Source organism: Neovison vison, chromosome 10 (assembly GCF_020171115.1).
Source record: "Neovison vison isolate M4711 chromosome 10, ASM_NN_V1, whole genome shotgun sequence".
Classification (NCBI taxonomy): Eukaryota; Metazoa; Chordata; class Mammalia; order Carnivora; family Mustelidae; genus Neogale; species Neogale vison.
In genome coordinates this window covers 55,818,110-56,293,016 of record NC_058100.1, presented here as the reverse complement: position 1 = coordinate 56,293,016, position 474,907 = coordinate 55,818,110, and the positions used below count along the sequence as shown (strand labels likewise).

At 45.6% G+C, this 474,907-nt stretch overlaps 2 protein-coding genes and 1 long non-coding RNA gene across 4 annotated transcripts; 1 reads left to right on the top strand and 2 right to left on the bottom strand.

Moving 5' to 3' along the window:
- Positions 1-37,029: 37,029 nt before the first annotated feature.
- On the bottom strand, positions 37,030-352,522 carry ASTN1 (astrotactin 1). Of its 2 annotated transcripts, none has more exons than XM_044267351.1 (23): positions 352,240-352,522; positions 236,212-236,399; positions 206,733-207,126; positions 204,940-205,086; positions 203,778-203,885; positions 199,431-199,580; positions 198,177-198,368; positions 190,773-190,857; positions 146,872-146,946; positions 138,689-138,826; positions 138,024-138,174; positions 129,283-129,449; positions 126,350-126,544; positions 119,553-119,680; positions 112,977-113,081; positions 110,542-110,730; positions 67,555-67,823; positions 61,792-61,925; positions 58,010-58,161; positions 56,794-56,929; positions 51,549-51,649; positions 41,678-41,861; positions 37,030-37,488 (listed from the first exon to the last, which is right to left on the bottom strand). In XM_044267351.1, the coding sequence occupies exons 1-23, from the start codon at positions 352,520-352,522 to the stop codon at positions 37,251-37,253; spliced, it is 3,909 nt and encodes a 1,302-aa protein (XP_044123286.1). In that variant the 3' UTR covers positions 37,030-37,250. The 2 variants fall into 2 exon arrangements, with proteins under 2 accessions (XP_044123286.1, XP_044123287.1); XM_044267352.1 differs by having other exon boundaries at positions 198,201-198,368.
- A 64,208-nt stretch (positions 352,523-416,730) lies between these two features.
- On the top strand, positions 416,731-465,721 carry BRINP2 (BMP/retinoic acid inducible neural specific 2). The gene is made up of 7 exons (XM_044267350.1): positions 416,731-416,999; positions 444,514-444,704; positions 445,774-445,982; positions 457,015-457,120; positions 459,672-459,908; positions 462,448-462,670; positions 464,208-465,721. Exons 1-7 carry the CDS (start codon positions 416,731-416,733, stop codon positions 465,322-465,324), a joined length of 2,352 nt encoding a protein of 783 aa, XP_044123285.1. The 3' UTR covers positions 465,325-465,721.
- Positions 452,598-454,997, bottom strand: LOC122918653. The gene is made up of 3 exons (XR_006386651.1): positions 454,519-454,997; positions 453,342-454,023; positions 452,598-452,667 (listed from the first exon to the last, which is right to left on the bottom strand). It is a non-coding gene; the product is annotated as an uncharacterized LOC122918653 (long non-coding RNA).
- Positions 465,722-474,907: the final 9,186 nt, after the last annotated feature.

Here is a 474,907-nt window from a genome sequence, read left to right as displayed (position 1 = left end):
CAAGTGTGTACTGGGGCTTGTTCTCTGATTGACAAGATTACAGGAACTCACACATTCCTCATGGCTGGTCTGTGCCCTCTCTCCTTCTAAATCCCCAGACCTGGCTATCACTCACAGACACAGGACCAATTGCTGATTTTCTGGGGGGAAAAATGTTATGGACATGACATAGGGGGGAAATGGGAGGAGATGGAAGAACAGGCAGAGATGGAGAATCCAAGCAAAGCCATGGAGATGGGAGAGGCCAGGAGTAAATCAGAGCCCCAGGCAGGAGGATGACATGAGGCAAAGAGACTTGTTCCAAATCTCCAGAACAGATCGGAGGGGAATCCTTGAAGTGACACGGGATCTGAGGTAAATTCTGTTCGAGTACAACATATCATATCCCTGACCTAGAGTTTTTGATTTGAGAAAGCTACGGAAACACGTGGAGCAAGGGTGACACTCTGTGGGAAGAGAGAAGAATTTCAACTATTTAGGGTCCTTTTTGTTGTCATTATCCTTTCTTGTTCAATAGATGGGCTGTGGGTAAAATGACCACTTTAATGGGCCTCCATTTACCACCCAGGCTTCCTCTATTTGCACACGGTCTGTTGCAGTTGTTTTTGGAAACAACTTCTGGGTTAAGCCTTGGGGAAAGAGAGGTAACTTCTTGCTCAACACTTCAGTTTGTTATCTCAAGAAGGCTGGGAGGCTTGCTTCTCCCTCAGAGCCTCCTCTCCAATGGAAGCCAAGAACGGGCCAAAATTAGAGGGCAACCTTGGTCTCTCTGAATCATCTGCTCTTTGGCTCTGACCACAAGATTTCGACTCTTCCCACCAACACTGAGGCAATGGCTTTGCTAAATTGGAAGAGGAAATATTCCCCACTGCTATCTCGAGGAAAGAAAAATATTCTGGAATGGGGAAAAAAAGAAGGGGGTATACATATATTTATCCCTAGGGATAGAAAATGGGGGTGACACCTTCACTGAGGAAAGAAAGGAGCAGAGGTTGCCATCCAAAAAGCCCTTGTTCTCTATGCTTCTAGCCATAAGGGAAATCTAGATACCTACTGTTTGTTGTCCTGGGTTCACATTTAGTACCCCAGAAAGAGAATAAATCTTCCTAGGATTGTAGTAGGCTTCAATACGGAAAGGACAGTGGAAATAGTTTATTTTAGATTGCCGATGTTTTTTTTAATGGAGTTGTAAAATTGTTTTCTTGGGGAGAGTATCCAGATTCTTGGAAGTGCACCAAGCTCTGCATCAGGGAATCCTGCCTTGTCTGAAACTGAGGCCACAGAATAGGTATCTTGGGCCTCGCCCAGCCCAGGAAGGCTTCAGCTACCCCACAAGGTTGCAAGCCTGTGGTTCACAGCAGTGTGGGTCTGTGCTCAGTCTCTTCACAGAAGGAACAGTGAGAACATTTCTCTGTCATATTTCATTTACAAATATTTTATTCTCCATTGGCAACATCCATAATCCACGATTGCCCTGAGAAGGCAAGAGGGCAGTTTCTGTGGTGTGTGGAAAGCACTTCTGGCTGAAGGTTGCCCAGCCCATGTCAGCTCAGGCCATTCATAGGTGGCAGGCTCTTCTAGCCATTTTCTTTGGGGCCTAGTGTGTTTTAACTCTCATGTCCTTAATAAAGTGGGAGGACTTTATTCCCTTTACTCCCACTCACTCCATGTGATGGTCTGCATTTGGCTGCTCTTACCCATCCATGGGGTCATGGAGGACCTCTCCCACAGGCTCTTTGTCCTGAAAGTCACTTCTCTGCTCTTTTTTTTTTTTTCCTACTAACTAGGGGCTCTGGTTGTCCAGGTGACCCAGGACTAGCTGACTCTAATGGTTAGTGTGACAGTCTGCAACCAGAGGAATGAGAGGACAGAGTAAGGAGAATGGACAGCTGGCAAACCTGTACATGAAAGGTACATGAAAGTGAAGAGTTATTCTTGATTCTCTCCTTTCCTTCCCTCCATTACAAGGCATTGGACTTGGCACTTCCTCTCCTCTGTGAGATAGCTATTGAGTGCATCAGTTAGCACCCCAAGAGGATGGCTGGATTGGGAACACAGTGAAAGGAGCTGATCTACTGTATTGTAATGTAAAACAGCTATAGCCAGTTATTTTGTAAGATTATAAGATGTTCATTAAAAAATCAGCACAGAAAATGTGAAGTGTCTTTGGTGTCTTATTTTTTGCTTAAATCAACCATCACTTCCAAATGGCTTTCCATTTGCTCATGCTAGATGCGGGCATCATCATCAATTAATTGATTGATCCTTCCTTTCAGTGACTTAGAAGTGATTTGTTAAGTAAATGGCATGTGCAGAGAAAATACACATGAACACTTATGAGAAGAGATGACATGTGCCGAAGGACAGCACACAATCATGGTGTCAAGTGTCTCATGAGTTGTAGAAATAAAGACCAAGAATCATTTATGGTTCAGAGGGAATAGGTATCACACCTGGATGCCAAAGGTACAAAGATGGTCTGAGAAGGAAGCATGTAAGTTATGGTGGACAGAAATGGGAAGGTGGGAGAGGTTAGTCCAGGCTGAAGATGTGGAGGTAGGTTTGGGGAGAGGCTGGGTGATATTGGACATCACTGAGGCATCTAGTTCAGCTAGAAAGTAAAATTTAGCTAACATGTGCTATGCATTTGGCAAACACCACCTTTTTACGTTCAGTTAGCTAAATACAGTACATCATTAGTGTTCTTTTGTTAACATATAATATATTATTTGCTTCAGGGGTACAGGTCTGTGAATCATCAGTCTTAAACTCACCGTAATACATTCCCTCCCCAATGTCCATAAACCAGCCACCCTATCCCTCCCCCACACCACACCAACCCTCAGTTTGCTTCCTGAGATTAAGAGTCTCCTACGGTTTGTCTCCCTCCCCAGTACCATCTTGTTTCATTTTTTCCCCTCCCTTTCTCCCACGACCTCCTGCCTTGCCTCTCAAACTTCTCATATCAGAGAGATCATATGATAATTGTCTTTTTCTGATTGACTTATATCGCTTAGTCTAATACCCTCTAGTTCTATCCACATCCTTGTAAATGACAAGATTTCAGGTTTTCTGATGGCTGCATAGTATTCCATTATATATATATATATATATATATATATATATATATATATATATAACTTTATCCATTCGTCTGTTCATGGACATCTAAGTTATTCCCATAGTTTGGCTATTGTGCACATTGCTGCTATAAACATTTGGGTGCACGTGCCCCTTCGGATCCCTACATTTGTATCTTTAGGGTAAATACCCAGTAGTGCAATTGCTGAGTCATAGAGTGGCTCTACTTTCAACTTTTTGAGGAACTTCTATACTGTCTTCCAGAGTGGCTTCACCACTTTGCATACATCCTCGCCAACATCTGTCATTTCCTGAACTCTTGATTTTAGCCATTCTGGCTGGTATGAGGTGCTATCTCACTGTGGTTTTGATTTGTATTTCCCTGATCCCATGTGATGTTTAGTACTTTTTCATGTGTCTGCTGGCCATTTGGATCTCTTCTTTACAGAACTGTTCATGTCTTCTGCTCATTTCTTGATTGGATTATTTGTTCTTTGGGGGTTGAGTTTGATAAGTTCTTTATAGATTTTGGATACTAGACCTTTATCTGCTATGTCATTTGAAAATATTGTCGCCCATTCTGTCAGTTGTCTTTTGGTTTTGCTGCATGTTTCCTTTGCTGTGCAAAAGCTTTTGATCTTGATGAAGTCCCAGTAGTTCATTTTTGCCCTTGCTTCCCTTGCCTTTGGCAATGTTTCTAGAAAGAAGTTGCTGTGGCTGAGGTTGAAGAGGTTGCTTCCTGGGTTGTCCTCAAGGATTTTGATGGATTCCTGTCTCACCTTGATGTCTTTCACCATTTTGAGTCTGTTTTGTGTGTGGTATAAGGAAATGGTCCAGTTTCATTCTTCTGCAATGTGGCTGTCCAATTTTGCCAACACCATTTATTGAAGAGACTGTCTTTTTCCATTGGACATTCTTTCCTACTTTGCTGAAGATTAGTTGACCATAGAGTTTCTGGGCTCTCTGTTTTGTTCCATTAATCTACATGTCTGTTTTTGTGCCACTACAATACTGTCTTCACATTTACAACTTTGGAGTAGTGCTTAAAGTCTGAAATTGTGAGGCCACTGGCTTTGGTTTTCTTTTTGGAGATTCCTCTGGCTATTGGAGGGTCTTTTCTGGTTCCATATAAATTTTAGGATTATGTGTTCCATTTCCTTGAAAAAAATTGATGGGATTTTGATAGGGATTGCATTAAATGTGTAGATCACTTTAGGTAGCATAGATATTTTCACACTATTTTTTCTTCCAATCCATAAGCATGGAACATTTTTCCATTTCTTTGTGTCTTTCTCAATTTCTTTCATGAGTACTTTAGAGCTTCCTGAGTAGACTCTTTGCTTCTTTGGTTAGGTTTATTCCTAGGTATCTTATGATTATTTTGGGTACAATTGTAAATGGATCAACTCCTTAATTCCTCTTTCTTCTTTATCTTGCTTTGGTGTATGGAAATGCAAATTGATTTCTGCACATTGGTTTTATATTCCAACAGTTTACTGAATTCCTGTGTGAGTTCTAGCAGTTTTGGAGTGGAGTCTTTTGTGTTTTTCACATAAAGTATCATATCATCTGCAAAAAGTGAAAGTTTGACTTCTTTGCTGATTCGGATGCTTCTTATTTCTTTTCGTTGTCTGATTGCTGAGGCTAGGACTTCTAGTACTATGTTGAATAGCAGTGTGTTCAACAGGCTGATAGTGGACAGCCTTGCCATGTTCCTGACCTTAGGGGAAAAGCTCTCAGTTTTTCCCCATTGAGAACGATATTTGCTGTGGGTTTTTCATAGACGGCTTTGATGATATTGAAGTATGTACCCTCTGAAGAGTTTTGATGAAGAAAGGATGCTGTACTTTGTCAAATGCTTTTTCAGCAGCTATTGAGAGGATCATATGGTTCTTGTTCTTTCTTTCATTAATGTATACTACCACATTGATTGGTTTGTGAATGCTGAACCAACCTTGCAGCCCAGGAATAAATCCCACTTGGTCGTAGTGAATAATCCTTTTAATGTACTGTTGGATCCTATTCGCTAGCTTTTTGGTGAGAATTTTTGCATCCATGTTCATCAAGGATATTGGTCTGTAATTCTCCTTTTGATGAGGTCTTTGTCTGGTTTTGGGATCAAGGTCATGCTGACCTCATAAAAGGAGTTTGGAAGTTTTCCTTCCATTTCTATTTTTTGGACCAGTTTCAGGAGAATAGGTATGAATTCTTCTTCAAATGTTTGGTAGAATTCCCCTGGGAAGCCATCTGGCCCTGAACCCCCAACAAGAGCTTCTTGGGAGATTTTTGATGACCGCTTCAATCTCCTTACTGGTTATGGGTCTGTTTAGGTTTTCTATTTCTTCCTGGTTCAGTTTTGGTAGTTTCTATGTCTCTAGGAATGCATCCATTTCTCCCAGATTGTCAAATCGGCTGGTGGATAGTTGGTCATAATATGTTCTTATAATTATTTGTGTTTCTTTGGTGTTGGTTGTGATCTCTCCTCTTTTATTCATGATTTTCTTAGTTTGGGTCCTTTCTCTTCTCTTTTTGATAAGTCTGGACAGGGGTTTATCCATCTTATTGATTCTTTCAAAGAACCAGCTCCTAGTTTTTTTGATCCGTTCTACTGTTCTTTTGGTTTCTACTACATTGATTTCTGCTCTGATCTTAATGATTTCTCTCTCTTCTCTTACTGGGTTTAGGCTTTCTTTGCTATTCCTTCTCCAGCTCCTTTAGATGTAGGGTTAGTTTGTGTCCTTGAGACCATTTTTGTTTTTTGAGAAAGGCTTGTATTGCTCTATACTCTCCTCTCAGAATCACCTTTCCTTCTGAAGAGTTGTGTTTTCATTTTCATTTGCTTCCATGAATTTTTTCAATTCTTCTTTAATTTCTGGTTGACCCATTCATTCTTTACTAGGATGCTGTTTGGCCTCCATGTATTTAAGTTCTTTCCAAATTTCTCTTGTGGTTGAGTTCTAGTTTCAAAGCATTATGTCTGAAAATATGCAGGGAATGATCCCAATCTTTCAGTACCAGTTGAAACCTGATTTGTGACCCAGGATGTGATCTATCCTGGAGAATGTTCCATGACAACTAGAGAAGAAAGTGTATTATGTTGCCTTGGGATGGAATGTTCTGAATTTATCTGTGATGTCCATCTGGTCCAGTGTGTCATTTAAAGATTTATTTCCTTGTTGATCTTTTGCTTAGATGATCTTTTTCAGTGAGGGGGTATTAAAGTCCTCTACTATTATTGAATTATTGTCAATGTGTTTGTTTGATTTTGTTTTTGACTGGTTTATATAATTGGCAGTTCCCATGTTAGGGGCATAGATATTTAAGATATAGACCTTCTTGTTGAACAGACCCTGTAAGTATGATATAGTGTCCTTCCTCATCTCTTACTATAGTCTTTGGCTTAAAATCTCATTTATAATCTAAATTATAAATGATGTAAAGTTATTTATAATTTATAATAAGAATTGTTATTTCTTTTGATGTCCATTAGCATGGTGAATGGTTTCCCACCTCGTCACTTGAGATCTGGAGGTGTCTCTTTGGGTCTAAAAGTTTCTTGCAGACAGCATATCATTGGGTCTTGTATTTTTATCCATTCTGATACCCTGTGTCTTTTGATTAGAACTTTTAGCCCATCTACTTTCCGGGTAACTACTGAAAGATATGAATTTAGTGCCATTGTATTCCTTGTAAGTTGACTGTTACTGTCTATTGTCTCTCTTCCTTTCTGGTCTGTTACTTTTAGCCTCTCTCTTTGGCTAAAAGAGGACCCCTTTCACTATATCCTGAAGGTGGTTTGCAAGTTCTTTTAGTTTTTGTTTGTCCCAGAAGCTTTTTATCTCTCCTTCTACTTTCAAGGACAGCGTAGCTGGATATAGTATTCTTGGCTGCATATTTTTCTTGTTTAGTGCTCTGAATATATCATGCAAGTCCTTTCTGGCCTGCCAGCTCTCTGTGGATAGGTCTGCTGTCAGTCTAATATTTCTACCATTGTATGTTACAGCCATCTTGTTCGAAGCTGTTTTCAGGATTTTCTCTTTGTCACTGAGACTTGAAAGTTTTACTAGTAGGTGATGGGGTGTAGACCTATTTTTATTGATTTTTGAGAGGTGTTCTCTGCCTCCTGGATTTTGATGCTTGTTCCCTTTGCCAAATTAGGAAAATTCTCTGGTATAATTTGCTCCAATATACCTTCTGCCCCTCTCTGTCTTTCTCTTTCTTCTGGGATCCCAGTTATTCTAATACTGTTTTTTCTTATGGTATCACTTATTTCTCGATTTCTCTCCTTGTGCTCCAGTAGTTGTTTATCTCTCTCTTTTTCTCAGCTTTTTTATTCTCCATCATTTGGTCTTCTATATCACTAATTCTCTTTTCTGCTTCATTTATCCTAGCAGTAAGAGCCTCCATTTTTGATGGCACCTCACCGATATCTTTTTGGATTTCAACTTGGTTAGATTTTAGTTCTTTTATTTCTCTAGAAAGGGATTTTATTTCTCCAGAAAAGTATTCTCTAGTATCTTTCATGCTCTTTTTGAGTCCAGCCAGCACCTTGATAATCTTTGTTCTGAACTCTAGTTCTGTCATCTTACTAATGTCCATATTGATTAGGTCCCTAGCTCTTTGTACCACCTCTTGTTCTTTTTTAGGAGGTGAGTTTTTCTGTATTGTCCTTTTATCCAGATAATAATAGATGAATGAGAAAACAGAATACTAAAAGGGTAACAACGACCCCCCAAAAACACACACTAACCAAATCAGAAGAGACCTGAAACCAGGGGAAGAAGAAAGGGGAGGAATATATATTTATATTAGACCAGTGAATAGAATATATATACTAGACTGGTGACTAGAACAGAGCCACACACTTGATTTCGGGTACATTTTGGTCTGTTTGAAGAAACTGCCTCCTAAAATTTTGAAGAAAGAAAAACTTATATATATAAAAAATAAGGGTAAACATTATGAAGGGATGGAATATGACTGTAAAGATGAAAATTTAAAAAGATGCTAAAAATGGAATTGATAAGAAGTTGGTTGAAAAAGTAAAAATAAAAGAGGAAAGAATGTGGTCAGGGTGAAGACTAGAACAAAACCATGTGCTAGATTTAGGGCATACTTTGATCTGTCAGAAGAAACTGTATCCCAAAATTTTAAAGAAGGGAAAACCTATATGTATAAAAAAATAAGTTTACATACAATGAAGAAATAGAATATGACTAATAACAATGAAAATTTCAAAAGATTTTTAAAAAATGTATTGATAACAACCTTTTGTCTGTACTGTCATTTGCAAATATCTTCTCCCATTCTGTGGGTTGCCTCTTTGTTTTGTTGACTGTTTCCTTTGCTGTGCAGAAGCTTTTGATCTTGATGAAGTCCCAAAAGTTCATCTTCACTTTTGTTTCTTTTGCCTTTGGAGACATATCTTGAAAGAAGTTGCTGTGGCTTATATCCAAGAGGTTACTGCCTATGTTCTCCTCCAGGATTCTGATGGATTTCTGTCTTATGTTGAGGTCTTTTGTCCATTTTGAGTTTATCTTTGTGCACGGTGTAAGAGAATGGTCGAGTTTCATTCTTCTACATATAGCTGTCCAGTTTTCCCAGCACCATTTATTGAAGAGACTGTCTTTTTTCCACTGTATTTTTTTTTTCCTGTTTTGTCGAAGATTAATTGACCATAGAGTTGAGGATCTATATCTGGGCTCTCTACTCTGTTCCACTGGTCTATGTGTCTGTTTTTATGCCAGTACCATGCTGTCTTGGTGATCACAGCTTTGTAGTAAAGCTTGAAATCAGATAACGTGATGCCCCCAGTTTTATTTTTGTTTTTCAACATTTCCTTAGCGATTCGGGGTCTCTTCTGATTCCATACAAATTTTGGATTATTTGCTCCAGCTCTTTGAAAAATACCAGTGGAATTTTGATCAGAATGGCATTAAAAGTATAGATTGCTCTAGGCAGTATAGACATTTTAACAATGTTTATTCTTCCAATCCAAGAGCATGGAATGGTCTTCCATCTTTTTGTGTCTTCTTCAGTTTCTTTCATGAGCATTCTGTAGTTCCTCAAGTACAATTCTTTTGCCTCTTTGGTTAAGTTTATTCCCAGGTATCTTATGGTTCTTGGTGCTATCGTAAATGGAATCGATTCTCTAATTTCCCTTTTTGTATTTTCATTGTTAGTGTATAAGAAAGCCACTGATTTCTGTACATTGACTTTGTATCCTGTCACGTTGCTGAATTGCTGTATGAGTTCTAGTAGTTTGGGGGTGGAGTCTTTTGGGGTTTCCATATAAAGAATTATGTCATCTGTGTAGAGAGAGAGTTTGACTGCTTCATTGCCAATTTAGATTCCTTTTATTTCTCTTTGTTGTCTGATTGCTGTTGCTAGGACTTCTAATACTATGTTGAACAAGAGTGGTGAGAGTGTGCATCCTTGTCGTGTTCCTGATCTCAAAGGGAAGACTGCAAGCTTTTTCCCATTGAGGATGATATTTGCTGTGGGTCTTTCATAGATAGATTTTATGAAGTTCAGGAATGTTTCCTCTATCCCTATTTTTGAAGTGTTTTAATCAGGAACGAATGCTGGATTTTGTCAAATGCTTTTCTTGCATCAAGTGAGAGGACCATGTTGTTCTTCTCTCTTCTCTTATTAATTTGTTCTATCACATTGATTGATTTGCGAGTGTTGAACCATCCTTGTAGCCCAAGGTTGATATCCAAGATCTATAAAGAACTCCTCAAACTCAACACACACAAAACAGACAATCATATTAAAAAATGGGCAGAAGATATGAACAGACACTTCTCCAGTGAAGACCTACGAATGGCTATCAAACACATGAAAAAATGTTCATCATCACTAGCCATCACTAGGGAGTTTCAAATTAAAATCACATTGAGATACCACCTTACAACAGTTAGAATTGCCAAAATTAGCAAGCTAGGCAGCAACATGTGTTGGAGAGGATGTGGAGAAAGGGGAACCCTCTTACGCTGTTGGTGGGAATGCAAGTTGGTACAGCCACTTTGGAAAGCAGTGTGGAGAATCCTCAAGAAATTAAAAATAGAGCTTCCCTATGACCCTGCAATTGCACTACTGGGTATTTACCCCAAAGATACGATGTAGTGAAAAGAAGGGCCATCTGTACCCCAATGTTCATAGCAGCAATGGCCACGGTCACTAAACTGTGGAAAGAACCAAGATGACCTTCAACGGATGAATGGATAAGGAAGATGTGGTCCATATACACTATGGAGTATTATGCCTCCATCAGAAAGGATGAATACCCAACTTTTGTAGCAACATGGATGGGACTGGAAGAGATTATGCTGAGTGAAATAAGTCAAGCAGAGAGAGTCAATTATCATATGGTTTCACTTATTTGTGGAGCATAACAAATAGCATGGAGGACAAGGGGAGATGGAGAGGAGAAGGGAGTTGAGGGAAATTGGAAGGGGAGGTGAACCATGAGAGACTATGGACTCTGAAAAACAATCTGAGGGATTTCAAGTAGCGGGGGATGGGAGGTTGGGGGAACCAGGTGGTGGGTATTAGAGAGGGCACGGATTGCATGGAGCACTGGGTGTGGTGCAAAAACAATGAATACTGTTATGCTGAAAAGAAATTTAAAAAAATTAAAATTATATTTAAAAAATGTATTGATAAGACAAAATAGTTTAAAAAGGTTAAAATAAGAGGAAAGATTTAAAAAATAGAATAAGGAAAAATTTTTTTAAAAATTTAACTTTGAGGGACGCCTGGGTGGTTCAGTTGGTTAGATGACTGCTTTCGGCTCAGGTCATGATCCCTGAGTCCCGGAGTCGAGTCCCGCATCGGGATCCCAGCTCCATGGGGAGTCTGCTTCTCCCTCTGATCTTCTCCTCGCTCATGCTCTCTCTCACTACCTCTCTCTCAAATAAATAAATAAAATCTTTTTAAAAAAATTAACTTTGAAAGACTCAGGAATCATGAGAAAAAGCCATGAATTCTATGTGCTGTATTCTGCAGCTCTGAAGTTTTGCAGTTGTCATTGATCAGTGAACTTAGTCTTGGCTGGTTGTTCTTGCTGATCTCTGGGGGAGTGGCCTGTTGCAGTGATTCTCAAATGCCTTTGCCCCAGGCGGAATTGCACTGCCCTTGCCAGGGGCTGGACTAAATAATCTGCTTGGGTTTGCTCTCCAGAGCTTTTTTTCCCTCAATGCTTTCCGTACAGCTTTGGAGGAGGAGAATAAAAATGGCAGCCATTTCTATCTCTGGCCCACGGCCCCATTTGGAGTCTCCAAACCCAGCAGATTTCTGCCGCAGGCTCCCACTTCTCCCCACAGGGAAGGAAGGTGAATCGCCTGAATCTGCAGCTTGTGGGATCCCTGCTGAAGAGTAGTTGCCTAAGGGTGTGCCTTGGATCATGGTTAAAGGTAAGCCTGAGCTGAGAGCCCCTCCTCGGCTCCGTCTCTGCAGCTGGCTTCTCTGCTCTGATCCCTGAGAGCTCTGCCGCACTCAGACACCCCTGGTCTTTCTGCGACCCTGCGGGTCCTGAGATGACACTGTCCCCACAAGGGCTCCACCCCTCGCTTGGCCCCTGGAGTGACATCCCTCATTGGAGCAAACTTCTAAAATTTCCGATTTTGTGCTCCACTTCTCTACAACTTGCCGGGAGCCGGCCCCTCTCCCCATGGTCTACCTTCCCATGTATCACCTCAAATTTGCTTCTCCACACGTCCTACTTCCAGAAAGTGTTACTTTTGTCTTCCTAGAATTGCTGTTCTTCTTCTCTTCAATCTCCTGCTGAGTTTGTAGGTTTTCAGAATGGTTTGTTAACTATCTGGCTGAATTCCTGGGAACCAGTGATATTAGGTCTCATACTCCTCTCCCATCTTACTCCACCTCATTTCCAAATCCCTAGTTTTTGATGTAGGGTTCAACACAATCTTATTTAATCATCAAAACAAATCTTCACCTTCCATATTATCATTTCATAGATAAGAAGAGGAAGTGTCAGTCTGGTGAGGAAAGTTCCTTAAGTTCATATGACTCGTCTTAGTTTTAAGCCTGGCTCCAGGAGACTTCAAGATACAAGAAGGAAAAGAAAAATGGTGTTTAATTGGATGTGAAAGGGAAGGGGGAAGAGATGGAGAGAAATATCAAAGATGAGGTCTCTGCATTAAGCCTATAAACCCATGAAGGTTTTCCTCACTGACAGAAAAGGGAAGGCAGAAAGAGCAAGCTTTTGGAGAAAGAGCACATGTTGCTATTTGATAAAATCAGTTAGAGTGCCAGATAGACAATTAGTTGGAAATTTCCTATAAAGGAGTGTTTATCACACTAGAGGAGGCTTCCACAGCTGGGGGAACAACTTGGCAAGGTCTCTGGTCATGATGGGCATCATCTGGTGGTTTGAAGAGCTGGGTGGTTGTCTAACACACCTGTTAGCCATTTGGTAAGGCCTACAGAATAGATAGGTAGAAGTGTGTGCTTGGAACTTAGCAGAGAGGCTAGTGACAAGCAACAAACATTTGAGGATAAAACAAAACAACAGCAAAAAGTTACCTGACACTTTCTTTACGGTTCACAAGTTGCTTTATTGCTACCCATGGTTAGGCAGAGCAAAACCAGTTTTGTTTGTTTCCATTTCACAGATGAAATCACTGAGTGTGATCGAAGTTATTAAAAAATTTAAGTTCATGTAACTAAGTTCAGCTTGGGATGGAAATCCAAGTTTTCTATTCCCCAAATGAAATGTGCTTTCCACTACATGATGTTCAGTCCACTAGGTCCAGAGTGAACCCATACCCAGTTGCAATGATAGAGTTAAATGTCTTTTTACCTATTTATGTTTCAAGGTACTCATTGGTTTCCTTGTGGCTTTGTTAGTAACTGAAGGTAGGAAAACTGAGCACAAAGCTTCTAGAGTACTCTTCCAGGGCTCTCTCCTCATGCCAGGCCCTGAGTATAAGCAGATGCCCCTACACATGCCAGTTAGGCCAGCTGGACTGAGACATCTGGCGAGGCTGCCTTCTCCCTAATAGCTTCCCCAGGGATAGTCCTGGAGAGAGACTTTGGAGCTCTGGTTTCCATTGACTGACAAACTTAAATGACATGATGAGTCACCCGTCAGCTGGGAGACTCACTACTCTTAGATTCAGGCCAACAAGATGATGAGGGGCTTAGCACAGGGAAGAGGGTAATGAGATTTTACACTTCTAGATAGCTCCATGGCATCTCCAGATCTGGCTCTGGGTCTCTTTTTATGTCCCCCCTGGAAGATCACTGGTTCTGGATCTATGACATTTCAGGCTGCCCAGTGGTCAGCTGGGGAAAAAAGAATGTGGTGGAGACAATCTTATATCTCATAATAATTAACACCCATAAATCCTACCTATTCCTTGGGTATTTGGGTCTGGAACAAGGTGTAAGACTAGTTTAGAGAATAGATGGTTATTTTCAAGTCTGCCATAGTCTGAGTCTACCTGGTCTTGAATTCACATTTTCTGGCCAGAATTCAGTCTGGTGATCAACTCATTAGGAAGTGTGTGAGATCGGTTACATTCAGCAACTTGCTGATGATCCCTTTGATTTGTTTGTCTTGATCCCCCTTTGATTTGTTTTTCTTGATTGTACCACTAGATGTTTGGGTTATACTGCCTATACTAGTACTAGTAGGAACTGGTGTGACAATGGCAGGGAACATTAAGAGAATCCACAAGTCTGGTTAACATTTCAACTCAGTATAATAAAAACATTTCTAAACCCTGAAAGTTTGTCCAAAATAATTACAATTTGCTCATATTCTTTGAATCAAATTTCCTTCTGAGGATAATGTAATATAGACAAGCTTCTTTGTTTTTGTCCACATGAAAGTCATTTATTCAAATGCAAAAAATTATGAGTATATAAAGGGAGAGTGTTGACTTTTTAATGATTACCAATCATGTATCTATATTTCTTTCCTCCCCATTAGGTAGCTGCTACCAGAAGGCAATTGCCTTTTAAAAAATGTTTATACACCTACAAGTCATAAATTTAAGTGTCACAAAAGTCTGTAAAAATTAGAGAATTTCCCCATACCACAACTCCATATGCACAGATCAGGGTGCTTTCTGAATAGTAAGACGAGTTGTGTTAGGACACAAATGACTTCCAAGGAATGATTTTGTTGGTGGTGAATCAATAACCTTGAGAATGACCTGTAAGAGAGATCCCATAACTTCTTAATCTGCCTAAGTAACCTCCACTCTGGGAAATACTGATTATTTACTCAACACTGCTAATGCTTTTTCTGCTTTGATAGGTGATCTGCTGCAGAGAGGCTGAGGGGATGGGTGACTGAGTCTGGACATTGATGGGCAATACATACGATATATTAGTGACTCCTCGTCTATGGGCAGCGGCAGGTAGCTTGCAAAGGGCAAGCTTTTGAGCCTGACACATCTGAATTTGAACTCTGATTCTACCACTAACTAGATCTGCCTCTAGTTACTTAACCTCTCTGAGCCCTAGTCTCCTATAAATATCTACCTTTGTAGGGCAATGCCCAGCACAGTGTCCGAGCTATGTAGACAGGAAGAAGTTAGTGATTGATAGAAGCAATATGTATAGGCTACTCTGTCAAGAAGTTTGCCAGTGGAGAAGATGCGGGAACTGCTTTTGAAGTGCTTGTAAAGACCCTCCAAATCCTTGAACACGAGGGTGTGTTTGATAAAAACATCAGGTTTGCTCAATGTTTGCCTGTAGACAAACATCTGAGAATCAGATTCTCAGACATTAGAGGGTCTCTGAGATGTGCACCATGATTATTATATTCTCAGGACACGGCAGATAAGAGAATCCTGTGTGGTTTGGCTGTCGGACGTTCTAGCCTACAGATTCAGAAAGAAGCAAAATGGATCGTAGGATGATGGTCATAAAGCATGGCACTGAGCAAAAGCTCCAGATATTTGGAATATCTCTGGAAAGTTGAAGTAGCTATGTGGAAAGCTGGTTATTTCTTAAAAAAATCACTGAATTGCTGGATATAAGGAGTTCGTAGAAGAGTACTGTTGATATAATTAAATGCAACTTTCTACAATGATGGAAATGTTCTGTATCTGCATGGTCCAATGTAGCAGTCACTGGCCAGGAGTTGTGATTGAGCCCTGAAGTGTGACCAGCATGATTGAGAAATTAAATTTTTAGATTTTATTAATTCCAATAATTTAAATGTAAATAGCTACATGTGGTAGACTCCATATTGGACTGTACAGTTCTAGAATATCACAGACAAATTATTCACATTTGCTTTTAAAATACGTTTTGGGCATTTTTTTTTTAAATCATGACACTTATGTCCCATGGTTGAAGTAAGGGTATATCATGCTTAGCTGGATATTTGGATTATATTATTCTACTTTAGTAAAATTTAAATTTAATAAATCATCTACAGATTTATACATTGAGAAACCTCAAACCAGAAATAAAAAGCGAATAAAAACTACTGGCATATAGTTGCCATAAAATCTATGCCATTTTCTAACAGATCAGATAAGAGAGTCACCACTGGGACCTTCACTTTGGGAAATCAGTGACTGAGAAGCAGGGAAACACTTAACAAAAATGAGACACGAGAAGTATTCAGAGAGGTACAGAGAGGCCCAAGGCAGCAGAGCTAACAAATGGCAGAGTTGGGATTTGGACCCTGGGAGTCTGGCTACATGCTGTCTGCATTAACCCACTGTGCTCTAATAGCACACCCCCTCTCTGGGGAAACCACACACATAAAGCACAAGACTTAGTTTTCTAGGTGCTCAGGTGTGAAAAGGTATCCAAAGGACCTGTAATAGACTCTAACACTTTCCTCCATGAGTTATCCTGCCTCGTCATGAGTCGGTCTAATACTAAAGAATCATCTCCTAGGGCTGTATATTTTGTATTTGGACTGCTGTGAACTTAGTGATGCAAAAAATACTTCTGTAGTTGGTGATATTGTTTTATTCAGTAAGTGTTAATTGAGCGCCTCTTCTGTGTCAGGCACTAGGGATACAGGAGTAACAAAACAGTCTCTGCCCTCATGGAGCTTGGAAAGAGAGACAGAGAGTAAAACTAGAAATACGGGGGCGCTTGGGTGGGTTAAGAGCCTCTGCCTTCAGCTCAAGTCATGATCTCAGGGACCTGGGATTGAGCCCAACATCTGGCTCTTTGCTCAGCAGGGATCCCGCTTCCCCCTCTCTCTCTGCCTGCCTCTCTGCCTACTTGTGATCTCTGTCTGTCAAATAAATAAATAAAATCTTAAAAAAAAAAAAAAACCAGAAATATGTATGTCTCCTGGTGAGGAGTGCCACAAAAGAAACAGGCATGGTAAGGGGCCCAGGAGTGGCTAAGGGCAGAGAGGTACTTGTTCCTGTAGGGAAGGTCCAAGCATGCTTCTCAGAGGCACAAGGAGGTAAGAGAGGAAGCCCACTGGATCCCTGGGGAGGACAAGCCCACACAGGGAGCAGGGGTTGTGAGCTGGGACAGAACTCCGCTTGTTTGCAGAAGAGCACTGAGGCCAATGTGCCAGGGCAAAATGAGGGAGAGGGATGTCAACATTGTGAGGGGTCATGGAGGGTCTCCTTGGCCACAATAATGACCCTGGCTAGTCCTCAGAGGGAAAGAATTTCCTACACTGGCTTCTCTGTGCTTGTGTATAATCCATCCCATGACTTTGTAACATTCGCCCCTATCATCCTCCTTCTCACTGAACCTGCTTTCTCCCTGCCTGCCACCACCTGCTCAACAGGCCATGGTGATGTCACCAGGCAAGGTCCTCTCCTACCTCTTCCACTGGCACATGGAGACCCTATCATTCCACGCTCTCATCAAGTCACCCACGACTCAGCAAAACAACCTCATAGATTCTGCATGCCCTTAATGGACAAACTGGGTCTCAGCAGAGCAAACCCATTGCACTGACTTCCCACTGTTTCTGAACCAGCACTTCTCCCTGTGAAAGAGAATGCCTCTCCGGCCTCTGAACCTTCTGCTTTTGCTCATGCGGTTCCCTACCTTGACCACCTTCCTCCTGTCTCCTCATGTCCCAGACTTCATTTCCTCAGTCCTTTTTCCCATTCCCCAGTTTCATAAAGCTCTACTTCATTCTCCTCTTTGATGAGATTTATTGAATCCATGACCCCTTACGGGGGGTCAGTCTAGGTGACTGGTGTTCTGTTGGCTGTGTTCTTGTCTTTCCCCTCAATCAATAAACTCTTTGGAGGCAGGTGAGCTTAGCTCTACTAGGTCGTTTGGTGACTTTTGTGAGGAGAAAACAGCATCCATTTCGTTGGAGTGAAAGCAAACCAGCTTCAGAGACCATGGTTTGAAAAGGTAGGCTGGCCTTGATTTCTGGCCACATTCACTCCTGGGATCAAGCAACTTTGAGCAGGACACAACTTCACATGTCTGCATGGTGGTCCAGGAAACATGGTCTTACTCAGGTTTGGATTTCCGGCACTGCTTTGCATAGCGCCCTGCCTGAATAAAACTTTGAAATTTGCTTAATTGAATTCCACCCTGATTTTTTTGTATGTGAGGACCAAAAAAGAGAGAGAGAGAGAGAGGATGTTGTGTTTGGGGTTAGCGGTGGACCTGTAGACACTTGAACTTTGTGTTTTGACTCGGTCTTTAGCAGTAGTCTGAAAAAGTGGTGTTGATACAAGGTCAGCACCGAAGGCTGGGTTGTGAGGGCATAGTGTCCAAAGGACTTATTTTCAAGTTGACTGTTGAATTCAGGCAGGGTTTGTCAGTCAGTTTTATGTTGAGGAATGCTTTAGCCCAGCTAACAGATATGCACACTTCTGTTGTAGGTGTGTAGTCCACAGGGATTAGAAGAAGCAGTAACTACTGAACAGGAAAGATAGAGAATCTAAGAGGCAATCTGACCTGAGATGAAGTTGAGTGAACTTGAGCAAGTTACTTAACGGCTGTGGAGACTCAATTTTCCCATCTGTGAAATGGAATAATAATTTCCAACTTAAAGAATTTTTTTGCAAAAAAAAAGTTTTTATGCAGATTGACTGTAATGAACATAGAATATATACCATGGAACCAGCATTTTAGATTATATATGGTGGTTGTAAGTATTATTATCCAAGATAAACAGAAGTGTCCCCTGGACACAAGAAGGCAGAAGTGTGACAGTGATTGGCTGGCTTTTAAGTTTCCATGGACTCTCCTGGCCCAGGAGTTATTCTAATGTGAGCTATTCTAATGGGTTGGTTGGTGTTGGTGTTTCTCTCTCTCTCTCTCTCTCTCTCTCTCTCCTCCCCCTCTACTCCCTCTCCTTGCCCTCCTCTCTATCTTTCTCTCTTCTCTCTCTCACCCACACACATACACACACATACAATTAAGTGTTCTATGAACCTTTGGCTAGGTTTTAAATATAATTTCATTTAAAGCTATACTGTGTGCCAGTTTGAGGCCCCAGATTAAATAGTTAGAATGTGACCTGATTCCAAGTATTAAGGGAAGGAAAATTAAAACAAAACAAAACAAAACAAAAAAAACCGACGTCAGCAAGGCAATGTAATTTATCTACAATTTCTCAGAGTAGTACTAATGCCAAAGCATGTCCTAGAGCTCTGCCTGGACAGCATGTTCATACATGAGCAATCTGTATCTACCCATAATAATTTTAGTTAGACAATTTACCTTCATGGGGTAAAGAGGGCCCCAGGCAATTGTCATGGCTAGGGGAGAGTAGCAAGTTTCCCTTGGGTATAAAAGAAGCTCCCAGAGGTACCAGGGCATCTGTGGATTTCAAGCCTTGACTCAGTCATCAAAGTGAACTCTGGTAGACATTCTAGACACTTAGGTATTCATGCTAGCTCATTTAGAGAGTATAGACCTCAGACTCAAGACCTAGTGTGGGCTCCCAGCTCATGGAAAACTTGGATAGTTTACCGAGTCTTCCAAGGCCTAACTGAAGAGTAGGGGATGATTTATATTTGCAGAGTTGTTGTGTGCATTTGATTGGGCAATATTTGTAATGCTTGAAAGTACTTGTCATATAAAGTGGTCCATGTGGATTCCTTTCCTATAGCATAAAAACTTGACCCAAGATGAAGGTGAGTGTGAGTGATCTTGAGCAAGCTAGTGGCTTAAGGCTCAGTTTTCCCACCTGTAGAATGGACTGCTAATTCCCAATTCAAGAATTTTTGTACAGGTTTACTATAATGAATGTCAAGTATGTGCCATAGAGCCAATTTACCTGAAGTTCAAAAAACAATGACTAATGATAAATATTTACTAATGAATGAATTTCTTTCTTTTTTAGTGAACTGCCCAATACCACCCTCTTAGCTTTTTGGACACACTTAAAATCTCACCACTTGTCTCTAGTTTCCAGTTGTGCTGTACTCTAGATGGGAGTTTCCCCTCAGATAGTTAAGGCTGAGGGGAAGAATAATTAGGACAGAGAACTGAATCTGGGAAGAGTTGAGTCTGGCAAGACCTGTGAAAGTAAGGTCAGATTCTGGCAAAATCTGTTTTCCAGGCTTTAGTGGAAGCTCTAGGTCTCCTTCTTCAAACAGCTTGGCCAGCCATTGAGCTCACTGTCATAGTCTTATCAGTTTTCTATGAAACTCCTGGCTAGTAAAAGCCATCTAACCATTGGACCTTGGACACAAGACCTTGCCTTGACCTCAGGCTTTCAGATACTCTAAACCCACTCATCATGTCCCACCAGCTCCCTCCCCTCACTATCTTTCTGGTCTTGTCTCTCCTGCATCTCTCCAGACTTGCCCCTTCGATCAAATGCCACCCACCTTCCCATTGCTCACATTGTGCCCAAAACACATTTCCTGTTTGATTAAACTCTGAGGGTCAGAGACCCCAGGTCCACATCCAGAGTGAGAACACCACTTTGGAAGAGGACAGGCAGCGAAAGAAAAGAGAGCAGTGAACTTTTGCAGGGAAGAACTTTCAAAGTGCCTGCTCATACCCTGAAGAATGTCAGCCTCAGAGTTTTGGGGGAAAAAAATAATTTGTAGATCAAGTCTCCTTTGGCTCTTTGTGGAGTTTTCCAAATTTCTGGAAGGCCCTCGTTCTGTGGCTGGGGATAGGAAACCCACACCTGGGAGGCCTGCATGTCTTTTCCATGCCTGTCTTCATCCTGAGCATTCCTGAGAGGTACAGGCAGTCCTTGCTGGTGGCCTGGCCCCAGGCTCTGTGGGGAGGAACGCAGCTACACTCAGACATTCCAGCCGCTGCTCAAACCCAGTGGCACTTCCTTAAATCCTGGACCACACCCTCTCTTTTGAGTGTTTGCTGGTGTCACCATGGCAACCAAATGCCCTTCCTCTATGTTCCCCTTCCTCACTCAGCACCATCACCAGCACCTCTGTGGTGGCCTCCTCACATCCCTCCCCTGTTGCCAAGACGCACAGAGCCTACAGGGTGAGGATCAAAACCTCTCCCCCCATCTGATACCCAAAAGTGAGGCTGCTTGGAAGGTCCAGAGGTCTGAAGCATATCAGAATGATCTTTTCAGTCAGGGATGACCATGGTATAGACACAATAGATAACATGGTAGAGACATGGGCCGCCGTAGACATTCTGTAACCGTCTAGACAGCTGACCAGCCGACGTGTCTGTGTGAGAACACCACCAAGCTATAGAGCGGGGATGAGGTTTACACCTTATACCAGTTTGCTCAAAACTCAGAGGTCAGAGATGGGAGGAGTTCCATTTCCACGAATGCCAATAAACCCATGTCACAAGGAAGCTTGAAAGTGCGCAGGACCCGTGCCACAGTCACACCTTCCCCAAGGCGGGGACGAGCCGCGTGCCCGCCATCAGAGTGAAGCGGCCAGATTGGACGTGAATATAGTGCTGTGTCTGGTTTGTCAGTTTCGCTGGATTCAGGAAACCCTGCTCCCTGTCAGCAGCAAAACTGCAAAACAACAACCAGACAAGAAAACCCTCATTCTGTCATATTTTGCTGCTAGTTCAGTTCACTCACCATGGTGACCTGAGATACGTCCCAAGTTCTAGGGTTGAGGGAAGGTGACTCAAGTGGGCCCCCGGCAGTACCGTAGAGTGGGCAAAGCCATACACCGCGGCTCCCATACTTACCTGCTGTGTGGCCTTGGGCAGGTTACTCAAGACCTCGGAGCTTCCTCGTCAGTTCCACGTATGTAGACAGTAGCAGGATCTGTGCATGGGGTGGCGTGCTGGGGGAATTAGACAAGAGAAGCCATGTCAAGGGGCTCTCAGATGGTGCCTGGCACATCATAAGCAATAAGTACACGTTACCTGCTGTTAACCACAACAGCATCTCTAGCAACACAAGAAATCTCACTTAAGATGATAAAAGCTGTTAGAGGAAGTCCCATTTCAAATATATGAAAGGATCTTTGTCACCTAAAAAGAAAAAAAAAAAAAGAATGCATAAAACAAACTTGGAATATGTGTTCTCGCTACCTTAAGTTGTCAATGTTGTCAAGAAAAAGCTACTGGGAAAGGATAACACCAAGGACCATGTTGGCTCCATTTCAGTGTCTAAGGAGCACTGAAGAGGACCAGGGAGCATCACTGTTGTTGCTTACTAGGTGAGCTTCAGGCATCGTACTAAGTGCTTTCAAAAGCCTCTTCTCATTCAAGCCTCCCACTGCCTGTGCAGCAATTAAGCTATCATGTCTCAGGTCAAACTCACCCCTGCGTATTCTGCTTTGTAATGCTGCTGTCAGAAGGCTGCAAACACAGCTTCCCTTTTGTCTGTCAAATCCCTGTTAGGTTTTGTCCACAGGGGGGCAGTAGAGGAGACTGGAAAGAAGGCAGAGGGAGAAGGGACTGGTTCCTTCCAGTGGACTTGCTGTTTGTGTCTCTGCCATCCTATCAGTGGCTTCTCACCGTGCAACAGGCCCTGGTTCCAGTCTCTGTTATCTTTGCATGCTTGAAAACCAGCCTCGCGAGGCTCCCATCAGGAACTTCCAGCACTGGGCAAATAGCCTTTCCTGCTTAAGGGCATCCAATTTCTGTTAAACAAACTTCCCTCACTTTGTTCTTCTGGTCCAAGAGTAAGGGCGGCTTCCTACAGTTGTATTATTTGCTTCAGGGGTACAGGACTGGGAATCATCAGTCTTACACAATTCACAGCACTCACCATAGCACATGTGTCCATAACAGCCACCCTATTGCTCCCCCACCACCCTCCAGCAAACCTCAGTTTGTTTCGTGACCTTCTGAGTCTCTTATGGTTTGTCTCCCTCCCTGGTCCTATTTTGTTTCATTTTTTCCCTCCCTACTCCCCATGACACCTGCCTTGCCTCTCAAATTCCTCGTATCAGACAGATCATATGATAATTGTCTTTCTCTCATTGACTTATATGGCTAAGCATAATACCCTCTAGTTCCATCCACATTGTTGCAAATGGTGAGAGTTCAATTTTTTGAAGGCTGCATAGTATTCCATTGTATGTATTTACACCACATCTTCTTTATGCGTCCATCTGTTGACGGATATCTAGATTCTAGATGATATGATATGATATCTAGATATCATAGTTTGGCTATTGTGGACATTGCTGCTATGAACATTCAGATGCAGGTACCCCTTTGAATCACTACATTAGTATCTTTAGGGCACATACCCAGTAGTGCGATTGCTGGGTCATAGGGTAGCTCTGTTTTCAACACTTTGAGGAACCTCATGGAGGAACCTCCATGCTGTTTTCCAGAGTGGCTGTACCAGCTTGCATCCCCACCAACAGTGTAGGAGGGTTCCCCTTTCTCCACATCCTTGCCAACATCTGTCATTTCCAGACTTGTGAATTTTAGCTATTCTGACTAAGGTGGTATCTCACTGTGGTTTTGATTTATATTTCCCTGATCCCATGAGATGCCGAGCACTTTTTCATGTCTGTTGGCTATCTGGATGTCTTCTTTGCAGAAATGTCTGATGTTCATGTCTTCTGCCCATTTCTTGATTGGATTATTTGATCTTTAGGGGTTGAGTTTGGTAAGTTCTCTATAGATTTTGGATACTAGCCCTTTATCTGATAATGTGATTTGCAAACATCTCCCATTCTGTCAGTTGTCTTTTGGTTTTGCTGCATGTTTCCTTTGCTGTGCAAAAGCTTTTGATCTTGACGAAGTCCCAGTAGTTCATTTTTGCCCTTGCTTCCCTTGCCTTTGGTGATGTTCCTAGGAAGAAGTTGCAGCAGCTGAGGTCGAAGAGGATGCTGCCTGTGTTCTCCTCAAGGATTTTGATGGATTCCTGTCTCACCTTGAGGTCTTTCATCCATTTTGAGTGTATTTTTGTGTGTGGTGTAAGGAAACGGTCCAGTTTCATTCTTCTGCATGTGGCTGTCCAATTTTGCCAACACCATTTGTTGAAGAGACTGTCTTTTTTCCATTGGGCATTCTTCCCTGCTTTGCTGAAGATTAGTTGACCATCGACATGAGGGTCCATTTCTGGGCTCTCTGTTTTGTTCCATTGATCTATGTATCTGCTTTTGTGCCAGTACAATACTGTCTTCACAATTACAGCTTTGTAATAGAGCTTGAAGTCTGAAATTGTGAGGCCACTGGCTTTGGTTTTCTTTTTGGAGATTCCTCTGGCTATTGAAGGGTCTTTTCTGGTTCCGTATAAATTTCAGGATTATTTGTTCCATTTCCTTGAAAAAAATTGATGGGATTTTGATAAGGATTACATTAAATGTGTAGATCGCTTTAGGTAGCATAGATATTTTCACACTATTTTTTCTTCCAATCCATAAGCATGGAACATTTTTCCATTTCTTTGTGTCTCTCTCAATTTCTTTCATGAGTACTTTAGAGTTTCCTGAGTACAGAATCTTTGCCTCTTTGGTTAGGTTTATTCCTAGGTATCTTATGGTTTTGGGTGCAATTGTAAATGGATCAACTCCTTAATTTCTCTTTCTTCTTTATCTTGCAGTTGGTGTATGGAAATGCAACTGATTTCTGCACATTGGTTTTATAGTCCAACAGTTTACTGAATTCCTGTATGAGTTCTAGCACTTTTGGAGTGGAGTCTTTTGGGCTTTCCACATAAAGTATCATATCATCTACAAAGAGTGAGAGTTTGACTTCTTTGCTGATTCGAATGCCTCTTATTTCTTTTCGTTGTCTGATTGCTGAGGCTAGGACTTCTAGTACTATGTTGAATAGCAGTGGTGTTCAACAGGCTGATAGTGGACAGCCTTGCCATGTTCCTGGCCTTAGGGAAAAAGCTCTCAATTTTTCCCCATTGAGAACAATATTTGCTGTGGGTTTTTCATAGATGGCTTTGATGATATTGAAGTATGTACCCTCTGAAGAGTTTTGATGAAGAAAGGATGCTGTACTTTGTCAAATGCTTTTTCAGCAGCTATTGAGAGGATCATATGGTTCTTGTTCTTTCTTTCATTAATGTATTCTATCACATTGATTAATTTGCAAATGCTGAACCAACCTTGAAGGGCAGGAATAAATCCCACTTGGTTGTGGTGAATAATCCTTTTAATGTACTGTTGGATCCTATTTTGGCTAGCTTTTTGGTGAGAATTTTTGCATCCGTGTTCATCAAGGATATTGGTCTGTAATTCTCCTTTTGATGAGGTCTTTGTCTGGTTTTGGGATCAAGGTCATGCTGACCTCATAAAAGGAGTTTGGAAGTTTTCCTTCCATTTCTATTTTTTGGACCAGTTTCAGGAGAATAGGTATGAATTCTTCTTCAAATGTTTGGTAGAATTCCTCTGGGAAGCCATCTAGCCCTGAACCCCCAACAAGAGCTTGTTGGGAGATTTTTGATGACTACTTCAATCTCCTTACTGGTTATGGGTCTGTTCAGGTTTTCTATTTCTTCCTGGTTCAGTTTTGGTAGTTTTTATGACTCTAGGAATGCATCCATTTCTCCCAGATTGTCAGATTGGCTGGTGGATAGTTGGTCATAATATGTTCTTATAATTGTGTTTCTTTGGTGTTGGTTGTGATCTCTCCTCTTTCATTCATGATTTTCTTAGTTTGGGTCCTTTCTCTTTTCTTTTTGATAAGTATGGCCAGGGGTTTATCCATCTTATTGATTCTTTCAAAGAACCAGCTCCTAGTTTTGTTGATCCATTCTACTGTTCTTTTGGTTTCTACTACATTGATTTCTGCTCTGATCTTAATGATTTCTCTTCTCTTACTGGGTTTAGGCTTTCTTTGCTATTCTTTCTCCAGCTCCTTTAGATGTAGGGTTAGGTTGTGTACTTGAGAACTTTCTTGTTTCTTGAGAAAAGCTTGTATTGCTCTATACTTCCCTATCAGAATCACCTTTGCTTTTGAACAGTTGTGTTTTCATTTTCATTTGCTTCTATGAATTTTTTCAATTCTTCTTTAATTTCTGGTTGACCCATTCATTCTTTACTAGGATGCTGTTTGGCCTCCATGTATTTAAGTTCTTTCTAAATTTCTCTTGTGGTTGAGTTCTAGTTTCAAAGCATTATGTCTGAAAATATGCAGGGAATGATCCCAATCTTTCAGTACCAGTTGAAACCTGATTTGTGACCCAGGATGTGATCTATCCTGGAGAATGTTCCATGACAACTAGAGAAGAAAGTGTATTCTGTTGCTTTGGGATGGAATGTTCTGAATATATCTGTGATGTCCATCTGGTCCAGTGTGTCACTGAAAGTCTTTATTTCCTTGTTGATCTTTTGCTTAGATGATCTGTCCATTTCAGTGAGGGCAGTGTTAAAGTCTCCTACTATTTTTGTATTATTATCGATGTGTTTCTTTGATTTTTGTTATTCTTTGGTTTGTATTGTGTTTTGTATTGTATATTACGTATATTATATTGGTTTGTGTTATTAATTGGTTTATATAACTGGCTGCTCCCATGTTAGGGGCATAGATATTTAAGATTGTTAGATCTTCTTGTTGGACAGATGCTTTAAGTATGATATGGTGTCCTTCCTCAATTCTAATTATAGCCTTTGACTTAAAATCCACTTTATCTGATGTAAGGATTACAACCCCAGCTTTCTTTTGATGTTCATTAGCATGGTAAATGGTTTTCCACCTCCTCACTTGAGATCTAGAGGTGTCTTTTTGGGTCTAAAATGAGTTTCTTGCAGACAGCATATCGATGGGTCTTGGTTTTTTTATCCATTCTGATACCCTGTGTCTTTTGATTAGGGCATTTAGCCCATTTACATTCAGGGAAACTATTGAAAGTTTAGTGCTACCATTGGCCTGTAAGGTGACTGTTACTGTCTATTGTCTCTCTTCCTTTCTGGTCTGTTACTTTTAGCCTCTCTGTTTGCTAAGATATTTCCTGGAGGGCTGGTTTGGTGTTTGCAAGTCCTTTTAGTTTTTGTTTGTCCTGGAAGCTTTGTATCTCCTTCTATTTTCAAGGACAGCTTAATTGGATATAGTTTTCTTGGCTGCATATTTTTCTCGTTTAGTGCTCTGAATGTACCATGCAAGTCCTTTCTGGCCTGCCAGCTCTCCATGGATAGGTTTGCTGTCAATCTAATATTTCTAATTCTAATTTGTATGTTACAGCCATCTTGTCGGAAACTGCTTTCAGGATTTTCTTTGTCACTGAGACCTGTAAATTTTACTATTAGGTGATGGGGTGTAGACCTATTTTTATTGATTTTTGAGGGGTGCTCTCTGCCTCCTGGATTTTGATGCTTGTTCCCTTTGCCAAATTAGGAAAATTCTCTGGTATAATTTGCTCCAATATACCTTCTGCCCCTCTCTGTCTTTCTCTTTCTTCTGGGATCCCAGTTATTCTAATACTGTTTTGTATTATAGTATCACTTATCTCTCAGTTTCTCTCCTTGTGGTCCAGTAGTTGTTTATCTCTCTCTTTTTCTCAGCTACTTTATTCTCCATCATTTGGTCTTCTATATCACTAATTCTCTCTTCTGCTTCATTTATCCTAGCAGTAAGAGCCTCCATATTTTTATGGCACCTCACTCATGGCTTTTTGGATTTCAACTTGGTTGGATTTTAGTTCTTTTATTTCTTCAGAAAGGGATTCTCTAGTATCTTCCATGCTCTTTTTGAGCCCAGCTAGCACCTTGATAATCTTCATTCTGAACTCTCGTTATGACATCTTACTAATGTCCTTATTGATTAGGTCCCTAGCTGTTTGTACTGCCTCTTTTTTTCTTTTTTTGAAGGTCAGTTTTTCTACATTGTTATTTTATTCAGATAAGAATAGATTAACAAGAGAACAAAATACTAAAAAAGTAGCAACAACCCCAAAAAATACACATTAAAGAAATCAGAAGATTCTTTATAGAATCTTCTATATATAGAAGATTATATATATATGACTGGTGAATAGAACAGAGCCACACACTTGATTTTGGGTGTATTTTGGTCTGTTAGAAGAAACTGCCTACCAAAATGTTAACTAAAAACTTATATATATACAAAAATAAGGGTAAACATGAAGAAGGAATGGAATATGAATGTAAAGATGCAAATTTATGAAGATTCTAAAAAAGAAATTGATAAGATAAGAAGTTGGTTGAAAAAAAATGAGGAAAAAAATGTTTTCAGGCTGGAGACTAGAAGAAAGCAATGCACTAGATTTAGGGCATATTTTGGTCTGTCAGAAGAAATTGTATCCCAAATTTTAAAGAAAGAAAAACCTATATGTACACAAAAAATAAGGTTAAATATAATGAAGGGATAGAATTTGAGTATAACAATGAAAATTTTAAAAGATTTTTAAAAAAGGTATTGATAAGATAAAATAGTTGAAAACATTAAAATAGGAAAGAGGAAAGATTTTAAAAGAATAGAATGAGACAAAAGTAAAATAAAACAAATTTAGCATTGAAAGAGTAAAGAATCATGCGGGAAAAAAGCCATGAATTCTACGTGGTGTATTCCCATATCTCTGAAGTTTTGCAGTTGTCATTGATCAGTGAACTTGGTCTTGGATGGATATTCTTGTTTATCTTTTGGGGAGGGGTCTGTTGCAGTGATTCTCAAATGTCTTTGCCTGAGGCGGAATTGCAGCACCCTTGCCAGGGCCCAGGCTAAGTAATCTGCTGAGTTTTGCTCTTGGTAGCTATTCTCTGAAGGCTTTCCATACAGCTTTGGAGGAGGAGAATGGAAATGGCAGCCTCCCAATATTTAGCCCCATAGGAGCTGAGAGCTCAGGGCCCCACTCCTCAATATGCCCTCAGAGAAAAGCAGTCAGTCCCTCCCATCTCCCTGGTCTCTGGCCACACTACCAGCTCACCCGGTCTGTGACTGATCATTTCTATCTCTGGTGCATGGCCCCATTTGGAGTCTCCAAACCCAACTGATTCCTGCAGTGTGCTCCATTGCTGCTCCTTCCAGAAAAGGAAGGAGGGGGTCTCCCCAGATATGCCATTTGTGGGGTCCCTGCTCAAAGAGGAGAAGACTGTGCCTTGGATCACGGTTTATGGCAACCCCGGGCTGAGATCTCACTCCGTGGCTCCATTTCTGCAGCCAGCTTTCCTGCTCCCATGCCTGGGGACTCTGCCACACTCAGGCACCCCCGGTCTTTTTGTGACTCACTCCATGGGTCCTGAGACCATACTGTCCCCATGAGGGCTCCACTCCTCCCGCCCCATTGCCTCTGGAGAAATGTCCCTCAGTGGAACAGACTTCTAAAAGTTCCGATTTTGTGCTCTGCTGCTCTGCCACTTGTTGGGAGCCACCCCTCCCCCCACGGTCTCTCTTCACATATATTGCCTCGGATTCACTTCTCCACACATCCTACCTTCCAGAAAGTGTTCAGTTTTCTCTTCCTAGAATTGCTGCTCTTCTCTTTGGTCTCCTGCTGTGTTTGTATGTGTTCAGAATGGTTTGATAACTATCTAGCTGAACTCCTGGGACCTGATGATATTTAGGTCTCCTACTTCTCTGCCATCTTGCTCCTCCTCCACTTCCTACAGTTCTTACTAATACCTCTGTGTTATCCTATACCTATACTGTGTTATCCTTACCTCTGTGTGGGCTTTCTGTGTTATCCTATACCTATACTGTGTTATCCTTACCTCTGTGTGGGCTTTCAAATATTTTTGCTTTTCTGATCCTCAAGTATCTTTTTAAAAAATCCCTATATTAAATTCTCCCTGTTGAAATCTTAATGAGCTCCCAAGTGATTCATGGCTCAAGTGGCCAAAACAGATGAAGACTTTGAAATCCTTTCTTATATGCCACTTTAAGATACCAAATTAACACCATTATGGATGTCTTAAAATACAGATTTAGAAATGAAAATGACAGTTCAGGAAAGGTGAATGAAATGCTATGAAATTTATTAGGGGCCAGAAGGTCTCAGAAATGTGTCTTCTATTCTCACAGTATTTCCATTATCAATGGACAATGAACATATATTCACTTTTAGGATGTATCATTATTTGCATATATACATACATACACATATATCCATATATCATATATGCATATATGATGTATACATAATAGATTTTCCTAGCTTGTTCTGATTTCAGCTATTCTGTGCCTATTCTGTTCCTACCGATTAGGGAGGACAAATGCATGGCATCCACCTTGTTATTCACCATTTGTGTTCCCATGTCAGGCATGGGTCGTCATCACTCTTTCTGGCCAGATTCAGATCCATCCTCAGAATCGTTTTCAAATCACAGGCAACCGCTACCCCTTGACCAAATCTAGCGCTCGAGTAGAAACCTATATTCTGACCCTGTAATCAATCTTAGAGTTCAGAGACATTTCTTTACTTTCAGGATCCAAATTTCATTTTCCAGATCATCATTCAAACCCTAAAAAGTTACAAAATTCCTTACCAAATGCTATGCAATTTTTAGTTTGAAGTGTATGTTAGTTGAGACCCAGTCAGGAAAGCAGCACACATTTTAGGTAACTCAATAGAGGAAATTCAAATGAGAAAGATTTCAGAATAACAGAAACGGCATGTAGAGAATCGTGGCACAACCCAAAGACAAGTAGCAGCAGGAAGCAGCTCCTGCTCTAAGATGAGGTTGTGTTGCTGAAACTCAGGAGGTGGAGTCGCAGGAACAGAGCTGAAAGCATGGTGGGAGTTTGCTGGAGACAGTGTGAGGTCAGACAGGCAGCTGGAATCAAGAAGGAGGTGCTGGAGACACTCTCCAAGTCAGAGAGGGAGAAGCACGCTGGCTTGCTCCCTCTTCCTGTCCTCCAGTCTTCTTCCTGAAGAGCCTCCATTACCCCAATGGACTGGAAGCCTGTAGAGCAGGGAGTCTGGGAAATGTAGTTTACAAGAGTCAACTCTGTGACACTGAGCAGGGCAAGTGCAAACATTTGGAAAATGGATCTAAGGACAAAGAGGTGGTTGGGTTCTGAGAAGTGCAAGCATCATTACCATGTTATACTCAATAGTCACTAGGACAAATCAGTTCACACAGGTAAAGTCTAGTCTTACTCTTGGACACTTAGGTCCTGTAACATCACCAGGGAGTTCATTGTGTGAGGTGGTTTCATCCCTCAGTGGGTAGGTCTCAGAGCACTGTCTGATCTGTCGGGCAGCAAGACCCTCAGGGTCACTTGATAGCTGAATCCTTCTCAACAAAATAAGTTGCTCCTAATTATTAATCACAGAACATGGCTGAGGTCCTCCTACTTGGAAAGGTAGGAAGGGGTCCGGTACACTGACTCATAGCTCTGCGTGAACAGGCATATTCATAAACTCCAACAAAGGGCAGTTTTGGAAAAAACCCATAATGTCAAAATGTGTCCATTCTTATGGGACTCAATCCAATCAGTATACATTGTGAAGTGCCAGAACAAGCAAGACTTTGCTTTTCTCACTTTGTAGAAGAGCAAACGTGAGCCGTGTCCTAGATCCCACATGCATCTGGAGAAATTGTCAGCTACTCTATAGAAGGCAGAGGTTTCCTTTGACACTGAACTGCTCGTGCCTTGGGTCAGCTGAAATGACAGTCAATTAGGCTCCGACCATGGGAGCAAGTTGGAGGCAGGATTTCAAACTCAGGGCTGAGCCTGAATCAAGTCAATCCAGGCTGCCCTAAAAAGTTTCATTCCCCAAGTTCTCCCTCAAGTGTTGGATGCATGCAGAACACAGGGGACCCACCCAAGTACCCCTAAGGCCCAGTACAGGACTACACTGAACATAGAGAGTGAGAGCCACCATTTTTGAGGCTTGCATGACACTCATGTGACAGACCAAAAACCAAGCCAAGGGAAAAAAAAAAAAGAAAAAATGTGCTTGGCTTGTGAAAATTAGTTGTTTTCTTAATGGTAATGGTTCAGTGTGCACTGATCCAGCATTCAGCCATGTTCTCTCCTGTTGCTACCCTATCTCTCCTGAGATAGGGTAATGGGTCAGTGAACTGTAAAAATCTCAGCAGGAGGAGTCTTACCCTTTCTAGGAAACTCAAGGAGAAACAAACTCATGGTGCGCTGGGGGGTAATGGGGGGCAGTGGTTAGAGTCAGACGGCCTTTAGTAGAAACACCTGTCCTTCCACTTTAGCTGTGACCTTGGGCAAGTTATATCAGGTCTCTGTGACTTTGCTTCCTCCTACTGAAGAGGATTAATTCATAAGGTTGCAGTGAAGACTGCAGAATTTTATGCAGTGATGGGTTTAGCACAAGTACCTGACACACATTAAGCGTGGGTTGAGCACATCACATCCGGGATGTTCCAAATACAAAGGGACAGAAAAGCAAAGCCATTGGAAGAAACCCTTCCCTCCCAATATTTCTTCTCTATTCCAAATATTCTTCTCTTTTCTCTTTCTTTCTTTTGCTGGCCCTGGAACTGTGGTCCCTTCCCTATCCCCACCTTGGCTCATACAGGATTTCTGGGGAGTTTCCGGAGGATCATCCGCTCAGATGTATTGGAACAGACACCCTTCTTTCTGCTCCCCTCTGTTGGAGCACAGACTCACCTTATTGGCAAGAGGCATGTTATGACTCTGTAGTCACAGCCTGTATACATTTTCCTGTCCTTTTCGTGGTGGGTTCATGCCTAGGGCAAGGGCAACCTCCATGCTCCACCACTGGCTGAATGGAATAGATTTTTTTTTTTGGCTCCTGTCAGATCCCTTTTATTTAGCAGATCCCCTTAATGGCTTAAGACAATCACTGTTTTAGGGCGCCTGGGTGGCTCAATGGGTTAAGCCGCTGCCTTCGGCTCGGGTCATGATCTCAGGGTCCTGGGATCGAGTCCCGCATCGGGCTCTCTGCTCGGCGGGGAGCCTGCTTCTCTCTCTCTCTCTGCCTGCCTCTCCATCTGCTTGTGATTTCTCTCTGTCAAATAAATAAATAAAATCTATAAAAAAAAAAAAGACAATCACTGTTTTATTGTGTTGTGTAATTCTGGGCTTAGGAATTCCAGCAAGTCTTGGCAGGGTGACTCTTCTCTTCCATGTGACATTGATAGAAGTTGCTGGATGGTATGCAGCTGACAGGGAGACTGATCAAGAGGGTCCAGGCCAGCTTCAGTCACGTGTCTGGTGCCTCAGTAGGAATATCTACCAGGCTGGTTCGACCAGAACCATGCACCACGGTACTCCCATGTGACCTCTCCAGCATGGTGGCCTCAGACTTCTTACGAGATGGCTCAGAGAACCATGAGCCTGAGTTCCTGAGAAGGAGCAGAAGCCCCAAGGCCTTTTTGAGTCAGGCTGGGAAGTCACCCAGTGTCACTTCCATCATCATTTATTGGCTAAAACAGTCCCCAACCTGCCCAGATTCAAAGGGAGAGGCAGTAAAACTCACTTCTAGAAGGGAAGGGTTGCAAAAAATCTGTGGTCACATTTTAGAACTGCCCCAGTGTTCACCTTTGCTCAGTTCCTGCTTGCATGGGGAGAAGCACTCTCATCGTGACTTGGCAAGAAGGCCTACTGAGTGTGCAGGCTCCTCATGTCTGGTTTTTGAAGACAAAGGGAATCACATGTTTTGGGGGCAGTAGAGAGGACAGCTATTTACAGTTACATGGTAGAGAGAAAAAAAAGTGACTGAGTGTTTGGGCTGCCCCCTGTGCAGGGTTTCATAAGAGTCAGCCCATCCCAAATGCCTCCACAGAGTAGAAGACAGGAAAGTGTCCGGGAGGGACTTTTGCAACGTTTGCCCTAGACGCCCCAGGAGAAATTTTGGTGCCTCCCATCATCCTGCACTTCTCTGCCACGGTTCTCTTCACCCTGGAATGATGGGTTCGGTGTCTCCCTTTCCCCATAAAACACCAGGCTCCGTGATGAAAAAAAAAACTTGTCTTCCTCACCAGCATACCCTCGGCGCCGTGCCTCGCATGCAAAATATAGTAGATACACAATAAATAGATTTCATGGGCTAATTATCTGGCGGTGATGGAGAATATGAGAACACTACTACATAACAACAACAAAAAAGGGATGACAGGCTATAAGGCCTGTCTATTTGGCATCTGAGGTGGAAAATTTTATTTTTAAAAAATTTTTTAAGATTATTTATTTGTTGGTCAGACAGGGAGAGCAGTAGCATGGGGAGTGGCAGGCAGAGGGAGAAGCAGGCTCCCCACTGAGCAGGGAGACTGATGCGGGGCTCAATCTCAGAACCCCGGGATCATGACCCAAGCCGAAGGCAGATGCTTAACGACTGAGCCACCCAGATTTCCCAGAGGTGGAGCATTTAAAACAGGGATAGTTTCCCTGGTGGGTCCAACCAGATCACTCCGATTCTCAAGACATAAGGTAACATGCACACACCTGGCACTTACTAACAGCTTTGTTTATTATTTAGTTGATTATTCCATGTTTTTATAATCGTACAATAATTCTCTTTGAAACAATACTGTTACACCTGAAGTTGGTCACATTTTATCTGTTCTTCCTTCTATAGTAGTAAAGTGGGTTTTTTTTTCACACTCAGTTTTTTAATAGAACATTTGAATATCAAGAAGTGTGCTTAACTGAAAATAACAAATGGACCAAACTCTGTGGAAAATGATCACACACTCAGTTAAAGGTCTAATGCTATTCCAGGGGTGACATACATTCAAGAGGAAACACCATGGTCTCGTGGGGAGCCCAGAACTGGGGGGTTTGTGGTGAGTAGAAGTGACTCCCTAAGACCTGTTTGGCAGCTTAGAAATTTGAGGTTTAATACTGGTCCAGTACTGTCACACTTTTAGATCAGGATGGGTCCCTCCAGGCAAGCTTTGGGAAATGTCATCGGGGTGGGATCGATGGGGTCTTCCCCGGGCCAAATCCTGTCGTTAAATCCTCGGGGGAACTTAAAAAACTGTTTCCTGCTCCGTCCATATGGGCCTTATTTTTCACCTGAGAGTAGATGGGACCCAGCCATAGAGGCTGTGTGTAGAGTGTGCGTGTAATATATGGGGATAGTGCATGTATGTGTACTGTGTGTACATATAGTGTGATAGTGTACGTAAAGTGTGTATAATGTATGCATGTATAGTGAGTATAGTGTGTGTCATGTGGGTGTATAATGTGGGTGTGCCGTGTGTATAATGTATGTGTATATGTGAGAGTAATGTATGTGCACAATGTGTGTGTTGTGTATGTAGCGTGTGTATATATAGTGCGTGTAATGTGTGTGTATAAGGTATGTGTGTTATGTGATGTAGGTGTATAGTGTGTGTTGTATGTGTATACAGTGTGTATAATGTATGTGTGCTGTGTGTGTACTGTGTGTTGTGTGCAGTGTGTATATAATGTATGTGTGCCGTGCATGTGTACACTGTGTGTGTTTTGTGTATAATGCAGGTATGTGTAATGTATATATACAGTGTGTGTGTGTAGTGTGTAGTATGTACAAGCACCTGTGCCACGAGGGGGACACCAGGGGACACAGCAGGAGGAAGAGGGTCATGGAGAAGGAAGGGATAAAGGAGGAATGGTAGGGCTGGAGAAGAAAAAGAAGAAGCAGATGAAAAGCTGGAGGGGCTTGGGGGAGAGAATGCGCCTCCTTTATATTAATAAAACAGAAGGAGGGGACGGAGGAGGGTGACACTCCCCGTCCTCTCTCGGCAGCCCATTGGCTCCGGCCTCCTCCACCATGAGCAGGACAACAGCACAGCCCGGGACTCCCACCATGCTGCATCGAGCCCGTTTTGTGGGCAGACCTGAATACGGGGGGCAGGACAGTGGCAACAGCAAGGACAGCTCTTCCCTCGGCTTTGTCTGCTGGCTGGGCTCCAGCGGCCTGTGGCACCGTCCTCTCTGGGGATGGTCAGGGATGTCCCTTTAGGCCCTGCTCTGACCACGGGTGGTATGGCCGAGGTTTCTGCTAGCCTTCGCTCCGAAAGTGGAGTCGTTTCTGAAGCAGGTACCTTCTAGAACGGCAGACAAATCTTTCCAGCTTTTTATGGAAAAAAAGCGTGGGGAGCAGGGCAGCCAGCAGTCTCCCCGCAGGCTCCCTCCTGGACCCCAGGGGAGGGCTCCCACCGCAGACCTAGTGAGCCCAAAGTGTGCTCCCGGCTGCAAAGTTAAGGGCGCACCGTGGGCATATCTGCCCCGGGCGGCGCGGCGCAAGGAGAGCTGTCTGGGCAGGTCTGTGTGGAGCTGATGGATGGGACGGCCGCGTGCCACAGGCAACCTGGCCCAGGGCTGAGGGTGGCAGAGGGAACAGCCTGTATTTATGTGGTGGCCCAGGCAGTGCTCCAGGAGACATCTGGAACAAGTTGTCTGACCCCTCTTTGCCTCCACCTCCCCGTCACTGCAGTGGAGACAAGAAGAGCCCTTCCTTGGTGATGGGGCTGGGGGAGGGGGCACGTCATGAGGATTCAGTGACATATGAGGTCCTCCGAGCAGCATCTGGTCCACAGTGAGCCCTTCAGAATGTGATCTGTCATTACTACTAGGAAAAAAATCCATATAATTCAATGTAGATCCATATCTCTTTCCTGACCTTTCTCTTGTGTTTCCAAAGGAGGAGCCCTGGTCAAAGGCAGGGTGGCTGAAGGTGTGTGTTCAGGCCTCTGAGGTGTGTGGGGACAGCTAAGGTCACTGGTGGGCCATGTGGCCCTCAAAGCTCTTACAGGAAGGCTGGGCCGCCACTTACGGCCGTGGCAGCAACACTAGGGTCATGGGGTGGAAGCGAGAACTTGTAGAACCTCTGCTGGCCTGGCAGCTAGGTAGGAGGAGAAGACAGCGGCATTCTCCTGTGGATGGCCATCCAGAGAGAGGACCTGCAAAACTAGCAAAATAATTAAGCAAACTGAGCAAGGGAGAAACGGACATTAGGTTTTTTGCGATCAGTAATCGCTTTCATTCACAGAAACACTGGCGTGGGGGTATCAGCACCTCCTGACCCAGAGCAGGTGTTGTCCGGGCTGAGAGACGCAGGCGCTAAGAGAATGCAGGCGTGTGATGCACACTGGTGGTCTGGAGAAGTTCATCCTGGAGGCACAGGAGCTATTAGACAATCAGTTCTACTTCTTCTCTAGAATGGGTTGCTAACTAGTCTCCCAGGTAGACTGTTTTGAAGGTACATTTGACAAGGAGCATTTGTTGCTTCTTAAAGATCTCATACTGTTTGGAGGAGAGGCAGAGATCTGCCGGAGGGAGATTTCATCCCAATCCCATCTTAAAATGGGTGAGGACCTAAAAATCCGAAGGCCTGCTGGGACCCATATTGGAGGCTCAGTTCACCTTTGAGGTGTGACTCGAGCAACAAGAAGGCCTGGGGGGAACCATGTGGCCTCCAGAGAGGCCACCCTCCCGATTTTCCCATTGTTGTCTTTCTCTGTGAGCTGAGCTTAGGCTCCCAGAGTGAAAAGCTTCTTGATAAATGCTTATGGCTGGGGCCTGGGGCCAGGCGGGTGAATTTCTGGCCTCATTTCTGTCCCCAGCTGTAATGGACTCAGGGACTCAGCGAGCCCAGGGTGCCTTAACCTGGTAGACCTTTCATGGGGAGCATGGCAGAGGTCTTGAGAATTGTGATGAACCTTTTGGGAATAAAAAATAAATGAAACAAATTAACTACAAAACAAGCCCCAAAGTAATCCCCGAAAGAGGAATGACACTGCATGAGGCTGCTGGTTCGCAGGTCTACTGATCATGCAGATGGAGAACATCATACCAAATAAGTTCTACAGGGAGCAAGGATCAGTTTCTCCCTGGTTTAGATATTGCCTCTCCCTGGCTTAGAGGTTTTAATGTTCCATTAAAAAATATTAAAAATCCAAAGACCAACCCAGATGTTCCTCTCCTCTCTTCCTGCTTCCTTTTGGCAGCCACCAGCTGGCATCGTGGTGCTAGATGTCTTTGCTGTCCCCATAGTCGTTGTAAGGGACACTCAGGGTCTGCTCCTCGCATGTCTTCCTGAGGTCCCGGCTGAGCTCTGACCAGTCAAGTCCATAGGGCTTGATCTCGCTGTAGCGGCAGCCCAGGTACTTAAGGGAGCCACGTCGCAAGTTTATCTTGGGTTCCTGAAGGAGGCCATTGCACCAACTGCTGAGATCCCCCAGCTGGGAGAGGATGAGGCCAGCTTTCCTATGGATGGAGCATGGAGGATACTTAGATTAGAAAGAAGAGAAGGTGGGGAAGGGCAAATAGGCACTGTTAGAGTGAGACTTAAAACTCCCGGAGGGCAGAGTCTGGTGTGTCCTGCTTCCTGTTCTATCAGGGGCACTCAGAACGGGGGGGGGGGGGGGGTCTTCCATAAATATCTGTCTAGCAGATGGATGGATGGATGGATGGACAGATGCATGGATGGAGGGACAGATGGATGCATGGATACATGGATGGATGGATGGACAGACGACGGATGGATGAGTGGATGGATGAAAGAACAGTCTGGCTGTGTAAAAGGGGCAGGCAGCAAAACAAAAGAGAGAAATAAAATGCCATAAGGAAAAATAAAGGAAAAGAACTACTATTTTAGTGGGAATTTATGCCCTTTTAAAATCATAGAGTTGGCAGTTTTGAAAGACAAATCAAATCCATTTTCTTTACAGCCAGCAATTTACCATCGCTAAATGACAAATAATGTGTTTGAGTGAACATTTCCCTTTTCAAGGCTATTTTAGAACTAAGCAGAAACAGCTGATATACTGAACTTTGGAGGGTATCAAATGTAACTAATTATGCCCGGATGGAGGGCGTGACAGCGAAATACAAGTGAAGACAACAGTGCCCTTGGTGCACACTGACACAGCCCTCCCCGCCGCCCCGGGGGGAATGCGGACTCTCTGAGGCACACGTGACCTCATTAGTGTGCAGGTGTGCTCCCGCTCCATTCCGCCTTCTCCCTTGGAAAGCCAGGAGGCCACCGCCACCGAGACCCAGTCCAGAGAGGGAGAAGGGGAGGGCTGTCGCAGATCACCACGGAGGAAAAGGAGTGAAGGAGACCGAGGTTGCTCCAAGTTCGCACACCCTGGAGCGCAGGGATCCCTCCGGGCCAGTGCAAGAGCCTGGTGGCCTCTGCGTGCAGCCTGGGGAAGGAGGCTGTCACCACAATCGTCTTTGTCTTGCTGGTGCACAGCCTTCTCCCCCGTGCCCCTGCCCGTGAGAGACTCAGGGGCTACTGACAGCCAGCGGTCAGACCTCACCAGCTCTGAGCGACGGAGCAGCGTTCCCTCACTCAGTTCTGTTCCTCCTGTTCTTTGAACCCTGAAGTGCCCAGAGACCCACAAAGTTTCTCTTCTTTGAATGAGCTCCCTCCCATAAAATGCCATTCTGAAAAGCTCAATGATCAGCGACCCTTACAGGATTTACCAGCTGCTCAGCTAACTTCTCATGGGAAGAACCAATGCTTTTCTAATTCGGTCACCAATTCTTTCCAGAAAATGGAAGTTTCTGCACTCCATTGAGAATAACCTTTCAAAGAACAATAAGCACATTCGTTTCATTCCTTCCCTTCTGTCTGGCCGTGACCACCACATTCCTGGGAGGACGTGCTGAGAGGGGCAGAGAGGAAGCTGGAGGGAAGGTATGGAGATCCAGCAGCGGCGTCCAGGGACGGAGAGAACGCCAGTTCATCGGAGGGCAGTCGTATTTTCTCCTACTTCAGTGGTGGGTCAGAGGAAGTCCAAGACTCCGCCTGCCACCTACGTAGCATCTCCTGCAGATGGCCTCTCCTCCGTCTATTGGCCTCTGCAGTTGGGCCAAGCAGGCTTCCAAAAGTCGTCATCAATGGGACTTTGGTGGCCCTTCCTCTTAATTTATCCTACTACATGTCATTAGTTGTTGACAAATTCTTGGAAGGTGGAGGGAGAGGGAGTGAAGGGAGAATGAAGGCTGAGTGAACATCGTCCTCAGGACAAGGACATGGGAAAAGAGAGGATTTGATTAGCCCATGGAGATCTTGTGGCTACTTCCATAGCTCAATTTAAAAAAAAAAAAATTAGGGTGCCTGGGTGGCTCAGTGGGTTAAAGCCTCTGCCTTCGGCTCAGGTCATGATCTCAGGGTCCTGGGATCGAGCCCGTGTCAGGCTCTCTGCTCAGCAGGGAGCCTGCTTCCTCCTCTCTCTCTCTGCCTAACCATGATCTCTGTCTGTCAAATAAATAAATAAAATCTTTAAAAAAAATAAAAAAATTATTTGTGTCTGCCCTTGATCATCTCAGAGCCTGTGGATTTCTTCTTTCTTAGCAGCAATGCAACCAATGCTGTTGTCAAAGTAGTTCAACGCACAAGTGAATCTGGAGGCCTCTGTGAAAGTTAAGGGAAGGGATTTAACTGAACTGAGGGGGTCGTTTCTGCCTGCTCAAAGGGAGTGTGTGGTCCACAGATCCTCTTCTGTTCACACTCACAACCAACTCCAAAGATGATGGATGCATCTCAAGGCAGAAGGCTTTTCCTTTTCAGTGGTTCTCCCCTGTGACACCAGAGAGTAAAACTTGATTTCCAGAAGCTAATGAAATGACACACTGTCTTCTAATACAGAGCCTTGAAAAACCAGCACCACATGAAAGGGTCTCCAGGGAGGAGAGTCTGGGAAGAGAATGTCAAGTCTGCAGCATGCCTTACTTTACAGGGGCAGCCACACTTCTTCCCCTGCTCACTTGCTCTATTAACCAATTTTCCTTCCGACTCTTGAGTTACAAGAGAGAAATTTTAAAAGCAATCCTAATGCCCTTGGAAATCAAGATGATATATGCAATGTTAGTGCTATTCAAATTGTGACATTTATGTTCCCTAACCAAGAACTGTATATATATAGTCAATAAATGTCAGAAGGAGGGAGGAAAGGGTGGGGAGCAGAGAGAAGAGAAGAAACAGAGTGAGGTGGGAGGGGGAAGGCAGCTTGGGAGAGAAGCAGAGAGAGAGGATAACAGTAAGCATAAGTAATTACGAGGGCAGGAGTAATAAGGTATGGAGCAGAGAGGACATATCTTAATCCGTATCTACTTTCTAACTCAGGGTTCGATTTCTTCTGAAACTGAAACAAAGCCAATGAGAAGTCCCTTACATATTTCCCTCTGTGTTTTGGTCCACAGCCGTGGCATCTGTTTTCCTGAGGACTATCAACTTTTATAATAACTGTAGGAAATAATCTATGGAATGCAGAAAGATTCTTCCTCAACTTACACATGAAATCACTGTGTTTCAGAAGATAATTCCGAGTTTCTTCCTTCTTTTAAAAGTTAAAAAAATAAAATAAAATAAATAATTTTTTAAAAAAGTAAGAGAATAGGAGGGAATGTCCTGAACAGTGGTCTTTTGGAGAGTTTATAACTTCAGGTCACGAGAAGCACACTGACACTTGGTCTCCCTCCAGTGCGATCAGCAGTCAGATAGATGGGACAACATTGGGTGATGTTTTCATGCAGCATCTTGGCAGGAATGCAAGAATTCTTTAAGTGCCAGAGAATTCCATTCCATTGTGTTGATAGTCTTCATTTGCTTTCCATTTTTCTTTTCCTTAAAAAGAGTCAATGAGCCACCCCCTTTTTATCCCTTATGAACCCCTAAATAGTTCAAGAACATATAGGTACCAACATTCCATGCAAGCCTCTTTCACTGACTCTATCTGATAATTCCAGTATTTCCACCAAAATCTGTTTTTCTCAGAGCAGGAGTATGTAGCCATGATGAATCGAACAAAAGGAAGGTGGTTATCTGTACACACTCTTCCAATTTCTCTCTTTCTAAGAATGCTGTGTTGCAGAACCTAAAAGCAGTGGGTATTGAGTATTGAAAAGTCGTGGCCTTGGGGCCAGGGGATGCTGGCAAACACCGTACTGTCCTAACTTTGGCCAACAAAGATGTCAAGGTGGGTCTGGGCTACCTCCACGTTGTCTTTCCAAAGGATGTGCAATTTAGCTGAAAATACGTCTGTCAAATGCATATTGTATATGCAAAGCTCATACGTAATAAATACTTTCGTGTAACTTCTTCAATAAAATTCCTAATTTTCTTTCACAAAGCGAGGAGGCTCCCAGCATCTACCGTTTTTTAGCATTTGGAATGCTATGTCAGCGTGATAAAGAGGTGGCTGAAACGGGTCAAGGGCAAAGATTTTTTTCAGAGTTCGGGAAATGTATTCATGACTTTCCTACTTAAATACAGCTTACCCAAAACTAATCGCTATGAACTGAGCTGTATAAAAGCACAGGACTTATTTCTCTGAGCTCCTAAGGTCACCCAGGAAATCTTTGTGAATCCATGGGTACAGGAGGACAGGCACAGAATTTCAAAGAGCCGAGGTTGTGGTAAGCGGCAATGGAGTTTCTTGGTTACCTGGGACCTAATTCGTCCTCACACCGCCAGGTGAATTCTCCAAAACTCTCATAGTGCAGGTTATAGTGGTAGAGGACTCGATGTAGGGTGGGGGAGCCCAGGTCCAGGAGGGTGTTATAGGCCGTCTGCTGCTCCTTCCCACTGGTGTAGCCGTTGAAGAGATTGTAGATCTTATCTGCTATTTCTGAGGAGGGAAGAAAAGGCAAATAAAGAACATTTTAAATGCACGGATGTAGCCACACAACATACATGTGTGCATGTGTATGGAGACCTGTGTCTACTTATATTTACACATATACGCGTGGGTGTGTGTGATGTGTGGCTTAAAGAATAAGAACCTGGAGCCCGGAGACCGTGGTTTGAGTAATTCACTTTTATCTCAGCCCCACCGGGTGTGGCTCTCTTTTCTAAAACAATGAAAACCTTCAACTAGAATATCTCAGGTCAACTTCAGTTATAATATTCTTTGTCTTTACCCATGTTTCCTGAAAATACAGTGCCTACAGCAAAAAAAAAAAAAAAAATCACAGATGAATACTTTACTGGCAAGTGCGGTCCCGGGGAAGCTGGAGGGAGGAGAGAAGGAAATGAGGCCAGAGAGGAGTCTGAGGGAAGGTAGGGGGCAAGCTAAGAAGCAGGTGGTGTGCTTTGCGGGAGAGGAAGCTGCTGGATCCCCGCTGGTCCTTCCACGGGGAGAAAGGAAGACTCTACCGTCTGCTCCCATCTTGGATTGCCCGGTGGGGACTTCTCACATTCGGCCCCATGAAGTATTAGCTCCCCTCAACTTCCAGATTATATATGTTGGGGTACCAAGTGGGTCCTGCAAAAGCACAGGGAAGCTCGGGGGGACCGAAATTTGACTCAGGGATGGAGGGAAGCACTGTCAGGTGAAGCTTGAGCCACGTGAAGAACCAGGAGTGGCCCCCATGACTACAGACCGGCAGAGCCTTTGCTGGGGCTGCCTGGACCAGATACAAAGACAAGCTCGCAGCTGTGTGTGACACAGAGGCAGAACCTGGTACATCCTGCAACTCCAAATAAGTAATCTTTCAGTTTAATTTATAACTCTTCGCTTTCTCCTCCAAGGCATACACTGCTCATGCGGACTTGGTGATGTGGCAAAGTGGCGATGAATTTGTATAGCCTTGGCATTTTTTCCTACGGAGCTTGAAGTCCTTTATCATTAAATGTTTTTGTATTAAACCTGTCAGAAAGGAGATTTGTTCACATTCCCTTCTCAACAGCTGGGAACTGAGATCTGAGAACAGAACTCTGTCTCCGATCCAGTGTTAAATCTGGGAATGAAGAAACTAAGTCTACGGGTTTCCAAGCCAGCACTTTGCCCACTCGACCCCCTGTCAGCCAAAAGGCATAGCAACCTGATTCCATGTCACAATTCCAAGTGAATTTTGGGCTGTTGGTAATAACACAGTCACCATTGTAGGGGTTTTCTGGGTTGGAAGGAAGAAAATTTCTACCCCTACCTACTCTGTTCAGACACTGCAATGATTTCCTTATTTTTCTATCTTGCCCATTGTCTATGCGGACAGGCGCCGGATCTTACTTCCATGTCCTGAGTGACTAGCACAGGCCCAACAACAGAGTAGATTACAACAGAGTAGATTTAAAAAAGTGTTAGTTAAATTAATGTAATTCATGATCTTTCCAGTGATCTCTCTCCACCCCAGGCTATTCCAATCCTTTAGCAACCAAACTCTCATAGCCAGCATCTTAACTGCATTATAAATAACTTCGGTCCAGAAATCCACTCAGATTTGCAGGATTTTTAAATTCTCAGGTTGTTAAAATAGGATCAAGTGGACGATGCCTTAGAACATAAAGGTCTATGATATCGCCCGTTACTTATTAATGGCCTATCAATTGTCAAGAACTTCACATATAGTGAACTCCAATCTTCTACCAACACTGCAAAATGGATATGAGTGTCCCTCTCCTCCACATCTGGACATTCAGTGTGAGAGAGGCCAGGTCACCTACCCAAGGTCGTATAGCCAGTGTGGGCTCAAGTCAAATTTTTAAAACTGTGTCTATCTTCCATCGCTCTTTTGTATCAATGCTCAGGGGATGGTAGTGTTTGGCCAATTTAAGAAGATATAGGAGGCAGAGTCTTGGGGAATGCAAATCTGGGGTGACCATTTCTCGTAGAGGATTTTTCCTAGTTGGCCCATAGATGCCAAGTAAGAGGGAGTCTTGGTAAGAATGCACAGGGCTCCTTTTTCCTGGAGTTCAGACAGAAGCAGAAGGACAAGTCTAAGAGCTGTGTTTCCTTCCTTCCTTCCTTTCTTTCTTTCATTTTTTCTCTCTTTTTAAGGATTTTATTTATTGAGACACAGAGAGAGAGAACATGCATGAGCGGGGTAAAGGGCAAAGGGAGAAGGAGACCCCCCGCTGAGCAGGGAGCCGGATGTGGGCTCGATTCTGGGACTCCGGGGTCATGACCGGAGCTGAAGGCAACCACTTAACCGACTGAGCCACCCAGCTTCCCTGAGCTTTGTTGATTTCAACGGGAGGAGGGGGACATGTACTAGATGAAAGAATGGGGGAGGAAAAATGTGGGCGATCAGAGCACAGGCCAGATAGGAAGTCTAGGTTTCCTTATCCCAGGCTTTTTGTTGATGGCTCTATGTTTTTATTTCTAGTGATTAGAAATAGCATCCCAAACCCCGGGCCCCGGTTATAACTGTTTCCGCCGAGGAACAGAGACGGCTGAGGAGGTGTTTTCCAGCATATTTACTATTCTCGTAACACAACGGTAATATCTAGCTAGAAAAGGCTGATCCTTCCCCCAGCAGCAGCATGCATGCCTGAGACCAGGTGGGAGAGGCCCAGGCACCACCATAAATCTCCTAAAACCAAGATAATCTAACTCTGGGGTGTGCTTACAAGCCGACATCCATAAACGGCATGCTATATTCAGAAGGATAAACGCTAGGTTCCTAGTGCATGAGTATTTCTGGTTCCTCCTATTTCCACTGAGAAAATTTAGGGATATTATTTCATTAGCTTTCACTGCATCTCAAGAAGTCATTAACTCAGAGAATGGAAAAGAATACAAGGTATTTTGAGTTGTCATTTTACCCAGTTTCCAGCTTCACAGAAGTCTTGGGCTATCCAAAATAAGGATCTGTCTTCCCTGTCTTTAAAATGCAAGGTGCTCAGGAACAGTTAAAATGCACGTGGAGAGGGCACCTGGGTGGCTCAGTGGGTTAAGGCCTCTGCTTTTGGCTCGGGTCGTGATCCCAGGGTCCTGGGATGGAGCCCTGCATTGGGCTCTCTGCTCAGCAGGGTGCGTGCTTCCCCGCCCCCCCTGCTCCCCGCTCCATCTCTGCCTGCCTCTCTGCCTACTTGTGATGTCTCTCTCTCTGTCAAATAAATAAAATCTTAAAAAAACAAATTTCAAATGCATGTGGAGAGACAGCAGGGAGTCTGCAGACAGGGCCTCATCAGGGAAAAGAGAAGCTGAGTTACTCGTTATTAGAAGGGAGCCAGGACCTCTCAGACAGCAGAATAAACCATGGGGACTGAAGTCCTCAGGCCCAGAGTTATGGTTAAGAACTGGCACCACAGCATCGTTTGCAAGCCACAAACTAGCTGTATGGCCTTGGACAAGTCACTTAACCTCTCTGGGTCTTAGTTTCCTTTTCTGTTCAATGATGATGAATGATACACACCTTCTAAGATTATGGTGACATTAAAAGTGACCTTAAATGTAAACCGTTTCTGCAGCATAACGTCCGGACCCAGGAAGCATACCTTTATTCATTCACTCAATACAATTTTTCCTGAGGACTTAGCACATGCCAGGTCAAGGAGAAACTGACAAAATTCCTCACCCTCGAGGCCCTTACAGTCTAGTGGGAGGGGGCTTTTCCGGAAGCAGCATACATCACCTGGACGATATCTTCTGTGAGGAAGTGGGAGGAAGTCAGGCAGGAGAGGGAGGCATGAGAATGTTGTGTAGGGCCCTGAGATTTTAAACAGGGTGGCTGTGAGAGGTCTCAGGGAAGAGATGACCCCGGGGCTGAGAGTCGGAGGAAGGGAGGAGATGAGCCGCAGGGATGTGTGGGGAAGAGCATGCCAGGGGGAAGCAAGACCAGTAGAGAGCTCCCAGCCTCTGGGCTGCATAATTGAAAATAGCAAATAAGCCATTATAGTATTTGGAGTAAGATGAGTTGAGAGAAGAGCCAGACAATAGGAGATGTTATTTTATTATTATTATTATTATTTATGATGATGATTAATCGTTACTGGTTCTCCAGGAGATCATGCTTTCCCCAATGCTATGAGAACACAAGAGAGCAAGAGACTGGGGCAAATAGTCTTATTTGAGTGAGAGGAAGTGACTTCCGGGGCAGAAGTGAGCTTTTATTCCCCAGCAGTGGCTGTGAAATTCACCATGAAATGAGAATCCTGGAAGGCGCCCATACCACCAAAAAGCGCTCCCCTGATGCTATAACAAAAATCCCCCGAGTGGCACCACTTTCATTAGTCGCTGGGTAGGGGTGTGGGGCTGAGAACTCAGTCTGTCCTCACTGAACTGAATTTCACAGAATTCCCTTTGAAAACCCGAGGGCAATGATCTTCGTCATTCTTGGTGCTGTCCCCACCACAAGGTCCTTTCCCCCACCCCCAGCCCTTGTGCTCCCTTCTCCTGCCGGCCGCGCCTCTCCAGGCTGCTCTGTGCTGCCTTCACAGCCGTGACGTTCTACCTCGGGAATCAAACTTGATCTCCACCCGGAAGGCCTGTGAAACCGTAGATTGTTGGCTCCCTCTGGAGCCCCTGATGGAGTGGGTCTCAGATGAACCTGAGAATTTGCCTTTCTGACAAGTTCCAAGGTGCTGCTGCTGCTCATCCAGGTCACATTTAGGGAACCACGGCTCTATACGAATTCATTCTCTCAAGACGTCCCTTGCCTCCTCCAGGACCAGCAATATGGCAAACAGCTCTCCCCTTCCCCTTGACCTTGGCAAACACTTTTCTCCGTGTCCCTGTGTTGGCAGAAACCTGCCCGAAGCTTTCTCCCACACAGAGGAACCCTCCCATGCCCCAGTCTTTCAGCTCTTATGACCTCCTGCAAACGATCTACTGTTCTCTATGCATATATATACAAAAAAAGTCCCACCTTAAAAACTCACCTGCCTCTTCCTATTTCCACCCGCTCACTTACTAGCCACTCTTCACATCTGTGGAAAAACCTGGCGTCCGGTTCATTCCCCACTTCATTTCTCATCACCATTTTGGGTGGCTTCACTGTCCACATGAAAAAATTCTTTAAGACTAGACCTGTCCCCAGACCCCCAGCCACCTAGAGTCAATCGTCATGTTGGAGACCTTCTGCAGCTTTGAGACGGTAAACCCCAGTATCACACGTGGTGAACACAGCCCGCTTCCAAGCCTCCTGTACTCCCTGCCCGCAAGCCTGTCCTTCAGCCCCAGGTATTAGCAACTCCATCCCCTCTGGGCATCAACTCCGCATCTACACCCTTCTCTCCCTGACATAATCCACAGGGCCCATGGCCTGTGCCCGCAACCAGCTTGCTCCCTCCTTGGCCTCTTCTCTGTCTTCATCTAGGATGCTGGGTTCTGCTGGGGGACAGTCACAAGCCATTGAACTAGGCAGTTCTGCTCAGCCTGCCTTGGCATGACTTCTTTCTTTCCTGCTTCAAGCCATCAGCCAGTCCTTTTGGTTCTGCCATCAAAACAATTTAGAGCCAGAACATTTCTCGCCACCCCTCTCACAAGCATCCTCTCTCCTCTGTCCCTGCCATCGCCTTAGTGGCCCCTGGACCTGCTACTTGGAGTCCACTCCCAGCACAGCAGGTGAATGAGCCTGTGAAACAGTAAGCGTGATGACGTCTCTCTTCTGTTTGAAGTACTCAGTGTTTCCCTGCCTAGTCCCAGGCCGAGTCCCAGACCCTGCGCTGGGGTCCCATGGGATCCACCCCCCACCCCCAGCCCCTGGCAGCTCCCCACCACCTTCTCTCCTCCCCATCCCTCGCCACTGCAGGGGGCCTCCTTTCTCATCTTCAAAAACACCACACATCTCTGTCCTGCTGCTCCTCTATCCGGAATGATCTTCCCCTGGGTATCTTCACCCTCTTCCCCCCAAATTCTACTTTCTGCACTGCCTATCCCATTTCCCTGTTAGTCAGTCTCCATAACATTCACCATCTGAAATATCTGTTTAACTATTTTTTGTAACATGTTGCCCTTGCTGACATTGAAGCTCCAGGAGACAGGCGTTTTGTCCCCTAATGCCTAAACCATGTATGAGTCGGGGCTTAATATATGTAGTATGATTTGCTGCATTTATGAAACCTGATTACACCATTCCAGAAAACACATTCTGTAGTATCTAGTCCCGGGGCTCCATAAATGGCAAAGGAAGGAAAGGACAGGAATTTATGTTCAGCCTCAGGAAAGAAGGACGGCGGTGGGGCACGAAGGGTGAAAGCTAGCCTTCACTTTGTGAAGCTCCGCAAAGAGCTCCTGCAAGGCCACCCTCGGCCGGGAGATGAGGCCAGTCTCTTTGCTGACACTAGGCTGCTCTTCCCCGGGAAGGACGCCGTCAGTACAATACAGGTGGAACCTCCCTTGCTCGGTGGCTTTTTTGCCATGACATGGTGAAATCCTTCACCACCAGAAAGTATCTGCTTTAGGAAGAGTGTTCATGTGAGGATTAGTCTGGCTTCCTGCTGGGTAATCAGGAGCTGAGGTCCTGCTCTGGGTCACTTAAAAGCTAATTCCCACTTATTACTAGGTTTAAATTCAGACCCAAGTGAGCTCTATTTATTATCACCCTCTGGGTTTCAAGGAGGCAAAGCATACGGTTTTCTGGGAGAGCGGCTTGAACTGTATCAATTTCTGAGGCTCCCCTCAAGGGGTCCCCCTCGTTAATCTTCATGGTCGGCATACAGGACTCCCTCCTTGGGGAAGAGGGAAAGCACGAGGGGATGCCACCTCCTTCTCTCAGTGGGAAATTGACTCGCCTGCGCCCCGCGGCTCTGCGGGGCTTTCAGACCCTCTCCTTTGTCGGGCAGCCCGCATGGGCAGAAGCACGGCTTGGTTCACTCTGGGGGCTGGAATTAACCTAAAGGAGCCCCACAGAGAAACAAAGAGTGGTCGCCCCCAGGCAGGCTACTTGATGTCAGCCCCTCTTCACTCCAGAGCTGCTGCCTGTCCCTCTATTCCTGCAGGCACGGGGCTGCAGATCTCCTCGCCTGCATGACCCCCTCGAGGCACCCCCAGCAGACTGCTGCCTTCTTAGCAAGTCTCAGGAGCCTCCTGTGGCCGGTAAGGCCATTAGCAAATTCTCCAAAACAGAATTAGCCAGGGCGCCTTTTCATCACCTCTGCCTCTCTGGCCTGGAGTAAGAAATCAACAGATGATAACTGAAGGGGGCCACGGGCCTCTCCAGGTAGCCTCTCATCTGAGGGTTTTCAACTCCAGACTCTGTTTCATCATCAAGGGATTCCGAGAACTTCAAAAGTCATTTGGTCCCCACCTTATAAGCCAGGAAGCACCCACTCCAGAGAGAAGCACATCTGTCTTAGAAAAGTCTCCACTTCCCCAGAATGCCACAGTGGATTCTAATAATCCTTGAAAGGGAGAATTTTATTTTCTACCTAATTTGAACCCTCTTTTTCTCTCTCTCTCTCTCTTTCTTTCTTTCTCTTTCTTCTTTCCTTTCTTTCTTTCTTTTTTAAACCTAGGTCTTTTCTTCATTCAGAGACAAAGAAAGGTTTTCACCCTTTTACACACTGACCTTCTAAATATCTAATTTAACATCACAGGCAAAATGGGAATTGACATCCAATAATGAGTCTGTGTGCTGACTCTGTTCAGCGCTCACTTTGTGACCCTGGTCAGCTAGTCATTCAACTCCGCTTCTCCATTTCCACATCTACAAAATGGGGGCAGTATTCTATCCATTCAGTACCTCTTCATTGGGTCCCTCTCCGAAAGCAGACTCTGCATGGTAGTGGTAGCATTTCCAAACTAGCAGAGACATTGATGCTGCGGTTCTAAGTGAAGCCAGTTTCAGTCAGGGAAATTTTGTGGCTAAGCACATTGCTGGTACCGCTGAAGTCACCTCATTATGTCCCCTGACTGCTGCTGTGTCAGGTTGACTACGAGGGGCACAATGTTAGGATGTATATTCCCCAGCATTTACTGAACAGTTACCTATGGGATGGACACTTAAAAAAATAATGTAAATTCATTCATTTAATTCTTACTAGCATCATATCAGGTAGTGAACTATTATCCCTTCCCCCATTTTATAGAGTAGTAAACTGAGGCATGAAGTGAAATAAGCTGCTCAAGGTCAAGTACATAGCGGAGCAGGAGTTTGAAGCTGGCTGGTCTGACTCCAGAGCCCAAGATTGTTGGTAACCAGTCATCATGCCGCCCTCCTTCTAAGGGTTAGGGACATAATAGTTGGTAAACCAAAAGGGACTCTGCTGTCCTGGAGCTCGCTGTCCAGGGAGGTAGATATTGAACACATGATTCTAATAACAGAGATGAATGTGCAGAAGGAAAGTAACATGATATTGTTACTGGCACTGACCCTTGATCACTTGATCCTTGATGTCTTGACTGCCTCGAGAAAGGGACACTTGACCTGAAATCTGCTGGCTAAGAGGAGCTAATCATTAATCAGGGGTGGGGATGAAGGACGGTCTGAGTAATGAGATGGACACGTGCAAAGGGCCGGTGGTAGGAGTGGGAATGTGTGGAGGACCTGAGAAAGGCAGTGAGGCTGAACTGCAGAGATTGATGGGGAGAGTGGATGAGAAGAAGCTGGAAAAGTGGGCGAGGGTCACCTCATTTAGGTCCTAATGTGTCTGTTAAGTATTTTGGTCTTCGTCACAGAAGAATGGCAATCCATTCATGAGTTTTAAAGGCCTTAGGGCCTTAATATGATCAGATTCCTAGGTTGAAAAGAGCTGTGTCATACACATCAAATGAGGCGATGAATCTGAGAATCCTTCCAGAAGCTGTAAAGTGCTGCAGCATTGGTGGTTAGTTAATGTGGACCTGGTCCCCATTAATGTGGACCTTTCCCCCCCGTGCTTTTGCATCACTGTGCGTACCCCTTGATCCCTGCAGGCCTGTGCCCCTCATGGGCAGCTGGAAGCCCCTGGAGCCTGGAGCCATCTCTCAGGCGATGTGAGGGGCCAGGTGTCAGCATGGCCATACTGTTTCCCTTGCTGAGACCTGCACAGCCTGAGGTCCCTGTGATGGCCCGAGTCCTTGCTCACGTGCGCATCAGGCCTGGTCCCCCGGCGAGCCTACAGTGCTTGGCCAGAGCTCTGTTCTTGTTCTTTGCCCGGAAGGGGTGCCCGGGACGACCAAATCCTGGCTGCGGAGGGCATGTGCTACTTCTCCGAGCAGGGGACACTATCGAGACCCGCCGGGGAGCCTTGTGAGGAAAGGGAGCTCCAGCAAGTGTGCCGTTTGCACAGATGTCCACACCCGTAGCCTGTGTTTTCTTTCAAAAGAACTTTGCAGATGGACACACTCATATGAAGAGAGGACTCCTGAGGGCAGAGGTCAGGGACTCCATGGACCTCAGCACCTGGTGTGCTACCGTGTGTGCCCAGGGCTTCCATCAGTGTGTCCTCCCGGCTCCCTGACTCCCAGACTGTGTGAAATAATGGGGGCACTGGGAGGATCTCTGCCGGATCACTAGGATGATCTCTGCTCCAGGGTGGGCCTTGAGTTCTCCCCCTTCCCCGCTAAACCCTGCGTTATTCTGTTTGACTCCCTTGCTCCCGCTTCCATCACAGTGAGGGGAGGCCCCAGGGGAGTCCCTCTGCAGGCTTTGCTGGCCTCAGTGTCACTTACCCTGGGCTTTGACATCATCCACCACGGGGCAAGGCGTCTTCACAATGACGTCGCTGGGCCTGGAGCGCCGTCCAGTGTTGTCCACTCCCCACAGGGTGAACCTGGCCGACAGGGGAAGGCGTCGTTAGCAGAGATGAGCTGAGGCCCCGGCCGATGGCCACACTCTGTAGGGACGGGCTTGCAGCAGGGCACAGAGCTGTGGTTCCCAACCAGGCGCCCTCAGACCGGCAGCATCAGCATGCCCTGGGCACCTGGCAGCAACGAGAACTCTCCCGCCCAACCCCAGCCCGACTACGGCAGAGCCTCTAGAGGTTCTTCCCTTCTTGGGGAGACTGAGGCACCTGAGCCTGAGGCATATGTATCTGAAGACACCTGGGCCAGAACTTGGGCTGGGTCTGAAGGGCCGATGCTGAGAATGTGATGATCTGGATGGGGGCGGGGTGGGGACCACAGCCGGGGACTGCGTAGGACTACCTGGCCTCCTGGCTGTCCGTCAGGCCCGGACCAGCGCTGGGCTTGCCCTCCTCCCTGCCCCAAGAGGCTCAGTCCATTTCACTGGCCTCTCCTCCTTGGGTCAGATCCACCTTCTTTGCCCGGTACTAAGCCCCACCATCACCCTGGTCCAAATTCCAGCACCCTGCGTCCCTTCTGTCCCCGTGCCCCTTCCCTCCTTGGTCTGAGTGGGCTCCCTGCGCCACACCAGCCCCTCCCCAGCCTCCCAGGGGCTGCCTGGATCCCTAGCAGTGGCAGCCCCCCGAAATGTTTTCATCGTCTAGTCCTCCCTCCCACACACCTGATCAGCCCACCTGGTACGTACTGTTCCTAGAATTGTGACTGAGGCCACCACATGGCAGCTGGGGCATCCGATCGGCCTGTCGGATCCTGACCTGGCTCTGATCCTGAGTCTTGTCCTACAACCCGGGTCTCAGGCTGGGTCTCAGGTCTCTTCCACTGCTCACCCACTCCAGACTCTCTCGAGCTAAGTCTCTCAGGGTTGGGCCCAGAGGCAGCCAGTGCAGCCTGCAGACCCACACCCGCTGTCTGGGATTCCCACATGTCCGTGTCCCACTTGGACACGCCCACACACACCTGTGGCCCCTCCACGGAGCAGGACTGCTAGGGAGAGAAAGGAGAGCCCGTGAGGATGGCCACCATCCTGCAAGCTGGGCTGGGACGGCCCCCTACGGTCCGAGCAAAGTTCCTCTCTCCCAGAAGACCCTGAGGCCTGAGAAGTCCAGCTCCCCCTCCAAGGGTGGGCCACCTGATCTTTGTGGCAGACTCTGTGTGACTCTGCTGTTGGCAGGCATTTCTCACCAGAGTCGGGAAGTAGGAAGCCCTGTTCTCTCCCTGGCCAGTGCACAGGCACCATGTTGCTAGCGCCGGCGGCCCCAGGCCCCAGTTCTCACCACCAGCTTCTCCTCCTTGTCCCTCCCCACCATGGGTCTGAGTCCTGCTCCTGCGTCCCTGCCCTGGTTTTCCTTGGCTGCGATCCAGCCTGCCTGGTGCGCTACGCTCTGGGAGACAGCTCGGCCTTATCTTTTCCCCTCTACCTTCCAGGGTCCTGAGCATGGCTGATGAGGAGCCTGATGTCATGCTGCTTACCTGTCTGACATCACCTGCCCTACACAGTGTGTAGCTGGCTTCCAGCCACTTGTCGTGGTCCACCGTTACATAACCCTTTAATTTCTAGCAAGGTCCCTGGACTGCGGTGAGAAATGTCCAAACACTCGGGCACCAAACTGGTTATCAACGGGACCCCCTGCTTCGGTGCCCGGGAGCCAGGCATGGTGTGACCCCCACCCCCACGCCAGCTGCTCCCACTCCTCTGGGCAGCGTCGCTCCGAGCCCTCCTTGCAGTAAGCTCCCCACTCACTCCATCCCCAGCTGGGAGGAAAATGCCTGTGCTTAAGTCGATTCTCAATTATCCTGAGAGGGGCAATTAGAACAAAATTTAGAGTCCCGAGCCCTACTATTTTTAATGGCAAAGCAAGGTGTTAGGAAAGAAGATGCTTCCTCTAACCTTCTAGGTAGAGATGGAGCTTATCCTCAGAGCCATTCCTCAGCGGGCGGGCTCCGCGGGTCCTGGGCGGTGCGGCCGTCAGCCAGCTTACATTTACTACCAAAGCCCGGGGAGCACTTTCCATATTTTCATGGGGAAGTAGCACACGCACTAACTCCGGGAAGGGCTGCTCTGTTCATTGGCAGCACTGTGGTTTCCACCATCGAGCACTCACGGTAAGAAGGTGAGCTGGACTGAGGGCCCAGGAGAGAGAAGCCCTACTCCCGAGCCGGAGGGCTGGCGGGGAAGTACGGTTACTGCCTCGTCCGAGACTGCCCGGCCGGATTGTTCAGCCTGTCCTTAGAGCCTGTGATGACCCGTGTGAGTGTGTGCGTGAGAGAGGGTGTGTGTGGGGGTGTGTGAGTGTTTGTGGGTGTGAGTGTGTGTGTGCGTGTGAGAGAGAATGTGTATGGATGTGAGAGAGCGTGGGGGATGTGAGTGTGGGGACATGACGGTGTGTGGGATACGACAGTGAGTGTGTGCAGTGTGGGAGCGTGGGTGTGCGTGAGTGATCTCGGAAGGTGTGTGTGAGAGTGATTGTGAGAATGAGTGTGTGTGTGAGTGAGAACGAACACAGCCTGGCTCTGGCTCCTAAAACCTGGTGTGCAAGGAGCACCCTGGTGCCCCGTGTCCAGGGCTGGCTGCTCGTGTGCTACTTGCACGCGCCCCTGTGCAAGCGTGGCGGATTCTGCGGATGGCTCCGGGTCAGCTCCCCTTTCCCAAACTATCTGTCCGCTCCCACACGCGCCCGAAGGCAGTGGTTCTCCTGGGAGCACAGGCTGGGATGCGCCGGTGGGCTAGAAGGGCAGCCACCTCCCCGCTCCGGCCTCAGTTTCCTTCTCTGTAGACTAAAGTATTGAACCAGGCACACTTTCAGATCCCTTTCAACCACGGAATCCTTAAATGTTTACGTACTGTGGGCCCAGAATTCTCCCTATCGTGTTTCTTAACCGCATTTAATAAAATGGGCAGGAGGACAAAACAAGCCCGCGACGCTGAGACGCACGGCTACCTCCGTGGAGCCCAGAGGAAGAGCCAGCTCCACGCTCTCCCGTGAGGAAATGCCACGGTGCTGCTAGATCCTTCCAGCAGCCTGGAGCGGCTGCGGAGCGAGAGGCGGTCAGTGAAGGAAAGGCAGGCCCCGACTCCGTTCTTATCCTCAGACAACCAGCTTGCCATTCTGCGGAAGTCACTCTGTGTTGCTGAAGCTCAGTTTGCTCAACTAGAAGACGCGAGCAAGACTCCAACCTCGCAGGGTCCGCAAGGGTCCCCAGGGACTCGCACACACAGTAAGCACCCCATAAAGGAAGGCTGCACTCTCCCTTTTAATAATAAGGGAACTTCGTTGCAATCCTGGTTACAATGACTAGTGCTCAGAAACAGAACCAGGCTTGGGGCCATGTGTTTCCAACAATTAATCCAAGCCTTTCTCCTCGTACCAGGCTCTGAAGATCTGCCCTCTGAGCTCCAAGAGGACCGGCGCCCCTAGGCCCTCCGCTGCCGTCTTCGCGTGATCTGCAGCGCCACCTAGTGGAGCGCCCCCTTGCCGGCAGCCTCTTCCCGCAGCTCCACGCACTGTCCGGGACTCGAAGGTCCTCAACACAGACAGAAAGTTGGTGCTTGTGAGACCTAAGAGCGACGCTGGAGGTTCACCGAAGACAGCAGACTGGGAGAAGGTATCCGTCTCGGGTCTTTGTTCAGGAAACGTGGCCAAATCAGGCCAACGTGGGGAGGGTCCCAAGACGGGTGAGGGCTGGTCCACAGGAATTTCACAGTTCCTAATTAACAGTTGTGACTAAGTGACAGGAATTAGTGAGCTCTTATTATAAGTGAGAATTCCAGTTTCACTGAATTTGAGGCATTTTGCTGCATTGTCTCTAATTTTTCCTCTTTCTGCCTGTTTCCCTCCTCATAAAGGGCCATAGCTGCCCAGTAGCAAGAGAGCTAAAATCCCAAGGAGGCCAGCTTTCCCTTGTCCTGGTAACAACCTTTCCATCTCTCTGTATTTTCCAGCTCCTCTAGAATATCCCTTGCCTTTATGTATCTTACTAGTAGGGCCCCCAGTTACATCTCTTTCCTCGATGGAAAACATTCAGCCTAAGCATCTACGTCCATCTTGGAATCCATGCCACTCACATTTCTGGCAGGTTGTTTTGTTTTTAACCTTTGAATTCTTTACCTGTGGAAATGGAAGTGATTTATTCTGGCTACTTTGACTCTATTCCTGTGACCTCATCTGTAAACTGTAAAATGTTTTTCACACCTATGGGGTCCAAAGGTCCCAGAACTACATCACCAGGGTTTCTGTCTTGCCCCCTTCTCCCAATTTTCTCATCATGACTTAGATTCTTTCAGTCTCTCTCCTCTTTTGGTGGGTTTTTGTTTTTTTGTTTTGTATTTTTTTTTTTTAAATGTCTCTGCTTCACAACTACTTTCCTATTGTTCCAGGAGCACAGGGAGACGAGGAAGCACTTCCAGGGAGAATGGGGCTATTCCAAGTGCCATGAGCTAGGAGTCCACAGTGTTTTCTTTGGAGAAACGTGCTGACCATCTCTGCCTCTATAAACTATTTCAAAGTCACTGGAACTAGCTTCCTAAACCAGAGTTCTTGCTATTCTGCAGTTTTCATCTAAAAAAAAAAATTAATAATCTCCCTTGACTTTAGAGCATTCACTCTATTTTTCCAGAATCACTTTCTTCCATTCCCTTGTACTCACCATCTGCTTCCACTCGATTGAACTACCTGCTACTCACCTTCACGCCTCTTTGCTTTTGCCCTTGCTCATTCTACAGCCTGCTCTGCCTTTTCCCACGTCACTCTACCTACTGAAATTCTACACGACCCAAGTAAGTGATGTCCACTCTCGTCAGAATGAGCCTCTCCTTTCTCTTCTCTTCCACATATGCTTGTCCTTCCATCTAGCCCTTATGTCTTCCTATCTGATATTAAAGTGAGTTGTTTGTATATTTCCTTTCTGTGTTGCAAACCCTTTGAAGGATGGGGCTCTCCTGCCTTTCTTAATCCTCCCTTTCTAGAAAGTTCTCTATAACGCCAATCAGGATAAGACTTGAGAAACGCAAAATATCTTCCTGAGTTTCTGAGGGAACTCAAGCACAAAAAGGAAGGAGCTCAGAGCCATGGGACATTCAGGGTAAGAAACAGCTAGGCAAGCGTATGTCACTCACATGTAGATGGAGTCCGGTTCCAGGCAGCGAATGATCAGAGAGATGGTGGTGAGCTGTCTGTCTGGCACCTGAGCGGGCATGGCACAAGGAGACTTTGCTCCAGAGATGATGTCGTCCACAAAGCTCAGCACCGTTTCTGTCCGGGGTGGGTGGGTGGGGAGGAATGGAAAAGGCCATGAGAAACATGCTGGCCAAGCAAGGAGATGGCACAGGTTCCTTGAGAACTTAACATTAGAGCTGCTTGATTCTTGGTCCCCAGTCTTCTTGAATTTCTCATAGAGAAAAAAGACCTAGAAGGAATTGTCTTTTCTGTTTCATGTTTAATCAATTTAGAGCCATTTGTCCAGAGTGAGTTCAGAAACAACTATGGCAAGATGTACGCACACGTGTGAGTTCTTTTATGAAATGTTCTTGGCAAGGGCAGGGAGCAGCTGCTGTGGGCAGCGGTCCCTGCGAGCCCTTTGCAGCACCTGTACACATCAGAGACAGGGCCTCGGAGGTAGCAAAGGACAGCTCTCCGTGCCAGAAGGCCGTGCATGTGTCTCCCGGGCTCAAGGACCATTTCGGGAGAGCTTTTTTACCCTGCTCAGACTGCGGACGCCACCATCCTGTGGGGGACCACACTCACGCGTGGGTTTTAGGGATGATTTATGTTGACCTTTCCCTACGTGTAGGCAGCAAAATACTAAGACATGGGACATTGTTCATGGGGTGTTTCCACTTCTTGAAGACTTCCCTCTTCTAGCGGGACCTGGCAACTGCAGAGTTTGCTTTAGGACAAGACATGGGGTAAGCACATCTGTTTGCTCATGCTTTTGCCCAGAGGGGGGTTATTAGCAAAGGAATTTTTTTTTTTCTGTAATCATGGCAGTGGTTAGCACAGAATTGTTTCCTAATTGTGGGCTAGGATAACTAGTGTACTGTATTGTTTCTTTGTGAGTGTGCCTAGAGGCAATGAAATGGACACCTCTTTAATAAACAAAAAGAAAAACAAAATCAAAACAAGACTCCGTCAGAGGCTCACCACGCAAAACTCTTAAATGGATGAGATGGCTGTTCTTGTTCCCTCCTCCCTGAACACACCCTCAGCCCAGCTTCTCCTGCACTGCCCTTGGACACCGGGGCCCTGGAGCATAGACCAGGAGGCAGGACATTTTTCTTTTCTCTTCCTTTTACCAACGGATTGAGATGAACCCATGAAGTCAGAGAGACTCACCTGTCTCCACCTTGGAGTGGTCCATCCTGTCCGTGACCTTTTCTTGACGAATGAGGTAATCTACAATCTGCACCCCGATTGGAGGCTCTGAGTGTTCCCACTCCAGGACCACGAGGGTGCTGCTGGGCTCATGAACCGTGGAGAGTCTCAGCCTGAGTACAACACAGGAAGAGACATGACATGAGGGCCCTGTCGAGCCCTGCAGTGCCCTTCCGATGCTGGCCACTTTCTCAATGGTGACACACTCAGGTCTTCCTTCTAACCTTTCTCAACCAGCCACTGCAAGGGTCTCTCTGAGCACCTGGCTCCTTTACTAGAGAGCCATTGTTCTTGGAGATCCCTGGAATCTGTACTTTATTACTCTTAATTGCCTGTTACAGATTAGGAACTCAATGTCTGTTTGCAAATAAGTCAATAAGTAGGTGAATCAAAGATGAATGAGCGTCTACCTCTTACAGGGTCAGCGGACAGAGCCTTCTGGGTGGCTGTGTATAGGGCCTGGAAATGTAATTTCTGAATTTGCTCTTAAAAATAGGAGAATGTGCCGATAAAGTTTATACCATGGCTCACTGAGGCGGTATCTGGGAGAGCCCTGCCTTAACAAGGCCAAGGTCAGCTCAGTTTCCACAGTGTTATCAGGATCTGCACTGTGGAGGGACCCCAGCTTCCTCTCTCGCCAGCAACACTAATAAATTTTCTTCCTGATACCTTCTGCTCGCTGGGCCTTGCAACAGGCTCAGTTTGGAGGCCATGCTCCTGGGGGGAGTTACTGGGCAAGAGAAAGTTGCCCACAGCTCAAGTTCTCCTCGGGGTGATGTCCTATGGCTGCAAACTTGGGCTCCAATTTCAGGTTCTTTCTCTGCTCTTGGGTTTCGTTGAACATCCTGATTCCTAACTCCAGTCTTTCTTTGCTTTTCCCAATTCAGAATCTCCTCCTCCCATGCAAATTATCCATTTTGTCCATTCTTTGGCCTTGCCATTTCATACATCCTTGTGCCTTGCGGAGACTCCCTACACGTTATTGATGTCTGTGGTATGGATCTCCTCATGGTCCAAGTGGTTTCAATTTGTTGCCTTGTTCGGACTTCACAGGTGTATCTCAGATTTCTCACTTGCTTCCAGTTCCAGGTTTCTTTCTAGACCACCGACTTCTGGGGATTCTCCAAGCCCCTGTGCATTCCAGTCTCCCTCTGTCACACACCATCCCTGCCATTCACCCTCATCCTCGGTCCCCATATCTCATGACCTCCCATAACCATCGACCTCTGCTCTTTACTCAGCCCACAGATGTCTGTCTCTGGTCTCAGGGGGTCACTGTGCCAGGTGCTACAGACAGAGCACACCAAGGCAATGGTCCATTTCAATTCAGCAAATGCTTGTTGAGCACCGATCACGAATCAGAATGCGCTTGGTGCTCAAGAAGGAGCAGTGCACGAGCCGGCTCCAGCCACCTTCTCCCGTGGGGTGGCCAACAGAAAACACACAATGATACATGTGACTGTAATAATGTGTGATAAGAACTTTAAGAAGAAAGCATGGGAGGCTGTGGGAGCAATAGCAAGGAATCCAACCAGTGGGAAAGTAATGCAAAACACATGCGGCTTAGTGGCTTACTATGAAGGACTGCATAGTTTGCATATGACATGAAAGATGGACTAGACCCAAAACAGAGCGGATATTGACAAAGTCATTAATTAGAGTCATATGCCGGGTGCTATTTTCAAGAAAAAAGCATTAGGAAGCTTAAGTACGTAACTAAGCCTTTCTGAGAAGTCAGATTCTGTGAAAATGTGGACTAACGCCGGCCTCTACTGAGAAAACAGCAGCATGAGTGATTTACATAGACTCGTGTAAAACCAGAGAGCATTTCTCTTTCCAATTACCAAGAAACGTTCAAGAAACTACGGTCTGCTACTAAAGGAAGTGATTAAAGTTGACAAGAGAAGTGAAATCCTTAATAAATGTTCCTGTTTATGGAAATTTAGCCCAATTTGATCGTTATCAATAACATACTGTAAACGCAGGCTTCGAAAGGAAATCAGTCCAAAGACACCAGTGGTGGGATCTTGTGTCCACTTGATGATAACTGTTTAGTGGCTTCAGTGTTGTGTCAAAATTCAGGTAATTTTCTTAGTGGGTGAATCCATCCAGAAGCACCATCTGCTTCTAGTGGCTCCCTTGAAACCAGAAGAAAGGACTATGACTAATAATGAGCTTGATTCTCTTTTGACTCAAGAGGCCCTAGTCATGGCCTCTTAAAAGAGCAGGAATCCAAGCACTGGTGGATCTAAAACTACCCGCAGAGAGAAGGCATGGAGACAAGAGAAGACGTTGGTTTGCGCTGTCTACTGTTGTGCTCTCCTCTTTCTCGGTTCCCTTCCGGTCAGTCCTGGCTCTTCGATGCCCACCAGCACGTCCCTGCAACAGGCCGGAGGGCAGCAGCCATAGGACCAGCCTCTGGCTTGCTGGTGTCCTCCTGCTGGCTCGCTCCTCCTGCCTCAGCTCTCCTACTCCCAAGGGTCCTGAGCCTCCCTTTGGGCTTTCTTTGCCTCAGCCACCCACGGGGCCATGCGACACCAGCGGTTCCTGCCAGACTCCTTATGAGACACCATATTTCTGTGCTTCACTCCCAGGGCACACGCCACAGTAGAGGCTAAGCGGGTGCCTGCCTCAGACCTTAGCCTGTCAGGGCTTACAGGGATTTGCCCAGTTCTGTCCAGCCTTCCCCTGAGAGCAAGGAAATTAGACACATTCGTCCTGAACCACCTCTGCAGCCCTCTGTGTTCTGTTCACCCCTCAAATGAAGACAGCCCCGACTGCCCATTGCCAACCCCTCCTCTTCCCAGCTGATATTTATTCGGGAGCATTCTTTCTCTCTTTCTCCTACCTGTGGTTCCGCTGCTCGTTTCTTTGGGGTTGATTTAAATCTTCTTACCTCTAGGGTCTATTTCTCCAAGCCACCCTGCCCTCTGACCACTGAACATCTCGGGAGAAGTTCCCTGCTCTGTCTCCAAGACGGTCCCACCAGACACTCGCCTCCTCCTCAAACCTGCATATCCCCTGATGCTTCTTTTCTCAGCTATGACCTATTCGTCTCCCCAGCCACCGGGGCCGAAGTCTCAACTCCCTCCCACACCAGTAAGTCGCCCACAACCCCCTCCCCGCCGCCACCACCACTGGTTCCACCCAAAGTCATCTTTCTATCGTGTCCTCTGCACTATCATGGCTGAGATCACAGCCTCTTAGGGGCGGCAGCTCTGCTTTCTGCTTGATGACCTTGGAAAAACCATCCAGCCCATCTGAATGCATTTCCTTGTCTCTTAAACAGAAGCGGTAACAGTACCTAACGGCTCCACACAGTGCTGCTACCCCGGAAATGTGTCCCTGGCCTCGTGGAGTCTCACTCCCGACCTCTCACTTCCTGCACTGCCACGTCACTTTACCCGTCTGATCTTCTGCCCGTGCTGTCCTACCCTCTCTACCTTCAGGAAGAAATTCAAGTGCCATCTCCTTCGTAAAGCCTTCACCATGCCCCAAGTTCAGACATGACCATTCCCTTTCACACTTGACCTAAATGTCTCTGATAACCCTCATGAGACCACGTCTTCTATGGTGACATTCTGTAGCCTCCCCTAAGATCGAAGGCTCGCTGAGGCCTCGCGTTTTTCTTCCTGTTCCGGGCACCCAGCGTCCTGCTTTCCCACGAGTGGATGCTCTCTAAGGGACATTGGCAGAACCCAGTGGAGCGGGCACGCCACCGAGGCAGAGAAGGGGAGGCATACACGGGCTGCGGGAGAGGCGCGCAGGTGGGGAGTCCGTCCGCTCCAAAAGCTGTGGCGTCGCATCGACACCAGTCCTCGATGACATCTCCGGTCCCCGAGCACCACAGTGAGCTCATGATGGCCTCCTGCAAGAGCTGTAAGAGAGGGACGGGTGAGTGTCCAGGAGCCAGGGATGTGTGGCCCTGCTTGGTTCTAGAGAACTTCCAGCCGGTAGGTTGGAGCCCCATGTCACCATTTTCTTGACCTGCAGTTCCTACCCCAAGAGACTGATTCTGGGAAGCCAGCCCTCACAGGACCTCCCGGGTGCTGCTGTCCCACTGGTGTCCCGGTTCATCCCTGTGGTCGAGGCTGTCACCCTGGAAGGAAGTCTTACTTCTCCCTCCTTCGCCATCCATCCGTCACGCCACACCCAGGGCCCTAGCAACAATAACCTCTTGACCACACACTGGCCTGACCCTTCTTCCATCTGCCCAAAGCACTCGGCCCTTTCTCAAATGCCTCTCCGGGCAGTCTCGTCTGCCCTCTGGGTCCTGCACAGCACGGCCTCCGCTGCGTTCCTTCACGTGCCTTGTCCCTCACGTACAGTATTTAGGCAGCTCTGCCTTGGGTTGTGCGTGCCTGCGAGGCCTCTTTTTCCTGGTGGAAAGCAGGCACCGCGCCACGCACTGGTGAAGAACCGCACTCCAGAGCCCTCCGCCCTGGGTGAGGACTTCAGCTTGGCCAGCCCCTGCCGTGGGACCTGCAGCAAATTAGACCAATTTGGTCTCCTCAGTGGGAAACACGGGACAGAAACAGCCCTCTCCCCACTGGGCTGTGGTGATGATTCCACGAAACAAGAGATGCCACAGGGCAGAGCGCGGGACCTGTGCACTGCATGCATTAGTCACATATAAATAGTGCCTCGGTCATCAGTAAACATCAGCGATCATTACTGTGTCTGGATGACAGGCTCGGGTCCTCTATGGAAGCAAACAAATGCCACAAAGCCTAGAAAAATTCTTTACATACAGTGATTTCACAGCTGCTACTGCCCTCATTGGTGAAAGGACAAAAGGATAAAATTAGACAAATCAGGGAACAGAACTTGAGATGGGGCAATTCCCTGGTGCAACAGATCCTGATGGGCACTGAACTCTCTAGTGGGGCTCTGCTGCCTCAAGTCCAGCCCGGGGACAGGGAGAGGGCAAGCAAGCCTGGCTGTAAGGCATGTGGCCGTCCACTCTGGCCGAGATCAGCTTTCTCTCTGGGTCGGCTCGTTGTCTGCAGCCTCTGTTTTCCTGTGGGTCTCTTCTCTCCGACTCACTCTTACCAAACCCACACAGAATTAGTAAATTAGAGAAATGAAGCAGCAGTCATCTCGGAAAATTTTAGGCCAAAAAAATTGGAAAGAGGGGATGTGGTGGGGGGGGCGGGGAGGAAGGAAGGAAGGAAAGAAGGAAGGAAGAAAAAGAGAAAACAAGAGAATAAGCAAAAAAATGATAGATAACTCTATAAAAATTGAGATGTCCAAGCTGAAAGCTGATACCCTAAGTGATGCGCCTCCAGGATTTCCTGTAGGCCATCTTAGGTTAGAGCAGTTGAAATAAACTTCCATATTAACCCCTTTCCCACTCACCCACCCCCTGACTGGGAGCTTCTAGGGAACAGGGACCGATTCTTGATTATCATTATAATCTGTGTGTAGTTTTAGAATTTCAAGGCCCTTTTCAGGCTAACACTGAAGTTTGAGCTCCGTGGTAAACAGGATTTACAGTGGAGGACGCTCAGAGTCGGGGAGGTTAGGGACTTACTCGCCTAATGAGTGGGGGCCCGCACCAGAGCCTGAGCCCCATGTGACGGGTCCCCGGCCGGCTCCCAGCCGGGAACCTGTTGTGCCGTAGGTGCTCACTTCATACTTTGCCTGACTGAACCAAATTCAAATCAAAAGGACACTTTCTTAAACTAAGAAAACCGACTTTCCCTGAGAGAAGCAGAATAAAGAGGAAATTGTGACGGCCCGCATACAGCCTTTAGTCAACAATTACTAGGTGAGCACCTGGAAGGGTCCGGCTCCTGGGCTCAGCATTAAGGATACAGTGGACCTTAGATATACTCAGCCCCTGACCACATAATCTTACAGCCAAATAATAAACAAGCAGAAGTTACATAAGTAACCAAATTACTAGGACTGGTGACAAGGACTCTAAAGGAGAAGGTGAATTAGGACATGAGGGACAAGGAAGGGAGATAATCTCACGGAGGGGTCTGGGAAGGTTTCCATGAGGATGTGCATTTTTATCTGAACTTGGAAGGACAGATCAAGTGTTATCCGGTCAGAAAAGATGGGCAAGTGTCCCAGGTGGAAAAACCAGTGTTAAGATGCCTTCAGCCTGGGTGAAACTAGACCTCTAAAGTCAACTGAGAAAAGGCTCCTCTGGCTGTCAGAGCTAGAGTGAAGGGCAGAGACGGGCTCAGCAAGTGGGAGGGGGCGGGGCCAGTTACAGGGGCCCTGGGGTCCATGGTAAGGGACAGTGTCACATTCTAAGGGCAGGGGGAAGCCATTAAATTGTTTTAAACAGGGGAGCAGTGTGATCAGATTTCCAACCCAAAGGAGTAAGGACCAACACTTAGGATGACAGACATTTCCTCAAAAGCTTTAACTTTCCACCTTCAGTTCACACAATTCTACAAGTTCCTACTCCTGAACCCTAGGCTATCCGTAACTACAGAAGGTAGGATGGGGTAGAAGAGGGAAACTCAAGAAGGAGCCCTTCTGGAAAGGAAGAGGAAAAAAAAATATATTTTCCTTGATATCTACAATGTAGCAGGCATTGCTTGGGGATTCTCATTTGTTATTGGATTTAATCCTGATTCCAGAAAAGAACCAGGATTTTCCCATTTTTTGTTCTTATTTTGTTTTAGAGAAAGCAGCTGAACTTTCAGGCCAAATTCACCCATTTAGTCATTCCTCCATTTCTTTCTTTCACTTGCTTACTCAGCGGAGCCCCAGCTATGTGTCAGCTGCTGCTCGGCACTGGGATTCCATAGACGAATGAGTGCTTCGCAGACTCTGCAGGACAAATCCATAAACAAACACACGCGTCCTCGCGACAGCAGGTGATACGTGCTTCAGAAGATGTAGGGACACAGACAATGGGAGCCACTTGAAGGAACGGGGCTGGCCTGGGAGAATAAGAGAGGGCTGATCACAGCTGTGGACGCTGGAGCTGAAACCTGGAAGCACTGTCCTAGCAAGAGCTTGCCCGTGGCAGAAGTGTAGGCGAGGCCATTCCTGGGAGAGAGAGGGACGAGTCTGAAGGGCCAGATGCACAACAGAAAATGTGTGGTGTTTAAGGAGGTACCCGGAGTTAAAATTTGGAGGACAGAATACAAAGCATAGTGGGGGCACAACCCAACCACGTATGCAAGGACCAAATTGGACAATGACCTGCCCTTCTAATGATCTGCCAAGGACTTCAGATCGTGTTTAGCAGATCCTGCAGAGCCCTGGATCGCCCCGCAGCTACAGGATCGGACGTCCGCATGGGACAGAGAACTCTGACGGGCGTCACGGGAACCCCAGCAAGAGGCTACTGTAACGAGGAGGTGGTGAGCTGTTGTTGCAGTGGGTGGCTGGGAGCGGGTACAGTCACGGGGGGATGGAGTCAAAGGATCTGTGACCCCTGGTGACAGGCAGATGTCGGGGAGTGACAAGAAGAGTCAGGGAAGCCTATTTGGCCTCCAGCTGCAGCAACTTGGTAGAAAAGAATCCCATTCCCTGAGACTGAGGCACAAGGGTGACTGTTTGGGCTGGGAGATGTTGGGTTGGAGATACCTGGTGGGTTATATGGTTGGACCTTCTGGGTTCTAGACTGCTGCTCATCAGTAGACTGAAATGTGACATGGGTGATCTAGCTCAACAGAAGGAACCCAAGAGAGGTTGGAAAATTTGGCCCCACTCCTACCAGAGGAGTAGAGAAGAACTCACACTGAGTTAGTGTCATGACTTAGCACACCTCTTCTCTGGCTTCTTCATTCCACATCTGCATTCTTTGTGAGGAAGGGAAAATCGGAAGGAAAAGCAGAGGAGCAGAGAGAAGACAGACTATATCTAAGGAGTAGGAGAAAAGAATCCTGGGTTGGTGACGGAAGCACCTTGGGCCACCTTGTCTATGTATTTAGAAATTACCATGTTCAAATATGGCCTGATGGATGGTCTCTCCCAAGCCCTCTCTTAAAACCTGTGCAGGGAGACAGGGAAGGGCCAAGGTCTGGCCAGTAGGAGATCCAGGGAGGGAGACGCTAACGACACAAATTCCTTTAGCTTCCCACAAATAGATGCTAAAAACACAAATTCCCAGCTTCCCCATTTTGCCCACAATGCCCCTGCAGGACACTGGGAATCTTTGTCCTCCTCTCCCCCCGCCCCAGCTTTTCCTTACTCTGCAGCTTTGCCTGCCTTGTCTCCTAGGGTGGTGCTGTGCGTGTACCCCCACCTCTGTGAGTGTACCCCTGGGGTAAGTGCTCAGAGCTCTTGGGGCGCCAGCAGCAGCAGCCCTGGATGCTCTCAGGAGACAAAGCGGGACAGGGAAGGGCGCTGGATTAAAGCCACTGCAACGCTGGATCCCCATGGTGACATCAACCCTTCCTTCCTGCCATTCTTGCCAGCCCCCCTTCCACGGTCTCTTCTCTCAAGCTCTTCTTCCCCCGTCACTTCCACCAGAATGAAGAGGGGCTCATAGGCCAAAGGAACCACTTATCCTTTTGTTCCTGTGAGGAACCTTATTTTCAAACATTCAGTGAAGTATCATCAGCAGAGGCAGAAAGGCAAGAGCAGCACACACATGCAGAATCGCTCCCTGCTGGTCTGAGCATCACCTATGAAACAACTGTGACACACCAGGTGTCCCTTAAAAGAGGAGAGAGAAAGCAATTATCACCTTACCTGGATGGACAGAGCCCTCAGGCAGGTAAGGAGCTCTCTGCTCTGAGTCTACCATGCCTTGTCCCTCAAGGTCACCTTTGCTTGTGGTGTCAGAAGCCCCACACCCTGAGCTTTCCTGCTTTTATTCTTGCTCTCGTCCGTGTGACCCGCTCTGTTCTTTGTGTCCTTGAGGAGATCAGAGAGCCAGGGACTGAGCTAAGCCCCTGCTTTCTGCCACAGTTCTCCAGCTTGTCCCTTTGGCTCCATTCATTTTCTCAGCACTTTTGGAAAGGAAGCCACACAGAGAACGGAGGGGTGCTTGGAACGTGTCATGACCTCGCAGTATAACATAAGGCAGAAGATTTGCACGGATGTGGTGTTTTGTGGTCTTTGTTCTTAGTAGTCAGAGAACCATCCCCACTGGGGCTAAGACCAGACCCTTCCCTCTAGGACCTATGCCGGACACACTCCTCCTAGCCTCGCTGCAGCCAGTCCAGGCTCGGGATCTGTTAGGGGAGCCAGCCTTCCCCCATGACTGTCCCTGAGGCTTTCTGAACGGCGGCTCTGGTGGCTGTGAGTGCCACACCTCCTGATCCTCCTCCTTCCTCCCAGCGCTTGCTGCTCGAGAACCTCCACGGATGTGAGCTGTGACTCCTGAGTCCTTACCTTGGGGGTTGTGGATGCCCTGCTTTGACTTAATATGCAAACATGCAAATCTAAGCAAATTATGTGCCTGGATTAGCTGAACAAAATATCTCAGTATCCATACGCTAGCATGGAGCTCAGCTATACCCTGTCGCCCGAAAGCCCTCTGTTGTTGCTGATGCTTCCTTGAGTCCCCCGAGTCCCGGGCCTCTTACCCTCTGGGTCTGGTTGTTGGTCACCAGTTCGTAGATGGGGGCTGCTCTGGTCACTTCCAGCAGGACTGGCTCAGCCGGAGTGTCAGGGCTGGATGTCACGTGGCACAGGGGACAGGAGGAGGGGCATCGTCCCTTGCTCTGGCATTCCATGCGGACCCCAGCCGCCATGCGCTTGGTGCCGGACTCTGACAGGCTGGCGATGTACTCTGGGAACGTCAGCACCTTGGGGTCTCTTTCCCGCTCCTCTGACTCGTCGGATGGGGAGTTGCCTGCCAGACCCAAAATGAAAAGGGACAATGAGGCAGGCGAAAGAGCAAGGTCTTGCATGATCTCGCGGCCCCTGAGTGCTGGAGTCAAATCTTAGGAAGGTCACAAAGTGTCACTGTTAGGGACATGACTCTGACGTCCCGGTCAATGCGGGGAACCTGTCCTCCATCTAACCTATTAGGGTTCAAATGACCTTCCATATGTGAGAGCGGGTTGTTTCCTTTTGGAGACTCCTCAGCTCCCCCGATCCCCTCCTCTGAGGGATGCCTCGGCGGTGTCTGTGCGGGGTCTGTGACTGTCAACAGTCCAAATGGTAACAACAGTGATGACTCTGGGACTCAGTTTCTTCATCCGTAAGATGAAGATATTCAATGTGCCCACAGGTGAAGTGTGAGGAATAAATAAATGGCAACATGTTTTTAAAGTACATAACTCAGCGGCTAGTACATGTCCAGTCATCATCATAAGAGTTTTAATCAGAAGGAGAGGTAAGATTTACTTGAACTGTGAAGTAAGGTCTGTCATGGGCCCCCTTGAACCCATGCAAGAACTCTCTGCATGGAGTTCCACCACTGCACCCATCTTATGGAGGAGGAAAGCGAGGCCAAGAGCCTCCAGGTCACACAGCGAGGATGTTGTAAGTGCTGGGGTTTGAATCCAGTTTCGTCCGATTCCAAAGCCTTTAAGTTACTGGGAAGGAAGAGGACTTTTTGCTTCCTTATTCTTCAGTGCGTGGAAGATGGGAGGGAGCTTGGGCCCTCCAAAGCAAAGAGACGGATTTATAGCATTAGGCTTTGATTGATGAGTGAAAGGTAGTTAGAGAAATTCTTGGTTTATTTTTGGTGACAAAGATGAGAAATGCCTACCTGAAAATAAGTAATACTTTGTTCCCTGTGGAAGAAAACACGGCTTGGAATTTGTCTTCCAAGCCTTCATGATTTCCCATTTAACTTATTCATGCTAGACAAAGATGGAAGTACAGTCCACTGACCAAAAGCCCTTGGGCTTCGTAAGAGATCCCAGACCCTTCACGACACAGCTACAGGTCCAAACATGAAACAATTTCATGGAGACCAGTGGGCTTCTAGAAACAAGGGGCAGATACAGAACATTCGTTCTGGTCATCTTGGACCGCTCAGGAACGTGGTACTTGATGGGCCAGATCATTGGGGGAAAATGACTAGAAGGGTTTGTAAAGGGGTTTTACAGGGTGACTGCAAGCTACAGCTCACAGACTTTCTAACAGGGTTCTCTTTTGTGGGGTCCAGGGAGCTCTCTGCACTCCTCCCCTGGGTTTGCTATGTAATCTGAGCCCATTTGGACATGTCACGAGACATTACAACACTGTTGTTTCCCAAATGGGAAACACCCTCGTTACGCGGATGAGGCAGCTTCCTCCAGAAACTCCTTCACACTAACGTGAAGGACTCACTCGGTGACTGTAAACGTGAGGTATCATTTATTTCACATTTGCAATTTGTTTACTAACAAACCCAGAGTTGAACTGAAGACTTCCCTAGGTTATAAGAACTGTATAAGTGCGTACACCATAAAGAAGAATGGGTCTAACAGAGAGGCCCAGGAGCCCACACTGGCCAGCCCCAGAGGCACTCACTGCCACCTATAAATCCTGATCCACATTCAGGTTTAGGTGCCTGGTCAGCCCCCCCGCCGGCTGGGAGTGATTGTAAGGTGAGCACAGTCTAGCAGGGCTCTCCCCACCCGGGCCCTGGCCATGCCTCAGTCTTCTTCAATAGGCTATATGGACTGGGCAGAGATAAGGGAGGTTTGGATTCTTGAAATGATTTCTAGAAAAACGGGCCTTCTTTCACTGAGAAAGTAAATGAAATTTTTAAAAAAATCAGAAAAGACACAGTGTTTCTTTCCAAGACAAAGTTTAAAAAATTCTTGCCGTGCAAGAAACCATGCCAGAGGGCGCCTGGGTGGCTCAGTGGGTTAAGCCGCTGCCTTCAGCTCAGGTCATGATCTCGGGGTCCTGGGATCGAGTCCCGCATCCGGCTCTCTGCTCAGCAGGGAGCCTGCTTCCCTCTCTCTCTCTCTCTCTCTCTCTGCCTGCCTCTCTGTCTGCTTGTGATCTCTGTCTGTCAGATAAACAAATAAAATCTTTAAAAAAAAAAAAAAAACAAACAAAAACATGCCAGAGAGCTTGAGGGTCTCTTGGAGGGCCCTCATGGCCCTTACAGTCAGAAGCATTTCATTAACCCACAGCCCTCCTTTTGTTGAGAAAGGATTCAGCAGGGGCTGGGAGAGTTCCCAGGAAATGACCACTAGAGGGGGACAGCAAGTCTAAAATGACTTCCGTGAGCACACTCTGTGATGAATTCTGTGTGGCCTCTTGGGCACCACACAAAAACTTATGGAGAAGTAACACCTGGTTACTTAAAAAAGTTATGGTACCATTTTTTTCAAAGAAATAGTATGAAATTAACAAATAACGTCATTCCATAAAATGTATCCCAAGGAGAAACATCCACAGTGAGATACAGAGGTAACTGAGAGACAGAAAATTAAAATCCCCTGGATATCCTTCACATGAAGTGCAATTTAATTCAAGGGAGAAATACTAGGTCACCTTTTCTCTCACCTTTTCATTCCCTAATACTCAAGAACTCCGCCCCTTCCTCCCCACCACAAACCCTATAAACATCCCCGTGTGGGACAACTGCCCCTCCGTTATTTCCGAGGCACCGGTGCACAGACAGATGCGGCCACTAGAGGGCACTGCATCCCCAAACACAGTGGAGCACAGTGACCACCTCCCTGCCCTCCAGCGCTCATTCATTAAGGCTTGTAATTGCTGTAAACATTTGAGGGGCTGTTCCCTGGCGGCTGTCTTCTGACGATCCCAATTAAAATCAAGACTCGGGAGTCGCCCTCCCTATCTCCCGGCCCCGGACAGGTGCAAGGTTAGGGAGGAGAGAGGCGTGGGGAGGAGGATGGCAAAGAAGACGGTAGCAGACCGCCAAACTCTTGTTTTAATCCAGAAGCCAATTTTCCTTCTCCTGAAAATATTCTGCTCCTTAGAAAGGGGGCCTGCTGAAGGCCCCTCCAGTTCCCTCGTCCTGCTCTACGGAGCTGTCTGGAGAGGAGCCGGATTTATACACAGGTGATGAGCAGGGAACTCCCAAAGCCATCTATTCAGGCTACAGAGAAGAATAGAGATGTGTGTGTGAGAGAGATTTTTCAAAGAGGAAATGCATTTTCCATGCGCGGTTGAAGACACAATTGGGAAATACCCCTTAAAATGATGGAGTCCGGTGGTGAAAGCCCAAATAAATCTCCCTTTGCCCAAAGAGAGCACCTATAACCATCATCTCTGTGGTCAGTGAAAGAGTAGTTCAAATCCTAAAAGCTCCAGGAGAGTCTGATCTTTGACATTTGCCTTTAACTCCCCCTCCATGCTGCAGCAGGCAGAAGAGCAGTGGGTGTGTGGAGAGTCACGGGGAGGAGACCCAGCCTTATTTCCTTATGGTTCAGCAGCTCCCCCTGCACTGGCCCCTCGGATGACGTTCCATAGGCACTTCTTGCCTCTTAGCTCCCTCGAGCTCCTGGATGGAGACGCCCGAGCACTTTAAGACACTGTGCGGTCTTTCAGTAAAATGAACATACGATTTCAACAAGTTACAGAGTGTCTGGACATAAGGAAGGAGCTACAGCTGAAGTCTTAAAAGATTATAATTGGCGAAGGTGCCTTGTGATCAAGAAGCCCCAGGCGCGACCCCCTCTGATCCCTGGTTGCAGAATTCATCTCACCGCTCCCACGGAGGCGCTGCAGTCCAGCAATGAGACTTCGCTTTCTTATAAGTAGAAGAACAGCCAACCTGGCATGTAGTTAACAGCCCCAAAACTGCAAAGCATTTTGCAAATACAGTCTGCTATAAATAAATGCCATTTGCTTTAGGCTAAATCTGTATCCTACAGCACACAGTGGATGAATTTCCCCAATAGAATATTGTGGAATGAGAATATTGGCATCCTCGATGTTCAGACTCTCACTGTGGATGTGCCCGTGGCCTTTTCCATGTACACCCTGACCCACCTAGGCTCACGAACCATACGAAGATGATCAAAGTGACCGGCCCGTCCTCACGGAGGGTCTGCTCTGCTGGTAGGAACCAACAGGTCACGGAATTGGAGGGAGATGGAATGAAGTAAATTGCCATGATTCCTGTAGGATTCTGGGGCTGCTTAAGACTCTCTCTCCTGAGTTGGTGCCCAAGGCAATGAGATGCTAATGACATCACAGCTAGAACTACAGAGGTAGTTCATTAGGCAGCCAAGAAATCAAATGCAAACTAATTAGACCCTCGCTCTCAGAGACAACTCACGATCTACGGGAAAGAAAGCTTGACATGGGGCAAATGAAGCAGAGCCATGGCCAGCTGTGCCCAGGAGCCCACCGACACCCGCCTTTCATCCTTTCCGCAGCCCCCTCCTCTTCCCACAGGGCGTCCTGTGGTTCTCTGAATTCACGTTTCCATCCATGCGCTCCAGCCCGCCGGACCAGTCTCTGGGGATATACGGTCACATCCTTGGACAGAGAGGTTCAAGTCACCCTGGATGACTTAAACGGAACTCCTAGACTTGCCGTAAGCCAGTCTCTGAGACCGGAATTAAGTACAATGTGACGGATTAATAACCAGGGGAAAGAAGAGAGGGCATAAACGGGCCACTTCTCTCTACTCCTCTGTATGAGACAGTGAGTGTTTGGGGCCAGTAACTTTGTCTTTATCGTGGGAACTGCATCCCCTAGTTCAGGTGTATCCATATTCATCATCTCCCTCCCTGCCTTTCTCTCTCCTCCCTCTATGTATATATACATGTATATGTTTTGGGGGGAAGGATATATGCTTTTGGGGGAAGGGCAAAGGGGGTGAACATAATAACTCATGATCATAGGTCTAAAATTTCAACACAAGCCAAACAAATAATACAACCAAAGCATTTATGAACTGCTAGCCCCTCACTAAAGCTTTAAACCATCAAATGGCAAGAGCAAAACTTTCGTCCAACAACAGCCAACTCTCGTCTCTACCCAGACCTCTTCTATGAGTATTATTAGTATCATTAGTAGCTTGCTTGGAAATCCACTTGAATGTCCAATAGGGACTTCATACTCAACATGTCCCCAACTGCTGTGGTCATTCCTCCACACTGTCCCCAGCAACCTACTCCTCGCGCGAGGGGGCCAGCTCAGCCTACCGCACCAGCTTCCTCGTTGCTCAGCGTGAAATCTCGGCTTCCTTGTTGGTTCTCTCTCACCCTCCCAACCAAACATTTGGTCTTCACATCCTTTATCTCCCCGAACCATCCATTCCTCTGCTCGCCCACGGCTGCCCCAGGGCACCGCAGCATACAGTGTGAGGTCTGATTCAGACTGCCCGGGATTGATTTCTGAACTTCTCGCCTGTGAGCAGTACAATTTGGGGGTGAGTTTAACTTTTCTGTGCCTTGGCTTTCTCATATAGAAAAAGGAGACAAAAACTGAACTGATGTAGTAAAGCTATGGTAAAGATTAAGTGACATAATCTACGGAGAGAGTTTCGAGGAGCCTGGGATGGAGTGAATACTCTTGGAAATTAATTCTTCTCACAATGCCTGCCTACTTGCCTACCCCGCCCACCAGCCGCACCATTGGATGGGCTCCTTGGGGGCCAAACCGTGTCTTGTTCTTCCAGTGTCACAGCCCACAGTGCCTAACAAGTAGCTAATGCACTTGGCAATTCATTAAGCAAATATTTATTGAATGCCTACAAATGTTTGTCAAATTAATAAATCATTCAGAATGACTTGTATTCAAAGTGACGAGGTACTAACGAGACAGGCTGGGTTCCAATGCATTTCCCTCCTTGCTGTCCTGGATTCTTTGGAGATTTTTCTAGTTTCCTCCTAAACAGAGGAGCATCAATCCAGAACAAGTCCCCCCCCCTTTTAGGTACAAATGCAACCTGGCCTGAGATTATGTAGTTGCAAAGATTTCAGGAAATACTGCAGAAAGGCAGCTTGCAAACTGTGCAAAACACACATAGGCATCCCAAAGGTTGTTGATGTGCACGGAGTTATCTACCTTGGGGTTGAAGGACTTAAGCTTAAGAAGAGGAGTGGCCAGGGACGCCTGGGTGGCTCAGTTGGTTAAGCGGCTGCCTTCGGCTCAGGTCATGATCCCAGTGTCCTGGGATCGAGTCCCACATCGGGCTCCTTGCTTGGTGGGGAGCCTGCTTCTCCCTCTGCCTCTGCCTGCCATTCTGTCTGCCTGTGCTCGCTCTCTCCCTCTCTCTCTCTGATAAATAAATAAAATCTTTAAAAAAAAAAAAAAAAAGGCGTGGCCAATTGTGGCACCGAGGAGCAGACGGCGGTTCTCCTGTGACTAGTCAATGCGGGAAAGCGGTCGGCACTAGGTGTCGCAGAGGAGCTAGAGGGGCTGATCGGTGCCCTGGGCCATGAGCACCACATAGCAGCTGAGGCGGAAGGCACGTCGCAGGGGGGGTGTGGACAGCGCTGGGAGCTGAGCGACAGCACTGGCACCAGAATTCAGCATCGCCTTCCTCTTTCCCAGCAAACAAAAGTGGTTGTAACAGCAAGAGTCGGGTGACACTCTGGAACCCGAGAACGGTTGTAAGGGTGAAACAGGAAAACCTCGGTCTTCCGCGGTTTTCCTGCTTTGCCTCAGCTCAGCCTGTACACAGCAATCCACCCGAGTTCCCAGCCGCACACTCATCACTACCTGTTAGCTCAGAGGATGTACATCTTTGGGGATGTGGGGATGTCCTTTTGGGATTCAGTGCTGGAAAACCACCGGTTCACGACTGTCCAGCCTGTTCCGAAACAGTCCTAACTCCACAGGGTTTATGTTTCTGTCCTGTCCTACAAATGAATTCCCCCCCCCTTTTTTTTTTAAGAAATCCTTTTTTTTTTTTTTTTTTCCGAATATATTCCTTACCTTTTGTCCTAAAATTAAAGTTTCTGGAACTTCAGGTTTAATTCTTTGGTATTTCTTCAGGAAGTTTCTGGAAATAGCAAATGGCCTTTGTTATAAGGGTGAGCCACATTTCTGGGTGTGGTGAGGTCCAGTGTAAGTAATTAGCAGTCCTCAAATATCCACTGGGCACCTTAGCCAAGCACCATTAACTGGGAGGTTGAGGAAAAGGTGTCTTCTGGAAAATTGAATTTTTTGTTTAATTGATACTTAGCCAGAAACTGCTTACTTTTCCTCCAATTCTCGTTGACATTTTCTTCTCTAAAAACGCAGTTTTCCAATTTTCTGCCTGCCTCGTGAAGCATTGCCTACCAAACAGAATTAAACCTTTCCCCAAGGCCCCTCCAGGTGATCATTTTGTTCATCAATTATGACTATGCAGATCTGGAAGCTGTAGGAGACAGAAATAAAGCGGTATACACACCCCAGACGGCTTTTAAAAATTGATCGATAACATAAGGTTACATTTTCTTAAGACTGCCCCCCTCCCTTCATGGGCATGTTTGTCAAACAACCACCTGATTGAGGCTCCTGGCTGATTAGGTTTGTGTGAGACTGAAGTTTTGGAGTCCGCGCAGGGCTTTGTCTTTGCCAGAAGGCGTTAGTCCCCTCTGGCGTGGGAACAGTTAGCGGAGTAACAGACTGACCAGAACTCACCAGAGCCTCAGTTGGCCTCTTTTCTGGTCATAGTGACAGTCCGCTTAGGAGAGGCTAGGAACAGAAAAGGGCATAGCAGCATCTACCAAGGGGCTAATAAAAACACAAAGATAGTCTTGGCCTCGTAGTGACTCCCACTGCGCCCCTTTTAATCTTAAGCTCCGTGTAAAGAGGGGAAAATGAAGACAGCTCGGTGAACCACTGAGATGCCCGGAGACCCATCTCCCCCCAGCCTGTGGGTCTCAAGAGCATCAAAAATAAAATCCATGAATTCCTAGGAATCCCTAAAGCTTTGACTTCAGAAATGAGCCCTTCTCATCTGCTCGACGGCTAGTTCCTAATGGACAAGAAGCTGCCTGATGTTTTAGTGGGCTGTTGTGGTTCTAGTGGGCTGTCGTGGCTCTCCCCCAAAGCTGGTGCTTGATACGCATTCAGCACATGCTCAGAGATGGCAAGAAGCAGAGGGATTTTAGCTCTCTCCAGTCTCATTGCCTGCAACTCGGGTCTGCACCCCAAAGCCTCATTAGGATTCACCACAAAGGCCAGGCAGGAAACCTGAGGTGGCGGGGGGGGGAGGGGTGTTGGTTATCTGGGAGCATTTACTAAGTGCACACATGTGTTGGGTATGGGAGACTGGGCTGGTACCACCTGTTCCCCTCCCACGCCCAAAGAGTCTTTCTCCCTTCCTTCCTTCCTTCTTTCTGTTCTTCCCTATAGGTTTACCAAGTGCCTCTCTGCCCCCTGTCATCTCTACAAGAAGTAATTCCACTGGACCTTGGAGCCCACATCCAGAGGAGGACCCAGCACTGTGTCAGACAGGCTCTGGTTTTATGTTTTATATGTCCTATGTCTGTCCAGGATGGGGCCCTACACATCCGTGTGTACCTAGAACCAGCACCTAGTACCCCACAGGTGTTCCCTCATCCTTGTCTGGAACGTCATAAATGTAAGGGTACACTGTCCAGCACCCCCCTTCTGCGATGTTGACATGATTCCATTTTTTTCATTTGCCTCTTACAGTCCCGGTCTTCATTCACCAAACGCCTTTTGTACAACTCTGCGTGGCTTCCCCCGTTCTGTTCGTATCCAGGCCTCCCCCTTCATTTCTGAGGGCTGCCAAAACAAGTCACCACAAAGGAGGTGGCTTCTAGCAACAACAATTTATTCCTCCAGTTTTGGGGGCAGAAAGTCCATCGTCAAGCTGTTGGCAGGGCCGCAGTCCCTTTGCAGGCGCTTGGGAAGAACCTTCCTCACCCCTTCCACCTTCTGGTGGCTGGGGGCATCTCTTGGAGATTCTCAGCTTGGAAGCGCGTTGCTCCAGTCCTGGCCTCAGTTGTTACGTGGCCTTCTCCTGGGCGTCCAAATCTCTGTCTCCCTTCTAAAGACCCCAGTTACTGGATTTGGGGTCGACCCTAAGTCCAAGATTACCCCATCTTAGTGATACCTGCAGAGAACCTATTTCCAAATAAGGTCACATTCTGAGGTTCCAGGTGGGCATGAAATTTAGGGGGACACCACTCGACCAACTGCAATGTCCACGGCCTTTAGCACTGTGACATAACCCACAGAGCCCTCCCTTAACCCAGCGCCAGCAACGATTCATTTGCTGGCCACTTGGGAGCTGACCATTCCTCTGCAGGACTTCCTCCCAGGGCACCAGGCAACGGGAAGAGGGATGGCGTTTCCGGCTCCCTCGGAGCCCCAAGGCCCCACGGCTGCTGTGTGTGGCTTCTTGTCAACATCAAAATAAACCTGACATAGAGATTCAGAGTCACAGCCTTCCGGATGCGCAGAGCTGCATGGGATTATCCCTGCTGATTTGCCAGACAGAGTGGCACGGGGAGGGAGGAGGAGGACCAGGCTTAGAGAGAGGTGAAAATAAGGAGCACCTGCAGGATGGCTCTTTGCACATCTCCATTAGCAGAGAGACCACGTGAGGGAGTGGGCACGCTCAGCGGCTCCCTGCGAAGAGCCTCCGGTGCACTTGTCTGGAGGTTAAGGCCTCCCTCCCCGCCACCGCCCTGCCATCCGTTCTTGTGTTTCCTGTCTGGGAAGCTGAGCTGAGAAGCCAAGTGTGCATCTCAGACCACTCAAAAGCAGACGATCCTCCCTAGGAGGAGCCGGGATTGCTCCGGGGAGTGGCCCAGGCACAAGGAGAGAGAGGAAGCTGGACGAGAGAGAAACAGAGGGCTCTCGGCCCCGGGGTGCGCCTCTGCTAATGTCGAGGGCTCTGCCGGGGGCCTCTTTGAGCTCCCAGTCGGATCAGGCATGGAATTAGTGATGCTTCCCTCTCTTTACTGGGCAGCATTATTTCCCAGCTGAGGGTGTCCAGGAGTGCCCTTAGCTTTGCCAGAACCATCCCCTCGGGGACACTCTCTGTGTGACTCCTTCTACCTCCTTCTCCATTCACTCGGTCGCCCACCCTATAGGCTCCAGCTCAGACAGGCCCCATCGCCTTTTCTTTCCCGCTTCCCATCTGGGCAAGGCCAGCATAATCGGGAGAAACTCCGTGACAGTTCTGAAATGGGGAGAAATGACACGCGCCCAGGACTTGCCGTGGCCCCACGTGACAAGAGCCCGGCTGTGCACAGTGGGTGTGTGTGTGTGTGTGTACGTGGGTGGGGGGCAGGTGCAGACATAAGTTACACGCAGGTGGGAGCCTCCTGGGGCTTATGTAGCTCCTCCGTGAGAGATTCAGTGCCTTGCTGAGACACTGTGGAGTCTGGCGTATAAATATCTTTAACTACCAAACGGTCTAGAAATTTCTAATAAAAATATTATTCAATAATAATACTACTCCAGCCAGCAAGGGAATGTTGTAACGGTCTCCATTTTCCTCTTGATACTCATCTAGCTTCTGTTTTTCAAATGAATTTGGATGTTAAATCCTTTCGCTGCCCTGACCAATTTATTCTGCAAATTAACTATATATGACAGAACTTAAAGTCCGTTACCACTTAGCTTTGCCTCACTGAAATTTATGCCGCTTCTCTGCCCGTTGGAGCCACCCCGCTCAGATAGACTCTGGCTCCTGGTGGTGCTTTGGATTCCGCTAAAGTCCCTCACCTCTTGGTCCTCATCTCTTGAGTTTCAAATGTGCTGAGTGGACCAGGCCCTTTTCACCTCTCGGCGACCTGCGCTCTATTCTCAGACACTGTGGTCCCTGCAGCTGCCCATCCAGCCCTAATCAAACTCTCCTTAGGAGATGTCGTTTCACCCGGAGCTGCGACCCACGCTGGTCTGTGAGGGGTCCTCCGTGGCTCATCTTGGCCGCAAGTGGTGGAGAGAGCCAGACGCACGGGCAAGCAGGGGTTACAAGACGAAGGGGCCAGCAGCGTGTGGCACGCGGATGCCATCCCAGGTTGTGTCTGAGCGAGTGTGGTGACCAAGGTGAGGGACAGAAATGGCGCCGTGTCAAGCCACACAAGTTGGTTCAGTTCTGGGTGGCACCGAGTGGAGACACACTCGGACACTTGGTCGGCGGGAGGGGCAGTCAGGATCCCAGGGCACGTGAACACTGTCTTACCAACAACCGGGGGAATCTGGAATGGATTCGAGAAGACCTGGAAACAGGCTTGGGAGCTCTCTCTCCATGTATTTGAAGGGCTGTCACGCCAAGTGGGATCACATGAATTTCTGCACATTTCAGAGGGCACAGCTAAGATCCAAGGAAGGAAACGAGAGGGAGGGAGTTTACTGAATCGCATATTTTCATGGGGAGCCTACCGTATGTCAGGTAGACCGCTAAGGTACACGGCTACGTCTTTCTAGAAGTTCATTTCTCCGTGTGTGCGGTAGGGGAGTGGGTCGGAAAGGAGACACGGACAGGATGAGGAGTGATACTAGAGGCATTGGGAATGGGCTTCGGGCACACCTACGAGGAATTTTTGAAATCCACTTCCTGGGGCTGGGGGAGACTGAAGGAAGACTCTCGATTCCTTCGGGGACAAGTTCTATAGGAACTCAAAAGCGATACAAAGCAAGATGGGCAGCCTTGAGATGGCTGGCTCCGGGCTAGCAGATACGTCCCCGTGGAAGCAAGACGGTCACCGTCAGGGACAGCGCAGCTGGGGGAGTGCTTCAGAAGGGCTCGAGTCCCCTCTAATAGCCAGGTGTTAAACTTCTATTATTCTGTGACCTGACCTTCTCCATCTTCCGCTAAGTGAGCGGAGCAGCAGGGCTGGGGACCTGCATTCTATCCAGCCCACCAAATGATGCTGACTATGGATAACGTGCCAGGGCTCAGATAACACATTGGGATTCGCCATTCTAAACAGGAGTCATTTATTTTACAAATAATGTCAGAATCCCTCTTCCAAATTCTTCAAGTCACCCTAATATGTAAAAGAGATAAGAGCGGGGGAATGGACTCCCAGGCCCGTGGCATCATTATTGTTTGGAAAAATAAACAGCTCTATTGTTTATGGAGCCATTCAAGCATCTATCAGAGCCCCCGGGGCGCAAGCAGCCTATTTGAAAACTACTGATTCAGACTCCGATGACATTGGCCTGAGCTGTTCCATAAGTAACCAAGCGTGCTCCCCAGGCACGAGGACCGCATGCTGACCCTGAGAAGGAGAATGCCACCACCAGCAGAGTTCGATATGGGCCATCTACAGACTCTGCTTCCTGGATTTTATCAGACAAAAAGCACTGTGCGCTCAGTCCTGAGGAGGCGGTAATGATGAAAGTCAGAAAACTATTATACTCTCGACCAAGAATGAATAGACCAAGATCTAGTCAATCATGCGAGTTCATCTCATAGAGAAAGGACTTGATGGAAACATGAGAAGAAGGCAACACCTCTGTAGAGAGTTCGGCTCAGGGGACAATAAAGTGAGGGGCAGATGTGGAAGCCAGACCCAAGACTCAACGAGCGCAGAGTGGTGAGCATATAAACACTTCCCATTATTAACTCCTCTCATTCAAATATCATAAAGAGAACGTTATCATTACCTTCGACCGAGGTGACGCTGTGATTTTACCTGACTTCCCTGCACACATATAGCAACAGTAGATATTAAAGCAGTTACAAGGGTATACAAGTGTATAGGGGCTCCTGGGTGGCTCAGCTGTTTAGTACCTGCCTTTGGGTCAGGTCGTAATCCCAGGGTGTTGGGATGGAGCCCCGCATCGGGCTCCCCGCTGGGCGGGAAGCCTGCTTCTCCCTCTCCCACTCCCCCTGCTTGTGTTCCCTCTCTTGCTGTGTCTCTCTCTCTCTGTCAAATAAAAAAATAATATCTTAAAAAACTAAAGAAAACAATTGTAAGTATTAAAATGACCAGAGCTTTCTTGAAGGGGCCCCTGCCAAGGAAGAGAGGCTTTCATGTAGCAAGGCCCAGCTCTCACCTCCTATAAAGATAGCCATCTTATCACCTTTGGTTTTTTTGTTTTGTTTTGTTTGTTTGTTTTGAGAGAGAAAAAGAGAAAGCACGGGCAAGCGAGCTTGGGGTGAGGTGGAGAAGGAGAGAAAGAATCCTAAGCAGGCTCCTTGCCCAGCCCAGATCCCCACACGGGCATCAATCCCATGACCCTGAGCTCGTGACCTGAGCCAAAGTCAAGTTGGATGCTTAAGTGACTGAGCCACCCAGGTGCCCCCATCTTGTCACTTGGGCCATTAAAGCCCCTGACACCGTGGTCTCCCTTAAAGTCTACTTTCTTTTGCACACACTCAATTTTCTCATTTTAGTAAAGAAACTAATGGTGGATAGCAAACAACAGCAAAGAGCTAGTCAGAAAGACAGAAATGGCCTTGGTCAGCCACTGAGCCAACAGAAGCTCCTGGACCCAATAGTGTGTGAGGACCTGGTCTATGAGGGGGCCTGTCTCTGGGGCCTTTGCTATGGGAACAAGGAAAGCAGAAAAGCAGATAGATGTCTGGTCTTGGCAAATGAAGGGAAGGCCAGAGAGGCATGAGGTAGGCCCATGTGTCTCCGCATGAGCAGCCGAGAATGACACTGTAAGCACGTCCTACCCCAGGCCACCACCTCAGCTGGCAAAGACTGTCGTTACCCAGAATTCCTCAACTCCTAAGAGGAGGCAGTTTGGCCTGGGCTCAAATTCGGAGCTCTGGGACGTACTGTAAGATGCTTAAATTCTTTGGGCTCGTTTCCTTGTGTGTTAAGTTGGCTAATAACATGACTTATCTCGCAGGATGATTCTGAGAGGTAGATGGGATAATACACGTGAAACGGCTAGCCCCGCTTCCAATATCTTAGCTCTCAGCGGTAGCCATTGTTCACCATTATATCCCCGTTACCTAGCACAGTTTGGCACCCGGGGGGTACTCGAGACATACAAAATGAAGGAAAAACATACACACGAACTTCAAGGCTCAAAAATAACACAAGGAAAAAAAACAAAACAAAACAAAACAAAAAAAAACAACAACACAAGGATCTCCATGAACTAGAGACAGAATAAGAACACTCAGTGGTAAGGCTACCCTTGCAGGCTTCGAACCTGCTGAAATTAGCCCACCAAGGTTGCCAGGAGGTCAGTTCCTATACAGTGACGGGATCAGAAGTCCCCGCTATCGTGGGGAAACAAAGCTAGGATTGAGGAAGGGCTCCACTGAGGAAGGTATGCCTGGGTCCAGGCCTCTGCCATACTGAGCTGCCCGCCCGAGATGGCAGGGGGGAGTGGAGCAGGAATGCGGCTGACCCACTGGCTTCAGTTCTGGGGCCACAGAGTCCCTGATGGCCCCACAGGATGAGAGAGTGGGAAGGAAAAGACTATGCTAAATTCATAATTAGCTTGTGACAGTGTACTTCCAAGTATAGTTTGATGCATGACAATCAAAAGCGATGGCTGGTTTGCCTAATGGTGGCCTCTTAGGCATCCTTGTCAGTAGCATGACTATTCAGAGTGACATGGTCCCATGGTTGCAAGGTGACCCTCAAGGCTGGCAAACCAACTCTAGCAATTGGGTGATCTTTTCATTAACCTTAGGGGACAAATGGGTAGAAAAGATGCTGTTGACCATGCTGAGCTTTAACTATTAAAAAAAAAAAAGTCACACTAGTGGAATAAGATTAAATTTGATCCCCTGATCCAACCTTTCTAGATACAAAATATTTCTCCCTGAAATGCAATAGTACTTGGCGAGGACCGGTGGGGGGGCAGGGTATATAAATGGCAGCATTTAAGGACCTTGATTCCAAGTCTTGAATCACATTGTCTAATACTTAGGGGTTAGTACTAATAGAGTGCTAGGATTTCTGGATTCTTCTTTTATTTTCACAGGAAAGAGAAAGAGCAAATCCCTCTTAGGTATCAGCAAGACCCCAGGGGTATCATTCCCTCATATCAATCTGGAATCCAAAACCCACTGAGAAATACAGAAAATAAACCACTTCAGATATATAAAGTCATGAATCCTATCTTTTTCTAAAGCTTGTGGCTATAGAATCTTGGATTTAATTTTCATTCCTATAGTAACAAGTCGACTGGAGGACAATTCAGTCTAATGTCAAATAAAGCCACATAACCGCATCGATGTCTGCCTTTGTGTGTGTGTGTGTACGTGCACACACCCCTAACAAAACATAATCTTCCCCCAGTGTCAGGAACTTAAGTGATATCAAGGAAGCTGCAAAAAAGAGACTCCTTTAAAATGCTTGATAAGAAAATTCATCATTAGTATTTCCACCCTGAGGCACATCTAACTATACTTTCAGAAACAGCAGGAAGGAATGTTGTCAACAAGCAACTAATGCTGAAATGTTGTGTGTCTAGAGGTAAGTACTCATCTCAAGGTTGTTGCCATTTTTTTTTTTTTTTTGAGTGCAAATCTTTTTAGACCCCTCTTGCGCTTCTAACTTCGGACTCTCAGGACATTCTTTCCATCAAAAAGTTGGTTGACATCAAGCAAAAGTCAAAAGACCCAAACTGGAACTCAATTCAATTTGATAGAGCAAATACTAAGTTATTGAATGTCTATTTACAAGGTACTGTGTGGGTCTTTTGAATATACCAAAATGAATTATGTGTAATCCTTACATTCAAAGGCTGTATTATCTTGTAGAGGAGATAAGACAGATATATGAAATTTAAGGGCCATTAAAAAAAAAAAAAAACGGTCAGATAAGGACTAGATGATATTTGGATTAGACCAGGAAAGCTTCACTAAGGAGAGAGCTGCTGGGCAAGGCCATGAGGGATGAGAGCATCTTTTTTTTTTTTTTAAACTTAATTTTTTTTTCAGTGTTTCAGAATTCATTGTTTAAGTACCATACCCAGTGCTCCATGCAATACATGCCCTCCTTAATACCCACCACCAGGTTTACCCAACCCCCTCACCCCTTCCCCTCCAAAATCTTCAGTTTGTTTCTCAGAATTAACAATCTCTCATGGTTTGTCTGTCCCTCCAATTTCCCCCAACTCTCTTCTCTCCATCTCCCAATGTCTTCCGTGTTATTCCCTGTGGTCCACAAGTAAGTGAAACCATATGATAATTAACTCTGCTTGACTTATTTCACTCAGCATAATCTCCTCCAATCCTGCCCAGGTTGATACAAAAGTTGGGTATTCATCCTTTCTGATGGAGGCATAATACTCCATTGTATACATGGACCACATCTGCTTTATCCACTCATCTGCTGAAGGGCATCTTGGCTCTTTCCACAGTTTGGCGATTGTGGACATTGCTGCTATGAACGCTGGGGTAGAGATGACCCTTCCTTTCACTACATCTGTATCTTTGGGGTAAATACCCAGTGGTGCAACGGCAGTGTAGCTCTATTTTTAATTTCTTGAGGAATCTCCACACTGTTTTCCAAAGTGGTTGCAAAAACTTGCATTCCCATCAACAGTGTAAGAGGGTTCCCCTTTCTCCACAACCTCTCCAACACATGTTGTTTACTGTCTTGTTGATTTTGGCCATTCTAATTGGTGTAAGGTGGTATCTCAATGTGGTTTTGATTTGAATCTCCTTGATGGCTAATGATAATGAACATTTTTTCATGTGTCTGTTAGCCACTTGTATGTCTTCTTTGGAGAAGTGTCTGTTCATGTCTTTGCCCATTTTTTTTTTTTTTTTTAACCTGGTTATCTGTTTTGTGTGTGTTGAGTTTGAGGACTTCTTTATAGATCTTGGATATCAGCCCTTTGTCTGTAGTGTCATTTGTGAATATCTTCTCCCATTCTGTGGGTTACCTCTTTGTTTTGTTGACTGTTTCCTCTGCTGGGCAGAAACTTTTGATCTTGATGAAGTCCCAAAAGTTCATTTTCGGTTTTGTTTCCTTTGCCTTTGGAGACATGTCTTGAAAGTAGTTGCTGTGGCCGATGTCGAAGAGGTTACTGCATATGTTCTCTTCTAGAATTTTGATAGATTCTTGCCTTGCATTGAGGTCTTTTTTTTTTTTTTTGCATTGAGGTCTTTTATCCATTTCGAGTTCATCTTTGTGTATGGTGTAAGAGAATTGTCAAGTTTGATTCTTCTATACATAGCTGTCCAATTTTCCCAGCACCATTTATTGAAGAGACTTTTTCCCACTGTATATTTTTTCCTGCTTTGTCAAAGATTATTTGACCATAGAGTTGAGGGTCCATATCTGGGCTCTCTACTCTGTTCCACTGGTCTATGTGTCTGTTTTTGTGCCAGTACCATGCTGTTTTGGTGATCACAGCTTTGTAGTAAAGCTTGAAATTAGGCAACATGATGCCCCCAGTTTTGTTTTTCTTTCTCAACATTTCCTTAGCAATTCAGAGTCTCTACTGGTTCCACACAAATTTTAGGATTGTTTGTTCCAGCTCTTTGAAAAGTGCTGGTGGAATTTTGATCGGGATGGCATTGAAAGTACAGATTGCTCTAGGCAGTATAGACATTTTAACAGTGTTTATTCTTCCCATCCATGAGCCTGGAATGCTCTTCCATCTTTTTGTGTCTTCTTCAATTTTTTTCATGAGTGTTCTGTAGTTTCTCAAGTACAGATCTTTACCTCTTTGGTTAGGTTTATTCCCATTACCTTGATCCCCAAACCAGGCAAAGACCTCACCAAAAAGGAGAATTTCAGACCATTATCCCTGATGAATATGGATGCCAAGATTCTCAACAAGATCCTAGCTAATAGGATCCAACAGTACATTAAAAAGATTATCCACCATGACCAGGTGGGATTTATCCATGGGATGCAAGGGTAGTTCAACATTCACAAATCAATCAATGTGATAAACCAAATCAATAAAAGAAGAAAGAAGAACCATACAGTCCTCTCAATTGATGCAGAAAAAGCATTTGACAAGATACAGCACCCGTTCCTGATTAAAACGCTTCAAAGTATAGGGATAGAGGGAAGATTCCTCAACTTCATAAAATCTATCTATGAAAAACCACAGTGAATATCATCCTTAATGCGGAAAAGCTGACAGCCTTCCCTTTGAGATCAGGAACACCACAAGGATGACCACTCTCGCCACTGTTGTTCAACATAGTCCTAGAAGTCCTACCAACAGCAAACAGACAACAAAAAGAAATAAAAGGTATTCAAATTGGCAAAGAAAAAGTCAAACTCTCTCTTCACAGATGACATGACACTTTATATGGAAAACCCAAAAGACTCCACCCCTAAACTATGAGAACTCATATAGCAATTCAGTAATGTGGCAGGATACAGAATCAATGGACAGAAATCAGCTGCTTTCTTATACACTAACAATGAAAATATAGAAAGGGAAATTAAAGAATCTATTCCATTTTTTTTTAAATAAAGATTTTATTTGTCAGAGAGAGAGAGAACACATAGGTGGGGGGAGCAGCAGGCAGAGGGAGAGGGAGAAGCAGTTTCCCCACTGAGCAAGGAACCCAATGTGGGACTCGAGGACCCGGAGATCATTACCTGAGCTGAAGGCAGATGCTTAACCAACTGAGCCACCCAAGTGCCCCACAAGAGAGCATCCTTAATAACAAGAGCTACCATTTGTGCTAGGAGTTGGCAACTAATTCTACAAAGGGCCAAAGAGTAAAGATTTTAAGGCCTGTGGCTCATGCAGTCTTGGAAGCAAAGATTCACCTACACCTTTCTAGTGCAAAAGCAGCCACAGACAGTACCCAAGTAAACGGGCATTGCTCTGTTCTGATAAAATTTTTTTTATGGATACTGAAATTTAAATTTTGTATCATTTTCATGTGTCATAAAATGTCATTTCCCTTTTCATCATTATTTTTCAATTATTTAAGGAGGCAGGAGCCATTCTTAGCTTGCAAGCCGTACAAACACAGATTTGCCTATGGGTCAGCGTTTGCTGACCACTGATCTCCTGAGTTCTCACTAGAAATACAGTGCTTTATGATATGGGATCTCATTGAATTCTTACACCTGTTTTGCAGGGTAGATGTTATCAGTCCATTTTCCAGATATCAAAGTGGAACTCAGAAGGCTTAGGTCATACAGATTTCAAAGACCCTGCTTTGAACCACTAGGCCATATGGCCTCCCAGGAATGGTAAGGAGCTTAAGGAATGGTGGAATTAATAGGTTTTCTTCAGCCAGAGGCATTCCCAATTCTAAAAACTCTTTTAACAAATACAAGGCTTGCTATCATGGCTGGCTCACAGTGAACTCATTTTAGATCTCTGCTATCATCATGTTCTTTCTCTTCACAAGTCATGCAGGGGGTGGATATAGTGTTTGATAACTTCGACTTTCCAGAATATAATATTCTCTTGTATTTGAAGGGAAAAAGTATAGCCTTCTAGCATTCATTCCAACCCTTTGACCCCCTCTTCCCTCATGGCTGCCCGGAACCCAAACGCGGAAGGTCTTGCTAGTCCCTGTGGGTAATGTGTGTGTTTCAGACGTGATTCTCTCAAAGTTGCTAACTTCTTGGACATTCTGAGCAGTGGTTCTTTTGCGCATGGCTTCTCTACTGTCTCTTGTTCAAAAGTGATTTAATGTAATAGAGAAGACAGAAAGAAAACAGGAGTTGCCATGTTTTCCAAGCACCTGTTAGGAGGACATCAGGTGGGGTCTCAATCTTTCTTTGATTACCTTCCTTCTCTGAAAAGAGCCAAGTGTCCTTTATACAATCTGCAGACCATACTGGGTCATTGGTTCCAGATATGATACCAACAGCTTCATGTGTCAGCATACATTTATGTGCCCAGCACCATGCTACAGATTGTGGAGAGCTCTAAAGTCTAAGATACTGACATCCATGAATTTGTAATCTCTTTGGGATGGCAAGACTAACAAACATATAATAATGGTAATATTAATAATAGCTGTTCTTTATCAGACATCTCAGCACTCTACTAAATACTTTGTATACACTCTGTCCAGTAAAAACAAACCCAGACTTAGTAAGTAGAGTATCATTCAAAAGGATTATTGAAAGGTGGCTGGGGTTGGGGGGATACTATGGTAATATGAAGAGGGTATTGTTACAACAGGGAAAAAGCTCTGATGAGGTCTGCAAGCATCTCAAGAGTTAGGTAAAATCTTTCCTTTTACAGAAAGCACTAAACAAAGCTAGAGAGAACCAGGACTCCCATCCAAGTACTCATGAGGCCCAACCCCGCTTAGTTTCAGAGATCAGATGAGATCGGATATGGACAGGGTGGTGTGGTCATAGACATACCTCAATATCATCAAAGCCATCTATGAAAAACCCACAGTGAATATCATTCTTAATGCGCAAAAACTGAGAGCTTTCTGCTAAGGTCACAAACGTGGCAGGGATGTCCACTATTACCACTGCTATTCAACATAATACTAGAAGTCCTAGCCTCAGCAATCAGACAACAAAAAGAAATGAAAAGCATCCGAATCAGCAAAGAAGAAGTCAAACTCTCTTTGCAGATGATATGATACTTTATGTGGAAAACCCAAAAGACTCTATTCCAAAACTGCTAGAACTCACTCAGTAAAGTGTCAGGATATAAAACCAATGCACAGAAATCAGTTGCATTTCTATACACCAACAGCAAGACAGAAGAAAGAGAAATTAAGGAGTGGATCCCATTTACAATTGCACCCAAAACCATAAGATACCTAGGAATAAACCTAACCAAAGAGGCAAAGAGTCTGTACCCAGAAAACTATAAAGTACTCATGAAAGAAATGAAGGAAGACACAAAGAAATAGAAAAATACTCCATGCTCACGGATTGGAAGAACAAATATTGTGAAAATGTCTATGCTACCCAAAGCAATCTACACACTTAATGCAATCCCTATCAAAATACCATCCATTTTTTCAAAGAAATGGAACAAATAATCCTAAAATTTATATCAAACCAGAAAAGAGGGGTGCCTGGGTGGCTCAGTGGGTTAAGCCGCTGCCTTCTGCTCAGGTCATGATCTCAGGGTCCTGGGATTGAGTCCTGCATCGGGCTCTCTGCTCGGCAGGGAGCCTGCTTCCCTCTCTCTCTCTGCCTGCCTCTCCATTTACTTGTGATTTCTCTCTGTCAAATAAATAAAATTAAATTAAAAAAAAAAAACAAACAGAAAAGACCTTGAATAGCAGAGGAAGGTTAAAAAAGAAAGCCACAGTTGGTGGCATCCGAATTCACGACTTCAAGCTCTATTACAAAACTGTAATCATCAAGACAGTATGGTCCTGGCACAAAAACAGACACATAGATCAATGGAACAGAACAGAGAATGCCGAAATGGATCCTCAACTCTATGGTCAATGAATCTTCAACAAAGCAGGAAATAATGTCCAATGGAAAAAAGATAGTCTCTTCAACAAACGGTGCTTGGAAAATTGGACAGCCATATGCAGAAGAATGAAACTGGACTATTTCCTTAAACCACACACAAAAATAGAGTCAAAATGGTGAAAGACCTCAAGGTGAGACAGGCATTCATCAAAATCCTTAAGGACAACACAGGCAGCAACCTCTTCGACCTCAGCCACAGCAACTTCTTCCTAGAAACACCACCAATGGCAAGGGAAGCAAGGGCAAAAATGAACTACTGGGACTTCATCAAGATCAAAAGATTTTGTGCAGCAAAGGAAACAGTCAACAAAACCAAGAGACAACTCATAGAATGGGAGAAGATATTTGCAAATGACATATCAAATAAAGGGCTAGTATCCGGGGCGCCTGGGTGGCTCAGTGGGTTAAAGCCTCTGCCTCTGGCTTAGGTCATGATCTCAGGATCCTGGGATCGAGTCCTGTGTCCAACTTTCTGCTCAGCAGGGAGCCTGCTTCCCTTCCTCTCTCTCTCTGCCTGCCTCTCTGCCTACTTGTGATCTCTGTCTGTCAAATGAATAAAATCTTTTTTTTTTTAAGGGCTAGTATCCAAAATCTATAGAGAACTTATCAAACTCAACACCCAAAGAACAAATAATCCAATCAAGAAATAGGCAGAGGCCATGAACAGACATTTCTGCAAAGAAGACATCCAAATGGCCAAGAGACACAAGAAAAAGTGCTCAACATCACTTGGCATCAGGGAAATACAAATCAAAACCTGAATGAAATACCACCTCACACCAGTCAGAATGGCTAAAATTAACAAGTCAGGAAATGAGAGATGTTAGCGAGGATGCAGAGAAAGGGGAAGCATCCTACACTGCTAGTGGGAATGTAGGTTGATGCAGCAATCTGGAAAACAGTATGGACTTCCTCAGAAAGTTGAAAATCAAGCTACCCTATGACCTAGCAATCGCGCTACTGGGTTTACCCTAAAGATACAGATGTAGGGACCTGAAGGGGCACATGTACCTGAATATTTATAGCAGCAATGTCCACATCAGCCAAAGTATGGAAAGAACCTAGATGTCAATCAACAGATGAATGGATAAAGAGGATGTGGTGTATATATACAATGGAATAGTATGCAGCCATCAAAAATTGAAATCTTGCCACTCTGCCTACTTGGATCCCTATCTGTCAAATGATAAATAAAATCTTTTAAAGGGGGGGGGACTAGTATTCAAATCTATAGAGAAGTTATCAAACTCAACACCCACAGAACAAATAATCCAATTGAGAAATGGGCAGAGGCCATGAACAGACATATCTACAAAGAAGACATCCAGATGGCCAACAGGGAATATCCGACAATGTGGATGGAACTAGAGGGTATTATGTTAAGCAAAATAAGTCAATCAGAGAAAAACAGTTATATGATCTCTCTGATATGAGGAATTTGAGGCAGGGCGGGGTGTCATGGAGGGCAGGGAGGGAAAAAATGAAACGAGATGTGATCAGAAGGGAGACAAACCATAAGAGACTCTTAATCTCAGGAAATAAACTGAGAGGTGCTGGAGGGGAGGAGAGTGGAAGGATGGGGTGGCTGGGGGATGGACATTGGAGAGGGTATGTGCAATGGTGAGTGCTGTGAATTGTGTAAGACTAATGATTCACAGACCAGTACCCCCAAAGAAAAAATACATTATATGTTAAAAATAACAATAATTAAGAAAATAATAATAATAATTTAAAAAAAAAGAACCAGGAGTGGGGAAGAAGTTTGAGGCTAGCCTCTTCTCAGGAGGGACAATATGCTCATTCACACTGATCGTGGGCCATAACTCATTGGTGTAACTAAAGGTCAATAAGCAAGCATTTTGTTCTGATCTATCACTGGAGGCAGCAGTTGAGATGATCCTTTATAGAGCAAAGAATGGGGATTGTGCGAGTCTGTCTCCTTCTTATAAACGAAAGAGGCAACCATGAGTCTTCTCATCATCTCATGGGGAAGGGTAGTTCCTCGTGGTAGGCCATTTTCCACAACACGAAGGATGACTGGATTTGTTCATGTCCAGGTAAGGTTCAACACTCAGTTCTTCCCAATGACCTTAGTGGTGGGTGCTGAAACTGTCCCTCCCTTATTGATGACAGACCCGAGCAGCAGAGAGGGAAGTCACTTTGCCCCCAGTCACAGAGCTGTACATGGAGGAGGTGGAACTTTGTCCCTGGGCCTGGCAGACTCCAGGTGCACAATCAGTCCCCCGTCGTGTGGTTGAGACAGTCAGCATCCAAAGAGTCTAGAGCGCCAGAGAAGTCTCGGAAGGCTTCTCGGAAGACCACATTTTACAAATTGGAGTTGCTGATGAGGTGGTCAGGGAGAACGTGGATGCTCAGGGCAGGGCCAACAAGGTCAAACAAAAGAGGCGAAGGGGGCCAAAGAGCTCTTCAAAGAGTTTCACTCTGTGACACCGACTTTTACATGAAGTGACACAGGTCAGGTAGCACCATACCGAATGGACCCCTGAAAAGCCAGACCAGAAATCTCAGGCTTGACGCAGAAGTAGGAAGGCGTGGAGCACGGAAGTGGGCTAGGGAGATGAGGCAGGCAGTGCAGTGTAGACCGACTTGGAACGAAGTCGGAGTAAACGGAGCCCGGAAGTGAACGTGACCGGCCAGGGCGCTGCAGTAACGAGGCAGGCCTGATGGTCTGCGCTCAGGGACAGCAATCATGTGTCCGTCCAGGAGGGGCAAACCGAGGGGGGTACTGCAGAAGACATACAAGGATTTGGTGCCTCATCTGGAAAGAGGAGGTTAAAGAGAAAGCTTATGCCTTATTAGAAGCTGTGTAATAAACACTCATGATTTTCCCAAGTAGATTTCATAGAACTTTTGTTTTTTGGAATAATGCTAGGATCCGCTCCTAGCATTATTAAAAATAGCAAATAGAAAGACAAATAAAAACGATGTTCAGGCTCTAATGTGAACAAACAACCCAAGTGAAAGTTAAGCGGTTTTCTCGTAAATCTGCAGAAAGCTTTTATAATTCTAATACGTGTTACAAATCTCCAAAAAGGAAATAATTGCATGCAGTGTTTCAGAAAAATAATCTGAACATGGAATTCACTCCCTGTGGAGTATCTTGTTGGACTGCTGTGGGACTGCACCCCTCCTGGAAGAGACCCTAGGAGTTCACATTATTGAGTACCTACTATGGGCCAGATGCTCTAACAGCCTCAAGACTTAGTCCTCAAAATGCTCTGCAATATTAGCATCATCCCATTTTGCAGATGAGGACACCAAGGCCCAGAGGCTTTGAGTCATTTGTCCTAAAAATCACCCAGCCCCATCCTTTTCCTCCCCCGCCTTGTACCCTGTTTCTTTCCATACGCTAAAGAGAAGAGGTCTTCAAACCTGGACTTCCCTGGCTTTCTCCAGAACACCCCAATTACTGCATTTTGCTTTCAACAACTTCTGAAGGCCTCTTCCGGGATGCAGGATGTCATGCATCACGGGCCTACAGAGAGCAGCTTCCACTCTATTGGCATTCAGCTGCTGCTTCCCGGGGCTTCTGGTGGTGTCATTCACATTTTAGATGACTCTTCCCTTTGTTTCCCCCCCCGCCCCCCGAACCTGACATCTATAAACATGACAACACAGGCAGGAAAGGGCACAGTGAGCCATCTCCAGCTCCTTAAGGCAGGCTGGTGTGATGTGGGGAGGAGAGAGAGGGCACAGGTAAGTCCTGACGTCTCAGGCATCCCTAGAATTAACATGCATCACACCAGGGCTCACAGCAGCTCCCATCACCAACTGTTTAGTGTTAAATTTAGAATAAAAACCAATTAAAAGATAACAAGGAGACATAAGCTCCGAATGGCAAGAATCAGAGTATTCACGGAAATATGACCTCTAGTTCCTGCAGGGAAGCACTGGTAGGTTTTACAGATCTGAAGCTCCCCACCTTCCTCTGCCCATTCTCAATCTTCACCAGCATCCGTAGTTCATCTCCCCCCCAGATGGCTTTCCCAGGAAAAGCTGCTGTGACGGGGGATGGACTCATGTGGATCAGAGAACCCAAGATCAAAAAGATCACACCTGACCTTTTCCCGCTGCCCTTGGCCAGAGGACTGTTCTGGGCTCACAGGGCTTCTCCTTGGTGTTCCTGCCATCGCACACGTTGTTTGTAAGACAAGGATACGGGTGACTAGGTTCCCCATTCCTCCATTACATCTCAGGTGGGGCTGGTTCAGGACACCCCCACCCCCCCAAAAGTGAGATATTGCTAGGATGGACATTCCAGAAAGGTGGGTTTGCTGCCCCTGGATTCCCAGCATTGTCAGCATCGAGAAGCAAATTGTCCTGTCCTGAAGATCAAAAATTCTGCTACTCAGAAATCCACATCAGCCTGGGTCAATCTGAGCCAAAGAGCTTTAAATTCGTGCTGTTGCGCAATGAGAAAAGTCACTCCACAAATGGAGGGCGCATGGGCTCTCCATTTACGTCCACGTAGGAGACTGCTGTGGGTAAGCCTTGCATGGCTTATCCCACTCACCAAGAGTCAGCTTTTGGGGGACATTTCCCAAATTACTGTCACATCCACACAACACTTGACATTTGTTCCCCTTAGTCCACATCTTCCACATTTCCCACTGTTCTACTCCAAAATTTTCCTGATGATCGACCGATCTCTAGATTTGACATCTCTTCACTGTTACTGGTATGTGCTTTAAAAAAAAAAAATATATATATATTTTATATAAATATAAATATATATTTTTACATATAATTATATAAATATTTATTATGTAAATATAATATATTATATATTAATATATATTTTATATTTATTTATTTATTTATATATTATATATTATTTATTATTTTATATATTTATATTATATATTATATTATTTTATATATAAATATAATATTATATATATATATAATAATATAATAATATATATATATATATATATATATATATATATTTGAGAGAGACCATGAGCAGGGTAAGGGACAGAGAGAGAAGCAGGCTCCTCACCAAGTAGAGACCCTGACACAGGGCTTGATCCCAGGACCCTGCAATCATGACTTGAGCCGAAACCAGACACTCAACTGACTGAGCCTCCCAGGTGCCCCTGTGTGTATGCTTCTAGAGCACAAGGGGGGCATGCCTTCTCTCTGTTGCCATTCTTCACCAATTCTCAAATAACTTTAAGGTAAAACTCTAAGGGAACTGGCAGGCCAGCAGGCCCTGGCCCTGGCCCTTCTCTAGCCTCCCTGCCCTTGCATTTCTGCACCCCCAGGCTTCCTGGGCTTTGCTTTGCTCCGACTGAGACTGGCCTGGCCCCAGAGGCTGCGTGCTAAGGTCCACTCCAACCCCATCGCACCCTCCCAGCTCTCTGTCCAGACAACATTTCCTCCAGGAAGGTTTTCTCAATCCTGCCCCAGTCCAGATGAGGAGCCCCTCAATGCTGCCTCCTGCTCTCAGGTCGCTTACAGCCCTTACCGTACTATTATAATTTCCAGTTTACCGGCCAACCTTCCAAATATTTTATGAATGACTCGGTGGAGCCTGGCTCTCAGTCATCAATATACGCTCAGCACTCAGCAGGTGGCCCGGCAGTCCGTACACTTCCAGCAGCAGGTGTCGAGGGCTCGCTAACTTGCAGACTGGAGCCCTCCCCCCTGGGTGGCCAACTAAGAACCGGGCAGAGTAAGGATTTCATCTCGTTCGCTATTACACTAATAATGCCTAGCAATACTAGAGCTGTTAAGAGTAGGTTGTGCCATGTGTGATCTGGCATCCTTATGGGACGGGGTGCGCATCCTGGGTCAGCATGACGGGCAGGTCAGAAATATAAAGAGAGGCACCGGGATGGAGGACAAGTGTCCAGAGCCCTTGTGGGTTTAGCATATGGAGAAACAGATGCAGAGCTCTGTGGGACTGGGACAGTGACCGAGCCTGAGTTCCGGACTGTCTGTGTGACCACCAACTAGTGTTTTCATATCATGGGCCCCAAGCACTCTCCTCTGGAATTAGGGGTGCTGGGTTGCCACAGGTGGGGAGGGGGTGGCAAGAGTCCTACTGCGCAGGCACAGGGCCTGCAGGCAGATGTCTCAGCACCCTGAGGACCTGGAATGATACAGGTGCCCTGCAGATACCCCAAGGGACACAGCTCTGGTTTGCAAGGTGCCTTTCTTGCTTTTCCGATTCAGAGGGACTGAGAACAGCTCACAGAAGACCCTTCACCAACAAGGGTCGTCATATATGACCTACCTCTTCCCGTCATCAAGTGCTGAGAAATACGGTGTATGTGAAATACTAATCATTGTAAGTTACCATTAGAATGATTTCTCAGGGCCTTGGTGGTGATAATATGTTGATTCTCTAAAGGAACAGGGCAATGATGTTTGTCCTGCTAATCTCCCTCTTTGCTCAGCAGGACAAGACACATCTGCCAGCTCCTTTCTTTGCCACAGTCTCTGTCTGATCTCCCCACCTGCTGGTGCCTCCTTCAAAGCCCCCTTTGCTGAGCTCCCCTCTACCTGCCACCTCTACCCTCTCTCTCCCCGTGAGCTATTCAGGCCTTCGTCCTGGGCCCACTCGTTTTCTCCATCATCCATCGCAAAGGTTAGATACCGGATGAATTCTACGGACTCACGGATTTGCCTCTCTTGGCCCTTACCTCCCTTCTGAGCTCCAGACCTGCCTGTCCCACAGCCTCCGGGACTCCACTTGGATATGTCTATGGAGACTCAAAACCGACAGGTCTGCGCGACCCTCCCTATTTCCCAACCTCCCCCAATCTGTTCCATCCTGTGTTCGCCCCGCCCCTTAATGTAGAAACGGTTCTTCGGCAGAGTCAGCCGCTCCAGCAAATCTCTGGGAATTATGCTGATTCCTCCCGGCCTGCTCCGCTCGCCCCCAGACTCCCCTGTCCTCAAGTTTCTCTGTTCCACAAATAAACCTGGCTCTGTTCATTCCGCTCGCTGTCCACTGCCTGGGTGATGGGTTGAGGTCTCCATCCATGTCACTGTGCCCACTCTGGCCTCCTCTGAAGCTATTCTCCCCACCCCCGTGCAGGAGGGAGCCCAGCATATCATACATGTGAATAGGGCACTCGCCTCAGTGGCTTCCTTTCCAGCAGCCTGGCTGGGGCTTTTGCGGCGCTGCATGGCCAACCTCAGCCTTTCCAGCTTCTAGAAAGCCCTCAGCTTCCTTGTCAGGCGGCTCTGACCGCACTCTGCTTCCCTGCCTCCCTGCACTGGCCGTTCCCCCTCTGCGATGTCTATCCTCCAGCTCCTCCCCCACATCTTAGCAAAGGCCTCACACACCTTCCCAGATGGCTCTCTCTCAAGCGGGCCCTGCTTCTGGCACCTTCTGTCACAGCACGGTCCTCATCACCCTGCTAGCTGTCAAGGTTCCTGATATTTTCTTTATTCTTCATTTGCTGGTTTATAGTCTCCCCCATGAGACCAGGTTTCCTGTCCCCCCTACGGTGTTGTTTGCCCAACACCTGCACAGAGTGGAGACTCGATAATGATGAAAAAAATAATGAAAGCATAAAAAAAATAGCTGATGGAATTATAGGGGAGATTATCTGGGGTTTCAATTGGCTTGGACGTTGATCTGTGGATCACGAATGGCCTTTACCTGCCCAGCGACCTGTCTATACGGGTCCCAACATATTAATTACCCGTGAAGACAGAGATGGTGGACAGTTTACAGCGATAACGTCTCGTTTCAATTCAGCCCTGTAAAAGAATGCAGGGGCCGGTAAAGCTGGGCGGCCGGCGTCTGCTGCCATCCCCGTCCACACTACTGTGATCGATAGTGGATGTGGGCCCGCTGTGAGCAGAATCTACGGCAACACCCAGGGGGAGTCGAGAAGTGGGCTGAGTTCCCTGCTCTTTGGGGGAGGAGGCAGAGCCAACCAAATAAAAATACATAAAATCATAAATGCCCCCAACACATCAATATATATAGAACCAATTACCACAGCCATCGACTAGATTTGTAATAAATTGATGGGAGGGGCCCGGCCCTGAGCCCAGCAGCAGAAGCACACGCCAAGAGTGACTTTATGAGCCCTGCCCCCCACCCACCACTGCCCCATGGGATCAGCCCGACTACAGAAAAACCTCAAGGAAACAGAAAAATGTCAAGGGAGCCCGGGCTGCTGGTTTACCCGATTGGGTTGATTTTCCCCTGTCCCCGGCACTCACATTTCACCTACAAAGCATGTATCTTAACTGGCAGATTTACTGAGAAATAGAGCTGAAGAAATTCTTCTTTCCCTTTTTCTTTTTCTTTCTTCCATTGTTATCATTCTTTTTTTCTTTAATCAGCAAAAACAAAAATGTTCTAAGGTCTTTTTGGACCCGCTTGATTTTGCCATTGCCTTAGATGGAGGGCTCTTGTGGTGTCCCCTTGTAACGGAGTCCAGGGAACATGTCCCTCCGCAGACTTAATCAAGTCGATGGGTCTTGGGTGGTGATGACTAAGCTGAGACGCGTATTTCCTTCTAATGAAAGGGCCAGTATCTCCCAACAGCGCCTCTCCCCAAAATGCTTGATGTCATGAGGGGTCTTTCCTTTAAAGCTCTCCACATGTGTCCCTTTGCTTCCCTCCGTCAGCACGTCCACAAAACCTTCGGGAGTTGACAGAACATGCATTAAGCCTACCCCTGAGAAACCTTCCATGGAACGGGAGAGACTCTCAAGGTGGAACGTGTGTTCTGAATCTTGCAATGGCTTCCTTTGCCTCTTTTGTGGGTCCCCCAAGGGCTCTACCACGCTGTCCCACAGACACTGACTCACCAATTGCAGGGAGAGAAGAGGTAAGGAAAGGCTGGCAGAGGAAACAGTCAGGCTTTACTTCAACATCTAGAATTCCACAGCGGGCTTGGAGACCTCTTTTGGTCTGATGCCGAGCACTGTGCCTGGTCCACAGTGAACACTCAATTAACGCCCATCTCGGACTGAATGCATAAACATAGTTACCTTGAGAGGACCCCAACCTTCCCTCAAGGTGCCGCTAACTGAGGTCTGCATGTCACTGACTCTCCCGACAGCAACTTATCAGGAGTAAGGTCAAAGTGTGTACTTGAGAATTTTTAAAGGAGGGAAGTTGATCTGATCAGAGAACTATCTTCCCCTCATCGGTAATGGAGAAAGAAATGATGTATTCTGGAACCTCTGTCTCTTGAAGCATTAATCATCTACACTTTATAATTTAGCTGGCATTTGGGGTCACGTCTGAAAACGCTGTCAGCTGTTCCCATTTTTTTCAAAATCAATTACCTGCCTCCTCCAGTTCTTGCTGGTTTCTTTGACCTTAGTTTTTCTTATGTATTTTTATAATTTTTTTAAATTTATATCTTCTAATAATTGAAACAACTTTCAAAGAATTCCACGAGATTCAGGAAGACTTTCTCTGACAACAGAGGAATGGAAATTAGGAATGAACCAGAAATAGCTAGTGGCCAAACAGATAAGCTCAGATGAACGGGGTTTGTTGATTTGTTGGCTTAGGTCAAAATGGTTTTATGTCTTGTGTCTCCATTTAAACCCAAGTTATGCGTTACACCTGACACATATCCGAACCCCGTACACACACCCTCAAGAAAACTTTCTGATTTGCTTTGTAAAAGAAAGGCAATTTCAGGGAAAGTGTTTAAAGAAAGGCTGTTATTGGCTCCTAGAACATTAGCTGGTAACCAGAAATTTGGAATAACTATCACAAATTGGAAGTCTGCACCTGGATTGATTCGACTTCCTAGTATTTAATCCTAGTTCTATCTTGTACTGATCACTTGGCTTTAATGTCAACGCTATTCTTCTTTTATTTTATTTTATTTTTAAGATTTTATCTATTTGAGAGAAAGAGTGAGTGAGAGAGAGCACAAGCAGAGGAAGAGGGAGGAGCAGAGTCCCTGCTGAGCAGGGAGCGGGGGGGACTCCATCCCAGGACCCCCAGGATCATGACCGGAGCTGAAGGCAAACGCTTAACCAACTGAGCCGCCCAGGCACCTGTCTAGCCTACTTTTCTAATGCCCAGCTCCAGGACATGACATTGCCCCCATCCCTCCCCACCACACTCACAAAACACTCAGACCTGGAGATAGGGAGGAGGGATGATGAAGGGGCGGGCTGGTGCCAGGGGCGCTGGGGGCAAGGTGTTCAAGGAGAGGCTGTCTCGGACAGTACGCAGTCATTGTCCTCGGAAAGGGAAGAAGAAGAAGAGAAGCGTGGCATTCACTCACATAACCATTCCATCGATATTGACTCTGACTGACGGCTAGACATGGTGCCTGGTGTGACACTTTGGGATCGGCGTGGGGAGTGAACCCAGAGATGCCTTGGTGTTCCTCGCCAGCAGACTGTCAGTGGAAAGGGGTCAGGATAGGGGTCTAACAGAAACAGAAAACTGTTAACCAGTTCTCTCTTGGCCCCAACACCATGCACTTATGTTAGAACTTGACCTATAGGTAGGGCCAGGGTCCCACCCCGGAGGCCCAGGGGGAATCTGGGTCGGCATCTTTAAGCAGGCTGTGGCGCCAGATGGCAGGGGCTTTGAATCGCAGGTAAAAGGGAAGGCTGGCTCAGCTGAAGACATTCATGAATTTTCCTCCTTTGTGGAATGCACCCTACAGCTCCTTTGCACTTAAAAGGCAGAAACACCCAGGCTGCTTATCAAAAAGACTTCCCCAGGGATCCTTTTCCACAGAGAGGTATTCTTCTAGTCCCCTGTCCTCTATCCCCACCCCTACCCAAAAAAACTCCCTCTCATACGGGGGTGGGAGAAACTGTGCTTATTTCCTGATCTTTTTGCAGCAAAGGGACTACAACTGGAATTGAAAATAGTTGCCAAATGGTTGTGATGTTGACCCTGATTTTTGGAATGAAAATTTGGGGTCCCCGGTCCACTAGCCTGATTAGTAGGTGATTTGTGACTTGCAAAAATACACATCAGTGTTTCTGTGAAGAGCGAATTTACCTAGGGCAAGTTTTATTATTATCCCTTTGAAATTTTTATCAGTTACTATTGTGTTCAAAACATAATAAGCTGAACTGCAAATTTATTAAAATAATTCTAATCATAACAGTAATAACAATAAGACCCACGATGCATTAAACACAGAATGCTAGGCACGGTGCTTTATATAGAATGGCTGTATTCAATCTTTGCCCAATCCTCACTTGTATGATAAATACTCATAGTCCCATTTTACAGACATGGAAACCGAGGCTCGCAGCCATTAAGGAAACTCCACCGCTGCCATAGCTAATAAAAATCGTGATGCAAATCTGCCTGACTTTAAACATTTGCTACCAACAATGACACTAAACTCCTTCCACATGAGTTGAGCTGACCTATTTAGCCATGAACCAGGCATTATCAAATGTTGCATTCTGTTATCAGAAGTAGAAATCACTGGCCGAGGGTACAGAGTCACCGAACATTAGAAGTAGAAGGAATTCTAAGTATCGTCTAATTCTGGTTCATTACCACACAGGTGAGATTATTTTGAAGAGGATTATGTAACTGACTCAAGGCCTCCTGGCTAATGGCTCAACCGAGACCAAGAACCCAGGTCTCTTGATTCCTTACCCAGAGTTCTTTCCCTCAACAGGCTGCTTTAGAGTAGGACGGGCAATGGAGATATGCTACTACTTCAGAATCAAGCCACTCACCCCTGAAGACATGAAAACTTCAAGGGATGTCAAGTTCAGATTTTCACATTTGATGTGGAATAACCCCTTGTATCATCATCTACCTTGCAAATTTATTTCCAACTTTTTTTTTTCCCGGAAATAAACTATTACTTACGGAGTAAAGCGCATGATATTGAGATAAAGGTGCTGGTAGACATATGTACTGTGCCTTATGCTTATTTCTCGTGGGTCTGTATCACCACAGCACAGATCTACAGGCTGGGGATGGGCTTGTATAGTGCTATGTATTAACTGTACTAGAATTAAAACTTTTCAAACAAGAGGATGAGGGGCACCTGGAATGCCTCAGTGGGTTAGGCCTCTGCCTTCTCTCAGGTCATGGTCCCAGGATCCTGGGATCGGGTCCCACATCGGGCTCTCTGCTCAGCTGGGAGCCTGCTTCCCCCTCTCTCTCTGCCTACTTGTGATCTCTGTCTGCCAAATAAATAAATAAAATCTTAAAAAAAGAACAAGACACAAGAGGATGAGGTAAACACAATGGTCGTATCTCAGCTTACTGAATCTAGGAAACAGAACAAGTCTGGAGAAAGTAAGCTTTCTCTTCTTCATCTGCTATCAGAGAACACAGACCCCTCACTTCTCCACAGTCCTACTAGGCATCGGTCTGATATTTACCAACTAACTTTATAGATCCTACTAGAAGCATTATGTTAGAAGCTATGAGAATTAAAAAAAAAAAATTTATGAAGCCTTTGCATTTGCCATTTCCTCTGCCTGGATGGTTCTGTCCCAACTCCTTTTTACCTTTTCCAGGTCTCAGCTCAACCTCACCCCCTTATCACCATCACTGAGGCCTTTCTGTGGCCGCCATCTTCATCAGCTCCCAATCCACCAGCCAACTTCTATCACATCATCTGGTTTCAGTTTCTTCCTAGTACCTCTCATTATCTAGAATTATTGCTTTCATTTATTGTTACCTGCCACTGTATGTCTCTCTTCACTGGGATATAAGCTTCATAAAAGCAGAAAACTCCTCTGTGTCATTCATCATTAAATGCCCAGTGCCTAGACCAATGTTTAGATATAGAAGGTGTTAACTAAATGAATGGGTAAGCTCTCTTCCAAGAAGCAATCAATCAAGTTGTGAGGGCAAAGCTTACATGTCTGGAGTAGAAAATAATCCAGAATACTATACAATTAACTACTAAATTGTATGTGTATGCACAATATGTCACTCTTGTCAGGCCCATAATTATATGAAGGGAATTGGGCATCACTACTCACAATTGTCCCATTAACTAAAATGCTAGCCCTATGTTAAAACATGAAACTCTACAACCATTAGTGAGTGGTTTCCACAAGAACAAAAAATGGGAGGCTCTTGAATACTAATTTAAAAAGAAAAAAAAAAACAAAAACCTAGGGAATGCTGGAGACAGTAAGACGAGACCAGTGTTGCCAACAGTACAAAGTTTAGAAAAATCAGCTTATCACCTTTAGTCCTGATTGCTGGCATGTTTCCAATTTCCTTCACTGCCTGAAGGCTTAAGACTGTTCAATTCTGCACACAAGCCTACCGATCAATGGCTTAATCAGAGGAAAGTCCCGGTCCAAAGTGAAAACCATTCAGTCTAGTCCTCTTATCTGTGACACTCCTGTGTGGGGATGACACCAGGACATACCCCTGGAGGCCACCGGGCTGTGGCTCCAGCATTAAAGCTGCCGCATCAGACAGGACCAACGAGGGCGATGAGGGAACATTCCCTGTTCATCTCTGAGACACGTGTGTCACCTCGCTGTTGGAATGGGTCCATGGACGGGCAGCAGTGACATCAAGTGAGAGCCTGTTGGACACGCAGAATGTCAGGCCCCACCTACTCTCATTAATTGCCCCTATGTATCACCTGGGATCAGAAGGTCCATTTTAACAAGATCCCAGGTGATACATAGGCACAAATAATTTTGAGGACCGCTGGCATACAGGAAAACAAAACGACTCCAGCAACTGTACCATCATCACTGATCACGGCCCCCAAACCCTGTAACAATCAAAAACCCAGGAAATTCAACGTGGAAGGCAGTGGACCCACTATGAAATCTAACGAGGGGAGACATCTGGCCTTGTTGTGTTCTTAGACCAGTGGCTTGGCTTCATTTATGCTCCGGTCTCATTCACTCACCTTCCTACCTTAATCTCTTCTTGTGTCATTGGCAGGCAAAAACGGCACACAGCCATCGTCAATATATCTCAGCAGGTAAGCATTCTTTTTGCCCTGGTTCTGCCCCTGACTGGTTACGTGTCTACCTGCAAGTCACTTAAGCTTTCTGAGACTTGATTTCCCCATCTCCAGAATGGGGAGGCTAAGACTTCTGAACTCAGTGAAAAAAATTATATAGCATGCTGTTTGGTAAGATTATTCATAACGATGTCTTCCTTCCAGCCTACAGAGCCACATTACTCTGGACTGTGCCTCAGAGCCTAGGGACTAGAAGATTCAAATTAAACCTCACCCATATGTTTCAGAAAGCTTAGCTCCTTTTCAGAGCCTCTGTTTATGATACCACCAGGCGCAGCTTCAGCAGCACCTTCTCCAGGCCTTTCTGTCTAGGAAAGCCATAGAGCAGCTGCCTCCTCTCAGCCTCAATCCCCTCTCTGCTCACTACAGGGCTTTGCGGAGAGCAGGCCCTCAACAAATGTTTGAGGAGTGAATGAATTAATCATTTAAAGAAAATAGCTATATGCCATAATTGCTTTGCCACCGGAGGGCTAACTTCATGGTTGTAAACGTGCATGAAAAGAGCCTTTGGAGCTGGCTTGCAACCCCAGGGTTGTAAAACACAAAACATTATAGAACTTACGTGATTACTCTTTGTTGGATTTCTATGTTGCGTTCCTGAACTTAATCAGATTTTTATGCCGCTTAGCGCAATTATGTAAGTTAGCCTACGAACTGCACCAGCACGAGGCTGGGTCTCTGCTAACCAGCACTCACAGGTCAGGCTCAGAAGGCTGACTGCTGATCCCGGTATTGTTTTTGCTTCAGCCGTAGAAAAAATCTATTCGTTATTCTGGGGAGAGGGACAAACAGAGTCCATCTTGGGCTCTATCTACCCAAAAACAAATCAGTGGCAAGTGGAAAGGACAAATCGATGGAAAGCGGAAAACATGGTGTCCTGTGTGGCGGAAATACAATGCCATCTAGGTGACTGACTTCTTCCTTTGCCTCTAATCTGTCTTAAGACTTCTTGGAGCTAGAGCATCATCTTATGGAAAACAAAGCAACAGCAACAACCAAAAAAACCAACACAACCCCCCACACACACCCAGCTTTGTATCATGAAAGAAGAGGAAAGCGTTCTTCTTAGCTTTCCCCATGGAAAGGAGACAATGGGCTAGAAACAAATAAAAACCCAGTGGGTTATGGACTAGAAAGTGCAGCAGAAAAGAAGAGTTTCCAGATTGTCACATGTCAACCCAGATAAGCCCCCGGACGTGTACCAAGGGTGATGGCAAGAAGAGATGATGACAAAGGTCAGATCTAAAGTAACAATGAAAGTACTATTGGAAAAGGAAAGGAAGAAAGCCCTGAGGAAATCCACTCCTGAATGGAGTATTGAAAGAAAGAAAGAGAAGAAGAGAAGAAAATGTATTGTGTTTAGTGTGTCAGGTGGCGGATTAAAATTAAGCCCTTGGAAGTTCTTACTTGAAGAAGATTCAATTTTTTTTTTTTTTTTTCTTTTTTGGTCGCTTGTCTGGAATCTACAGATCTTTAGTTCTTTATTGCTTTCTTCTGCAGGAAGAACAAAATAAAAGATTCATTCCTTCCAAACAGTGGATGTTAATTATATGCCAGGCACCGTGTCAGGGATGAAGACGCAAATACTAATAAGACATGATATTATTTTGCACTTCATCCCCAGATTTCTATCCAAAGTTCAGCTCTCTGTAGATAGCAACTGTATGCTTTGTTTTGGTTTTGCTTTGTTTTTTTTTAAGTCAACGTTGTAAGTCTTCACTCAAGGTAACACAAACTTCGCAGAATATATTTTTTCAATGTGTTAAAAGGGTTTGATTGTAAAAGTGGCACATGTTTATTGTGGGAAAAGCAATACAGGAATTTCTAGTACAAAAAAATAAAGGTCTCTACCCCATAGCCCTAATCTTGGAGCAAATAGGCAATTTGTTTTCATATATACACACAAATAAAGCTATTTTGAGCTTATATACATATGTTTCTCTCTATATATATTATAGGTATATATATATACATATATATTGTATATACACATCCATAGACATATTTTTAGTGAGACTAAAAGATATATATATACATATATATATATAAAATCTTTGTGTGTGTGTGTGTGTGTGTGTTGGCATATATTTATAAACATAGTTTTTAAAACAGATGAGACCCTAATATATCTACTCTTCTGCGATTTGCTTTGTTCACTTCCAAATGGCTAAGAATGGGATATGTCTGGATGGATACACAGTCTACTGGTAGCAATGGCTGCTCGGCGTCCTCTGGGGAATGGAACTCAATCACTGGGAAATAAGAGTGGGAGGCAGATTTGTTTTTCCATTTGTCCTGTTTTATACATTTTGAATTTTTTAAATAAATAATCTTGTTAAGCTAAAAAAGGGAGAAAACTATGGTAAGTGTTGTTCAATCTGTTATCACGGGAGACAGATATGCAGGGCAATGACAACATAGGGAAATGGGAAAGGCGCCATCAAGGGACAGATACAAGGTGCTGGGAGAGGCAGCAAAGACCTCGGCCCAGAGCAGCAACGGAGGTGTGGTGGGCGTGGTAGCATGTAAGCTTCTCCTGTCTGGACAAACCGGAAGAAGGGGCGGTAGAACGGAAGGAGAAGAGACAACAGGGCAGCACAGGCACATAGGCTCTGAGGTATGGCAAAGGATCAAAGCCCTCTTCCAAACCTTGACCCTGCACCCAGACATGGGGCCTGACACTGGGACAGGGTATGATTTAATTGCAAGTGAAAATTTATAGAGCTAAAGAGGGCAATTGAAACATGAAAGTAAGAAACAGAAATCATAGGCAGGAAGACTGGTTTGCTGATCCTAAGGGGCTAATTAATGAGAGGGGCGAGATCCTCCCAGAGATTAGGCAACTGAACAGACACCTAAGAAAGGAAGAAAACAGAGAAACCCACGAGGAGACAAGACAGGGACCCAAGCAGAAATTTCTGCGTGAGATAGAAGCTTAGTGGTGGAGACTTAAGTGAGTGTATCTATGGCCTCAGACTAGAGCAAGGAGGGAGGCCCTGAGGCCTTCCACTGTCTGCAAACAAATGCAAGGTCTTGGGATTGAGCACAGACTGCCTCGTATCAGAGTGGAGGACCCTTGGCATAGGGAGTGGACTCTGACCCTGCTGGAGAGGGTGGAGGTACGGCAGGCTGAACCACAGCTCTCAAAGACGCCCACGATCTGATCTCTGGAACCTGTGAATGTCACCTGTGACTGGCAAAAGGGACTTTCCCCATACGCTTAAATGAAGATCTTGAGATGGGGAGATTATCCTGGGTTATCTGGGTGGGTCCTGTGTAGTCCCAGGGGTCCTTATAAGAAAGAGGAGGAAGGAAGAGTCCGGGGTGACTCAGAGATTGGAGTGATGCACGTTAAAGATGGAGGAGAGGGCAGCAAACCAATGAACACAGGTGGATCTTGAGAAGCTGAAAGGAGGCTCCTAGAGCCTCTAGGAGGCACCGGCTTATGGATCCTTTGAGTTTAGCCAGAATTTGAACCTCTGGCCCCCAGCAGAGTTAGGGAATACAATTACGTTGTTTAAAACCACCATTTTGTGGTGATTTGATACAGTAGCCCTAGGACTCACACAGGGAGCGAGGTCACGCTCATGTTGGGAAGGCAGCGGGGAGTTAGTGAAGCGCTTCGAGCAGAGGAGTCAGGTGATGAAGCGACATCGTAAGAAGGTAACTGTCATGCAGAATAGACTAGAATGGCAGGAAACCGAAGAAAAGGAGACACGTGAGGAGGCAGATTCGGTTCTGATGAGAGCAGATACTGTAAACTCATACAACTTTGGGAAATGGATAGGAGAAGACACCTGTTGGAGAATTATTTAGGTGATAAAAAGAACAGCACACTATAAATGAGTGAACGTGAAGGATGAAGGAGGGCATCGAGAGGGACTCCTCCCCTTGTGCGGTGACCCTTCAACATAGTGGACAAATCTACTGGTGGATACAGAGAAAAGAGATGGTGACTGCTGATGTCCCCACTGAAACCAGGTAGAAATGCTCAACATTTCTTGAGTCTTAGGTCTCGAGTCTTAGGGAAAAGGGAAGGATTAGGGATGGAGGTTGAGGTGGGCAGAGAAGAGAATCCCCCAGCAATGGTGAAGAAGAGCCGAACATTACCAGTGAAATTCTGGAAAATACGCAAAATGTAAATGATTTCTTTAGAGGAACAAGGGGGAAAAGGAATGAGAAGGCCAAAGATTTAGGAAGAGAATCTGGAAAGGATACAATTGGGGACATCAAAGGAAGAGAGAATTTTCGAAAAGGCAGACCTGGTCAAGAGGGACACATTCTTCAGCTGATATAGATAAAATGATCACCGAATGGAAAAGTTGAATCTCTGATTGGGAAGCCCTTGATTTCCTTCTCCAGAACTATTTCTGTAGAATGAAAGGGGTTGAAAGCGAATAACAATAATGTGAAGAGTGAAAAGAAGTTGGGACATAGAGAGAAGATGCATAAACTACCCACTCAGGACGTTTGGTGGTTAATGTGTTGAAAGGAAACAGTGGTAAATTATTCGGGGGGAAGCTAGAAGGTTGGTGGAGGGATAATACAAGTGGTTGAAGGGTTGTAAAGATGGAAGATGAAGACACAATGATCGGAGCGGGGTCTAAGAGGAAGCAGAGAGGAGAGGGGAGCCACCGTACAGGTAGAGAGTTTAGCCTGGAGAGCAAGGAGCTCATGACATTTGCTGAGGCAAGAGGGCAAAGAGAAATGAGAGCAGAGAAAAGTCAGTTTAGCAGTGGAGAGATGGAGGTTGGGAAATTCCAATTCTGATAGTCCTTACTTGCTCTGTTAAAAAAAAAAAAAAAAATTAGGAGAGGGTTCCCAAGCAAGGAGACCTGGAAATTTATTCTTTATGGGCTTCAGCCAGACTTCTCAAAAGACAGATGTTCCTCAATGTTGGTATGGCCAAACCATGTAGTGGTAGTATGACCAATAAGGGCGTGAAGGCTGGAAGCCTGGCCAAAAATAGCCATCTGTGAGTCTTCCTCAGTCAGGCAGAGCTAGAGCACACTGCATGTCTATAATAAAACCCACTTGGCAAGTTGCCGCATCAGAAGGGCTTTTCCTACCATTCCCACAGCTGCCGCCACCCCTGCTCCCACCACCACCAATAACCATCATCAACACCTACTGGGAGCTTACCATGTGCCCTGCTCTGGGTCAGACCCTGGGACGTTAAAGCTGAAGAGGGCACGGAACCTACCTTTGAGATTCTGTAGTGACCTGTGGAGAGAAGAGGGCAGTCTTGACCCTAGTGCCTGACCTGAGAAAGATGGTCACATACAGACGGGCTTAGAAGGATCCACAAACCGTGAGAGCTGGAAGGAAGCACAGACGGCATTACAGGCGAGGTCCCCACAGTGAACTAAGCAAAAGTCACCGGACCGATGCCGAGAGACCCAACCTGATAAGTCCTGTGTACTTTCCGTTGTATTTCACCCCTAATAAGCCTCGTTTCCTATTCAATCTGTGAGCAAAAATAAACAACTTTAGGTGCAAAGATGAACAACAGAGGAACCCTTCTCACCGGAAGGTTTTGAAAGTCAGAGCAGGCAAGAACGTATCATCCAAGCCCTCAAGTCCCGCAAGATGTCACTTTTATGTCATGGAAGGTAGCGCCCTCTCAGAACACTTGTCACCACTAGCATAGAAATCTCCTCTCAGAGTGTGGAAAAGTGGAAGAAAATCTTCCTTTGTTTTATGTACTTATAAATCTTCATCAGAAGCATATTGCATGCTTTTGGAAGAAAAGGGAATTAGTGCCTAGGGAGGAGAAAACTATTTGAGAGTAATAAGTAGACCAAAAATACAAGAGATAAGCTCCGTGATGCAGAGTAAGATCTGGGAGGAGGGTGGCGGTATACGTGGACAACTGAGAGAGTCCGAGATAGACATTAAAATGTTCGAGTACCTTCTAAGATCAATAACAGGCAAGGGGTTGTACACAGAATACTTAGAAATAAGGTCACCGGTTGGAGTGTGACAAAAGGAACTCCTCCATGGTAAGAATGGCTTGAACTCAACATGGGGAGGGCACAGTGCCAAGGTCATAGATGTATCTCCTTCCTGGGCTCAGTGTTGAACTTCAAGGACACCACAAAGCTCGGAGCAGAACCAAAGGGACAGAACCAGGCATTCTGGGGAAGGTCACCCTCATTTCTCAGCAGTCCCAGAACCTGGCCATCCCTGAACCTCTGGCAAACAGACACAGGGGAGGAATTAGCCTTTTGGTTCAATCACTAAGCTCTGGCATAGAAATGTAAGAAAGCTTTGCCAGCTGGAACTGGCCTTATCTGCATTTGCTTACATGACACTCCTTTCTTGGCAAATTGGAATCAGAACAATTTTCAGAGACTGAAGTTTGAAAGGATGCTAGAAGCCTGTGACTGTGTTGTTGAGTTTAGGGGAATCAGGGCTTGGAGAGAAATGCCTGCAACAACCAGAGGCCAGACAGAAGCCTCTTGTTTCCTCTGGAAGGAAATGCCTTGCCACGAGAGAGGTTCTCATGCCTCTGCTACCCCTTGAGCAAGACAAAACAGAAATCTGTATGGAGCTGGGGTAGTCAAGAGAGCTCAGCCACGGGGCCACGTTTTCCACGGCAGCATTGCTGATACAGGGGGTCCCTCATTACGGAGGGACTCTTGATCGTTAAATCTTAGGATGACCTCCTTCTTGAGTTCCCATTGGGCTAATGCCATCGCTTGCCCTTTAGCAACTCACACATCCGTACTCGGCCTCCTCAGAGTGCCACGAGGGTAAGCTCAGAAGAAATTCCACAAACGGCAGTTCTACACCAGTCCTGGTTGATCAGAATATGTATTTGCCAGCCGGGACTCCTCCCATAGCAGAAGGTGAATTATTCCAATTTCTTATACTTACTTGGACTGAATACTAACTTGCTCTCCAACAGTGGACAAAGATGTACTGGTAAGGCTGTTATCCAGAGCTGTGTCAACACCTGAGCCTATGGAAATTCCCTCCTTAGCATAGATCAGTGGGGAAAACATGGGCCTAAACCCAGAGCAGGGTGGAGTGAGGAGAGGTTTGCTCTGTGGTTATTGGATGGAGTTGCCAGCCAGGAAAGGCAGAGGCAGGACATAGTGGGGGAGACTCCAACCTCTCCTGCTTCTCCCCCGTCCATACGAACAGTCGAACTTCTTGCCTTTGCTACGACAGAAAAATGCACAGGGCCTGGTAGAAACCTCTAGAGGACTCTGTCCATGATCACAAACACAGTGACCATACACTTGTGACCCCATCCTGTATCTAAAGTTTCCCCAAACCCCCCAACCTTGGCCATTTTATGGATGGGCACAGAACATTGAGGCAACATCTGAATGAGCCCTTCACCGACAGACTTCTTTGGTCTGGGCCCCAGATTCGCACCCAGACAGCCGTACCTGCTCGGGATGTTGAAGCCACTGACGAGCTCCTCACTCACCTTTGCTGATGTCTTCATACTCCAGCCAGAGTCGCCGCTGCACCTGCTTGTTTGGGTACCAGATGGAACAGGACTCCTCAAAGCCGTAGATAGCTTCCTGGATGTAATGGTTGCCAAACTGATCCAACAAGGCCACAAAATCCCCGCGCGATGTGGCCCCATCCAGGGAGTGGAGCGCATTGCTGAGGGCTACGGAGAAACATCACGCAAGAGTGAGGACGTGCAGGGGGTGTCCGCATTCCCGGGCCGTACAGCCTCCAAAGCGCAAGAGCCCCGTGGCCCACAGTGATGTTGGAGAGCTGGCAGGACCTCTCAGCGGAGCATTTCCAGCTAGCTAACTCACACATCTCCGTTCCTCAATGAGTGTCTCTCCGGCCAGTTGGTTATGCTGTTAACTTTGTGCAGGGAGAGCACTGACCAAATCTAACTCCCTCCTTAAGTCAATGTTGCTTTTTTTCTTTTTCAAATCCTAAGTCATGACATTAAATCAATTTAGTGAGCTCAAATAATGGCGTTTCAAAAAAAAAAAATAGCAGAGTCTAAAATAGAAACACAAATACCAGCAAAGAACATTTCACATCGTAAAATGAAGTCCTGCTTCGTGAAATTTCTGTGGTGTGTATGTGGGAGTGTGCATATTTCAAGGTCATGGTGTTTAAAAAAAAAAAAAAAAGGTATTCTAACTGTGGGTAGTGACCAAAAGAGTTTTGGGAGGTAGAATATTGCCTCCAGACATAGACCCTGGTATCGGGAAGATAATGGATGAAGAGGGGTGAGAAAAGTCACTCATACACTGCTTATATTTTTTTCTGAAAATCGAAAGTATGCAGAGAGGGAGATGGCGAGTGGCGGAAAGGATCTGTTTGTCCTCCTCTGGCCTCCCCCGCCAAATCTCCATAGATTTGCCTTTCCTGTTGAGGAGAGTTATACTGGTCAGAAAGATAGCCCACGACAAATTTTCCAAATCTAGTAACGTCTGAACCCGGCCAGCTTTAGCCAGCCTGCCTTTGTGCATACCTGGATCCTATCAGGACAAGGCAGAGCCTGGCCCAGGCAGGAGAGCCCGAGTGCAGAAGTTCTCATCACCTGTGGAGCCACGTGTGGCTTTGAAAGGCATGTGGCAGCAGTGATATCCCGCTGTGAACTCCCAGTGTGCACCCCACCTGTGCTGGGAGCAGGCTCAGCGTGGGAACAGGACAGAGTCTCTACTGCTACGTTTTCCTAGAATGAGGAGTAGCTTAGTTCTTTCGAGGTTTTTCTGTACCAACAGAACTGACTTCAGTAAGATTCCCCATCCCAATCCCATCCTGCCAAGAACTCTTTCAGGTTAAAATAAACCGAGTTCTGAGTCCCCTTGTGTCCTATGGAAATGTTCTATATCCTTAATGCATGTTTTTCCCCTATGCATAAGGCTTTACCTTTCTGTGAGTATATGTCTCATTTCCTCTTTATAATTCTTGGTCCTGTATCTTTTAGCTCTCTCTTGTTGGTGCTAGGGCTCTACCTCCCTACTGCTGACCTGAAGATCCCTCTCCTTGTCTCATCATCCCAGGCCAACAAGACTGTCTGACTCTAGTTACCTTTCCATCCAACACGGAGAAACCAGACTCTACGGCATAAACTTCCCATCTGGTACATTCTTTAGGTGGCTTCAGAGGAAGGAGTTGAGTAAGGTTCTCCTAGTCCAAGGGGATGAGTTGGAATGTAGATGTGTACCTATACTAAGGCCTTATTTGTAGCAATTAACTTTCCCATCTGCAAATTGCACATTAGGATTGCTTAAGTGTTAGGAAAAAGTTGATCAAGGCATTTACTGCTCAAATGTCAAGAATACTTGCCCAAGGTGCCTCTCTGGTCTGAAACAGTTTGTCCTAGTTTTTGGAATTCACTGCCCCTTAGCTTATTAGGTATCTAGCTCTCTTATCTATCATCTATCTTTTGCTCACTTACTGTTTAGGGACCATTAAAAGCTGTTTTCTAATCTTCCCCCCACCTGCCTCCTCACCTCTTTCTTGCTCTTTTTCTGTATTTCTTTCATTGTATGAAAACTTTAAGTGATGTTCTTTGCATTTGGAAGGTTTTATTCTGTCAGTTTATAAAAAGTCTCTTTTGCATATCTTCTCTGTACAGGGTGTGACCCTGTGACCCGAGGAAGAAAGATAAAGTAGTTATTTATCTTCCCGGGGACCCCACCCTCGCCCTTCCCATCACATCTATAGACCAAGATAAAACTTGCCATCTAATCTATCTTTAGACAAGGATCCAATTCCTGATGTTTGCCCTTAAGGGTGCATCTGAGCAGGTAGGTTACGCGGCTCTTGAAGTGGCTACATTTTTGACGACATCTGCAACAATGGGATAAAAGTCTTGTGCCCTTGGAACGGGCACTGCCCGCCCCAGGAGCAAGTGGAAGGACGGCGGGCTGCTGTGCTCACCCTGGGAGACGGCCACTTGATTGAGTTTGATGTGGTACATCACAGACCGGACCTTCCAGTGCTGCAACACGGGGTATCCGGACACCTCGCTGAAGTTCACCATCCCTGGGGACAGAGGAGACGCGGGCTCAGTGCGTGTGATTGCTTCCCAGGTCCCAAGTCTACCCGGTTAGCGGGTGTCATTGTGAGAAAACAAGAAAGCATTCTTTGATGGAGATAATATCTGGAATCACAGGGACAATGGCTCTCACTTACTGAACCCTTCCTCTGCAGCAGACATTTTGCTAAGCACTCTGCATACGTAAAGTCATTGGATCATAGCAAGACTGGTGTTAGGATTTGCACTTTATAAACGGGGAAACTGGGGCCCAGAGAGGGTGTTTGCTTAAGGGCCCCAGGCCACTCTGTGGGTCCAGGATGGCATTCCCAATGTATCTGAGACATGGCAGGGTTCTTAACCATTCTATAATATCCCCTTAGTAAATTTATATGAAGTTCTAGACTTACTGTAACACACGCTAGTTTTACTCTCTTTAATAGGTGTTGTAATTGACTCAGCTCACGTACCTGATAACATTGATTTTTCTGTCCCATTTAACTGATTTGTGTTCAGTATTTAAGTTTTAATTACTCTGAAGCTGATAATGCTGATTTCTTCCTCACCAAGGAGGGACAGGGTCGGTGTGACTCAGTCATTAAGGGGCAGCATTAAGGTTCCCCTGTAGGGCCTGCCATCTGTGTGCCTGACATTACGACAGACACTTTATTTGTGGTCCCCCTTTTACCAGTGGGAAAACCGAGAAGCCAAGGTACTTGTCCAGAGTCATTTTCAACAAGTACATCCTTGTAGCTGCTTTGACATGCTATAATGGGCTGTTCCTGCTTGAGTACCACAGAGAAAGAGTGGAGTCCTATTTGAATTCTAGTCATTCCTTTAAATATAAAATGCTACAGAAACAAAATAATTAGACCACAAGGAATAAAAAAAAAAATTACCTTGCTAAGCTTAGAAAACCAATTTTAGCTTCATTTCTAGGCCTAACATTTGCTGTGTATAAGTTATAGGAATAAATATATATGTGTATGCATGTGTGTAAATGCATATTATGTATATATGTAAATAGATTGGCAATGTGTATAGAAACTTTAGATATATACTATGTATAAATATTATGTATATAATGTGTATAAATATAATGGCGATAATATGTACTATAATATGTACTGCATTATCCTGTCACTGTGACGCATGCCTCCTTCAGGCTAAACCAACTAATTTAATACATAAACTGGATGAAGAGAGGGCGGGGTTAATTAGCTGCTTGTCTACTCTGATCAAATTAGCTGAGTAACTGCCAAATTTCCATTTTGGTGTGAATCATACAGGAATAATTATCGGAAAGGCAAAAAGCAAAAAGGTCAGAAGGGGTACTTAGCAAACGGATTGCTTAAATTTCATCTCGGGCAATCAAGGGTAAATTACTTGAAACTAAAAGAAAGTTTTCAGTACTTTTTTTCTTCCAAATGTTCTTCTATCGGAGAATTAAGCATTGTGACAACAGTCATCCTACTACATACTCTGGCTTTTCACCCTTGGGTTAATTTTAAAAGCACATAAATGAAATGCGAACTTTACAGGATTAACACATACCTGGAAGGCACATTTCGTTAGAGCATAAATGCGCATGTTTTTAGAGCTCTTCTACGCAATGTGCCTTCTCCAGTTATGTCCCCACACCAGCTTGCAGTTATTTCAAAAAGTCTATTACTAATTAAAAAAAAATAGCAAGCCCAATCAATGAAGATATTTCAGGATATTGGAAAACATTCCCTTTAATGGAGTTGTTTCCTAGTGGGAAAAGAAACAGGCAAGAAACCAGGAGGTGGGAGTTCTAACACGGGCGATGTTGCTGGAGGGGCAGTTTTTCCTGCTAGACCTGGGCTGATTTCCTCTCTAGCTACCTGCTTTTGGGTTGCTTATGTCTTCAGCTATCAAGCAAGAAAGAGGCTTAGTGAAGGTACCCTCTTGCTTCCTTTTCGATTCTCTAATTCAGACCAGCTCTGTGATTTTGAGCTAGGTAATTCCTATGTTCCCATTTTCCTACCTGAAAAGTGGTGATACTGGTCATCTTACCTGCGTCACAGGTAGTTGCCAGAACCCGGCAAAGTTCTGGGCCTAAAAGGAGGCTGAGTAAAAATAAAGCCTCATAGATATGCATGGCATCTGTAATCATCATCTTCCTCGTCACCCCTAATTGTGTACACTGGCCACTTCTTCCCAGATGCTTTTGTTATGAATTCCTAGGCTTGAGTTCAGAGCAACAGAGTGAAGAAAAAAATTAAGAAAGCAGGGATGCCAGGCGATAGGAAGGGATTACAGTGTCCAATTTTCACCCACAACGAGCCAAACAGAGCTCTGTTGCTTAGCTGCTGAACAACAATCCTACTGAGCACATCTCGGCTCTGCCAGTCCGGGAGACAGGTGCAGAACTATCAATGCTTGGGGGCTGTGGTTCTGTGCCTGCATATGGATAATTTGTCCATTAGTTAAAAAGAAAGGGATATCTTAAAGTACATATTTTCTAGCTCGGTCACAGGACTCTTTCTTAATGTGCCCTTGGCATGTAGTCAGGTCTAGTTTTTTATTTTATTTTATTACCATTTGGGAATATGTCTCTCAATGTTTCAATGTCTCTTTTTTCGAACAATATATCTCTACGTTTTCTCAGGAAAGAACATGCTTTCCCCTACCTATGCTCGAAAAAAAGGAACGACTGACTAGACTTCTGCACAGGGAAGGAAGGAAGTAGAAAGGAAGGGAAGGGAAGAGGGAAGATTGGTTTCTCCTGTTATTTTATTGGAAATGTCATGGAAATGTATTATGCCCAAGAGTTCTAAAAGTCTGCTTCTTTCAGATGAACCTGAAGAAGTTCCAGAGACATCACAGCTCTAACTCTTCCCACAGACTTAGCAATTATGGCATCCACTGGCCCATGAATGTGTCCAGCATCCTCCTCTCCCTCCTTGGTCTGCCTCCAGATTCTTCTCTTTCTCAACTGAAAGACTCAAAATACAAACAGGCAATAGCCAGACCATATATAAAAATAGAACTCTGACCCATAACCTGTCACAAAAAGCTCAGGGAACCAACCTCCTGTCTATAGGAACCAGCCCAAACAGCTCATCTGCTGTGTATAAATCAGACTTGCAGAAGTCAGAGCGCGATATCTAACAACCAGTCCAGGAAGCCAAACAAGATGCTCTGTAAAAATCGGCCAAACGTGACTAGGACTTGACCGATAACTGACAGATTTCCTAATTTTTGTTCTTGCTTCCAACTTGGGTCCAACCTAAGAAAGGCAAATAGGCACCCCTTAACGTCTACCTAGAATGCCACATTCCTCCGTAGTTAGTAGGTCCACCTACATCTCAACAGCCTCCAATCAGGGCGCACCTAAAGCCCTTCCTTGTTCCCTCTAAAGCTCTCCTACTCCTCTGCCTGCCCTTCGGTCTCAGCCAAAATGCCAGCGATGGTGGCCGATTCCTTTGCTAGAGCCAGCTCTGAAGAAGTAGCCTTCACCTGCTGTAATCTGGTTGCTCTTGTCACACCAAAAAGTGTGGTGAAGCTCAGAGTTCTTAACTCTTACTTTGATGCAGAGGGAAGCACCCAGAAAAATAAAGCACATCAGTATTTTCCTGAATGTTCTTCAAACCCATAATTCTGGAAGATGGAAATAGTTATTATGTGTAAAAGGATTCTCTGGTTAAACAGGCTTGGGAATTGCTGGATCAAGTGAAGTAGAAGGTATTTCTTCACTATACGGCTGCTTGGGACCTGCTTCTCTAGGCTAAGGTGTTGCAGATTGCTGAGAGGTAGATACTATAGTCTTTGCCAATGTGTTTAAAGAAAGAACCTTTTTATGAGTAGAGCATTGGTTTTTCATGAAAAATACCACTGGGCTTGTAAATGCTGAGGCTGAAGATTCTGAAGATCACTTTAGCTCTAAAATCTTCTAAGCTTGTAGGTTTATGGGGATTATGACCTATAATGACACCTAGTGCAACATACGATATTCTCTCTGTGATTCTCAGGAAAGATACAATTAAAATGTTAATATGGGAGAAATTTGGTCAACCATCTCTCTAATTCTTCTAGTCATGCTGGGCTTAAAAAAAAACAAACAGCACTGAACATTTGGACATCAAATGTTAGACTTGTCTCTCTCAAGGTCATGAAAAATGGAAGTGATCCATCTGACCTCCTTCTGCTCCTTTAACCTTCAAGATGCCAGATTAGGAGAGGTCAAAGGGGACTAGGGAGAAAGAAACTTCTGTTATGGATGAGGACCCAGTTTGGATTTGTTCCTTATTTCCAAAGATGTAGATTCAAATGTGGTCTTCTGATGTCTCTTGGATCTAGCCACGTCCTCCTCCAAAAAAGCCTCAGGTAGCAGCCAGAACTGTATGCCCTCCCAACCTAGCAGCTGAAGTCAATAAAATCTCCTCACCTCCACAGTAATTCTTTTTTTTTTTTTTAAGATTTTATTTATTTATTTGACAGGCAGAGATCACAAGTAGGCAGAGAAGCAGGCAGAAGGAGAGATGGGACAGGGGAATGGGTTTCCTGCTAAGCAGAGAGCCCGATGTGGGGTTCGATCCCAGAACCCTGGGATCATGACCTGAGCTGAAAGCAGAGGCTTTAACCCACTGAGCCACCCAGGTGCCCCTCCCTCCACAGTAAATTTTTACGTGCGAGGTCTTGGTGGATCTCGAGACAGAAGACACCTGTCTCTCATGTGGAGCCTGTCCTATTTGCATGTGTCACCTCACACTTCCCTTTATATGCATTTTACTCACACACAGGGAGTATTTCTCAGCAAATGATGTGGAACCGAGAAAACCAGATTCTCTTAATACTAGAGATGGGAGCTGTAGACATATGTCCAAAGGCTGCGTTTTAATTTTTTCCGTGTAGGGTATGTGTCTGTGTGAGTGTGTCATCTCTCAGACAGCAACTGATTTTGATGACATTTATTTCTGGTCCAGAATATATTTAAATTGCTTTCTATCTTACTCCCTCTGTTTCTATAGTAAAAACACTAATTGGTCGTTTGAATGTTCCTGTTCTTTTTCTTCCTTGATATACTTATTTATTTAACAAATGTGCATCTCATTCTGCATCAGGAACTAGTCTAAGAACTTTACAAATAATAATTTATTTATTATTTATATCCATCCTATAAGGAAGACAGTTTTATATTCATTTTCACAGGTAAAAACACTGAGACACAGTGAAGGTAGGCAACTTGTCCGAGATCACGTAGCCAGTGAAGAGTAGAGCCCAGCTGTCAGCTTCCAGAGTCTATGTGATTTGCTACACAATATTCCCTCAGACAAACCTACCTCTAATCTGGTTCTGGTCTGAAATAAAGCTTTAAACATAACTTGATATCTTGAAAAGGCTTGCCTCAGCACATTCCATTCTTCAGAAAAGTAAAGAAAAAGGACAGAAAGGTAAAGGATAAGGAAGATATAGAATGAGGGGGGCGCCCAGGTGGCTCAGTGGGTTAACCCTCTGCCTTCGGCTCAGGTCATGATCTCAGGGTCCCGGGATCGAGCCCAACATGGGGCTCTCTGCTCAGCAGGGTGCATGCTTCCCCTCCTCTCTCTGCCTACTTGTGATCCCTCTCTCTCTTTGTGTCAAATACATAAATAAAATATTAAAAAAAAAAGATATAGAATGAGGAAGAGAAAAGTAATGGAGAAATGAGCAAACCAGCAGTGAAATTGAGCTCATGTCCAACTTCCTAGCAAGTGATGCTGAGTTCCTGGTTGGTTGCCCCTTATGGGCCCACTGGACCCTCTGAAGTGCCTTCTTTAGTCCAGGAGGTGTTGGGGGGTGGTGGTGTGAGTGTTCTTCAGAGGCCCAGAAAGGAGGAACAACCGTTAAGGTTCCTGCCTCTTCCAATCAACACGTACCTTAGTTCCATAATGAGCCCAGGAGAAGAATGTCACTGAGCTCAAACAGCACGGAGGAACACTATCTCCAACTTGTGACGAGAGCCATAAATCCCCAAGAAACTGCATTGTCTAAGGTCGCACAACTAGAAAACAGCAGAGCCGTGACTCAAAGGAAGGGTCATTTGACAACAAGGCTCTGTCATTTTCTCCTCCCTCACATTGGTCTATAAGTACCTGCCAGGGAACCCAGTGGCCCCAGTGACAGATATCTAGATGATGGTAGCCATCCACTTCCTCTCTGACACTCTTCCCCCTACTCCCCTCAGACCTCTGAACTTGTACCCCTCTATTATGCCATCTCTTTTCAAAGGATCCCAATAAGACTAGGAGGGAAAGGTATTATTAGACCATTTTGCAGATGATTATACAATAATTTTTGTAATTTGATTGACAAATAATCCTACTAGAGTGTTTTAGAATTGAGCTTTTATTGTGTATTAAGGAAATCACTAGCTTCAAAATGAAAACAAGAGAGGTCAAGAGTTTTGATTTGATGAAACTGGTGGGAACTCCATGGTTTTTGCCAGTTGAGTAAAGGACAGGAGATACACTCACCAGTCAGGAACTCGGGGTCAGGGGTGGGCTCTGAGATTTCCTCCAGGCACTGATTCTCCAGGGGGACAGTGGCCACCACAAGACCATCTGGCAGTTGCTGGTCTAAACCTCGAGCAAAGTTGTTTTGTCTGGAAACAGAAGCAGATTTTCATTTCAGGGTGTTAAGTTGAACCCCACTCCTTGGTGGGCAAATCTACACCTCAACCAACAATAAAAAATTCTACCTGGACCAAAGTTTCCCCTCCCACTGAACCCCACTTGATGGACATGTCTGCAATAGGACAGGGTGTGAGAGGTAGGGTGAGGGCTAGGACAAACGAGAAAGAAACCAGCTGAAAAAGTCTGCTCATAAGATTGAGAACATTCTTCCCTCCCACCCATCCCAGGCCCTATTCCCTGACCCCCACTCCACAAGACTAGGCAGATGCAGTCTCATTTCTAGACTACAGAAAAAATTCCTGCTGCCATAAGATTAGTTATGACAACTTGTCACCAGCAAACAAAATCCTGGCCTTAAAGTGGAAATATTAGTAAAGTCTACTGTCTATAACAGAAACAACAACAGATGTTAAGAACAGGTTTGGAGGGGAGGAGCAAGATGGGGAGGAGCAGGACACCTAAATATCATCAGGTCCCAGGAGTTCGGCTAGATAGTTATCAAACCATTCCGAACACCTACATACTCAACAGGAGATCAAAGAGAAGAAAAGCAGCAATTCTAGGAACAAAAAAAACCGACCACTTTCTGAAAGGTAGGACGTGTGGAGAAGTGAATCCAAGGAAGTACATGGGAAGGTAGACCATGGGGGAAGGGGCAGCTCCCAGCAAGCAGTAGAGCAGTGGAAGACAAAACTGGAATGTTTAGAAGTCAGATCCACTGAGGAATGTTGCTCCAGAGGCTAAGCGGGGGATGGAGCCCTCCCAGGGACAGTGTGGTCTCAGGACCCTCAGGGTCAAAGAAAGACCAGGGGTGTCTGAGTGTGGCAGAGCTCTCAGGGATCAGAGCGGGGAAACCGGTAGCAGGGATAGAGCCGAGGATGGGGCTCTCAGCTAAGGGTTACCTTAAGCCATAATCCAAGGGACAGTCGGGCCACTGTTCTTTGAGGAGGGACCCCACAAGTGGCAGACCCAGGAAAACCCCCCTCAGTCCTCCTACAGGAGGAGTGATATGGGAGCAATGCTGGAATCTATGAGGTTTGGATACTCCCAACAGGGCTGTGTGCCAGAGATAGAAATGCTCAGTCACAGGGCCGGTGAGCTCGGAGCGTGGCCAGAGGCCAGGGAGAGGGGAGGGACTGAACTCTCCAAGGGCTCAGTAAGGAGTGGGGCCCCTGAGCTCTCTGCTCCTCTGGGCTGGAGACTGGGAGGCCACCATCTTCATTCCCAGCCTCCAGAGCTCTATGGAAAGCATTCAGGGAATAAAAGCTCCTGAGAGTGAACCCAAACAGATTACTCAGCCTGCCACCCAGCAAGAGCGGTGTAGTCCCGCCTCGGGCAAAAACATCTGAGAATCACTGCAACAGGCCCCTTCCCCAGAAGATCAGCAAGAACAACCAGCCAAGACCAAGTTCACTGATCAATGAAAACTACAAAACTTAAGAGCTATGGAATACAGCACATAGAATTCATGGCTTTTTTCTCATGATTCTTTAGTCTTTCAAAGTTAAATTTTTTTAATTTAATTTTTTTCTTATTATTTTAAAAATTTTTCCTCTTTCCTATTTTAATGTTTTTTAACTACTTTATCTTATCAATACCTCTATAAAATCCTTTATAAATACCTGTATATTTATAAATAAATGTAAAATATCTTTATAAAATTTATAAAAATCTTTTTAAATGTACATTGTTATAGTCATATTCTGTCCCTTCATTGTATTTAAATTTATTTTTGGTACATATATAGGCTTTCCTTTGTTTAAAATTTTGGGATACAGTTTCTTCTAACAGATCAAAATAAAGCCTAAATCTAGTGCATTTTAGACCCAAAGACACCTCCAGATTTAAAGTGATGGGGTGAAAACAATTTACCATGCTAATGGACATCAAAAGAAAACTGGGATGGCAATCCTTATATCAGACAAATTAGATTTTAAGCCGAAGATTGTAATAAGAGATGAGGAAGGACACTATATCATACTTAAAGGGTCTGTCCAACAAGAAGATCTAACAATTTTAAATATCTATGTCCCTAACATGGGAGGAGCCAATTATATAAAACAATTAATAACAAAATCAAAGAAACACATCAACAATAAAGCAATAAATCAATAACAGTGGGGGACTTTAACACCCTCCTCACTGAAATGGACAGATCATCCAAGCAAAAGATCAACAAGGAAATAAAGGCCTTAAATGACACACTGGACCAGATGAACATCACAGATATATTCAGAACATCCCATCCCAAAGCAACAGAATACACATTCTTCTCTAGTACACATGGAACATTCTCCAGAAGAGATCACATCCTGGGTCACAAGTCAGGTTTCAACCAGTACCAAAAGATTGGAATCATTCCCTGCATATTTTCAGACCACAATGCTTTGGAACTAGAACTCAATCACAAGAGGAAAGTTGTAAGGAACTCAAATACATGGAGGCCAAACAGCATCCTACTAAAGAATGAATGGGTCAACCAGGAAATTAAAGAGGGATTGAAAAAATTCATGGAAACAAATGATAATGAAAATACAAATGTTGAAAATCTTTGGAACACAGCAAAGGCAGTCCTGAGAGGGAAGTATAGAGCAATACAAGCCTTTCTCAAGAAACAAGAAAGATCTCAAGTATACAACCTAACCTTAACATCTAAAGGAGCTGGAAAAAGAACAGCAAAGAAAGCCTAAGCCTAGCAAAAGAAGAGAATTCATAAAGAACGGAGCAGAAATCAATGAAATAGAAACCAAAAGAACAAGAGAACAAATCAACGAAACTGAGTTCCTTGAAAGACTAAATAAGACTGATAAACCCCTGGCCAGACTTATCAAAAAGAAGAGAAAGGACCCAAATGAAGAAAATCATGAATGAAAGAGGAGAGGTCACAACCAACACCAAAGAAATACAATTATAAGAACATATTAGGAGCAACTATACGCCAGCAAATTTGACAATCTGGAAGAAATGGATGCATTCCTAGAGACGTATAAACTACAATAAGGGAACCAGAAAGAAATAGAAGACCTGAACTGACCCATAACCAGTAAGGAGATTGCAGCAGTCATAAAAAATCTCCCAACAAACAAAAGCCCAGTGCTAGACAGCTTCCTAGGGAATTCCACCAAATATTTAAAGAAGAATTCATACCTATTCTCCTGAAACTGGTCCAAAAAATAAAAGTGGAAGGAAAACTTCCAAAGTCATTTTATGAGGCCAGCATGACCTTGATCCCAAAATCAAAGACCCCATCATAAAGGAGAATTACAGACCAATATCCTTGATGAACACAGATGCAAAAATTCTCACCAAAAAGCTAGCCAATAGGATCCAAGAGTACATTAAAAGGATTATTCACCACAACCAAATGGGATTTATTCCTGGGCTGAAAGCTTGGTTTATCATCCCAAAATCAATCAATGTGATACAATACATTAATAAAAGAAAGAACAAGAACCATATGATACTCTCAGTAGATACTGAAAAAGCATTTGACAAACTATAGCATCCTTTCTTGATCAAAACTCTTCACAGGGTAGGGATAGAAGGTACATACCTCAATATCATAAAAATCATCTATGAAAAACCCACAGTGAATATCACTCTCAATGGGGAAAACCTGAGAGTTTTCCCCAAAGTCAGGAACACAGCAGGGATGTCCATTATCACCACAGCTATTCAACATAGTACTAGACGTCCTAGCCTCAGCAATCAGACAACAAAAAGAAATTAAAAGCATCTGAATCAGCAAAGAAGAAGTCAAACTCTCATTCCTTGCAGATGATATGATACTTTACATGGAAAACCCAAAAGACTCCATTCCAAAACTGCTAGTACTCACATAGTAATTCAATAAAGTGTCAGGATATAAAATCAATGCACACAAAATCAATTGCATTTCTATACACCAATAGCAAGACAGAAGAAAGACAAATTAAGGAGTTGACAAAATTGCACCCAAAACCATAAGATACCTAGGAATAAGCCTAACCAAAAAGGCAAAAAGTCTGTACTCGGAAAACTATAAAGTACTCATGAGCGAAATTGAGAAAGACATGAAGAAATGGAAAACTATTCCATGCTCATGGATTGGAAGAACAAATATTGTGAAAATGTCCATGCTACCTAAAGCAATCTACACATTTAAAACAATCCCTATCAAAATACCATTCATTTTTTTTCAAAGAAATGGAACAAATAATCCTAAAATTTATATGGAACCAGAAAAGACCCCAAATACCAGAGGAATGTTCAAAAAGAAAACCAAAGTTGACAGCATCACAATTCCAGACTTCAAGCTCTATTACAAAGCTGTCATCCTCTAGACAGTATGGTACTGGCACAAAAACAGACACATAGATCAATGGAACAGAATAGAGAGCTCAGAAATGGACCTTCAACTCTATGGTCAACTATTCTTCAACAAAGCAGCAAAGAATGTCCAAAGGAAAAAAGACAGTCTTTTCAACAAATGGTGTTGGGAAAATTGGACAGCCACATGGAGAAGAATGAAACTGGACCATTTTCTTACACTACACCCAAAAATAGACTCAAAATGGATGAAAGACCTCAACATGAGGCATGAATCCATCAAAATCCTTGAGGACAACACAGGCAGCAACCTCTTTGACCTCAGCCGCAGCAACTTCTTTCTAGAAACTTTGCCAAAGGCAAGGTAAGCAAGGGCAAAAAATGAACCACGGGGACTTCATCAAGATCTAAAGCTTTTTTTGTACAGGAAATGAAAGAGGTAACAAAACCAAAAGACAACTGACAGAATGGGAAAAGACATTTGCAAATGACATATTAGATGAAGGGCTAGTATCCAAAACTAAAAAGAGCTTATCAAACCCAACACCCAGAGAACAAATAATCCAGTCAAGAAATGGAAGAAGACATGAACAGACATTTCTGCAAAGAAAACATCCAAATGGCCAAAAGACACATGACAGAATGTCTAAAATTAACAAGTCAGGAAACGACAGATGTTGGCAAGGATGCAGAGAAATGGGAACCCTCCTATGCTGTTGGTGGGAATACAAGCTGATCCAGCCACTCTGGAAAACAGCATGAAGGTTCCTCAAAAAGTTAAAAATAGAATTCTGCTATGACCCAGCAATCGCACTACTGGGTATTCACCCTGAAGATACAAAATGTAGTGATCCAAAGGATACATGCACCTGAATGTTCATAGCAACAATGTCCACAATAGCCAAACTATGGAAAGAACCTAGAAATCCATCAACAGATGAATGGATAAAGAAGATGTAGTAAATATATACAATAGAATACTATGCAGCCATCAAAAAATGAAATCTTGCCACTTACAACAATGTGGATGGAACTAGAGGATATTATGCTGAGTGAAATAAGTCAATCAGAGAAAGACAATTATCACATGATCTTTTTGATATGAGAGTTTGAGAGGTAAGGCAGGATGTCATGGACACAGGGAGGGAAAAATGAAACAAGATGGGATCAGGAAGGAGACAAACCACAAGAGTCTCTTAATCTCAGGAAACAAATGGACGGTTGCTGGGGGGGGGCAGGAATAGTGTCGCTGGGTTATGGACATTGGGGAGGGTATGTGCTATGGTGAGTGCCATGAATTGTGTAAGACTGATGAATCACAGACCTGTACCCCTGGGGCAAATAATACATTATACGTTAAAAAAATATATATATAGGAACAGGTTTGAGTAGTTAATATGGGTTTACTCATAGGAGTCCAGGCCTAGGTTGCTATCAATTGCTGGCCTGTATTATGACATCTCTTCCTCCTCCTTTTCCTCTCTGTCCTCATCATTATCTCCTGGAAAGCATGAGTTCTGAGGAAGATGTACTCTAATAGCCTAAGAGGGAATAGGAACAGGGGTCAAATGGAGAATTTCCAAGAAATACTCTGAGTCAATGGCTCTGAACATTTTGTTCTCAGGATCCCTTTGTAGTTTTAAAAATAAATGAACCTCCAAGTAGCTATTGTTTGTATGGATTCTATCTGTCCATATTTACCATATTAGAAATTCAATGAGAAATTTTAGAAATACATATTAGTCCATCTAAAAATGTCAATAATCACCCTATTAAATCTGAACTTATTATGAAAAATGATAAGAATGTTTTTAGATTTTTTTGCAATTTTTTAAACTATCTGACTTACTAAAAGATAGCTGGATTCTCACCTCTGCATGCAACTTATTGCAAGATATTGTTTGAGTTGATGTGAATGACGAAAACCGAGCCTCTCTGTGGTTGGAAAAGGCCAGACCTTAAAAATCCTCCGAAAGGATCTCAGGGATGCCCAGGATCCACGGGACATACGTGAGGGCTGCTATTCTAGACTGACTCACACCCTGATTTTTCCACTCGGGGCAAAACAGAATCTCTCTCGTGGATTCCATGGAAAATCTTGCAGTCCCCACCTGGGCAAGAGAGAAATTTATTGAACATTCTGCTGTTCACCCAGAGGAAGCATGGTTCCTGGGTTCCGGAAAGAGAAGAAGCCCATGGGAGAGAACACAACCCGTCCTTTTAGGATCCTGTTCACCTTGCTCCAAGTTGCAAAGCTGACTTTAAAGCTCATCAGGGAAGAAGGTCCATCAGTTGCCCTGAGTAACCAGTTCCACAGACACAAAATTCACCTGAATGTTCCTTTCAGCACTTGTCCTGCAGCCACTTCCTTGGAATGGTTGTTGTAACCAAAGAACATCTCCCCAAAGAGGGTCTGGTTCATGGGAACCTCCCTGCTTTCTCCACAGTCTCCTCCCTCCGGGCAGGTCTCCGTGATGAGTTGGCAAGAGCGACCATCCACACCGAGCTTGTAATCCTCAATGCACCTAACACGGTAGGAAACTCAAGATAAAAAGTTGTTCCATCAATGAGCTATGCAGTCAACTCAACCCAGAAGATTGGGAAGAAACACCTCTGGTAGAGTGTTGGGTATAAAGATTGTAAGTATCCCAGTTTGATTTTGCCCCCTTTAGAACTCAGCTTCTTAAGCCTGCAAACTGAGTCCCCTTCCATTATGTGACCGTACAGAGCCTCTCATCTTTCCTCTGCAGGTAAGTGCTTTGAAGCCTTGAGGGCTTCCTCCTCTAAGTGGCTCCTCTCCTAGATAAGTCAGGGTAAGAGTCACTGGAGGTAAGCTTCTAAGTGAGTTACCACATTAAAATCTGAGATATCCTAGAACCTTTCTCCAGGATCATCTATGCATTTGTTTGGAGGGTAATTAGGCATTAAGAGGAATGACACTGTGCTTAAGAAATTAATAACCTTCTAATCCTGTCCTATGACAAGTGAACTAAGAAATTAGAAAGATTGATCATCTTCTGCGTTCTGTTTGAGTATATCCAAGAACAAGATCATCCCATTTTAACTCCCCCTCCATTCAGAATAGCCTTCCTGAACTAAACAGACACAAGGGCACACTGTGTGAACACCTCCTTGGCGTCCCTCCCCATTATGCATGTACAGTTACTCTAATGGAAGAGCAATGCTGATGTTGGTAAACATGGCTCAATGACCCGTAAGTCATTAATTGGACCTTATCTGTAGTTATATTGAGAAAAATAATTTGTTAGTTCAAGAACTACTTTGAGAAACCTGTCATTTAAAAAGCATATTAATTTCATGTGGGTCTCTCCTTAAACTATACCAGTTTAGAATTTATAGATACTTGTGACATTAAAACACATCGTTTATTACTATCCACGGTAATTGTTGTAACAAGATAAAGACCTCTCTTCTATAAGAAGGAACAAATAAATAATCATAGTGTAAAGTGGTGAGAAGCAGTGATGTTGCCCTTTACTGGGGGACCTCAGGTCAGCTGATGAAACTTGCTGAGTTTCAGTTTCCACATCTGTAAAAGGTGGGGGGGGGGCTGCTTTGCAGAGTTGTTGAGAAGCTCCCGTGAGACAATGAACTTAGGGAACTCACAGCGTCCCCCGCAAACAGCAAATACTCATCGAATCCTATTGTCATTACCAGCAGAGGGACAAATGAGGTCCATGTTCCCGAAACTTCAACTATTTGTATTCCCCATTTACCACTTACATATTTGTGTTAACAGGTGTGACTAAAACTCTTGAATTATAAGTGCAAGTGATTTAGGCTTTACATAAAAATGGGAGGGAACTCTTTTGGCAGGCTATCTACAGTGGCGTGGAGGGTGCTAAATTCCCACTCATACTGAATTCCAACTGAAATAAGAAAGAAAGTCCAGTGAGGAACCTACCTAATTTGTGCAGACCACAGATGTCATGTGAGACCCACAAAGGACTCTGTGACACCAGCCTCAGTCTGGAAGGAGATAGTGAAGTGGCTCCTTCCCAGATCCAAACTTACTGTTTCTGGAAAGAACTGTGAAACTGAGCGTCCTGACCGCACCCCCCTTCCACACTGCCCCACACCCATCTTCTTGCTGTTCCTACATGTGTCCCACTGTAAACTCCTTTGAGGGCAGAGGACAGGCTCGTATCCTGCTGTCTCTCCTGTATCTAACACCCAACTAGATTCTCTGCACAGACCAGGTGCTCAGATGTATGTTAAATAAAGAATTTAGGAATTTATCTCTATTAATTGAAGTGAGTCAACCATGGTAACATCACAGAGATGCTCATATTTAGATCAAGCTTTCATTAATGGACTGGGATCTTATAAGAAACTGAAGGTAAAAACTGCCAACTGAAAAGAAATAAAATACCATGAGATACAGTAAAATAGCATCACCCCTCCACTCAATTTTCTTGTCATGATTATTGGGTAGGCACTGGATTTTAGCGACAGAGCTAAAGTAGCGGAACTGTATTATTATAAACATGGATTTTCATTGCAAGCCTCTTAGAGTAGGATATCCTTGAGGGCGAGAACTGCACGTCATTGATCTGTGCTGCCCAGGGGCTGAAATGGTGTAGAGCATAAAGTATGTGCCTTCCCTGATAGGCAGGAAGACAGAAGAGGGGGAACGGAGGCACGGAAGGAGTGGGAGAGAGCAGAAGGAAAGGGGAGGGAAGGACAGACAAGCAAACTATGAGAGTATAAAGATGGGCCAAACTGCTATTTACTTTGTAAATATAACATGAAATGGTCTTTAAATAGAATTCCAGTCAGAGGTATAAATTTAAATTTTGAGGGACTCACAGATTTTTTTTTTTTTAAAAACCAGAAGTGCCTGAATTCTAATCCCAATCTTTCCCCCTTCCCTTCCTTAATAATTGATTAGTTTTTATACAATCCTTCTGCGAGTCTTTGGACCACGCAATCCTGTCACAAGACAGGATTTTTGTCACAAGACAAAATAATATAGTTCCACAGAACAGTCTGGGAAGTTCTGGTGTATGCAGGCAATGACTGTGGTCAGGTTCCTCCCCCACAGGGAGGGGGCTAGCCTTTCCCTGTAGGTCCTCCCAACTCTGATTTTAAAAGTGGGGCTCTTCCAGCCCCGCAGGATCTTTCCTCAGAGCCTCAGGGTTGGCCTAGGGGGACTGGTTCTTTTAGATTTCCTCTTGTGGTTTTAACACTGAATGTTCAGCATCCCAGAAAGCTGGTTGGCCTCATGGGCAGCTCAACTCACCCACAGAACATGAGGATGTTGTACAAGGTGGGGTCATCCGGGAAGGGCGCCATCTGCTGGAGACACAGCTGCTCACAGCCGCCATTGAAGCCATCTGAGCAGTCCACCCCAATGTGGCGGTCATAGCAGCCAGAGCTGTCCTTCATGGGGCTCAGTCCGGACGGGCACTGGCACAATCAAAAAGCATCCACGCAGGGAGGTGAATCAAGGGACTGGGTTCTCGGGGAACCGTAACCACTGACGCCTATTTTTAGCACTCAGCCTTGAAACCATTAATATTGACAACTAATGCACAAATTTCCCAGTATGCTGGACTCCCTTGAAAAGTGACCTTTTTGACATCTCGCTTCTCTCGGGGCACAGAGCACATGCATTTGCATTAAAGCCACTGCCTCCAAACAGGCTGGAAGGGAAAGTCACAGCAAGACAGAGGGAGGTGTGCTGGCTTCCCAATTGGGTGGAGGTGGTGGCCAGAATTGAGCAGCAAGAACAGAGACTTCTCTGGAGTAGAGGGAGGGAGTGTTGCTGTTTGCACTTAATATTAATAGGACTTTTCTTTTAATCTCAAACACGCTGCCAACAGTGGTACTAGACAGCCAACAGGGTTCGGGAATGGACAGAGCCAGGGCTTCCAGCTGGAAGGAGGAAGACTTCCTCTATGACCTGAGGTGGGGGTTTGCCTGCTCTCCTGGTAGAAGTGGCCATACTCATGACCTCCCCGCCTCGAGGACGCCCCACGGAAGACGCAAGATAAAGGCATCTGCTACATGAGCACCCATGGGTGCTGTGTTTGGGTTTGGGTTTATCCCAGTGTCCTGGACACTCTTATTGTGAAAGGATTTGTTTCTCTGCATTGCTATGTCCTCAGTAAACTACCCAGGAGTGCCAGCAAAGAAGATGATCCAGGAAGAGATGTCAGCCAGAATCCAGGGAAGACAAAGGGACTTGTCTACAAGGGGAAACCACTCCTACAGCCCCCATCCTGCCCTGCGTCGAACTCATCCATCCTACTCCTTCAGCCTTTGCAACATCCCCTACGGTACGGGGTATGCTCAGCCCCAAGTGATGTAAAGCAACAGCGGCCCCAGAAAACATAACTTTGTGGGAGTCCCCTGCTGATCACGACAGGACCACCCCCAAAACCTGGCAGGCTGGCTGTGTCCATGAACGGGCTGGCCCGTCACTAGCTTACATCACCATCATCCTCTCACATGAGAGCCACTGTTCACTGAGCACTTAGTAGGAGCTGGGTATCACGCGGGCAGCACCCTGTATTAGCCTCATTGAATAACTGTGGGAACCACTAACACTGCCAATTACTGCGCGAATTCACTGCACGGGAGTCCCACCAAGTCAGTCATAGAATATTCTTTGCCTTCTTGATTCTTCTGTCTGGTCAGTGGATCCTTACATCTGTGCTAGCGCGGGTCCTTCTTCACAGGCTGTAAGAGGGCTAGTGACTTGCCCGGCGTCAAGCAGCTAGTATAGGGCAGAGCTGGGGGTCTGTCTAGGTCTGACCTGCTTTTAATGACTATGCTCTATCCACACACTGCCAGCTAATTAACACTCCCCCTACCCAAACCAAAACCAAACCGAAAACAACATTCATGACTTGGTGGAACTGGGCGTCCCTTCCCCCTCTACTTCCCCCCTCTCCTCCTCCCCCAACTCCATTCCCCTCCTCTCCTCCTCCCCCCACTCCCACAGCCTGGCTGTTTCTTCCAGCTGCCAAGCGTCTTGGCTCCAGTAGCCTGGAGCTGCCACAGGTGTGCCCCAGAAAAGCCACCTCCCCTCCCCCCAAGATCACAGCAGGATATGCACTGCTTGATGACACTAATTCTGCAATTTCCCAAACAAATGGCCCCTCTGTGGGCCCGCCAGCCTCCCAGGCTGCTCTGTCCCCTTCCTCTGCAGGAAGCCAGCTGGAAGGCTGGAAGGTGAGGGCTTATAAAGGCGCTTCCAAGGGCTGCCCCCTGCGGTGCAAACCCAGATGTTCCAGATGATGGTAAACAAGCAAATGAGGCGGCGGAGGCTGGGCCCCCACGTTTTGTGACCGCCCCCACCCATCCACTTCCTTGGCCATCCAGCTGGTCGGCCAGATGTGCTACCAGAAGGGAGCTGGCTTCACCACTGTGCGGCTGCCCAGGCACGGATGTGGAAGTTTGATTGGAATTAAATGGGCTGCCCTGGTTGCCACGAGTTGTTTTTCTTTCTTTCCTTCTATAAAGCTTGAGAAAAGCCATCAAAGTAGAGACGACGCCAGTCCTCCCACCTCACGTGGTTTCAACCCTGGCCTTGGCGAGCGTCCCAGCCGGCACGCCCATCTTCCTAGCCACCTGCTTTTTTCCCACAATGCTCCATCAAACATGACTTCTGACAAAGACTTCACCAAATAAAACCCAGGCGGGCTTTGTTCCAGAATTCCAAAGCTTGGCGTAGCAGCCTCTTGCCTGGCTCTGATGTGTAGATGCCCACTGCTATGCCAAATTGGACCACCTGGCATTTATACTCTCTTAAGAGATCTGGGAAGAAAAGGGTTAGCGGCCTTGCCCAAGACACTTTATTGACTGATTGGTTGATTGATTGGTTGATTGATTGGGTAGTTGTTCTTACAAGCAAAGCTAGAATAATTATAACCACTGTCAGGAACAAAGCCCTTCTATGTGTGGGATAATCTATGTGTGTTATTGTCCCTGGCAAAGATACAGATGGACTTTTTTCACCTTATTTTACAGAGGAATAAACTTAGATTAAGTAAGAACTGGTTTAAGGTCACAGAGGTGGGAAATAGCAGAATCTGATTTTAGACCTAGATCTCTTGGACCCCCAAACTCCTGTCTGTCCCTCCTCCTCTGCTTTGCTGCTTCTCAAGTGTGAGGAAACGTGGATTCACTGGAATCCTTAAAGAAATAAGAGTCCATTCAACACGCCAACAGGTGAAGCAATCCTGTAGACTGGTTGATTGTTTTGAGCAGCTCCAAGTACATTCTGGGCTCAATTATGGATTTGTAGGTTAGCCTAATCTCAATTTCTCTTTCTTTCTTTCTGTGTCTCTCTCACTCCCCCATGTCTCTCTCTCTCTCTCCCTCTCTCTCTCTCTCTCTTTCTCTCTCTCTCTCACACACGCACACACACACACACACACACACAATATTAGGAGTGCATATATTTTTAAGGCAAAAAACACTCTAAATGTCCAGAGCGATGACCCTGAAGACAAGATCCTTAATCACTAAAAAAGACATAATTATCTTCACTGCACTATAACTTACTTGGTCTGCAGTTCAGAGAAAAATATTTTTGAAAGATTTCCAGGAAAAAGAAGGCTGAAACCGAAAAACAGTTTTCTTCTCAACCCTGGTTCAACTAGTACACCCATTCTCCAAGAGGTCTGATCACTCAAGCTTCCCACAGTGTAGGTTTGTTTTTGTTTTCGCCTACATGTTCCTTGTACTGTTGTGTTCACATTCTGGCCTCCTCAAAACCTGAATCTAAATACAAAGAAAACCACAGGCTCCAAACCATGCTTTCTTCTTAGAAGTATTTGCAGCCAGAGACCAGTTGTCAGGAGAGAAATCCTATCTCCAGGAGGAGCTGGCATTTTCTCTTTGCAAATGTTGGCCATTCTCATCTCCTGGCTTGTGGATAATCTCTTTACTTGTTCCTTAAAAGAGAACGGTTTGCTCAAGATTGAGCCCCAAGGTCATACATTAACCCCTCTTCGAATAGGTTACATTTCACAGTCCCAGAGCCTTTATAAACTACAGGCTTAAAAAGAACACTCCATTTATGGCAACAACCCTCCCCCATCAGGAAGGTCTAATAAATGAGCTCATATTTTACTGACCCCTAAAATACACAAGGTTAATCATCTTTCATGAGATGCTCATGGCTTCTTGACTTATTACTGGGCTAAGGCATCATTGGCTAATGAGATTAAAATTATTTCCCCCCATTCAACTCCTTTTCTTCACTGTCTCGCCCCTCTTTTGCTACCAATGATTTTGGGTTGATTGATTACTTGGGAGTCTAGTCAAATCTCACTAAGCCTGAGACACACACCCTTCTGTTCCAGATTACGAGGTAGACGCCCTATTGGCAGATGAATATGAGTAATGGACAATGAGCATGTTTGGGGTTCCTGGAAGAAGCCCAGGACACCTTCCTGCAGCTGAGCCAGACTTGCCTCACCAGGATGATTCGTTAAGACAGTCAACCACAACACTTACATAAAACAAGCTCCCTTTCACTACATGGTGATCTCCCTGCTACAAATGATGACTTCCCCGACTTTCTGATGGGCTCTGACACACAAGCTTCGCAAGGGGAAAGTTTGATGAAATTAAATTTATGTTTCAGCTTCCTGCCCCCATTTCTCTGAACGCCTCTGAGGCATATGCTTCTGCTTACCGTCCTACAGAGAGAAAGAGATACGGTCTTCTCTAACAGTCTCTGCACATATGCGCTCCAGTAGAGGTGAAATGACACATTTCATGGGAAACCATTGTGGACAGCATGTGGACAGAAGGGCAGCAGGGTCACTGGGTAATTCAAAGCTCATTAGAGTGTAATGCTCTGGCAGGAAAGGTCACGTGTTCATTACATGAGAAAGCGGGACAGCCGACCTCTTGCCTTCCAAGGCCACGGTCTGCTCACCTAAGCGCACACGGAGAGCACACAAAGCAGAGGCAACTTTTGGCCACTTTCAGGATGAGTGTGAAGACAAGGAAGGAGCAACAGAGCATGGGCTTTCCATTATTTGATAGCATTGGAAATAACTTTTGAACTTTCTAAGTTTTAACTTAAACCTCAATAGGTATAGGCTTGATGAGAAGGAGGTTCAAGCTGGGAGTGGGGACTAGCATCCTGCCTACCAAGTCTGTTCCAACCCCACTGCCATCTCCCACTTGTGGTCCCCAAGGATGTCAGCAATATGACCTTGGGAACCCATGAACATGTCACCTTACATGACAGAAGGGGCTTGGCTTGAGATGGGGAGATTATCCTGGATTTTCCAGGGGGACCCAACATCATCACAAGAGTCCTTAAAAGTGGATGAGGGGAGTAGAAGATCAGAGAGCATACACCACAGAAGAATGGCCAGAAAAATGCAATGGAGCTGGCTTTAAAGATGCGCGAAGGGGACCATGAGCCAAAACCTGAGGGCAGACTCTAGAAGCTAGAAAAGACAAGGCAATGAATTCTTCCCTGGAGACTCCAGAAAGGAATAATGCCCCCTACCCCCACCTCTACCCCAACACGTGATTTTAGCCCAGTGAGACCCGTGTTGGAGTCTCACCCACAGAGCTGTAAGGTAACACATGAGCATTGTCCGAAGCCATGAAAAACCCATGGTCATTTGTTACAGCAGCAACAGGACACTAACACGGTAACTCTGCAGGACCGTAGGGAACTTCACAGAACGCAGAACTCCTGCTTTTGCCCTCTCCAGGGAGCGCCTCCTACTCCCATTCTGGCACAGTAAGGACAATGGGTAGAAGCAAGACCCAAGTTAGCAGCAGTGGGCGGCTGACCTCTGCCCTGCAACCCCCCCCCCCCACCAAATTTTCAACAATCCCTGCTCTGAGAAAGTGGTCTGCTTTGGGACAGAGCGACGGTGGCTTCTACAGGTCTGTGCCTTTCACGGGCATTTGTTTCCTGTCCTCAGAGACAACATAAACAATAGGGCAATTAACTGGGTAGCAATTAACCCTGTGGGAGTCCATGCATAACCGAGAAACGTGTCCTGCCTTCCTAGAAAGAATGAAGATTGAGCAGCCAGGGCTCGCCACCTGTCTGGCTGGCGTCCAATCCAGAAAACACACGGTGCTTCCTCTTGTCCCACACCTCTGCTGCTTTCCCAGGTTCCTTAAAGGCCAGGGGGTTCTGAGTTCTCATTTCTTTCTCCTTTCATGAAAATACACCTTTCCTGAGAAGGCTTTCAGTTCAGCACCCAGAGAACTAACTGAAGATCAGGGTTTCCACCGTAGCCCAATTCTCCCAGACACCAGTTTGGTGCCAGGTCCTTGGCTGTCCCTGGTCCACCTCCAGATGACCCGGGACTGCTGCTGTGCTAATGCAGCAGGGCTCTGGGACTGTCCTGTCCCACTCAGCTCAGCGTGAGGTCCCCGATCTGCTTCTCAAGATGACCCCAAGGGTCAGGACGTAGCACATCAGCTCTCCACTATCAGTCCTCCTGTCTCAGGAATCACAGGCTTTATGGTCAAGGAGAAACAATCAGCTGAATGGTTCCCTCCTTCCTCCAGCCGCCACTGTGGACCAGTGACCTCACAGTGTTATGCTAACCCCAAGCACCGGTCTAGTTGGGTGACGTTCTGCAGCGGCTCCGATTCTAAAACACAGCGGCCTTATTGCAAATGCATATTCATCGGAACTATTCCTGCTCGCTCTGTCTCACAGATTACAGTGTTAAAAGTACAAAAATATGCCAGCAAGGCGACATGCCAAGGAAAAGGGGCTAGGATCACCGACAGAAGGCACTTGACAGGCTACCCTCCGGGGCTTGGGAACGGGGCAAGGAGGTGTGAGGAGACAGAGAGCCTATGAAGGCGTGAGCACGTTCAAATTCATCCAGGACCGGCCGGGATGCGGGGGCGGGATCCGCGCATGTGCACGCGCAGTGTTTCAGTACTCGGAATGACCCGAGAGAGTAGCGAGGAATCAAAGGTTGAAATCTGAATGAAGAAATGCAGGATGAACAGGAGGGGTAAAATGTGTCTCAGCTGGAGGCTCCATTAGCCAGTGAAATTGTCTCCTGAGGGACGCGGTGGGGAAGCTACTTGTTTAAGACATCTGAAAGTGGACGGGCCAAGGGAGGGGAGCGCTGTGGGTCCTCACCTTACCTCCTGGCTGCTTCTGGAAGACAGAACCTACAGAATGTTTTTCTTTGTCCTTTCCTGATGGTCCTCTGTTCTGCTTTCCCTTCCTTTGATGGACCAGCCAGGTCTCCGCCTACCTGCCCCTCCGCACTCTGCCTATTCTTTCCTTCACTTTCCTTCCTTCCTCAGATAAATCAAGCTCCTGTCGGCAGCTGCCGGATCTGTGAATGTCTGGGGAGGCTGAGAGAGTCCTCCCCGCCCCAGAGCCCAGGCACTCATCCATCTCTGATGGAGCACAGCTCCAGGGACGGAGCAGGTGCTCAGAGACTGGGAAGGGGGTGTGTGAAAGACGAACTGACCCAGCCTCCTCACAGCTTGCCCTGCTCGGGGTCCCCGTACCAGAGCACAGCTGTCACACCGGGAAACGGGAGGAGGCTCATGGCCCTTCCCCAGAAACACTGCAGAACCATGCGTCTCAATGAACCACCTTGATGTCTGGGTTTGCTGCCTTCCTTCTTTGTCCTCGCCTCTCTGTGAGGATTGCATCATTCTGCCCTTAAAAGAAGGGAGGGCTGGTGACAGACCACGGTGTTGAGGGACACAAAACTTGCCAACAGAAAGGCACGGGCAGCTGATGACGTCATCTGCTCCTGCCTCCCTTAACCTGAGGGGTTTGGTCACTCCTCATGCATGGTGCAGGAGTGACCTTAGCATCCTCTCAACTAATTGGCCGCCCTAGGTCCTAGCATCACATAGCTTACACATAGCCAAAGTTCCCATAGCTGATCACAAAGTAGAAAACCACCTTCGGCAAGTCGGAGTTCATGGACAGCGTCTCAAAGGAGACATATTCTTATTTTTCTCCTCCGTTCCTGGCGTACCTTCCTTCTTCCGTCATTTTGGCCTTAGGTAGGTTTCTCCCCAAATCTCCTACTACAGTGACTCGACCCAAAGGTAGAATTCCCTGTTGCAGGCAATACAGTCGAATTCCTATCAGAGTCCGTGTCATACTACTCAGCAGTTAATTACTTCTTGAATTGTTCGGGGGCATGCCTCACCAATGAGGCTGTAACACTGGAAACAAAGAATCCTGTTATATAATTCATAAAATTTCCCTAGGATAGTGACAGGACATGCATTAGGTGCTCCAAAAATATTTCTTGATTAACTGACTGGTGATTAGCTTCTCATCTCTGTTAAGAAAAAAATCATATTTGTTTATTTATTTATTATGATTTTATTTATTTACTGGGGGCGGGGGAGCATGCCCAAAAGTAGGGGGAAGGGCGGGGAGGGAGAAGCAGACTCCCCGCTGAGCAGGGAGCCAGACGAGGGGCTTGATCCCAGGACCCTGGGATCATGACCTGAGCCGAAGGCAGAGGCTTAACCAACTGAGCCACCTGGGGCCCCTTATTTTCTATCTATCTATCTATCTATTTATTTATTTTAGGGAGGGAGGTGGGGAGAGGGGCAGAGGAGGAGAGAGAGAGAATCTTAAGCAGGCTCCATGCCCAATGCAGAGGGCTGATCACAACCCTGAGATCATGCCCTGAGCGAATAACAAAAGTCAGCCACTTAACCGACTGAGCCACCCAGGGGCCCTGAAAAAATTTGTAATTTAGATTAGACAGTATGACAACCGGAGAGGGATCATTTTTTACTTTCTCTCTCTCTTTTTAGAGATTTTATTTTTAAATAACCTCTACACCCAATATGGGGCTCGAACTCACGACCCCGAGATCAAAGGGGCATGCTCTACCGACTGAGCCAGCGAGGTTCCTTCTCTTTTATTCACAGTGTATTCCATCTGTGTATCGGTATTATGTTTCACCCTGTGCCCCCCCCCCCGCACCGTCTCCCCACCCCCACCCCCACCCCCACCCATCGATGGGGCGGACATACCACGCAGCCCGTGGAGTCCAGCTTGCGGTCTGAGATGCAGCGGAAGTTCTTACTGCAGCCCCCGTTATCCTTGCTGCAGTCGCGCACTGGCCCAAAGGAATCCAGCAGAACCTCCAGGCTGTCAAAGGAGGACGAGGTCATCAGCTCCTCTCTGTGGGGAGACACGGAGGGGAGGGGGAAGGAGTCAAGGGGACTTCGGGCGCAACAAGTAGCATCACATTCCAAGTTCCGTCTAGTCCACCGTGTCACGTCTCGCTCTCGCTCCCAAGAAGTAAAGATCAGCCACACTCTGAGCCTTGAACTAACAAATTATGGACATTCTCCATATCTGGGAAATGAGCCAAGGCTGTAATGCCTGGTCAAAGAAGGAGGTCTAAACTTGGGCAAGGAAATTAACATTTTATTGCCTGTCAGTCCTTAGGGGATGTGGGAAGTGCTTACAAACTCTAATTTTATGTCCTCTCCCAAAGCAGGAGCCTTGGGGTGTGCGATATTGACCCAGATAGAGTAGATCCTGGCACGGCGAACTAGGAATCTGAAGGCAGCCTGCCAACTTCCCCTTTGAGCTCGTTGTGATTCCTTCCCGAGCTCCTTGGGCCTTCAGGTAGTTCCTCACTCACACCCCCATGCCACATGCGGCCTCGGCACCCCGGGCCCAGACGCACCTGACCTCCACAGCGTCCTCCATCACGGTCATGTCCGTCTTACACTTTGCGGAAGGGTTAATGGCTAGTTCAGCGGGCGGGATCACAAAGCTCTTGCTCAAGGGCAGCCACATGCCCTCCCCGAGGGTGTAGGTGAATCTGCAGCGAAACCCAACACCAGGGGGTTACGGCTGGGGGACCGGCACCCTGTCGGAGGACCTGGCCTTCTGCTGTCAGGGGCTTTCTGCTGAGCCCTCGCCGCCTCTGCAGAAAAGGATGCTGACCACCATACCATGGACAAGACGACTGATTCCGAGGGAGGCCCCGAGGCCTACTCTTGTGTACCTGCCCGGCCCGCTGGGGGAGCTGTTGATGGCACGGTCTCACCTGTGGAGGTGGTTTTTAACAAACCCTAAGAAATCCAATTCCAGTTTCCTTCAGATAGGAAGCTGGGCTTCCTCAATCCTAAATCAGATATAATCGGAAGCATTTGAATTGAAGAGACAGGCGGGCCTCCCACCATCCCCATCCCTCAAATGGCACACTCATCATGGTAGTGATGGCTTCTCTCTGCGCCTGGAGAAACCCCACCAAGGGAAAGGGGGTGGGGAGCTCCCGTCTTCTGGTTATTGTATGATGCATACATAAACACCCGAAGCCAGCAGCCCCGGGGAGAGAAGAGGATGAACAGAACAAGCCTGGATGTATTTTCTGCACTCCTACCCACACCCTCAGCTAATAGCAAGTAAACCTCCAGAGACACGGGAGGTTGTGGGGATTTTTTTTTTCTTAATTCTTATAATAGGGGCTAAAAGGAATAAAAGAATCAATCAGCATTTCAAGGAAGAGCTTCAGGAAACCATGAAAGATTATTTGTTTATTTATTCATTCATTCTATTTCAAAGGCATTCACATACTCTGTGTTCACAGTCAAAAATAGTCTATGGGATAAAAGCCAGTGTGGGTGGGATATCACAAGGCTGAGGCAGTCTGCGGCCCCTTCCAACTTTAATGCGGAGGGAGGAACAATTGAAGAATGCGTACAATTAAAAAGAACCCGGCCCTGGCTTCATCAGCATGCTGGTCACCGAGTACCACTTCAGAATCCTGCTCTTATCTCCCCCTTAACCCACCCACTCCCTTCTCCACTCCCTGGGGCTGCTGGAGATGCTAGGAAGCCAGACGGAGGACATGAGATCTTTTATGAGAAATGTAGTGCTCTGGAATGCTGGCCGCAGAGATACCCATGACCAAGGCTCGTGAGATTTTCACCCACTCCCTGAATGACAGCCCTAGGAGCTAGCACGGCTGGAAGAAGAGAGGGCAGGTGCTCAGGGGAGAGGCAAAACACTGAGCAAGTGGGCGATGGCCCGGATTTGGGAGATGGCCCCCTACTTCTCTGACCTGCAGGGAAAATCTCCGTATTAATCAACGCTGAAATATCAGCGAGGCCTCTTTGCTCTGAAGGAAGCCCCCAATTCTTCCCACCCCTGGAGACAGAAGGCGATAGCTGGGGCTAGGTCTGTGCAGGGATGCAGGGGGGCTTCTGTACCAGGTGAGGGAGGCCCATCAGTAGGGGACAGAAGAGGACACCTGCCGAAACTGAAGACATGCCAGCCCTTTCTCTCTCTCTCTCTCTCTCTCTCTCTCTCACACACACACACACACACACACACACCCTCCCTCACCTGGCAAGATTAAGGAGCCAATTCAGGGCATGTGATTGCCCCAAAGTGCCCAGAATTTGCACCTCAGGGAGGAAGTGGGTCGAAGGCAACAACACGTCAGCAGTCGTGCTGACAAAGCATTTCAGGATGGACATTCTTGAGGGCAACGTTACAATAGGCAGGTTGGGCTGAGGGCACCACTGATATTACAAATAACCTACTGTTTCCGTGAGAACATATGCAAGTTTGAATGGTACCAGGAGGAAGCAGTCTATTTGTTTATTTGGACACAGAGGTGAATTTTTGTTTTCTATTTTGGTTATAAAATTATAAGTTTGCACAGATGCAGAGCAACAAATCTGGGACCTGTAGCTTATAATTTATGAAACAGATTCTAGGAAACAGTTGGCATTTCTAGCAAATTTCTGATGGTTAATTTTCCTTTTGGAAGAGAGTCCCATGTCCCTCCATTTATGGCTTTAAATATTTAACTTCTAACACACAACTGGGAACACAGGAGATCTCCAATAAATATCTGTAGCTGGTCATTTCAGGTGTTTCCTAAAGGTTCCCATGTTCTGCCATTTCAGCTTTCCCTACCTCTGTGTGCAGCAACAATTTGAAAGGAAGAGGAAACCACCTTTTTCTCCATCTAAAACCGCTCAATGCATCTAAGACCCACAGAGGGAAGTTTACATCTCCAAAGATGCCACTCTGAGCACTTCCTCAGCTTCTCCTTACACCAAACCCTGCCTCATACTTCGTGCTTCTACGGGGCAAGCTGACTATAGTTCCTTCCTTAAGTCACCTTTGTTTTCTCACCTCTTGGCTTTTGCTCTTGATAATCCGTTCTGAATTTGCTTCCCTTTCTTCTTTGCTGGATGCCAGTCATTTTAAGACACAGTTAAAAAAGACGGTCTCTTCAATAAATGGTGCTGGGAAAACTGGACAGCTATATGTAGAAGAATGAAACTCGACCATTCTCTTACACCGTACACAAAGATAAACTCAAAATGGATAAAAGACCTCAACGTGAGACAGGAATCCATCAGAATTCTAGAGGAGAACATAGGCAGTAATCTCTTCGATATCAGCCACAGCAACTTCTTTCAAGATATGTCTCCAAAGGCAAAGGAAACAAAAGCGAAAATAAACTTTTGGAACTTCATCAAAATCAAAAGCTTCTGCACAGCAAAGGAAACAGTCAAAAAAACAAAGAGGCAACCCACGGAATGGGAGAAGACATTTGCAAATGACAGTACAGACAAAAGGTTGATATCCAGGATCTATAATGAACTCCTCAAACTCAACACACACAAAACAGACAATCATATCAAAAAATGGGCAGAAGATATGAACAGACACTTCTCCAATGAAGACATACAAATGGCTATCAGACATATGAAAAAATGTTCATCATCACTAGCCATCAGGGAGATTCAAATTAAAACCACATTGAGATATCACCTTACACCAGTTAGAATGGCCAAAATTAACAAGACAGGAAACAACATGTGTTGGAAGGGATGTGGAGAAAGGGGAACCCTCTTATACTGTTGGTGGGAATGCAAGTTGGTGCAGCCTCTTTGGAGAACAGTGTGGAGATTCCTCAAGAAATTAAAAATAGAGCTTCCCTATGACCCTGCAATTGCACTCCTGGGTATTTACCCCAAAGATATAGATGTTGTGAAAAGAAGGGCCATCTGTACCCCAATGTTTATAGCAGCAGTGGCCACAGTCGCCAAACTGTGGAAAGAACCAAGATGCCCTTCAACGGACGAATGGATAAGGAAGATGTGGTCCATGTACACGATGGAGTATTATGCCTCCATCAGAAAGGATGAATACCCAACTTTTGTAGCAACATGGACAGGACTGGAAGAGATTATGCTGAGTGAAATAAGTCAAGCAGAGAGAGTCAATTATCATATGGTTTCACTTATTTGTGGAGCATAACAAATAGCATGGAAAACATGGGGAGTTAGAGAGGAGAAGGGAGTTGGGGGAAATTGGAAGAGGAGGTGAATCATGAGAGACTATGGACTCTGAAAAACAATCTGAGGGTTTTGAAGTGGGAGGTTGGGGGAACCAGGTGGTGGGTATTAGAGAGGGCACGGATTGCATGGAGCACTGGGTGTGGTGAAAAAATAATGAATACTGTTATGCTGAACATAAATAAAAAAAAATAATAAAAAAAAAAGACACAGTTAAAATTCTCACTCCTTCCAGAAAGCCCTCCAGGATCTTCAGGCTCAACCTCAAGCTGAGCCAAGGGACGCTCCTTTGTGCGCACACATGGCCCTGGGCTGCGTCGGATATGTTGAATTGTGCCCACCTTTTTAATTGGGCACGATTTTTTGATATGTTGAATTGGGCCCACCTATGCCCACCTCAGACACCTGAGGGGTCTGTCACCCCTCAGAGGAATGTGTTCTCTTGGATGGTATCTTTGTTTTCCCACTGCTTAACATGAATTTTGGGTCCAATGTGGGGGTCACACCATAAATATTTATTGACTGATCAATAAGGAGATTTAGTTATGTTCTCTAGTTTGCACGGACTACAGAAGAATATAATCTTCATTTTTGAATTTAAAGGTAGAAGTGATGGTGAAGATTATCCTTCATTTAGAGCAGAACATGGGTTAATCTCTGGGTTTGAATTGATTTCATGGTCGAGAAGGAAATCAGTTTCACATTGTGAGCGACTCAAAAAGTTCCCAGTGGTTTCTGAGACACAACACAGGGCCACATTCACAAAGAGAAACAGTGTGCTCTTCAGTCGCTGGTGGGGTCAGGGTGAAACACACAGAGGAAGCAGTCAGGTGTGACTGAGACCAGCCTCACTTGAGAACTCTCAGCATGACAGGTGCTCTGCAGAGCTGCCCCATTTTTCCCCACAAGAGTCCTCTGAGGTCAGCCACTTGGCTCCATTTTATGGATTAGTCAACGAAGATTGTAAAGACCTCTACAACCTCCCCAAGGTCACCTCTCTGTAAGTGGGAAAGATGAGGGTTTGTGATACTCAAGTAAGGCTCCCAGCAGCTTTCCAGCCCATACTGGCTCATGCCTATGAAATTCTAAAGTTTTCTTTTCTTTGCAAAATTTACTGAGTAACTCCAAAAACCAAATATAGAATAAACTGTCAGAGAAAAAGCTGTGTCCTGAAATCTCATCTGCCCCTCATTCATACAGATTTGGCAGGAATGATTTCAAAAAGCCACCGAAGAGAAATTGGGAGAGCATCTGGAATGCTTTCCCGAGTTGGGCCTTCTCTCGTGACAGCTGGTAGTGACCACCGCACCTGATGGCTCAGCTGTAGCCTGAGTCGTGCACACGACACTGTTGAACCAGCTTAAAACTTCTGCTCAGAGGCCAGCACTTGCCGGAGAGCACTGGATGGAATAAGCCCGTGTGCTCACCGCAGCCTGGCATCAAAGAGAATGTGAGGAACTAGAGGAAGAGCTCTTGGCCTGGCATCTCCACTCTTCCCCAGAGCAGGCCAGTCCAGGAGGAGATGTTGTTCCCAGTGACACAGGTACACATGTGGAAAGGACGGTCTCTGAGAAAGAGATCTGGTCTGCAGCAGCCCTTTCACTAGAGGATCTAGTGGAATGGCATGATCCTAGCCACAACGAAAAGGGCATCTCTGGGATACGCGGGGTTTGCTGAGAAGTCTTTGAGTCTAGCCTGGGCCCTTCCCATTTTCTTTGGGATTGCAGATTACCAAGGTGAGGTTGGGTGTCAAGGTCTTTTATTAATTTGGTTTCAAGTCCTGAGGAAACGCCTGAGAGGATCAACAACAGATACTTGTTGGAGATGTACTGTATTCCCAGTCGTGTGTTGATGTTAAATATTGAAAGCCGTACAGGGTACTACCCTTCCCCTCAGGAAGACAGGCATTCACTGGGGAAATAAATAGGCAAATAAAAATAAACATGAGATAAAATAATTGACAATTAAATATTACAGGCTGTACATTACAGGTATTGGAAGGGGAGAAGTCATTGTCGGTTGGAGAAAATTGAGAGCAGCGCTTCTCAGTCCTGGGTAGAGATCAGAATTACCATGGTGCTTTGAAAGAACACTCATGGGCCGGCCCCATGTCTCAGAATTGTTCAGTTAATTCGTTTGTGCCAGGTGAGATCACTGGTCATTTCTGAAGCCCACTGGGATTCTCCTAGAGGACCAGGGTTGGAGAACAATTCTTGGATGAGACTGTAAACTTCCTAAGGTCAGGGACTATGTCGGCCATATTTGTTTGGTCAATCTACAGCATCTAAACCAGTTTCTTGGAGTGGTCTAGACCATGAAAATGGGTAGTGTTTATATTAGGAGAAGAGTATATATTTAGTGCCGAATAGGAAATGTTCAAGTTGCTGTGAAGTGGATCAGGTAGGGAACAGATGTGACTAAGAACGGAAGGCTCCAAGGGAGAAGAGCAGCATATAATACACACTTGTACACTGACATTCACCAGCGGAAAGACTCAAATGTCAGAAATGTGCAGTGGCTTGGAATTCATCAGGACACTAAATCAGAGGTGAGCAGAACGACAAGTAAATAGTCCTTAGCTTCTTTAAGAGATTACAGTCACCGACCAGGTCAGAGAATTTTCCAGAATAGCCACTAGCAGTCGGTTTACTCAGATCCCAGAGTGGTTTCGATTAAAGTTCCTAATACCTATCACCGGTAAATCACGACCCATGGTGTTTGTCGGAGAGACTAGTTATTGTCACATTAGGGAGCAACATGATTGATTACCCCACTGACTCCCTGAAATCGTTGACTGAAAGGGTCAAGCCATGCAACTGACCCTTCGGTGGTACCTGGGTATCACATCCAGTTGGCAGCTAACAAACTTGAAAAGAATAAATGGTGCTTGTGGGGATGGAAACACAGTTTGTGGGCAGGTTCTGCTCTAACAGCAATTTCATTAAGGCCCCTGTTTTTCAAAGTGCTAGTTTCTGACTTTTAGGGGAGAGGAAACTTATCCACATTAATCAGCCAAACTCCACAAGGCTCTCCATCTGCCTTATCTTTATCACCCTTTGAAGGTCCTCACAGACCAGCAGTGGAGAAAGAGAGAAAAAAGTCAGCCAAATGACAGTTCATCGTTGGAAAGTTGAAATGCCCAAGTCGTAGTGTATGGAAGGAATATAGCTGACATCTTGTGGAGCATAAATCCTCCAAAGCAGCCTGTAGCCAAGGCCATCAAGGTGACCCTGCCTCCCCTTGGATAGACACTCCGGAGGGAAGAAGGCAAGGGGAGGCCTTGAGAGGAAGCGATTCTGTATATCTGTGCTCTTGCTCCGAGCACGCCTTCAGAGAACACTGAAGGGGCCAAACCCGGTCCGTCTGGAGCCAGCAGGGAGGAGGGGCAGGAGAAGTTGGGCCACAGGAGCTGGCTCTAGGGGGCAAATGCAGGAGCAAAGGGAACATCTAGGCCAGGACTGGCTGACAGGGAGAGTCTGGGGAAGGGTCTGGAAAGGGAGAAGTGAATACATGAGACTCGGCACATTATAGGAGAGTGGGGAAAAGGGAACAAGTTTTCCATCTGTCCCACACTGCTCCCCATTTCTGCCTTAGGGCTTCGAGCTAGCTTAATGCAGGCATTGACATCAGACCCGCCCTGCCCCCTGCCCCCTCCCCCCCAACCCCGCGCTGGACAGCTGACTTCCTCTCCCTGGGGGCATGCACGCACAGGGACCTGTACCACGTCCACACTGCCCGGCCACACGCAATCTCGGGCACTTGGCCGGTAGTCAGCGGAAGCACACTGAGCCGCACGTTCCTTGAGTGATGGGTAGATTGAAAGAATAAATGGATGATAAGATCTTAGTCTGGCAATAAACGTGTTCCAACTAAAGCCTGGCGTGAACGAAACTTTGTGAAAAATCCAATAGTTCGTGGCGGCATCCAGATCCTTCCTCTGCTTGTCAACTTTTCCAGCCTGTGCTATTCCAGGTGTGTTGGCAGAAATTTGGGAGGGACCAGACAACTCCAATTTGATTAGGAGGGTGGTAGAGAGAAGAAGATAATAATGAAGTAGAGCTGAGAAAAGGAGGCGGCAGGGGTGGGACAAATTCATTTTGAGCAAGATTTGATGAAAAAGGTGCAAATTAGATGCAAAATGGAGAAGCAGAAACTGGCATTAATTGCCTGCTCTGTGCCAATTTCGGTGCCAGGGGCTTTCCCTGCATGATCTCATATATTCCGCATAGGAATAGAACCAGGCATGTGACGTAGCCCCACTTAGCAAATGCCGAAACTGGAGGCTTCAAGGGGTTAAGTAGATTACCAGGATTCACAGAGCAGGCAAGGAAGGAAACCAGGACCCAGAGTTGTCTGCTCTCCAACTTCCCCACGGTGTCACCAGGCAAGAGTGTGGGGCCAGTGCTCTTGGTACGAGGAGAGCAGAACTGCTAAACGTGGTTCTCCGGTTATACTTTGTCTCTAGGAGAGAAAGTTCACTGGGAAGTGGGACATGGACGGGGCTTGTAGACATACATAAGCAAGTCCCTCGACAGCCACTTACCTGAATATTTTATCAGAAGGCTGTTCTCCCAAAACCAGGTCAAAGCCCCGCTGAAATATTGTGTAAGGCCAAGGCCTAAAAGGAGAAAAATCATTCGATTACAATCAACTCCACAAGTACCCTTGGAACATCTGCTTTGTGCAAGAGGCACTGTGCTGGTTCCTGGAGACCCAGAAACAGAGAGGACCTCATCCCTGCTCTCCACACTCCCGTTGGTGGGAGCTCACGTAAGATCCTGAATGCTGAAACCAGACTGAGAGCAGGATCAATGTCAAAGTCACCAAACCACTAGGAAAGTGAGCTATAATTGACATGACAAACACAAGTACACAGAGAGCAAAATTATGTTCAGGTGGACCTCATGTAGCTGTAATTCATGGCCCTTCTGATGTAGACGGGACAGACAGACACTTAGCTCTGCCTCACTTTAAAAAAGAGGAGCAGCATGATTTTTTGGGAAAGACGAAAACCTCTAGAATCAGACAGTTCTGGGTTCAAACCCTGTTCTGCTGTTGACCCACTCGCTTGCTGTGGGAGGCTTATTTGCCTTGTTGTTGAGTTTAATTTCCTCTTTGGTTTAAAAAAAAAAAAAAATGGGGTTAATAACGGCTGCCTCCAGACCACTGTGAAGATTAAGCAAACCTCTTAGGCCAAAGCCACAGCTCATACAGGGTCCTCAAACTGTGCCCCTTCCCTACTCAAAATGACATGACGTCCTGGGTCTTTGACGGGTTCCAGATGTTTTCAAACATTTTTATGTAATTCATTCAAGCAGAAACAACTGAAATGGTGTTTTTAAATAACTCTTAACTACAAGTCTCCCTTGTGAGCTTCCAGGTTTTGTCCCCTGTACTTGAAAGTAACAAAACTATTTCACTTAAACAGTAGATATCTGTTGACTAACCCAAATGTCTAAACCAAAAAATATTGACTCATTTGAGCTAGGCTTAGTGAAGCCTGGGATTGTGTTGGGTACTAGATACTGTACGTCCTAAACTGAGCCCTTGTTCCCATGGAACTGTCTCAAAACTGAACCAAGTCTACAGGATTTTCCTGTAGACATGCCTTTGGTTTTCAAGAACCAGTAAGAGTCACCAGAATAAATGGACATAATCATGATCTGGGGCTAATGCTGGGAACCAACCATGTAGATATCTGTGTGGGTGATATCACCCAGGAGAGTGCATTTGGGGACATTCATGGTTGCTCTTCAATAACACAATGCTTGGAGGAAACGGCTGGCATTTGGAGGGCAGGGCTAGAAAGGCTAGAAGAGTACAATGCTTAGGATAGCTCTGTGCAACAAGGCATTTCTATATGTCCTGCAAACTACTGAATGTCTCGCTAACATTTACATAGGTGAAAACCTGAGCCAAGATGCGAACTCCGTTTACATAGAAGCACAAAGCAGCTTGTACTGTTTTAACGAATGACACATTCTTCCATTGCATAACTACCATGTACACCGAGGGGAGATGATACATCATTAGAAATTTTACCAAGAGTTGTTCGTAAGTTTGGAAAACGATAGCATTGTCCACGATGCTGTTCACGATCTTTGAGTCAACAATGCGGCACATCTGAATCAGTCTAGATCGCTCTTACATATATTGTATATCATATACTACTCTATATGTTACCTTGCAGTGAATCAACATCAGGCAGAAATGTCTGTCGATTTTATTATTTCTTCTATCGCAATGCTACTACAGCACTTACACATTAAAATGGTTAGTCTATCATTACCAATTACGTTCTTTTTATTTCTCTTTTAATCACTGTTAAGGCATTATATTTATAGTTGAAGTTTTGCATATGTAGGTTTTATTATTTATGAATTTCATGTAAGGATTATAAATGGGAATAAAAATTTTATTATAAAACAGAGTGTTGGGTATGATAGGGTTGAGCACCACCAACTTAACTCAACTAGTTAACCAATTAACTAGCCAAAAGAGTTAACAGTTGCAAGGGAAGCCATTAAGACTACAGAAGGAAGTGCCTGGGATGAAAGCATTCTTTTTTTTAATGCTTACTATTTATAAACACTTTATTCCTGGATTTCAATTTAGAAATACCCTGAAGCAACTAGAATTGGTTCCAAAAAGTACCCCACACTGTATTATGAATAACCCCTGCATCAAATAAACAGCTCTCCCCCATGTGTTTTCCGTGTTTGTTCTCTTTATTGGAGGTGAACCCACAGAGAGGGGTTTGAATAGGATTCTTTTTTGCTGAACAGCAAGTGGTGGCTTACAGGCAGCTAAAAATTATGTATTAATTCAAGAAAAAGTCTAGAAGTCATGAGGAAAAAAAAGTCCCACATGATCCTTGACACCTAGAAAGGGCAACAGAAAAAGAGGGATGTGTACCTTTATTTCTCTGTTGGGCAAAATCACATTTTATTTACTATCAGCTTAATAGTTTTAAATAACACACATTTTGCCTTCGAGTCATCTCCAACACTCAAAAACTGGTACAATGTGTAATTAGAGTTAATTCTTGGCTTGGTTCCTAGGTTGTTTGAAAATATATTTTGAGGAGCCAAATTTTAGGACTGGCGTTGATTACAATGTGAACAATTAACTGCGTTGAATAACATAAATAAACCTGTATTCAAGCCATTGGTAATTGACATAAATAAACCTGTATTCAAGCCATAGGTAATAAATCAATGAGCCCACTGATTAAGCACACACCAGCATGTTGCTAGGTAGGTCAGACCAAAGTGCCCCCCTGTTCTCGAGGGGCTTGGAGTTGGAGAAAGACAACTCAAATTCCAAGGGCACAGATGTGCACGGTAGACCTTGCCCAAATCACAATGAGAAGCAGCAGGGCACAGAAATCAGGACAAGGGTTCCGGAGCCAGCCTGCCTATTTCCAGTTCCAGCTTCGCCACCAATCACAGTGTGATCTTGAGCAAGTCCCTTAATCATTGTGTCCCCGTTTCCTCACCTGCAAAATGAGGTTGATGATAACAATTCTATCTGCTTGGCCAGGTTGTCATGAGGAAGAACGATTTAATATAGCTTAAGTGTTCAGAACAGTGTCTGACATTTAGGGAGTGTCCTACAAGCACTGGCTAAGAAAGTTACATTTATCAGTTACCCGAATCAAATACGAACACCATAGTAAGGAGATTCCCTAATTTTTATAAAGGAAGAGGTGTCTGGCCTGCGGTCCAAATGCGATGGCAACACCAGGCTTTAACTCAGATTGGACACATATGAGAGCTGCCTGGAGAGAAGGTCATGATGAACGTGGGAACACCAACCCTCCACCTTCCCCCCACACCGCCCACCCAGCCGTCACTGCACAGGACAGTGACCATACAGTATGGACATTCAATACACAGAGAGGAGGTCAGAGCAACCTGTGAAACGGTGAGCGTTGCCAACCACTCTAGCAAGGGAATAAAAGAGAATCTATTCATTTTCTTCCCACCAGTCAAGGGTGATCCGTCCGAGAGATGGGGATTCCTGTTCGAGTTAGTTAGCAAATGTTTACGGAGGGCCTATTGTGTGTGAACTGTGCTACTAGGCAACAGGAGTTGGGATAGAGACATTCTTGACCTCAAAGGCACCTACAGTCTTTCTGAAGAAACCCATATATGTCCAGGCAAACAGAAAGGAACGAGTAAACGGGAAGAGGAATGGAGTTCCGGGAGGGAGGCCGGACGGTAGCGCAGTGGTACAGAGCTCATCCTGGATGCTGGGCAGCGGGGGGGCGGGGGCGCCTGGAACGGGCGGCAGGGAGCTGGGTGCACGTGAGCTACAGGGGGCACTCGGGGAAACGCAGGGGTAACACAATAAAGGGCAGGACCTAACAGCACCAAAAATCCTTGGGAGCTGAGTTATCTGTGACCACCTGACAGAGGAAAGGCCTCCGTGTCAGGGCCGTCTGGGCAGGGGTCCAAGTCAGAAGCCCATCACTGAGTCCTACATCCACGCTGAAATGGATGTTGCCGTGGGGGTGCGTGGGAACCACGGCCCTGCAAGGGTCCCTCTCCTCTCTTTGCTTTGTTTCTCACCCTTTAGGTTTTATTCCCACAGAATGGCTAAAGCGCATGGAGGAGACGTGGCCCCCTTTGGCCGTGGCTCATGTCTTTATAGGTTCAGACCACAGAGGGGGTGTGCGCCTTCCTCATTTGGAAAATGTAGCTCATGGAGGAACTGCTTGACATGCCCTGAGTCACAGAAACCACCAGAACTGACTCTGGGGCTGGGGAAGGAAAGAGGCATCTAAGGAGAGGCAACTCCCATTTGGGTTTTGGGGGCTCAAGCTGGGGGGAGGGGAGTGAGTGTCAAAGAGAATAATAATTTCCACCTCAGCTTCTTGTCTGCTTGCGGGGGGCAAGAGTGCTGCCTCTGTCAGAAGTGGGGGGCATCACTGAGCTGAGTTCTGTGGAGAGAGCGTGAGGTTGTGGAGTTGTTCAAGGATGGCATCGGGCCGGGTGTGGGGCATGAGGCTAAACCCCACAGCTGCAAGGGAACGTCGCTCTTTTGACTCCAACTTGGATGCGCGGCCTCCAATAGTCTGTCCTGTGCTGGGCACGCCAGTCACAGCTTCTTCACTGAGGAACATTAGCAGCATCAGAAGTCAGAGCAGAATTATTTATTGGTTAATTTCTTCATTCTGGCCAATCCGGACTCTGAGGACTGCCCCATGGGGGCAGCTACAGATGGCCTGGATTCTGGGGCAATCACAGGCCAGCATGGCAACCAGGTGGGACCCATGGCCTCAAGCGAGAGCATCACCCCTGCCACAGACAAGCCCCGTAGTAACGGAGACATGGCAGCAAGTGGGACACACACGCAAACTGTGGATACTGAGAACGGTTAGTCGTCTTTGCCTTGCCTTTTCCTCTCTCCCCATCTCACACTATACCCACAGTTTACACAGAATCTTTCCTCAGCACGGGCAACTCCCAGACTTTCAGCTTCTCTCCTCAAGCTTTCTTCTTCTTTCCCAGGACACATCAGCCATCACGGGCTTTTCCCCTTTGCTCTTGGTGTTGGGCTGGGCCAGAAGTTGACCATGGCCTTGACTTGACCTGCCTGGGTCTTTGGGCATTTCTTCCACCAGGGAACTGAGGCATAAGTGAGCGAGTGAACATTCTGCATGGTCAGCATGACTGGACAGTCCCTTCACACTAGCTCTTGTAGGGCAGGGAGAGACCTGGTGGACCGGAGTGTTTCAAAGCTGGCTTTTGGATTAAGAGCCGCTTTCTACCTAACAGTGGCACCTAGATACGGGGCTTGAAAGAATTTGGGCAGCATGTCTGGTGATGGGCTTCCTTGGAGAGAACTCAGGACTTATCACCTGGGATGGAGAAGGGGAGTAGAGATAGCTGGATAGCTGGATAGATAAATAGGAGGGAGGGAGAGAGAGGGAGGGAGGGGTAGAGGGGGTAGAGAGAGCAGAGAGAACACACACATGTGTATGTGGGGTGTGTGTTTACACTTCAGTGTGGAGAGAGAGATGTTCTGATGCACTGATGAGTAAGGCACATTGTGATGGTCTTACAGAAACCAAGAGCTTCTTTTGAACTTATATATGTCTCTACCTGTCGCTAAAGAGAGCATTTTAGAAATAAAAATAATCTATCCACAGTTAAATAAAAGCACATCCTTTGAAGTTTGCCTCTGGCCCACATTTGGCTAAGTTTCCAGTGGAAGCAGAGTCTGTGGAGTTTCAGCCCAGCCAGAACTACACTATGGGGTCCTGGTTGAGAATATCATATCCATATGTAATGTGACAGCTTTTGAGCAAATGTTCCTTTCCTTAGCTCAGTAAATGCATTGGCAAGCAGGGAACAGTGCAACAAAGGAAGAACAGAGGTTCATTAAAAAATGCTTCTGGAGAAAGGTAGTTTGCAAGATATTCAGGAAAAAAAGGTGAAGAGAAAAATGGCAAAAATGACTTATCCAGCTACACTGTTGAAACTTTCTATGCCTCCATTTATCCTAACGATAAGAAGGGGAGATTACTACATGCTACTGTCTTCACAATCAGGACCAGTTCTGGGAGAAGTTAAGTACTGGAATGACAGATGCCTAGATTATCTGCTAAACCTCAGGCTTTGTCAGAAGTTAAATAATAAGGATAATGAGGCCTGATGTTCCTATAGGATGCCTTAGGGCCTGGGGACCCTTGCCGATGTTGTTTCTTTCTTTGCTTTTTTAATAAAGATTTTAAGGGGCGCCTGGATGACTCAGTTGGTCAAGCATCTGCCTTCAGCTCAGGTCATGTGCGGCCGGGTCCTAGGATGGAGCCCCACATCCGGCTCTCTGCTCAGCAAAGGGTCTCCTTCTCCCTCTCCCTCTGGGGCTCCCCCTGCTTGTGCTTTGTCTCTTTCTCTCTAAAAATAAATAAAATCTTTAAATATTTTATTTATTTATTTAACAGACAGAGACCACAAGTAGGCAGAGAGACAGGCCAAGAGAGAGAAGGGGCTCGATCCCAGGACCCTGGGACCATGACCTGAGCTGAACGCAGAGGCTTTAACCCACTGAGCCAGCCAAGCGCCCCCAAAAATAAATAAAATCTTTTAAAAAAATAAAGATTTTTAAAATGTATTTATATTAGAACTAGAGAGAGTGGGAGTGGGAGGAGGGGCAGAAGGAAAGGGAGAGAACCTCCAGCAGACTCTAGCTGAGCACAGAGCCCTATGCGGGGCTCGATCTCACTACCCTGAGATCATGACCTGAGCCAAAACCAAGAGTCAGACGCTTAACCAAATATGCCACCAGGTGCCCCAGATGTTTCCTTACCTGAAATTTCTCTCCCTCCCACCGACGTGATAACTTAGACTATTCTTTCAAGTCTGGCTTAAAAATCACCTCTCAAAATAGACCTTCCCTAGGGCTCCAAGGCTAGGTTATGTCCCTTGTTATATAAAGCACACTTTCCTTTATCAAACCTATACATCAAATCAGTTTATTATATATTCAGTTGCTATTCCCCTCATCAGATATAAAGAGCTGAGCCATCCTTTCTGCTCTCCCCTCACTATCCAGCGTAGCACCGTTACGACCAGACTAGAGCACTAGACTACGTGACGAACGAGGCCAGACCCGGGTCCGAGTCCCAGAGGACGCAGTCCACCATAGCCTGCAATGTCAGGCAAAGTGCTTCCTTTCTCTCAGCCTCAGGATCGTCATCTGTGATACAGGGAGAAAACAGTACCTAGACTTGTATATAAATGAACGTGTTTACACTAGCCCAGCGCCTGCCCCACAGAACAGAGTCAACCAATACTAATTAATGTCATTACAACTAACATTACCACGGGATGACCGGAAAAGTGCATTGCTAACAGTACATTTTAAAAAAATAAACCACAGGGCGCCTAGGTGGCTAAGTCGGTTAAGTGCCTGACTTCAACTCAAGTCATGATCCTGGGGTCATGGGATGGAGCCCTGTGTCGGGCTCCCTATTCTTCAGGGAGCCTGCTTCTCCCTTTCCTTCTGCCTGCTGCTCCCCTTGCTTGTGCTCTCTCTCTGTGTCAAATAAGTAAATAAAATCTTTTAAAAATAAAAATAAATAAACCATGATGAGGGTATCTGGGTGGTGCCGTCCAGTAAGTGTCTGACTCTTGATTTCTGCTCAAGTCATGATCTCAGGGTTGTGAGATCGGGCCCTTCCTGGGTCCTGCATTGGGCATGAAGCCTGCTTGAGATTCTCTTTCCCTCTGCCCCGCCCCTCCTCTCTCTCAAAAACAAACCAACCATGATGACCATGGTGTGTTTTACAAACTCATGTTATGTTTAAGCACGTAAATCTCATGTAAAGACAAATGAAATATTGACGTGACTTTATTCATTATTTAACATCTATTATTTGGAAGTTTCTAATGCAGCAGAATACCATATTTGTCAGTAAGTAGCAAAGCAGCCAGGAGTGTGGCTCTGGCAGCAGACGGAATAGGTTTAAAACCTGGCACTATTACTAATGAATGACCTTGACCAAGGTCATTAATTCCTGCCATCAGCCCATTCTATCCACATGCTAACACCACCTGCCCCCAACTTCCCCCTACATTTCAGAGCCTGGCTCACTGTCCTCTCTGACACTCCTCCTTGATTTTTGTTGACTTCAGTAGCCACTAAGATGATCCTTTCAATTCTCAAACGGTTCAACACCTTGACTTTTCTTAAATGACCCTGTCCTCCACCCCCCCCACTCATGGTAAAGCCCAGACTACGAACTTATGCAACTCTTCCTTGGTCATAGTTTCAAGAACCTTAATACCTGACCACCACCTCCTACCTTCCCGGATCATACTTCCTAACACCAGAATTTTCTACCCTCCTGAGACTTGAAATCCATTCATCTGACCACCATTGTACTGACCTTCACCTCATGCATTCTCTCCACTCCTACCTTAGATTAAATTCTGTGGCCCATAAATTCACACCCTTTCGTGTAACCTCAGCTCTCTCGCCCCTCCTCCGCTTCATCATACTTGAGTGTCTAAGACACCCCAGCACTGGTTACATTCAACGACACCGTGACTCCAATTCTGTCCTTCTACACATGATGCAGTTGGCAACCACGCAGACTGGTCTTGTCTTAAATCCCACACCACTGACCTTGAGTGGGCTCTGAATACCGCCTACATCACACTACGTTTTCCCTTGTCTGTTCACTCTCCCACTCTCTAAGATCTTATTTCAAAGCTTCTTCTTTCTCCTCAAAACCTCCAACACCTCCTCCCCCATCCTTACCCTCGGCTAACGCTGTACATCCTACGGAATTGAGAAAACAGAGGCAATCGGATTAAAAGCTTGCACTCCCACATCCAATCACCAACCCGCCTCTTGTCTATGACCTGGCCCTCCTCCCAGCAATTAGGCACCAACAGTATGTGTTCCATCTAGAATGCGACTATCCCAACTAAGCTTTTGGCATCTTCTAGGCAGTGGGACATAAGGGAAGGAGCCCCAGTTGGAATTCACAAATCCAAACTCCCTTCTGCTACTAGGACCTCAACCAAGTAAGAGTGCCCTAAAGTCTCTTAGTCTGTTGATATGGAGAATGAAAATCACGAGGTATAGCATATTTTTAGCTGTACACTGTTGAGCCAACTGTGTATAAATAAACCTCAGATCACTGGTAATCTTTGATTATTCATTTTCATCAGCTTTTTTTGCAGTTTTTATTCTACATGTTGCACATGTGTGTGCTTTACAGAGATCATCTCAGTGAAAGATGAAACAGTGGGAAACTGGCACCATTCCTGCCTCTTTGTGGCCCAGTTTTCTCATCTGTAAAATGGGATAATAATAATACCTACTTCACCAACTGCTGAAGATTCAGTGATCTAAAATACAGGCAAATTACTTATAATGACCCTTGAAATGTGGTAAGTTCTGAATAAATGCTAGCTGTTACTAATCACATATTATTGGGAGTGCTGGTTCTAAATGTTGGAAAGGGTTTTTCCTGAAGAAATTTTAGAAATACATGAAATGATTGTGAAAATGATAATTGTGAGCAAAATGACAGTAATTAACAAAATTCAAGGATACAGCTTGGCAAAGAAAGTGGCAATAGAGATAAATACACACTCTGATGGTTAATTTTTTTTTTTTTTCCTGATGGTTAATTTTATGTGTCACCTTGACTTGGCCACAGTGTGTCTTGACTTGTGCCACAGTATCTGGTCCATCATTATTCCAGGTGTTTCTGTGACAGTATTTCTGATGAGATTAACATCACAAGCAGTGGACTGAGTAAAGCAGGTGGCCCTCCTTATGTGGGTGGGCCTCACCCAATCCGGTGAAGGAGCGAACAGAACAAAAACGCTAACTAACCTTCCTTTGAGTTAGAGAGTGCTCCACTTGCCTGATGGACTTTGAACTGAGACATCATTTTTTTCCCTGCCTTTTGACTTCAACTGAAACCTGGCCTTTTCTTCAGTTTTAAGCCTGCTGGCCTTCAAACAGGAGCTCCGACATTCATTATCCCGGGTCTCAGCCTTTGGATTCAGACCAGAACTAAACCATTCGCTCTGCTGGGTCTCCAGCTTGCTGACTCTCGATCTTGGGACTGTCAGCTTCCATAATCACACAAGCTGGTTCCTTATAACAAATCTTTTTCTATATTTGTATCTACAGGCTCATGGTTCTGTGTCTCCATAGAATGCTACCCGATGCACACACAAACACATACACATACACAACTACAGAATCCACGCTTAAACTTTTTGTCAATGCAAAGCATTTCAGGGGTAAGGGAAGTGAGGGTACATTAGCACGGACCAGAAGTCATGCAGGACACGGCAGTACCTTGACCCTGACCACGTGCCTTATGGAGAGAAAGATAAATGTCTGTCTGCTTCTGTAACCCAGGGGTCCTCCCAGAAGGCAGACACAGAGTCCATCTGCCCTCAGCTGGAGAAAGCTGGTGCAGACCTGCAGTTCCCTTGTATATTCCGAGATCAAGGATTATAGAAAGTAATAGGAAGAATCCTTAGATAGGCTAGAAAAAGCTGGTAACGGTAACTGCCATTTCTTAAACATCGGCTCATACTGGACAGACACTGTGCTCAGTGCTACACACACATCCACCATTTCACAATCAACCATAGAGTTTTCCAGCCTGGTGCTGACTGTCCCCGTGTTGCAAGGGCATGCAGAGGTTCAGCAGGGCTAAGGAAGCTGTGCAAGTTCGCAGAACCAGCAAGGGGCACAGGTGAGTGTTACCACAGAGGGCACCACCTGTATTTTCTCCTGCACCTTGCTCCCCTCCCCCCATCACAGGTACAGAGAGTTAGAGAAACGTACCAAGACAGCCCAGCTCTGCTGGAAGTGCCGCCACCTGGCTACCGGGCTAGCTTGCCCACCCCCCCGCTTCCCAGGGCGGTGACAGGAGGGCCAGATGCTAACTGCGGCGCCCAGGAGGAATTACCCGCTCCCTTGCTATGTTTTTGTAGGACAGTTCTGCCCTACCCCAAGTGGTCTTCAAGCGGCTCATTCATCCATTTTCCTCTTTCAATGTTCTCTCGTGGACCCAGACACTGGAACTTTTTTCTTTGCATCTTTCATAAATAAAAATTCGCAGAAGGACTCTCCAGCTTTGGGGTATATGAGATTCAACCCACACATGGGCATCGTGGTTCTCAAACTTTAGTTGTTCTCCCTTCAAATACCGAGGATGAAGCCAACCATCAGTAGTTTTAAAAAGTTAGGTGGGTGATTGCAAAGCACACAAGAGGCTGAGAATCACCGGCCGACTGTGTGCCCACTTGCTCTCCAACCAATCTTTAGGAAGGAGTCTGGCATGCCGTAAAGTACTACCACCATAAGAACAGAAATTGCAACATAGCCTGGAAATTCACTGGAACCCACCCTTACATTTTGGAATAATAATGAGAGATGAAGCATATTGAGTTCTTTCCTGTCCCTTGTATTGATAAATTAAGATATCCCAAATCTCATTACAATTCTATAAGATGTACATTTGGTTTTTCTAAAAACTGTCAAGTCATTTTGGCTTCAGTGGATCAACATTTCCATTAAAAGAGTATTATACAGCTTTGAGATTTTCTTGCATTCATAAATGGGGACATATGCTCCTCCCCCCACAGACACACGTGTGCCCCTGCTCCGCATGTACACACGTTCACAAACTTGCACACTCTGCTACAGCCGGCTGCAACAATTGCTCTGGGGATAGGGGAGTCAGAGGGCTGGCCGGACCGGAGATGGCTTCCCCACACCCGCCCTTGACCTCGTGTTAGCTACTCTGGATCCTGAAAGCAGTCCTGAAGAACAGAGACCTGGAGAGCAGGGTCCCTTGTCAAGTAAATCACCATCGGGCCTTCCATCATTTCCACAAACCACCCCACGGCCCGGATTCTGTGGGTGGGCTCTGGACTCAGCTCTCCATGGGAGCGTAAGGCCTGGAGCTCCTTGCCAGTCCTGCGAAACCGACCAGATACTTAACTAACTTGCAGTGATGATGAAAATAGCTGTCTGTTACTTATAGGGCTGGAGGCAGATTAAATGAATGAATAAATATGGTTTCAGTACAATAACCGAAATACAGCTGTCACTTTCTAAATGGAAGTTCCCTTCCTCCATTTCTCTCTGGACTCTGAATCTAAAGGCTCGGTTGATTTTTACCCTGGGCTGGTGCAGCCAAGTTCTCAAGTTCAATCCTCCCAAGCTTACTCCAGTCCATGGGCACAGCCTGTGCCTCGCGTCCCTGGACACCCGTCTTTGCTCAGAGATGAACTGGACCCGAGCTTGGGAATGGATCTGTGCATATCCAACTCTGCAAGAAAAAGAGCTCGACACCTATTCACGCTGAGTGTGACCTCCGTGTACAAAGGAGGGGGCCAACCTGGGGTTCCCTCCTCCTCCACAGGCACGCACACGTTTGGTTCTGGTGAGAAGGCAGGGCAGCCGACAGCAGGAAGACAGAAGGAAAGATAAGATGCAGAGAATGTGCAGGAGAAGAAGCAGCTTCCTATATTCCTCTGATTTTATGCCATGGCTTTATGACAATGTAAATGAGCCAGAGAAGAATCATAATATCCATCAAGGACTTTTATTTAGAGCTTGTACCCCTTCCCCAAAGTCCTTTCCTATCTACTAATTTGTTTCAGTTCAACATATATTTAGCAAGTTTTGTTATTAATTCAATTCCTCACTCACATATTCCTTTATTTATTTACTTGAAAAATATTAATTAACCAAGTGCCATGTTAAAAAAAAAAAATGACGGTTTGCTCAACACTATCGAGGGACACAGAAATGATTAATACATGTTCTCTGCCATCAAGGGCTTCATTAATGTAGTGAGTCATTCCTCAACCAGTTAGTAGGCTCCTCTGATGAGCCAGATACAATGCAGTGCCCTGGGACACACAGATCAAAGGGTCCCTGTCCTCTAGCGCGCTCTGGTAAGAATGACAAGTAAACAATCCATGGCATTTTGTTTGTCAATTTTTAGGACACAGCAAGTAAAAGCTGTTATTTATTGTGCATTGACCGGCAGTCCATGAGCCAAGTTCATTGACTTCCACGTCATTCTCAGAAAAACCCAGAGGCATCAGCGTTATATTAATCCCATTTCGCAGATGGGGAAAGCAAGTCTCAGGAATGTTCAATAATGCTAGCCGACCTCACACAGGTAACATGTGGCAGTCCCAGGGCCCAAGCGTGGTGCTCAGACACTACAGCTCCTGCTAGGACCTCGGTGTGTCACCTCCACCCTGAGCGGCCCCGCTGGAAGGGCTAATCCACACCCACACGCACACACACCAGCCTCTCCGTGAGACGCAGGACTGGAAAGGCTGTTTTAACCGTAAGCTTAGGCCAGATGGGCAGCGGATAGTGAGAGAAGCAGGGCTGGGCTCTCCCAGAGAGGGAGCACAGAGATGGAGAGCGGGAGTGCAAATCAGGACGGGGGGGGGGGGGGCAGGAAGAGCCACGTGCCGCTGATCAAACATTTACTCTCCCCATTCATCCCTATTTCAGAGATAAGATCACTGAGGCTCAGAGAAGTTAAATGAAGATAAATGAGGTGAGATCATTCACTCATTCATCCAGCCATTTATTCAGCAAATATGTATTCAGCAGCTGGCGTGGGCCAAGCTCTGTGTTCTGGGGATACGGATGCGAACAAAAGCAAAGATGGTGAGGTTCTGCTTCGTGGAGTTTATACTCAGGAATATACAATCACAGCCGAGAAGAAAGCTCCAAAGGAAGGAAGGTGGTCCTTGACGGTGTGTGGTCAAGGACAACCCGGCTGAGAGGGAGAGGGTTAAGCCCCAGGCTTACACACAGATGGGCTCAAGCCCCTCCCCTCCGTTAAATTCCTGTCCTGGCCCTCAAGGTCCCCCTGTATGACCTGACCCTCTTACTTCCTCCAACCACCCCCCCACCCCCCCACCCGCACCTCCCCCTCACTTCCTCCACCCACCTCCACCCCCACCAGCCCATCTCTGGCTTGCCAACTTCTTCAGTAGCCTCCCCTCCCTGCCTACTACACCACATTAAGGGGATCGAAGATTCCTGTCACAGGCCAGGATCATCCTAGGTGTGCTAGCCCCAGAGAGCCTGACCTTCCTCCTGCTCTGGCTGGCACCCTCTCAGCTCCCAGTTTCGACGCCAACACAGCCTCCAAGGCTCCAGATTTCAAGTAACCCTGCCCTCCCTCCATTCAGTCATCCTTGATTAGCCCTGATTTTCCTTCGCTGTACTTCTCACAGGCTGCAAGTATTCTGTGATGTGGCTGTTTCTGCCCTTCTCCTGGTGCCTTCCCCACCACAGAATGCATCCCCTGAGGGCAGGAGTCCCCATGGTTCTGCAGCGGGTGCCAGAGCCAAACACGCAGCAACGTGCTCCTGGGGCATGCGGGAGGCGTGGGCAGGGGGCACAGGGAATGAATGAATGATGGGCTGAATACAACGAAGCAAAAATAGGTGACATTAGAAAGAGCAATGCCTACGTGTGTGGTGTTTGTGTGTGTGAGAGAGAGAGGGAGGGCACAAGAGCGTGATCGCCAGACCGAGTTTAAAGTTTCAAGGTCAAAATTATAACAACATCATTCACGGATAACAAAAGCAGAGACAAAATATGTAAATACTTCCCTTCAGAAATCGAGGCAAGCAAAGTAAATGAGAAAAATCATATGGAGAGATAATCCGGTCAAGGGATCACCTGACATTTGAATAAGGGTTAAAAGATGGCCAGGTATGACAGGAGACGCAAGAGAGAGTTGGCCAGAGCAAGACTCTATGGAAAACAGGAGGAGTCAGAAGGACAAATTGGGGCAGAGCGTTTAGCGGTGATGCTGAAGACACACCCATTTCAACACGGGAGAGAGAAGGCAAAGAGGGGGACAGACTGAAGTAGACCTGGGAAGGAGCCCGGGCCACAGGGCTCCCACTGAGCAGAATTAGATCTGAGGCTACAGGCTGAGAGTCAGAGCCCGGGTGAAACTGGGTGCCTGACGCCGGGGCAAAGGCTGGACCGTGATGAGAGATGAGTAAGAAGATTGTGATGTTGTTCTGAGTCTCTTGTTAGAATTCTAGAATGAATACGTATCAGCAATTGTCTAAGGGATTCTCCAGCTCGAGGAAGCCGCAAGCAGCAAAGAAGCAGGCAGAAACCCTTTATGAAGCTTGGAATGGGCCAGGCAGGAGTGGCAGGGGGGAAAAGGGCAAGGATTTCAGGGTGACTGAAATATTTTCATAATGGCTTCATATGAGATCTAGGCTGGCGGGGGAGGTGTTGAAAGCCGGGAGAGGGACAATGGATTTGGTGGATACTGAAAAACAGAAGTCAAAGAGTAAACTCTTTGGAAGAATGGAAAGGGAGTCAGGAGAAGCCAGGAGGATGTGAAGAATTTCAGGGCTCAAAGCTTAATGGTGAGATGCTTTTAAAATATGTTGCCATTGGGGGCACCTGGGTGGCTCAGTGGGTTAAGCCTCTGCCTTCCGCTCAGGTCATGATCTCAGGGTCCTGGGATCAAGCCCCGCATCGGGCTCTCTGCTCATCAGGGAACCTGCTTCCCTCTCTCTCTCTGCCTCTCTGCCTACTTGTGGTCTCTGTCAAATAAATAAATAAAATATTTTTTAAAAGAATAAAAAATAAAATAAAATATGCTGCCATCAAGGATTGGCCTTGCTGGTAATCACCTAAAATTAAGGAGAACTGGAAGATACTGGCAAACGGAGGCATTTGTGAGAAGGACAATTATTGTGTATGTTTCTTCATTCATGCAGTCAGCAAAGAACTACCGAGGGTTTACTAGGTGTCAAACCCCGCATTTATCAGTGGGGGAAGCAAAGTCAAGACAAAGCCCCTTTCCTTAAGAGCCTACAGTCTAAGGAAGGAACCAGATAAATCAATGGGTTAATTGATTCCTAGAAGGATGCAAGAGGAGGAAGAGAGAATGCAAGATTCCAAAACCAGTGGCTTTATCAGTTGCATGTATTCTGGGAAGAAGTGACGGCCATGCAGACTGAGGGCAGATACGTCAGGGTGACTTCTTCTCCGATCGCATTCAGTGATTGCTAATCGGCATGCGTCTGGTACAGCAGCAGCTCTCAGCGGCAGCGTGCTTCCGGATCCCCCAGAGGGCTTGCTACAGTTCCAATTGCTGGGCCCCACCTCAGAGCTTCTGAGAGATCTGGGGTGGGATTCGGGAGATCTGGGGTAGGATGGAGAACGTGCTTTTCTAACAAGGTTTCAGGAGAGGCTGATGCTTCTGGCCTGGGATCACACTTTGAGAACGTACTAGTGGTGTGAAGCCTCACTGGGCATCAGAATCACCTTGGGAGTTTCCACCAACCACACCACTGCCAGGGTCAACCCCAAGAGAGGTCTAATTTAATAGGTCTGAGTGGGGTGTGTCCATAGTTATATTTTAGTACATCCAAGGAGATTCTAATTTGCAGCCTGGATGGAGAACAATAGCATTGCTTTCTGCCTGCGCTGAGATGGATGCCCAGAATCCAAAGCGCAAAGACCTGGCCTAGGTCGTAAGGTGTTCATGATCTAGAGGGAGAATTATATGTATGCATATAGGGAGGGGAGCAACGGGGGTTTGGAAAAGTGCGTGGTGAAGCTGAGGGCAAACAGGAAAAGCTCCAGAGTTGATAAGGAGGAGGTGGAATTTGGAAAGGAGACTAGAAAAGAGCAGAGATTGGACCCTTCCAGGTTGGCAAAATGGAGAAGGAGGAAGGGTGGTGTGGGGGCAGGTGAGGTTTGATGATGGTGGGCGGGGGGGGGGTGTTCCAGTCCAGGAATGGGAAAGAGCCTGAGAAGGGACTTTGCTGAATAATGCAAGTGGTTCCCTGTAGCTGATGCATCAAGGACCCAGAAGTTCAAGCCTGGGGTGGGGCTGGCTGGGCTGGCAAGTGGCAGATCAGGAAGCAGAACTTGGGCCAGGCCAGGGGTCATGAGGAGCCCCTGAAGAAGCCCCTCCAGGGCCCCCATCATCCCCACAGGGCTCCTCTTCCTGACTCACGGTTACAGCCTCCCACTGAAAATCATCACAGCCCCCTGCTTTTTCTTGTTATTTTTCATGTAAAAGATAGGAAAAAGCAATTCGGCACCTCAGTCTTGTTAGACGCACAGTAGATTTCAATCCCCTTTACTTATTTATGGACCTATTTTTCCCAAGTGCTTCTTTTCCCTAGTATATTTGTAAACACCATTTTTATTCCTCTTAATCCGTTTGGCAGCATTAACTCATTCTGCACTCACAGCCCTTATCTTCCCTATGAAAAACATTCACAGACATATAAAATTCACAGATTTTGGTGGTTGGTCAGTCTCTCCCCCAAACTTTTTCTGACTTGGGCTTGGGGAAGGCTTCCTTGCCTCGGCCAGATTTTGCTGAAGGCAACTCTCGCATCAGCTCAAGATACGTTTCCGACCTTCTGCCTCTCAGTGCCCCTGCGCAGGGCACACAGGCCTTCCTCACACGCATGCTCAACCCTGGAAAGTACTCACACTGACCTTGGACTTGGGCCCAGTGGTTGGGTAGCCGCGGGCCTCTGGACTAACAAAGGTTTCAGATCCCCGTGGCTGTCCCTCCCGCATCTCCTACCAGGCTCAAATCCACTCACACAAATGACAGCTGCTGGGCCTGCCCCCATTGGATGGTGCCACTGTAGAATGTTCCAGCCGGAGCGTAATCCATTCTGTCAAGCCGACTGCCAGGGGAGACTTGAGGAAGTCCCGCGATTGTACCGGCCCAGCCAGAGGCAAGATAGAGAAAGACGCAACAGCGGACGGGGGCTGTCCTCCGTGCCTCATTGATACCGTGAAAACTCTGCAATTTCTGGGGTCTTTCAGCTTTCTCCAAGATGGGGCCTTTATTCTCCCTCCTCACTGCTGGTACAGCAGCCGGGAACAAAGGCTGGGGCTCAGTGATTGTTCCATACCGACAGCACGGAGAATGGGGTGTTTGAAAATGCCATTCTGCAGCATTTGGCTTTTGATTTCCTCTCTCTCCGGTGTAAGTGATGGGGGATGGTAAGCATGGCTCTGGGGAAAATGAAATGGAAGGCCTTTACCTCCATTAGAACCATCCAGAAATGAGAAGCATTGCCCGGCATAGTGAGGCTGCCATCACGCTGAAGGCGGACAGGCTGGAGCCTTTGGGGGAATGTTGAGATGATCACAGACATCAGGGAAACACTGGGTTTTAGGTGACCGCTAAATCCAGCACCAAGAGACCGCATCCCTGGCTGCAAACCACCACCGCGTGTCCACTGAACCATTGCGAGCCTTAGGTCCCAAATTCCAGAGATTTCAGAAGGCAGGATGCCTGCTGCCTCCCCAGGCAGAGTATTCTATTTTGAGCTCGTGTTAAGCATTCAACACTTACCTTATTTGAATTAAAAACTATTTCCTTCTAATTCGTATCAATTAGTTTTGGGTCTGGCTCTCTGGAGTGAAACCAAGCAAGGCTAACTTTCTTGCTGTAGTTATTCACACGTCCTCCCTTCCCTTCTTCTCTAGACTGAACATCTCCGGGCACTTTCCCCAGGCCTGCCAAACGACAGAGCAGCCTCTGGTCACTCTTGTCTGGACTCTGTCCAGTTTGTCACTGAACAGCCCAGTCCTAACCCTTGAAAGCTAGGACAGAGCCATCCAACATACCATAGAACAAAATTCACACAGCCTACTGACCAGCCTCGGTCCTTAGTCCTGCCCACGCGGACCCCAGCCACTCAGAGCCAGACCCTATGAGACACGGCACAGAGAAGAGCTGTCACACTCCCCACACACGTGCCACCTGGGGCAGAATGTCCACGGTCTTACCACTCCACCCGCTGCTGTGCCTGCTCTGGGCCACCACCCAGCCACCTGCCTAGGGACCCTGACACCCATGCCCCCGGCGCTGGGAGTGTGCCTGCTGATGGACCACGCCTGACACCCCTCTGGGCACTGCCCTCAGCTGAAGGCAGCTGCTTTGTCTAAGGTAAGTACCTTCTCTGGGCAGCTGGCATCCAGGGACTGGCCCATGTGGGGATCAAAAGTCCAATCCCCTGCCTCAGTTTGGGACATCTCTAAAGGGTTGTCCTGGCTCCTGTAAGACTGGCAAGGCCTCTGTTGTCGCTGGCTGGCAGGTGAACATTTCCCTTTGCCTAATCTGCTTCTCTTATTCTCTCATAGTTGTGCCTGAGGAGAGCTGTCCCCAGGAACCCCTGGATGCAATCCCACCTGGGCCAGGGTCCAGGGGGGGCTCTCCCTGCTCACACAGGCCTCAAGTCCGGCTTTCAGGCAGTGCTGAGGGGGTAACGGTGTGCGCCTGCCTTCCTAAGTTCTCACCTTCTGCTTCACACCTGGGGACTTCTACCCTCTGGACGCCTGTCTGGACTGGGGAAATCACCTGTTCTGTGCACACCAAAGGCCCTCACTTTCTGCTCCTAGGAGCAAAGCAAAGTGTTGATCACACGAAAAGGCTTTTCCTGGGGCATGGAACCCCCAGAGAGGAGAATCCAGAATGCCTACATTACCCGGCACAGTCCTGTCTCTGCTCCCCCCTCTTCTGTCCTGGGCCACCCCACTGTCCCATGCTTTGTTATGCTTCCCTTCTCACGCCCCATCCTTGGTCGCGCTCTTCCTGGATCTCAAGATCACTCACTGCGGCTTCTTGCTTCTGCTGTGTGCTCTCTGCTCTCTCAGCCACCGGACCCTCACACACTTGGCGGACAAAAGACCAAGGAGGCCGGGGTGGACCAGAAGACCCGAAAGATGAGCTCCTGCTTTTGCCATTCCCCTCTGCCACCTGTTGGCCCTGCTGGCTTCCTGGGATCTGTCCCAAGCCAAGGGCACCTGGTGGGCTTCCATTCCTCCAGAGGACCTCAGGCCTCTGCCTGATGCTCTGGGCACCAAAAGCCACCCAACTTGGGTGGCTCACCCTGTCCCCCTGGTTAGAGCTACTAGACCCTTGTTCTCCATTAGCTGGGCTAATATAATATACTTTCAAATTGTAATCTTGAGTCCTGGCTCTTTTATTGTTTCCCTCTCTCAAATGGATGTGCTCCACCTCTCTCTCTGTATTTTTTTCTTTCCACCCATGCCACCTTCTGAATAAAAGAGGGCCTGCCACGCCCGAGGAACACAGGGAATTTTCTCTTCTCACTGCAGAGATGGCCATCCCCAACCTTCACCTTGAAACAAGCCCGGATCAACTCAGCAGGCTCGTGAGCATGGAGGATTGGTTGACGGGTTTCCAGGAACAGCAGCTGAGACCTGGCTCCCAGCACCGCCTCCAAAGCTGATGCTCGAACCTGCTCTTTTGTCCCCAGAAGGATCGGCTCCCTTTATGAACACATTCCAGCTTATTCCATTTTCCCAGACTCCTCTCGTGCCCATTTGCCTTCACAACGTGGGCACTCCCTATGGACGGAATGATTAGGACAATGACAGACCTGCTGCCAGGTCCAAAGAGGAAATAAAGCTAAAGATGGCAGCGAACCCCAAGAAAGGCATTATAATCTCTTTGTAGAACGAATACAAAATCACGACTCAGAAAGCAAGACAGAATGATGGAGAAGAGTAAGACGGAGAGAAGGTGACTGTGACGACGTGGACGGTCCACACGAGGGTGTGCTCTGCCTGACACGTACATCTCTGTGTGGGCGGCGCCTGGGGCTGAGGAATAAGAGGACAGTTCCAGGCAGCACGGTCGAGGAGCAGAGGGGGCCGAAGAGATGCTCTAGCTGTTCGAGGTCAGAGGGAAGTAAATGGTTCGGACGTGGAGAGCAGAGCTCCGAACGATGATTTTTCAACCTTTCCTGTATTCATTAAGCTCCCAGGACACAACAAGCCTTTTTTCTCGCATCACTCAGTACAATCTCACAGGCTATGCATGTGAACCCCGGAGCCAGATGACCTGAGTTCAAAACCTGCCTCTGCCCCTTCTTCCTTGGGTGGCCTCCAGTAAATCTCTTCGCCTTTGGGTCTCCTTCCGTCATATGTAAGACAGTAACTATATTCGCCCTGTGGGATACTAAGTATAAAAAGGAACCCCCTTCACAGGATTGCCTAAAGACGGAAGGAATGAAGAAATGTGAAGTCCACACACTAAGCTCTCTGAAAGAGTTTGCTGGCATCACTCTTGCCCTGCCCACCGGCCTCCTGAACTGCTTCCTATCCTGCCGGCTGCACCAGGATTTAATGGGGGGACCAGGCCAACCTCCTCTCCAGTCGGGGCAGTGTCTGGAGACACTTCTGATTGTCCCAACTAGGGGGCTGGTGCAGGTCAGGGACATTATTAAACATCCTATAAGACACAGGACAGTCCCCAACCGCACAAGGAATTGTCAGCCTAAAATGGGGGGTAGTGCTGAGTTCAAGAAACCCCGATCCTTTGCAAGAGTCATCAAACATGTTCTGGGAAGGGCCAGATAAAAAATATTTTTGGCTTTGCAGCCATCTGGTCTCTTGTTGTGTCTGTATTCCATTCTGCCTTTATAGCAGGAAAGCAGCCATGAACAATAGACAACCCACTGAGTACAACAGTGTTCCAATAAACCTTTATTTACAAAAACAGGTAGCAGGCCAGCTTTGGGTGGAGGATGACAGTCTGCAAATGCCTGCATGAATGCCTTCCTTTCCTTCCTGAAATACCATCTTCATCATTGTCTCCCCTGCTCAAAATATATTCATTCCACAGGCTTCTCATTTTCTACTAGGTAAAATCAGACCCCTGGTCTGCAATTGAAAGCATTCTGGCCACTGTCTACCTTTCACTCTTTCCCTCTAGGCCTCTCCTATCAGATCCACTGCCCATAGGAACTTGCCAATCTTACACACCCTCTAATTTGCAGGTTCCTTCCGTCTTACCTGCCCTCTCTCTCAACAGGTGCCTAATGGCAGTGGGGACAGTTAGGAAGACGTCCCCAATTGTCAAAGGTAATGGACTGTCCTGGAGGAAGGCTTTAGCTTTGGGAACAGAGAGGAACAGCAAGGTCTGATAGACATTTCTGAGAAGAGCGAAGAGGATTTGGGGACTAACAGGGTGTGTGTAAAAGAGAGAGAGCAGAAGGTAATTGTGGGAGGCGGGTCACGGAGAACGACCCCCGGGTTTCTCATCCGGGAGACTGAGTGATTATTGATGCCCTTTATACAATTCGTCACACGAGAATTGCGGGAGTTAGAGCAGGTTGTCAGGGCAGGTGTGGGTTTCATGTTCAATTCTGGACAAGTTAATTTGAGATACTTGTAGGAACTCCACGAGCAAATATCCAGAAGGCAGTTGGAAATGGAGCCCAAAACCAAGGAAAGAGAGTCATGCTAGATACAGATTTAGAAAACACAAGCATACAGGTCATGTCTGATTATCTGGGGTGTGGGGGGGGACACATCACCCAGGAAAAACAGTCCAGTAACAAAAGGGAATCAAAGACCCTGCCAAAGCCTCCAGGAAGGGGTAAGAATAGCAACCAATGCCACTGGGGAAAAAAACTTCCCTTTCAGATGCTTAAACGGTTGACCTTTGTCCCGGAGAGTTTTAATGGGAAAGCTGAAGGCCAAGGTCTTACTTGAGGTTATTTGCAAATTATGAGACATGAAAAAAGCAAAAACAAAAACAAAAACAAAAACAAAAGCTCTTTTCCCTAGGTGTAGTAACAAAGCGATTTCCAAATTAATTCCTCACTCCTTCAAGAGAACTTGGCTCTGGGTGTAAACCTACATTCCATCCAAACCTAAATGTTTTTGAGAGTCTTGGACTGATGTTAATTCTACCTTTGGACACGAAGCCTGGAGGCAGCACTTATTCCTTGAAGGAACCTAAGAAAAACAGTTCCATTTGCCTCTTTACACTCTTCAAAAAGACTCTGGTTTACAGACCTTGAAAGGTCTTCAGAGTTGCAGTTAATGATAATATGTATATTCATGGGCCTGGCACCAGCACTGGTCATGGCTACACGCAACGGAGCAAGAGGAATAATTCGCTGATGAAGGAAATCAAGATTCAGCATCATGACGTGGAGCCCAGATGCAACAAACTATTTATACAAATACGCACATTCTCTTGTCTGTTCAGATGAGGCTCCAATGATTGATTTCAGGAATAAGGAACATCGGCTGTGACAGTCACTATTTTGTTAAAATTGCAAGGCTTCAAACAATGGGGTATGGGCAATGTCTACGATCATCGAGGTTGACACGTTCCCAACAGAGAGCTCTTCAACACTTTATAGGCTGAAATCCAGGAGTAGCAAGGGGGCACTGTCCCCATTTAGACTTCATCCTGGCCTTCTATGGAACTGGATTTGGGAAAGTAAAGTAGGTTTGCCACTATTGTACTCACGTAGGGTTATGAGTGTGATGGGGGAACGAATACTGTGGTAGAACAGTCCATTTTGGTGTTTGGGATTTGTATTACCTTCTGATTGACTCCACGTTTATGCATTCAATCCACTCTCATTTAGCAACTTTTTATCCAGCTGTCAAAGGCATTAGATCTAATCACTGGCACTTTCTTTACAGAACAGTAACCTCTGCAAGGAGATATTTTTTCTCCTTTTCAATGGTGGCAAAAGAGCCAATTAAGCTTCTTCCTGCAGAGGTACAATGGCCTCACAGACAAAACATAAACCTAGCAACTCCATTAAACTTTTGCTTTCGTGTCCCTGGAAAAGTGAAATAGGGAAAGATGATGTCAGCCCCTCTGGGTCTCCGAGGTTTGCCTGCTTTTTCTAAAGTAAGAATAGGTGCGGCCCCTTTCCTCCTGTTTATTTCTTCTCCCTTCCTACAGAGAACAGGGGGAGGAGGAAGAAGAGAAAAGGAGAGAAGGGGTGAGCCAGGACCATGATTTTCGCCAGTAATGGACGAATAATGGCTCATTCCAGGAAGACAGGGAAAATGAGCTAAATTAGAAAACATTTCACAATGCCGGGCCTCAGTATCAAGTTGAGCCAAACTCAATCTAGCACAGCAATTTCCCACCTCCCAACTGTGACTGCTTGTGCTCAGAGCTCCAATTATATCAGCCTGAATGCTTCTCCTAAGACGACCACTTCTCTTGTCCGCCTCCCCCTGCCCCCACCCAGAGCACCCTGGCTCCAAAAGGCCGTTCTGACTGTCAGTGGATCTGGGCTCTGTCCCCTCCTTCAGCTTCCTTGAGCTGCCTCTCTCTCCTCCAGCTTCCTTTATTAAAAATGCTAATGCTACCATTTTCTGCCTGGATTTCCAAAAAAAAAAAAAAAAATTGCAGTAAAAAGGAGCTGAGGCTGGAAGGAAACACGAGAGCAGAAATGATCAGAACCAGAGGAGTGGTTTTTATCTGGCTGTCCCTCAGCTGCCGCTCCCAGCCCAGAAAGCAGCGAATGGCGCACAGCAGGGGGAGGGAGGAGAGGCTGCAATTTTTTTTTTCCTTTTAAAATTAAAACCCCCTAAAAAGAGAAAAATGCTGTCCTTGTAACTTGGGCAGGGACTCACAGCTTTTGTTCTCTTTGTCAGAGTGGCAAATTTCTCCTTCTATTTTGGAAGAAGAGAGAAGAGCAATGGCCCGGAAACCTGGGCTACGCCAGGTACCAGAGAAAGACGCCAGGTTCCAGAGAAAGTCGAGCAGGAAAATGGGCGGGCGAGAATAACCAGAGGGGAAAAAAGGCGAATCAAAAGTGACTGTGAGGATGAGGGCGGACGGAAAGCAGTAAGAGGGAAAAGGGGGTTAAAAAAAAAAAAAAGGTGGGGGTGGGGAGAAGAGCCTGGAATGGATATAAATGAACAGGAAGAGAAAACAGAGAAAGGGCAAAGAATACCATGAAAGACAAATGAAGAAGTGTGGTTATTGAAGAACCATGAAAATTCCAAATAGAGGGGACTATCTAGGTAATCTCCAAGGGGTCAGTGTCACACATATTTCTAGAGCGTTCCATCCAGTCCAACTTAACCTAAAACACAAAACGCAGAGCCCCCCCCCGGACCGGCCAATAAATAAAGATCAACATCCCATTTTCAGCCTAACTTTTTTCTCCTTCTTACGGCATTTCCTAGTTATATCCCCTAAATAACTTCCCTGCCCTTTCCGCTGACATTTATACCACTTAGATATTAACAGATGACGCCGCATCCCATTTACGTTGGCTTTATCCAAATTACACGTCAAGTGATTGTTCTTTTCATCTCTCCTGTAAACTAAGCCCCTCCCTGCCGTAATTAGTCCTGGAGCTCTTCCCCCAAAGCACCTCACTTCTCTGCGCTTCAGGTAATAAAGCGCCTTCCTCATTCCAGTCATGAGCACTGGTGAGCAATAATGTGGCTGCCCAAGGCTGGGAGGAGAGGGAAGGGGAGAGGGGAGAGGAAATAAGGCAGAACGAAGTCAGAGTCAGGAGACCAGATCCCCAGACTAACTCCTGTTACCCATCAGTGCTGTGGCTTGGGGACGTTGTAAATGGGGCTGAATTACTGCCAATGCCCATATTAACCACACTGGTCAAAGGCCTGGTCTTCGTGCATTCTGCGGTAGAACGCCTTTATGGAGGCACAGGGACTTCAGCATCTGACAGTCTTGGGTTCAAATCTTGGCTCTCCCACTTACACTATGACCCCGTAGTTATTTACTTGAGTCTTCTGATCCTTAGTATCCTCAGAGATAAACCTGAGAAAATAATGCCCCTAACAGGAGACACTGTATGAAGCCCAGACCTGCTGGGCTCCTCATACCCAAAGTGACATAATAATTGTCACAGCTTATCCAGGTCCAAAGAAATATCTACTAGTTTCCTTTATGGAGTAGTTAGGTCCAAACAGCTTACGTATTATTACTCTTTACATCCTAACAATTCAGGGATCGTTTGAAAAAATAATACCCCTATATTGAAAGCAGAAAATAGGGTATCTCTGTTTCCTTTGACAATTTAAAAAATCTTATGGAACCCCTGTAAGATTACTTTGGGGTCCCCGGCCCTGTGTGTCATTGGGAACCAATAAAGTAATGGGTAAGTGAGGTCCTTGGTGAGCAGAGAGAAAGGAGAGCTGTTTCTTTTACCCAGCAGATCCCTCCCCCAGCATTTAAGCTGGACCTAAAGGAGCAGGCTGAAGTTGATCCCAGGCAGATTCGTTTGCTTCTCCAGATTATTAAGTATAGGTTCAGGGGAGCTGAAAGATAACCAGAGGCGTGAGCTCCTGGGTTGAACCCTGTCTTCAGGAAAAACACACGCCTTGAACGTTGCGAACCAGAGTCACAAATACAAGCTTAGAGAATGAGAATTCTGCATCCAAATTCATTAAGGATCCTTGGCTGAGTCTCTGTGGCTCCTGCCAAGAAAAGGCAGGCTAGATGAGGATCAGAAAGGTTCCTTCTCAACTGTCTAGAATGAAAGAACAAAAGAAACCTTTGTCTCCCTTCCTGTCTTTCCAATAAGATTTAGTATCTCTTTTAAGATCGTCTTCATTGCAATCTCTATCATCCAGTATTACTTTGGTGGCAGATACAGGGAAAGAGAGAGACTAAGAAGAATAAGGAAAAATTGCTACTTTTCCTTCCTGAAAAATGACCGGACTGGAACTCTCAATCAGCTGGCATTATTTGTTCATGAATTCAGTCATTGAGTTAATGTTCACTGAACACCTACCGTATGACGAAGAGATCTAGGCATCACAAGCACAAAAAGACAAAAACAGAGCCAATAAAAAGCACAGTCTGAGTCCTCAAGGAGTCCCCCGCTGCCGTCCAGAGGCAAGAACACCAAAAGAGTACTGAATGCAGCTCTCATTCACCTTTGTGCAGGTGCTAGGGGCCCCCACGAAAGAGCCTTCTAAATCCACTGTGGCAGAAACTAGGAGCAAAGCAAAAGTGAAAATGATCTGGAACAGGTTTTTGGACCAGTTAGAGGTAAACAGGAACAGAATATTTATCCTTGAACACTACCTACCCCCCGGCCGAAAGAATCTAGAAGCTCTCCCAGAAACATTCCCGTTTCAGAAAACCACCTGTTCTTAACTCTGGGGACATCCATCTCACGAGTACGCACTGGGTGGCCTGACCTCAGTCCCCTTGTCATCTTCCTGCGGTGACTCACATTGACACCTTGGTTGTCAGTGGAACCCCTCAGGACTGCCCTGTTCTCAGTCTTTGGGATGCTGCCTTCTCATTCTTCCATTCATCTCAACTTACTCAACATTCATTCATTCATTTGCTATTTACAGTCAGCCTCCAGGTCTCCTAGACGCGACCCTCTCATATCCTATACGATACTCTCTCGTATCCTGCACTTTTTACTTTGATTTACGCCAAGTGTGAATTTTTGTAATTCTGAGGGAGATCTCTCACTTCCTCACTCGTGGTTGACTCTCATCAGAGCCTCACTTGGGGGGTAACGTGTGGTGGGGAGAAGCAGGCTGAAAAGGAAGTAGAGAGCATGGGCTCCATTCACTCTGTCCTTGTGGATGTTCATAGAAATAAGTACCCTCTGTGAGACCCAGAAGCCTAGCAAGAATCAGCAGGTACATTTTCTCCTTCCTGCTTATCTTCCCCCATCATGGGCTGTTCCGAGGTACAAATTTCCACAAGGCCTATCTAGACTACATCCTGTGTGTCCCCAAACTGGTTTCTTGTAAAGCTGTGGCTAGCTTACCAACACGGCACGTGTCACTGCTTTTCCGCTCCCTGTCTCAACGGTCTACTGCCGACCCCCTCACTCTGCTTCCCTGGAACTGATTCTTCCTATAAAGCCTTAATACCGAAGCTTTGTTTCTAGAGGACTCAGGCGAGAGCAGGCTATGTTCGTCAACGTCTTCAGCTGTAAAATGAGGGTAGATAGTAATAATATCTCCTTCATAAAGTTGGTGTGAAGATTAAATGAGGAGATGTTAAGGGCTTAGAACAGAGCCTAGCACATAATAAACCTGACACTACTGTTGGCTATTATTATCCATCTTCTTTTTTTCCCAGTCACCTAACACAATCTCTGAGACATGGAAGGTCATCGATAAATGTTTTTCAAATGAATGACTCATGAACATACACTGCTTTGGTGGCACTTGGAAGACAAATGACTTAACTCAGAAAAGAACACCATGACAAATATTAAGTATAAATAAGCTGATTTGTCTTTTGTGGATAAAGAGGCCTAAGCACCAAAGAACGTGCCGAGAAAATCATGCAGAGGTTTACATGGACGTGCATGGATAAGCTTACGGGCAACCATTCACTTATTCATTCAACAAACATGTATTCGGTGCTTGATCTGAATGTGGCAGGAAATGCCATAGGGTTACAATGATGAATAAGACATGGGACTGAAGTTGAGGAATTTGCAAGCTGGAAGAGCAGGCAGTGGGGGGGGGACAGATTAGCAAACAGATGATTAGAATGATCAGAGACATGCAACATCAGAGACATGCAGGGTGAGTCACAGGGTCACAGAAGAAGGCCCCTTTGTAAAAGCAAGGCAGTACCAGTTAGCTGCCTCAGAGGGGGCTATCTGGATGCAGAGCTAAACACTAAGTAGGGAACAGTCAGAAAAGTTTGGGAATGGGCTAGGGAAGGGAGTAGGAAAAGTCACTCTGGGCACAGCACACCCCATAGGCAAATCCCAGACACGTGGTAAGCATGGCCCATGCCCAGGCTGGACAACACAGTCGATGTCATTGGAACAGAACAATCCAGGCAGAGAGAGATGGGGTGAGAGGACTGACGGGGTTGGCTGGAACCAGGTCAAAAAGAGCTTGCAGACCACCTTAGGAAGCCCCAGTTTCTTTCTGTAGGGCCCCAGGTGTCAGTGATGAGTTTTGGGGCAGAGTACGAAATGAATAGCTCCTCCAAGTAGATCTTTTGGTTGCTGGAGAGGATGCATTTGAGGACAAGTCATGAAGCCGGGAGCCAGGAGAGAAGCCGAGCGTGGTGACACAGGTGAGAGATCAAGGGCTTGTCTGAGGGCAGCAGTCTGAAAAACATCGTGGCGATGAGGAGGCGCTCACCACTGGAGCCCACTGGGGTACCCCTCACCCTCAGCACGCACCCCAGAGATCTGCACTCAAACATTCCCCGCCACCCCTTGAGAGTCCATGATGGAGCTCCAGCAACTCCTCTTCCAAAGACAAGACAGGTGAGGGGGGGCAGAGCCCTTGGACATCAGTGCTGAAACAAGACCCAGGTTCATGCCGCAACCAAAAATCTAGGTCTAAGTAAATGTTTCTGTTAAACGTTTCTTCATTCAAAGTAGTCACTGAACTTCGAAGGGACCAAGAAACTGAAAGTCCAAAATAAACAGGCAAGTAAGAGGTAAAGTCGAGATGAAAATCCAGGTTTGTCTGATCAAAATGGAGGGTCTCTCGGTCTCTCCCTCCCTCACTCTCTGTCTTGTGCGCGCATGTGCGCGTGCACACACACGCAGAATTTTAACTTCACCGCAGATTTCTCATAGTCATTATCAAGTACATTTTCAATATCTGGAGGCTCACAGCCGGTCTCCCTTCCCAACTCCCATCCCACAGTGCCTTAGATTACCAACTGGAACCTTAACCATGTCCTACATTCTTTATCCCTGGCCCTAGCAAGTTTAATTGCTAAATTGGTTGAAACTGAAAGAATGGGGAAAGGTTTTGCGATAGCATCACCAGCCCTCTCCCAGGGCTTCAGTTCAAAGGAATCGCAGTTCAGGGCCAGAGGAGAGAGGAGCAGACTTAATGCACTTGTAGGCTCTGCTCTCTCCCGCTGCAATCCTCTGGTGCACAAGGGCACAGCAGGGGTTGCTGGGAAACAGAGTCTTTGATGATGTGTTCTCCCTGCTGTGAAGACTAATGACTTCAAAGAGGGCATCCTGCCACGCTAGGGGCTTGCGTGGAAAATCTGACTGCAGTGTAATTAGGAAGAAGCTTGAGTGTAGGCCTCTATGTCCAACAGCACCCTCCTCTGCCTGCTGGAAAACACGGTGTGGGGAAGGGAGAGACAAAGCTTTTCAAGAGCAGGGTGTGTCTTCAGGATGACTGCTTTGAGGCTGATAAAGAGGGGAAAAACGTTCAAACCAAACCAAACCAACCAACCAACCAACAAAACCTCAGCCTGGGCAGGAACTACTAGTCAGAGGTCAATATGGAGAGATTTTAAATAATAGAAGCAAGACCTCCCTCCTGAAAACCATCCCCCCAGCAGGAATCATAATGCCTGATGCTGACACTGATTCCTATGTGTTAGATAATCTCGCTTTTCAGGATTCTCATTGACCTCTCAGCACCTTATGAGGTGGGTACTATTACTATCATCCTTGTTTCACAGGAAGGGAAGTTACAGCGCAGATGGCTTATACAATTTGCCCAAGGGAAGTGGGTAAGGACTCAGGGGTTCTGTTGTACAGTCCTAACCAATACGTTCTATGGACTCAGTTCTTCATGTATTTAATGTCCTAATGGACTGGCCTCATAGGACTGTTGTGAAGATTGAAGAGGGCGTTTGGTAAAGAGGAAGTCCTTAATGGAAGTGATGAGCGGTGAGTGATCTCAGGACCCTCCTTCCTTCCTGCCCCCAACATAAATATCTTTCCTGTTATTCCATTTCTCATAATGCTTGAAATCTCACCAGTACCTACTCCATTTTTATTGAGCACCTACCATATACAAGAAACTGTGTACTTGAGAATGAGACTCAAAATTTAGCCTTTGCCTCTCTCTCTCTCTCTGCCTGCCTCTCTGCCTGCTTGTGATCTCTGTCTGTCAAATAAATCTTTAAAATAAAAAAAAAAAATCTAAAAAAATTTAGCCTTTGCTCCAAAGGTCTTCTGGTCGGTCTACAAGGGGTCAAGACCAACCTAGGGATAGAAATAACAAGGCACATTGTGGCAACTACCATGAGGTCTGAGGCAGCTCAAAGAAGGAGAAGATGGCTTCCAACTGGGGAATGAGGGAAGACTTTATGGAGGAGCAGGGATTTAGAAAGGGCCTCGGAGAATGGATAGAATTTACTGGAAGGGTAATGGAGGGAGTAACTGGAGAGGAAGAAGTGTCCTGAGTAAAAGTGGGGAGGGTGTCAAGTAAAAAGTTAAGGACGGTCAGGAGGCAAGCAGTTCAGCCAGGCTGGAAACAAATGCAGGGGCCTTGAGGGCTGGGAGGCCTTATCGTGAGAGGCTACATGGTAGCCACACTGGTCTTCATCCATCACACTAAGAGCTAAGACATAGGCTCAGACTGTTGTGGTCATTCCATCTCCCGCCATTCATTCCTACCATGTGCTCTTAGGTACGTTATTGGACCCTTTGTGCCATAGGTTCCACATCTGCATGACATGAGGAGGGAATGATATGAACACTCACACAGCATTTACAAATAACGCCTTTACATAGAAAGTACTCAGTGAACATTACTCGTTATTATTTAAACGAGGTAACAGATACAGTGTATTTTGATGTGACGGTGTCATGAAATACGAGGCATTGTGCCCTGGTGAGATTTCCACTCTAACGGTAAGTTATTCTCTACTTCTTTCTTTCTTTCTTTCTTTCTTTCTTTCTTTCTTTCTTTCTCTTTCTTTCTTTCTTTCTAGATTGCTTATTTATTTGACACACAGAGAAAAAGAGAGCAAGCAGGGGGAGCTGCAGGCAGAGGGAGAGGGAGAAGCAGACTTCCTGCTGAGCAGGGAGCCCGATGCAGGGCTCAATCCCAGGATTCTGGAATATGACCTGAGGTGAAGGCAGCCGTTTAACGACTGAGCTACCCAGGTGCCCCATTACTCTAAACCCAACTTGCCAAACTGATACTAAGATCACACCATTTGGTGGCAGTTCAAAGAAACTCAATGCCATTACTTGCTGAGAGCTCATATATTTTTTTTAACATTATTGAGTACAACATATTTTATTTATGTTTTCTTCATAAACCTATCAACTCTACGAAGTAAATACTATTTCTTTTTTAAAGATTTTATTTATTTATTTGTCAAAGAGAGAGCACGGAAAAGAAGGCAGAGTGACAGGCAGAGGCAGAGAGAGGAACAGGTTCCCCGTCAAGCAAGGAGCCTGATGTGGGACTCGATCCCAGGATCCTAGGATCATGACCGGAGCCAAAAACAGCGGCTCGACAGACTGAGCCACCCAGGCTTCCCTGAAGTAGATACTATTCTTCTTATTTTTACTGATGATGAAGTTAAGACTCAAAAAAGTTATGAAGTCAGCCCAAAATACAGTGATTTTAAATAGAAGAAATAAAATTTGAGCCCAAATCTCAGGCCAACAATACACTCTTCCCACCAAGCTCTGCTGCCCCCATACAGATAAAAATGTGAGCAGATGAACATTAATCCTCTTGGAAGTAAGGACTCCACAGCCTCCCAGTTTGGATGAAAGAGTTTGACCAATGCTATAGTTAAGTGAAGTTCAGTTAATGATACCCAAGCTTATCTCTGGAAAGAAAAACCCCTGAACATATTCCAGACGACATTTATCCTAGGACAAGTAGCTTGGGGAAGATGGATGGCCCCGTCTCTCAAACATGAAGATGCCACTCCTGACCCATTGGGGAAAAGTTCTGAAATCTTTGCTAACAATGAGGACCTGACTAGGGATTTTGTTCTCCCATGATTGTGCTGGTAGATGAGTAAATGCAATCCAGGTGTATGGTCCATGATGTAGGCTATGCCACGCCCTCTGCTACAGTAATGGGCCATCATTTTTTTTTTTTTTTAAGATTTGTTTATTTGACAGAGAGAGATCACAAGTAGGCAGAGAGGTAGGCAGAAAGAGAGAGATAAGGAAGCAGCTCCCTGTGGAGCAGAGAGATCCCAGAACCCTAAGATCATGACCTGAGCCAAAGGCAGAGGCTTAACCCACTGAACCACCCAGGTGCCCCAGTAATGGGCCATCTTGACTTGAACACATGGCCATGGTTCCACACCATCCACAGCATAGAGCTAGTCAGTAGCAGACATCTGCCTCTGATGGACAGTTACCAGCTGGGGGCCCCTAGGATATGTCTGAATGCTTTTTTCCAACCTGGATTGGGCAGCAGCCAATGGCATTTACCATGCTTAAGTCCCCAACAAGGTCCCTCTAGTGGCTTGTCATTTTCCCTAGGCCTCTACATCATTCTGAAAGAGATGCTTAACTACAGACTACATACTTGTCATTGTTCTAATTCAGGCATCAACTCATGGATCCCCTGGCCCCAGAGTCTCGAGGCTGAACTGCAGCTTCTCTCCAGCTTCCATTTCATTTAGAGACTCTCTAGCCCTTGAGGGACTAGACACAGGAAAGTTCTCTTTAGGGACCCCAAGAGTCTCTTTTCTTGCCTCTGAGACTTTGCAATATTGCTACAATAGTCAAGTGATTCACCTGTGAAATGGGGCCATTAGTAGTTTCTACTTCATAACATTGAAATGAGAATTACACGCATTGGTACGTGAAAAATATTGAGAAGAGGGGCTGGTGCATCACAAGGGCTATTTGTCAGTTATTATTATTACTAATATTAATATCAGTACTATTACTACAGCACTTGAAGGGCACAGTGTGGGGAGCACTATAATACCAGGCTTACAAAGTACTGTGGCTCATTACGCTGATGTTAATTCCACTCCAGGTAGGCTTTGTTCCCATTCACCCACCCATGGGAACGTAGACTGTGTTCCCATTTTTTACTATCCCACAATGGTGAGCTCTCACTCCATTTAAAGTCACCCTTCCATGAGGAGAAGATATTCGCAAATGACACTACAAAGGGCAGATATCCAAGACTTATAAACTCAACACCCAAAAAACAGATAATCATGTCAAAAAATGGGCAGACAACATGAACAGACTCTTCTCCAAAGAAGACATGCAAATGGCTAGCAGACTCATGAAAAAATATTCATCATCATTAGCCATCAGGGAAATTCAAATCAAAACCACATTGTAACCACATTACACCAGTTAGAATGGTAAAGATTAACAATACAGGGAACAACAAATGTTGGAGAGGCTATGGAGAAAGGGGAACCCTCTTACACTGTTGGTGGGGATGCAAGTTGGTGCAGCCACTTTGGAAAACAGTGTGGAGAGTCCTTAATTAGTTAAAAATAGAGCTACCCTATGACCCAGCAATTGCACTACTGGGTATCTACCCCAAAGATACCAATGTAGTGAAAAGAAGGGCCTTATGGACCCCAATGTTCATAGCAGCAATATCCACAATCACCAAACTGTGGAAAGAGCCAAGATACCCTTCAACAGATGAATGGATAAAGAAGATGTAGTCCATACATACAATGGAGTATTATGTCTCCATCAGAAAGGATGAATACCCAACTTTTGTAACAACATGAATGGGACTGGAAGAGATTATGCTGAGTCCAATAAGACAAGCAAAGAGAGTCAATTATCATATGGTTTCACTTACTTGTGGAGCATAAGGAATAACATGGAGGACATTAAGAGAAGGAAAGAGTAAGTGAATTGGGGGAAATTGGAGGGGGAGAGGAAGCATGAGAGACTGTGGACTCTGAGAAACAAACAGGTTTTAGAGGGTAAGGGGTGGGTGAATGGGTGAGCCCTGTGGTGGGTATTAAGGAGGGCACGTATTGCATGGGACACCGGGTGTAGTACATAAACAATGAATTTTGGAACACTGAAAAAAAAAATAAAATCACCTTTTTCCTGTGGCTATAAACAAGGGAGTCTCTGCTGTGCATCAGGATGGGAAGAAGTCCATGCTGAGAACTGTGGTCTGGACAGCCCCATGGGATCCTCCACCTCTTGCCTGGCACCTGGGCTTTGAGCAGCTGTCCAAGGTCCTGCACAACGGAAATCTCGGACTCTTCTACATTCAAGGGTCTTAGGTCCAAACGGCAACTTTGACTAGAAAGCCTGGTTCAGGCTATATCTCTTCAGGCAAATGATGCTACTCTTGGTGTGGAAAAACCTTGGGGAAGGTTAATATGGTTGGTGGAAAGAAGACTATAAGGAGGAAAAAAAAAATCCCAATGCTGAGCTACATCATAATTTAATAAGAGCCTAGATGTTGGCATCAGACACCAAGAACAGGTTCTGTTCATGACTCCATGACTCTGGTCACCGTACAACTGAGCCTCGAATAAAAATAGGCATCATTCTCATTATACATACATATGTATATGTATATGTGGGCGTGTGTGCGCATGTGTCTGTTCGTTCTCATTATACATACATATGTATGTGTGTGTGTACACGTGTATACAGCAGATATGTATAAAGCAGAGCAAGAGTTACAACACTATGAAGAGATTTTTGTTAAAAAAGGATTATACTTAAACAAACGAAACAAAAGGTCAGAATGAGTTCCCTCCAGGGAATGGTACTTCAGGTAGCTTAGATTTTCTTCTTTTCACTGCTTGTGTGTGTTTTTCCCTAGATTTTCTACCAATTATCTTCAATCCTTTTATTAAAAGGAAAAAATAAAGTAAAAAAAAAAAACTGTGTAGTGACAAAACGTCTGCTCTCCAATTTCCAAAATTACATGAAGTTAAAATTTCAAAAAGATAATTACAGCATGCGTGTCTGAACAAGAATCCAAAATACTTAATCTAGGAAGGCTATGCCTTAAGATTATTTTTACTAAAATTGTTTTCGCAGAAATCGTACATAGAATAAACACTATTAACTACTCACCTCTTAACCAGTTCATAGAATTTTCATCAAGATTAGTGATTTAAAAAAAAAAAGACTGAGTCCTGTATTATATACTTAATAAATGATAGCTATTAATCAGCATTATATGAGGGACCGCTAAAGTCTCCAGTGACATTGAGGTTGTACAGCATTAAATACTGTGCTAAATGTGAGGTTTGCTCTTTGCCGTTCACTCAGCCCTTTGCTACCAGACTTATAGAGATGTTTTATTAGAGTCTGACCTGAATGCTAGATCCTGAACCACTTTCTTCTCTCCCCCAAAATCAGGTTAAAATTGAGGGTTTAGTGAGACATGAAGAATAACTTCCCCATGGCAAAAGTTTTAAGAAAAAGAATGTACCACAAAGACACTTTTAAAGCTTCCTTCCTTATCTTTTGCCTCCAAATTTTGTGATTATAAATGTAATACATGTTTATTGTTAAATTATGAAAGAGAACAAAAATATGTACAGAATTGAGGGGAACAAGGGGAAGCAAAATTTTCGATGCATAGCAGAAGAAATTGGGAGGTCATGTGCCAAAATGATAATGGTAGTTTTCTCTGAGCATGGGATAATGAGTGGATTTTTTTTCTATTTATTTTCAAGAAAAAAAAAAAAAAGATAAATAGCCAAGATCTCCAAAGCCGGGGGAAATGACAGCACTCTCAAACCTAGTATTCTTAGACCGATACCCAAGGAAGCTGAAGGTCCAGCGAGCATTCCTAGTGGAAAATATCCATGCATTCAGTAGAATATATAAATTCAGGACACTATCTGGAAAGCATGGGCAAGACATAAAACATTCATTTCTATAAAATTGAAACAATTTATCTTCCATTCTTGAGCAGATGGGAGGGTAAATTGAGGTTGATTTTTTTTTCACCCTGGTGGTCATGTTGGAGGAAATATGAGTGTTCCCGCCTCCGGCACTGTTTAAAATAAGTCTCTTGGTGCCGTGACTGGACTAGTCAGCGAGAACACAGTGGTAGCTTCACCCTCCTCCAGGGGGTACGCAGTAAAGTAGGGGGGAATGGCAGACACCTGTCACTCAGGGAAAAATGGGATGAGAAGGCCCCTCCATCCTGGGGTCGGGGGGAGAAAGAGGGGGAGGAGGACACCGAGAAACAGTTGGGGACCTCTCATCTACTGCTGGTCACTGGCTTTCAGAGTGTTACATGCTTTTCACACTGCGCTCTCTTTGAAATCTGTTTACCTGACTGACTTAGCTCCAGTACCCACCCAGCACTGTCAAGCTTGGCCACCAGCTCTCTGACCTTAAGCAAGTTTCTTCACCTCTCTGGTCCTCAATTTCGCAATCAATAAAATGCAAGGGTCCATTAGGATGTCCTCAGTCACAGCCTACAAACCCGTTCTTGTCTTCATTGCAGGGGATGGTGCGGAGCTAAGCGGGCACCCTCCCGAGGGGTCTAGAGACTCCGGGGTCCAGCTCTGGGAGGTTTCTTAAGCCTGGCTATGCTTCAGAATCATTTGGGGGAATATTTTGTAGGTAGAGATTTTGGAGCCTCTCCCAGACCTATGAAATTAAAATTTCAGGAGGCAGAAATCAGAAATCCATATTTTAACTAAGCTCCCCAGATGATTCTTAAGTATTTGCTTCATGCACAGGCATCAGGGAGTCAATTACTAATGGCATATTTTGCTCTTGTATCACCTTTAGTAACCAAGGAGGTTATAGTTGCCTCTAAGAGGGGAGCAAAGGGCATCACCTAAAACGACCACAGTCAGGGTCCGCACAGCTCATTAAGTGCCTCTGTGTAAATTAGAAAAAGGTGCCCATCTGGACAAACATAGCCTTTGTCTCAGGGTTTGTTTCCCTTGCAGAGCACAGGCTAGGTTTCAGCCCTCAGTTTTCTACTAGCCAGATGTCTATCTGTAATCTACAAGGTCCATCACTGTACTCAGCAGACTGACCACACACCTTTTGTGAAAATAGGTCAAGTCAACATGTTCGCACCTGAGAAAAATCCCCGAGGACGAGATGCAGAGTCTCCCAAGCCAAGTGGGGGATCTGATCCTCTTACATCTGTTTTAAAGGTCCTGGTAGGTGGGGTTTCATGTGCAACTGCTCGGTTCCTGCCTGCTTGTCCAGGGAGGGGTCAGCCCTCCTTCCACAGGACGACAGTTCATCTGGACTCAGGTTACAACGGGGCTTCTAAAGAGAGAGGAAACTAGGAACTTTAAACTTCATTCCAAGAGTGAAGATGAAGATCTGTCTCACACTGGAATGGGTGGGAGAAAGGACAGCCACATTGCCCTTGACTCCTGGGGGAAGAGGTGGAAATGGAAGCAAAGAACAAGGAGGGAAGAAAAGAAGAATGAGAAATAAGGGGCCAAATAAATACACTGGGAACCCTTGTTAGGAATATGTGAATAAGTTTAAAGTCATTACAAAGAGTGACACACATACACACAGAAACAGAAAAAGGGAAAACAAAAAGAGCTAAAGGGAAGATAATCCCATTTGTGCATGGCATGGCAATGACAGGTGCTGGCATGGATAATGCTGACAGGGCTGGAGGGCAGGGTGTAGGGCACCCAGAGATAAAAAGAGCAGTGCCAGGCTGGCCTGCAAATCTTGTCTGAGGGGTTGGGGGAAGGCGACTGGGGCATCGGTGACACAAATCAACGACACGTGGGTGGGAAAATAAAAGCCAGACGATGATCTAGAAATGGACAAAGAGAAGTCGGGAACTGTCATATGTCACCCAGGACTGTCTGACTCCAGCTGAGTCACTTCTAAGAGACTTTGGGCAGGTCAAAGGAGGCCAAACACTGCCGAAGACCCGTACTTGGGATCAGAGATGCACCCCAGCGTTGCAGTTACTGCCCTCCAGTGGCTGGACATTTGCCCTGTGATTTTCAGAGAGCTGAAAGGAGGGCTTTGCTCAGTTGTAGAAGGGCAGGAGGTGAGGACAGGTTTGTGGTTCATTTTGAGTCACCGAGGGAGTATGCTTTCTGCTCCATACCTAGAACCCTGAGGCAGGGGCATCCTCTCCACTGGTCTCTGGTCATTGTACTGAGGGGAATGTTCCGAACGGCATCATTCAGGCAGGCCCAAATATAATTACTGCCATCAAGGACGTATTTTGAGCACAACAGAGGGGTTGAGGACAACCTTGATAGACACCGTCCTCATTCTTGGCTTGAAAAGGAAACTGGATTCTATGGGGTGAGACGTTTGCTCCTTATATGGATTTAGAATCCCCAGGCAGTCCCTCCTGGGAGGGGGCAGCAAGGAGAAGAGGTAGAAATAGAAGAAGAGAACAGGAAGCACCTGGCACAATGGAAGGGACAGATGAAAGCGGCGTGGGTTGTAGAGCAGGAAAAGTACGCATGCGCATATGTGCACATGCGCACATGTGTCCTTATCTGGAGATATGATGGTAAACGTGTTGGCTCCTGAGTAGGCAGTGAGAGAAGGTTCTGATTCCTGACAACAGCTTCTAAAACCACAGAGAGCACCTGTTCATTTCCCACTGCCAGCTCTTCCCGTCTCATGAATTATCACTTGATCACCATCCTTCAGCATGGAAATCTAGTGATATGCCAGGGTCCTTTAGTGGGAAATCTCCTTGCTGTTGCCCTCTGTACCTGAGATGCCAGAATAAGAAATCAGATTATTGTTCAGGAAGAATATTCAAATGCATGAATTTTATGTAATGGGGTGTTCTGAAAAATGTAGCTAGAAGCCCCTGGGGCACACTTTTAATTTAACAACAACAAAAAACTTCTGATAGCTTTTCTTAATAATCTCCAAAGGAGCTAAATAATTTTTTTTCTTCTGTAATATGTTCCTGTAAATCAATCTCTCTTGCTTCCTCCACCCTCATTTATTGGTTTCATTTCTTGTTAGAATTCTCAATTTGTACTTGTTGTTGAGCAAATACTAGATATATACTCTAACAGTCCCTCTCTGTATCTATAAAGCCACAATGATAGGAGGCTGAGCAATTTCCAGTGAATTCATGGCAGGTTAGACAGAAGACCTGGTAAAGCCCCATGCTGGGGGTAGGACCCTTTCTTTTATACCCTAAGTCCTCTGTGGGACAACTCTGTCACCAGGAATGCTGTGGCAGGAAATGATTGATTTTGTTGCCAACCGTGAAGACCAAAAATATAATCTCAAATATCCCATGTTCTTTTAATAACTCATTAGAAATCTGTCATCTGTGACTTTGTTTAAATCTTTTTGAAGATTTTTTTTTTTTTTTTACTGTTAGTGAATAGGAGCTTCTTATGTAATGAATTCAGTAATTTTACAACTGGTGACCTGACCCAGTCACCTGGGTTCACAACAGTGACTAGCTTCACCTCCCAGATCCACTCACACATTTCTCAACATGGGCATTTTTGGCAGAACCAGAGTCACCAAGAAATGGTTGCAACCCCCATTACTCACATGCCTCACACACATGGTGCCTGATTCTGTCATTCTTTGTTGTTTTCTCTTAAAAACTTGTTATCTACAGAATAATGTTAGGACTAGGTTTTACTTACAGAATCCGGATAAATACAAATTTAGATAGTCTCAAGAGGTTTTGAGTGGGTTTGTTTTGCTTTTTGTTTTCTTTTTAGGGTTATTTTAATTTATGTAATTTTTAAAAAACGATTTTACTTATTTATTTATTTGAGAGAGAGAGATCACAAGCAGGGTGGAGGAGTAAAGAGAGAAGCAGACTCCCCACTGAGCAGGGAGCCAAACGCAGGACTCATTCCCAGGACCCAGATATCATGACCTTAGTTGATGGAGATGCTTAACTGACTAAGCCACCCAGGTGCCCTATTTTATTTTGAAGGACCCAGAATGATAACGTATAGTGAGGGACAATTCCACCAAATACACAGACAGCTTGGAACTTCTCCCCTCTGCTAACAATTTTAGGGGCACCTACATGGAATTTCAGCATCCAAAGCCTTAGAAAGCAAGAGCTCCTTTCTCCAGAGCTAGTCTTTACCCACTCTATCAATCTTTTCTCCTGTCTCTGTAAACTGCCCTCTTAAGCTACACTGGACTATTTATTTGCTAGTCCTAGAGAAGTCATGCTTCTTAGGTCTCCAGGCCTTGACATATGCTGTTCCCTTTGCTTAGAATTTCCTTGGTCAGCCTAGGAAACTTCTCCACACATTCCATTCTAGGTTCTTAGATGTCACTTAAGTCACCCCTTCAACTGTAATCACACAGACCTTTCTTTCTTTTAATAGGTTTTAGAATTTATTGTCATTTTCCTGTTATGTACCCATTATCTATCTAGACCGGTAGTTTTTCCAGAGCAGAGACCACATCTTTTAATTAGCAATCTAGTTTATCCCGGCACAATAGGTAATCAACTGAGAATTTGCAGAAAACATAAACGAGTGAGCGCATAAATGATGGTGTTCAGGGCTGAGAGCATCTGTATGAATAAACCTGCTCCCTTACACACACACACATACCACGCATGCGCATACCACATACCCATGGGAAGCACGCACACGGGCTCAAAGGCGCACGCGCACACACGGTCTCGGTAACCTGGAGCACCAGGGAGAGGCTGGGTAAACTTGGAGGTGTAATTTTTTGTATTAATGTCCTTAATCAATTTTCTTCCTTGTCTGAAAGTCATGAAAGCTTATTGCTACTTTTCTCCTCATACATTAACCTAGATTTTTCACAGGGGAATTCATTTTCAATATCACTGTCCTGGGATTTGCTTGTTCTACTTCAAAAGAATGTTCAGCTATTTTTGTGTGTGCAATACAAGGATATTGGGTGAAAAATATAAATACCTACACATGCTGCTTCCCTTCGACTTCTGGAACATTAAATATTCAGGAAAATCAGGCCCGCCATCGATTTTTCCATAATACCCCAATACGTATCATTAGTTGGCAATCTGTCAGGCCGGTTTCCATTCAAGTGACAGACTTCACATTCAAATCAATTTCGATTAATTTTGTAAGAATCATTTAGAGAAACGTGGCATCATACCCCCGATTTAAATCAAGATGTATAGCATCCTCCACTTTTCATTTATCTTGTCATTTTATGAGGGAAATGCAGTCTTTAGTCTGGCATTTTTTATATACATATAAACCCATGCTGCTTATCACTCCTGGTTCCATTATCCCCAAGATAGTCACTTTTTTCCCTCCTAACAGTTGCTCCATTATTTTATTAGTGTCCAAAACGAGACCTCGCAGACAGTGATGATCAGAGAATAATGGAAATTAGAGATGGAAATGACAGATTAGGTCTCCTTGTCTGTTTCCTGGGGCTAATGTTCCTGTCAGTCTGCAGCTCGGTGCTTCAGCCTGTCTTATTTTAAATGACATCAACATGGGGCCTCCACTGAGTCCCTGGAGGCTCTTGTCTACATCCCAAGACTGCCTCTACAACGCAGCCAGAGGGGATGACGAACCCTTGTGCAATTACCAAGTGAAGCCAGGCCCGTCCTCTCATGATCTGTCTGCAACGCGAGGGATGAGGGACGTGGAGGCTTGAGCGATTAGCCACCAAATCCAATCACTGCAGAGGGCCAGCCTGGATCATTCAGGGCAAAAAGCAAAATTATATTTTGTCGTTGTTTTCTTCAGCAGCAAGTTTGCAGGCTAAATGATAGAGAGTTGGTTATCCACCACCCTTTACAACATTTTACTCAGAATCATGGTGAACCCGAGATGCTCGGCCATCACTAGGGCTAAAATCCTGGCTCCCCATCTGTGAGGCAAACGTTTCAGGGGTCAGAGAGGGAGGGGACTAAGGTGACTCTAAACAGTGAACGGGTCTCTGTATTCATACCCTACCCGACATCTATCAGCCAAGTCCTCGGCCCTCCCCACCCATCTTTCAACAACACACAACCTCATGTGCATTTATACCCTTCTACAAACATCTTCCTCCAAATCGGGGGAACTGCCTCTCTGATGTGATCTCAAGTTCAATGGAAACAGGGCAATCCTTCATTTCCACCAACAGAAAAATTTCATGGCATTTTGACTTCCTCAAGTTTTCTGACCTGTGACTCAGATTTCCTTCCCCTAACTTCATTCTCTCTCGTCCTTATTCCTCAACCTCAACCCGTTCCAGAACATTTGCCCTCTTCTAACATCGATGGGCATCTATCATGCCTTGACTTAGTCATCAGCTGACCAGTTCTCCGAGTTGAGTCCTTCTATCCTTCATCATAAATCACTCCCTTGGGCTCTTCAATCATTTTTATTGCTCTTCTCCAAACTCTCACCCATTTGTCTCCATATTTATTGCTGAGAGAGTCCAGAACTACACTCACTATTCTAGGCTCGGTCTCATCAGAATCCTACAAAGGGGGCTGATCATCGACCTCGGGGATAGCAGTCCTCCATGGCAATGTATGAAATGATGGTGGCGCCTTTTTTTTTTTTTTTTCCACCTTGTCAGGCTGCAAACACATTTCCAACCTGCACAAAAGCAATCACTCTCAGGTGGCTTGTGCCTTGATTTCTTTCTAGTGTTCCCTGTTCCATCGACTGCTATTATTAGAGCTCAGCGATCCCTTTCTCTTCCCACCCTGCTCCACGAACGAGCCAATGCAGAAAGCAAGCTCTTAGCACCCAAAACAGAGTAGAAAGTTGCCTCTAGAAAGCAAAGGACAATGCACAGTCCTCATGGCTGGCGGCCATGTGAATGATCTCCGTGCCACTGAATCATACACTTCAAATGATTGAAATGCTCAGTTTTATGGGATGTAGGTTTTGTCACAATAATTTTTTTAATGTAAAAAAAATCATAATAAAAGGACAAGGCAAGACAAGGGAACTCTTATCCCAGTCATGTGTGCTTGGGGGAAAGCAAAGGTCTCAGGGAGAAAGGGCGACTGGGGACCTAGCAGGAGCGCTGTGGCTCATTGTGGAGCACGCCCGCACGCCACCCTTGCTAGATGAGGTGGGGAAATTACGTTTCTTCTCATGTCCCTCTCTCGAAGCTCCTCGAGCTCTGGGAGAGCCACACGGGAGTCTGCGCGGCTTCGTGCCTCTCCAACAAAATCCTCAGCTGAGTTCTGCCTGTGGAAGCCTGGTGACTGGCGGTGGAATGAGAAAGAAGGCAGGGACAGCTTGATTTTTCAGATCCCAGCTGGAGGCTGTGGGGCTGCGAGTCAGAGGCATCATCTCTGAACTCGTAAATGGAGGAAAAGATGACACGGACGTCACTGGGATGGTATAAATATGGAAATGCATGGTGACATTTTTACCCATTTGCGATTCAGAATATAACCACCCTTTAGCTGCGTTCCCCTGTGTGCAATTGCTCCGTGTCTTGTCTGCGCAAAGAAGGGTGACAGCTGGGAACTGGCTCGCTTGCCATCCCCTGCACTTACCCCTGGTTTGTGCCCCATTCATTCCGAATGCAAAGGTGCTTGTGTACAGGATCCTTCATGTAACCTTCGTAGCAGAGGCATTCCCCTTAGAAGCAGGGCAGGAAGAAGAAACAGGAAGCAATTGATTAACATGTCTGTTCGAGACAATGAATATGAAATGATTACATGAAACTCCGACTCTCATAGTGGTGTGGATGAAACAATAAATCCCATTATGCCACACATCCCCATCTCGGCCACCCACGTGAATAAACACACCCTCCATCTCTCCATTTGCTACCACGGGCTGAGTTTCACAAGTAGAGGAACCCAATATTTACAAAGAACTTACAAATGTGCTCCGTAAAAACAAAGACCAAGACGCTTTGAGCAAAAGGGCTTTTTCATCCTCATTTACCCAGTGCCCCGTCTCCTGCAAGACACCTATTAGGTGAGCAAGGAGTGTTTAAAGAGCATCTAAGTGGCTTATTTCACCAAATATTTCTAAGACAATTGAAAAGTAGGTATTATTAGCTATGCCATGCTGATAGGGGAAACTGAGGCTCAGAGAAATGAAGGGATCTAGAGACAGCTTATAAAGTACAGTTAATATCTGAATCTATGACTCTGACTCTGGACCTTAATTTCCACCACACCATGCTGTTCACCCACAGAACCACCACATGGTTCAAGGAGGCCACTCATACCTATTATGGTTTTTGTAGGAACTCCGGGTTTTTGTTTTTAAATGAAAATGGCTAATGATTTTGGAGCTGTTAAACAGAAGAACCACCCACAATTCTCTACCTATATTGCTCTGCTTCATCACCACTAGTTACTCCATTAATACACCAAGGGGTTCACAACCCCTCTGGAATTGTATGCAAAACCGTATATGCATGTATGTGCGTCTTCCCACGGCAGGATTCCATGACATTCTTCTGATTTACAAGCAAACTCAAGACCCCCCCAAAGATTAAGAATCATTGCTGCCTTAGCGCTGATCTTGAAAAAAAAAATTGCTCCTGCTCCCTTATATTAATAATTTGTTACGTAATGTTATGTATCCCTAAACTGCTGAGGCCAGTCCTACTACAGCAGTAGTGTTAACTCTTCACTGGCTGGTTAATTTGTAGGTGGTAAAAGAACAGGGTGTGACTTCCTATAATCTGTAAATCACAAAAGTGGCTCGCCCTAAGGAGACAAGGGGCATACAGTTCCTTCATCTTTCTAACAAGAGACACTGAGAAAAGGATACACCTAGAGTAATAGCTTTGAGGGCTATTTTCTTTTTTCAAAGACAAAAACCAACAAAAATGAAGCAAAGGGGCCCCACAGTTATGAGGGAAGGGATTGGGTAGGTTCTAAAGAAATGAGTTTTTTGTTAGAATCTAAGCTTAGCCATTCCTTTCAAGATGGACCTATTAAGGTGCTCCCCATCGGGGCTCACTACCAGATAACACTCATATTCTTCCCCCCACACCTGCTTAGCTCAAGGTGCTGAGGAGTGAAGCGAAAACTAGCGATTTTTTAGTCTGTGGGGGCTTTACACAGAGTATGAGGTCAGTATGAGACAGTGGGGGACACTCGGGCTTTACATGAGCTAGATTTGCCACAGGCTCAAATTCACCAGTTTCAGGGCTACTGAGCTGTACCCAGGAATCATCAGGGAGCTAGGGTTGGAACCAGGAAAACAAAGTCTGAAACTAGGTAGGTGATAATAAAGCTTTCAGATGAAGGCGGTTTCTCTGGGAGAAGGAAAGATAAAGAAGGCAAGTACCAGAGGCCCATAAAAGAAGGAAATCACCAAGGAGCCAGGCCTCCTATCTTACCAATTTCAAGGAAAGCAGGGGTTCAAGACTAGAAGCTGCACAGGGGCAGGAACAAGGTTCACTTTTCTGCATGAGTAGCGATTTTTGTACATAGAGTGCAATGGAAAATTAATTAACTTAAAATTTTGCCCTACATTTATAAATAACACCACTACCCCCACTCTCAAGATAGAGAAATCAAAGGCGATTAATGGGTAGAGGGCACAGACCTCCTTCTCCCTTCAGAAGATCATCTCCCGATTGTCCTTGTGCAACATTAAAAAGCAGGTCTTGGCTGGAAACCTTGCCCCAGAAATGAGGACTGACAAAAAAGGGAGTCCTTCCACGTTTGATAGCTAGTTGCCACAAAACATGTAAAAAATAAATGCACTAACAACTCAGAGTTCACGCAGAGCCTGATTTTCCTAACGACGGTGATTCGTACCCTTTGTAAAACGCATGTACCTTTCTCAGATTGCCTTCAAAGTCATTATCTCCTTATGGGTTCCATCACTCTGACTATGTGGGGACACCGCCGACAAGAGAGAAAGCTTTTCCTCCGTATAATGTCACGTGCAGCCCAAAGTCAGAGCAACGGAGACATTTTCAAACATATCAGGCTAGAGGCGGAGGATAGCCAAAATCTGCCTCCCAAATGATCCTCATTTCCGGAACCCACCAAACGTTCCCCCCTTCTGCCTTCCTCCTCAAAACCAGTTTGGCCATCTACACGGAAAGGAGTTCAGACTTGAGGAGGAAAGTTGCTATGGCAACCGAATGCTAACTCTTGACTTTAAGAGGGGTTTCTTGCGAACACAAGCTCCGACTGTTAGCTGTGAATTTTAAAGACCCCGCAAGGGTGTTGGATGCCCTCCTAAGCTAGAAGTGTTACAGTCTCTGCATCTGCTGTGACAGATGGCGGGGAACACATGACGGACGTGCCGACTCGGTGGCGGTGTTTGCAGGAATCCAATGGAGAGACGTGTCACGGCCACGGAGAGGAGCCCAGGCGGGAGGGAGTGTGCCCTGCAGGAGACACGCACGGGCGAGCACACTGCCGGAGAGTAGAAGCCCACCAAGGGACGATCGAGGTGATCCAGGGAGGGCCAGGAAAGGTCTCTGGAAGACATCTGGACTTGGGTAATCTCTAACTGCCTGGCCTCCCTCCCTGTGGAGACATCAGGCAAGAGGCAGGCCCAGAGTCAAAGAGCCCCGCATGACTCTGGGAGGGCAGACAGAGGGAAGTATGCCAAGGTACGTCCTGAAGGAAGGTGCCTTAAATGAGGCACAAAAGGGAGTCTGGAAAGAGTGGGCACAAAATGGGAGCTGTGCGACCCTGCCAAACTGAGCTCGAGAGAGACAGAGACAGAGAGGCAGAGAGGTAGTGGTTCAGACCGAGGAAAGGGGAAGAGGGCTAGACTTGAGTCTAGAAAACTGGTCCAACGCCCCTCGCCAAATCTTATGTATTTCTCTGTGGCCTGGACTGCCCTCTAGAAAGATCTGGGGTAGAAGTGATTTCTGTAGATGGCAACTGAAATTTGCTTTCACTTGGGAGCCTGTGCTCCTTGCAGACCCATAAAAGCTACATATCTTGAAAAAGGCAGTGAGGGTCTGTGGCCAGGGCTGACGGGGGGCTGTGAAATCAAGCAAGTGTGTGAACCCTCCTCGGCAGCCCAACAGGCAAAACGAAGCCTGGGAATGGAGGGTTAAAAACGCTGCTGAAACCAGTTAGTCTGTGTTTCCATCAAAAGCCAAGCAAGTAAGCAAACAGATAAGCATAAGAAAAACGCATAGAAGGCACAGGAGAAGTCAACCTCTGGCTAGATCCAGCCGGGGCAAGGAGCCATTCAACTTCAGCAGTTGGCTGTTAGCCCACCTCGGCCAGAGACACACCTAAGGTCACAAGTTGGGAGGAAAATGTCAGTGCGCAGTTGGCCAAGAGCTTCCAGGCACCGGGCTTCCAGTTCTAGCTACATCACATTCCTCCCAAATCGTGTGTCGCTAGAACGTAGAAGGAAAACAGATCAGCAAGCTTCCCCCAGCTCTAGCTCTTCCGTAGACTCCTGACACGTCTTTGAAGGGTCTTTGTGGTCTCCCTAAACAGGGCTGGGGAGCTACAAAGAGGAGCATAACGACGCTTATCCTTTCTCTGCCCTTTTCCTCCTCCTGTTTCCACAGGCACCATGACAATGATCACAAATCCAGTGGCTGAAACAATACTGATTTATTTTCTTACAGTTCTGTAGGTCAGAAGTCTGACATATGTCTCACGGGGGCTAACCACCGGAAGTCCGTAGGGCTACGCTCCTTTTCGGAGCCTTGAGTGGAGGATCCATTTCTTTGCCTTTTCCACCTTCTGGAAGCCGTCCCATGCCTTATGGTGGGCCCCCTTCCTCCAGCTTCAAAGCCGGCAGTGGCTGGCTCGTAGGGTCTGGCCGCCGCCTCTGCCTCCCTCTTCCACTTTGAAGGACCCTTGTGATTGTACTGGGCCCGTCTAGGTGATCCAAGATACTCTCCTCATTTTATTTTTTTAAAGATTCACTTATTTATTTGAGAGAGAGAGAGAGAGAGCTGGAGCAAGTGGGACAAGGGGCAGAGGGAGAGAATCTCAAGCAGACTCCCCACTGAGCAGGGAGCCCAGCTCAGGGCTCGATCTCACAACCCTGAGATCACGACCTGAGCCAAAACCGAAAGTCAGATGCTTCACCCCTACTCTCCCCATTTTAAAGCCACTGGTTTAGCAACCTCAATTCATCTTTGCCAGGTAACGTAACGCATTCACAGGTTCTGGGGATGAGGAGGAGCCCACTGTCAGGGACCCAATATTCTGCCTACCACAGCTGCTCTTCTGGACCACAGCGCAGGTGATGAGTAAATACACGCTTCACTCTGGAACCCTCTGGAAGGTTGCCTGAGGATAGCTCCAGGCCCCCGAAGATGCTCCTTTGCAGGGAATGAGCGTGTGTGTTTGTGTGTTTGTGCAGCGCGTGCGTGAAGAAGTACACACGTGCCCTTGCACAGCTCCACATCTCCATATGGGCAGACCCCTCGGCATGGCTGGGAAAGCACATGTCCCAACACTATGACATTTCCAAGTGAGTTAGCTGGAGGGATGCAAAAATAACGTCGGCTTGACTTGCAGCCAATTCCCACACTCAGCTCTTTGGAGGAAGGCTCCGGGATGGAGTGTGGGAGGCGATAAAGTTTCTCAGTGATGAGCATGTGGGCTGACCACATCATCGCATGTGCGGGAAGAAAGCGGTGGGGGGGGGAGGGCTTCCATTTCCAGCATTAATGGGAATAAATGTCTCCGCAGCAGCCTTCCTCGGCTGCTCCCCCAAAGGAAGATGTTGCACCTTAGTCTCCGGTGTGGGGTGTGGGTTCCTATCTGCGGTCTCCCCCTTGGCCTTCCAGCTGGCTATTTGTTAATCGTCCCAGAGACTGGGAAACCATTGGCAGAGGAGGGCTTCCCAGAGCCATTTTCAGCAAGGATTAGAAACGAGATGTCTGGGAAGACTGAAGAGGCAGGTGATGGGAACTTCACTGTGGACAAGCAGCCGCCCCAACTCCTGGCTCGGGAAGCATGCTCAGTACTGAAGGCTGCTTCCATAGCCTTCAGGGACAAATATGTTGGATCCGACTTGGCTGGGGAAGTCACGCAACCCTCGATAATCCCACCTATGTTCAGACTTCATGATGGACGGAACATCCAGGGGGCTTTGGGTGAGTTATGTACATTCTTGGGACAATTCACATATTGATCTAAAGGAGATCATTTCTAAGACCCCTCCATGCTCAAAACACCAATCCCTTCTCTCCCCACATGTAATCACAAGTGCTTCCTGTTCTTTAAAACCTCAGGAAAACCTTCCAAGGCCCTCTGGAGATCAGGCTTGTCTCAGAAGTGAGTTTAAGCTTGTCCCAGGATCTCCCACTCCAAGTCAGCCAGGGGGAGACCAGAGACCAGCTCAGGTGCACGGAGAGGCCCTGCCTTGGAGATGAGCCCTTTTTCCTTTCTCCCGAGCACACTGGCTTTTGGGTATGGCACACGCCCATCTGTTTGATTTGGTGTTTGCCTGACAGCGTGGGAAGAGCAGTAAGCAAGCACAGTCTTAGACGTCAGATTTTAAAATGCTATACTTTCTCTTCCATATGGGGGTCTGGAATCCCTATGATGGGTCCAGGTGACAACAGCCCTTAGACCTAAGAAGGTGAACTTTGGATGTTGTAGCTGCCCGCTACTCTCCCAAAGACACACCACAACGCATCATAACAGAAGCAAGGCTCTGTCCCTTGGACTCAAACGTTACTAATATCCCTCCACCCCAGCACCTGAAGAAAATGTGCCTGTAGGGGTAGGTGCGTGCACTGTGTATGTGTGTATGTACATGTGTACTCTGTGTGTGTGCAAGTGTGTGCATGTGTGTGCCTACGTATGCATGTATATGCATGTGTATATATGCACATTTGTGCATGTATGCATATATACGTGTGCGTGTGTGTGTGCGTGGTGGAGGAGAAGGGGCTGTGCATGAGATACAGAGAGCTGGAGGAATTGGCCCCCAGTTCCCAACATTTCCTCTGGGTGTCTTAGCTGTCATTACACGCCTTCCTTTGTTCTAGGGCATCATGCTGCTCTGGGAAGCATCTATCTATGTTACTGAATCTAAAAGACCCAGATCTTGATGGAGATTGTTGGAGATGAACCCTCTTCTACAAGGAAAGTGCACAGCAACCTGGAAGGAGGGACCCATACTCCTCGGGATCGTGGAGCTCACAAGCTCGGGGCGTGCCCCCTCACGGGCCTTGTCCGCACGTGGACCCTCTTGGGGAAGCCCCAGCCCCGTCTCATAACATGGCAGCCTGAGCAATGTCTCTCCCCTTGGCCCCAGTAATCTCTCTCCTAGGATTTCTCTGAAGATATTAACTTCACATGTGCCCTGCATTTATGTGGGAAGATATTCATTTTGGTAGTATTTGTAAAAATTAAAAATTTAAAGCATCCTAAATGTCAACGAATAGGGAACTATTTAAATGAGCTATGGTATGGCCATACAATGGAATACCTAATAGCCATTAAAATTATGTTATTGGGGAATATTTAACGGTTCTGGAAAATTTTCATGATAGAATGTGAAGTGAAAAACTCAAGAAAGAGCTACTGGATGTAGCGTGCTTATAAGTCTCTCAAACTCATGCACAGATTAAAGATCGGAAGGAAGGACGTTATGATTTTAAAGCGATTTCTCCAGGAGAGAGAATTATAGATGATTATCATTTTCTTCTATAAGCTTTCTTAAATTTTCCAAATTTTCTACAATAAACATGCATTAAAAGGTCTAGGCCCAGCGGCTGACATCCGCTGGCAGGATGCCAAATGGATGGTGGAGGTCGTCCTAGACTGGCCTGTCTGGGATGCAGAATGTGGGCTACAAATAGGGTACTTCCAAGGCTTTCTGCCTGAAGCCGCCACATTCTAAGCCAACGGGCTCAGGAGCCCCCGCACACTGGCAGCTTGCACGACCTAGGCCCCCGAAGGCAATGGAGACATTGGGAGAAGATGGTCGGGGTTTCCAGGGGGGTGATTGCAAGAGGCACAAACTCTGACAGTTACCCGCTGCCCGGTGCTCCTGCCTACCAGTTTCGGGGTCGCATTGGTGTTCACAGGGGTCCAGGAGCCGCCGGGCACAGAGGTCCATGGCCCAGGGCCCACTGGAGTTCTGCTGAGAGAAGAGAACCACTTGAGCTGGGTTCAGCCAGTCACTGGCATCCAGCTGGCTCCCCTCCAACAGGATGAACCGGCTCCCTGCGGGAGAGAGAGAAGAGGAATGCCTGGACATGCACACGACAACACACACACACACACACACACACACAACACACACGCAAGTGTGCGCACGTGCGGGCCAGCGTCCCTCAAGACAGAGTAAGGGACACTCCACAGATCGGCCCAATCCCGAGGTCATGACGCCTACCAGCCCTGGCCTGTCATGACCCCCGAGCGAGGGATCAGCAGTTAGAGGCTCGGCAACCACTTGGACCTCCTCCTGGCCTTGCTGGATCCCATCTCTTTCAGGGTGGGCCCCGGGAATTATCGGGCAGAGCCACTCTGTGATGGCCACAGCATGACTCCATCAGACCCAGACCCAGCCACAGGCACTGGCATTCACCCAAAGAGCAGGGACCTGCCGCCGGGCCTCCACTTGCCATCAAATAGCAGGCCCTCTAATGGCGCGGACAGTCCCCACCTGTTTCCAGCCTTCTAGCGGCGAGAGAAGAGACTTTAACAAGTCAATTAGGTTCTCTGGGCTTCAAGAAATCAGGACCTCTGGAACCCGTACAACTCCCTCATTCTACTGGGGTCCCCCTCGATGAAAGGAAATTATTGCTTCAGAGTTCTAGGCTTTTAGCAAGTTACTGCAATTAGGAATTTCTCACCCGGGCATACCAAACCAAAGCGTGGTTGGTTCTTAACCCCTTCCAAGTTCCCAGTTAGCTTCTCCCTTCCCAAAAGCCAGAGAATCTCTCGGTGTCTATCTGCCTGTATCCAGCATGCTCTGTAATTCTCTACCTAGACAGGGGTTTATTTGAAAGCAAACAGAAATGAGAAATTGGAGTGGGCATAGAGAAGAGGAGGTAATCTGTTCACTTTTGTGTTGTTGTTTTGTTTTGTTTTGAACCTGCTTTCTGATTTTGTCTGTGGACCATCCAAAGCCTTACTTATGTGTCCTAAGCCTTACTTATCTGGGTTTGTTTTTCCCTCACTTACAGTAATAAGTAACAGTGATGCCTGGCTTCTCTATCTTCCTGGCCCAAGATGAAAACTTCCCCTTTGAGGAGGAAGCCACATCCTCGGAAGCGAGCTTACCATCGGCGATGAGGTGCTCGGGGACATGCAGGGTGATTTTGACAACGAGGGGGCAGCTGACGTGAGAAGAGCACACGAGGCCGATCACACAGCTGGTGATGCTAATCAGCGTCAAGGTGGTCTTATTCACAGGACTTCTGGGAGAGCCCACTGGAAGCAAGATACAAGCAAGACACACAGTGGTAAGAATCTTGGCAGTGGGGGACCAGTCTGGCCTTCTGATGCCCAGCCCAGCCAACAGGGGAGGCAGTGGGCAAACCTAGTCCAGGCAAAGAATGTTTCAGCTCACAACCCCAATGAGCTTCATCCTCATGGAACAACACCATGATGTCAGCTGTAGTCAAAAGGGCTTAGCATGCTAATGGTCCTCGGGGTCAACAACGATCAGCTGTGTGCAAGTTCTCCACGCTTTTCCTGGGACAGGTTCACAAAGAAATCATAGAGGAGGGCATTCTCCCCTGCTACCCACCTGACTGAGCTCCAACCTCTTGCCCAAGGGTGGTAAGGATGCTTCCACCCCAGTCTAGAAGTCTCTGCACTTCTCACGGCTTCCCATAGAGGGCGCTCTCACAAACCAGCTCCTTCCACCCAGGGCTCAAACTACTTCTCCAACTGCCTCTTAAGGAACTTCCCAAACTCTGTGGGTGGGAGTCCTACAGGTCAATCTCCTTCCCGAGGACCGGGAATGAGGAAAGTCTGCTCTCTCTGTGTAGAGGATGTTGTCATGCCTGAAGGGTCCCCCCAGTCCTGCAGTGACTGGGGTGACATTATAAATGGAAGCCTAGTGAGCAAAGAAGGATGCCGAGAAGGCACTTGCAGGCGGTTGCGAACAAGAATAGGAAGGAAGGTTTCTTGGTGTGTCTTTGTTTTTGGTTTTTGTGAAGAGGATAAAATGGTAGTAATAAGAGGAATGTTTCACACGGAGGCAGAACAGATGTGGGAAAGTAAGAAAGCAAGGCAAGTGGTCAATAGAAATGTGTCCTTTGTCATTTTCTAATGGTCTGGTCTGTGTTGGCATTTATGACTGATAGAAATAAAAGGCATCTATTATGTCAGACAGCAGGTAAATTGCTTTGCATACCTTTTTTTATTTTTATTATTTGCTTCCTTAGAATAAATCTAGGAGTCTAGACAGTAACTACCCACTTCACAGGTAAGGAAAATAAGTCTCACAGAGATCAACCTTAAAATGACAGTAAAAATTTACAAAGCATAATTCTGCATCAGGCGCCAGTGTGCGGGCTTTACGTGGCTCATGTCATTTAACGAGGACCACGGTCTGATGAGGCAGCTCCCACAGAGAGACCGTCAGAGAGGCGACAGGGCACGTCCAGGGAAAAGCCACTGCTAAGGAGCCAGGACAGAGGCAGGGGTCCGGCTGGGGCACCATCCCCGAGATGAGGCACTACTCAATCTTTGGGCCTGGGGGAGTCTTTGGGAATCTTTGCCTCCCTCTTCCTCTGATTTCCACCACCTGCAGAATGCGCCCTGAGCTACTTGGTTTCTCCAGTCGGAAGACTCCACCTTGTCTGACCCCGCCCCCGGCTCTATAAGCCACGCCCTCCCCCTCCTCCGATACCATTAAATAGGTTTCCATCTTGGGTCCAAAGTCTCCCTTGCCTTCATTCTCTCCGTCCTGACCCGAGCCCAGCATCGCACACCTGGACAGCAGCAACAGTCGTGTGCCCAGTCTCCCTGCCTCAACCTTCCCACCCTTGCCTCCCCAGAGGTGTCCTTTGCACAGCTGAGTGGACCAGTGAGATGCTCTTGAGAAGCCTCCAGGGGCGCCAACTGAAGGGTTAGGTCCAAGTCCTCCGGTCAAGGCACATGCTGTCTCCTGCTCGTCCGGCCTTATTTCCTAAGCAAACTGCAAACCTGCACCGTACGCTTCATTCTAGTAAACCCTTTCCCACTCTCTCACTAGACCATTATCGTTTATGTCTCTGTGACTTTGCACATATCATTTCCTCCTCCGCAGAATGCCATTTTGTCACCTTGTCAGCCTGGTATACACCTACTCTTCAAGTCCCTGCTCCAACAGCATCTCCTTGTAAACACTTCCCTGAAACCTTTGAGAGCAGATTCTCACTCATCCCCTGCTGCTCCTCTAGCCCTGGGAGCACCCTGCTGTTAAAGCTTTTATCACACAGCGTTGTCACTGTTTACGGGCACTTGCCGCTGCTCTCACGTGATTGCAGTGACTTGCTACTCAGCTTCTCGCCTCCCTGGTCCTTCTGTACCATCGAACCATCCTCCAGCATCTCTGCCTGGCTTCCAAACGTCCAGTGGTTCCCTGTGACCTACAGAACCAAGTGCAAACTCATGGCCCAGGTGCGATCCTGGGGGATCTGGCCCGGTATCCAGCCCCGTCCCCACTACCCTGTGGCCTGTGTTCTTACCCTTGCCATACAGAACTGCTTTCACGTGCTTAAAAATACCATGTTCTTTTGTGCCTTCCAGGCTTTCTAGATGCCGTTTTCCTTACTAGGTTGTCCTTACCCTAGATTATGCTTTTTCAATAAATTCTATATGCTGTATATAACCCAGGTCTAATTATTCTCTCCTTCTTTGTCTCCTATTGCTGCCAGGTAGAATGACCTGTTCTGTCCTCTGAGTACTCATTTTACTTTATTTATAATATTAAATTAGGGCTTATCACCGTGCCGTGTTTCCATGTTTCTACCTCCATCACAAAGCCTGACCTATGGCAGGTGAGTTATAAAATTTGCCGGCCTGATTGATGTATTCAGTTCAATTCAACAAACACTTACAAGCATCTATTATAGGCAAAATCCTTCGCTGGGCACTTTGGAAAAGTAAATTAGATATGCCCATCCCTAAGAAGCTTACAGTCTACTTGATAGCAATAAGCAGTTCATGGACTAGGAGAGCTTGGTATTTTAAAGAAACAGTTTGATGCTGCAAAGAAACTCATTCTAATTCATTACTACGGCTCTTCTTAAACAGGATTTTATTAAAGCAGAACACGCCCTGTTCAGGGTCGGATGGGCCAAGGTTCACTATCTGCTGTATATTAATAGCTAAAGAGGATCAAGGATCCACATTCTCCCCTCAGGGATACTGGGGCATCAGACGTTAGGCTGCCCAGAGCCCCACTGATCTCTTGAGGAAAATGGTGGGAAGGACTTTTGTCCTGATAGTAGCAAACCTTAGAGAAGCTGCAACTGAAGCATTAAAAGGGATGCATGCTCCCAGTCTCTGGGAAGAATGCCCTCAGTGTGGAAGGAACCCGAGTAGAGGTAGGAGAGAGCCAAAATGTAAATGTCTTTGGGTGGGGTGTGGGGCATTGGTTGATGATGGGCTGGGGAAAATGCCATTGGGTATAACACAAGGGGAGGCCACTCAATCATCCTCCACTCTATCTCAGTGGGTCCCTGTCTGAAATTCCTTACGATGGAGTATCGCATAAGCCTGAAGCCGCACTGCAGAGAGATCTGGGAGCGATGACAATGACGGCTGCACAGAGCTCTGCCAGTCACCCAAAGAGCCCATTTTAATATAATTTAATGATCGGAGCCCAGTGTGTGAGGTATTGTTAACATGCTTTGTATATGAGGAATCAGACTCAGAGAAGCTGTTGTTCTCCTCCCATATCACACAGCAAGTAAACAGAGAAGCCTGTTGAACCCAGACTTCCCTCAGTGACAACAGCGCTCCCAGCAAGGCCACGGGCAGTGGCACCTCACTGTCACAGCCACACGTGACACAGGAGCAGGGGCCCACTGAGCATCTGTGCGGAAGGACGGCACTACCAGGGCTGAGAAGAGTGTGTGAGCTCCCCGCGACCCTGCCGGGAGAAAGGAGGGCACTTGGAGGCTTGGGGGTCCCGTGATTCCACCGGGGAGGGGACGAAAGGCCAAATACCGTTGCAGACAGATCACAGATCATTCCTCGGCGACCCTGCCCCCCAACCGCTGCCTCCCCAGTCCCATGGCCCGTGTGGCCGGGTAAGCAAGGGGACATATACCGTCCACATTTTCACATACAACACACTTTATCAACTTTATTTCCTGTGTCTAAACAGCAAAATATGACTCCTGAGGCTTCCAGAAGGAATTGAGAGTCTTCTGACCAAGAAATAGCCTTTCAAACAACTTGAAAACTTGTTTGAGAGTGCCATTATCTGGGAGAGATGATTCTCGGAAATTTTCCACTCTAGGCTCTTCTTTCTTCCTTAGGAGGAAACACCAGCTGTGGTCCAAGGGATGCTTCTTGCAGAAACTGGCTTCGGTCCACACAGCCCCCAGCCTGACCCAGCCCCTCTGCAGCTCCTCGGCTCCCCTGCCCGGAGCCCCGCCACCCGCTGTGCCTCTCCAACCTTCCCACCTCGGCTGCGCCTCCGGCTCCGCGAGGGGTCGGTGTAGAAGGTCAGCTGGGGGTCGTTTTCTGTCTCAGTGCCAGAATCCCCTTCAGGGCTCAGGAAGGCAGAACCAGCTGTAATGAAAAGAAGCACAGCACAGTCGACATCTTCAGTTTTTCCTTCGTGACACCAAATCACTGGGCAAGTTCAGGAGAAAAATCGATAAAGACAAGAGCAGGTTGGCCGACAGCTTGGGAGGAAGAGGCACGGACCCTGGAGCTTTCGGATACACAGACCGATTGAAGAAGTGGACCTTCTCACGCCAGTGGTCACCGGCGCCCACCCCCACCAGCCCGGGCTCACCCCCACCCCGAGATGGGCCCCTCCCAGCAGCATTGCCCGACAGGACCTTCAAGGATGGTGGGTGGGAAGGGATGGAAGGGAAACTTCCCTCCTCCAAAGTTCGGATGTTATATTTTTGCTTTTCTCTGGTCCTAGAATTAATATACATTCAGTGGAGAAAAGAGGGAAAAAATAATAAAGAGAATGCACAGAAACGTGCACAGGGAACAACACCCAATGTCCTCTAAAGCCTGTCAATCAGAGAAAAACTCCGTTCACACTTGACATATATGCTCTCTGTCTTTTTCTGACATAGAAGTAGATAAAGGCTTTTTAATCTCCCCTTACAAATGGCATTTTGCTGTACCTTCCATTTTATAGTCTTGGGGTTTTTTTTCCCCCCATTTAATAAATGGGTGCGCAACTTTCCATATGAACAAATATGGATCTATCTTATCATCCTAAATGACCGCATGAGAAGCAGCCGGACAACAGACAGATGTGCAGGTAGTTAACCGATTCCCTATTGATGGACACTTAAGCTATTTCCAATTTTTCGCTCTTTTAAACAATGTTGTGATGAACAGCCTTTTACACACAGCTCTGCGCACTCGTCCAATTATTTCCTAAGGATAAATGCCTTGTTTATGAGATTACTTGGTTAGAAGGTTTGTGCATTGAAGTTTTTTTGGCTAAGTAACACCCAACAGGCTTCCAGAAAGACTGGGCCCAAACACACACCCTATAGCCATGCCTGAGAGTTGGGGGTCCAACCTATGAGTGGTCCTGCCTCTACCGATGTTAAGGAATCCGCCACCCGCAAGCCAAGCCATCAGAGGCAGATACCTCTCGCCTTGTTGTTGATGCGCTTTCGCTGGCTGCTGGAGGTGTGCGAGAGCAGAGTAGCTTGCTGGTGGTTGGAGTCCACGGGGCTGGTGGCAATGATGTTATCCTTGTACTTGTTCATCAGCGACAGCTTGGCATTGTCGCTTCCTGCAGAAGGAGAAGTCAAGGCAAACGCTTTCAGAGAAAAGGCTAGAAGAAAGTGGAGCATGGAAAGCTGCCCGAGTTTCACAGAACTGAAATAAGGAAACTTTAAAGCGAGAGATTGGCAGAGAGTAAACACACCTCTGATTTCTGCAGGGCTGCAAAACTGAGGGAGGAGAGAAGGAGAGAGATGACAACCGAAAACCCAAGTCCACTGATTCTGAATTGATTCGGGTCACCGCATGTGGCCCGCTGGCAAGAGACAGACAACGGATTCCTTTCTCTCGGGTGGCACAGAGTTTTAAAAAGAAGCTGAATTTGAGTGCATTCAAGCAGAAAACGCCCTCTCCTCTTCCATTCCAGTTCACACCGTTCCCTGTGGTCTGACACCATTACTATTCGTATTTGCAGTAGTGGCTGCTCCCCGAATTCCTTAGAGTTTGGAACCCCATGAGCATCACATGGGCTTTGCACCACACCAGGTGCCATGGAGAATATAAGGCATTGACCACAGGTCTCTTATCCTCAAGGACTTCCCAGACTTTAAATCTCATTAAGAAGTAGCTATTCATATAGGATCTCTCCTAGATACAAAGCAGAATGGAGACTTTTTTTTTTTTTAAAAAGATTTATCTATTTACTTAAGTGGTTTGGAAGGGGCAGAGGGAAAGAATCTTCAAGCAGACTCCCTGCTGAGCATGAAGCCAGATACGGGGCTTGATCTTACGACCCATGAAATCACGACCTGAGTTGAAACTGAGACTCAGATGTTCAACCGATGGGACCGCCCAAGTACCCCATAATGGAGACTGCCGTGATGTGCTTTCCCTCTTTTCAAGCCCCACTGAAAGTCTATATATCTTCAGCAATATTCCGTATGAAAAATGTCTTCTTTAAAGATAAAGGAGCAGTTTTTGAGGGATCACTGTCTTGGGGTTTTCTTTATGAGGAGTTGTTTATTTACGGAAATTTCAGAGAAAGAGACAGGAGGGCCACTGTAGAAGAAAAGTACAGTGATTTCCTCTCTGCATTTTGTTGACCCCGTTTGGCTCAGCCCTATCGGGCCCAAGTCTTTTCCACCAAGCATCTCTATAGAAACACAAGGCATGTAGGCTCGGACAGCCTGACTGCATTCCTCATCTTTGAAGAAGTACGACCCTTGTGAGGACCACAGAGGCATGGCTAGACAACCCAACTAGCCACTCCCAGCCCAGACCAAGGTCTTCAGAGTCCTAGAAAAGACCAGCACCTCTGCCCCTTCCACACCAGTGGATAAATAAATCACCTAAGCAAACATGTGACTTGCAAAAATGCCCTACACACACGATCTCTCTCGCTAGCTTCTTATTTCCCTGGGGCCTGCTCTATTATCTATGGAAAAGGCTCTATCTGACCCCCTCTTCCATTGGATATAAAGGCATCTCTGCTTCCAGTGCAAAGGGGAAGTGGAGAAGGATTCAGTGTATACTGGTTCTTCTGACTTCTCACATTGGAACACAGCTCCCCTGGTCTCAGGAAAGCATGTACCCTTCTGGCCCACCTGGGAAAGGACACAGGTGCATGGCATCATGCAGGACAACTGGCCCCCAGGGTAGAGAAGCTGGTTCCCTCCTCTCTCCCTAGTTCCCCAAGAGGAGGAGCGACTTGCCTACCTGGGGTGAGGTCCATCCCCGCCTTCTCGTTGCAGCCCTGCAGGGAGTCCAGGGTGCGGGTGACCTGGCTGGCAAAGTCCTCCCCTCCATTCATACACTCCCTCTGCAGGTGGTGGCGCAGGTCCGTGATGTCGTACTCATAGCCGTCCAGGATGGGGGTCTCCCGGATGCTCAGGGTGCCGCTGGAGTTGTGGCCCTGCACGCGGGCATTGCGCAGACTCTCCCGTCCGTGCCCGCCGATCAGCACAGAGGGGATGTAGTGAATCTCATTGGCCGCCTCGGCGCTGGCACTCTTCTGGGGCTGAGGCACCCGGCGGCGCTTGCACCAACGCCGGCGAGTGTACAAGATCATCACCAGGCACAAGATGGACAGCAGCAGAGCAATCATGCCACCCTGGGGAGAAAGGACAGTAGCCGTGGGAAGATGGGTGAGCTCATCCCACCAAGAGGCATTGCCCCTCCCCGACCACCATCCATCACTCACTCATTAACCCCTTCACCCCAGTGCGGGATGCACTTAGACCAAGCATCACTCAGCAGCAAAGGGCCAGTCCATGGTGACGGGTGTTGAAGGAAAATGGAGGAAAGATGGAATTGGGGTGAACAGTGACTCATTTAAGTAATCCAGGGCTGCTTCGTGCCTTAGCAAACAATGTGAAAGAGAGGGGTGTGTGTGTGTGTGTGTGGTTTCAGTTGTAGAAAAGGGGGAAAAGGGTTACGTCAATGATCAGTGAGTCCCCCCAATTTGAAACCTCAACGTCTGCCTCTATATAATGGAGAAGGTGCCACTTAGCCTGGGGAGGCGGTGGTAAGGACTACGTTAGGGAATGGTGCACAGCGCCTAACAGACTGTGCCCCATGGAATCAGGGATGGCCTCACCCTGGACTTAAATGTCACCATAGGAGTATGGGAAGACCATCACCAATCCAAAGAGACCCAATGTCCGTTAGGGATTTATAGGCAAGTGTGCAGTGGGCCCTCAACATCTGAACATGACTGTTGAGCTCACTATGGCTTTAGGGAACAGCTTATTCCCACTTGCACAGTCCTGGGTGATCAATCTCCCATTCATGCTTGAGCGAGGGATTGAGACCCATGTCCTGGAGTCAGGCTGGCAGAGAGTTTCCTTCTGAACCTACTCCTCCTCCCAGGGCATCCCCTGAGGCCACTCCTTAAACACCAGGACTCCACTTGGTGGTCTAACAGAGGCCAGATGCCATGCTTGGTGACACTGAGCATGTCACTTTGACATCTAGGGGTACTTGGTGGGGGGGGCTCTGCACACTCATTGCTCCCCAGTGCACCAAGGGCATAAACCTTCCAGTGCGTGGTCTGTATTCACTCCCTTTATTTTGGTCACTTTTCCTCCAAACCTGTTTCATTAGGTGGGGCTGTGCCAAATAGATCTGCTCTCTCTCGACCTGGGCTTCAGTCATTGCCACCCCATTCCCCAGGCTAGAGATAAAAACCTCCTATGAATTCCCAGGGCCCCCCCCCCAAGGCTGGGTCAAGATTATCCCCTCAAACTCACGAACAGGGGCTTTCTCTAGTCTTGTGAGAATTACATCTTGAATTTATAAAGTTCCTCTCCCAATAAATTTTCCCATTTACCATCCCTCCCTCACCAGCACCATGAGCAAAGCAGTGTATGCGCGTGTGTGTATCTGCACACGCGCGTGCGCACGCATACATACATACATACACACACACACACACACACACACACACACGTTGTTGCTTTCAGACAGGCACAGAGCAGCTGAGACAAGAAGCAACAGAGTCAGTTGCCAAGTGACAGATCATGTCAGGCAGATTTTCGTGGACATACACTGGCCTCCAGGTATTTCAGATTTTTCCTTTATCTGTGAGACGGTTTCTCCTGGTGAAACCTCTCATGCAAGTAGACAGAGACCGTAAGTATGAAGCTGCCCCAGTTGCAGTGTGGGTGGGAGAGCGGGGACAAGTATTCCAGGTCACGGCCGACTGTCACCTCCCTGCAACCCACTGTCCCTCCAGGCACCCCTGCATACCCCTGCCCCAGTGTCACAGCCGAGCCCCCGAGCCTGAGCCCCGCACCCGCATGCCGAGAGCCCGTGCTTGAGTCCAACCCACTTGTTTCTCTGCAATCCCTTTATCTCCGAGTCAGACCCGCCATCCTTTCCTTCACCCCAAATTGAAATTGCAACAATAGGCAATTAAGCCACACAGAAAGAATAACTTCCCGAGTGAGAGAAGTTGTCAGACATTGAATTAGGCTAGTGAAAGCGAGAGGTAATTTTATTCCCTAAAGAGCTCTAAGAGCAGTATAAACATCAGTCTCCAAGGAATGGCTGAAACACCATCCTTCCGCACACACAGAGGGGTTCGGGGAGCCCCTCCGTGCTTCCCCACAAGGTCCCTCTCAGAGGATCACAACAGGGTGATGATTGGAGGTAGGCGGCAGGCTGATTCCCATATTTTGCAGGAAGACAGCAAAAACAACTGTCTGGTTTGGGGCTGTTAATATGTATCAGACACGTGTTTTAAAAGCTCCAGGCTTTTTCTGCCCAGAGGTAGGGTCAACTACTTGTTTAGGTTAAGCAACTTGTTCAAGGGCACAGAGCAAATACACAGTAGTTCCGGAATTCCGGAATGGGAACACAACGCTTCTCGTGGCTGAGCTTCTGTGTCTAACCGGGGCTGCAGCGACCCCGCACACCCCCCACCCCGTGAGCGGGGTGTCCCACAGATCGTCAGTGGGTGGGGTGCGGGGAGGGTGGACGAGCCCACTCACATCTAGCCTCGCTTCTCAAAGGGCACGTCTAGCAGACGGTTGGTCCGAAGAGGCACCGTCATAAACAAAGGCCCTCTCGCCCAGCACCCACCAAGGGTCCAAACCCAAGACTGGTTGGCAGTGGAAGGACAACCCTCGCGTTTCAAGGTCTCCCTGCTCAAATAAGACAACGTGCACCACACATCATTACATGCCTGAAGGATGCCATTAGATCCTTATTTAGTTAAATTTCCACAAAGAAATTTGTTTTCTCTTTCAGCTGTGAGACCCGTTGAAATTCTCGGGGTTTAGCTCCTCCTCTTCTGATGAAGAAACGATGGCCCAGAGAAACCACAGAAGCGGGTAGTGCAAAGGGGTTCCAGCCCGCCCCTCCTTGTGGCACTGCTCTCTTAGGTACTTCTAAACTTCCCTTCACCCCGTGTGGCCCTAGACATTCCATTAGGAATATTTTAGATCTATTACTTTTTAACTATTTTATTTATTTATTTTTAAATCAGACAGAGTGTGAGCATAAGCAGAGGGAGTGGCAGGCCAAGGGAGAAGCATGTGGCAGGCAGGCAGAGTAGCAGGCTCCCTGCTGAGCAAGGAGTGCAATGTGGGACTCGATCCCAGGACCCTGGGATCACGACCTGAGCGGAAGGCAGCCGCTTAATTGGCTGAGCCACCCAGGCGTCCCTATGTCTATTTATTTTTAAATAGCAACTTATAGGGAGCTAGAACCCCAGTGTTTGATTGGCTAAGCCAGTGTATTTAGCACCAATAACCTCGCTTTATTGAAACGTTTCCCCTGCTTAGACTCAGTGATTCCCAACAACCTTGGGTCTTTCTTAATCGGTTACTGGTAATGAGCTCCAGCCCCCACAGGAAGCTCAACACAGACACAGCAAAGAGGAGGAGATCTTCAGGCATTCGAGCTGCGGTACGGGTTCTCCGCTTCTATAACCCAAAGCGGTGGCAGGTGTCACAACACTCAGCAATGATTTACTGAGGATTATTATGTAAATGATCACATATATGTTATATGATACTAACATGGAATATGATTTCATCACATTTTGTAATAATCGTAATCTGTAAAATCACTATACAGAAATCCCTGCGAACTGCTTGTCTGCTCTGTCCGGTGAGAGGGTCCTCGGTAGGAAGGAGTAGGGAGAAACCCTCTGCTACCCTAGGAGAATGCATACACGCAGCCACCTTGACAGCTTTACTTGGACAGCGAGGACCTGGAAATCTAGTGCTCATGTTTGATTGCTTTTCCATCCCTGTGATAAACCACGGTTCTTTGATCTTGCTTGATTTCTAACCACTCTACTTCCGCGGAGAATTTTATGCAGCTTCCATTTAAGTCAGAGAGGATCTACTGTTTTTCTGGCAAATGATCTCATGGAACAAGAAGGTGGCAGTTGAAATGGAAAGAGCTACGGCAAGGAGCTTCCTGATAACCAAGTCAAAAAGGGAAAGGTAAGCTGCACACATCTTGCTTTGTCTGATGGGATAAAGTTGGGTGGGAGGAACAAACATCCTCCAGACCTTCCAGTCCAGCTAGACTTGCAGCTGGGGTAGTGCAGGAACACATGGACAAGCATGGCTGCTACATACAGGGGGGCCTTACAGAAAGCAAGCAGGCGCTCCTGGCTTTTGCAGTTCTGTTCTACCTGAGCGGCGCTGAGAAGGTGATCTTCATTTATGTGAGTTAGCTTCAACTTCTGTGGCATTCAAAACAACAACAAAAAAAAATTCTATGGCATTCAAAGCAAAATCATTAGGATATATGTGGACCCAACGGCAAGTAACGAGTCACAAACTTAGAATATTCAAAAACAAATAACAATTACTGCAGGGTATGGAATTGTTTTGTTCTTTATTCATCTTTTTCATGAGTTTTCTGATTATTCTATTGATTTTCCTCAAAACTGTTAACATTTAATAACCAGAAGCACGTTTGGGGTATATGAGACCTCCACATCCATAAACAAGTTGCATGCAAAAAAAAAAGTGGCATTTAAAAATATTTTTTTCTTTAAAAATCAATAAATCATTTCTACTGGCTCTAATAGAGATTTTTAAAAAAATGAAATCAGCTTTTATTTTATTATGAAACTGACATTTTTGGCACTTACCTGAGAGAACAGTATGAGTTTTGTCAGATCATTTGCAGATTTTGAAATCTTTGTGTAACAATATTTTATATAACAGTGATGGTGATTGCCCAGGGACAGAAAGTTCTAAGCAGATCTCCCTTTTATGCTCATCCCAACCATGCATGGTAACCACAGACTGACTCATTATCAGACCTATGTATTTGTCCTGGGTCTAGGCCACACCTCCCTCCCTGAGCCAACTCCTTCTTATCCTTCTAAGTCAGTTCAGTGACATAACCTCAGCCAATTCTTCCCTAGTTTCACTGACCTATCCACAGATTCCTCCACATCACTCTGACCACAACTAATTATCCATCTCATCTACTAGATAACAGACTTCATGAAAGCAGGAGCCACTAAGCTCCAGGGCCAAGCATGGGGCATGGCATAAAGGGGTTTAGTAATTATAGAAGGAAGGGGGGGAGGGAGGAGAGGTCAACCGTGAATGTATTTCTTTTTTTTTTTTTTTAAGATTTTATTTATTTATTTGACAGGTAGAGATCACAAGTAGGCAGAGAGGCAGGCAGAGAGAGATAGAGAGAGAGAGAAAGAGGGGAAGAAGCAGGCTCCCTGCTAAGCAGAGAGCCCGATGCGGGGCTTGATCCCAGGACCCCGAGACCACGACCTGAGCCGAAGGCAGAGGCTTAACCCACTGAGCCGCCCAGGTGCCCCTGAATGTATTTCAATACAGACATCTTCTATGCGCTTGCCAGCAAAGCTTACTCAAGTCAGTTGCTTACGTAACTCATTCATTCAATTCATTGCTCAATCGTTCAAGTATACACGCCCTTGGAGAAGGCATGTTTCTAGCGATCGCTGTGATGGAGATACCGTAGTGAATCATACAGGGATGGTCCCTGATCTCGTGGACTTTACATTCAAGTTTGAGGAAATAATCTGTGTAATTTGGTTTTTAAAGGTAAGTGCAGCCACAAAAGGAAGATGAAAACAGATCACAAGGGCTGGAAATGTCATCACCCCCATAACAGAGGAACTGTGGCCGCTGAAGTTACCTTGGACTGGAGACAGGACTCCAGGGAATTCCCTCGGGGCCGGTGCAATCCTTCCCTCCCCGATCCATATCGTATGATCAGTAAATCCCAGAATAAAGAATCTCACTCTATCAAATGTCACCAGAGTGTAGGGAGTCACCTGGGTTCTGTGAACCCTTGGCAGAGAGACAGAAAAGCTGAGATTATGTTTCCAGCTACCATCTGTCAAGGGACTGTAGCCAATCAATCAGTTCACATTTCAAAGCTTCATTTCACCCTAGGAGTAACCAGAAGACTGAGTCTGAGACATAATTAATTATCCCTCAAGGCAACTGGACACACTGAATTCAAATTATAATCCTCAAGGAATTAAATGGTGGTTAGAAAATAAGAATGAAATAAGGCAAGTTTGGTGGTGCATGTCTCCTACGTTCATCCAGTAACAACACCTGAGGGTGTGGGGCAAAGCCCCTCTTTCATAGATGACAGTGATCACTGACATCTATCTCTGGCTTTCAAACGAGACAGACCAAGAGGAGAAAAACTACGTAAGCCCACATGGCATCGCTGATCACGCTCTAATCTAGATCCAAATTTCCAGGGGCAGAAAACAGGTGAGGTATATAGATGACTTTTCAAGGACTCCTCTGACCCTGTGTTTCAGAGCCCAGTGGAAACCTAGACCTAAGTTTCGAAGAGCATAGAGGTTACCAACAAAACAGCAGGGCTAGCCAGCAAAAGGACTCCATGCACGTTGCCCAACACTTTTTTTTTAAGACTTTTATTTATTTATTTGAAAGAGTGCACACGCATGCACACGTGTGGGGGGAGGGGCAGAGGGAGAAGCAGACTCCCCGCTGAGCAGGGATCTATCCTGGGACTTTAGGATCATGACCTGAGCCGAAGGCAGCCGCCTAACCGACTGAGACACCCAAGCATCCCTCAAGTTGCATAACTTCTTCAAACCTTCCCCAGGCTTTCATTTGGCAAATGAAATGACTGAAAGAAATGAATCGACTCTTCCAACTTGACGATTTTCTGATTGTTCATATGATCCCTGATAAACTGGAACTGGCTCTCAGAGGTAAACTACTTGTGGAGAAAATGCCTGTGAGCTCTTCCGGAGCTGTAAAGCTGGTGAAGTAGTACAGACCAAGGAAGTAGGAGCTGATCCTTCGAAGATGGGCAATCAATGCCAGCTAGCCAATGGTGTCCCTGAGAGGGGGCTCCAAAGCCACAATCAGGCCTTTAAAATGTGGTGATGTCATCAAAATTGTAGTAACATGTTCTTGACCTTGAGGATCCCCTTCCTGCCAGAAGGAGTCACTGAAACTAGAAGAGAAGGCCCCTTGGTTTGCTCTTCTTGCAGATTGTCTTTCTGTGGTGGTCAGTGAATAGAAATCCATTATCCCCTGCCCATCTCCTTCCCAAATGGAAGACAAGAGAAACATGTGAAGCATATTAAGTAGAGAGTTCAATTTATAAATTATTAGGAACATTACCTCCCCTTGGGGGTTTTCTGAAGTCTTTAATCGTGTGGAAATGCTTTCCAGTTGCCACAGGCCACCACGTTAATTAAGAGGCCTCAATATGTCCTCTGGGGCCTCTGACGTGAATTGCACATCCCACTGGCAGGGGACAGGCCTGCCCTCCCTTGTCAGCCTCTCGCCGGGGCAATGATAATTTGTCAGCCTGCTGCCGTGAGATGCGTCAGGACCCCTTCCCCAAGTTTCCAGGGGCAAGTACCCAAAGCTCAGGGAAGAAATAAGTGAACTTCTCTCATTAAAATGCCATTTGGGGTGGCGGGGTAAAGACAGCCTTTCATAAGCAAGAGACAAACTCTAAGACAAAGAGTCTTCTAGGTTAGGCAGGCTCTTATCTGAAGGCCCTTTCCACCTGCAGATGCTATGAACAAAGTTCTTCTCAGGAGGAGATGCACCTTTATAGCTTTTCATTTTTTGTTTTTTTCTCCCAGGTCTATATGTTTTAATTCTATTAGGTTTGGTCATCATCTTTCTTCTTTAATCTGGGAAGTTTGTCTTCAGTTTCTTTTTTTTTTTTTTTTTTTTAAGATTTTATTTATTTATTTGACAGAGAGAGATCACAAGTAGGCAGAGAGGCAGGCAGAGAGAGAGGAGGAAGCAGGCTCCCTGCTGAGCAGAGAGCCCGATGCGGGACTCGATCCCAGGACCCTGAGATCATGACCTGAGCCGAAGGCAGCGGCCTAACCCACTGAGCCACCCAGGCGCCCTGTCTTCAGTTTTTTAGGAAGCTTCAGGAGTTTCATTAAAGAAAGCCTGAAGCTCTGCAGGGAAGGAGGCTGGAAGCTAGTGTGCTGGAGTTGGCCCGGGCTATTTCAAGTTGTCCTCTTTCAGGTTCTTTTTATAGAGCTGCCTTTTTGGTTCTTGGGAGTTTTTCTTGCCTCAGTACTTTGACTTTGCTGTCCCAAAACGAAAGAAAGAGTGCATTTGTTCATAAGGAGCTCAGAGCTCTGTGATGCTCGGCGGCTTCAGCGGGGCCCATTGTTTGCCTTAATGCCAATACCAAGGCCAGTGCCATTGTGGGAGGCATGGGGACAGAAGCAGCTTGCTATAGGCGAGGTGTTCCCGGTCCAAGGCTACCCTCATGGACCCCCTAATTCCAGAGACTTGCTTAGATCTCTGCAGAGTGGGACAGCTGGGAGGAATCAGGATACAGGTCAAAGAATCAGTGTTACGGTAAGAGGCTGGCCCCACATGTAACCTGTGCGTGTGGGTGTGTGCGTGCCCAAATGTGTGTGTACTGTGCCCCACAGGCAGGCTGGGAGATAAAAGGGTCCACGGAGAAGCAAAAGCACTCCAGGTCTCTGTCTCAGCGACCCATAGGCAGAGCCGCGTGAGACAGGCCCCCTCCATGGGCTATGTGCACCAGCCCTTCAAAGCTTCACAAGCCAAGCATGAAGCCAATAAATAAATATCTCCAGCTGGATAATGCTCAATGCTTATTCTTGGCCACGTTCCTTTCCTCCTTTCCTCTTTGTTTTTATGCAGTAGGTGATCTTGATGAAATAAAATAATAACAATAATCTGCTCCATTAGGACCAAACATTAAGGGAATTATTGAACAAGTAACAGAAGAGGCAGCTGGCACAGTATATGCTAATGACCATGAGACTTTAACCCTCTTTCTCTCTGAAAATAATGGAGTTGTTAAACCCCTCTTCCTCCCATCTCCCCAAAGTCAGGCAGCCCAGCCCAAGGGGACGTGAGAGGTCTCGAAGACCTAATAGCTCTGTGGGCAGCAGCTGGGGCTAAACAAATGAAAATATTAAACACCAGTCACTGTGGGGACTCCAATGACCTGTCAGGACTCCAGTGACTTCAGATGGGAAAAACGTGGGGGACAGAAGGGTGAGAGAATCGAGATGTCAAGATTTCCCTGAATTTGGTATATGTCACTTTCTGAACCAGTGGAGCTTCAAAAGGTTTCTTTCCTCTCCGCCCCAAACCCCCCAAAATGAGAAGGATCTTTAAAGGCTGTGCTATTCAGAGATGCTTGCTAGTCAGGGGACCGGCAGGAGCCCCTTCATGTTGGGAACAGACCCTGATCGTATTCCTGCACACAGAGAAAGGCACAACTTTATCATAACTGCCACGAGGTCTGGTGTGCCAGAGTCCAGTCAAGTCTTCAGGAGCTGGGCCCAGCTTCCTCCTCACGGTGGAATCTCCAATGGTGCAGTGGGAGAGATGACAACCCTACCGAGCTGAGGGAGAGTTTTGTAGAGATCTCAAAGGCTACAAAGCACCATGAAAGCATTTCTCAGCTTCTTAGAGCAATCCCATTCTACATCCTTAATCTCCCCCACCTAAATTCCTGCCTTATTTTATAACTCTGTGGACACACTGCCTAATTCCTACAGTATCCGTGCAACGAAGTAGGAATAATATCCACCATTCGTAAAGTATTTACCATGTGCCAAACACAGCACCTGGTGAATTACATAATTTTGTTTAATCCTACTAATAAATGTAAGTAGTTGAAATTACTATTTCCATTTCTCAATGAGAAACAGGAGATCAAGTAACTTGCTCAGGTTTATGTGGTGGTTAGTGGGAAGCCAAATCAAGACTCAACCACTGATCTTAATGATGTTCTATGACCTGGTTAAGTAGAAAGGGGCCTACACTGGGCCTGGACCCAGGGCCCAATTCCCTAACCTCCATCTTCTCTAAATTAAGCCCTGTATGGCCTTGCACTTACACATGATCCTTAGGAGGATACAAGTAAAGATTCCCAGATGTCTACACTGAGTACTATCTACATGGTCTGCCCTGGATGCCCTTAATCCTCCTCAGTTAAGCTTGACTCTTGGGCTAACCAAATGCATAATCTCAAGCAATAATTTAATTGTGCCAATGGTGGCCATTTTTCAGGCTGTCATTCTGACATAGGCAGGGAAAATCTATGGAGATATTTGTCCTTGGGTAGAGGTTTTCTAAGCAAAATCAACTGTCTTCGGGGTTGGCAGGTACAGATGCTCGAGCATTTCCTTGAGCACAGTCTACTACACATGCACATAGACTTCTGTGTCTTCGCCATCTGGAAGCCCTTATTCTGGGTGCAGAAACCTAAGAGGAGTGGTGGATGTTTTCCACAAGAGAGCAGCGCATGGAGAAAACAGACTGGGAAGGGAATGTAAAACTTGAACACATTCAGGGAAGCTAGGAACTGGTCACAGTCAGGTCACCTGAAAGATGGCTGGCCACAGATTTGGAGAATGCCTACAGGTCACGTCTTGCATTAAAACTCCAAGAATGAGGGGCGCCTGGGTGGCTCAGTGGGTTAAGCCTCTGCCTTCGGCTCAGGTCATGATCCCGGGGTCCTGGGATCGAGCCCCGCTTAGGCTCTCTGCTCAGCAGGGAGCCTGCTTCCCCCTCTCTCTCTCTCTCTCTCTCTGCCTGCCTCTCTGCCTACTTGTGATCTCTGTCTGTCAAATAAATAAACAAAATCTTTAAAAATAAAATAAAACAAAACTCCAAGGATGATAACGGTCACTTCCAATGCAAGTCATTCAAAGTTAGTCAAATCCAGGAATTAGCAAAACTGTTATACGCAGCTTTCTTCTCCTAAAGGACCTCTCCCTTGGAACGGACTTGACCTACGATGCAGAGGAGAACAATGGGCTCCCATAGCCACTGCTCTTGTAATGCTCCAGCCATGACTCAATCTTGGCATCCAAGGAAGATGCATATTAAAGCTGAAGAACTGTAGCAAAGGGAACATGCGGAGGGATTAAGGAGAGCAGAGACGCTGATGTACAAACACAATTAGCGTGTCCTATGCCAAGATATCTTCCAAACCTCTCACTCTTGCCAACAAGCTTTGTCTGGTATCAAAGAGGGGAGGGAGAGGGATGACTGACAGTCAGAAGAGTCTCTTCTTGGGCCATGCACTAAGTGCCATGGCTCTTATTCCTTCCTCTTAAAAAATTATTATAATTCAATTCTTCCCTGGAACTAATCATGCACAAAATCTGGAGAAGAGGCCTGGTCTGTGAAGGCAATCTCTGGGTGAGACACCGATGTTCTCCGGAGGGCAGCCTTCCTTCAACTACCAGTTCCAGCATCAGCCGCCTATTGTCTTTGGCTAATTCCATTTTTGCAGGCAAAGCCATTGTAAAGTCTTCAAATGCTTCCCATGATTAATTAAGAAGAAAAAAAAAAGTTGCCCTGATCTGCCTCCTCCCTCCCTGGCATCCCACCCCCCCAGCTCTGTGTGATGTCAGCTTTGTTCTTCTGGTTTTCCACAGTTTCTCTCTAATGTTTGGCTTTTGAGGGGGAGGTGATGAGGTTGACTGTGAACTTGAACCTGACACCTGCAACTCGGCTTCCTCACTAGCTGTCCATGGCTCACTTTGTTCCTGGCCAGATGCTAGTCCTATGTACCAGGCTCTTGGGCTCACCAGCCAAAGATGGGCCTGAGCAGAGGGAAGCTGGAAGCTGAGACCCAGTCACCGCTGCTCTCCCCACACCGCCCCTGGGGAAAGTAACAAAAGGCCCAACTCTGATCCGGTTTTGATTTCCTGATCAGTGGCTGGATCATACGGTGTGAATCCACAGGTCACCCTGATCTAGCCAGAGACTCTCCCATGATACAAAGACAGTCAGGGGTTCTTGCTTCCAAGGCGACTGAAGAGTCAGACATCACCTTTCCAGACAATGCATTATTCTGTACCTGGAGCGGGCATGTGTTGCTGACCCCATGGGGACCATTCCCAGCCAACCAGCAGCATTATTATGATTTAATTCAGATCACAGTGTTCGTGGGATTTCATTTTCCCCACTTTTTAATAGAGATGATTTATTTTTTTCTATTCTTAAGATTCCGTGTTATTATAGGAGAGGTGGGGGAGAGAGAGAAAGGGGGTGGTTGAGAGGAGGCAGGGAGAGAGAGAAGACAGGTGTAGGATAACAGGGCGTGTCCACCCCTATCCCTGAACCTTTGCCCTCTCAATCCCCTGACATGCCCTCCTCCCTCTCTCTACCTCTGCCTGAGCCCCTCACACCCCTTCAGGGCCCCACCAGAAGCCCCTCTCCTTCCCAAAACCGACTTTGATTTCTCCAATCCTCAGACATGCTCTTTCCTCCCCACTCCTAAAGCATACGTGGGCATTTCTTAACTAATCTTTAATCCCTAATTCTTTTGTGTCCTATCTCACAGCTCGGACTACACTTGAAGGCAGGGACCTCGGTTTAAAAACTTACCATGGCCCCGGCCTCAGCAAACACAGTGCCCTGCTGGATTCATCATAGGGAAGCAGGCTTGGCCAAGTCGATAAAGCACAAAGAGCATGACTTCCAAGCTGTTTGTTCACCCAGCCTAAGGCCTCCTTCTGGAAACCCTTCACTCCTCTCTGCGGGCTTCCCCGCCCATCCTGAGACATCCCTCACCTGAGAGCCTCCCAGGAAGAAGTCAGCTACAGTAGGAAGCCAGCACCCACGACGATGTTCAGATAGGAGGTCCCCGCTGCAGACCCATCGCCCAGAGGATATTAGCTGAGCTTTTCAGAAAGCGTGAAAGCTTCTACTTATCCAACCTCGTTGATAATAAGCCACTGCGAGGTGCCAGGGGCCTCACGTAAATCTACAGTGATTTTTTTTTCTGGAAAAATTAACTGGCCTGTACTTTGGCTCAGACTTTCCTGCTGTACTCCACAGAACTCTCCACAAAGACAGTCTCCTCACCAGAGAGGCTCAAGAAATTGGTCACCACATTTTTTTTTCTTATTACTGAGCTATAACTGACATGCAACATTATATTAGTTTCAAGTGTACAACGTAATGATTTTTGTGTATACTAGAAAATGGTCACCGCATTAAGTCCACTGATAAAACATCTATTTAGCCCCTAATGATCAGAAGAACCTGTACTACGTGCTTTACAAAGGGCAGGGTGTAAAGAAAGTCCCGTCTCTGGGAAATGAAAGGTTTGGTTTTTGTTGTTGTCAGTATAGACATTATCTGTATTTACATGTACACATATATTTGCATTTATATTTCTGTTTCTGCAGAACGACTGCAGGTAGGATGGAGAAGTTCTCGTTAACCCCATTCTGTAGTGTGGCGAGTATATCCGGCCTAGCAAGAGGGCCTCACGCTATCGAGACCAGCATTTTCCCACAGTTTTCTCCACCGCCACACCATGACAGATGCGGGCTCCGACGTGGGTACAACCCACAGACGCACCCGGTACCGGCTGCAACTCCAATTTCTTCTCTCTCTGTCAAGAAACCAGACCAGACTGCAAGCTGAGCGAGAATGACCTTATTATAAGGCATTTACAATGCAGACTCCACTCTGATGGAGAAAAGGAAACCAGTTACAAATCTCAGCCCTTTACCATTAGTAGTATCAAATTCAGATGCCACACTTTACAACTGATGGGGACATGGCACCGTGGTGGAGAACTGCAGAGGTGTGGACGCATTCCATGCAGAAGACAACAGATGAGGAGCCCTTTGCTCTGCCCAGAGGCAGGGTCTGTCCAGGGAGAAGCCCTCTAAATTCATAACACTAGAGGGCACCATCCCGGTCCTGAAGCCATGCCTGGAGTAGTCAGGACTGAAGTCCTCACTCTGAAAATATTCCACAGTGATTTTGATCAGTACCAACTAAAAACCAATCTTAAAAGATTGGGTAGACGATGACTGAGAAACAGACAGACGGACGCATAGAGATGGCCCTGGGACTTGGCCAGCTCTGGTGTGTAGTAGGACAGTCTTCCCTAAGTTTCCTGCTCCAGGATTATGTGAACGGAAGAAGGGAGGTGATGGTTTGTAGGGAGGAGGGAGCCCGGCCATCAGAGAGGAGACCTAAATAAAACATCGCCCTAGTGGGTGCCTGGGTGGCTCAATGGGTTAAAACAATGCCTTTGGCTCAGGTCATGAACCCAGGGTCCTGGGATCGAGCCCCACATCGGGCTCTCTGCTCAGCAGGGAGCCTGCTTCCCCCTCTCTCTCTGCTTGCCTGTCTGCCTACTTGTGATCTCTGTCTGTGAAATAAACAAAATATTTAAAAAGAAAACAACAAAACATCACCCTAAAGGTCTTGCAAGACAAGGGCAGGTGCGCTCACTGACCACGCACTCCTGTCTCCAACAGCGCCACTTACCAGCCTTTCAGCCGCTGGACCAGCCCTCTGAGCCTCAGCTTTCTGAGTGTCAGAAAAGCCCTTGCTCAGCCTGCCTCACGCAGATGGCCATCCACAGACACAGAACACAGCAAGGGAGATCCAGGAAAGATGCCTGAGCTGGGCAGCGTGGCTAGGACAGAGTGGAAACCAAGGTGTGGTCAGGGAGGAGGGCTGCTCATGAAACACTCACCTGGGAATTGGCCCTTCAGGGTGGAGGGAACCGCTCAAGGTGTTTCAACCTCAAGATGATACTGTCCAAGCTGCATTTTACCAGAAACAGGCTGGTGGCAGGAAGGGGGACGTTCTCAGAGCACCAAGGGAGAAGCAGCCTGAGCGGGTGAGAAGAGACGGGGGCCTGTCTGCCGGCAGCAGTCAGGGATCGGGGAGGCACACAGGGCTTCCAGTGATGTTTAGGAAAGCAAGCAAGCAGAGAGAGGTTGCTGCTGGACTGAATGAGTGGGGAAAGGGAGGAAAGTGGACCTAGCCTGGGAGACCTCCTTGGTGGTCCTTGCACCATGGAAGGTACCAGGCGTAGAGAGGGCCTTTGGGAAGATGGAGGATGCATTTCATGTGACCCGTCTTGCTCGAAATGCACGTGGCCCACCCAGACAGATAATGTAAGTCAGAGGCTGGTGGGAGAGACGCCAAGGCTGGGGACCAGAGAGTTACAAGTGGGGGAAAAAAAAAAAACATGACACAAACAATTTTTACTCATTTCACAAACACCAACTGGGGATGTTCCTTGTGTGAACTGTGGTGGTGGTAGTTGTAAGAAATAGAAGATGAATCAGACTCCAACCAGATCCTGCCAGTTAGGAGTCCGGAGTCTAGTAGGGAAGAGAAGACTCATCAAAATTGCTTTTGGATGGAAACAAACACTAGCCAGAAGAGAAGCTCAGAGAAGCCTTTCCTGTGGGCCCTGCCGGAGGAAACCAACCGAGGGGGAGGCGTGGTTTCTCGTTGAAAGGTGCAGAGAGGTGGCCGGTGGACGCACTGGGTATAGGACCCGAAAGGGACTTGGGATTGGAATGCAGACACATGGTGGAGAAGAGGGGGACGCAAGAAGACAATGCCAAGGTCATGGCAGGTCAGGCACAGTGAACAGGAGGGCCCAGAAAAGCGTACCCTGCACAATAATCACGAGGAGGAAGACTGAGAGCCTTCTGTCCCCAAATAATAAAATGCAATATGTGAGTAGATGATTTTCAAGCGAAGAAACTATTTTTCTCCCTTTCACTGTTCTTTCTTGGCAACCCTAGTGACCTAGAAGGATATTAGCTGGTAAGGCAGCATTTGACACAGATGCTGGTGGAAATTTCTGGATGCAGAAACAGCCCTTTGAACGCGCTCATAGGATCACACAGGAATAGTTACACGGCTCACTTCCCACTCCAACTTTTTTCATTAGATGAAATCAGGTGAAAATAAACATCAGACGCAAGTTGGATCAAAGAGGCCAAGGAACTCACAAAAGGCACGCAGAAGAAGAAGCAGGGAAGAGGAAGACGGCGAGTCTCCGGGGCCTCAGAGACCACAGACGACCTCTCCTTCCCGGGAGAGGAATGGCTTTGACTTGACTTGCCCTTGTCCTCAGACGCTGTCCTGAGAAGCGGCCAGACCCAGGTGGAAGGGACGTCTGGCAGGTGCCCTGCAGGTCCCGGAACTGTTATTTGACAAAAGCGCTGCCCTGGCAGGGATTTTCCTTCTAAGGCCGACCTTTCCCCCAAGACACAACTGCTACCCTGAGAATACAGCGCCCAGGGCCACAGAAGCAATCAGGTGTGGAAGACACAGAAAACCACGGCTCAGCTGTGCTGGCCAGAATCACTCCTCCTCCGGCTCTGTCGCGGTCATCGCGGGCAGAAGGAGAAGCAGCCTTGGAGAGTACTCAAAGTGCCTGGGATGTGACTCCTCAGAGCCACCAAAGCCCCCAGGCTGCAGGCTGTGGGCCGTGTGCAGAGGCCACTCCATCCTGCATGCCTCTCCCCCACCCGGGGGCGCTCCTGGAGCAGCCCCCCGGGCTCAGGTGGGGACACATCCAGGGAGACTCCATGCAGACAGTAAGGAGCAGATCTGGCTGAGCACAAGAGGCCCAGTGCTGGCAGCTTGGCAGATCCCAGGGTGCCTGAGGAGAGGCCCCACTGGGCCATGGGAAAAGGCTCACAGGGCCACCAAACTCCTTTCAACAGGTCAGCACGGTGGGAAGGGACAGCTCTCTCCCAGGGCAGAACAGCCTCCCCTCAGCCCCACCTACAGGCACAAAACCCCGCCATTTTCCCCAGAGACCATCTCTTGTTCATAAAGGGGAAACAAAGGAAAGCAGAGTGGCTGCCGAGAAGAGAACAGAGCTTCTCTGCACATTACTCTGAGGTCTGATTTAACCAGGGTTTGCTAGTATCCCCTATGTCCTTCACTTTCATATTCCTGGAATATCAGAGCCAGAGGCAAGTTCCAAGTTCATCCAGCCTGGGGTTCCCAAGGCACAGTGCCCACAGCCCCTCCACGATCCTGGTTGATGCCATGCCAATGGCTGGCCAAAGTGGGAGACATCTTAATTTTATTATTTTATAAAACTGCTTTTCCTAACCTCTACTGAAATAATTAACGGTAACAACAAACCCAGGATTTTATTGGCATTTTCATCTAAGGCTAAAATGAGTTCAAAGGGAAAAGCCAGTCAGTTTAAATAAAAATATTCAGAGAATACGAGAATAGATTGGGGGGAAAAAATATGACACACTCTGAATGCCTAAAGTTTTGAGAACGCTCATTCACTGTTGAGGAAAGAGACTCTGGAAGGTGAAGACATTTGGCTGCAGTCTCAGAATTTCGTGGGGTAAAGGTCTATTACAAAAGCCTCCTGATTTCTAATTCAGGGGTCTGCTTGTCTCCCGGGCCCAGTATTTATCACTGTGGAGGGAAGAAGAGAAAAACGCCGTCTAGGTGAGTCAACCCCGTTGACTGACTCTGCTCTGGAGGGTCTAAGCAGAGCCTCGGCTGGGACACGGGGTGCTGCCACCCCAACTCCGGGAGGAGTCAAAGGGAGGTGGTCATGCCCGGGGCAGCCTGGAACTCTCAGGGGCTGAGGCCACTTGCTCTGGCCAGCAGAGCCCTAACACAGTGACCTGACTCCATGACATGTAGGACTAAAAAGAATCAAATCAAATCAACAAACTCTCCTGCATTTGTTCTGTGTGACAGCTTATCTCGCTTCGTAGGAATGTGTCCATGTTCCAGCAATGTCAACTTCTGACACACTCCCTCTTCCACATCCCAAATGCTTATATGTATTAGCCCCAAAGCCTTCCATCGTCTTGCTCAGACAAGCTATAGGGAAGAAGGAAACAAAGAGGTTGAGCCCTTTAGCAAACACCTGGTGTCTGACCCCCATGTCTTCCTTATGGTGCTTTAGGGGACAGCAGAACTCCCGTGAAGTTCACCTTAAGCAAACTCTGGCCTTGGGAGCCATGCCCAGAAGTCCCAGATACTGCTCCTTGAAGCCCCCATTGCTGTCAGCCACAGTTCAATGTATCAATTAACTGAGCATCTGATTCTCCCAAGTTAGAAGGCGACTTGACTCATCCCTTGCTATTCACGGATGTCAGCAGCAGTGACAGAGGTATCGGGAGGATCGTAAATAGCAAGGCGGCAGCAGGAAGCTCCTGACCTCTTCAGATGTGCCGTGGAGACTCCTGGGCAGCCTGCAGAAGAGCTACTGACATCAGCTACTCATGCGGGCAAGACTTCCAATGAACTTGAGCGCGTACTTGACAGGGTATGCGGTAAGGCAGTTTTATGACGTGAGGTCTTAAAATGCCTCGTCCACCTTCAGCTGCATAAACAAGGCAGACAGCCACCGCTAACTCTTAGAGTCCTTACGTATCACAAACCAAATGCATGGTGACATGTCTGGAACCATAATCTACTTCTCTGCGTGCATGTACACTTGTATTAGGTATTTCGGTCTAAGGGGCCATTTTAACATATTTAAACATTTCACGAAAGTCAACTGTGTATGTCAAAATTGAAACCAACCAGGAGCCATCAGCTTCACGGGGAAGGAACAAAACAGTGAATTTCCTAATTGGCATCTTGTTTATAATTCTCTTGTCAAGTCTAAGCATATTTTTGTTTTCATCAACTCTGTCTTTCCTAAACCTATCAATACCTCTCAGGGGAGGCTAATGTGCTTGCATTTTACCTGAATTTGTGCCTTGAATTTGTAGCAAGAACAATCTTTGTCAATGCCTGCTTTAAGTGACAATTATAATCAATCTACAGGAGTCTGACTTAAACTAGCAAACTATTACCTTTTCTTCTGCAAATGGGACCCTATCACTTCTGCCAAGTCGTTAGGATTTTAGTCTCTGTTTAGGATCTGTAGACAAAACAGAGTGTACCAGATCGGGATCAGCAAACTACAGCCTCCAGGCCAAATGGGCCCACTGCTTGTTTTATAAATAAAGCTTTATTGGAACACAGCTACATTCATCCATTTACTTAGTGTATAAGGTTGGCCCTACAGTGGCAAGAGTTCATACAGCCTGCAAGGCTGAAATGGTTATCATGAGCCCCTTCTCAGACCCGTCGCATAGTTTCCTGCCATTATCCAGGTTGGGGTGTCTCTGTGGGTGCATAGCTGTCAACCTCTACTACATCCAAAGCTACTGTCTCCAGCAAGCACCTGTGAGGGTGGGCTTGAGGGCAGATTTAAAGGCAAATTTCAGGTCTGTGAAAGAATCCCAAAACTTTAGACTCGGGCAGCACGAGCTAGAGGAAAGATAAAAGCCTTCAGAATACGAACTCTGAGTCTCTCCACCAATGCTGGCCTTCATGAAGGTCACCCACCAGTCCATGCCTTCTTTTCCCTGTCACAAATGTAAGTAACAACAACCTTTGTGTGTATGTGTAGATACCTGAGCAGAAGAGGAACGCCCATGATGACATCATGTGGTTTGAGAAAAAAATAAATAAATCAGTGAAGTCCTTCCAGGGAAGTTTGGAGCTGGGATTATCATCCCAAACCATAGGACAGTTGCTAGGAAACCTTATAAACAAGGAAACAGAAGTGGCTTCAGAATGCCCTAGATGTACAAGACCACGTCCCAGCTTCGTCACAGGCCCGCTCTGTTGCCCTAAGGTCCTTAATTGCCTCAAATCTTGTCCCCGAGTACAACTCCTCTAGGACTCCTGTAAAAGGTTGCTATGATCCCAGCTGCTTTTCTGGTTCCCTAAGGTAGTGGGCCCCAGGGTAACACACCGCACACGGAACTGTTACAGCCAGCTTGCATGGCACCCCAAGAGTTTACCTGGTGAATATTTACTGGGCACTTCCCATGGGTCAGGCACTGTAGGAAGTGCTTAGTAAGAATCATCTCATTTAACGATCGCAACAGCTTGAAGAAGCAGAATCTATTATTCCCATTTTATAAAGAAGGAAAGTGAGTTTTGAGTGTTTTCAGTAATTTACCCAAGGACACTAGAACATCTAGTAAGTGGTAGAACTAGTACTTAAACTGGTCTCTCTGAGAGTGAAGACTTGCTATAAAACTACGGCCCTCAAGTTCAACACTGCAGGACGAACATCTTCACTGGCTTCTCGGCTTCTCCATAACCTTTGTTCGGAGCCAACCCCAGCCTTCTTTGCAATGCTTACCCCCTTTGTTCCACCCAAATCTTCACCTTTCCAAAAGCCTCAGAGACTCCACCATGATGATAACTTGCCCAGTTCTCTATGTGCTCTCCTAATTTTCAGCAAGGGAAGGGTTTCTACTGTGCCAACTAGAAGAAGCAGAATTATCCAATATCCTCAAAAACTGGAGAAACTGGGTGACCCTGATGCCACCCAACAACGCCGTCCTAGCTGAACGCAGTCTAGAGTCAGATACACTTGCCTTGAATCTTGGCTTCACCTATATAACTTTGGATTTGTGATTTACTTTCTCTAAGTCTCAGTGTTCCCATCTGAGAAGTGGGAGAATTGTTACCTGTTTCAAAAGGCCGTGGGAGTTGATCGATACGATGCACGAAAATGATCCCATTCATTGTCTGGGACCCAATAAGGGAAATGTGAGCTTCATTACTAGAAGTATTACCAGTTCTTCAGATCGATTTAAGCCACACAGAGATTATGACTCCTGCTTTCAAAAGGACCTTCAGGGATTTTTGGGACCAAGTACTTAAAAGTAATTTGTTGGCTTCTATATCAAGTGGGCTAAATTGCTGAACAGAGTATTACATCATGTTGTTAAAAAATAGTATCCTTGTGAAAATGTGGCCTCTTAGCTATTTTCCTTGCTGTCTGGAGAAATAGGGGCACCTTAAGGCCCCTATGAGCTTCAGGAAAGAGAAGAACAAAATTGTAAAGAGGATGTAAAACATGTAAAGAAATGAAAAAGAACACTCCACCTGGCTCCCAGTTCTGCCAGAGGCCATCCTCAAATATGAAGTGTTAATAATATGATTAAATGTTCCTTGAAAGCAGAATGTTGTCTTATTAATTTTCTCTCTCCTTAGTAGATACAAGTGTGTGTGTGCGTGCGCGCGCGTGTGTGTATGTATCCCTACTGGTAAAGAATCCATAGCTAAATGAATGAATGAGTCACTGACCTTTTTAAATCAATGATAGGTCAACAGTGCTTTTAAATTTTTTTTTTTTAACCTTACTACAAAAGTGTAAAAGTATGTAAATGAAGAAGCCTATTGTTCTCTGACTTTCACAATTTTAGAGTGGGAAGTCCCTAACTGCCCTCTTTCCTTCCCTGCCAATAAGCCTGTTGCAGCTGTGGGGTGGGGTGGCTGAAGCCAAGGTTAAGCAGCTGGATGTAGCCAAGCTGAACCAAATCTGAGCTTTTGGGGTTAGCTGCCTCTTGTAGCTACAGGAAGAAAGATCTATATTCCACCGTGATTGTGGGTCCTAGTGCTCATAGTTATTTGTTTGGAAGTAACGATGGGAAAAAGTGTCAGATGAATCTCAGCAGTCAAAAGTGGACAAAACAACAAAAGTTGGTAAAAGGACATATAATAAATACATATCGAGCACTCACTATTGTCCAGAATATGAGCTGGGTGCTTCTTAGAGCATAGAGTCTAGACTCTGACAACTACCTCAATTTAGATCCTGGCTCCATAACCTAACAGCTGTTTGAGTCAAACAGCTGTTTGAGATACTTCGCTTGTCTGTTTCCCAGACCCATCATTTGTAAAATGGGATGATAACAAGCCCTACCTCATGGTGTGATGAGAATAAAAAATAAGGCAACACATACTGAAAGTACTTAGAGTTGTGTCTGGCACTTGGTAAATACAAAATAAAACTGTGATGACGAGGATGATGGTGGTGGTGATGTGATCTGTGATGGGGATGACGGTGATGATGGTAATAATGGTGATGATGATGGTGATGATGGTTGTGATGATGGTGACAATGATAATGATGGTAATAGTGGTGATGGTGAGGATGATGGTAATGGTGGTGATGATGATGGTAATGGTGATGACGGTGGTGATGATGATGGTGATGATGATGGTAATGATGATAACAGCAAGGATGGTGATGACGGTAATGGTGATGGTAATGGTGGTGATGATGATGGTAATGATGGTAACAGCGATGATGGTGATGATGGTAATAGCAATGATGGTGATGGTTATGGTGGTGAAGATGATGGTAATGATGGTAATGGTGATGGTGATGATGGTGATGATGATGGTAATGACGGTAATAGCAATGATGGTGATGACGGTAATAGCAATGATGGTGATGATGGTGATGATGATGGTAATAGTGGTGAAGATGATGGTAATGATGGTAATGGTGATGATGGTGGTGATGATGGTGATGGTGATGATGACAGTAATGATAAGGATGGTGATGATGACGACAAAAGCATCTTTCTGTTCTCCAAGCATCTCTACAAGTATATGCCATTGTATTGGACAGTTAAATCATGGAATCATGGCTTCTCAACTTCTGCTAAAGGAAGTGGTTCTGAGCTGGGCCTGGAGCAGGACTAATCATGCTCTGTACCACCTAAGCCAACCTCCCCATAACAGTAGCCAATGGGAGAAGGTGAAGGTTATATCCTCCTATGGGATAACTTCATAGGAAAAGCTCTGAACAAAAAGGAACTGGAGTCACTAGCTGGTCCCTCTGCTTGTGCCCCTACGGAGTTAGAATACGTGGAGGAAAGCAATTCTGGGGGTGGTGGGGGGGGAGGTGGCACAGGGATCTGGCAAAGGCCAGAGCTATTGGCCCAGGCCAAAGACAACCCCGTTCCTTGTATCCTTACCAAATGACAGCTTATAAAACCATGAGAATGGAACAGCTCCCTTTAAAAAGGAGTTCCCAGAAAGTCTTCAAAGAGGGAAGATCCTGCAAGTCTCTTCCTGTGTTAGGTAGCCAGATCTCTGACACCACAGAAGCTAATACCCACGGAGGGGTGGTTTGTGTTCCTGTTGAATCTTCGGTTGTTAGACTAAATCTCTATTTTTATATTGAAACATAATTACTTGACAGCTCAGGGTCTACATTTCATTCAGCTTTTCACACCAAATTCTTCAAGAATGGTCAACATGGAATATTGGGGGCTGTTGTAAACAGAGGCTTAATTTTATTAGAAGTATGCAGTTATTTATTAAAGCATGATGTTAATAAAATAGGCATATTCTGAAAAAAAAAAAAAAGCATGGACAAAGCTGGAAACATTGGAAAGCTGCAGGGATCAGAAGGGGCCATTAGTGAGGGGAGTTGATGAGTAAATGGATAGCACAAACATTTAAAAGTGTCACAGTGAGGGGGAGATTTACAGAATAGACTGGACAAAGGAGCTAATTCACGGCAACAGGAGCAAAGAAAACAGACCCCAAAGAGCCAAACCAAAGACTGCTGAGGCTGGGAGCCGACAGGATGACTTGGACCCTGCACCATCTCCCAGCTCCAGGCTCCATGAAATTCTGCTCTGGGGATTTTTTTTTTTTTTTTTTTAATCTGAAGATTCCTGTCTCCCTTAACTCCATGTGAATTTCTATAGTCAAACTCCATTACAGAGAAGGCTGGAGTGCATTTCCATTTTTTGAAACTAAAAAGCCTCAGCAGTGAATGTATCCATTTCACAGATGAAGTGGGAAGCTTCCAGAAAAGTCAGTGGATTACCTGAAGGAGTAAAGCCAGGTTCTGGAGTTCATCTTCCAACCCTAAGCCTGGTGTTTCTTTCCCGCACACCCCAGTTCCCATTCTATAGGAATACGGGAGGGCAGTTAACACTCAAAACAGCTTGTCAACCAGAACGGCGGATGGACTTACAGGTACCTGTACCTAATATGCCTTGGCAAGAGTTGCACAGCCAAACCATGGTGTCAGGTAGAAAGGTTTTATAAACCAATCCTGTCTTGGCAATTGGGATAGCCCCCAATAGGCCCAGGCATGTTATCTTTCGAAACTCAGTCTGTCAAGAACACCCCAAGAGCGAGGAGGTCTTGTTGGTAGGGATCTTGCTGATTCTTTTAGGAACTGCCCACCATTTTTGTAATGGAAAGCCAAGTACACAATAATGGCTTTGGTAAGTGGGGGGATGGCCGAAAATCAGTCCTGCCTCGTGATGGATGGCTTGAATTGCTAGAAACATTCTTCTGACTCAATCATTACTCTAGTTCTAGCCTTTGTGGTAATGCAAGATATGACTAAACTCCCCCATTTCTTTCTAAAGTTCAGAAGGATCGCCCCTGATACAGTAGGGCACCCTCGGCTGAACTGAGAAAATGATATAAATTGACAACAGAGATGTAAAAGTGACCCTTATTAATGAATTCGCTTATCAACTTCTCTAATAGATTAGCTGAAAGCAAAAGGAATGGACAGAGAAAGCTCCAGCTCTCCTGTGCCCACAGAACTGATGGTCTTGATGGCACATAGCAATGACCATGTGTAGAACTGCCCTTCCCTGCCCCTGGACGTCCCTGAGCTTTAGGAGTGCAGTGCAAACAGCTTCCAGCAACAGAACATGCGATGCGTAGGCAGCTGAACTAAACTTGAGCAAGGATGCGCACGGTTGTCTACATTCCTGGAAACACAATCCTGGAGACTCCGCAGGTATACTCCCTCGGCTTTGCACTGACTCAGCCCACGTGTCACACCCCCAGAATGGGACTTCTCTGAAGTGTCCATTCTATTTCCTGGACACTGGGACTCCACGGTAGCACCTGTGGCCTTCTTTTGTTCTCTACACTGTTTCTCCCCAAAGAAAACTATGTGTCCAGGGCTCACCTGGGGCTCCCAGAAACAAGGTACCTAGAAACACCCAAGAAGCCAGCAGCTGGGGGGGCTCGCCGGAACCTGCAGACACTGGCCAATTGGCTCCACCCAGCCAGGACTAGTGAAAACTATTGAGGACTAGTGGTCTTCAGCAGCTCCCAGCCTTCAGTGATGGGCTCTAACTACACAATCCTCAGGGAGATCAACAAACGCTCAAAGATTATTTTTCCCCACAACTGTTGAATTGGGCCTAAGAAGGCTGAACTAAGAAAGATTATCTACCAGTGGGAGTTATCACCACAAAAAACATGTATCAAACTGAAGCATTTTTTAAAGGTTACTCACTGTGAAAAATGTATTTAACCAACCTATATGTGTATAGGAAGTCTATTAACATTGCCATCTTTAATTACAGAGATGAAATATATAGATAATACATTAAAATGCTATTATGCACCATTCAATTCCTTTGCATACTTTAAGAAGAAAAATGTGGATCATATGGCAAATTAGCCAAAGTACAATATGGAAATTTAAATCCACAGAGGCTGAATATCTAATGTAAAGTCATAATAAAACCTGATCTTCTATGGAGTAAACAATTTGCTTATCCCTGAAAAATTCTTTTGACTTCTGGATTTAAATTCACACATCAATTTTCATTTGATGATTTTGCTTTCAGTTGTTCAAGAGTTTGCAAAAGAGTACCCCTGTGTACCTCAGTAGTTTTCTATGTCAATTATCTCACAAAATTCAAAATAAATCTCTTCAGCCCCATTGGAATCATGCAGGAGGTTAAAATCCATTGTTTGACCCTCCAAGCAATAATATACAATTTCAGGAGGGAAAGAGTACCTCTTTGGAAAAAATAATTCAAAAATTTTAGGATATGATTGAAAAATAAGAAAAGCAAAAGGTTTTTCAAAGTTTTAAATTGCCAAGTTCCCAGCCGAGGTATTGGTTTTCTGCAAGCCCACAATTTTGCTGATGGTATATTTTTAGTGGGCACAGTGAAAGAGAGAATTCCCCAATTCTCATTCATAGAGTGTTACATGGATACAGAAAAGGTTTTCCTTTGCCTTTCTGTCTTGCATTACTTACACTGTGTTTAAAACTAAGAGCAGTAAATGCAAAATATAAAAATAAACAGTGGTCCCTGCATTGAGGCAATATGGATGAGAAAAGTGTAAATACATGAGAGAAATGTAAACCCGAAGGTTTTCACAGAACCATTAATTCCCTTGACACATACTGGAAATATTTTGAATTACCAGTTAAGCTTTTAAATATACATTTTCTTAACAGGAGAGAAGAGGTTGGGTGTATTCATGTTTTGATAATCACCTTAACTTCTCTCTTTTCCAAATTATGTTATTTGGTTCCAAACTGAAAACTGCATCAGTATTGATCGTTATAGTTAATGAAAAATAGCTCACTGTTATCATTTCATAACTAACGGGGTTTGGATAATAAAATTTTGTGTAAGTGCATTCTGCTGCCCAACAGCTTTACTAGTCAAAGGACTGCAAAAATCTTCTGATGTTTATAATACTCTCTTTCTAGAGGGCTTGGATGGCTGCCTACTTCACCTCCAAAGGATATGGTATAAAGGGTATCAGATAAAGTCTACCAGTCCCTGAGTCTCTTAAGAAGGAGCCTTCAGAGATTCTAGGAACGACATCCTCAAACAGGATACCCTCAGGCTTGATTTCTAAGCTGAGGGCAGACACGCAACTTTAGACTTTGAAACTACATCTAGAAAAGAATATGAGGGATAGGCAAGGCGCTGAGCAAGGGTGTACAGCATGGAATGAGAATGGGGCAAGGGGAGGGGGCAACCCTGGGCTGAATGAGACTCAGTTGACCACACCATCTTTGACAAGGGTGGGAGGGAGTACTTCTGTCTTCACTCTACCTTGGGATTCCCGTTTTCTTACAGAAGTCAATAGCCTCCCTGAATTTTTCATTGAGATGTGGGCCTATCCATATTGAAGAAGTCAAGCCACAAACACAAGACTTGCCTACCCCTACCCTTTGCCCATGTACTTTTAATCTCTCTCCCCTCCAGCTTAATGAAAAAATCACATAGAATAAAGCAAAATAGAGCTGCAGGAACAATTTCTTCCATTTTATTTGGAAGACAGAATGTCATTGCTGGTTTTCCATGGGTGATGGGTAGCATATGAAGGAAAGATTTCAGAGACAGGTTGAAGGCTGGCTTTTGCTCTCTTTCCATTTCAGTGCCCATGGTCCATTAATCCCTGCTCGGGAGGGCCTCAAAAAAAAGCATTAATAAGGTAGGGCTCCTCATAGGGGTTGTTATATTTTAAGGGCACAAACCATGTCCTCAAATCCTTTGGCATCCTTGATTGGCACATTTCTAGCTTTACCACCACCCACCCGCCCACAAACATGCATGCACATATACATGCATATATACACATACGTGTCTCGAGAGAACTTACTAAAACACATCATTCTGGGGGCAGAACGTAGGATCCTTGCCACACCAAGATGGGACGTAGCAGCTGGAACTAGCTTTAGACTGTCTTTCTGTGGATGTCACACTACTCCTCCAGCCCCCACCAAATACACCTTCTGACCCCTTGCCCATCTTAACTGCCTCTAGTCAAGTTCTCTCTTTCAGACACAATCATAGTCAAGTTCTCTCTTTCAGACACAATCACACCCGATATCAGTTCTTGGGACACTCTAGACACTTGTCTACACCTTAAACATTTCTTTGGGGTGATGACTCATTCCTTGAAATGGTCTAAGACCAAAAGAAACAAAACGAAGCAAAAACCATCCATGATAATGACTGCTTTCCACAATGAGATGGGACGATGGGAATGGCTGGTGGGAAGTCCACCATTGTGCGTTGCTTTTCAATCAGACTGTACCATAAATGTGAAGACAATGTAGCCTCTGCATCTGTCACTCCAGTCAATGACAGGATTGATTCAGTTGATCTGCCTGCTCTCACCACTCTCTGGACACTACAAGCTACATTGAAGAAGACAAGCTTCCCTGAGAGAGGAAATGTTAGTCTATAATTAAGGATGTATGAGTAGGGCACCTGTCTTATCATAAACCTCAATTAATTTGGAAATGCAAGGCAGAACAATTTCACTTCTCTGTCTGCCTTCGCACACATCTGAACACAGACTTAACCTCCACGTGCCCTTCGAGGACTCTTTTCTTGACCATATAGTTTAAATAAAGTAACTTGTGTCTACACAGATCATCTAGCAAGCCAGTTGTTCATGGAAACACCAATAGAAGAAGAAATAGAAGACTTAATTCTGAAATTTTTATCAGAGATTTTCCAGGGAAGAGATTCAAAGCCAAATATTCGGGTGATGGAAATTTTTATATATCTAAAATGTGCTCACTTTCTCCCAATCTGATACACAAAACTAAATAGCATGTCAGGCTGGTACCAGAGGAATCAATAAGAGTTTAGACCAAGACTTACACTGGTTTTCTGTAGTGTTTCACAAATATGAAGCAACACAAACGTGAAGCAATCCATGCCTTCCTGCACATATGGCCCATGAAATCAGTCCAGCCTCGGCCTGCTTGCCCTCAGGCTGCCCTCAAACCAAGTGATGTATTTGGTTTTATCAATATAATACGAATACATGAAAGATCTACCATAAGTGAAACAGGCACTTTCTCTCTCCACTGGGGAAATTCATTCATTTCTTCCGCAACTATTACTAAGCATTAACTATCTGAATGCATTGTTCTAAGTGCTAAGAAGACATCAGTGAACAAAAAACCACCAAACAGAACCTCTGCCTGCCCTTGGAGCACTTACTTTTGAGAGAGATTCTACAATACAAGTCCCTAGAATTTTAGAAAGAGCCTTCTCATTTTCTTGAAACCTCAAATTTCTCAGTAGGAGAAGGAATGCCGACAATGACATTCTGAGCTAGGCTGCAGAGAAGAGCAAGTATGTATTGACGTGCCCTTCATTGTAAGAGGTAAGGAAGCCAAATGCTGACTTTCTCCCTCCTGGGAAAAGAGAGAAGAGGGATTGGTAGCGGCAAGGAGCCTGGCAATTCAGTCATTCCACAGGCACGGATGGAGCAACTATTATAAGATATTCTGCTTTACTAGTTGAATAACCCCTTTCTTTTTTTTTTTTTCCTAAGATTTTATTTATTTATTTGACAGAAAAAGACACAGCAAGAGAGAAAACAGAAGCAGGGGACGTGGGAGATGGAGAAGCAGGCTTTCCACCGAGCAGGGAGCCCCATGCAGGACTCAATCCCACAACCTTGGGATCATGACCTGAGCCAAAGGCAGATGCTTAATGACTGAGCCACCCAGGCACCCCTGAATAACCCCTTTCTAAGACAACCCAGTGCCCGCACCGGATACTGTCTCTCATCTGTAAAAGTCAGTTCATATCTAGGCACGTTAGCAAGGCGAACAGTTGGACAATGGCGGTACAGAAACAATCACAACTTTTACTTCACCACAGGTGGAGACAGTTCCCACAAATAGGACATTTACTTATTCACAGGAGGAATGACCATGGTGCAGTGGGTTTTCTAGAGCTGTGTCTATGGCACCAAGTCCCTTTGTGTCAGGATAACATCAGCTATGACCCAAGAGGCTAAAGCCATGGCGCTCTTACCATGACAGAGATGTGAAGGATCCTCAGCTCTTCTTCTGCTGACTCATGCTGGGGTTCTTCCGTTGGGTCTTGTCCAGGGAGACTGGGGGCACCATCTTGGTGATGAATGTGAAAAAGCAAAGTGCCGTTCTCCAGCCATTGCTGTCTCCAGCGCACCAGAGGGATGTCCTCTGTGTTCCCTGAGATCTCTAGGGGACAAACACCAAAGGCACGGGTCAGAATTCTGACTGGACCAATCTGAATCTTATTCCTCTTCCTCCTCATCAATGGTACCAATTAGCCAGCATCAGTTAAAGACAACAAAGGGCTCCAGCTTGAGTTAAGTCAGGTTTACCGCTACCCCAAATCTCCAGGAAGGGAAGGAGCCCTGAGAAAAAACAGAATGCTCCCCCATAGGTCTTTGCACCGTAATTTAGTGAGCTGGGCTCTCACCCATTGAGAAAAATACCAAGGTGAAAATTCAAGTTCTTCCCCATATTTCTGGGATCAATAGCATACTTTACCCAGCACAGTTTGAATCTCCTGATAAACCCCCGAGGTAAATACAAGGTTGTTTGCCTCTTGTAAATTTGAAAATCTGAGTTCCCTAGCAATTATTCCTAGACACCAGTGACTCTACCAAGGAGAGAGTTGGTAATTACTGTGCAGAGAATTGGCACGTCTGGAACAGTCCTGAGAGGTTACCGCAGAGCCACTGGGACTCACAGGATATTTCTAAAACCACAATCATTTGCAGCACAGCCCACTGGTGGTGTGGGATACGTGCTGTGTCCGGTAATGTTTTAATTCCCTTTAATTTTTCTCTCATCTTTGCAGAGGAGAGGTTGCGCACGTGGAGAAGGTGGTGAAGAAGCGAGGCCTCGTCACGGACGGAAGCGCTCACCCGCACTCAGGGCTCTACATCGAGGCAGCAGATAAACGTCAACGATGAGTAACAAAACACCAAAACCCTAGTAGGCACACCACACTGTAGGTGCTAAGCTACGGTTACAGAAGTACACCAAGATTACAGGTCAATCTAGCTAATATTCCCGAACAATATCGTATGGAAGCTTTGAGACATCCCACAGTAGAGAGACCTGATTAACCTAGCCTTTCCTAAACTTCATTTGGCCTCCAAATCCCTGCTCCCTTAACAACTGTGACCACCCAGGGGAACGGATATTCTGCTGAGCACACGTTGGCAATGCAGGGCTTTATAAAACTTCACTTTTTAAAAGGCATGGCTTCTTCTCTTAAAATTTATCACCTTTGACCAAAAAAAAAATATTCCATAGGCATAAAAAAGATTTAATAAGACACATTTAGAATAGTATTCTCATCAAGTACCACACCATAAAGAGGGAAGCAATTTTAAATATTTATGGAGTTTATAAATATCTTTCACTATTTGTAGGAGGGCACAAATGATGTGCTTTATTTACTTACTTATATATTTATTCATTAATTTACTTACCAGATACCCACTGGGCATGTATTGTGCACCAGGCACTGTTCTAGGCACGGTAATACTAATCTAATATTAATCTAAATTAGTATTAGTACTAATACTAATCTAAATGAGTCCCTCAACAAGCCCTCCAGAGCAACCAACTCTGAATGAATGCGAACGTGGCAGGTGTTACACCGTGTGCATTAATGACATCACGTGGAAGCGTAGAGGGAGAGAGTAGGCTTGCCTGGGTTGAGGGTGGAAGAGGGGGAGAAAAGTAACCTTTCAGAAGAAGATACTGGTGTTGGACCTTGAAGGTTGAGTGGACTTCCTTTTAACAGGTAGAGAAGGGGGAAGAGGACATTTAGACACTGGTAGGATAATTAGAGGGAAGAGGAAGAAAAAGAGTACTGTCTGGTCCTCTCACGGTAGATCAGTGAGAATTTATCAAGCCACAGGTCACTCGCCTGTCCCTGGAAGACACAGATGGTATTCCCCACCTCCTCCTAACAACCCCCAGACCAGGGAGAAGAGTAAAAGAGCGTGTGAGGGATAATGAGGAGACAGCACAAACAAGATGATCAGGGCTCCCCTGCATCCTCAGCCCCTTGCCCCATCGCCTGGAACACTCCATTGTCCCATCGGGACGGTAGGCTGCCCACGCTCTGGGAAGTGACCAGCACACGCAGCCAGGAGGCTGCAGTGGGCAGAGAGTGTGACAACAGAGGCTCACCTGCATCTGGGTCTTGGTTTTCCATGGGCACAGCTCTGTTTGTTGAGTGAGGCAGTGAGTGACACAAGCCTCCCGAGTTCACTGCGGCTCTAAGGAGGCCTTCCAGACTTCCAGGTGAGGAGAGACTCTGGCGCGCGCCTCTGGGCAGTAGCCCTGCGACACATCACTGAAGGCCCCTCCCGACCACCAGTCAAGACTTCACCTCACAACACCAGGGCAATTCCTCCCGAGAAACACACCCCTCCTCCACCTACCGCCACTACGATAAGAACCAAACACTCTCCTCACCACGGACAACAATCAGGACCATTAACAGCTACTAACAGAGTACCTATCGCCATCATTAAATCACCCAGAGCGACACATGCGCAGACCCTACCCACACCTGCTCTTAGCCAGCCCGGGATTAATTCCACACACATTGGGTGCCACTTCCGCCCTTTCTGTAACTCTTCGGAAGGAATCTAATACCTCACAACTCTAAAGTTCTTAAGCCAGTTTTTTTTAATTTCCCAGGAGACCCTCATCAGAAAGGTGAGGCTCATTCTCTCCATTTTAACTGTGGAAGCAAGGACAAGTAAACACCCAGACCAAGGTCATGCCAGCCTAAATCAAAACAGGGAATAAAACTCACCAGAGTTTTATTCTGCGCCCAACAAACACAGGATGACATGACCTTTGCACAAGCACAGAGAAGAGAAAGCACTTGAGGACAGAGTCCATGTGGTCTTCTAGGAGTTTTCGTGCAGCAATATTTTAATTTGTCATGCAAAGTCTTAGTATTCCATGACTTCTTTTTAAATTGAGATTGAATTCACATACCATAAAATTCATCCTTTCAAAGTATATTATATGTATATTCACGAGGTTTTGCAACCGTCACCACTCCAATTCCAGAACACCTTCACAGCCCAAAGAGAAACCCATGCCTATCAGCAGTCCAAGCCAATTTCTGAGGAGGAAGGCATTCTGCTTTGGGGTCCTAGGAGCGATGGTACCAAGGAAAGAACAGGTATGGTGGGGTTATTGAAAAATGCTCCCAGGGGAGGTGAGAGCACAGAATCTCTGACCTAAGCTTCCAGGCCAACCCTTTGAATCTCTTTGTGAATTATTCATGCCCATCCCCACGGACAGTGATATCCTGGTTCAGCCTAGACCAGACTCATTGTAGAGGATAAAGGGCAAAGGAAGTAAGGCACCATGCCTGCCCATGAGGGCACCTGTCATTTTTAAAACTCAAGATAATTACAGAATGATAGCTTCCTCCTTGGCTTTTTTCCTTGTCCTGGCAGAATCTGACATGGGAGGGCTAAAACACGAAACCAGGAACTTATTTACATATGCAATACTTGCCCTAGGTCAGCCAATGAAAAACCCAGGGTACAGTAAATGTTTTGTGAATTTCATCACCAATGGGGCTGAGATCAGAGCTTGAAACATAAGTGTAATCATGTTGGTCTGGATATTAGCAGAGTATCTCAAGAAGAATGTCAGAAATTCTCTACCAATGGAAGCCTTCCCTGAGATTCCCAAGAAGCACAGATGAGAAGTGACAGTTATTCTAGTACAAGGCATCCTGAGGGCAACGGAAGATGCTCAGACAGAACATTTGCCACAGTGTGCTCATAAAACAACTGCCAACAGAATCCTTCCCAGCCATGTCAAGATACCATGGGTGGGATGGGCACCACGGCCACCATCACACTGTGGGACTGAGATCTCTAGGAAGGGGAGGCTCGCCTTACTTTCAGCATGTCCATTCTTCCCCTACACAAGCTTCACATCTCTCAGCACCTCCCAAAATTCTGGACCTGCCTGGAACACACAGGAACCAGGATGCCATTTATTCTTATATGTAATGAAGATTTTTGGAGCACACTCTAATGGTGACATTCAGCGAACTGTGCTATGTGATCCCTATTCCCAAGGAGCCTTTAATGGAGTAAGAGACTGAAGACATGGCCATGACTAATTACTGGGAAAAGTAACAACAGTGCTGAGTGACGGGGTGGCACCCAGCTGGACAGAAACCCATGCAAAGGCACAGAATGGGAAGAGATGCTGGAGGCCAACTCCAGATGAAGAGAACGATGTGTACAAAGAATCAGGATGATGCCTCCTGGAAGAAGGGTGGTGTTTGTTCGGAGGAGTCATGGCTAGAGATGTACGCTGATGTCAAATGTGAAAGGTCTAAATGCCAGTTTAAGGAGTTCTAAGCTAACGGCAAGTCACCATGGTTTTAATAAGCAGAGAAGTGAATGAGGCCACGATTTAGAAAGATCAAGAAGATCCAGAAAGAAAGTAGCAGACCAACTGGACTCCATCCCAATCTCTGGGTAATCCTGGTCCTATATTCTGCAGGGACCAAAACACGGAGCTGGAATTCAAGAGACCTGGCCTGGACTAACCTGGAACGAGCTGCCTAGCTTTGGATGTTCTCATCTGTGTAAGAGGAAGCTGGATAGAAGAATTTCAGGACCCTTCTGTAACTTGACATTCCATGATTCTAAGTCCATAACAGTATGCTCCACATGAAAGATGAAAGATGATCATTTCAATATGCCAAACAATGTCCAATCTTTTTTTCAGGTCGAACCCACACTCCACCTTCCCTTTCCCTCTGAACACAGAGCGGACAGGTTTGGGATATCTCATCAGAACCTCTAGGAGTCAGACCCACTTTTTGACTGGACCTCAGGCTGATAAGAAAAGTTCTCATTCTGGTGCAAATATGTGGTTTCTAATGAAGAAATGTTGAAGCTTCTGTGTGTAACAGGGAAGCAGGAAGATGGAACCTGGAGCAAACACATACTAAAGAATAATCTGGATGGGAAAAGGTCCAGAGGAGAGTGTGATAAAATCACTTTTAAATTAGTCTTAGTCATTGTTCCTATTTTTTTTAAAGATATATTTATTTTAAAGAGAGAGAGAGAGCACGCACATATGTACATGCTGGGGAGCGGGGGCAGAGTAAGAGAGAGAATCTGAAGCAGACTCCCCGCTGCCCATGAAGCCTGATGCAGGTCTCAATCCCAGAACACTGAGATCATGACCTGAGCTGAAATCAAGAGTCAGACACCTAACTGAATGAGCCACCCAGGCACCCCCTTAGTCATTATTCTATATTAGTTTGAGTCCTGTGAACTTGTAATACTGTCTCTTTGTGGGGTTAGCTTAGGATACCCAAATCTTGCTACAGAAGTTCCTTTTCCAGACACAACCACTTCTTCAACCCATCCAAGTGCCCTGCCCCCTTTTAGGTCCCCTCATGCTAGGCATCCCTGAACTAAGCTGCTGAGACAACACAGCCTGTTAGCATTAGAATTTCCCCCAAAGACAACTTCATTGAACACCAGATCCATGATGCCCTCTTTCAAAGAATCTGGTGGGTGCCTGGGTAGCTCAGTGGGTTAAGGCCTCTGCCTTCGGCTCAGGGATAGAGCCCCGCATCGGGCTCTCTGCTCGGCAGGGAGCCTGCTTCCCTTCCTCTCTGTCTCTGCCTACTTGTGATCTCTGTCTGTCACATAAATAAATAAAATATTTTAAAAAATTAAAAAAAAATAGAATCTGGCAATTTCAAGTCAAATGTGGATTTGAAATGGAGACGTTCTCAAAGATCCCTTCAGTCACTGAGAAACTTAGAGTGGCTTTGAGCAGTCCTGGCTTTCTGGGCCCCTTTTACACTCCTGACAAGGCTGGGTTTCAGGCTGAACCCAGCTAAGTAGTAACAAGGTTGGTCAAGTGGGAAGGTCAGGCTGGAAGAAAGCATTACCTTGTCAATCCTTAGCTTCCTTATTGAGACACTGGCTGAACTGACCCTGCAGTCCTTCAAGGCTGAGGGCGACTCCCCTGATGGCCATGACTGACTACCAGGATTTTCAAACTTGGTGTTCATCTTAGAAACTTGTCCTCCAAACCCAAACTCATACAGCTTCTGAGAAGGTTCCCCAGAGCAGAGTTAGGAAAGAACTCGGTCAGTTGGAAGACAAACAAAATGCACTAACATGAAACTCCCTGCTGTTAAGGGACTGGAGGGGAGGGGCATCTATGCGTTATCAGTTTTGCTTGGTTGTTTTTCAGTTCTGTTAAGTGTGATATTGTGAATAGCTCCATATTCTTTATGAAAAAGTTCCAAGGGAAAGGGACCATCTCTACAAGTGGAATCCAGCCTTCCCTCCACCTGTGCTATGTGAGGGGCCATTCTGAGTTTCCCTATGGAATGAAGCTTATAAGTTCAGGACTTCAGCAGGGATAAACTAATCAATCCAAACAAAAATATCAAATGGGTCTTGTCCACCAGTGACTATCATGAAGATAACCAAAGGTAAACCCATGATATAATTACCCGTTTCCTTCCATTCTTTTTTCACTTTCCTTCCCACTCTACCCCCCACCTGCCCAATTTCAAAGTTTGAAAGATATTGATGGTAGGTGTAGTTTTCCACATGGTTTCATTATGGTCTTCCAACTGAAACTATTAACAGTGGCATTAACTTTCAACACCTTTGTAAGAAAATAACCTGCTTAAGTCAGGGGTTAATAACAGTAGAGGATCACTAATTATCCTGCGAATGTTTACCCTGGTATCAAACGTGACCCAAGTCTTTAATGTCTCTGGAACGGCAGCCTCTAAAGACCCCAACTTGTTCCATAACATAATGACAGCAGCACATTAGTGTCCTGGCCATCTGTGAAGAAAGATAAGGGACAGATGAAGAGCAGACAAAGGGGAAGAATGCAAAGAGGACAGACAATGTCAAGAAGAGTAAGAAAAGGAACTAGCCAGAGAAGCGATGTCCCTGGGGCTGAGTTGGCTGAGCGTCCACACCTCTCGCCACGGGGACCATCTGCAATGGAGTTCTGAAATGATACAATCCCACAGCCCAGAGTGAGAAACACATAAAATAAGGTCCCCTGCTGGGTCTGAATTCAACCAGCACAGATGCCAAAAACATCGATTGCTTGCCTGAAGTCCCTGCCTATGGAGGCCTGGCTCAGCGAACAACAAAATGGGAGACAACATAGCCAGGAAATTCTTTTGTCAAGATGTTCGAAGTCCGACTGGGAATGGGACTCTCATTGTGCTTTCTCTGTTCAATTTGCGGTCTGCCACGGGGCTGTTTCTTATCATCTCATGGTTTGAGCTATGTCCACAGCACTACGCAAGCAAACACTTTATAGCAGATTGGCTTAAAATTCTGAGACTCTCTTTTCCAAGTAACTGGAACCTTCTTGACTTGCAGATTTGGAAGAGAAATTTCCACTTATGACCAGGAGATGGATAACTGAATTTCTATTTCCCCTGCTTGGTGACATTTACTCTCAAAAAACAAGAGCGCCTCAAAGCATTAATGACCCAGTGATGAGAAACGGCACGGCAGGCTGAAGAGAGCACTGGATGGGGGAGCTGGGAGAATAAAGCTGCTACAACCTCCCTGAAGCTCACTTATCTCGACCTCAAATGATGGAAACAAAAGGTCTCCAATGACTTCCTAGCTGTGACCATGGTGTTCTATAACCCAAAACCACACATGGCACTTGGTTCTAGTTAACACCCCAAATCAGGGGCAGACTTTTTATGTATTTCTGCATGCCAACTGGGTAAGGCTCTGTAGAAGTCTTTCAAATCAGACTTTCCTCTTGGAGTCTGGGATGCTTCTAGCTCAATCCAGCCTGTCAACTTATAGAGTTAAGTGTTGGCAGTATAAAAAGTCATGGGAGTGACCTCGGGGAACTCAAGTCAGTGGTCCCTGATAAGAAAGAACCATCCACATATAGATGCCTCCAAATGGTTTCCGACGAGTTATCTACCTTTTATGTTGATGTGGTCCACGGTAGTCTCAGTAAGAAAACGTCATCGGATCCCTCTCGGCAGCCCTACCTTATATGGTGACCCTTTAAACATCAGAAATGCTCACTTCCTTTAAGGCTAGCTACCCACTCCACTTCTCTTTTTCCAGAAAAGGTTTAAGATGGTCTGAAAGGAACCAACACAGAAAGCAAGAGTGATGAGAGAAAGAAATAAGGACCTTGACAGTCCATGGTATGTTGTCTTTGGGGCCGAGGAGGGGCAGAGGATGCAAAAAAAAACAGAAGGTAGATTTTTTATAAAATCAGACGTGATGGAAAGCAGCAAAGCTTTCTATGGATGCTGCTGGAAGTAGGTCACTCTCTGCTACTCTGCTGGCGTGAATAGCAATCGAGCAACAACATGAACATTCTATTTACCTAGCCATGGAGATGAAAACATTCCTGTGGCGGAAAAATGCAGCCAAAAGGTTCTGACACAACTAGAGAGATGAGGAGGCATTCAAATGGCTTATGATTTCATCCAAAATGGTTTGCTTGTTCCTACTACAGTGTTTCTCTGGATCTTTTCAAACCTCTGCAAAGAGTTTATCCACATGATACTCATTAAAGTCTCATTTGAAAGGGGGAAAAAAAAAAAGCCCAAAGCTCTTTGAAAAAGGCAGGGTTATCTGAGCCGCAGATGTACTGGTAAGAGAAATTTTAAATATATCCAGCTCTATTCTCCACTGCCACCTGACTGACCTTTGTAAATTGAGATAACGGCACGCATTTAACAAAATCTGACATCAAGTAAGATGTGTAATAATATTTAAACTCTGTAATGTTAAAATATGTATTTACGGATCATTTCATACATTGTAATGAGAACAAGTCATTTTGAAGCCTGCGGTTTCATGATTGGAATTCTGATTTGAGCTTTGCAAGTCCCTGGGGGCCACGTGCCCGCAGTGTGGCACTGGAAGCAATACGGATGCCCGAGTTTTGGAGAGCCAGGGACCTAGACAGATGCGGGCTGATTGAAAGGATACGGATTCTCAGAGCCACTGAGAGCGCTGCTCCTTCTGAATCCTCTGTCTTGTACTTTTAGTCCTTAAACAAAGAGTTTAGCATTCGCTTTAATTCTGATCCCAAACTATGTCAATGAGGTCCCCTCTATGGCTCTCGCCCTATGAAAGGGATGGGAAGGGAAAATGACAATGATAAAAGATCACCTGGAAATGACTTCAAAAGGAGGAAAACCCACTGCTTGTCCTCAACAGTCTCGATTCATCTCATTTCTAATTAGTGCTCATCCACATGTGTTTCTGTACTTATCACCTGTGATTCAGCCCAACGAGTAATGATGTACCTATTATGCACTAGCTCTGCTAAGAAGCCCTTTCAACATCCAGGAGCTACCTTAATCCTCAATGACCCTTTAATGGGGGTATTTATAGGACCATTTTACAGATGAGGAATTCCAGAAAAGCCAGCCTATTTAACCAAGTTCACTCAGTTAGAAAATACGAATTAGGGAGGAAAATTCCTAGACCCCTTGGCTTCAAGGCTACTGTTCCTCTCTACTATTTCAATTCTCACTCTCTCATTTTGCAGATCTCAACCCCTGGTTGAGGCACTATAAGTACAGTGTTTATCAGTATCTGACATCTGATGCATACTAGTCAACATCAACGTCTTCACTGTCCTTCTTAATACTGTGCTGTTGTCATTATTGGAATCACTCACATAAATTCCAGAATGGACTAATAATCCTTGACAGAGTTAGGCAAATGGTACTTTTAAATGACTCCAACTGCTTAAGAGTTTTTATAAATCCGGGAAATCCCAAGTCCAGGAATCAGGAATCAGCTCAGGTCTGTAAGGAACCTCGGCCAAGTCATTTGTGGACATTTCTGCAATGCATGCTAGTAAATGGAACACTCTGTAGATATCTCTCATGAAACCCCCACCCACAGACCTCTGCATTAAGATCCGGCCAGGGAGATTCTTGCAGAGGGAGACTGAGCTACCTGGACCCATTCAAGGCCAGCACGCAAGGCCAAATCTAGCAAGCTTGCTATCAGACACATGGCAAGATATTCCTGAAATCACACAGGCAGGTGTCCCCAGAGGTATGGGGGAGTGGTAATTGTGGTCAAGGAAGCTGGAAGGACCAAATGGAGGTAGTGCTGAACTAACATGGTAGGGGATGCCTGGGGAGCTCAATGGGTTCAACGCCTGACCCTTGATTTTGGCTCAGGTCATGTGCAGAGTCTGCTTGGGATTCTCTCCCTCTAACTCTGCTCCTCTTCTATCTCTCTCTCTCTCTCTCTCAAATAAAATCTTAAAACAAACAAACAATTAATGGTAGTAAATGGAATCTTCTTCTCGTCCGTATAGACTCATCAGTATAGTGTTTGTTATCATAAATGCCAAGAGATATTATAACTTAAATGGAACTTTCCATTCTTACCTTCACCCTGGGAGAACAAAGCTTTCTAGCCCATTCCTACAGACCTGTGAACTCACCTTGCTGACCATGAGCGTTGCCTTCTTGCGAATACATAGTCAGGCAGACCAGGCATCTCTCTAGGATCTTCTCTGTAAATCATCTCCTCCTTCAGAAGGGTGGGGGGGGGGGTCAAGTGACTTCTAAAGGCTCTTCTCACTCTAAGATTCCCTGATTTTATTTTTCGTCTTCCTATGATCTATAGTTGCCATACTGAACTGAACCTTAGGTTCCTACAGAATGAAGATGAAAAATGGTAATAATCTTCCGTATCTCTGCCACGTAATCCAGCCCAAGAGAGGAAAGTGGGAAGGAATTCTACAAAGAATTCGAAGACTCAAGCATGTGAAAAATTCCTTATTAAAATCACTGTGTTAGGATGTGCAAAGCCCTTTCTTATAAGGCCCCCTTCCTTTTCATTCATCAATCCTATGTGGTGGGTTTTACAGAAATAGAATCAGAAGGCCAAAGAAGGTGAGCGACGATCGCAAGGGTTAGAGCTAATGAGACAGAGATAACAGGGCTCAAATCCAGCCTTCTGACTCCGAGCTCAGTGCTCTTTCTAAAAAACGGTATTGTCTACCAGAGCAATGTTTATTCATACTGAGAAATCATGAACCACTGTGCTTGTATTTCAGCTTAATGAATTAGATATACGGAAGATATACATCAATAGTAAACACTGTCAGGAGTTTGAAGAGTTTGGGCTCATAGACCCGGGAACAAAATTGAGTTATTATCCAATTCTCACTAGTGTACAAATCACGCAGCAATCTGATGTGATTTCCCTGTGACAGACTCCCTTGGAGGATCAGACCTGCTTTTTTCTCTCTTCCAGTTATGGGTCTAAAGACTCCCTTGACACTGCCTTAAGCCCATTTCTGCAGGCTAATTTGTGTAAGTGTTCATTACGATAGGGGTCAAGATGACCTCTAAATGACCTGACAGACAGATCTCCCCAAGGAACTGTGGATCTAGCCATCTAGTCCCCAGTGATAGTAATTTTAAAGGAATACCAGGTCCTTGATGGCTTTAATATGTTGCTGCTTAAACAGGAAAAACAGACATTGACAGGACCAGTTGCTAACAGCTTTCCATTTCTCTTCCCCACCTTCTTCATTATAGCCCCCTTAATTCTAGAGCCCTCCCCTCCTCTGCAGGCCCTCTACATGAAACACACATTAAAGGACTGAGAGTGAAAAAAAAAAAAAAAGGAGTCAAGCATTCTTCACGAAGGACTTATTTTTGAAAATAGGTGAAGTCTGTCCACCATTTTGCATTCATCTGAGGCACGAATCCTTATGCCTACTTTGTTCTTCTGCCCCTTTCTGGTGCTGGTGAGTGCTCAGTGGACTGTGCCCGAATCTCTGTGCTTTTATCATCATATATACTTCATGGCACCAAGCTCTGCATGGGCCTAGTATTTATAAAGCGCTAGATGATACAAAGATCAAGCTGAATCTGCCAAAAATGAAGTAGGACAATTGAAAATTACAATTTTTCACAACAACTAATATTGAGCTAAATACATCCGCACTCCTTAAGCTGCTCGACAGCTTATAAGGTAGGTACTATTATTATCCCAGGATTGGGAGGTGAGGCACGGAGAGGCTAGGAAACTCGTCACATGACTTTGATACTATGACTCCAGAAAAGGAACTCACTCTTCCTGAAGCCTCCCACTGTCCACTCAGCAATGATAAGTGACAGACCCCGCGAGGGATCATTAGCACCCAAGTCAACAAGCTGACTTTGCCTCTTGCCACCAGTGACGGAGGAAGGGGCTGAGATGGGATCGGTCAGGCAGAATCCTTGGTATCATCTGCCATGGCCATGAGAATGGACCTGATGGCAGGAACTGGACCTGATAATCTATGCATATACTCTCCTCTTTTGACTTGATCAAGTCAAGAATAGGAAATTACAAATATCAGGCCCCAAACACACACAGTCTCAGAACCCAATTCAGAATAATGGCTAATGCTTATGAAGCATCAGGCATTGCCTAAGGGTTTTTGATTATGTTGACTCACTGCATCCTCACAGTTACTGCATGAGGTAGAGAACAACTTTGAGAGGAGGCTAGAAGTCAGAAAGGTAGAGTAGTTTGCCTAGCGTCATGCACTTAGCAAGTGGAGGAGACCGGATTCAAACAAGATGTCTAGCTCCATAGTCTTCGTTCTGAACCACACTACACTTCTCTACCTCTTCCCTGTGGGGATCCTAGTATATACTCTAGTATAAGACTAATTTCTAATTCACCTATTTGTTCACTATGTCTTCCTTACCCCTTTTCTCCTGACTTTCTGCCACAACCTCGTCACTATTCTTGTATTTTAACCAGCATGATATTCCTTCTGGAATTTCATTTTTAATTTTCAGCATTGTTCCACCCATATTTCCATGGCAAGATGACCTCCCATGGTTAGTTTTCCTTCTTTGCTGGTCCGGGCATACCATATTAGTACAAAAGACCAGAAATTAACAGATGGAGGTGGCACTGACATTTCCATCCCTTACTTAGTAGCACTGACCCATTAATTAGAGGCTGTAACGTTTTCAAACAATATTAGTTGGGTTTTGCATAATGAAAAATAAAATTGCTGGATTTTCTGCTTCTTGTTCTAAAAGAATACAGCTATAAATTTCATAATCAAACCATTAGATTGAGAACACAAGTGATGGTAGCTGGCATGAGTGGGACATAAGACTTAGGTTGGGACATAAAAACCGGAACTTAAGGACACCAGATAGCTTTATCCAGTCTTCATTCTGTAGCCAAAAAGGCACAATACAGGAAGGTAATTTTATGTCAAGAGGCTCATGTCCTCTTGGACATTGGTCTTAAAGCAAAGGTCAGTAAAGGGAAGCCTTCCTGGATTGGTCAGTAGAACAAAAGACCCTTGATCTCGGAGCTGTAAATTCAAGCCCCACACTGGTGTAGTGATTGCTCAAAAATAAAATCTTAAAAAAGAAAAGAAAAGAAAAAACTAAGATCAATCTCAGCTTCTTAGTGACTTTTTGTTTGCTTACCAACGTTTGTTTGTCTTTTTCATTCATGAAACTTCCAGTATCTTTTTTGTTTGTCTACTACACCTATATTTTCTGATTGTACCACACCTGGGAAGTAAGTTCTCTATGAATAATACCTTCACGTGAAGAGTACTTCCTTTATTGCCCTACGCTCATCTTCTCTGGGTTTCAAATAGAACTTTGAATCCTAGCAATTGAGTGTTTGGCGAACAAGGTCACATGTATTTCATGTGATAAATATGGATCGCCTTCCTCTCGTAGTGTTCACCGTTGTTATCAGCAGACTCATTCATAGTTCTTTCATCCATATTCGGCTTTTGTGTCTAGCATGTATCAGGCTTTTTGTTCTACCTTCATAGAACCATACCCACTTCCTTTTGACCTCTGCACCTGCCGTTCTCACACTTCCTCTGGGTTCATTAAATGTGTTCCCAAGAGTGGAATGTGCAGCAAAGCAGAGACAGGAAGGATCCTAGTAACAGAAAACCCTAAGTCTGAGGCAAGGTTCCTGCACCTATAACTCTGAAATCTATATGCCTCAGTTTCTCTCTCTTTCAAGAAATGGGAGTAATACAGACATCTCCCTTGTAGGGTGGTTAAAGTAAAAATGCAATCGGAAATGCTTCAAAATGCAAGAAATATGAGTTGTAGTTATTAATATTAATATGCTCCTTAACGATCAGTGACAAGAATAACTTATTTTTTTCCTGGTTAAAAAAATCAACATGGCTCTACATGTGTTATCGGATTTCCCATGCCCTTTATGATGACATTTTGTTTCCCCATTTAAATCAGGAGAGCATACTGGGTCCATGTTTTCAGCAAATTACTTTAATGAATTCTAGGTAATTTTTTTGAATCATTAATGATGTGACAAATACCCTTTTATTTTATAACTATAACTAGACCCCGTATCTGGGAGAACATTGCCTTGGCATTGATAGCATGAAAATCACCTCCCTCTCTTCTGTCCTCTGACATGGATTCTAATGACCTCCTTGCAGGCTGTCTCCGTCAACTTGACTTTTTAGTCTTTAAAGCTTAGTATCTAAATCATGTATAAAGACTATCAACTATATTGCTTTCATAACTGAGGCTCCATTACCAACAAATATGGTGGTAACTGGCCATTAAAAAAAGAGATTTTATTTAAAGGTAGAACCTGGCAAACTTTTCTGAAAATCTAAGTAGATCCCCTTGATGAGCCTCATCACCATGACACTCAGACTTGATTCCTTCTATAGACTCCCAGTGTTACCGTGACTCCCACCACTTAGCCCGCCCCTTACACTCATACTGGGTTCAATTCCTGTTGAAGTATTTACAGACCTCATCCATCATCACTGGCCTCAGTGGTTTGCCCCCCATAAAGGTTGAATCCTTACAAACAGGGATGCTCTGCCCGATCAGATTGAATCAGATATTCCGACACCTTTTTTCCCGACTTCATCTCTGAAATTCTTTGTGAGGCATGGCTGTATTTTTTGCTGCATCAGTAACCTAACTATTTTTGTCAGCTAGTTCGGGGTACCCTTAGTACAGATGGCCCTTGAACAACATGCCTTAGAACTGCATATATCCATTTATATGTGGATTTTTTTGATAAATACAGTACGATGCTTTAAATGTATTTTTCTTCCTTATGATTTTCTTAATAATATTTTCTTTTCTCTAGCTTACTTTGTTATCAAAATATAGTATCTGATACATATAACACACAAAATGTGTGTTTATCAACTGTTTACATTATGGGTGTGGCTTCTAGTCAACAGTAGGTTATTGGTTAAGTCTTTGTGGTATCCAAAGTTACACACAGATTTTTGACTGTACAGGGGGTCAGTGCCCCAACCCCCATGATTTTCAAGGGTCAACAATACACACTATTATTTGTTTTCATACTTAAATTTCAGAAAGTAAGATGTTTGTTGAAATTTCACAAATTTGGGGGTAGCTGGGTGACTTAGCAGGTTAAAAGTCTGCCTTTGGCTCAGGTCACAAATCCCAAGTCCCAGGATCTAGCCCTGCCTCAGGTTCCCTGCTCAATGGGGAGTCTTCTTCTCCCTCTTGTGATCTCTCTCCCTCTCTCTCCCCAAAATAAATAAAATCTTTAAAAAATTTCACAAATTCTTCAGTAACAACTGAGAAAAGTCATTCCATCAGTTACTTTTCTCATCTCCCTCTTCCACAATCATGAAAGAATCTGAGGGTTTTCCGACTGGCACCAGTTCTTTATATCCTGTGGGGATCTCTTACACCCCGAGGGTTACCAAAACATATTCTTGGTCAATTAATTTCCATTTAGCACACATTATTTCCTACATAGTCATTTAATAATCTATTAAAGTTTTCCAAATCCTTGTGTGGTTTTGTTTTGTTTTTTCTGATACTTAAAATGTTCCACTGGTACAAACCATACACTAGGTAGCTTTGCTTTCTTTGCTAGAGGGTTCCTCAATAGAGTGAGGAACGAGTGATATCCCACTTTGTGTTATTCTTGGTTTTGTGAGCAGAGCCAAACCTGGTTTTGGTGGCGAAAATGCTTCTGGCACAAAGATGGCTTTTCTTTTTGTGCCTTTCAGTCTTAAACGAGGGACCCCAAACTACAACAGAAACCCCATAGCACGTCCACTATCCCCTCAGGAACAAACTGGAAAGCCTACGCTGACTGGCCTCCGGAATAAGACAGATGGAGGGCACATACGGCCTTTGCCAAGAGGGAGGGCCAATCATTTGGGGAGGGACGGGAGAAGAAAAGATGTTTCCCGTCTAGAGTTTCTAAGATAGTATTATAGATGATAAAACTGAGACGAAGGGACTTTCAGAAGTATCTGGCTCTGCCTCTTTAATTACCCTGTCTAGAAAGAAAGTCTGTCATCAGGGCTGGAGTCTGGGTCTGTTCAAGAGATTGATTGGAGCAAGGCACTTTTTTCGTCCAATCTAGATTGCTTTCGTTTTACTGGAATTGAGGCGGGCCATAAACCTATCAGTGACTCAAGAAAATGGAAGCAATTAAGTCTGCAGGTGTGCATATTTGTCATATTAATGATGGATCTGTGCTAATACAAGTCACGGAAGGCTGCCACATGGCACACTCACGTCTGTTGGGGGGGGACGCGACTTCTTGGGGCTCTGGTCCCCACAGCGCTGACAGAAGGGAGTCTTGCTTCCTGAGGAGAGAGACCTCCCTCATCTGCCCACACTGCTCCCCTCCATCCCAGCCCTGGTGTGCAACGCTCCCCCCATCACGACTACAATTCCAACCAAATTATTTCATAGATGCTTAATTTGACTCAGGTGGAGAAAATGCCCGTTAAAGATACCCAGTTAGCTATGGAAAGAGTATAATTTGCAGGCACAATTTTGGAGTGTGGCAGACTACACTTGCATATCCACCCCTCCCTGTTCAATATTGGTTGGTCTTGAACAGGTTATTTAAGCCCAAAAAGGATTATATCTACTTTATAAAGCTGTTGTACAGAGGAAATGAAGTAATAAACGTAAAGCTCTTAAGACAGTGTCTTGTAGCTACGGTCACTTTAATGATTTCTCCTTTTCTGACCTTGAAAATATTTTCGCTCCTAGAAATTATTCCTCGGAGGCTGGCGGACTATTTCAGGGTGAGGAATAGTATTAGGAAGGTTTATGAAGAGAACAGTAGGCCAGGGCCCAAGCTGCCCCTCCTCCCACAGCCCCTTCCTTGGGCACTTCTTCCCACGTGACCCTCTCAGGGTAGGCACCTCACTGAGGGCAGTCTGGCTACAGACCGGGCAGTGACCCGCGCCATGGCCCAGCACAAGATGAGCTAATCAGATTCTTCCTCTTAGGAATCTGTAATAGCAAATATGGAACAAATCAGGCAAAAATCAGCCAAAGCCGAGCTCAGAGTGCCGCACAGTAAATGCACAGATGGGGAATCTGCACCAGAATGGCCACTTCAAGCTGGAGAAATGAGGAAATTGAAGAAAACATGAGTAAGCAAAGCTCTGGGGTCGAGAAAAGACAGGGGCAGAGAGGGAGACCCTAGGCGAGTTAGCAGGGGGCTCAGGAAAATCTGATGTGTGGCAGGACAGCCCAGGAAAGACCCCAAAGCCCTCTATGGAATCCCAAGGCCCATCCCGGGATCCGGGTCCACTGCCCTGAGGTCCAACAGCAGCGTGAATCCTGCAAGGTCACTGCCTCCTACTGACATGGGTATGCTTTCGAGGAACCTCCTCACTGAGGAACTGAGTCCTGCAATCATAGGAGCCTACACACCAAGACGCAGACATCCTTCAGAAGATCCAAAATGCTCAGCGAATTCTGCACTCTGGCCCTTTACTGGACGACCTTGACCATGACCCACGGCATAGACCTCCTCTGATCTGTCCGTCCAGCTTACCACAAACTCTTCCTGCCACCCCCAGAACATCAGGTTAATAAACATACACCAGTCCTTATGAGAGAAGTCATAAACAATGTTTGCCAGCTCAGTGACGGAGTCAACTAGATCCAGGTTTCTTCAGAATCGTATCTTTCCAAGTCTAGGTATGGCCCTGAAAGTCTCTTTCTAGTTTTTTTCCCATCTGTAAAATGGGAGTTACGCTAGCATGAAGAACAGTGTTGAATCACAATGGCCTGCCTCTATAAGGTCATGAAACACACAGGTAGATAATGGCATTGCAATAACGACGCATTCTTCTTTATTATAAAGGAAAAGCTCTTCCTTTGCCAACCCACATAACTTAACAGTCAGCAATAATGAGAAAGGAAACAAAAAAAAGCACTGTACATGACAGCTAAAATCAGAATTTGATAAAATATTCTACTTCTAAAGGGATACTGTCAAGTAAAAAAAAAAATCAATTTGAGTAGGGAAAAAAAAATCTGGTTTGTTTATTAGTTTTGCTCCTAATGCCACCAAATGGACCTCAATCTGAAATGGCTTTTGAAATCAAATTTGCTGTTCTCCAATTCTGCAACTTACTCTTTATGCTAATTTGTCTGCACCTGCGGGGACAAAGACACTGGCTGCAAAGAACATGAGAGCCAGAAGAAAAAGCAGCACAAAGATTCAGGAAATTAAACCAGAACTAAATCATATTTGGTGTATAAAGGTTGGACTTTGTATAAAACAAGGAAAAGAGTGGATTGAATGTCTGAGAGCATATTCCGACTGGCAAAATGACAGGCCGCTGGGGAAGGAGCCGGGGTCTTTCCCAGGTCGCAGATAACGGTGGTGTGGGTGACGGATCATCTCTAAGTCCCGGGGTCTGGCCAAGTTCGGGTTCCCCCAGCCTCGTGCCTGTTCATTGCAGGGGCTCCTGTAGGAATACGTCAAGGAGTTTCATCCTTTAGGAACTTAGCCTGCAAAGGCTGGGGTTAATTCTTCCTTCCAATTTAAAAATATACTTATTTAGGTCTTTATTTTGAAAGAAGTAGCAGGATTTCGAGGGGAAACCTCAAGTCCCCCTTTTCCCATTGTTTCCCACTCTCTGCGCCTTCAAACATTTCCGTTCTTCTGCTGACCTACCTCATCAGGTGTGCTCTCAAGGTGGCTATAGACCAAACTGGGTACCACGGCCACCGCAAAAACAAAGGACAAAAGTGCAAGGAAGGCACTCGAAGATACAGTCCTCACCTTACAGATGCCCAGCCCTTCAACATCAGAAACTCCATAACCTCTATTTAAACTATAACAAAAGCTCTGAGAGTTCAATACTTTGCCCAAGGTCACACGGAGCATTAGCTCATAAGACATCCAGAAAAAGCATCTCAGACTGAAGCTCTTTCTGTTATATTGTCTCTCAGGATCCAGGAAAAAATCGAAAGTATAATTTTTATATTCTAAAATGCTTCTACTTTGAATATTTCCTCTATTGCTCTGTCCGGTATATTCAATCTTAGACTCTGCATTGTCAACATTCAAGTTCTGTCAACAGCCGGTAACTGTTGAGGTCCAATGAGTGCTGTGAATGTTATGTGTTTAATGCTCAAGGAAAAATATCCATTTCCACCTTGGAGTTATTAAGCCTGGGGAAAAAAAAATCAATTTGGCACATAAAGTGCTCAACAGTCACACTCCTACCTGTCCCTCCTCTTCTCTCCTAAACATCTCTTCATTTCTCCATTTTTTTGTCCTATCACCAGGCGTAAAAGAATACAGGCATCACACACTTCAAAAGAGACGTTATATAAAGTGAAATAAAAAGGGAATCCATTCTGGATCCAATGGTTTGATTTTTCACTAGACCAGCTGTCATTTCCTTCAGACCAATTACTAACTTCTTACAGAAGTAAGGTCACTATTATGGTTCGTAATTACAGTGAATGCATATTTGTAACAAATAACACAAACCAACTTGGGAAGCAACTCTTTCTCATTAATTGAGGAAAGTCTGCGTATCCCCTATTGTGAATACAGGATGATGGAAAATAAGAGGTTAATTGACTTTCTTGAAATCATGTCATGCAAAGGGATTAGAGTTAGGGTTCACAGCGCCTGCCTCCTCCGTCCAATTTGTTGTTGGAGTCACAGAGAAATGCCTTTCAGTGAAACTTCTTGAGATTTTATGTCCCTAATTCTCTTCTGTTTCCCTAGGGAGGAAGTGTAGTGAAGGGGAAAGAGAATGGACTTTAGAATCAGACAGACGTGGTTAGAATCCCAACTCTGACATTTGCTGGTCATAGGATCCCAGGCAAGTCACATAACCTCAGAGCCTCTGTGTCTTCATTTGTGAAATGTACATAGTAATGCACACCTCAAAGGGTGTGGGTGCATTAGAGACCATGTGTAAAGTGGACAGCTGGCACTCAATACATGTATGTATTCTTCCTGTCTGTATTTTCTTTTCTGGGACAATTAAAATATAATTGAGCCACAAGAGAGATAACAAACCAGAAACTGAAGACTTGTCTTTACTTATTTCTAATTAGCTGGTGAATTCTAATGCTTCGATTTGAAAATGAGATAAATTATGTACAGAAAATGCACTGATGGTATCATTTTATTTTTTTATTTACTTTTTTTCGGTTTTTAATTTTTTTAGAGAGTAGGGGGAGGGGCAGAGGGAAAGGGGAGTCTCAAGCAGACTCCCCACTGAGCAGGGAGCCAGATGTGGGACTTAATCCCAGGATGCTGAGATCATGACCTGAGCCAAAATCAAGAGTCAGACGCTCAACAAACTGAGCCACTCAGGCACCCCCGCTTTTTAAATTAATTTAGTTAATCTCGACCCCAAACATGGGGCTCAAATTCACAATCCTAAGAGTAGAGTTGCATGCTCTACTGACTGAGCCAGCCAGCTGCCCCTCAGGATACCATTTTAAATGCTTGGGTCTTCTCACTGGGAGTAGGGAAAACATGAACAGAAAGAAGGAAAACCAAGGATCTCTTGCCTGACTGGGTCACGAGTAGACACTGTGAAGGTTCATTCACCCATTAACTAATTCATTTCTTTTTCTTTTTCTTTTTAAGATTTTATTTATTTGAGAGAGAGCACAAGAGGGGTGGGAGAGGGAGAAGCAGGCTCCAAGAGAGCAAGAACCCCAACGCGGGGCTCGATCCCAGGAACCCAGGATCATGACCTGAGCTGAAGGCAGATACTTAACTAACTGAGGCCCCCGGGTGCCCCTCATTCACTTCTTTAAAAGTATTCTCCTGAGTCCTATCTTCACACCAAATACTAAAGGTTAAAAATATGAATGAGATGGTCCATTAGTTTACATTCTAGAATGGGCAGGGGGAAAAAACCCCAACAACTAAAAGTGCCAAAAAGGGGCTACAGGAGAGATATGCAGAGGACAGAGAGAAGATAAGGATTGTTGTGGGTTTTTTCCCATTCTTTTGACCATTTTCACATCTTTGACCATCCAACAACATCTAACATTGTGGTTTATTCCTCCCTAAACTTCATTTTAATTAAAGCATAGTTGACACTGTTATATTAGTTGCAGGTGTACAACATAGTGATTCAACAAGTCCATACATTGTGTTATGCTCACCATGGCGAGCCGTCTGTCCCCGCACAATAGTCCAATACCATTGACTATCCTGCCTAAAATCTGATGTTTTCTTAAAATTTTTAATTGCAGAATAGTGGACATTGAATATTCAATTAGTTAAAATTATTAAATATTAAATTAGTTGCAAATTAGTTTTAGGTGTGCAACATAGTGATCTGACAATTACACACATTATAAAATGCTTACCACGGTAAGTATATTACAGTTTTATTGACTATAACCCCTATGTTGTAGTTTCCGTCCCCATGACTTACTTATTTTATAACTGGGAGTTTGTACCGCTTAATCCCCATCATCCATTTTGTGCCCATCCCCACCCGCCCTCCTTCCCTTCAGCAACCACCATTTTGTTCTCTGGGTTAGGAGCCTGAAGGAGAGAATCAGGAAGGCTTAAAACAAGAGGTGGTAACTTGCACTAGATAAAGGTGGTTATCTGCACCGAGTGTACGTGGCAAAGGGAAGATGCTGGCTACTCTGTCGGCTTTCATACAGAGCCACAGAAGAATAGCAGAGCAGCCGCCGAGCACAAGATGGCACTTGGCAGGCTGGACAGAGCTGAAGAGCTCCCTGGAGGCCAAGGTGCAGATGACACTGTGTGCCACACTGAAGCGTCTGAACTTTATTCACTGGCAAAGCAGTCTGATTTGTGCCTTTAAGAAGTTGGCTGTGGATAGCCAAACTATGGAAAGAACCTACATGTCCTTCAAAAGATGAATGGATAAAGAAGATATGGTGTTTATATATACAATGGAATACTATGCAGCCATCAAAAGAAACGAAATCTTGCCATTTGCAATGAAGTGGATGGAACTAGAGGCTATTACTCTGAGCGAAATAAGTCAATCAGAGAAAGACAATTACCATATGATCTCTCTGATATGAGGAATTTGAGAGGCAGGGTCGGGGGTTGGGGGGGTAGGGAAGGGAAAAATTGAAACAAGATGGGACTGGGGAGCGAGAAAAACCATAAGAGATTTTTTTTTCTTTTTTTTCCTTTCTTTTTTCTTTTTTTTTTAAGATCTTTTATTTATTTGACAGAGAGGAAATCACAAGTAGGCAGAAGCAGGCAGAGAGGCAGGCAGATAGAGAGGGAGAAGCAGGCTCCCTGCTGAGCAGAGAGCCCGACATGGGGCTTGATCCCAGAACCCTGGGATCATGACCTGAGCTGAAGGCAGAGGCTTAACCACTGAGCCACCCAGGCGCCCCACCATAAGAGATTCTTAATCTCACAAAATAAACTGAGGGTTGCTAAACTGAGGGGGTAGGGACAGGGTGGCTGGGTTTTGGACATTGGGGAGGGTATGTGCTATCGTGAGTGCTATAAAATGCGTAAGCTTGATGATTCACAGACCCGTACCCCTGGGGAAAATAATACATTATATGTTAATAATTTTTTTTTTTTTAAAAAGCTGGCTGCATGATAGAAAGACCAGGAGAACTGAGATGACTAACAGGGAAAAGCAGAGTGAAGAGGGGTTAGGGGCTTGTACTACGGGCAGAGGAGAGAAAAGGTGGAAACAACAGGAGCGGAATGAAGAGTGAGTCACTGCCCAGATGCACGGATGAGGGAAGGTGTGCGAATAGTCCCAAAAGGCTAGTGGGGGACTCCCCGACAGAGGACACACAGGTGGGGAGCAGGTCTAGGCGAGGGAATGGAGCCTCCCATGTGCAGGGTCTCAATTACACTCTGTTCCTCCAGACCAAGCACCCCAGAGGTATGTAAATCACACATCAGAAGCACGTAGGGAAACTTCTCCTCTCTGGTCAGGCATGAGTCACGGTAAGCTGGACCCCTGGGAAAGGATGAGTTCATCTATGAGTGTACAAAGGTTGGGGGCCCAGGATGACACAGGGACAACACTGTCCCGTAAGGGCAAGACTTCTCCGGGCCTCAGTTTCCTCCTCTGTCAAGTGAGAGAGATGGGCTTCTGTGCTCTCTCAGGTTACTTTCCCCTCCACAGTGTCTCATTTCATGCTCTTTTATTGGGCTCAGGCTTTCACTCACAAATGGCTGTCTTTTCTTTCTTCCACCTTTGTTATTTTTGGAAAAGGCTGTTTGAAGCTTAAGCTCCTCTGAAGTGGCCCCTTGATCCTCCTGTCGTAAGGGCATGCATAGGAAGAGTACAGCAGGGAGACTTTCCAGAAGAAGAAAGGGCAGGAGAGAATCAGGGCAGCTATGCGTGCCAGGACAGGGCCCTCCCCGTGCCTTCAGAGACACCACAATAGCACGGATTTCCCTCCCCCTCCTACGTTGCTCAGGGGAGGCGTGTTTGATACACACCAGAAAAGAAAACACCAGCACCAAGTTTCAACTACTCCTGGCTTTCCTCAGTACTCTCTCTCCTCACACTGGAGGGAGTTCCACAACTACAAATTGTGCCTAACGTATCAGCACCTCATTATCTACTAGTAGATGTAAAAATTATTAGTCCCATAACATTTTCATTGGCCCTTTCCCCAATTATAATTTTACCCACTCTTCCTCTAACCAATGCCCACCATTGCCCATTTTTTTGTATCCCACTTGCGTGAGGCGTGTGCAGACACTCTCTGTGGAAAATATACCCAAATTCCTATCAAACCCAAGATAAAGAGGAGGAAATTCAATTTATTTTTTGTATACTGCCCGTTTCTCATTAGCCTTGACTTCTTAAGCCCTTGGGTTATGGGCCAGTGCTTATTTTCATGGCTGCATTACTAGATTTTATTACATTTGTACTGAGAGGAAAGATGGGCTCATTTTATATCTGGGGAAATAGGTTTAGTGACCTGATGACAACCACTGGCCACGGATCAGTATATTTTCCCGATTATGTGAGTCCAGGGCCATATGTTTTTGGTTGTCTGGGCAGAGTATAAAATGTACTGCTCATCACAAACAAATTCAACATCAGTGATCTACCACCCTCTTTCTGGCCCCACCTACTGTCAGGAGATGACAGCCCTCAGGATTTTCCATGGTTCTTGTAGGAAATTTGCAGGTCCAAAAACACCATTCTTTTCTCCGTGCCAAATCAGGTCATGTGTCATTGAGAAGAAAAATGCTTCCTCTCACCTTTAACAATAAAAATTGTTTTTCGGTATTGGAAATTAGGGATTCCAAGTATAAAGTCAGAAATGAATAAAAATGCAGTACACAAGGCTCTCCCTGTACAAAACTGGGACTAAGCATCAGGTCTCTGCCCCTGGAATAAAATACTTGCCTCTTGCAAAGGCCCGTGACATCAAGGGAAAGTAATGGAAGAATTTTTTCCTCCCTTTGTGTGTGTGTGCGTGTGTGGGTGTGTATGTGCATCTGTGTGGAACTCTTCCTCAAATCTTTAACTGTCAACACAGTCTCCTAAATGGACCTCTTCTAGCCGTAACCATCCGGGGTCCAGTTATTAGGAATACAAATTAAATAGAGCTCTGCAAGGCAGTCTTTTTACCACCTGGACCAAAATCCTATAGGAGGCTCTTCTGCATCTCAGGGCTCCAGAAAAATAAGGGCCTGGAGGTCTCTAGGGACAGACACTCTACAGCCTCCTCCCAATCCTTGCCCACAGCATGCGTATCTCTTGTCAGAGTAAATTCTCCATGGCTGTCACTTAAACCTGCTGTTTAGTTCTGTCTTCTTTGGAGACAGATTAACTACTCTGAAGCCTCTTTGGAATAAGTGCAAAAAGATGACCGCCACCCTCTGGATGACGAGTGCCTCTGACCCAGAAGCCCAGGGCTGCTCCACCATCATGAACCAGAAGTAAGTTCTCCTACTCATTCTTGAGAAGCCATCAGGGAGGGAACGGTTGGAGGGGGTCACGATGTCCACTTAGGAGGAAAAAAAGGGAAATGACTGCAATGTCATGACCAAGGACAGGATCGTAGAGTCATGTTTACCACCATCCCAGGCTTCACCCATCTCCCACTGAAGGCCAAGACTGCTCTGGGAGCGCCCCAGGTTTATGGGAACTAACTTCCCAATTGCAGAGGTGCCGAAGAGTCCGTCTGTCCCTCCAAGGACAGAAATCTCCCGTGTGGGTACACGCTGAGCCCAATTCCTGTTTTCATAACTCAAACCTGCCATCCCAATCCCAATCAACCTACAGGAAAACCTACAGTTCCTACAGGAAAACCGAGCCCTGTTTACTTCCTTGCCTTCAGTTCAAGATTTTCCACATTGTCACTTTTCCTTTCATATCCTATCCATCTTAGAAGGTTATTCTACTTCTTCCCAAAGCTCAACCCCTCTACTTGGGCTCTTCAAGACTTTTCAACCTCTCCATCACATGTCAGCCCTGAAGATTTGGCTCTACTCTCCTCTTTTACCTTCAGTCTGACTTTCTAGTATTTCTTCCTCTTTGGTGTAAAAGAAGACCGAACAAACAAACAAACCCTCTAAATAAATAAATAAAGTAAGTAAATTAGTAAGGAAGTGAGTAAGGCTAAAGATCATTCTCACTTCCATCTCCTCCCAAAACCCCTCCAAAAGTTTGACCTTGATTTTGACTTTTCTCACTGCCTTTTTTACTTTCACTCAATGACAAACCCTTCAAAAATTGAGCCTATGAATTCGTTTTCTCTACTTACTCTCCCATTTACTTCTAAACCCACTCTTCATGATCTAGAGTGTGAATGGAAGAACACTGGTGTAAGACATTATGAACTTCTACCTGGACAAGAGCCTTTTAGAAACATGGCTTGGGCACAGTGAGTGAATGCTGAGTGGATGAAGGAATGAATGCAAGAGAGGAAATGGCAACGTAGAGGGTAAACAGAAGATCTGCCCCAGACTGGTACTAATCAGTGCCAGGCACAGCATTAGTGTTACTAATACTTGTCTCATTTGATTGCAGATCACTTCGATTTCTACTCTGTTTCTGCTCCTAACCATCTAAATGATACCGAACAAGTCAGTTACCTTTTCCTGGACCCTCATTTTTTATCTATAGGAAAAAATGACTGGACTAAAAGATTTCTCATACTCCTTGACATCTACAAGGTACAATGGAAAAGCATTTGGTCGTATATGTTGAAGCAGAACTTAGAGAGGAAATAGTCCCAGATTTATAAGGCATCTTTTTTTTTTTATTTTATCTAACTGGGAGCCTTGTTCATTTTTCTTCCTGTCTACCAAATTTATTTATTGGGTAATAATTTTTTTGTTTCCCTTTTTATTCAAAGTTATGTTTGATCGGGGCCATATGGCCCAATGACAAGATCATGGTTTTTGAAACCAGGCAGTATGAATTTCAATCCCACTTTGCCACTTTCCTAGCCACATGACCCTGGACAGGCTGCTCCACTGATCTGAGCCTCAGAACCCTCCCCTGTAAAATGCAGCTAAGACAGTAAAGTCCACCAGCAAATTCCCTGCCTCCCAGGATTGCTGTGACAGCTGGTTGGGATAAGGAGTCTAGTTCACACAATGGCTGGCACAGAGAAGGCATGGGATGAATGTGAGTCTCCCCGGTTTTCTCCCTTCTCTCCTTCTTCAATAGCAAAGGCACACTTCCTGTCAGGTTCCTAATAAAAATGGTAAGCACCTCACAGACACCGTTTTGTCTCTCAATGGCTCCCAGGTGGGCTGCTATCCTTCATGGGAAATGACTGACCTAGTGGACCCCCCTCGTTATTCGATGAAGTAGCAGTTTTGCCACAAGTTCACGGGGTTAGTTAGCGACAATGTCAACGTTAGCAACCAGGTTGCTGTACTGTTCGTGTGGTTCTTATCACAGCCCCTCACAATGCTTCCTGAGGGGATCTACACAGCAGTTGTGTGCTCTTCCGAAAGGGCCCATCTTCTCAAAGTCAGTAATTGTGGACTGACACAATTACAGAGGCTGTCAGACACCCTGATCTTTTGTCACAGCAGAGAAACCATTCCCTCCTGCTCACCCAGCATAGACTCCCCCAACCCCCCTCCCCCACGAGCATTTCTCCTTCCTCCTCCTATCTCTAATGGTACCTTCTCAGTAGCCTCATGAGTCCCTTCAAGCAGTTCTTATCTCCAGATTGAGCTTTCTTTTTATGTCAACTAGTTTTAGACATAAGTGTAAATTTTCAAGAAAGGAAAATAAAACCAGCCATCAACCTGAAACTAAAGAAACAAATAAACCAAACAACAACATCAACAATTAGACTTCAAATGTACTGTACCTAGGTGGTAGGAAAAAAATCATTCCCCAGATTTTCCCCCTTACAATTTAACTCACAGACGCTGGGACCCTTCTAGATGCTCAGCACTTGAAGAAGGGATGGTTAAATGATGACGCAGACGGTATCACGGTATCCTCAGCAATGCTAAATGCCACGAACCGTCGTGTGCTTCCACGAACATTTAATGACATGCCAGGTCACCATGGTCAAATATTACAAGGTCCAATAATTTTAACTTTTTTTTTTTTAAAGGTTTTATTTATTTATTTGACAGAGAGAGATCACAAGCAGGCAGAGAGGCAGGCAGAGAGAGAGGAGGAAGCAGGCTCCCTGCTGAGCAGAGAGCCCGATGCGGGCCTCGATCCCAGGACCCTGAGATCATGACCTGAGCCGAAGGCAGCGGCTTAACCCACTGAGCCACCCAGGAGCCCAATAATTTTAACTTTTAAAAAACTGTGTAACATATCAGCTCAGCTCTCCACAAAGAAACTTTATACGAACCGAAAATTGGCAGAAGATGTGATTCATGTTTACGTTTCATCGCTGGAGAGTAGGGTTATGATTTTAAACTTCTTCTCTATGCTTTTTATTTGTATTTCTTCTAATTTTACTATGATCGATAGATAGCTTTTAATGAAAAAATGGTTTTTATTTTGATACCATAGACTGTTCAGTATGTTCAAGGGTAACCGATATGTGTACTCTGGCTGTTTTGTTTGTAGAACTGCCAAACCGATTTGCAGGGCATAGACTATTATAACTAGAGAGAACCAGAAAATAGCATCTATTATCAAACTTTTTTTTTTTTTACAAGAAAACTCTTTCTTCAAAAGAAACCTTAAAGAGATGCTTACTATGTCAACAAAGATAAAAGAAGAGTGCTTCTCATCCCAGCAGGGATAATGGGCCCAGAGCCCCATCATCCCCATCTTCCAGCCCCACTGTTGGCAGTTGAGGCATGTTAAATAAAATCTCTAGGACTCTGTGAAACTTAATTTGTCAAGATCCTGATTGGGTCCAAGGTCTCCAGGCCAGGGATGAGGAATCAGGCACCAAGAAGGGCAGCGACTCGCATAAAGTCATGAGGATCCTGACCAGGGCAAACAGAAAACCGGATGTCCAGACTCCTGAACCGGGTTCATTAGAGCCTTGCCCAAAAGAGGAACACACCTGCCAGTCATGTTCTTGAGATCCAAGACCAGGAACAGCACCTGAGAGGCTGACCGTGAGGCGTGAGCCATCCTCAGCAGCGTGCTCAGCAAACCACAGACGGAATTCTGCCCATTCAGCAGGAGCCCGGACATTATTTATTATTTGCAGGTGACCGTGGCCTCTTTTACAATCTTCGCACTCTGTGGCACCCCCCCCAAACCCCTGCCCCTGCGACCCTCAGGATCAGTTCCCAGGAAATGCCAGTAAATCCCTCCCCCGCCTCCGTTGCAGTCAATCAATGTCCCTGTAGTCATCGAGTCCTCCACCGTGTCCCACACGGAGCCCACTCCCAGATGGAAGCAGAAAGCCCTAAATCTTGCTGAAGCCATTCAGAGCGCTGGAGGTGCTTGTAGGAGCTGCGGGGTGCTAATCCCCACTTGCCAGGCCAGCTCCAACTCTGTAATTACATTTGCGTCCCCGCTGCTGCTGTGAGATGCAGGCTTCATTTTCACCTCGACAAGTGAGGCTTGGAGGTAAGGTCTCTCGGAGGGGGGCTCGCGGACCCTGAAGGTGGCTGTGTTCAAGGGCAGGGCTGCATTTCAGCACCCGCTGAGCCGGACTCCCCGCCCTAGGGTTTCCTGAGCGGTTCCCAAAGAGCGTTGGATTAGAGAAGTTGGGTACCTGTAAGGTATTATTATCACCTCATCTTTTTCTATCTCCAACTCGGGTAATAGCAGCGAGGAACCCAGCTCACGTAGCTTGTGTGCCTCCGAGGTGCCGTTGAGTACCAGCCCGAAGGCTTGCATGTCGAAAATATATCTGAACCCCTCAGAGGTGACAGAATGGGACTGGAAATCTACCAAAGTCCCCAAAGAGGACGGAAGGCTGCCCCACCTGCTGCACGTGGGGACATCTGCCGGCCCTGTCACCGCAACAAGACAAAGTTCCACTGCCAGAGATGGGCAGCAGTCACTCCTAAGGGGACAGCCACCCTTTCTTGGTGCTCTCCGCTTCTCAGGGGGAGAAACGGAGGCAGTTCCCTTGAGCCTGAGAGTCAGGCCAGCAAGCCAAGGACACAGCGAAGCCAGAGCAGCCACAACATTCACTGTGTGCCTGCTCAGACGCCGGGCTGAATGTGGCCAGTGTCCCCGTCAGAAAGATCCAGAAGGCAGACAGGACCATCTCAAGGGAAAAAGTCATGTTTTTTGGACTTATCAACAAACCAAGAAATGCTGCTTTAATGGGGGGGAAGGGGAGATCCTACACTCTATTGATAGTATGCTAGTTTAAAAATCATTTTAAACATTTTATTTTAAAATGTAACGTGCTTCTCTGAAGACGTCAAACCACCCAAAACGTCTGCCTCTCCGCCTTGCAACCTCACTCCTGGAAATAACCAGTATTACAGTTCAGAGTATACCTTTGCACGACCTTCTCCGGGTTCCTATGAATAGATTCAAACATGGGTGGGGTTTTTCTGCCCTCTCGCCTTCTCTCTTCCCTTCCTTCTCTTCTTCCTTCCTTCCTCAACAGAGAGGGTAGTAAAAACATCAAAGTGCTTCCATGAAGGTTTAGGAAACAGTCATGCTCGTTGGTGAGGAGCCATTTCACCTGGTCCAGAGTCAGAGCTACTTCCTGTTTCTTCTCCCCTCCCCCACCACACTCCCCAGCCCTTCATCGGCAGAGCGCTGGGCAGACACAGGGACAGCGAGCAAGAAGGAGGGCAGATTGGTGATTCTCTTGGTTTATGTCACTAGCCCCAGTCAGTCCTTCTCCTCAAAAGCAGAAGAGGTGACCCAGCAGCCCATGGCTTCACCTCATCAGGGTGGAGGCATGGAGTTTCCCCATCTCTGTGATTCGTCTGATACCATGTTTTCCTGCTCAGTGGAAAACTCAAACCACTGATGTTCCTTGAAGGTCCCATGAGTGTCCCTAGATTATTTCTAAATGCAGCCCAATGTGACCCTTCCAATCACAAAAGCACCTATGGAGGGAAATTAAAGCCATTTGTTGTCCTTTGGCTAATGTGTTACTCTTTGATCCAGAGCTATGATGGGAAGGAGAGGAAGAGAGAATGAGAGAGAGAGAGAGAGAGATGCACCATACCGTAAAAATGATTGAGACAAATAAAATCAGCCAATACAAGTACTCCTCAACTCTCAGAGTCCAGTTCACAAAATACAGGGACCCTTATCTGATGTCCTTAGGCCAGGCATCTGACTCACAGGTACCCCCCACACACTCACTACTCACACACAGTGGGTGCAGGAGGGCTTGCTCTGTCTTTATTCTCACTCCATGGCCCCCTCCCAGGATCATCAACACACTGGGCCCCCTGGGGTTCTTCCATAATCCTACAAAACCCATCAAGACCCTTAGCAAAAGGCTTAAAATCAGACACTAAAATAAAAATTAGAAGTCACTGAAAATGGTCACCTTTCCTAGGGTGTTATCCATCAGTGGCGGAGGGAGACTTTTATGTTGTTTAATACAAATAGGGCCTCCTCTTCACTTCTGACACCAAAAGCATTAGTTGCCCATATATTAGGTTAGCCTTCCTTAAAGGAGCATAAATGTACACACTTGTAAATAAACACACACCACATCCCTCAGTCACCACCAACCTCAGTACAAATCATCACTATACAAAGGCCCCAGCAAGTTACAGATTTTTGACTTATCCATAGTCGCACTGACCATCTTTGCTACTCATCTGCAACAGCGAAGCCAACCATTACCATCTGACAATGCCCTCCATGGAGGGAACTCACAGTCCCAACAATGAGTAACCCACGCAACAGTGCTCTGTTCATGTGCTATACATACAAGTCGCGCTTCCTATACTTACTTAGCTTTTCTGTCTTCTCTAATTTAAAAATTCACTAACATTGAGTTTCCAGGAGGTGTGAGACACACACATGACAGGCACTATGTCACTTAATCCTCAAAATAACTCCGTAGTGTCGGTATGCTCATTACTTTCTACTGTGAGCTTCCCAAAGGACAAGATCCGTAAGATAGTCTTGGGCTTCCAGTCCCTGATGGAGTGTCTAATAGACTGGCAGGGTAGCTGGGCAGAGAGACAGCATCATGATAAAGTCCTGAAACTGCAAGAGAGGACCAAACTCAGCGACACCAGATATCCATCTGATCATAAATTTCACCCAAACAATCAACGGATGTGCCAACGAAGTTCAACCTACCCTCCGCCTTTGGATAAAAACCACCCACCCAGAGAGAGCTCAGTAGGATCCCTCTCTACATTGAATCAAAGCACCTTCTCGAAGCTTCAACCCATAAAACCCTGGCTGTACTCATTTGTCTTCCCCCACATCTGCATGAAAAGTCTTCAGATATTTGAAGTCGGCTCTCATGGTCTTTTTCTGGTCAAACATAACTAGTTGATTCAAATGTTCCTTACCCTTTCAACAAGCCTTGGGACCCCTTTGCCATTCTTTTCACGTGTGTTTGTTTTTGAGATTGGGTACAGAGGGGGACTAAACTCAAACGTTAGTGAGGAGCAGGTGGATAGGACGCCTGCGTGCAAGCCTGGCCCTACTCCAGGCAATGAAGGAGTGATAGGGCTGGTAGCGAGGTCAGAGGCGCGTCTTACCAAAATTCCTTGAAATGAGAAAACTGACTTTGTGAAAGCCAAACAGAACATGTATTTGGATTACTCTCATCCACTGAATTGGACACTTCCTGAAACATGGCAACCAGAACTGACCTCCAAAGTCTGGGTGCCATTGGACCAGCCCTCCAAAAAAAAGGGACGTTCATTCCTCATTGGAGTAACCGTACTTGTATTAATGCTGCAAACGTTACATTCGCCTTTTAAAAGGTTGTGATACTCTGTTGACTCACATCAGGCTCCCTGTGAACCAAAGCCTGGAATTATTTTTATAGGGCTGTTATTAGTTGTTTTTCTTGAAGACGGTTTTAGGATTCTCTGTTTTTTCCTACTAAATTTCACCCTGTCAGATTCACCCCAGCTGTCCAATCCGTCAAGTTTCGTCTGAGTACTGACTTTTCTGCCTTTGCCCAATGCAAATATTCCCTTTGCTGGTTTCACATAACCTGTAATTATGATAAACACATCTTTTTATTTGATAGATGACTTGCATACCATAAAACTCCCTCTTTGAAATCACACAGTGATTTTTAGGGTGCCTACGTGGCTCAGCTGGTTAAGCGTCCGACTCTTGATTTTGGCTCAAGTTATGATCTCAGGGTCCTGGGTTCAAGCCCTGCACTGGGCTTTGCACTCAGTGGGGAGTCTGCTAGAGATTCTCTCTTTCCCTCTGTCCCGCCCCAGCTCTTTCTCTCTCTAAAATAAATAAATCTTTAGATTATACAGTGGTTTTTAATATATTCACAAAGTTGTGCAACCATCACTATCTAATTCCAGAAAAATTTTATCCTGCCAAAAAGAAACTGTTCTCATTAGCAATCCCCACCCCTCCTCCCTCCATTCTCTGGCACCACTAATTTACCTTCTGTCTCTATGGGTTTGTCTATTACAGATATCCCATAGAAATAGACTCATACAATATGAGTCTTTTGTATCTGCTTTCCTCCTCTTAGCATACATAATGTTTTGGAGATTCATACATGTTGTAACACACACCAATACTTCCTTCATTTTTATGGCCAAATAATAGTTTCTTATATGGAAAGAGCCCATTTTGTTTGTTCACTCATCAATCCATATACACTTGGATGTTCCATTTTTTGAATATTATGAATGAGGCTGCTATAAACATTCATAAATAAGTTTTTGTGCAGACAGATGTCTTTGGCTCTCTTGAGTATATACATAAAATTGGAATGTCTGGGTCATATGTACCTCTATGCTTAACTTTTTGAAGAAATGCCAAATTGCTTTCCACATCAGCTGAACCATTCTGCATTCCCACCGGCAACGTGGGAGGGCTCCAATTTCCTTATACCCTTGTTAGTGTGGATTCTTGTTTGTCTTTCTGATTAGAGCCATTCTAGTTGCTATGAAATAGTATTTCATTGTGGTTTTTATTTGTAGCCACCTCCTGACTAATGAGGTTGAGCATCTTTTTACAGGCTTATTGGCCATTTGTCTATCTTCTCAGGGGAAACGTCTACTTAAATCTTTGCCTCATTTTTAGTTGGATTGTCTTTTTTTAATGGGTTGAGTTGTAAGAGTTTTTAAAATTTATTCTGGATATGAACTCCTTCTCAGATACATGGTTTGTAAATATTTACTACTATTATATGGACTACATTTTCACTTTCCTGATGGTATTCTTTGATACACATAAATTTTGATGAAATCCAATTTCTCTGCTTTTCCCTTTGCTGCCTGTGCTTTTGCTGTCATGTTTAAGACCCACTGCCTAATCCAAGATCACAAAGACATATACCCGTGTTTTCTCCACAGGATCTTACCGTTTCAGCCCTTACATTTAGCGAATTGAACCATGTTAGTTAATTTTTGTGTATCGTATAAGGGAAGGGTCCGATTTCATTCTTCTGCATGTGTTAAAAAGAAAACCACAGGCCCAAAATGAACTGGCTGATGTTAAGGACCTCACCCAAGCAAACCAAGACTTAACCCTGGTTTCAGCTCCCCCAAGCACAGCCCTGGGAATGTAACATTTGACCAGTCGAGATGGAATTTTCTGGTCAGCACTATGAGGTATTCTGCTGACAGGCCCCTCTTCTCCCCTCAGGAGGGTGACCTTGTGTAAAGCAATGCATTCTTTTCTATAAAAACCTTCACTTTTCGGCATCTCCAAGGAGCTCCCCTCTTCCTGCTGGATCTAATGCTGCTCAATTCACGAGTCACTGAATAATCAGACCTTCAGATTTACTACACTGAAGTCTGGTTTTTAAACACCTAGGATATGCTCTTTTGCACTGTCCCAGAACCATTTTTCTCCATTGAATAATTTTGACGCCCTTGTCAAAATTGAATTGTAAATCTATAAATGCAGGGTTTATTTCTGGACTCTCAAGGCTATTCTAACCCCAAATGCCCATCCTTATGCCAGTGCCACACTGTCTTTATTATGGCTTTGTAGGACAAACATGCCTTCGAATGTTACCGAATTTGGCTGTGGAAATGGGGAATAAGACAGAACTGCAGAGCCCTGTGGCATGGCGCTAGAATATAAGCTCCATGAAGGCAGAAGTCTTGTCTCCTTTGGTCTCCGGTGTGTCCCCCGTACCTAGAAAAGGGTCTGACACATGGTAAAGCTCTGAATAAATATTTGCTGCCATAAATGAATAACAGAGTAAAAAATGTGATTAGAACCCACTCTCAGAAAACGTATAAATCTACTTAGTTGGCCCAGCATTCTGCCTTCTCCCTCCATGGTGTCAGAAAACTAGTGTGGGAGACTTTGCCTAATGCCTTGCCGATGTTTAAAGAACATCTATTTGAACCTCAGTCAGGACACTGTGTGTACTATCCATCACCTTCAAATCACCGAAAGAACAATGACATTGACCATTCCCAGCACAGGCATGTTGCCACTTGGTCATTTAAGACAGAAATCCTCTATGACTTATCCTCCTGAAACCAATATTACCGATTTAGAAGAACTGCAAAACCCTAGGGCAATAACACTGAAATCATTCGGCAGCTCAAGACAAAAAGGAGAACCTCCATGTGGGGAGCTAATACTCTAGAGGTCACATCTGACCTTTAGGGAAGAGCCAAGCCCAGGAAGCAACAATGGAATATAAGCAAAAGATGATTCTGCCCACACCCTCAAGATTGGCTCCTCCGGGGCTCTTCCTGCCTCTGAACAGAACCTAGGTGGCTGGAAAATGACACAGGGACAGATCTCATCAACAGATGAAGGAAAAATCAACAGAGAAGGAAAGACTTCAATCACTTCCCATAGATGAATGGCTAACAGAGATTTGTTTTTTCAAAGTTCAGGGTTCTTTTTCTAAACAGTATGTGACAGCTGACTTTTCAGCTATGTGTTTTGTACAGGCGACTGCTAGGTCTCTGAATTTAACTAAAAGTTTATATTTTGGGGTTACATTGAGGGCATATCTACATAAAAAATACCGGTACTGACACTGGGTCCCAAGGGAGCCTGCCTCGTAGAAATATCCTTGCCTGAAATTTCAAGAACTTCCACACAACTTTTTGAATGCAGTCACTCCAGGCTCCTGTACCAAAGGCTGCCTCCACATTAACAAATAGCCGTCATCATTTTGGCTTGAGATTGCTACATAAATTATCTCATGTAATCTTTTCAATGTAATCTTTTCAATCAAACAACATAGTGTGTGAACTCTGCTGGAATTAAAAGTAAAAAATTTGAAAAAGCAAAGAAAATTTTCAATTCACAAGCAGAGGAGCCAAGACTCAAAGCCAGGTCTGATACCGAACCGTATGCCCTTACCCACTGTACGTCCTGCCGCCAAGGACAGAATGAGACTCCACGAATGTGCAGGGGATCGTTTTAAAAGAAGAGAGTCTGCCTGCGCCCATGGTTGCCTCTTGAGTATAATCCAACTGCTCCTCTTCCTCCATTGCAACCTTGGACTTGGCCAGTTCAAATGCAAGCTCAAGCTCACTGCCTCATTTGCATTTTGTCCTTCTCACATTCTCAGTCCGTACTTTTATTCTCCATGTGTGCATGTGTGTGTGCTTGTGTGTGTGTGTGTGTATGTGTGTGTGTATGCTGTGTGTGGTTAAAAAAAAAAAAAAAAAACCACCTGATGTGAAATCTACCTTCCTAACAAAGATTTAAGAGTACAGTAAGGTATTGCTAATTACACAGACATTGTTGCACAGCAAAGCTCTAGAACATTTTTTACTTGTAGGACTGAAACTCTATACCCATTAAATAGCAACTTCCTTTCCCTTCTCCCTCCTGTCTTTGGCAACTACCATTCTACTTTCTGCTTCTGTGAGTTTTACTACTTTGGAGACCTCATGGAAGCGGGATCATGCACTATTTGTCTTTCTGTCGTGATTTATGTCATTTAACATAAGGTCCTCAGCATTCATCCATGTTGCAGGGTCTGACCGGATTTTCTTCTTTTTTTATAAGGCTGAATAATCTGTTTATTTTTTTAACCATTTGTTTATCAGTGGGCATTTAGACTGTTCCCATATCTTAGCTATTATTAATAATGCCACAATGAAATGAGAATGCAAATATCTCCTTTAGATCCTGTTTCGTAAGTTGGGGGGGGGTGGGGAGGTAAATACACAGAACTGGGACTGCTGAACCATCCAGTAGTTCTACTTTAAATTTTTTGAGGGCTCCTGGGTGGCTCAGTGGGTTAAGCCGCTGCCTTCAGCTCAGGTCATGATCCCAGGGTCCTGGGATCGAGCCCCACATGGGGCTTCCTGCCCAGTGGAGAGCCTGCTTCCCCCTCTCTCTCTGCCTGCCTCTCTGCCTACTTGTGATCTCTCTCTGTCAAATAATTAAAATCTTTTAAAAAAAATTTTTTTGAGAAAACTTCATGCTTTCCATAGCAGCTACCCCATTCACATCCCCACCAACATTGTACTAAGGTTCTAATTTCTCCACAGTCTTGCCAACACTCATTTTTTTTTTATAATAATGGGCATCCCAACAGTTCTGAGGTGGCATCTCTTTGTGATCTGCTCTTCCTGGTAAGCATCTTTCTTATACCTGTCGAAACCATGTGTACTATGGAGAAGTGACTGTTCAAGTCCTTAGCTCATTTTTAAGACAGGCTACTTACATTTTGCTAGAGGGCTATTGGAGTTCCTTATGTATTTTGGATATTGAGCCCTCATCAGATGACTCACAAATATTTTTTGCCCCATTCTGGGCTTGCCTTTTCACTATCACTTGCTTCCTTTACTGTGCAAAAGCTTTTTAGTTTGATGTAGTTCTACTTACCTATTTTTCATTTTGTTGCCTGTTTTTCATGTCATAGCCAAGAAATGATTGCCAAGACCAATGTTACAAAGTTCGTCCCCTGTATTTTATAATTTCAGGCCTTACATTTTAAGCCTTTAATTCACGTTGAGGTAATTTCTGTGTGTGGTTTAAGACAAGGGTTTGACCTCTTTCTTTAACATATTGAAACACCTGTTTTCCCAACAGCATTTGTGGAAGAAACTCTCCCCGCTGTGTCATCTTGACAACTCTGTCAAAGATCATTTGACCATGTATGCCTGAGTTTACATCTGAGCTCTGTTTGGTTCCATTGGTCCGTGTCTATCATTAATACTAATGCTATACTGGTTTGATGACCATAACTTTGTAATAGGTTTTGAGGTGAAAATGGAAACATGTCCCCTGTCCATAGACTGAAAGACTTAATATTGTTAAAATGTTCACACCACCTAAACTGATCTACAGATTCAGTACAATTCCCATGAAAATCCTAATCGCATAATTTGCAGAAATAGAAAAGCAATCCTAAAACGTGCATGGAACCAGGAAGGATTCTGAATTGGCAAAACAACCCTGAGTATAAAGAACAAGGTCAATGACTACTCTTTCTCTTGTTGCTTCTTGCAGATCATCCCATTAACAAGTTCACTGCAGGAATTTTTGTAGGTCTATGACCCCCTCTCTCTCTGGACATTGGCTTTGAGAGGAAACTGGGAGGTCACTCAGAGGCATGAGTCTCAGATGACCAAAGTCTGTTTGAACACCTCAAGTCCAATATAGCTGACTTCCAAGAGTGAATCCAGTTTCAAACAACCCACACAGAGATCTTAAATGGCTCCTCAGTTCCTCAGATCTTCCCCAGTCTTTTTTTTTTTTTAAGATTTTATTTATTTGACAGAGAGAGACACAGCGAGAGAGGGAACAGAAGCAGTGGGAGTGGGAGAGGGAGAAGCAGGCTTCCCGCCAAACAGGGAACCCGATGTGGGGCTCGATCCCAGGATCCTGGGATCACGACCTGAGCCAAAGGCAGACGCTCAGCAACTGAGCCACCCAAGTGCCCCGATCTTCCCCAGTCTTAACAAACTCCCAACATTTTTACTCATCACTAATTTATTTTGCCAGTGATCAACACCAGGAGGAAAATGCTGAAGTATTTCCAGAGAAAAAGCCCACCATTTTTTCCCCAACTGCCAAACACCGTCCTCTTACTTCATACAGAAATTTCTCAATATAGGTTCAGCCTCACACCACCAACACAATCTTTGGGGTTAGAACTGGTTCAAATCCTAGCCCCATTACCTACCAGCTATAGGTCTCTTCACAACTCCTTAATGAATCCAAGCCTTGATTTCCTCACCTAAAGGTGGCTACAATAATACCCATATCAAAGGTTTGTCATCAAAATGAAATTTAAAAAATGGTGCCTGACACCTAGCAAAGCCCACGCAGTAGCTATTCTTATTTATTATTATCTACTCCTCTGGACCATCTGGATCAGTTAGTTTGCTCTATCTCAATCTCTGTACAATAATAATGAGATTTTTCCTTATGTGGTATTAGATGCTGTGGTGGTCGATGTCGAATAAGCAAATGGCTGAAAAGAAGAAAGCAAGGAGAAACATTAGAAATAGAGAAGAAAAGGGGGACCTGGGTGGCTCAGTTAGCTAAGTGTCTGCCTTTGGCTCAGGTCATGATCCTGGAGTCCTGGGATGGAGCCCCACGTCAGACCTCTTCCTCTGCCCCCCCCATATAAATTAATAAAGAAATAAAATCTGTAAAAAATAAATACAGAAGAGAAAGTAAAGGTGAAACAGGACAGTAGAAGAGTGATTTTTTTTTTTAAAAATCATTGTTTATAACCTCTTGTGATAAACTGATTTCTACTTCCCCTCCCCCTTGGCCCCAGGATAAAGAAGGGAGTATTGCTGGGTAGATCCTGGAGGGAAATAAAGGTTAGAAAACTCATTCCATGACCTGTTGCTGACTGCCTGTCCACTCATCCGAAATCTCTTAAATGACCCGGGCTATAATTTAGGTTCCAAGAGGTCAGGAAGGAACCCAGATCACCTTCTATTAATGTTAAATGAGCCTGTAAGTGCACTTTGGGCAGCAAATCAAAACCACTGTTAGCAGCAACTCAGAAGATTCCTGCATCTTAAAGGACCAGCTGCCCTTTCATGAAAGACCATTTCTTCTATGAATAATACATATACTACTATGGAAGAATATACATTCCCATTAAGCAACATCAATTCTCAACACACTGGATATAATCTCTTATATGGCTATAATTAAAAATTAAACACGAAGTATTATGTTGAAGAAACTCCAAAGCTGATTTTTATGTACTCTCTTTTTTCCTCCAAAAACATCATTCTTACCAGCTTCTCAATGTAATTATATTCCAGGGAAAACAGGCAGGCATAAAAGAATAAATCAACATATAATCTTTCTTTAAAGTCCTAGCTTTTATTTTATGATCAGTACAGACGATTAAAAAAAAAAAAACACAGGTCTGAAATTTTCTACAATGAACATATACTCTTCCATTTCCTTTGATTTTAAAGAGTTAAATCACATAAAATACCAGATTGTGGACACCTGGGTGGCTCAGTCAGTTAAGCATTTCAGCTCAGATCATGATCTCAGGGTTGCGAGATCGAGCCCCACGCTGGGCTCCATTCCAGCCATGGAGTCTGCTTAGGATTCTAGCTCTCCTCCTGCCCCAAAGCATGTTCTCTCTCTCAAAATAAATCAAGAAAATCCTTTTAAAAAAATACCAGATGGGGTGTGCTTTTTAGACACAAGAGACTTTCACTGACTATGTGGGTTTCTGTGAACCAATTTTGAAATCCTAATTCCCTAACATGTAGTTGGCATTTAATGGATATTTTCCGAAATAAATTTTAATATTTAATAAATAAATAGTAATATTTAACATTTAATAAATATTAATGTTAAAAATAAAAACTAGGAGGCTATTTGGATATTTGAAGTTAAAATAATTCAATGTTTTGCTAATATGGTTGCCTAGTGGATTTTCCCCTTCTCTGCTCAACTTCTCCCTTTGCTAAAAAAAAAAAAAAAAAAAAGAAAGAACAGTTTCAAGTCTGGAAAGTACCAGTAGGAAGTACGAGCGTCCTCATTATTGGCCTTAATTCACCCAGGAGAAGCAGTCTCATCCTGTTTATTTCAAAAAGTCCATTAAAAAGGGGCGCCTGAGGGCTCAGTGGGTTAAAGCCTCTGCCTTCGGCCCAGGTCATGGTCCCAGGGTCCTGGGATCAAGGCCTGCATCGGACTCTCTGCTCAGCGGGGAGCCTGCTTCCTCCTCTCTCTATCTCTGCCTCTCTGCCTACTTGTGATCTCTGTCTGTCAAATGAATGAATAAAATCTTTAAAAAAAAAAAAGTCCATTTAAAAGGTCCCTGATCTCAGAGAAGTGGGCATTTATCTTCTTAAACCATTTAGACTTTTTTAAAAGCATATATTTCATTAAAATTGAAATTTGGTTAGATGCAACATACCCAAATTGCTTGAAATTCAAACCACAGGATTTATAAAGCTGGAAAGACTCTTACATATCATAGAATCTAAACTCTCTAAACTCTCCTTCTTACAATAGAGGAAGCTGAGGTGAGAGACGCAAAGGGATTATCCCATCGGTACCGAACTAGTAAATGGCAGAGAGACTTGTTCGCAGGAACCTGATTCCAATTCCAACACGTGTCTCATTTCACCGCACGCTACTATAAACCCCTTAGTACTTTATGGACAGATAATAAAACTTAGTTAATGCAGATGATGACGATAATGAAATTTCACTGTGCTGGAAACAGGGAAATGAGTTCAGTTAGCTGGTATTTGGTAATGCTTTTGTTAAGGCAGAACATCTATTTTTTCCCATCTGTCTCTGCACTTAAAAAAAAAAAAATCTATGTACTTTGCTTAAAAAAAAAAAAAAGCCAGAGGCAACTAAATATCATTCATTAAAACATTTAAGACAAGTGACAGCTCCTGGTAATATATTTCCAGAACAGAACAAGCTAGATAAGAGCAGCTCAGAAACTGCATAAACATGGGGTTTTTCTGATACCCTAATCCCCTGCTGGCCAATTTTTAAAAGTGGGCTTTTATTGTACCATAAAAATGAACAAGCTGAAGTTTTCACATCCAGAGAAAGGTCTGTACCTTCATGGAAAGTGTTTTGCGTTCAGGAGTTCGGGATGAGAGGAAACCATTACCATCCGGTAAAGACAACTAACGGCGGCATGATAGAACCTGGGTATTAAAACTCCATTTGTGAGCCACACATAACTACAAGTAGAGGAAGAGGATTCCATTTCTGGGCACGAGATCAGTTGATTACCGAGGCAAGCCTGGTTTGGGGGAGAAAGGGTCCCCTCCCAATTGCTCCCAAAATACGACTTTGTCTTTTAAAAAACCAAAGACCTGGCTTTAAAGGACTGTTTGTCAATATCTGTAAAAGCTAAGCACTGGCATTCACTCTCCGCCCGAAATTCCCCACACAGATACACACCTAATTGAAGTGCATTTATACATGAATCCAAGACATGAACAAGGATTGCCCTACAGCCTTGTTTAAAATAAGAAATAGGGGGCGCCTGGGTGGCTCAGTGGGTTAAGCCGCTGCCTTCGGCTCAGGTCATGATCCCAGGGTCCTGGGATAGAGTCCCGCATCGGGCTCGCTGCTCAGCAGAGAGCCTGCTTTCCTTTCTGTCTGTCTGTCTGTCTGTCTCTCTCTCTCTCTGCCTGCCTGCCTCTCTGCCTATTTGTGATCTCTCTCTGTCAAATAAATTAAAAAAAAAAAAATCTTTAAATAAAAAAAAATAAAATAAGAAATAGTTGGGGTGCCTGGGTGGCTCAGTGGGTTGAAGCCTCTGCCTTCAGCTCAGGTCATGATCCCAGGGTCCTGGGATGGAGCTGCACATCGAGATCTCTGCTCCGTGGGGAGCCAGCTTCCTCCTCTTTCTCTGCCTGCCTCTCTGCCTGCTTGTGATCTCTGTCCATCAAATAAATAAATAAATAAAATCTTTAAAAAAATTTTTTTAAAGATAAAATAAAACAAGAAAAAGTTGGGGCGCCTGGGTGGCTCAGTGGGTTGAGCCGCTGCCTTCGGCTCAGGTCATGATCTCAGGGTCCTGGGATCGAGTCCCGCATCGGGCTCTCTGCTCAGCGGGGAGCCTGCTTCCCCCTCCCCTCTGCCTGCCTCTCTGCCTACTTGTGATCTCTCTCTGTCAAATAAATAAATAATATTCTAAAAAAAAAAAAAACAAGAAAAAGTTTCCTAAAAAAAAAAAAAAAAAACGAAAGAAAGAAAGAAAGAATTTGCTAAACGGAAACTACCCAAATGGCCATCAGCAGTAGGATGGGCAAAATACCCTGTGGTAGCTTCCCACAACAGATTACCATTTTACAATGGTAATGAGTGAGCTGTAGTGATTCTAATAACATGAACAAACTTTGACCAAAAACTCACATAGGGTAAAAGAAGCCACATCTGCAGAAAGTTGGTACTGTATGATTTTCTTTATGCAAAATTTGAGAGGCACCTGGGTGGCTCAGTGGGTTAAGCCTCTGCCTTCGGCTCAGGTCTTGGTCTCATGGTTCCTGGGATCAAGCCCTGCATCGGGCTCTCTGCTCAGCGTGGAGCCTGCTTCCCCCCCTCTCTGCCTGTCTCTCTGCCTGCTTGTGATCTCTCTCTCTCTGTCAAATAAATAAATAAACTAAATAAAATATACAAAATCTGAAAATGATTGAGTGTGTGCTTCCCCTAGGGGTGGTGACTGGAAGGGGCACAAGGAAGACTGGGGGATGAAGAGGACGTAACATGAGGCTCTTCTGTTTCTTGATCACGGCCCTGCCGACACAGCTTGCTATCTTTGTAGTAATGCCTTGATCCATATGCTTATATGTCATTTAAAAAATCTGAAGTTCTAAAACTTTTCCTATAAATACATGATAAGACAAGAATGACAAATTAGTAGAAAAGATGTCCTGTCAATAAGATAAAGAATGACTATGCCCACAGGCAGCCTTTCCTCCCTTGCCCGGCTCTTCCCTCATCATTGCTTATGAAACTGGTCACCAGCCTGCAAATGAGGAACACAAATGTATAAATGTCACACTCTTATGCAGGAACCAAGGTACTCACTTCTTTTTGCCCCGAGGCAAGACTGGGTCTCAGTTTTCATATACTAAAAATGGACCTATTAGGATAATGAGTCCACATCTGTCATTTCAAGCTGATTGCTGGCAGTGCGTGGTATCTAGGATGTGTCCCACTGATTACAAAGGGAAGTCAGATACATTTGGGGAACATACATCATTTGGGGACATGGACTAATTGAGCATCTGTCATTTGTGCTGCATCTCTAAGGTCTGTGGAAGGAACACAGAGGTCTGTCCTCTCGCTCTAATAAAGAGAGGAAGGATGGGAAGAACCCGTTAAGGACCTAACATGAGTCAGTGCAGTGTTAAACGTTTATGTAATCCTTACAACAGCTTTCGAAGCTGGACTCATTTTACAGAGGAGGAAACAAAGTCAGAGGGGATGAATCTTATGCAAGCTGTACCCGATACTAAATGAGGGAAGAAAGGTCCAGACTCAGGACCACGGACTCATCCGGCTCCTCTATCACGTAGCTTCCACAGAGGTCAACAGCCCTTTGGCAAAATGTCTGCAGTCCCTAAAGAAAAGAACCAAAGGGTTCTCTTCAACTCTGCTTCGATCCTATCCTCATATCAGGGTTTATCCCAAGTGCAAGGAAAAACACAACCACTCTTCTGCCTGGAAAAAAAAAAAAGAAAGAAAGAAAGTCTTAAACGGCCGGGGACAGTGAGGGTACGAGATTATAATAACTATGATCGCTGGTCTGACCACTCTCTCTCTCTCTCAATCCAGACTAATACTCTTTCATAAATGAAGGTCTTCAAGGGGGTGGTCTGTGAGAGACCTCCCAAAAAGCATGCCTCAAAAGAGCGGATTTCCACGTACCAGGAATCTAACTTCCCTCAGACCCTGGGAAAAGAACCATTCCCAGTACTACAGAACAGGCCAGCACCCAAAGAGGAAAAACCCAGTGGCGCCAAACCAAAAGCCTTCAGCAAAACTGTACACCTGTTCCGAGGTATCAGGACTCAGGCTGGAAGCTGCCCTCCCATGAAGACTATTTCCTGACCAACCCCATGCTGCAATGATCTAGAATAAGCATCTGACTTCCCCCACACAGCAAAGGGATCATAACAATTCCTACCTGTCCTCCAGGGCATTCGAAGAACTAGCTAATGTCCCCAGAATGAGGCACCATGTAAGCGCCAGGAATCATGTGACCATCAGGGCAGTGGCCTGGAGCAATGCACATGGGGATTGGGCTTGCACAGTTGCACATGTTCTCAGCTCCAGAGGTTTGAGAACATCTTACTCATAATGAGATGCTAAGGCAAAGAGTTGATACGGAGTTATATTTGGGGACTGAATGGGTCAAAACACTAGGGAAAAAAATGAAGAGTGAAATTTGCCACACTGGACTTCTCCAGTAAGCCTGCCCTCTGTGGACATTTGTTCTCTGCACTCGCTCTAGCAGAATCAGCAGGACCGGGAGCTGGAGGGCCAGGCAGCAGACAGCAGCCACAGAGACTCGGAGCCAAAACTGAATGACCACGAAAACAGAGAGGAGGAAGCACTGAGCTAGAGATGGGGCAGCAGATATCCAATGTTTATGCAAAAATAGCAACACAATAGATGAATCGAATTTAATCGTCGGCTTATGATCAGGTGACTCCCTTCTAAGGATTCCATCTGGTGGCAAGCAGAGGCTAATCACAGCCTCCCAGAGCCCAAGTGGGTTCATTTTACATGTGTATCACAGTCCTCACGCCAGCTCCCGAGAAGCGGGTATTGTCATTTTTAAAGAAATGAGGGTCAAAGTGACAAAGTAACTTGCCTAAGACAGTGAAGCCATCACTAAAATATAGGTCTGGCTGACACAAGAGCCCTTGCCCATTAAATGAGGACCTCCTGTCTCAGATCATAGTTATTCACAGCCTACGAGCTCGGAGCGGATCCCTAAGCCACCGCGGGAAGAAATGCAAACCACAGCGTGGCTCTGGAGTAAAAGGCACGGGCTGGAACGCAAGAACTCATCCAACAAGCGTCTGAAGAGGGGTCTACCCGGGTCAGCCTTGGGCTAGCCATGGATGATGTGCTCCCTGCCCTCGGCCATGTCCACTGCCAACCAACAAGTGTGGCATGGCAGTCGTTCCGGGCAAATTCTCCTGCAACGCAGACCCCAGCCGTGGGTGGTGAGATCCCAGTGCAGCAGAGGTCATGCCCCCCCCACCCCCCACTATGAAGGTCATTCTCAAGGAGCCCCTCAGCAAGCAGAGCATATTCTCTAGTCTGACCGTGGACAGTTCCTTATTAATCTCCAGAGAATTATGGCTAAAAACTGCTGCGCGTTCCTTTACTTTTAATTACAGTCCAGTGGAAGGTTTGTTTAAAAAAAAAAAGAAAAAAAATTCAAACTCGTAAAATTACTGCAGAAGGAAAAAAAAAAGCCCTTAATAATTTATTCATAATGCTATTAAGACAAAGTCATGTTTTATTGGGCCGTGGGTGTTTATGCTGTGACGCAGAAGTCAATAAGAGGGAACTTTTGTAATATATAATATCCATTAATATTCTCCACATATGTTCACCAAACAAACAGTGTCTTAGCATCAATAAATGATTTCAATAATTAAAAAGTGTGATTTTCCCGGTTTAACTAGTTCCTGCTGAAAGAATCCCACAGTCGCGTCTACTCCCAGCCTCTCATTCCCAGCTAAGGCAACTGCCCTTTGCGGAGGAAGTAAGAGCAGGGAGTGAATGTGAGTCCGGGAAGGGTTCTCGGCTCAGCGCTGACACTAACTGCAAGTGACCTTGAGGTCTAGTCCCTTCCTTCTTCATCTGTGATATGAAAAGATTGAGATGAGATGATGCCCCCGTCTCCTCCGCTTTAAGGCTGTGAAATAGCACTCCTCTGGGCCTTATCTTGATCCCCTCTTGATCACCACTACCTTTCGTCAAGGATCATTTTGAAATGAGTTTCCTTTTTTCCCATATGGGCATTCCTCTTTGACTGCTTAGCCTGGCTCACAGTTAACGGGCAGAACGGGGACCCACGGGCTCTGGAGTCAAAGCACGGTTCTCTCTCCCATTTGCCATTTGCCCTTGAACCGGGAGTCACTTAGGAATTCTAGGCCCATCGTTTCGTCACTGATGGGGGATTATGTGACCGTACTTGGCTGCCACCGAAGAGAGACATGGGATTAAATAATATGCTTGTGTGGGACTTAGCCAGTACTTGATGTTACACTGGATACTCGGTAATAATTACATTTTGAGTCTCACAGAACTCACCTGAAATACCTTACAAATTCAAGGGCTAAATGCTTCCTTGAGAAAGTTTAGCTCTTTATGATCACCCCGCCAAAAAAAAAAAGAAAAAAAACCTGAAAGCCTTGATACACGACCCCAAGCACGGATATCCTTCACCTTGGTTCCTATGGATCACCGAGGAGTCAGGACCACTGTGTTTTACAAGCTCAAGTCATTTTCCCCATAGTCCTTTCTAGATAGATGCTTACTGTGCCGCCAACATAAAGGGAAAATACCTTGGGGGTATTTCAACACTATCTAGACTTCCCCTCGGCCATGACTAAGTTGGTCATCCCCTCATACACTGCATTGGCCCCATGCCTGCAGAAACGACATGCCTTCATGGGAAGAACTCACAGTTAAGCAGGAAATCAAACTTGATTACATAATAATAATAATGACTGTTAGCACTGATTGAGAAAATCAGTCTATGCCAGCATTGTTCTCAGCGATGTTCATTTATGGAGTCCTTTAATCCCTCAAGACAACCCTATGAGATTGTTGCTATTTTCATGTCCATTTCACTGTAAAAAGAACACGCAGCACAGGGAGGTTAAAAGCTTCGTAATGCCACATTTCCAGGAACCAGTGCACACCAGATTTAAACCCAGGCAATTTAGAGTCTGGGCCCTTAATGATGCTATTCCTTAGAGCTGGCATGATGATCTGAAAGAACGCGTGTAGCCGTATTGTAAGCACACAGTATTTTGATAAGATTTAGGTTAAAATAGTTGTTTCCTTAAATGTTGATTTTCCCAGCTGACGGTGTTATAATTGATCCTTTATACTTCTCTTCTCTACCTTAACTCCCCATAATTTTTACCCCACTGGCCCCACTGCTGTCTCAGCCCCTGGACACAAGAGCCATTGGTACGCACAGTCATCCCAGAGTGGACCTCCCTTGTACCCCAGTTTGTAACTTCCGTAGGTCCCGCCTTTCCGGATTCTTCTTACTGACGTAGCAGCTTCCTGTAGGCAATGGAGTTCGGAGGAACATGTCCCTCCCCTCTCCCCTATTTGTCGAGCCTCGGTCTCTGATGAAACGGGCACTTGTAAGTACTGTTGACAAGTGTTGCTGAAATTCCTTTGACCAATAGGGCCAGGAATATGTTAAAAGACCCTCACATTTGAGTCTGTGATACCTTGTCCTGTAAAAGCCAAAGTCCGGAGATCACAGGCTCCTCGTTTCCTGCAACTCGCTGATCCCATCACCAAAATCATCGGCTCATGCCGCTCAGGTGAGCACCACGCTGTAGTGGCGTTCCACTGAGTGGCAGCAACGTGAGGCAGATAACAGGACTTCTAAGACACCACTCCCAGGAGATCATTATGGGAGTTTGCTGTCCTCGGTTCCTTGACAAGCCCAGGAAGAAGAGCGGCATTAAATCCCATAAAGAAGGCAGAACTGTTGAGGCTTGGGGAAGCACACGCTACACGTGAGAGCTGGGAACTCGTGATAAAGCCAAGAAATAATGAAGTAGCAGCTGGTGGGCCATCAGGAGAAAGGTGGATCCTCCCCTTGCCTCACCTACCTAATTCAGGGCAGCTGGCAGTCTATCTAGAGATCAGTTTCAGATCGCGCACTGCCTTGCTGTTCCAAATGTGGCCCATGCACCAGCTGCACGGACATCACTAGGGAACATGTTAAAAATGAAGACTCGGGCCCTTTCCCAGCCCTCCACCCAGCCCCCCAAATCAGAATCTGTGTCAGGAGTTCATGGTTCCTGAGTGCAGGATGTACCGAGTAGTTCTGGTAGAGGGTTCCTCGCTCAGGTGAACATGGGCTGGCCTGACTTAGCTTTAAATTAACTCTCTTTTTTTAAAAAAATGTTTATTTATTTTAGAGCGAGCAAGCGAGCATGCCTGCGCATGCGGTGGGACTGGGTTGCAAAGAAAAAGGGAGGGAGAGAAAACCAAGCCCTCTCCACACTGAGCTCAGAGCCTGATGCAGGGCTTGATCTCACCATCGTGAGAACAGGACCTGAGCCAAAACCAAGAGTCAGATGCCTGACTGACTGCGCCACCCAGGTGCCCCAAATGAACTCCATTTTAAAAATTCAAATATGCAGGGCCCCTGGGTGGCTCAGGTTAAGCCTCTGCCTTCGGCCCAGGTCATGATCTCAGGGTCCTGGGATCGAGCCCCACGTCGGGCTCTCTGCTCAACGGGGAGCCTGATTCCTCCTCTCTCTCTCTGCCTGCCTCTCTGCCTACTTGTGATCTCTCTCTGTCAAATAAATAAATAAAATCTAAAATAAAAATTCAAATATGGGTGCGTGGGTGGCTCAGTGGGTTAAAACCTCTGCCTTCAGCTCAGGTCATGATCTCAGGGTCCTGGGATGGAGACCCATATCCGGCTCTCTGCTCAGCGGGAAGCCTGCTTCCCCCTCCCCACTTTTCTCTGCCTGCCTCTCTGCCTACTTGTGATCTCCGTCTGTCTAATAAATTTTTTTTAAATCTTTTAAAAAATTAAAGAATTAAAAAAATAAAAATTCAAATGAGTAAGTAAGTAGATATGACAATATAAAAGCAAAATAAGGAAAGGGAATCTTTTTTTTTAACTGTTCTTAATATAAATGCAGTGACACCACAGCAGAGACAGCAGGAGATCTATACGGAAGCACAACGGGCGTATTCTGTCCACGCTCTGATCCGCCCTCCACTTTCCTACATCTTGCTCTGTGCCCAGGGAGGCTGACCTGAATGAGAGCGAGGAAGAAAGGAGTGAGACTTCTCCTGGGCTGGCCTCAGGCTGGCCAGGTCCCTCTGTGGGGGTCACACTTTTCTCCAAACAGCCCTTCCAGTCTCGGGGTTCCAGGAACGGCCCCCGCTCCTCCCCCTCGGCTGGTGACCACACCTTGCTGTCCTTAGCCTCTGTATCCTGCACTATTCCCTCCCGCACCGTTTTAGAAAACCCTCGGTAAATTGTACAAAATTCAGTTGGAGCTCTTAACCTGTTTTCTGCTGGGACGTTGATTGATGGATAAGGACAAAAACTATTGGTTCAAAGAAAGAAAGGAGAATGGAAAGCAATAACCTATCACAGGGGAGGAGATTTAAAACAAAAAATGAGCCAGGGGAAAGAAGCTGCAACCAATTTCACCAAGGGCTGATGCCCCATCACACTTAGACCGTAAACAAAGCGACGTGCTGGGAACTTGTTTCAAGAAGCAGCTTATCTTTCATCTGTTAAGAAATCCTAATGCTCGGAATGGGATTTCTGCCGCACTTCGGTCCAGATTCTCTACTTATCCGGTGTATACTGGCTGTGTCTTGTGACAGCAGTGTCCCTTAGGCGCTCCTCCAACTCGCACCCTTAAACAGCCTACGGAGATAAGACATCTCCTGCAGATGTCCCCTCTCCTTTCCTTCTCCTCCAAGTGTGAAGTTGATTAGATAACTTGCTGGTTTCCCTGTAAGATCTATCCTTTCGCAACCGACCTAGTCAGATTCCCCCATTCCTTTGCAAAGCATGACCCCTCTTTTCCAGAAGCTTCCAGAAGGAGATCTGATCAAATTTCTTTCTGACCTCCTTATATCACAGAATGTCAAGTGCACACATATATCAGCGTACCTGCAGAACAAAATGTGACTCTAACCCAGTAGAATCTGGCCCAAGACACTCCAGAGGGCCCACTTCTACAAGAAGTCATCACAACCACACCAGGCACACAAAAAGCCTTCCCGGCAGCGCCCCATCCATCACTGCCACTCATGTGTCAAGCCTCTGTCTGCCACGTCCTCACTCTGTCCCTCGGTCTACAACCTTATCTCCAGCCACCTGCTCCTAAGGAACTCTGCATCACCCAGCCTCCAAGGCCCTCACGGTCTCATCTTTTTGGCAAAGTCTTTCTTGCAGCCTTAAAACACAAAAATTTCTCCCTTACCCAACTCCTCTGGAGCTTGCTTTCTTTTAAGTCAGAACTAGGGCATTTCCTGGAAACAGAGTACATGAGCAAACACATGGGGAAGGATAGACAGGGCAAGGGCATTCAAGTCTGACTTCCAGGTTTCTGACTTAAGAGCCTCGGTGGAAGCTGTTCTTATTTACTCATTTTTAAAAATTAATTAGTTAAGTCCTCTCCCATATCCCTCCTTAATTCCACAAGAGTCCCTCCCTCCTCCTTACTTCTTCCATGCCTCTGATTTTTTAGAGAAACTTGGCCTGTAGCATGAGCCTACGTACGAAGCACATTCTGGACACAGCTGATGGGTCTCGGTGCGTTTTCACCAACTCCCTCACTCTTGTCTTTGAAAAGTGTAGTGAAATACATACCATGAAGTTTACCGTCTTCACTATTTTTGAAGTAGGCGGTTCAATGGCATTACGTACATTCCCACTGGTGCATGAGCCTCCCCACCATCCATCTGCAGAACTTTTTTCATCTTCCCCAAATGAACCTCGGTGCCCGCTGAACAGTGACTGCCCACACTCCTCCCTCCTTCCCCTTCACCCCTGGCAGCCACTACTCTACTTTCTGTCTTGACATTCCGACTGTTCCAGGTACAGCCCATGAGGGCAATCACACAGTATTTCGCCTTTTGGGTCTGCCTTATTTCACTTAGCACCATGTTTCCAAGGTTCAGCAATGCTGTGTCACGTGTCAGAAATTTCTTCCTTTTTCTTTTTTTTATTTTTTTTTTATTTTTTTAAAGATTTTTATTTATTTGACAGGCAGAGATCACAAGGAGGCAGAGAGTCAGGCAGAGAGAGAGGGAGGAGGAAGCAGGCTCCTTGCTGAGCAGAGAGCCCGATGTGGGGCTCGATCCCAGGACACTGGGATCACGACCTGAGCAGAAGGCAGAGGCTTTAACCCACTGAGCCACCCAGGCGCCCCAGAAATTTCTTCCTTTTTAAGCCTGAATAATATTCTGTTGGTTGCAGGAAGCACATTTTGTTTATCCATTCATCTGCTGATGGACACTTGGGTTGTTTCTACCTTTTGACTACTGCGAATAATGGATGGTGTCATTTTCTGTGGTTGAGAAGGCAGAAAGAAGATGTATGGGGCCGCCTGGGTGGCTCAGTGGGTTAAGCCTCTGCCTTTGGCTTGGATCATGATCTCAGGGTCCTGGGATGGAGGCCTGCGTCAGGCTCTCTGCTCAACAGGGAGCCTGTTTCCCTGCTCTCTCTCTCTCTGCCTGCCTCTCTGTCTACTTGTGATCTCTATCTGTCAAATAATTAAACCAAATCTTAAAAAAGAAAGAAAGAGAGAGAGAGAGAGAGAAAGAAAGAAAGAAAGAAAGAAAGAAGGAAGATGTATGGAAAGTAAAGGGAGAAATGTGCCTCTGGTTGGGGTATATTAACTTTGAGCACCTGCGAAATATACCAATGCTCATGTTCAGTATATAGATAGAAACATGGCTCTTGAGCTCAGGAAAACATGTGGGTTGGAGGTGTAGCTTTACCAGCTGAAGCCATGGAGGTTGCAATGGAAATCGAGAGAGTGAATGAGATCACCAATGGAGAAGAAGCAGAGCATAAAGCAGAAGGCAAAGGGCCGAGTCCTGGGGAACTCTGATTTTGTGGGGAGGGAGAGGAGGGTGAGCTAGAAAATGAGACAGAACAGCATGCAGAAAAATAGCAGGAAATTCAACAGAGCGTGTGGGTATTTGATTCTGGAGAACTTCTGGAATAGATGGAGAATGTCAGGCCTCATCAGTTTGGTAAAAACTAAGATTGAGAATAGATAACATTGAAAATCATTAAATTATGAGTATTGATTTTTCAAATGTGGTATGCTACATTTAAAACTATCTACTGGTAGCTGGCAGAAAATGAGTAGTAAATCTAAGAAAGCCATTTGTTCAAGAAAGAGTTGAGGAAAATAAATACTAGGAAGGTGTGTATAAAATCACTGATGTTACATTTGTGACAAACTGTTAAGATGTTTGAGAGAGAGGCATCTGGGTGGCTCAGTGGGTTAAAGTCTCTGCCTTAGGCTCAGGTCATGATCCCAGAGTCCTGGGATCAAGCCCCACATTAGGAGCCTGCTTTCCTTCCTCTCTCTCTGCCTGCCTCTCTGCTTACTTGTGATCCCTGTATGTCAAATAAATAAGTAAATAAATAAAATCTTAAAAAAAAAAAAAAGATGTTTGAGAGACACCTGATAGAGTGTTCAAAGTGGTTGTAATGGAGAGAAATCCTGTCTGTGTATCTTTCTGACACACACACACACACATACACATACAAACACACACAATCCCAAGCGACAGACAACTTAACTGCACTGGATGTATGAAATACTCTACAATGGCATTTAAAACCCCAGTCTTTAGCTTAAAAATCATCGTGGAGCAAGATACATAAGATGTAAATTAGGACAAGCTCTCTGTGACTGGAAATTGTTACAAACATTCACAATTGTTAGATGTTGATTCCAATCGAGAGACCATGGAATAGCTTTTCTTAGCATTGTTCAAAAGCAAAAATGGGCTCTCATCTGTCTGGAATGGTCTAAATGGGAACATGCCTCCAGATAAAGCAGACAGACTGGAAGATCCCTCATGGATCCTTCCTTTCATATGATGTGATTCTCTCCACCATTTCACCGCTTTGGGTAGAAGAGCTTTCATCTACCCAATTCCAGTCCACTAGAATAGACAGCCCAGCCCAGCCAAGTTTCTCAGATTCACTGTCTCTTCCACTTCCTTGAAAAGCTCAGCTGAAGGCATCTTTCATCTTTAATTACACTCCTGAATATTTTCCTCTTATATCACTTATTACCATTCACTTAATTTGCCCTGCTTTCGCCATCCTTTCCCTACCTTATTTATCTACCTATGAAACACATTAATCTCCAGTTCTTTCTCACTGAAATACAGTATTTTGACAACTCAAAGTTGGTGGGTGAATAGGAGCCATACATGACATGAGCAAAGGTGATTAATAGAGATTTTACAAGGTCAGAATTTTATTGCTTTTGGCCAAAGGCCATCACAAGACTTTTAGAGGAAAGATAACCTATAAAGAGACCTTTACAATGTTATAAAGATCAAACGAGGACTAAGTTAAAATGAGTTTCTAAGTGTAAAAATAGGTAACATTTCAAAGTTAATTTATTAAGGGACGCCTGGGTGGCTCAGTTGGTTGGACGACTGCCTTCGGCTCAGGTCATGATCCCGGAGTCCTGGGATCGAGTCCCGCATCGGGCTCCCAGCTCCAACGGGGAGTCTGCTTCTCTCTCTGACCTTCTCCTCCCTCATGTTCTCTCTCACTATCTCTCTCTCAAATAAATAAATAAAATCTTAAAAAAAAAAAAAAAAAAAAAAGTTAATTTATTAAAACGAGTCATAAGACCAGCACATCGTGATACCATTAGGGCTACGGTGTCTAACACAGCATTGGCTCTGGTGCTGAGGTGGCCAGTGAGTAAAAGAGGATACAAAATCATGCACATGTCCCTGACATTCAAATTTCCCTTTTCCAGTGATGTTTGAGAACAAATATTAGTTTCGTCTTACAAAAACAAACAAACAAAAAAACCCTGCTTAGAATTATTTCTAGATACAAAAGAGGAGGGATTAGAGGTATAGGGAACACCCAGCAGCTGCAAGGTTCTGACCTTTAGCCATCTATGACTATGACTTTAGTCACCTACTCTTCACAATGATCCTATGAGATGAGAACTCATCAGCTCCATTCTCTACAAAATGAAACCAAGTTTCACACAGGTTAGATAGCTCCGCTAAGTGTACGCTGGTAAATGGCAGTGCTAGAGTCTGGACCCAAGACTGTTGAACCCCAAAGCCTGAGCATTGCACCACAGTGCACTTTACAGAAAAGGAAATGAGAAAGATCCACGATTCCAGGTTGCTTCTAATACAGGCTCAACAGACCAGGAAATAAGCCGGTATCTTGCCTTTAATTATGAAGTAGGCATGATTTAGAAACAGATTGCTGTGAAAGCCTGGCTGACTTTAAGAGAGGTGAGATCGATCAAGCAAAGTGAAATTCTTTGTAACCCTCTTATAACACTTGAAAACATCAGTTTCTATAAAAGCTTGCCTTTTAGGGACAAGGGGTAAGTTATTTTATTTAAAGACCCTGCAACGAGAAGATGGGGTGGTAGGAAGAGCACGTGTTCATTCATTCTCCTTGCCAGGCACTTGCTAGGCATCAGCTCCCTGAACAGGCACAACCATCTCATAATGTTATACTGGTGAAGCCGAGTCTCAGAGAAGTTCAGTTTCTTGATCAGTGTCATTAGGTAACAGACCCAAGTCCCAGATCTAAAGCTAATTCCAAGACAAAGTTGCTCCACAGTAATGCCTTTGTAAGGAACAGCACTGAAGGCATCTAAGGCAGTACCTGTCAGACTTCAATGTGCACGTGAATCATCTGGGATCTTGTTAAAATACATGTCTGTTTCACTGGGTCTAAGGTGGAGTCTCAGATTCTGCATGTCTAATAAGCTCCCAGGTGATGCTGACAGCTGCTGGCCTGCAGACCACTCTTCAGAGCTAGAATGATCTAAATATTTACAAAGCCAACCCCACCAGCATGTGCCGACACATGGTACTCTTCCGCTAGACGGCTTCAGTGGAAACTCTGCTTTCTAAAATATTCAATGATTGCTATGCATGACGGATGACAATTTTCTCGGCTACAGCTGCTAGGCTAGATAGAGAGTGAGAGTCCTAAGTGGGTGGGATGGTCGGTGGTGGTTAGGTGACTGTGTGTGCATGACCCCAAGCCCTCACCTCAGTTCTGCAGACGTTTGAACAACGGCTCCCCAAAAGAAGGATTCTACAGCAGCAGTAAGTAGTCCCCATGTGCGAGGGACAGTTCTGGAAGGTCTCCTACAATCTTGGAGGCTGCAGCAGTTCTCATTCTCAAATGGCCACGATGCCATCCGGAAGCCCCGCATCCACTCAGCCAGGAAGGAGCCAGACGCCTTCTGGCAACTAGGAAGTGTTTGACGCAAAGTTGTTTCACACCCTTAGCCACATTCCAGTGCTCTGCTTTGCATTTCACTCCCCCCCCACCACCCAGCTCCTTCTCTCCTTTCAATGTTTCAGATGATCTCCTAATAGGAGCTGCATGGCAAGTGACCCTCGTCTGTGTCTGCAATCTGAAATCAAGGCTGACGTCCATGGAAAGTTTCGCTATTTCAGTGGAAACCAACTTTACAGCAAATTGCTCGGGTTACCACTGGGGTCACTCAGGTGTTTGCATAGTCTGAGGTAATTGCTTTATTTCAGCAGGGAAAAAAAAAAAAAGATACTTATCACTGTGTTCTTACAGCTGACAGTGGCTTTTGTGTAGGGAATCTTTCACACCAAAGGAAGAGGATTATGCTATAGCACTGTTGGGGAGGAAAAATTTTATTCTACCCTTCAAGATTCTTCGAAGTGGCATAAGAAACAAATTGAGGGGAGCCCAAGTGGCTCAGTTGGTTAAGCGTCTGCCTTCGGCTCAGGTCATGATCTCAGGGCTCAATCCCTAAACAGGGAGCCGGCTTCTCCTTTTCCCCCTGCCCCCTCCCTCCTTCACTCGTGTTCTCTCTCTCTCTCGCTCTCTCTCTCTCTCTTCCAAATACATAAATAGTTTTTTTTTAAAGAATCAAATTGACTTGAGACAGGCTAACAGGAGAAAATCAAACAAAAGTTAGTAACATGTACACCTCTTGTACACATGGGAGACCCAGGGAAACTGAGTAACTCCTGAAATGGCTGATACCATCATCTTGATTAGCATCTTTAGCTAAAGACAAAAGAAGATATTTGGGTTGGGAGTCAGTTATAGGAAGTTATCAGGAAAAACACAGGAAACACAGGTAAGGTTGTAAGTCCATCACCTTCCCCACTATGAAAACTTCTAGAGATCGACTCATTCCCCTTTTCCTGGTTTAGGTAGTAGGGGAGACACCTTTACAAACGGAGGGTTCCCTTGCACATGTAAATGTCTCTTACAGAAGGGTAGTTTCTACCAGTTTTAAGAGCTTCTCTTGTGTCTGCTATTTCTTAAAAATAACCAGCTTAAATAATCAATACACCAAAGAGACCTATCTTGTGTTGACAGGATTTGCTCCCCGACAGCCCTCACACTAGCTGCTGCTAGAACCGCTCACTCCTCCTTGCCACACCTCTCCTGTGGGCCAGCTGAGGCCCCTCACCGGGGACAAGTTCCTAAAGGACACTGGGCATTCAGTCCATGTCCAGCAGGGGTGAGCGTCACCCCAGCAACAACCAGACTGGGACAATGCCTCCTAGACAGATGTGGGTAATGAGGTCTAATGGGGGAAATGGCTCCAAACTGTGCTTGATCAGTACTGCCCTAATGAGTGGATTTCACTTCCTCGCTGCCATAATGAGCGGATTTCACTCCCTCCCAAGCATCTCTTTTCTCTTCATCTCACATCCCTAATACTCTCGGGTTTGAGATTTAGCCTGGGAAGGAGGTAGAGGAGAAAAGCATGAGGTGCAGCCATCCCCAGATTCTAAGAAGATGGCTGCATTACCTTTTATCTCTACATTTCACACAGTTCAGCCAATCCTGGGACAGAATCCTTTTCTCTTTTCCCTTTTTCAAGTCTGTCTGTTATCATGCCCAGTGCTCTTCTCATTAATTTTTTCCCTACATCATCTCCTGCTCCTCCCTCTGCAATGACCTCTCTCCCCTGTGACTTGTTGTGAAGCTTTTCTTTCATATTTCTTGTAAGGCAGTCTTTGTAGAGCTCACTTTAACTAGCCCACCAAATTCTTTCTCAACCCCATACAAAGCATCCTGCAAAAACAGGCAGGCAAGCACAGACAGAGCCGGCGTGCACGAGGCCAGCAGCCCTCCCCACGCTCCAGCTTTCTCTGCACACATTCCCAGTGATCACCTGGAAACTGCCTCTTTATCACAAGGAGTCCCGGCTCAGAGCAGCATGGGGTTGTCAATTCGCCACAGGAGACAATAACTCATAAGCCCTGCACTTGCTCCAAATCAGGCCATAAACACGTAAGGTTGTTTCCAGCTTCTACATGGCAGGAAAAAGGCCATTTCCCCCTCAGAAGTGAAAAGAAAAAAAAAAAAAAAAAGTCACGTATCATGTTAGGACATTCAAGGGCCAGTGATTAAAATCTTATAGCAACCCAGAGCCAGAGACAGCCGCGTCATGCCTGCTGTTGTCCACGTCCTGGAGCTGGTCCTTCCCCGTGGGGAACACATGGGACAATCCCTGCTGGGGAAAACAGCTTCTCAATACCGTCATCCTCTTGACCCTAGATTTGTTCTCTTCCTTACCTTCCCCTACTACCATCTCGTTTCCTTTGGATGTGCCAGTCCTGCGTTAGCCTTCTTTCGGTCTTTGGTTTTTCTGTCTTTCCCCTTCTGGTGCACCTCCTTGGTTTAACTTCACTTCTTCGCTCTCACTTATATGGGCTGGAACCGCTGCTCTGGTTCCAGAAGCTGGGCTCTGCCCTGACACCAGTTTTCGGGCCCTCTCAAACGTGCCCCATTCTCTCAGTTCCAGCTACCGGATTCATCCATTGTTGACCCCATGCCTCGTCCTAGCAGATGACACAGAAAAACCCCACCCAATCTCGGTAAATCATCAGTGGGGCGAAAAGGGAGTGAGGAGTTTCCCACAGAAAATCTAAGAGAAAGAGATCAATTTAAAAAGGCATACCTACACAGCAGTGCATAAACCTGATTGATACGAAAATTGAGATAGTAAACTAGAGATAGTAAAGTCGGTCATATAAATAAGCGTAGCAGGAATTTAGATAAACCCATCGGGGAATGAGCCCCAAAGGATTCATGCAAAGAAATGACTGCTGGGAGGAGACAAGACAGCCCTGCCTACATTGAGCTAAACACCACTCAAGGCCAACACGTCACGTGACAGAACACGGAGGGAGTATAGCTTAGCGATTTACGTGTGCACACTTTGGAGTCAGGCTGCCTGGGTTGGCTCCTTCCTTTTTCAGTCACTAGCTGGGAGAGTGTGGGCAAGTCACCTTCACTTTTTTTGAGCCTCAGTTTTCTTATCCATCACATGAAGGCAGTTGGTGAACTAAAGGACAATAACACGTACCAAGTGCCTAGTTAGCTTAGTGCCTGATACACAGTAGCTTCTTAATTGGTGTTTTTTTAAGATTTTATTTATTTATTTGACAGACAGACATCACAAGTAGGCAGAGAGAGAGAGAGAGAGGAAGGGAAGGAGGCTCCCTGCTGAGCAGAGGCCCGATGAGGGGCTCGATCCCAGGACCCTGAGATCATGACCTGAGCAGAAGGCAGAGGCTTTTTTAACCCACTGAGCCACCCAGGCGCCCCCTGAAATCCTTTATTTTTCCTGTCAGAGCAGAATCCTGAGTTACGTGGGGAACAGATCTTCATGACATGACTCGCTCACCGATACTTGTTTTTTTTTTTTTTTAAGATTTTATTTATTTATTTGACAGAGAGAGATCACAAGTAGGCAGAGAGGCAGGCAGAGAGAGGGGAAGGGAAGCAGGCCCCCTGCTGAGCAGAGAGCCCGATGCGGGACTCGATCCCAGGACCCTGAGATCATGACCTGAGCCGAAGGCAGCGGCCTAACCCACTGAGCCACCCAGGCACCCCCGATACTTGTTTTTTAATTAAACTTTTAACTTGAGATAACCGTACATTCACATGCAGTTGTAAAAAAAGAAAATAATAAAGAGAGATGGCATGTGTTCTTTACTCAGTTTCCCCAATGGTAACATTTTGCCAAACTATAGTATAATATCCAATATCACAGACAAGATATTGACACTGATCGAATCTCTAGTCTTTTTCAGAATTCTTGTTTTACTTGGGCTCATTTGCATATATGTAGGCATGTCTTGACCTTACGCAAGTTTATTGCATGTGTAGGCTCACGTATCGCGCTCCCCCCATAGTCAAGCTCCACAACATACCACAAACACACCTCTTTTCTTAATTTTTTAAACAGCCTCATTTGGGTAACCCAAGTCACAATGCCCATGTTGCCTTTCTTCTGGCTCCTGGCGCGTCTGATCGTTTCCTGAGCCGGCTCTTTATCCTGCAGGGTATGTCGCTCCAGCACAGAAACAGAGCACCTGAGTGTTAGAGAAGCCAGGACGTGGAAGGGAAGAAGAGAGTAGAGTGAGCAGGAGGAGGAGGCAGAGGAGAAGAGGGGGTGTAAGAAGAAGGGCAGAGGAGAAGGGGGAGCAGGAGAAGGGAGGGGGGGAGGAAGAGGAAGAAGAGGCAAGAGAGGGGAAGGGCAAAGAAGGAGGGGGATGAGGGTGAGGAGAAGGAGAGGCGGGAGTTTAGGACGCCCTTTGTATGTCCCACAGACCAGGAGCAGCGCCCCGTCTTCCCGGCCTCGGTGCTCACCCATTTCCCCCACAGGGAAATTTCTGGGAAACAGGTCAGCTGTGATTTGCTCTAAACAGAATCTGTTCTGAATCATACTGAGGTGTGGTTGTAAACACGAGCCCACAGGAGTTATTAAATCAGGTCCTCCAAGCCTAGACCCTGTTCGAATTGAAAATTAAGCAGAAAGACACACAAGAGGAAACCCAGGTGCAATTACACCTTTTGTGATATTTAAGTTCAGGCTCAAATAACTGATACGATTATAAAAAGAAAGTGTACTCATTATATAAAACTTGGCGAGTACATATAAATATAAAGAGAAAAAAATAATCACTCATAATCCCATCACCATTAATATTTCTGGGGTAGAATATTCCCTCAGGTCTTTTTGTATGCAAATGTATCTATATGGGCTATGTTTAATTTTACAAATTTTGTATCACACTACACAGAGATTTGTATCCTGGATTTTCCCTTGAACGTGTTACTGGGTTTCCTTCTTTTTTTTTCTTTTTTCTTTTTTTTTAAGATTTTATTTATTTATTTGAGAGAAAGAGAGAAAAACTGAGAGAATGAGTGGGAGGAGGGGCAGAGGGAGAAGCAGACTCCCTGCAGGGCAGGGAGCCTGACATGGGGCTCCATCCCCGGACCCTGGGAGCATGACCTGAGCCGAAGGCAGACGCTTAACCGACTGAGACACCCAGGCATGAGCCACCCAGGTGCCCTCCTCCATGTTTCTGAATATGCTAAACCACAGCCCAGAATAAATTCAAAGACACACCATCGTTTACGCACCCACTTCCCTGCCATTAGAGATTCTGTCCACTTCTTCTCAGTGTAACACAGTGGTCTCTAGATCCTGAACGGAGGGGGGCCCTGAAATGTATAGAATCCTCTGCTTTGCTCACATTTCTGCTAACTCCGTGTTTCTATTGCAGTCATTTTATGCCAGCACTCTGACGACACAAGACAAGCTCTTCAACTTCAAGAAAGGGATTAAAAAAAAATTTGCTTCTGCTTGACTGTATTATTTGGTTAAGAAAAAAGAAAGAAAGAAAAAATGCTTTCCCATTTGTTTCGATGCCAGCTCTAGCCCTTGATAGCCCAAAGAACAATCCCATGAAATCCCATGAGATCCCTCCTCGTATGGACTGATACCACTGCCATGGTAAGTTCCAGGCACGTTCGCTTGGGCAGGACAATTTAATTGGGGAATACTTTTCGTGGGAATCTTCTAGAGGACAAGGTAAAAAATCCAATAACCTTCCCAAGTACTGTAATGTCTAGGATGCCCAACATCTCCCAAGCCTTTCCAACCCTCTTGTACTACGTAGCCGTCACCAGGCAATGGGGACAGAGGCACAGGCATGGTGATGTCACTGCCTCTTCCCCTTCACAGCATTTACAGAAAGCAGCCCTCTTTCTGTACAAAAAAAAAAAAAAAAAAAAAAAAAAAAAAAAACCTAGACTGCCAAAATGATCATTATTAGTAAGACTAAACGTCATCTTTATGCACTGTGTTTGACATTATCACATTTAAATTGAGCTCCGATGTATTATTGTACATGTAGATGAAAGCTCATGTCTTCTCTTTTCTCAGAATCAAAATACTTCTCCTGTATTATGGAAACAACCAAGGGTTGATTGTTAAATCTTTACCTAACAGCTTCCTTCCCACTGGCTCACACACATACTTCCCTTCATAACAAATACAATGTCTTTCAGCAACTCTGATTTCCCCTGAAACAAAGCCCTTTTCTTTCCCTTCACTGCCAGGCTTCTTAAAAAAGCCATCTACATTTGTGCTCCATTTTCTCATCCAACACTTTTAACTTCCTGTAGGGTCTTCTGCCTCCACCATTCCACTGAAATCCCTAGCACTCTTTTTTTTTTTTTAATTACTAATACTCTGGGCTGTCCAATCCAGTAGGCTTTCACTGGCCTTCACCTTACTTCATTTTCAAAAAAACTGGGTTCTTTGCTCACATTCGCAATCAGAAAACACTCTTCTCTGACTTCTTTGACCCTCTGTTCTCCTAATTTTAGCCCTAACTTCCCACCAGTTCTCAAGCTTTTGACCTTCCTACGCGTTGAATGCAAGCCTTCCTTGGATTCTGTCACCTGTCCTTCGGCTTGCTCTGGGTTCCCTCCGCAGGAAGCATAAGCCCCTGATTCTTGAACTTCACTTACTACCTGTCTCTTCAGGACTCCCACATCTTTTCCTCCAGTCCTCCTGGCCCACAATGAGCTCTGCTCCCCTAGTGAATTCTCCAAGGGCACCTCAAATTGAACCTTTCCAAGAGCAAAGCAGTCACCTCCCACTACTCAGCCACGCCCCTCCCTGACCCCCACCAGAGGCCACTCCTACCCTTGGGGAGGTCTGAGCCTTAGTTGCTGGCAATCCCGGCGGCCCCGTCACTGCTGTTTAAACAAACAGAGGCCACACCCGACCCTCAACCTCCCATGTCCAGTTCTCCTTTCTTGGTGTTTCTCGACTTCAGTCTCATGGTATTCTCTCGAGCTTCTGGAAAAACCTTCTACACCTTGAATCTCCTGCCTGAAATCCTTCTCATTTTCTTAATTTCCTATCAGCCCCAGACATAAACTCCTCAAACCCTAGTAGAATCCCATTCGACAGTCACCTATCAAGGACCTACTGTGTGCCAGGCAGCAGGTCAAGCCCTTGGGAGGCGTGAACAACGCAGACAAAAAGCCCACCTCGGGCAGCACAGAGACAATAAGAACAAACATTAATAGCATCAAGCTGTTCCTCATATCTTCCCCAGCTACTCACTTCTCGCCCTCCTCACCATAAAAATAAAATCCAAACTTCTAAGCACGATGACGTTGAAGATCCAAAATCAGGCGTCCTATTTCCAGGGGTCCCACACGGTACCCCGATTCTCACGGGCCATTACCATCCGCCACACACCGGACGCCACCCCAGCTCCTGGCCTCGCTCCGGCTGCCTCCTCACCCGTCCTGCCCTTCTCCTCTTTATCTACAAAACACCACTCACTCTTGGAAATTTCCACATAAATGTTACTTCCTCTATAAAGCTTTTCTGTCCCGAAAACCCTGGACACCCATCAAAATGAATCATTTCTTCTCTGCATCTTTACAGCATGTTTATTTGTCCTATCAATCATGTTACACTTACGAAATGTGTTATGTGTGAGGCGCAGTCCTAGGAACACACACACACAAACACAGCGATTCCTTCTTTCTGCTCTGCATCATATTAATTTATATACATCCCTGCCCTCCCCTCCACAAACACAGTAAATTGTAAGATTCTTGCGAATAGGGCTCAGTTGTTTGTTCTCCCCCCCCCCCAATATTTCTATCCCCACCACGTTGCTCTGGTCATGGCTGTTGTTGAATGAATGAATAAAAGACTCTATATGAGTGGTAATAATTGAGTACGATAATGACAATCTGATTATTTAGTGAATCTAGGTAATAAGAAGAATCTTCGTATAAAAGTGCAATCAGTTGAGGCAATTTTCTTCTTTCAGGATGATGGGTGTTACTTTTCAATTATCACCGATTAATATGCATGGAGTGTTCACAGGATGACTGGCACTGATCCGAGGGGGCTCTGTGGAACACTACCGAGGTGGGCCTTCCTCTCCAGCGCTCTGAAAGAAGTAATTTATCTTTACACTCTTGGCGTCAATATGCAAATTAGTATGTCCCCAGGAGCATAAAGAAGCCGGCTAGTTAGAGTAAAGACCACTTAGCTAGTTCAGACCAGGTACATGCCTCTTCAAAAAAAGCATATTACATGAAGAGTCTTAAGAAGAAAGTATGCTAATCCCCGAACAAAAGATTTTTCAAATATTTAATTATAAACTTTAAAAATCAGCCCTGACCCACCCTTGAGCACCCCCGCCCCCACCCCAATGGCATTTGATTTGCCCGTATTGTATTTCCACACAATGTTAGAAATGCATGTGTCTCTTAAGGCAAGCGTACAGGTCTAAGTCCCAGGAGGGCTGGTGTAACACTGTCAATCCCCAGACTTTACATCAACGGCAACGGCAAGGCTGCAGCTAGAGCCTTCAGCAGCTGCTGGGCAGAAGCTCCAGAACCAGCAGGATGTCCTGGGGGGCGAGGAGTCTCAAGGACATGTCAAGAAACAAAACCATAATGTGCTTTATTTTCCACTTCATAGATGTTATTCCCAAGGGGATTGCCTGCTCCTCACATCTCCACCTGGAAAACTCCCACTCACTCCTTTTTTTTTTTTTAATTCTTTAATGTCCTCTTCGTTGGAAGGCCCTCCCAATCTCTGTCAAAGCCAGCTACACCCTCCTCTACACCAGAGAAACAGCAGCCCAGAAAGGTTCTGTGGCACAGAGCTCACAGTGTGGTCACCGGCCCCCCAACACCCAAGCCAGCAGCCTCAACAATGTCAAAGACTAGATCTGATTCCCCATCCTGTATCCCCAGAACCTAACCAGTGTCCATAGTAAATGCTAAATAAATGCACAGAATTCATGTCTAAGGTCAAAGAAGAAAAACAACATTTGCTGCTGAATGAATACACAGTTTCCTGCCTACCTCTCTGTGTATCTAGCTCAGGCTAATAATCCAGGAAACAAAACTTCTCCTCTTCCATTTTCTGGTTCAGCAACACTAGGTCCAGAATGGGCCGTCACAGTTTTGCAGGCTGTAAGGGGTTGCCATGGAAACAAGGTTCTGGATGGAAGCTCTGGCTGAAGAGTCCTTCTCAACTCAAAAGAAGCTACAGAAATGCAAAGGGGATTTTGGTTCCCCCTCCCCTCCTTCTTTTCTCCCAAACCTTTCCTTTGAGCAACATGAAAGCTGACACCAGCTAAGTCCTGGGACCCAAGGTCTCCTAGAATTCCACATACCCCTGGAATGGCCTGGCTCACTCAGAACAATGCGGATTTAGCTCCGGGACTATTTTTGCTGCCTTGGTTGCCTTTCCTTTTGCCTTTTGCTGTTATTACTGCTCCCCCTTCACTTTGCCTCATTCTCAATATCACAGAGAACTGCTCCAAGCGTGTCCGTTAACAGCCCGCCTCTTCTTGATGACTGTCAACAGCAGAGGCCTTCCCTCCGTCCTAAAATAGCAGGGCAAGAAATAGGGCTGATGTGGGGGAAGCTGTTGAAAGAGGCTGTTGTCTCCCCTCTCCCCCCCTCACCACCACCCCACACAGAGCCAGGTGCCTTGCTCCGACTGCCAGAGTCACCGTCAAACAGCTGATAAATAATCCAGGAAAACAGCTCTCTGTTCTGTGTGGCATCAGAAAGCAGGAACGTTTTTGCTGAGGGTTATTTGCTGCACTCTACAACAGAAAGGGCAGCAAAGTGGCCTCCGAGCTGGAAAACAGAGCCACAGAGCAGCTCCCATCTGATCTCACGCTGGAAAGCCCCCTTCCAAGTATGTTTGTGTGATTACTTGATATTTCACTGAAGTATTAGAATGCACAGCTGCCACAAGGAGACTCAATTTAAAACACCCTCCACTACGCTGGGGAGATTGAAACATTGGGACATTTTACACAAAAAGAGCATAGAAAACGAGCACGGAGAAGGCTGATGGGTGCCCTGAGCCCCACTGGTTCTGGACTCGCCGGCTGCCATCTTTGCACAAAAGAGCTCCCTCCTCACCTCAGGCATCCCAAAGGGCTTTTCTTGATCTGGCTTCACACAAAGCTCAAAATCCAAGGCAAAACCCTGACAGAAATTTACTTCCACAATCAAATTGAAAAGACCTTCCTAAGGCTAGTTCCCAAGAGTTATTTAATTCTCCGGGCTTCTGGGTTTCTTTTTCCTTTTTCTAAATAAGCGTCTTCTTTTGATGCAATATTCATGACTCCCAGACACAAGGAGTGGCCTCCATTGCAAAAAAGACAGCACTTTCTTCTATAATGAGTTTCAGCCCTTCCTATCTCACATACACCGGCTGTGTCTCGAGGTTTTTCTGGCCGCGTCGGTATTTGCCTCAGCTTTCCTGCAAGTAAGTCCAGCTGTTGGCAAGAAGGCTTCAGCCAGACGATGTGCCCGTCCGGCCGCTTGGGATGCAGATGCCGTTCAGGCACAGGATCCTGACTATGTCTCCAGGATCCTGAGCAAAGGCATCTCTCTCTTCCGAACTGAGCTCAGGAGATCTAATGCCAAGATCTCCTCTGGTCGTCCCACCTCTTGGGCCTCACGCTGCTATAGACCGAGCTTCGGAAACAGAGGTGACTTGTACGTGTAGAACACTTTCATCCCAGAAGAATCTAAAGACTTGTGATTTTTTTTTTTTTTTTAGATTTAAAAAAAATTTTTTTTTAATTTGTTGTGGGGGGTGAGCACAGGCAGACAGAGTGGCAGGCAGAGGCAGAGGGAGAAGCAGGCTCCCTGCCGAGCAAGGAGCCCGATGTGGGACTTGATCCCAGGACGCTGGGATCATAACCTGAGCTGAAGGCAGCCGCTTAACCAACTGAGCCACCCAGGCGTCCCAAAGACTTGTGATTTTAAAACCCCGTTTCTGCTTTTATTTATGACTGCAACCTTGCCAGGGCCAGAACGTCCAAGCTGACCTTCCCCGCCATGCAAACGATGGGTGAGCTTTATGAGGATAAAAGGTTTCAGATTTTGATGGGGACTCAGAGTCAGGCCCACCAGACAGCATCATACTCTGGCCGAGGTGAGAACGCTGCGTGCCTTATAGGAAGGACACCGAGTAAAAGAATCTACGCCCCTGGAACCGAGACCGGTGATGCTGACCAAGTGATACGCATCCCACTTCCTCAGCAGGGAAATGCAAGGATGGCCCTCGTCGACATCAAGCCAGGAGGAGAGTATCCGAGGAGGCACGTGGGCCTCGAGGGCAGAGGGAGGAGGGTGTGTGCCCTTAGCAGTCCTGCCCATCGATGGTGTGTGATGGTGGGCAAGTCACTCTTTTCTATGAGCCTCAAGTTTCTCATCTCTCCGCTCATATGCTTTCTGGGGTTTGGGCTGAAAACGAAGGGAGATAGCATTTTACAACCCTCTACGTTTTTTGGTTTTTTCTTTTTAAAAGTGACCTGTAAGAATTAGCTTTTCTACCTCCATCTCCTTCCCTTCTGCCAACTCCTTCAGACTTCTGTGAGCTCTATCATTACGCATGACTCACCGATCTAAGAGGCCCTGAAATTAGGAAAAAGAGAGGTTTATGGGTGTCTCCGTGTGCTCCACCGTCTTGCCTGGGTTTCAGAGGGGAAGACCCAGCTTTGCCCCTGGAGGGAGGGCGAACGTGTCAAGTGTCAGAGCTAGAGGCATAGTGGAGGGAGAACCAGAGCGGGGCAGTGACGGTGGGAGGGAAGACTCGGGGATATCGTCAACAGGGTCAAAGCAGGTGCAAGCACACGAGAGGCCCTCTTGACCCACTTAGCACAGAGCTGGCAGCTTCATTTCTTGGCTCGAGCGGAGGCATCGACACCGAGGGAAGGAAGTACTGCAGCTCGCTGAAACACTGCGGGGTTACCGGGTTAAAAAAAGAGATCGATGGGGACCCTACTGTTACCTGCCAAATCCCATTCTCCTCCTGCCAAAGTGGTTTTTCAAATAAGCTGCAACAAGGAGGTAGCGAGGGTAAGCCCAGCACCACCGAGGGACGGAGACGAAGCCCGGCGTGTTAACGTGGGCCGCAGAGGCTCGGGGCCACGGGGAGACGGGCCCGGAAGGGACGGGAGCCACGCTTCCCCGGCTCTTCGAGAGGCCGAGCACGACGCCACGAAAACGGAATTCGGAGAGTGGAACCGTTTTTGCTTCCTGTCAACTTGATTAGTCATAGTATCTGGGGACATGTTAGCAGAGCCGTGACAGCTCCCAGGCATGTGACTGGTGCTGGAGTGCCGCAGCCAGGCAGGGCCTCGATCTGCCGGGCCAACAAGGCCAGAGAGAGGACTTGGAAGGAGCAAAACGGGGGAGCTGCCGTATCTCCCCTTCCCGTCCACCCTCCTTAGCCAGCCCACCACCCCACAGCCAGCTCAGATTCCTGCTGGCAAGGCTGGGCCTCCACTCCCTAGTGGCTGATGTGACCACCCATGTCACCACTCAGGGACACGCATTTGGCCACCCTATTCTTTCTACTTCACAGAGGCCAGAGTTCTGTCCAGACATTACCTAACTCATCAAACTCACTGCATTCCCGCAAGGGAGGTGATGGGAATTACCCTCCTTGTTTCAAAGAACTGGAGGCAGAAATGCCCAAGATCTAAAAGGTCTTCGGAGCCACTTGCCATAAATTACGGAAAAGGCTCAGAGAGAAGATCCCCCGAGAGAGTGAGTTAGACTCAAAACGCTGCACTGCATAGCCTCTTCTGGAACCTTCTTCCCTCGGGGGATCATCATGGCCAAAGCACCCCCCCGGAGCACTAGCTTCAAGGCCAGGGCACCTCTCAACAGCCCAGGGAACATAAGCCACATGCAGCGGGACTTGCCCACAGGGTTGGTCACCAGTCAGGGTGAAGAAGTCCAATCTCCTGCCAGGTCTCAGAACGGGAGTCTCAGAAACCAGTAAACGCGGAGTAGAATCCACTAACAGAAGGCCCTCACCGTACAGGGTCTGGCTTCATTCCACCAGTCAATGGAAAACACGGGAGGTCAACACAAACATTTCCAAAGCGTTCATTTAAAAGGGGAGAAATTCACCAAATAATAATCCTTATTGGACTTTTATTTCTACTAATGACAAGAAAGACCCAACAACTGTCCGCCATCTTTTGTGGTTTACTGAGTTCTTGCAAAAGCACCAGAGTATTGGCTTCTCATCAGAATCCCATGGAAGAAGACGGGTAGGTACTACCTTCCCCTTTTTATAGATGAGAGGGACAGCAGAGGCTCCAAAATATATAACCATAAGCTAAAATCCCCCAAAAGGACAATCACAGGTCACAAAACATGCACTCTCGGTTCCCGCTCCGCGTCCTACGCCCATCCCATCCCTGTGGGCTCCAGGTGACCCACGGGCTCCTTCTTCCTCTCTGTGAGGAGTTCAGGGCTCTCCACGGCAGATTTTCTCGACAGACCACAGCCACTCAGCTCCAGCTGCATCCACCCATCCTGGCTCTGTGAGCTCATTACATCTTGGCCGGTGGCACAGCAAGCAGCTAGCAAAGCCAAGCCTCTGGGAGGCCTCGGGATCGACTTGTGAGCTCACCCCAGGCAGGGAGCCGAGTTCAGCGGCTGATCGGTGAGGAGAAGTAAACGAATTAAGCCCCAGAGTTGCAAGTCGATTTCCATCTTGCCTAGGAAAGGACAGGTCCATTGTGTAAAAGGTTTGATTTAAGGGCATTTAATTTTGTTCTCTCCGATGGGGATGTTTTCGAGGAAGCCTTTCAGCTGCACATCTGATTATGGTAAGACTTTGGGAGCCGCTTCCCACTGGGGGGCTGGCCTCTCCCTCGTGGACACCACAGTTCTCTTTCTAAGAAGCATGGGGCTCGTGTTCCCTGCTCCAATGAATGCCTTAGCTTAAAGCAGGGAGCAACGGAACCCCAACTCCCCTCCCTGGCCTGTGTGTTTATGTGATTTCAGCTCACCCTCCCAAGAAGCATCTGGAAGGCTGACGGAAGTGCAGGGGCATGTTCCAAGCCAAACTATTCAAGTCGCTCTTTTTTTTTTTTTAAAGATTTTATTTATTTATTTAACATAGAGAGAGACACAGCAAGAGAGGGAACACAAGCAGGGGGAGTGGGAGGGAGAAGTAGGTTTCCCACGAAGCAGGGAGTCTGATGCAGGACTTGATCCCAGGACCCCGGGATCATGACCTGAGTCGAAGGCAGACACTTAACGACCGCGCCACCCTGATGCCCCTGTTCAAATCATTCTTGTTCCAAGTCTTTTTCCTGCCTCCTGCTGCCAATGAATCCCTTCCCTCAAAACTCTCTCCAGGAGGGACGCCTGGGTGGCGCAGTTGGTTGGACGACTGCCTTCGGCTCAGGGCGTGATCCTGGAGTCCCGGGATCGAGTCCCACATCAGGCTCCCAGCTCCATGGGGAGTCTGCTTCGCTCTCTGACCTTCTCCTCGCTCATGCTCTCTCTCACTGTCTCTCTCAAATAAATAAATAAAATCTTTAAAAAAAAAAAAAAAAAAAAACTCTCTCCAGGAAAGAGGAGGGTGCCTGGGTGGTTCAGTTGGTTAGCCTCTGCCTTCAGCTCAGGTCATGATCTCTGTGTCCTGGGATTGAGCCCAGCATAATCGGGCTCTCTGCTCAGCAGGGAACCTGCTTCTCTCTCTGGCCCCTCTTCTACCCCCTTCTACCCCCACCGCCAGCTTGGGCTCTCTCTTGTTATTTCTGTTTCCAATAAATACATAAAATCTTAAAAAAAAAAAAAAAATCCTCTCCAGGAGAGAGAAAACAAAGACCCTGGAGACCCCACCACAGGTTTGGTAAGGGTGTGTATAGGTGGTGGATGTTGGTTCAGCTAAACTCTGCTGCATCATCTCGGATTGGAGCTTGGGGCGTCGTGATGATAGATTTCTCTACCTGATGTACATGGCCTGAAGCATTTTGCTAACAGCTACCACAGAAGCCACTGCCCAGAGGAACGGGAGGACAAGATAGGGAAGGCAAATCCTTTTTTAATATCAGGTAGGAGATTAAGTTCTCTTTATTATCAATTAGGAGGTCTTTAGGATTCACTGGCATGTTTTGATAGAGGAGGAGGAGGAGTGGGAGAGAGTTAGCACCACTAAAAGGGGCAGTAACTTTTATTACTCTCAGTGAAAATTAAAGACAGCTTTCATTATCCAACATCAACGAGGAAGTGTTTTCACAGGGGGCTACGGAGAGCTGCCCACTGTTCCTGAGTCTGGACAGCAGGACCCACACGCACTTCTTTCACCTGCCGCCCTCTCACTCAGCAGGTGTTGGTCCAGCGTCACCCAGGTGCCGGGGATTGTGCTACAAACCAGGGAACCTGAAAGTATAGGAGACCACACCCCGGGGCTTTAAAGGGTTTAACATCTAGTTTGAGCGACGTGACCCGTGTACAAACAAAGTGATTAGCAACCAATTCAAGATGGCATAAAGCTGAGTATTTATGATAAAGACAATAAATGTCAAATGATTTAAAGCCATGAAAGGCCACGAGGAATGAAGTGGTCAGCGAAGGTTTTGCAGAGAAATGGGAATTGGCCTAAGCCTTTCAGCGCACAGATTTGGATAAACAGAGAGAGAAGGAAACCCAAGCAAGTATAGAGATTAACTAAGGCTAAGAACAAGAGTTCTGAATGAGGATGAAGAAACTAATGTATCTCATTATATTTGTGTTTCAAATGACTCCGCAAAGATCCAGTAGATTGATTGCCCATTTAATTCCCCACTGGTTTGGAGAGCAGATTGCAATGCTAACAGACTGGGTACTCCGTGGAGAAAGCCCTACAGTGAACACAAGTCCCTCTCCGGGAAAGAGGGATGCCCAGGTAGATTTGGAGACAAGGATTCTGCTGCCCCTCCCCCACACTTCCCGCAAGAAAGCAAAGTGCCTGAAATTACCAGGGATATTAATGCCAAGTAAAACACTCTCTATCGGCTCAGACCAATGATCCATTCAGAGCAGGATTCGGTGATTGAAAATGATACCGAGTTTATCAAAGGAAGGACATTTCTGTCTTTTTGATCTCAATCTCAAAAGGTTAGGGTTAGTACCCAAAACACCCTAATTTCCTCTTAGTAGCCGATTATGGCTCCATAAAATATAAACTTCCTTAAATTCTTCATCAACCAATTTGTATTTCTTTTTTTTTTTTTAAGATTTTATTTATTTTTTAATGAGAGAGAGAGAAAGCAAGAGAGGAGAGAGGTCAGCGAGAGAAGCAGACTCCCCGCTGAGCAGAGAGCCCGATGTGGGACTCGATCCCAGGACTCCAGGATCATGACCTGAGCCGAAGGCAGTCGTCCAACCAACTGAGCCACACAGGCACCCCCAAATTTGTACTTTCTAACAGTATCACTGCTGAGGGTGATACATTCTGTGTGTTTGCTGCCCACTCAATTTAGTGATAATAACATCCCCTTCATTTCTCCCAAATTAAATCTCTCCTTCAAGCTTCAAAGAATGGCCCTTATTTGTAATAGTCCAGGACATTGTGAACAAATCTATATTCATTTAGTTAGAACTTCTCTTGGCCCTTGCCTCTTTATTTAAAGAATGTTGGAGGGGCGCCTGGGTGGTTCAGTGGGTTAAAGCCTCTGCCTTTGGCTCAGGTCATGATCCCAGGGTCCTGGAATCGAGCCTCACATAGGGCTCTCTGCTCAGCAAGGAGCCTTCTTCCTCCTCTCTCTCTCTCTCTCTGATCTCTGACTGTCAAATAAATAAAATCTTTTTTAAAAATAAACAAAAATTAAAAAAAAAAAGAAAGAAAGAAAGAAAAAGAAAAAGAAAGCTGGACATAGCCTTACATGAAAATTTCCTCTATTTGTTGTTGGTTCTCCATGACCTCTTCAGGTGCTTTCTCGGCTCTATTTCTTGGTGGTAGTACTTCTTTAACTCTCCCTCTCCTCCCCCTCCTCTTCCTCCTCCTCCTATCAGATTGGCTCTTGAGCTCTGTCTGATCCCCTCAGTATCACAGGCCTCCAGGACCCTCAGCTGTCTCTGGGACTGATGAACTGACTTCAGCCAATGTGGGGCTAGCGAGTAACTGCATGGGAGTGACAGACCTTCCCCCTTGGTTGGAGACACCCAACTGGACAATCAGCTGGACCCCTTGAGTCTGGGCTTCACCAGCAACTTCGGGATCAGATGCATCACCACTCTTTGGGGTTTTAGATCTGACTCGCTGAGTGGCCACTGCAGCAGTCAGTCAATACAATCCAGAAACACAGAGGAGGAAACTTCTCTGGTGCAGACTTGGACCAAGGGACCAGGGGAAGAGCAGGAGCCAGGCAGCTGAATGATCTGTCCTTCCCCACTTCCCTGGACTACTGCAAAGTGTGTGGTATGGCTCTGTCCACAGATTCCCATTCAGCAGAGCCAAATGTCTCTATCGAGTGACCTGCTATGTCTTCTTGCAGGTGTCACGAAGCAAGGCCATTACCATAATGCATCATCAAGTAACTTTTCTCATCCTTCCCTCTCACTGCCCTTTCTCTTTGCTTTTGTGGTCCATGCCTTGCAAATACATCATCAAAACTTACTCCTTAGGTGCCAGTTTCCAGGGAAACTGGGCCAAGGTAATCATCAAGAATACCATTAAAGGCTTGTTAAGGATCTAGTGATACCAGAATAAAAAAGACAACGTGACTGGAAATTCGAGACATAAATGGAAAAAAGTACATAACCCTTTAAAGCCGACATATGTTCCATGTCGAATGAATAACACAAACAACAAGCGATGGAGGCATTAACAAGGGTAAACAGTTGCTGGGACCCCCAGACAAACGTTGGGCAGGTAGGTCACGGTCATCCGGGGGGCAAAGAACGAAGCTTTAATTCTTGACAAAAGTTATCTTTTAACTCCCTCATCTAATCTCCTGCAATATTTCTGAAATTTATTTCTGTTGGCCTGACATTCCTGTGCGTGGAAATGTCGATGCACACTAAAGAGATTTCATTATGGCTTCTCTCTTCTATAAAAATATTAAAATGTTAAATTAAAAATTTTGAAGTAGTGGTTTCTAGAAGACCCCTCGGTTAATGATTTTTATTCCGAGAAGCACCCATTTATCGCTTTCCTTGACATTGAAGCCCGTTCCTCACCCTCGTCACTGCATTTTCCGCTCTTCTACCCACACCCAGGACCTTCTCCACATCCAAACAGCTTCAGCATGTCTGACCCACTGTGTCTGGGTTCAAAGCCCAAGATCCTAACCACTCTACCATTCTCCAACTTTGGCTGTGGTTTTGTAGACCTACCCTGACTCTCTCTGAACAAGTGCTTTACCTCTTTCTGGCAATGGAACAGTGATATGAAGGCCTGGGAGTCGGGGGGAGGGTCATTTCTGCATTTCCTTGGGTGTCTCTGATAGTTAACAGGCCTTCCCGTGAGCCCTGTTCCTCCTCCAGGACCCATCTGACACAACTGGCCCTCATTTTTACAATTTCACTCTCAAGTTCTTTCAAAACTGCTGGATGGATGGCATCCCATTTTGATGATTTATTTAAACAGTTTGTCAGGTCAACCACATCCTGTATGCATATGATTCAAAACATAAATGTTTGCTGTCGATGCAATTTTTCATGTCAACTTATGCACCAACAGAAAATGACCTTTTTTCCCAGAAAGATGCAATTTCTTTACAAATAGTAACTCGCAGTGCCCTGGTGAAGCAATCATCAGTTTCTGATAAAATAATAATAATAATATAACAACAATAATATAAATGTAACCTTCCTGAACAGCAGCAAAGGTTTGGGGGCCTTCATTATTTCTTAGTTATAACCCTACAGGGACTTAAAGATTATTCACAAAAGGTCTTGTCATTAGATGAATCAGAGCAAAAAATACCTTTCTGAAGAGGAGTGTACAGTATTAAAAGAAAACAGGAAGGCACCCATTTCTTTTTTTTTTTTTAAAGATTTTATTTATTTATTTGACAGAGAAAGATCACAAGTAGGCAGAGAGAGATTGAGAAGCAGGCCCCCTGCTGAGCAGAGAGCCCGATTTGGGGCTTGATCCCAGAACCTTGAGATCATGACCTGAGCTGAAGGCAGAGGCTTAACTCACTGAGCAACCCAGGAGCCCGGAAGGTACCCATTTCACAGCCTCTGTGGAGATTCTTTCTTACCTCTGCAAGCTCTGCTCACCCCAAACCTTCCTACTACACAAGAGAAGGATTCTATGCCTGGAACCGACCTTTCTCTGGTGAATTCAAAGACTGCAAACCACACACAAAATAATATTTAATTTAATCAAAACTCTAAAGTCTAACATTATTAGAAAGTTCAAATGTTTACCCTCACATCCTCCATACATTGTTTCCCGCAGCCAAACAAGTTCCTTTTTCAAAAGACCACAGTTTTAAAAATTACTCTTACCCTCAAGTTGAGGAAGTCACAGGACTGCTGCTATTCCTGAAGTTCTGCATACCATTGGGACACACAGGCACCAAATACAAGCTCTATAAGCAACTCCCGAACTGAAGTCTAGAAGAACCAGCTGTGATACCATGACTTCCCTTCTGTGATTTCGACTGTGTATGCTCTTTGGGTATTAGACAAGAATCTAGAAGACTAATCCCCTGTGGGGGCAACGAGTTGTTTTATTTTATCCAATGGATTGAAGAGAAACTGGAGAATTCGGTAGAACTAGCCACCGAACCCAGCAACATCTGGATCAGCCACTGGCCTTAGGACATAGCAATCAATTGTCTCTGCTCTGAATAGGATATGAGGGTTGGAATTTCTTATCAGCATGAAATCGGAATATGATAAATAGTCAAAAAAGAAGTATGCTTTTAAGATTAGAGAATCGGACTCTGATGGTCAAAGGTGCGGATGAGCTCCAAGCAAGGATGGTGCCATCATGAGGGTTACGTGGGCTTTAAACCCAGGTCAGGGAGCTCAGTGACATCAGTGGATGGAGACGCCAGGTTTCATCAGATGGTGGGATTACTCTTCCGGGGCAAACACAGCAACGAATAAGCTTCAGACAATGTAAAAATTTCTCAAGAAACATGTATAAAGGATAAAGGTAAAAATTCCAGGGCTGTTTAATCATTAAGTTCCCAGAACAAGTCGCTCTGAATTCCAACTAAGAAATTCCTATCCCGGGTGTTAAGGACCAGACATGAATGGTTGAGATGATTATAGCATCAAGGTCAAACTCAAATCAGTTTGAGGGCAGAAGACTAGTTTAGGGAAGAGGAACATGCAGCAGCTTCCACGGGACCCCAGGAACCCACCGAGAAGGTGACAGGCCGTAAGGATCTATATTGCTCCCAGACCTAGAGGCACTGCCTACCCAAGTCTTCCTAAGCCCGGGACTCAGAATGTCTCTGTAAAGTGTGCACCTGAGGAAAAAATGGAGTAAAGTAGTAAGAAGAACTTAACACCACCAACAAAGCACCTGCCATTACTGGAGCCCGAAGGAGGCGCTAAAGGCCTTTTCTAGTCTCTTCTTTGCTCCTTGGGTCTCTTCATGTTAGCAAGAGTCCTATGAACCTGAACACTATTATCTGTGTTTCACAAATGAGGGAAGAGGCTCACAAAGATTAACAACTTGTTCCAAGGTCACCGCGCTTGTGAATAGACAATCTTCTTCGTGGCTAAAGCTTACTTTGTAAACTCATCTACTTTTTCCAATTCATTTGATCATGTGTTTTTCTACTGTCTAGTCTGGTTGAAGTTCCTTATTCCAAACAGTAATCTCACCTCGTTTAATAGAGAAGATGCGGGATAAACCTTGTTCCACGTTGGACCGGGTGGTCTGTGTGACGCTGGTGCTAAGGTTAGGCCATCCCTCCCTCGGCGGGCACACCCCCCCACCCCAGCCCGACGGCGCGCCAATAAGGAGACTTTCAATCGATAGCATAAAAGCAAAACTAGTCCTTGTCCCCAGGAAGGGGCTGGAGTAGCAGAGAAAGAGGCAAGGCACCCACATCAGGCCGACACTCTTAAAATCGTCCCTGCACTTCTTCCTTTCTCATGATTTAGGGCCGGGGAAATACCACGTGTCATCTCCCCACTGAGACGCAAACTCCGCGGGTCCCCCGATGCTGCTCCTGCTCCATCAGGAGCGCTGAGGTCCCTGAGCTGGGAGCTGGCTTTCTGCATCCCCCAAAGTTAGCCCGGATGGGGGCCACGCCTTTCAGGTAATGCTCTAAAACCCCGAGATGTAGCTCATTAGGGACCCTGGCTCGTTAAGGCCCATCACACACTGTCAAGGGTAATTAAATCAGGGATTAGTGTCACCCAGAGACTCTGGCATGAGCCCGATCCACGTTCAAGTGTTTGACACTGAGTGGTGAAGGCAGACAAGGTTACTGCTAGCTCCTAGCAGGGAGGCTCCTCTCTGAGGCTTTTGGGGGCTGGCCATTAGGTCCCTTGAGCGGGAGAAAGCTTTATATTTTAGTTTCCCTAACAGGGATTTTTTTTTTTTCCCTCTACTCTGAGCTCCAGTTTGCATTTATTGGATTTTTAAATTAAAGTGCATGGCACTTGAAACGAACGGAGGGTTTTGGAGGGGAGAGGGGTCAAGGGTTGGGGGAGCCTGGTGGTGGATATTAAGGAGGGCACAAATTGCATGGAGCACGGGGTGTGGTGCATAAACAAGGAATCTTGGAACACTGAAAAAAATAAAATTACAATAAATAAATAAAGTAGGTAAGTAAGTAAGTACATGGCACTTTTCACTCTTCAGATCCTATTAAAAAACACATTCCCCTCAATTCACTGAAAGCTGCTCTTGTCCGTCCTCCAGATGGATGGAGCTGCCTAAGTGGCCCTCGAAGTCTCTGTTACCTCACTATCTGCCCGGGGAACAGTGAAATGAGCCTCTCACGTACTTCTTGTGGAAGTATAAATTAACACAACCTTTCTGGAAAGCAATTTGTGTTATACGTTCCAAGAACTTTAAAAATGCTCATACCTCTCTCACTGAGTGTGTAATTATACTTCTGGGAATCTAGCAGAAGAAAATAATCAGAAGGATAAAAGAATTGTGTTATACCATGGATGATAGCTGACATATTACATAAAGAAAACAAATTGGCAATGTCAATATTATTCATTAGAATGCTGAACATCCATACGTTAGACTACCACTGTTCATTTTATTCAACAAATACCTATTTGCTGGGCACTGAGAATTTAATAGGAAACCATCTACACCCATCCACTTCCTTCTCAGGGTTTATAAAATTGTTTTTAGATTCTGATAATATGGGTATTTGTTGATATTAAAATTTCCAGAGAAAGCCCAAGGTTGAAATTATATATACAATAGTGTTTCAAGCAGGTAAAAATTATGCTTAAAAAGAAGGAAACACACCTACGTGTCAATGGGGTTACCTCCTGTTGCTGGAAGTTGAGTGATTTTTTTTTTTTTCCTTCTTGATGCTTTCTTATTTTTTCTGACACAAACACCATGAACACGTATTACCCTTATAATTGAAGGAGGCGGGGAAGGAATTGCACTTCTGAAAACATCTGAACGAATGACGATCAATACGGTCCATCCCCCTCCTTTCTCCCTGAGTAGGAAATGTGACTCGTACCTCGGCTAAGGAGAGCACTCAGTCTTCTGGAACATCCAGGCTCCCACTCACGACCTTCCACTGGGACTTAATAATCACCAAGTGGAGAAGAGGACCAGGCAAGGGAAGTTGCCCAAGAGGAAAGGAGATGGTCTGCCTTCCCCATCCTGTGCTTCCACCAGATGGCTTTAAGACCCTGGGGCAAAAGCCCAGCCCAACCTCCAGACCACAACACCTCCTGAGCCCACTCACCAGGCAGAAAGCACCATAGCTCCACAGCAGGGGCTCGGTTCCTCATTAAGATCCTACATTCAACAGAACATCCCAAACAGTAGTTTGGAAGCAAACACCCAGAATCCTGCCCGGGCATGAACTCAAGCCAGGAGAGCTGGGGCCCCGGACTCCAAAGGCCCAGATGGAAAAACAAAGCTCATGTAATTCCTCTCTGACTCCTACTCCGCATCGGTGCACATCCTAGTACTTGCTTCACACACGGCCTGTGTTTACGACACGGGCAACTGTTCACGGAAGCCCTGGAATCACACAGGAGTGTTTATGCAGATCCCAAGTAAGGATATTCAGACCCAGAATGAGAAAGGGGTAAAAAAGACAAAGGCGATGCTCCAGGGGTGCGGGTCTGCCGCTCTGGGTCACTAGGCTTGGGTCAGATTCTCCAGGAGAAGGATCCTTTTGGGTTAGCTCAGAAAGCACAAATGATCATGCCATGTACTGTTAAAGATGAACTTCTAAAGTGGCCCTGAGGTCCTAGAGTTATGAACACGTGTCGGATATTGTTTTTATCACACGGACTACCTTAGCTGTCAGCTGAGGTCTGCGCAAAGATACCCCGAAGCACTGACCTAAATAGCGGTCAGAAGAGGAGAAGCTATGAATCAACGATGTGCTAGGCACTTTGCTGTAGCCAGACTTCCCTGTGGTCAAAAGAAAAGCTATGCTCAGGGAATTTAAGTAGCTCGACTGCAATCACCCGCAGATAGAATTCAGGGGGGTCTGTCTGGGGCGCCTGGGAGGCTCAATTGCTTAAGTGTCTGCCGTTGGCCTAGATCATGATCCTGGGGTCCTGGGATCAAGCCTGGGATCAAGTCAGACTCCCGGCTCAGAGGGGAGTCTGCTTCTCCCACTGCCTCTTCCTCCCCCCGCCCCCAATTCATGCTATTTCTCTCAAATAAATATATAAAATCTTGAAGAAAATAATTTTAAAAAATAAGTATTGGGGCACCTGGGTGGCTCGGTGGGTTAAAGCCTCTGCCTTCGGTTCAGGTCATGATCCCGGGGTCCTGGGATCGAGCCCCACGTCAGGCTCTCTGCTCAGTGGGGAGCCTGTTTCCCTTCCTCTCTCTCTGCCTGCCTCTCTGCCTACTTGTGATCTCTCTCTGTGAAACAAATAAATAAAATCTTTTAAAAATAAATAAATAAAAATAAAGTCTTGGGGGGGGGGGAAAGAGGGTCTGTCTGGATACAAAGCCCAATCTCGTTTCTTTCCACAACATTCTGTTACCTCAAAAATATGTTAGGATTTTTTTTTGAGACAGAATCAATTCTCCTATACCTCACAAAACACATGGTACAAACCCCATGTGCCATGTAAGCATAAATGCCTTATAATCCCAAATTCCTCATCATTGCCTTTCTCTTCCATCTAATTGGTGATGAGTACAGCAAGAATAGAGACAATCAAAGCAAGATGATGGCACGGGAATGGGGCCATATATTGTAGTTCATATTACTTGCCCAATGAATCCTACTGAACAAAAAGAGGCCGTGATTCTACCTACACGCCAGCTAATGCAAAGGCTAAAACATTTCCCAATAATGTGCAGGCCAGCATTCCTACTTTTCCAAAAGGGTGGGGATGAATGAGTTCAAGGTTGGCCCTGTAAAGGTCCAAATTATTTTTATTTCTGAGATGGGGAAACTGAAGCCCAGAAACAGTCCTCATTTGCCTTCGTGTATATGTTAATTCATTCATACGTTGATTCGCTCAACAAACTCCTCCTCCTTCTGTATCAGATGCTAGGGAAACAAAATCATCTGCGCCTAAGACCATGCTGTGGCCACAGTGTGCGTTGGAAGCACATACTGACGGCAGAGGACGGCGGCAGAGAGGAGGGCGCTGATCTCTGGATCCACAAGTCCTAGTCTACTGCACCGACATCTACAAAATTCATCATTCCATGTACGTAGTTGGCCTCTGAGCTTCCAAGGAGCACCGAGATCCACAGATTACTAATGGATTGCAAACATAAGAATGTCATTTCATCAACACTAAATGGGTTACATTTTCATTTCACTGAGTGCCTTCTTGCTTCCGAAACACAGGCCCGGGAACACAATAGCACCTAACTGACCTCTCTACTACTCATTATCCACTCCTGCTCCATCTCGCGGGTCTAATCAGCTCTTACAGTTCTGATCTTGTTAGAGAACACTAGTCTCCCACCCCTGGAGTCCTGCCTAATATACTACTGGGAACAACCGCACTGGAGAGGAGAATCACAAGGTGTCTGGATTTCAACCAGAAAACCTGATTCTATTCTGGAAGTGGGTCCACTTCCCACCAGCCCGCAAGAGTGAATTTAGGCCAACAATGACTTCTTATGTTTCAGTCTTGCTATTATTCAAAACTGAATGAAAGAGCTACCTTCCTTAATAATTTAAAAAGGATCCGAAAGAGATTTATTGTCTGATGTCTGCAAAAAAAATCCTCAAATAAAAATCTTGTGAGAAACAATGGATTTTTATTACTTCAAATATTGATTTTTTTTCCCCTAAAGTTTTAAAAATGTCTTCCTCAGCTGCTACTATGGAATGCAAAGAGGAAATGTTAAGAATGACTACGGGAGGGAGAGGAAACTTTAGCAACAATAACCATCCATGAAAAGAGGTATGATCATTATTTTTGAATAAGTCGTGAGAAATGCCTTAGGAATTCCCAGAGGGATGTCCAAAGCTAACCACAGTGGTTAGTTATAACAACGACCTGAAAAGCAGCGGGATGCCAGGAAGACATTACAGCAGATGAATAATGAAGGGGTTCGAGTGAGCCAAGGGGATAGTCTCTGTCCTCTCCTTTCTTCCCCTCTCCTTGTTGTCTTCCAATGCAATTACGACTAGAAGTGCCTCTCCTGGGATGCTAAGAGCACCTCTGAACACTGGTGGGGGGTAAGACACACGGGGTGCCAGAGAGATGTGCTTACTACCACATGATGCTGATTTTGCTTTGTTGCTCGAGTCTCAGCAGCGAAGAATGTCGGGTGACGTTAAGCTCTGTGTATCTCATCACATCAGCAGTGGCTCTGAGCCAGCTTGATGGGTGCTGGGATTCATTGGTGACCAAGGTGAGAGAGCCCAGCTCAAGGAGGTGTCCTCATCCAAGGAAGATGGCCCATGCAGCCTGCCCATACCCCGTCACCATTCCCCAGGTATCTTCTATCCATCCAGCTCTGCCTCCTGCATTCCCCAGATTCATTCCCCAGTGGTGGCAGGCAATGGGAACAGCGATATGAGCCGTGGTGACCATCGGCATCCAAATGGCTGAGGCATGGAGGCAACAACAGCTTCAGCAGGATTCCCGGTGACCACAGCCCACTTGCTTCCCAAAAGAGAAATCCAAGACCCAGCAACAGTATGTGATTTCCCAAAGGTTGCGCAGTGAGGCCAGTTGAGCTGTGCCCCTGACTGTCCTGGAGTCCCCAGGTCTCATTTCCATCATTTCCATCCTTGTGAAATACGGGCTTGGACTAAATGACCTTTATAACACTCTCCACCTTTAACATTCTCCAACTTTGCCATTCCAAGCGTGACTGTGGCCCAGCGGCCCCTGTGTTTATACACAGCATCACCTACAGCTTGTGAAAGGGTGGCGTCATGCCTCCCCCACCCCCGGCTGGACTTACATATCCTCTGGAAGGGAATGATAGCCCCCAGGTAATTCATAGGCACATTCAGGTTTTTTCACAAGCATCGTTCAAGAATATTTTATCACAGGCATAGAGAGAGGCGCCTGGGTGGCTCAGTGGGTTAAAACCTCTGCCTTCAGCTCAGGTCATGATCTCAGGGTCCTGGAATCGAGCCCCGCATCGGGCTCTCTGCTCAGCAGGGAGCCCACTTTCTTCTCTCTCTCTGCCTCTCTGCCTACTTGTGATCTCTGTCTGTCAAGTAAATAAATTCTTAAAATCTTTAAAAAAAAATTTTAAAAAAGAGAATCATCCATCCTAACATTTGAGATTCTAACACACATTCTAAAAATTTGAGAATTACAAGATAAAGCCAAACAAAAGCCAGGCTCTCCTCTCGAAGAAAGCATCACTGCTATCCATGAAGAGGGCCTGACACTGAGCTAACATTTGTCATCAAGTTCAACTTCATCTGACTCAAGGGTTTTGGCTCACGATTTCAGCTCACAGAAAGGACAACTCCGGACCTCAGAAGCCACCACTGCAGTCCTTGTGGCTGTCCTCACGCCCAGGGTCCACTCTTAACACAACTCCACTGGATTGCCTGAGGGCCTTTAGTCTTCCTGCACTTGGTTCAACACAATGGTCTGTAGATGTTTCAGAGTGTTCTATGAGGTTTCAAACTGTGGTTTGGGGCAGAGGTCCCTTCCTCGGCGTGCTTGTAAGATGGTAACACAAGGAAATCTGCAGTCATGGAGGCACTGTTCACTACCCAGAAGGGTTTGTTAGTGGAACGAAACACATATTTCTCTTTCTTGTTATGTTCAGCAGGACCCCTGGTCTGTACTCACCCGGTGCCTGGAGCAATCGTCACTCGGTGATGGGGAGCAGAATGCCTCCAGAATATTGCCAAACGTTCCCTGGAAAGTGGGGTTCGAATCACTATTGGCTGAGAACCACTGGGTTAGAAAATCCCAGGGTGGACAACCAAGAAAGCCAAAGGAAGAAATCTAAGGAAATGCAATTGAAAAGAGCCACTATACAACGGAAAGCTCAGCAATTCTATGACGGGGTGAAAAAAACAAAGAGGTGTTAATTACACGCATAAGTCAAGGGGCTGGTGGAGCCGGGAGGAAGACTTTGGGAGAGATCCATCGTTCAGAAAGGGGGAAACAAAGGAGGCCAGGCTAGCTCTAGCTCCAGCAACATCGCTCATGGAAGAGCAGAAGTCTTCATCACAGGCTTCTTCTCAGTTGTAGAAATGACGAAGATGGAAATATATAAAATACAAAGAAAAGTCTGACAAAAGGGGTTGTTACAGTGAGGCAATATCACTTTGAAGCATTAATTCTTTTTTTTTTCAAGATTGTATTTATTTATTTGAAAGACAGAGATCACAAGTAGGCAGAGGCAGGCAGAGAGAGGAGGAAGCAGACTTCCCACTTAGCAGAGAGCCCAATGCGGGGCTCGATCCCAGAACCCCAGGATCATGACCTGAGCTGAAAGCAGAGGCTTTAACCCACTGAACCACCCAGGTGCCTCGAAGCATTAATTCTTGGAGGCAGATCTGCTGCTTACAGATTCATAAAAATCTACAGCTGGGATGAGTGTTATATTCCCCTACTCCAACGCCATCATTCTATACAAAAGGCAGAGAAGAAAATGCACCCATCCAAAGTCACATTACCTAGAGGCAGAGCTGAAACACAAACCTTCAGTGTCTGTGAAGGCTCAGGTTCAGGGTTCACTGCCTTTGGTTGCCCAGCACCCAGAGCTAGGCCTGGAGAATACTGAGAACCAAGGATAAAACTGAACCTGAGTCTCTGCCTCTTGGTCTAATACTCATTCTACCATGCCACTTTGCCTGTTGTGATTTATGAGGATTTTTAGAGTGTGGAAAATCTGTTAATGAAAAGCTAACTAAAATAGCATCTAGTATATTGAAAAATATAAAATGTGCATCCCTGGTGTCAGAATGGATTAAAAGAAAAAAAAAAAAGACCCATCAATATGCTGCTTACAGGAGACTCATTTTAGACCCAAAGACACCTCCAAATTGAAAGTGAAGGGTGAAGAATCATCTCTCATGCTAGTGGATATCAAAAAAAAGCTGGAGTGGGGCGCCTGCGTGGCTCAGTGAGTTAAGCCTCTGCCTTTATCAAGTCATGATCTCAGGGTCCTGGGGTCGAGTCCCACATCAGGCTCTCTGCTCAGAAGGGAGCCTGCTTCCCCTTTCTCTCTGCCTACTTGTGATCTCTCTCTCTGTGTCAAATAAATAAATAAAAATCTTAAAAAAAAAAAAAGCTGGAGTAGCCAAACTTGTATCAGACAAACTAGATTTTAAACCAAAGATTGTAATAAGAGATGAAAAAGGACACTATATTAAAATAAAGAGGTCTATCCAACAAGAAGATCTAACGATTGTAAATATTTATGCCCCCAACTTGGGAGCAACCAAATATTTAAGTCAATTAATAACTAACTTAAAGAAACTCACTGGTAATAATACAATAATAGTATGGGACTTTAACACCCCACTCACAGTAACGGACAAATCATCTAAGCAGAAGATCGACAAGGAAACAATGGCTTTGAGTGACACAATGGACCAGATGGGCTTCACAGACAGAATTGAATCATTTCATCTTAAAGCAGCAAAATACACATTCTTTTCGAGTGCACATAGAACATTCTCCCGAATAGATCACATTCTGGGGCACAAATCAGGCCTCAGCCAGTACAAAAAGACTGAGATCATACCATGCTTATTTTCAGATGCCAGTGCTATGAAACTTGAAGTCAACCACAAGAAAAAAGCTGGAAAGACCGCCAATACATGGGAGTTAAAATGTGCATTCCTGGGTCTCAGAATAGAAAACAAGGTGGATAGGGTTTAGAATGAGGTTAAGATTCCATCACTCAAGGAAGAGGGGAACTACCCTTCAGTGTACCAATGACAAGGAATAGAATCAGAACCTTCCAGAGGCTGGAAGGGGGCCTACAGTACTCAATTCCCTGCCCGTCCCTGCCAGCCACCAGAACAAGGTCCAGATCCCAGCCCAGCCAACTCTCCCTAGGAGAAGTGGAGGCCAAGCCTTTGGGGGAAGAAGAAGGATGCTGTTTCTGTGTCAATACACCCCATCACTTTAAAAATACTAGATTTGGTCTATGTCAAAGGTTGACCTTAGAGTCAGCAGTCTGGGATGGCAGAATTCTCCTGCTTGCTGATGTTGGAGATCTCCTCTCATGGGACAAAGTTTCTTAAACCACCGGTGGTTTGGGGTACCACTGGCTAGAAACTCATTCACATTCAACTACGATCAGTTAATCAAAGAGTATTAACTATGTAAGATCCTTCATTGTTTCCGTGGCAAAGTGGAGGCAAAACTATTGAGGAATCAGTTGCTGGGGAGGGGGAAGGAAGAGGGAAGGCACAGACAGAAGAGGGTATGAATCTAGATCTAGTGAAAGCACTTGGGCATTTCTGCTGAGCCAACATGGCTCCCTCTTCAACTGGACTGGGACAAATAGCTCTGTCCTGAGGTGGTTCTGTCATGCTAATGCCGCCAGACAGCTCTGCTCCATGAGATTTAAAGGAGGTTTTTGCCAGATTGTTTGCACCAAGTTGAGCTTCCTTAGGAAGCTTGCATTAATCAGGATACCAGGATCTCTGAGCCAGCACTCCCTGGAGCTACCTGATGAAAGGCGGTTGGGGATGGTACAGCCTGGGTGGAGTCCAAGGGGGTGGCAAGAAAGGCATCTCTGCAGCCCCAAACACTGTGCCAGCTTCTCCATGGAAGTGATTTCCTGTACTCGTAGGAGAAAAGTATTATCTATCCCATGCAGAGGACACAGCCGATGTCTCGGGGCTTTGAAAAAACTTGGCTGCGGTCATTCCATGCGTAAGTGGCGGATTCTCTGACACCAAAGTTCAAGTTTTCCACTTGGCCACGCAGAAGAGCCAGGAAAAAAAGAACAGTCCATTGAAAATCCCTTCCTGCTGTGAGTCAACAAGGGAGCTCAGGATGTAGTCAGTCTCACCAGATGAGGACGTGGGTGTTCTGCAATTACGTATTAATTGAGCGTCTGTGAGTTGCACAGCATTGTCTGGGGCTCTAACAAAGCCGAGGGCTCTAATGAAAGACACGTAAGAAATAGTACCTCCCATACGTGAGTTACCTTCTAGCTGGAAGGAGAAACAAACACAGAGTGAACAGTTAAGTAATATTTTAAAAATGCAGCTATAGACCAGAACTGGAGGATTTGGATCTTCTTGAGTCAGGCAATCACGGGAGGCCTCTAGCCAAGAGAGGGACACGTGCTGTTCTTTGCAGAAGGACTAGTATTGCAGGAGGTAGAAGGAAGAGTACATGTCTTTCCAAAAGGAAAGACATGATAGGAACCAAATCAGGCCGATGCGTCTGCCCTAAACAGAAGCTTATGCCTCGAATCAGGAGGGCACTCAGGACTCAGTGAGGAGGAGACAGCCTTGCTGGAGCAGAGATAGTGTGGAAATGATCAAGAATCTTAAAGATCAGAGAATCTGTTAGAAGTGAAGAAAGAGGGGTGCCTGGGTGGTTCAGTCAGTCAAGCGTCTGCCTTCAGCTTAGGTCATGCTCTCAAGGGTCCTGGGATCGAGTCCCACATCGGGCTCCCTGCTCAGCAAGGAGTCTGCTTGTCTCTCTCCCTCTCTTTCTGTACCCTCCCCACCTGTGTTCTCTCTCTCAAATAAATAAATTTAATTTAATTTAAAAAAGAATGATTAAGAATCTAGTGAGTTTCTAGGATTTACCTGACAGCAATTATTATTCCAATTTTACAAGAAGAAGACTCAAAGTAAACAGAAGTCCAGGGCCTTGTCTACTGGTCTACTTGTCTACTACTTCTTGACTTGTCTAAGCCCAAAGACCATGTCTACTTGGAGAGCCCCTAGAGGGTGTGACACAGGCAGGAAAACCTCCACTCATCCTCTCGTTTCCTTTCAAGGGCCCCTCTGAGAAAACGTTCCCAGGAGGATGAGTCACAGACCTCTGCTCCATCCAAGTATCCCATGTACTCTCGCTGCTTTCTTTATCAAGGTATTTTTATCACCTACAAAATTACCCACGTTAGGAAAGTTTTCCATATATGGCTGAGAAGAAGGAAGACAGTAGCCTCAAAAGTAAGTCAAATCTCCCTAGCCACCAAATGAGAGCATCCCTGAAACACTGCCATTTGAACTTAAAAAAAAAAAAGAAAGAAAAAGAATGTTTTTTTCCAATTGCTCCAATCAGGGAGAGTCTTGAGAAATAAACATTTGGCTTCACAGCCACCATCAGCATGCAACTGAATGAATGAATGAATTTTATCATGGCGCTGATGCTAGAGGCAGTTGTGACATCGTAAGAAATATGCCTTGGGTCTCTGCCCCTGGTTCCTGACAAAGGGCTCCTAAAAACCCTGTAGTTTTCTGAGGGATGAGGGTAACAGGAGTGCCTTACACAGAGCTCCAAAATCCCCTCGATTTTCCTGGGTGATGGAGTATCTTCTGTTCAGATGAGTCTCTTGTATGTGAATGGGCCACTAGGAAGACCACACCATGATTGGATGCTTGGAACTTTCAGCCTCAATCCCATCCTCTGGGAAAGGGAGAAGGACTGGACACTCAGGAATCAATTATGTTTATGCAGTGGCACCTCCATAAGACATCGTCAAACTAGGAGATCTGGAGAGCTTCTGGGCTGGTGACCACAATCACCTGTGCCAGGAGGATGGCACACCCCACATGGGAACAGACACTCCTGTCCACACCTTATCCCAGATACCTCTTCTTCTGGCTGCTCATGAGTTTCCTTTATTGTATTCTCTACAATAAGCCAGCAAATGTGTTCCTGCACCTTCTGTGAGCTATTAGAGCAAACCATCAAATGATCCCCAAGGAAGGGCTCGTGGGAACCCCAATTTATCGCAGGTCAGTCAGAAGTATGCGTGACAACCTGGGACTTGTGACTGGCATCCAAAGTGGAGGAGGGGGGAGGTCAGTCTTGAGGGATGAAGTCCTTAAGCTCTGAAATCTGCACGAACCCCAGGTAGTTAGTGTCATAGGTAAATTGGAAGACACCCAGTTAGTGTGCAGAGAGTCAGAGAATTGGTTGGTGTGAGAGACGCCCCCCACCCACACACACACATCTGGTGTCCAGATTATTGGGAATAGAGGAAAGAAGCAATGTTTTCCTTTTAGCACTCGACTCAGTGAAAGCGTGTTTCAGAAGAATGAAAGTGACAATACCAGAAAACATCTGTCAAGAATCAGCCATGCGCCACACCTGGGTGGCTCAGTTAAGCGGCTGCCTTCGGATCAGATCATGATCCCAGGGTCCTGGGATCAAGTCCCGCATCGGGCTCCTTGCTCAGCAGGGAGCCTGCTTCTCTCTCTGCCTCTGCGTGCCTCTCTGCCTGTTTATGCGCTCGCTCTCTCTCTCTCTCTCTCTCTCTCTCTGACAAACAAATAAATAAATACATAAAATCTTAAAAAAAAAAAAAAATCCGGCCGTGGCTGAGCGGATGTTATACCTTTCCCTTGTGAATATGTACAAGACCTTCTACCCCTGGATCATGTGGGCATTATCTGTCTCCTCCAAGTGTTCCCCCAATTCAGCCCCAAGCCTCCTGGAACAGGGTGGACACCTTACATGTGCTTTATGGAGAAATGAATGAAAGAATCTCCCAAGCACAGTGTGACCCAACTGACCGCTTGCTGGGGAAACAAGGCTGACCTCCTTCGCCAGCACGGATCAGCGCACAGACAGAGAGCATTTTGAAAAGAGCACAGTAGGCTCTATTTTCCCCCAGTGAAAGTGTGTAGTCCTCATCCTTACGTGGATTCACTGGGAACCTCATGCATGCATTCGCTAACCATAATTCACCACCATTCTTTATGACCCATTCCTTATGAGAGTTCTCTCCTCTAAGTCAAGCTAGTTCTCCTCATGGGGCAGAGAGTGAAATCAAGAAATCAAGGCGCACGCCAAGGTGAGAAGGACTTTGGATGCAAAATATGTGAGACTTCGCAGAACTCAGACTAAGAGCACAGGCTTTGGGCTCAGGTAGGCTGAAGAATGAATTGTTCGTTCACTTTCTAGCTGCCTGATCTGGAGGAAACGACTTGCCTTATGAAGTCTTCACTTCTACACTGATCCAAAGCACTTACTTCACAGAACAGCTGTGCTGCTTGAGATCACGGAGGTGGAGTACTTAGCACAGGACTGGACACACAGTGTGTGGGGGGGTGACTGGGAACCTCCCTTCCCCCCCAGATTCACACTTCCCTATGTAAGAAGTCTCTACTTGGCTTGCAGGGCTGGTGCCTCTGCCCTTCCACCCCTTGCAGGGAGAGAGGAAACACATCTGAGTGCTGAGCGGAGGGAAAGGTCTGAGCTGGCCTGCTCAGCCCCTCCCCTCCTCTCTCTGTGTTTTTGATGTCTACACGCCTGAAGAAAGTGTACCTTCTACTCTCTTCTCTATACTCAGTGGGGGCTTAGCAGGGCCAGATCTCTTTCCCAGGAGGCATGACATTTAGTTTACTTTTTAAAGACTTTATTTATTTATTATTTGAGAGAGAGAACATGAGAGAGGGGGAGGGTCAGAGGGAGAAGGAGACTCCCTGCAAAGCAGGGAGCCCGATGTAAGACTCGATCCTGGGACTCCAGGATCATGACCTTAGCCAAAGGCAGTTGCTTAACCAACTAAGCCACCCAGGAGCTCCGACATTTAGTTTAAAAGAATGGTGGGCAAGCCTTTTGACCATAGCTGAGTCATGTCTCCCAGCATAGTTTTATCAGTCACAAAGGTGATATTCTCATTTCCGACCGTCTATCTCTTGTCTCTGCCTCTCAATCGGTCCTGAACGTGGGTGACATTCATTGGGTTCACTCAACCCCAACAGTAAGTATCTCACAAACAGCACATGGAGCAAGACCAGAGCATGGCTTGTGCTCTGCCGTCTCACCTGACTATATGAGGTCAGGCTCGTTTGTATCACTATCAAGCGGTTAGCGGGACGTTACATTGGGTAGCGCTTCCACCTGCCAAGTTAGCATGAACATGGTAGCCAATTTGCTGGGTGCCCTTCAAGCATCCAGGGGGCAGTATTAGCGTCCACCAGTATAACCAAGGCCACAGGGGACTGACTGTGCATCATTATACCAAGAATCTTAGCTCTAGTGCTCAAAAACCCATACTCTGGTCACAGCTCCCTTTGGTCATACTTATTCTCTAGTTATTGTTGTTTAAAGCAATAAAAATAATAATTACACAACGCCAGCAAACTTACAAATTCTAGGAAAGGAGGTCGGCATGTGGCTCCACGGCCACACTGCTGTTGTATTTTTTAAAAATTATGCTTGTAGGGGCGCCTGGGTGACTCAGTGGGTTAAAGTCTCTGCCTTCGGCTCAGATCATGATCCTGGAGTCCTGGGATCGAGCCCCGCATCGGGCTCTCTGGTCAGTGGGGAGCCTGCTTCCCCCCCCCACTCTCTCTCTGCCTGCCTCTCTGCCTACTTGTGACCTCTGTCTGTCAAATAAATAAATAAAATCTTTAAAAAAATAAAATAAAATAAAATTATGCTTGTGGGGCACCTGGGTGGCTCAATCAGTTAAGCATCTGCCTTCAGCTCAGGTCATGATCCTGGGGTTCTGGGATCGAGCCCCGTGTTGCGTTCCCTGCTCACTGAGGAGTCTGCTTTCCCCTCTCTCCTTCTGCCCCTCCCTCCCACTCGTGCTCTTTCTCGCTCTCACTCTCTCAAATAAATGAATAAAATCTCTAAAAATATAAAAAATAAAATAAAATTATGCTTGTAGTGCCAACAGTTGTTACATGGTAAATAAACATAGGAAATGAAATAAAAGAATAAGAAAACATATGAAGAAACAAAAGCCAAGGAAAAAATAAAGGATTAAGTTAACTACCGTTCATGCACTTGACATTTAGAAACTGAAATCCTGGGACGCCTGGGTGGCTCAGTTGGTTGGACGACTGCCTTCGGCTCAGGGCGTGATCCTGGAGTCCCGGGATCGAGTCCCACATCGGGCTCCCAGCTCCATGGGGAGTCTGCTTCGCTCTCTGACCTTCTCCTCGCTCATGCTCTCTCTCACTGTCTCTCTCTCTCTCAAATAAATAAATAAATAAATAAAATCTTTAAAAAAAAAAAAAAAGAAACTGAAATCCTTCTGTTCTTTCAGAGTACCCCAGGACTTGGTATTACTTTGCAGTATCAGACAATATGGAATGGTGTGGAAAGCCAAACAAATACAGGGAAAAATACAGAAGCCTCAAGTAGCACCTACCAATCCAATACTCCTCAGTACAACATTGTCGCTCTTCACATCCATGATCTTATATAAAAAATAAAACAGGGATAACAAACAAAAGCATCTGAAACTCAGTGGGACTAAGACTTAGGCTAAGAAACATCTTTTTAAGTATTCCTTTTAACAAAAAGCACTTTTGTACTATTGGTAGGTCATTATTTTCATGTAGCAAATTCTTGACTTCTAGGAACACAATGAGACTGGGGGACCTTAACTTCAGTCCCACGTCTCACCAAGTTTTCACTCACCGACAGTGAAAATGTGCATGGGAAACCAGGATTCTTTGACCCGGGAGGAAAGAGCTAAGAAATTAAAAAAAGGAGGGCTGAGTTTGAAGAGTCACAAATTATTTAAAGTGATTTTGACTCCTGAGGGAGGAAGAAAAGCTGAACTTTACAAGACGGATGTGGTCAGCAAATTCCCTTCCGGATGAAACACAGGCTTTCCTAGTCTTCTGCACACCCCTCATGGCTATCTAAACTGCTCAAATAGCTTCCCTGCTCCAGAGTTCCCAGTAATCACCTCCGCACAGAACCTGGCAGAAAGTAAAACTGCCAAGCGGCTCTGTGATTTACGTGGTGACCTGAAGATGAAAGCAATTTTTGCATTTATATTGGGGAAAACCCATTAACTGGATAATTTACATTTCCCTCTCAAATCTCCCTTTAGTACGCACCTTTCCAAGTTTTTGTCAATGTCCAGTCTGAGGGAGAACATTAACTTCCATCATCAACTCCATAATCATCAATCTGCGTGGTAATGTCAGGATCACGGGGAAGTCAACTTTCCTACGGACAGGGGCAGGGACATTATTCTAGGCTTGACCATCATCAACGTACTGGATGGAGAATGCAAATCATTCGAGAGAGGCACTCTGGAGCAGTCAAACCTGCCCTAGGAAACCAACTTCCAAGAGGCACCGACCGAAGTAGGAAGGTTAAGGAGGTAAATTCTTAAAATTTCCGAATTATGCATTTATTCTGACAGACATTCTCACATGACACTCATTCAAGTCATACTTTCATAACTAAATTGTGCCATGTCCACGGGCCATCAAAAATTTTACTTTACTTTTAAATTGATTTCTGCCTAATCTGAACCTTTACGAAAAAAATCCATGAAAATTAATTTGGTGTATCTATTATTTTCTAATATAGGTTTAAATCTTATATTTTTTCAAATGACAGCCCATGTACCACCTAGAAATATTCTCATACCAAGGCTAATTTCTTAGTTGGGGTCATTCATGACAACTGGGCAAAATGTTAATGAAGGTTAGCTCAGTGAAGGGTAGAAGAGGCACTATCTGCTCTATTTTTGCAACATTTTTGTAAGGCTAGCATTATGTCAAATATTAAGTTACCATTTATGGGGCAAGAGCATCCTTGAACCAGGTCCCACAGGTAAACAAAAATCTCAAGTTTCTTTGCCTTTAGATTTAGCTAGAACTTTATCAAGTCTCTGTGGAAATTATGGTTATTACATGTTTCCACAGACTATAACTTGCTGATGATGCCATCAGGAATTCTAGAATATGCTCTCTATGTGAGATGACTGGACCAAATATGAAGAGTATTTAAGGCTAAGACCAAAGCAGCTTGGGAGCAGGGAGAGGAGCCTAATGACTTAGTGTTATCTCTGAGCTGGTTCAACCCACTGGATAACAACCCCAATGGTGTAGAGGAAATCTGGTCCAATTGGGAGGTGTTTGGGAAGGTTATTTCTGATCTCTCACTGCACGCAGGACTCCACATGGGATACGATGAGAAGCCATCTCCTTCCCACAAAGACACTTTAAATTAGAAAAGACTTTCCCCAGTTGGTACGCCATAGCCTACTGGCAATTGCAAATGTATTGCAGGTGTTGTGTGATGTTCACCTCCAACCCCTGAGGTAACTGAGGGGGCAAGTCACAGTCCCTAAACCAATCACCTCCAACCACGAAAACACATGGAATGTGCTCCAAGGAGACCCAGAAAGATGGTCATTTTCAGAGACCTCCTGCCATGGAAATGTGTGTGAAGAAGCACTGACCATGAGGCTTTCCAAGTGCCTTACATCCTCAACCCCCCAAGTTTCTAATTCCCAGGATCGCATCGTCCAGGACCAAGATTTGAGAAACTCTGATTATTCCCTCAGATTCTTTCAACTGTCACTTTGGAGAAGTCAACCTTCAGCTCTGTTCCTGTGGTGGTCAATGAAGGCAAATATGCCCTTGGATTTAGAGTCTCTGTCTTAACCTACCTCAAACTCTTCCAAGTGGGTCTAGAACAACAGGCATACCCCTTACCTTTAATCTCAGAACCCTTAGGAAAGAAACCAAAATTGTTTTAAATGTCACTGCTTTGCAATTGGTCTCTCCCTTGACCTTTAAGTAATGGTTAACAGTGCGCCCACCTTCCAGGCTCCCTGTATACCTCATCCAAGGTCCTGAAGAAAATGACTGAAGGAAAGCACTCTGTCAACCAGCGCCAGGAGGCACCATGACTCTGAGATTCCTCATCACCCACTTTTTCTTTCTGACTGTTGGAACTTCCCTCACGTGGGCTGACGGGCATGGGGGCTACCCACAGCACCACTACTTGGTAGAGTTTATTATCATGTGTCTATAAAGCTCTGTCCCCGGGAGGAACTACAAAGACCTCTTAACAATTCAGTAACTGCAAACAGAGCTCCAGTAGAATGAGGCCTTCAGGCCTTCATTATTCATTTGCTCATTCATTCACCAAGGACCCGTATCAGAGACGAACCAGTGCTAGGACCACAGGCCAGAAACAGGTGGACAAACTAATATGTTGCCCTGTGGGAAGTGTTGGCAGGTAAAGAACTCTCCTAGGCATCTCAGGGTCAGCTCCTGGCCAAGGTGCCACGTGAGCCAGATCAGCCATTCTCAAACCTCTGGGTCTCAGCAAACATTTTTCTTCTTAAAAATTATAGGAACTGGGGCGCCAGGGTGGCTCAGTGGGTTAAAGCCTCTGCCTTAGGCTCAGGTCATGATCCCAGAGTCCTGGGATGGAGCCCCACATCGGGCTCTCTGCTCAGTGGGGAGCCTGCTTCCCTTCCTCTCTCTCTGCCTGCCTGTCTGCCTACTTGTGATGTCTGTCTGTCAAATAAATAAATTTTTAAAAAAATTATAGGAACAAAAAAAAAGTAAAAAAAATAATTATAGGAACTACAATGATATTTTGTGGTTCTATGTGGGCTCTGCCTATCAGTGGTTACCGTATTTGAAGCCAGAACTCAGAAATGTTGTAAATAATTATTAATTCATCTAAAAACAATAATAAGAAATCCATTACATGTTAACAAAAATCATGTATTTTATGAAAAAAAAAACAATATTTTTATGATACAAGAAAGGTGAGAAGAGTCATATCATCTCACATGTTTCAAAACTTTTTTAAATACCCAGCTACAGTAAAGGACATTTGGGTTCTTTCTCATCTCTGCTTCTGCATTAAATATACTGCAGAATACTTTAGCTGAAGCATATGAAGAAAATCTCCCAGAGTGATGAATTTAGAAAGGGAGGAGTCTTTTAATAGCTATTTCAGGAAATTGTGGATTTTCTTTTTTTTTTGATAGTACACCAAAGCTCAGTAAGTATTAACTTCCTAAAGGTGAACGACGATGTGGAAACAGAAATCACACATGGAAGATTCTGTATGCTCTCCGTTAAAATCTATCGTCCACACTGAAATCTGAATGTGCTTTTCTACTCATGCACAGTTTTAAAACATCACGCACTGGTCGTTTCGAAAATAGTGGCTCGTGGATTTCCACACATCTTCCAAATGTTGGCACAGTTCGTTATACCACTGCAAAAGCTCTCATTCATGAATAGCATTACTGGTCTCATGAGTCAAGTCTATAAGTATTGAAAAGCTGTCAAGCTCGTTGTGGCATTCACAAGTTGTTATAATATTCCATGCTTTTTTTTTTTTTCCTCTTGAAAGCTTGTGTTATCCTTGGCTACAAATGTTGTCAGTTATTTTCCAAGCACACTTTGTTCATTTTCAAGAAAATGTCGGCCAAATTCCCAAGTCTGAATAAATACAGTTCGCCTGTTCAGTCAAGCAAAACTTGTGGTCTACGACAGAAGCAGATAGTTGGGCTTGCAACTCAAACACTCGCAGGTCAGTTTCTAGAGGAAGTCGTGTGTGTGCCTCCCATTTCTGTCCGTTAGAATATCAAGAGAACATGTGCTTGAGGGCCAACATCTAGAAAATTAGTAACTGTGATTGCTTCATCTAGGATAGCCCCAAGTAACACTGGATTTGTGACACAACTGTTGAGTGTGGTGAAAAGCCAGACGGCTACCAGTATGGTCTGGCATGCCTGCCCGGATTCCCACTGAGACACCTGCAGCTTTTCCCACCACTGCCTTTGCGTCAGTGCAAATATCAACTCAGTGAAAAAGACAAATAAGGTCTTTTTTTTTTTTTTTAAAGATTTTATTTATTTATTTATTTGTCAGATTGAGAGAGAGAGAGCGAGCCCAGGTAGGCAGAGGCAGAGGGAGAAACAGGCTCCCGGGCAAGCAAGGAGCCCAATGTGGGACTTGATCCCAGGACGCTGGGATCATGACCTGAGCCGAAGGGAGCTGCTCAACCAACTGAGTCACCCAGGCATCCCCAAATAAGGTCTTAATATTACGAAAATAGTTTTTGCTTCAAAGAGCCAGTAAAGGGGTCTCATCATCCGTGGACGTTTTATGGGACACTGTAAGAACCCCTGAGCTAAACGCCATGTCTCCTCAGGAAGCAGCCTGGTGAAGGTCAGTGCAACCAAGCTCGATGTGTTTTCACGAAATACATGTTCCACACCAAACGAGCAAGACTGTACCAGAAGCAGAGGATACTGAGATGATTAAGAAACTGCCTGCCTGTGGGGCACCTGGGTGTCTCAGTCAGTTAAGTGTTCAACCCTGGTTTTGGCTCAGGTCATGATCTCAGGGTTGTGAGATCGAGCCCTCCATAGGGCTCCTCACTCTGCAGGGAGCCTGCTTGGGATTCTCTCTCTCCTGCTCCCTCTGCCCTTCCCCCAGCTTGCATGTGTGTGTGGCATTCACAAGTTGTTACAATATTCCATGGCTCTCTCTCTCTTTCTCTCTGAGGAATTTATGCTTTTGTGGGTTAGGCAATTGGTAAAGAAAATAATTTTAGATTTACAGAGTATTACTAGGGAAGTGTGCACAGGGTGCCAGGAGAACAGAGAAGGCAGAGATCACAACCAGGCAGAAGAGGAAGTTGTACCTAAGATGTATACAGAAGAATAAAAGGAACCAGGGAGGGGGGGATAAAATAGAGAGTCATGGGTCAGCCCTCGTGATATATGAAGCAGAAGGCACTAAAGTGACTCCGATGTTTCCTCCTCACTCTCTCTCTTTCCATGCTGTCTAGAGCTGAGGACGGCATCAGCTCCAGAATGGGCTGATTCGTTGAGCTGAGCAGCTACTGCATCCCTCTTGGCACAGAGACTGGGCCACAGACCGGCAGGCCTAAGTCAACTCACACCAACGAACTGCAAGGTGTGGCTTGCAGGGCGCTGCTGGGAGAGAACAGCCTCCTTCCTCTGGTGCAAGCTCTCCAAAGTAATATTGACTCTTCCTCTGGACATATCCCATCCCAGTGTGGTGCCTGCAACTGCTACAGCTGTTTTATAACCGGTCCAGTGACGCAGACCACACATGGAGGAGGCCAAAGCCATGAACTAAGGAGACACGAAGTCGCAGCCCTGGTGCCACTTTCACTGACCTGAGCCAACAAATCTCTTTTCTCATGGACTTCAGTTCAAGTTAAGTTTCCTCTTAGTTATTATAATGGAAGAATTCCGAACTAACATGAGGTCTATCTGACACCGTAGCAGACAGGTAGGAACCAAATCAGGGAGCACCTTTCATGTCTTGCTAAGAACCAAGAGCAGGTCCTGGGAGCCAATATGGTATTATAAGCTGGAAAATAATAAAGCTTCTGAAGGTGCCACCAGCTGATACGGAAAGGACCCTTTTGTCTTTATGCTCCGGCCACGCTGGCTTTCTTCCAGTCTTCCAAGGTCCCTTTCTCCCTTTGCGTTACCCAAGAAAAGGAGGAGACAATGTCGAGGAGGAGCAGCGGTGGCAACGGAACGGTGGGTGGGACCATTAAGACGAGGACAGAAGAGTGGTCCCTGGATGTCACATGGTCCCCGGCTGCTGGACTCAGCAGGCTAAACGCCATTCTGAATAGGGAGACACTAATCAGGTGCTTGCTAAGAGAATATACCAAGAAAAGGGCAAATTTTTTTAAGGTAGGGAAGACAAGACTATAGAAGGAAGGGAGAGATCTAGGAAAAGGAATGGGCAAGACAAAGGAAAGATCTAGAAGAGTGGAAGGATAGACAAAGCGAGGCTCCAGAAGAGGCAGAATTCTTTGTTCTATGAATACGGAATTGTCTTTTTTATTTCTCACTGCATCCTGAGAGCATGGTATCATGACCCATACCTGGCAGCTGCTGAAAAAAATCCTGGCAGCTGGAAATGAGATGTTAAGAATGAATGTGGAAGTAGGTCTACAAGTTTGAGAGTTGGGGGGTATACAGAAATTATGCCTGATTTTTAGATAAAGAATGAGGCAAGGTCTTATGCTACATGAAAAGATATAGAAATTAGTTTGGGAGATTAACTATCTAAAGATTTGATGGGGCAGGGGTGCCTGAGTGGCTCAGTCATTAAGCGTCTGCCTTCAGCTCAACTCATGATCCCGGGGTCCTGGGATCAAGCCCTGCATCGGGCTCTCTGCTCAGCTGGAAGGCTGCTTCTCCCTCTCCCACTCCCCTTGCTTGTGTTTCCTCTCTTGCTGTTGTCTCTCTCTGTCAAATAAATAGAATCTTAGAAAGGAAGAAAAAAAAAAAAAGATTTGATGGGGCTCCTGGGTGGCTCAGTGGGTTAAAGCCTCTGCCTTTGGCTCAGGTCATCATGATCTCAGGGTCCTGGGATCAAGCCCCACATTGGGCTCTCTGCTCAGCAGAAAGCCTGCTTCCCTCTCTCTCTCTGCCTGCCTCTGTCTACTTGCAATCTCTCTCTCTTTCTCTACCTCTGTCAAATAAATAAATAACATCTTTTTTTTTTAAGATGTTATTTATTTGACACAGAGAGAGAGATCACAAGTAGGCAGAGAGGCAGGCAGAGGCAGGCAGAGGCAGGGGGGAAGTAGGCTCCCCGGCAAAGCAGAGCCAGATGCAGGGCTCAACCCCAGGACCCCAAGACCATGACCCAAGCCAAAGGCAGAGGCTCAACCCACTGAGCCAATAGGCGCCCCAATAAATAAAATCTTAAAAAAAACAAAAACAAAAAAACAGATAAGTATGGTCTCACCAATCTCACCAATCTAGACAAGTGGGAGAATTTACATACAAATCCTTGGCATTCAGTCTGAGGGTTAAAGTAAAGCATGTGGATATGGGGGAACTGATCCAAATTTGGACATTTACTAGTAGATGTTGTATAATAACAAAAAGCAATGAAATTGAGGGTTCTAATAAAAAGGTGCTACAGGAAAAGAAAGAGTAGCCAGAAGCATTCTAACAGACATAAGGAAAATCAAAGGATCAATGAAGGGGCGCCTGGGTGGCTCAGTCAGTGAAGTGTCTGCCTTCGGCTCAGGTCACGGTCTTGGAGTCCTGGGGTCCAGCCCGGCGTTGGGCTTCCTACACAGCAGAGAGGCTCTTTCTCTGACTCTCTCTGCCCCTCCCCCTGCTCATGCTCTCTCTCTCTTGCTCTATCTCAAATAAATAAATAAAATCTTCTCTTGAAAAAAGGGATCAACGAAATGGTGAATTTCAAGGGTCGTATTATCAGTCAGTGTGTAAGAGAGAGCAAGAAAGAGCTGGGAAGAAGTTTCTGGTATGAGCTGGCCAGTTTCAGAGTGGGAGGACTTGTGTTGTTGTGACCACAGTTACCAGTGAATGAAATGGGGTTCTGAAGGTCAATGAGGTGCTGGGAAGCAAGGAATTTATGAAGTAAGAAATGGGATCTATTGTCTACATCACGGGTTGGTTAGCGGTGACATGTAGGCCACTTGTTTATTTGTGAAAATGAAGTTTTAATGAGACAGCCACACGCATTCATTTTCTTATAGTCTGTGTTTGCTTTTCTACCACGAAGATAGAGTTAGGTAGTTGCAACAGACCATATATCCTGAAAAGCCTAAAATATTTGCTATCTTGCCTTTTAAGAATAGGTTTTTGACCAAGTTCTACATAGTTCAGGAAATGTGCTTGGGTGAAGGCAGGAGATGAAACAGAAAAAAACAGAGGGGCACTACCAAGAATAGGGAGACATAGGGGCAGAAGGTGACAAAGTTGAAGGTACGTACTTTCAAAAAGGAAGGGTCTTCTGGAAGGAGAGGAGAGAGTTTGGGTCTAGAGGCTGGTTCTTTACTTTTTTGAAGTTCCTGTGTCAAAGACTGCCCTTTTTCCCAAAAATCTGTCCTCTCTTTCTTGCTTGCTTTCTTTTTTTTTTTTAAGATTCTATTTATTCATTTGACAGAGATCACAAGTAGGCAGAAAGACAGGTGGAGGGAGAGGAAGGGAAGCAGGGAGCCTGCTTCCTGCTGAGCAGAGAGCCTGATGCAGGGCTCGATCTCAGGACCCTGAGATCATGACCTGAGCCAAAGGCAGAGGCTTAACCCACTGAGCAACCCAGGCGCCTCTCTTTCTTTCTTTTTTTTAAAGATCTATTTACTTATTTATTTATTTGAGAGAAAGAGAGAGAAAAGGAGAGAGCAAGAGAGAGCATGAGAGCAGGGAGAGGCAGAGACAGACTCTCAAGCAGGCTCCCTGCTGACCGTGGAGCCTGATGCAGGGCTCCATCCCAGGACTCTGAGATCATGACCTGAGCTGAAACCAAGATCAGACACTTAACTGCCTAAGCCACTCAGACTCTCCCTATCCTCTCTGTCTTTCTGCCTAGAATTTAGGTTGAGCACATGGTCTCCCAGCTAAGACTGAAGATTCCAGCATCATTTTCCTGGACTTAGAGCATGTGACAAAGTTCTCGCCAAGGGTATGGGAGCAGATGGGATATGAGCAATATTTATCTCACTGGTTTAAACAAAAAGAATATCGTCACCCTGTACTTCTGACCCTCTCCTTCCTATAAGTAGAAACGCATGCTGGTCAACCTGCTGGTCCAGGCAGGAGAGGACGAAACCCGGGGGCAGGGGGAAGAGCAGCAAGACAGAAGGACCCTGGGTTCTGAAGAAGTGTGTGGAATAGAGCTGCCCTTCCAAACTGAACCCCTCCCCTTGGAACTGTCATCTGTGAGAGAATAATTTTTTCTTCTTCAAGTTATTTGTAAAGGTCTCATTGTTCCAGAAGATTAACCACTTTCCTACTTACAGTATCCCTTTAAAAATCTGATTAAGCTACAGACTCTCTTTCCAGGAAATTGCACTTACACACAGATTTTATACTTAATGGACTCAGAGCCCATTCATGATGCTGAGGCTAAGAACACTTGGTACAGAAGCATCAGCAAAGAAAAGAGGGAATGGCCACCCCTCCTATGTGCTTAGAGAACTTTACAAGAAAGTGTTCAGAGCACACCTTTCAATAATGTAGTCCACTTTTTGCCACTGTATCCTTTCAGACTATATTCCGATTAGTACTAAATGAAAAGAAGCAGCCAGAGGACACTGGGAAACAAAAGAGAGGGGACATGGGGAAGAGAAAAAGGTCAAGGCACAGGATGAGATTATAATGGGGAGAAATGAGTGAATTTTAATTTCCAAAATTGAGGAGGAAAGTTAGATACACAGGAGGAACAGAACAATCTGAAGCCACCTGTCAAGGTCACTGGATATGCCCTGACTTGCACTGCACATCTCCGGATGATGCTAATATGTATACAGGTTTTACTGGGAATGCTGTGTCATGGAGCTACATGGTGTGGCAGGTGCACTGAAAGTCTTTCCTCACTATTCAGAGTTCCAAAAGCCACCAAGAAACTAGCAACAGTGAAAGAGTCTCACCAAGCATTTCTATGGTTTATATCCTTAGCTTCACACTCCCTTAACTAAAGGCTGTCAAGTTTCAACATAGGTCCCAAAGATGGCACTAAAATATTGCTCTAGATGCCTGGGTGGCTCAGTTGGTTGGACGACTGCCTCCGGCTCAGGGCGTGATCCTGGAGTCCCGGGATCGAGTCCCACATCAGGCTCCCAGCTCCATGGGGAGTCTGCTTTGCTCTCTGACCTTCTCCTCGCTCATGCTCTCTCTCACTGTCTCTCTCTCTCAAATAAATAAATAAAATCTTTAAAAAAAAAAGAGAGAGAGAAATAAATAGACTTCCTTTATATGCACTTCCTTTCTTCCATTTTGGTTTTTACACTTTCTACTTCCTGTTCCCTTCTGATGGAGCTCATAACTTGTCCTGAAAACTGAGAACCCTCATGATTACCAGATTAAATGCCACCATCCTTTAATCTCAACTCAGAATATTTTCTCTGGAAAGAATTTCCCATTATCCTGTCTCATTTAGTAGCTCATTGTTGACTAACAAATCAACCAGTTAGTTCTTAACTCAGTCATTACATTTACCACACTGTGTAGGACAGTGGCTCTGGCTACTGGCTTTATAGATCACTTCAGTGCTATATAAATTACTCTAGAGCAAACAGAGAAAACTTTTTAAAATTATATTATAAAGTAAATGTAAAATTGATACCAAATCCTACCAAAGATTACACACACAGAGAAAGAAAATCTCAGGCTAACTTTACTTAGGAATTCTGGCACAAAATATCCTTAATAAATATTAGCAAACAGAATCCAGGAACACATTAAAGGAATAATTCACTATTTACCCAGTGAGGGTTGTTTCAGGAATGCAAGGATAGCTCAAGATTAGAAAATCCACTCATAAAATTTATCTTTTTAATAAATCTAAGGAGAGGGGCACCTGGGTGGTTCAGTGGGTTAAAGCCTCTGCCTTCGGCTTGGGTCATGATCCTGGGGTCCTGGGATTGAGCCCCGCATTGAGCTTTCTGCTTGGCGGAGAGCCTGCTCCGCACCCCCTCTCTCTCTGCCTGCCTCTCTGCCTACTTGTGATCTCCGTCTTTCAAATAAAATCAATCAATCGATCAATCAATCTAAGGAGAAAAATAACATGATTATATATACTAAGAAAATTTCAGCATTTTAAATAGTTCATTCTTAGTTTACTTCTCAGTTAAGTGTTGGACTCTTGGTTTTGGCTCAGGTCATGATTCTGGGATCAGGAGTTTGAGCCCCACATCGGGCTCTATAGCTTGGCCCAGAGTCTACCTGAGATTCTTTCCCCTTCCCTAACCCTTCCCCTCTGATCCTCCCCCATTTGCACGCTCTCTTTCCCTCTCTCAAATAAATACATAAATAAAATCTTCAAAAAAGTCACTCTTGATAAAGAAACACTCAATTCTTCCGTAACATGATGTTTGTCAATCTTAACACAAAGCAATTATCATAACGGCAAGACAGTAGTGTTGCTACCATGAAAGTCAGGAAAAAACAAGAAATCACATTATCACATTTTTAGTTGATATTGTACTGTAATTACTACCAGTGTAATTAGGCAGGAAAATAAAAGCAAAGAAATGAAAATTTGAGGGGACAGTATCAATGATCAGTATTTGCCTATGATATGCCTGAATAACTAAAATATTCAAGAGAACCAACTGAAACACAACCATAGCTAAAGAATTTAGTTAAGACAGTGGCAGCTGAGGGGCGCCTGGGTGGCTCAGTGGGTTAAGCCACTGCCTTCGGCTCAGGTCATGATCTCAGGGTCCTGGGATCGAGTCCCGCATCGGGCTCTCTGCTCAGCAGGGAGCCTGTTTCCCTCTCTCTCTCTGCCTGCCTCTCCAACTACTTGTGATTTCTCTCTGTCAAATAAATAAATTAAAAAAAAAAATCTTTAAGACAGTGGCAGCTGAAAATTAACACATGAATATCAAGGTCTTTGATATACACAAATTGTAATCATTTGATATACACAAATTGTAATACAAATTGTATACCTACATATAAAATATGCTATATATGTTATATATGTGTATATAAAATACTCCTTTTACTATAGTACAGAAAGACAAAATGCCTAGAACTAAATTTAGCAAGAAATGTACAAGAACTTTATGAGGAGAAAGAAGAACCTTTAAAACTGTACTAAAGGGCAAACCAGAAGCCTAAACAAACACACTAAGTTCTTAAGCAGAAAAACTCAACGTCAAAAGAATTTAATTCTCCCTGAGTTAATTAAATTTGTCACAAGATTTTAAACAAAAATACCTAGGTTCTGTTATTGTTTCTTTTTGGTTTTGTTTTTTTTTTTTTTAAGAACTGGACAAGCTTCTTTGAATGTCTATATGAAAAAAGAAATGGTGAGGAGAACTCTGAAAAGGAACAGCAGCTGATGGTGACTAGTCCTACCAAAAATTAAAAAACATACTACAGTGTATGGGCACCTGGGTGGCTCAGTGGGTTAAAGCCTCTGCCTTCGCCTCAGGTTATGATCGCAGGGTCCTGGGATTGAGCCCCACATTGGGCTCTCTGCTCAGCAGGGAGCATGTTCCCCATCCCCAGCCCTGCCTGTCTCTGTCTACTTGTGATCTCTCTCTCTCTGTCAAGTAAATAAATAAAATCTTTAAAAAAGGGAAAAAAAAAAGAAAGAAAACATACTACAGTATAGAGTAGAGCTTCAATAGTTAAAGCAATGTGGATAGGCATATATACATAGATATATATCTATATACATAGATATATATATATTACTAGAACAGAAGTTCAGATAGACCTAAATGTATTGAGGAATTCAGGATGTGATAGAAAGGACACCTCTAATCAAAGGGGAAATCACAAACTATTTAATAAATGGCACTGAGACATCTGAGTAACCATCTGGAGAGCTAAAGTTGGTACTTCCTACAGTTACATCTGGATAAGGTTATATAGCTCACAGAATGTCAGAATGTTCAAAATATATCAAATATTTAAATGCAAAGAATGAAGCCATTAGACTCTAAGAAGAGAAAATGATGAATCCTTTTATAATCATAAAGTGAGGAAAAACTTTCCAAGGTATGGAAGCCAAAAATAAATACTAACTTCCAGAAAATTCCAAAGCTTTTGGAAAGCCAACCAACTACACAAAAACATGGCCAGAATCAAAAGACATACTGTAATCTGGGAGAAAAATTTATTTGTAACCCCTACTACAGTCAAAGGGATAATCTTCCTAGTATTTAAAGTGTTTCTGAAAATACGAAATAACAATGAGATATCACTTTATACTTAGCAAACTGACAAATAAGAAAACACGGAATAAAGACAAGTGTTGGAGGTATTGGTGTTTAGAACCCTCCAATACTTCTGATGGGCGTGCAGATGAGTACAGCCATCCTGAGCACAATTTGACAGTATTAGTCAAAATAAATATATAATCTTTATGAAGCAGCATTTCTACTCCTGCTTATATATCCCTGAGAAATTTTAACCACAGTCCCCAAGGAAACATGCACAAAGATGGTAACTGTACCATTATTTATAGTGACGAAGATCTAGAGGTGACCCTATATCCATCTTTGAAAAGATTGGTATATGTGGTGGGTGCCAATCACGGAGGGCTCCGTGGCAATCAGAGCCAATGGGCTACACCTGTACTACCCAATAAACTTTATGCAGCAATGATGGAAATGTTCGACACAGGAAATATTCAACATGGCAGCTATCAGCCACATAAGGTGACTTAAATGTCAATTTGAAAAAGTAAAAAATTTATCTCTTCCTCTGCACTAGCTACATTTCAAGTGCTGAAGGGCCACAAGTGGCTAGGGACTACCATACTGCCTAAGGCAGAGGTAGAACACTGTCATTATTACAGAATGCTCCATTGGACAATGTGGGGCTCTATTTGCACTTAGTAACATGAGTAGGTCTTTAAAAATACAGTGGTGACTAAGAGAAGAATCCGTATGTTGTAGTAGATCACCATTTTGTTAAGGTCAAAATACATGAACACAAGACTATTCATATGTTGTGAGAACACATACCACCTAAAAAAGAGAATCATTAGGGAAATAAGAATGGTTGCCTATAGGGAAAGGTAGGTGGGAACTGGGAGTAGCGATAAAGAGAAACAAACAGCTAAATACATGAACTCCTGGAAGGAGGAGGGTTTTCATGAGGCCTATGATCAAATGTATTGTAAATTAAGGAGTCTGATTAACTCACACCTCTGCACTGATATTGCAACAGAATAAAAAGAGAGCACACCAAAACCCATATGCTAATATTTATGGCACTTTTATTCATAACTGCCCAGAACTGGAAGCAACCAAATGTTCTTCCACAGGTGAACGGGTCAACAAACTGTGGTATATTCATACAGCGGAGTATTACTCAGCAATAAAAACGAATGAGCTATTAAGTCAAAATAAATAAATAAATAAATATAAAATAAAGAAAGAAAGAAAAAAGAAAAGAAAAGAAAAAAGGGAGAGAGCGATGTGGGTGAATTGTAAATGCGTAATGCTAGGTGAAAAGAAGCAAGCCTGAAAAGGGTACAGGATACATACTGTAAGATGCTAATTGTATAACATTCTAAAGAAGGCAGAACTGTGGCCACAGTAAAGATGTGTGGTTGCCAGTTTGGACGTAGGAGGGAAGAGGTAGGTGGGGGAAGGGCAAGGGATTTTGTAGGGCACGAAAACTACTCTGTGTGATGCTATACTTGTAGACATTTGACATGACGCATTTCAGTTATTAAAAACCCCAGAACTTCAGAACACAAAGAGCCAATCTTACTGCGTGCAAAAATTAAAAGAAAAATCATTTAGGAGGCTGGGTGGTCCTAGGATGGAATGCAGAAGGAGACGAAATACTAAGTGCATCAAAGAAAGATGTATGAAACAATCTCCCTGGGAGGGAGGGGTGCTGACCTAAGTCATCTGTCTGATCTTTTAAGACTAAAGAGAACAGGGGCGCCTGGGTGGCTCAGTGGGTTAAGCCTCTGCCTTCAGCTCAGGTCATGATCTCATGGTTCTGGGATCGAGCCCCACATGGGGCTTTCTGCTCCGCGAGGAGCTTGCTTCCCCGCCTCTCTGCTTCCTTGTGATCTGTCTGTCAAATAAATAAATAAAGTCATTTAAAAAAATAAATAAAATAAAATTTTTTAAAAAGACTAAAAAGAGAACAGATGCTGTATGTACGCATTGTACTCTGATTGATCAAGTTTTCCCCACTGGGGTATGAGTAAACAATTCCGATACTGTTATAGATGGATAGTGGAATTGAGCAATTAAATAAGAGGATGGACGATAGTGAGAACCATATTTCTCCCTGCTGTCTGGAGTGAACAAAGGGAGGAGGGAGGAGGTTAGAATGATCCACGGATTAGATCACAATAATTAGATAGTGGACTAGAGCCAGATACATCAGCATGAATTCATGCTTGGTTTAATAAGATACAGATGGTTACATATAGAAATATTTATAGATTTGTGTGTACATATGAGTTAGTATACACACATATATTTCCTTGCTCTGTCAGCTGAGAGATCCTAGAAGCAACAACACTCCAGTATAAATAAATATACAAAATCCAGTGCCTGGATCTGGATTTCTAACACCATTCTCCAATGAAAAAAAATCGGGGCTAATTGGAGAAAGAGCTGATTCTAGAACTCTGGGGGCAGGGTGGATAGGCAATATACAAAATGAGCTGAAGAAGGAAGTGACAGAGAGTAACAAAATGTTAAAAAAACAAAAGAAACACCCACATTGATGAGGGTATGTCAAAGGGACACAGAAGCCAACTGACAGAGCTCCCCATTAGCCAAAGCTGGAAACATTTCAGCAATAAAATCAATAAAGCAGTACTGGATTATAACCCAAAGGCTAAAACAAGTATTTTTGAGTCCATATGATATAAACAAATGATTAAATAAATACATTAATAAAAGATAAGAGACAACTGTCTCATGTACGATGATTCTAAATAATTTACATAGATACCCACTCTCTAAATTGTGGACCATAATTTCCCATCTCCTTAGTATAAGCTATACACAGTGACTTCTTCAAAAAAGCACAGCATGGGGTCGCCTGCGTGGCTCACTGGGTTGGGGCCTCTGCCTTCTGCTCGGGTCATGATCCCGGGGTCTGGGATCGAGCCCCACATCGGGCTCTCTGCTCAAGCAGGGATTCTGCTTCCTCCTCTCTCTCTGCCTGCCTCTCTGCCTCCTTGTGATCTCTGTCAAATAAATAAATAAAAATCTTTAAAAAAATAAAATAAAATAAAATAAAATAAAAGAGCACAGCATGAAAAGGGAAAAAGAGTAACATAAGGTGGAAAATATGATAAATTCTACTTCAGCCAGGTGATCAAGGTCAACAGCAACAACGCCAAGTTATGTTGACCAAATGTGCCCTTGACATTGGACGAAAATGGATTCCTCCCCCAAACTCATAGCCCAAATCTCATCTTGAGGAAAGAAAAACAAAACCCAGCTGAGGGACATCCTGCAAAATAACTGACCAATACTTCTCAAAACTGTTAAGGTCATCAAAAACGAGTCCGAAAAATAGCCACAGCCAAGAAGAGTCTAAGGAGACTTGACGACTCAAGGTAAAAACTAAGGAAATCTAAATAAAGGGTGGACTTCAGTTCATACTAATATATCAATATTGGTTCTTTAATTGTAATAAATGTATCATACCAATGTAAGATGTAACAGGAAAAAAATGGGTGTGGGGTTTGAGAATGCTGTACTATCTTTGCAATTTTTCTGTAAATCCATTATAAAAAGCTAAGTTTAGGGGCGCCTGGGTGGCTCAGCAGGTTAAAGCCTCTGCCTTTGGCTCAGGTCATGATCCCGGGGTCCTAGGATTGCATCCCTGCATCAGACTCTCTGCTCAGCAGGAAGCCTGCTTCTCCCCTCTCTCTGCCTGCCTCTCTGCCTCCTTGTGATCTCTGTCTGTCAAATAAATAAATAAAAATCTCTAAAAAAATAAAGAAAAAAGCTACATTTATTTTTTTTTAAAAAAAAGGAAGAAAAATAAAAATGAAATACTGCCAGAATGTCAGAGCCCCTCTTCTTTCCCTCCCCCTTCCATTATCTTCCATTTCCACCAGAGGTAACACCCATCCTTTCTTTTGTGTTGATTCTTTGCTTCTCATAAAAAATTTACAGCTTTACATATCCTCAAACAATGAGTTGTTATTTTGAATTTTATATAAATGAAACGGTGCTGTATGTATCTTTCAGCTAGTTGTTTATCTTCACTTAACATTACCATTGTGAGATGTATCCATGTTGGTATAATGTGGCTGAAACTCATTTATTTCCAGGGCTGGATAACATTCCAGGGGATGATTATAACATCTCCTATCTCTCTAGCCTCCTGTTAATGGACATTGGGTTGTTTCCAAGTTTTGCTATGACTAACACTGCTACTACACATATTCATGTGTAGTGCAAAAAATTAATAATGGGGAAACCTCACTAATGTGAAGTGGGGAGGCTAGAACGGGGTCCCCTACCACTCAACATCAATCACAGGGAGAACTGTCAGTTACAAACCCCAACAGAAGAATCATCCCTAGGAAAGAATGATCAATTACAGGTCCCAACAGGAAAAGATGCAACTGAATCTTCTAAAAGAAGTCAACTAGCCTTTACAACTCAGCTGATGACAAATTATCATCATCCTGAATTCTTGCTTTTTTCCAACGGACTTTCATTCAAAACAACCCCGCCTAACTTCTTCCTTCTTCTCGATAAAATAACATTTCCTTCCTTTTTTTTTGTTAAACTTGCCTATGGTTTTGCCATAGCTTATACTTCCTCATCTGCAATTCTCTGCCCTTCCCAAACAAACCCATTTTTTGCTGGTAAAATAACTTTTATTTTTAAGGTTAACAGCATGCATATACAAATTCCTGTGTGATAAATACCGAAAAGTGGAATCACTGGGCTGTGAAGCATGCATGTCGTCAACTTTACTATGTAACACCAAACTGCTTGATAAAAGTTGTCACACATCAATTTAGATTACCATTGGGACAAATTTAATTTGTACAAATTGGATTCCTTGGAAACCTTGGAGTCAATAGAGGCACTTCATTATGTTTTCTAAAAGTTTTAAATTATATGTGATTAAAAAATAAAATAATAACTATTACATATTTCTAATAAAAATATGATGATAGATGCCAAATTATGGTACATCAGAAATTACCATAGACTTTAACTTGTCCTGAGAGATTAACTTGCTCAAAATAGAGCTTGTTCTGCCATCTGCATGCATATATTTGAACTTGGTGTAAAAGTGGAGAAATAAAGACTCGGCATGCTCCTGCTGAAAGGATGCCAAGTTCTGTTCCCATAAACTGGCCTTAATCTGAGAAACTACTAGCCTTTTGGGTTTAATTGCATTCCTTAAAAAAAAAAAAAAAAGAACCATAAATATATATTTTTTCTATAAAACAAGCCCTCAATCTTTACTCCACAAAGAAAAATAAAGAAATTAAGCTTGTATTTTATTTTTCCTTCAAAAACTCCAATGACGTGCATTCAAACCTATCACTATATTTAGAAGAGCATTTGAAATGTTGTAAAATTCATCATTCTTGCATTCAAAATGCCTTTGATGTAAAAATCTACATTTCTGTAGACAAACAGTAAATAATAAACCTTTCAATGTTATAAATGAGTGCATTCTGCTAGTATGAGCTGTGTAGGCGTAGAAGACCCTACTTTAAGATTGTTGCCATTCATACCCCGTGTCTTGGATGAGCTGCCACTGTATACAGATCTGCTAACTGTTAACCTAAGCAGCAGAGCACAGAGAGTAAAAGGAAGGAAAAGAAACGAATTTTCTATTTATTCTCAAATGGGGTGATGGAGAGATATGTGAAAAAAAAATAGGGCTGTTTCGTATTGGGCAAAATCTTGCCTTTTATAGGAAGGTAGAAGATTATGCCCGGTATTAATTATGCTGGAAGCCAATTAAAAAGTTCAGAAACTGCTATTCAAGCAGCTCCCCTGGGCTCTGACAGTGGATTCTAAGCACAAGGCCCCTTAAAACAATAAAGCGGTGGCCTTGGACAAGGAGCTAAAAACCGTAGCATCTTCTGGATGGCTCTATGTAACGGTAGAGCCCTCTTCTGGGATTCTCAGTTTGCATTTCTGTGGGGTCTTTCTAAAAAGGCCACTGGATGTGTATCTTCCTCCCCATGTATCCCAGGTTGTTGGTCAGGACTGTGGGTGCCATAACACACCAAGAAACATGGCTACCCAAACCCGGGTGCTATAAAGAAGAATTCCCCAATTCTACTTAGGTAAGCACACGTACTCGGGCAAACATTTCTTGATGAAGTTCCTTCTCTTCTTCATTAAAGCCTTGTGTGAGAAATCACTCAATGGGCAAGGATATCCAAAAGGTGTTTACATAGAAATCATAAAGGATTCTTCTGTCCAAACTAGGTTAGCGTATTTTCCTTAGTCTGACCATTGCCAAGACTTCTTTCATCCAACCATGAAAAAGAACAGATTTTGAGAAATTTCAAGGCATAAAATAGTAGCTAAGAGAAAGGTTTAAATGTAACACTGACCTGAGTTTGAGTGATGGATTCATCCATTCTTAGCTGCGTGACTCTGAGTAAATTATTTAACCTCTCCAATCCTTACTTTTCTCCACTGTTGGAATAAGTGGAAAGCCAGGAGTTGACACTACATTGGTCTTCAAAGCCTGTTCTCTTAACCACCAGACTAGGCTGCTCCAGACAGTTTAAATAGCACCTTGCATGTGGGAACTCACAACATCTCTACAGGCTAATTGATTTATCTTGAGGAGTACCTTCTTCAGTCAAAAGCCATGATAGCTAAAACTAAACACCAAAGCTCAAGAGAAACAACTTTCTTCATTAACTTTTATGCATGCACAAGCTCCGTGGTTGGGTCTGAAACAGGAGCATCCTTTTCAAGTAGTCTGATAAATCTGTTCGGTTCACAGCCCAGAAAACCACACTTCAATGCAGAAGCTACATTTCAGGTTAACCAATTGTCTCAAAATCAAATGTGCCTCCAAAAGCAAGAATGTCTACTGTTTTGAAAGCTGAGATACAAAGTTTTCGTTGAGATATAGGAAATTTCCACTGGCAAATTAGGTAACCTTTTATATTCTTCTGAGAGGGTAATAAGGCCTTTTAAGGAAAATCCCAAAGTGAAATTAACATTGCTATTGTTCAAAATAGGGTGGGGAGGACATTGAGGAAGCAGGGCCCATGCACTTGTTTCAATTCTCCAGAACAGCCATGAAGTTTTGCCCTCATCAGTTGCAACTTGTCAATTGCAACCAGACCACCTCCTGGAAAACATCCTTCTACTTGGGACTGAAATCCAATGTAACACCTGTTAGCTAAATACCCAACCCTATAATCTACAGTTTAACTCTGTCCGGGCCAATCATAATTCTTTCAGAACAAGTTCTGTGACCTTATGGGTCTTGCTTTTATAAACCTGTACTCTCTGCTTGGAATTTGAGCACTATGTTCTTTTTCCACGGACACTGTGCCTCCTGGATTGAAATCCTTAAGACACCCTCTACCCTCCAAAGAAAACACTTATGCTTGCTTTTATATTTTATAGCCTCTTCTTCTTGGTCCCCAGGTCCACGAACTTAAAAGTCTTACATTAGAAATTGCTGCTACTTTGGGATATTGTAGCAGTTTGGAACACTTCTGAAAGCAGGTTTAGATGATCCGGCTTAGAGTTGTCAGAGAAGTACCATGAAGAGAATGGAACTATGACAATCTCGAGATGGCAGGCCTTGAGTGAAAACATTCGAATTCCAAACATTTTAAAAGTACACGTAGCCAAACAAAGCACAACTGAAAGTCTCATATGGCCCTTGCATCACAATTTGCAAACTCGCTTAAGAGGACAGGAGATAGCAGCGCCCCCTCCAACACCCCGCAGGATTATCCTACAAGATACTCTGCCAGGATTGATGCTGAGGCCGCTTCTGGGAGTCAGGATTCACAGCTTTCTAGGTCAAGTCAGCCCTCCACTCGTCGGCTTCTAGATAGAAAACCATGCTCTACTCTACAGAGCCAGGACCCAAGCTCCGGCTCTCCTACCACGAGGCCAGTCTCTGCGCTCACCAGACACACGGCGTGCCGTCCCACGTGCTCTCTCACCCCACCGTCTACGTAGCTTTGTTCTATGACTTCGAGTGGCTTCGCCTCCCGCTAGGCCATGCCATATGGAATCCATCTTTAATTCTGTTCATTTGTGTTTTGATTTTTTTTTTTTTTAATCCACACAGAGAGCACAGGAATGGGATGACTTTTGTGCCTTGGTAGGAGTGTGGGAAGGCTTCATAGAGACATGATTGGTGTGCAGGGTTTAGAAGGAAGAAGAGATGGCTGCCAAGGGGAAAAGAGCATTCTAGGTGGAGGGAACAGCACATGCAAAGTCTTGGGAGAGTCCCGGAAGGCCACAGCAATCTTGCAGGGATGTGAGGCTGGAGAAGCTGGCTGTAGTCAAAAGGATAAGAACCCTGCTTGCCTCACTGAAGTAAGAGAACTTGATCCTTGGAGACAAAAGGAAACCAAAGTACCTGATTTGGGCCAAGGTCCCTAGTCAAGCCTATGGCATCCATGGAGTTGGCTCTTGCCACGCCAGTCATTCCTTCCTTAGAATTCCTACGTCCCTTACCGTCCATATTACTTATAACTCCCGCCAATATTTCAGTCTGTGTTTCCACTGACTAGAGAGAACCAGAGGGCAAGGGCCTTTTATTTTTTTAACTTTTCTCGCCTAAGAGTACCTACAAGTGCTGAGCAAGGAAATGATCAATAATTTCCCAGGACTGGTGGATTCATAGTCCTCCGGGGGAATGGCTTCAGCAAACTAAGTTCCAGAGATAAGAGTAGGGAAATCTCCAAATTAAAGTCACTACAGCCCTTACTACTGGCCATGAGTGACAGAATCCGAGATCACAAAACTTAACTTGGAGGAGAGCAACTACACACTTGAGTCTACCCTCTACGAACTTGGACTATACCTTTCTGCCAAGTTCTCCTCCCCCACCTCAACTAACAGTGACTCTATTCCCTCTGGGAATACTGGGTCTGAACATGCCCCCAGTGACTCAGGGAAGGCAGTGGCAAGGACACAATCAATGCATTTAGGAAATGCATCTGGCCCTGAAGGGAGAGTGTCTGTTCCTGTATGTAAATGCCAAGTTGCAGGAGGTTACCATAGCAACTCCAGCAGGGTGCTGCAGTGGGCAGCTCTGCACAGAGGTGCAGAAACCCCATTCTTTAACATCTGGTCTTTTGCTGTGCACACTGGATCCTAGCAGGCACATCACGACTTCAGGCCCCAGCTTTGGGATGCTGCAAAAAACGAAGTGGGGTTTTGAAGAACTGCTTAATCCAATTTCCCTTTTTTTCATGCACCACACACAGCCCTCCTCGTGCATGGTAAACACCGTGTGTAGAGCCCCAAACAGGCTCTTTAGAGACAAATAATTCCCTATACCCGTTCTTGTATATTACGACGAACAGATTGTACTTGCACATCAGCATGACTTCCACGCAAAATTTACATCCACTGAATAACCCCGTAATTGTACATTTTAATGAGAGGCATATCCACAGTGTCCCCATTCCCAGCCAGCTCCCGGTTTTTATTATGGTATTGGTTATGTTTCTAATGCAAAAATAAGTAATGCCATCAAGTGTGTAGGCTGCACTTAACGGGGTCAACTGAGCCGCACTCCAGGAACTGCAAACCAACTTTTTGAAGGACCAGGCGATTTTTGACATTGCTTTTCCATAGGGATTGGAAAGCAAGGGTTTTACTCACCCACATCTTAATGTTTGCAATGTGAAGAGATCTCTTGTGGACAAAGAGCACCCAGGAGGTGTTAGAGGACATTCCATATGTGGCTCTAACCTACGTATGGCCATCAGGAAGCCGTGTTCCTACAAAGTGAATTCCAGTTGGTAGGACATTAAGTAGATGGGAGATCTGCCTCCTGGACAGTTTCATTGTTTGTCAGTTTTTGGATGTAGAGAGTAACTATGAATTGGGTTATCTTTGAATTCTCTCATGACAAAATAAGAATGATTTACAACATCACTAAAGAAATGGATTGCGTGGTGGACTTGCACAGGAGGGAGAGAGATACCTATGCACCAGGCAAAGTGAGAGACACTTTGGTTAACAAAGTCACATGAACCTGTCCTGCTTTGCAAGGTGCTAGAGCAAAACCACAATATCTTTGCCGACTGGCAGTGAGAGAGGTGGATTAGAAGGTTCCAGGATCTGAAGGAGTTTTGTGGCCTAAGAAAATTAATAGAGGGGTACTGAAAGAGAGAGAAATGTAAACAAATAAAGGAAGGGAGGGGGAGTCTTTTAGCCAGGAAGACCATTCTGTGTGCAGGAAAGCCTTTGCCTACCTTAGGTAGTGTTGGGAACAAAGGAGATACCAACATGAACAGACTACAGTTGGATGATTTCTTTATCCAAGGCATCGTGGTGTGACCCAGGCATGTGGACGTGGCTGGATGAGGACACTGTTGCATGTAAGTGTGAAGGTAGGCTGGACACCAGGAGGAGAGAAAACTTGAGTGTTGTGCAGGAAGGCCAGAGAGAGTGCCAGTCCCCCGCGAGAGATACAGGGCCCTCTCCAAGAGTGCAGGCTGGAGATCCAGCGGTGCGGTGTGGCCTGCACATGCCTGTCACGGGGCCGGCATACCTGTTCCTAACTCCCCCGGGAAACACTGCGCGAGTGGGTGTCGGGGGGGTGTGAAGCAAAGAACGGAGCATGTGGCCAGGCAGTGGGGAGAGGGCTTACGGGCGTTGGGCCGGTTGCAGACAAGTGCTCTGTCAATGTGTTTCTGAAGGAAAGCGGGGAGGTCAAGGCCAGGAAAGGTTTCAGAGAGACTTCTGCAACCTGCTCCTGTGGGGCAGCGCGGGCGGCTGAGAGGTCGATGGCCCAGCATCCATTTCGGATGCGGGGAGAAGTCGGGGGCACGGAGGCACCCACCGGTAGGTGGGTGTGGGGGCAGGTTGGGCGTGGGGCGGATCCAGGGAGGTAGGAGTGGGGGAGGGGAGGTCGGCGGCGAGTGGGTGTGTGGAGCGAGCCGAGGTGGGGGGTGGGGGCGCCGGGCCGCCACGACCTCCCCCGGGACTCACCCAGCACGAAGTAGGGCAGCTCTGTGTTTTCCAGGTCGTCCACCACGACCATCTCTCCGGGGAAGTCGTTGCGCACCGAGAAGAGGAGCTTGGGTTCGGAGGCCGAGGGGCTGTGCATGATGCTCAGGTCGTTCTCGCGCAGGAAGGGCAGCGCCGACACCGTGATGCTCTTGAGCTTGCACTCCAGCTCCTTGGATGGGTCTACGTCGCCGGCGGCCGTGGCCATCACCGCCGCCGGCCCCCAGCAGCAGGCGAGCAGGGCGCAGAGCCCGGCTAAAGCCATCTTGAGCCCCGGCCGCCTTCCTCCGGCGCCGCGAAGGTGGGGGAGGCGGCGAGCGGGCGGGAGCGAGCGAGCGCGGGAGGCGGGGGCGGCTGCGGAGGGACGTGGAGCCGGGAGAGCCCCGCTCGGAGGAGCCAGACGCCGCGCGCACTGCGCGGGGCTTGCGCGCTGCTTCCCGGAGCGCCCGCGTTCTTTGTTCCTCGCAGCTGCTTCGCTGGGGAAGGGAAGGGGGGGAAGGAGAGAAGGGAAGGAAGGACGTCGGAGGAGAGAGGAAGAGAGCTGAGGATTCTAGGGAATCAGGTCAGCCCCCAGCAGGCTGCCGGTGCTGCTGCCTTTCTCCTCCTTCGCCTCCCCCGGCAGGAGCACGCTTTTGGCTAGGAACTACCTGCACAGCATTTTTTAAAAATCGGTCTTTACAATGCAAAACCTTCCCTCTCGCATCATCATCCAGATGGCTTGGGAAGGGCATACAGGCGCACACACCTTAAAAGGCGCTTCCTGAGAACAGGTGGGGGGGTCTCTCTAGATGCAAATGAGCCCCCCATGATTTTGTGGATTAGGTGGTCCCATTCTTGTCTTTTTACCCACTAGTTTTGCATACGTGTGTTGGATAAACGGGTGCTGAGAAAAATGGATGTATGTATTTTTACTCAGCTCTAACTTTGCAGAAATATTTAGAGGAAATATTTGGCTTGTAGATATAGATAGATCAAGAGGTAGATATGAACTGCAAACAAAACCAATGCACGGTGGGCGGTGAAGCAGGAGATCAGAAGTTTTACTGGCAACTTTTTTTCTGCTCTTTGTTTCATTTCTGTTACAAATGGTTATCAAAGGTAACGGATATAAAGATGGTGTGGGGAATGCTATAATTGATAGAAAAGGTAAAACTAGCTGGAAGAAATAGAGAGCCTTTGATTTTAGAGAATCCAGTAAATATAACAAAGATGGGAGAAAATGTGGAAAGGGAACGAAAATTTAAAAACCTGAAGTGTCTAAGCACCCCTAATAAACCGGAAAGGAATAAAAGAGTATCCTTGGATACTGGCCAAGTCAGTCCCAGCCCCATCAGAAATAGATCAGTGTAGACAGTAACAATAACCCATGTAAATTTTGTTTCCACTAGAACTGGGCAGTGTTGGGTTAACAAAACAATGACAATGTGCAATAAACCATAGCAGAAAAGTGCTTTGTGTGTGCTGGAATCTGATGTTTTACTGAACTTTCTCTCTTATGATTACCAATAATTTATTTAAAAGTTTGTCCTTCCAACATCATTTATTGAATGCTGATTTAAATACCAAGTGCTATCTCATATAGGTAGTTCCTACTTTCTAAGAATTGAATGCACCACACTTTCCAAAGAGGACCCCTACCCCATTTTAGAAAAAATTTCATTCTCATGGCACCTGGTGTTAATTTATTGGCATATGCGAACAGATGTCCTTCAAAGAAAAAAAGTGCTTTTGCACTTCTCACATATATTTCACAAGGTTACTCTAGTTGATGGATGAAGACAGAGAAAATGAGCCATGTTTAAGGAGTAGAAGACCTGTTTAGAATGAAAAGGAGAACAAAAAATGCTTCTACAAGTTGTCTTTTGAATCTGGTGTACCTGAGAACTAACCCAAAGGTAGATTACCATGGAGCATTGCAAACCACTGCAAAAAAAAAAAAATTTATTTTTTTTATAACTGATGACCTTCCTAAAATGCATTCTTATTTCCATTACTCCCCTAGGAGGTACTGAAGGAGAGAAAGACCCCAGGGAACTTTTTTTTCCTACTTTCCCTAGCATAAAAGGCAGAATTAAATTTCGTTATGCAAAGTTTACCATCGAAAGATTAGAAGAGATGCCAGGAAAACACACTTGCAGAATGCGAGAAAAATGGCACATGACTACCAGATTATCTATTAGCCCAATCTCTTGTTTTACAGATGCTGAAATTAAGGCCAGTGAAAGAGTGAGGTGATTTACCCAAGATCAATAAGCTAAGACCTAAACAAGGCTTCTTTGACTAATGCTCTTTCCACTACACAGTTACAGCCCATTTAGGTGCACCCATGGATTATCATCAGAATTTATGGATCACAGTCCACTTGGTAAACATTTGGGTACCGACCATATGCTGGACATTAGGCTAGGCATGGACAGGAAAAATTCTCCTGCTTTTGAGTAGCATATAATCTGCAGTTACTCTGAAATCCTTAATTTTCTGAAGTGTTGAGTCATTTTAGAAAACCCAAGTGAACAATTTGGGATTGGTTTTCTTTTTTTAATTTATTTGAGAGAAAGAATGTATATGAGAGAGAGAGCACAAGCAGGGAGAGCTGCAGAGGGAGAGGGAGAAGCAGGCTCTCGGCCTGAGCAGGGAGCCAAACACAGGGCTTGATCCCAGGACCTCGAGACCATAACCCAAGCCAAAGGCAGACGCCCAACAGGATGAACCTTCCAGGTGCCCCGGGGTTGATTTTCTCATAAGTCAATATCTAGCATTCTTTGCCTATCTATGGTCATTTTTACATGCTTTCTTATTCAGATTTAAAAGGAAACATGCATAGATTAAATGGTCATTGAAGAATGTATATTGATTTGGAAATAGTTGGATGTTGTTGACTCAAGACTTTATAGACCTCTTTCTCTATAGGAAGATCAGACAAAAGAACTGTACAAATAAAAAGAGGTCCTATGTTGCCACAGAATTCCTGTAAACACAAATAAAATGTCACAGGGCCTCCTTTTAGGGAATTAAATACCTAGAGAGGGGGGAAAGGTTGAAGTTCACAGAAGCTAGAACATCTGTACTGTGTGATGTTTTACATTTAAATGAACTGGGAGAAATTTGTAAGCATCTCAATCATTACCTTTGTGTATAGGCAACATGATACAGTTGCAAATTATTGGTTTGGATCCGAGTCTCAACTCCTTACTTTGCTTATTGGGAAGTGAGATTGAGATTGCACTTTTTTTTTTTTTTTCTTTTTTAAGAGAGAGAGAGAGAGAGTGAGAGCACACACACATGTGCGGGAAAGTGGGTGGGAGGAAAGGGAGAGGGAGAATCTTAAGCAGGCTCCACACCCAGCTCAGAGCCCCACACAGGGCTCAGTCTCAAGACCCTAAGATCATGACCTGGGCCAAAATCAAGAATCAGACTCTTAATCAACTAAGCCACCAAGGCACCTGGAGATTAGAGCACTCTTATCTTCAGTATCCCTATCAATGGAATGGAGTCTGTGATCTCTGCCCACCCCACAGGCCACAGATTGGTGCGAGTACTTATATTCACTAAGATGCAGTCAAATAGCATGTTCTCTTATCTCTAATCTCTATCCCCTTCCCCTGAAGACACACATATACACACCAATCAAATTAAAACCCATTTTCCATTTCCAGTCCTCCCATGCCATTCTGTCCACCTGTGAGGCACTGCTCTGTGCTCCCCAGGTGGGGAACAGACCAATCTCCAGCCTCATCTACAGGGTGGGTCCTTCTAGCACATCCCTGTCTCATCGCCTCTTCATGGAGCACTAACACACACACATGCTCCACCTTACAAGGCCAAGAGCCACTTCCTGCCACCATGTCTTATATTTGAGATTCTTAATTTGAAAAATAGAAACAATTATAACATAGAGTAGTTGTCAGAAGAAAATGAGACTATGGAAAAGATCGGATACATTGAAGTGGTGTTATCTAATGATAGCCTTTAACATTATCCCTCTATTCAATTATTTCAGCTAGACAGTTGGCTTCAGAATCTCCTTCATGAGATTGTTCTCCTTGTAGTGGCCAGAAGCAAATTAAGAGATTTACGCCCTTTGGTGTATACCAAGGATAAATAATTACACGTGTTCTCCAAAAGCAATATACAAGAACATTCATAGCAGGTGTATTTTGAATAGACAAAAAAGAAGAAGAAGAAGAAGAAAGAAAGAAAGAATGAAAGAAAAGAAAAGAAAAAACCAAAAGTGCATCAATAGGGAAATAGATCAATGGTTTATAGTCATGCCCTGGAATATTGCACAACGATAAACATGTAGTGACATGGATGAATCTCACTGACGGGAGGAGGAGTAAAATCAAGCAAACACAGAAGCGTGTAGATGCTATTCATGAACTTCAAGAGCAGGTAACATTAATCTTTGATGATGGAAGTCAAAATAGCGGCTATCTCTGGAGAGTGGGGAATTTTGACTGAGAAGGGCAGATAAGCTTCTGGCATTGGGGGGGTGTGTGGAAATGATGTGGGTAGTGGTTACATGGAGGCACAGATGGGCAAAAATTCACCAGACTGTACAGTTGTGGAATTTTTAATGTATACGATACCTCATTCATTTTTTTAAAAGATTTTGTTTACTTGACAGACAGAAATCACAAGTAAGACACAGAGAGGCAAGCGCATGGGGGGTGGGGGGGGTCGCAAAGCAAGCTCCCTGCAGAGCAGAAAGCTCGACATGGGGCTCCATCCCAGGACTCTGCGATCATGACCAGAGCCGAAGGCAGAGGCTCCAACCCACTGAGCCACCCAGGCACCCCAATTTTTTAACATGGCTTAGAACTCCATACCTACAGTATGAAGGTCAAGCCTGTATAATAAGATACAGAGGAGGTGAAAGTGACAGATGGATGGGGCTAAGGGTGTGTATATGAGAAGTAGTTCTAATTTTTCCCCATTCATTCAGAACATCTGGCTCCTTAATGCTTTTTAGCAAATCCTGATGTATACTACTTGGGTATTCATTAAACCTCTGCTTTCTTTTCTTTTTTTTCTACTTTTTTACAAAATAATCTTTGATTTTGCTCTCAAGAAAGCCAAATCAGCACTTCTCTCCTTTTCTATGTATTTCTTCTCTCCGTATTTTCTCCACAACTCAACTTAGTGTGAACTCCCCAAATTCCTTTGCCAGCATCAGCCCCTAGTTCTGTTGATTGGATTTTTCTTCAACTATTACTCTCTTGTGCTCTTGCCCAAATTTAGTGTGGTATGTTAGCTAGCTGGACGTAATTCAGTTGTGCATCCTCATTAGGACATCAAGAATATGTTTCACACTCTTTGATCCAAAGTTAAGATTTTTTTCCTTACCCTTTCCTCCCCCGCCCCTCCTCTCAATTCACAGGCTCAGCAACAGCACCTGCTTCACAGAAACAAGGCTGGTCCTGTTCTGATTTCTCTAGTCTTCCTTTAAAAACCAAATGGAGATCAACAGTCCCTCTTCCTGACACACACTGAAGCAAAAAGAGACACACAGAAGGACAGCACCACAGGCAAAACAATTCCCTTTTTTGGAAGCAGGACATTTTTTCCCTTTAATCTCTCCCCAGAAACCCAAAGTTCTCCTCTGTGCCTTTGTCTTCACAATCCTCATTTTGGGGACAGAACGTTTCTTGATTTAGCTGTTGAGAGTCTCTCTCTCCTCTTCTTACTGAGTTCCTGCTATCTTTTTCTTCTCTCTTGTATCTCTGGTGTGTGTGTGTGTGTGTGTGTGTGTGTGTGCGCTCGCGCGCGCGCGTGCACTCTGATACAAGTATCTCTCACTTGGGGGCTCATTTCTAATTAAGCAATTCAAGACCAAGAGGCTAACATGCACAAAACAACCGAATAAAACCTCAAATTAGAAGGAAAATGGCTCAAATGGGTCCCTATCTCTGGGAGTTCTAGTTAAGCAAGCAAACAAAATGGTCTGGGACAAATGATTATTGTTAACTCAGGAAGATTAGGAGAGAATGTAATTAGCTCCCAGCTTCTTCCTGTTCGTCAGCCTTCTTAACACCCTCTAACTCCCCAACCGTGAATTTATCCGAGGCTTCGTAATCCGCACCAAAAAGTCCCTGCTGCAAAGCCGGGAGGGTTAACAGAGCTGGTACCCCAGCCAGCCAGCTAACCAAAGGAGACAGCCGGTGAGACTCCGAGCCCGCCCCCTGCCAAGACGCCCAGCCAATGGGCACCCGCGGGGAGTCTGGCGCTGTGTCTCATTGGCTGCCGATCTACGTGCATAAGAAAGGAGGAGAGGGGCTGGCAGGGCAGCATTGTTATCTTAAGACACTCATCTGGTGTCTGAGTCTGCAGGTGACACCGCTTAGGTACGGAGCGCGGAGTCGGAGCGGGGACGCGCCGGGCTGCAGCCCTGGGATGGAAGCCGCCTGCCTCGGAAGCTGCCTGCGGCTGCTCCGGCAGAGCCTCCGCTGAGCTCGGAGGTGCCCGTTAACACTTGCCTGGGGACGTGCACCTGCGGTTCGGTGCGAGCTCGGGGGCAGGTCTGCAGGCAGCCGGGAGAGCCGTGGAGCCGGAGGAACTGTCTTCGCCCAAGTGCAAGGCACTGATTTCGGGAGAGAGACAGAGACAGAGGGCGAGTGAGTCTCTTCAGAGTTGGAAGGAAAGCAAGATCTTGGGTGTCTTTTCCGTGGAGGGACAGGGGACTTCCCCATCTGGGCTCGGCACTTTCCTTCCCTCTCCACCCTCGTGCGCCCCGGCCTGGCGCCGAAGCCCCACTTTCAAGCATGCTTTGGGTGCCGGGGACCCTGGCTGCTCAGCAGGAAGACAGCAGGCAAGTGGTCTAACGCCGCCGGCTGCGGCGGCGGCGGCGGCGGCAGCAGCAACCCCAGCAGCAAAGCGGGGAGCAAGAGAATTTGAAAAGAGACATCCGCTCCCTCTCACACGCTGAGGGGGAGGCATTCGCGTTTCCCCAAATGAGAAGGAGCCACAAGAGATCATGAAGTAAAAACTTTGGACAGCTGCCACTGGAGATGTTGCACAAAAACCTGGAATGTTTTAGGAGTCTCCTCCCAGTCGGTGGAGGTTTGGGGAGCAGCTGATACCGCAAGGAGGGCTCTTGCAAGGATTCAAGGTAACAGTGCAGGGTTTGGGTGAGATTTCTCTCTCCCCGTTTCGTTATCCTTCGGTGTGTCCCTGGGGAAGGAGATCATTTCGCCCTCCTGCAACCCTCTTGCCCAGGTGCCTGGCAGGGGCAGGCAGAGGGAGTGATCCCACGTCTTAGTTTCTGCCTCGGGGAGCTGAGCAGTGGATTTCAGGGTTCAGCGAGAGATCGCCCTGTTATTGCCTCCTGGTGTTGCTCGCTTGGGCACGTTGCCTGACCTATATTGCTTTTGCCTGGTTTAAGTCCTCAAAGTTAGTGCAACTCCCATTAGCCTCAGAAAATTCAATCCGGCTGGGTAATTGCAGAAGATGACGAGGACTTTTGCCTGCTCGGTGGCTGCTGGACTGAACTGTAGGCTGTTGCCCATGTTTGAGAAGAGCCCCCAAGAGCTGAGGGTGTGATACATGATATGTTCATATTCACATGGCCATAGAGCTACATTCACATGCTCCTAGAGCTCTGTGGCGTGTCCGTAGATACCTGTCTTCTTTCTCCCAGGCACATGCAGCCAAGAGAAAAAAAATTTCTGAAGAGTGAACCCTGTGGGTTGCACATAGACTCCCCAGGGTGGTGGTGGCAGAGCCCCATTGATCGAGTTGAGCCCGGCAGCACGCTGGAGACGCTGGGGAGAAGGGTGCCGTGCTGGGAGGAGGGGCGTGCTGAGATTCTATAGCGATCCCTCTCGCTGATTCTGTGATCCTCTGGGTGGCCAGTCCAGTACCGCCCGTGGTACATGTGTGTGTGTTTCTGTGTGTGCCTGGGCTCACAGCTGTATGCAGGAAGCAGGCTGCTGACCAAAAGACCACGCATGTGCAGCTCTCTGCCTAGGCCCCTGGAGTGCTCCTTCCTAGCGGGAGCGTGAACTTGGGAGCTGGTGGTCCAGCCCGGAGGACTTTTCTCCTCACCCAGCAGTCCTTCTGCATGGTACCTATTTATCCAGGGTATATAGACCTAAGCCAAATATTAACTAATAATCAAGCTAATGCACTGTAACATGATTGAACAGACCCCTCTGTAAAGAACTGTGTGTGTGCTCTTCCTAGCCCTGGGAGCCGGGTGCCCTGAGCGGGAACAAATGTTTTCTTAAAAGGATGGCAATTATAACGAGCGATGCTTATGGCTGGATAATCTGGGTCTTATTCAGCAGGAATAATGATATGTCAGCGTCGACCAATCAGGAGGATAAAAGGTTTATTATAAGTCAAGTATTTCTGCCTCTGTCCTTCTTCAGACATGTGCTTGTGGAAGGGACACTCTTTCCAACCGGGTTCTCTAGAATGCATATAATGCCAGTATTCACCAAGCAGCTAAAGTATTTTACAGAATCCCCTGGGGGGCAGTCTGATGACATCAGGCAAGAACAAAGTGATGCTGGAGTTTGTGTGTTTTCCCTCTTGATTTCACACACAGTGTGTGTGTGTGTGTGTGTGTGTGTGTGCGCGCGCGTGTGCATGTTATTTGTTTAAAGCAGGACCCTCCAGAGTTCCCTCTCACTCACAGTAAGTTGCTTTGCAGCCCGGGGGACATGACCAAGCAAGGCTGCCACAACGATCCTGAAATCTTATCAATATCGCAGCTGCTGCTTACTCTGGGAAAGGATACATGCTCTGCTCCTTGAGGAGGGATATGATCTGAGTAGGCGCAGAGCACAGATACCATGAAATGTTTGAGGGGAAGGAAGCAAATGTCAGACCCTGGTCTTCCCTGCTGGGGGGTGGCTGGAGCCCAAGGGTTGGACGGCTGGGCAGCAGCCCTGGAGAAGACAGAAGCATCCTTGACTCTTTCTTCTCCCTCCTCTCCAAAAAAAATAAGAATAAAAATAAATGGGGCCGGCTTTGTCTCCCAGAATGGAGTGATGTGCATTGCAGTGTGGGCACCAGGAAGGAGGAGAGGAAGGAAGGACCGGGGAGGGAGGAGGGATCCTGCTCTGCCAGCACGGGGCCAGGCTCAAGGATGGGGAAGATCATCCTCTGGGTGTTCGGTTCTGGCCTAGTAACAGGTTGTTTACGGAGCAAGGCCAGAGGGCAGAGAACATCCCTGCGTCATCAACTCCTTCTGATCGCCTTTCCCAAGGCACAGGCTGGCCACCGGGGAGCATCACATAAGAAAGATCCCTTCTGAGACGGTGCTCCAGAATCCCTCCCCAGCTCACAAACAAGAGGTAATCTGGAGGGACTTGAGACAGCTGCGTGGGCACTTTCTGCTGACTGGGATGCTTAGTGCCGAGGTTTCCTGGTTAGTGTTCTGTTTTCCCCACTGTGCAATGCATTTCTGGTGATTCAACTCTTTCCCTTAAATAAGAAGACCTTGTATACATTTTATAATGGCATCCTTTTCCAACGGGCTGAGAGCATTTCAGGGAGCTCATCTAATTAATCCTCTCACAGCTTATTGTCTCATTTGTCTTTGATTACCCTACGAAGTGGAGCCGGAATGGTTTTAGCCTCCTTCTTAGAAAAGAGAGGGCAGAGAACCTTGAAAAGATGAACTGCTGTCTTTGGGGTCCCATGGCGTGGGGTCTGGGGCTCAGCAGTCCTGGACCCTCCCTCCCAGACTCCACCAACTTCTAAGAAATGGTTTCATCTTAGTAACTGAAGTTTCATTGAATTGTTCTGTGCTTTACAGGAATGGGAGGTTGCACTGATGTCGGGCTTTTCCTCTGGCCCTGACCTAAGGGCTGTGAAGGCTAGAAGTCTTAGAAGCTCTTGCCTTTGCCCTCAGTGATCTTACAGTCTAGTTAGGAAACGAGACTGACATCTGGGAAAAAGGAATGACAACATAGTCTCAACAGCAGTTCAATACAAAAGGTTCACGAGGCTGACCTAATTAATCCACAATTGATTTGTTCAGATAAGGAGAGCTAGCAGCATTCCCTCTCCAAGGGAGAATTTGAGTTACACCATGGGGGACAGGGTGAGATTTGCTTGGAGAGGAAGAAATGGAGACGGGATTCCAGCTGACAGAGATACCAACTGAAGCCTAGTTGACAATGCTGGGAACATAAAGGCTTGATGTTGCCTGTGGGTTTACCCTGGGTCATTTCTCCACCTGGATCCTGAAAATACCATACACCTGGGTTAATTATTTGAAGCTAGTATCGGCCTAGAGGAAGCTACTCTGGGGCCGTGGATATCTCATTAGGGATTGAAATTCACCTAGCCTCCCACCCACCCTCAAGTCTAATCCATATATTATGAGAAAAATAGTGCTCAAGGTCAGGGAGCTTATCAACATTATATAAAAAATTGTGGATGAAGGTATTGGGAGAAAACCAGGCAAGCTTCAAGAGAACGTGAGAAAATCTTGTATCTTAGAATCAAAAATCTCCTAAGAGGCTTGATTTTCCTCCGTTTCCAGGTTCCCCACCCAAATGTCCCTATTGGGGGTTTAGTAGGAACTGGCAAAATGCCAGAGCCCTTAGGCATTTAGCACAGAGCAGGAGATTTTTATTCTTAAGATTCTTGAGCATGCCCATGTACCTAACCTCTTGCCTCCCCTCCTCTTTCCCTTTTAATAAAACATATGCTGTAGCAGTCACAAGGGAGGCCACCAAAAGCAGAAGGTGGGGCGTGGTACCGCCTGCAGCCCTACCACGGGGCACTGTGGCTGCTCCGCTGAGCAGGAGAGGAGAGAGGGAGGCTGCCAGCCCGGCCAGCTTCAAGGAAGGGCTGTGGGCTGTAGACCACCAGGAGACGGCTGTGACCGGCCAGCCACACCATTTGCTCCAGCAGGGATCCCCGTCTCCTAGAGAAAAGGTCATAGCAAACCACAGGTTCTGTGAGAGAACAACCACACTATTCATTGGTCTTCACTTGGTTGGAGACATCTGTCCACCCCACACGTCACTGGTAGCTTGGGTGGTCCCATGCCACCATGGAGGCGGTGGCTATCAGGCATGAGAGTAAAATGACTTGCCTACAGTCATGTCCTACTTGCTCTCAGGTCAAGAGGAACATCCCCAGAATCCAGTTCGTGTGATTCCTTCAGAGTTCACTCTGGGGACGGTCCTCAGGGATATCTCCTTTTGGTTAAACATCCTCCCTCAGGCCTTCTTTGTTTTCTGTGTTAAAAGATCATGCAGCTGGACTGAGGGGCTGCCTTTTTCTTTTCTGTTTAGAAGTATCCACTGCCACGTCCAGGCCCATGGGCATGTGGTGAACGGTGGTGGGTTAAAGCCTTTTCTCTTTGGGAGTGAATGTAGGCTACTCAGTTATGTTTCGGGGGGGGGGCGTGGGGGGGCATCTCCTGGCCAATTAGGATGCAGACTGAGCTCTTTTCAAATCTTTGATATGTATGCAGAAGGAGGTAAAGTTGACTAACATCATGGCAGCATGGAATCTTCAACACCCAGTTCTGTCATTCCTTTTCCTGGAACCCACGTGGAATGCAAAGATGTCCAGAATGCAGGGCTGAGCAAGGGAGTGGGCAGTTCGAAACCTTAGGAGACTGCTTTCTAATCTGCACTGTCCTCCCAGCATGGCAGCCACTGGCCACACGTGGCTCTTGAGCACTTGAGATGTGGGCTCTAAGTATCAAATGCCTACTGAATTTTGAAAACTTGGCTGAAAATAAAGAATGCAAAACATGTCACCAATAATTTTTAATAATGATTAAAATTATTAATTTTAATCCGCCGCCGCCCCCAACCCCGCTAACATGATACTGTTCTGGATAGCTTAGGTTCAGCAAAATATGTTTAGTTTCACTCCATTCTTTTTACTTTTTCATGGAGCTATCAGAACAGTTGTAATTACATGTTTCTTTTGGACAGTGCTGGTCCAGGAGCTGGAGAGTAGCGACAGGTAATGTAGACAAAGGGCAGAGGCATTTAAGAGGAGCTAGAGACAGGAAAAGAAGGACCATGGAGGGAACGATGCCAAGCAGCCCAGGGAGGCTCTGGATGTGTATTTCTGACATCTAAAGTCAAGGAGGTCATACGTAGCTTACTTTGATTTATGTTTGAGGGACACCTCATGAACGGTGACAGCCTGCCCAAAGCATTTACAGCTCTTGGTTCACCTGCAAACAATCTGCAGATGAGAGAGGCCTGGCCATTTTTTTTTTTTTCAAGATTTTATTTACTTATTTGACAGAGATCACAAGTAGGCAGAGAGGCAGGTGGAGAAAGAGAGCGTGAGCGAGAGGTGGGGGAAGAAGGTTCCCCACTGAGCAGAGAGCCCGATGCGGGACTCGATCCCAGGACCCTGGAATCATGACCTGAGCCAAAGGCAGAGACTTTAACCCACTGAGCCACCCAGGCGCCCAAGGTCTGGTCATTTTATCCTAATATTTTTGAGTTTCTGCGTGACAGTGGGAGTAACCAAGGAAATTATCTTTAGGGTTTCACTCCAAAGTGTGAGGACACAGTAGTTAGGACCAGTGAGGTGTGTTTGATTTTCAAACCTCCTCCTTTCTTCCCATCACTATGATGTTATCATCTTTCCTTGTGAGGGCTTTCCTTCAAATCAGATGTGTTGCTTGTGTGGTGGGGAGAAAGAAAAGTCGCTGCTCTGGGTTAAAGATTATTTTGTGGACCTATTGGTAAGAAGAAAGGGAGGAAGGCATCAAGATTGAATTATGTTTAATAATTACATATTTAAGCATTATAATTCACTCATTATTATTCTTACTATTATTCATTGCAATGCGGTTTGGCCACAACTTGAACTCCTCGTAATTTCTCAGCATCTTAGAATTTACCAAATGTTTTACAAGCTTTCTCTCATCTGATTTTTGCCAGAACCCTGTGGAGTGGTTACTATTTTCATTCAAAGTTTTCCATGATCTGCCCCCAAATTATTACTTTATTTTCTAATCCTTCTCTTGTAGGCACTTCCTTCGGTCTTGATTAGTCAAACTGGTCTGCTTACTATTTTCCATTGTTAACTCGGTAAAGGAGGGCGTATTACCTCTCTGAGCCTCAGATCCTTCATTTAGAAAATAAGAAGTAATAATGCCCCATCTCTCCAAGTGTTGTTCTGAATGTTAGACAAGATAAACTGTATAAGGTTCCAAACACAGTTCTAGGTACACGGTAGGTGCTCGGCAAATGTCAACCCCCTTTCCTAGCACAGGCCTTAGCTTTGATCATCCCAAGATTAAAATGGCCAAAGGGGAACTCATTGTTTACCAATTTCACGCGTAAAACGATGCCCCTCTCCAAATTCCCTGCTTTGATTAAAGGCTCACCCAACCCCCCAGAGGCATAATTAAGAAATCCGGGTTGTCCTGGGCTCCACTTTCTCTCACACAGCCCACCACATCCAATCAAATCAATCCCCAAGGGTCTACCTCCTCAAGGTTTCTCAAAGCCACGCCCCTGCCGCCCCCAACCCGGCTCTTTCATCCGCGCCCGGTCTTCTCGCCTGGAGCTCCCCAACGCTCCTGTCTCCCTGTTTCCTCTCTTCAAGGCTGGACAGTCCAGTCTCCTCCCTGCAGCTAGGGGGATCCTTCAAAATGATCAACTTGATTATGCTTCTCCCCTTGTTGTAATTCTCCAATGGCTCCCCACTGCCGTCAGGATAAAACCCAAATGTCTCAGTGTGACAAACAGGAGACCCTTCCTAAGGGTCTAGCTGCCTCCCCAAGCCTCTCTCCCGAGTTGCCCTTCTGACTCCGGCTGCCTGAACTCCCTCTGTGCCCCACGGAATTTGCTGCTGTTTCTCCTGCCCTGTCCTGCTTCTCCAGGGTTACAGACCTTCAAGACTGTAGACACTTCCCTGACACTCTGAGAAGGAATTAATTGCCTCCTCCTCGGTACTCCTACACATCTAACTCAGACTGTTTTTGCACTGTACCCGCCACTGTAATGATTTGTTTATATGGCCATCTCCTGCACTCAAAGGTAGGGTTGAGATGGGGTTTCAAAGACCTGTTTCTCGGGAAATATTTATTCAGTATATTTTTAGGTATATGTACCAGGTACTCAGGCACTGGGGATTCAGCAGTAAACAAGAGATTAAAAACTGTGCCATCAAGTTGCTTACATTCTAGAGGGAAGATAGGATGAGAATCATAACAATGATCTTTATTAAGATTGCTGATAATAGCTAACAGTTTAATAGTACTTACGGGTCAGGCTTTGCTGAAGGCTTGACATACATTATCTCATTGACTTCACCTGATGATCCTATAATTTCCCATTTTAATCAATCCTATCTTCCCATTTTATAGATGATGACTTAGAGGCCCAGTGAGGTTAAATAATTTGTCCAAGGTCACACAGTTAATCTATGAGGTAGCTGGTATTCTAACCCTGTTTAGATTCTGAACCCATATTGTTTATTACTGTGGTGTCCAGAAAAAAAAATAGACATGTAAACAAGTAAATAAAATTGTTTCAGGTGCTGATAATGAAGATTATTAAAATAGAGTATTAGAAGAGAGCGAGTGAGTGAGATGATGGACAGGGAAGGTCTCTTTGAGGAGGAAACATTTAAATTGAGACCTGATTGTCAATTGGGGAAGGTTAGAAATCCCAAGGTAGGGATGAATCTGGGAGAAGAGAAATCATAGGCTGTGTGGTGGGCAAAGGTCTAGTTGTTGTGATGTCCCCTGCTGGTGGTTGACTCTCAGTTCTGAGCCATCTCGGGGATCAACAGATTGTCCAAATGTTCCCCAAACCCTCTGCCATCAGTCCACTTGTCCTTTCTGTTCTTTCGGTTTAAGACATTTCTCACAAGGCATCTGGTTTGCTGCTCTCCAGCAAGGTAGAAGGTGCAGGGACACACACACACACACGCACACACGTATCCCTGCTCTGCTGAACCACTTTATTTTACTTCTCTCCTGTGAATGACGTGTCACTCAGAACCCTAGTGAAATGACAGGCGCAGGCAGAGCAAAAAGACTGGAGACAACCCAGAGGCATGAGCGAAAGGGGAAAAGAAAATTATTTTTTAACAAGACGAAAAGTGACTTGGACTGGACAGAGAAAAGGGAATTTGGTCAGGGAGGGGCCTGCGGGGTGGGGGGCTACTCTCTTTCCTGAGCTGGGTGGTAGTTTCTGCTACAATTTTTCATATGAATGTTTATATATGTAAACATACATATATACATAAGCATGCACATGCATATATAGTCACACACAGCACACCACATACACACACACACACACACATACACACACATACACACACACACATATCTTCTCTATGAATCTTTCTCATAATAAAGCTAAAAAAGTGGGTGGGACAAGCTCATACCTATTTCATAAACATCCAAAGCCTGCTTTATGGTAAACATTGTACTGGGCTTATTTTCACTTATATTGTCTCATTTAATTTTTATTACAACCTTTACAAGTAAGTGTCATTCCGGTTTGAAGACAGAAATGAAGAAGACAAAGCACAGAGGGGTTGCCGTTGAGACCCAGGGCTCTTGCCCCCCACACCATGCCCTCTGCTTTCTACACAGGAAAGCTCTAAGAGTCAACAAGTTGGGGAGAACAGGTCCCTGATTTCTGGGTCAGACAAACTTGGGCTTCAATCTAATCTGGGTCATTCAGTCGCTGTGTGAGCTCAGACACATTACATAACCTCTCTGAGCTTCCATATCTCGATCCGGTAGAATGGTGACAGTAATCCCCTTACCTTGTACAAATACCATGGTGATTCAACGTAAGAACTGAAAAATATCCACAAAGTGCCTGCCACACAATGGGCATTCCAAAAATGCCAGCTACTATGTTTGTGTCCTGGAATAGTCAAGCTCATCAGACACTGACTTTCGTGGAGAGCAATGATGGCATTTAGCTGCGGTCAGTAAGAGTCGGCTGCTAGCTTCAACCCATGCCGTCAGATGCCAGTGAGTCAGGAACTTCCTGGCAATTGTACCATATGCCAGGCACCATGCTAAGTGCTTTCCAGGCACTGTCTCATTTAATCATCTAACAACCCTCTGAGAAGGGTTGTTCTTTTCTGTTGGTAGATGAGGACATTAAAGTTCAGAGAGATGAAACAGCTACTCCAAGGTCACAGGACCTGGCAGTGACAGAGCTCACACTTGAACCCAGATCTGTTAGATCCCAGAGCTCATGCTCTTTGATACTGGGCTTTGCAAAGTTGTCACTGTCTTAGGTCATATCCAGGGACAAGGGCATCTTTGTGGTCAAGGTAAGGGTAACTGCTCCAAGGTCTGGGCTCAGTCAGTTGGGAGAGGGATGGAAGCACTGTTAAGGCCTCATAGGCTTTGTGGGACAGGCCAAGAGAGTTCGTGCACGTTCAAAAATGCTGCCAAGTTTCAAGTGCAATCCTTACATATAGTGGGCACTTTGTATGTGTGGGCTGAATATTTCAAGTACCTCTGTTTCTCGATATAGGTATGCTCCATTTTCGAAAGAGCAGGCTTTTAAAACAAATAAAGGGAGTTGAGTGTCCTTAGGCTTGGAAGAAAAGTTTTCCCTGATTTACACAAGGATATATTAGCAGTGGTTTTTAACCCTTACAAAAAGAGGAGGGGCGCCTGGGTGGCTCAGTTAAGCTTCTGCCTTCGGCTCACGTCATGATCCTGGAGTCCCAGAATTGAGCCCAGGGAAATGGGCTTCCTATTCAACAGGGAGCCTGCTTCTCCCTCTCCCTCTCCTTTTGCCCCTCCCCCAGCTCCTGCTCTCACTCTCTCTCATAAATAAAATCTATAAGTAAATAAATAAGGAGTAGAAGACTCTAATCAAATAAACCCTTAACCTAAAAACCCAATATATGAAACAGATAAAAGCAGACCTCCCTGACTGGAGGAGGCCTGGGCCCTGGAGCTCCCCCACCTGTCACTTCCCTTTTCTCATCAGCAAGCAGTCCCTGAGGCCCCTCCTTGGAATCTAATGACTGTTCAAAGCACACTGAAAACCGCCACACTCCAGAATTCCTTTAAAAAGCAAGACTTGGATTCATTTAAAATAACGGGTGACATATTGAAATTGATTTTAAAATATGAGACTCTCAGCAGCCCCAACACACCCGTGAATTCCGGTGAGCCAGGGACACATGACTGTTGTCCATTCTTGTTCTCGACTGCAGATGCTTGCAATTCAGCGCGCGTGAATTACATGCCTGCTGTATGTCAGGCACGGGACTGGACACTGTTACCGGCTAGCAGCTCTTCATTTTTAAATCCCTACAAAGTAGATATTATTGTTCCCATTTCGGAGATGAGAAAAATGAAGTGCAGAGAGGTTAAGTCAATTACCCACGATCTCACAGATAGTGAGTGAGAATAGTTGAGTTGGGCTTCTAACCCAAGTCAGGATTAGAAAGCCAGAGTATTGCCACCAACATCTACAGCCTCTTCAAGCATGGATCTAGGAGTAATATTGCCTCTCTCTCGCTCTCAAAGGTTGTTTTTTTGTTTTGTTTTGTTCTTGTTTTTGTTTTTGGTTTTTTTCCTTTCTCACTTTCCCCAATAATCCTCAGTTGTGAGAATTTACAGAAAATCTCTCTCTTGGCCGTCTGGCCTTCAATGAGTGCTATCATAGTGCACTGAGGTCTCCGGGGACGGAGGATGTGGTCCTTCCTCACAGTCCCTTTCTGTCCTCATCTCCAACCTCAGGGAGGCTCTATCAAGCGGGGTTCAGTCCCAGGGGCAGGGGAGACCTTGGTGATGCCCAGGAGCCCACTCTGTACTTCTGTGCCAGGCCTCCTGCAGGGGGCGAAGCCCCAGGCTGCTGGGCTCAAGGGGTGTGGGAGTTTCCTGCTCAGCTGTGGTCTGGTAGCCTGGAGCTGGGGCTTACTGGAAGAGTGTGGGGTGGGGCTGTGCGAGGAAGTCCTTGGAATACCCTTGAGGTATGGGAATGCTTAGGCACTCAGCAAGGAACGCGGGGGCAGTTAATTTCTGCCTCCCCCTCACTGGTGTTCAGCCATTGAGCGTGCGCTATAAATAAGCCATCAGGCAGAAGCAGGGGAGGTGGGTGAGCAGTGTTCCGGTGGGGGGATGGGGTCCTGGAGGCCCCGGCACGCGCCTCTCTCCCCTTCCGCAATCTCTGTGCTTTGGGATTTGAGCCCTGCGGGATAACCGAGCAAGGTCAACATCCTTCCGATGCTTCGGGGCACTGGAGACCCCTAGAGGCGAAAGGCTGCATTACAGGCCCGCTGGCCTTGGAGGCGCGAGCAGGATTCTTGCCTGGAGCTTGCGGAGAGGGGCTAGTTCTTTTCTCCCAAAACCCTAGCGGGGAAGCACAGTCCTGCAAACTCCAAAGGGGCAAGGGAGGGAGGATAGGAGTGGGTGGTGGCTGGAAGAGTGTGTGTGTGTGTGTGTGTGTGTGTCTGTGTCTCTTGGGTGAGTGGTGGTGGTAGCAGCTGTACTGTGCCCCCACCCTTCCCTGCCCCTCCCTGCCCCTCCCATTCTCCCTTTCCAAGCCCTCCCCTCCTCAGCCCCTGCATTGACCCGTCAGCCCTCCCCACCGCACCCCACCACCTCCATCAGAATCCTATCTTTCCCTCAGGGCCCTTCACACCTCTCAGTAACCTGATCAACTAATTTGTACTGAAGTATTAATGACTAATAATGATTTAATGTGCTGCCCTCTCAATTAACACTTGAGCACTTAGATTCACATATTTTAACTGAAGTAGGAGAGTGGTGTGTTTCCCTTTTGAGGAAGGGAACTGTAGGCCCCTCCAAAGGAGCCATACAGACAGCTGCCTATTCAGTACATATGCTGTTTTGCCCCTGATCTTAACCATGTTAGGGACATCACGCAGCCACTCCAGCAGGATTTCCCAAAGAAGGCCCGCCCTCATCCACAGTCCTTAAACACAGCACTTTGTGCTGGTGGTGGGCACACACAGAAGAGGCTGTCCCTCCTGCCTCTTCTTCCACAGCTAAGATGTGCGAAGTTACTTAACCACACAAACCTCAGTTTCCACATCTATAAAATGGAAACAGTGAAACTCATGTCCTAGGATTGTTTTGAGTCGGAAATGGAATAATGGAGAATTGGCACTTCCCATAATGTCTGGTGCATACAGAGTGCTCAGTAAATGACAGCTTTTTTTCTTAATCATCTTAATTTTATTTTTATCATTTTTGCCCTATCTCAAACGTTCAGTGCAGGGCAGCATACAAACGCTGTATTTATTATTTAGAAATGGGTGAAGCAATACAGCCTCCTAGGTGTGGTTGGTTTGGTAATGAACTAGATTTCTTTCCAGGTGACATCACTCCAGAGATTTTTTTGGTGTTTTGTTCTGTTTTTACTCTGCTTGGTTTCTTTAAATGTATGTCACAAATGCAGTGAGCAAAATGGATTTGGCAGTGACTTAAAAAGACTTAATGCATTTTGAAAAGAAAAAAAAAAAGGCCACAACAAAAACTGGTTTGTTTCTGTGATATATGGTTCATGTGATATGACAAAAATCCATTTTTATGCTTAGGAAAATTGGCTAATTTTAAAACAGTCGACACATGCCATATGCATATAGAGCAATGATGGATTTTGCCCAGGCAAACAACAGAAGAACACAGGGCCAGTGATATCTCTGTTAGGGCTTTAGCCGGTTAAATCCCTATTTGGTGGCAGCCCCATTCCACGTAGGAGACCGAAATGACAAATGGACTCCTTGTGGCCTCAGGTGCTAGAGTTAGACATTTTATCATAAAGATACCATCAGGCTTGGAACACACACACACTGTGTTTCCATGAAATGAGCAAGAACAGACTTGGGAATCCACCTGGACAGCAAGCTTTATGTGCGAGAGAGCGAAGAGTTTTAAAGCTGTTATCTGCACAGAAGGTGAGGCTCGTGCAAAGGACACTGAACTGCTTTGCCACCCTGACTTGGTGAGCTTTGCCTGGTCGTTCCTCCTGTTGGAGACATGGATGCTTTCTGGACTTCAGTTACTATTTATAGCACTCAACAGCATCCTCCCTTGCACCCGGGGAATCCCACCTATTTTCCATTACTGCTAGTTAGGGCAAAAAGATTGCATGCGAAAATAAGACGCTCCAGAGGTTGCACCTGAAATAAAAAGTGATCGTGGAAAGTTTAAGATGGAGGCAAGCTCTCTGTTATCTTGATGTCTCTCCCATAAGTCCCTCCACTTTTAGCCAGGTCCCCAGGCCCAGGACAGGCTAATGACGTGCTTTCTATTTGACTCAAAAAAAGCCATTGACTTTTTAAAAAAAATTATTTTATTTTATTTTATTTCTTTCAAGGCAATATTTAATTAGTGACTGCGGAGGGAAAAAGCTGAACAGCTTAGAGAAGGTTTATGGTTCAGGTCTGCAACACTCAGCAACTTGACATTCTAATCCTGTTATTTCTCACCTTAAACTGAACAGAGTCAGCAGGGTTGGGCTTTTTTTTCTCTTCCCATAATTCATCTAGGTATTAGGTTTCCCCCTCCCTACTTCCTGCTCTCATCCATTGCTTTATCTGACTTCTTTGTCCTGTTCTCTCCTACATTTCTTTCTGGATATCAAAAACAGAACAATATCTTGGTGGTTCATTTGTTGCTGAGCCATTTAGAAGTGAATTTAGTTTTCCTCCTTCTTACTTTGATTCCCAGAAGGAGCCCCCTGTTTCCCATGGGAACTTTACTCCTAAGGTGACCACCCAGAGAAACTGAGCCATGTCCCTGGTTCTCTTCTCAGTTTCAGACTATAAACATTTTCCAGCCAGGATCCCAGATTTTTATCTAGTACAGGGAGAACTTTTCATGTTTATGCAATTAAACCTCACCCTCTACCCCCACTATCCATTTTTCATTAAATAAAATATGGTTTTTCTGGGAAGTTAACAAGTATCCTTCCTATTATGAAAAATTTAGTATTCAGGATTTCAAATGTATAGAATTCCAAAATCAGGGAAGGGTTTTCTTTAATGCAGTGCTTCTCAAAATTTAATGTGCACCTGGGGAGCTTGTTAAAATGCAGAATTTTCAGCTCCTCCTTCAGAGACTGATTCTATAGGTCTTGTATAAAATTCATGGAACTGTGTTTCAATAAGTAGATGATATAAAAACCACACTTGGAGAAACAGCATTTGAAGGCAAGCTGAATTAAATGTTACCCAATTCAGTTTGGTAGACTATTATTGTCCCTGAAGTTGTTAATGGGTGTTATGAAGATCACAAGGTCTGTGCTTGGAAGAGTTGGGGACATGACACTTTTCTTCCCACCCACCTGCTCAGACACAGTTGGGAGGCCGACAGCGCACTTAGTAGGTTAGAGGTTCTGGAAAGTTCTGCAATAAAGAAACATACTTCCACTTCACTTTGCCAAATATTTCCAAGATGTCTTGACCTTAAAACTTTTAATTCTTTAATTTTGTGGCTTAATACCTCTTCAGTTTGGATGAATTCTGTATGGAAAGCGTTGTCATGAGGGAGAGAGCAGCATTTACTGGACAAGGGGGAACCTGCAACCCAGCTCGACTCAACCACATTTTCAGAGGAGAGAAGGAACAAAATGAGTGTGGCTCATTTTGGAGCCACATCTGGAGGAGTCTCTGGCCAGTGGAAGTGGCTGTAATCTGGAGAAACGTTTGTTATAATAGCCCTCATTTGTTAAGCATTCAGGATTTACTCAGGGCTGTTAAACATTTTTTTTTTTTTAGATTTTATTTATTTATTTGTCAGAGACAGAGGGAGAGAAGCGAGCAGGCAGAGGCAGAGGGAGAAGCAGGCTCCCCGCTGAGCAAGGAGCCTGATGTGGGACTTGATCCCAGGACCCTGGGATCGTGACCCGAGCCGAAGGCAGTTGCTTAACCAACTGAGCCACCCAGGCATCCCCTGTTAAACATTTTTAATAGGTATTAGCTCATTTACTTCTCAGAATAACCCTGTGAGGCAGGGTTCATCCCCATGTCACTGAGGAGGAAACTGAGAGGCTAATATTGGCTCAAGAAGGAGCCGAGTGTGATCCGAGCCCAGTCAGTCTGTCTCAAGAGCCTGTCCTGTTAACTGCTCTATCAGACAGCCTCACCTGCCGTAGGAAGGTTCTGGAAATTTCCACCAGGGAGGAATGACAGCTCCAGCTACCTCAGTGCCTCAGGATTCTCTTTCTGCAAGAGGGCCTGGGATCACTGCCCCTTATGCATCAGAGAATTTATTATCATGACCGCCCGAACCTCTGAAAGATTTTGCTGTACTTAAACACAAAATATGCTTAGCAAAACAACCTGACAAGGATGATTCATGGAGAGCAATTAGGTGCGGAATCCTGTGCCTACCAAAGAAACGGAGGGGGCCGAGGATCTGGCCATCCTGCGACACCTTGATAGGGAATGCAGTAGCCTGGTCCTTGTCACTGTAGCCTAGTCGCAACCCCTTCATGTTTCTGAGCGTTGGAGGAGCCCCTGCAGGGGCAGCTGTCCTGGGCGACACAATCCCAATTTCAGCTTTTGGCCAGTTACTTTGCCGCCTGGGCCTTCTGTTTCCTAATCTTAATTTGAAAAGAGAAGGCAGACTAATGACACCTGCCTTGTTGTAAGGAACGAATGTGTATATATGCACATATGTGTGTATTTGTATCCATAATGCTTACAGTGCTTGACACAGGGAAGTTGTCTTCTACCTTTTGTGCCTTCCGGGCCTGAGGATGACTCTGTGCCAGGAGTAGACCTTTCTTGTCATCTCTTTTAAAGGTGTTAATGAGGAGATAACTGGAGGTCAAAGTTGTAGCCCTGGGAGTGAGAGGGAATTGAGAAAAATACATCGTGGCTCCCAGATCCTGGATCTCTTCCGAAATGCATGTGGGATGTGGGTCACTGGGACTTACCATCCAGCCAGGAGTTTTGGTGACATTAATTTCCTTCTCTATAAAAATATGAATAATACTAGTTATAGACCTTTCCCACTGGGGACTTGGTGTCTTCTTCATGAAAGCTGGAGAAGGGTCACATACCAATGGTGGAGAATTTCCCAAGCCTGATTTCCAAAGAGCTAACATGTGCTGAGCAACCTTTCAGAGCCTCTACACAGGTAAACCATACAGTTGCCCCCTTTAAGATCAGGAAGCTGAAATTTAGGCAGGTTTGCTGTTAGCCTGAGGTCACACAAGCAGGAGAAGGAGAGTCTGAACCCAGATCCAATCTGTCTGCCTACCTTCCCAGTTCTTCCTTCCAGCCACGTGGAAGGGGTGTGAGAAGAAGGAAGGCAGGAGGGACAATGGAGGACTGGCTCTTCAGTGACAGAAGCTTGGAAGGAACTGCCTACAGTCACATCAGGAACCTTGGAAATAAGCCTTCCCAGCACCTTCTCTTAGATTCCAAATTTTGTGGCTCTCCTAAGTCAACCGTTTCCTGCTACAGTATTTCATGCACATCCCTTAGCAGAAAATGCTTTTGTGCCTCCAGGATGATGACCTGCCATCCAGTGCCAGCCCCAGAAGCTCATCGAGTGAGCTGGTCTGTCATTGGCTATTTCCAAGGTCTCTCTTTGAGCTTGTTCCTGTGGACCCTGAAGCCCCTTGGCAATAGAGCTCAGTGGAAAAGCCCTCCTTCTCAAACTGAGGATGTACACTCACCAGAATGAGTACTTCTCATGTCATTTTCCTTTGGATCAGGTCTCTGCTGAGCCCAGGATCAGGACCAGGGCAGGGACTGAGTATTCCATTCCTGGGGGCTTCCCATGAAGCCTGGATAATCAGCTGTGAGGCGGAGGAGGAAAAGGAGAGGAGAGGAGTTTAACCAAAGCAGACCTCTTGAAGGTTTCCCAAAGCCTTCATGTGGAGAGCCCGGCTTTTCTGATAATAGGATGAAAATTTCTATTCCACTTATTTGATCATATAGCAAGTGGTGAAAATCATGGACTCTGGGAAGGTTGGTCATGGATTTATCAGTGTTGATCGAAGCTGAGTGGGGTGTACAGAAGGGTTCATAGAATGATTCTTTCCACTTTCATATATGTTCAGGAAAGTTCCATTATTAAAAGGATAAAACAGATCATGGATTTGGAGAGAGAGAATCTTGATCAGAACTTGCAGCACAACCTCTCTCTTGCTGTGATGATTTAAATGTTCTGAGCCTTTGTTTTCTTATCAATATAATGGAGGTACTATCTGTCTAAAAGGATTATTATAGAAAATAAGTGAAATAATGAACTTAGTTAGTACAGTGACAGGCCCATAAAAATTGCTCAATGAACAGCTATCTTTGTTGCTATATTCTTTTTTTTTTCTTTAAGATTTTATTTACTTATTTGGCAGACAGAGATCACAAGTAGGCCGAGAGGCAGGCAGAGGGGGAGAGGGGGAAGCAGGCTCCCTGCTGAGCAGAGAGCCTGATGCAGGGCTCGATCCCAGGACCCTGAGATCATGACTTGAGTCGAAGGCAGAGGCTTAACCCACGGAGCCACCCAGGTGCCCCTTTGTTGCTATTTTCTTGTTTATCTTTGTTGTTAGTATCATTTTGTGAGCTCCTTACATCAGGTACTGTACCTTATTGAGCTTCCCATTCATTCTATCTAGTTCAATTCCAAGTTCATGTAATAAGAGTAACAAATATTTATGGAGCTTTTCCAAGGAGCCAGGCATTTTCTAGGAGGCAGAGATAGAGCAACAAACCAAATAGACAAAAAATCATATCCTAGCCCTTATGGAGCTTATATTTTTGTGGGAGGAGACAGAAAATAAGCAAGAGTCATTATGAATAAGTGAGTTGTATTTTTTGTTGGATGGTAGTAAGTGCTATGAGAAAAAATACAGCAGGGGATATTGGAACACAGGAGGAGTGTTGCACAGTTACGTGGGAACAGGACTTGGTAACAAGGTAACATTTGAACGAAGGCCACAAGAGGGTGGGAAAGTGAGTCACTTGGCTATTGGAAGAGTTTTCTCCATGGTGGGAATTCAATATATTTTGTTAATAGCTCTCTGAGACCTCTTTAACTCTTACATCACTTCCTACCTTCCAAGGTATGCATGTTTTATCTCTCAGTAGGCTCCCTGAGAGGTTAGACAATGTACTATCTTTACGTTTGGGCTCAATCTCAGAACTCCCTACTCAGTGCCATGCATAGGTTAAGAACTCAGTCATTGTTTATAGAAAATAAAGCCATACCTATCTTTCCTGAGAGTTCCTTCTAATGTAAGCAGAAACTGCGGCATTTAGGATTATAGTAAAACTCACTCCCTTTACCTGTACCTTAAAAAAAAAAGATTATTTATTTATTTGAGAGAGAGAGTGCATATGCCAGAAGTGGTGGGGGCAGAGGGAGAGGGACAAGCAGACTCTCCACCGAGCAGGGAGCCTAATGCAGGACTCTTGATCCCAGGGCCCTGAGATCATGACCTGAGCGAAATCAAGAGTCAAAAGCTTAACTGACTAAGCCACCCAGGTGTCCTCACCTGTACCTTTGTAAGACACTCTTTTCTAAGTTTTATTAGTTTGATGTTTTCAATGAAGCTAACTCAGAACAAAGCACACATTAATTGTAGCAAAATCTGTAGCTCAGAAGAATTTCTGGAAAGGTAAAAAAGACTATGGTGTAGGAGGACAAGGGACAGACATGACTGATGTTCAGCACAGTGCTCGCTGTGACAAAACATTGTTAAAGTCTTAATGCAAATTAAGAATTGCAGTTACACATTATGTGACCTTAATTGAAAGCAATAGTTCCCAATTAAATTTGATTCCACACATCCAAACAAATGACCAAAAACTCCTATTAAGGAAGCTGAAAAACGAAGATACCTGAAAAAAGTAATTTTCTTATGATACAGTCAGCAAGATTTTCTGCCATGGAGTTATTTCCCAAGGTCCATTTGGTAATCAGGTTCTTTAGTAACCAGACCTTCCAGAATAGGATCCAAGACAGTTCTGCCTCTGGTCAAGCACCTGTCCACAGTAAATGGTATAGAGAGATGGCACAGTGATTAATTTGGTTGCCCCTGATGTCTTCCTGAGAAGAACCACAGCCAACAATGGTAAATTTTCCTTAGGATGGTAAATTACGTTCAGGAGGTTTGTTGCAGATCCAACAGACAAAGATACTGATCTGTCCTCCTTCACACAGACCTGCCTCGTCTGGTGCTGAAGAATCCTTGGGTTTTTTTTTTTTTTCTTCAAGCAACTTTATCAATATAAATTCTTCTCAAATTGGGACCTACACAACACTGACCATTTAAACAGAGGCCTCTGTGTTGAGATGTTTTGTCCTCATAGATCCTGATGAAGTAACATGTTGTGTAACTGCCAATCTCCAGAGAGACCCCCCACAGAAGCAGGTTGTCTGTCTCCTGTCTCCTACGGCAGTCTCATGAATAAACCATCTCAATGTGAAGTCGTGTGCATAAATAACCGACGCAAGGCTTGTGAGGGAAAACGAAAGGAGAGTGTGTGGGACACTGATCACATCATCAATGGTGCCTCAGCCAAGATTTGGGAGGTCTCCTTGGAGCTTGGTAACAGGTGGTTCTCCCATAAGTTTCAAATGAACAGAAATTCTGTTACATTTTAATGTCCCCTTTCCAGACCTCAGTTGACGATGAATAGGACTGATACAATTCTAAGCTTCCCCAGAAATTTCCAATCTTTTACTCTTCTGCAAGGCTGAATCCCAACTGGAAGGACTAGGATGAGTCTCCTTTGGACATGAACATGGATTTTTAACTGCTTGGGGATGGGAGTGGGGGGGACGGATCCCAGGTCTTTTGAATCTTTCCTTTGAGACACCACAGAAACAGTATGGAGAGGAACTTCTCTCATTTCTGATTGTGTCTCCTCACTCCCTCTTCCTCACTAGACTGGAGTTATGTGGCATTTAAAATAATGTCCTTTTACGTTGTTTACCCATCTGTCCTAGATCAGTCTCCATGCCTCAGTCTTCTCCACCACATGTATTTCAAGTTTAGCTCTTTCTGCTTATGTCACACTTCTCTCCAATCTTTTTCCCTTGTTCTTTGTCAGCCAGCAAAAATCTCTGTCTTCCCATCTCCAGAACAGCCTACACGCCATCTGTCGAGGTTGGCAGGCTCCTGTTTTCTCCTCTCTTTCTTCCCCTGGTGGGAGTCAGTCAGGAAAAGCATGTGGATCCCCTCTGAAGCAGCTATAAGCAGACCAGACCCTCTGAGGGTTCCTTGTTCACTAATGAACCATAGTTTTACGAGATGCGGAGTGAGCTTTGGGGTTTCAGTCTGTCTGCTTGGACCCAGGGTGTGGTTAGAACTCTAGGGTCAGACGACCTGGTGTCAGCTCTGGGCCCCCCTAGTTATACGATCATGAGTGAGTCACTTACCAGATCAAAGCTTCTTCATACAGGCAATGTTGGTGACCACTGCATCTCCCTCATGGGGATTTGGTGAAGATTGACTGAGGTAATTCAGAGTTTAGCACAGTTGCGTGTCCCAGAAATGTTAGCTCTTCTTAGGGTGTGACCTCAAGCCAATGAGCAAAAGCCCGATGTCTCCCTCAAGAGTCAAGAGAAGACCCAGCACCTTCATACTGCAAAGGGGACTTGGCTGTGTCATTACGTGTCCAGAGACTATAATCCCTCCATGAAAGTATAATGTCTCCCTTGGCTTCTTAGCCCCAGAGCACCAGTTTACTAACCCAGCGGCTAATCACTAAAAAGCCGTAGCAAAACTTGTGTCCTAATTGAACAAGTAGTAATTTGCGCATAGAGCCTTTCTGGGGCTGAATTTCAAAGAGAAACGAGGACTTATGTCACCAAGGCTTTCTAACAGCCGGCTTTGTTCCCCAGACCTTTTCCTCTGGGAAATGCATTGCTTAAGACATTTCAAACGAAACCGGATAAAACTCTGGAGAGTACGAGGATGGGAACAAACCATAGTAGCCCTTGGGGATGTAGGACTTAATGGCCTGGCAGTCCCTTTCCAAAGCCGGTTCATTTGATTCATGTGTCTTTCACCTCTAATGTATACAGAGGTAACCCAGATTGGAAACACAAAAATCTGCAGTTGTCTAGCTGCATATTTTGTAACTAAAAATTTATAGTGGCTAACCCTTACAGAGATCAGATCAATTTTCCATGTCACATAAAATATGTGTTTCTTCTTAGATTTTCTTTGATACGTATCTTGGCTTAATCTTACATTAACAAATAAAAGATTATAATGAAAGACCATATTTCTTTCAAATAGGCTTAAAAGTGGCATCGATCAATTGGAAGAATGAAAATAATGGAGAAACAAGTTTAAGTGTGGGATTCGTGATCACTCGTGGAGCAATTATTCTAATAATTGCTCTGCTATGAGCAGAGATAATAGGGGTTTCATTTCCTCTCATTACTCTCCATCTTTGATGGAGATTCCTCACCGATCTCATAAAGTTAAGAATGTTTTGACTTGAACCTCCCTTAACATGGAAAGGGTAAACCTTTTGCAGCTGAGACAAGAGACCCGGAATCTTTAATTGACGGCCAGCTGCACCTGGCATCATGCCTGTCTCAGCACCCGGGCAGGCCCACTTTGACTGTGGGTGGATGGGCCTGTTAATTACCAAAGGATTAGTCCAAGAGGCAAGTGATTTGTAGAAATATTACTGAGATTACAGAGGTCCACTGTGAAAGCCGTCTGGTCCCAGACTCAATTTAACTTATTTTTTTCCCCTTGCTACACTGCCTGGGTCTATATATATATGTTGATTTGTGGAGAGGAAATGAGCCCATCCAAGCTCTATTCTTATTAAGAACATCAGTCATCTCCCTGGTACAAGTGATTTTCAAGTTTTATACTACCACTGGCCACGGGCTGACCTTAGGTTCCACTCTGCGTTATTTATAGTGGTGGGTTGGAACATGAACAAATGCGATTCACAGAACACGTAAAACTTACTTCACCCAAGCCTTCCTATAAATATCTCGTCGGAGGAGCAATGGGTAAGGGCAAGAGAAATCAGGTTTTACTCTGTTCAGCCAATCTGCAGAAATGAGGACCGGGACAGGCTCTGTCTGCTTTTCTCCTTCCTCCCCATCCGATGTGGGCTCTCAGGCCAAATGGTCTGGTTTCTCCTGCTGGAAGATGAGAGCGAGAGAGTGGTCAGAAGACAAGAGCATGTGATGGGTGAAAGGGAAGGAGCCAAACCTTAGTAACACTGTCATGTTTCCAAAGCACTTTTGATCAGCAATAACAAATGCCTGGATTTGAGCAATTGCTAGTGATTTCCCAGGCTGTGAGGGGGAGGGATTAGGGAGACAATTAGACAGAATCATCTGTGTTATCTTATTGAAAGCAAATATCTGCCTTATGTTAATGGCATTTATAGGATCCACAGAGGTAATACTAATGGAATTACAGGGGACGTGGCCAGGAATGCCCAACAGGTGCCTATGGTAATTCAATTAGTAGAACCTTCAGGAACCATAAAATTGCATGAAATTCTTAGTTTTCCCCTTGTTGGGCAATTTAACAAAATCTTTATCTGTCTCTCTTTTCATGGGGAAGGAGTTAAAACCACATCCTTCCTGAGCTTAAGCCACGTCACTAACGCACGCATGCCTCAGGTAGAATTTAGCTTCGAGAACCTTGCCACGTCAATGGATGTGCTCTCAACAAAGGCGAGGTCTTTTCAGCAGACACTGTGGGGAGCATTTACGGAATTGCATTGTTCTAGGCTGGTCTTTCCCATCTCACGGCGGACCTGTATTTTCATAGTATCAGCCTGCGCGATGGAAGAAAATCCAGTCATCTCACCTTGATCCTTCCAGTCACCTCGTTTTATTCAGGAGGCAACCAAAGCTCAGGGGTCACTTGTTCAAGGTCACAGAGCTAGTCATTGGCAAGGGCTACAGCTGTAGCTGGGGTTCCCATTCTTCCCAGTCTGTGACCCTGGCCTTTTACACGCTCTTGTTGCAACAGAATGGCTTGTGTTAGGACAAGACTGAGGCTGGCGTGTGAAGGGGATGCTGATGACATTTAGGAGATGTTTCACTGTGTCCCTTATTGTTTCTGTCACATAGAAAGGAGTAGCACTGGTGTTCTTTATATCCCAGCGTTATTCCATAGGAGAGGCATGGGAGGATTTTTGTTTTGTTTTGTTTTCCCCCCAAACACTTTTAAGGAAACTGGTAGGAAAGTAAATTTTTCATTCTTCTCAATAACCTACAAATCTGTCTCTATAATAAGATCTCAGGCCTACTTCTTTCCATCAACAGGATGTTTTACTTCACCATTGTTTGGTCACCCACAACTCAAAGAGGGTAGTTAGTGGGGTTCTGTCCCTCCAATAATAAGCTTCTGAGAAGTCAGGTCTGGGAGGAGGACATTAGGTCCTGGACTGCACTTCCCTAGGATACTCTCAGGATCACAAAGATGAGCAATGCTCATTTGCCTGCTATCAGAAACTAGGGATGAGATACATTGTTAATTTGTAGGCAAAACCTTGTGTCTAGCCATTTAGTGTATCAAATCTCTTTCTATCCCCTTTTGATTTTAATAAGCCTTCATTTTCCCTTCTCTCTTGAACAGCTACCCATGACTAAGAAGATTTAACTTTCTTTCCATACATATAGGGATGCCTTGTACATATTTGCATATGGATAGAAAAGGTAGGACTATAAAGTGATGAGGGTGTGTGTGTGCGTGCGTGCGTGTGCTCACGCACACACGTGCGAGGGTGTGAAACCTATACACCAGCGCCTGCATTACCCAATAAGAGTTGACCCAGAATTAGCCTCCAGTCTCCCTGAGAACCTTAAAACTCTCTCCAGGGATCCCCTACTAATTAGAGCATTTGGGGGTATTCTTTTAAAGATATCACCTTCTGGGGCGCCTGCATGGCTCAGTCAGTTGAGCATCTGCTTTCGGCTCAGGTCATGATCCCAGGATCCTGGGATCAAGCCCCGTGTCGGGCTCCTTACTCCGTGGGGAGCCTGCTTCCCCCCTCCTTGCTCCATGGGGAGCCTGCCTGCCACTCTGCCTCCCTGTGCTCTCTCTCTCTCTGTCAAATAAATAAATAAAAATCTTTAAAAATATGTTACCTTCTGGGCCTTGTAGCAAAATATTTTCCACTCATTGGTTCATTTGTTCATTGTTCCATCAAATACCTACTGGTCACTTATCCTATACACCAAGCACTATGGCTGAGCCTGTACCAATAAATAGAGAAACGCTCACCATTCTCAAGGAGCTCACAGCACATGGTTCGCCCAAACGAGTCCAACTCATCTGTATGGTCTTCTTTCTTATGCCTCATATTCGGTTCTGACTTTTAATCCAAACAAATTATTCACTCACAGGACAAATATTTGCCACCATTAATTATATTTACAAGAATGTGCTCCGGGTTTTGGGGATACTTCTGAAAATATCTTTGGGTCATTGTCACATCCCTGGAAGTAAACAGTGTACCCAAGGGACTTCCTTGAGGAGAAAAATATGTTTTTCAGAAATTTAAATTCCAGTGTATTTAGCCGACTATTGTTACTATTTTATTGTCTTAAACTCCATTTCATGTCTTTAAACATGTCCATCGACCTCACTGGGTTTCATGCTTTTTTGGGTTCCCACTGTACGGCGTGAACTTTGCTTGTTGACAGCATTTTCACGCAGGAGCACGAGCGACTACAACAGGCCACGAAACAACACTTACCCTTACAATGAGGGCTGGTCTCTGACATTTTCCTTTTTTAAAAAACACGACCATAACCGGATAACTGAGTTCACGGCCCCTTAAGGCCCTCTACGGACACTGTCATTTTATTGTTTTTTTTTTTTTTAATCGCATGTGTTTAAACACTCCCCTAAATACAACATAGAATTGTCACATCCATCCCCCTAAGTAACAATCTTCTGAACTATCCTGCAGGTACCACTTAAAAAAAATTTTTTTTAAGTAGGCTCCACACCCACTGTGGAGCCCAACACGGGGCTTGAACTCGAGACCCTGAGGTTAAGACCTGAGCTGAGATCAAGAGAACCTTAACCAACTGAGCTACCCAGGTGCTCCTACCCCACAGGCCACCTTTTTTTTTTTTTTTTAAGATTTTATTTATTTATTTGACAGAGAGAGAGAGAGATCACAAGTAAGCAGAGAGGCAGGCAGAGAGGGCTTGGGGGGAAGCAGGCTGCCTGCTGAACAGAGAGCTTGATGTGGGGGTCTCAGGACCCTGAAATCACGACCTGAGCCGAAGGCAGAGCTTTAACCCACTGAACCACTCAGGCGCTCCATCCCATAGGCCACTTTTAGCAATGGCCTTATTCCACGTATTTTTATTTATTTTTATTTGTTTTTGCTGCTTTCTCTGTTTTTACCCTGTTCTTGATTTTGAAGTGGAAAAACTGATGTCGATGCACCTTGACATTTTTCTTTCTACCTTTTTTTTTTTAAGATTTTCTTTAATTTCTTTCTACCTTTCACCTGTCCCTGTATTATATTTCTTTCTAGGCTGATGGTATTTTCTCATCTAAGGACTTAACAGCTATATCTAAGTAAGCATTCAAGAAAGTTAGCTTTATTGTGTAATTGTGATTCTTTCCGTTTGCTGGGCATCAAACTAATTGACTGTTTCCTTTCTTTTTTTTAATCTTCAACTCCTTTTACCGATTTTAAATCAGTGTTGTTACTATTTTGTGGTCTGGTCTTATGCTCACCAGCTCTGAAGTGGCCCAGGACAGACTTGTGTTGGGGGTAGAGAACATACACAGGGCCCCCTCTTTCCTCACTGTGTCCTTCTCCCTGTTCCCTGTGTACTCCTACCTCAAAGTATCTACACCTCCAGAGCTGTTTATTTCATCTGGGTTTGAATCCCAGGCCTGCCTCTCTCTGACTGTGACATCGAGACAAGTCATTGAACTTCTCTGGAGCCCAGTTTCCTTAACCATAAGATTGGGAAAACTGTGGGAGGCTCCCAGTAGGCAAAGTGACATCAAACCGACACCAATGCCTGCCAGCAAGAGGGAGTCAGCTCTTCAAAACGTAGCTGGTAAAGAGCCAGGCCAACCTAGGGATGCCAAGGGGCAAAGCAGAAGTCATTGACCAGCCATGGAACATAGTATGTCAAAAACCAAGTGGGAAAAAAAAAAATCTTTGGAATCCAAATCCTGGATGAGTATCAAAGATGGCCTGTAGGTAGAATTGTTGGTAACAGATAGGCCAAGAGCAAAAAACCTGGCAGATGGCATTTTGCTGATTTGTTGCTTCTTTTAAGAGGGTTTGGTGCATACCCCCCCCCTCCTTGGGCTGTTGCCTCAAAGCATTTGTAAAGAATAATGATACCTTCCTCACTGGGTTATTTTAAGATTTTGATGACACACTGAGTATGAAAGTGCTTTGAACACTGTAAAGTGCTCTGCAAATGCTAATTTCTCTATTTACCCCTTTTCACAACTGTTCAAAGCTGGCAATTTATATTGGGATAAGAGAAACAAATGTATGGTCCGGAGTAGAAGACTGCTAATGTTGAAGGAAATGCACATTTTGATAGATTGCTTTCTGCTGGCCCAGTTGTTTTCAGCCCTAGTTATACATTAGAATCACCTGATGAGCTTGGAAAACTTAGTGCCCCAGGGGCCCTAGACCCAGAGATGCTGTACTGATTAGTCTGGGGAGGGGCCCGGGTATCAGCTTGGTGTAGAAGGTGATTCAGAATCAAGAACCACTACCAGAAGAGGAAACCCCGTGTGTTAGAATGGAGGCGAGTGTCAAAATGACAGCAGGACACCTGATCTTCCTGAGTCTGGCCCACCCTGTATGTATACCCATCAATGCAGGAGACTCTGCATTAATTTCTTCAATCAAAATATAGTCCTTGGACAGCTGCTCTCTGTCCCACATAACCTGGGAAATCAAAGGTCATAATACAAACTTCCCACCCTTAAGCAGTTCAGTCTGTTGAAGACAGAGGCCTTCCTGTGTCGGGTATAAATAGTTACAATTTCTTTTCTTTTTTAAGATTTTATTTGACACACAGAGAGATCACAAGTAGGCAGAGAGGCAGGCACAGAGAGAGGGGGAAGCAGGCTCTCTACTGAGTAGAGAGGCCAATGTGGGGCTCGATCCCAGGACCCTGAGATCATGACCTGAGCCGAAGGCAGAGGCTTAACCCACTGAGCCACCCAGGCGCCCCAAGTAGTTACAATTTTGTGTGGCAAGTTGTATAATGGGGTAGGTAGACTATAGGTGTAAGGCTGCAGATTCTACCAGGAAATACCAAGAAAGCTCTTCAGCAAATGGGAAGTTTCACATGAGTGAAGACAAACATAGTTTTGCGAGGCAGAGGACAATAACCACAGCTAACATTTATTCACAATTAGCATAAATAGGCACTGCTCTGAACACTGTACCCTGTAACTCATCTCATCATTCCAGCGACAAACTTAGAAGGCAGGTATTAATACTAGCCCCATTTGACTGTAGGGAAGTGATTCTCCCAATGTGGTGTCACCAAGGGCAGGGACCTGGTTAGAATGGCAAGTTGTCAACTCCCGCCCCAGACCTTCTGACTCGGAAACAGCTGGGTGGGCTTTTAAAGCCCACCTGTCTTAATAAGCCCTTCCGATGATTCCGATTCTCATCTATTCAAAACACAGATAGGTTAAGTAACCCACTCAAAGTCACCCAGAGACCAACTGGCAGGAGGAGGAGTCAGACCCCGGCAGTTTGGCTCAAAGTACCCACTCTTAACTTCTGTGCTGAGAGGAAGGGAAAAATCTTCCCCCAAATCATATGTTGAAGCCCTCATCCCAGTGTGACTATATCTGGAGACAGGATCCTTAGGAGCTAATTAAGATTAAATGAAGTCATAAGGATGGAGCCTCTTTACCATAGAGCTGCATCCTTATAAGAAGAGGAAGAGAGAAAGGTCTCTCTCTCTCTCTCCTCTCTCTCTGCCATGTGGTGACCCAGCAAGAAGGTGGCCATCTGTGAGTCACAAAGGGAGCTCTCAACAGAACCCAACTGCACTGACACCCTGATCTCAGACTTCCGGCCTCCAAAGTGGGAGAAAATAAACTTCTGTTGTTGAAGCCATCCACTCTGAGATACTGTTTTTACTTTTTATTTTTTTAAGATTATTTATTTATTTATTTGACAGACAGATCACAAGTAGTCAGAGAGGCAGGCAGAGAGAGGGGGAAGCAGGCTCCCTGCTGAGCAGAGAGCCAGATGCGGGGCTCGATCCCAGGACCCTGAGCTCGTGACCTGAGCCAAAGACAGAGGCTTTAACCCACTGAGTCACCCAGGCTCCCCAAGATACTGTTTTTATAGTGGACGTGGCTAACTAAGGCATATGCTCACCTAGGAAGAGGCCAAGCACATGTAGAGGAAGGAGAAGAATAAGTTGTTGGACAAGGGGCACATGATGGAGTGTGAGGTGTGACAAAAACTGAAGCTAGGGAGATTGGAGTCAGGTCCCAAAGGCCTTCTATACAAGGGAAAGGTGTTCAGCTGTTCTTGTGTGAGCAGTGAGAAGCCACTGAAAGATATTAAGCCAATTAGGTTTGCATTTTAGAAGGGTCACTGTTGGGGAGAAGAGGGTGCATATGAGTATGGTGATTTGGGGGGTGGATTGGTGAGCTGGGAAACTTGTCTCTAGTTCAAAGCAAACATGAACTCAGGTCAGGGAAATTTGGGTCTAAAATCTAAATAAAAGATGCACTGAGAACAAGATGACTGTGGAAAATTTACATAAGAAAATGTATACAGAAAGATAAATGTGTCCATATATATGTGACATATAAGCAGACTTACATATAGATTTATATGAGCATGGATGGGAGAAAGTTGTTGAAGACAGACACTGAGCTGTTGGTGTTTCTTATTCAGAGCAACTGGAGGGAGAGGCAGAATGAATGTTCTCCTCAGACCTCTGTGTTATTTTCCTTTTTGCAGACAGCATGCAATGCCTATTTAACCTTTTAACAAACCCAGTTATAATCCACATGCATGTGTTGCGTGTACACACCCATGTGTGTGCAGGTCTGGAGCTCAGGTTTGTAAATTTGGGCGCCATTGCTCTATGGGTAACTGGGAAAAGTGTGGGAGTTCGGGAACCTTGGGAAAGAGGAGAAAAGTCCTCCAAGCATGGCAGGCTGGGGCCTACTATGTTTAAAGGAGGGCAAGGATAGGGTAGGGGCATAGAGGGACCAGCCCCTGAAAGTCACTGGAAGAGAGTCCCTGATCCTGAAGAAGCAGATTCTTCATCCCTCATGGTACCCCCAGTCCTTTCTGACACATAGTAGTTGCTCAGCCGTCTAATGGCTGTGGAACGACAGGATACAAACGTTTTAGCAACGGGAGTGACCTCAGTGTCACGTGCTATGAGAAAAGTCAGGCCAGCCCTGCAAAACTCCCTTTTTTAAGTTTGACAATGAGGAGATTCAGAGAGTCAAGAGAAAGACAACTTCTATTTTCTTCTATCATTTCTCATATCTGCCCTCCCCCCACCAATCCTGAAAACATACACTTTTATAGATACACAATTCCACACCATACACACAAGCACCATGCAGACATAGATGTTGTATTCTATTTTCATCCCTAAGTTAGTATTTGAGGGAACGAAAACACACTTAGATATTTTCCTTGTCGCAACATGGCGGTAGAGGTAGGGTAAGGTAAGCGTGTGCGAAAATCTTCCATCCTTCTTATTGCTCCCACATGGTTGAAGTCTAAACTTCTAAACTGGGCAGTATGATAGTTCTCCAACAGACAGCAGCTGTAGGCCAAACTTGAGGAAAATCAATGATCTATTTGCAGCAGGGTGATGGTTTGAATTTCCAACTTTGGCCACATGTACTGGAACGGTTTTTGTTTGGCTTTTTAAGGGCAACTTTGCACAGCATGAGCCCAGCTTGCTCTGGAGAAGAAGGAGGATTATCTGATAATTTTGTTCATCAGCTCCTTCTGAGGCCCAAATCACAGAGACGAGAGGAGACTGGAGGACCACTGGCCCTCCCCAAAATGTCCCAGGCAGATTGGAATTGAGGGTTATTTTAAGGACTCATTTTTACTTACTCATAGCATCTGAATCTAGATTTCCTTTGTCTCCAAGTGGACCCTGTCATGTTCCAGTCAAAACGCTTTCTCTCATCTTCCCTTAGTGGGGACACAAAGAAAGGACAGCATATTCTGGGTAAAAAGTGCTTCTTAGCATTCTAATTCTTGAAATTGTATTTAGGCTGAGCAGTTTGAGATTCAGACCTAGCCCAGGATAGTTTTGTTGATGATGATGTATGAAAGACATTGAAGGGTGTCTTCTTTCAAAACAAAGTACACTGAGTTCTAGGGTATGGCCAACTTGCCTTTCCCTTGTGTTCCTAGCCAATGCCTCAGCAGATGCCCCACCTGGGGTATGTAGAGAGAATTTGACCGTTGTTTATCATCTCCCCAGCCGCCTCCTTGGACCAGGGCACTAGCATCTTTTAACTAGTCCTTTGTCTGACCTCTGACCTCATCTGGTTTCTCCTCCCCCCTTGGCATTCTAGAAGGATTCTTGTCTCCACAGAGCAGCCTGAGCAAACCTATTACAGCATAATGTTGCACTCAGGTACAGCTCGCATCCCATAGGATCTTCTAGAATCTGGTTGCCTGCTACCTACCCCATTCTCTCCCACCTCCTCACTCCCTCATGGCTCCACTGCCATGCCAACCTCTCTGCCATTCCTCTGGCTGGCAAAGCAAGCTCCTGCCCCCACACACTGCTCCCTCAGGCGGGTGTCCTTGTATCCTTGAAATGCCCTCTTGATATTCCCATCTCACTTGTGTTGAGTCTTGGCTCGCATGCCCCTCTTACTTGAATACCAGATAGAAAACAGCATCCCCACCCCCACTGCTGCTCTCCAGCCCCTTGCCTTGTTGGATTCTTCTTCATGGAACTACTACCTCCTAATACATCATATATTTAATTATTGATATGTTTACAGTCTGTACTCTATTCCACTAGAATGTAAATTAAAGAAGTGGTTGACTAGTGCTTAGCATGTAGAAATGAGTCAATATTTTGTGGAATAAATATAAGATATAAAAATAGGATTTATTGTGACTCATAGTTCATAAAACAGGTGCTGCATAGAACTTGGACATTCAAGAGTTCTAGAAGCTTAAACCTACAATGTGCCCTTAGTTAATTTTCTCCTAACTTGTCCCTCATTTTATTAGGATGGTCTTGAACAATATTCTTCTGGCAATTTCAACGTCCTCCGCTGTATCATAAAAGACTGTTTCTTGAATAAAAGAGGAGGTTTCTTTAGTTTTCTCTTGAGACCCTAACTTATGTCCTTGCTTATTATGGGAAGTCAGAGATCTTGAGTTGTCCCTCTTGGCAGCCCACATATAATTAACACATAGCCGTACGTATAGTTGGTTGCCGTTAAAAATACTTTGCTTGAAGCGTAAAAGTTGTTGAATATGTGGCTAGTTTGGTTTTCCTGAAGCCTAGGCTTAGAAACTTTCATCTAATCTGGATCCACTGAGGTGAAGTGAGCTCAACTCTGAATGCACTGGGGTGAAGTGGGGTACAAAAGCCACATCCAATTCACTTCTCATCCATTCATTCATTCATTCATTCACTCACTCATTCATTCGTTCTTTCAAGGAACATTTTAAACATTAGGTAATATGTTAAATACTAGGGTTAAAATGAGAAGCCAAAACAAGGAATAATGCCACCTTCATGGAGCTTACAGACTAGTAACGGAGACTTGCTTTGATCAAATAATGATCCAGACAAATACGTAAAATTATAGTTGGCAATGTTATGGGTAAAAGAGAGACGGTGTTCTAGGTGGCCGTCATTGGGAATTTGGCCTGACAGGGAGATTCAAGGAAGGCTTCCTTTAAGAAGTGGTTTGAGTAAAAGATAGGTGAACAGAGCCCTCAAGGACATTTGCTCCCACAGAGGCAAAATGAGGGACATTTGTGGTTGAAGGGTATTTGACTCCTCCAAGACTCTTAAAGAAGGCCTAGATGGCCGGTACAAGGAGCAAGGTGGAATGTATGAGTTTGGCGAGGTGAGAGGAACCAGATCATTCATGTAAAGAGTGACGGGAAGCCAATGAATGATTGATGTGTTTGGGGTTGAGATTAAGGAAGTCTATTAGTTTTCTATAGCTGCATAGCAAATTAGCACAAATCTAGTGGCTTAAACCAACTCACGTTAATATTATCTCACAGTTCCCATGAGTCAGGAACCTGTGCACGGCTTAGCTAGATCCTTTGCTCAGGGCCCTGCATGGCTGCAGTTAAGGTGTTGGCTAGGCTACATTGTCGCTGGAAGCTCGACCAAGAAAGAATCGACCTTTAAGACCTTGAAGCTCATTGGCAGAGTTCATTTGCTTGCAGTTATGAGGGTCCCAGCTTTGCACTGGCTCTCAGTGGGAGGCTGGCCTCAGGCCACTGCCTCATGGCCTCTCTTGGGTAGGCAGTTCACAGCCTGTCGCTTCCTCAAGGCCAGCAAGAGAATCTCCAGACTGCTAAAGTGGAGTCTTCCAGAATATAGTGTAATTGTGAGAGGGACATTCCATAACTGTTGCTGCCTTCTGTTGATTAGAAGCAAGCTACAGGTTCTTCCTGTACTCAAGAGGAGGGAATTATTTGAGGCTCTGACTTGCTGGGGGCCACCTTAGGGAAGGAAAAGAGATGACATATTCAGATCTGATGCATTATGCAGAACACATTGAAAGTCCAGATGAGAAATGATCGTTTAGATTAAGGTGGTGGCAGTGAGAACAAAGACTTATGGTTAACTTTGTGCAGTATTTTAGAAGTCAAATTGATAGGATTTAGTGAACGGTTATACTTCAGGGACGAGAAAAAGGAAGATATCAAAATTACTGAGGTTTCTATTGAATGAGTAGATCAGTGGCACTGAACACTGTTTACTCATTAAAATCCTTTGAAGGGGCTTTTAAAAAATACTCACTCCAGGGCCTGGCCCCATCTTTTTGAATCGGAACCTTTGGGGGGGGTTCAGGCTTTGGTATTTTTTAAAAGGCTTTTTGGATGATTCCGGTGTGTAACCAGGATTGGGAACCACAAGAACAGATGGGTTATTTTCCCCTTGACTTTGATAGGAAACCACGTGAGATCATGAGGTTGATTTTGGATTTAGTGACTTGAGAAAGTTTTGAGACATCAGTTAAAGTACTTAGGTTGTATACACAAATCCTATGATTCTCCCTCACGAGGAAAGGCTGGGCTTGAGGCAGGACTCTGCTATGATCTATGGGGAACTGCCTTGAGCAGCCATGAATGTGGGTGAGGCCATCCAGGGTAAAGCATTTAGGGACAGGGGGAAAAGGCCTGGAGCTGGGCTTTGAGAAACCCCAACATGTAATCACATGGTGTAGGAGTATGGGTCTGCAAGGAGTGGCCAGAGAGACAGCAGAAAAAAAACAGAAAGTATGGGAAGGAAGCCAACAAAAGAACATGTTTATGAAAGTGGCGTCAGTTAGTGGTGTCAAATGAACTTGTGGAGATGGGCTGGGAGTCACTCAAATGCCTGACTCTCTCCAACAAAGGATGCAGGACTTGAGGCAGGACTCTGCTATGATCTATGGGGAACTGCCTTGAGCAGCCATGAATGTGGGTGAGGCCATCCAGGGTAAAGCATTTAGGGACAGGGGGAAAAGGCCTGGAGCTGGGCTTTGAGAAACCCCAACATGTAATCACATGGTGTAGGAGTATGGGTCTGCAAGGAGTGGCCAGAGAGACAGCAGAAAAAAAACAGAAAGTATGGGAAGGAAGCCAACAAAAGAACATGTTTATGAAAGTGGCGTCAGTTAGTGGTGTCAAATGAACTTGTGGAGATGGGCTGGGAGTCACTCAAATGCCTGACTCTCTCCAACAAAGGATGCTAGAAAACTCTAATTACCTTTAATTGAACCCCCAAATTAGCATCTGCAAACTTTTTCTCCTTTTCTCCTCACTATAGAGGTAATGAGTGTAAAATATAGGAAGTTTAGGAAAACCAGATTAGCCAAAAGGAAAGAAATTTTAACTACCCCCAAAACCGACCAGCCGATGATAATTACATTTAGTGTGTGTGTGCCTATGTGTGTATATATATATATGTATTTATATATATACACACACACACACAAACCTTAGAATTCTTTTTTTTTTTTAAAGATTTTATTTATTTATTTGACAGACAGAGATCACAAGTAGGCAGAGAGGCAGGCAGAAAGAGCTAGGAGGAAGCAGGCTCCCCGAAGAGCAGAGAGTCCGATGCGGGGCTTGATCCAGGACCCTGGGATCATGACCTGAGCTGAAGGCAGAGGCTTTAACCCACTGAGCCACCAGGTGCCCCTAGAATTCTTTTTTAAGCAGATATACATTATTTTTAACAGAACAGCAACTTGCATACTGTTTTATATCCTGTATTCTTAATATATTCTAAATAATTTTCTGTATCATTAAATATTCTTATATAGCATACTTTTGAATGATTGTATTATATTGAATTATATGGCTATGCCATAATTTGCCCAAACAATCTATTCTACATCATTTAGGTGTTCTAAATTTTCCACTAGTATAAGGATCGCATTTTAAAATAAAAAACACAGTTGGGAATGTGATGGGTCAATAAAAAGCACTCAGAACTTGGGAATCAAATTGAGGAATAAGACACAGGTAAAGATGAGCTTCATTTTTGAAAGAGATAAGTAGAGAACATGACCTAGATCTGGAACTAAATCAGGCTTAGATGCACAAGCCCTCCCATTGCTCCCCCTGCAAGCCGACTGCCATGCCACGGAAGCAGGGCCCGCTGTGCTAAGTCTATTGGACGACAGAGAGCAGGCAGAATGCATATCTGCAGCACGCAGACAGCTGGCAAAAACAAAGAAGTCTAGAACTAACCGGGCCAGACCAGCTTTGTTCTTCTCTCAGATTCACAGTACAAAGAATTCTGGGCTCCTTCTCTTGGCGAAGTCTGTTCCCCATATGTGGTAGCCAGCCTTCAAGATGACTTTCAGTGAGTCTCAGTTCCTGGTATCTGCAGCCTTGTGTAGTCCCCTCCTCTAGAGCATCAGGTTTGGGCTACGTGAGCAATAAATATGGAAGAAATTGTGGTATGTGATTTCTCTGGCTAAGTCATAAAGTCATGACCGCTTCTGCTTTGCTCACTTTTGGAGCACCCACTCTGAGGGAAGCCACTTCCATGTTGTAAGGATACTCAAGCCGTCCTTTGGAGAGGTCCATGTGAGGGGAGTGGAGACCTCCTTCAGAGAGCCAGGACCCACCTGCCAGCCTTGAGAGTGAACCAATTCAGACGACTTCTATCCCCAAACCTTTAGATGCCGGGAGCCCTAGCCAACATCATGACTACCACCTTGTAAGAGACCCATTGTTCTGAACCAGTCAGAAACACCCAAATTCCCCACCCACAGAAATTGTGTGAGATAGTAAATGTTTTTTTTTTCTTATTTTTGACCAGTAAGTTTTACTACACAGTAATATTCAATTAATAGGTAATTAATAATAGGTTAAAAAACATAAATAGCTCTTGGTTTCTCTTTTCCCCATGGTCATCCAATAAACATTTTTGTAGTGGAATCTTTGCACACATGTTCAAAGTAATTATCCAGATGTAGACTTGCTAGATCCAAGGAAATGCAGAATTCCAATGGTTTTTTTTTTGTTTTGTTTGTTTTTTTTTAAAGATTTTATTTATTTATTTATTTGGCAGAGATCACAAGTAGGCAGAGAGGCAGGCAGAGAGAGAGAGAGGAGAAAGCAGGCTCCCTGCTGAGCAGAGAGCCCGATGTGGGGCTCGATCCCAGGACCCTGGGATCATGAGCTGAAGGCAGAGGCTTTAACCCACTGAGCCACCCAGGCGCCCCCAGAATTCCAATGTTATATGCTCAAATCTTAAGTGTGTTACTGTACACAGCATGACCTTGGCCTTAAAGTGTGTGGCCACACCATCACCTTTCTTGCCCCATTCCCACATTTGTCTGGAGATCTATGTCTGTTTTCTGCCCGTAGACAGCTGAGCTGGAACAGGAGTAAGAACAGAGCAATGATAGGAGTCCTCAAAGGTAGGAGGACGCATCATGGGTCCTAGGGGATGTGCTGACTTTTGGAGGATTGTCTTTGTGAACCTGTCAGAAAGGTACGTACTTACGGATGCTCAGCATAGCTCCATTGATAAATGAGACGATGCCCTGGCAGAAGTATTTGCTGCACTGGATGGAAACACACTGATATATGGAAATGCAAAGATTCCTAGAAAGAAGAAAAAGGCCACATGCGGAGCCCAGGAAAGTGATGAATGGAGAGGAGGGAGAGGCGGCAAGAATAACACAAAGAGCTCCAAAGCGGTAGACGATGCATATGGCACTGGAGCCAGAGGAAGCCAGACGGACCGGACGGCAGGAGAGGGCGAGTTCGGCTAATGATCCCACCCATAGCAAGCTGCTCCTGTTTATGGGCAGGAAGCTATCAAGTTCCAACAGCTGCAGCATCATGCTTTTCAAAGGCCTAATTTTAGAATGCTTCTGATAGTGCCCCAGGAGTTGCTAGATCTGAATTAAAAACTCCAGGTCCCCTCCTCCCCCCACCTTTTCTAAATAAAGGGTTATTGATTTAATAATGGCCTTTGGATCCTGCTGAAAACAACCCTATCAAAGAAAAAAGATGTCACCGAGAGGCAGAGGGTTAACAGCTTAGAAAAACCAAGATCACAGGTGAGCAGGTAGACAGAAGACCAGCTTGGAGAAAACTCAGAGCCTAAGACAAAGGGAGGGTAGAAAGGAAGAATACAAAGAGGCTTTGAAGGGGAAAAATGGGCTGCCAAAAATAAATGTCACCCTGGGGTCTGGGTATGTGGGGGTGGGGCACATGGCAGTCCCTAACAGAGTCCTCGGATCTTTGTTAGAACATGGTCTTGTCGGAAGAGCGGGGCTCAGTGAAGGGTCTCTGGGCTGGGTGGCAGAGACCGGCCTAGATTCTAATCCCAGGTCACCCTTAACTGGCCACATAAGCCCCAACCTTGACATCCCAGTCTGGATTCCAGTTCTTCCTCTGTGAAACAAGGGGCCTTTCCACACATCTAGCATTCCAGATGTTAGTTTGCTGAGGTGGGATGTTTCTCTATCACAGTCATTACTATTTTTTCCTCATTGGTTCCTCTCCACAATGGGCAGGGCGGAAGGAATAGACCCGTGCGGAGTGGACAGAGCATGGTATGGGTGAGGGCGTGGATCTGGACACTGCTTTTGGAGGGGAGGCAGCAAAAGTAAGAGAAGGCAGACCGATGGAAGCAACGGGAGAGAGAAGTGAGGGGGAGAGTCTGGCCACGCCTGAAGGTGTGAAGCAGCCAGGACGATGAGGGGGAACTGGACAGAGGAGGGTGGAACCAAGTGGCTACAACCTGACTCTAGATCCAGACACCCCGCCCCGGCCGTAAAGCACAGGCACCCCGACGAATGACTTCCTCTCGTGAGCTCCTCACCCCCTCATCCATACAGGTAAAATGATAGTCGGACATGATGCCATTGTTTTGTCCTGTGGATCTAGGGAAACTGTACATAAAACAGAGAGAATAGTCTGGAACCCAGTTACTACTCAGTGGGTGTTAGCAATGGGTACTGGAAGGTCCCTCTCGTTTGGAGCTTGGACAGCTGCTGTGGGCTTTGGAGAAGTCAAGCTCAGTGATGTTCCTGGAACAGGGGGTGCGGCTATGGGTCGGTAGGTTCAAGAACATTTGGCTGGGGCGTGGAGTGGGATCGCTTTGTGTCTGTGAGTGAATCAAAAATGAAAATGGACGATAAGTATTTTAAGGAGGGCGCTTAACCATTCCCTCTGTGCCCGTTGCGGTGGCGGTTATGACCTGCTAACGCTGCTCACCGCCCTTCAGAGAAAGAGCTCCCAGGCACCAAATCTATAAACCGTGTGCACTACTCCCCAGCCCCTCCTCCCTGAGGCTCCCTGTGTGCTTCATGGCCCCAGATGTTTTTAAGTCTGTCAGGCCACCTTAGGGGGAACTCTACCTGGGGGTGTGTTGATGGTACTCAGAGATGTCTCCCATGGTCAGACAAGCTTACCTCCGTTACTCTTTGCCTGTTGGGTCTTTTCTTGGGTTTACTGTCTACCCCTTTGAGACTGTGCCACATCACCAAGAGGGTGACTGCATCATCACCATGGAGGTTCAAAGAAAATGGAGGCCTCAGCAGGACCTTGGGGATGATTGCACAGGAAGGCATGGGATTCGACTATGGAATGTGCGGCGTGTCTGTTGTTTGCTGGGACAGTCTGCACCATGGCAGGCAGTGACCCCTCTAGGGGATAGGGGTATTCTAAGTGGGGATGAACAAAACCAAAACGCAAGAACTGGGAGCATCTTTAATGGAAACTTCAGGGGACACGAAGCCCAGAAAACATCTGGGTAATTGCTCCCCAGGTCCTCCCTGCCAGCTGTGATGTCAGGAGGGCAGTTCCTGCCTTTGGGGCGTTCATTAGTGGGGAGAGCAAGGATGGATGGAGTGAGACAGAAAGCCCCATCCTGCTGAATCACCACGGCCAGTTCCAGGATCTGCCTGGGCCACCCCCCCGGCCGGCAGCATGGCCAAGGACTGAATAAGCACAAGGCTCTAGCGCTGGCAGAGTGTCAAGGATGGAGGGGCAGGGAGAGAGCTGAAGGAGCGACATTTGTGAATGAGTGTGATGAATTGTTTCTGTTTGTTTCCACTAAACCCCAGCTCCGCCTCACACAAGTGGAGCAACCAAGTGTGAGCAGTTGAGATGGTTGGAAATGGAAGGATTGTCTGACTAGCTGTTCCGATTGGTGGCTGAAGCTCTCCAGCCAGAATGGCTGACTCGGGTCTTGCTCAGTCGTATGGATGATGGGAAAAATAGAGACAGAACAGTACACCTCGTATCTTCGATGAGTTTTCAATTAGAAAAAGGGTTTTTTTTTTCTGATTACAAAAATAATGCATTGTTTTATAGAAAACTTAGAAATGCATAAAATCATCACAAAACAAAGAATATGTATCCATGATTAAAGCACTTGGCAGCAATTACCCATCTAAATGTACTTGCAACACTTTTCTCTCAGGAGAGCACAGCTTCGCAGATACTTTCTAATTCATTCTGCAGGGCAGGTGTGTGAGGTTTACTTGGAAGAGAGCAGTGCATCTTTTTACGATTACTATGGAGACGTTAAAATAAATACATGGACATGTTCAGAATCATGAACTGATGATTATCATGATGATACTGGTGACTATCCACTGCTTTTGGCCTCTAATAATAAAACTACACCGAACGATGAACATCTGTCTAATGCTTCTCAGTTGTAAAGAACTGTCCTTTGCGGCACCGTCCTGCTATGTATTTCCCCTATTTATTCACTGAAGTGCCAGTCCAGAGACAGCCATGATTTGAAGGAGACGAACTTGGGAGTTACAGGTAGAAAACCAGGAGCCAAGAACTCTGGTCCCTTCACTTGTGTGGAACCATGATTCACTCCAATTCTTTATGCTCACAGCAACAGAATGAAAAGAGTGGACCCCTCCATATAAAGTCAGAGTGCGTCTCTGTACCTGGGAAGGGTGTGAGCAAATTGCGTAGATGGGGATACAGAGGAGCGGGTGACGTGTGGATCCATCTGGCCCTGTGTGGTCCAATATGGTAGCTGTGAGCCACATGTGGCTATTGGGCACTTATTATGTGGCTGGTGCAACTAAAAAACTGCGGTTTGAAATTTTATTTAATTTCAAGTAATTATAATTTTCAAAATTTATACTCGGAGTAACAGAAAAAAAATTAAGTATGCTTGGAATAAGCTTGGTGTGTGATTTCCTTTTCAACTGTAAATTATTTCAAATCCAAATAAAGAATCAAGTGTTTCTGATGAAAAATTAGACATTGAAGTGTGCTCTATGTGTAAATACACCCTAGATTTCAGAATCAGTGTGAAAAAAAAAAACCCAGAAAATACTTTGGTAATAATTTTCTTAAATTAAGTAACTGTTCAGATGACAAGGTTTTGTGTTTTTATTTTATTTTTTTAATTGAGGTATAGTTTCCGTGCTAATATAAATTAGTTTCAGGTGTATGACATCGTGATTTGACAATTATACACGTTATGAAATGCTCACCATGAAAAGTATAGTTACTATCTGTCACCATACAAAGTTATTTTAAATGACAGTATCTTGGATTCACTAGGTTAAAGAAAATATATTATTAAAATTAACTGCTCTGGGGTGCCTGGGTGGCTCAGTGCATTAAACCTCTGCCTTCAGCTCTGGTCATGATCCCAGGGTCCTGAGATCGAGCCCCGCATTGGGTTCTCTGCTCATCAGGGAGCCTGCTTCCTCCTCTTTCTCTCTCTGCCTGCCTCTATGCCTACTTGTGATCTCTGTCTGTCAAATAAACAAATAAAATCTTTAAAAAAAATTAACTACTCTACTTTGTTTCATCTTTTTAATGTTGCTGATAATGAGTTTACGATATCTGTGTTGTTTGCATTCTATTTTTATTGGACAATGCTGGATACAGCCACATGGAGCAAGTCTCGAGTTCTATCTTTTAAGATGTGAAGGATCAGGGTCCGTTTGTCTTAGAACAAGGATCTGTTTCAATCTTCTGTATCCTTCCATAACTCCATAGACAAACATATTTTCAAATCATGGATTGGTAAATAGCAGGAGTCAGAGCTAAAAACAAAAAACAAAAAACAATGGTTTCAATGTTGGCTGCATGAACTGTGTAATCATGTATGAGTTTCTTTTTTCTTCTTTTTTCCTTTGTACAGGGAAATAATTTCAATCTCATAAAAAAGTCATACAGGAGCACAAAGAACTCCCATATGCCCTTTATTCAGAGACCCCATTGAAGTTTCGCAACTGACCCAATAATGTCTTTTATAACAAAAGATCCAACCCAGGATTGTACATTGCTCATACTTTCCATGTCTCTTTCTTCAGTGCCCTTCAATCTGGAACAATTAGGTCCTCAGTCATTCTCTGACCTTTGTGACCTTAACATTTTTGAAGATTACTGGCTCGTTATTTTGTAGGATATCTCTCAATTGAGATTGTGTGATGTTTCCTCATGCTGAATTCAAGTAAAGGTTTTCTGCTGGAGTATGAGAGAAGTGATGTGATCTTCCATGACTTCTCTTTGTCTACATTCTGCTGATGTGAACTTGGATCACTAGGGTAAGACGGGGGCTGTCAGGTTGTCCACTCCAAAGTTATATTTTTCTTTGTATAATTAATAAGTATTTCAAGGAAGATATTCTGAGACTGTGAAATATTCTTCTCTGATGAAGAATGGGGTATTTCACAGTTTAGCACTGATTTATGTTTCTTGCCTGAATGGATTATCCTGTGATAATTCCTAAATGATGATTTTCTAATTCCATCATTTTTCCCTACGTTTATTAGTTGGCATTCTATTCAAGATAAGGTTTCCCCCCCCCACCCTGTAGTACGGGTGTATGGATGTGTAAATAATGTGGCCTCATAGGTTCTTATTTACTCAAAGGTGTATAATCCATTACTACTAATACTTATTCTTTTTTTTTTAAGATTTTATTTATTTATTTGACAGACAGAGATCACAAGTAGGCAGAGAGGCAGGCAGAGAGAGAGAGAGAGAGAGAGAGAGGAGGAAGCAGGCTCCTTGCAGAGCAGAGAACCCGATGTGGGGCTTGATCCCAGGACCCAAGCCGAAGGCAGAGGCTTCAACCCACTGAGCCACCCAGGCACCCCTACTAATACTTATTCTGATGTTCAGATTGTCCCAGAATTGAGGAAGGAAAGGAACCTTTTCAAGTTGGCTCTGTGTCCTTTTGACATGTATCTATCCTTTTTTATATGTGTGTGTGTTTGTGTGTATTATATATATATAAAATATATAATCTATCTAGATAATCTATAATTAATATATATAATATAGATAGATAGATCCAGTGGTTTACTGGAGCTGGCTTACATTAGCTTGGAGAAGCCCGTTGCAAATTTTTCAGGAAATCTGTATCATTAACATCAAGTTGGTAGCTTGGAATCAAGCATGTTGCGAGTATTTACACCATGGAAGCTGGCAAAAATACTACAACCAGAACTTGTTCCTCCAGAGAGCTGGCTATTAAACATTTGCCAGGACACCAATGTTTCTGTCATAAAAAGGGCTTCCAAGTTCATGTTATATCTTAACTGCCACAGACTGTGAACATCCACTTCTCCAAGGATCCCTGATTCCTTTTGGTGGAGAACAGGACTTAGAAACCAAGATCTTAAAATGAGGTGAGCCCTATTAGACATACTAGGGGTGGACAGAACTGGGAGAGATGGCTTGTGTGTGTGTGTGTGTATGTGTCATACACAAGGGAATGTATTTGTGTGTGTGTGTGTGTGTGTGTGTGTGTATGCATATATACACTTTAAATTTTTTAAGATTTTATTTATTGACAGACAGATCACAAGTAGGCAGAGAGGCAGGCAGAGAGAGAGGAGGAAGCAGGATCCCTGCTGAGCAGAGAGCCCGACTCGGGGCTTGATCTCAGAACCCTTGAGATCATGACCTGAGCTGAAGTCAGAGGCTTAACCCACTGAGCCACCCAGGCACCGCATGCACTTTAATTTTAAATAAACACTGTTTTTTGGGTTAATATTAGATTTATAGAAGAGTTAGAAAGAACTTCACCCAGCCTTCCCTAATTTTAATATCTTATAACAATGGTACATGTGTCAAAAATAAGAAATTAACATTAGTGCAACACTAGTAATTAAACTACGAAGTTTATTCAGATTACATCAGTTTTTCTACTAATATCCATTTTACTATTCCAGAATCCAATCCGGAATATCATATTATATTTAGCCACACTCAACACTTTAATAGCTATCAAGCATCTATCTCCTTATCTAGTCATCTGTCAACCTCTCCATCTCTCTGTCGGTCCTTCCTTTTCTCTATTTCTATTTAGAAACATGAGTTCATACTTCTAATCTCAAGGCCACACTATAGGGTTTAATCTAGTGTTTGTTCATTCCATGTTTATAATTCCCCTCTTTGACCATGGGAAATTTAACTCCCGTTATCCTTAATATATTTACTTATTGGCTAAATTGCCCTTTATGTAACCAATTTCCTGACTCCACTGGGCTGCTGTTGCACTCAGCCACCTACCTTACATGGATTCAGATCCTTCCTAGTTCACAGGCCTGCCCATTGGTTTTTTGACTGAATTGGGAGGAAGGAAGGAAGGAAAGAAAGAAAGAAGGAAGGTGGGAAGGAAGGAAAGAAGAAAAGGAGGCAGGGAGGAAGGAACTTAGTTGTACAGGTTTCTAAATCTCTTAGAATCTCGTTTTCCTTATATTAATCACTCCCAGATTAGTAATACCCACTTTATTGATAATAAAGTGCTTAGCACACTGCCCGATTGGAAATAAACATTCAGTACAGAGGACCTGTAACTGTCCTTTTTTTTTAAAAAAAGATTTTATTTATTTACTTATTTTTAGATTTTATTTATTTATTTGGTAGAGAGAGATCACAAGCAGGCAGAGAGGCAGGCAGAGAGAGAGAGAAGGAAGCAGGCTCCCGGCTGAGCAGAGAGCCCGATGCGGGGCTCGATCCCAGGACCCTGGGATCATGACCCGAGCCGAAGGCAGCGGCTTAACCCACTGAGCCACCCAGGTGCCCCCTGTAACTGTTCTTGTTGTCGTCGTTGTCAAGGACCAATTAAGCCTGAAACAAGAGGCCTAGAAAAAGGGTTTGTGAGGATGAATAATTTTGGTCTTCGCTGCCGTAACATAGGTTGGCAAACTAGATATGCATGAAAATCTTTCCTAAAAAGTTGGTCTCCATTATTCAGAGGTACTTCATGAGTCTGGGATCATTAGAATTTGTTGGCATAAGTCGGAGCTTCTCAATCTCAGCACTTCTGACATTTGGGGTCAGGGAATAATTGTTTTGGGGAACGATCCTGTGCATATAGGCTGCTTAACATCTACCTGAGCTGACGCACTAGAGAAGGCACTGCTGTCCAAGTTGTTACAACCAAATATTCCTCTAGAAATTAAGACGGTCCCATGGGGGCAAACACACACACACACACACACACACACACACGCTCTAGAGACCCACCAGAACAAATGGTTGGCTCAGTCATAACTGCATTCTCTGTTACCATGTTTGAGAGATGGAATATTTGATTCAATTTAAAAATTTTAAGGAGTTCCTCTATACTATTTTTCTAAAGATTTGGACTGAAAATCAATGATACAATTCAAAATTAGAAGAAGAAAATCATCTTAGCTTTGAATCAGAAGCTGCAGAATCAAGCCTCAGCTGTCACTGAGCTGAGGACATCTGCAAATCCTGGTCAGCACAGAGTCTGCCTAATGTGGCTTTGGCTAATAAGCCTGGCTGTAAGAGAATTATTTCAAGGATTTGCACTGACCTTTCTTTCAAAGAAATCTGAGCATTACCTTCTAGCTTTTCCTTCTACCATCCCCTTCATGTATTTTACATTCTAGCTGAGTGTTCTTTGTCCAATAAACATTAGTTGGATGAATGAGTAGCTATTTATTAGCTTTCCTAAAAGGAAGGAAGTGGGGAAACTTATGACTACATCTTACAGAGGGTTTAATTTGTCAAAAATAGTTTAGGTAGTCAGTGGCAGTGTGAGCCAGAATGAAGATGGAATTAAGATTTTTAGAGGATCACTCCTGTTCTTCCCTGGGATGCTCCGAAACCTTTCGCACGAGGACCCAGACAGTGTCCAAGCCGCTGCAGGCTACCTAAGTCCACAACTCTGCTTTGTAGAAGAGAAAGAACTTGGCATTAAAGGATTAGAAAAGAACCCAAATAAACAAATAAATTGAATTGGCAACAATGTGGCAACTGCATAAATTCAGAAGGATCAACACAAGGAAAACCTTCATTCTTCTGGACAGCACTGTCCAACCGAAGTTGCCCTGAATCCAAAGCATCTTTCATTGTGCGCCACCTCCTTGGGGCGGGGGGTCCTGGCAATCTGGGCAGCGTGGGCTCTGCCTCATGCCCAGGGGTGCACGGCAACAAGCCTTCTCAGCTGAAGACTGAATGAGCACTCAAAACCTGCTTCAGGTGCTGATTTCAGTGTGAGAACACCAGCTCCCGCCCTCACTCATTTAAGAGGATACGAATCCACAAGCAACCAGTAGAAATCAGTGTAAGGGAAGGGAAGTCTTTTGGCTCAAGAACAGAAGGGGGGACTGGCAATGATGGGTAGGCTTGCTTTCCATCAGATCTTTCCATACCAACTCCGACCATACTTTTAGAAATGGTTTCTTGAAGCCAGCAATCCCAAACTCTCACCAGATTTCTTAGTGGATCGGGAACCTCAAGCTGACTCCTGCCACAACTCCATACACACCACACCCAACACAGCCACCTTATTATCATGTCCCTTTGTCACCTCATGCCACCCGCCCCCCAACCAACTGCCTGCCAGTAGCCCTCAAAAGCCTGTGTGGGGAAAACATCGCCTTCATCCCAAAGCAAACCAAAAAAACTCACTTAGCAATGAGTTTCTTGGACTGCACTACAAAAGAGGGATAATGATTCTTTCTCAATGTACTTATTGACATTCATTGAGCAGCATATAGTTTATTTTAGCTGGAGTCTGTGATGTAGCATCTATATTTAATTCCACAAGCTGTCAGGCGACTCATATATTTACAAACACCATCCCGGAAACAATGTGTTTGCTGGTCACAGCTGCCTCTGTAACATCTCAGGAGCTCGGTGCTGTTTGGCACAGCTCAGGGCATTATCATTTTACATTCTGCTCCGTGCCAAGGCCCAAAGAGGGCAGAGATTGGGTTAAAAGTTCAGATTCAGTGACAGGCATGGCGGAAAGCCAAGAGCAAGAGTAGCATTGAACGCGGAGGGTCAGAACGGAGAGCCGCTTGTGAGTCCCCGCTCCTTTGGAACGCCTGCCCGGTGGTGAGCACTTTTATGTCATTGGCTTAGGTTTATCTTGGCTTCGCAGGCCTGAAAGAAACAGTTAAACTGTCCTGTGTGTGTACAGACCCTAGCTCTGCTTGGAAGTGGGCTGGGACTTAAACAATGGAAGTGAGGCTGGTGGGAAGGAGGCAGAGACCGAGAAGGTTTCCTCCCTGGGGGATGGAACCCGCTGTCTGCTAGGGCTTGGAGTGAATGACTCAGTAGCTGGACCCCGAAATGACGGCTGGGCCTACCCAGAGGCTGGCACCCATGGGCGTGATCTTGGTAGCAGGAGGGCTAACCCTTGGCCAGCACACATAAAGAGGAACACAAAAAGAGCTTGGGGGGGGCAGTTCAGAATTAAGCAAAAGGGTAGGCAATTCTTGGAGGTCTATCCCTTACAACAGCAAGTAGGGGAGCCGAGGGCTGGGGGTGCAGGAGTTGGGAAGGGCACGAGCCCCTAACCTGAGATGCATATGCTAAGATTGGGTAGAAGGGAGGGGATGGGGAACTTGAGCACAGCCCGGTTGGTTCAGGGGTCTGAGGGAAGAGCAGGGTAACTCAGGGGTAGGCAGGAGACCAGCAACTGCAGGTTGTTCACCTGGGCCCATGTTGGGGGAGCATATCTGACCTTATGATTTTTAAGACCATAGAGATGAAATAGAACAGCCTTCTCATAAGGCCATGCTGACTGGTCATCTAAACAGGAGCTAGTGATCTTTTCCCAGAAGAGAAGGCTTAAATGTCTTTATCCAAGGCAGGAGAATGATTTCTGATGTGTCCTACTTGTAAACTCTAGGATTTTAGGCTTTTCATCAATCTATAGCAATTTCTTAAATGAGAGTGACCTAGAAGCACCGAGGATAACTGCAGCTACCTTGTCACAGTAAAGTCTGTGGATTTTAGGTTTTAGGTCATTTTGACAATACTAAGGGATTTCTTGGAAGAACATCATTGACTTCTCCATTCTTGAGTTTTCCTCTGTGTAAAATGGGCATAATAACAACATCAACTTCATCAGGTTTTATGAGAATTAAATGAGTCAATGAATGGAAAGTTTGTAGACCAGCGTTTGGCAGGTAGTAACTGATGCCCTCACAGTAATTGGCGATGATGATGATGAAGGTAGTTCTGGAACTCACCGGTTCTGACTCTTGCAAATGTCAATTTAATCACTGACATGTGGAATAGACAGAATGATCTCTAGGTTTGGTGTTGGGAGACCAGGCTCATGTCCTGATTTGCCCCAAATCAACAATGTGACTGAATAATTCATTGCACCTCTGTGGTCCTACATTTTCTCATCTGTTGTCCATTGTGAAAGGGATTCCATCACTGGCTTGCCCTGGAGAGTTGTATCAAAGTTTCCTTGAGGGATCTGCAAAACATTTCAAAATATACAAATATACCCCTACCTGGTACATCAGTTATTTCCTTTTCTGTCTCTATACCCCTCCCTCCGACTCCTACCAACACACATAGTCTGTACACACTCCAGGCTGTGGAGAACCACTGGATAACTTCCGGGATCTCACCCTGTCCCCCCAGTTCCATGACATGACGAAGTGGAAATTAATCAGGGACCAAAAGACTATAGGAAGGCAAAGTTAACGACGCAGAGCCTCGCTTTGGGAAGTTTTTTAGAGAAAATGATCTAGAAGATATGACAGACAGACACAGACTCATGAGAGGAAAGGAAGGCAGAGATGAAAACAGTGGTGAATCCCACAGCCAGATAATAAAGGGCCAGAAATAGGCTAAAGGACCAGCCATCTCCACTGTCATTAACTACCAAGGGCCTGGGGAGAAGGACCAGTGAAGTCACTCAGAGTGAGCTGTAGAGAGCCCCCAAAGCATAACGAGGACACATTTTTTTAGCAGAGACTTTACCTTCTCAGGCTTCAGGGTTCTTACCTATAAACAACATCAAACAAATAAAAATCCACATTGATGAGGGGATGCCTGTGGACTCTTCTTGGCTCTTATACTCTATGTAGAAGAACTGGAAGGCAGAACAGTGAACACACACACAGCACTCACCATGGGCCACGTACTTTTTAGAGGCTTTGCAAATATTAACTCATTTAATCCCTATAACTTTATGAGGAGTCACTGTTTTTACTATCATTTATATATATATATAATATATATGAGACATATAAAGGAGGATATAAAGTAGATATATCTATATATAGAGAGAGGTATATAAGGGAGATATATAAATATATATATATAAAATACATACATATTTACATATGTATATACATACGTGTGTATATATATATATATATATATCTCATACATACATACATACAGCAGATGAGGAAGCAGAGGGAGACTTGGAGCCAGCCCGAGGAGCTGGGCATCTGACCTGGCTTATAGCCCCCCCACTACAGGGTGGCAGTTGGGGGTCTCGGTGCTGGGCAGAGGGGGTCTCAGTGTGGGGCTGGGGAGGGCAGATTTGTGTTCCACACCACAGGAGCTTCTGCTATTTCATGAAGGAGTATGATGGAAATGGTTTTGAGGAAGGTGAATCTGCATGGAGATCAGGATTTAAAGGCTTTGCAATGTGCCCCTTTTCCCTTAGAGGTTCTGTTTGCTCAGCAGTGCCTTCTTTCCCTCTCCTGGAGACCACCATGGCCCCAAGGTAAGCTCTGGGGCCGAGGGGCCTCCCTGATCTGCCCGCAGTGACCTGACCTTTATCATGTGAGATCGTGAGCAAACCTGACCGTTAGCTTGTCTCTCTAAGGAAAGTGCCAAGGACATCTGGCCAGCAAGTAGGAAGCCTCTGCGACGGACAGAGGAGTCTGGCCTTGATAAGTGAAGAGCAGAAACCCATAAATTTGAAGCCCTGAGGGGATGGAGCCCATGAGGTCTGATGTCACTAAAGCGTGTGTATGCATGTGTATGTGTACACATGTGTGTCTGCATGTATACGTGAGTATGTGTGTATATGGGTGTGCACACATATATATGCATGTATATGCAAGCATGTGTGTACATGTGTGTGTGCATGTGTATGTGTGTGGGCATGCGCTGTGTATGTGTGTATATTATTCTTTTAAACTCATTGCAGGACTTCCAAATCCTATGTTTTGTTCCTCCTCCATGAGGCCAAGTGCTGGTTCTGTTCTTGAGACTAAGTGCCATCACCTAGTACATTCCTTGTGTGTCAGAATCGCTTAATCACTGACCGACAGACAGAAGTGGGTGAGGAGGCGGCCAGCTGAGTTAGAGGTCTTGGAGTCGGGATGTCTGAGGTTGCCTTCTGCTTCCCCGCAGAGTGACCTCCGGCAAGGCCCTTCCCCTCTTCTAACCTCTCTGCTTCGAGGGCTCAGAGGAATGTAAGAACATTTAGAAAACAGCCATGATAATTAGCTCTTACCTCTGCACAAATAAGCATTAATCTTGCTCGCCTGATTTTATGCAGGGAGGCTCTCCATCTGCCTCACCTATTTTAAGTCATTTCCTGACCAGCAGTCAGAAAATGCAGCAAACTTAGCTCGCCCGGGCCAGGCTCGTGCGGGGGGTGAACCTGAAGCCTGGAGAGGACATGGCAGTTGGGGGTAGGGGCTACATCTGCATGGGCTCACCTGGGGAATGGTGGCCAAGACTGCTCTCAGAAGTGCAACCAGGAGGATTGGGGTAAAAATGCCATGGTTGGTCTCTGTGGGGGCTTGCAGATCATGCCAACACGAGGGGAGAACGCGAGTCACTGATGGGAGCTGACAGCCCGCACGTCCACCTTCCCTTCAGGAATCCCAAGCCTACAACATCCTGTCATTCCTCCCTTTCTAGTCAAAGGGGAGGTTTCACACTAAGATGTTGTGGAGGGCGAGAACAAGTAACACTTTCTGTGAGCTTTTACCACAGACCCCCTCCAAGTTACTCAAGAAAACATCTCCTCCTACAGTTGGCCAATTAACCACTCAAATGGCTTGAAAACTTATTTAATGTCACTGCCTAATCATTTTATTAAATGTCACTGCTCCAGTGGGCAAGAATTTTGGCTTTTCTACCTCACTTCCCATGCTTCACTCCCTTTCTGAAGCAGAGTTTCCTCCCAAAGAAGTCTAGAGTTTTGATGCCTTTCCCCTCATGTGTATACCCCTGGTACTTGCATAGAATTAGGGAATGTCAGCAATGGGCAGGACCCAGGAATCATTTCACCTCTTAAATCATTTCACGGATGACCAAAAGGAGGCTCCCAGAGAGAAGTGACTTGCTCCCAAGGGCAACTGACTTGTAAGTGGCAAAGTCCACAGGGTTTTACAGCTGCACACCCCACATGGGAGGCAGTGAGGTGTAACTTCTACAGGGTCTAGACTAGGTGGACCTGGGTCTGCCACTGAAACGCGTGATTGACTTCTGCAGTTCGCTCACTCGCTCCTGGCCTCAGTAGGTTCATCTGCCAAAAGGGGAATATAAAATCTGGAAGGTGAAGTTCAAGTTTAAGTTTGTCATCTTGTGCTTCATGAGCAGTAACCACCATGCCTATATTAAGCGATTTATGCTGGCAATTTTTTGTTTTGTTTATTTTTTCAGCATTCCAAAATTCATTGTTTATGCACCACACCCAGTGCTCCATGCAATCTGTGCCCTCCTTAATACTCACCACCAGGGTCACCCAACCCCTACCCCGTCTTCTCTAAAACCCTCCGTATTTTCCAGAGTCCACAGTCTCTCATGGTTCATCTCCCCCTCTGATTTCCCCCAATTCACTTTTCCTTTCCTTCTCCTAATGTCCTCCAGGTTTTCCCTTATGCTCCATAAGTTAAGTGAAACCAAATGATAATTGACTTTCTCTGCTTATTTCACTCGGCATAATTTCTTCCAGTCCCATCCATGTTGATACGAAAGTTGGGTATTCATCTTTTCTGATGGCTGAGGAATATTCCATTGTGTACTTGGACCACATCTTCTTTATCCATTTGTCTGTTGAAGGGCATCTTGGCTCCTTCCACAGTGTGGCTATTGTAGACATTGCTGCTATGAACATTGGGGTACATATGGCCCTTCTTTTCACTGCATCTGTATCTTTGGGGTAAATAACCAGGAGTGCAATTGCAGGGGCAAAGGGTAGCCCTATTTTTAATTTTTTGAGGAATCTCCAACCTGTTTTCCAAAGTGGCTGCACCAACTTGCATTCCCACCAACAGTGTAAGAGGGTTCCCCTTTCTCCACATCCTCTCCAACTCTTGTTGTTTCCTGTCTTGTTAATTCTGGCCATTCTAACTGGTGTAAGGTGGTATCTCAATGTGGTTTTGATTTGAATTTCCCTGATGGCTAATGATGATGAACATTTTTTCATGTGTCTGTTAGCCATTTGTATGTCTTCTTTAGAGAAGTGCCTGTTCACGTCTTCTGCCCATTTTTTACCTGATTATCTGTTTTGTATGTCTTGAGTTTGAGGAGTTCCTTATAGATCTTGGATATCAGCCCTTTGTCTGTAGTGTCATTTGTGAATACCTTCTCCCATTCTTTGGGTTGCCTCTTTGTTTTGTTGACTGTTTCCTTTGTCGTGCAGAAGCTTTTGATCTTGATAAAGTCCCAAAAGTTCATTTTTGCTTTCATTTCATTTGCCTTTGGAGACATGTCTTGAAAGAAGTTGCTGTGGCCAATGTTGAAGAGGTTACTGCGTATGTTCTCCTCTAGGATTCTGATGGATTCCTGTCTCACATTGAGGCCTTTCATCCAATTTGAGTTTATCTTTGTGTACAGTGTAAGAGAATGGTCAAGTTTCATTCTTCTGTACATAGCTGTCCAATTTTCCCAGCACCATTTATTGAAATGACTTTTTTCCACTGGATATTTTTCCTGCTTTGTTAAAGATTATTTGACCATAGAGTTGAGGGTCCATATCTGGGCTCTCTACTCTGTTCTATTATTCTATGTGTCTGTTTTTGTGCCAGTACCATGCTGTCTTGGTGATCACAGCTTTGTAATAAAGCTTGAAATCAGGCAATGTGATGACCGCAATATGCTGGCATTTTAAAAAAGATTTTATTTATTTATTTGACAGAGATAGACACACAGTGAGAGAGGGAACATGAGCAGGGGAAATGGGAGGGGGAGAAGCAGGCTTCCTGTGGAGCAGGGAGCCCAAAGTGGAACTCCATCCCTGGACCGTGGGGTCATGACCAGGTGCCCCTATGCTGCATTTTTTTAATGACATGAACAATTTTGTTACTTATAATATTAATTTCCCATCTCTTCTGGCTTCTAACAGTAGCTTAGCTTGGCTATACCCTCAACTTCTCCAGTAGGTGATTCTCTTCTAGAATGATTTTCAAAGAGGAGACTCTCTTTCTGTCTCACTCACCAAAATGTAGTGCATGAGCTGCAGATGTCCCAAATCGGAACTGCTCTATGTACCGACACACCCAGCGTAAATGGAGATGGAGACCACCGGGAGGATGCAGCACAGTCCCAACTGGTCCTCATCTAGGTGACAGTGTCAGACTGGTGGAGCTCTGGGGCTCATAACCTCTCCCATTTTGAAGGCTGCCCTGCCTACTTCTCCTGTGACTTTGTCTGTACTTCATTTTCTCTATTGGCAAAACCATAATCCATTTCTTTCATGGCTCAACGAGCTTATTTTACTTGTGCCTTTGGTCCAGAGCTAATTTATTATTGGTGTAGGTGTAAAACTGTCTTAAGTATAGTGTAAGTGAAATGGAAGTATTTGGCTTTCACAAGTAAATTTATAATTTTTTTTCCTCAGGGAACCAGCTCAGCCCTGACATTAAGACCCTCACATGTAGGGGTGCCTGGATGGCTCAGCAGGTTAAAGCCTCTGCCTTTGGCTCAGCTCATGATCCCAGGGTCCTGGGATGGAGCCCCGCATCGGGCTTTCTGCTCAGCAGGGAGCCTGCTTCTCCCTCTCTCTCTGCCTGCCTCTCCACCTACTGATGATCTCTGTCCATCAAATAAATAAATTTTTTAAAATCTTAAAAAAAAAAAAAAAAGACCTTCACATGTAAATGGAGGTTTACTCACATAGCCGGCTTTAGGGTAATCCGGTCCTTGCAAGCATCATGGGGAAACTGTTAATTGTTTTAACCCACTGAATATTAACCACACCACCAGAAGCCATGAGAATTTCGATAGTTAAAATTTGCTGGACATTTGTTGTTATCAAATTCCTAGTGATATTATTTGTGGAGCATAAACAGGAAATGGCCCAAAGCTGTTCCCCTCAAAGAGCCTAATTTTCACACAACTGTCAATGCAGCAATTATGGTGTCTTTTTTTTTTTTTTTTTTAAGGTAAAGGAATACCTTCTAGAGATTTTTTTTTTTAAGTTTTGAAACCAGTTTTAAACTTCTCTTTCTTAAAGAGAGGTTTTTTAGTCAAAACGTCTTCAGATCCTGCAGAAAAGCAATGAAGCGGAAACCATATGATTCCAAGGCCAAGTGTATCAGAGGAGCAGTCGGCACGGAATTCAGGCATTCTTGCTGCACTCAGCAGACTTGGCCCGGCAATCAAAACCATTTGATTGTCAAGCTGATACTCCTATAAGCAGGCAGGTTCCAGCACATTGTGAGCTCTGAAAAAGCATAATTACAAACACAGAATGACAAGAAGCACACATTGACTTAACAGATCTCATTTCTTTCCAAGAGCACACAGCTTTTCACACCTGTCCTTGGAAAACTCTTGATTGGTAGGGGAGGCAACAGCCCCCCTTTCACCCCCCGAGTGATAGCACAGGGCACAAGAGGTTCTGGGCTGGGCCAAGGCCATGTGCTGTCACTGGCTCACCGTGATCCTTCTATAAAATGCACGGGGTTGGTTCATCACATACCTTGGAGGAATGACTGTGTGTGAGGTCCAAGTTATAAAAACAAACCTCTCACCTCTGACCTTGCGGGGTCTGTCATTCCGATGGGGTGGGAGGGGGAGGTGAGCAGCCTCACTGTGCTCAGGAACGGCCCTGCTAGCTTTTTCACACGTGGGGAACAACAGTTGGTGTTCCTCAGGGAGCGTAGAAACCCCTCACCAGACGAGGCCATGCGCAGAATGGGACAGGAGGACCGCCATCTTTTATGCTGTCTGTATCATTTTCCTATTGCTGTGGAATGAATTATCACAAACTTTGTGGGATCAAACAAAACAAATTTACGGTCTCATGGTACTGGGAAGGGGTTAGTTGGGTCCTCTAATGTTTTGACTAAAAAATCTGTCTTTAAGAAAGAGAAGTTTTAAACTGGTTTAAGGTCTCACCAGACTGAAATCCAGGTGTCAGCCAGGGAGGTGGTTTTTACCTGGGGCTCAAGGTTCTCTTCCAGGCTCATGTGGCTGTTGGCAGAATTTGTTTTCTTGTCCTAGTATGAGTAGTTTCCATTTTTTTACTAGCTGTTGACAGAGAGTTGTTCTCAGTTCCTACAGGCTACCTGGTAGTCCTTTGCTTCATGACCCCAGAAGCCTGTTCACAGCATGACTGTTTGCCTTCTTCCAGGTCAGCGGGAGCTCATCTCTCCGACACCTCCCTTTCTTTTAAAGGGTCTCATTCTCCTGATTGAGTCAGGCCCACCAAAGATACTATCCCCTTTTAAACGACTCAAAGTTAACTGATTAGTAATCTGATCATGGGAGTAGTTTCCCACCATATTCATAGGTCCTGCCCACACTCAAAGGGAGGTGATTATGCAGGGTGTGCACAGAAGGATATGGGAAACTTGGGGGCTGTTTTTAAATCCTACCTTCCACAGTGTTTTTCCCCCATCAGTGCATTTCCACTTTGCTGTGTTTGCTGCCTTGGCCTGCGGTGTCAAGTAGCCCCAGTCTCCAACATGAACCTTCTTCCTTTCCCTCCATCAATATGCTTTTAAAAACAGAACAATAGGGCACTGGGTGGCTCAGTGGGTTAAGCCGCTGCCTTCAGCTCAGGTCATGATCTCAGGGTCCTGGGATTGAGTCCCGCATTGCTGAGCAGAGAGCCTGCTTCTCTCTCTCTCTCTCTGCCTGCCTCTCCGTCTACTTGTGATTTCTCTCTGTCAAATAAATAAATAAAATCTTAAAAAAAAAAAACAAAAAACAAAAAACAGAACAATATTCTATAAGAGGAATGAATCACCAACAGAGTTTCAGATAATGCAATGAGCCTTCGCTTTTATATTATCAAGGCTTAGCATAGTAGTGTCTGGTTCTTAGGAGTTCCCAATTTATGTCTCTCAAGAAATGAATGTGTGAATGATTAAATGAGAAATATTTTGGGCATCTTCAGATTACAGCCTATAAAAGAAATTCCTACCCACCCTGTGCAAGACTGACTCCTTTTAGTTTATATCACGTTCCCCCTGATTTAAAAGTAATACATTGCTTGTTATAAAACACTTGGGGATTTTTCTTCCTTCTATGATTTTGTTTTTTATATTTAACTTTTTAATCCATCTGGAACTAATTTCCCAATATGATGTTTAAAATATTCCATCCCCTACCCAATTAGTCTGAAATGTTTTTATATATCTGTGTATATTCTAAGTTCTTGTTTATAATAAGCTCTATTTTGAGCTATCTGTTCTACACCATTGATCTGTCTGTCCAATTTGTGTGCCAGCAGCACCTGTTTTAATGATCAGAATTTTATAATACGTTCTCGGACCCAGTAGGGCAGGTGTGACCTGATTATTCTTCTTCAGGGCATCTCTCTTGACCAGCTCATAAAACAAGGGTCTGTTTTGCTGCTGCCCCAGATCCTTAGGAAGCTCAGCCTTCTTTGGCCAAGACCTGGTTATAGAGGCAGATCTAGATGCATACTGCACTCCTGTGTCTTCCGAGCTCAGCTCCACTGAATTCCAGTGAGAAGGAAATTGATAACAATCCTGCTCTCTTACAAATTTACTGTGAGAATTAACTGGGGCAGCGTCTAAGAATCGCCCAGCACATGGTAGGTGGTCAGTCTCTCCTAGCTGGAGTGGAGGAGTGACTTTGAAGGTGTAGATGCTCATGCTCGTGTTCCTTCATCTTTATGAGCAGGACCACAACTCTTTTGAAAGCACAAATACTGAGGCTGGGGTCTCTCGCCTCTGGCCAGCCTCTAGTCAAGAGTATCCAGCATTAATGTGGACCCTCCTCTGGGCAGCTTCTTCAGGATTCACACTGGCCCAAGGGAAGTTTGTTGGACTGCAGCCATTACAGAGTACACTGGGGGCACTGGGGTGGGGTGTGAATCAAATACTGAAGCCCACTTGGCCTGCCCTTATGGGACCCTGGAAAGTGCCAGAGAATTAACACACTCTGCTTCATCCCCAGGGAGCCTATCTTTTGTGTTGGCGGCCAAAGAAAGTCCTCAAAGCCACAAATTGCAGACCCTGGGGTTGGAAGTCATTCTAGCACATTCCAGCACTGAAGTGGTGTTGGGGAGGAGAGCTAGGCAAGACTCTGACAGCATGTGCTGTTAAAGATCAAAGGAATGGATGCAACGTAAGGACCCCCACAGTCTGAGTCCCTCCCCTGTTCCTGTCCAGAGGTTTATAAAGATGATTTGTTATTCTCAGGCAAAGGGCACGCACTGGAAAACAAAGCCCTGTGAGGAGTCACAAGGCAGCCAAGAGTTTTGAAGGCCAGAATCTGCTTTCTTGGCACCTTCCCTTCTACTCAGAGAAGACAGGGCATATGCTCACTCACTCCTTCAAAAGGGTCTCTAAAGGCCTGCTATGTGCTGTCGGGAACTAGGCTAGAAGGAGACCCAGCCCTGCCTTCAGGGAGCACTCATGCCGCGGTGGAGAGTCGGAAGGACAGGTGTCGGGTATACACAGATATGCTCTCTGCTGCTGCCGCTGGGCCATCTGGCTTCCCGGTCTAACTCCATTCCTCCATGGCCTTCTGTTAAAGAAGGGATCCGCTCTTGGAAACTGGAAGGAGTCTTGGATATTATGAAGTCAAGCCTCTTTGTTCTTTATCAGAGAAAAGTGAACCCAGAGAAGGGAGGGGATTAGCTCCAGTTTACACAGCTTCATCGCTGCGATGGGACCCCACTATTTCTCTGCCTCACAATCTGAGAAGTGGGGTCACTGTTCACCCTCCCTCCAGCTTCTAGAGGCCGCTCACACTCTGGGGGACTATTACTGACACATAGTGCACATTCTGAGAGAGGAAGACGGAAGCGGCAGATGGTGTTCAGTCAACATGGGAAACACAGAAGCTATGTGCTGTAAAGGTTGGTCAGATGACCACAGTTCCAAATTCTGGTTTCTTCCCTTAAAAGGCCCCTGAACTTCAGCCACCTTCCTCCTCTCCCCTCAACCCCATCTTCCCATCTGCAAAATGAAGACCGTGGCGTGTCCTCGAGGATCGTTTTCAGAATGCAAGAAAACCTGCATCAGGCCCAGGGCCCAGAACGCAGAGGAGGTGGTGGCGCCCGGGCTTTCTAGAAGGGGCCCTGCCCCTGCCGTCCGACGCGCGGGGGGCCGCGGGGCTCAGGAAGGCCAGGGTGCTCCCCTGACGTCTCGTGTTGACCTTTTCCAGTTCCAGGAGCCCTGGAGGAGCGGCACCGAGCGGGAGAGCGTGGCGAGAGAATGAAGAAGCCAACCGGCCGGGAGAAGCATGAGGTGGCAGTGCGGCACTCGGTTTAGAGGGCTCGGGCCGGCGGCGGCCCCATGGGCAACCCTGCTGGCGCTGGGCCTCCCGGGCTGGGTGCTGGCGGTCTCGGCCACGGCCGCCGCGGCGCTCCCCGAGCAGCATGCCTCCCCCGCCGGCCAGCCGCCCCTGGACTGGCTCCTCAGCGACCGCGGCCCGTTCCACCGCGCGCAGGAGTACGCGGACTTCGTGGAGCGCTTCCGGCAGGGCTTCACCACCAGGTACAGGATCTACAGGTGAGTGCGGCCGGCTGGGCGGGGGGCGGAGGTTGGGGGGTCGCTCGCAACCGGGGCTCGCGGGCTGAGCCCACTCCCGCGCCCCCAGACTGAACTACGGGAGCGGGCGGGGGAGAACCAGCCTCCCATGTTGGTTTTTAAAAAAAGAAAGAAGAAAACACACACACGCTGGAAAACCTGCTGATGCCTCCTGGGGAACATAGCAAAAGGGTTTCTATTTATAGGTTGTGCTGCTTATAAATTGAGGACAAATCAGGCGGCATGGAGTCAGCGTGGGGCCCGTGCTGCGGCAGGAGGTCAGAGTCAAATGCTGGGGCCGGGTTTTAACTAATGGGTTAGATACTTTTATGAGTTGTAATTACCTAGACATGCAAATGAAGGAAGGGCAGCTCCAGCTCCTGCCTGGGAGGTCTGGGGAGACGTGCAGGGTCCCGGGGCAAGCCTGCCTTGACCCTCGGCCCCGGCACAGCCTCAGCTGGCCTTGCCCGTGGAAGAGGACTGGCTCTTCTTGGCCCTTTAGACCTATCCTTGGGAGCATCAGGGCTGAAAGCCATGAGACGGGCCAGGTCCATGGGATGAGGGAGAAACCAGGCACATATTCCTGGCTGCTGGACCAGCACTTCAAAAGGAGGTTTCTAGAAATCCTCACCTTGTGTGACCCAGAGAGCCTCAGAGCTCCCAGAGTGCATCTCTGCATAAAACCTTCCCTTTCACCCCTCTGCCCACTTGTCCTGTTGTCACGGCTCTCGTCCTCTTCACCTTGCCCGTGGTCGTCAGACAACCCTGGGAGCGTGGCTGAAATTTTTTCCTTTTATCAAAGACATTTATTTTCCAATTACAAATGAGTTTCTAATGCAACAAAAAGAGAGAAAACACACACCAAAAAAAGCACACACACAAAAAATAAAACCAGAAAAATCATTTGTTCCTTTGGCAACTTCAGGCTGCTATTGTTAACCTTTGGCACAGGCATTTTTAGTCCGATGAACATACTGAAGTTTGGGGCGCTCTTGCTCTACGTGCCTTATGTACACCAGCTCCCTTAATCCTTACAACAGCCCTATGCTGGAAGAACAATTATTACCCGCTTTTTACACATGAGTTCAATGAGGTCCAGAGAAGTTAAGGAACTTGCAGAGGGGCACATGGCTTGTGAAGACTGGAGCCAGGATTAGCTTCCAAGTCGTCAGACTCCAGGGTCTGGGTTCTTAAAATATATTTAGAGACAAATTTTTTGTTGTTTCTGAGAGTTTTTTAAACTTCTGCAATGACCATGCAGTCTGTTGAGGGTAGTGTAGTGTCTCAGAAATAAGGTTTTAGGCTTTTCATCACTGGAAGACTCCCCAGTGGTAGGAGCAGTCATTTACAGAGGCAGTTCTCCTGGTACCTGATTCCCACACACGGAGGCAGACAGAGGGACAAGGTCAGGTGCCTGTGGGGCCGGTAAAGTCCTGCTCTCAGGAGCAACCCCCCCAGCTCTCCTGTCAGACCATTTCTCTTCCACCATGCTTGGATCTGGTTTGGTCTTGGAAGAGCTTGCCATGCACACTCTGCTTCAGGGGCTGTGGTTCTTGCCATCTTCCAAAGACTACAGAAGAAAGTTGCTAGAGCCCCTGAGGCAGGATGCCTCCATCTCCAGTTGGGTGAGGCCAAGCTAACACCTGCTCCAGGGAAGCTGAAGGAGCAGAAGAGGTTGACTCGACTTCCAATAAATGCATAAGAAACTGGACATGTGCCCTCCCCCCCGCAATTTCCTATAAGGTCATTCAGAATGATGCTTCCCTTTATTAAAGAATGTGTCTTCTTTAAGAGAGAAAATCTACCCTAGAATATATTTAAGCAGCAAATCCCTCTAGTCCAGGAAAACAAGATTTAATTTACCTTCGACTTTACAGTTCATCCCAATTTTTAGAAGCACTGTTATCAACAAATATATATATGTATCTATTTTAAGTATATTGGAACTGAAATGTCAGGTCGGGGATCCCAACACCACCATCCACTTTGAAGGGCTATAGGAACCAGAGGGAATAAACCATCATGTTTCCTCTCCCTCAGTAGATTTTTCTTCTCATGGAGTCCCAGCCCCAACCCGGCAGCCCCTGAATGCATGGGCGGCAGAGTTGGCCCATGGGGAATTTCTGTAATCACTTCTGTACCATCAACCGTTCTATCAGATGGTAATGGTTTCCTGATCATTTATGGTGACAAGCGCTTACACTGTGCCGTTTTGTTTCTCTGAGGTCAGTTATTGCATTGAACCTGCATTTGGGGAAACAGTAACCAGTCATTCTGACAGGAATGCAACCTTCTGATATGTGACCCTTTGGTGGGGCAAAGAGAGAGTGGTCACACAAGGCTGCTCCAGGAGCATTCTGGGAGTTTTGCCTTGAGTTGTTAAGCAAAATGGTGGATCCCTGGATACCGTTGTAGGGTTCTATGTTATCCCTGCGGGAATTCACTTTTATCCCTTCTGCTTTTGACTCTAGTAGCAGTTCTCTTTGGCAGATTCAAGACCTTGCTGACTCTGACGAAAGTGGTCACAGAAAACTGGCAAAATACACATTGAAGGTCATCCCCAATGACCAGAAGGACATTTTGTCTAGAAGGGTACAAGGAGGAAAAGCGCACAGAAAACGTCAGCCCTGGGTTTTGAACAATCAGCCTTTCATTCTTTTTTTTTTTTTTTTTTTAAGATTTTATTTATTTATTTGTCAGAGCGAGCACAGGCAGACAGAATGGCAGGCAGAGGCAGAGGGAGAGGGAGAATCAGGCTCCCTGCTGAGCAAGGAGCCCAGTGTGGGACTCGATCCCAGGATGCTGGGATCATGATTTAAGCTGAAGGCAGCCGCTTAACCAACTGAGCCACTTGGGTGTCCCTTTCATTCGTTTCTTTAAGAAAGCTTTCTGTATATACAATTCAGATGGTGTCCACCTGCGCCTTCCAGAGAAGAAAGGAGATGAACTGTGGTGGGAGAAGAATAAGGACTTTCCCATGGGGCAGAAGCACACAAGCTCTCTCCCACAGCAGGAGAGAGTCTCTCCTCTTCTTGGGTGTGAATAGATCATAACTAGCAAATGGAAAGGTTCTACTTAGCAAGGTTCTGCTTAACAGCTCAGAATCCCACCTGTTCTTACTTGGATATCAGTATGTGCTCTTAACTTTGGAAGGAGAACTGGTTATTCTAGAGAAGCTTTGGCCTCTAACTCTGGGCTCCGGGAGATTGTTGCTCTGTCCATTTCAAGTTTGTATTCCTGTAGGCTCAGGTGCTTTAGAATGAAGGTTCTGAAGCCAGATGGCCTGGGTTCAAATCCCAGAGCTGCAGCTTACTAGCTACGTATTGTTGGGCAAATTACTTAATTGCTTTGTTCCCCAATGTCCTTACTTATAAAATTGGGACAATAATAGTTGCCTACCTATTGGGGTGATGTGACAATGAAATTAGTTAATTGATGTTAAGAACCTACAACAATGTTTAATAGACATTACCCATTATTGGATCATCCTCAACAAATATTAGCCAACAAAAGAATGGTATTGAGATGAGAACCATGGGTGCTGTCTTTGTGATAATGTCTGCTGAGGGCTTCACACCAACAAGGAGAAAAAAATCATTCTCTTGCTTTCCTTTTCAAAGTATATTAATCTTTACCCCTCAATCGAGTTCTCTTTGGAAGAGGAAACCAAAGGATGAAGGGATCCTCTGTGGGGCATACACTGGTCACCACGGGTAAAAATCTTTCTTCTAAAGTCAGGGATTGCTAACAGAGCAGGCCTTCCTTAGGACATCATCCAGACGCCAGTCCCAGCCAGGGACTAAACAGACCATCTCAGAATGGCATTATTACAAGAACAAAGACAATATGCACCCTTGTTAAGCCTTCCTAAATAACAGGATGGGCTTGGCTATCACGCCCAGCTTTGAGCAAACTTTTAAGTTCCATTTGCCAACCTCTCACCATGTCCTCAAGTCCTGTTAGACCAAGATTGGAGAAATCAGCCCACTTCTCAGACCCTGTCTCTTCCCCATCATAAGAGTTTTAAGGGCAGAGATCTTGTCTCCAATTCCATTTGTGACCTCAATGCTCCCTCCCTTGCTTGACTCCATAGCCCCCACTAGGACAAAAACTTAAGTGCTCAACCTCTCCCAGCAGCACTGGGAAGCAGATGGGGGCTATCAGGGCCCAAGACAGTGAGACGGACTTGTTCAAGGTCGGAGAGGTAGCCACTCACAGCCAGAAATAGCACTCAGGGCTCCTGACTTCGAGTCTCCTACTCATTACTCTAGACCATGCCACTTCCCTCTGACTGGTAAGTGCATCTTCATCATACCACGCAAGCTAATCAGGCACCTAAATTGAGCTGATGCAAATGTAAATATGGTTTCTCGAAACACTCTAGCGGTAATGTTCCATTCTCTCCTTGCTACAAATCAAAGTAATGAGCAGTCTGTTTTTTTTTTATTTCTTTTTGTATTAAAGCTTTAATAGAGAGATAATCATGGGATTGGAAAAAATCCAAGCCACTATGATGAAACGCTTGAAACTCGGAAAGAATAAATTAAAATTAAGAGAGAAAAGTTAGAAATCATACAGAACAATGAGCATAATATGGTGGTTGGGAGAAAAGCAAAGCTAGATGTAATTCCAAATTATTGATCTTAGTCATTATTACCCCCATTTCTGTCTGCTGTGCTTTTTTAGAAAAGAAAGGTCTAGGGATACATTAGAAGCCTTTTGGGAGGAAAACAAACAAAAATGAAATTAAATAGGTATCTTCCTTGACAAAAAAGGGTATTATATTTTGATCATATTCTGAGCAAATATTGCCACTTTTGAGAACCAGAGTAGGACAAAACTGAAAAACAAGAGAGTGGAGTGATACCCAGAGGCTGGTACCATTGAGGCAGGCATGTGTTTTAGCAGTTGCATCTGGAAACATCTAATAGGGCGAGCAGGGATAGAATCAGATGATGTAAATGAGGGCAGTTAGGGCAAAAGAAACTTCCAGCAACAGGCACTGGAGAAAATACAAGAAAATACAATCTTTGTGCAGTTCATCAGGAAGAGAAGTAAGATTTGGCAACAGCTTACATGTGAAAGAAGGGAGAAACAGGAACAACCAAATATTTGATCCATACTTCTCCAAGCCTGGTTGGTGCCCCAGCAGCATCCGCGTGCCTTGAGAACTTGTACCCATTGCAGGAGCCTGGGGCCTTACCCCAGACCCCCAGAATCGCAGTCTGTATTCTACCAAGAGCCCCAGGTGAAGAGTAGGACATGAAAGCTTGAGAAGTGCCCTCGCTGATTACACTAAGTGCTTGGGAGGCAGAGAGGAGAGCAGGGTGGACCAGGGTGGAGAAGGACAGAAGGCAGCATCCCCCATGATGCATTGCAGGGAGTGGGCTCTTTCTAGGGGATGTTATAAATGACATCGAGTCGTAGTCAAGGGAGGTGAAATTCAGGAATTACTAGCGCCAAGGCACATGAACTCCTAAGGATAGATCCAGCTGCTGGGAGAAAAGTTTACAAGCAGAAAAGGCTGGAGGGCCTAGAACCAGCCTGTGGGGGCCTCCCGGGAGAGGGAGAGGTGAGGAATGGATAGCAGCCGTGGAAGCACTCACACCGGGGGAGCTCCAGACCTGATTGAGCAGCTGAACCACGTTTCTCGGACTAACAAATGCCGATTTGGATAAACAGTGAACCCTGGGAGAGGCACCGTCTCCAATTAAGAGATCACAATCCACATAAATAAGCGGCGACCAAAGGCAACCTGAGTCCGCCTGGGTAAATCCCCGCGATTGCCTAAGCGCGCAGCACAGCGACCGAGGTAGCTAAAGGCCGTGTTACTGCTCAGCGCAGGGGAAGCTGTGACTCCTGGGGTGGGGTGAGGTGGGGGGTTGGCCCTGGCAGGAAGGAGGTGAGCTCTCCCGGAGAAATGGCCTCACGCAAGGGAACCACTTGATCTCCCAACTTCTCACGGGATCTATATTTTGACTACGAGGGAGTTCGTCGGGATGGAAGGAGGTAAGTGAATGGTGTACAAACGAGGGGGAAAAAAAGAACACAAATTAGAGCAAAATCAGAGGCAGATGGCAATGATGAGCCTGCGGTCCTGGTCACAGGCACTGTTTCTCCATCCGCAGGTGAGGAGGTAGGAGGGGGACACAACACCACGTTGAGAATTTACTTTGACCACGAGTTTGGTGCCGCCTGAGTGTGAGGACCTCTGACCAGGGTGTCTGTGTGAGTGCTCAGCCCGTGAGAAGATGGTGAGCTGTGCTGGGAGACCAAGAAAGCCACTGGGTTTTTTGTTGTTGTTTGTTTTTTAAGATTTTATTTATTTGACAGAGATCACAAGTAGGCAGAGAGGCAGGAGGAGGCAGCGGGGGAGGGGGGAGCAGGCTCCCTGCTGAGCAGAGAGCCAGATGTGGGGCTCCATCCCAGAACCCTGAGATCATGACTTGAGCCACCCAGGGGCCCCGAAAGCCACTGGTTTATGCTGAAAATCCAGCATTGTTTATGCTTTAAAAATCAGATGCAGGGTAGACTTACCACACTGTGTTTTTTGCTCCCTTGGTCCTCTTACAAGTATTTATGGAGATGCGTGCATTGCATGATTCAAGGCATTATGGCAAGCTAGAAAAGAGAAAACAGGGTTCTGCTGATTTCTAGGAGTTCGGTGGCCCCATCTGAGTGACAGTCCACATGCCGGAAAACAACTCGGACTGTAGTATCTCAAACATCAGGGAGAAGGCATCTGGTACCTTCTCCATGACTGATGGACAGATTTGGCCCACAAATGCCATGTCAGAATGAATTCTCAGGATGCCAGTCCCAGGTTCACCGAGGACAAAACAACTCTTGCCTCCGATTTTCTTATGTCCTTGAGGGGGGTTATCCAGGTTGTCTGCCCCGGCTTGAAGCAGGATTACAAAGATGGCCTGTGAAGAGACAATGTAAAAATACAAAACATGCAAGAAATGGAGGGAAAATCCAGGATGGCCAAGGGGAGGAAAGCAAGATCAGTTCTGTTTTCAGATGCGATTTAATAGCAAGATCTCGAGTCAGTCGGGCAGAGAAAAAGAGGATTAATTTTTGCTTCCAGAAATAATTAATTTTATTCATGAATGAATTGCTACTTAGAGCCGTGCCCATGTAGAGACGAGGGAGGTAGGCTTCAGGTTTCTAGCTGACACAGACACAGAGATGCAGGCAGACGGGGACACTGGCTGGTCATGTGGTCTTTTCCTTTTCCTTTTTTCTCCTCAAGAGAAGAGCTTTTTCTGGGTCAGGGATTCTCATTTTTTTTTTCTTTATTCCGCTTCTGCCACATTTATCCCACCTCAGGGCTTCCCACATCTCCCACAAGAAAATTATTTCAGTCCGTGTTGCTGAGAACAGTGAGTGGCACGTGGCGGGCATCTCTTCATTCAGCATATTTATGGCGCACGTGAACGTGTGGGCCTCTCCACAAGTGCTGGGGGCACAGCGGGGGAGGACACGTGGCCCACACCTAGAGGGCTCTGCCATCCAGGTGGACTCCCTGGAGGGGGTGTTTGGAGGCCAGGGGGTGTGTGATGCAGTACAGGGGCCGCCTGGGAGGTTTGGTTCCCACACCAAACCTCCATCTCCTCCTCCAGGACAGAAGCCGGTGAGCACACTCCCCAGGCGCTGGGGGCCGAGGAGAACACATGTATTACCATCAAGCTGGGCGAGAGATGAGGTTTTGGACCTGAGTCACAGACGGGATCTGTCTCCCCACAGTCCATCCCTGGCTCAAATTAGAGACAAATGGGAGCCTGCGGGTGTGCTCGACAGACTGGCCCAATCGTCAGTGAAGCCTGTAGAGAAGGCAGGCTCGGCAGGTGGTCTCTTGGGGGAGCTGCACCAGGGCTAGCTGGGAGGGGGGGCTCTCCGAGGGACGGTCCACTGCGGGGCACTGGGTGTCCGGAACTTTCAGTGAGCAGGGGTCTCAGCTCGGCATTGAGCACACAGCATCAGAGCGTGGACCACCCGACAGCCGGCTCTTGCCAACCTCGCTGCTTTCCCCGTGGGACCGAGGGGGCAGGGGCAACGGAAAGAGGGGTTTCTGAGAGGGCAGATGCACTGGCCCAAATATCTCCTTAGCTTGGGAAAGAAAGCACATATTCCCTCTACTATGAAATATTAGTAAAATTAATAATAATACCTCTCTGTTGAAGGTTCATTACATGCCCCACATTTGGCTAAGTAATACATATCATATATGTATGATTGAGATATATATGTGTGTATGTATATATAGTATATAGACACACTGCAATTATCATAATGAGAAACCTACAAGGGAGGTGCTCTCTGTGTACATATATGACAGATGGAGACACTGAGTTTTAGAGGATGTCCTACAGCTGGTAAGAGGAAGAGCCAGCACTCAGCCCATACAATAGAGGATCTGACTATGAAATGCTTATTGAATCAAATACGTAATTTGAGCCCAAGATTCTTAACCAGCCTCCAGTGGTAGCCACCTGTGCTCTCTGCCCCTCCTGCTCTCCTTCTGGCATTCCAGCAGGTCTTTGGGACTCAGAAGAAGGGCCTCAGGGGGGCTCCGCAGGGCTCCGCTCACTCAGAGATCCTGTAGTCCTCCGTTTCCACCGTTCTCCATCTGCGCTTGGGCTCTGGGGAACCCTAAGTGGGAGGAAGCTGCAGATGAATCTTCCTGCAACAATTCACCCCCAGCAAATTCTGTATGTGTCGGCTTTACACTGTCGGTATATTTCTAGAAGGGTGCAGTGTAAATTAAATTTCTGTAAATCGAATCCTCTACTAGAGGGACACTTAATGCTATTCCAAAACGCAGTATCTTATTTTTTGCCTGGCAATGGCTTATAAAAATTCAGTGTTAAGTAAGTCTGTAGTTCCTGACTTTAGGAACACATGGCTACTGATTCATAAGCACACATACCCCTTGGAAGTTTCTTCTGTTTCAAGGGATAGTTTCAGAAATCCAGAAGAACCCTTCGGTGATGCAGATCACCTCTGCTTATTAGGATGGTTTGTCAACTTGCAGCGCCATGTGCCGACATGGGTGGCATAGACTTTGGGTCACTCTCCCTTCCCTTCGCGTCCACAGCGCACCACGGGAGCAGATGGAATGTGGGGCTGGGACTCCCTGACCAGTTGTGGGATTTGCGGGTGTACATGTGGGTAGATTAGGGCTGTTACCCCCAGGATGTGGTTTGGGGAAGATGAAGGAGTCTTTCCCCTCTGTACTTGTTTAATGCTCCCCGGTTCTGCCTCTGTACCATGCTCCTCCCTGAGCCCAGAAATGTGCCTCTTTCTCCCTCCCACGGCAAAGAACAATCAAGCTCTGAAGTCACCATGAGTCAGGGTGAGCAAAAGTCTCACTGGCCACACAGGAGGCTCTGGTGGGAGAAAAATGCGGTAGAGAGACCCGGCACTGCACCAAGTCCTTCATTATTAGCCCCGGGGCCTGGGAGAATTCTCATTGTCCTTGTGCACAAGAGAGCCTGTTCCTTACCTGGGGACCAGCTAGTGACGGAGGAGGGACAGGAAGGAGGACTCTTGGGGGACTGAGTTCTCCCAGATCCACGGAAGCCTGTAAACACCCTCGTGGGATGATCCCTCACCATGGTTGGTCTCCTAGTACCACAGTCAACTGTACGCCCAGTAAACCAGCCTGTGCTCAGCTGATTCTGTGTATGTTCTAGGCTGTGAGTCTGGCCAAAATGGAGAGGAAGGGAGGCTGTAGTCATCCCTGAACGTCCGCCTCTGTCCTCTGGGAACTCAGGCTCAAATGGAACTTGATAGGAGCAACATTAGCTATTGGGACGCTTGGGTGGTACAGTCTGTTGAGCGTCTGACTCTTGGGTTTGGCTCAGGTCATGATCTCAGGGTTGGGAGATTGAGCCCCACATCAGGCTCTGTGCTGACTGTAGAGTCTGCTTGAGATTTCCTCTCCATCTGCCTCTGCCTGCCCCGGCCCCCTGTACTCTTTCTTGCTCTCTAAAATATATATAATTTTTTTTTTTTTAAAGGGAAGAGGAAACATGGCTGTAGAGGTCAATAATACGTATTTTGCCTTCTGTTCCCACTAAGGAGGGCAGCGTCCATGTTGGTCCCTGCAGGTCAGGAAACCAAGTCTGGGAACCACAGATTCTGTGATCCGCCTGGGACACGGGAGCTAAGCTTAAAGGGGAATGACTGGAGAAGTCTCAAAGGCACGGGCTGGCAGAATGGTACCACGATGTTCCAATCTATTGATTAGAAGGAAACTTGAAAATCACCTGTTTTCTAGACAAATCCTCAGGGAGGTGGTCAACCAGCCTTGGCTTGAGCACTTCCATCCCACGTGTTCACTGAAGCCGATTTCCATGCAATAGCTGCAAACACCAGCGTGACCCTCTGACGCTGAATCAATCCTTCTTCCCCTAATTCCACTTATTGGTCCTGACTCTGCTTTCTTTTATTTCTTGACAGTAAGTCTACATGCCTCTTCTTCATGATAGGTCTTTAGATACTTGGAGAGCATTATTCTGCCTGACTTTTAAGACTTGCTGGCACTGTGTGACTTCTCTCCGGAAGTTCTCTCCCTCCTCCCCCTCCTTCACGTTGTAGCTCTCAAACCGTCCTTGTTTTTTTAGCCTAATGCTCCTTTTTCTATCTTTCTGCATAAGGAAAATATCACAGATTTACTTTGTCATAAGATTTTCTTCCAATTCTGGCTCCCAGGGAGCTAGCTTGCCATGCTCCTCTTCCAAAACACTCAAGGCTTTTGTCACGGAACGGGATTAGTGAAACATTCTGGACTTTTCTCATATCAGGCATTTTCCTCCTACACTTGTCACGTTCTAGGCAGCTCTCAAAGGTTAGTGATGGTTGTTCTCGGTCACAGGCCTCCCTCAGAAGATGTCGTGTCTGTGCTCTGGAACTGAAGCCCCATTGCTTCAAGAAAAGTTGGAAATATGTGCTGGGCTTACAGTGGATGAATACAGTTTGCTTGTTTGTTTGTTTTTTAAAGGTGTTACTTATTTAATTGACACACAGAGAGACAGCTAGAGAGGGAGTACAAGCAGAGGGGATGGGAGAGGGAGAAGCAGGCCTCCCGCTGAGCAGGGAGTTGGATGTGGGGCTTGATCCCAGGACTCTGGGATGGTGACCTGAGCTAAAGGCAGACCTTTAATGACTGAGCCACCCAGGCACCCCTGAATACAGGTTTTTCAGTCAAGTTAAAAGTAGGAGGAAAAATCCCTAACCTTTCTTTAGCTTTTCAAGGCACTGGATCCACCTCCCATTTGATTTGATTTTGGCCACTTAGATTTCATTTCTAATTTCATTTCTGTGGTAAACGCATAGCCGGAACTGTGTGCATTTCGTTTCTTGCTGCACTTAGGTCTCCTGTACTCTTTGCTGTGCTTCCCGAACTGGGAATGGTACAGCTACCAGACCACTAACTCCTGCCTCTTCCCCAGCCTCTCCCCGCATCTGGGTTGTGGCTTCCATCTCAGAGCGGCCCTTCAAAGACAGCCTCTGCTCTCCTCCCCTGGCTTCACTGTTTACCACCATCCTTTCCTCTCTTCTCCAGTCCAGCCTGCCTGAGGTCCTCCTTGGGGCCCTCTGTGCCCAAACGATAAAACCTGAATGCATTTTCTTGGCACAAATGTACATTTCTTCCTGCTACCTTTTGTTCCAGTCTCCCTAAACATCTCCAGATTCACCCAGATTAGGCTCCATGTGTCTTTCCATGTCCCACTCCCACGTCCTGCGTGGCTCCTTCCATTTTCTCTGCCCACCAAGCTCCTACTCACCTTTCAACCCACTTAAATATCCATCTCTCTGAAGACTTCTGTGGCTCCTGCAAGAGAGTTGGTTCTTTCTATGTAGGGTTCCCCATCAGTATGTTCACATTTCTGCTACAGAACTTATTTTGTGTATTTATTTACTTACTCTGACCTCCTTCAAGCAAAGAACATGTTTTATTTCGTCTTTTTATCTCCAGTTCCCAGTACGATGTCTGCCACATGTTAAGGCTATAATAAGAGAATGAAACCCCTCCACATGAGTAGGATGTTCTGGGACTGAATTAGATGGAAGGAGAAAACAAGTGGTCGAGGCTCCAGCCTCTAGAATCTTACTGTGAAGGTTTAAATTGCAGTTCTGCTACTTCTAGCTGTGGGAACTTGAGCAAGTTATTTTGCAACTGAGTTTCAGTTTTTCTCATCAGTAAAATGGGTAGGATAATAGGGCTTTCTTTATGGGGACTCTTTGGCAATCACTAAAATCCCACTTTGGTTTATTTCAAGATAAGTACATTATTCTTCTTATGAGGGGGTCTCCTGAGAATAAATATGGAACACAGTAGAGTGGGAAATCTTGGGAAGAGGGAAGAAGAGAAAATGCAGGGAGTTTGATTGAGAAAGAGGAAAGAAAGCAGGAGCAGTCCTACTCTATCAAATTCTTTCTCCTGCAATATCCAGACATTAATCAAATTTATCACTTAAAATCCACATTCCGCTCTCCCTAACTATAGCCTGAGTTAATCTATTCATTGATTTTATAGTTATAGATAGTTCAAAGTAAATCCTTCACAGTGACAGGTGCTTTTCCCTTAGAGCAGGACTCACACACTACGATTCTACAGCATAAAAACCAGGGGCTCAAAACTAACACCATCTCCATCTAGACTCAGAAGGCAAGAAAAAGAGACCCCATATGGGAATGTTACTGAGCTGAGGAGAAATGGGAGCATGGATGCTTGACTCCATAGACAATAAAATCAGGTAATTGAAAGAGCCCCTTATCAAGATAGGCAATAAAATCAAGAGTGAAGATTTTTTTTTTTTTTTTTTTTTTGCCAGGCTGGAATAGGAGATTGACACGATTGAGGTATTAGAGTGTGCTAACTGCTGGAACCAACAGTCCCCAAATCTCAGTGACGTAGTACAAGTTTATTTAATTATTTCCTTATTGCTCACGTCTGGTGCAGTTTATGAGCTAGTTAAAAGGAGGTGGCTTCATGAAATGATTCGAGACCAGGACCCCGTCCATCTAGTCACCCTCTGTCATCACGCAAGGCCTCGGCATCCTCCTCTGGGTCCTGGTGGACAAGGAAAGAGAGCGAGCGTGAGAGAGTTCATGGGAAGTCTCCTGGGCTGGGGCAGGGTTCACCGCCTGCTGGCCAGAACCCAGTCACGTGATTGCATTTAAATGCGGAGGAAACTGGGGAAATTTGTGTATCTGTGAGCCCAAGGGGAAGGTAGAAATTGCTTAAAGAACACTTTCCAAGTCTCTGCCAAGAGGGATGGAATGCAAGAAGGTGGTGAAGTCCAAAGCCCCAGATTTAAGTCCAAAATGCCTATTTCACCAATATAGGATATAGATGGTCCGGCTCAGCAATTAAAATAAAAACAAAAATCTAGGGCTGGAAAAAAATGGAGGAGGGGTGGGAGTCTGGTTGACTATGAGATTACGGTTAGCCAAGAATATTTTTGTCTTCAAAAAAAAAAGAATGCTATTGTGTCAATTCTGTTTTAATAAAACAAGTGAAAGGATTTAAATAAATTTACTGTGTAAATACTAAAACAAAAGGAATGCAGTATTCAGGTGTGTTAATAAAGGAAATATATTTCATATATATATGAAAGATCATAAACTATCTTCAGTTTTGGTAAGCTCTGTGACCTTGACTAAGATGCTTATCTGCGTCTCAGCTAGCTCCACTATGAAATAGGACTGAACTTGTGTGTATCAATTAACTGTTGCCATAATTATGGACATAAAAATAACCCCCAAACTCATTTTACAGCAATAATAACCTTTCCCAGTCATGCATCTGTAGATTGGCTGAGTTCAAGTGCTTCAGGCTACAGGTGTGCAAGGAAGCCGTTTGGTGTTTTCTCCAATGACGTTTGTCATGGGTCTCAGGCTGCAAGAGAGTACTGGTGGGTGGGAGGGAAAGCGATTCTCTTGGCCGGGGCAGGCAAGCAGGAAGAAGAGTGAAAATAGGCAATGCCTCTTTGGACCCAGAATTGGTACCTCTTCCTTATGTCTGTCTTCGTTTGTCCAGAAGGAAGTCAGGGAGCCAAGCCCAGTATTGCTGGGGGAGGCAATGAGGTCCATCCGTCTGAGTGACTGATACCGTCAAGTCCCATATCAAAAGGCATTCTTTCTGATCCAAGCGAGAATGAGGACTTGATCTACCGCAGTGACATTTGCAAGATTGTGGCAATGATGAAAAAAATATGGAAAGCACCCAGGACTGTGCCTGGTAGCGCAGGGGCTCAGTAGAGACACAATGAGGATAGTTATGCTGATGATAATGATGTGTTCAGAAATTGTATCCTGTACTCTCCATGGCTCAGAGCTCAGCTACTGAATTGTGTTTAATTTTGGTTGCCATCTTTAAAAAGAAACACATTAACAAGCTAGATTAAAGGCAGAGAAGGTTTAGGAGAAGGGCCTAGGAATCTAGAAACGATTGCAGGAACAAAAAAAATATTTAGTCCAATTAAGAGTGGCTCATATAAAAAGCAAATGCCCCCAAATTCCAGAAAGGCGATCTCATTGCGAAGGAATGAACTTGTCAAATAATGGAAGGAGCTGCTAGTCAGGGGGAATTCTCTTAGAGTGAGGTAGCTGACAGGAAGCCCACGGACGTGTGCTGTGGAGAAGCATGGCACGGGCTGTCCGCTTGCTGAGCAAGCACAACGGGAGCCCCAGAGTGGTGAGCGGAGCCATTTTCTCCACAGTTGAACAGATGAGCTGTGGGGAGCAGGTTGGGAGGTCAAGGCAGAGCAGAGGTTTCTGTGCCTGAGAAAACAGATCTTAGCTCCCTCTTCACTTCATCCTGGTCTCAGAGAGTCCCCGGCCCCTCCTTCCAAGGAGTGTCGTGCTTCATGTGGTTCTACAAGCATGCTGCCTTCTGTGTCCTCTCGGAGCCCCGGACCCCCACGGGAGACTTGGCAAGCAGTGACCTCGTCCTCCTCCTTTAAGCTTGAGTCTCCCCTCCCCATTTCTCCCAATCAGCCTTAATTAAACTGTTTGAAAGCTACAGCTTGATTTTAATTAGAGCAAAATTGGGAAGATTAGAATGAAATTGGCCAATCATTGTTTACGGGCCGTTGTTTGAGAACACAGCAGGCTGCGAAATTACCTACACGCTAGGCTTCTTGGATTTTACCAGAGCGCGGGAAGAGCGGGACACAGCGGCTCTGGGGGAGGGCCGGCCTCACCTCTGCCCTTGCTCCTCCTCGAGTTGCAGGGACCGAGATCTTATGTTACCAAAGGGCTCCGGGATTGAAGCCTTCCTGCCTTGGAATTACTCCTTGGTCTACAAGGCCAAAGAATTTTCTGGAAAGTAGAACAGAGGTATGCAGAGGTCCCTGAACTTGAGCATGGGTCATAGACCCATTCATAGCATGGTTCAGGTTCTTGTCAGACTCTACCACTCATGAAATGAGATGGGTCCCCCCCCTTTTTTTCCTTCACTTTCTCTGTCTCTTCCTTTTTAACCTATAAAAGGTGAAGAGTAGAGTCATGAGATTTCTACTTCCTCTTTTCCAAGGTTTTTTTCTTGTATAGGTAAAATAGTTGAGCTGGTGTGAAAATTGTGTATGAATTTTTTTGGTAAAAAAATGAAAGGAAGGCTCTCCACCAATGTAAGAGATTATGGTTTTTATTATAATTTCTTTTTATAGCTCAGATTAATCATGTCTTATTCATTATGGCAGTAAAGGCTCTAATAGCTAAGTACATTACAGTAATCTGTTGTTGAGATAGAAATCTCCTGATGATGTGATGTGTCTAGAAATACAGCCTTCTGTACTGGAGCCAAAACATGTTATATCCCTTGGCCCCTAAAATGTCCGGCTAACCAATGTGGAACCATCTTAGCTGACTCACTGAGGTAAATAACTCTGTGGTGGACTGAGTTCTGTGGTGGGGGCAGTGGCCCCTGAGAAGAGGTATATTGGCAGGAGGATAAAGAAAAAGTAGATTTCTTTGTATCTGAGGCTCTTCAGGAAAATCAGTGGTCTTTACTGAGATTCCTGTGTGAAAGTGGCAAGTCTCAAGCTAGCTGGGGAAAGGCAGCTCTCTGAGAGAAATGCGAGCTCTAAGAACAAAGACGTTTGCATTTATCCAGAACTGGTTGGTATGTGAGAAAATTTCCCACGGTCGTTGGTTGACAGTTTACATAAAAAGTAAAGTTACAAGAAAAATGATGAGAAAGCTATTTGTGTCTTTGGCCAATTCATCTTTTTTTGCTCCTGAGTTCTTCAGTATTTTAGTCAATGACCTGTCCTGTGTCTTCCTTCATTTTTCAAGGAAACCCAGTCATACATATTTTTTTTTCTTACAAGTATGAACCATACCCCAAACAACCTTTTCGAGAACAAGAACCTTTCAGCATGGCAGTCTCTTTGAAAACTTCGGGTTGGAGGAGGGTGCTCCCCAGAAGGGGTTGTTGGAAGTCTATCAGGAGGGGCAAAGAGGGGAGAGGGGCAGCATTTCCTGTCCTGACAGCCTACTCTTTCTGCCATTGTTTGCAAAGTGGTGCTTAGATGTGGGCATCCTGGGCCCCACAGCTGTCCTAGGACTTCTCTGCAGCCTCTCTGGGAGTCCCCAAACCTATTCTGAGAACTGCCGCCTCAGTGAGCATGTGATGATTGGTTGGCTCTGCTGGAAACGGTATTGATTGTTCCCCAGGAAAGCCAGCCTGGGGTCTAACTCAGGAGGAACAGATGGGCTCCTAGCACTCGGGGACACCCTGACACGGGCATGGGGTGACGCCAAGCCCGCAGGGGGTGTCACGGCAAAGGGGCTGCGTAGGGCTGCCTACTCAGGATACAGAAAATGTGACTTTCCTAATGACAGCTGTATCGGTGGCCTTGGAAATGAACGTGCATCCCACACAGAAATGGAAAGCTAGGTCTGTTGGAAAACGGGTAACAACGAACACAGCTCTTAGCCTAAGGTCTCAGCACAAGTGCCTTTATTGTGGGCCGTGGTATTCATTGTCACCAGATTTCAGTCTCCTTAAGGTATAGTTTTTGGTTTTGTTTTGAAACCATGGGTTTCTTTCTAGAACGCTCTCTCTCCCTTGAGACTTCTCAGGGAGGGGGGTTTCATAGGTAATGTGTCTTCATGGGGGCTGGATCAATGTTCTCAGTTTACAAGCCAGCAAAGTGGTGCTTCAGTGCTGAGCTGCTGGAAACAGGCCCCAGGATGGAGGACCCCAGCTGTGTTCTTTCTGAGTCTTTCATCGCCGGGAGCATGGGGCCTGGCAGGGGAGCGCGCTTGCTGGCAGAATTCTTGCTGACCTCTTATCACTTGGAGGAACACGGTGCTGCCGCGTGGTTGGTGACATTAGAGGTAGTAGCTGTGACTTGGAGGCATTCTTTGTTTCCATCTTTCAAGCGAGGAGCGTCATCAGAGACCCTCCTGCTTCAAGCTTGGCTGTGGTTCAGCTCTTCTGTTACAGGCTCTTGGGTTCTGGGAAAATCCCTAAATTCATGTACAACCGGAAACATCCTTGGTTGGCAATCTGGACCACGAGCGTTAAGCAGTTTGGGACAAAGATAACTCTGATCATTGCAGAATGTAGAGAGATTTTGGATCACGGCCGCCGTGTTCTCTGTGTTGGTGTGGACAGCTGCCGTAGCGTGCTGGTATTGCCTGGATCATACCTTTCCTAAATTTTGTTTTGGTTGTTACCAATGATTGTTATCGGTGTGGCAACCCTTTGGCAGAAGTGTGTGTTGTTCACGCTAGGCGAATCTAGAGTAAGACGGGAAATGGAGTAAACTTCTGCTGGTTGTAGCAGCTTCCCTATGTGCGGCTGGGAAGCCCTTGCAGGGAGAGGACACATTGGAGAGTTTCTGGTCACCCTCTGGCTTAGCCTGTGAGCCCTGTCGTGGTCTCTGCTGTTCTAAAGGCACTTTGCACGGGGGCTTCACTCCCGTGTGAGATGTTTGCTCTCTCAGACTGCTTACTGCGCAACAAACACAGTGGGAGAAGATTTTAAGAGAAATGGCTAAATTGAAATGGAGATTTACTTGATGTCTTAATTGAAACAAAGATGATGGCTTAATTGAAGTAGTGTGTGTTAATATAATTGATATATAGAAAACATCCTTTTCCTAGGGAAAAAAAAAAGAGCCTTGATTATTTTATTACTGGAAAAAAACCTGCTAAAGGAGAACTCGGAAGTGAACATTTATTCTCTGAATAGCTCAGGCTGCCTTCCAGTAGTGCCTTCTGAGGCTTTCAGATGCTGGAAAGAACCAGGTTAATAAGTTCTGTAAGTACATTTTTACTACTTTCTGGCTCAAACTCCTTTCACAGATGTTTTCCCCATTATTTTGATTCAATGAAGGGCCCCAAAGGGCAGGGAAGAAACTTAGTGAAGTAGGTGAGAAAACCACTGGGCATCCCCAGAGCCTGAGCCGTTATGCCGGCAGCCAAGGCCTAGGCCAGATTCTCGGTGGACACCCCAGTACAGTTCACAGAAGCGGCTTTTTTGTGTGTGGGGGGGTTCAGATATAGTTTCCATCCTTACGTATCTATTCTTTCTCCAATGAAATTCTCTCTTCCCCCCCTCTCTCTCTCATTCACACACACACTCTCCTCCACTCACACAATCGTGATTACCCTTTTGAGAGTCACAGGGTAGGTAGGTAGCATGGTGGTGAACACTGTAGACTCGGAAACCACACATCCTGTGTTTAAATCCTGACCCTGTCACCAACTGGGTGTTTCCTGTTGGGCAAATTAGCTTACCCGTGCCTCAGTTTCCTTATCCGTAAAATGAGGTTAATGATCTTCTCCCCCTTATGGGGTGTTTTGGATATCATATTGGTTAATACTTGTTAGATGCTTGGAATGCCTGGCGCGTACTAAGAATTCATTAAATGTAAACCATTATTTTTTATTATTTGCTCATAAAATGCTTCCTAAGACAGCATTGTTCATTTTTCTGAGTCATCTGTTATTCTGTGTTATGATGTCCTGAACAGCCATAGGAGCTGAAATCAGGCCTTTATCTTTGATTTCTCCCATGACACCCTATGTATGGACTTGATTTTTAACTAGGTCTCGATTTCTCCTTCTGCAAATGGATGTATTAAAACCACCTGAAATCCAAAACGGTTTGCTTCAGTGTATATGTTACACTGTGTTTGGGATATATGGTAAACTCATGTGTATATAGATAACTAAAGGAATGAACTGTTCCAGGTAATGAGATGTTTTTGTTAAAAGATAGTAAACTTAGTAAACTTTTAAAAATAATTAGAATACCAGGGCACCTGGATGGCTCAGTGGGTTGAACCTCTGCCTTCGGCTCAGGTCATGATCTTAGGGTCCTGAGATCAAGCCCCGCATCGGGCTCTCTGCTCAGTGGGGAGCCTGCTTCCTCCTCTCTCTCTCTCTCTCTCTCTGCCTGCCTCTCCACCTACTTGAGATTGAAATAAATAATATCTTTTAAAAAATAATAATTAGAATACCATAAAATACACTTAATCTCCACAGAGGAAAATCGTGTTCTCGAAACAGCAGAATGGTGTTGACTTGGGTTTTAATCTCAGCCCCACCACTTACTGTGTAACTTCAGGCAAATGACTTTCCTAACCCCTCTGGGTCTCACCGTTGCTGTCATCACCGCCATCATAGCACCGGGGGAGGGGCCGGACACTAGCTTTCTGTTCTGATTCTGGTACCAGCTGGGTATATTGTTTTAAGCAAACCACTTCTCTCTCTGTTTCATGGTTTTTCTCATAACATAAGAGGAGTGACTAGACCTTAATTGGTGTGCCTGCTGGCTCCTGCCGGCACTGCAAATGGCTAAGGATGGGTGTGAGTTTGGACAGGTTTGTCCATATATTGACCCATTTAGCCCCTGGGGCGACTGGGCAAAGTCCAAGGTAGCAGGACTTCCTGTGCTTGGTCTCCTCAGTTCTGGTCCCAATGCATCACATGGAGAATTTTCAATGTAACATGAAAAAATATTGGCAGATAGTACTAAAATGTTCCTTCTAATTTGAGCAGTCGAAATTTCCCTCTTGGTAGTTGTGTGAAATCAGGTAAATTACTTAGCTTTCTAAGCTTCCACAGCCTCATTCATTTAAATAATAGATGCTCAAAACTCTCTTTGGTTTGGATAAAATATATGATTTTCCAAGTCTGATGCTGGACAAAAAGATAGGAGGATTAAGGAAAAGTGCATGACTTTAAAATTGTTACTTCTTTTGGTGACCTTGAACATTACGAGTGTGACAGAAGTTGTTGTTAGACCCATTGTAGGGGTTGGGGCTGCTGATCATTAACATTGGGCATAAAGCAGAACAGAGTCTGAATGGGGGCACTGTACTCACTGGACTTCAGAGTGTGGACTGTGGGTTCAGAATGTGCCCCAGGGTTTGAAAGGTATCCATGTCTGCTGAAGACAATGGAAGAAGGCCTTGACTCAGTTTACCAAAGCATAAGAAAAATGCCATCTGTGCCTGATTTATGTATAAACAGTATATAAAATCATGCCTGTAAATTACATTTTTATAAGTCAAATCTAATTTTCTCATTGATATGCATACACATTTAGGATACTTTACTTCCATTTCAGATCAATCACTAATTAGTAGTCGCATCTACGTATTCCCATGCTGTAGCATTTTCTTATCTAGTCATCAATAATTTCCAAACAGTGAAAGGATTAGGAGAGCGATGACATAAAACAAGTGAATTTAATTTAAATAAAATAAATGAGAGAATCTCCCAGTCATTTAACAAAAGCCTGGGTGGCTCAGTGGGTTAAGCCGCTGCCTTCGGCTCAGGTCATGATCTCAGGGTCCTGGGATCGAGTCCCGCATCGGGCTGTCTGCTCAGCGGGGAGCCTGCTTCCTCCTCTCTCTCTCTGCCTGCCTCTCTGCCTACTTGTGATCTCTCTCTGTCAAATAAATAAATAAAATCTTAAAAAAAAAAAAGTATATTACTAACAGTATGAAAGGTTAGAACTTGTAGTATTGCTCTATTGCTGTTAAGACCGAAAGGATCAATCTTGCCCTCATTGAGTTTTTGTTTTACTGGGAGAGGAAGAGAATTAAAAAATGTATTATGTTGGGTAGTAATAAGTGCTAAAAAAAAAAAAAAAAGATAACTAAAGCAGAGCATGGAGACAGAGAGTGAGAGAGAAAGAGGATGTTCTTTTGGATGGGATGGTCAAGGAAAGCTTGTAGGAGGTACTGTTTGGCAGTCCTGAATGAAGGGACTGAGCACACCTTTTTTTATTTATTAAATTTCATTATATTGGGAACCACCTCTGTAGTAAGGTGATCTTTCTTTTTGGTGAGGGGCTTTGACCATTGTACGAAATTATGAAAACATGGAAGAACACCTGCTTTTTATTTCTTCTAGCAATCTAAATGATAGGATAGAAATTGTTTATTAGTTGATGAATATGGCCTACCATGAATCAGGGAGGCTCGGTTTGGTGTCAGATTCCAAATACAATCACCAAGACCCATGTCAAAAAGCTTACTGCCTATGCTTTCTTGGAAGAGTTTTTCTTCCAAGTCTTAAGTTGTGTCTTTAATTTGTTTTGAGTTTATCTTTGTGTATGGTGCAAGATAAGGGTCTAGTTTAATTCTTTTGCATGTGGTTCTTCAGTTTTGCTATTATCATTTATTGAGGAGACTGTCCTTTCCCCATTGTATATTTTTGGCTTTTTTGTCACAAATGAATTGACCATATATGTGTGTTTGTTTCTGGGTTCTCTGTTTTGTTCCACTATCGGTGTGTCTTATTGTTTTGTTTTTGTTTTTAGTTTCACAGGTAGAATTTAGTGATTCATCAGTTGCATATGATACCCAGTGCTCATTCCATCACATGCCCTCCTTAATGTCCATCATCCAGTTACCCCATCCCCCCACCCACATCCCCTCCAGCAACCACGTTTGCTTCCTTCAAAGAGTCTCTTATGATTTGTCTCCATCTGTTTTCATCTCATTTTTCCTTCCCTTCCCCTGTTTATCTGTTTTGTTTCTGAAATTCTGAATATGAGTGAAATATATGGTATTTGTATTTCTCTGATTTATTTCACTTAGCATAGATGTCAATGTGTTTTTAATGCCAATACCACATTTTGATTACTATAGCTTTGTTATGTAGTTTGAAATTAGGAAGTGTGATGACTTCCTAACTTTGTTCTTTCTTCTCAAGATTGCTTTGACTACTTGGGCTCTTTTGTGGTTCCACACACACTTTTGGATTTTTTTTTTCTATTTTATGGAAAATGCCATTGGAAATTTTATAGGGATCGTAATGAATCTGTAGATTGCTTTGGATCATATGGACATTTTAACAATATTGATTCTTCCAATCCATGAGCATAGACTATCTTTCCATTTATTTGTGTCTTCTTCAATTTCTTTCACCAATATATTATATAGTTTTCAGTGTACAGAACGTTCATCCTCTTGGTTAAATTTATTCCTTGTTATCTTTTTCTTTTTTTGCTATTTTAAATGGGATTTTTTTCCTTAATTTCTGTGGGGTTTTTGTTGTTGTTGTTATTACTCTATAGAAATGTAACTAACTTTTGTATATTGATTTTGTATCTTACAACTTTGCTGGATTCGTTTATTCTAACAGGTTTTTCTTGTGGAGTCTTTAGGGTTTTCTATATATAATACTTCTATATATAATACCATATCATCTGCAAATTGATGATTTTACTTCTTTCTTCCTGAGTTGGATTTTTTTTTTTAATTTTATTTAGTCATTTGACAGAGATCACAAGTAGGCAGAGAGGCAGGCAGGGGGGCAGGGAGAAGCAGGCTCCCTGCTGAGCAGAGAGCCCAATGCGGGGCTCAATCCAGTACCCCGAGATCATGACCCAAGCTGAAGGCAAAGGCCTAACTCCCTGAGCCACCCAGGTGCCCCAAGTTGGATGTTTTTAAATTCTTTTTCTTGCTTAATCGCTCTGGCTAGGACTGCCAGTACTATGTTGAATAAAATTGGCAGGAGTGGGCCACCTTGTCTTATTCCAATCTTAGAGAAAAAGATTTCAGCTTTTAACCATTGAATATAATGTTAGTTGTGGGCTTGTCATATAGGATATATATTATGTTGAGGTATATACCCTCTATATATTTTTTGAGAGTTTTTATCACAAATGATGTTGAATTTTCTCAATTGCTTTTCCTGCATCTGTTGAGATGATCATATGTATTTATACTTCGTTTTATTAGTGTGGAGTAGCACATAGATTGATTTGCAAATGTTGAACCATCCTTTCATTCTTGGAATAAGTCCAACTTGATTATGCTGTATAATTCTCTTTGTGTAATATCAAATTCAGTTTACTAATATTTTGTTGGGGATTTTTGCATGTGTATTTATCAGGGATACTGGCCTATAATTTACTTGTCTTGTAGTGTCTTTGTCTGATTTTGGTATCAAGGTAATGCTGGCCTTGGAAGTTTCCCCTCCTCCTCTATTTTTTGGAAGAGTTTGGAAAACATTGGTAAGAATTCTTTAAATGTCTGGTAGAATTCACCAGTGAAAGCCAGCTGATCCTGGACTTTTGTTTGTTAGGAGGTATATTATTACTGACTCAATCTTCTTTCTAGTAATTCATCTGTTCAGATTTTCTACTTATTCATGATTCACTCTTGGTAGGTTATGTTTCTAGGAATTTATCCATTTCTCATAGTTTGTCCAATTATTTGGTCAGTAATTGTTCATTGTAGTCTCTTGTGATCCTTTGTATTTGGGTGGTATTAGCTGTAATGTCTCCTCTTTCATTACCAATTTTATTTACTTGGGTCTCCTCCCTTTTTTCTTGGTTAGTCTAGTTAATGATTTGTCTATTTTAAAAACCTTTTCCAAAAACCAACTTTTGTTTTCATTGATCTCTTCTGTCATCGTTTTAGTCTCTATGCTATTCATTTCCACTTGATCTTTGTTATTTTCTTCTTTCTACTAACTTTGGGCTTAATTCATTGTTCTTTTTCTAGTTCCTTGAGGTATGAATTAGGTTATTTAAGAACTTCATTTTTTCTTCGTGTAGGCATTTATTTTTATAAACATCCCACTTAGAACTACTTTTGCTGCATGGTATTTGTATTTCCATTTCCATTTGTCTCAAGATAGTTTTTGATTTCTCCTTTGACCTATTGGTTGTTCAGGAGCATGTTGTTTAATCTCCATGTATTTGTGAATATTCCACTTTACTTCTCGCATTTTCTAGTTTCATACAATTGTGGATGAAAAAGATGCATATGATTTCAATCTTCTTACATTTATTAAAATTTATTTTCTGACTTAACATGTGATCTACCCCAAAAAATGTGCTAGAGAGGAATGTGTTTTCTGGGGCTGTTGAATGGAATGTTCTGCAAATATCTGTTATGTCCATCTGGTCTAATATGTCATTTAAAGCCAATGTTCCCTTGTTGATCTTGTCTGAATGGACTCATCCTTGTTGAAAGTGAGGTATTGAAGTCTCCTCCTATTGTTGAACTGCTGTTCATTTCTCCTTTCAGAGCTGCTAATATTTGCTTGATATGTTTAGGTGCTCCTACCTTGGTGCATAATTTACCAATGTTGTATCTTCTTGGTGAATTGATCCGTTTGTCAATATAGAATACCCTTCTTTGTCTCCTGTTACAGTCTGGCTTAAAGTCTGTTTTAACTGATATAGCTACCCCAGGTTTCTTTGGGTTTCCATTTATGTGGAATATCTTTTTCCATCCCTTCACTTGCTGTATAGGTGTCCTTAATACTGAAGTGAGTCTCTTGCAAGCAGCATGTAGTTGGGTCTTTAAAAAAAAAGTCTATTAAGCCACCCCATGTCTTTTGATTGGCCATTTGGTCAATTTAGACAGGAGATCAAGCAATTGTTCTGTATGCTGCAGTGGGATTTGGGATAGAAAACAGTTCGACAAATACCCTGTACTTTAAAGTTTGACATTTCCTGTACAATGGAAATAAATGATAATGTATTATTATGAACTTGCCTGCTTAGATAAATAAAGCCACACAATGGGAATCTTAAAAGACTTTGTTGGAACCTTGAATTATTAGTCGTCTTTTCTTTTGTTTCCCTGGTAATATTTGGCACATGCCCCTCCTCTCTGTCTTAGTTCCTAGAGTTAGATGAGAGAATTCTATAGCCTTAAATTGGGCATGGACTTTTATTCACTTATTTTGGAACTCTTTTATTTTTATGCAGCCCTATAATTTGTAGTCCATGGATTTGGGGAGAAAGACCAAGCTTCAGCACTGTCACAAAGAGCAGAGTTGGGATGGGTGAGAAGGTTGATAAGACTTTGCATTTTGTTGTTCCCTAATGCAGTGGAGCTGGTCCTTATGAATATAATGTGAAAGGCCATGGAAGAGTCCTTTCTTACTAGTGGATGTGATCCTTTAAATTTCATCCTAAGACAGACTCCTCTTGGAAATGTGTCCCCTTTAAAATACAGACATTTCAGTGAGGAGCAAAGCAAGAAGATTAAAAGTGTAGATGGGACTAGAAAGGAATTTCAGCATCTTGTATAATAGGGCTTCTTAGAAGGTGGATCCTCTTAGGTCTTTTCAGGATGTCCATGTTGACATCTGCTAATGTTGTGAAAACAAATCATCTTAATTTGGATAAAGGCAGTCTCACCAAAGGACACCAGTAGTCATGTATTTTTTAAAAATACTTTATTTATTTTTTTGACAGAGAGAGAGAGAGATCACAAGCAGGCAGAGAGGCAGGCAGAGAGAGAGGGGGAAGCAGGCTCCCCGCTGAGCAGAGAGCCTGATGCAGGGCTCAATCCCAGGACCCTGAGATCATGACCTGAGCCGAAGGCAGAGGCTCAACCCACTGAGCCACTCAGGCGCCCCAGTCATGTATTTTTTTTTTTTATCATTACATACTTGCACCTAAACACACACACACACGCGTGCATGCACACAAACATGCATGTTAGATTCATATAAGAAATATCCTTGAAGCAGTCAAGTTTATTCATTTTATTGGCTCTTGACCCTTGAGTACATGTCTTTTTAATATTTTGTATGGTGAAATGGAAAAATACACCTAAAGCACATTGGAGGCTTTGGAAGAGCGATGATTGTCTCAAGGAAAAAATGCTTTTGTGATTGAATTGTGAGCTCAACTAGCTGCTTTTTCATTGGAACTGAATTTTTCTTGAAAGAAAAACCATCAGACAAACTATTGTTATTTAGACTTTAGTGTCTGGCAAACATTTTCTCAAAAAAAAGGGGAGTGGTGAGGAATGAAGTAGGTTTACCTCTTCAAGGAAAACAACTAATATTTGTTGCCAATGATGAAATTTAAGCTTTCAAATGAAAATTAGAATTTTGGAAATTCTAATTTCCAAATTAGAATTTGGAAAACTCATATTTGTCATTATGAGCTTGGTAGCAGTTCCAATATTTAATAACTTTACTCATGAGATTTGTGGTGATATTAACAAATATGGTGTTATGCAATTATATAATGAAAAGTTCACAATGTGGAAGATCTGAATAATTCAGTGATCCCATATTTTTTCGATGACCAGTGAATGATGTTCCAAAATCCTGAAGGGTAAAAGGACACATTCAAAGTACAGTGTAGAACACCAGATTTTAATGTAACAGAGTTATGAAAAGTGCACTGAAATGGTTTCAGATTCCAGGCTGTAACTAACCTTTAAGGAATGACATTTGTTGAGTGAACAACAAATAGCCACAAAGAAGAATATCCACAATTATCACAACAGATTGAATGCAGAAGCAAATATGAGAATGCAGCTCTCTTCTGCTAAGCCAAATATTAGAGACTTGCAAAAATGCAAAGTAATACCACTCTTCTTGCTAAACTGGTTTTGTTTCAGGACATATGGTTATTGTAATAAAAATATGCTATTTACATTATATGTAATAGATTTACTGCTGTGATCTTTAAGTAAAATAATACATTTAAATTTTCTCAGTTTGAGTTTTTAAAGTGGTAATCATCCATGGCTATACGCCACATAAATATGGAGACACAGTCATTTTTTGAGTGTAAACCAAAAAGTTTGAGGACTATTGTGTAGACCAAACTCCTGACTTTACAAATGGGGAGCTCATGGGACTCATGCACTGAGGGGCAACTGGAACTGGTTCCCATCTCTGCAAACCGCTGCTCTCATGTTTTCACTGTTGGCGTCTTGCCCCCATACTACACTGTGGTACACGACTACCTTCATACGGATGAGCTGATTAGCTGCTCTCCAGTGCGACAGCCAGATGGAAGTAGGTTGTGATGGAAGTCAGCCGAGATGGGTCTTTCCCCAGCCTGGGAACGGCCTCTTCCATGGCCTCTTCCAGGCACCAGGTGCCTCTGTGTGGAGGGACGTGTGCTGAGGGGAGGGGATCGTGGTAGAAGTGGAGAAAGAACATTCTCTACTTCAGATTTTATGATTCTTGTTCTTACATACATGGAGCTTTTCTTTATCCCTTGACTTTTTTTTTTCTCCAGGGAGTTTGCCCGTTGGAAAGTAAACAACTTGGCTCTGGAAAGGAAGGACTTCTTCAGTTTGCCATTGCCTCTCGCCCCAGAGTTTATCCGGAACATTCGCCTCCTTGGAAGGAGACCCAACCTACAGCAGGTCACTGAAAACCTGATTAAAAAGTACGGCACTCATTTCTTACTTTCTGCCACCCTTGGAGGTAAGCAACATCGCGATCCTGCGCTAACTGGCTGTCAGATCATTGAATTATAGCTTTAAAACCCATGGAGTAGAGCTTGAGTCTTCCTGGGTCTTTGTTCTTCCCAGCCTGTTACCGCCTGAGAAATAGTTTCTTTCTGGTGCCTTTGAGAACAGTATAATCTCTTGACATCCAAATCGTGACATCCAGAACATTGCTATTTGCTTATAAGCGTCCTCCTCGAGGAAGGGGTGTGGGGTAAGGAGGTGGGGGATTCACAGGCGCCTACTAAGTACTTGCCAGCAGGGGGCGCTCCCAGTTTTCTTTTGACAGCGCCTTCTAACCCAGAGGCTTCTCCACATCCTAGTATTTGCTGTGGCTGTAGTTGTCAGACCCATAGGCAAAGAAGTAAATGTCCATTGAGTCCCTGACCCCTGCTGGCCTCTCTAAAGATTGGTAACTGGCCAAACAAATTCCAGTGGTTCTGGGCTGGATGGGGACGAGGTTGGGAGTGGGGATGGTGTAACCTGTGACCGAATGGAAAGCTCTGAGGAGACAGGGCTGTCGCTGTCCTGGGAAGAAGAAAGCGGGATTTATTATAACATTTAGCTCACTGTCTGATGGACAAAAAGAAACTCTCCAAGGGTTTGGGCCAGCTGCCGGCATGTGGTAGGTGTTGAGTGTTTGATGGGGAGGAGGGAGGTTGAACTTCAAGGCTCTTGCCCTTTCTGAGGGAGCAGAAATATCCATGGTGACTTCTCATAAACAACTTGAGAGAGAAAATTTTATCTCCCCCATGGAGGTAGATTGCCCGAGACTGAGATCAATAAAGGATGTTAAATGGATAAGCTGGAGGGGAGGGGATGAGCTATGGGATGGTTAAAGAATGAGGGAAAGGGAGGAGGGCCCCTCGGGCAGTGATGCCCGCTACCCTGTCACTGTCTGATGAGACTGTTCTAGAACTCTTCTTCAGCAGGGGCAGCGGACTCCTTCTGAGCTCTGACTCTTCTGGCCAAGGGTTTCATGTTCTAACTGGTAGGGGATTAGGGAACAGAAGGCCTTACCAATGAACCCATGTTGTTTGTGACAGGAGAAGAGTCCCTGACCATTTTTGTGGACAAACGAAAACTGAGCCGCAAGGCAGAAACAGCAGGAAGTGCTCCTGTCGTTGGGGGCAGTGGAAACAGTTCTGCCGTGTCCCTGGAGACCCTGCACCAGCTGGCAGCCTCTTACTTCATCGACAGAGAGAGCACACTGAGGCGGCTGCACCATATCCAGATAGCCACGGGGGCCATCAAGGTAACAGCTTGCGAAGTGCTGGGGAGGGACGACAGACAGGCAGAGAGGAACCAAAGGGGAAGCTGGAGTTTTAGCCAGCTCCAGGTCAGCCAGGCCTGACTGAGGGACGTGGGAAAGCAGCTTCCTGACACAGGCACAGCCAACCCTGAAAGGTGGTCCAGGTCTTCCCTGTACAGCAGACAGACATGTAGCTTCGACTCTGAGGCAGTCTCTGGCCAGCAGACTGTTGTGGAGGAGCGACAAGGTCCTTACTCTGCAGAGGTTACATTCCGGTGAGGGATGAGGATATTAAACAAGTATAAAAGCAAAGTAATTTTAAATACAGGTACAAAGAAAAGAGAGTCATAAGGTACAGATTTCCTGGGGTGAGAGAAGGGAGCAGCTAATATTAGCCATATTGGTCCAGGGAGGTCCCTTCGGGTTTAGGCTTTGAGGCTGACATGCGAGCGATCTGAAGGAAGGATATTCAGACAGTGAGAACTAAGGCCCTGGGGCAGAAATCAGGTTGGTGCCTTAGAACATAGAAGATCGCTGTGACTACAGTAAGGTGAACAGGAAGACACTGGCACTAGATGGGGTTCAGAAGTAGACTAGAACCAGATTGCATGGCCACGATATGGAATTTTCATGTCAAAGTACAGCGGAAAACAAGCAGAGAGTTCTGAGCGGAGGAGTGATATGATCTCATGCGTGTTGGAAAATGATCAATGGTCACTGTAACATTAACAATCACGGCCGTCATCTCATCTTCTCTACTTACGGCTGGGACATTTCTAGCAAAGTTCCTATTGTTTTAGGGAAAGGAAGACCAATGACAATACTTGAAAATGCTGGATTATTTTATTCTAAATATAATGTCAAGGTAGCGAGTGGTGGTCAGTCTTGTATTATATGCTGCTTTTATCACACCCAAAATTGGAAGGAAATTTTGTTCCTTTATTTATTCATTCAGTAGATATTTATTGAACACCTGTTATGTGTCGTGCTCTGCTCTGGCTCCTGAGAATCCTAAGAGTGAACAAAGCATAGAGAGTCCCTGCCCTCATGAACTTCACCTTCTAATACATGATGTTAGGTGGGATCAATGATACGAAGAAATGGATTCAGGGAAGAGGAAAGAGAGTGATGGGGACATGGCACTTTCGGGAAGACCTGTTTGAAGAAATGCCATTTAAGCAGAGATCTGAATGGAGGGAGGGAGGGAGGGGGCCACATGGGTATCTTGCGTGAGGGCAGGTGTGATTGCCGTGAGTGGGAGTGTGTGTGTTGTGGTTCAGAAATACTGTGTCAGGTAGCTGGAGTGCAGTCAGCGGAGGGGTGAAGAGGAGATGAGCCTACGGAGAACATTCTTTCTCTCCCCCTCACCTCCCCCTCCCCACCCGGTGGTAGACTGCCTGAGAAGGAGATCAAGAAAGGATGTTAAGATCATGAGGGCATCACTGCTTAGGGAAGAGAAGAGAAAGCGGGATTGTGGAGACGGATGCCATCCATGGTCAAGGGAGGAAGGAACGGTGGCCACTCCGACAAAGCTGGCTGTGAGAGGTAGTGAGCAGTTGGCAGAGGCAGGATGTGTTTTGATGGTAGAGCCTCTGGGATTAGCTAATAAATTAGAAGAAAGGAATCAAGAGTCACTGAGATTTTTGGCATTAGCAACGAGATGACAGTGATTCTTTTACGAGAAGGACAATGCTGGGAGAGGTGCCATCTGAGAGAAACAAATCAGGAGCTTGATTTTAGACACCCTGAGTGTGACATTCCTCTTAGACATCCGAGTGGAGCTGTCTAACAGGCAACTGGATATAACACTAGGATTTCAATAAAAAGGTCATGATTGGAGATAGAAATTCGGCACACCGCTATATACAGATGTGTAGCTGGTATTTAATACTGTGGAAAAGATGAGATGAGATCACTTGAGGAGTGAACGTAGCCTGTAAACGGCTCTAGGGCCGAGCTGAGCGGCAGATCAATACCCAGAAATGGGGAAGAGGAGGAGGAGCTAACAGGAGGCTGAGATCATGCAGATCGGTATGAAGGAACCAAAGTCCTATCACAAGACCGTGTGAAGCAAGTGTTTCTCAAAAGAAGGAGCGGACAGCTGTGTTAGGTGCTGTTGAGTAGTCGGAGAATGGACCTTCAATGTGGCCACATGGAGGAAACGAGCAACTAGAGACGAGGGGTTTCAGTGACACGACAGGTTCAAAAGGCTGAGTATAGAAGGTTCAAGAGAGAAAGCAAAGGGAGGAATAGAGGAGGAGAAGGCAATTCTTTAAGGGGTTTTGCTGTAAAGACAAAAGGTGGGCGGTAGCTGGAGAGCGGTGGAAGGTCAAGGGAGGTGGATATTTTGTTTTTAAGGTGGAGGATATTCGAATCTTGGCATGTTGGTAGGAACGATTCAGAAGAGAGGGAGAAGATGATGACGGAGGAGAGGCAGGAGGCAGTTACCGGAGCAGCCGGGTAAATCGGGAGAGGCTGGTAGTCCGTGGAGAGGTGGGTCTTACCTAGGAGCATAAACATCCTGTCCTTCGCAGCAGGAGGCATTCAGGTGACAGACCCCACACAGTCGTGTGTAGCTGTGGCGAGAGGATGCGAACGTCCTTGTCTGATTGATCCAGTTCCTTGAGGACACGAAAATCAGAGTCCTTGACTAAAAGGAAGGGAAAGAGATTGTTGAGAAAAGAATGTAGGAAATGGTTTCAGAAGGGTAGGGGTTAGGTGTTTCAACTACTAGATAAATGTTGTGGATTGGTGGGCAGCGCTGAGGACCCACGTGAGACCCGCGGTGACCGTTATGACGGGGACCCGTCCGCATAGCTGTCAGGTGTGTCGGCCACATTTGGCGCTTCAAGTACAGGCAGGCGTGGAGTGGGTGGAGAGCTGGATTCAACAAGGAAGAGTGTGTGTGTGTGTGTGTGTACACAGGATGAAAGAAAAAAGCAGCAAGGGAAGTGAGAGTACACACAAAGCTGTGACTATAGTGATGGACCGAGGGATCTGAGGCCATTCAGGGATGGCAGAAAGTGAAAAGTTTCACTTTGGAAAGTGAATTAGGTCACAAGGTTAGAAGTAGGTTTGATGATTTGTTGGAGGGAAGAGACCAGCGGAAGTGCAAGTGTGTGATGCTTAATATTGAGATTAGAGAGCGAGTTAGAGAAAAAAAAAAACACATCAGGTTCTGAACATGGCCATGAGTGTGGATGACTGAGACGGGGCTGGAGGCCAAGGTGAAGAGACATGAAAAGGCTGAGAGCCCCTGTCTTCAGCATCTGCTGGGCTGTGCTTAATGCACAAAGATGAAATAGATTCTTGAGAAGAGATCAAGGCTATCGACGACCTTGCGAAGACCAATCATGAGACCGAGAGAGCACCGAAGAGAAGAGGTCAGCTCCGGGGATGCATGGAGTGAAAGTGTGAAAGAGGACAATGGCTGAAGTTAAGAGAGGTTTAGGGTACATTTCGGAGGTTGGTCTCTTAGGCAGCTTAAAATGACGAAAGAAGACTGTTAGTAGCATAGACTGGGTTTTATCAAGAAGACAGAACTCTGGGAAAGCCTTTAAGTCCTATAGTGAGTGGGCTGTGTTGAAGGTGGAGAAGAACTGATCCTGCCTAGAAAAGAAAAAAATCCCATTAATGTCCCTTCCCATCCTCTGACCTGACCAACTTTTCACTTTCTCTCATGGCCTCATTTGCCTGTTGGCCTTAGACTCCGTGGCCCATCGCTATCATCACTGCATTGGATATATTCTCAACTTGCCCTTTGCAGCCTCCTCATGCACCTGCCATCCCCTTAATTCAGGCGCTGAAGGATGCTTGCCTGACTTTGTTGCATTGTCTTTTTAACTAGTCTCCCTGTCTCCATTCTCAGTGCTTCTCCCTGATCGCCCTCTCTGCCACTTGCATGAGAGCAAGACATCTCATACCATCCCCCTGCTTAAACCACCGCAGCCCAGCCACGGTGGCAGTGTGACTCAGTGCAAGGAGTGTAGGGTCGCACCCAAGAGTCTTTGCTGCTGTGCCCCTGCTCGTGGTGATCTAGGCTAGGACGAGTTCCCAAACTACTCTGAGCCTTGGTTTTCTCAGTCTTAAAACTGTTGAATGATCAGAATATTTCTTACCTTGATGGCTTTCTGTGAGGATCAAATAGAAAAATAGATAGAATGCTTGAGAAACGGCATAATTGGAGCTTGAAAAAGGATAATTCCTCTTCTTAACAAAGCCATCAGGCTGTCGAAGATCTATCTCTACTGTTCTTTTGTCTCTTTTCAGCCTGGCTCCCACCTCAGCCCTTCACTTACCACTTCTGTCATGTAGCCCAGTCCTCGCCAACGAGTTGTCTGTATTCAAATATATGCACATCCCTGGCACCTGCTGTTGGTTTTGTCTGACTACCGAAGTCCCTTTCCCTCATCCTTCTTTGGTCAAGTCAAAAAGGTGACTCCTTTGTGAAGCCTTTTCTGACTTCCAAGATAGTTAAATGCTCCTCTGCAGTGTCTCAAGCACATGCCTCTTTTACCGGGCTCATCATTTGAACTGTAATTGCTAGCTGTCATGGTGACCTCTGAGACTCTGAGGTCCTTGTGGGAGGGACTGGGGTCTTATTAATCTTTGGTTGCCAGTGAGAGCATGAAAGCACAGAATTTGCCACATTATGGGTAATGAGTAAAGGTTTGTTGACTGACTGACTGACTGACTGACTCAGTTTTCCACATAGGTTAGGTTCTTCTCAGTGTGTGTACAAGGGCACAGTAGCACGGCCAGTTGAAAGAAACAAAGGTGCTCAACGTCACTTGAGCATAAATGTGATTGGGCAGGAGGACTGTGGTGAAGACTATCACAGATCTCCAAGGACGAGACGCTAAGTGCCTTCCAGACACATGGGTCTTGTTGAAGGGCGGTGAGATGCCCAGGTTACTGTCTCTGTTTCTTATTGGAACACGTGCCATCTGTTTTCCTTCATCTGCTTCACCTTCCAGCTTCTCTTGTGCAAGTTCTTTCCGTTGTTTTCTCTAGACTTTTCTGTCCACCAGTGACTCCGGATTACATTTAGCTCTGCCTCACTCTGGAGCTGACTCTGGCCCACGCTGAACACTGTCTGCTCTCTCAGCTGGGACCATCAGGGCAGGGACCACTCTTGTTCATAGTTGTAGTCTCCATTCCGGGCACATAATAATCGCTTGATAATTATTTATTCTGAACTTCAAGGGTGTTTACCACCACCCTTTAAATTTTTCCTCTCAGTATCACAGTTCTAAATTCCTGGAGAAAAAAAGTCTGGTTCAAGGTCCACTTTAATCCAGTACAAAGAGTCTAACACACAGTCTCAGATACGGCTCACCGACTCCTCTCTTTGACTAAGTCTGCAGGTGGCGGAGTGAGAGATGGGAAGGCACCCAAAGCCACATCTATTCTAGTGCCTACAGCCTGCAGAAGCACTTTCCAGAACTAGACCCACGGCCCATCCCCACAAAATGGGGCCACCATCCTTGGAAGTCTCGTTTCGGAATTCCTCCGGTCACACAGGGGGTGTGAGATGATAATTCATCTTCCACTGGGTCGATCAGCTTGGAGTTTTCTCTGGTGAGGAGTGCAGTGTGCTCTCCCCACGAGATGCAGTTCAGAGAATCCCAAGAGTACAAGGACCATTTAGTGTTTTCTCCTACTTCCATTCCTCTAGGTCCTCATCCTCACAGAGCTTAGGGAGGTCTGGAGAACCAGGGACCTGTCCAGGAGCACCCTGCCCAACGAGGAGCAAAGGGAGATCTTGGCCCCTCCTCTGTCCCACCACTCTGCTCACTGGATAGGGTTGAGCCGTCCATTCTGTCTTGGCTGTAGAGTGTTCCGCCAGAGCCATTTCTTTGCTCTAACGTACTTTTCCAGATCCACAGACCAAGGGCCAGTAGGCTGGGTGCATCCCTGCTAGCTAACGTGTCTGAGTTGGCTCTGCGGCCCCTGCTGCCCACTTGCCTCTACTGAATGCACCTTTGCGACTGTGGAGCGGGCTTCCTGCACTGTCAGGATCTGGATCGAGGGGGGTGGCCTGAGGTGCTCTGCTCACCTGCTCAGCCTTGGTGAAGGAAAAATCCTCCAGCACATCTGCCTGTTTTTCATTTCGGTAAGCAGGTGTGCTTCTACTTCCTACCCCTCGTTAGCCACTTGCTTTCACCAACACAGAGCGAGAGGCATGCTGGCCCCTTTCATTTATCCGACCCATTGCTCGGAGACCCCACTGAAAACCCCACTCCGCTGCAAGGTTGACCCTGATCAGTACACAGCTCCACTGCAGGATTTGTCACGTTACTCTGCGGCTGGCGACATCCCCATTGGCACCTCCCCTTGCCCGCAGGTGTGACAGGAGGGCTTAGCGCAGGAGGGACTCTGCAGCCTGCATGTGGTTCCAGGTCCCCTCGCGGTGGCCGCCACGTGCTGAGACACTCAGTAAAGCGCTTGATAGCTGAAGGCAGGCTGCCCGGCTTAGTGGGAAACAGACGTGCTCAAGCGAGAAGACTTGGGATTGGGTTTCGGCCTCAGTGCTCATCAAGGTCAAGTCGTGACCTTGAGAAGTCCGTGGACTCCAGGACATGGAGTTACCAATGATTTGACTTGCCTGTAGTCAGGGCTTACCTTCGGCTGGTTCGGGTAGACCAATTATTAGAATATTAAACTGCTTCCATGACAGCTGGTAAGCCTAGGAGGGGAGGAGAGCCGTGAGTGGACGACCTGTTTCTCGGTGGCAGCAAACCCTCTACTTAATCGAAGGTGGGGGGAGGACTTGGTTTGATACGTTCCGGAGCTTACTGAAAAGAGCCCACCCCAAACCCGAGTGGGTCCCAGGATGGCAAAAAGAAGCGATTCTCACAAAGCGTCCTTAAAAAGGCTTGTGTGAATTCCTCAGCGCAGCAGCTTGGGGCTCAACCCACTGCTCTTGAGGCACACACCGTGGCTGCGCTCGCCCTGCCCGGCCCTGTCGCGAGAAGGGGCCAGCTCGCAGTGAGAAGCCCGTTCCCGTCGCTTAGCTTCGCAGGTGTCTCCCGAGGTAGGACAAGAGCAGCGGGGCCGTGAAGGGCAAAGGGAGGAGAGCAGGCTCAATGGAAGGAGGGCTTGTACGAGCCAGGATTTACGGAAAATTGGATGTGCTAATGAACCTGAGATCCATCAGAGCTTTCTGAAGGCAGGACAGTCTCTGTCAACAGACCAATTAGCACACAATTATTTTCCCTTTCTGAAAGCTTATCGGAGATGCTCTTTGAATGTGGGCGCCTAAGTGAATGGTGCTTTCCATTATCTCTATGGGTCCTTTTTGTAATCTGCCAAAGCTATCTGTGTCTGCTACAGAGAAAGCACAGGGTTCTCTGGACTCACCTTCTAGAGACTCTGGGACTCTCATCCCTGGGGGGAAGGGGTCTTCCTTCAGGCATCCAGCTTATCAAGTCAGTGTCCAGGCAATATCTGGAAGAGGACCCTCTGTGTGTCCTGTTTCCTTCCCACCTCCTTCTGTCTCTCAGGACAGAGGTGGCTCAAAGCAGAATGGCAGTGGAGAAAGCGGTGACTTTAGGACCTAGCATCATCTGAGAGAGCCTTCCTCATTCTCTCTCTGGCTCTGCTCCTTCCCTCTAAGCAAGTGACCGTGGGGATCAGAGTCTTTGTCTCTTCCTCGTTCCTGTCCTCATGCCACAATTAACAAAGGGAAACAACCCACATCCTCTCCATGACTTACTTAATTGATTGTCCTCTTGTGGAACTGACCTTTGGAAATAGCAAAGTCAAGGTCAGAAAACAGCCTCAGAGCCAGCCCGGAATGCTGCATAAAATGGTGCTGGTGGTGGGGACCCAGGTGGGTTGGTGGCAGGTAGACAGGGAGCGTGGGGGCATAAGGGAGAGGAGAGCGGCTGTTCACTGTTCTCCTCCTTGGTGGGTCGTCCTGCTCCTCCATGAGGCGTGTAGCTCCCTCCCTGCGTGGACCCAGTGCTGCTGAGGAGCCAGCTCGGGTGGGTGGATGGAAAAGTCAGCGCAGATCTCCACGACAGTGTGGTGGCAAGGTCACCTGGAGGCGGGGAGAGGCAAGTGTCCTAAATACCACACCCACCCACCGTCTCACCCGCCATTCCACCCTGCCCCTCAGTCCATCCCATCCCAGAAGAGTGGGCTTGTCCATGGCCACGGCTCCTCCTACAGGCATCTTTACATAGAGATGAAGACCTCACCTTGAAGGCAGCCTGGCCCTGCCTTCCCACTGAGTGTGACCGCTAGCCCATCAGCCGCTCACTCAGTACACAGCCCTTACTCGGCACCTAGTGCCCACCTGTGGAGGGAGGCAGGTGCATGTGTAATAGCTCCAAGCTGGGCTTACGGAAGCGTGTTTCTTCCTGTCTCTGAACTCCTGATGGCAGTGCCTGTGCCTTACTCAGGGTGAGTTCTGGATGCTCCTTACACAGTTAAATGAATACATGGGCGAGTGAGAGAAGGTGTGAATGGGTGGAATGAATCCAAGCCCTGCAGGTAACTAGCTGTGTGACCTTGAACAAATCATTTCACATACCTGGCCAAGGGCTCCTCATCTGTAGTATTAGGATACGGTGGTCTCAAGTCTATACAGTTTGTTTTGTCCCGGGTTTACATTCCGAGCCGAGGGCAGATCACTGAACTAGTTTGGATGAACTGTTCTGCAGATACTTGTTTTTAGATGTGATGTCACCCAGAGGGGTTTAACTCTATTTTCTGCAGTCCTTTGACACACCCTCACAGGAGACCGGAGGAGACTGAGGACTCAAACATTAAAATCCTGTTTTAGCTCCGCTCCGCTCTGTGGCCTCGGGCACCAACACTCTGTGAACCTTGGTTTTCTTCTTTGGAGAGTGATAGTAGTGAGGTTTGTCTCAGAGTTTCTGTGAAGGTTAAAAGAGATGACATTGGGGGATGAACTTGGCAACCGTAGGGAAGTCATTCCTGCCCCTGTCATGCTCTTGGTCCCATTCTTTATTCGGGCTGGGTTTGCTGCGTTTCGTGTGCTGTGTCTGTTTGCTCCTTGGTCTCTGTCTGTAATCACCTCTTTTTCTCCTAATTCTCTCCTCTTTCCCCTCCCTTCCTATTCATCCTTCATGGCTCACCTCCCCCATGAAGCCTTCTCAGACTAATTTAAGTCACGGGGTTCTCTCCCATCTGTCTCCCTACCTTATTTCTAGTCAGTATCTAACCGGACTTCATTTTTTAAAAGATTATATTTATTCATTTGACAGACAAAGATCACAAGTAGGCCGAGAGAGAGAGAGAGAGAGAGAGAGAGAGAGAGAGAAAGAAGCAGGCTCCCTGCTAAGCAGAGAGCTCTATGCGGGGCTCAATCCCAGGACCCTGGGATCATGACCTGAGCCAAAGGCAGAGGCTTTAACCCACTGAGCCACCCAGGCGCTCCCATGAGTATTTTTTAAGACTGAAACTACTAAATTCTCTTTAAAAATGTCATTTCTACTTTGCTCGTCACCTGGTGACTCCCTGCCCCCAACCCCGTAACCTGCAGGGTGCTGGACATTTTCACGACACACGTTCCAGCTGTGTGTTACAGCTTATGCTCACCCCTTCTCCTGGTTTTCAGAGAAGTTTCCTTCCCTTCTCTTCCTGGCTGCTTCTATTTCTCTTTATTATTATTTATTTCATTTTACTTATTTTATTTTAATGCCTGTATAGTTAACATACCATGTTATATTACATCCAGGTGTACAATACAGATTCACTAAGATGTCTACTTATTCTTAAGGACCTGTTCAGTTGAGTCTCCTCTGTTGCTGCTTCCCTTCTGCTCCCTCTCTCTGCTCAGAGCTCTGTTTTCCTGAGTGCGCACTGGCATAGGGCTTCTGCTCAACTTGGGTGCCTCAGTTGCACTGTGCACCTGCCTCTCCCCCAGGGTGTAATTTCCTGGAGGACACCGTGCATAGCTTGCACATCTCTCCGCTCACCTCTCCGCCCCACAAAGCCTGGAATATATTACACATGCTCTAAGTTACTGAGTATCTGCTATGTGCCAGGCACTATGTTCGTTGCTGTTGACAACCTGGTGAATAAGGTGAATAGAAGACTAGCCCCGGGGAGCCTTCAGTGTGTGGAGGACCCGTCTGCTGCAGGGCAGAGGTGCCCGGAGCCAGGAGAGAAGGTCCAAGGTATCAGGGCCGACTCCTTGAAGAACTCCAGGAAAGGCACTCTATGAATGTTTGATGAATTGTGCAGAACTGAACAGCGGCTTCTCAATAAATACTCGTTGATTGGTTGATTGATTGTTGGCAAAGCTCTTGGAGATCCCAGGAAGAAAGGGCCGCAGGTCCGCATCATTCTTATTAGGGAATTATTTCAGTGCATTTAAAGCTCCCCATTTTTCATCTTATACTTTAAAAACATCAGAGAAAAATGGATAGGCCAACTTTATAATATTTTAAAATGATTCTGTGGTGTTTGGGAATATTACATGGCTATAAGAGTTTATGTATATTTAATATACTTATTAAAATATGCAGTAAGCCCATGGCTGATTTTCTCTAAGGACATCTCAGTGGCGAGGTGGGACTTAAATGTTTAATACTAATAATAATACTCATAACTCCTATTTCTCTAGTGCTTTTCATCCTCGGGATCCCTAAAGCTTGGAGCACCACATCGAGTGGATGCAGCTGGGCTTACCAGCCGGCTGACAGCGTCCACATCTGGATTCCTGTCTCCCTCTGGGGGAGGAAGTGGGGGGACTCAGGCTTAGAGGTCCATCTTCCTTTGCCTATGTTGAATTTTTTCTTCCCAGAGGCGAATTCCCTTTTGCTCCCTCGGAAGCCTCACACTGTGTACAACCTGCGCTGGCCGCCCTCCACCACCAGTACTCACAGAATTAGAACAAGGAAGGAAGGTGGCTTCATGCCCCTGGGGGAAGGGAAACTCATGCGCTCTTGGGCTGCTCAAGGATAAGACAAGGGGCCTGAGGTCAGATGGCTGGAGAGGGAAGCACATAGGGCTGGTCTCCACTGGGCATCTAAATCCACACTGTGCCCTCCTTCTCTAGGTCACAGAGACCAGGACTGGCCCTCTGGGCTGCAGCAACTACGACAACCTGGATTCGGTCAGCTCTGTCCTGGTGCAGAGTCCGGAGAACAAAGTGCAGTTACTCGGTAAGCGGTCCCGCGATGGGAGGGGTGTCAATACGTTTCACATCTCCTGAAAAACGTGGCTCACCGAGGAGCAGGAGAAGGTCCTGGGTGCCTCATTCGGCTAAACCCTGCCAAGGACCAGAACCACCAGGAGTTCTGGGACCCGTATGAAACAACTTTCATTCATTCTTTTGGGAGATTTTTCTGACATGGTTTATCCTGCACCCAAGACTATTGTTTGGACCACTTGGCACCCACACCCTCCCATGTGTTAGTCCTCCCCGAGACCCCGTCACTGTCCTACAGCAATACCACACCCATACCTTGGCCTGGTTTGATGATCTCCTTTGTTGCCCAAAGAACCCTCCACTTTGTCCTAAGGACACACTGGGGAACTGCTAGCCTTTGCAGAGTGGTTATGGGGCCACCATCTCTAGCTCAGCTGAGAGCTTTACAAAATGTGGGGTCATTGGCTATCCCAAGAGCGGTCCCTACTTTCTGTGATTAGTCTCTCCTCTCTTTTGGGAGATCAAAGTCAGGAGAACAGTTTGAGAGGAACGGGAGCCCCCACTGGAGACAGAGCTAGACAAAACAGCCTTGCAAACAGGAAAGCAAAAAGATGGGGTGGCCTGAGGCCTGGAGGCTGGGAAGTTAAGGGGAGGCGCTCAGCTCCTGCTGCTTGTCCCCCAGGCATCCTGGGCCAGGGCTATGCAAACCGATTCCAGCAGAGCTGCTTGGCAATGGGAAAAGTTCATTTTTCTTAAGGCCTAACTGAATTGGACTCTGTTTAAGATATTATTGTCTCGGTATTATAAAATCAATAGCCCTCACCCAGGATCTACGATTATAAATTCCAGGCAACCTGAGCTAGATGCAACCCATCAGCACTTTCGGAATCCAGGAATATATAAAACAAAGGAGTAAAAGACTCCTTTCTCTAGAGAGGCACCTCACGCCATTAGCATCCCTCTTCTCCTGTCCCTCAGTGGGCTGGGTTTGCGTCTGGAAATTAGCGATGAGTGAAGTTCAGAATGTCTGGTGGTTCATTTGGAATAGTTTATGCCATTTAATTTTATAGCCCATCACTCATGCAGACATTGCTCGGGGCACTTATTTTATAGCAATGGGAAATGTTATGGTGAGGAGGAGGGAGGGAGTGGGGGAGGTGAAGAGAAAGGACTTGGAAGGGTGTGCGTCGAAAGCAAGCGTGTGGACAGGGTGTGTGGGCTGGGCTGCTCAAGTACCAGCTGTGGGCACGCCATGAGGAGAGGAGAATTTAGGAGCATTCAGAATAGGAGGCAGACCTTGAGCAAGAGTTCTGAGTTATGTTCCGAGGTCTGCCGAGACAAGGATAACATACTTTGGGCTCTCTGATTTCCTGCCAAGGACAAGGTTAAGGGCGTGACAGTAAAGAGCTGGCAGATATTTGAGGAGAGGGGAGCTTATTGCATCCAGAAGTTCTCCTGTCCCTCACCCTTCTGGCACAGTCTCTTACAATGTCCCTACTGGGGAGCCTCTTGCAGGTCTGACCTCGAACTTAGCCCAGGCTGCCTGCCTCCAAAGGCCTGCCTGTCCTTCATTTACCTCTTGATATGTTTCCAACAGCCATCCTGAGTGTCTTGAAGCTGAATCGGAAATATATTCTGCTACTGGTAAAATAATACCCACCACAGATGGGTAGGAAAACTGAAGCTTGGAGCAATTTAGTGAATTATATCCAAGATCAGAGGCAGCTAATTAGAAAAGAGAGCTGGGCACCATTCACACCTGCCCAGGCTTGACTGAACTTAGGATGCTCACCACCGGCTAACTTTCCAATCCCCTGAAGAGTCCCCTGTACAGAGACAGGCAGCCGGTCCCAGTGATGCAGTATGACCTGACAGTACCAGGGGCAGGTCTGACACCAAGCCAATTTCAAGAGCACTGTCACTCGAGTAGGTGGCTGTGGCCACTGAGCTCGGATCTACTCCCCTAGAGGAGCCTCAGTCTGCCCAGAACTTTATTTATGATCATATACACAAAGTGCTTGGTGTGGAGTCTGGCTGCTACGTACCAGCAACCCATGTCCCCCTTGGTCATCAGAACTGGGGTGGGAGCCCCGAGACGGGGGTCAGCATAACATCTCAGGATGTCTGCTGCTCAGCTCAGAGAGGCCAGAACCAGGATGGCTGTGGAAAGCAGAACAAAAAGTCCATTGAGCCTTGATTCCTCCCCTGTGAGGGCTGTAAGCTCTCCTTCCAGTTCCCATCCTAGAAATGCTGACGCGCAGCCAATAAGGCCATCCATGTGATATGTGGGCTCTCAATTTGGCTGACGGGAGGGATTTGACTAAGCCTTGGGCTTTGATGCTCCTCATCTGCATTTTCAGAGCCCCTCCCACCTGTCCCCCAGGGCAGCCTGGCCCTTTTTACCTAACCAGCTCCACAGGGTCAGGCCCTGGGGTGACCGACCATTCTTGGGCGCAGAACGCACACGTGTGCAGAGCCCCAGCTGGGGATCCTGCAGCCTTGAGTGTGGGACACCGAGTCCCTACCGGCCCTACCCCACAATCGCCGGGACGGCCTTTCCCCAGGCCTGCAGGTGCTGCTGCCCGAGTACCTGCGTGAGCGCTTTGTGGCCGCGGCGCTCAGCTACATCACGTGCAGCTCCGAGGGCGAGCTCGTCTGCAGGGGGAACGACTGTTGGTGCAAGTGCAGCCCCACCTTCCCGGAATGCAACTGTCCCGACGCTGACATCCAGGCCATGGAGGACAGCCTGCTGCAGATCCAGGACTCCTGGGTGACCCACAACCGGCAGTTTGAGGAGTCAGGTGAGCAGTCGACTGGCCCCAATTTCCTCCCTGGCAATGGGGAATGGCTAAGAGGTGCAGGACTGGAATGTGGGGAACGCAGTGTGGATCCTGGCTCACCCACTTCCTGTGTCCGTGACCCCTAGCGGGTTATATCACCCGGCAGGTCTCAAGTGGTTATCTTTGTTGTTGATGCAAACGGACATGACCCCTACCAAAAAGATGCATTTTGTGGACGTAGTAAGTTCAGGTGAATATATTCGAGGGCATAGGCCTTGCCTGCACGTAAGGTGCACAAGGACTACTTGTTGGATTACTGAAGTACAACAAGCACCCAGTACATGCTGATGAGGGCTTGTTGCAGGTCCAACGAATGTCAATGTTACCGTGAGATTAGGTTCAGGACCTGATTTTGAGTCCTTGCTCAGAGCGTCCTTTGAACCTTTGTGTCCCCTGACATTTTTATGTTGAAAATACAATGCTCAGGGAGGCGGGGCCTTTGGGAGGTGACCAAGGGATTGGTGCTCTTATAAAAGAGCCCCAGAGAGCTCCCTCTCCTCTTCTACCACGTGAAGACACAGTGAAGAGTTAGCGCTATGCGACCCAGAAGAGGTCCTTCACCAGAACCTGACCATGCTGGCGTCCTGATCTTGAACTCTCGGGTCCTTGAACCATGAGAAATGAATTTTTGTGGCTTATCAGCCAACCAGTATGTGGCATTTTCTGAGAGCAGCCCCCAAAGAAAAGACACTCTGTTACTGACCAGTTTTATGACCTTGTATTGGCCGTCCAGCTTCACAATACCCTCATCTCCCCATCTGTAAAAGAGGGAAAGTGATTACAGTGGGTGGATAGGAGGCTCACGTGGGATAGTGTAGGTAAAATTCATGTATAAATAACCCTGGTACATTCATACACTTTAGCACTAAATGAGTTATGTGGATATAGCTCAGAAACATGAAGTTGGGTAAAACGAAGCAAAATGAAAAAGGTTATGTATTTTATATACATATTATATCAATATAATACTGTAACATGTATTAAATATAAGACATATTTAATACTATTTATATGATGCTTTAAAACATACTAGCCAATTCCTAATATTTTTACAGATAAAGTTGTTTGTAGAAAACGTGAAGAAATATATGGTAACTATTGAGCATCCAAGAGAGTGGTAGTTTATGGCCTTCGATTATATATTCTCATTGCCTTATTTCTCAAAAACAAAACAAAACAAAAGACTGAAGCCAATAAAGCAGAATGCCTAAATCTAGGTGGTGGGCATATGGGGGTTTATCCTGTTACTCCTTGTGCTCTTTTGTGAGCTTAAATGTTTTATAAAAAGAACGATGAGGGGCACCTGGGTGGCTCAGTCGGTTAAGCATCTGACTCTTGATTTTGGCTCAGGTATTTTCTCAGGATCGTGAGATCAAGCCCCATGTCAGGCTCGCTGCACTGGGTATGGAGCCTGCTTAAGATTCTCTGCCTTTCTCTGTCTTTAAAAAACAAAAACAAAAGACCAAACCCAATTATATACATGGTAGTTGTTAATATCATCACTAGGTATGATTCTCAAACCATTGGGAGAGGCGTAGAGGGGCAAATAACCAGGTGCTTGAGAAATCAGAATGTGCTGAGACCCTGTGCATTGTCATTTCAAGTCCCAGACATGGCAGTTAATTGCTAAGAACATTCCAGTCCCCACAGCCCCAGCTGAACTGGGTCGTGATGGTGGGACACGTTCAGAGCTGCGTACTGCGGGACATGATGTTGGGCTCCCACCACCATCAGTTATTTACTGCTAATGAGTAAAGGAGGGCTATCTGGACCCCCACCAGTGGCTGCAGGTCCCAAGTAAGCAGATCTGAGCGTGAGTTCAGCAAACATGCTGTGCCCGGGAAGCTCAGAGAACTCAGACTTGCAATAGGCACTGAGAACCAGAGAGCATCTTGCTTCTGGATTAGCCACGGGAAAGAACAGGAATCTGCCAAGAGCCGAAGCTTGAAAGAGACAAAGGGTGTTCCAGAGTCTGAGGAAGGATGTGGACAGGAGAGGCTGGGCGCAGGGACTGGAGGTTTCTAAGCCGCTTTCTGAGCTGGGTGCTCCACGTCTCTGTGTCCGCACTCACCGGCCATGCACTCGTCCCTTCGAGACTGCCGCACAGCTCCCTGGGGGTGTCTGTGGTGTGACTGAAGGGGACAGGCCTGTGGCAGTTGTGAATGATGTATAAGGAGTTACAGAGGGAGAAAGTGGTGCATCCAAGGCCATTGGCAAAAGCAGCACCTCTGGTTTGAAATTCAGAAGCCTATTTCCTGCCCCTTCCTAGGGGCAGGAAAGAGAGAAAAGAATCCTAAAGTTATTGTTTATGGTATGTTAATTATTTTCCAAATAAAGCTGTTGAAAAGGAAATATATCCAAGGGCCTGGGAGAGTGGGTGGAAAGCCTCCTTCCTCAGGCAGGGCCTCACCAAGGCCTGCTGGGTCTGGGCAGTGCCCTCCTGCCCCTCCCAGGGTCTGCATGGTGCTCCCTGAGGGCAACTCTGTGTCCTTGCCCGCAGAGGAATTCCAGACCCTGCTGAAAAGGCTGCCGGACGACAGGTTCCTGAACTCCACGGCCATCTCGCAGTTCTGGGCCATGGACACCAGCCTTCAGCACCGCTACCAGCAGCTGGGGGCCAGCCTGAAACTGCTGTTCAAGAAGACCCATCGGATCGTCCGCCGGCTCTTCAACCTCTGTAAGCGCTGCCCCCGGCAGCCTCGCTTCCGCCTGCCCAAGGAGAGGTGAGCTTCCCAGCCGCCAGGGCCCAAGCTCGGCACCTTCCCCCAGAGTGGCTGAGGCTGGGGGGGGGGGGGTCCTCTGTCCCACATGGGAGAGCCGGCCGTGGGGACCCATGTGAGGCCTTGGGAGAGTCTCCTGCCGTCTTTATCTCCTTATGTGTCCTGCTCAATTCTGGCTTGTGTCTCAAGTGAGGGAGAGGAAACAGAGGCTAATTTTACTTCTGTATAAATTATGGTAGATTCTAATAATACTCCAATTCTCACTCATTTTTACTTTAAGGCTTTTTTTTTTTTGAGGGAAGAAAGGGGTGGAGTTATAGCTCACACTCCGACAGTATGTGGTGAGAATACGCACATCAGGTTGTTTCACACAAGTGACCGCTCTCAGTCACAGGAGGGGAAGGCGAGGCAGGGCTGCCCGGCCTCCAACGCTCACTCCTCCCGCACCTTGGGTGCCCAGTGGGTCAACAAGTACACACGGCATGTCCTGATTTTAAGCAGTGTGTTTGGGGGTGGGGGGTATTTGTTCATTGGGAAGATCTAATAAGTACACAGAAACCCCCAATCTGCAAAATTTTAACTATGTGGTGGCCACTTAAAGTCACATCCCCAGAACATAAATCAGAGGCATGGTCTAGTAAAAAGCGGGAGCCGGAGAGAAAAGCCACCTCGGAGAAGGAAGTCTCGGCCCGACTGTATGGCAGAGATGGAAGTGGGGCGCTGGGGGGGCCTTGCCTCACCCGGCAGAGGTGTCGCTCGCACCGAGGCCCCAGGAAGGAGGGAAGCGTGAGTGGAGAGCTCAGGCCAGCAGAGGCTCTAAGGCACTTACCTGGTTTCCGAGAACGTGCTGCCCAGTCCCGCGGCGTCCCTGCTCTCACGGCTTCCGCAGAGAAGCCGTCTGGGGACCCATCACCAGTAGACAATGATGTCCAGTCCTGATCCCTGCCATGCATTACGTGAACACAGCGCGATGTGATAGAGAGCGACTGGGTGGTTCTTTTGAAAAGGGCGTCACGGGAGACCTCTTTGAGGGGGGGATCAGAGGAGCTGAGATGTAAATTGGAAGAGGGAGCCAGCCATAGGCAATTCCTGTTCCTGGAGGCAGAGTGACAGAAGCAGAGGGACTAGAAAAGACAGCAGTGGAGAAGTGGGAAAGAACCTGATGGGACGCTGGGAAGCGGGGAGGGCCAGTTGTTGGACAGTCTTACCTGGAAGGCTGACAAGTGCAGAAGGGGTTTTGATGCAGAGGCTGCAGGAGATCTCCCGTAGGCTGCGGAGGGAGCGAAGGAGGTGGTACTGGGGCCGGACGAGGCTGGCTGCTTGCCGGGCAAGTCTGGTGTCAAGTATTTCTGGTGTTGATCTGTCCGTCAGACGTTGCGCTGTGGGCCTGACTCAGTTATTCCAGAGTGGTGTGGCAGGGGGTTTCCATCATGCAGGGAACTTGGGGCTCTTGTCCTGTTGGTCAGCGTCCTCCCACCGTCGGGGGAGACGGCGGTGGGCTTCCTCTGACTCTCAGTTTATGTCTACCTCCTTCCCCAAGGTCCTTGTCCTACTGGTGGAACCGAGTCCAGTCGCTCCTCTACTGTGCAGAGAGCACCCTTCCCGGCACCTTCCTGGAGCAGAGCCACAGCTGCACCTGCCCCTACGACCAGTCTTCCTGCCAGGGCCCCATCCCGTGTGCCGTGGGGGAGGGGCCCGCCTGCGCCCACTGCGCTCCGGACAACAGCACGCGCTGCGGGGGCTGCAACCCGGGCTACGTGCTGGCGCAGGGCGCGTGCCGGCCGGAGGTGGCCGAGTCCCTGGAGAACTTCCTGGGGCTGGAGACGGACCTGCAGGACCTGGAGCTGAAGTACCTGCTGCAGAAGCGGGACAGCCGCATCGAGGTACACTCCATCTTCATCAGCAATGACATGCGGCTGGGCAGCTGGTTCGACCCCTCGTGGAGGAAGCGTATGCTGCTCACGCTCAAGAGCAACAAGTACCAGCCGGGGCTGGTGCACGTGATGCTGGCGCTGTCCCTGCAGATCTGCCTCACCAAGAACAGCACCCTGGAGCCGGTCATGGCCATCTACGTCAACCCGTTCGGGGGCAGCCACTCTGAGAGCTGGTTCATGCCCGTGAGTGAGGGCAGCTTCCCCGACTGGGAGAGGACTAACGTGGACGCGGCCGCCCAGTGCCAAAACTGGACTATCACCCTGGGGAACAGGTGGAAGACCTTCTTTGAGACAGTCCACGTTTACCTGCGGAGCCGGATCAAGTCCCTGGATGACAGCTCCAACGAGACAATCTACTACGAGCCCCTGGAGATGACCGATCCCTCCAAGAACTTAGGATACATGAAAATCAACACCTTGCAGGTCTTTGGCTACAGCCTCCCCTTTGACCCGGACGCCATCCGGGACTTAATTCTCCAGCTGGACTACCCATACACTCAAGGTTCCCAGGACTCTGCCCTCTTGCAGCTCATAGAGCTCAGGGACCGGGTAAACCAGCTTTCCCCACCGGGCAAAGTCCGGCTCGACCTTTTCTCCTGCTTGCTCCGGCACCGGCTCAAGCTGGCCAACAACGAGGTGGGCAGGATCCAGTCCTCCCTGAGGGCTTTCAATTCCAAGCTGCCAAACCCCGTGGAGTACGAGACAGGAAAACTCTGTAGCTAATGGGGGCCCCGCTCCAGGGCTGGGGAGGGAGGTGGTCCAGGGTGATCTGCCGATCCCGGGGCGCAGAGATCATCCGAGCCCTCACCTTAGTGCCAACAGGGTTCTCCCCTGGGACTTGCAGCACCCAGCTGTTGGGACCTCAGGGCTTGGCCTGAAGCAGGCAGGAGAGAAAGAAACCGCCACTGCACACGCACACACTCACCATGTGCGTGCACACACACGCATACACGCTCACTCACACAGGGAGGCTACAACTCAGCAGCCTCAAATCTGTAAAGTCGGTGCTTTCGAATGATGCAGTTGAAGCAGAGGAGCCAAGGGAGAGATTAAGCAAAAGAACCAGCCAAACCATGAAAAAATAAATCCTGAAAAGTGATTCTTATCATTCAAGGAAGCAAGAGGGGGCACAGCGGTAGGAAATAGAGCAGCTCCTCCTCCCCCTCCGTGGAGTCACTTTTGTATTCTTTTTAACCTGATTTCTTAAAACGGCGTTGTTTCGTGATGCCCCATGTTGGTTCTTACTTTTTGTATGCTGCCTTGTCTGTGCCCTCCCAGACAGACTGCTTCTCAAGCCGGCGCCCCTGGGGAACTCAAGGGGACACTGACAGAGGACCGCGCGGGCAGGCAGGCGCCTTGCTCTGCGCCCCCCTCCTTCCTCCCTCGGCCCCCTTGCTTCCTTGGCCTCACCTGTTCGCTCCCTGTCCCCCTCGTGGTCCAGCTGGAGCTCCTCTTGCAGCAGCACCCATTCCGCCCAAGAAAGCAGCTCTGTCAAGTTAGAAAGAGACAATGTATAGGGAAGTGTTCTTTTTTAAAAACAAAACAAAACAAACAAAAATATTTATTTTGTGATTGTTTTCTTTGTCAATCTGCTCCAGCCACATGAACATATGAGTAAAAGTTTACCTGGTTTAATATATCTTCTTAGAAGGCCTTTTTTTAGGGGGAAATGAGAAAAAGAAAGAAAAAAGAAAAAGAAAAAAGAGTATAGCTCCCAGGACTGCCTGGAATTTCTTTTTTTTTTTTTTTTTTTTAATTGCTCTGTGTGTGATACATGAGTATTCATGGATGGTGGATATGGCTGTGGGGGAGGCTGGTTGATTAGTGTGTGCTTTCACAAGTGAATGATGTCTGGCTTAACTGTGTGTGTGTGTGTGTGTGTGCACGCACGTGTGGCGCACCTGTGTTTATGTGGGGGTTGTTAAATGAACGGAGGGAGGCAGAACCTCCCAGGGTTATCTTGCTACCCGCCTCCCTCCCACACCTTTTTTTCCCAGGCACGAGAACTAGCATAGGTCCTACAGCCAGGATTTCCCACTATCAAGAGAGGAGCATCCAAGTCCCCGTTCACAAGGGGAACCGCAGGCTTTGTGCATACCTGTGCATACCTGTGAACGGAGGCTGCTCTTTGCCGATGCTGTTGCGGACATCAGGAGAGTTCCCCACACTCTCTGCACATTACGAAGGATGCAGACATGGCACTGGTTTTCTCCATTCTGTCTGATGACCACTTTCACAGCCTAAAAAGCAGATTGACATACACCATACAGAATAAGGCATCATTGTCACCATAGTGTCTCCCCCAGGTGGTCTGAGAAGCATTTCATAGCTAATCTCTTGGAGAACCACTGCCCTGTCTATTCTCCACAGGCTCCAAGTACAATGTGGAGGCATGATGAGCCCCATTTTCTTCAGGCAAAAGTCACCACATACATACCAAATGCTCTATTCCCAACCTGGGCTATAGCTCTGCCAGCACAAAATGAACTGGGAGATGAAAAGGATAGTCATATCTACATGTCCCCAAACCTCCTATGTTTATTGTTGCCTAGAGAAGAATTCAGCATCGTATTTTTAAAATTTTTAAAAAATTATTTTTATTAACATATAATGTATTATTTGGCCCAGGGGTACAGGTCCGTGAATCGTCAGCCCTATACACGTTACAGCACTCACCATGTCAGCATCATATTTAATCATGGTACCATATTTCAACCCACAAGGACCTGAAATCCAGCATTTCTTTCTTCCCAATACCCCTGGAGCCCTCCAGGATAGAAATCCAGAGTGATGGGAGAATCTGGGGTAGACGCAGGTAGTGGCTGTCTATTTCCATTCAGCCACTGCTGGCTTCGGGGAATTTATACCACACCACTCATCTGTGGAAGACGGAACCAGCAGACATCACCTTCATCAGTGGGGGAGCTGACATGCCAGAGGAGTGTGCTGTTGTGGGAAGGGGTAGGAGGGTGTCTACATGCTGTAGGATTGGGTGGACACAGGCTCTCACCCATGAATTAAAGGCACACCATGCACAGCGTGAGGAGGAAAACAACTGCAAAGATGGCTGCGCCCAAAGCCAGCAGCTTACACCTTCAGTGGCATAAAGGTGATTGCCCTGGTGAGAACAGAGTCAGTACGCAAGGGCCGGTGCCACCATGGAGGGGTGGGAAACCTCAGTTGTCAAAGTCTCTGACTCAGACCAGACTAGGGGAAAGGCAAGTGGGTAGCGCTGTGCTTCTTAAGAAGGGTGTTATGTCTTCTTATCTCAGACTCCTTGTCTTAGGAAGGCTCTGGGAAGATGATGGCGGGATGTATTAAGCCTTTAGAAATATAGGCACCCAGGGGCGCCTGAGTGGCTCAGTGGGTTAAGCCTCTGCCTTTGGCTCAGGTCATGATCTCAGGGTCCTGGGACCAAGCCCCACATTGGGCTCTCTGCTCAGCAGGGAGCCTGCTTCCCCTTCTCTCCGCCTGCCTCTCTGCCTACTTGTGATCTCTCTCTCTGTCAAATAAATAAATAAATAAAATCTTAAAAAAAAAAAAAGAAATATATGCACCCAGTTACAAAGATTTCCACTTCTTGCCTGCTTGAAGGCTTAAACCACAGAGCTGAGCATATCAAGTCCATTTAAAAGCACTCTTACATATTGGTAAGTATTTAGGAGTGCCCTTGTGAGCCCAAATGCAACTACCATATTGACAGAAGGCCTAAAAGACATTATTAATTAATCACTATAGAAGAAATGTTTATATTTGACCTACTCATCTGTTATCTGTGATGGATATCTGACTTTTCTGTTCTGAGACAGTGATGGGGTGTCTGGAGTACCAGAGCTTGGGTCAAAGCAACAGACTCAAGATTTTGCTTCTGGAAAGCAGGTGAGAGAAGGAGGGAGTGTGGAGGGGATAAAGGATGGGCAAGTAAGATTTCTTAGGAGTTTTTTAAAGGTTTGAGTCCATGCATTCAGCATGGAGTTTCTCAGAAAGCTAGGCTAAGAAATGCCACAATGTGAAAAGGCTGTCCATAGTCAAAATTGTCACCTTGAAAGTCTATAATAAGTCAGAAGATGTGAACAACCTATTCTTACACACAGTTGAAAATAAAGAATTGTCATTAATTAATTAGCACTGGGCTGTCAATGTTGGTGAACTCAATGTAGAATTAAGAGCCAAATCACAATTCAGTTATTGGATATAACAATCAGGAATCCAAGCCTTAATTGTAACCCTGAAGAACTAATATATCAAATGTTAATCTGTCCTAATGCTTGAGACTAATACCTCTAATACTAAATAACACATTTAATGTCCCCTGCTAATAATATAATGCTATGTTCTGCAAGCATATTCATGCACCCACAGTCAAAAAAAAAATGAAGATCTATTCAAATACAGGGAATCACAAATATTTCAGATCCAATTCTTGGCTTCTTTTCACAAATAGGAGAATAGTCATCGTGACGGGCAGTACCGCCTGATGGGTAGATGGAATGTATGGCCTCCATAATGTCTTGTCCCCAAATAGCACCTCCAAAGCCCATGATTTCATTGTGTGAGTCTGTTCTCTTGCATATAGGAAAGATCTTTTTTTTTTTTTGCCATTATATTTTGTATGAAAATTAAAATGCCTTTAGGAAGAAATAAGTCTTAGAAGTTAACCACTGGCAAAATCGAGGATTAGATCTTTGGAGCTGGAAGGTTTTTAGAAGCCATCTAGCCTACCTGTTTCTGACATGAGGGAGAAGAGGACAGAGAGCTTGCCTGAGGTTTTATCTAGCAGCTGAGGAAGAAGAACAGCGTTCCTTCCCTCCCTCTCTCTGCGACAGAGTGATAGCTGGGTCCTGGGAGATGACAGGGACCCAGTTTCAGGGCTCAGGAGTGTGAGGATGGGGAAGGGAAGACATGTTTCTGGGAAGGAGAAGAGGACTTCCTAGGGGTAGGAACAGCCTCCCATCTTTTCCTGGGAGTGGATCTAGCAAAAGTAATCAGCTGTTGTAACAACCGAAAGGCAAAGGCTGAAGTCTCTCCCCTGAGAAGTTTTAAGCAAGGAGTAGACATGTTTCCATCTAGGCTGGAGATAGAGGGATCAATTTGCTGGTTTCCTGATAACTCTATCAGCTCAATGATTTTTAATTACAACATCCTGCCTCCAATTGCTTGCTGTTTTCTCTACCATCAATTAGAGTTTGAATACCATTACAAATATGGTAACTTCTGCAAACCATCTTTGTTGTGAGGGCTAGAGATGTCTGAATACTGACAACACACGAAGGCCCTAGACTGTGCAGTCCCTATGGCAAACACATGACCTTGGGCTAGGGCCCTGGCAGAGAACAGTAATAGGGCAACAGTCTGCTTTGTGCTGAGAATTTTTGCTCTGTCCAGCAGCAGAGTGAGAAAATAGACTAAAGAAGCTACTGAGACACAGAACTTGCCCTGGTCTGGAAGGGACAGGTTGACAAATTCAGGTTTTGTGACCGGCTATAGACATACGCGATAAGTTTCTTATTCTGTGCCTGCCACTAGCCAGCTCTGTAACTGCGAGCAAGTCAATCCACTTCTCTGGGCCCCCGTGTGCTCCCCTGTGGACAAGGGAATTGGATTTCTCACGCAGATATCAGGAGTCCTTCTACTGCTGTCCTTTCATGCCTTTAAAGGCGGAGTGGTACAGGAGACAGCACAGGCTATTAAGTCAGATCTGAATTTGCATGTTGGCTCCACACTCGTATTTAAGTGATCATAATTCTTGATTTATCCCCTTATCTGTAACCCAGATGCTTCGTCCTTTAAGACTTCCCTAAGGTTTTCTTTCCTTTCTCTTTCTGAACACTCACCTCTCTGCACACTTTTGCCAATCCTTCCCAACTTTCAGAACACACATATGCTTTCAATTCCCTAAAACTCAATGCTATTTCTTTCTCTTTCCCTCCTCCATCCTTCTCTCCTTCCCTCCCTCTCTCCCCTTCCCTCTTCCCTCCCTTCTTTTGGTAAGTGCTAGGCCCTAGGTAGGTGCAGGACAAATAAGATTCCATGAGTTCTGGCACAATACAATGCCGGGGGGGGGGGGGGATGCATAGACTAGTCAGAGGGATGCACTCTCCAGTAGAGATGTACCAAGCACTGGTAGTATAGAGAAGGGGAGAAAATTACTCCCTGGGAGGCCCTGAGGACATTTGTTGTGAAACTTCTAATAACTATGGAAGCAATCCCCCGGTCTCTAGATGTTTCACATGTCAGTGGAGGGAAAGACCTCACATACCACGTGCGTGCCACATCTCAGAGGGCAGAAAGGAGCAACGGCGGCTGCAGAGCTCCCTGAAGGCACACATCTGGCTGGTGCCCTTACTTGTGACTCCTGAGTACCACACTGGCACCTTCCTATTCTGTCCAACGCACACTCCAGGGACGCCCACGGGAGCTCTGTTTAGTAGAGCAGGTGCCTCCCCTCCTTGCGGGCCTTCGCCAGCCTTATGGTGCCTAGGATTCCCCTGCAGAGTCGGATTCGGCAGGCCTGAGCGAGGCCCCAGATTCTGCACATCTAACTCGCTCCCAGGTGGTGCTGCTGCAGCTGGTCCCGAGACCGCCCTTGGAGGAGTGAGTTCTTAGAGAGGGCGCCTGTCATCTTCCTGCAGCATTCAGGGCTCTGAAATGACAGTCTGCCAGAAACTATGAGGACTAAGAAACCACAAAGGTCAGTGATGTCTGACTAGGAGGTGAGGTCCTCACTTAAGAAAATCTTGGTGCTCTCTAATTTCTCAATCACATAGGAGCTGGGTACCAGACCCACAGATACTTAGTAAGGTAAGAAAAGGGAGGAGAGAGGAAAGAAAGGAAACTTAAGTACGTTAAAATTCTGCAAGCTGAGAGCTAGCTTGCTTATGAGTGTGTTTACAGATAAGCAGCCCTACAGACGAGCTGAATCATGCTGACTGAGTAAAGGTCTTTCCCCCAAACCTATCAGATGGAGTAAATCTGTTCAGAAGTGGGACAGGGAGTACCTGTCACTCCGTGGAAACATACATCAGATAAGATGATTAAATCCCCATCAGCAGTGTGCAAGCACCCAGAGGCCCAGGCTTTAGCCTGCTAAGGTGCCATGAAACTTCCAGGCATTTCATCTAAGAAAGCACATGAATTATTTCCGTTTCCAGTCCTGTCCTCCTCTCCTCCAGCCTGTGCGATCACTACCCTTGCATCATTAATAAACACAGCCATCAGAATTTATGTGGGGTCATTCTTCCAAGGATCTCAGCACTTGGAGAAATCAATCAATCAATGTTATTTATTGAGCATTTTCAGCTCGGAGATGTGGGGAATAAAGCAAACATGTATTTAGTATGTACACTCTCTTAATTCAAACATTTTTCAGATGACTTAGGAAATAAACCTTGTGGGGAGGCCATAAAGCTAAGGAAAGCAGAAGCTGGCCTTAGCCTGCTTCCTGGAGTCAGGCTGCCTTGGTTCAAATCCCATCCCTGCCCCTTTCCAGGGCGGAGGGGTGGGCTTTGTCATTTAATCTCTTCTGGCATCAGTAAAAGAGGGGTGATGATAGTGTATACATCTTAGGATGTTGTGAGGGTCCAGGAATTGCAAGCGTAGAAAGAGCAGGAGCAGGCCCATTAAATGTGGGCTGTTTCAACTGTATTAGTTTCTATGTTTAAGGAAAAGGGAAGGAAAGGGAAGAAAAGCAAAGGAAAGGAAAAAGAAACATCCATGTTACTCACCTGCAGAAGCAAACTCTTCCCTGGAAACAAAGGAGTTTATCGTCTGGGCCCTTACATAAGGGTCATTGGGTAATTTAATGGAAAAGCCTTCAATTACAGTTCTGTGGCAGACATAGATAAGCCATTTAAATGGGTATTTCTTATATAAACCCTCTATAAAAGCAGAGAATATAATATTATAGCATCACTCACCACCAGCAAGCCTATGCCTGGCTCGGTCACATGGCCTAGGTACCTTGTTTCTAATGATATAACTCATTACGGTGAGAGAGCTTGGGAGTGTCTCAGAGAATGGCTAGTTAACACATCCATTAGACTGTCTTTTTCAAATAGCACATTACAAGTGCACTTTTAGCAAGTACGGATTGCAACCAGTTCCTGGCTGAATTCTTTGATGGGGAACCAGGGTATAGTACGACCATACGGCTTCTAGATACTGACACAAGGAAAGCAGAGTTTATATTCCAGTTATGTACACGACGAAGTACACGACGTGAATTGGCAGAAATAAAGGTAGGGAAAATGTTCTAAGAAGTGGGGACAGTGTGTCTAGGTACATAGTCATGGACACGACGATGGGTTAACCTAAGTTTCATGGTCCACATCCAACCTCACGGTCTGATGCCCTTCGCTCCTTTCTTCTTTAAAAAACAACAGTGCTATTGAGATATTATTCATATACCATGAGACTCACCCCTCAAAGGACACAATCCAGTAGTTTTTATTTAAAAAGTGGTGCATTGATCACCACTATCTAATTCCAGAGCATTTACATCACCCAAGAAAGAATCACGTACCTATTAGCAGGCACTCTCCACTCCTCCCTAACCCCGGCCCTCGGCAACTGCTCATTGATTTTCTATCTCTATGGATTTGCCTATTCAGAAAAATTCTGTACAAATGCAATCATACAGGGTGCCTGGGTGGCTCAGTTGGTTGGGCGACTGCCTTCAGCTCAGGTCATGATCCTAGAGTCCTGGGATCGAGTCCTGCATCGGGCTCCCAGCTCCACTGGGAGTCTGCTCCTCCTTCTGACCTTCTCCTTGCTCATATTCTCTCTTACTGTCTCTCTCTCAAATAAATAAGTAAAATATCAAAAAAAAACAAACGCAATCATACAATATACATGACACATAAACATCATACAATTTGCAAATACCAGTATTTTCTCCCATTATGTGGATTTTCTTTTCACTTTCTTGATAGTGTCGTTTGAAGTACAAAGGTTTAAAATTTCGATGAAGTCCAGTTTATCTATTACTTCTTTGGTTGCTTAGGCTTTGGATGTCCTGGCTCAAAGTCCTCATCTAAGGTCACATACATTTATGCCTATGTTTTCTTCTAAGAATCTTCACAGTTCTAGCTCTTGCATTTAGGTCTCTGATCCATTTTGAGTTGATTTGTGTATATGGTGTAAATAGGGCTCTGACTTCATTTGCATATGAATATCCATTCATCCTGGCACCATTTGTTGAAAGACTTTTCTTCCCCATGATATTGTATTGACACATGTGTCAAAAATTGATTGACCATAAATGTATGGCGTGATCTGGACTCTTAATGCTGTTCATTCGATCTATATGTTTAACTTCGTGTGAGTGCCACAATGTATTTACTATTGTGGTTTAGTAGTAAATTTTCAAACTAAGAAATGTGTATCCTCCAACTTTGTTTTTCTTTGTCAGGATGTTACAGCTATTCTCAGTCTCTTTCATTTCCATATGAGTTTGGAGGTTCAGCTTGTTATTTTCTGTTAAAAAAAAAAGGCAGCCGGGATTTGATAGGAATTGTGTTAAATATGTGGATCAATTTGGGGAGTATCATCATCTTAACAATAACAAGTAAGCGTTCTGATCCAAAAACATGGAACATCTTTCTATTTAAGTCTTTAATTTTTTTTGATGATATTTTGTGGGCTTTGGTCTTAACCATCTAAAACTTCTTTTTCTAAATTTATTCCTAAGTATTTTACTCCTTTTGATGCCATTATAAATAGTATTATCTTCTCAATTTCATTTTTTGGGTTGTTCATTGTTTGTGTATAGAACTACAATTGATTTTCATATATTGATCTTGTATTCTGCACCTTGCTGAACTTGCTTATTAGTTCTAATAGTTGTGTGTGTATGTGTGTGTGTGTGTGTGTGCATGTGTCTTCCTTAGAATTTTCTATATTCAAGAGCATATCATCTTCCAATGTAATTTTGCTATACCCTTTGTGCTTAATGACCCTTCTTCAAGCAGTGCATTCTTGCTCTTGCTGCCTCCTGTGGGAGCAGGAGTACTTCTTTATGCTCTTACTGGAAGCATCTGAGAAATTTATTGCAGAAACAGATTGGCCTACAGAAAAATATATCACTCTCAGCACTATCTGTGGGCACACAAAGGCATTCAAAAGCTAACATGATGAAAAAGTAAGAACGATCAATAATCCATGGTGTTTGTTCAAAGTTCTTAGCCCATTCCCAAAGTTATTGGCTGCCTCCACTCAATGGCAGCAGTCATCGAATCAGCTTTAATGAATGGCAACCCAAGCATAGCCTCCACACTTGCACCCAAGGCTATTTAGGTCATGAGAGCAT

Coding starts and splice junctions, on each gene's coding strand:
- ASTN1 (XM_044267351.1), bottom strand. CDS start 352,522: ATGGCTTTAGCCGGGCTCTGCGCCCTGCTCGCCTGCTGCTGGGGGCCG. Junction 198,369..199,430: donor CGAGCACCTCATCGCCGATG/GTAAGCTCGCTT, acceptor TCTCTCCCGCAG/GGAGCCGGTTCATCCTGTTG. Junction 61,926..67,554: donor CCAACAACCAGACCCAGAGG/GTAAGAGGCCCG, acceptor CCTCTCTTACAG/CTCTTGCAGGAGGCCATCAT.
- BRINP2 (XM_044267350.1), top strand. CDS start 416,731: ATGAGGTGGCAGTGCGGCACTCGGTTTAGAGGGCTCGGGCCGGCGGCG. Junction 417,000..444,513: donor ACCAGGTACAGGATCTACAG/GTGAGTGCGGCC, acceptor TTTTTTCTCCAG/GGAGTTTGCCCGTTGGAAAG. Junction 459,909..462,447: donor CCGGCAGTTTGAGGAGTCAG/GTGAGCAGTCGA, acceptor CCTTGCCCGCAG/AGGAATTCCAGACCCTGCTG.